The 465,561-nt window shown below is 56.5% G+C and overlaps 19 protein-coding genes and 1 long non-coding RNA gene across 40 annotated transcripts; 10 read left to right on the top strand and 10 right to left on the bottom strand.

The window, feature by feature from the left end:
* Nucleotides 1-2,499: 2,499 nt before the first annotated feature.
* On the top strand, nt 2,500-6,048 carry SLC22A31 (solute carrier family 22 member 31). Its single transcript, XM_074913438.1, has 9 exons — nt 2,500-2,859; nt 3,417-3,520; nt 3,615-3,769; nt 4,027-4,195; nt 4,519-4,664; nt 4,770-4,878; nt 4,957-5,171; nt 5,280-5,391; nt 5,484-6,048. Exons 1-9 carry the CDS (start codon nt 2,500-2,502, stop codon nt 5,824-5,826), a joined length of 1,713 nt encoding a protein of 570 aa, XP_074769539.1. The 3' UTR covers nt 5,827-6,048.
* Nucleotides 6,049-6,594: 546 nt separating this feature from the next.
* CDH15 (cadherin 15) lies at nt 6,595-12,115 on the bottom strand. The gene is made up of 14 exons (XM_074913291.1): nt 12,025-12,115; nt 10,248-10,400; nt 9,930-10,085; nt 9,706-9,850; nt 9,463-9,623; nt 9,135-9,263; nt 8,867-9,052; nt 8,531-8,784; nt 8,263-8,405; nt 7,956-8,192; nt 7,629-7,868; nt 7,125-7,261; nt 6,874-7,029; nt 6,595-6,792 (listed from the first exon to the last, which is right to left on the bottom strand). Exons 1-14 carry the CDS (start codon nt 12,073-12,075, stop codon nt 6,595-6,597), a joined length of 2,346 nt encoding a protein of 781 aa, XP_074769392.1. The 5' UTR covers nt 12,076-12,115.
* Nucleotides 12,116-16,055: 3,940 nt separating this feature from the next.
* Nucleotides 16,056-79,591, bottom strand: ACSF3 (acyl-CoA synthetase family member 3). Of its 3 annotated transcripts, none has more exons than XM_074913398.1 (10): nt 79,476-79,591; nt 75,619-76,350; nt 74,023-74,178; nt 63,993-64,147; nt 63,177-63,322; nt 57,881-57,993; nt 43,616-43,742; nt 21,160-21,294; nt 20,512-20,623; nt 16,056-16,458 (listed from the first exon to the last, which is right to left on the bottom strand). In XM_074913398.1, exons 2-10 carry the CDS (start codon nt 76,318-76,320, stop codon nt 16,422-16,424), a joined length of 1,683 nt encoding a protein of 560 aa, XP_074769499.1. In that variant the 5' UTR covers nt 76,321-76,350; nt 79,476-79,591; the 3' UTR covers nt 16,056-16,421. The 3 variants fall into 3 exon arrangements, with proteins under 3 accessions (XP_074769499.1, XP_074769498.1, XP_074769501.1); XM_074913397.1 differs by lacking the exon at nt 16,056-16,458 and adding an exon at nt 16,896-17,171; XM_074913400.1 differs by lacking the exons at nt 16,056-16,458; nt 75,619-76,350; nt 79,476-79,591 and adding exons at nt 16,896-17,171; nt 74,377-74,524.
* Nucleotides 79,592-105,916: 26,325 nt separating this feature from the next.
* On the top strand, nt 105,917-135,874 carry CBFA2T3 (CBFA2/RUNX1 partner transcriptional co-repressor 3). 5 transcript variants are annotated; one of them, XM_074912865.1, is made up of 12 exons: nt 105,917-106,215; nt 124,399-124,545; nt 125,833-125,910; nt 126,894-127,135; nt 127,474-127,563; nt 129,075-129,256; nt 129,371-129,627; nt 129,759-129,844; nt 130,075-130,270; nt 130,415-130,483; nt 130,703-130,893; nt 131,671-135,874. In XM_074912865.1, the coding sequence occupies exons 1-12, from the start codon at nt 106,146-106,148 to the stop codon at nt 131,962-131,964; spliced, it is 1,902 nt and encodes a 633-aa protein (XP_074768966.1). In that variant the 5' UTR covers nt 105,917-106,145; the 3' UTR covers nt 131,965-135,874. The 5 variants fall into 5 exon arrangements, with proteins under 5 accessions (XP_074768966.1, XP_074768968.1, XP_074768965.1 ...); XM_074912867.1 differs by lacking the exon at nt 105,917-106,215 and adding an exon at nt 114,027-114,323; XM_074912864.1 differs by lacking the exon at nt 105,917-106,215 and adding an exon at nt 115,031-116,315 and having other exon boundaries at nt 130,706-130,893.
* A 579-nt stretch (nt 135,875-136,453) lies between these two features.
* Nucleotides 136,454-140,137, top strand: PABPN1L (PABPN1 like, cytoplasmic). The gene is made up of 8 exons (XM_074913464.1): nt 136,454-136,473; nt 137,061-137,235; nt 137,734-137,842; nt 138,301-138,365; nt 138,806-138,912; nt 139,028-139,115; nt 139,218-139,363; nt 140,098-140,137. The coding sequence occupies exons 1-8, from the start codon at nt 136,454-136,456 to the stop codon at nt 140,135-140,137; spliced, it is 750 nt and encodes a 249-aa protein (XP_074769565.1).
* Nucleotides 140,138-143,164: 3,027 nt separating this feature from the next.
* On the bottom strand, nt 143,165-146,794 carry TRAPPC2L (trafficking protein particle complex subunit 2L). Its single transcript, XM_074913244.1, has 5 exons — nt 146,740-146,794; nt 145,375-145,547; nt 144,312-144,399; nt 144,120-144,199; nt 143,165-143,366 (listed from the first exon to the last, which is right to left on the bottom strand). The coding sequence occupies exons 1-5, from the start codon at nt 146,770-146,772 to the stop codon at nt 143,321-143,323; spliced, it is 420 nt and encodes a 139-aa protein (XP_074769345.1). The 5' UTR covers nt 146,773-146,794; the 3' UTR covers nt 143,165-143,320.
* A 61-nt stretch (nt 146,795-146,855) lies between these two features.
* Nucleotides 146,856-198,049, top strand: GALNS (galactosamine (N-acetyl)-6-sulfatase). 5 transcript variants are annotated; one of them, XR_012634180.1, is made up of 16 exons: nt 146,856-146,960; nt 150,205-150,328; nt 151,568-151,642; nt 152,593-152,695; nt 155,575-155,718; nt 157,597-157,663; nt 157,781-157,908; nt 158,705-158,844; nt 160,009-160,112; nt 166,220-166,356; nt 169,098-169,200; nt 177,709-177,830; nt 188,519-188,636; nt 191,962-192,756; nt 195,356-196,121; nt 197,950-198,038. XR_012634180.1 is itself a non-coding variant. In XM_074912999.1 (14 exons), the coding sequence occupies exons 1-14, from the start codon at nt 146,862-146,864 to the stop codon at nt 192,046-192,048; spliced, it is 1,551 nt and encodes a 516-aa protein (XP_074769100.1). In that variant the 5' UTR covers nt 146,856-146,861; the 3' UTR covers nt 192,049-195,337. The 5 variants fall into 5 exon arrangements, 1 of the variants encoding a protein (XP_074769100.1); XR_012634182.1 differs by lacking the exon at nt 195,356-196,121 and having other exon boundaries at nt 197,950-198,049; XR_012634181.1 differs by lacking the exons at nt 195,356-196,121; nt 197,950-198,038 and having other exon boundaries at nt 191,962-192,161; nt 192,581-195,337.
* A 2,077-nt stretch (nt 198,050-200,126) lies between these two features.
* APRT (adenine phosphoribosyltransferase) lies at nt 200,127-203,848 on the top strand. 2 transcript variants are annotated; one of them, XM_074913000.1, is made up of 5 exons: nt 200,127-200,212; nt 200,369-200,472; nt 201,285-201,418; nt 202,242-202,320; nt 202,456-203,848. In XM_074913000.1, the coding sequence occupies exons 1-5, from the start codon at nt 200,133-200,135 to the stop codon at nt 202,596-202,598; spliced, it is 540 nt and encodes a 179-aa protein (XP_074769101.1). In that variant the 5' UTR covers nt 200,127-200,132; the 3' UTR covers nt 202,599-203,848. The 2 variants fall into 2 exon arrangements, with proteins under 2 accessions (XP_074769101.1, XP_074769102.1); XM_074913001.1 differs by having other exon boundaries at nt 202,242-202,329; nt 202,546-202,598.
* A 1,648-nt stretch (nt 203,849-205,496) lies between these two features.
* CDT1 (chromatin licensing and DNA replication factor 1) lies at nt 205,497-210,656 on the bottom strand. 2 transcript variants are annotated; one of them, XM_074913251.1, is made up of 10 exons: nt 210,227-210,656; nt 209,627-209,788; nt 209,316-209,545; nt 208,456-208,653; nt 208,216-208,361; nt 207,415-207,518; nt 206,981-207,169; nt 206,517-206,651; nt 206,233-206,434; nt 205,497-206,132 (listed from the first exon to the last, which is right to left on the bottom strand). In XM_074913251.1, the coding sequence occupies exons 1-10, from the start codon at nt 210,581-210,583 to the stop codon at nt 205,969-205,971; spliced, it is 1,887 nt and encodes a 628-aa protein (XP_074769352.1). In that variant the 5' UTR covers nt 210,584-210,656; the 3' UTR covers nt 205,497-205,968. The 2 variants fall into 2 exon arrangements, with proteins under 2 accessions (XP_074769352.1, XP_074769353.1); XM_074913252.1 differs by having other exon boundaries at nt 208,456-208,650.
* A 2,152-nt stretch (nt 210,657-212,808) lies between these two features.
* PIEZO1 (piezo type mechanosensitive ion channel component 1 (Er blood group)) lies at nt 212,809-239,525 on the top strand. The gene is made up of 51 exons (XM_074912923.1): nt 212,809-212,987; nt 219,743-219,838; nt 220,892-221,014; nt 221,416-221,458; nt 221,551-221,713; nt 222,570-222,708; nt 223,276-223,489; nt 223,683-223,848; nt 223,968-224,072; nt 224,187-224,271; nt 224,363-224,454; nt 225,354-225,614; nt 225,687-225,798; nt 225,938-226,116; nt 226,193-226,341; nt 226,540-226,719; nt 226,797-226,885; nt 227,402-227,559; nt 227,938-228,114; nt 228,216-228,341; nt 228,445-228,645; nt 228,739-228,943; nt 229,042-229,146; nt 229,756-229,909; nt 230,371-230,614; nt 230,734-230,830; nt 230,930-231,098; nt 231,875-231,964; nt 232,092-232,180; nt 232,407-232,478; nt 233,099-233,202; nt 233,282-233,369; nt 233,661-233,741; nt 233,827-233,999; nt 234,113-234,234; nt 234,334-234,504; nt 234,729-234,987; nt 235,068-235,256; nt 235,478-235,757; nt 235,886-235,994; nt 236,082-236,229; nt 236,320-236,534; nt 236,652-236,810; nt 236,888-237,035; nt 237,137-237,325; nt 237,409-237,501; nt 237,668-237,840; nt 237,951-238,073; nt 238,179-238,258; nt 238,375-238,576; nt 238,694-239,525. The coding sequence occupies exons 1-51, from the start codon at nt 212,924-212,926 to the stop codon at nt 238,941-238,943; spliced, it is 7,503 nt and encodes a 2,500-aa protein (XP_074769024.1). The 5' UTR covers nt 212,809-212,923; the 3' UTR covers nt 238,944-239,525.
* CTU2 (cytosolic thiouridylase subunit 2) lies at nt 239,475-244,071 on the bottom strand. The gene is made up of 15 exons (XM_074912924.1): nt 243,968-244,071; nt 243,341-243,415; nt 242,598-242,676; nt 242,440-242,499; nt 242,295-242,355; nt 242,032-242,141; nt 241,673-241,941; nt 241,460-241,595; nt 240,815-240,946; nt 240,616-240,707; nt 240,443-240,534; nt 240,278-240,365; nt 240,130-240,196; nt 239,985-240,043; nt 239,475-239,882 (listed from the first exon to the last, which is right to left on the bottom strand). The coding sequence occupies exons 1-15, from the start codon at nt 244,048-244,050 to the stop codon at nt 239,819-239,821; spliced, it is 1,467 nt and encodes a 488-aa protein (XP_074769025.1). The 5' UTR covers nt 244,051-244,071; the 3' UTR covers nt 239,475-239,818.
* A 61-nt stretch (nt 244,072-244,132) lies between these two features.
* Nucleotides 244,133-252,978, top strand: RNF166 (ring finger protein 166). 3 transcript variants are annotated; one of them, XM_074913486.1, is made up of 6 exons: nt 244,133-244,319; nt 245,864-246,020; nt 247,794-247,906; nt 248,259-248,373; nt 248,925-249,032; nt 250,636-252,978. In XM_074913486.1, the coding sequence occupies exons 1-6, from the start codon at nt 244,147-244,149 to the stop codon at nt 250,699-250,701; spliced, it is 732 nt and encodes a 243-aa protein (XP_074769587.1). In that variant the 5' UTR covers nt 244,133-244,146; the 3' UTR covers nt 250,702-252,978. The 3 variants fall into 3 exon arrangements, with proteins under 3 accessions (XP_074769587.1, XP_074769588.1, XP_074769586.1); XM_074913485.1 differs by lacking the exon at nt 244,133-244,319 and adding an exon at nt 244,342-245,452; XM_074913487.1 differs by lacking the exon at nt 245,864-246,020 and having other exon boundaries at nt 244,133-244,278; nt 247,839-247,906.
* Nucleotides 252,979-253,891: 913 nt separating this feature from the next.
* On the top strand, nt 253,892-257,839 carry MVD (mevalonate diphosphate decarboxylase). Its single transcript, XM_074913538.1, has 10 exons — nt 253,892-254,017; nt 254,437-254,507; nt 254,625-254,739; nt 254,816-254,962; nt 255,286-255,485; nt 255,623-255,697; nt 255,883-256,101; nt 256,203-256,318; nt 256,410-256,518; nt 257,117-257,839. The coding sequence occupies exons 1-10, from the start codon at nt 253,948-253,950 to the stop codon at nt 257,195-257,197; spliced, it is 1,203 nt and encodes a 400-aa protein (XP_074769639.1). The 5' UTR covers nt 253,892-253,947; the 3' UTR covers nt 257,198-257,839.
* On the top strand, nt 256,495-260,345 carry CYBA (cytochrome b-245 alpha chain). The gene is made up of 7 exons (XM_074913540.1): nt 256,495-256,518; nt 257,900-258,046; nt 258,599-258,668; nt 258,842-258,916; nt 259,168-259,251; nt 259,331-259,412; nt 259,500-260,345. Exons 2-7 carry the CDS (start codon nt 257,989-257,991, stop codon nt 259,680-259,682), a joined length of 552 nt encoding a protein of 183 aa, XP_074769641.1. The 5' UTR covers nt 256,495-256,518; nt 257,900-257,988; the 3' UTR covers nt 259,683-260,345.
* Nucleotides 260,346-261,672: 1,327 nt separating this feature from the next.
* On the bottom strand, nt 261,673-264,305 carry IL17C (interleukin 17C). The gene is made up of 3 exons (XM_074913673.1): nt 264,258-264,305; nt 262,151-262,488; nt 261,673-261,922 (listed from the first exon to the last, which is right to left on the bottom strand). The coding sequence occupies exons 1-3, from the start codon at nt 264,303-264,305 to the stop codon at nt 261,673-261,675; spliced, it is 636 nt and encodes a 211-aa protein (XP_074769774.1).
* Nucleotides 264,306-268,543: 4,238 nt separating this feature from the next.
* Nucleotides 268,544-317,678, bottom strand: ZC3H18 (zinc finger CCCH-type containing 18). Of its 6 annotated transcripts, none has more exons than XM_074913392.1 (20): nt 317,520-317,678; nt 316,802-316,882; nt 308,035-308,639; nt 304,698-304,782; nt 301,744-301,892; nt 301,341-301,433; nt 300,586-300,743; nt 298,960-298,992; nt 297,265-297,391; nt 295,305-295,603; nt 284,027-284,227; nt 282,877-283,002; nt 281,263-281,364; nt 279,267-279,410; nt 277,348-277,500; nt 275,117-275,277; nt 274,326-274,522; nt 273,124-273,220; nt 270,972-271,068; nt 268,544-269,336 (listed from the first exon to the last, which is right to left on the bottom strand). In XM_074913392.1, the coding sequence occupies exons 3-20, from the start codon at nt 308,623-308,625 to the stop codon at nt 269,138-269,140; spliced, it is 3,012 nt and encodes a 1,003-aa protein (XP_074769493.1). In that variant the 5' UTR covers nt 308,626-308,639; nt 316,802-316,882; nt 317,520-317,678; the 3' UTR covers nt 268,544-269,137. The 6 variants fall into 6 exon arrangements, with proteins under 6 accessions (XP_074769493.1, XP_074769494.1, XP_074769496.1 ...); XM_074913393.1 differs by having other exon boundaries at nt 275,123-275,277; XM_074913395.1 differs by having other exon boundaries at nt 275,117-275,241.
* Nucleotides 317,679-319,299: 1,621 nt separating this feature from the next.
* Nucleotides 319,300-320,884, top strand: CIDEC (cell death inducing DFFA like effector c). Its single transcript, XM_074913352.1, has 5 exons — nt 319,300-319,524; nt 319,681-319,822; nt 319,905-320,054; nt 320,190-320,374; nt 320,470-320,884. Exons 1-5 carry the CDS (start codon nt 319,475-319,477, stop codon nt 320,654-320,656), a joined length of 714 nt encoding a protein of 237 aa, XP_074769453.1. The 5' UTR covers nt 319,300-319,474; the 3' UTR covers nt 320,657-320,884.
* Nucleotides 320,885-321,990: 1,106 nt separating this feature from the next.
* On the bottom strand, nt 321,991-356,012 carry ZFPM1 (zinc finger protein, FOG family member 1). Of its 2 annotated transcripts, none has more exons than XM_074913315.1 (10): nt 355,818-356,012; nt 340,966-341,097; nt 339,001-339,090; nt 329,353-329,486; nt 327,059-327,164; nt 325,926-326,138; nt 325,565-325,789; nt 325,193-325,288; nt 324,895-325,044; nt 321,991-324,736 (listed from the first exon to the last, which is right to left on the bottom strand). In XM_074913315.1, exons 1-10 carry the CDS (start codon nt 355,855-355,857, stop codon nt 322,515-322,517), a joined length of 3,408 nt encoding a protein of 1,135 aa, XP_074769416.1. In that variant the 5' UTR covers nt 355,858-356,012; the 3' UTR covers nt 321,991-322,514. The 2 variants fall into 2 exon arrangements, with proteins under 2 accessions (XP_074769416.1, XP_074769417.1); XM_074913316.1 differs by having other exon boundaries at nt 321,992-324,736; nt 327,059-327,161.
* Nucleotides 356,013-362,357: 6,345 nt separating this feature from the next.
* ZNF469 (zinc finger protein 469) lies at nt 362,358-381,274 on the bottom strand. The gene is made up of 2 exons (XM_074913191.1): nt 381,202-381,274; nt 362,358-376,956 (listed from the first exon to the last, which is right to left on the bottom strand). Exon 2 carries the CDS (start codon nt 376,767-376,769, stop codon nt 363,981-363,983), a length of 12,789 nt encoding a protein of 4,262 aa, XP_074769292.1. The 5' UTR covers nt 376,770-376,956; nt 381,202-381,274; the 3' UTR covers nt 362,358-363,980.
* Nucleotides 381,275-395,542: 14,268 nt separating this feature from the next.
* Nucleotides 395,543-464,877, bottom strand: LOC141963967 (uncharacterized). Its single transcript, XR_012634241.1, has 3 exons — nt 464,773-464,877; nt 412,505-412,553; nt 395,543-395,699 (listed from the first exon to the last, which is right to left on the bottom strand). It is a non-coding gene; the product is annotated as an uncharacterized LOC141963967 (long non-coding RNA).
* Between the last annotated feature and the right edge of the window lie 684 nt (nt 464,878-465,561).

Here is a 465,561-nt window from a genome sequence, read left to right as displayed (position 1 = left end):
GCTCGCAGCGTTGGCGCCCGCTGCCCAGCCTCTGATCCCACCCAAAGACCCTGCCTGGGTCTGGCAGGGGGAGCTGCACCCTCTCCTCCGCGGCCCGGCAGAGACGGGGGGACGCTCGGGGAGGATTCGCCCCCAGCTGGGGACCCAAACGCCGCGTGGGGTCAGGGCTGGGGACCACCCATCGCCCCGCGGCTCCGGGGTGCTGGTCTCCACGCTGGGAAGGAGCCACCGGTTCGGCGGCGCCCAAACTGCTCCGGAGTTGGGGGCCGGCTCCTCCCGCCGCCGTCCCGTGGCGGCACCGCGGCCTCGCCCGCGGGGGATGGCGCTGGACCCGCGGCCCTCGCCGCTGCCGTCACGCAGCCGGCCTCAACGCAGTTGGTGAAGTTGATCCTCGAGGAGAAGCTCGCGGGGACGTGGCCGGAGGCGGGTTCATGTTCCTGTCCCAAGACCCCGGTGCCCTCCTGGCACTGCTGCCGCCCCTCCCCGCGGCAGGAAGCCGGTGCCCGCGCCGCCTCTGCCCGCAGCCGCCGTCCCCAGGGCGAGGGGTTGGCCCCCGCTCCCAGCACCTGCTGCTCCTTTTTCTGCCCAGTTTTACCGGGTGCTTGTGGCTGAACGTCCCAGCTGCCGCTTTTGGAAGCGAGGAGGTTACAGCCGCCATCTGGCTTCTCTTCCTCTTGGCTGGGGGGACCGGAGGGACCCGCTCAGTCCAGAGCCGCTTTTCCGCCCCGTTCGCCTCTTCTGGCAGCTCCTCAGCCCCGCACGCGCGGCGCTCCGCAGCCCGGCTGCTCTGGGCAGGGTACAGGCAGCACCAGGCCGCGCTGCCCGCGCCCCAGCCGAAGGGCACCCACCGTGCCCCCGCGCCGGCTCCCCCCTCGCTGCCGCCGGCTTTGCAGCCGGTTGAGGAATTTTCCACCATCCTCACACCCGGGACCTCGAGGGTTTCACTCCGCAACGTCCCGGCAGCTTCGTCAGAGCTGGGGGGCCCTGCCCGACCCCCAGCTCCTGCTGTGGCTCCGTGGGCACGTTGCCAGAGTGTGGGTTTTGCATGGAATTTTTTTTTTTTTTTTTTTTTCCCAGGGCCACCAAGTCAGGGTGGGCAACTTGTGCAAATACTGGGGGGCCGCTTCTGCCCCTGGAGCTTCGTTCAGCAGTACAAGCAAGGAGCCACAAGTAACAATTCTTTTTTTTTAACCGATTTCCATCCCTGCTCTTCCTTTTGTTAAATAACCGTGAATTCATCTAAATTAAAACGGAGAAACCTTAAATCAGCCGCGTAAAGAGAGAAAATTCCCTTGTTCTCTCCTGAGCGCAGCGCTGGGAAGCTCAGGACTCCCCTGGGGTACGTTTCCCCCCCCGTGATACTTCTCCCAGCCACAGATGTGGGTGCAGAAGCCGCCCAGGCCGGGTCCCACCTTGTCCCGGTGCCGCTCGGGGCTGTAACGCACCGACACAACGGCGTAACGCACCGACACAACGGCGTAACGCACCGACGTCCGTTATTTTTACACCGACGATCCCCGGGCCCGCGGCGGGGGCACCCCCGTGTCCTTTTGGCTGCACGGGGGGGGGAGGCAGAAAGCGAACGCGGGCGGGATTTTGCAGATGTGATTTTCTACCGTTGCAGGTACGGAGCTGAGCGCCAGAGCCGCGCTCTCCTCCCTCGGAGATAACGTTTGTAAATAAATTTTGAAAAGGAAGGAAAAAAAAAATTTAAAAAAATCTTGTTTGCCACTCGGCTGCTTGGTCGCTGCTTCCCACGGACTCGCTGCGGTGCAGGAGGGGCTCTGACCAGTTCCCTTCGCGGGGGGGGCCCAGACCCCACCGACCCCCTTTGGGGGGTTAGGGGGACCCGGGGGCGTTTGTGGGTGCTGACGGCCGGGCCCCAGCCCCCCCCTGCACCCAGGGCCCCCAGCACCGGCTGGACACGGGGGGGCCCCAGTGCCAAGAGGGTGCCTTGGCCTGGAGCACTGTGGAGAGGGGAGGGGGGTGAATGGGGCTTGGGGGGGGGAAACGGGGCTGGGGGCGCCGGACCGGGCTTGTGGGGGGACAAACCAGGGTTGGGGGGTGGCTAACGGGGCTCGGGGGGGCGAACTGGGATTGAGGGGGTCAAACTGGGGCTGGGGGGGGGGGGCAAACCGGGCTTGGAGGGGAGGGACAAACCGGTGCTGGGGGGGTGAATCGGTACTGGGGGGCCAAACCGGGGGGACGGGGCGGGTGGTGAACTGAGGCTGGGGGGGTGAATGGGGCCGGGGGGGGCGAAGCGGACTTGGTGGGGACAAAGCGGGGCTGGGGCGGGGGGGACCGAGTCTCGAGGGGGGGGGACGGGGCTGGACCGGGCCCGGGGGTGTCGAACCGGTGTGGGGGGAGCCCGAGCTTAAGGCGGGGAGAGTCGGGGGGGTCAGGGCCGGGCGGGGCGGGGCGGGGGCCGGTCCCCGGCGGGGCCGCCCCCACGGGCGGGCGCCGATGCCGAGCGATCCCCGGGAGCGGCGGCGGGGGCAGATGGCGGCGGGGGGGTCGCGTCCGCGGGGCCGCCGGGCGGCGGGGGGGTGGGCGCCGTGCGCGGCGCTGGCGCTGGGGTGGGCGCTGGGGTGGGCGCTGGCCGCGGCCCCCCCCCACCGCTGCCGCCCCGACGCCGCGCTCCTGCCGCCGCCCCTGCGGCGCCTGGGGGGGGTCGCGCTGCTCCGCGCCGCCGTCCCGCGGCTCGGCGGGGGCTGGAGCCCCTGCCAGCTCTACCGGTACCGCCCCGCCGGCCCCGGGACCGGCCCCGGCGCCGCCCGCCCCAACGGCACCGGGCCCTGCACCCGCGGCTGGCACTACGCCCTGCCCGCCGCCGGCCTCCGCTCCAACCTCGTCACCCAGGTTGGGGGGGCACGGGAGCCCGGACTGGGGGGGTTGGAGCGGGGGGGGAAGGGTCCAGGGGTCGGGGACCCCCGGCGTGTTGTGGTTCTGGAGGGGGTTGGGGGGGGTCCCCGTGGGACGGGAGGGGTTAAGGGGGGGGGGATGCCTGGGGAGGGGGGACCCTGGGGGGGAGGGAGCTGGGCACCCCGGTGAGGGTCCCATGGGGAAGCGCTGGATGTGCACTGGGGGTGGGGGCAGAGGGAGGTTGCCGGGGGGGGACAAGGGAGCCTGGGGATGGGACAGGGGCCTTGAGGGGGACAAGGTGGGGGGGCCACCGTGGAGGGTCTGGGGGGAGCCCTGGGGTGTTCCGGGGGGGGCAGTAAAAGTCATCAGCACTGTGTCAAATCCAGCCCCACACTTCGGTTTGGGGGGCGGAGGGTGGCCAGACGCCCCTCCTCAGGCAACTGATGGGGATGGGGACCCCCATCCGTCCCACCCCCGAGGGCAGCAGGGGCGGGGGGGGTCTGCCGGGCCCCCCCGTGCTGACGTCTCCCCGCCGTGTCCCCCCCCCGCCGCAGTGGGACCTGGTGTGCGCCAAGCGCTGGAAGGTGCCCCTGGACCAGACCACGCACTTGCTGGGCTGGACCCTGGGCAGCGTCGCCGCCGGCCTGGCCTGCGACAGGTAACAACGGGGGGGCCCCGGGGCAGCTCCCCCCGGGCTGGCGGAGGGCGGGGGGGGCCGTGCCCAGCCCCGCTCACAGCCCGTCCCCCCGCAGGTTCGGCCGCCGACCCGCCTTCGTGGCGTCCCTGGTGCTGGCGGTGCCGCTGGGCCTCGGCGTGGCTCTGGCCGTCACCTTCGCCACGGTGCTGGTGGCGCGGCTGCTCTTCGGGGCCGCGCTGGCGGGCGCCTTCCTCTCCCTCTACGTGGCACGTGAGTGCGCTGGCGGGGGGCTGCAGTGGCGTGGGGGTGCGGGGTGGAGGATGCTCCAAGGTGGAGGATACTCTGGGGTGGAGGATGCTCCAGGATACAGGATGCTCCAAAGTGTAGGATGCTTTGAGGTGTAGGATGCTCCAGGGTGCAGGATGCTCTGGGGTGCAGGATGCTCCCAGGTGTAGGTTGCTCCAGGGTGCAGGGTGCCCTGCAGCCGTGGCACTCACGGTTCACCCCTTCCCCCCCACCTCCGCCAGGGCTGGAGCTGTGTGACCCCCCGCACCGGCTGGGGGTGACGATGGTTGGCGGCTTCTTCTGGATCGCCGGGGAGCTGCTGCTGCCGGGCCTGGCCGTGCTGTGCCGGGACTGGCGGGTGCTGCAGGGCGCTGTCACCATGATCCTGGCCCTGCTGGCTGCCTGCTGGTGGTAAGGACCCCCCCGAGGCAAGGTGGGGGGGGGCTGTGTGCATGGGGAGGGGGCTGCTCCCCACGGGGAGGGGTTGAGCCGTGCCCCGGGGCTGGCACCCAGCACCCCAGCCTGGCACACCCTGCCCGGGGCCGCGGATCAAAGGGTGCTGGGGGCTCTTCAGGTGGAGCACAGAGACCCCCCGCCCTGGGTAAATGTTTGCTCGGGTTTGAAGTTGAGGGTTTCTGGGCAGCGTCACTTTGAAGCCAGGAAGGGGGGGGCAGCGCTGGAGGGGGGGGGGCAGTCTCCTGGAGAGCCCCGTGACACTGACACTCGTGCCCCAGGTGCCCGGCGCTGCTGGTGGAGTCACCGCGCTGGCTACTGGCCACACGGCAACTGGAGAGGGCCAAGAAGACCCTGCAGGCACTGGCTGAAGGTCGTGACCCCGGCGCTGACGACAGCTCCTGCCACCAGGAAAGTCTCCTGGAGGGTGCGTGGCAGGGGGGGGCTGAGGGGGCCACCGGGCCCCCTCCCCAAAGCGGCGGTGCCCGGCGGGCCGGTGCCGGCTCCAACCCGCGCCCCCCTGCCCCGTCAGAGCTGGAGTCCCTGTCCGAGGGGTGCCCGCAGCCCCAGTACCACGCCGTCTGCGAGATCTTCGGCACCAGGGTCATCTGGAAGAACGGCGTCATCCTCGGCTTCGCGGCGTGAGCGGGCGGCGCGGTGACGGTGGTGACGGGGGGGGGGTGTCCCGCTCACAGCCCCCTGACCCCGCTCTGCCGCAGGTTCATCGGCTCCGGCATCCGGCACTGCTTCACCCGCAACCTGGCCCCACACCTGCCCCGGTTCTTCGCCTCTTACTTCACGCTGGTGGGCACGGAGGCGGCCGCCTGCCTCTTCGTCTGCCTGACGGCCGAGCGCTTCGGGCGCCGCGCCGTCCTCCTGCTCTGCACCGTCCTCACCGGCATCTCCTCCCTCCTGCTGCTGGCCCTCACCCAGTGTAAGGACGGGGGGGACACCCCACCGCGGCAGCCGTGGGGTGCAGCTGGGAGGAGGGTGGTGTGTGCAGGATTTGACCCCTGATGGTGCTTCTCCCCCCCCACCCCAGACCTGCTGGACCTCATCGTGCTGACCCTGTCCGTGGTGGGTGTCACCGCCTCCCACGCCGTCACCATCCTCAGCATCTTCTTCGCCAGCGAGGTCCTCCCCACCGTGGTCAGGTAAGGGGTGGGGTGGGGGTGGGAGGGCACCCAGGAAGGGTCCCCCAGGCCCATTCTGAGCGTGTTTCCCCCCTCCCCTCCCCTCCTCGCAGGGGTGCCGGGCTGGGCCTCGTCGTGGGGGCCAGTTTCGTGGGTAAGGCGGCCGCCCCCATCACCGCCATCCCCAACAGCCGCGGGTTCTTCCTGCACCACGTCGTCTTCGCCTCCTTCGCCATCCTCGCCGTGCTCAGCATCATGCTGCTGCCCGAGAGCCAGGGCCGCGCCCTGCCCCAGTCCCTGCAGGATGGCGAGCGCCAGCGCCGGCCCCCCCTCTTCCACCGGCCCCCCCGCGACGACCACCTGCCCCTCCTCACCCCCCACGGCGTCCCCCACGATTACTCCCACCTTGCTGCCTCCACCAAGAACATGCTGGGCTCCCCGCCCCCCCCGCTGTGAGATGTACCTGCCCCCTCCCGGGGTCTCCCTGCTGCTGGGGGGGCTCAGCACAGTGCTGGGACCCCCCTTCCATGCAGCACTGGGAGCCCCTTTCCCCCCGCCGGGTGCTTGTGGGGTGCACTGGGACATGTGCGATGGCTGGACTGGTCGGGGGAGTTGGGGGGGGCAGCGCACGCACCCCACGGCAGGGCCTGATCCTGCCCCAGGAGGAGCAGCTGTGCTGGGAGTCCTGGGGTGGGGGTGATGCCCCCCCCGGGGGTGCTCACGGGCTGCCAATAAAAGTGCCTTGTTTCTACGGGCGGTTGGCGTGGTCGGGGGCTCCCCCACGGTGCCCCTGCCACCGGCCCCCTTCTCCGGGGTCTTTATTATGGGGAGAACCAGGGGGAGTCTCCTTGCCACCCCCCCCCACTCCCTCCCCAGCTCTGCTTCCCCTGGGGTGACCCCCCTGCCCAGGGCTGCCCGTGCACTCGACCTCTGTCTTCCTGGGGGTGCTGGGGGGGGGGGGGGGGGGGGGGTGGGGGTGGTCTGCAGGTGTGCAAGCCCTTGTGCTGAGGCCTCTCTAGTGCACACACATGTGCAAATCCCCCCCCCCCCAATCTCTATTCATGTTACACACACATGTGCAAAGCCCCCTCAGCCGGGCATCTTGCTCACGTCCACCCGCAAACCCGCCGCATCTGGGCACCCCCCGCCCCAGTTCTCCCGCTGCCTGTTTCCCCGCCCCCGGGGGCAGCGGGGTACCCCCCTTCCCGCCCCCCTCGCCCCCCGCTACTGCCCGTAGAGGTCAGCCAGGCGGCGGAAGCGCGGCCCCCACTCGCTCAGGTAGTCGTAGTCCTGGTCCTCGTCCGTCAGGCTGGAGACGATGGAGCTGAGGGGGCTGGCGACCGAGCCCGAGCCCTCGTAGTCGTAGATTAAGGCCGTGTCGTAGGGGGGCACGCTGGGGTCACCGTCGGCTGCCTCCAGCCCCTGCGGGGGGGACACCATCAGCCCCGCCGGGACTGGGAGGGGGGAGCTGGGGGTAAGGGGGGCAGTGGGCCACGTCCCCACCTCGTTGATGAAGTCCTCGATGTCGGAGGGGCTGCTGGGCAGCTTGCGGGGGGCCGGGGGGGTGGCGGAGCTGAGGGGGGCGTCCCTGCGCACCGGGGGCTTGGCCCGGGGGGAGAAAAGCTCGGGGTGCCGGAGCTGGTTGATGTCGTAGGCGTCCTGCGGGGATGGGAGGGGGGTCAGGGGTGCAGGGCTGGGATGGGGACACCCCCCCCCCAATCCCGTGAGCTCCATGGCCTGTGTGTCCCGCTGACCTGGTCCTCCTCGCCCCCGCCCTGCTCGTCGTAGTTGAGGATGTTGTCCCGCATGTCGTCCCCCGAGCGCTGCAGCAGCCCCTTGCGCAGAGCCCGCCGGCGCCCCCGCGCCCGGGCAGCCCCCAGCCCCGCCAGCACTGCAGGCACAGGGCGGGTGGGCACGGGGAGGGGGGGGACACCGGCGGCGGGGGGGGACGCGGGGGTGCTGGTTGGGTTGGGATGCAGTTGGTGGGGCTGGGAGAGAGGGATGGGGGGGCGGGATGGGCGATGAGGGGACTGGGGGCGCTTCGTAGGGGTCAGAAGGGGTTGCTGCGGTGGGGGGGGTCATGGGCAGGGACTGGGTGGGGCAGCCAGGACCAGGATGGGGCAACGGGTGGGTGGGGTCGAGGTGACGGAGGGCGCTGGTGGGGTTCGGGGTGGGCACCCAGGACCAGCACTGGGGGGTGGGGCACGGGGCTGGGGGGCTGGCGGGGGGTGAGGATGCCCGGGGGGGGTCTCACTCACCGAGGAGGAGGATGATGCTGCCAAGGATGATCATCAGGGCCCCGAGGGTGACGCCGGCCCCGGCGGTGGCGGCCGCCAGGACACCGTCCTCGCAGGTCTCGTCCCGCCCGCAGCGGCACACCGAGACGTTCAGCAGCTGCTGCCGCTCCCGGGGGGGGGTCCCCGAATCCCGGAGCAGCAGCGGGAGTGAGTAGGGCCCCTCGGGCAGCTCCACCAGCACGGCCAGGACCGCGTGGGTCACTGCGGGAGGGGGCCGTGGGCAAAGGGTGAGCGGGGACCCCCCCAGCACCCCCCCAAGGCCGCAGCCCCCTCCCTGCCAGCCCTCACCGTTGAAGCGGGTGATGCTCCAGTTGCGGGTGAGCTGGGGGTGCTGGGGGCTGAGCTGGAAGTGGAAGGGGGCACCGTGGGGGGGCCGGTCATCGTCCGTGGCCCCCAGAAGCAGCTTCCCCCCGCGGCCTGGCCGCCCACAGAGCACCCCAGGCGGCGGCTGCAGCAGCGGCGCGTGGTCGTTCACCTCCAGGATCTCGATGGAGAGGGTGCCGGTGGCGGAGAGGGGGGGCTCGGCTGGGGGTGCGGAACGGAGGAGTCAGGGCAGGACGGCGGGAGGGGGGGATAAGGCGGGGGGGATGCTCACCGTCATCGCGGGCGAGGACCAGGGCGATGTACCAGCCGCCCTGCAGGAAGGCGGAGGGGTGCAGCAGCTCCCGCTTGGTGCGGACGGTGCCGGAGCGGGGGTCCAGCTGCAGCCAGCCCGCCGGGTCGTAGAGCAGCGCGTAGCTGTGGGCGCGGGGTGGGGGGGCATGCCGTCACCCCCCAACACCCCCAAAACACCCGTCGCGGGCCGCGAGCGGGAGCCTGGGCACGGCAAAGGGCCGCGGTGGCGGCGGCCTCACGGGACTCACGTGAGGGTCTGGAGCTGGCGGGTGTCGGGGTCGCTGGCGGTGTAGGTGGTGACGGGGGTGCCCGGGGGGGCCCCCTCCAGCACGCTGACCCGCCGCGGGTTCTCGCGGAAGACGGGCGCCTCGTTGACATCCCGCACCTGCACCCGCACGGTGGCCAGCGCCCGGGGGCTGGCGGGGGCCGCGGGCTCCAGCGGCCGCTCGTTCTGCACCGACACCGTCAGCTCGAAGCGGTCCCGCACCTCGTGGTCCAGCGGCTGCGGGAGGGGCCACGGGTCAGCCGAACCACGGGAACCCCCCAACCCCCCCTTCCCCTCTCTCCGGCTGCCCCGCGCCCACCTTGGCCACGGAGATCACCCCGTCGTTGGTGTGGGGGTCGGTGCGGATGGCGAAGGCACCCTCGGGGTCACCCTCCAGGATGGTGAATTTGGCCAACCAGTTGGGCGAGCCGGCCAGGTCCTTGTCGTGCACAAAGACCTTCCCCACGTCCACGCCGGCCGCCTGCTCCTCCACCTCCATGGAGAACTGGGGGGAGAGCGGCGTGGGGCTCGTGTCTGCCCCCCCCTCCAACCCCCGACGTGTCCCCCCACCCCGCCCCGGCCGCTACCTCCTCCTTGGTGAACTCGGGGGGGTTGTCGTTGATGTCGTCCAGGTAGATGACGGCCGTGGCGGTGGTGGTGAGCCCGTCCCCGGACATGTCGGCTGCCTGCACTGTCAGGTTGTACACCCCCACGGCCTGCAGGGAAGGAGGGGGGGGTGCTGAGCCCCTTCAGCCCCCCAGGAGAGCCCAGAGCTCCCCCAGCTCTGCCCACCCACCCTCTCCCCACGCCTGCGCCTGCTCGTGGCTGGAGCTGTGATTTTGCCGGGGGGGTCTTTAGCTGCCCCCAGTCCCGGTGCCACCCCGGTGTGTGTGTCCCCCCCTCCACGCCCGCTACCTCTCGGTCAAGGCCGGGCCGCGCGGTGCAGATCTCGCCGGTGGTCGCGTTGATGCTGAACATGCCGGCAGGGCCCTGCTCCAGGATGGAATACCGCAGCGCCGCGTTGTCCGTCTCGGGGTCGTCGGCGTCGCTGGCGTCCGCCGTCATCACGCAGGTCCCTGCGGCCGCAGTGGGTGCTGCCGTGGGGGGGGCTGGCTCCCCCCTAACCCCCCCCGGCCCTGGTGTCCCGGCCGGACTCACCTGGCTCGGCCCCCTCCACCACGCGCCCCGTGAACACGTCCTGCCGGAACAGCGGCCGGTTGTCGTTCTGGTCCACCACGATGATCTCCAGGTCGGTGGGATCCTCCAGCGTCGTCCCCCCCAGGTCCAGCGCAAAGGCCTTCAGCTGCGGGCGCAGAGCGGGGGGGTTGGGGGTCCCTGGGGGGGCCGTGGAGGGGGCTTGGCCAGGGGAGCAGCGTCCTTACCCGGAAGCGGTCGGTCTCCTCCCGGTCCAGCATGGCGTTGAGGAAGACTTTCCCGCTGAATTTGTCGATGGAGAAGATGCCCAGGGGCTCCTCGTCCACCCCCGGCCCCTTGATGCTGTAGATCACCCCCCCGGGCTGTTGCTTGTCCGACTTGATCTACCCCAGGGAAAGCAGGGCTGGCGGTCCCGGGGCTGGGGGGGGGTCTGTCCCCTGCCTGGGGTCCCCCTCTGACCCCCCCTAAGCCATGTCCCCCCTCCTGGGGCGCCCCCAGGTAATCCCCCTGCCCCAGAGGGGATGTGGGGGGGGGTCCCTGCCTACCTGCACCAGGAGGTGGGGGATGCGCTTGTGGTTCTCCGAGATGCTGATGGGGGGGATCACCCAGGCCCTCTTCACCCGCCGCAGCCCCTCGTGCTGGCGCCAGGTCTGGGGGCTCCCTGGGGCCGCGGCACCCGGCTGGGCTGGGCTGGCACCCTGGGGGGGGCACACGGTGCTGCTGGTGACCCCCAAACCCCCCGAGTGGGAGGGGGACAAGGGCAGGGCTTTTCTCCTGGGATGGGTGGATGGGGCTGGGGTGCACAGGGCTGGGGTACAGGGTGCTGGGGTGCACGGTGCTGGCCCCCCCCCAATGGGGTTGGGTTTGGGGGAGCAGAGAGGGCACCCAGTTCTCCTCCAGCGCTTGGTGGCTGTCCCCTGAGCCCCTGGTGTGATGGTGACGGGTGTCTCGGGGGGAAGGAGTACCCCACAAATGACCCCGGGGGTTCCACCCCGGGCTGTGCTCCATGGGACCCCCCCCCGTGGGGATGAAGGGGTTACCCTGGGCTGGCCCCAGCCCACCTCGGTTGTCACTGTCACCTCATGGAGGTGGCAGCGGGGGCGGAAGGGTCAGGGATCGGGTTAGGCCCAGCTGGGGCACAGAACTGGGGTGCTGGGGGGGCACAAGGAGCTGGGGGGGGATTAGGAATCGAGACTGGGGGAGCAGGAGTTATGGGGGGGCTGCAAGGGTGGTCAGAGAGCTGTGGGGGCTTGGATGTGTTTAGGGGCCATGAGGGACTGGGTGGGGGGGTCAGGGAATTGGGGGGGTGACATGGGGGTCTGGAGCTGTGGGGAGCAAGCGTGAGGGGTGGGAGATGGGGGTTGGGAGGGGCAGGGAGCTGTGAATGGCCCCCCCAGTTCCATGCTACATCCATCAGGGCTCCCCCTTGTCCTGGGCCCCGGGGACATGCGCTCCCCCCGGGGAGGGGGGGCATCTGGGCAGAACCGGGCCTTGCACCCACCCTGGTTACATCGCTGGGGGTGCTCTGGGGTGCTCTGGGGTGCCGCAGGTCCTGGCATGAGCGCCCTGCCCAGTGTGGGGGAGCAGGGCCGCGGGGATGGCTGTGCTGGGGGTCCCTGGGGGGCTGTGCAGGGCAGGGGGGGCCCCAGGGGATGGGCAGGACAAGGGGCTGGTTTGGAGACGGACGGGAGCTGCCCCGCGGCCGCCAGCTGTCCCCCTGCCCCCCCCCAAGGAGAGACCCCCCCCTTCCCTAGGGAGGAGCTGGGGGTCCCGATGGGGGCCCTGCTGCTGGCGGGGGGGCTGCCCTGAGCACCCGGCCATGGGGGTGCAGGCCAGAACCCCAACGGCTCCGTGGGGGTCAGGCCCGAGACTGCGGTGAGGGGCTCCGGGGGGGCCACACACGGACAGAGGGGTGGGGGGGTGTGTGGGGGTGTGTCTGGGCCCACAGCTGGGTGTGAAAAGCCACACCAGGGTGTCTCTGAGCACCTAACCCCCCCAAATCCCGTCTCCCCGCTTCACAAACGCAGGCAGCGTGCCGGAGCCGCAGGCCCCCCCCTGCCGCCGCCATCTGTGGGGTGGGAAATGCCTCAAGAGGGGCACCCAGCCCCCCCAGCCCCAGCCCCAGCCCCGCTGCCCCCAGGGACGTGTCTCCGCGGGCTTTGGGGTCCGGCCGCCCCCCCAGCCCCGTGTCCGCGCTCCCCATCCCTGCGGGCCCTCTCAGGGCACGGAGCTGGGAGGGGGGGCACACGACACCCCTTCCCTATCGCCTTCCCCCCCCATCGCCATCCCTCCCGCCCCCCCGGGTGTCCCCGCACCCCTTACCCGCGCGCAGAGCGGGGCGAGCAGGCAGGCGAGGAGAAGCGGGGGGCCCATGGCGGAGCGGGGCGCAGTCCGGCCGCCAGCCCCGAGCCGCTCGCCGGTCCCGAGCTAAAATAACCGCGGGGCTGGCTGAGTGACGGCACATGTGCTGCCGAGCGGGCCGGGCCCCCCCCCGGCCGGGCAGCTGTCCCCCCCGCCCCCCCGGGCGGCAGCCTGCACCCCCTGCCCGGCGGGGGCCCGGCGGGGCGGGCGGCGGGGGGATGGAGGGGGGGTGTGGGAGGCTCGGGGGGGTGAGGAGGGACGCAGAGGGGGGTGGGGGGGGTCCCCGCTGCCCGGGCTGGGGGCCGGGGGTGCGCAGCCCTCGGGCAGGGCGGGAACGCGGCAGCTGTCGCCGGGCGCGTCCCGGGGATGCCGCGACGGGGCGGGCGGGAGGGAGAGACCCGGCCCCGCTGCCCCCGCCACGGCGGCACCGGCACCGGGACAGGGACCGGCACGGGTGCTGCCCGCCCCGCTCCGCCGCGCCCCCCCGTCGAGGCGAGGCCTCCCCGGGACCCCCGGCCGCGCCCGGGGCCGGGGCCGCTGCGGGCTGGGGGGGGCGGCAGCGTCCCGCCGCCTCCCGGTCCCGGCGGGTTCCCACGGGGCGGAGCGGCCCGGGGCGGCTCCCGGAGGCCCGGTGCTGCCCCCGACCCCCGGGGCCGGGCCCGGTGCTGCCCCCGACCCCCGTTGCCGATCCTGGTGCTGCCCCCGACCCCCGGGGTCGGTCCCGGTACTGCCCCCGATCCCCGTTGCCGGTCCCGGTGCTGACCCCCACCCCTGTTGCCGGTCCCGGTGCTGCCCCCGACCCCCGTTGCGGATCCCGGCGGCTCCTCGGCGCCGCGGCACCAGGTGGCAGCATCGTCCCGGCCACCGGCCCCGACACCGTCAGTCCCGGTGCCCCCCGGTACCGCAGCGGGGAGCACCCTCCGCTCCTCGAAGCCGAGTGCCGGGGGGTCCCGACTGCAGCAGGGCCGGGGAGCCGCCCCCGGGGACACCCCTCGCCCTCCCGGAGACCCAAACCTTGGGCCTGGCAAGGGAACGTGCCATGTGTCAGTGACACTGGTGGCATCCCCATGTCCCCGCGGGCCCCCCCGCCCGGCCAGCGCCGCTCCCCTTCTTGGCAGTAAGTGGCCCCGGTGCCCCCGCCCCGGGTGTGGGGCATCGTCTGGAGCGGGGGGCTGAGACGGGGCGTAGGGCACGAGGCAAAGGGCCGCAGGACGTGGGATGCAGGATGTCATCTGTCTGTCCCCAGAAGCTGAGCGGTGGTGACAGGGCTGTTGGTGTCCCCAGGGACGGTGGGAGGGGACATGGAACCGGCCGTGAGCGTCGGCACCAACTGGGCCCTGGCGTGGCAGAGGCGCTGGCTTGGCCGTCCGTCTGTCCCGTCCCGTCCATCTGTCCCATCCCATCCGACTGTCCCATCCCGTCCGACTGTCCCATCCCATCCGACTGTCCCATCCCGTCCGACTGTCCCATCCCATCCATCCGCCCTGCTCGCCCTGTCACCCTGCATCAATGTCACAGCGAGGGGCCGCGGCGGCGGCGCTGGCCCGGGGGTCCCGGCAGCTGCCCCTCGCCCTCGCGCGCCGTGGCAGGGGGTACCCAGCAGATGTTCCCTGCCACCGGCACGGCAGCGGGGGGGTGCGGGGGGAGGCAGACGTGATGGGCTCTGACAAGGTGCCAGGCCCAGCTCACAGTGCCGGTGCTGCCAGCGTGGCTGGTGGTGCCCGTGGCATGGCCCTGGCCACAGGACCCCCCCCCACCCCCCCCAACCCCTGCCCCTGCACCCCCTGCCCCTCTCCCCCTGCAAACCGGGGCTCCCACTGGGGTGCAGGGATTTGGGACCCCACAGGTGCTGGGTCCGAATGGCGCCAGCCCAGTCCTACACCCCCCAGTGCTATGCCAAGTCGGAGAAGGGGTCACCCTGTTCTGGAGGGGCAGGTCCCCATCCTGCCCGCTGACACTCTCGGATCCACCCGGTGCAAGAGCTCCAGGTGTTGGGGGGTGGTTGTGCCCCCACCGCGGGTGCTGGGACCAGTCACGTCCCTACTGTGGGTGCAGTGGGACTACCTGTGACCCCAGCGCAGGTACTGGGGGGGTCTGGGCAGTGTCCTGTCCCCGCCACACCCAGCGATGGGGACAGCGAGCAGCCGGGAGCGACCAGCGAGGTGTCAAACGCCGGCACAGCAGCCGCGAAGCCACTGGAGCTTTGGCTTTTATACGGCAATAAAAGATAACGTCAGCTCTAAAGTGCGAGAGCAGGTCCCAGTGTGCCGAGCCCAGGCCAGGCCCGAGCTGCTGGGAGCACTGGGAAGGGGGCACGGGGGTGTGGGCAGGTCCCAGCTCACTGGGGACATCCCAGCGTGGTGATACCGAGCTCAGGTGGCAGGGCTGGGCTGGGATGTGGGCAGGAGGACGCTGCCGGACGGCGTTACGGCCAAAAGATGCTACTTGGTGGTGGTGGTGGTGTTTTGTTAATGGTTTTATTGCCAGGCCAAGCCTGGCAGGCCTTAATGAAGGAGATTGATGGCTTAATAGCCTGGAGCCATTATGGGGTAATTGAATGGTTGTGTACATATGATCAGGCCGTCAGTGCAGACGTGGCTCGCAAGCGAAGCGCCTGGAGTGGTGGGGGACACACACAGACCCCCCCCGTGCCCCCGATGTATGCAGCGTGGGGGGAGCAGAGCCCACAGCCTTGGGGACCCCCGTCCATCCCCCAGGGCCAGGCTGCGGTGGTGTCCTGGGGCTGCAGCCGGCGGTGAGGGGACGGAGCGGGTCTCATGGTGGCACCAGGTCACCAAAAGCCAGCTCCAGGCGGCTCCGGTCCCACCCCGAGGGCCCCGTAACCAGGTTTTTAATTAACAAGTCCCATCAAGAGGGATGAACAGCGGTGGGGGAGTGGAGGTGGGAGCTGTGGGGGTCCAGCATGGACCCCCCAAAGCAGGGGCTGTGCCACTGACCACCCTCCTGGAGAAAACCTGGAGAAAACCCGGCGGCCGGGTCCCCGCGCCGAGGTGTGAGTCAAACTACTCATTTTAGTGTGTGACAACCAGGTGTTTTACAGTATTTGCTACCTGTGATCATCCATCAAAGCAATCGATAGCGTTCCTGCAGAGTTTTATTAATGATCTTGTCACCGGGCTGGTGCTGGGTGCCTGGGGTTGTCGAGAATGATAGATCATTAAGAGCTTTTGCTGCTATTTATTCTCCAGTGACCTTGTCTCTCTCCATTGTTGCTTGCTTAAGAGTTATGAATGTGAGACATGATAATTTGATATTGATCTATTTGGTAACTTAAAAAATTTACTGCATCGTTGATGTTTTAACAAAGGATCCGCTCAGTCCCTCCCGCAGACCGGGGTGAGGCGCCGGCTCTGGGCTCTGCTGAGGGGGCGAGGGGGGCACCCCCCGGTGCGTGGCATGCTCAGGGGTGGCTGCCTGAGCCCCGCATCTCCCTGGGGGACCCCGACCCAACCCCTTCCGAGCCTGAAGTACCGAAATCCAGGTGCCCCCCCTGCCCTGGGAGCTGCGGCCGTGGGCAGGGCTGGACCCCCCCAAGGCTGGACCCTTCCAGGGCCCTGTCAGCTGGTGAGGAAATCTGGGGGTCCCCACCCATCACCCCGCGGCACCGGACAGGACTGGAGGGGCGCCCCAGTGCCACGCCGCCTCCCCAGTGTGCTGTCCCCAAGCTGGGGAGGGATCCACTGGTCGGGGAGCTGTGGGGCATGGACGCTGTCCCCCCCCTGGCCTCCCCGGCGCTATCCCTCCCCATCGCCCACCGTCGCGCCCAAAGTCGAAGAGGGACAAACACCCGTTTCCAAAGGTAGAGTTTATGGACGCCGCCCGTCCTCCAGGCGATCGAAGACCTTCAGACGTGGGCGCCGGTGTCGGCACAGGTACACGCAGTGTGATTCCTGCTGCATCTGCTCCCCGGTGCCTCCAACACCCCCCCGCGCTCTGCCCCCACCCCACGCCGGCCCGTGGGCCCACCCTGGCCAAAACCCGAGCCCATCTCCAGCTCCCGCCTGGCCCTGCCGTTCCTCCGAGCGCCTGGGGGGGTGGGATATGCTCTGGGTTGGTGAGCGCAGCCAGTATTTATTTCTGATTTTTGTATTTATTCTTCATTTCTGCTGTGAAGTGGGAGTTGGTGCTTGGGTGGACGGTACCGATTCACGGGGGGGGTTATGGGGCATCCCACGGAGAGCAGGATCCCACCAGTGAGGGGATCCACCGGGGTTTCCCCTCTCTATAAACCAAAGTACGGGGAAAGTCGTGGAGTCTGTGGGAAAGGGCAGAGGATGCAGAATTCCCAGGCACCGCCGCAGCCGGCTGAAGACAGGACTTGCAGCTAAAGAGTCATTTCATCTGGCGATGAGCTGCACGGGGCTTGAGAAAGAGCTGTAACGGAAATGAGGATGAGCATCCCCAGACAGATGAAGGCAAACTGGGGGAGCTGGGGTGCCCGGGCAGCCCTTCCCACCCAGGCAGAGTGGCTCTGGGGGGTTGGCACTCTGGGGCTGAGCCACCCCGGGGGCCAGCGGGGCCTGTCTGCCCCCGAGCAACCACTGCGGGGACCAGCCCGGGTGGATGTGGAGGTGTTTGTGGTCTCTGCCCCTCACCTGCCCCCCACCACCTACCCGGGGGCTAAATGGAGCAACTTTGGCCAACACGTACCCACTGCCAGCTCTGGGAGGGGGGTCCTGGCCTGGGACCCCCGCTGCGTTCACCCCACGCTTCGCTTCTAGGCTGAGGATTGCCCCGAGCCTCTTGCAAACAGCTCGTGCACAAGGAGGGTGGCCCTGCAGCTCGGGCTCGGACCAGCCGAGGAGACCGTGTGCGGTGAATCCGGCTTTTATTGGGCTTCTCTCGCGGAGCAGAGCGCAGGGAGCCCGGACCCGCCGCTGCTCAGCACTGCTGGCCCCTCCTCAGCGCCGCTGTGAGGGACAACGAACCGACCAGCGCCGGGCTCCCCGTCCCACCCCCAGGCCGTGCACTAGGCTGGGTAAAAGCGCTGCAGAAGCTCCTTCTTGTTGACTTTTCCCATCTGATTGCGCGGGATCTCCTCCACCACGATCAGCTCGGTCGGGATGCTGTAGGGTGCCATGGTCTCCCTGCAACGCAGGAGCGCAGCCCATTGCAGTCTGGCAGCTCAGTCCTGGGGGGACCTGTCCTTGCCCCCCTCTCCCGGGTGGACTTTGGCCCCGTGCTGTAGCTCACCTCTGGCCGTTTTGCTCCTGCCTGTGCTCCCTGGTCACACCCCGGCCCTGGGTCATCGCTTGCGGTGGTTTGGGCTGGGGATGGACCCTGTTACCAGGACCTGGCTCTGCCTGCCACGTCCAGCCCCAGCGTGGGGGGCACTCCCTGAGGACAACACACCCCAAAAAACCACCCACCCACCCCTCGGGAGGGGGAACAGAGACCCTTCAGCGAGTTGGAGGCAGAGCCCCTGACGTGGCCTCATTGATCAGTGATGATCTAGACAAGAGGATCGAGTGCCCCCTCAGTAAGTTTGCAGTTGGGTGGGAGTGTTGATCTCTCGAGGGTAGGGAGGCTCCGCAGGGAGACCTGGCCAGGCTGGAGCGATGGACTGAGCCCAGCTGGGGGAGTTTCACTGAGGGCAAATGCCGGGGGCTGCCCTTGGGCCACAACAACCCCCAGCAGGGCTACAGGCCTGGGGAGGGGTGGCTGGAGAGCTGCCGGTCAGAGAGGGGCTGGGGGGGTTAACTGACTGATAGTGAGCCAGCAGTGTGCCCAGGGGGCCAAAAGGCCAATGGCATCCTGGCTTGTGTCAGCACTGGCGTGGCCAGCAGGGACAGGGAAGGGATCTGAGCCCTGGGCTCGGCACTGGGGAGGCCGCCCCTCAATGAGGGGGTTCAGTTTTGGGCCCCTCACCCCAAAAAGGCCATTGAATGACTCGAGCGTGGCCAGAGAAGGGCAACGGAGCTGGGGCAGGGTCTGGAGCACAGGTCTGCTGGGGAGCGGCTGGGGGAACTGGGGGGGTTCAGTCTGGAGAAGAGGAGGCTGAGGGGAGACCTCCTGGCCCTCTGCAACTCCCTGCCAGGAGGGGGCAGAGAGGGGGGATGAGTCTCTGGAGCCAAGGCCCCAGCGCCAGGCCCCGAGGGAATGGCCTCAAGCTGCCCAGGGCAGGGTCAGGCTGGCTCTGAGGAAGGATTTCTGTGCAGAAGGGGCTGTTGGGCGTTGGAATGGGCTGCCCAGGGCAGGGGGGAGTCCCCGGGATCCCTGGGGGGGTTGAAGAGTCGGGCTGAGCCAGCGCTGAGGGATCTGGGGGAGTTGGGAACGGTCAGGGGGAGGGTCATGGTGGGGCTGGAGGAGCTGCAAGGGCTTTTCCAACTGAGGTGATTCTGGGATTCTGTGAAACTCCCCGTTAGAGCCAGCACAGGAAAACAGCTCAGTGGCGTGATGGATGCTGGACCCGTATGTGTCCTGGGTGCCAGTCCCTGAGGACTGAGACCATGGAGGGGGGGCACAGAGGGGTGTCTTCCCGCTGCGGGAGTGAGTCTGAGCATGGAGCATCATCCCCGTGCCCTCTGCAGAGCAGAGGGGGGGTTCTCCTGCCTTCTGCTGCCTGTGTGTCACCAGTCTGGGGCCGTGCCCAGCTCCGGCAGCATCCTGGCACTGACTCTGATGCAAGGTGCCAAGTCTGCTGAGCCCTTCAACCATCACCCGGGCGTCCTCCCCCCGCCCGCCACCAGCACCCCCCACCATATGGACGCCTCTAACTCAGGATGGCGCCTGTCGCCGGGAAGCACGATTGGAGGCGAAAGCCGCCAAATGAATCACTCTGAAGAGGGACATGTGTCTCCTGCCAGGGAGTGCGAGAAAAAGGGCCAAACGAATGTAAGTGACATAAAAAATAAAGGGGAGAGACAGGGCGAAGGGAAGAGGAGGGGGGGAGGCAGCTGGAGCCGTGCCTGGGCAGGGAGCAGCAGCCCCCGAGGAGCCCGGGTGGGCGGGCGGCTCCAACCCTCCGAGGGATTTTCTTTCAAGGGCTCCTGCCCTCGCTCTGCACAGGCAGAACAGCAGCGTGTCTGCTCCAGAGCTGGGGACGGCGAGGACAAGGGGGAGGACACCCCAGCTTGCAGCCCCCCCTGCCCTGCACCAGAGACCCCCAGAACAACACCCGGGTGACCCACAAAGCGCAGCCAGGGACGGTGGATGAAGGGATCTGTTGGGGTCACGGATGTCCCTGCCGGGAGGATTAGGGATGAAGATCTCCCTTCCCTGCTCTCCATCACCCCCGTGCTGAGGCTGGGGAGGGTCCTGGCTGGAGAACCCTGAAGCACCAGGAGCCTGTGCTGACCAGGAGGGACTGAGCCTGGCCGAGAAGGGACATCTCAGCCTGCAAGAGGACATCAGTTAAATCAAGCAAAAGCTGCTGGTGGCCGTGAGCCGCCCTAGGAGGAGGAGGAGGAGGAGTCCCAGGCCAGCAGCAGCCAGAGGGTTAATGTGTGTGCAGCAGCAGGAGGGACACCCTGGCAAGGTCTTGTCCCCTCTGCCCAAGCAGCGACCTGGTGTGGGTTTGGTTTCTTTGTTTGCTTCTCTTCCCCTACGATGTGACTGTTTAATCAGAGCAGCAGCCGGCCAGCCAGCGTCTTCCTCGCATTTGCTAAATCGCAGTCCCCCAACTGTGATTTTTGCAAATCCAGGGGAAATCTTTAATTGGCTGCTGTGCAGCCCCTGATGAAACAAGTGCTCCTGCCGCTTACAAAATAGCGCCAGCCTCGCCAAAAATATCCGCAGCCCGAAGGAGGGAGCTGCCAGGAAAAGAAAGAATCTGCTATTAAATATTTTGCTAATGGAATATTAGCGATAAACCCAGTGATTCTGCTTCCTGGCTCCCGCCTGCTCAGGCTCCCATGGCTGATGCCTGAAATCTCAGCGTGCGCCAATCTCTGCCCGACTGGAAGGAGAAGGTGCCGGTTTTAATGCCGAAGCCTCGCAGGATGGCAGGTGGCTGCTCTGTGCCACGCTCCTTTGTACTGCGGTGACTCCAGGGAGAGTCCACGAGCGCTGGTGCCCCCCCTCTCCAGGGGAGAGGTCTCTGGGATAACTGGGGGCTGGGCTGGGCTGGCTTCCAGTGGGTAGGAAGGCAAGTGAGGAGCGACTGCAGCAGAGCTGAGCAAATGTTCTTGCTGCTGAGAAAACTCGAAGCTTCCCCCGGCCTGGTGCTTGCTCTGTGCTTTCTGCCAGCAGCTGGGCTCGGGGCTGCGAGGTAAGAGCCACTTGGCTGCAACGTGCAGGTCGTTCATCAAAGGCACTTTTGGGGCGAGAGGCCCATTTATTCCCATTATCTCACATGCCCAGTGACCTCCTGCTTGGAGCTGTGGCCTTTTCTCCATCCCCAGAGCCTGAGGCACTACGTGGCTGTCAGTCACCCCTTCACCCCTCCTCTGACATGGCCCTGCCGTGCTCCTCCCCGCGGGATCTTACCTGGCCCAGTCCTTCAGGTCCTTCACCGAGAGCATCTCGCCCTTGCGCAGCTGCACGACAGCACTGACCCGCTGGCCCCAGACCATGTCCGGGGGCCCGATCACAGCTACGTCTGCAGAGAGAGCAGAGCACTCGGGTGGAGAAAGCCGAGCGATTTCTGGGGTTGGGGACGGGGTAGAAGAGGGTTTCAGCACCGCTGGTAGCTGCCGGCAGCAGCGGTGCGCGGGGAGGAGGATGCTGTGGGATGTTAGTACAGGAAACCACCAGGACCTTCGTGCTGACACCATTTCCAAGAACGGAGCTTTTCACGACAGAAAAAGGCAGAAAGCCCCATGGTTTGAGCAATGAGCATTGAGTAGGATGTACAGAGGGGCGTGGAGCCGGGGGCACCGCTTCCACCCCCTCGTACAGGGTCACGCACAGGGGCAGGACAGATTTAATTCTAGTCTCAGTTCTAAATTCAGACAAGAGCTGCTGTGGGCTTCACAGGTTTGAAACGCAGCTTGCTCTCGGGGAAAGCTGGGAAGAGCCCCCAGGCACGAGGCCTCGGGCAGCCCCGCGTCTGCGCTGAGCCAGGGCTGTCACTAGAGCCAGGCCCCCACACGCCATCCCCTCTGGGCCCGGGCCCGGGGAGGAGCAGCCTCATACCTGCGATGTGCGGGTGGGCGAGCAGATGACGCTCCACCTCCAGAGCGCTGATTTTGAACCCCCCGTTTTTGATGATGTCTACTGAGGTGCGGCCCTTGATCCAGTAAACGCCGTCTTTGTAGGCTGCTGTGTCTCCTGAAAAGCAAAGCGGGCTCCATCAGCACCGTCCCCTCGCCACTCCTCTGCCTGCCCGGCCACATGGACGTGCCACGTGGGCAAGCGGCACGTGGGGAAAGCTCAGCGCAATGGTGACGAGCGTCTCTGCAACGGCCGCGGGAATCACAGAATCACAGAGTCATTCTGCTTGGAAAAGCCCCTCGGGATCATCGAGTCCAACCCTCAGCCCCACTCTACAAAGTTCTCCCCTACCCCACATCCCCCCACAGCTCATCTCAACGGCTCTGGAACCCCCCCAGGGATGGGGACTCCCCCCTCCCCGGGCAGCCTGTTCCGCTCTCTGACCACTCTTTGAAAGATGTTTTCCTAATGTCCAGTCTGACCCTCCCCTGTTGAAGTTTAAAGATGGTGTCAGCCTCCCCAACACGACAGGCTGCTCCTGGGGACACGCAGAGGGAGACAGCCGCTGCTTTTCTGCGGGGGGAGAGGGAAGGTGGTGGCTCTGCACCCAGAATTCCTTCAGTATGGAAGCAATGAGAACAGGAGCCATCGCTGCAGGTTCCCCAGCACGCTCTCCACCCGGACCACAAGACAAGGAGGCTCCAGCTCGGCCCCTTCCTCATCTTCCTGGCCATCACCCATCACAAAGGCTGCCCCATCCCGGCGGAATGTGACTCCTCCTGGTCCTCTGCCATCACCGGGGCTGCTCAGCCCCCATCGCATCGTCCCCAGCCTCCGCTTCCTCCCACCCGCCGGGCGATGAGACACCCACCTCTGGGTGCCTGTGAAAACCCCGGTGGGTCTTCCCCAGCAGCTCCAGCAGCGTGTGTGCGCCCCAACCGCAGCCCCCAGCCCCCCCAGCTCTGGGGAACTGCAGCTGGTAACACCACAGCTTGCAAAGGGGCGTCCCCCCAGGACTCCTGCGTGGCTACTGCTGATATAAAAAAGGTGAGGGACGACACGGGGAGGATGAGACTGTCCTGAGCAACACGTTGGATGCGACCTGTCCTTTCTGCCGGGGGGAGAAGGTGTGCGGCAGGTGTGAAGCAGTAATTAGCCGCTCGCGCCGAGGCTGGGAAGATTGAGGAGAGAGGTCATGTCAGCACAACCTGGCTAAATGCTTAACAAGCTGGTGCACTTTGATAGCTACTTAAGATGATTACTCACATCCTGCTAATAGAGCCTTTGCCAACCGGTGGGCGAGGGGGGGGCCGGGGACCTCGCATTTCCATTTCAGAGCCTTGATGGCAGCACCAGGGGGGCCCTTAGCTCCCCCCCACGCGTCAGCCTCCATCCTCTCCTTAATGATACGCGCTGCCATTGTGTCCACACACCCGGCCCGCTCCCCGCTGCGGCTTCGCTGGCGGATCTCATTTCACCGCCGGCTGGGAAGCTCAAAGGCGGAGATGAGACGGAGATTGCCAGCAGGAAAAAGCAGCTTCCAACCTCGCAGGGTGAACCAGCACCGCTGGGGCTGCAGGAGTTCCCACGCTCGCTTGCCTTGCCCCCCCTCCCCGGCCCGTCCAGGCATGCGTTCAAAATCCAGGGAATGAGGACAGGCCGGGGTCCTGCACCCCAACATCCCCGCGGCCGGGAGCCCGCTGAGCCGGGAGGATCTGCTGAATTTGGGTGAGATCAGTGCAAGGAGCACGTGGGCTCTGGTACGGGTCACAACCCGGAGACTTTGTTGGGTGGCCCAGGGAAGAGCCCCCCCGCTGCCGGGGACTGTGTGAACCCCTGTCCTCTCCTTCAGAGATGAGGAACCCTCTGCCCCGGGGGACTCCCGGCAGCGGGGGTGAGCATGGCTGAACCCCACCTCTGCCTCGCTCCCCTCCCTCCCAGTGCTCCTCCTGGCCCTCCCAGTGCCACTTCACGGCGCTCCTGGCACACCTTCCCCCCGCTCAGGTATCGTGGGACGTGTCCACCAGCTACACGGCTTAACAAAACCCCGTCTCCAGCTCACAGCCGGCACGCAAAGGCAGCGAATGCCCGGAGATATACGGTGTCAGAGCAAGGAAATATCCCAATCAGTCCTGAAACTGGGGCTGCTCCCCGAAAGAGCCGTGTCCCCACTCGGCTGGCTCATCTTGCTCAGTTCAGCCGGGGAATGATTAATGGCTCCTGTATTTGCCTGCCTGCCTCCTGGCACTCTTGTGGATGTTGAAGGCTGTCTGGAATATTTTAAAGTTGTGGGAGAGTTTTAAACTTGGGCTCTCGGGGTGTTTGGCTGCTCGGGGTTGAAAGGAATTCATGACTGCTGTGATAAACTACCTTCTGCGCCCAGTATCACTGTGGCATGTGTGACTGACACAGGACCGGAGAGTGAACATTAATTAAAACGTGGCACTGGGGGACCACGAGCTTGCGGCAGGGAGATCAGGAGCTGCTTATTCATACAGAGAAGACAGGGAGAGGAGAGGGAATTCAGACCTGGTTCAATGACACACAGTTCCCATGTTGCTCTTCGGGATTTAAGCACACGAAAGCTGCCACATTTGCATTTTCCCAGCTCCGTGATGGGGGAACAGTGCCAGGGCCAGGTCCAAGGGACAGCTGGGTCCATGAGACAGACCTGGGTGGGGGAAGGAGATTCCTCTGCACCACAGTCTCCTGATGTGAAAGCTGAAGGGCTCTGTGCCTGCTCGGAGGACTCGCTCCCCTTATCTCTCCTTGCAGCGAGTGAGGGCTGAATTCACATCCCCGTGTGCCCTTGAGTCTGTCAGGGAGGCGTCAGCCATGGCTGATTTCTCTAGAGCCTGTCCACAAGGCAAACTGCCAGGGCAGAGCCCGTCACCGGGGCCTCGTCTCTGCCCCGCTCCATCCCCCATGCACGGGGGGGAGCAGGACACACAAGCCCCAGTGCTCACTGGCCTCAGACCCCGTTTCCAGTGAGGGAAGTCCCTGGTGCTTTGCTCGCGGCAGCGGGATTTCAGGGCATGGCTGTACCACAAGGAAACCCCTGAGCTGGCACCAGCCTGAGCTCCCAGGGCCCTGTGGAGGGCCCAGCCCAGCCCCACAAGCCCTGCCGAGGCGATGTGGGGGCTGCGCTGGGGCCTGGTGTAGGAGCAGGCTTGTTAGGGTGGGTGCTGGAGGAGACTCGTTAGGCTGGGTGCTGTGCCCAGCTGGCGAGCAGCAGGACCAAGGCTGGCTGGTGGCTACCTGGTGTGAGCATCCCTGCATGGCCATGGCCATCATCCCTGCGTGGCCATCACCAGCATCCCTGCATGGCCATGGCCATCACCCCTGTGCAGCCAGCCGCTGCCTCCTCAGCTCTGGCAGGAGCACGGGCAGGATCTGCTCACAGCTGCCTGCAGAGACGTGCCCCGTGCTCACGGAAGTGCCGCTGCCAACTGCGAAAAGTGCTTTTCGAAGGAGACGCACTCTGCAGTCCCTCGCCTTCCCAGATGTTCCCCACACAGCCGGGGATGGGAGGAAGAGTCATTCCAGCTTGGGCATGAAGAGGCAGGGGAGGCCCCCTCCTCGCCGCTCACCTTCCACCCCCACGCTCCCCACGGACGCCGTCGCTGCCTCTCACGCGGATCAGACGTGGCGGGTGGGTCACATTATTATTGTGATCATCGTCAGCTTCTGGGACGAGCTCTGCAATTTCCCCCCGTCTCTTCCTTTCTGTCTCCTCTCTCCCGCAAGCCGAGCAGCAGGGTCTCGCTGTCACTTCCCGCGCTGACAGGACAGAGCTGGCTCCGGGGGACCGCGGGCCGCCGAGGACAGGCACATTACCCTCTGCCCCGCGCCATCTGCTACCAGCCGAGCACATCAAGACGGCGTCTGCGCCGGCACATCCAGCGCAGCAACGCGCTCGCTGCCTCCCAGGCCAGCGGGGATTTCCTGGGCCACTGAGACTAGTTAAAAGGCTGCTGTCGTTTGCTTAATGACTCTTCCCCGCATGCTGCCTTTAAACAGAGTTAAGAGCGTCATTTCCAAACCTGGCACTGCCCCGAGGGCCCGTGGCAAGGGTTGTGCCCGTCTCCCCGGGGCTTCCAACGCGGGTCCCTGTGCACGAGCCCACCCAGCCCCCCCATCCCTCGCCCAGCAGCCTCTGAGCGCTTTGCCAGCGTGGGTACCCCCTCCCCGGCGGGCAGGGGCAACAGAGGCAATGGGGGGGGGGCATTTCTGAGTGGGGAATGCAGTTCTCCCCCCATGAGACGCCACCGCCTTCCAAACCACGTTTCTGGTGATGCTCCTTTGAAGCTGGCCATGGCCGTGGCTCCCCGGAGCCCCCAGTGCCTCAGCGCAGGGGCAGGAGGATGCTGTGAAGCACCTGCTCCGGAATCACCAGCTCTTCGTGTGCCCTTGCTACCGCCTGGCCACCTTGCCTCTCCTGGCGAGCCTCCCTCGGAGCAGGGCTCCCACGTGTCCAGCCTGGCCAGGAGCCCCAGGGCTGTTGCGAGCCCAGTCAGCCTGCAGATACACTCATCCTTCGGCCTCGTGCCCCTTCTGCCTCCGGAGCTGCCCCGTCCCACTCTGCTTTCAGGAGGACTGACATGAGCAGTGAGACACCCTCGGGAACGGTGACCTCCCCCCGAGCACCCCATCACCTCTCCATCCTCGCTCCCAAAGCCTGTCCCTCCCTCCAGCACGGGAACCGGCCCAGCAGCAGGGTCGGGGCAGCCCTGCCCGTGCTCAGATGCTTCTCGCAGCACGGAGCCAGAAACAGTATTTCCTTCCTCGCAGCCAGCTGCGTGGGGAAGGGGATTTTGGCTGATGAGAAGATTACGGTCTGTGACACCACATCTCCGCCTCTGCTTGCCCGGGCCACCTCCAACCGGGCTCCTTTCATCAGACAAAGCAGGCAGCGGCAGAAGCCTCCGTCGCACGTGGCTCGGCCCCGGTGCTGCGGCGCAGCTGATGCTGGCGAGGCCATGGGATTATTGTTTCCCTGACAGCAGCCGTCACCGCTACCTTTGGATGTGTTTCAAGATGCTCAGTGGGCATCTGTTCTGCGAAATGTTAAAGGCTCTGCTGAGCTGCATACTGAACAGGCTGTGCCGGGTGGGCTGCACTTTGCTGGAGTTTCAGACGATTACATATCTATATAAATACATACAGAAAAATCATAGAATGGGTTGGGTTGGAAGGGACCTTAAAGAACATTTAGTTCCAAGCCCCCTGACATGGGCAGAGACACCTTCTACTAGCTCAGGTTGCTCAGAGCCCCATCCAGTCTGGCCTGGCTTTTATATAAAATACATATATATGTTTTAATATAAGAAGATTTATGTTTTATATATAAATATGTGTTTTTATATAAAAATATATATGATTTTATATTAAAAAATTTTTTTCATATACCTTAAAGCAAACTGTGGACATCTCCATCAGCCTGCAGACTCAGTGGGCACCACAGCAATGCCAACCATGGAGGCCACACGCTGGCATGAACCACATCACCAGGCGCTGAGTGAAAGCCCATTTCTAGGCTACTTTTATTTTAAAAATGAGGCTTTTGGGTAAGATCTATTTATAGGGAAGGGTTGTCTATAGATCCTCACTTGGCAGTGGTCGCTGGGCTGTAGGTGTGTGCCTTACCCAAACAAACTCTAGAAAGTAGTTAAGCTGTGATGGAGACCCTCCTTCCAAACTCAAACCCCGGAGATTTCTACAAGGAGGTCCTTCAAGTTGCAAAATACTTGTTGCAAAGATGAAAGGGCTCTTGTGACTCTGCCACTCCGGCCCTTAGTTTGTGCCCCTCCTTCGCAGAGCGGGGAGATCTCCCAGGGAGTAACACGGTGCCCGAGCTGCTTTCCCACGACGTGTTGGCCAAGAGCAAACCTGCCCCGGAGCTCCTGTGCCAACACCCTCACCCACGGGTCAGCTTGTTCCTGGCCAACACGGCGACGTTTCTATAGCAAAGGTGTCATGAGGAAACATTTGAACCAACTATTGACCAAGAGGATGTTTTGGCTGCGGAAATGACTGGCTGCTCCAGCTGTGCCCAGAGGGAAAACAACCCCAAGGCAGCGCTGGTCCCACCGACAGGCACAACATCTGCTCTTGTGGGGGTCTTTGAAGCTTCTTTTTTTTTTCCTGTTTTTCCCCCAAATTTCAGGAGAATCCCCTGCTGGCAGCTGCTCCCCGGGCAGCCAATCCCTCATTTCCAGCGATGAGACCGATCGAGGCGCTCGCCCTCCTGCATTCCTCTGCACTGCCTGTACCTGGAGAACTGCTGCTCTCACCAGAGGAGCGTGTCGGGGGGACCGGTGAGCTCCCAGCTGGCAGACCCCCGGGAAGCAGTCGGAATAATCAGTCTTTGCCCTTCTCTGGTGTCTTTCAGCCGAGGATCTCCAAGCACGCCGATCCGGAGGCTAATTAGGCAGAAACGGGAACAGCTGGCAGGACAGCAGCGGGATGCGAAGGGCCTCGATGGCTGCTCACACCGCAGAGCAGCGGGCAGGAGGCTGTGCATCACTCTCTGCTCTACCCTGGGATTAACTCTTCCCTGTCTCCCGCTTCCCTAAAATGGCTGTTGATGTTCCTGGTCCATCCCAGGCTGAGGCAGAGCTCAGTCTCTGGCAAAGAGACACACATCGGTGATTAAGACGATGATTTATTTTTCCAGGAGGGATTGGTCCATTCTGGGCAGGCAGTGAAGAGCCTGAGCCCTGAACCTGATACTCTCACCGGTGCAGAGAGCAGAGCAAAAACCAAGGGGGGCTCAAGCCCCCTTTTCCTGCACAGGGCTTTGTGGGAGGGAGCCTCAGTCCCCGGGCTAGCACATAGGGGGCACACAGGGGCCCAGCCATGGCTTGTGGTGGCCACCCTGCCCACTCAAAGGCAGTTGTGGGGCCACAGCTGGCAGGCACGTCCTCCCACCTTTGGGTACAGCTTCTCATGCCTGCAGATTAGGTTCATCCTGGGCTACTACACACAGAAATGCTCCTTCCTGCTCCGAGCACCAAGCTTTCAGCCTCCTGCAGCAACCAGCTCCACGTGCCCATCACGCCTCCCATGGACGAGTGCCCCTCTTCACCAGTTTCAAGTTTCCCTGCTCTTTCCAGGGCGGTTCAGCGTCTCACTGGTCTCCTAAACCCATGGAAATGATATTTTTGGAGGTAACACAGACACAGTGGGAGCGGGAAGCCGCAGAGCGTGGCATGGCAGCGGCACTTCCCATCCCTCTGGGCACAAGCTCCCCACCTGGCTCCCAACACCAAGCCCAGTGCTCAAAAAAATGTTTTTTCTCCCGCTGCCAGAGGCTCCCGTGCTTGGGAAAAGCCACATGAGATGTGGGGTGGACAAATGATTCGAAGGCAAGTGCTAAAAGCCATCTGGGGGGATTAGATAATCTTTCTGCGGCCAAGTGCCCACCTTGATGGGCAGAGGGATGGGAGCCTGAGCGATACGTCTCTGTAACGGACACAAACCTTTCCCTCCCCCCACACAATGAAAACTGCATCAATAGATCCCCCATCTGCTCACATACATCACACACTTCACTCCAGTTTATTAGCTGGAATAAATCATAAATATTTCATTATATATCAACGACGCCCGACTCCGGGAAGGCGCAATCCATCACCTCGACACTCCTTGCGACCTGCCGCCATGCAATAAGCTTTCCAGTCTATTAAACAAGATTGATACAGTGAGCTAGGATGGACTAGGGGAATTTATTTATGGAGTGCCGGGAGCGGGAGGGCACCAAACGCGTGGTGCCGCACGGGCAAACTGGGGCAGCTCCCGCTAGCCCCTTGGGCCAGAGTGCCCTGGAGCAGCAAGAGGCAGAGCCCTCCCCTGAGCGTGCCGGGGGACCGCTGCCGTGGTAAGAAGGTGCTGTGGCAAAGTGGGGCCCAGGCTGGAGCCCAAAGCAGGATGGGGGCCCCTGTCCTCAGCACCCCCCGCTCATCAGCACAGGGAGCAGAGCCCAGAGCTGCTGTGGCTGCAGCAGAGCAGGAGCTGCTGTCCCACCCTGGTGCAGAGGTTCCTCGGGGCTATGGGAGCTGGTGTGCCCACAAATACTGTAGCGTGAGGATTTTGCTACTCCTTGTAGCTCCAGGCTCATTTTAATGCCACGCTTTCTCCTTCTGCCCACCATGAAAATGAACAGTTCTCCAGCAGCAGCGCAACCAGAGCGACCTCCACCGCCACGTCCCATCGTGTGCTTCACCCTCACGACCTTACAACGCTCCCCCAAGCTGCCGTTACCTCCCCTCCATCAGAGGTGCAAAGATTAAGTAAGGGTGATCTTGGCACCCTCAGCTCCTCAGCTGCTGCTCTTCCCATGCCGGAGCTGATGGAAAGCCCAGCACCAGCCCAGCAGAAGCATCTTCCTCCAAGAGGCACCCTGTAGGTCAGCCCCCAGCTCAGGAATCTGACCTCATGCGCCCAAGGGAGACCTCGTCTCCCCAGGCCACACCTTCAGGAGCACCAGCACCACTGCTGTGGTAACTCTCCGGCTGAATACCGGCCGTGCAACCCCAAGAACTGATGAGTTACCGAGTCCTGATGGATGCTCTGCAAGATGCTAACCTGGCACACGGTAACCCGGAGCCTCTCCACAACGCACGGAGCTGCCGGGATTGATTGGAGGCAGCCCTGCTCCTGAAGGGATTGACACAGCCTCGGCAACGATGATGTATGTGTACATATCTATTTAATGAAATGCTAAATGATAGGCTAAGTAACAGAAGCAACTTTAGCTTGATTTATTGCATGGAAATGAATAACGTTTGTCGCTGCTGTCAGCCATCTTGGCTAAGAACAGAGGTTACGAGCACAAATTGTAGCTCATTAACAGTAATTAGCAGTTCTGAAATTCTGGATTTTGCCTCCTTCGCAGAGGCCGGTTGCGCAGCAGCACGTGTCCCAGCTCACGCAGGTCACCTGCCCAGGCTGCCGCAGGCTTGTCACCCCTCCCCACTCATCCCACACCCACCCCAGCACTTCAGCACGGACGGGCTCGGAAACCAGGGGCCTCTCCCAGCCCTGCTCCAGTGCCCCTCTGCTCCCCCCTCGGCCCCGCGCGCTTCCGCCGGGCAGGACAACCCCGGGCATCAACGTTACCCAGAGCCAACCCCGATCTCATCCCTTCTGCAGGGTCTTGGATCCTCTTCTGAGTTACAAGGGGACCTGAGAAAGTTCCTGTTAGTTCTGATCCAGGGCGTAAAGCTGAAATGTTGAACTCCTGCTTTTCACACACCTTTTCCACCCTGCGCAGACCGTGATGGCGAGACCTGCCGAGCTCTGGCCTGCTGCCGGAGCCTGCCTCAGCGGCTCTGTGGGGCTACTCGAGTCCATCTACACTCACCCGGTCGCTTGGACCAGCAAAATGCCTTCCCTGGGCTCACAAAAGACAATGCCCAAAACTAAAGGGGCCGCTTCTGCAGGGGCATGGGGCTGCTCCGGGGCCCCGCGGTGTACCGAGGGTTTGGTGTGCGCCGCAGTCATTAATAAAGCATCAAAGGCTCCTGCGGGGGAGAGTTTGAAACTTCTTCAAAAAAACACATGCATATTAATAATGCACCAATTATTCATGAGGAAATCTCATCCATCTCCCCTCCCCAGTAAGTTCCAGGGCTCCTGTTTGCTCGGGTGCTGCCTGGGTGCTGTGCAAACGCCCTTCCCAGTGACCCAGCCCAGCCCGCAGAGCCACGGGCAGCAGCTCTCGGCCGGCACGGCACAGCCCCTCCACGCTCTCGCTGGCAGCAGCCTGACCTACCTGCTCCCCATCTTGCTGCCAAAACCCTCCAGCGGAGCCAGGGAGTGGAAGAGGAGCGCGGCTGGGCAGCCGCAGCCCTCAGATACGGAGGCAGGTCATCTGGGGAGGAGCGGGCTGCTCTCCTCGCGGGCCCCACCGACCGGTGCCGGTGTTGGAAAGCCTGGTGAGCCCCGGTGCTGCTGTAGGGGTGCTGAGGGGGCTCCTAGAGTAAACCCCAGCCCAGAGCCTCCTCAAGGGCCAGAGCAAGCTCTGCCTCAACCCCCCTGGAAGCGGGGAGACCTTCACCGTCCGGTCAGACGGAGGGTCTGGGAGGGGGACCCCTGCTCTCCAGCCACCGAGCTCAGCCCAGCACGGGGAGGTTTGTTTTACCTTCACTGCAAACTGCCCAGCGGTGGTGGGGGCCTGGGAGGGACACCCAGAGACACTGACATAACGAGGATGATACCGGTTGCTCCCACGCCTCCCCCCAGAACAATATCTGAGAGTAATAGGTGTCTGTCACGCTTTGCGGGCCACCGTCCGCCGAGGCAGAGCAAGATTTTGACGCTGTTACAGATTTCTACCTGCGTGAAATCTGGAGGTAATTTAATGGCTCACGAGAAAGGAAATAAATCTATTAGAACGGAATCGCTGTTTGTTTACGTATCTTGCCACGAACATCACCACGAGCAGCAGCAGCAGCAGGTGTATGTGCACACACCATTTATTTACATAATAAAATTGCCAAGTAGATTTGTAGCTCAGGGGCATCCTTGCCTCTCCGAGCGCGTGCCTAACTCCCATTAGCACTAATGGCAGGCGCTGTGTGCTCAGCAAGCAGGGAACAGACCCTCCGACTGCCCTGATGGCTGCTACAAAGAGATGGAGGGATGCAAACGTCTCAATGTGTCGGTTCCTCTCCCCTGGCTCGGTCAGGGGATGGGAATTGCATCGCAGCTTCAAGCTGCTTTGCAGTCCTCCCCATCTGCAAGAGCTGTCGGGTCTGCTGCGAGCTGCCTGCTCTCGGGAGAGAGGGGGTTAAGCAACTGATCCCCACTCTCAAAACTTCTCCAGAGACCCCTGGAGCATCCAGCATAAGGGAAAAAGAAAAGTAGGAAAAAAAAAACCTTCAACAAACCAGTCTGGAATGAATTCCTGTCATGCTCTGCAAAGGGGAAGTTTGTTTGTATTCCACAGGCAGCAGCGCTGAGCCTGCTGTCAGAGCCACGCTGGGAGAAAGGGCAAAACCCTGCCGAGATGAAAGAATGTGAAGCACTGGTACAGCCTCCCCTGGCATTTACACCTGGAAAAAAAAAAAAACCACAAACCCCACTCAAGGGCATCTCACAAAGAGCTGTGCTAATAAGGCACTCCTCCTCACGCTGTGTGGAGCGGGAGATGGAGAGGTGCTGGGAACACTGGCAGCATCCCCAGGTACCCGGGACGTGAAAGCTGCAGATAAGACAAGTCTGATTTCAAGGCAGTAATCCTTGGCTGTGCTTTCCCCCACTCTGCTTCCAGCTGGGGACTGGGGGGCTCAGGGACCTGCTGCTGGACAGACCAGGAGTGCAGCTACCCCTTGTCTCGGCTGATAAATCGGGGATGCCTTCCCCTCACACCTGTCATTTTAAAAGGTTCCTCGAGCTTACTGCGCCCTTGAGGCAGCAGGGTGAGAAGCCGGGGTGATGCCCGCTGACCCCGTGCTGCCCCACACTGACCTGCCTCTGCTGCCAAAGGCCGTTTCTCCTGGGCCACGCGGCTGGAACCGAGCGCTCAGCCCAGCGCGGGAGAGAAGGAGGAATTTTGGCCGGGGGAATCAACCTCCTGTCACGTAGTCCTGCCTCACCGGGCCCTCGTGCAAGATTCACCCCAAGGGTGCATCTTCTGGTCACTCTGGTTTTAAAGAACTGATGTTCCAAAGAGAAAAAAGTGCAGGGAATTACAGGACAGGGAAGATGTGAGTTATTTTCGGTCCAATTGGCATGAAAACAGGCTGCAGCCCTGGCCGTGGGACTGCGCCAGTGAAGCTGTGGTGGACGTTTGAGGTCGCGTACCAAAGCCTTGGGTTTTGCACACAAAGTCAAGGCCAAACGACCCACCGGCAGGAGCCTTTCTGTGCTTTCTCATGCCCACGCTGAGTGGGACAGGCAGGAGCCGGGCGCAGAACGTACACGCGTCTGGTGGTTTGGCATGGTTGGTGCCTTGGCACCGTTTCATGTTCCTCCACAGACACGGGGGGATTCCAGGTGACCACGAAGGGCTGGTTCAAGGCTGGCAGCTCTCTAAAACCCACAGATAAGCAGAGCCAGCAGCTTCAGCTTCATCTGCTGAGACATTAGGGGAGCCTGGAAAGCATCATCCACTGCACCCCCTGCAAACCCCCAACGCTCTCCCACCCGCCGCAAGACGGGCTTCCCAGCATGCCCACACGGCCAGCAGGTTTTGGCTAGCAAATACAAAAGCCCGTCTCCGTGCCTTTGTTTCAGGGCCTCGGGGATTGCTGCATATGGTCCCTGCTCCAGCCTTGGCCGGGGTTGGCGTCAGACCCCCTCACATGACATCTGCCAGCGGAGTCCCGGGCACCAGCTTTCAGCCTGGAGAGGACAGCACCAAACAGATTAACACCGAATCAGACCTTGGCAGAGCCTGGCAGCATCCTGCATCCTGCCTGCCCTTGGCAGAGGTGCTGTCCCTCATCCTTGGGTATGTAGCTCAGCATGACCAGGAGCCTCTCCAAGTCTTCAGCGTGCCACAGACCTGAAGGACGAGCAGCAGATGAAGCCCCCCCAGCCCTGGGAGGCTGCACCCCCTGCTCTAAGGGTGCCACACTCCTCTAATGGAAAATAGCAGATAAACCAGACGAGCCTTTGAACGTTTCTGCAAGCCAGGCGGCCAAGACTTTGTAGGTTCACTCATCATTAGCAGGAACTCATGGGTGACTGATATGACACAAGTAGGCTGGGCGGAGGGAGCCCCCCCGCTGCCTACAGCCAGAATTACTGCAGATGGGTTTGCCCAGAGGACAAGCCAGAAAAGAAAATGGGTAAGTAAAAATGAAAAACGCTTTTCTTCACATTAGCATTTAAATATTTATAGAAATCCCTGCAGACAACAAGATGAAAAAGAAAACTCAAAGACTAATAAATAAGTAAATGCTCCAAGGTGTGGCAGCCCAGCTGAACGCAGCTGCCACTCAGCTGGCAAAACTTTGAAGAGTGTAGGAACCGTGCGTGCACGGCTAAAAATAATAATTGTAATAATAAAAACATTAGACTACACCCCTCTGCTTTGGCTTCTGCCCTCTGTACAACAGCTGAGGGATCAATTACACCTTAGCTAAAGAGTGTACTACCTCTTCTTTCCAGTGCAGTGACCTGTCCCAGTCTCTGGTGAGACGAATTATTAAATAAAGCAGAGATAACGATGGGAGGATGTTTACTAAGAAAGGCAGCGGTGGGATATGAGGAAAGATATCTGCCTTAAATTGTTTGCTTAAATATACAGAAGCCTATACTTTTGCTTACAGCATAATACCATTAGCCGTAAGTAAATATGTTCTCAGTTGTCTTGAGCGAAACCCAGAGGGACGACTCTTGTTGAAAGTAAAGAGCCTCTCAAAGCCAGAGACGTTCAGCTCTTCGTCAAGCACTATTACCAGCCCAACAAAATACCCAACAAAAGCCTCTCCACTTCACGGCGCTTGCTCTTGGATCACGCCTGCTAGAAGTGATCCCTCGCTTTCCTCTGCTGCGAAGGAAGGAAATCAGGCCGCTGGCTTCCCGGCTCGTCCTACGAGCGGGAAATCAATTTGTGCAATTCCCTGACCCTGCTCCACTTACGGCTGTGCTGGGTTATGTAAATCAAACAGCAAAAAGTGTTCAGCAGGCTAAACAGATTGTGTGGGCACCAGCAGAGTGCCTCAAGCAACGGGAAACCCGGCAAGTGAGGAGGAAGGGAGAGCTGAGGACACAAAATAAGGCAGAAAAATGATAGATGGCCAAAGGTGGAAGGAAGGTCTAGTTGCATCAAATCTTCTCTTGAGCTGGATTTCCCTGGCGAGAGGCAGGCGTCAGGGCTGAAGATAACACCCATCACCACCCAAGCCTGAGGAAGAGGCATCCCCACGGCCAGCGAAACAGCCTTTGCCCCCCACGGGCTGCTTTAGAGGAAGCTCCTGGTGCGAGGTGCCACGCCAAGAACCCCACCGAGACACGACGAGCACGTGCAGCAGCTGGAGACGGACCCACAGGACCATCAAACGCAAAACCCGCGGCACAACTGCTCGAGCAGCCCCGCCGATCAGCTCCAGCTCTCTAAACCGACTCCTCCCAGCCTCTACAAGGTGAAGCTCCTACAGAAGCTCCGAGTGAGCAGGTTTAACCCTGCCAGATTGCTGCCAGAGCGAGACCTCCATCCCAAGGGCTGGTAGCTTGAACACGGTAAGGCCAGGCAGCAGCAGGCTTGGCTTGGCAAGGAACCGAAGAGTGAAGCACAAACAGTCTGTACACAGATCACAGCTCTCGCCTGGAGCAGCGAGTTGCCAGTCTGGCATCCACAAAGCTCAATGTTGTTTGGATTTTGAGTGATCGCTTCAACATTCAGTTTTAGACCGTTATCTTTCCTACCCTGATGCTCTCTGCCGGGGTACAGTGAATCCACCTCCTCGGTCAGTGTGAGACAACTCTCTGCAGCATTTATCCTGCCTGCTGAAGAGGCTTCCCCGTGGTCACGGGGCAATCAGGGACAGGGAGGACACAACAGTTCCCAGTGCGCAGACCAGAGAGAATCCCTGGGGCCCCGTTCCAGCTGTACTCAAGACAATCCACGGGGTCCTGTCCTCCACACGACGGCTCAGGGAGCTCACTCACCTGATTTGATACTGACCTTCCCCTCTGGGGTTTTAAATTTTGCACTGGAGGAGACATGCTATTTATACAGCAGCAAGTAGCCACTTGAAAGAAAGCCTTGCCAATGATCCAGCGGGCTCTGCCAAGTGCCATGAGAAAGACGATGGTTCAGCCCATTTCTTTACCACATCCTGAGCTCAATCCTGCACTTGTCTCTTAACCCGCTGGCAATTCTCCTGCTAGATCTCCTGACAGGCTCACAGAGCTCAGCTTGACATCTCTACAACATAACCCAGGTGGGGCTGCGGCCGGGACACCCTGCACTACCCCTGGGATGGGAAGGGAAGGGTCACTCCCGGCGGTCAGAGCCTGAACCCTCCAGCGCTGCCGTAGCATGGCTTGGAGGGTAAAGGCAAACAGAGATCGAGAGGGAACAGCCTGGATTCTGGAGATGTGGGTGCCTGCTGTTCCCACTGACTCTCAGCTGGGGTGCAATTGCTCCACGCCTCTGAAAATTGGACTCTGTGTAGCAGAGGTTCTCAAACAAGTAAAGGGTTGGCATCCAAGATGTTTGATACAACTAGAGCAGAGCTTTGTAGAGAGTAAACAAAATCTGTGCCAAAAGCTGCTCTCATTTACAGCTACAAAAATCCCAAGTCACTCTCTGAACTGCTGAAAACATCAGTCTCCCGAGCAGTCAGGGAAACAGAGAGTTTCATTTTGCTGTGTCCTGATGACCCCAAGACTTCCAGCCATCAGGCAAACCTGGCAATATTGTCCCCTCAAGGAGAAAGAATAAATACTGAGGCAGGAAGCAGAAAAAGTGATTTCTCTCTCACAGCATTACAAGTGTGTGAGTACAAGGAACATTTTGAGATGATAAAGGAACCTTTACACACGGCTCATACACCAGACATCAGGCCACCTTTATGTTTTCACTCCCAGAAAGACCTCTGAAATGAGGGCGGGGTGGAAACGGGAGCCCAGCACACGGCTGGTCCAGCTTCACCAGGGAGGCTGCCCGGTCTGTGCCTGCAGCCTCCGTGCCTGTCCCAGGCAGATCCAGGGGGATATCCTTCCTCAAGCAGCACATGGAGCTGTCTTGGGGCCATGCTTGGCATTTTTTGGGGGGTCTTTTCACATCCTTTCATTTGTGGGACTCTGGGTCCAAGTCCCACTAGCAAAGGGAGCAAGTGAGTGCTGCCATCCTGCCTGATGAGTTTAAGCTGTGACAGACTCAAAGAGGCTCCTTCAGCCCAGCCTTGGGGGAGGCAACGCTTCCTCCGGTGGGCTTACCAAACCGGTAAGTCACATCATCTGCAACACATTATAATTAAGGAATCATTTCTTTAAAAATAGAATTTGCATTAACTGGATTTGTGACTAGGAAAGACACTGCAAACAAACAGAAAACCTGCAGATTAGGATGCTAATTAGATGCATTTCTATTTATAATCTGCCTTGATCAGGCTGAAGTATTTTCTGTTTCAGGTGTCAGTGCTACACCCATGAATGTAAGCAACTCCCCTGGTAGGGAAACACCTGCCTGTCTCTGGGGACAGGCAAACGCCAGGGAAAAAGCCGACGCCGGAGGGTCGGGGTGTGCGTCACCTGCTGCCCCCCCCCCCCTTCTCCTTGGAGACCAGCCCAAGAGGAGCAATGGTCAAGGACAACCTGCCCAGGATGTCTCCTACAAAACCCAGACTTCTCTGTGCTGGAAAACTGCAGGCAGCTTTGCCTTTTCCATCAGAAGCGGTGGGGTGGAAATCTCCGAAGAGCCAGGGCTGGGAAGGACAAGGACCTGGAGCTGGGGCCAGCAGTGCTGCCCAGCTCCGGACGGGAGAGCTCAGTCTGAAGGGACAGACGGACACCAGGAGGTCCCAGAAACCAGCCTGAGAGTCACTGGGCTTCTTGCCTTGACTTTCACAGCTGCAGCGAGAACAGGTCCCGTTTCTGGAGCAAGCTGGGAGCAGCAGCACCGAGTAGGACGCTCCCAGCTAAGCCAAGACTTGTCCCTAGTGCTGAGATCAGAGTGGCAAGGCCGGAGCAGAGAGAACAGCATGTTCAGGAGGCACAGACGTGCCCAGCACGCTGCCGACTGCCCGAGCCTGGCAGCCTCAGAGCCTGCCAGAACCGGTGGGTGCTTCTCATTTCTCCTGCTGATGTCTTATTCCAGATTACCTACTTTTTTTTTTTTTTTTTTTTTCCCCTGAAGCTCCCTCTTTCTCTGCAGAACATCCAGAAGGAATAAAGAGATAACAGGTCCACCCTGTTCTCCTTTTATTCTAAAGCCTTCAACAACAGCACATGGGAAGTCTTTCGGGCCACAGGAATTATTGTTAACGGGAGCCTGGGAAGGGGGGTGTGGTGTGAGCTGTGTGAAAGGATCTAGCAAAAATCAGTGATAAAGCAGGACTTAGCGATGTGAAAAACAGCTACAGGGTTGTTTTTTTAAATGCACCTTAAAGAAAGAAACTTAAAAGATATGAGTCATCATTTTGAAATGTGCATCAAACAAGTTAAATAACTCTTACTTTCTTAACGACATTATTAATCAAAGTGCATTGATTCTTGAATCAGATTCTACTACCAACAAGCTTTCTATCTTCTCCATCCTGATGCATGCATTAAGAGAGTTTTATTCTGACAGATACAATATAGCAATCAATAAAATCTTATTATATGGAGCTGAGATACATGGATTTGTTGCAGGATTTATGCGCTACTTTCAAACCCGGTGCTATTTCATGTCTCAGCCTTAACCTGTAATTGAAAATAAATCTCCCTGAATACACCAGATTCTAATTTTCTGGATGTATGGGCAAATGTGAATGGAGGCCGGCCTTCCCTCGGGGAGAAGTCTGCTTTCTGATCATACCCCTCCCGCTCGCACACCGCCGTACTGCCAGATTCCCCCGGAGAGCGCGCCCTGCCCGCCCTGCGCGGCAGGAGAACAGGCAGGCGAACGGGCAGCGCCCGGGCAACTCCATCACCCTCCCAACCCCCCCGACCCCTTCCTCAGGCCTCCGAAGCCGCTCGCTGCCTCCTGGGCAGAGAGAACACGACCTGACGGTGCCAGAGCCCCAGTGCCACGAGCGTGACGAGGCTGGGATGGATGAATAACGATCAGGGAGAAGGATGACCCGAGAACCGCGCGGTTCTCTGCTGCTTTCCTCCAGCAGAGGTTTGCTCGGTGATTGCTCATAGAGTCACAGAATCGCAGAACGGTTTGGGTTGGAAGAGACCTTAAAGATCATCCAGTCCCACCCCCCCTGCCATCGGCAGGGACATCTTCAACTACCTCAGGTTGCCTAGAGCCCCGTCCAACTTGGCCTTGAATGTTTCCAGAGTTGGGGCATCCCCCACCTCTCTGGGCAGCCTGTTCCAGTGTTTCACCACCCTCGTCATAAAAAAATTTCTTCCTTCCTTCTTTCTTCCTTCCGCCTTTCCTGCTCAGCGGGATGTGAGTACGCTCGGAGGTGGCCTCTCACCTCGCAGGGTGTGGAGCAGCTGGGAAGGTGTCGCAGCGACAGGAGACGGACGGCCACAGGCATTTTTCCTTTGGGTTTGTCTCATTTTTCCTTTGGGTTTGTCTCATTTTTCCTTTAGGTTTGTCTCAGTCTCCGAGGGCTCGGGGCTGCCTGGATGCATGACAGCAGGTGGATACCCAGCAGCCTCCCTGGAAATGGCTGGAGGGGACTTTGATCTAAGCAGCTCTGTCAACAGCGTTAATACAATAAAAATAATCAAATTCACTCCGATGGAAATGAGAGAGATGGGCAGACAGCGGCGCAAATCGGAGGGAATAGAGGACGGGAGCAACAGTAAATCACCTACACAACACCACCAGTTCAGATGCTTCTCAAAAGAGCCACGATCTTGAATTCATCAAAAAGTCACTGCAGCACCACGTCTTTTGACCTCCTTTTTTTTCCCCATAACACACACACACACGTACTTGTTCCTTCTCTAACTGGAGGCACAAAAAGGGCCCGTTCACAGAGGGATGCCTGCAGGAGCCTCCTGCACAGGGTTTGCCTCTCAGCCGGGGGGAGGCCACTCAGGTTTGCAGTTGTTGCACGGAATGTCTGGTCTTTCCGAGATTTCCCTAGAAACGGAGCAGGGAGCTGCAGGAGGAGCACGCTGTGGGGAGAGGGCTGCTGGCCACAGTCTGCATCGCTATTTTTTGTGTCCCGTCACGGAGGGAATGACCATCCCCAATGCTCAACGTGAGGTTGTTTTCTTGGGGAAGAGAGTTTCATGGGAGAAAAGGGGATTTTAATAAAGGAGCTGTCAATCGGCAAGGAAAACAACCGCTGCTATTAAGCATTGACTTTTTTTTTGGTTCCTCTACTTTCTGACAAAAAAACACGATAACTCAATTTGTAGGAAGAGCAACCAGAAACAGAGAAACGGCCTGAGGAAGGCACTGGGGAAACAAATGACTTGTAGCCAGAAAAGACTTAGAAATTCAAGATTCCTCCGTGAGCCCTGCACTGCGGGAAGCAGCCGGCGGAGCGGATGGAGCACTTCAGCAGGCGGCTGGCAGGGCTTGAGCGTCGTCCCTCTCCCCGGGGGCAGGTATGAGGGGAACTGGCCCTCCGACCACGCGAGCCCCGCGCAGCAGTTCCTGTTAACTCCGATCACAAAACCAACAGAGGGAACGAGCTCAGGTGACTCTTGGCTTTGTGTGTGTGTGAACTCCGAGGAGGGATTCCCAGGTAGAGCCCCAGGCTGGTCAAACACCTCGTGAGGCGGGAGCGATGCACGGGGAGGGGATGCTGAGACATCCCCCCGCCTTCTGTTTAACAGCACAGGGAGTGACAGCCACAGGACACCCCTCCCTGTGTAGTGCCACCCCAGAGCTGTGTCCTTCCAGGGACGGGCTCCCAGCAAGGCACACATGAGCAGCACGCTGGGGTTGCCCTCACAGGAATTACTCTTCATTTGCTGACCCGCTGGTTTTTGGGATCGCTGTTAACCATGACAGCAGAGGAGTTACCCACAGTCTCCCTCTCCAAAACTCGTCCCTGTCACTGCTGAGTGCACATTCCCTGCATCCTTGAGGGATGGGGGGGACCCGGCCACCGCCTGCAATCACACCGTCACCCGCTTTAGGTGACTTGCAGGTCACTTGGTAGGGACCCACATACGGCTCCAGAGGTGAGACAACGCTAGTGCGGCCTCGGAAATACATCGCCTGGGTTTTGGGAGCACCGTGCGCACGCACACAGCCTCGCCTTTAAAACATCCACGGTACAGCCTGCAAATGGCAGATAGAGCAGATCACGGCCCGGCAGCACCCAGGTTTTGCCTCTTTTGGATTCTGCCAGCACAGTCTCCGCTCCGAAATTACTCACCGCTGCTTAACGGGGGTAATTCACCCTCCACACCCCCGTTGCTAGGATGGAACATATAACCTCCTCGGTTCCCCGAACTGGGGTTTTACCACCCCAGGGATGTTTGCCATCTCCGAGTGATCCCCGAAGGCTGTCACTGTGGTGGGGACAGGCAGGGCGAGTGAGGGGTGATGGGGCACACTCACGGCACCGCCAGCTAAATGAGGCTTGGGAAAAAAAATAGCCCTATTGACCCGACGTCTGCGAGACGGAGCAAGCGGTCAGGAGAGGAGCGAAAGGAAAGAAAGGCAGAGAGTGGGGGAACGGGATGGGGAAGAGAGTTAAAAGCCTGCTGTCCTCCCTAGGCAGCGGTGGGGGATGTCGGGGAGGCAGCATGGCCAGGGGTCTGCTGCTGGCTGGGCACCCCCAACCCAGCCCAAACCCCTCACGCCTGTCTCCACGCCCCCCCCCGCCCTTTATTCTCGCTCTGAGTTTTGCTCAGCTAGCGAAAGGGTTAAGTTTAATTTATACTGATTTCTATTTAATATCATTCTCTCCCCGTAGGAGCCGGCAGCTGTGAGCTGATTGTACTCTCTCATTATGCAGTCTGTATCACTAATGGCCTGTGACAAAGGCATGCCATCTTCCCGGCCTTACCCCCGAGAGCCAATTAAACACACATACTCCCTTCCTGTTTGCAGCGCATTACAATGAAATTAAACTGAATTTCAAAATCATTTTCTCCTAAAGACATCTCTTTGCAATAATTAATGCATGCTATTCCTTTGCATCTGAAATATTCATCAGGAGTGTTGACTAAAAAAATTTTTAAAGCTGATTGCCCTGCACCCTGCACATCGCCTGACGATGCTCCGGTCCCAGCCCGCGGTACTCGCCCGGGATGGGGACCCGTGGTGACACTGCCAGCAGGGCAGCGCCGCGCCTGCTTCGGGATAACAATAATAATAAATCACAGCTTCTTCAAGAACCGTAAATAAATAAGATTACGCAGAAGGCATCAGAAATCCAGCCTGAGTCCTGCCTCGACGGCGCTGCTCACACACAGCAGAGAGGGCAATGGGGAGGTGTTAAGGCTGGGCAGAGACGAGCCAGCCCGCGCTGCTGCACTGGCAAGATGAACCAGCGGTCGGGCTCGGGGCAGGCAGAGAGACCCCGCTGCCTGTATCCACCCCGGTGCCCAGGGGGCTCCCCGCGGGCGGCGGGGGCAGCAGGAAGGTGGGCACACCGATACCGACCGGCAGCTGGGCTGGAGCCTCCCTCCCTATTTAATCCAAACCGCAGAACGGCGCCGGGGGACGGGAACCTCTGAGGGAGGAGGTGTCTGACCGCGCCGTGCACAGAGCGGGAGGCGGCAGTTGGAGCACATCACTTATTCATGGCCTGTCACATCTATCCCCTTCGAGAAAGGTCTTCAGCCTGGTATCCTCTTGAATTTATCCCACGTGAGGAGCAGGATTAGGCTTAAAAGTTCTCCTCCAAAAACTTGCCCTCCCAGCCAGAGTAGGGACTGGCCCAAAGGAAGCTGCTGCTATCACAGGCTACCAGGATCTTTTTTCTCTTTGCAAATATTTGATAAAACCTCCCAAGGCTCACAGAGGACCCACCCGCAATAGGTATTATTATCACTGAGGTATTATCTTCCGGTGAGATTTGATTTGAAAGAAGCAAATACCAGACGTCTCCCCATCCCTGGAAACATTTTTGTTACAGAAACTTTTCCTGCTCTTGAAAAGCAAAGGCAAATCCTGAGAAAACCCAGAAAAAGAAACATTTCCTTTGCATTTCCATAACTTATCATGTAAAAATAAAATGAGCCTTGGTTTCAAATTAAAAAGTCTGTTTGGAAGGCTCAGACTTTTCACTTTAAAAAAATGTTCTGGCAATTTCAAAACCCCTTCCTGAACCGCTCCCCCACTGAAGACACCCGCTGTGATTCTCCCCCAGAAAGTTCAGCGCTCCATCCATTAGTACTTTCTGACAAATGACGACTCCTTGACAAGCTCCCTCGTGACGCCGGTGGCCAAGCCCACGACCCCAGCCCACCCCTCGCGGCCGCGCTGCCCGTGCTCCTGCCTTCGACCCTACACACCTTGTCTTCAAACACTCAGCCGTGAGCAGGACAAACTCCCCCGCGGACACCGCGCCGAGAGGGGCAGCAGGACGGACCCAGCCCCTCGGAGCTGACAAAGCCCCCGTGTAAATTAAGCCAAAACCCTCCCATTTGCAAAATTTAATCCCCAGAAATCATTAAGCACCCGTATATTATACTTACAAGCAAGCAACCCCAAACCACCCATTTCTTGGCTGGCTAATTATGACCAACGCAAGCGAAGCCCGGCCCTGAGCCCGGTGTTTGGAAGCGTGGCCAGCCCGCACCCCCAGCCAGGCTGTGACCCCCCATCTCCAAACCCCCCCCAGCAGCCGGAGAACCCCGGGAGCCAGCCCGGAGCTGTTGCCCTCCTCTCCCCCCGCGGTACCTGTTTTAAACCAGCCGTCGGGGGTGAAGGCGTTTGCTGTTTCTCTGGGTCTGTTCCAGTACTCGCGGAAGACGGAGGGTCCCTTCACGAGCAGTTCCCCCTCTTGGCCCTCGAGACCCGGTGTCACCTAGGACAAGCACACAGGGAATGCACCCCGGGGAGCGGCTGCATCGCCCCCGCCGTCTGTCCCCCGCAGTGGGGACAAGCAGGACCCACGCCGTGTGCCCTCCCAGCCTTCACCACCCTCCGACGCAGCCCGCCCACCGGCAGGACCACTTTCCTCAGGTGAAGGACTCGCCTGAGTGCCTTTGATGCTCAAAACCACTGAAAATACACATCTGTGTTAGCTGAAAAGAACTGCCACCCTGGAACTGCAGTCCAGGCAGGCTGACACCTTCCAGCTGCTGGCAGAGGGGAGGGCTCGCACGTAAACGTGTGGGAAACGCTCTTGGAAAAAGGTCTGGAAATACTCTTGGGAAAGGGATGGTCCTTTCTGAGCCCTGGGTGGCCTGATGCAGACCAGCTTCACAAGAGCTCTCTGCACCCTGCTCCCACCACAGCACCCACCAGCCTCTGTCAGGGGCAGGGTCTGGAGCACAGGTCTGCTGGGGAGCGGCTGGGGGAACTGGGGGGGTTCAGTCTGGAGCAGAGGAGGCTGAGGGGAGACCTCCTGACCCTCTGCAACTCCCTGCCAGGAGGGGGCAGAGAGGGGGGATGAGTCTCTGGAGCCAAGGCCCCAGCGCCAGGCCCCGAGGGAATGGCCTCAAGCTGCCCAGGGCAGGGTCAGGCTGGCTCTGAGGAAGGATTTCTGTGCAGAAGGGGCTGTTGGGCGTTGGAATGGGCTGCCCAGGGCAGGGGGGAGTCCCCGGGATCCCTGGGGGGGTTGAAGAGTCGGGCTGAGCCAGCGCTGAGGGATCTGGGGGAGTTGGGAACGGTCAGGGGGAGGGTCATGGTTGGGCTGGAGGAGCTGCAAGGACTTTTCCAAACCAGGTGATTCTGGGATTCTCCCAGGGAACAATTTGGGAAATTCCCCCATCCCTACTTGCTGCGCTCAGAGCCTCAGCACGGTGGGGGGAGCGGGATGCTGGGGGGGCACCAGTAGAGACGGCATGTTGTGCGATCTCCAGGCACCCTGATGAGGGCACCCACCCGCTCAGGGAGCCCCTCTCCCATCTCCCTGGGTGAGCCTGCCCTTCCCCTCGGGGGATGGATGGAAGCAGGGCACACAGGCTGCCTCCTGAAAGACCCACGCCTCCCTGAGCGCTGCTGCCCTCCAGGTCTGTTCATCTCATACATCTGGCAGCGCCAGCAGCAGCGAGCTGAAGGGGTGAGTCCATGGCTTGGCCACCAAAACAGCAGCCCCGGGGGACACCGGCCACCAGCCACATCCTAGAGGCGCTGGATTTGCAGCGTCCTCAGGGACAAGGACCATCCTCCTGCCCGCCGCAGCCGGGCGATGCAGGGGACGAGGCGCTCCCGTGACCGTGCCATGCTGCTGCCTGCTCTGTTGATAGATAGAAAACTTCGCTTTCCGAAACTGTCAATCTAACACTTCTTTTTTTTTCCTGAGGAGGTGGCAGGAAACACCATCTGATTTGTTCTCAGGGACACGCAGCTCCTTTCAGGCTCACTGGAAGGCAATGGTTGTAGTGACAACTCGGTACCCTGCAAACCTGCACAGGCAGGTTTTCTATGGCAACAAAACAAATATCCTGCTGTTATGGAAACTGGAGAATCGCAGGAAGGTCACAGGCTTGCCTGACGGTATCTCATCTCCCCTGCACATACATCGCTTTGTAATTATAAGGACGCAGACCGGCTAAGAGATGAGGCACTAGAGAGGCACGAACATCGCACCGCTCGTGGGACCGTGTTAACCTGAAGCCCTTTGCGGGGAAGATGTGCAAAGCCGCTGCTGGGACGGAAAGTCACCGCGAGATGTGCTTGTACACGCAGCTCCATCCCTTCGCAGGGAACAGCCTGGGAACAGGAACTCCCAGCCACTTGTACTCGAGCTGCCGCGACACGGACCAGATCCATCTGGGACCCCCGAAAGTCAGCGGTGCCAGAAACGCAGCCGCGAGGGAAAGCAGTAATAGCAGAAGTGGAGCGCCGGGCAGAATCCCAGGGCAGGGCAGGCTTTGTGCCTCTGCGCAGCCTTTGATGGAAACAAAGCTTCTCTAATGGAAAATGCTTAGAAAGCTGCTTTTAAGGCACAATCTTTTAAGTAATTTCTTCCCGATGTCTTGGAAGATGGGGTGACACAAGGATCTGTGGACACACAGCCCAGGCACTTCTACAGAACTGCCTAAAAACCTCTGTGTGTCACAGGCTGGGCTGAGCCCCAGAGCCCTGGCTCTGCATCATCTCAACTGCCTGGAAGATGCTGCAGGAGAAAAAGGTGGTTAATGCTGATGACAGGAGTTTGGCTGAAAGATGGCAAGGTGAGGATGGTGCTGGATGAGTTCTCTCCAGAGGATCTGAAAGAGGGAGCCTGAACACCAGACTATCCACAAGCTGAGAAACCTGAGGTCCAGGAGAGCCCAGGGCCAAACCTGCCCGGACCTGAGGCAGCAAAAGGGAAAGAGGCACAAAGCCCATGTAGGGGGACGTGGTGGGTGACGCAGGGGACAAGGAGGGTCTCCGTGCTGCTACAAAGGCTGCGTGTGGTTTCACAGTGCAGCTCTTCCTTCTCACTCCTTTTGCCACCGGTCCAGCCGTGGCATCATAAAACAAGCAACTTCCCTGCACAACCCAGTGTCACCAGTTTTCCCAGTTCCAGTTCTGCCCATCTTGGGGGTAACCCAGCCCTTACACCGCTGCCAGCAACACCTCCCCTCCCGGGGGGCAACTCCACGCCGCTCACCTCCCTGCAAACCCCGCTGGGTCCCATCCGCCCCAGCTCAGGTACAGACACTGACTACCAAAACTGCCCTCACACCGCAGGCGTTTCAGTTACCACTGCGAGTACCTCCGAAGTCAATCCCTTTAGCTGTCGGGCTGCTTCCGACTCCTCCGAAAGGGCTGGGGAGTGGGTGGCGGAGGTAAGGATGGCGGGGACCTGCGAACAGTTGCCTGAGCTTCATCTACAGATCCTGCCAGAGTTTGTCTTCTGCTTGTCGGCGCTGAAGGCAAGAACGGGAGTAAATCTGGCTACTACAAACGCCTTCAGCCTCAGCCTGCCTGGCTGAGCCCTGCCCCGCACAGGCACTGCCACTCCACCTCCACAGCCCGCTCAGAGCAGCAGAGCTGCCCCTGGGACCAATCCTGCACAGTGTTTACCTGTGCGCTGCGATGTCTTGTGTGAATCAAGCCTTGAACCCGCTCCAAATTTCTTGTCATATCAACTCAAATTTTGGCAGCGGCTCAACCCACATCTTATCTCGAGCAGAGCTCCTTGGCAGCAGGCACCTCCCTGTTGTGTAATTTAATGATGTTACGGCTGGCTTGCAAACAGTAAAACAGAAAGGCCGTGACGTTATCTTAATAGGATTTTGCTTGCTGAACTCTGAATGTCACTGGCACTGCTCCCCAGCGTAGCAGAGGGGACGCAAACCACCCCAGCGCCAGCAGCTTCTGCTGCTCGCACACAGCATCAATTAAAATTCAAGGTTCAAGGCATTTATCTCCTACAACCCCTTGCATCTGATCCCTGCTAAAATCCCACGTGCACCAAGCTAGCTGGCTGCTAACCCGCTCCGAACGCGGGGTTTTTGCAGCAGCAGCGTGTTTGTTTTCTTCCTCCATCAAATCTCAGCGGCCCCCGTTGCCGATGCACCAGATCGACGTCGCGAGGAGCTGCTGAAAGCCTCAGCGTGCTAATTGCGCAGATATCCTCCTCTCCTAGTGCCGTATTTTAATACACGTTTCAACTGCTTTCATGCATTCGAGGGACTTTAACACCCAGGCACAGCGTGCCCCCAAAGGTTGCTGGTTGATAGCTTTCTGCTGTAAAACCGAGCCGGCGAGCTGCGCTGGGCCAGCCGGCAAACTAGATAAGATTACATTTTCCACGCCTGAAAAGAAAAGGTTGTAATAAATCCTTCGAAGGACTAAATCTGGTTGATTATAAAATGCATATTTTCCCTGCTTCCATTTTACCTCTTTATTAGGAGGAAGCGAGGGCGGTTTGTAAATAGCTGGGAATCCCCGCCTGGCACGAGGCCCTGGGATTTGTTCAAAGTGGCCATTTGTTTTCTTGCGGTCTCCGATAGACGCTGCCCCGCGCTCCGCCGGGACCTGCGGGAGAGGAGCTTGTAATGGACTTTAAAGGAATTAGGGGCTTTTATGGAGGTTGGCTCAGAGCGGCGTGACTCTCGCTGGGAAGCAGGGGAGGCACTGCGGATTCCTAAGCAGAAACATGTGGAAAACACAGAGCGAAAGCTGGAACGCGAGGTGTGGAAGGGGAGGGAATCACTTGTGAGCGGGCTGATGGAATCAGAAGGAGGCAGACAAGCTTTCAGGAGAAGAAAACAAACACCTTCTTCAGGTTGCAAGCAGGTTTTAGGGGGACACATTTAGCTTCTGCCAGACCCCTCCTTCCCCTTGTGGTCCTGCAAATAACCTGAACCTCTTTCCTGGGTGGGTACCAAAGGCTGCGGATCAGAGCATCTTCTCTGGAAGGGACCTAAAAGGGATCTCACAACTCTTGCACCCCAGAGCACGAGGCAGCACATTCGCAGAGCAGTTTGGGGATGGGGTGGAGTGGAGCGGGGTGGAGGGCGTCTTATGGCCCTCCAGATCTCATATCATTCTCCTTTTACTCTCCCCTACTTACACTTCCACCCCGGGGACCCCGCTCCCCCTCCTACCCGCCCCAGCTCACATTCCGACTCCTGCACAGTCCATACTCCACAAAAAACCATTTGCCCACAGCCAACTGCACTCCTGCAGCTCCCACCACCCTGGGATGAACAGGGAGAGCAGCCCGGGGTGCGCAGGGGCTGGGCACCATCACTGACACAACCAAGAAAAGCAAAAGCATTTACATTCGTGGGGAGGAAGGAAATGTTCTGCAGCCCTGCCTCCTCTGCCACAGCCCTACTGCGCTGCTCGGCTTGGAAGTGCTTGGCACTTTTCCCCACCTTGTAAATAAGTGATTACTGTGATGAAAATAATTAAGCAACCTAGCCTTTTAAGTGACTAATAGAAGGCAATAATTTATATGTGTGAGGTTTATGGAAGTGATGGAGGCCTTTTAGCAGTTCTCGCTGAGGAACTTTTTTTCTGTTTTGGGTCTTTGGGGGTTTTTTAAACATATCAGAGCACGGAAAAGAATATAACGAAGCCTAAAGACCTGCAGAGCACGGATGAGACCAGTCACTCACCACTTCAAGATTTTGGTGGCTCTGGGACTGCTGCAATACAGCAAAGCCTTGCGCCAACGTGACACCCAACAGCTCAGCCCCCACTGGGCTGGAGAAACACGGGAGCCCCAGGCTTTGCCCAGACTCTGCTTTTCCAGCCCAGGGGATGACGCTGCATCCAGCCCTGGTGTGGTGGGTGACGAGGGAGGCGAGGACATGCCCACCTGCCTCCTCAAAGGAAGCTGAAGACCAATAATCCGCTTGACAGTGCCTTTTAATCACTGTCTCCCTGGGCCATAGCTGAATGGATGTCCTAGAGGTGTGAGGCTTGCTAAAGCATTACCAAATTCCCAGGCAATCTGAACTCTTGTGCACATTCATAATTAAAAATTCCCTGCTAAGTCGCGTGTTTTTGTAAAAGCATTATCGTTCCTCTGAGCTCCGTGTCCTGCAGCATCCTGCAGAAGGCTAGCAGGAGGCAATTCAGACACAGAACAATTTTCCTCCTGCTGGAAAAAGGCAGATTTCTGCTCCTCGGGGACACAGCAGAGAGAGAGAAAGGAAAAAAAAAAAAAAAAAACCTGACCAAAAACCCCAAGCCCAGACTGTAATCTGCGAGGCCACATTTCACATCTGTTTTTGCAATGTTAACTTTTATAAAAGGGCTGGGAATAACACAATCAATTTACTTTTCATTTTGGAGGGTTATAAATTTAAAAGCAAGGCTGGTGCACAGTGGAGCTGGAACACCGAAACTTATTTTCAAAAAAGCCAACCCTCTACTTACAGCAAATGTTGCTCCACTGAAAACAAAAGTGACTGTATGTATTTTTAGGCAATACTGATTTTTGAAAGTTACCAGACTGATTAACTCCAGATGATCCCAAAAGAACCACAGAAAACAACCCAAGTTTGGGAAAGGTCAGTCCTTCCCGCAGTTGCTCCATGGACCCAAAACTTCTTGATCTATATTAACACCATAAATTAGATGTGTAACACTATTCCAGAAACACCAACCGCTCCCCACGCTGCTGTTCTCATCCCTCTTGTTTGCAGGCTTCAGAAGATAATAAACGAGGCGAGATGTCAGCACATCTTCCCACTCCCTCAGCTCTCTTCATTAGAGAAAGGCTCCTGACATGCCCTCACAAAGCCCGCTCCGATTTTGTGCTCGGGGGCAGGCAGAGGACCAGGCAAGGATTCAATTAGCAGCCCACCTTTGGTTCATTTTTCATAAGCCTCACTTAAAAGTCGAGGTCAGCAAGGCTCTGATGTGCTGTGACTACAGACGATCACGCTGCCCGAGAACCTCTAATTGCTTCCTCGTGCTAAGCTGTCCCCTCCTCCCTTTGGCTGGAAGCGCTCTGGGGCAGAGTCTGTCCCTTTTTCTTCTGGCCTCCATGCTTCAGCATCTCCCCACCATGGCCAGGGCTCTTTGGCCAACATCTCCAAGCCCCAACAGAGGTCCAACAGGCCTATCACGGGTGGAGGCACGCTGTAAGCATGCCGGTTGAACCCACAGCTCAGGACTCAGGGGTGAAGTTGCAAAAATCAGGTAGAAATAAGCACCAGCAACTGTGCTGGCAAGAAACCCGCTTTCATCTCACGGCTCACAACACCAAACGTGAACACTCCAGGCTCCCAGGCTCTCCTGGCACAGGCAAAGATACAGAAAAGGGCTGAAAACCAAAACCAGCCATGAGGGGACCAAAAGGGAACCCACCCACCCTCATGTTGGGAGAACCAAGGCTGCTGGCCTGGTGAAGGGGTCAAGGACACACATCCCAAGTCTTTCCCCTGCTACAAGGAGGAATAAAGGCATAAAACAATAATAAAGAGATGAACAGAGATCTTGCTATGACTAAGGCTAGCTCAAAGGAAACACTCATGGAAAGAGGGTTCTTCTTGACAGATGGATTCAATTTCAGTGTCTGGGATCAAGGCTGCTCCTGTGAGAAGAGAAGTTTTCAGCTGAGAAACAAGGGGACATGGTGCTAGTATAATCTCTGCCTCCACTTTTACTACCAGGAAGAAATAAAATACAGTTATGGCCACAAATAAAAAAAAAAAAATGAGAAGGCAGACAGAAAGAAGGAAGGAGATACAAATACATATGAGAAGGCAATTACTGACCAAGTTGACTAAGGCACTGGATGTGATCAATGAGAAGCAGCTAAAACGTTTATACAGTAACAAAAGCAGCCTGGGCAACAAAGTGGAGAAACTTGAATTATTTGGGCAGGACACAAAACAGGATACAAGGGAGATGAGAGGAACAGGGTGAAACAGAATTCCTAACTGGAAGATACACAACTGCAGCATCCAACACTGCGAGGGATTTGGAAGGAGTTCTTGGAAGAGGCAGAGGCAGATGGAAAACGGGAAAAAAATGCAGCATGAGTTAACCATAGGTGGACTGTGCCAGAAAACCTGAGGACTGATGTTCCAGATACAAGAAAAGCAGCAGATCTGATCGTGGTTTCCTTCAACAACACGTTCCCCACGCTGCCTGCCCGGGAGGCGGCTACTGATGGGAGAGATCATGGGGCTGAAGGCAAGATTCGTGAGGTGGGCAAAGACCCAGGCAGAGGAGATGAAGCCCAGAGCATCCCGCGAGCCTCTGCGGTAGCCAGCCAGCCCCCTCAGCCAGCCTTCAGCTCTCTGCAGCTCAACTTGAATTTCACCCCAAGTCCCAGGTAATGGTTTGACCTTGAATCAGCGACTTGCTGTCCTGACAGAGACATTCTACCAGGCTTCAGAACCACACGGCACGTCCTGCACCTACGGCAGTGAGCTGTAAGGTTCAGCATGGAGAGACCTGGGCGAGGCACCAGCACACAGGGGTGAGGTGCAGCAGGGACAAGAAAACAGATGAAAGATTGTGCCATTGGGAGGAGAGATGTTCTGGAAGTGTAGGAGCAGGGCGGACAAAGAACAATTTTAGGCTGAGGTCTGATCAGAATAGGAAGGGAATAAATCAGGGCGGATGCTTGGGACAGCCAGAGCCAGGAGTGCCGGGGCTAGGCGGTCTCATCCGCACCAGCATGTCGGTACCTGCCCGTTTTCAGGAACACCAGTCACGGCTGGCACGTGCCTGTCTCCAGCCCCAGGAGCTACAGGCAGAAGAGCCAGTACGTGGGCACCAGCTGTTCCAAAGCACCTGTATGGATGAGACAGAGGAGACAGCACGCAAGAGGTACATGTGTAACAGCACCTCCAAGGGGGACCTGGCCCAGAGAGGTGCCAAGTACCCAAATCCACAGCACCCACCCACGGGGGTGCCCAGACCTCGGAGGACACCTGGGAGCTCAGCGGTGACCAAGCACCTCCCCACTGGTTCTCTGGGAGATCTGGGATGACCATGAGCGAGGTGGAGCCATTCCTGGTCCCCTCCACAGGGGCATCAACAGCCAAGACCTCTGGTCATAACAAAGGGTGACGGTGGCAGCCGCCCCCCACGCCCGCAGCCCCGCGGAGGTGCTGGCAACCAGCAGCAAGCTGCTAGCAGATGGCAGAGACGCGGGGGGCACGGGGAGGAGGGGCCACGAGATGCTGGTGGCTTTTGGGAGGGATGGCCGCAGCCGAGCCGGTTCCCATCCAGGACGACAGCTTGCATATGGATAAACAACGAGATAATTACAATCTTTGGGGGCGGGGGCGGGGAGAAAAGCCCATGGCTGCAGTGTCCTCCTGCTGCCAGCTCCTGCAACCCATGCGTCCCGCACGGCTCCCTTCGCAGCCTCATCACGAGAAAATTACTCGCCATAAAAGCCCTGGCTAGAGCACGGCATTAGATACAGCTGTGAAACCATTTATCTATTGATAGACCCCTATTGTCAGGGACTGGGGTTTGGCTTTCGTGCGAGCGAGCAATTTGGAAAAGGGAAAAAAAAAAAAAAAATTCCAGCAAAAATGACAACCCAAAAAACCTACCAACCAACAAACAAACAAATAAAGAAGGAGAGAGACAATACCCGACAGCTTGCAGGGTTTCCAGGCCTCTGCCAGCTGGGAAGCTAAGCGTATGAAATATGCATCGCACCGAACAAAGCAAACCTCAACGTTCAGTGCTGGAGAGCTGTAACCCTTTCCTGTGCGCCGGAGCCAGGCACGGCGAGAGAAGCATCCCCGGGCTGCCAAAAAGTTATGGGGAAAAAAAAAAAAAAGACCAGGAGAAAAAGCACCCAGGGCTGTGGGTAAGGATTACGGAGCCTGCCTATGTGGTCGGACACTCAACAGGCAGCTGCTTAAGGTAGGTTAAAAGTTTAGGGACCGCTTCGGGCGTGAGTGGCTACAGGAGCAAGAGCTGGGATGGCTCCAAGAAGGCAAAGCTGCTGCTGTGCCCCGACATCTGCTCCCACCCCTCCGCTCCCCGGGGAAGCAGTGGAGGAGAAGCCCTTGGAGCGCTCTCTCCGGGGGCCCACGCTCAGCATCGCCACGGTCCTGTGCAGGGAGGAGGTGGGGGACACTGTGCCAGGGCGCTGTGACCCGGACGGGGAGTGCCCACGCTGTCCCAGGCCAGGTCACAGGGCATCCTCGGCTGGGAGCAGAGCAGGCAGCATGGGGGTCTCGTCAGGCTGCAGCACCTCGCTTTGGCGTTGGCAGTGACGGTGCAGCTTCAGGCAGGGCACGGCCCACGGCCCGCGGCTGCGTCTCGGCTCAGCTCACGGCTCGGGGTGCAGCAACGATTCGCAAGGAAGCGGCGTGAGAGCCAGCCAGAAAACGTGAGCAAACGGGATGTGACGGAGCACAAGGCTCAGGAGAGCTGCGAGATCGGCAGGCTGGAGCAGGGGCGTGAGAGGAATCCAGCACTCTAATCAAGGGATGGGAGAAAACGAAGGGAGGAGCAGAGATCCGGCAAACTTTCAGCTAAGTAGATTATTGATCTTCAGGGTGTGCCAGAAACCAGCTTTGCAAATTACAGCAGTCCCCTGCTGCGAGCTCGGGCACTTACCGGATGGCAAAGCAGAAAGGCTCCCCACCTCCCCGCTCCTGCCACCCACACGCCTTCCCCCGCCGAGCTCCTGTTTGCACCTCACTGGGGCAGGACACACAAACGTGTCCAAAGGGTGACGAGGTGAAAGGAGACGGCGCGATGCCCCGGCATCCAACGGGGGAGGCCGTGTTAGTGGGGAAGAAACAGCTCAGAGAGAGTCTGTTGTCTTCTGTAGTCGAGAGGGAGCAGAAGGCCGAAAGCTCAGCCCAACGCGAGCGGGGAAGGCGGCGACCTTGCGAGGCTCGGCACAGCTAAGCAAATAATTTCCTTGGCAAAGGCAGGCGCTCTTTCCGCTCCCAGTCAGGAGGGTTTCTGCGCAGCGGAGCCGAGGTGTGAACGCCTCGCAGATTGCCCTGACAATGCGCCTAACCCCGGCTCCAAGATCACCTGCTCGCAGGAGCCGTGAGAAGTGACAGCTTGGAGCCCAGCTCTTACCAGGGTGCTCAGCATCCCGCCGGATCTGCCCCGCCGTGCTCGCCCTCAGCCCTCCATGCTGCCGGGCACGGCCGCCCCACGGCACGGCCCCGTGCCCCTGCCACAGCCGGGACCGGCTCCGGTTTGGCAGTTTCGTTATTATTTGCGCAGCGGCACAGATGTGCATCGCGCTTTCCGGGTACGGAGAGAGGTCCCTGCCCTGAAAGTCGTACAGCTGGAGCAGACGGCAGACGCTCCCTGTGCCGGCCCGGCTGCCGGGAGGTGTTTATTTCCAGCAATCCATTACGTGACATTTGGTAATTTTTCATAGCATCAATGCCAAACAGGAGAGAAATGCCTGGAGCGGGGATGGGGCTGCGGATGCTCCGATCAAACCCGAGCAGAGCAGGTGTTCTGTGCCTCCTGCCACCAGCCCCACCACCGTCCTGCCACCGGGACCCCTCCGCCTTTGCCACGAGCTCCCAGCCCTCAGTGAACACGCTGTAAGCCCCAGAGCCCTTCTGCGAGGGAGACGAGGAAGTATTTGTTTATCCCTTTTCATAAGGGACAAGCAAAAGGCCATGCCAGGGTTGTCTGGTGGCACGTGTAGGGAGGGTGACACCAACCAGGTCTTCTCATCCCCGGGACAGCCCCTCTGCTGTGCAGGAGCTGATTTTAAACAAAGCCAGGCCTTTCTTTGACTGATGGAGCGTGATCAGCACTTGGACTGTCAGATCCTCCTTGTTTTAAATAAATTCCACTGACGTACTCTCTTCTGACATAAATTATTAACCAAGCATGATGCACAGAGTGTGCCAGCAGCAGCATCTCAGGGCAGGAGTGGGCAGCAGGTGAGACTCTCTGCCTGCGACCGCAGGTGTCAAGCAGTTAAATTACACCGTCCCCGGGAGAAGAGGTGTGTCACCACGGCTGCCACCTGCCCGCCAGCGCGGCCTACGCGATGGAAAGTCACACTCCATACCCGGGCCATACAAAAACCAAACTCCTGGCATCTCCCCGCATCCATCCCTGCCAAGACACGCTGAGAGCAGCAACTGTTTTTCCCACCTTGTCCCACAGTCCTTCTGACAGTCCCAGGGACGGAGGCAGCCGGCTCCGCTCTGCTCCTGGAAATGCTGAGGATGTCCTGGAGGTACCCAGCCAGCCACTGTCTCCCAGGGTGGCCCCAAGCAGATGGGACCATTTCTTTCCCTTCAGCCTAAAGAAACTCCCTGAGGCAAGGGGCAAGATGGGTGAGATAGGGACAGCCCTTCAGAGAGGGACCAACCTATCCGAGCAAACTCTATCACCTCCCCACACCCTCCCCGGTTGATGTCTTGAGAATTCACCAGAACATTTAAAAAAAAACCCAAGGGAGAGCCTGACGGAAAATCAGCCGGGGCTGATTTCAGCAAGGGGCGTGGGGCCAACACCAGCACTGGTGGGAGCTCCTGGGAGCACCGTGAGATGTTGGGTATAGACCTCAGCCTCCCACACTGGGAGCTGAAGGGTGTAATGGGAGAAATGGTGGGATAAAAGGGCAATTCCTCTGCCCCAAATATAAACTCCAGCAGCCTGAAGCCAGAGAAAACACAAGAGTTATGTGAGTCTCAGCAATCTGGGGGGTGGTGGGCTTCCAGCACCAGACACAGGTCATATGGGCTCCCCTTTTCCAGTCACTCAATATAACCAGAAGAAGGTGAAGGAGTATTGAGCAGAAAAAAAAAAAAAAAAATCATGTATTTTTTCCTCTCATCATTCAGAAGAAAAACATGCACATTTTATCCTGGAAGTAGCTGCACTTTGGGGATTCTTGTGTCTGAGACCTAATTGGTAAAGCGCCTAGGGATCCCTTAGGGTAAAAAAGGCATTATAGAATCATTATTAAAATGGACACATTATATTTCATGTCTCAGTTCCACACAAGGAGGAAAAAAAAAAAGGCCAAGATCTAACACCAGGATGAGGGGACAAAATCTTGAAACACAACACTCATCCAGCGGAGCGATAAAACAGGACAGTTGAGCGCTGGCACTGGAGCGGTCGCTCCAGATCTCCTGCTTTGCCATGCCACAGCAGTGACACAAGGTAAAGAGCAGCAAACCTTTTTTTTTTTTTTTTAAAAAAAGCCACAGTCCCTGGCCAGAGCGGCCCCTCTCAGCTTCCCCCTGGGTTCATTTTGCACGTCTGGGGTGGGATCCAGCGCTCCGTTATGGCATCGGAATGCACAGAGCGACCTGCTGCAGTTGACCCCAACCCGCATGCGGGGCTGCCCGTGGTCCCGCTGGCTCCAGCTGCCAGCACAGATAATCAAGAGAAAAAAAAAAAAAATAACGGCTTTCTTGAGCCTTTCACCAGTCCTTACACCAGCAGTGTCTCTGGTACACCCTGCCACAGAGCGGGAAGCTCCTCTGGAAGCCTTGGCATGCCCGTGGCTAGGTGAGAAGCTGTTTTCCCGGAGGAACGAGTGAAGCCCCGTATTTCAGGTGGAATCTCACGCCTCCTGTCTCCCACCCACGCGGCGCACGCGACTGCTGCCATAATTTCTCTGGCACACACAGCATCTATCCACTCAGCCGAGCCCATACATCACCTGGCTATCGATCTGCCCGAGGCGACCTGACCTGCACCCACAACGAGGGTGCAGAGGAGACGTGGTGGGAATGCAGACCCTCACCAGCCGTTTCTGAGGGGAGAGACAGGGGCTGAGGCAGCGGAACACCCCCACCCCTGGGCTGGGGGCTGCTCCTGCAGGGGGGGAACATATGGCACCACAACACCGGGGCAGCTCATGGGGAAAGGGGCCCAACCCCTTCACCACCAAGGAAATCCGTCCCCTACAATGGCAGAACTGCTGGCACAGGTATCACCTGGCAGGTGGAGCTCGGCACGGAGCTGGACTCCCATGGAAACCCAACGCGTTTCCCCCTGCGCCGTTTTGAAATGGATGCAACCCCAAGGCCACCAGTCCTGCCCATCCAATTCTCACTGCTCAACCCCCGATCACACCCAGTGAAATACACACAGACCCTATTTCTGGGGTGACAAATCACTCATCCTCTCCCCAAGACTGCAGCTATTTAGTGACACCCTAGACCAGAGTACGGTCCATCTAAATTTCCTTCTACGCTTTGCTTTTACTTTCTGCAGTAGACTTCAACTTTTTGTCCCGGCTTCCAAAGGCCAGGCACTGCTTAACCCCTCACCTTCCACTGGGGCATCAACAGCCCCAGCAGACACAATATCATTTTCTTATACCGTAGCCCACAGCCCTTATATCACAGCCTTCACCTCCCACTCGCACGCGGGGGGGGGGGTGTTTTCTCTCAGATGTTGTTCATCAAAGACAACACTTGTGTGGTCTGTAACGTACCATGGCCATAGTAACCCATGACAAGGACACAAGAAAGAGAAAACTCCAAATAGCATCACTGAGCTCCCGGGAATAACAGCAGTGCAAGCCTCGGTCCTTGGGGCTTCAAAGGGCTGGGGAGGAGAGAACTCTTCATGAGGCAGAGTGAAGCAGCAGAGAACATGGCTGAGCGCTACCTGTGTGTTGTCTTCATCTCCCTGAGCCAGGACGGTGTAGGAACGGGCACCGTGCTTCAAGGTCTCCGTGGCAATGCGCACTTCCACCCCTGGAAGTGGGGTGCCCACAGAACCTACGAAGGAAAACAAGACTGAAACAGTAGGCAGCCTCTGGGAAACAACAAAATCAAGGATGCAAAAGAGCAGCTGCTTGTTGTCTATCAATGGCATCTGCAGGCTGTGCTGGCACTAAAGAACTTCCTAGCAGGGGGTTACCCTTCAGGAAGGCTTCGATCACATCGTATGTCTGCGTGCAAATGTCACTGCGGCGCAACACGCCGCTGTTCGCTGAGCAGGCAGTGTTGGAAATGCCTAGGAAAACAAATGCGTCTCCAGCCCTCAACAGTCTCTCTTGGCCAGTCTTTGTAGACATCAGCACAGTTTCGTAGCTCAGTAATGAAGATGTCTTTTTTTTTTTTTCAAATAAAAAAAAGAAAAAAAGCACCATGAAACCTACACAAAGATGTGAAAAAGAAAGAGCATAATGATTACTACAGTGGCTCACTGCTTCTCTATAGCCTGGACCTGACAGAGAAGGCAAAGGCTTAACAGTGTGAGAATTGCAAGGGATTATCTCAGGTTTATGAGACATCAATACACTGTATATAAAACACCATAGGAGAAAAGCAGAGATCAAAACCACACTGTTCTTCCACGGGTTTCAATTTTCAAAGCCAGGGAATCTGACACGGTGTCACAAACAACTGCTATTAAGCTCCAAGATGGTTCTGCAACCCAGAGCTCCCCAACCTGCAGCCTGCAGCATCCCCACCCCTTGGGTTAGCACATGCTCTTCTTGGTGAGCATCTGAAAGCACAGAAGAAAGGGCAGCTTTGTTCCTGCAACCCCAGTCTGAGGGGGGGGGGGGGCTCCAGGCTCAGCAGCAAGCAGGAGTTGTGGGCTTCTGCTGGCTCAGCAGGTTTTGCTCTGCATCCCAACGGCACGGGACAGCTCTCACTGCAAGATGATGCCCGTGACTTCCACCCCTGTAAGCAGGGAGAGGGACATCAGCAAAGAGCAACCTGTGGCTCAGGAGCACTGGACAGGTCTGACCTTAAATCAGTGAATGTACTCTTAAGAGATGATCAGTTTTTCCCTCTGGAGAGTCCCCAGTTCAGGCATTTGAGTTCAAGTGGCATCTTCCCTATCCTGGTCTCATTCTCCCATTCAAGCCCCGGAGATCCGATATCTGTGACATCATGATTTTGTTTGCTACATTGGTCAGTTGCCATGGAAATAGATATGTCGTCGTAGCCCAGATTTATGGCATCCCTGCAGGATCAGCTAAGAGCAGATGGGCTATGAGGGAGTGAGATTTTATTGCAGCGAAACTACCCGAACAATTAGCAAATCTGGCAAGAAATAAACAGAAAGCGACGTGGCAGTTCTGTGATGTGTGTCTGTTCAGCTTGAAATTGCCTTCGGCATTCAGGTCAGCCAGCACGCAGCCAGGTCCTTATCGCTTGGGCTGCTCCCAGCGCAGGGCCAGACGCTGCCGGAGCAGGGGACAGGGGACTGCAGCAGGGTGAGGAGGGGGAAACATGTGCCAGGAGTCACCAGAAGTGCCCCGAGGTGCCGTGTAGAGGTATTTCTGTATTTTATACAGTCTGGTACCGGCCATGGTGGACTCCAGGAGGACTCAAAAAGCAAGTTACAGGCCACGGAAAACACACCAAATGTTTGCACATCGAGCTTGCTTCTAGACTTCTACGGGAACGTTTTCTCCTGCGTGAAAAATGCCTCGTGCAAACAGCCCGCGAGAGGTGGCAGGGGAGGGGGGCAGGCGCTGCAGAGCCGGCCTGGCACAGCTCAGGGAGGGAGCAATAACCAGCACAGAGAACTGCCATGGGCTCCCACACGCCTCGGGAGGCTTTCAAATCAAGATCAGACGGATGCTTTCCTGGGAGACTCTTCTTCCCCGTACGCAAGCTACCGAGCTCAATGCGGGAATGCAAGGGGCTGATTCACAGGCAGCAGCGCTCAATTAGTGCCCACCTCTAGTCCCAGTCTCTGAGAATGAAATGCCAAAGATCAGCACAGCGCTGTCAAACAAATCTGAAGACACAGAGAAGGCAACGTGTCCCCCCTACGGCGTTTCAGATCGCAGTTACAAACACGACTCCGTCAATTTATTTCCTACTTGGCTAAAGTAAAACCAACATGTAAAGTCAGTTCCTTGCGGAGAGCTGTTTCTTTATATTCAGCCTGGAAAAGGCTTTCTGGCATTTAGGAAAAATGACAAGCTTAGAAATCAACAGCTGTAAAGGCTGAAAATGCTCACAACATTGATTAGAGCTACACGAACCTGATGGGATTAATAAAATTTGTGCAAAAACAATGACTAGAGCTTCTCAGGCTCATCCGCCGTGTCAAGATACACGCCGTGCCGACTCCAACAGGTCAGCAGAAGGTTGAGCCCACTCCCAAAGGAACGGCACCAGAGGTCCTAGCTTCACCAAGACCACAACTGAGGGGGATCTGAAGGGGGTTGACACTCAGCACTGGCTTCCTTTTGTCCCCAGCCATAACCCCGAGGGGAAACTGGGGAGAAATCCCTGCTCCTTCCCCTCTCGCTCCCTCCCAGCTCTCTCCAATTTGCAGGCTCCTGAATGTTAAGAAATGCTGGCAACATGCCCATGGTGTCAGCTCAGCCGGCATCAGCCAGGCTGCAGTCAGGAAGGAGTGACACTATTATTCTTTCACCGGTTCTCCTCTGTTTAAAAAAGTTGTCAGCTCTTCCCAGATAAATTTAATTGGCCCTGCGGTCTGTGTCCTTCGGTATCTGGGGACCTCGATGCTGTTATGTGCGGTGGTGTCCTGGGAGAATTGAAACAGGCCAACGATAAGGCACTCAACAATCTCACTGTCAACAATACACGGAGTCCCCGCTGTAGGAGCTATTAGCTGCCTCTGATCTAAACCTCCAATTAAAGTGGTGATTAGGCCCAGTGAGGCATTCTCCATCCATGAATTATTCATCTCCCTTCACAGTAACAGCACCAGGGGGATTAGAATGAGAGCTGGTGAAAACAGAGGCATTTTAAGCAGGGTTTTAACCATATACAAGCAAACATTTATCTTTCAAATCTTTCATCTTCTTCTGGAAATTAAAGGGCCCCCCCCCATCCACACCGCTGCCCCTCCGGACCTGTGCTGCGGGTGGAGAGCGGTGCCACGCTGCCAGAGACACCGGTGGTGACACGGGCAGGCTCCGAGGACCTGACCCATCCCCAGCCACACCACGCGGGTGGGAGCGGGCAAGGGCAGCCCAGGGCCTCTCTTCAGAGGCTCACGAAGCAGGAGGGAAGGACCTGTGCTGCTTCTGCTCCAGGAGAAATCCCCTGGCCAGCGTGAGGGTCCCTGCACTCACCCCGGGGGTAAAGTGCCACGCTTGTGGCACTTCTTTTTCAAAATAAAGCTGGTAATCGCTCGGGCCAGCCTGCGGGTGTGCGCTCACCGCTGCCCAGCGCCTGTCCCCGTAACACCAGTGCCCTCTGAGGTCTTTCCCCTGGACATTTCCCTCCCCTCCCCTGCCCAGCCTCTGCTCCCAGCCCGTCAGTGCATTTGGCTCTCAGTTGACTCTCGCTGGATGCTCTGTGGTACCTGGTGACCTCACACCCCAGCCTCTGACAGGGCACTATATCAAAAGCTTTTTCACAGCTCCAGTAAATTATGCCTCAGCTTCACCCATCTGCTTCCCAACTGACACTTCCTGAAATAAATTAATCAAGCCTATTCAATTATAGCTTTCTTTCTGTAAGGTCCCTCGCTGATCCACACCTTTGTGAGATGCTTCTCTCCGCTCTCGGGGCTGCAGCCCGAGATGCAGCTGGAGTGACGGTCAGCCAGCCTCTACCCCCAGCCCCTCTGCCTGTAGCTGCACAAGAGGGTTTGTCCCCAGGTCCCCTGCAGATGCCGGCACCCTCGGGGGCCCTGTCCCAGCCCTGTCCAGCAGCACGGCCATCCAGCTCTGGAGCAGGAGCTGCCCTTCTGGACTCCAACATCTGTCTTGCCCACATTACTTTGTCTTATTTCCTTGTCTCCTAGGAAATTTCTAGAGCCTCCACTCGTTTCCCCTCCTGCAGATGAATGAAAAGCAAACATAACCAGGCCACAGGGACATCCAAATGATCTCTGCACCGTCACGCTGTGGCACGGGGCTCAGGGACAGCTTGAGATTGGACAGGTGGGAATCTTGTTTCTCTGCCTGCTTCCCCCTCCTGCCTGCAGGGATGGGGCTTCTGGAGAAAGGGGAGGCTGGCTGAGCTGGGGCAGAGGAGTGACAGTTACTCTGCAAAAGTAAACTAGAGTTTGTATTTCACACTGCCCCCCCCAGGCACTGCGTGGGGGAGCTGTGGTTTCTCCTCTCCCTGTGCAATCCCTGCAGGGCCCGGCCTCTGCATCCCAGGGGACTGGGGTGCTGTGGGAAGCCACAAACACCCAGGACAGCCCCCCTGGGTAACATCGGTCCCCCAAGATGATGCATACGGAGCCAGGCACGCGCAGACGGCATGCGGGGAGGAGAAGGTGGCATAGTGGTGGGCTGGGTTGCTTGGCAGACAGATGGCCACGTTTTTAACCAAAGGGAGGGTGGGGGCATTTTATATTTTTAATGTTTCAGATCAATTTCTTTCTAGGTTACATAAAGTACAGATATTGAGAGGAGTCACAAAGTGTAGCTAAGAGAAGTGAGGGAAGACAAGGAGAGAACAGAACCAGAGTGTACAACGAGGTGTGACAATTTCTAATTCCTGAAGAGTCAAGAAACTTGCACTAAAATAAGAGTGAGCAGACATCCTATTTTAAATGTTCAGCACCGATCGGTTGGACATGAACTCCTGCGTGGGGAATCCTGTGTCACCACCACACACAAATATAATTTCACTGAGCAGGAGCTGAAGATGAAGTCCCAACACAGTGTTTGAACTTTGCACATCAGAAAGCATCAGTGCGGGCTCTGCCTCCTGGACAGACCCAGCCTGGATTTGGGGATCAGTGTGCACCCCTGTGAGCTCTGCACACACAGCTTTGCCAGGCCACAATGGCCAGTGATCCCAGGGAAAGCCACCAGCCACTTCCCACGCCCTCTCCCGGCTTCCCAAAGCCAATTCCCCTATCAGCATCATCATTCCTACCATGGCCTGCTCCTCAATCACAACAAGTGGCAATTAAATGTTTATTCTCAGTGATGAGAAAACCCAAGAACACTCCACAGCCAAACGCCTCCCAAGAGCGGGCACCCTCTGGAGACTCCTACCTGGGACACGGACTCCGTGCAAAGGGTTAGAAAGCGCCATCCCGATCTCCGTCATCCCGTACCTCTCCAGCAGTGTGTGCCCAGTGATGCTCTTCCACTTCTCCAGGACAGGCACAGGCAGGGCTGCTGAGCCAGACACCATTAATCTGCACAAGGAAATGGGTTGTTGGGCGTTGGAATGGGCTGCCCAGGGCAAGGGGGGAGTCCCTGGGATCCCTGGAGGGGTTGAAGAGTCGGGCTGAGCCAGCGCTGAGGGATCTGGGGGAGTTAGGAACGGTCAGGGTGAGGGTCATGGTTGGGCTGGAGGATCCTCAAGGGCTTTTCCAACCAAGAGAATTCTGTGATTCTCTGAAACTCCATGTAAGAAAGTATCCAAGATCACCTTTGTACCAGGGAATCTGCGGTCTAACCCAGGGTTACAGAAAGCCTGCTGCTAGGTAAAACCTTAAGCCAGAAGCCCCAAAAGCCTTTTAACTGTTACCAAGGATGTTCCTCACATGCAGATGTTTCTCAGTCTGATGTGGTTTTTAAGTTAAGATGGGCCAGTCTCCTAAAAAGAGATACTGCAGTACGACCTTGGATTGCAGGACAAAGCCCTTAGCCCTGTGTTATGCAGGGTGGCACATATGAAGAGCACGCAGACCCCTTCTGGCTTTACCATGCAAGAGTGGATCATAATTAAATAATCTCACCCTGGTTCTTGTCAAGAGACATTAACGTGCAACCACCAGCACTGCGAAGAGATGATGCTGAAAAGAAACTTCGGCAGATCCACCGTGGGGACAGCCCCTGCCCAGAGGGGCATTGCTCACCTACCTGATGTTCTCTTGGCAAAAGGCACGCACAAAATCCTGGACTTGGGGCCGAGAGAAATGCTCGTCATAATACTGTATCAGCTTGGCATAGATAGTGGGCACTGCCATGAAGACACTGATACGGGGAGCTTGGGAGCTTAGCAACTTCTTCCAAACCTAGAAAGGAAGGGAACAGACACATAAAAATACACCCCAAGGTAGAGCGTAGAGGGAAGCGATGGTCGGCGCTGTCAGTGCCAACTCCTCAGCACCTTTGAAGAGGTTCACAAGCAAGGGCTCTGCAAACACTTCACAGGGCAGCGAGTCCCACCACTGCTCCTTCGTAGGGTGCAAGGGGAAACCGAGGTGCAGGACTGCAACAGATTGGGTGAAAGCAAAGCAGCCCTGGGCTGGCCACAAACAGTCAGACTTCGGCTATTCAAGACTCCTGTAAAGTACAACCAACTGGAAGGCTGTTGCATGCACCTCAGCCACGTCCAGAACAACAGCTCCCAACCGTCACCATGCCCCTCATTGCCCAAAGCACAACATTCAACTCTCTCATCCCACCAGTGGGCCACCCACCTGCTTTCACTCTCCATGAGGACAAGATGATGGAAACTGGAGGATTTTTTAGTACCGTCATGTTACAGCCAGGAATTGGCTCATGAGGGCGTAAAGCTTGTGGTAGAATCAGTTAATTCCCTCATCATGCACAGCTCTTCCGACGCTACACAAAGCCACCAGCTTTTCAAAGCATGGGAGCTCCTCTTTGGAAAGACACTAAGCCACATCTGAAGAACACAGGTAGGAGCCCACTGACCTGAACCTTTGAGGCAGAAATGCTTTTAAGATGGATGACAGGGCTGCGAAGAGAGATATGCAGCGTAACTGGGAGTCAGACTCCACTGCAATGGAAACAGTCATCTTTTGGGGAGCAGACACAGAGAGATGTGCCCCAGCGAGCTCAGATCAGCTATCAGATACCACAGGTAAAACCAGGAGACAGCAGCTAGCCAGGAGGGCCTCTACACCAACCGTGCTCTTCCTGAGAGAAATGGTCCCGGCAGGACCGATGTCCTTCAGCTGCAATTCCTGCTAACCTGTGGGAATGACAAATGGGAGCAAATTCCATGAGCTGGCTCTGCTGGGAGGGGCAGGGGGATGGAGACTAAGTGAGCCCCGGCTGCTGCCCTAGCTGAACAGCCCCACCTGGGAGCAGTTAGCAACGGGTAGGAGCCATAAATATTGCAATTGGGCCCATTCCTTCCACAGCTCACCACTCTTCCCCCTAGGTAAGCTCTTCCCAAGACAGGAACGATCCAAAGCCATCAATAAATAAAAGGCTACGGTGACGGCCGCCTCTTTCCTTTCGCTCCGGTCCCTGCCCCGCTGTTGACAAATGTATTTCCTAACAGCTCCTGACAAGGCGCACCGCCTCTCCCCTCCCTGCCCGCGCACGCTCAGCTGCACACAGGCGCGTGCGACGGCAAGAAAAAGCAGGAATTGATTGAAGGTGAACAAGTGATTCTCCTTCATGCTGTCACTCTGCCCCTTCCCCTCCGTCCTGCTCGCTCAAGCTCCATTTCATTACTTTCTACTTCGCTGCGCTGGCACTGCCTCCCCCCGTGTCTCTCACTCCACTGCTTCAGAACAATCAGCTCCTAAAAAAAACCCCCCCACCACCACCATATTGTTATTCTTAAGAGAGCAGGACACATCCAACAAAGGCACTGTCCCACCAAACAGAAGGGAGTTGATGCTGCCTCCCAGCCCAGAGATATTTCTCGATGGGACGAGACAAATGCACGAGGTGGAAGCTCCCCCGGACACCTCAGGAGCTGGGACATGGGTGCTGCGAGGCCCCCTCAGCATCAGGAAGGTGACTTGCCCAGACCAATGGGTGACGTGCCCGCAGAGGGAACACCACACTCCCTTGCAGAAACCCCACCTACCAGCACGATCCCCTAAAACAGGCTGGAATAAGCAAAATTGCATTTAGAAGGATCTAACCCCACCATACTCCTCCCAGTCTTTTTCCCCAAAGACCTTTTTCTCTTCAACCCCCCAGTATCTCTTCCCTTCGAGGCAGCAGGATGGAGAAGAGCCTCTCCAAAGCTGAACACACGGACCTGCTGTCCTCAGCCTGGTGCTCCCAAGAGCCACCACCTCGGGCAGGGAGAGAGGCGGGACGGCAAGCAGGGGTCATGACTGAGCTGAAAGAACTGAAGGCAGACAGATGCTCAGGGCTGTTCGATCCTTGCTGTGTGATTTTCTTTTTTTTTAGCTTCACAAGTCCAGAGCAGCTGTGGGGAACGCAGGCAGACTTCCAGTCTGGCCCTGCAGCACTTATTTTCACATGGATTTGGACTCGAAGAAAAAAAACCAAAACAAACTGAAACCATTCCAAAACACAGCAGATTCCCTCCTGCACCCCAGAGTCCCCTGTCCTTGCATCCCTGCTCAACTCCTGCTCTAGATAAAATCCTCCCTACTGCCATTCCAGCCACAGGAGCAGCTTTTTCTGTGTCAGTCCAACTCGCCCCAGCAACAGCCCCTTCCTGAAGATAAGCAGCTGCCTTTGGATTTGTGCCACCAGCTGCCGGGGTGATCTGCTGACAGCCAAACATCTCCACCTGCTCCGCTCCTGCTCAGCCAAATCTGGATCCTACCCATGTGTTCTAACGGTACTAAGCACCGAGCTGTGGTACAAAGCTGGCAGCCCCAAGCCCTCTGCAGACCCCGAGCTGTCCAGAGGGCTTGTCACTGCCCAGCCAGCTGTAACAGCTATTTCTGTTTTATAACTATAACTTCACGGTTTGAGAGAAGGATCTGGGAAAGTCTCGTTACCTGGGACTAATCAATCAATCCCGGGGCTTGGACAGGCTTGTAGCAAGAGGCCAGCTTTGCCCTTCCAGCAGGCAGCATCCTCCGACAGCATCAGGCTTCGAGCAGCACAATCAATCTCCCCCTCTGTTATCCCATGTGTCACCGTCACCACATCAATTACCTGCGGACAGGGTATTGGCAGCCCATCATTTCATTTTATTTTGCTCACCTGATACCTCAGGACTCCCAGTGCTTTTAAAAAAAGCCACGGGTTCTGGAGGCAAACACGGCACTGCGTGCCAGGGCTGCTGGCCTTCACACCGAGCACCAGGGAAGCAGCAGTCTTCTGATGGAATACTTTCAGGGGATGGACCAGGATTCCTTTTAAGATAAACAAGGTCTAGAAACAAAGCGTTTCTAACTGCAAGAAAGCAAGAGTGAGCACAGCTTCCTACCAGCAATAACAACAACAAAAGTTCAGGGCAGCTTTACAGGACAGGGCTGCCTGAGCCAGCAAAGAAGTGGGAGACTTTCTGTTCCCAAGAGCCTTCCTGTCAGCTCGACATTCCTGATTTTCTTCCCCTCCCACTGCACAAAAACATATCTGGGCAATTCCATGGGCTGGCCAGTGGGATTTTGCCATCAGTAAATTAAAAAAAAAAAAAAAAAAAAAAAAAAAAAAAAGAAATAGAGAAATTACACCAGTGGGTACAAAACAGACATAGCTTTAAGATTTTTCCCACATCTTTTTTTGCAGCACACAGATGGCACGATGGTGAACAAGGACAGAGGAACGTGCAAGCTGCTCCAAGAGATGGTCCTTCCACACAGCAACCAGCCTCCAGATCTGCTACGATCACCTGAAGCAAGAGATGCAAGCACACAGCAGAAAAGGCAGTAACTCTCCTTCTTTACAGAGGCCTCACCTTCAGTGGGAGAGTGCAGTGCCAGAAACTAGACAGAAAACACCGAATCTACCAAGAACTGGGCATCTCCTAATGCAAAAAAAAAAGGTGGCAACAACCATTTGTATGCTAAAACTTGCGAGACTTTGCCTGATGCAGGACTCCCCAAAACAGCCAGAAGAGATGCAGCCAAAACGCCTAAAAGCTGAAAAGGAAGCAAATATCAGCATGGATTTTCCCATCAGACCACAAACAGATAATAGACAGCCCATGCTGCTGCCTCTGCTGAGACACACAACAGCTCCCCTCTTCTACAAAATTATTGTATCATCTTCAGTTGTTACTCAATTTTTTTTTTAAACCTTTTGAAAAGTAACAATACCCCTAATGCAAGGTTAAATCATCCCTTAACTTCTCTTTAGACCAGGGAGACGGGCTTGTGTTTTGCCTCGATCGCTGCCAAGCGGGTAGCGCCGCCAGCGAGGATCTTCGGAGCGTCTGCAGCCGAACCAGCCCCTCGTTTGACGAGACCCCACGCCTGACACCGAGGACAGAGAGCCCCCGTGACTCTACAGCAGCCCCAAAGGGATGGCAGGACCATGCCTGATGGCAGTTTATCCCCGAGCACGAGGCAGAGGGGCACGGCGGGAGATGGGAGAGCGTCGAGCGGAGCCCGAGCACGGACGGTCTGTGAGCGATGTGCAGAGGGAGAAACATTCTTCTCTTCAAAGGGAAACTGGGCCCTTGGTGGCTTCGTCTTGTGTTTGTTATAAGCCCAAACTGTTTGCGCTCTGCATGACTCTGGTTTTAATCATTTATTCATCAGTGCAGTTTGATGGCCCCTCTGCATTCCAGGCTGAAGCTTTTAAACCCTTCCTACGCTGTAGGCATACTGAAAGGAGCAAGTGCTTTCCCTGGGACCTGGTAATATAAGTAAATATGACAGGCTCTGGTTCCATTTTTTATATTTCCCCACACACATCAAAAGACATTACTCTGTAACAGATGCTGAGGACAGACGGCAGATCTGGGGAGACAGAAAGAAAAACTCTAACTTTTTAAAGCCAGGTCTACGAGAAGTGATCAAACATAATCCATTCACTAGTGACCTGCTCCTCCCTCCACTGACTCCTCTTTGAGTTTGAAATAAAATTACTCCTCTGAAGCCTCCCATTAACGGATGAAAAGACAATTGCCTTTCCCCAGCTGAAACTGGATGGGAGACGCAATCCCCACCACGCTACCAGCAGCGTCTTAGCCACGCTTGGTTACTAGAGATCAGACTCCCCTGCTTGGATTTGCTTTTCTTTTAAAAAGAAACTAAAAGAGCTGCCCAGAGTGATGTTTGCAGAAGCGACAGATCCAGGGGAGAGGCTCACTGCCGTGCATGCTTCTCCCTTCCAGAGACAACCGTGACTGCCGAGCCATAGATCCCCCTGCACAGCCCAGCGAAGGTGTAAAGCCTGAGCCCAGCCTGGCTCACACAGATAACAGCAGCACAACAAACAGTTTGCTCGCAGGTGTAGAACAGGCTGGTGGGCTTTCTGTGGAAGTCAGGGGTGTAACCATACGATGCAGCAGTGACCCTGAAGCAACACCTCGCACGCAAAACCTCGACGAGCATCAGCTCTGCGGCACCTTCCCACCAGGGGAAAAAACTGCCATGGGTGACAGCACGTCGGGAGAATTCGTCCCAGATCACACACTGGCTTTGGGCTCTCAGCATTCCTATCAGGACAAACGCCTAGAAAGAAGGGACCAAGTAAAATTAACGATTTTGATGGCTTTGTGTGTGACATTGTAAAACCGGGTATGATTTTTAGAGGGCTTGCTCCTCGGAGGCACCTTAAGCCAAACACGCAGTAACACTGGCATCAAAACATCAGCTCCTTGTGGAACTTTAGGGCAATAAATCTGCATCGTGGCATATTTATCACGGAAGCAGTTGCAGGGCACAGACAGCATTGTCATTGCACAGGCAACGCACCACAGCTCGAAACCTGCCCCGCAGAGCCGAGCGGGCAGCACACGCCACAACTAGGTCAGGCGGAGCTGAGATTTCTCTAAGCTTCCCCCATCACTCAGAGCAAGTTTTTTCCTTCATGTTTTTGAATACTTTCATTTCCCACTCTGCACTTAAGACTGAAAGAGCTCCTGGGATCTGAGCTCACGTTTATCAACATGAAGAGCTGACAGGGAGCCTTTTGCTGTTAGAACATCTCTCCCTTAAGGCCAGATCAGATGGTCCAAGGCAAAGACAAGCCGTTCCCATTTTCAAACTCAAGAGTGGATCCACTTTGGCCAAAAGCCTTAGAAGAGGATCCTGCAAACCAGACACTGACCTCAACTCGCTCCAAAAGGCTCCTGTCCACAGGGCACCCAGTGCAGCCAGGTCCTGGTCCAGCACAGGGCCATCAACATGTGACTGTCACAGCAAGAGCACTGGCATGGAGCACGCCCAGCTTCCCCTGGGCCTGTCTCTCCAGACTTGCTGACATTTCCATCGAGTAACAGTCACGCCACAGGGTGTGCTCAGCCTCAGCAGCCGCCACTGAATCGATGCGGAGAAGGGAGATGGAAGGAGGGAGTCACTGGGGAATGGATGCTCTAAGTGCCTGCTCACTGCAAACCCCTGTGCTCCCAGAGGCCTTCAAAAAGCACTTGGCCACCGGCTTTCTCTGATGCCCAGTAAGGAGATGGCTCACCTTGCACTCCTTTCCTTAAGCAGAGGCATTAATCTCATCTCCTCTGGCCACCAATTTGCACAAAAACTATTAAAATCTTTAAATATCTCCTCCTGCATAAAAAAAGCCAGGCATTTCAAACAGGTTCAGAAGCAGCTGAGAAATACAAACAGGACCAGTGCAGCTGGAGAAGTAAACTCAGCCTGGAAGGGAGTGATGATGGGAGGACTGCGTAAGCATGTTTAGGTGGCAGCTTGCTCTGGCTCCAAAGGAGGCTTCTGCCCTCCCTGTTCTCACCCTTGAAAAAAACAAAACAACAACACCAGAGCCACCCTTGCCCCACACAGCTGCTGGGAGGAACGCACTTGCAGGCTCACTGCTGTTCTCCTACCAGCTCCCCGTCCACATGCCCACAGCAGTGCTGAAACACCCCCCCACAGGCAGTGCAGCCGTTCTGAGCACCAGAGGCGCGGGCAGGAGTGCAGGCAGCAGCCCAAGAGGGGCTCCCCGTGAGCCACCCTGCACCCCAAGGACTGCACACACCAGAGGACTTGGCATGTCACGTACGAGTAGACTGCAACGCTGGAAATTAAGGGTCCATTTATAAACCCTTTATTAATAAATGATTAATAGATGCAGCCATATTTTCTAATAACTTACAATAAAAAGATACTATGAAAAGCTTAAGCAAGACAGTCTTAACAGATGGTGCCATAAAGTGAATTATAACATGTACAGTAGCTAGTGCAAAGTAATGGATGTCCTCATTTAATAAAAAGAATCTGATTTTATGCAGCAACTTTCACGCTTGAGGCATCTCAATACACTTTAATGAGCCCTCGTGGCCTCAGCGATAGCTTGCATGCAGCTGCGGACGTCAGATGCTGTTTTAGGGAGAGAGTGGATGTTGGTCAGGACACCAGGGTTAGTCCACAGTCTTGATTTTTAACCTTTCCTTGGACAGCTACCAAAAGCAGACAAAAGGGTCTGAAAGATGTCACCTCCTAACACTGCCCTGCAGGGAATGACAAGCAAGCCTTGGTCTGGGGCTTGAAACATCTTCTAATGAAGAAAAAAGAACATTACTTCCATCTCCGAAACCAGACTGGCATCTGTATCCACGACTATAAGGCACGCCGCAAATTATGTAATTTAATAAACACTGTAATAATAAAGTATTTATTTTGTATAATGAAGTGTTAGTGATTAGAAACCAAACACACATTGGGCATACTGCTGCGGTTTCTCTTGAACCCTTGCCAGTATCACTCAAGGCTAAATATGTCTGCAGCAGGTTGCGAGTAAGTTCCTAGCCTTGTTTTGATCAGCCTGTCAAGTGTTTTAGCTGCCATTCGAGTTTCTTTATATCACACTATAATTGGCTGCTTTCTCAAGGTGCAGCGAAGGAAAAAAAGCACACAGCAAAACTCAGGCTCCTTTTGCAAAATCCTCCACTGAAACTCTGCCGCTTTTCTGAAAGCTGATTTCAGTAGCAAAGGGCATTTTGTAAACAGCTGGTGAAAATAGACTGGAACTGAAAGGCAGCTTGCATTAAACTCCACAAGAAAGCCTTATTTACCCTCATGTGCTTTCTTTGTAGTGTCGATCAAACCACTTTCAGCTCCCAGGGGAGGCCCTCGGAAAAATAAAGGGAATAAAAAAAGAAATAAAAAAGCAAATGACGTCCTTCAGAGCCGGAACGCACCTGAGAGCCCTCGGAAGGGCTCTCGCTGTGGCAGGCACGCTTGCCACGCCGACCTCCCTGCCCAAGTTCAACCCCCAGGGTCAAGCAGATGCCCTCCAGCGCCGTCCCCGCTTGCCCTTGGCTGTCAAGGCTGGGGGAGAGCTTTGATCAGAGAAGGCGGGCGGGGGTGTCCCGCTCCCCCGCACCCAAACCCATCCTTCAACGTCACCTCATCGATTTGCGGATGTCGGGAGAGAACGCACGGAGAAAAACACAAGGGTACAAGGGACAATCCGTCCCCGGTGGCACAGGACGTGGAGAAACGCGCCCTCCAGAGGGCTCGGCTTTGCTTCCAGGCTACCGGCACGTTCCTCCATCGCCAGGGCTGGGCACGTTCCCAGCCCCAGCTTTGGCGGGGCACACGTCCCTGCTGCCCCCCGAGCTTTTTGGGGTGACAGCCTAGAGACAGGGAAAGGCGATTTGGCAGTGGTCACTGAGGAGAGAGCAGTGGCTACCGCTGCCAGGGGACCCTCCTGCCTCCTCCTACCGCAGCACCCTACCCATTTACTCCAGCAATGGGAAGGCAGAGCTGCCCCTCCGGGATGCTGGGGCTGTTCTCCCCCAGCAAAGATCAGTGCTTGGGCAGCAGGAGGGTGTTCAGGTGTCAGGGCCATTCTGAAGCAAAGAAAGGAAGCGTGCATTTTCTGTGGTTGCTTCTTCGAGAAGCAGAAATAAGCAAGGCAGAATCGCAGGGTCCTGCAGCCGCTCGGAGCAGAGCCCAGGCTCGCCCTCACCCCACCGCAGCACAGTCAGGGGTGTATCCCACACCTTTGCACTTTGCCCTTTTGCTGTGACAAGGCCACCCCACACACGAGTAAATATGAAGAGCTAAAGCAGCCTGTTTAGCTACAAAGCACAGGCTCGACGGGCTCTTTTCACATTCCCAGGGAGTTCTGCACCAACACCACACGTTTCCTTTCTGCTACAAGGTGGCACCAGCATCTGAAAACCCAACTGCTCCCTTCACAGTGACGCTGCAGACGCCAACGTCTCTCACACCACCTACACCACCGGGAGATGGAGACGAGCGGTGCTGGATCCCAGGGGCCGGTAACTGTAGAAACTGTTCTACCTTACTGCTGGCTGCCCTGTTTCTAGTCCCTTTTCCTCCTCTCCTTAGGTCGGCTGTCTGTCGCCGCGGCAAGGAACAAAAGAGAAGCAGACCACTGGGACTGGCGTTTCCTGTCTCAGCTAGAAAACAACATTCTAAGCGTGTCTCTACCACACTCAAGGAAGGTTTCCCTCCTGCTACCTTTCCTGCAAGGCTGCAAGCAGCTCTTGATTTGCAGATTCTCCCATATCACTGAGTCTAACCCAGCAGGTCTGTTAACACGTGTTTCTCCGCAATGTTTCCATGCAAGTGAGGAGTACCAGTATTTCTCTTACCTGAGCTGCAAGAAACTCTAAAGCCTGTGTTTTGTCATGTAACATAATATAAAACACCACCGATGTAGGATTGGAATGAAAAAATGCAAGCTACTAAAAATGCCAACAAGCAGCACAGTGCTAACATGCAAGAGAAAAACCCAGCGTTTCCACCTTTCCTGGTACCAGAAAATTAACAACTCTTATTCGGGGTGCAGACACTCTTAGTGGGTACGTGAAAGGGCCCACCTCCAGTCAGAGACCCTCAGCACCACGAGGGGCAGCGCAGCATTACGCTCACGTACGTCACGCTTAAACAAGCCGCAGCCTCCAGAAGAGCACGTTTACCCCAGACCGAGCACCCAACTCAAAGGGGGTTTTAACAGACACTTTGTGAACCGCATGCAGCCAGTGGCTAAAGAGGCTGGAATGCTTTAAGAACTTATTTCCAAAGTTGCTCTAATTACAATGCATGGGGTCTTGCTGCTGAATTTCAAAGACAACGCGCGATCCCTCCAGGCTTACCATCTGTGCGCTGAATTCGGGTAACATGATGCATGTCGCTCCCACCCAGAGAGGACAGAGGAGCTTATTGATCACCCCGTGGACATGATGTAAAGGCAGCACATGCAGAATAACATCCTCCTTCTTCCACTCCCATTTTTCAACCAGCCCTGTGGTCTGCAGAAGAAAACATACAACCCAGCGTTAGGGCAGGGGGAAACACTCTCACTGCTTGAAAAGCCCGAGGTACCCAGGCCCCACATCCCCGAGGCACAGCCAGCAGCAGAAGTCCCAGACCTCCTGGAATGGTGGGCACAAAAATCTTGCCTTTAGGGTCAGCATCAGCAAAATTCCCACCACAACAGTAGAACACACCTTCTGCATCTTGTCAGCACGTGTCTTTGTATGTATCAGCAAAGTCCTTCCTCATTACTGAGAAAGAGTCAACGATGATTTTAAGCAGGGCCTACAAAATTATTAGGCTGGTGCTGCACATGCAGAGTTGGCAGAAATAGTAATCAAAAAACTGATTTCCACATAACTCTGTTGACATAGTTTGGACACAGATGACACTGGGCTTTTAGCAACTGTAAGGGATAGTCAGGAGCAGAGAATCACTGTCTGATAAATACAAAGTAGGCTTCGTGTTAGTAAAAAAATATTGGTATAACAAGCTCCTAAAACACTTTGCTAGGAAGGGATAATCATCTAAAGCGTTAGACCTCAGGCTTCTGGGTGAACAATGCCCTTCAGAGCCCAGTGTTAGCAACTGGAAAACTTATTTCCAGCCATCTAAAAATAAAAAAAAGCATTTGACTGGTGGAATTTAGTCATGTCATTCACAATCCTCTTCCACAGGGCAGGGAGCAGGTTTTAGGCTTCCTGCAAGACAGCACAAAAGATGGTGCCTGCTCAGGCCGCCTCCCAAATGATCAGCATATTTGTAAGGGAACAGATTCTTTGCCCAATATAGCCGAGCCCTGGCTCTATCCATCAAGGCTTTGATACCACTCCCGGCACAGCGTAAGCTCTCGGAGGCGGCCGTAAGGCACGAGGTACTCCTGCCCTTCTTCCCTAATGGCATGAGTCTATCAGTGGCAGGCAGCGATAACCAACCGGTGAGGTAGTCAGCAGGCTCATTCAAACTTTTAATTCCTTTTGGCTCAGAGAGCTAATGGATTTTTTGCCTTGGGGATATATAGCTGAATAATGCACAGGCTTCACACAGTACTGGGCTGGGCTAAGTTATATTCCAATTAGGGGCAAAGATTCTTTCCGAGTCACAATGAAGAAAAGCAAACTGCAAAGAAAACAGTCTTTTTACAACAGGTCTCATCCTTTCTGCTTTCCAGGAGAGCAAGGAGAAGAGTCCATCTGCCCCTGGCTGCAGCTGCAGCACAGCAACACCAGCAGGACAAGGTTCAGAGCCTCAAACACTCTTCTCTGTGTTCACCTTAAAAGTGTCGAGGACTTCCCAGGTACAGCCCCCGGCTCTGCGCAGGGATTTGACTGTGGTTAAGGCACGTTGTGCTTTGGGGTTTGCAAGCCCAAATCCCCTCTGAAGGCCAAGGCCTCCATCACCTGGCCCGAGCTTTGCAGAGGGAAAGCAGCACTCACCACGGCTTGCACGTTCTCATGGGTGCTGAGGACACCTTTGGGTCTTCCCGTCGTCCCACTAGTATAGATTATCATGGCTCCTCTGTCTTTCCACGAGGAGCCGGTTGTCAAGGGACCCTCTTCCACTGCTGCGTGACTTGCAGATCCCTCACTGCGAGACCCGAGAAGCGGCAGGACTGGGACTCCCAGTTTCTCAGCACTTGGGGCTATTTTCCCCACGTATTCCTCGGCGGCGATGACTAGAGCGCTCTGCGAATCCTGGATCACGTACTCCAGCTCCTGCACAGGGTGCTTCTTGTAAAGGGGCACCGCTATGCCCCCGCTCATCCAGGAAGCCCACTGGGCCACCACATACGAGGCATCACTGGGACACAAAAACGAGATCCTCTCTTCCTTCAAGTCCCTGCTGGAGCACTCCAGTGCTCTGCAGATCTCCTGGGACAGGCGCAGACTCTGCCCGAGAAGGTCCCTGTAAGTGTGTTCACCGTTTTGGTCGATGATGGCGATTTTATCGCCAAAAGCCAAAGCCCTGGTGAAGACAGGGGTAAAGTCACTGCTGTAGGTTGCCCGGGTAGTTTGCAGGCCCCTGCGGGGACAACCAGCCCTCTTCTGCCCACGCAACCCCCCTCTGCAATGGTGCAAGTCCCGGACGAGGCATCGAAGGGGCCGGCTCACTTGGGGGAAGAGCAGGGAGACCAGCATCCTGCCAGCACCGCTTGTTTTGAAGTGATTCTGCAGAAAGCAATTATAGGAACAGATAAGTATGTGCAGCAATTACCCAGGGGTTTATTCCCACAAAGGAAAAGTGGCAGCCTTCATTTGAATAATACCCACTGTATTATTAATGTTTATGCTTCAGACTGCTGCATCCCCAGGATGCTAGGCCCTGCCCGGATGGAACAGGAGACAGAGACCCTTCCCTACGCAGCCTCCGCGTCCCTAAAACCCAGTTTAACTTAAATTATGAAATAGTTTCCATCGATCAGTAATATTAGGACGCCAAATAGTGGCTACTTGATGTGCCATTCTAACTCAGTGGGACCAGCATTTAAAGAAATTAAACAATGACGACAGTCCCCAGCTCTCAATTTGCAGTTTCCATCGCTTGGGTAAACTGTTGCCTTGCTCTGCACTTCCAGTTAGGCAGCACGGAGCCAGACACGAAACCCAAGTCTGCTAAGGCTCAGCCCAGTGGAAGATTGTTTCCAGCATGAGCTTTCCTACAAGCAATAGCACTTCTAAGTACAGGAAAGTGCCCAAACCCTCCCAGCTGACAGGTCATCCATCACAAACACCACTGCAGCTCAAAACCTTTCTTACGTGACAGACCAAGTGGTTGACAGCTCCCGAACAGCTACAGGCAGCAGTAGCCCTGCTCCCACCCAGCAGCTGCTTTTCCCAGCAAGCAGCAGCAGGGAAGTGCAGCCACGCACAGGCTGACCTGTAGATTTGGTACGGCACTTCTGAAAATACCAAGCTGGCAGCACCTGGAGCCGGGCAGAGCATCGGGAGAAGCTCAGCCCTGGCACCAGGCTCCTGGGAGCCAGAGCTTGAGCTGAGCCCAGCCCAACTGTCACCCTGGCCCAGCCACGCTGCCACAGCGATGCCATGATGCACAGAGGCATTTCAACAGAGAAAGTCTCCAGAAGGGAACGGGAAGGCGTACCAGCACCATTAAAGGCTTTACAGGAAGATCACGGGCTGGCACAAACGTCGCGCGTTCTGCCTTTGTGCTTAGGCAGCACGATGACATCAACCTCCCCGCTCATGGGAGAAGTTAGCAAAAAAGCTTTGGTGGTAGCTGGCGAGAAGTACCAGGAGTTTGATCTTTGCCCGTCTCCCCTTTCAAAGGGAAAGGTTCATGTAATAGTAGTGGACACTACCCAGATCATCTCACAGAAACATCAGGGAAAAAAGTGAACACAGAGTGCAAAACCCGTAACAATATAACGGGGAGACAGGAGCCTCAGGGACTACGGGAACACTTGGCAGGGGATACCACTGGTACACCAAAGGTGAGAGGAAGCAGCAATAAATTGAGAGGACCAAGGAGATGTCTCAGAAGAAGCCTAATCCCCCTCTGCACAGAGCCTGGAGCTCTGGCTAGAAGCTCAGCAAGAACAAGCACCCTCTCGGTACAGAGGCAGTCACCAATGTCAACAGGAGAGCTGAGAGGGAAGAACAGGGCTGTGGCAGAAGAGAAAGAGATTTACTGCACAGCCTATGTAATAGCTGCTAAACACCACCAGCGAAGCACCCCTGGAGAGATACTATGACAAGAGGAGGTAGCCAAAGGATGACAACTTCTCTATAAGAGTGTACGTGACACTTCCTCAACACTGGCAAGAATGACTTGATTTTTTACAAAAATTTTTAATAAATGCCTCTCAGTGGAGCAGCTCAACTCAAATAGCCTCCCTGCTCAGCTTCCCACCATGGGGAGGAGCTGAAATAAAAAGGATCCAGAGAACTGGCAGCTACACAGGGATGAGCTGAACACAGCTGAACTCAGCTCAGGCTGCTCAGACACCCGCGGGCAGCGCCCGCTGACAGCGGCACGCATTCCTTTTTGCAGAGAGGTAGCCCTGAGCCCCACGGTCACTCCCATCCACTTTCAGAGCATTTCTCCAGGCAGACATAGCTTTGCACATATTTTTCTTTTGCATATTGACCTCAATTTCTGCTTCTGCAAAAGAAACTTGTGATTTAGTGCGGAAACATCTGGGAGGGGGGGCAGAGAGGCTTTAAGCCCAGAGTGTGGTAACCATGTGCACTCATGACATACACTATCAGGATGGAAAAAACCAAAACAGGTCATGACAAAGCTCACATGACATCTTTCCATTTCTCTGTAGAGACTAAAGAGCCAACACCATTCATAACCTAAACCAAACCACCTCCTCTTAACCTGCACCCAAGGCCAGCTCACTGGGGAGGTGTGAATGCCCCAGACATTAAGAGGGGCATTAATTAGAGGGAACCATTTGCCAAGATCACCCCACGCTGCACTGGTGTCCTCGCATGGCTCCGGAGCGGGTGTTAGCTGCTGCTTCAGAGCAGCGCCTTCCAAAAATTACATTATCCCCTTTTCACCACAGCACCAGTCCAGATTGAACAAAACAATCAAAAGCAGCACCTTTAGCCAGGCCCGTGTGCTTACAGACTTCAGAGAAATAGTATTGGCTGCGTGTGCAGACTTACAGACACTCGGGACAGGGTGAAGGAACACTGGGGGCTGTTTTCTTTACCCCGCCTGTTGCTGAGGAGTAACTGGAAACACAAACTCTGGCCGCGCATACCTGAAGTTTGTCACTGGGAGCCTTGGGCAGAAGCTCGTGGCAGGGCAGCACGAGGAGTCCTCGCTTTTTTGGAAGAGAGGGCTCAACCCCCACGCTCCTACAGCTAAAGCAAGAAACGAAAGCTGCTGGGGATGCTCCCAGCACGACTAAACCGCTGCAAATCGCAGTGGAGCTGTGAGGCTGAACCGCAGCCGACCCCACAGCCAGCACCCCTCCCGAGAAGGATGGGCTTCATGCTTACTTCATCCCAGAGAGGATTCCCACTGTCCAGCTCCCTGCCCCTCGCCCTACTCACATCAAATCTCAGAGCAACAGCAGGAAAACCCCTCAGCCCGTCATTTCCAAGCTACAGAGGATAAGGTTTGGCCTCACCAGGCCGGAGCCGAGGCCCAGCTCCGCCGACAGCACCAGCGTCCCCTCACGTCCCGGGAGCGAAGGGCCCGAGCCCCGCTGCTCGCTCCAAGCCCCGCTCCTGCGCGGCCTGGCCAGGCGAGACGCTTGTGACGTTTTAATTAATTAAAGCCACCGTTAATCGCGGCACCGGGCGCCGACACCCACCCTCAGCCCTGCGACAAGGCGCCCCGGCCACAGGCCCCGCCGGGAAGGAGAAGCGGGCCCAGGAGAACCGGGCCCGGGCTCGGCCGGGCCTCACCTGCCGGCGGCACCGCGCACCGGGGGACCGGTCCGTCCGCAAACGGCTCCGGCGGAAACGCGGCCCCGCGGCCCGCGCGTTCCGGGCCCAAACGTTCCCTCCCCCGTTTTCTGGGAATTCGGCCCCAAACCCGCCCCCCAGGAGCGGGGCTCGTCGCGCCGCCGTGACGCCATGCCTCTGACGTCACTGCAGCCCCTGCGGCGTCACCCGGCGTCCCCTGATGTCACGGCGGGTGTCCATGATGTCATGGAGCTGCGGCTGGGGATGCCGGGGCCTGCAGAGCCTGACCCACGGCACGACCTGGTGGGGACAGACATCCCGGGGACACACCGACATCCCGGGGACACACACAGACATCCTGGGGGGACACACAGACATCCCGGGGACACACCGACATCCCGGGGACACACAGACATCCTGGGGGGACACACAGACATCCCGGGGACACACACAGACATCCTGGGGGGACACACAGACATCCCGGGGACACACAGACATCCCGGGGACACACACAGACATCCCGGGGACACACAGACAGACATCCCGGGGGGACAAGAGGTCACTACGGTGGCACTGGAGCTGAAGCTCGCCGGCCACGGCATCACCAACCCCACCCCAGCCCCACGGCACCAAGCGGAAACCCGGCCCCGTTTATTATTATTTTTAACGGGTCCTGCTGCAGATTTGCATCTGCTGCTGCGGCAACGGGGGACATGTGGGACACGCCAGGGGCTGCGGGGGCAGCCAGACCCTCTCCCGGCAGCTGGCAAGGCCTGGCACGCAGCCGGGGGCACCCAGGGGTGCCAGGCACGGGGGTTCAGCCGTGTTGGGACCGGGCAGGGCTCCCCGCACGGCCCTGCCAGCCTCGGCGCCAGCACGTTGCGGGTCCCCCATGGCAGCGGGGCAGCCCCTCACGCGGAGGCACGTGGCCCTTGTGCCACGCAAGCTGCCGCGCTCCGTCCCCTCTCCGGCAGCACTTGTCCCGGCACCGTCCCCTCCCAGGCCCCGCAGCCCGCTCCGCCGCTGGAGCCTTGTTTTTCCGTCTGTGCGTGGTGGAGCGTGAAGCGGGGCGGCCGGGGTGACCCCCACCCACCTCCCTCAGGTGTGTTTCCACCCGGGGCGGGCGGCCGGCAGCCCAGCGAGGCGCGGCGGGGCTGGGAGCGGAAACGGGGACGGGAGCCCAGGCTTGGGCAGAGCCCGGCCATGGCAGGGTGTGTGCCACCAGCCCCGCGCCAGCCGCGCTGCACGGCGCCCCGTTTCACGGCACCCTCTTTCATGTCACCCCATTTCATGTCACCCCATTTCATGTCACCCCGTTCCATGTCACCCCGTTCCATGTCACCCTGTTTCATGGCACCCTGTTGCACTGCTCCCCATCGCACACCCCTCCCGCGTGGAGCTGCAGCAGGGGGGACCCCTCGCACCCAGCAGCTCCCGGCCAGGCCCCCCCACACCAGCAGGCACCCCCCTCCCCGTCAGAGGGTTCAGCGCTCCCCGTGCTCACGTGCTGCCCTGCGGATGCGCCCGCTTTCTGCCGCTGCCCGCCCCTGCCCTGCCGCCATCGCTTCCATTCTCCTGTTCGCACTTGCCATCTGTCACCGGCCTCCCCCCGACCCCCACAGGCTGCAGGGATTAACCCTCCTGGGGTGGGGGGAGCAGAGGGGGTGTCCCTGATGACAGCGGGGTGCCATCACCCCTGCGGTGGTCCCGGGTCTGGTGGGGACAGAGTGCCCAGGGAGGGGACAGGGCTGTGACACGGAGGCGTGTGCCACTGCGACTGTGTGGCCCCTCCAGGCTGTGCAGGGACAGGACGCGCTCCCTGGGCTGAGGGGGGGTGACAGAGCCGTGCTCCCCCCTGACCGTGGCAGGCTGCAGGGCCAGCTGGCTGCGTGCACGGCAGATGTCCACCCCGAGCCACCCTCTGCCGCTCCGTCCCCCGGCACATGGTGCCCACCGGCCATCTGGACTTGGCCACGTCCCCGGAGACGATGCTCAGCCCCGGCTGTGAGCAGCACCCGGCTACCACTGGCCATCCTGGGGGCTGCTGGGGCTGCTCCCCGGGGCCGGGAGGGAGGGAGCTGCCCCCCGGCACTGCCAGCAGCGGCAGTGGCAGCACCGGCTCACCCTGCGCCACGGGAAGGGACGCGCGGCACCGGGCCCTGCTCTCTGTATCGGGGTGACGGGGACACCACGCTGGAGAGGGGGTCAGTCCAGATGTGCCGTCACAGCTGGGAGCAAAACATCTGGGGCCTATGACTGCCGTGGAGCAGCCGGGCACCCCAAAACCCAAGACCTGGGTGCACCGCAGCCCTGCCCACCCCCGGACCCCCCCTGGCTCCAGGCTCACGGGGCTGCTGCAGCAGTCCCCAGGGTGCTGAGATGTCCCCAAGCTGCCACCATGGCTTCTCACCTCCCTCCCAGCTGGGTGTGAGCCCCGCAGCCCGCACCGGCAGGAGGGTTTTCCGCTTGCTTCCCGCCACCTTACACAGCTCGCTGATTAATTATGGATCCAGCAGAAAGCTTTTATTACATTAGAGTTTACTTGTGGCAACATCCGTATTTATTTAAAAAAAAAAAAAAAGGAAAGTAATTACTATGGTGGTGTAAACACCGCAAACACCGCTGGGTTACGGGGAGCTTCATGCTCAGGGAAAGTGCTGTGGCTGCTGGTGGCTCTGACCTGGTGCTCCGTGGTGAGACAGGACGGGGGCACCGGGGGCTCCTGCTTGGGCTGAAAATGGAGCACGGCGTGGGGGGAGCCCGTCCGTCCCCACCAGGACACCCCAAGGCTGTGGGCACCGTGTCCCCAGCCCCATCTTCCCCCAGCCCAAGGTGGGCTGGGCCAGAGCCCCTGCCAGGGTCCCCGAGGGCTGCCGAGGAGGGAGTAGTAAACAAGGTGGAGTGAAACCTTTGATCTCCATCCATCTGCCCGCCCTAATCTCCCACCCGCGGCCCTCGTCGCGTCCCGGCCCCTCTAATCTGCTCCCCACTGGCAGCAGAGGGTCAGAGCCGGTGCTGCTGGCCGTGTCCCCCGCCACACGCCGCGTGGCATCAGCGCAAGCGGGAGCCAGGCCAGCAGGGCCATATGGTGGGGAAAACCAGATTAACTGTCCCCGTTTTGGGGTTTAACCCCTGTGCTGCTGCCGCACAAGCCAGGGGACAGGGACCTGCTATCGTCCCCCCGTGCCTGCACCCACCCGACACGAGTACACGCTGCCAGAGCCGCTGCTGGCACCGGGGTGTCAGGGGACAGGTCTGTCCCCGCGGGCTTGCAGGGGACGCGATTGCCATCGGGACTCCCCAGGGATGGGAGCAGCTCGGAGACACTCGGCATGAAGTGGAGCCGTAAGTGCCTCCTGCGTCACGTGGCGAGGATAAGTGCAAAATGGCCCTATTATGATAATTGCGCGAAATTATGATTGATGGAGATTAGCTGCTTATTTGAGGAAATGGCAGGCGCACGTGTGACACGGGCAGGCCGGGGGACGGCCGCCGGGGGCCGGGGCACGGGCAGAGGGGCACGCCGGGACGGCTCCCAGGGCTCTTCTTATGGCATGGACTGTCACCGCCATCCTCGGAGCCACCACATCCCTGGCCAGTGGCTCTCGGGGCTGGGACGTGTCACCACACAGGGACACCAGGTGCTGCGTGTCAGGAGTCTGGGATGGGGCCAGTGTGACCCACACACAGCCCTATCCTGCCCCATGGAAGGATCGTGGTGTCTCCTGCCAACCCCATTAAAGACATTCCCGATGAGGGGGTAAACCTGTTAAACGGGGATGGCAGGGGGGTGCCGTGGCCAGTGCTCCCAGTGCTCTGCCATGGGGCTGTGCCATGTGACTGGGAGGAGGGCAGTGGGGCAGCCCCAGCACCCCTGCACCTCTCAATAAAGAGATTTAGAAATTTACTGGCCCTCAGTAAATTATTTATTTTGGGTGACACTGAGCAGGGCGCTGAGCTGGAAGCCTGTCCCTTGCCTCCTGCCTACCTGTCCCCACCGGTGTCCCTCGGCCTTGGGGACCCTCCTGGGGGATCAGGGTTGGGAGCACCTGGGCTACAGCAGGTGCTCAAGCCACACTCCCGCTTCTCCTTTCAAAAAGACACCAAAACCAGGAATTTGGGGAAGAAAAGCCGGCGAGGCAGGGATGGCTGCAATGCCGATGGCTGGCCAGGACGGAGCCTTGGCACGACTGCACCGCCGGGGCCAGGATTTTGGCACAGGGTGGGGACGCCGTGTTGCACGAGGCTGAGGTGGCCGTGCAGAGCGACGCACGGCCGGAGGACACCCCAAAACCCCCCACCCATCGCCAGAAGTCCCTCCTCTGCTCTCCCCTTCCCAATTTCCCGGGCCCCCCTACGCGGCAGACGGATGCTGGGTAAGAGGTGTGTCTGCGGGAGCCCCGCTCGCCACGCAGCATCGCCGAGCCCGTCTGCATCGGCGCTTGCCATCCCCGGCATGGGCTCTCACCGCTGGGCTGGGGGCACGAGCGGAGACAGACTGGGCTGAGCCTCCCCGTGTGACACCGACACCGCGGCCAGGCCCTTGTGCCCTCGCCGAGGGACGAGGACATCGCCCAGCTGGCCGCAGCGAAGGGAAGGGGCCCCCAGCGGGTCCCCCGCCACCGGGCATGGCGAAGCCAGATCCTCTCTCTGCTGTTTTCCCCTTTTCCTCCCCCTTGTCTGGCTTTTGGCAGCGGAGCGGCGGCAGCGGCTGGGGCACACGGTGCCGGGGAAGGTCTGCCAAGCGTCGGCAGCCCCCCGCGGCCCCCCGGCCACCCGTGCCAAGGCTGGTGGCTGGCAGAAGGGCTGCCTGCGCCTGGCGGGGCTCCGTCAGCTGCGGGAGGATCCCTGCGCCGCGCTCGCTGCCAATTTCCCTGCGAGCTGGCACCGCAGGCGGCTCCGGAGGCACCGGAGGAGAAGGCTGGGGAGAACGGATTGTGAAAGGGAGAGAGGAAGAAAAAAAAAAAAAAAAAGAAAATAATGGACACATGCCATCGCTGGAGCGGCGAGGCTGCCGCTGCCAAAGCGCCAGCAGGCAGCGCGGGGCCAAAACCCACCGGCGGCAGAGAGGAGGGTCTGGCAGCCCATCCCGGTGCGGGACTCATGGAGGACGGGCGGCGCGGCAGAGGCACGGCGTGGCCGACGCGGGACAGGTAGCAGACGGTGGAGCTGGAGAGGAGAAAGGTATTTGCCTTCGTTTTAAAGGCTCTGTGTGTGTGTGCATGTGTCTGCTGCCAGGGCTGCGCAGCCCGGCTGGCTCAGCCCCGTGCAGGCTGCCCGCGGCCTCCCCGGCCGCCCCGCCGCTCTCCTGCCTGCGGCCTGCCCCACGGCGCTGCCAGCCCGCCACTGCCCGCAGCCGCTGCCCGCCACGGGCAGGCAAGGGCTCCGGGGGCCAGCTGGGCTCGGCCGCTGGCTACAAAGAGGGATTTGCCGTCCCCTGGCCGCGCACGCTGGGGCCGGCGAGGGAGGTTGCGCCTTTGTCTGGTTGGGCTTTGTCTGGCGGCGGCGGTGCCGGGAGCTGCGTGGGGCGGCGGGCAGGGGCGGCCGTGGTGGAGCCAGAATCCCACCGTCCCCTGCTCCCAACCCGGGGCTACCGCAGAGCTGAGCTGGGCAACGAGGGGGAAGGAGAGGGTGGGCAGAGAGCCTTCTGCACCCACCGCCATGCTGGGGAGGAGGAGGAGGAGGAGGAAGGGGAGGATTGCATGGCACCTGGAGGCTCGTGGTCCCGTGGCCATGAGCCGCACGAGGCAGGGGTCGCGGCCGCGGGGTGCTGGCTGCAGGGGCTGAGAGTGGGTGTTGTGTGGGGTTGGGGGTGCGGGGGGGTGTTGGGAGCCTTGGGGAGGGGGCTGAGGGGTGCAGGGCAGAGCCACAGTCCAGCAGCACCGATGCTGGGCTGGACCAGTGAGTGTGCTGCCTGCCCCGTGGGGCGGGAGAAACCACGGAGCCAGCAGCGGACACCAGGGGAACGCCGGGGCTTCACAGCTCCACCGGCACCCACGTGAAGGCAAAGGGCTCCGGCCGGGCCCCCAAGCGCCAAATCTGACAGAACCTGGGGAAGGAGCCGGCACGGAAGGGAAACAGATGTTGGCAATGCCAAGTCCGCCCCGATCCTGACTCCTGCCTGCTGCTCTGCAACCCTGAAGGATCCAGACTGTGCCCAGCAGCACCCCTGTGCCCCGGCATGTCCTCTCTGCACCAGCACCACCAGGACAAACCTCCCTCGGGGTCCCTGACCCCAGCACCCATCACCTGCAGGAGGGGCTTAGAGGGAATCAGCATCTTCCTGGGAGCGAATGTAGAGCGAGGCGAAAGGAGCCATCCTGTCCCATGCCATGCCATGCCATGCCATGCCATCCCACCCCACCGCATACTCAGGCATCACTGGCCGCCCCACCGCCAGCCCGTGGAGGAGCAGGTCTGCCCAATTCCTGCATCGGAATTAAACACATCACCCTGCTTGTGAGGGACAGGCCGTGCTGCCACGGGCTCCCCAGAACGTCCCACGGGAGAAGAATCAGAAAAGGTCCCTCCAGCAGCTGTTTGGCACCGCCGCAGCCCCTCCACCTCACGCGAACCTCCCGGGGGTGCCGTTCACAGGAGGACGAAGCCCCGTGCCAGCCCCGTGCAGCCCGTTGCAGGGCCGGGGCGAGGGGGGCAGGAGCGCTCCCCCCCCCCATCTCCCCCTCTTCCCTCGTTTTCCTCCATATTTCACAGTTCCTGCTTCCTGCACAAGGCAGGGGTCTCCAGGGACTCCAGCCAGATGTTCTCTGCAGCACACCACATTGCTTTCCTAATGAAATATTCATGGAGCCTCTCCGCCTCTTGCCATGAAAGCCTTCTGCAGCTCCCGGCCGTGGAAATGCTGTGCAGGCAGCATTCCTGCAAAGCCACCCGCCGGGGGCTCCCGGCCCCCCACTTCCCTCTCAGCACCTTCATGCTGCTCCTCCTTCCTCTTCTTCCTCCCGCAGGCAGTGCCAGGGTCGGGGGGCTTCGTCCCCTCTCGCCTTGCAGGCCCCGGGCACAGCCCGGGCCACGTGCTGGGGACAGTGGTGGCCCTGCACGGCCATCACCTGCCCCGAGGCAGGGTCCGGCTGTGGCTAGGAGGGGCGGCGGGTGGGTGCCCACCCCAGCGTGGGGCACGGAGGTGTCTCACCCACCCCTCGCCAAGGCCGCCGCGGGGACGGGGCAGCCGGAGGCCCCGGCTGCCGGCACGGCCCCGGTGCTGCCGCCGGCTGCCAGCCAGCCCGCAGCATTAACGATGCTGTGCACTATAATCCAATTAGGTTGTTTATGCAAACAATCAGGTTTTATGTTTCGGTAAAAAGCTTAAATAACCTTAATCAAAGCGAAAGACCTGAAATTATCGCCGGCGGAGGCTGTGGTTTGTTGGGCAGAAGACCCTGCCCGGCTGGTGACACCCTGCCTGGCTCGCACCCACCACCAGCAGCCCCGGGATCTCCCACCGGGCTCAGCACCAAGCGGGGGACACGCTTTGCTCCATCCCACTGTTGCTGCCGCAGGGTCTGAGCCGTGCTGCTGGCGCTGCCGGCAACGGGGGGCCCCGGTGCCCGTTGGTGTCATGTCCTGCAAGCCCCAGCCTGGCCCTGTGGCCAGGGGGCTGGGGGTTGGGGTCCCTTTGCCTGCAGCCACCCTCTCAGTGAGCCCGGGGGGGACCCAGCACACCTGCATCTTCCTCCCTCTCACCCAAAGATCATTAACTTAAACCCCAGAGGCATTAATCAGCCAGAGCAATAACCTGAGGAGGGAAGGATGCGTGTGGGGTGGTCGTGGGGGACAGCAGGGGGGTGTTGGGGTGCAGGTTTTCTGTGCCAGCTGGGATGGGGGAACTCTGGGGCTCCCTGCTCTGGGTGCTGAGCACCCAACCCTCCATTTCTGGTCACCACTGCCCATAAACACATCTGTAAATGTGTCCATGAGGGTGGGAGCATCCCTCTGCGCCGAGGAGTGACATCTGGCCGGGGGGCTACCGGAGATGTCCGTCAGAGCCTGATCCAGCACGCTGCCACCATCCCGCCTCCCATCGCCAGCCCGGGCTGCACCGACAGCACCGGAGCATCCTGGTGCCAGGGGAAAATACCTGCAGGTCCAGCTCGGATCAGGCACGGCAGCACGAGGTGGCACGGGTGTCCCTGTCCCTGCACCCGCCCAGGGACGGGCATGGCGAGGTGGGGAGCAGGGTTTGCTCGGGAGGGCCGTGCCCGCCGGTGCTGCCTCCCGCACACCCCGAGTTTCTGGCGGAGTAATAAGCTATGCATGTAGTGTAGAAATAAAACATGTTCTGCAGAACAAATGATGTTAATTTGCTGAGAGGCTCTGAAGCTGAGTATTAGCGAAATGCCTTGAGGGAGAGAGCGGCAGCTGTGCTGGAATTAATGGCAACGTGCCGAATTAGCACCGCTATGCATCATAGTCAGAGGGAAAAATTACCGGAGAGAGGGGGAAAACAACCCCCTCCGTGCGCCAGCCCGAGCCCGGGGCACGCTGCGGAGCAGAGCTGGCCCCGGGGTCCCGGCACTCAGTGGCTTGGCCCAGCCTTGCCCGGGCACACGATGGGGGAGGCTGCTCGCTCAGGCTCCTCTGTGAAGGTGTGTCCTCGGGAGCACTCAGCGTCCCTGCGGGCTGCCCGACACCATGGCAGGGTGCTCAGCGTCCCTGCGGGCTGCCCGACACCGTGGCAGGGTGCTCAGCGTCCCTGAGGGCTGCCCGACACCGTGGCAGGGTGCTCAGCGTCCCTGAGGGCTGCCCGACACCGTGGCAGGGTGCTCAGCGTCCCTGCGGGCTGCCCGACACCGTGGCAGGGTGCTCAGCGTCCCTGCGGGCTGCCCGACACCGTGGCAGGGTGCTCAGCGTCCCTCCGGACCAAACCCTGCCATTGCATCCCACCCTGCTCCAAGGGACCATCTCCTCTAGGATCTGCATCCCTGCTGCTCCCCCAACCCTTCCCTTTCTTTCTCGGGGGGCTGTTCACTTTCTTGTCTATTTATTTCTTCTATTTATTCCTGGCAGTTGAGCGCCTAAAGTCTGTAGATCCTCATTGATTACTAACAGTGCATCTGGCTTATGGCTCTGCAGCCTCCTCCGGAGCATCCGTCTTCCTTCCCCGCCGCCCGCCACGGCGTGCCCCAGCTGCCCGGAGCATGCTGCGGGTTGTGCATTACCTCTTAATGGATGGTTCCAGTAACATCCACGCCTCCGTGGATGAATATTTAACATCAACATCCATCTCTGCTGCCTGGATGGGGGGGTGGTTTGGCCGGTCCCGCTGCAGCTGCCGGGTCAGGGCTGAGGCGCGGTGCTGCCGGGTCTCACGAGAAACTGGGTTTAGCCCTTGGGGGGTTGGACCCAAGCCCGTGCCCAGCAGTGAGGAGTCAGCCCACGGAGATTGGGGCTGGTGACATCCCGAGGCGCTTTCCCCATGAATCTCTTGTCATCCCGTGTGTCCATTGCAGCTTGTGGCTGCTCACCCCCAGCAAAAACATCCCAAAATCACCCGGGTTGGAAAAGCCCTTGCAGCTCCTCCAGCCCAACCATGACCCTCCCCCTGACCGTTCCCAACCCCACCAGATCCCTCAGCGCTGGCTCAGCCCGACTCTTCAACCCCCCCAGGGATCCCGGGGACTCCCCCCTGCCCTGGGCAGCCCATTCCAACGCCCAACAGCCCCTTCTGCACAGAAATCCTTCCTCAGAGCCAGCCTGACCCTGCCCTGGGCAGCTTGAGGCCATTCCCTCGGGGCCTGGCGCTGGGGCCTTGGCTCCAGAGACTCATCCCCCAGTGTAAAACATCTCCCTGTTTGTCTCATCACCCTCATCCTTCTCTCCCACTTTTGCCTCTGCAGATCCCCAGCCCGTGGGTGCTGCCTTTCTCGGGGGACAAGGCCACGCTGGACAGAGCAGCCCCCAGCCCTGCCCCGGATGCCACAGTGCCAGCCACCCCCGTCGTGGGACAGTCCTGGAGTGGGGGGGGCTCCTGCCTGGCTGTGCCCAGGGCCCCACGATGTGGTGGATGGGGGTTTGCCACCGCTCTGGACCTTGCTGGGCTGCACCGACAACTGCTGGGCACCAAAACTGCTGGGACGTGGTGATGGGGACCCCCCTGTGGCCCCCCTGCAGCTGTCAGCTTTCAGCATCCCCAGGAACGTGTCCAGGAGAAGGAGGTTTATCCATCCAGAGGTTTATCCATGCAAACACCAGCACACGTGGAGCTTTACCACACATGTTCAGGCCCTGCCGGCTGCCGCAGGGGTGAGGACTCGGCCTGGGGAGGAGAATCACAGCCCCAGCCGCGCTCCGGACCACGGGGGCACAGAGGCTGAAGGTGGCATCACCCAGCGGGACCTGCACGGACCCACCGAGGGCTGCGCCAGGAGCTGCTCTGCTCCCCTGGGGCACCCCCAGTCCTCACCCCAACCCAGCTGCTCGGTGTCCCGGGGATGCCCCAGGGCGGCTGCACCGGCCCCAGCCCAAACTGGGAGCTCTGGATGCGCAGGGCTCGGCTCCCCATCCACCCCTCCACCCCTGGGTCAGGAACTGGGCTGGGAAATCTTGTAACCCGGTTGGTTTTGGAGCGGGAGGAAGATGCTGCGGGTGCTGCGGGTGCCTGGGCGTGGGCAGGGCGGCGGGGGCTGCCGGTCACTGCCAGGTTACATCTGCCGGGGCACGCAAGAGTGACTCCAGATGCATTAGAAGTGCCGTGCTCCAATTTCAATTTCATCGTCTCACAATCATTTTCAGGCTCCTCTTAGTGCCACATTAACGAAGCCTGCTCGTTTGAATGCATAATTAGCCCAAGCATTCTACCTCGCTAATTTCGAAGCAAGAGCGAGGGGGGGGGGGGGGAATTTGCATATTAATTTAGCAGAGGGAGAGAAAAACTGTTTACCACTTGCTTCTTGCTGTTGATCACAGCGGACTTAACTCTTTCCCGGGTGCCATCTGGAGCTGCAGAGCCGAGCGCCCGGCCGGCACGTGGGACGGGACGCAAAGGTTACACGGCAGCAGTTAAACCCCCCCCGCGGCACCGCAGCCACCCGGACCACCCTGATTGCCTCTGCTACTGGGAGCCAACTGGGGGCACCGGGGCTGCAGCTCCTGGAGGCACAGGGCAGGCGAAGGGTAGCCGGGTGGAGGTTCAAGCTCCAAGCTGCACCCCAGCCCTGCTCCCCGTGTGGCTCTGGGCTGAAAAGTGTCACTGTCACCCCCGCAGGGTGTCAGGGTCCCATCCTAGGTCTGTCCCTGCCATCCTCGGCGAAGCGGGTGCGGTGCCAGGCTCGGGGATGCCTGACAGCATCACTCCTCCTGCAAAGGGGGGCTGGGTCCCTGCGGAGAGCACCCTGTGACCCTCGCGGTGTGCCCTGCAAGGGGACAGCTCTGTCCCCACACCCCCCTTGCTTTTTACCATCTCCTGCCCCTAAGAGGATGGCGAATGCTCCCGTGTGCCATGGTGGGTTGGCTCATGGCCTTGGTCTGCACGGGATGCCCACAGACATGAGGCACCCACCCAGCACCCACGGACTGGGGCGGGCAGCCTCGCTGAGCACTGACAATTCGCTGCACACCCCCCCCCCCCCGCCATCTCCCTTTGTTTGGGAGGCTGTGGGCGTCTTGAGCCGAGGTTGGAGGTAATTTGTCTGTCTCCTGCAGCGGGCTGTCATCTCGCATCTGCGATCCAGTCCCATTTGCACTGCCATTAAAAAATCTCAGGTCTGACAGGTAGTAAAAAAAAAAAAGGAGAAAAGCCTCAAAAAAAAAAAAACCCAAAACAACTCAAAAACCCAGCTGAGGAACTCCCGGGCAACAGGATGCTGCAAATATCGTGGGCTTGTCACATCTGCGACCACCCTCAGATCCAGCAGTAGCTTTTTGACCTTTGGACCTGCATCCCCACCTCATCTGGGCTTTGCATCTCCACCCCCATCTCATCCCGGCTCCCCAAGAAAGCTCAATCACCCCCAGAGAGCCCTTGCCCCGCCTGTCCACCCCATTTACCCGGCTCGGAGCCACCCCAGCACGTCACGGCAACTTGGGGGACAGCCTCCATCACCAGCGTCCCGCTCTGGCACCGGGAGATGCCCGAGGGGTCTGTCCTGCACCCTTGCACGCCGCCGGCGGACGGAGCGGCGGGGCCGGCGGACGCCCCACACGTGGGCACGGGGGTCTCCGGCGTGGCCGGAGCGGTGCTGGCACTGCCACGGCGCGTGGGGCCGGCTCGCAGAGGGTTAACAGTTGATTACAGCCTTTGTCTCTGCATCAGTGTACATAATGCGCCCCACATTTGCATACTGCAGTGTGCGCTCAATTAAAATGAACTTTTAATTTCTTCTAAGTAAATTACTTCTTCCCGGTACGTGACGCGCACAAATGTCAGAATAATGGGAGAGCCTTAATGAGCTGGGAATGAGGGGCAGGGAGGGGAGTACTGGGGGCCCCGGCCCCCCGGGCTGCTCCGCGGCCTCTACCAGGGGAAAGGACAGATCCTGCTCCTTCTGCCTTCCCCGCTGGGGCCTGGGACGTCCCTGATGCCAGCACGTCCCCCACACAGGGCAGGGGTCCCCACCTCCTCCCCATCACCTCCTGCCCAGCTCCTGCTGAGCTCTCGGGGTGCTGCCCACATCCTGGCACCCACAGACGTGTGGGGACAGAGGGACATGGGAGCACCCCGGCAAGGGGCTGAGCTCCCCTGGTCCTGCCCGTCTCCTGGCCCAAATGCACCCCGTACCACCCCAAAAAGGCTCCGCTGGGTGTCTTCTGCCCAGGGTGCCCCATGCCACCCCCAGCGACCCCACAGCCCGCTCTGCCCTCGCCATGGCAGCTCGGGGGTGACGCTCGGGGAGCTGGGGACATGGACCCCCGCACCCCAACCCTCCTGTCTGCCTCCCGCCCGGGGCCAGGGCCGGCCGCGTGTCCGGGGGGGCCAGATGGCAGGCGAGATTACTGGAATTTGATTTTCAGATAAATCACAAACCTGGATGAGCGAGTGCTGCTCCAGATGCATTATCCGTAATCCCCTGGAAGGGAACCTTTCGGAGGAGACGGTCCCTGTGCCAGCTCGGCAGCAGCTGGGTAATCCCGGCCGGCGGCACGGCCCCGCGCAGCCCGGGGGGATCAGCTGCTCCCCAGCCGCACCACGGTGTGTCACCCGTGCTCGCTGCGACCCACATTTGGTCCCACTGAGCCCTGGTGGGACCAGATGGGACCAGATGGAGTCACACCAGGAGCACGCGGGCACCAGGACGAGCCCATGCCCACGGTGCCCGTGCCCGGCTGCCGCGCCCGCTCGGCTCAGCGCCACGGGAGGGGGCCGAGGGGATGCAGGAGGTCGCTGCCAGGCTCCCCCCACCCCATTCCTCCCCATCAGTGATGCCCGGAGCATCCCCACACTGCCCAGTACTCCTGCTGTGGGGGCCACGGAGACCCTCCCTTGGCTCACTCCCACCATGCCCACCCTGTCAACACCAACGGCGTTGCTCAGTTAAATCATAACGAGGCGCTTCCAGTCATCGCACTGATTAATTGGGACGTGGGAATGACTCCCAGGCCATGGGAGCCAGCACCAGGCCCTCCAGTGGCGCTCAGGGCCGTGCTGGGGGCTTCAACTTGCTCTTAGCCCAGCCTGGGGTTGTGCTTTGGGGGTACATAGAGCTTTTTGGGGTTCTCGGTTGGGCAGCAGCTTCCCTGGGCCCCAGACCCAGCTCATCCCCACTTTTAGGAGCTGCCTCCTGCCGCTCTCCCTTTCCTTCAGAAGCACAAATTCAGGACCCCCCCAGTTTCTGCAAATAACTGCAAACTGCAATTGGTGGGGACGCAAAGCCCCCCCCATCTCCCTGCGCCGCCCAGCTGAGCGCAGCCGCGGTTCCCCGGGGCTGACCCCAATTTCCCGGGCGGTGGTGGTGGGGTCATGCCCACCCCGAGACAGACCATCCATCACGCGCCGGCACCGGCGAAACGGGCCCCGGCGCATCGCGGCGCAGAGCGACCGTAACCGGAGGATGCTGCCGATCAATGGGCACATTAACCTGAGCCCCCACCCTTCCCGGGGGGCCGGGGGTGGGCAGGGGGAGGCGGCGGATATGAATTCCTCTCTGGCTCCCAAACGAAGCGGAGATGGGAAAAGCCAAGGGGGGAAAGTGAAAATCTGGCTACCAACAGAAATACCAACCATGGCCAGCGCTGGCCCTTGCTTTTTACTTTTTCTCCCCAAACCGCCCCTTTTTACATCCTCATTTATGGGGACTGGTAGCCCATTTCCCTCACCCGGTGGCCCCAGGCCTGTGGCCCACCTCTCCGCACCCCTGATGCGATGGAGCTGGGACGCAGTGCTGCTAAACACCGGCACCTCTAAGATCAGGCATCACCCATCACCTTGTCCCCCTCCGCCGGGCACGGTGCCCCCCCAGACCCCCCCACGGCACGGTCCCAGCAGCACCCAGCGCGTGCCGGTGTGCGAGCCAGAGAGCGGGCACCGGCAGCAGCGCGCGGGGAGCGAGCAGGACCGCGCTCTCCCCCCAACGCCAAAATTTACATTGAACCACAAATTAATTTCATAATTTTTTCCTCTCTAATTATGCCAACATCTGCTGCAAGGCCCAAGCTGTGCACATGCATTTTAATACATCCCTCCCCCCCCCCCGCGTCTCTCAGCACTGAACTTTTCAGTAATTATCGTCAGGAGAAGGGCTCGCTTCCGCGGGAGGGAGAGGCGAAGGCTGGCAGCGGGCAGGAGCACGTGGAGCGGGAGCAGGCAGCGCGGGGCAGGCAGGGGCTGTGTGCGCCCTCCGAGCTGCCTTCTTCAAGGCTGGGTTTATTTCTAGGAGAAAAGGGAAAGAGGAGGCGTGAGGCTGCTCCGGGGGAGGCTCAGGAGAGCGAAGGAGCAGGAGGGACCCTACAAGTGCGAGGCAGCCGCTTGCACCCTGCGCCAGGCTGGGGCCCGGAGCGTGGCTTTGCCCCAGGGATGCTCCATCCCAGGACAAGGTCACTCATTTTAGGGGTACCCGGCTCGCCCCGGGGCTGGGGAAGGGCTCCTGCCCTGGGACACCCTGCTCCTGTTTTCACCCAGACACCTCAGCTGCTCTCACCTTTCCCCAGGCTGCACCACAGGCTCTGAACCCGGCCCTTCGCTCCTCGGCGTCCTGCCTGCCACAGGAGGGGACATGTGAGGTCTGGGGGTCCCCAAGCTCAGCCTCCAGCGTCCCCCAACCTTCTCCCCGTCACCCGCGGGCCTGGGTGAAGCCGGTGGCATGCCAGCCCCCCCTGTCCCCCACTGCCTTGTCTGTGCCCTCTCAGGGAGATGTTTCACGGCCTCGCTGGCAGATGCAAAAGGTCATTTGGCTGCGGAGTAATTAAAACCTGGCAATTATCAATTTAGAGCAGCAAGCTCCCGGCCCGGCGAGTGCTCCTGTCCTCCTGCGTGAGCTGCGGGATGCAGCCGAGGGGCAGAATTGGGGCAGGCACTGGGGAGGGGACGGGGGATGATGCACGTCCCCCGTGCTGGGACCTCACCTTCAGCCCAGCAGCTGAGGGAGAGCCCGCGGGGACGCTGCGCTCGCGTTACAGACTTCATCAAGTGTTTTAATTAAGAGGTGAGGGGATAAAGGTGGCTGGGCCGCTGCGCTCCAAGGAGGGAAAACCTCCGTCCTGCTCCGGGGGTGGATGCACGACCCAGCCCCAGGGTTGGGCAGCAGCTCGGAGCTGCCTCTATGATGGGAAGGGGCCCGATCCTGCTCAGGGCTGAGCCTGCGCTCCTGTAATTAATTACAGCTATTAAAATCAAGGTGGGCAGCAGTGCTGGGGCTCTGCTCCCCCTCAGCCTGCTGTGGGGCAGGGAGCAGGATCAGACCCTGGGGCTGGAGCCGGGGAGGGGGGTTGCCCTTTGGGGTCGTGCCTGAGCTCTGGGGGGTGGCAGGGGCCTAATCCTGCCCCAGCACCAAGAAAACAGCTGGGGACCTGGTCTCCCATGGGGGTGGCTGTGGAGGAGCAGAGCTGACAGAAACGGGGGGCTGCCCACCACCGCGGGACCCCATGGCACAGCGCAAGGCGCCCACCCACCCCACAGAGCATCGTCCCGGGGGGCAGCGGGGAGCATCGCGCACCCCACGCAGCCGCCACGCGGGTGCTGGGCCGGCCCGGTGCTGGCTCCGGCGGTGGCCCAGGTGTGACAGCCGGAGCGGGGCCGGCTCAGCCCGTTCGGCTGCTGCCGCCCGCCCGCCGCGCAGCCGGGAGCAGATGGCGGGCGACAGAAGCTGCCGATGAATAATACACGTCTGCTGAGCGCCGCTGCCAGCCGCCCGCGCGCCCCGGCTGTGCCCCACGCCCCGCCCGAGGCCCACGCCGGGGCGCCCCTGCCACGCGCCTGGCACCCGTGGGTCCTGTCCCGCACCAGGGTGCTGTGCCACGCACCTAGTGCCCATGAGTTCTGCCCCATACCTGGGTGCCCCTGCCGTACACCCGTCACCCATGGGTCCTGCCCCACAAAAGGGTGCCCCTGCCATGCATCTGGCACCCATGGGTCCTGCCCCATACTGGTGTTCCTCCACCACACCCATGGCACCCATGGGTTCCACCACATGCCAGGGTGCCCCAGCTACGTGCATGGCCCTGCTCTGGGCCCCCCCTGGGTGCTGGGGCTCTGCCACAGCAGGGTGGCCTGAGGAAGGGTGTCAAGGCCCCACGGATCGCTCCAGATACCCCACCTGAAAAATCCCACGGCGTCACCCGGCAGCGCTGCTGGCACGTGGTAGCCCAGCACCCATGCCGCGGGGCTGGGAGCAGAGGAGATGGGGATGGGCTGCCCAAGCGCCTGCTCAGCACCTGACTGTCTCACTGATGAGGCCCTGGCTAATTAGGGCTCAGGTGTGGGCGGTTGCTCCCCCATTTGGGGGCTTTGGCTGCTACATCTAGGAACCCAGCATCACACGGGGTGTGGGAGCCCCGAATTTCTCCCAGTGAGGAGCACGTAGGTGAATTTTCCATCATCTGGGTGTGCAGGTCCTGGCTCACCCACCCCGGGGATGCTCTGTCAGCTCCGAGGGGTTGGCACCTCCATGCCCCGATGCCCCGGGGCTGATCTCCCACCCATTTCCATCATCCTGCATCGACTCCCACCCCGGTGCCCCCCACCATGGTCCCTGGTCCCTGCCTGGAGTGCTGTGGGTCAACGGGCACCCACACATCCAGCGCCTTGGGGAGAGGAGGAGGAGGAGGGTGGAAAACAAAAAGCTGATGGATTGTAAAGCTATTGAAGTGCCAGCGAGTAAACTCCATATTTTTAACGGCATTTAAATGCCTCCAAGCAGATTAATAAGGTCTAGGTAATAGCAGAACCAGTCTATATTTATTCTATCTTAAACGCCAGTTTGTCAGGCTGTATTAATATTGATGGTAAGGCTTGGATTGAGGACAGTAAACGCTGGGACTTCACTTTATCTCTCCCAAACAGGCTGCCTCAGCCCCTTTATCAGGGCTGCGGCTGCGGCAGCAGCTGCCTCTTCAAGGGCTCAGCGCATCCCCTCTCCCCCCCCCCGCTCCCTCTTTTTAATCAGAGGAGGAGAAGTTGCTGGCTTGATCGTTCCATTTTTATCTCTTTTATTTACTCCATTTTCATGTCTTTCAGTGCATATTTTATTCCCATCAAGGCAGGACCATTGATAGCTTAAGCTGTCCCCCCCTCGGCTCCCCCCACGCAGTGTGACGGGGGATGGACAAGGGGTAATTACCGGGGACGTGCCCCCCCCTGCCCACCCCTCCTGCCCCATGGCGGCCGCACACAGCGTGGCCCCCCCGGGAGGGGATGAGCTGCTATTCGGGGGGCCTGAGGGGGGCTGTCACTGCTGCCCCACAGGTCCCCAGCCTTGGGGCTGAGCTGGGGGGGGTGGGGAGTGGCTCAGCAGCCGCTGCCCCCCCCCAGCCCCACGAGCATCCCTCACTGCTCTCACGGTGCTGCTGCAGAGGGTCCTGTCCCCACTGCCACTGATGTCCCGGAGCACCCAGGACCGAACCCCCATCCGGCTCCATCCCATCCACGGCACAAGGCACCCCAAAAAGTGCTTAAACGGGTGCTGGGTTTCCTGGAGCCATGCCATGGGTGGGGGGGCCACGAGTGCCGCTGGGCAGAGGGGTCCCACTCTGCCGCGGGGTGGCTCAGGCTGGGGTGGAAGCTGAGGACAAACCCATTTTCTTCCTGAATATTCCCCGAAGCCCAGATTCCTGCCTGGCTCTTCCCTGTCAGCATTTGAAATTCAAAGTACGCTCTGTCTTGATTAGTGCTACAAATCATCCAGCTGGGGAGCAGCCGCACGGCCACGTGGCTGGGGCGCGGGACCGGCACGGGTGGCATCGCCTCCCCGATCCCGGGCTCTGAATATTCACAGCAAACTGTTTGTACAAGAGTGGGAAAAACGATGCAAAGAAATTTGCAAATGATTTCAGATGGGGCATAGCGCTGGCTCTCAGCTCCGCTGGTAATGAATGCGAAATAATCATAATAAATGCTAATTGCAGGAGGAGGGTTGCAGCCTGCCACAGGTTTTAAAAGATAGTCTGTAAAAACCCATGTTGGGAGCAGGACAAGCTTCGGCTCCTGCTGTGGGCATCCTTGTCCTCTCACTGTGGTAGCCCATGGCTTCTGGCTGGCCCCGGGCTCCGTTTGCCAGCCGCCGTGGGCACCGTGGCCAGAGCAGCTCCCAGTCCCCCCCCACGCTCCGCCACCAGCAAAGCAAACAAGTTGAATTTAACAGCCATTAGTCCTGGAAACATCAAAGGGCTCCTCTGCTGGAAAATGAAAATCCTCATTAACTAATAAAAAGCCCATCGCTCACTCTGCCTTTAATATAATTAACAGCAGCCAAGACTTCAATTAAGGCTTTATCCAAACTTCAAAATGCCACTCTCTCTCTCCGTAATTACAGCGGGGGCCGCGGCTCCATCCTTCACCGGGGCTCCTCCGGCTGTGCACACGCGTGTGCGCTCGGCCCGTGCCGCCCGGGGACAGCGTGAGGCCGGCGCCGACATCCCAAATAGGAAATGTTTGTGCGAGCGGGGCTTGGCAGGAGCCGGGTGTTTTGCCGGGTGGCTCTGACTTCAGCGGGGAAATATGCTGCCGGCGGGGAGCGCTGGGAACGGGCCGGTTCTCACCGCTCTCGCCCCCGCCGCGGCCGGCCCGGCAGCGCTCATCCCGCTCCAGGGATGGGAAAGGCCAAGGGACGGTGACCCTCTTGTCACCCCGTCCCCCAGCCAGCACGCTGGGTGACCCCGAGCCATGAGACAGCCCCGAGGTGGCAGCGAGGGAAGGTGGCAGCGTTGGCTGAGCGCCCTGAGCCCGCTCGGTGCCCGCGGGAGGATGCCGCGGGCAGCGAACCCTCGCCGCCCTGCCTGGCACTGTGCCACTGGCGTGTCCCCACCCCCCCACCGTGTCCCTGGGGCACAGGCGGGTGCTGCTCGGTGGGCAGGGAACCCCTCCAGCCCCCTCTGCCCAGAACAGCCCGTCCTCACACCTTACACACAGGAGAGCCACGTTCATTTTAGAAGGGAAAACAGTGCGTGGCTTAGTCCCCAAATACATATAAACCACAGCATTCATAGACCTTTTTGTTCTTTTTTTTATTGACCCGATAAAACACTGGCTAGGGTCTTGTCCTGTCTTTCCCCCAGTTCCAGGCCTGGCTTTCCCACGTACCACCCCGTGCAGCCCCGAGGGTGTGAGATGTCTCTCCCCCAACACCACCACCCCCTCCCATGCCACCAGCTTTGTTTTGCAGCGCCCAGGACCCCGCGATGTTTTTAGGGCAGGAGCTGGGAACTTCTCCCTGGTTCTTCAGGAGGCAACGGCCACGGCGCAGCTCCAGGGACAGCCTGGGGGATGCTGAGCACCCCCAGGGACGTGCAGGGGTGCTGGGTGCCCCAGGGACGTGCAGGAGGATACTGAGTGCCCCAGGGATGTACAAGGATGCCGAGCACCTCAGGGATTCTGGGTGCCTCAGGGATGCGGGGGGACGCCTGAGCACCTCAGGGATGTACAAGCATGCTGAGCACCCCAGGGATGTGCAGGGGTGCCGGGTGTCCTGGGGGTGCAGGGGAATACCTGAGCACCCTGGGGACATGCAGGGGTGTTGGGTGCTCCAATGATGCTGGGGGATGCCTGCGCATCCCAGGGATGTGCAGGGGTGTTGGGTGCTCCAGGGATACTGGGTGCCCTGGGGATGGAGAGAGATGCTTGAGCACCCTATGGATGCAGGGGTGCTGGGTCTCCTGGGGTTATGAAGGGAATACCTGAGTACCCCAGGGACATGCAGGGGTGTTGGGTGCCCCAGGGATGCAGGGCAATGCCTGAGCACCCCAGGGATGTGCAGGGGTGTTGGGTGCCCCAAGGGTCTACAAGGATTCTGGGCACCCCAGGGATGTGGAGGGATTCTGGGTGCCCCAGGGGTGCAGGGGGATGCCTGAGCCCCCCAGCGAGGTGCAGGGGGGCTGTGCTCATGTGCAGGCCGACAGTCTCCCACCCCAGGCATCCACCAGCCCTCACTCCCGGGTGACGCTCTGGGGACGGGGTGTGAGGCCCAGCGGGGTGCAGCGGGTCAGCGCTGCCGTCCCGGGACCCCGCAGGGAGGAGGGAGGGTCCGGTTGGGTGCGTCAGGGGAGCAGCCCCGTCAGGAGATGGATACGCAGATGGCAGCTCTCGCGGAGAGACGGGGACCGTAAATCCTCCCCATGGGTCCCATTATCATCTCTATCTGGTGAAAAAACTCTCATCCTGGATGTGTCTAATCCTAATCACTCCCTATAGCACAGGACCACTTCAGACGGGCCAGACGGACAGACGAGGCCTCCTCCTGCCCCGCATATCTGCACAGGCAGCCCGCGGCCGGGGGGGGGACACACAACAGGCCACCCCTTCGCTCCTAATCCCTCTGCGAAGCCTTCATTTAAAAGGGGATTTGCTGCTTATTCCCTCCGCGGGCTGTGCGATCATTACAGGGGTCAACATCTGATCTGGGAGAGCCTTGTTAAAAAATAATAACGGCACGTTAATTTGGGGGAAGGGAGGGGGAGACTGGGGGGGGCTGGGTAATGCACTGGCGAGTTTCCAAGCCTGAAAGCATCACTCGGGCTCATTGCCTGCAATGAAAAACTCAGGTCTCTGCAGCGGTGGCCAGTTGGGGCTGCTCACGGAGATGTCCACTGTGACCCTCCCAAAAGACCTCGGAGGTGGTGAAATTCATCCTGGGGGAGGGCAGGTGGGAAATCTCCCCCCCGCTCCAGGCATTTCCTTACTGGGGGCTGAGATCTGGGCACGGCACAGTCCCTCTCACCCCTGACAGCCTCCCTGCCTGCCCATTTAATTCAGCCCTCTCCTGCTTCCACATCCCTATTTATGGTGGGGACGGGCACGGGGCAGGACGGTTGTCACTTGGGGGGGGTCTCCCGCTGCCCGCCTGGCCCCAGGGGGTGCCTGAGGCTGCTGGGGCGGGGGGGGAAGGTGGATTAAATCCAGAAGGGAAAATATCCTGCAGCAGGTGCAGCTTGTGACAGGTCTGAACGGCTGCCAGCCGGCTCGGAAATCCCAAACACATCTGTGCTCATCAGTTGGACACCAGATGGGCCCCGGGTTAGTATTTTGGGCCGGGGTTAGCTTGGGTGGGGGGGGGTGCTGGGGCTAAGATGGGGGGGCTGCTTCAGCACCAGGATGTTCACACCCCGCCTGCATTCCCCCTTATACTTAGCCTGATATTTTTAGCCTGTTTTGCCAGCTGGAGGCCAGACTCCTCTTGGGGTGTGGGGCAGGTTGGGGCTACACCAGACACCCCAACAATCCCTGCCAGGCACTGCGGGTCCCTGAGCCCCAGCTCTGCCCCCCACTTCTCACCCCAGTTTCCCAGGAAAACCCATCTCCTCACTCCTCCGGGGTCCTGCGAGCATCCATCAGGCGAGAGCCGCAAACCCCACGTGCACTAAAGCCCTGCCTAAGTGCTAATTATTATTAACGCCCAATATTCTTAACCACAGCCACACATCGAATTCGCCAGCGGGTTAGGACCCTCCCAACCCTGAGAGCATCATCTCTCCATGGGGCTGGCACAGGGATGGTCCTCCATGGGGCTGGCACAGGGATGGCTGCATCCTCCCATGTCAGTGACTCCAAGCACTCCTGCATCCCGGCCCCGTGCACCCCGGCCCCGTGCACCCCACAGGACGAGAGCCCGAGCTCCCTGCCCGCTCCCTGTGGCAGCCCATGCAGCTCACCAGCCTCTTGGTTATTTTTAGGAGCATTTCGGTGGCTAAATCTGGCGCTGTGTGGGCTTGAGGCTTCCCAGTGGCGTGGCAGCTGCCGCCCCGTGCAGCGCTTTTGGGCTCCACGTCTCCCCATGTGAGCCAGGAGCATGGTGAGCGCACGTGGGACCAGGGTAGGGCCCCGCTGCAAGGACCACTGGCTGCACTGGGAGAGTTTCCCACCCCCACAGCAACAACCCCTGCCCGAGCGAGTGTGGGGCACGGGGTGGGTGACAGCAGGGCAGCACCAGCACCCCCAGCCCCATTTAACATCCTGATCCCGAGCAGCAGAAGTGAGGGACAAGCCCTGACCCCAAGCACAGGGATTAAGAGCCCATGAGGGTCCCTGATGGCTTTGCCCAGTCTAACCTACAAGCAGGGGGATGCCACCTCCTGCCTGTCCCTTCCCGCAGGGCTGGGGTGAACAGGGCACCTCTTCCCTCCCCATCTCGCCCTGAGCCCCATGACCCAGCCGAGCTGGGACCCCATGGCCACTCTGATAAGAGGAGGAAGGTGCCGAATGCAGAAACGTGTCTGAGGGAAGCAGAGCCAGCAGGGACTTGCATGCCCATGAGGAGGAGGAGGATGTGGCTTCCTCCAACCCTGCACCTGCCCAGCCAGGGCTGAACCAGAGGGACTGTGAGGGGCCCTTTCCTCCTACATCTCCCCACAATCCCACTGCCCCTGTGCATGTACAGACCCATCCTCATCCCCATCCTGTCCCCATCACCATCCTCATACCCATTCCCATCCTCATCCTCATCCCTCCCCATCCCCACCCTCATCCTTATTCTCATCCCATCTCTGTCCCCATCCCCATCCCATCCCATCCCGTCCCGTCCCATCCCATCCCCATCCCCACCCTGTCCCCGTCTCCACCCCTTGTCCCCCATCCCAAATCCCCGGCGGTGCCAGCACAGCCCTGGGGACACTCAGGGACACTCTGGGGCACAGAGCCCAACACCCCAGCTGGGCCCAGCTGCACATCCCCGCGGCTGCCGACGGCCGTTCTGCTCCTCTCACTCCCCCTCCCCTCTCTCTCCCTTTCTGAAAATTGATAATTAACCTTTTGTCCATGGGGCTGTTGTGTTTATTTGGTGCAGGCGGCTGCAGGGCGCTGATATGGAAATCGCAGCCGGCAGGCAGCTCCCCGTCCTCCCCGCAATCTGCAGCCTCCAACAGCCGTTGGGCAGAGATAAGCAGGTGCTTATTCAGAGCCCTGCAGCTGCCTGCGAGGGCAGCCCTACCTGATCACTCCAATCTCAGTGAAAAACTACTTGAGGTTAGGCTACCGTGATGGGGAGCGTCGATAGGGACCTCGCCAGACAGCTCCCCCGGCTCCGGCTTCGCCTCCGCCCGCGCCTCCTGCCTCCCTCTGCCCGCGTCCTCTCCGCTCCCTCCGTCTCCCTGCTCTGTCTTCCCTCTTATCTCCCTCTCCACATCCCTTTGATTTCTTTTTTTATTTCTTTTTTTTTTTTTTTTTTTTTGCCTTGAAGGATCCGTCTTTGTGTTTCATGTGAACTCTCAGCGGCTCCCTCAGCTCGGCCGCCGCTTTCCTTCCCATCCCTGGCTCCTGTCTTTGCTCCCACACCCACATTTCCCTGGGGTGAAAGAGCCAGATTTGAGCATCGGCGTAGAAAAACGCGTGCAGACAGCCAGGCCTGTGCCCGCACCCCCCAAGCCCAAAAGACAACGTCCGCTTTGGGAGGCCACGGTCTCTTTTTGGTTCCGGCAGCTGTTGGTGGTGTTTTGCTCACGGGTTATTGCTGCGGCTTCCTTTCACCTCGGGTTTCCCCCCCTCCACCCCCACCCAGCGTGGCCGCATCGCTCTCAGATGGAAAGGGGAAGGCAGTGGGGTGCTTCGGGCAGCGGGGTGTGGGGGCACGGGCCCGAGCGAGCACCCACCGGGGCATTCCCGAGCGCCGGGGAAACGTGCCGTGCCGAGCACGGGGCTGGCGGGTGCTGTGGTGGGGGCCCCGGCTGCCCCCCCCCGGGGTTTCTGTCTTCCTGCCACCCTCTTGCTCTGAGTGTGGGGGTGGTGGGAGCCCGTCCTGCTTCTCCTTTACTTGGGGGGGGGAAGTTTCTGCTCGGCAGCAAGCGTGAAGCTCTGACTCAGAGAGAAACTGGCTGGGAGCGCTGGCAGGCTCCCTGGAGGGTGGGTGGGAGGGGGTTCACCTGTGCCAGGGCAGACCCCGGGACCCCAGGGGTTCCCCCTATGCCGAGGCAGAACCCAGGACCTCAGGGGTTCTCCCCATACCGGGGCAGACCTTGAGACCCCAGGGGTTCCCCCCATGCCAAGGCAGACCCCAGGGGTTCCCCCCATGCTGAAGCAGACCCTGGGACCCCAGGGGTTCCCCTCACACCAGAGCAGACCCCAAGACCCCGGGAGTTCCCTCCATGCCAAGGCAGACCCCGGGACCCCAGGGGTTCCCCCCGGTGCCACTGATGCACGGCTCCTGCAGCTGCCCAGGCAGGTGCTGGCCCCTTTGCCCGCAGAGAAAACCCTCCCGCCACAGGTGACGTGGGGGACACAGGGCCGCAGCTGGGTGGGATTTTCCTGGCTGGCCCTGAAACCGGCTGGTTTTGACTCGCTGCCCTGGGACACTCCCCAGGAGCGGCCGCTGCTATTTAATCCCCCGTGCACTTTGTGTCTCTCGTTGCAGCCGAGCCTGACCCTCGCCACAGAGCGGCTTGGCAAACCCCCAAGCTGACGATGCCGAGCCCACCTGGGCCTACCAGAAATAAAAGGGGAAGAGGCGAGAGCGTGAAACACGGATGGAAACCCTCCTGCTCGGTGGGACAGGCAGCTGGGAGCCGTGACTGCCCTCCCCTCCCTGCAGCCACTCGCTGCTGAAACCTCTGCCAGCCCTCGGTCTGGTGGGGCACAGGCACCTCCAGGGGGGGTAGAATGGAGCTGGGACCCCCCAGCATATCAGGGATGCAGGATGTGGTCAGGATAGAAGTTTGGTGGGGGCAGCTGCAGCGTCCCCCCGACTCGAGTGCGTGCGCACACCGTCCCAGCTGGGCTGGGGCTGCGGTTTGTAACCGTGTGGCCCTTTCCCCCAGCACCCCGGGGTTTCCCCTCATCTCCCTGCAGCACCCTGGGCTGCACCCTGAGGGCAGAGCTGCTGCAAACCCTCCCGGTGACACCCCGCTTCACCCTGCAGCACAGCACCCCGACACCCCCCTGCTCTGGGACCCTCCCTCCCCACTTACACCCCACCATCCCTTTGCCGTCCCCTCAGTCCCGGGAGCTTCGGGCTAGGGGCACAAAGCAGGGAGCCCCGGGTACCATCTGCGGGAGCCCAGGTGGCCGCCGAGACACACCATCTGCTCAGCCACCTTCGGGGACCGTGCAGGCGCTGCTGTATTTTTAGGACACGTTTCCTCCCTCCCACCTGCAGCCCGGAGCCGCCTTTCGGTTTTCTAACAAGTTGTTTCTCTCGCTGGCGGCTGTCGGGGAGCCCAGGCTCCGGCGTGGAGCAGGGGCTGGTCTGGGGGTGCAGGGATGGACTGCAAAGGGGGGGGTTGTATGCTCGGGGGGGTTATCCCAAGCGCTGAGCGGGGCGATACCCGCAGCCGGGCTGATGCAGGGAGCGTGTCCGGCTCATGTACGGCGCTGGCGTTGCAGCTGCACTTCGGGAGGGCAGCAGGAGCCAGGGGACACCCCCGTCCCCGCGGCCATGGGGCCAGCAGGTTGCAGGGCTGCAGCGAGCGGGAGAAAACCCTCGGCGTGGCAGCGTGCTGGCTGTGCCGGGCCGCACGGAGCCTCCCGTGCATCCTGCCCAGCCGTGCCCGGCCGCGCCACGCCGGGCTGCAGCACGCTGCCTGCGCCGCCAGCCTGCGGCTGCCTGGCTGCAAGGTTACAGCTCGCCGTGCCACGCTGCATGGGGCCGGGGGCACCGCGCCGGCCCCTCGCCGTGAGGAAGTGAAGCCAGCGCGAAGGGGAAGTTGTTGGAAAGTCAGACCGGAATGGCTGATAGGGAAGGCAGAGCTGGGCTTGGTCGCAGATGGTTCCTGTTGGGGAAGGACACGGGTGCAGCTGCCCGGCCTCCCCCCACCCGCCGCATTATCACTGCCCGGCAGCTGCTCGCTGTCCCCCTCGCCATGGGACACGGCCCCGCTGCCACCTCGGCCCCAGCCGCCACATGAGCGGCCCCCGCGGCAGGGCAGGACACCCGCCGGTGCTCAGCATCTCCCTCCCCGGCGCGGCTCCTGCACCGACACGCGGGAGCGGGCCGGCGGTGCCGGTCCCTGCAAGGCTCGCGGCACCGGGGTGCTGACACCCCCTTCCCGGGATGCCTGGGGGACCCCCCAAACTGGACGGCCACCCCTCCTGGGCCAGGGCAACGGGCAGGACGGGCGAAGGTAAGGCCGAGGCAGTGGCGGGAGGAAGGCGGTGGGTGGCCGTGGCCGTGCCGTGGGCCGTGCCGCGGCGCAGGTGACTCGCCCCAATGTCAAGCGCAGCCTTGGGCGGCCAGGTGCTCCCCGAGGGTGACACGCAGCCATCGGCACATCCCCATGGGGACCCGCCAGCGGGAGCGAGGAGCCAGGGCACGGCCCAGCCCGGGGCACCACCGCAGGGACCCATTCGGAGCCTTGCTCAGCAATCAACCTTTCCATAATGAGTAATCAGCCACGATTATCTTTTATTTACAAGGTTTCAATCCTCTGTTTACTGGGTGGTTTTGTTCATTCCTGGGTCAGCAGCTCACGTGCTCGCTCCCCAGCCGTGGCCAGCTCCTGCGTGCCGCCGGTTTGTGCCACTAGGGTCAGGATCTGGCGCTCCAGGTGCTGTGTTTTATTTGCAGCATCAAGGCTCCACGGGGCCAGAGCATCCCCCCGACACGGGCACCGGGCGAGGGGCACCCCTCAGCCTGGCCTTGGGGCTGCGGCAGCTCTGGGGGGGCTCAGGGGGTTCCTGCTGGGCCCGTGCCTGGCGCGGGCAGGAAAGCGGCTGCCGGCTGAGTCACCGGCATTTGTTTGCCCGGAGTGAACAATACTGGCCCTCTGCCTTGCTTCCCCTCGCACCCCCCTGTGCTCGCTGGCACCCACAGCCCCCTGCCCCCCTGCCTGGTCCTGGCACCCACCCGCAGCTTGGGGATGTGGCGCCGATGGGCTCGAGGACAGGGTTTGGGTGCACCCTGGGTGCTGCACCCCTCGTGCCATGCCGGTTGGCTGTGGCTGGGACATGCACCGAGGTCCCTGTCCCCAGACCTGTCACCCGCAACGGTCGGTGGGTGCATCCTGGGCGAGGGGCACCCAGCAATAAGGTGCCAGGGACCAGGTGGCTGCGGCGTTGCCGCAGCGGCTCGGCGGGCGCCGCTGACCGGAAGGCTGCAGCGAGATTGCTGCGGGCTCACCGAGCTGCCGGTTAGGAGCTTGGCACGAGAAATGTTTATTTTGTTGGTCGAATATCTCTGCAAACTTCCTGATTTCCTTGTGGCCGGTGAGGCAGCGATAGGGCTGGCGAGGCCGTTGCCTGCCCCACGCTCTGGCTTCGGCGCGGAGAGCTGTTATCTCCGATGCGCAGCGGGCAGGGAAGAGGTGGAGAAAGGGAAATGAAATACAACAGAGGTGGCACATTTTTTGCTCTTGATAACAAGCCCCGCTTTTAGCCTGGGAACTTGGAAACGATGCAGGTGGCCAGAGACAGCCACAACGTCCCCCGCTGCCACGGCGCATCTGGACCTTGTAACGAATCCCAGAGCTCCCCGCCGCCAGGCTGCGCGTGCCCCCGGCACGGCACGAACCGGCACCGACCTCCACGCTGCCAGAGCCCGGTGCCGGGGCATTTTGATCCCGGGGAGTTTCTGAAATCAGCTGAAATCAGCTCCAGGGCTGAGCCATGTGCCGGAGCGAAGGCTGGCTGCGCTGCATCGCCTCCCGCTAGCCCCGATTGATTTTTGCAGGGATGTGAGATGTTGGAAGTGCAATGCGAGCTAATTAAATTCCCATCATTAAAGAGCCCTGCTCAGGCACTTGCAGCCTGTGGGATGGGGAGGGCTGGCAAGCAGCTGGGTGCCCTCAGTTTGGGGGGGAGAAGGGGAGTGTGAACCCACTGCTAACCCCACCGGTGCTGCCCATGGGGGGTGCTGCCAGCGTCTCCGTGCACCCCAAATCACCAGAGGCAGGGCAGCACGTGGCCGTTTCTGCTCTGCAATTAAAACGCTTCCCAGAGTCTTGGTGGCAAAGAAAAGCTGGAAACGTGGCCCCCAGGAGCCCTCAAACCTTAAAGCACCCAGAGGAACGGTGCCACATCCCCAAGTCTCCCGGTGTTTAAGCCAAGCCGGTGATTTTTCTGAGCCGAGGGCGCAGGGCGAGCGGGGATGATAAGCAGCAGGGGCCGGTTTCCCTTAGAATGCCACGACGCAGGAACGAATCTGTCAGCCAGGAAAACAGGATTTTTTTTTTTTTCTTTTAATGGAAGATGCACTTTTTTTTTTTTCTTTTCTTTATGGAAGTTGTGGGAAAGCCACAAAGCCTCTGCATCTGCTTCCCTGCAGCGATGGCTGGAGGGGCTGCTCCTTCCCACCCTTGGCCAAGGAAGCGAGGGGCTGGGGTGGCTGTGGGGTGGGTGACCCCGAGTCCGGGGACCCCCCAAGAGGGAAGCCAGGCACAAACGAACCCCCTTTCTTCGGAAAGGCTGGTGAGAGATACTTCCTGCTGAGCAGATGTCACTGCGGCGGATGCAGCTGCGGCGGGCGATAGCCGGCGAGCGGGCGAGCCGTCTTCCCTGGCCGCTGGCTCCCCACCAGCCCCTTATCTCCCCCGCGCATTCCCTGATGAATTAATGCACAGGGAAAGTCAGCGCCAGCCCGGGCCCCTGCTCCAAGCAAAATGCCAAGGGAAGAAGGCTGGAGGGGTCCAGCCTGGCTCCCAGCGCTCACTCAGGCCTGGATTTAGGAGCTGAGATTCAGGCTCCCACGGCCGTACACAAAAACAGGGCAATGGGCCCACCCGGGGTCACACTGAACCTCCCAGCCCAGCAGCTCCTCACCCCGAGCACAGTGTCCCCGTAGGGATTCTCCGGGCAAAGGGGTCCCCATGGAAAATGGGGACCCCGGCACCTGCGGTGGGTTTTGCTTCGCTGCCTCGCTCTGTCCCCACGCTCTGCTTGGCGCTGAGCCGCGCAGGCACCACTGGCACGGCCAGTGCAGGCCACGGAGAGGCCAGCGGGGATGCTCTGCTCCCCAAACGGGAGCGGATAGACATTGTGAAACCCAGACGGACAGACAGACCCGCTGGGGGTGACACAGGAAACCTGTAGCACGCCAGGGACCGAGCACCGCCACGGCTCGGTGCTTTCACCTCCAGACAAGCCTCCTGCGAGAGCCAGGTTGCAGCAGGACCCCCAGCCCGGCGTGGTGGGTGGGCTACGGGCACCCATGGGTGCTGCCCACCATGGGGCAGGTCTGCGTGGCTCCCAGCCTGCCGGCAAGGGGATGAGTCACCCGTGTGGCGAGGGGGAAGGTGTGATAAACCAACACCGTGGGCTTTTTTAAAAAGCCTGAGGCTTGCGAAGAGGGGACGCAGCCTGAATAGCAATCAGCTCTTACAGGCACGCTGGGAAGCGACAGGGCTGAGCCACAGCCCGGGCTGGAGGAGCACGGGCAGAGCCGGGGACGAGGGGACAACGCAGTGCTGGTGGGAGGCAGGGTGAGGGGCTGAGCCAGAGCGACAGGAGCGAGGTGGTGGGTCAGCACTGACACTTGGGCACCCAGGAGGTGTGAAAAGGGACCCAGCACCGTGGTGGATGCAAAGGCACAAGCAGGGCACGGGGCTGGGGCTGCCCCGGGGGCACCGTGAGCTGGCGGCACCCCCTGCGCTGCCCCCAGCCCCGATAACGGGGCGGGGGGGATCATGTGCACAGGCAGATACGGGGCCGGATGGCGCGTGGTGGTGACCGTTTCCTCCGAGGGTTGGTGTCGGTTGCCCTCATCTGCCCTCGGTGAGCACCTTATCTGCTGCCACACTCCGTGCCAGCCCCCGGCGGCCCCCCCTTGTCTCAGGGACCCCCTTTGCCAGATCCTCAGCAGCTCCTCAAGCCGCCCCACTGCAGCCTCTCACAGCACACACCCTCCTCCTCCTCCAAGGGTCCCCGTGAGCTGGAATGAGGGGTGACGGGACCACCACCCTCCCGTGGGACCGGGGCACCCGTGGGGGTGGCACCGGCGGGAGCAGGGAGGGCAGGCGGTGGCAGGAGAGACGCCGGCTCCTCAAAACAAAGGGAGCGGGATTTGCCACAACACGTGCAGTTAATCCCCGCGCCATCGTGATGCGTGCTGCGCCATCAATCACGCACCGGCGTGACCAGCCCCGAGCCCTGGCAGGAGTTTCCACCCTCTCTGCTGGGTGGAGGCCAGCGGGGCCCAATCCTGCGCCCGTTCCAGATTTGCCAGGGGACGGATTGCCAGGCGCGGGGCTAGGACAGATCCAGGCGGGCTATCGGGCCCTGGCAGGAGTTTTATCTCCCGCCACAGCCGAGCGGGGCTGCCGGCCCTGCCGATGTGGGGCTGGTCCCATCCTCTGCCCCACTGCGCCGCCGCGTCCGCCCCGCGTCCCCAAGGAGCTGAGGGACCCCAAGCGTGAGCCCAGGGATGCCAGACCCCCCTCTCCATCCTCACCCGTGGGACCCACGCGTGTGGCAGATGCGTGGCCATGGGGCACATGGCAGGGCCAGCAGCCCCCAGCCCTGGCTGGGCAGTGAGCAGGCTGCGGGGGGGCATGAAGGGGTTAACCCGGGGGAGTTTGCTCACTCTCGGCAGTGATTTAAACCAGACAGAAAGGTTCTGTCATCCATCACGCTAACAGCCAGATCATTGTGTTTTAAAGTGTCTGTAATTGCAGCAATACAGAGACTGGGAGAAAGATAAAGGCTGGGAAGATGCAAATGGGGAGGGGAAGCACCAGCCCCCCCTCACCCAGCAGGGAGAAACCCGGGGAGCCCCGGGGCCAGCTGATGGGGACAGACACGGGGACAGCCGAGGGTGGCCCCGGCTGGGCTGGGGCACAGCGTGGGTGCTGGGGCATCCCCGCTGCACCCCCAAAACGACACAAGCACAAAACCAGCGACAGGCACCGGCAAGGGAAGGGGCCAGAGCAGGTGCTGGGCTGGAGCGGCTTTACCCAAAATATCACTTTTATATTTCCTTTATGTGGCAGCAGCCGGCTCCTCCTTATCCCCGGGGACGGCGTCTGAAGGATGGCGAGATCCTACCCAAGGCGTGCAAGGAGGTGGCCACGGCCACGGCCACGGTTGCCCGGGCTGTGCCCCAGTGGCCAAGGCCACGCGCAAACACGCCGGCGGGAATTATTAACATTCAGCGGAGGCCCGCCGAATAAAGCGAGCTAACACAAATGTTTATTTTCACAGTAGTGAATTATGGCTTGAATAGACCAAAATTACAGGCTGCGCGCGCGGAATAGAAACGAAGCAGACCCCGCCACCCAAACGCCGCCCGGGGGGGACGCGGCGTGGCTCCCCCCTGCCCCACGCGTGCTGTGGGCTCGTGGTTGCCCGTTTCGGCCACAGCTCGACCACCTTGGGTGCCAGGTGTTTGACAGCATCCTTCATTTACACCCCAAATTAACCAGGAGTGAGCAGGGGGGGGCACAGCTTTTCCCAACGGGTCCCCGCGGGGTGCCCATGGGTGGGGTGTCCCCGGGTTGGGGAGAGGGGGGGACGGGGTCGGTCACCGCTGGGGTCCGGTTGGGCTCGTGGCACAGCCCCAGCGCAGGTTCTGCGATGTATCCGATGGCTTGTGCCACATCGGGGTGGGGGCCAGCCACCCCCAGTCTCCCCGGTGAGCAGCCAGAGCCTCGTGCAGGCCCCCCAGAAAACCTGGGGGCTCTGTTTTGGGGCTGCCTCGGTGACGGTCACATTTTTGCAGCTCACAAAAACGGGGAGGGGGGGTGAGGGGGTGCACATGCAGCTGCCCGGACGGGTGGATTTTCCTCCCCTGCTCACGGGGCCGTGACCCCCACCCAGGAGAAGCTCCTCGAGAAAGGTCCCACGGGGAGCGAGGGCAGCGCAGGCAGGGTGTAATGTGGAGGGGGGGGTGATGCTACTGAGGTACAAAATGTTCTGGGGGGAGCACAGAGCTGCGTGTCCCACCGAAGCAGGGAAAGGCTTGGGGTCCCCCCCCCCGCCCCGGCATCATGCTGGGCCACCGTGAGGTCACATCAGCGCCTGCGGGGACAAAGCCGGAGCTGGAGGTTGGGGTGGCCAAGACTGGGGTGCAGGGGGCTGGGTCGGGGCGCTGCAGCTGCGAGCCCGGCGGTGGGCCGATGTGGGAGGATGTTGGTGGTGCAGTGGCCATGAAAGGGGCATTTAGTGGCCATGTGGTGGTCACACAGCGGCCATGAGATGCTCATTTACTGGCTGTGTGATGGTCACACTGTGGCCATGTGATGGTCATTTACTGGCCATGCAATGGTCAGACAGTGGCCATGAGATGGTCATTTACTAGCCATGAGATGGTCATGCAGTGGCCATGCACTGGCCATTGAGTGGCCACACTATGGACATGCAGCAGCCATGAGATGGTCATTTACTGGCCAAGCAATGGTCACACAATGGCCATGTGATGGCCAGTTACTGGCCATGCAACGGTCACACAGCAACCATGCCCTGGTAATTTACTGGCCACGCACTGGCCATCTACTGGCCACGTGATGGTCACACAGCGGCTATGAGATGTCACTTACTGGCCATGCAGTGGTCATCCAGCAGCCATGCGATGGCCGTTTACTGGCCATGTAATAGTCACACAGTGGCCACGCGATGACCACTTACTGGCCATGCAATGATCACGCAGCGGCATGCACTGGTAATTTAGTGGCCACGCACTGGTCGTTCACTGGCTGTGTGATGGTCACGCAGCAGCCATGCGATGGCCACTTACTGGCCAGGCAGTGAGCATGCAGTGGCCACGCGATGGTCATTTACTGGCCGTGCCATAGTCACGCAGTGGCCACGCAGCCGTTGTGTAGCGGCCGTAGCACCGCCGTGCAGGCGCGGCTCCGCAGCGGCGATGCCACCCACCGCCCCGGCAGCGGTTGCGCCGCGGTTGCGCCGAGGATGAGTAACTACAACAACCCTACGGGTGGCGAAGGCTCCGCGCAGCACCGCGGGGAGGGGAGGCAGCTGCCAGGCAGAGTAATTACGCAGAGAGGCAGGGCCGGGCCTCGCAGGGAAATTACCGGGAGAAAAAACATCGTAGTAGGACTTGGGGAGGGGGGGGCGGAGGGAAATTTTTAATGCTCCCCCCTCCGTGCTGGCCCGGGGTGCGCGGGGAGGACACGCGATTCCCTGTGCCCCCGTCCCCTGGGAGCCCCGCCGAGGCCAAGCGGGGCGGGGGGGCACCCCAAGGCCAGGCCAGGCTGGCATGTGGACTGTTGATGGCTGTTGCCCATGAGGCTCGTGGCTGGTGGCCACCCCCTCCCCCCCCCCAGCCCCTTGCAAACCCCCCCCCCCCCCGCTCCAGCCCTTGCAAGCCCCTTGGCTGTTCCCACGGCCCCATCCCCTTGCAGCCCCCCCAACATATGCCCCCACCCATGCAGCCCCCCCCAGCTTTGCAACCCCCGCTCTCCAGCATCCCCGATCCCTCGCAAACCCCAAACCTTTTGCAAAACCCAACCCCCTGCACCCCCCAAACCCCCGGGCATGCCCCGAAGCCTCATGCAGCCCCCCCCCCCCCGTACCGTGCAGCCCCCAGGTCCCATCGCCCCCCCTGTGCCCTGCAGTCCCGCGTCATCCCGTGCCCCCCCCGGTGCCGTGCAGCCCCCCCGGTGCCATGCACCCCGCTTAGTGCCGCGCAGCCCCGTGCCTCCGTGCCCCCCCCGGTGCCATGGAGCCCCCCGGGGCCGCGCAGCCCCGTGTCATCCCCTGCACCCCTCTCCCCCTCCCCCGGCCGCCCACCCCGGGGGGCCCCGCTCCGGTGGCGGCGGCGGCGGCGGGGCGCCCCCTGCCGGGCCCGGTGCAGCCGCCGTCTAAGGCAGCGGCGCGGGCGGGCGGCGCTCACTCACTCCGGGGCGGGCGGGCGGCAGCGGCGGGCGGCCCGGCACGGCTCGGCCCGGCACGGCTCGGCCCGGCACGGAGCGCGGCCGCCGGTGCCCCATGGCCGCGACGCGGCGCCGGAGGATGCGCCGCCGGGCAGAGCGGAGGGGCTGAACCGGCCCCGCGGATTTACCGGCTTCTTTCGCCCCCCGCTTTTCCTCCGCTTCTCCGCTGCCCCCCCTCCGGGGGGGGGGGAAGCGCCCCGACCCCCGGGCTGGCGGCCCCCGGTGGCCCCGGGCGCGGCGAGCGGCGGCGGGCAGGTGCCGGGGGCGACCGCCGCCGCGGGGCCGCGCTCCACCCGCGCCGGCCTTAACGGGGCCGGGGCCGCCGCCGCCGGGGGCCGCTGCCGGTTCTGCCCGCTCCGGCCGGCCCCTGCCTTGGGACTTACCTCACGCTCCCGCCGCACCTCAGGACGGTAAGTACCGGCCGCCGCCGCCAACGGGGACCGGGGGGCTCCCGGGGACGATCCGGGGAAGAGGGGCTGGGGATGCTCCCGGTGCCCGGGGGATGCGCCCGGTGCCCGAAGGATGCTCCCGGTACCCGGGGGATGCGCCGGTGCGTAGAGGTTTCGGAAGCTCCCGGTGCTCGGGGTCTGCTCCCGGTGCCCGAAGGATGCTCCCGGTGCGCAGGGGATACTCCCGGTGCCCGGGGGAGGCTCCCGGTGTCCGGAGAATGCTCCGGGTGCGCAGGGGAATCGGAAGCTCCCGGTGCCCGGGGGGATGCTCCCGGTGCTCGGAGGATGCTCCCGGTGCCTGGAGGATGCTCCCGGTGCTCAGGGGAGTCGGAGGCTCCCGGTGCCCGGGGGATGTTCCCGGTGTCGGGGAAGCTGCCGGTGCCGGAGCCAGCGCGTTTCCCGCAGCCGCCACCGTCTCTCCGGCTCCGTGCCCGGCCGCCCCCGGGACACGCCGCGGGGGCACAACCGGGGCGAGCCGGGGACAGCGGAGCCGGCGGGCGGGCAGCGCTCGGAGCGGCTCCTCCCGCGACCCCACTTTCCGAGAGCCGGGCTGGCGTGGGGTGACCCCGCATCCCCGGGAACCCACGCGAGTTTGTGGCCTCCCCCCGCCCGCCCCCCCCCGCCTCCTCCCCGTCCTCGATTCCCGCAGCAAAGCCTCCCCGGTGGGAGAAGCCGTTTCCATCCCCGCATCCCTCCTCCCGGGAGCGCCAACGCGCCGGCCCCGCAGCCCGCTCCGGACTGAGGGATGGAGCCGCGTCTGGTGGCGAGGAGGAGCCGATCCACGCGGGATTGCCCGTGGGAGGAAGCCCACGGGGCTGCTTTGGGGAGTTACGGCGGCAGCAGCATCATTCTGCGCTCCCACACCAGGACGCGGGGCCGTGGAGGGGACACGCACCGTGTCCCCGCGTGGGCCAGGGGCCGCGGTTGGTGGCTGCGGGTTTGGGGACGATGGCTGGGCTGGCCCGCGGAGCCTCCGGCCCGCTGCCTCGGCGCTGCCCTCCTCATCCTCGCAGCCACGCACCGCCGGCCTGGGCTTGCTAAGGGGATGCTGTCGGCGTAGCGATGGAGCAGGGCTGGCCCCGTGGCTCCTCCGTGGCTCCTCCGTGGCTCCTCCGTGGCTCCTCCGTGGCTCCTCCGTGGCTCCGGGCTCGGTTTCGGACACAGCCGGCTCTCCCCGCCGCTCCCCCGCGCACCCTCGCCGCTGGACGGTGCCTTCAGATCCCGCAGAGCGTTTCTCTGGTTAAACGCACCTTTTGTTGGATTTTTTTGTGTGTGTGTGTGTCTCTCTTTTTTTTTTTTTTTTGTTTTTTTTTGTTTCCCCTGTTAGCCAAGAAAAACTTTGCAACTTTCCTTCGCTTTCGGAGAGGAGCTGCTGCCGTTGCTGGGTTTCATTTTGTTTTTTTAATTTGAGGTCACGTGCGCGTTGACAGTGTCTTTGAATCCAAGCGATGGTCCCGTCTTTAGCTTGGAAAGAGCTTTTGAGCTCTTCCCTCTGTTGTTTTCTCTCTGTTCAGGAACAAAGAGATTTTTCTGCCTTTAATTAAAAGGAATATTAATTCTCCGCTCCTTTTGTCGAGCGACTTGAAGACGCTCTGCAAACACCCGTCTGCTCGGGTGAGCTCTGCGATGGTGCGGGGCACGGAGATATGGGGGAACCCTCCCCAGACCCCACAGAGAACACGGAGCGGGAGCCGGGGAGGCCGCTGACAGCCCCCGTACCCACGGCGCGGGGGTGAGGAGCCCCGTGGGGCCGAGCTGCTGCCCAGGGCGGGCGCTCGGATCTCTGGAGGTGGATAAAGCAGGTCCCCCGCGGCGCGTTTCCACGCAGGGAGAAGTTCTGAGCGTTGTTTTTGCTGCGGCTGGGGAGGCGAGTGAAGATGAACTTGGCCTTGCCAAGGGGTTTTTCCCCGCCTGCTGCCTCCCGGCAGGCCCGGCCGGTGTCTGTGCTGGCAGGTAAGGTTCTACCCGGGGACGGCCAGATGTCGGGTGTGTTTTGTTTGAAAAACATGTGACTGCAGATGTTGGCTCGTAGGGAGGAAAAGCCAACATGTGTGGCTGGGGGGGAGAGGCTGTTTGCTGGGTGCTGGGTTTGGGCAGGGTAACAGCGAGGCCTCGTGTGAGTGCAGGATTTACCTCTTCCATCCGGAGCTTCCAGGATGGAAAAACACTCTGGGGCTCGGCCCTGCTTTGCGTTGGGAGGGTCGAGCAGCCCCCCAGGCCCTGCCCAGCCCCGCGGGGCTCAGGGGCAGCCCCGTGGGCACAGCCGGGGTGGGGGGACCTGAGGCAGGGGGCTGGCGGGTCTCTGCCGACATCCCCCCGCGTCCCTTCCCCGGATTTCTGCTTCTGAGCCGCAGTCGATTGCGCGCGTGGAAAACCCCGGGCAGGACCCGGGCTGCGTCCGGCTTTACCGTGGAAGTGGGGTCTCAGCTCTGCTGGAGCCGGCAGCTGGATTAAATCCCTGACACGATCGAGAGACAGTTCAGCTCTCTGCCCGCAGCCACCTTGGGACAGGGTGCTGCGGGGTGCTGCGGGACCCCCAGCAAGGAGAGGCACCCTGTACGTGTCTGTTATTACGTCTCTTAACGGGGGCCGGTTGATCACTGGTGAGCTGGCCGGGGAGCACGGGGCTGCGCTGGCAGCAGGGCCGGGACCTGAGCCCCCCCCGGGGGGGACACGCCAGCCCCCACCACCTGCCCCGACCAGACCAGCACAGCGCAAGGTCTGGGGGCAGATCGGGGCCTGATCCTGCGAACGGGGCTGCCTGAGGCCTGGGAGGGAGCGGGGGCTCAGTGAGTGCTGAGCTCAGTGCAAAGCCAGGCTTAAAAGCTGCTGCTGGGCTCGAGGGGATGCGGGCGGGATGCTGCAGCCCTGGCTTGTGCTTTCCTAGCTGGACCACGGGTGGGAGCTGGATTAAGTTGCCCCCCCAGGCTGGGGATGGGGGGGGTCCCCAAGCTGGGGCCAGTCCTTGTGAGTTTCGTGGTGGCCGGTGCGGGGCGAGACCAGGCTGGTGGCAGGGAGGAGAAGCCCCGGCCAGGCACCGCTGGCATTAGTGGCATTGCCCGCTTCGGGGATTATTTTTAGATTTCCTGAAGCTTGTTTTCTGCCGTCCTTCCCAGCGTGCTCAGGCTCCCCAGGGGCAACCCCACCTTGACAAGCCTGCAGCTTTCCTTTGGAAGATGCTGACCAACGTTTCCCGAAAACATCCGAGGGATTTCCTGTTTATTTTGCAAAAATTCCCATTAATATTTTTTCCTGCGTTGTTTGATTGAATCACACATGGGCAAAATCGCCTTGAAATGGAGCCCGTGGTTAAAAAACAGACAAAGAGTCAGTAACGCAGCAGTGCCGAGGCTGGGGGGGGGGTCAGGGGGGGGGGGCATGGCCGGGTTCAGCACCCCTCGGAGCTGTGACCATCCTGGCGTCTGCGGGGCAGGATCCGGCCCGGGGGTCCCTGGGGAGCCAGCGGTGCCTCGGTGTTCCCACGCTGCAGGGACCTCGCAGGGAGCTCCCCGCCGCTGCTGGTGTGGAGCGAGGGGGGGGGATATTTTCCCTTCCCCAGCCTCTCTCCACCTCCAGAATGCCCCGAGGCCCCTGGCTGCTGGTGCCACTTGTCCCCCCGCTCCCGCTCTCAAGGCCACCTTTGGGCACAAGCGTCCCTTGCCGGGCGGCTGCAAAACCGGCAGATTTTAGCTTAAACCTCTCCCTGCCCTCGAAGAGCACCCGGCTCTGCAGCGGGGGCGTGGGGCTGGTTTTGGGGTGCCCCTGCGGCGAGGCCTTGGCGGATCAGTTGCCTTTCCAGCGGGGTGATGCACCTGCTGCCCTTGTACCGGGGAGGTGGTTTGTGGCCCAGATGTGGGTGTTTTCTGGGTGGGGGGCAGCTCCGGCCAGCTCTGCAGGTGCCCACATGCCTCCAGGTGTGCCGGGCTGGCCACAGCACTCTGTTTACTTGCGGTGTTTAGCCACTCTATTTAATTTCCAGGAACATAAGACAGCTGGGGAGCGGGTGGGGGTGTGCGTGCCCACATCCCCCCGCCACCGCAGGGATGGCTCAGGCCGTGGCACCGGGGTCAGGGCTTGGCGGGGTCGGTGGCTGTCCTGCTGCTCCCCCAGCACCAGTGGGTCAGGGGGAACCCCCAGCTGGACCCTCCGCAGGGGGGGGGATCCCCTCTTCCCATACCCTCCCCACACTGGCTGGCCATGTCGCCGCTGTTGACTCACAGGCTCCGACGTCGAGTCCCGGGGCTGAGCCCGAGATGCTTTTACAGACAAGGCTGAAATGCACAAAATGTTCGACTTGTAAAATATGTAGCGTGAGAAAATAGCCTTTTCTGCTCTCCTCCTCGCTGCCGCCGCTCCCCTGCCCCATCTGCTCGCTTGGAAAGCTTCCCACAGCCGAGGGGGGGCGAGGGGCTGACGGCACCCGGCGTCCCTTGGCGATCGCCGCTGGCCCGGCTCGAGGATGGCATCTGCCCCGTGCCGCGGTGCCGCCGCGGAGGTGATGCCCTTGGGGGCGGGAGGGCTCCTGGGGGCGGCCTCCAGGATGCTCTTGGTCCATGAGGATGCCCGCGTGGAGCCTCCTCCATCCTCCTGCCCTCCCCATATGTTTGGCGGTCCCAAGGTTTTTCTCCCCCGGGACACATTTTGAGAGCAAACATGGGGGCTGGCACCGGGAAAGCCAACCGGGCCCGGCCGCGGCCGCCGGTGACGCAGGCAGCGTTGGCGTGTCCCGTGGGGCTCGGGGTTTCCGAAATGGGGTGGTGCGGTGCCTCTTGGGAGGGTGCTGGGAAATACCCCTGCGAGGTGCCCCGACAGCACCTGGCCGGGCCGGGAGGGAGCCGCCGCGCCGGAGCTGGCCACGAGCCACGGTTTTCACCAGCCACCTTAATCCATCATTATCTGGGCACATTTCGGATCCTTGCCAAGAGCAAGGTGGGAAGGGGGGGTTGTAAGCATGCTTTCCCTATTCCCCTGCCATCCTTTTTGCTGCCTGTGTGTAATTAACAGAGTAATTAAAAACAGGATGAGTTAATTGGTATTCATTTATGTGGCAGATGTTTTTAATTGAGATACGAAACAATTTACCTGTTTACATAAACAATAGCAAATGAAGGCTTGTAAAACAGAGAGGGTGCTTTTAGGAGGGGAGGGGGACACGCGGCTTTTTTTTGTTGTTGTTTTGAGGAAAATCAAACCCATCTCCCTCCTGCCTGGCCACGGGGCGAGCAGGAGCCAGCTGGCACCGAGGAGCCGAGGCAGCGCCTTTGGGTTGTGGCTTGAGAAATGCTGGGCTGGGGGTGCCCGGGGTGAGCGTGGCCCTGGGTGCTGGTGTCCCCCTGCGGAGCCGCGCCAGCACCGCCTGCGGGAGGTGGAAGGGGACTCGGGCTGGAGCCGAGCGAGGAGCGTTGCCCGTGGCCCGTGGCCAGTGCCGGATGTCCCCGGGGTGCTGGTGCAGGGGGGGCTCACACGATGGGGCTGGGGGGGTGAGCAAAGCGAAGCGGGATGTGTCCGAGAGTGGGAAAACCCACTTTACCCCCGGTGTTGGGTGTGTGGGGAGCGGGGAGCAGCCCAACCGCAGGCCGGCGGCCGGGGCTCCATCCCAGGACGCCGTGGGCGAGGTGAGGATGGCAGGGATGAAGGCTGGCTTGCCCGCCATGGCCGGGCAGGGATGGCAGCTCCCAAACCGCGGGGACGGTGTCCAAAGCCTGATCAGCCGTGCTGGGCCGGGCTGCTGCCAGCCCCTCAGCTGGAGGAGCACGGCAGAGCAGGATGTGTGCCGCTCGGGGCACGAGCATCCTTGTGCGGATCCCTGCCTGCAGGCAGGAGTGCAGGCAGGGCCCGGGTGTCTGGCAGGGCTGGGCCCCGCTGCCAGCGCTCCCCCGGCACCGCCGGGCACATCTGCGTCCCGTCGCGTTACCTGCGGCGAGAGCTCCCGGCGCCTGCGAGTACCTTCCCCGGGCCTGGAGCCGGGTTCATTTACATCTCGTGCAGAGGGTTTAATTAATTGGGTTTCCTTTTAAAAAGGCTTCGTCTGTGCTGACGAGCGCTGGGGTTCGCATCGCTCCCTGTTAGCCTTTTGGCTCCCCAAAATGTGCGGAGGGGACGCCCTGGCGCTGGGGGGCGGCAGCATCCCGTGGGGGCGACTGGGGATGAGCCACCTCCCAGCTGCCCTGTTGTCACCGACCCCCGTTGTCACCGCGTCCCCACGGAGGTGGGTGCCGGGGAACAGGGAGATGCTGCTGCCCTGCAGCTCCCACCGGGCTGGTGCATGTGGCCGAGGCTGCTGCCTGGCCGCCGGCGCTCCCCGCTTCCCGCCCGGGCTCCAGCTGGGACGGCTCGGTCCCTCGCCATCTTATCGGGGAGTTGCTCTTGGCCCCCGTGGCAGCGGCAGCTGAGGAGCAGGAATTCTTGCCTTGCCTTTGTTTCGGAGGCAGCCTGGCTTCGGGGAGAGTCGCCTCCAGCATCTGGATTTCATTTGTGGCCATTTGGAGAGCATGAAGGATGCTGGTCTTTTAATTCCTTTTTAACCCCTTCCTCGCCCAGGAAACTTTGCCTGGGAGCGGGAGCTCCCTGCCCTCTCCATCCCCATCCCCGGCTGGGTGGAGAGAGGCCACCCTGAGCGCCCCACAATCATCGGGCTCACCCCAGGGCTGGCACATCCCCGTCCCCAGCAGCTCCCTGACCCTGCCCAAGGCTGCGGGGGGCAGGAGCCACTCGCTGCCTGGGGAGGACGGGGTAGCCCAGGCTGGGGTACAGCCTGAAGCAGGGGGACAGGCCCCCCCCCAGGGCTGTGGGCAAGAGCTGACACCCCGCTGGACCAGCTACTGGCCCCATCCCCTGGGCAGCAGCCTGGGGGGTGCCATACATGGGTGCTCGCTGGCATGCTTGGGGTGATTTGGGGGTTGCCAGCACCCAGAGGGGGGTCACAAACCCCCGCCCCTGGGGTGCTGCCAGGCCAGTGCAGGGCTGGCTGCCACGGGCAAGCCGGAGCCAAGCTGGGCTTTATCAGCTGGTAGCAGCCACGCTGCGGGAACCGTGCCCGGGGTTAAACCCCCCAGTGTGACAAATGGGGGGCTCGGGGTCATGTGGGGGTGTGTGGGGTCCGGCATCCGCTGGCCCCAGGAGGCAGGGTGGGGGACTCCCGCTCCTGCTGGCCAAGGAGAAAATACTAATCCTTTTATTTTTATATTATTACTTATTCATCTGGGCTGCACAGGCCTAATGGAAACCAGATGGAGGAAAACAGACACAGCCCCGAGCGGCTGGGACAAATTACCCCAAAGAAAGAAAGAAAAAAAAAAAAAATTCCAGCAGAGTTTGAGTTGGGGAATTATGGTTTGGAGGTGATGGTGGGAGGCTGCGTGCTGCCCCCCAAAATCCCCTTTTCCCGCTACAGAGCTCATCCCACCCTGCAGAGGACCTGGGTTGGTGCCACAGCTGTGGCCGGACCCCGCGGGCATCCCAGACTCTGTTTGTTTTGGGCATTTCTGGGCTCAGGCACTGAGAAATCCCATCGGGATTGGGGCCATCCCTCGTCCCCATGTCCGGACAGCAGTGTTTGGGCTGGAAACACCTCAGGGAAAATTTATGACTTGCAGATAAAAAAGGAAAAGACAAGAAAAACCCCAGCCAGGCCCCATTTCCCTGGGTGCTTGCTCAGCTTCGTGGAAACTTTCCTCATGATGGGAAGCTGTGGAAAAGCCGTGTCGGTGCCAGAATGAGTGTGTCCGTGTTTTTCCCTCAGCGTGGGCAGGCGCACGGAGTCAGGATGGCGAGAGGATGAGGATGGGGATGCAGGCAGGGATCCAGGCAGGATCGGGGCTGCAGGTGAGGATGGTGCCAGGCATGCAGATGGTGCCAGGGATGCAGGCAGGGGTGTGGATGCAGGCAGGGATTGCGCTGGGGGATACAGGAAGGGACATTGCTGGGGATGCAGGCAGGGATGGGAATACAGGCAGGGACCATATTGGGGATGCAGGCAGGAATGGTGCCAGGGATGCAGGCAGGGACCGTGCTGGGGATGCGGGCAGGAACAGGGATGCAGGCCGGGGTGGCAGCGCAGGCTGGGTCCAACATCTCGCAGGCTGCAGCCTCCTCCCTGCCTGCCAGCAGCGGCAGAGCCCAACCTGCCACGCAGGCAGCTGGGACGGGGGCACCCACCTGGGCAGGACACGCTGCCACGCCGTCCCCAAGCCGCTGCAGCGTGTCCCCCAGCCCGCGGCTGTCGCGCGGAGGCCTCGGGCCGAGCACGTGTGTGGCTGCGGGTGAGAAGGGCGAGGGGGATGGCAGCGGTGCCCACGCAGAGCCCTGCGTCACGGCGAGGGGCTGGCCCTGCCTGCTGTGGGCAGGAGCCGGCAGGCAGCGGCCATGCGGGTCGTGCTTTGCCCAGCTGGGCAGCGGGTGATGCCCCCGGGGATGCTGAGCCCGGGAGGGATCGTGTGGGCACCCGGCGGGTCGAGGTGCTGCGGCTGCACAGATGCAGCCCCCGCGCCCCGTCTGGGTCACGCTCGGGGCATGCTCCACCTCTTCTCTGACGTCGGGGCTGGATCCTGCTCTGCTCGTTAGCGGGGGAACCCTGGAAGGCTGGAGGAGCCTTGCCCGGAGATGGGCACGTCCACGAAAAAGAAAAGAAAAGGTGGTTTTTCCTATCTTGGCAGGCCCTGTAAACAAACTCCTGTTTTACAGGGAGGGATGCTGCTTGGGCTTGGGGTTTCTCCTGGGGCTGGAGTGGGAGAAGGCAGCAAGGAAAAGGAAACTGGAGCGTTCTGGGGGATTCTGGTGTGCTGTGGGCGGGGAGAGATGTTCCCAGAGCTGCCTGTGAGGATGCTGTGGAACCACGACGGTGACCGCCCGAGATTTTAGCCCTTGCCACGGGCTCTCCCATCGCCTGGTCCTCCGCGCGCGGCGTCGGCTGCAGCACGAGCCCCGATAGCATCTTGCTCAGGATGAGGCCCTGGTTTTATTTAGCCCGGACAATGTGCTCTTGCAGGGTTCAATTAATCTCACAACAGTTGCGGCGGATTAAGCATGCATATTAGATTAGTGTTTATCAGCCTTGCCTGGCGGGGAGCGTGCCGGGGCGCAGCGGGGACCCCGGCCGGGCGCGGGGCCGGGGGGTGGCCGCGGTGGCCGCTCCTTCTTTGGCCGGAGCCGGTGGCGGCGCGGGCTCGGGCACACTGACAGATCGCCGCAGCTGCCCGCACTTGCGGCCACCCGTCACCGCCCGCCGCAGCAGCCGCGGGGCCAAAATCCTGCCCCGCTGCCACCGCCGGCATCCCGAGGGCTCAGTGCTGGCACGCTTCCCCCGGGGATGCTGCCGCCACCGGGTGTGATTCGGGGTTGTAAGCGCAGGGTGGTGGGAGGGAGGCGGCGATGCCTGGGGGGACCCTAGTGCGGTGACGGTGGGGAGCCCCCCGCTCCCCGGTTTGCAGGATCTGGCACCTCACAGGGCCCTGTGGGGCCACGGGAGGACAGCCACCGGTGGCCATGGGGACCTGGCGTCACTGCTGCCACCGGGCACCGGCTGTAACAAACCCATGATCTGCTGCCTGTGCGTAATCCCTGCCTGTGCCTACAGCAGCGCTGTGTGTGGCTGCCGGGGACGGCGAGGGGTTAGCTGGGGACTCCCCCAGATGCAGGCAGGTAACCGCTGGCAGGAGGGTGCCAGGGTGTGACAGCGATGGCTTTGCAGGGACACAGTGGCTTTGCAGGGACTTGGGCCAGGCTGTGAGGCCGAGCTGGTGCTGTCGGGGCACAGCGGTGCCCTGCCCTGTCCCCACCACCCTGTGCCGGGCACAGGGCACCGTCCCCACCGATGTGTGGATGCCGGGGGGGTCGGTCACTGCCCCCTCCGTCCTGCAGGCACACGGGCACCGTCCGCACCTCCCGAGCTCTGCCCAGGGCTGCTGCCAGCGGAGATGCCCAAGCCAACCCGAGGTCCCCAAGGGTCCCCTCTGCCCCCGACCCAACCCCAGCTTGCAGGGAGGGCGCGGTGCTGCCTGGCACACCCCACTCACCGCCCCGTGCCCTCTCCCCGCAGATAACGCGGAGACGCGGGCCGCCACCATGCCCGACTCGCCAGCCGACGTGAAGACGCAGTCCAGGTCCACGCCGCCCAGCATGCCTCCGCCGCCACCAGCCGTCACGCAGGGAGCCACGCGCCACCCCTCCTTCACGCCGAACACCAGTGAGTACCGGGCTGCCGGTGGGGATGGGATGCCAGGCAGGGAGGCTGCTTGGCTCCCTTGGCCTCTGGGTCACACGTTGCACCCGGGACCGGCACCGTCCTCAGATCCCTGCGCGGTGCTGGCCGTGCTCTGGGGTGGTATTACCCGTCCTGGCACCGGCGAAGGCCTTTGGGCTGTGCACCCCAAGCCCTGGCACTGCCCATCACTAGCAGTGCCCTGCAAGGTGCTGGGGGACGGGGACGTCCCAGTCTCCTGCCACATGGTCACCAAACGGTGGCACAGAGCAGCACATGGGCCCGGGTGCTCCCTCCTGCCGGGAGCTGGCTGGAGGATGCTGCGTGCTGGGCGGGTCCCATCGTCGGTCCCAGGCATGTGGGGACATACCTGCACATCCACGTGTGGCACCCAGCGGTGGCAGGGTGGTGTCACGGCCAGCCGCGGTGGCAGGGATCTCCTTTCCCTGCCCAGGCCACAGTGTGGTGGCATCAGGGGACTCAGCGGGGACTCGAGGTCCGAGTCCTTGGTCTCTGGAGCATCTTTGAACCGGGGGAGCCCCAACACGCTGGTGGCACAAGGGCCCGTGGCACGAGGGGATCGGTCCCCGTGCTGGTGTCACCGCCCTGGATGAGGCACACGCTGGGCAGGATCCGGGCAGGAAGGGGCCACAGCCGTTCCCCCCGGCTGGAGCCAAGCGGTTGTTCCAGCTGAGATGGATCGAGGCACACATGCACACGGGGGCTGCTCATAGCTGCTTCTCATTTAGAAATGCCAGTGGGGAGGAAACACCCCCAGAGCACTCCCTTGAACCGCAGCCCCCCGGCAGCCACTGCTCGCTGCCGTGGCCCTGCCGCCCTCCTCTCGCTAATTAGAAATCGGCTTGTGCTTGGCTGCGCTCTGAGGGGGTTTGATTTTTAATGTGAGCCCTGGCCTCGGCTCAGCGTGGGACGCGGGGGCAGCCCCTCCGCCGTGGCTCGGCCCGGAGCGCGATGCTGTTTTGGTTGTTCTCGGTCTCAGGGAAATGTTGTAAACCACCCCTCCCCGGCGTGGGGGCTGCGCAGGGGTGGTCCTGAAATGCAGGGACCACGGTAGGCAGCCGAGCATCCCTTGAACCCTCCCTCTGCTGCGGTGGGATGCAGGGACCTGGCTCCATCCCCGGCGTGCCTGGGTCTGGGTGGCTTCACCCTCAGCACCCGTGCCCACCGTCGAGGAGCGTTGCCCGCAGGGATCCCTGGCCGAGAGCTGCCCCCTCTGCTCTCTCATCATAGCGTGTTTTATTTTGCTTGCAGATCGAGACGCTGGCCCTCCGACGTTTCTGCCTCGCGGCCGTTTTCATGGTTGCTTGAAATGGTCGATGGTCTGTCTTTGTAAGTAAAATGAAACATCCGCTCTCATGAGAGACCTGAGCCGCAGCCGCAGCCCCCCCGGCAGGCGCAGGGTCCCGTGGGGGAGCACGGTGACGCCGCGGGGGGCTTGGGCAGGGTGTGCTCCCCCGCACCAGCCCCTTGCCCGGCCCCGGCTGGGTCACGGGGATGCGAACCCCGGCCCCGTCCCAGGCGAGGGACATGTGCGGCGTCTAACTTAGTAACGCACCTGTCGCGGGAATAAAAGCAGTTGTGGCCACCGGGTTATTTTCGGCACCTCTTTAGCGGGCGGCGGATACCGCCCGGCCGTAGAGCGAGCGGGAGCCCGCCAAAGCAGGCAGGGCAGGCAGGGCGGCACCGGCACCGCAAGGTTAGTGCGAACCCAGGGGCCGGGTGCCCGGCGCGCCGCGCGGGGACGGGTGTGGTGCATGCCCGGGTGCGCGGAGCCACGCGCGGTTGGGACATGGGGTGATGCGTGCTGTCACCCGTGCTGGCAGAGAGCTGGCACGGGAGCAAGGGGCCCGCTGTGCTGCAGGCTGGCACCCCAACATGTCCCCCCGGTCCTGGGGTTCTCTGGGAAGCTCCTGTTTTCTCTGCCTGGGCAGCGGGGCCAGAGGTGCTGGCGTGCTGCAGGCCGGGCTGGGGGAAGTGGCTCGTGGCTTCTCCCTGGGGGGTGCTGAGCAGCTCCCAGAGGGGCAGGATGGAGCCTCCTTCTCTTGGCTGCCTTGAACGTTGGGGAGCAGGATCAGGCCCTCACCGCGCTGGGCTGTGCGCCACAGCCCATCCCTCCCTACAGCCCCCCCCAGCACCGGGGACTGGTCCAGGATGCGGCCCCAGGGATGCAGCAGCATCCTGAAGCCTCCCAGGGGTTGCCGGCCCCGCGGTACCCGGCAGGATGCTCCGGTCCCCCACCCCGTCCCTGCCCCCACGGTGCCAGGGCACGGTCGCTCGCTCTGACCTCCTGTCCCCTCTCTCCCCATCTCCAGTGATGAACGGGAGCAGCCACTCGCCAACTGCCATCAATGGGGCCCCATCCACCCCCAACGGGTTCAGCAACGGGCCGGCCACCTCCTCCACCGCCTCCCTCTCCACCCACCAGCTCCCTCCGGCCTGCGGCGCCCGCCAGCTCTCCAAGCTCAAGCGTTTCCTCACCACGCTGCAGCAGTTCGGCAACGACATCTCCCCCGAGATCGGGGAGCGGGTGCGCACCCTCGTCCTGGGGCTCGTGGTACGTCTGCCGGGCACGGGGGGCTGGAGGGGTGATGCTGTGTCTGGGCAGCCTGTGTTCTTTTGGGATGGAGGAGCTGCGAAATGGGGAAAAAAAGAGGGTTCTGTTAGTCTGATCGACCTAAATCCTGGAAAAATAGGGGCTGGCTTTTTGGCATCTAGGATCTGCACGGCGCGGAGCAGGGTTGGGTCCTGGCTGCTGGCATGGCCAGCAAAGCCTTGAGCATGGCTTTTTCCCCCCAAGAAATGGGGGAGAAATAGCAAAGCATCCCCCGGGGGGGTGTGCAGGGCAGTCGGGGGGCTGTGCCCAGTGGTGCTGAGCCCGGGCTGTCCCCACAGAACTCCACACTCACCATCGAGGAGTTTCACGCCAAGCTCCAAGAGGCCACCAACTTCCCGCTGCGACCCTTCGTCATCCCCTTCCTCAAGGTGGGTGCCCCAGCCCGGGCGCCGCAGGGACGTCGGGGTGAGCGGTGGCAGCGCTGGCAAACGGGGATTCGGGGGGTGGCTTTGGGGTTGGGGCTGGCAGCTGCCCGTGGGGCTGCCCGTGTCCCCCCAGGGCACGTGTGTGTGTCCCCTCCCTGCACACCCAGCTCCTTGCACGTGTGGAGTCACACGAGGCCAGGGCTGTTTGCAATAAAGCGAGGGGTTCAGCCCAGCTGGTAACCATTTGCAATTCATTAAAATTCCCCCCCCCCTTTTTTTTTATTTTATTTGCCTTTTAATTTCGTGCTGACTCTGCACTGTCACCCTGCTCCGGAGGGATTTGCCAACTGCTGGCATGCCTGGCAGCACCGGCGCTGCCAGCAGATGTTCAAGCCTGGCATTGCCTGTCCCTCGTTAGCAAAGGAATAATGAAAAAGTGCAAAAAAAGCCCCTTTTCCACCTCTACATCCCCAGCCCCCCGGCGAGGAGGTCTGTGCTCACCGCAGGAATCTGCCTGCGAAGCTGCCGGAGCCGTTTGCTCCTGGCAGGGGAAGGCAGAACTGAACCGCGGCCGGGCTGAGCCGGGGCTGAGGGGGGTGGCAGAACCCCCTCACCTCCTGCTCTTGTTTGCGGGGGAGCGCGGGGTCTGTGGGAGCAGAGGGACAGCCCGGGGGTCCCGGTGGGTGCTGGTGGCCCTGTGGCTTGAGGCGAGCTGGGAGCCATCCCCGCTGTCCCAGTGCCAAACGCAGGGCCGGCCGCCCTGGCACCCCGCTCCCAGCTGTTCCCACCGCCGGCTCCAGATGTTTTTCATCATTTTAACTGCGGCCAGCCGGGCTCGGCGTGCTTCCCAGACTCAGGGGCTTGCTTGTTTTTGTGGGGCTGTTCCCCACCCCCCGCTCTGGCTGGGGAAGGGGAAGGTCTGGCCCCGCTGGCCGCGGCGCGCATCTCCGGCTCGGGCGTTAGACGGGGGTTTGGCTGCGGATCAGCTGCTTAAAGAGAAAACCAGAGCTGGCAGCCAGCAAAAAGGGGTGTCTGCAGCTTCATTCTTGCTTCTCAGCGGGCTCTGAGGGGCTGCAGTGCTGGGAGGGGGGACACGGTGGATGGGGAGTTCAGAGCCCTGCAGGTGGCAGATGGGCTGCTGGGGGGTCCCTGGGCTGGGGGCTCAGGTCCCCAGGGTGACAGCGGTGGGGACAGGGTGACAGAGGTGGCCGCTGTGGCAGGGGGATGCTGCTCTGCAACCCCTGCCAGGGTGCAGGGGGGGCTCAGGTGAAGCTGTGCCCATGGCAGCACGTGCCACGTGTGTGTGTCCCCCACACTGCCCCAGCAACCCAGCAAGTGGGGTCCTGAGGGTGTCCCCGCTGGGAAAGGGGAGCGGGACCCCAAAGCGGTGGGCAGGGGCCTGCACCAGGGCGGCGGGGGGTGCTGAGCTCAGGCAACCGGGCTCTGAGGTGGGTGCTGGGCTCGGTGGGTGGGTCTGCAGGGCTGTGGACTGGACTTTGTCCCCCCCCTCGCAGGCCAACCTGCCGCTGCTGCAGCGGGAGCTGCTGCACTGCGCCCGCATGGCCAAGCAGAGCCCGGCGCAGTACCTGGCGCAGCACGAGCAGCTGCTGCTGGACGCCAACGCCGCCTCCCCCATCGACTCCTCCGAGCTGCTCCTGGAGGTGGGCGAGAGCGGCAAGAGGAGGACGCCAGACAGGTGGGAGTCAGGGGGTGGTGGTGGTGTTATTTTCATGGACACAGCCCTGCCACGCACCCGGCCGGGGCAGCGGGTGCTGGTGCCTGATGGCACCGACCTCTCCTCTCCACGCAGGACCAAAGAGAACGGTTTGGACCGAGACCCTCTGCACCCCGAGCACCTCAGCAAGCGGCCGTGCACCATGAGCCCGGCTCAGCGCTACAGCCCCAGCAACGGCCTGAGCCACCCACCCAACGGGCTGGGGCCCCCCCCGGCTGCGCCCCCCCTGCCCCAGCACTACCGCCTGGAGGACATGGCCATGGCACACCATTACCGAGACGCTTACCGGCACCCCGACCCACGGGAGCTCCGCGAGCGCCAGCGGCCCGCCAGTGAGTGCTGGCATCCCCCGGGCAGTGGGGATTTGCCAGGTGGGAGGGGGGCAGGCAGGGGGGGTGGGAAGCAGCCCCCCACCCCTCCAAGGAGAGGGGGGGCTGACCCCCGCCCCGCACTTGCCTCGCAGCGGTGCACGGGACGCGGCAGGAGGAGGTGATCGACCACCGGCTCACGGACCGGGAGTGGGCGGAGGAGTGGAAACACCTCAACAACGTACGTAGTGCCCCCCCGCCTTCCACTGCGGGGCTGGCGTGTGTGCTTTGGCCCCCCCATTTTGCCCACTGTGTCCCCCCACCAGCCACACGGACACACCAGCCCCGGCATGGCCCAAATCCCCCCATCCCACAGCACCAGGCACTGCATCCCCCCAGCTGCTTTGCAGCAGAGCCCCCCCGCAACCCCCCAACTCCCTGACATTGCCCCCCCGCCCCGTCCCCCCGCAGCTGCTGAACTGCATCATGGACATGGTGGAGAAGACGCGGCGGTCGCTGACGGTGCTGCGGCGGTGCCAGGAGGCCGACCGCGAGGAGCTCAACCACTGGATCCGGCGCTACAGCGACGCCGAGGACATGAAGAAAGGCAGCCCCCCCTCCGCCCGCCCCCACAACAGCTCCTCCGCCTCCGAGGCACCCCAGTTAGGTATTGAGCCCCGGGTGCGTTTGGGGGGGCTGCGCCCCTTCTCCGGGGTGCCCGTGCTTGTTCCCCCCGGGGGTCCGGCGCTGCCGGCGGGTGCGTTCGAAGGGGGCGGCATCTCCTAACGGCGTCACCCCCCCTCCTTCGCAGACGCTCACCGGGAGTTCGCGCCGCGGCCGCTCTCCGGGTACATGCCGGAGGAGATCTGGAGGAAGGCTGGTGAGTGTGGGGCGGGTGCCGGCGCCCGTCCGTGTGCTGAGCTGGGGGGGTCTCTGCCCCATCCCCTCCCCACGCTGTGTGGGGGTGCCGGCGGCGCCGGAGGGGTCAGGGTGGGTTTGCGGCGCAGCGAGGGGGATGCTCGCAGAGGGGGGGGATGCGCAGGGCCGGGGCTGCCGTGCCACCACAGCCCCTTGCCACGCTCGGCCGCTTCCCTTCCAGAAGAAGCTGTGAACGAGGTGAAGCGTCAGGCCATGTCCGAGCTGCAGAAGGCCGTGTCGGACGCCGAGCGGAAAGCCCACGAGCTGATCACCACCGAGCGAGCCAAGATGGAGCGGGCCCTGGCCGAGGCCAAGCGCCAGGCGTCGGAGGACGCCCTGACCGTCATCAATCAGCAGGAGGACTCGAGCGAGGTGGGGGCCGGCGGGGGCCGAGGCGGGGAGACGGGGCTGGTGGCAGCACAGGATTTGGGGACCTGCTCCTTCTGCCGTCGAGTTTGCAGTGTCTGCGTGTGCCAGCGTGGGGACTGGGGGGGCTGCGGCAGTGCCACGGGGTGGGGAGAAGAGGGGATCCCTTGAACTGGGATGGGGGTGCACGGTCCAGGGTGGAGGAGGATGGTCCAGGATGGGGGAGAACAGCCTGGGATGGAGGTGCACGGTCCAGGATGGGGGTGCATGATCCAGGATGATGTGCATGGTCTGGGATGGGGGTGCATGGCCCAGAATGGGGGTGCACAGTCCAGGATGATGTGCCATGGTCTGGGATTGGGGTGCATGGTCCAGGATGATGTGTATGGTCCAGGATGGGGATGTATAGTCTGGGGTGGTGGGGACACACATGGGTCAGGATAGAGGAGCACAGTCTGGGATGGGGGTGCATGGTCTGGAATAGGGGTGCACTGTCTGGGACGATCGAGTGCATGGTCTAGGATGGAAATGTATAAACCTGGGATGATGGATACACAGTCTGGGATTGGGGTGCGCGGTCTGGGATGATGGGGATGCATGGGTCCAAGATTGGGGTGCATGGTCCAGGATGGGGGGACACGGTCCAGGATTGGGGTGCGTGTTCTGGGATGGAGATGCACAACCTGGGATGATGGGGGTGCATGGCCCAAGATGGGAGGGGTTGCACGATCCGGAACGGGGGTGCACACCCCGGGGCTGGGCTTTGACTCGACATCCCCGCAGAGCTGCTGGAACTGCGGGCGCAAAGCGAGCGAGACCTGCAGCGGCTGCAACACGGCCCGTTACTGCGGCTCCTTCTGCCAGCACAAGGATTGGGAGAAGCACCACCACGTCTGCGGGCAGACTCTGCAGGGGCTGCCGGCCCCCGCCGCCCCCGCCATGGGGCTACCGCCGGCTCCGGGCCAGCCCGACGCCGTGGCCACCATCGCCAGTAGCCCCAGCGAGACGGGCTCGGCGGCCGCTTCCCGCGCCGGCACGCCGGCCACCCCGGCTCCGCTGGAGAGCGCGTCCCGCTGAGCCGCCCCGGAGCGCTGCCACGCTGCTACCGCCGCTCTCCGACACACACGGACTGCACTCGATGCAATTTCCTCAGCTACCTGACTCGTGTGACCTCCGAAACGACCTCTCTAGCTCTCACAAATAATCCTCACGGATCCTCAAACTGGGCTTTAAGTGGAGTTAAGGCAAATACCGGTCTTCTCTGTTCTCTCTTCGGTCTTTGTTTTGGCCTTTTTTGGTTGGTTTTCAATCGGTTGGGGGATTGTGATTTGAGTTTTTATTGTTGTTGGTTTTTGTTGTTGGGTTTTTTTTTTTTCTTTTTTTTCTCTCCAGATGAGGGATTTGGCTGCAGCCTCGCCACGCAGTGACGTGGGGAGAGGCCAGCCCGTCCCCAGCCCGCATCGGCGCTGCCGAAGGGCTTGCTTGCAGGAGGAAAGAAACTTCTTTTCTTCATCTCTCTCTTACTTTTTTTTTTCTTTTCTTTTTTTTTTTTTTTGTAAAAAAAAAATAAAGAAAATAAAAAAGAAAACGTCGGACTCTTTGGCTTTAAGTAAGAAATTGTAAAAAAGGAAAAAAAAAAGAAAAAAAAAAAAAGGAAAAATCCAAAAACCAGACGACGCCAAGTCAAGCCGCGTGACGGACGCTCACCTGTAACTACCTTGCTAGCTAGCCAAGAACAGACCAGACTCACCTCTGCTCCAAAGGAAATCCAAAACCAAGGAAGATCCAAACGTCTCTCCACTGCCAAAGTTCGTTTCGTTCTGTTGTCGCTTCCTTCCCCTCCCTGCAAGGATGGACGGACGCGCCCCCGGGGCTTTAAAGAGTTTCTATTAAAATAAAGCAAAAAAAAAAAAAAGGTTTTTTTTTTTTTTAAAAAAAAAAAGCAAGCCCCCGAGGTGTGGGAGGGGGAGATGGTGGCTGAGAACCCGCCCGGGTGGGCGCAGCCGGAGCCGGCACATCTCTACCTCTGCCCGCCGCCACCCTGGAAAAAGAGAATAAAAAAAGAGATTAAAAGACAGATTTTTGGTTTTCTCCCTTCCCGAAGCTGTCGGGAGCTGCCTGCGGCCGGACACCCCCCCACACCCCAGCCCTTTGCTGCCGGGCTGCTCCCACAACCCATGTCGGATTTATTTTGCAAGGATTTTTAAGAGGAAAAAGGAAAGGAAAGCGAGCGCCACCTCCTTCCTGGCCGAGGAGGCAGCCAAGGACGATGTGGATTATTTTATATTTCTCGCATCATTGTACAAAGCGCAGAGGACGGGAGTGCAATACGGAAAGTCCCCCGGCTCCGAGAGGAGGGAAGCCCCGCGTGGGGCAGGAGTGCTGTACGCTAATGTGAATGTAAATAGTGTTTTGCAGAGGTCCAAAAAAAAAAAAAAAAAAAAAAAAAAGATAGTGATAATAATAAGAGACATTTGCCAAATAAAAAAAATGATGAGAACCCGCTGGAGGCTGTGGCGTGGGGGAGCGAGGCTGGCCGGAGGCGAACAGAAGTCGTGTGCTCGATAGGAGCTGTAGTTTTTCCGCATTTGCAAAAACCATCCTGTGTGTTTTCTGTAGGGGAGGAAGAGGAGGGAAGGGCTGGGGGCCGGGGTGCTTTTGTTGCCAGTCACCCAGGGGCTGCCTCCTGCGATGGCCGTGCCGGGCAGCAGGGCTGGGTGCGTGGGGCACCCCCGGGGTGACGTTACGAGCCCTGTGCCACCAGCACCGAGCCCTGCTGCAACTTTGTGCACGCCGAGGTCTCAGTGCATCCCCCTGGGGGGCTTCTGTGCACCCCAAGGTCTCGGTGCGTCCCCCCAGGGGGTTTATGTGCACCCCAAGGCCTCAGTGCATCCCTCCAGGGGCCTTCTGTGCACCCCAAAACCTTGGTGCATCCCCTCCAGGGGGTTTTTGTGCACCCTGAGGTCTTGCTGCATCCCCCTGGGGGGGTTTCTGTGCACCCCAAAATCTCAGTGCATCCCCCCCAGGGGTTTATTGTGCATCCCAAGGTCTCTGTGCATCCCTCTGGGGGGTTTCTGTTCACCCCAAGACCTTGGTGCATCCCCCCCGGGAGGGTTTCTGTGCACCCTGAGATCTTGGTGCATCCCCCCAGGGGGTTCTGTGCACCCCAAGATCTCAGTGTATCCCCCCCAGGGGATTCTGTGCACCCCAATACCTTGGTGCATCCCCCTGGGGGGTTTCTGTGCATCCCGAGGCTGGGAGCTTTGCCGGGTGGCCCTCGAGTGACCATTCACTTTATTTATGGTGTGACATATGTAATATTGTCTATTTTTCTTACGTTTCCTGAGAAGAGGTAATATATAAGAGTACTGCAGATGCACCTGCTGCGGGGCCGCCTGCTCTCCCGGGTGTCCGTCCCGTCCCTGCCCTTCCCGCCGCGCGTGTCCCCGCGTGTCCCCACGTGCCCCCGGCCCCGCTCCGTGCTGGGGCTCTGCCTCTCTACCTCCGCCTCGCCGGGAAACCGCGGACGAGAGCATTTCCACAGAGACTGCTCTCGTTTCCACTCCCTTCTGTTTTGCTTTTTTTTTTTTTTAATTATTTTTTTTTTTAAAATAATAATAAAAATACCCTACAGAACCTTGCATTGAAACCAAAAGCCGAGGGAGGGAGGGGATGGGTGGCGCGGCGCTAGCAGACGTCCAAACCAGAATGACAGCTTTAAAAAAGTGTAATATTTCCCAAAAAATTAGTGATGCGGGGAGGACGGCAGCGGCGGTGGGGGCGTGGAGGGGACCGTGGTGGCCGGGAAGGCGCTGGCCGGAGCGATGCAGGCGCTGCTGTGGGGTTTTGCTCCAAAATGCTGTTGGGGCGTGTGGGGGGGCCGGGGGGTGTGTGCCCCGTGCTGTGCCCGAGCCACATCCTTTGGTGGCTTTGTGGCATCTGGAAGATGCAGACGGATGAGCCGTGTGGTGCCGGCACGGCCTGGCCGGGGATAGGGACACGCTGGTGGCTGTGGGGCAGCTCGGGGACACGTGGTGCTGGGGTGGCCGGGCACAGCCCCCTGCCAGAGCGGGTCCTCGTGGCCACCCACAGCCCCCTCCTGGGGTTTTCTCCCCCAGTCGTGGCTGAGGGACAGTGCTGGGGGCTTGGGCACAGCCTGCCCGAGGTCCCGGTCCCCGTGAGGAGGCAGAGCCCTGGGTGCTGGTTGTGGCACCAGGCTGGAGGAGGTGGCAGGAGAGAGGTGGCTCCTCTGGCATCGAGCATGGCACCGGGGCCCCATCCCTGGCGCGTGAGGGTCTCTCCAGCTCCTCCCTCACATTCCCAACCCAAAATCCCAGCTGAAACCAAAGTGCCGCGTCCCGGCGAGGCTGGGCACCCCAGGGTGGGGGTCCCACCGCTGAGTGGGGGTCCCACCCCTGCCCGGGCTTTACTCTGTCTCTGCCAGAGCCCCCAATACTCCCCCCTCAGCCTCAGGCCTGCCAGGGTCCCCCCTTCTCCTCGGTGTACTCCCCTAGACCCCAGTGGGTTGAGGTCGGAGTGAGGATCCCACCTTGTTCTCATGTCCCAGGGGTTGTCGCCACCGCGGTGGCAGCCCCGGGGGTCCCTCCGGTGCCACCAAACGCCACAGCCCCGGGAAGAAGGTGTCATGCCGCCGTCCCCCCCTCACCCATGGCTGCGTGGGCCCATGTTACCCTGCCAGCCCTGGGGACGGGGGTCCCCAGTGGCGGGGGGGGGGGGGGGGGGCCTGGAAACCAGAGCCCCCCTGCCAGGGCCAGGTGGGCACGGCGGCAGCCTCGCCGCGTGGGTTTCGGGGGCCAGCCCAGAGAGATGACGTGGTAGGACTTTCCTTCGGCATGCTGTCCCCCCCCCTTTGCTGTTTCCCGCTTTCTCTAAGTGTACTGTATGTTTGACCTGTGAAAGATGTAAACTTTATGATTCAGGTTATGTCTGTTCTTAACTCTGTATCTGTGTAATAAAGACAATTTAATATCAACCGGAGGCTCCGTAGCCTGGGCTTGTGCTGGGTGCCCTCGCCCCCCTCTCCCGCAGCCCCCCCCCGTGTCCCCAACTGGAGGGGGGGGGCACTGTAGCCCTGGGGTCGGTCGCTGCCCCATGTCCGGCTCTGAGGGGGGGTGTCCACAGCGGGGGGATCATTCGGGGTTGCCCCCCGGCTGCAGACGCTGCGCCCCCTCGGGGTGCCCTGCTGCTCCTCCTGTGCTGGGGGCAGCTGGCTGCGGTCCCCAGCGGGCTCAGTGGACAAGGAGGGCCGGAGGGGGGGAGTCCCCAAACCCGGTGCGGAGTCCCCAGACTCAGGGGGGACACTCGGAGTGTCGTGCCCGGGTGCACACGTGAGTCCTCTGCCGCCGCCGGGGCTCGAACCCGCGGCCCCAGGGGTCGCGTCTGGGTAGAGGCTCCTGCCCCGCCCTGCCGACAGGGGGCGGGGCCCGGCGGGGCGCGCTTTGCCCTGATTGGTCCCTGATGTATGAAAGCGCGGCGCGCCGGCGGGAGAAGCGCACGTGGCGGCGGGAGTTCCGCACGTGGCGCCGCTCCGCGGAGGCAGCGCAGCATGTTCGGGGGTCGAGCGAGGTGGGTCCTGCCGGGGGGGGACGGGAGGGGGGTGAAGGGGACCGGGCCGGGGCCGAGATCGAGGCCGCGCCCCCCCCACCCCGGGCTGGAGCGGGGTCGGTTTCGTGCTCATGGGTGGGGGGGGGGGTTTGTCCCTCCGCGGGCCCAAACCCTGAGCCCACGGGGCTGGAGGCGTGCGGGTTTGTCCCCGGGGGGGGCAGGGCTCCCTCGGGGCAGCTCTGGAAGGGGCAGGGGGGCAGGTCCTGCCACCTCCTCCTCCTCCCTTTCCCTCCCAGCGAGCTGTGATGCTTCCACTTGGTTTGGGTTTTTTTTTTTAATCCAAGGGAAGTTGCTTCCAGATCCCCTCTGTGCCCCCCCCCCCCCACTCCCCGAGCTGGGAGGTGTCTCAGCATGAAGCAGAGACTTTTCAGCAGCCCCCACGCCTGCAAATTCCAGGCTCTTGCTGCAAACCTGCCCGCAGCACCCCCAGCAAGCCGTGCTCACCCTCCTGCTGGAAGCCTTCGCCTGGCTGCGCTCTGCTGTAGGTCCTACATCAAATGGCTGGTTGGGTGGTAAATGGGTTTTTTTTTGTGCCTGTTCCTGCCCAGTTCTCTGTTCCTGGACACTTCGGGGATCTGGTGGCAGGACCCACCATCCCTGGCAGCGGGAGAGGCGTCCTGGGCCGGGAGCGAGGCGTCGGCTCTGCGGGGAGCTGCGGGTGACGACTCGGACCTGAGCTGCCTGGAGAGGGACAGCGTGGAGGAGCTGGTTGTACCTGACCCAGTGAGTGCCCGGCTGAGTGGGGAGTCAATTTTCCCTGTTTTTCTGAGGAAATTGGAAACTTTTTTACACCTCTCTTCAAGAGCTTCCAAAAATAAAGAATAATCATGGGCCCTGATCTTAAAATCCCTGAGCTGAGAAACTGGAAATGGAATTGTCACTCTCCTCCTGCTTGGGTTTAAGTGCTGAGACATCCACCTGGCTGAGCAGGGGTAAACGGCTCCTGTTTTGTCACCAAATTAAATCTCTGGCCCCCTCCAGCAGCTCTGGTGCTGCTGGGGCACCTCTGCTTTGCAAATATTTACCTGTTTTTTCTCCCCAGTGGAGCTGGGAGCGGAATTCTCCTTTTGTGGGACAGGCTGTTGTCTCCAGCCCCCTCCCCACCTCTTTGTCCCCAGGGTGGAGGAGGGCGCTGCTGGCTGTGGGTGGGGGTGTCCCTGCTCTGGGTGGCAGTGTCCCTGCTCTGGGTGCTGCTCACACAAGTCTTGGTTTGGGTTGCAGGAGCTGGAGGCCATCAAAGCCAGAGTGCGGGAGATGGAGAGGGAGGATGAGAGGCTGAAGGAGTTGCAGCTGGAAGCTGAGAGTCATCTCATCATGAGCTCAGTGGCAGGTACGGGCTGTCCCTGGGTGCTGCTGTCCCCCCCCAGGGGCAGCTCTGGGCCACAGGGTGGCAACTGGAGCCAGAGCACATGGTGGCCACGTGGACTGGACACGTAAGGTGGGTGAGGGATGGAGTCCCAGGCGTGGCGTGATGCTCATGCGGGTTGTAGCCACTCTTACCTCCTACCTGCGCAGGCCAAGGGGCAGTAAATTAATTTAACTAAGTTTAATTCAGTGAAGTAATTAAGTTTATCACTGAGAGCCTCAGTAAAGCAGTTACCCTGTGGGTTTGTGGGATATTTTTGTGAAGAGAGAGGGGCAAGGGGATGGAGGAGGGGGAGGCAGCACTGGGGGGGTTTGGGTATGTCTGGATGTGACCGTGGACCTGAGGAGCTTTGCATGGACAGACGTCCCCCAGCAGAGCATTTCTATGACTGTGTCACCACAAAGCAGCCCTTGTCTCTGCAGGTCTCTTCCCAAAGACAACCGAGGAGAAGATGGAGGTTGACCAGCGATCCATCTATGTGGGCAACGTAAGTGGGAGACCCTGGAGCAGAGCCCACCTCGCTGCTCCTGACCCGGTGGGACGTGTGTCCGAGATCCCTGGCACGGGGGTCCGTCTGGTCCCATCCCAAATGCTTCTCCTCTGCCCAGCCCAGACTGGGAATGTGGCTCAGCATCTGCCCGTGATCCTCAGCCACTTGCAGATAATCTGCTGCAAGTGTCAGCTCCCCAAAATACCCCGCTGGAAGCTGGGGGTTGTGTGGTGTTGCCTGTTCCCTCAAAGTGGGGGGAGCTGTCTCTTGGATTTGGATTTGCAGGTGGGAACATTCAGCTGGAAGAGTCTCCTGAACCTCAGGAGATGGAAAAGTTGTGGTGGCAAGGTGTGAGTGGGGTCAGGTGGCCCGTGCCTCGAGTGGTGGTGTGTGAAAGCAGACCCCCGCGCTGGGGGGGGCTGGCGCTGCCGTTGCAGGTGGATTACGGGGGCACGGCGGAAGAGCTGGAGTCTCACTTCAACAGCTGTGGGCAGATCAACCGAGTGACCATCCTCTGCGACAAGTTCTCGGGGCATCCCAAAGGGTCAGTGCTGGCTTGGGGGGGGGCTGGGTTGGAGTGTTGAGGGTGCTGCTCTGTGCTCCCCAGCCTTTGGGAGCAGCGGGGTGTCCGCGGGGCTCTGCTCACCCCGTCCCCCCAGGTACGCCTACATCGAGTTCAAGGAGAAGAGCTCGGTGAGGGCTGCGGTGGAGCTGGACGAGAGCGTGTTCAGAGGCCGGGTCATTAAGGTAAGAGCTGGATGAGGCCCTGGGGGGGCTGCATCCTCCCCTGCCACCCCCGTGTGTGTGGGGCTGTGCCAAAACCCAGCTGAGCCACTGCCTGCCTTCCAGGTGCTGCCCAAGAGGACCAACATGCCGGGCATCAGCACCACCGACCGCGGGGGCTACCGGGGCCGCTTCCGAGCCCGGGGCGGGCTGGCCCAGCGCGGGGGCTACTATGGAGGGCAGCACCCAAGGGTGCGAGGGAGGACGTACAGGTGAGCGGCTGGGTGGGGGGTTTTCCTTGTGTATTTGGGTTGAGATCCCTGTGGAGCAGAGTGTCCCTAGGATGGGGGTAGCTGCCCCTCGCTCCGGCTGAGCTCAGCTTTTCCCACCCTGACACGGACGGGAGGATGAAGAAGGGCTCTGGCAGGAGCGGCCTCCTGGAGACCTGTGCTAGAAACGTCTCCTGCCCGTCACATGCCGTTAACATCACCCCGGTGTCGGTGAGGTGGGTAGGAGCCTTCTGGCTGCTCCAGCTGGGACACGGGCACCTCGGGGGGACTGTGGGGAGCTGGGAGGGGGAAGGACCGAAGTGAGCAGCCAGCGGTGGCACAGCAGAGCCATCCACGCTGCCGTCCCAGCATCCCTCGCATCCCCAGCGCAGGCCTGGAGCTATTCTCCAACACACCTCCTGCTGCTCCCACGTCCCTGAGCTCGCTGCGGATTAGCTTCACTGATGCGGCCCCTTCGGCGCTGCGAGAGGTAAAAACCACCTGGCAACCTGCTGCTGTCCCCTTGTCCCTGCAGGGCTTTAGGGGGTGGGGGGCAGGCATCGCACTCCCAGCTTGACCAGAGCTGTGCCTCAGGGCTCCCCCATCTTTTTGGGGGTTCAGTCTAGGTTAGTGGGGGCAGAAGGGTGGATCCCAGCTCTCAGAGGGGTGAAGAAGCAGGTAGCTGTGCTTTTTTTGGCACAGCCGAGCTTTAGGATGCTGTTTTTGTTCTTGTTTAGGGGTCGGGCAAAGCTGCTGCCTTGGTATTTTCCGTACTAGAAAGGACTGGACTGCCCTGGTGATGCCCACGGGACTGAAATGAGGAGATGGGATCGGAGAGATTTAAAAATATGCCTACCCAAGCCAAAAAAAGATTAATTTTTAAAATGCCATCTGCCTGGCCGTGAGGATTACTGGTGAGGCAGCCGTGTGCTGGGCTGCGGGAGGGAAGACTGGATCCACTCCACCTGCACGTGGGATCCCCACCAGCATCCCAGCAGGGGCTCACCTTAGCTTTGTGTTTTCATCAAGAACAGTCTCATTCCAGAAACCTCTCTGTCCTGGGAAGGGAAGAGCTCTCCCCGACCACCAAGTCTCATTCTCATCCTATAGAAAAGGGCCGTACTGGAGGGGTTTTTTGGCATCTGGGTGTCCAAATGCCCCTCCACTGCGAGGGTGGACCTGGCCTGCTCAGCCCGTGAAGCACCCTCAGCCTTCTCCACGAGCTGGATGCTGCCCATAAGAAGATGCTCAAGGCCTTTCCAAAGACTTGCTTTCTTTTCCAAATCAGTGGAGAAAAGTCTTGGGTTGCAGCTCTAGACCTGACCTCTGGGGAGTTTTTTGTCAGCCTTGTGGATTTCTGACCTTGCTCTTTGGGAAGAGGATGGAGACTAATGATGTGGTTGACGTCTGGTTTTTAGCTCGCTGCTGTTGTACATCTAGAACCAGGGGAGGGAAAAAGCATCCCTTGCTGTTTCTCTGGAAGCCTCTGCATCTCTGTGGTGGTTAAAACAAAATCTGGGTGTCACAAAACCCTTTTCCCTTCTTATTTCAGAAGTCAACAGCCCCCTCTTCTTCCCCTCGTTTTATGCCAAAGCTACAGGGATCAAAGGGCACTGCCAACTCATCATTTTACTTTATTTCTAGCAGTAGCAGTACTACAAAACCATCTCCACTGTTGCAAATTTGTTCTGGTTTTCCTCTTTACTCCCATCACCATTCCTGCCCCAGATGCCTGTTTGGGGATTGTTTGAGCCCTGCTGAACTAGAGGGTCAGGACCAAAGTGCACCACAGGCACAGGGTCTTGGGGAACAAAAAGTGCCTGGCACTTCCCCTTCCTGCTGGTCTTGTGTTTGTGAGCTCTAAAACCACTCGTTTTTAAAGGTAAAACTTTGTTAAAAGAGGCAGGCTGCGAACACCAGGACACTGAACTTCTACACTGGAATTGGTTTTATTATGTAATTCTCACACTAATCTTTTGGGATCCTTAGTTTAGGATTCCTCTAACCCAGATGCAACCGACTCCTAAAGCAGCTTTTCACAGCTCATGGGGCATTGCCAGGCTAAAAATCCCACTGATTTTTTTTTTTTTTCCCCTTAAGATATCAAGATTTTTTTAAAGCTTGGGGCCTTAACTCTTTGTGTTGTGTTGATTTTGCACTTTGCCCAGTGTGGACTGTGCTGCCGAGACTGGCCTTGCTCTGAGCTACCCTTAGGCTTAGACTATAACAGTAGCTTTTTCTAGGGATTTAAATCTTCCATTTAGTAGCTTTCTAAATTCTTGACTTAATTTTAAACAAAAAAGTACTTTGGGGTGTTTGAAATCTTTTGTGAAAGAGGAAATGCTGAGCTCCTGTCTCTGTGAGTAAAAAGTGAGGATTTTTTAGATGAAAACGTTTTGGAATAGCAGTGTACAGCTGTGCCTTGTTTAGATGGTGGGAGAGGCTTGAACACTTTCATCTCCCATTACTTGACAGGTTGTTGTTAATTAAAATGTGTTTAAGCTCTGTTTGAAAAGGTATTGTAAATGTTACTTATTTTTAAAATAAATGATCCTGCTGTGTGAACTTCATCTGCAGTGAGACCGTGCTGGCCGTGAGCTGACACTCTACGCTGACCTGGCTTTCCCCAGGCTTCTTGTATCCTTTGGAGCTGTGCAGCTTTTCTTTTTGTTTTGCGTTTTTTAGCTATGTTTTCTGTATTTTTAACTGATTAGGTGCTTGAAGCACAGGCAGGAAAGACTTGGAGTAGAGGTGTGTGAAAAGCACCGAGTAGCTGCTCAGCAGCTCCGGACTCGCTGCACAGCCCCACGTAGTGTGAGTGAGCAGGGGGTCAAGAAGCTGGGATGCTTTTCTGGTCCAGTTTGTATTTTTTTCCTATCTAAATACCTGCTATTGATTTGGTTGTCTTTAATGGGAGCTGCGGGGGGAGGGGATGCTAATAGAGATTAGTTTGGGATGAGCCAGGCAGCTGTGCAATCCTCAAGTTTGAATCTCTTGGTGTGGATTTATTCCAGCTGCTCTACCTGTGCTCCCCAACCTGGGCTAGAAATAATTAAAAGTGCCTGGGCTGTCTGAATGAGGTGCAAAGGGATACCAGCAAGTCCTGTCAGATGTGTCACCCCAAGATCTGCCCCAGGAAGGCAAGATCAGTGCAGAACTTGCTCAGGTTCAAGGTGGAGAGTGGAGACCAGCTGGTTTGTGTGCTGGAGCTTTCTCAAGTACAGAAATACTGGCTGGGGTTGTAGAACTCAGAGCCTTCCGCTGCCTTGTGGAATTTTCTCGTTCCAAGAACTAAAGGAGTAAGTACGTAGAGATCCGAGTGCTCCCAGCTAAGGGAAAGCAGGACAAGCAGCCTGAGCGTGTTAGAATTAAGCACTTGCTTGTGATGTTCCTGTCAGAAGGAACAGTTGAGCAGCGGCGAAGAGGGCTGGCAGAGAGCAAAGGGGCTGCTGTGCTGCTCCTGCTTCAGTGGTGCTGCAGAGCAGTTCCTCTACTTCTGAGGAGCAGTGTCACTCTGTCTCAGCTGACTGAAATCTAGGCTGACCCTAATAATAATCTCTTAGCTGTCTCTTGTGCAGCTGTGCTTGCTCTAATCACAAGCACAGCAGGAACTGCTGTTTTTACACAAAGCCCAATTTCTACAGAAACATCTGAGTTGCAGAGGCACAGCTGCACACATTTCTGTAGGGAACAAACCTTCTCTCTGGCACAGCTGACCTTCCTGAAGGAAGGGCTGGCTCTCACATGTTACCTGAAGGCATAAAGCTGAGCAGCAACTTCTGTGCCATGCTCGGGTTTGCTAGAGTAGAAATGCATGCAGACCGTGCAGGTGTCAAGTTTATTTTACACAGAATAAATTTAAAATATTACACAGAACAAAGACAATATATACATCACTTTGTAGGCATGCTCCTGTACACGGGGAATGTTCTCAAGAGGTGGATGAGGAGGGGCAGAGCTTTAGCACACCTGCATCATCATGGAGTTCACCATATTATCAAAAGCCCTGGAGAAGGAAATGAACACAGAATATTAAAGGAGGCAGCTAGTTCTGCCCAGCGGATCTCTCATAACAAAACCAAAGGCTAAACAATGCCTCTTACTGGTTATTGAGCTGGCTTCCCCTAAGCTGAATACATGGTTTTACTCTTCAACTAGAGCATGCTCTGCTGAGTAAATAATGATTTTTAATTAAGCTGAAGTAAGTACAGGTCTTATCCTGGCTGTAGACCTGCCTCAGCAAAGTGTAAAAGAAATTGTTCTTGCTTAGGCAATAAAAAGTCCCAACTTTATTAAAATTCCCTGTGAGATTACAGATGAGAAATGGGGGGCAGAGGCCCTCACACGTGAGGAATGACAGGCTGAATGCCCATCTGTCCTTACCCAAGGGTAAGCCCGGGGCAAGTGCAGTTGTTCTCTCTTAAAACTGCTCTGCTTACCTATTAATTTTCATCGTTACCTATGAAAACAGGCAGTTTTTTCTCCTCAAGACATTGATTTTCTTGAGTCAGCGTTTCTAACACCAGTTCTGAGCTGGGAGTGAGAGTTCAGTGTAACTTCTCATGAGACTATTGCTTTTCTGCTCTGCAGTAACGGCCCAAAGACAACACAGCTGTTCTCCATTTGGGCAGCTGGAGCATGCACATCTGACCTGGTCAACCGCAGGGGTCATGCTCTCTGTCCTGGGACATCACAGGGACACTGCGAGTTCCAGAGAGATGACAAAGATCAGGAAGATCCATATGATCGACCCACTTACCTGGAATGGATACGGTCCCCAGGGTTATAAAAAGGGTTACACATTATGTCCGTATATGAATTATGCAGCTTTCGGAACATCTGAAAAGGGATTGTAGTTTAATTAATTTTTTTGCTGCTCAGCACTTCATGAATAAGTGGAAGTAGCAAAAACACTGATGTGGCAAGTTGTGCTCTGATTTCCTGCACTTACACTGCGGATCTCATTGTCTCGAAGTGCTGTGTTGGAGGAATCCACCACCATAACAAACTTCACTTTGGAGTTTGTCACGTAGCCGTATCTGTGCAGCTGTTAAGGCATGTGCTTCTGACACACCAGAGCCTGGCCAAACCCAAACAAGGCTGGAATACACTCAAAGAAACAAGCTGGGAGGAAACATGACGTTCCTGCTGCGCCCAGCACATACCTAGGACGAGATGAGGTAAGCAAGACACTGTATCCCCTTTTCAATCAGATTTTTGCCATCTTTGATAACTCCAGGCCAAGCTCATTTCTATGCTGGCCAGTCAGGCATTGCAATTTCAGAAGCAGCCTCCCACTAGCTGTTTTCACGAGGATTTCTCTCCAGACCATTATGACACAGGTACCTTATTTATTATTGTTTGGGAGACCGCAATCAAGACGCCTGGAGATCTTCTCAGTATCAGCCAGTGTGACTGCCCTGAGACTTCAAAAATTAACCACCAGTTTATGAAAACCCAGAAATCAGGTCTGCTGCTAACTTCTGTCTGTGGGACTCAGAGAAAAAAGCCAAAGAAAGTTCCAAAGATCAAATCTGTGACTTAAAAAACGCTGGGGAGGCTGTGGCTGTGAAGTAGAGATTTTAGAGAAATCAGACCATACACGTGGGATTTAGGTACTTGACCAGAGACACCTTCATACTCCTGCTACTTTTGCTGGTGTTACTGAAGAGTCTAAGCTTTGTTCTAGTCACAGTCAACTGTTTTAGCTAAGCAGGGAATAAACCGCCTAGTTTATGAAAGGTGAAGTCTAAGCTGCACCAGGCACTCTCCTTCATGTAGGCTAAGGGTAAATTTTTCTACCAACTGGTTGGGCAACGAAGCAGCTGCTGAATTGACCAAGGCACCAAACCTGAACCTCTACGTGATGAACTGATCAGCGAACAAGTCTGTGTATTTTCTGCTGCTGTCTTTAACATGGCACCGAGTAGGAAGAGAGATTTCACATGTGGGGCCCCTGGCAAGAAAGAGCATATAAATACATAAAGGCATGGTAAAAGGCATTAGAAAGATACACCTTGTAGTCTTCAGTGGGGTAGAGCAGCCCCAGGTACAGTTCTCTCTGATCTACAAGAGCCTTGCCCATCGCAGAGATCTTTTCATCCACAACATCGAGGGAAGTGTGCACAGTGTAGTGGAACTTCAGCTCGTTTTCAGTTGGAACACTCCGGATGTAGAGGGGATAGTTCTGAGGAGGAGAACAAATTATGCTAACTAGGACCGGTCCCTCTGCTGTGGAAGTGATGGTTTTCACCCAAAGAATTGCTGCTGTCAGAAGGAAGCTATTTTAACCATTTTATGTTCACAGCACAGTCCCCTTTACACTTTGCAGCGCTTGTGGAGCAGATCTGCCTCCGCACAGGCACTGCACAAGCGTCAGGTCTCTCCACTGCCCGACCTGTCCCCTTGTCCCAGCAGAGCCTGTCCCCAGCTCTTCCTGAGGAAACCCCTCTCCTCTCCTGGCAGCAGGACACCACAGGGCACCCTCACGCTGCCCCAGCTCCCCCTGCCCTGGTCCCAGGCTGCTCCTGCTCAGCCCACTTCAACCTCCAGTGTCTGTCCCACTTCCCTCAACCCTGTTCAGGCCCCACAGCCAGAGACCCTGCCCCAGTCCGCTCACCCCCACCCCACAGCCCCAGTCCTGCTCCCCTCCTCAGGCCCCACAGTGTGAGCCCCAGCCCTGCTCAGCCCCACAACCTCCTGGCCCCACTGCCCTGCTCAGGGGCCCCAAACTGGGACCCTGCCCCATTCCCCTCAGCCCTACTCCACAACCTCACCCAGCCCCACAGCCCCAGTCCTGCTCAGGCCCCAAACTACAGCCCCAGTCCTGCTCAGGGCTCACAGCTCCACCTGACTCCCTTGTCCCTCTCGGGCCCCACAACCTGAGGCCCAGCCCTGCTTCACTCACCCCCCCTCAGGCCCCACGACCCCACCTGGCCTCGCTACTCCACTCAAGCCCACAGCCTGAGTTCCGGCCCTACAGCTCCACCTGACCCCCCTGTTCCTCTCAGACCCCACAACCTGCGTCCCAGCCCCACTCCCTTCACCCCTGTTCAGGCCCCACAGGACTCCCTTCATCCCTCTCAGGCCCCACAACCCGAGGACCAGCCTCACCCCCCTCGCCCCTCCTCAGGCCCCACAGCTCCACCTGGACCCACTCAGGCCCTACAACCCCACCTGGCCCCACAACCTGCGTGCCAGCCCCACTCCCTTCACGCCTGCTCGGGCCCCACAACCCCACCTGACCCCCACAGCCTGAGGCCCAGCCCCGCCGCCCTACCCTTGTCCAGGCCCCACAGCTCGCCCTGGGCCCACTCAGGCCACACCCGGCCCCACTCAGCCCCCCCGGCCCGAGGCCCAGCGCCGCTCCCCCGCCCCACCTCCTTGGCGATCACGGCGATGCACACCGCCATCTTGTCCCGCCGCCCCGCCCACCCGTCACGTGAGGGGGAGCGGGCGGCGCTCACGTGACGCGCGGCGGGCGCGCGGGCCGGCGGTTGCCATGGCGAGGGCGGTGCTGGTGCCCCTCTGCCTGTGCTGGGCCCTGCGCCCCGCCGCGGCCTCCGCGCCCCCCAACCTCCTCCTCCTCCTCATGGACGACGTGAGTGGGGCCGGGGAGGGGGCCCCGGGGGGCGGGACACTTGTCACGGGGGGACAGGGCCCGTGTCACTGCGAGGAGGTCACTTGCGGGGGGGGGTGTGACACTGAGAGGTCCCTGTTTGTCAGGAAGAAGGGGGCTGGGTGCCGGCCCCCACAGGGGGACTTGGGTTCGTGGGAAGAGCTTGGTGTGGCTGAGGGACATGGGCGCCTTGGCTCCATGGGGCGTGACAGGCTGTGAGCTGAGGGGGAGGCTTGTCGGGGTGAGAGCAGGGCGGCCGTGGGGAGGGCTGGTGGAGAGGCTGTGTGGTGGCCCGCTCTGGCCCAGGCCCTGGGTGCTCGGCAGGGTACGGTTTGAACGCTGGCGCCTTGCGAGTGGGGCCTCTGGCAAAAACGTTCTGCTGGTGTCTGGGAAGTTTGCTCGTGGTGGAGGTGCTGTGGTGGCGGTCCCCGAGCTCGTGGGAGCATTGCGGTGCGTGGGCTGCGTCCAGAGCTGTACCCGTGCTGAGGGAGAGGCCTTGAAATAATTTAAAGTTTCGTCAAGTTTTCTCCCTGTGAGCATTATCCTGCAAATTACACTTTCTGGACATCTTCCTAAGGGCTTATCAAGGGCCGTTTTGGGGCCTGGCGAGACTTGTGTTTTGAGAGTACAGCTTGAGCATTTATTTGCTTTTTTTGTGCTGCTTAGAGCTCTGTCTCACTGCCTCGAGCTCTCCCTGGTGTGCACAATCCCCTGTGGGTCACAGATCCAGGTTCACACATCATCCTTTCCAGGTGGTGTGGCCTCTGTGTCCAGCTGTGTGCTACATCTATTTCCTTTGTTGTAGCACATGGACAGGGTCAGTGCCGTGATTCATGGTCAGAGGTCTTCCTTCAGCACAGTGATTCAGGCGCAGCTCACGGCTTGATGTGGTGATCTGGGAAACTTGGAAATAGGCAGGAATATCTGAATAAGTTTGTAAGTACTTACTCTGAAAGCCAACGTGCTCAGTTGCTGTCTTTCTCGAGTCCTTTCTGGATTTTGTTTAAAAAGTGGTGAAGAAAGGAAAGGAAGGCCTGGTGTATCCCTGCCCTCCTCCTTCAGGGCAGAGCTGCTCTAGGTGACCTGTGCTAGAGACACTGCACACAAACCTCTCCTTATTCCTCCTGTGTGGATGTCCTGCTGAAAACAAAGGAGACTTCTTGGATCTGTAAAGTCAAGCCCATACTCAAGCCTTTTGGAACTGGTGCTTACACACCTACATACCTTATCTAGAAGTGTAATCCCCTTATCTATCAGTCCATTCTTAATGACTGAGCAATTAACTCCACAGTCCTTGGCAAAGGATTCCAGTAGCTGGTAAATGTTGAGAAACAGGGTGTCTTGGTGATCTTCAAACCCTGATAGAATCATTCTGAAGTTAAGGCTTGGTTTTGCAGCCTCCAAAAATAACTGTGGGAGTATCTTCTGGTACCAGCAATGGATGTAGTTGTAGCAGCACTTGATAAGGTGCATCAACAAGTGTAGACAGGGAAAACTCCAGTACATTTCAGGAAATGTTTTAGAAACCCAAACTTGCCTCCTGAAAAACCATAGAAGAAAACTAATTCTGCCAATTTTTGCTCTCTGAACTAGGGATAAAAAAAAAAAAAAAAGGCAATAAATCATTAAAGAGCAGAAATAATCACAGATTTGTTTCCAGCTAAATGTCTTTTCGCTTTTGCACCCTGTAGTGGTCTTAGCCACACGGGCAAGGAAATGTATTCATTTCCAACACGTTCAAGTTGCTGCCATCTTCCTGGTTTGCTTCTCTTTTAATATTTTCACGTCCTCTTTCGGGTGTGTTTGTAGTAGAAATGCGTTGTGTGCCGTTTTAAGCTACTGGAAAAGCTAATGAGGGTGGGTATGTGACTCCAAGGGTGGGCAAGCTCTTATCGCCTGTTTGGCTCCGTTCTGCCAGTTCAACCTGACTCTTGTTTTCATAGTGGTTCTACACTCCTGTACAAGATGATTAACTTGTAAGCCTGTTTTTTTCCGGCCAGTTGAGCCGCCGGCAGTCTATCTCAATTTTCCATTCAGGAATATTTCCCCCCAAGCTGGCATTTCTAATTTTCAAGATGAAAGCTCCTTGGGACAGTGATTATCCCACTCTAGAAGTGTTGGTACAGCATGAGGCATGATGAGGCACAGATCCTGACTGGAGCTTCTGCAAACTGTTTATTTATTTAATATGCTCTTTATTAAAAATACATCTCCGTGGTCTTTTGGTCCTTCGGTAACTACTGCAACTCTGTCACCGTGTGTGAATTAGAGCAGCTTCAGCTTGATACTCTTTTTTTTTTTTTTTTTCCCCTTCTTCCTTGATAAAGATACTGAAGAATCAAGAACTCAGGGGTGATCCCGCTGAATCCATTTTCATTCCCCATCCTAGTGTGAGGTGGTACCATTTAATTACTCCTCGCCCAAACCTCAACAGCCGGCTCTGCAGCTCTCCAACAGTTTTCTTTTCCAAACTGCACCGCTGCAGTGTAAATGTTAGACTCTCAAATGGGACCAGACAGATGGTTTTCTAAAGATCTCAATACATTGCGCCCGCCGTTATCAGTTGCTCACCTGATACGCATCTGTATTAAAGATAGCTATTTCCCTTTTTAAAGCATAACATAATCTCTAGCAACCATGGTGCCTAATTGCTCATTAAGTTGTTGCCTTCTAGAACCTTCTGTTTTAAGTCACTTACTTTTATTTGTATTATTACCAGTAATAGTTTTCGGCAATGAATGCAGACAACGTGATGGTAATTTTACGGTTCTCCTGACTGTGTGACCCCTCTGAATTAGGAGGAAGACGCAGGGTGAAACCACTGTCTTGCAAATAAGCAGAGTGACATATGATGCCTCCGGCAGGTTTCCTCTCCAGAGCTTGCATTTAAACACTTTCTCTCTTTTCCTGCAGCACTGCTTTTGGGTTTAGACCTTTTCCTTGCATTTCTAGTTACGGATGGATAGATAGATAAATGGATGGATGGATGCAGCAGGCTGAGATGGAGTCTTGGGGTTAATGGTCCAACACAAAGAAATGTATCTTCACAGGGTTGGGGAAGATAATTTTTTTTTCACGTTTGTTTTGTACTCCCTGAGCAGGGAGATGAGCACTATAAAGATTTAGGAATGCAGGGATACGATAAAAGCGTTATGTGGGCCCAGAAGCGTTGTCATTGTGGAAGAGTAAAAGTACTTTTACGTCTTTCGGTGTGTTCTTTTTACAGATGGGTTGGGGTGATTTGGGAGCTTTCGGAGAGCCTTCTAAGGAAACTCCTAACTTAGACCAGATGGCTTCAGAAGGGATGCTTTTCCTGGATTTTTATACTGCCAACCCCCTCTGTTCTCCGTGTAAGTAAACTTGAGTTTTAAACTAGCATATAAGCATGCCACCTTCTGAGCAGAGCGGGATGTTTGCCAGCATCTGACATGAACTAGCAACCAAACCAGTGATTACCCTCAGGGCAGAGTTTGGATTTGGTGCTTTGATCTTGCTTTTTGCTCCCTCTTTATTTATGTTTTGATTGGAAAACCTACAATCTTTAGTTCATACAAAGCACTGTTTTAGCGAGCAAATCAGTCCAGCTAAAGGATTTTTTTACAACATTACAGTTTAGTACTCTAGCCTCATTGCATTTTTTCAGCTTTCTCAATTTGAGATAAACAGACAAAGCAGTATCTAAAATGTTGCTGAACATAGTTTGTACGTAGTTTGTCTGATTCCACTGGCTTTGGTGAGACTTTCATGTAGGGGGTGGCGGGCTATGTCCTGGGTTTGACCCTGCTGGCTTGCAAGATTCTTGGGGAACAGACAAGAGATAAAAGAAACGTTTGGGTCTGGGAGATGCAGATATTTTTATCCTTACTGTTTTTTTCTCTGGGCTGGATTGTTTTTTTCATTTGTTTTTAACTCAAACCTGATTGGCAGCTGAGAACTGCAACAAAAATGAGGAGCGGGGGCTTTCTAGGTGGCCTTTCATTTAGGATATCATTTGGCGGTGTGCTGGGGACATCCTTGCTCAGAAAAGGCCTTTGAAATATGCTGAAGTCCTGCTAAATCCAGTGGTGGTACTGCATAAACATATGCTTAAAGCTGAACATCTGTTTAAATGTTTCCTGCAGTCAGGACTTGACTTTTATTGTCAAAGCTGGACAGCTCTTTCTTCACTGCTACATGACTTCTGTTCAGGCAAGCTTGAAAACTCAGCCTTAAGTGTGCAATCACTTTGTGTTAGGATTTCCTCTTACATAGATACGTCAGGTATTCCTTTTAGAATTACTGAGATAGGAGGGCTGCTAGCTTGACGACTGAAATTACTCTTCAGCAGTGGGTCATTTAATAGAGGGGCCAAATTTCAGTCGGGTTTGTCTTGGAATAACTCAGATGGTGTCGTATCAGAACCTGGCTGTCTCCGTGGCTCGCTGGGGAGGGGAGGTGCTGCGTGCTCTGATGGGAGTGATCTTAGTAGCTGACTGTGGCAAAAGGGCACTGCCATGCTTCACTCAGGGCACTGTCCTCAGCCTTAATATAATAATATTAATATTAAGCAGAGAACGCTTGTAAAATAAAATGGTTTTTGTTCTTTGCAGCAAGGGCAGCGCTGTTGACAGGCCGTCTCCCAGTCAGGAATGGCTTTTACACCACGAATGCACATGCCAGAAATGGTACGGGCTTCATTCCTGATTTGCTTTCCTCTCTTGATTTCCCTCTGTGCTTCGTAGGAAGTTTTGCTTTGAACAAAGGCTTGGCTCGGTGATCTTCCAGAGTGGCACAAAAAGATTACCGTGTTAACTGCTGGTAATAAGCGTGAAATTTATTGCTTCCTCCTCACCAAGCAGAAAACCTCCTCAAATTAAGGGACCTAAACAAGGCTGGTTGATCCATTTGCTTCTGCGGGCTGAGAGGTGTTTCCTCTGGGCAGTGTAATTGGTGTCTGGTGAAAGAAAGTCACGTGGGGTGTATGTTAACCCCCAGAGTAAGGAACAAGCTGCTTAGGGTTTTATTCAGCAACCAGTTCTCTAACCATTTCAGTTTCATAGCACCATTGTGCCCAGGGTGCTTCCAGGGAAGATTACCAGTTCATAACTGGGTTGATTTTGGTTCCTCTCATTGTTTCCAGCGTGACAGATGCCACGTGTGTGGGCATGCTTGGGCGAGAATCAGCAGCTACGTACTGGTTCACAGTGCGGATCAGCGAGCGTGCTTGGCTATCCCCATCCTAACCAGAGTCACACCTTAGATTCTCAAGGGCCAGAGAACTGTGAGCTGTGAGAGATAGATCATTTCTTTCAGCTCTTGCAGTCTGAGCAAGTTTATCGATTGTTTGATTTAAGGGAAAAAAAGTGCCTTCGTTTTAAGAAATAGAAAGCAGATTCACAAGAGTGAAGGCAACTCCAATGCACACCTAAAGCACTTGCTTTCTTTCTGACCCCCCCTTTCAAGGGTCTCACCTTCATTCCGTGAGGGCAGCCCCCTTTATTACTGGCCGTGGTGTGCAAGTGTGTGGAGTTCTCCCTTTGATCTCTCTGAATCAGTTTGTTCTCTTCATCTCATGCCCGGGGAGGACTTCCAAGGACTGATATTGCTGGGGCTTTTTTTTGTTTGTTTTATGCAGCATACACGCCACAGGATATAGTAGGAGGAATCCCAGATTCTGAATTACTGCTTCCAGAGTTGCTGAAGAAAGCTGGCTACATCAATAAGATCATTGGCAAATGGTAAACTCGTTTGAAAATCTCTTGCTTTGAGATTTCAGTAAGGGTGTGTTTGTTTTGTGAAGGAGCAGCAGAACAACCAGAACTGTAGGAAAAAACCTCTTTTGAAGCTCAGATGTCCAACTTCTGAAATTTATGGTGGATCTCCCCCCCCCGCTGGGATCAATTTCTGAATCGAGTGTTACCATTACAAGTACATATATACAGCTTCACAGAAGGAGTTGAAGGGGTTTTCATATGTGTGTGTATATATATATATATATTTGTAAACCCTTCAACTCTTTGTGCTTTCATCCATGTATCACACTACTTAGTTTAATCAAAAAATGCCAAGTTGGAACTTGCCTTGAGCATCAACGTGCTTTTTATCTTTGGCCCCTGCTGTATGTTGGGTTTTTTTGTTAATAGAGTAGATTAAATTGTGAAAGCTGCTTTTTGGGGAGGTGGAAGTGGGTGGTGTAGAAATAGAGATGCAGACATCTCCAGGGCTACACTGAAGGTTGTTCATCAAGTGTAGAAGGTCGGGGTAGATAAGGGTAGGCTTGATGGGGGTAGTTGATACCAGTCGTTTTAAAAGACTGAGAGGGGTGATCCAGTACTCTGTGAATATTATCCTTTGACTTTATGGACTTTCATGGAAATACAGCATAATCTTTGTAGAGGACACAGAAGAACTTCTAAACCCCAAGTTTTTGTGATGTCTGCGAAGAATCGGAAGGGAAAAACCTGAAAGATACTCAGATCAAACAAGCACGATGGAATTGCCACTGTAATAGTTGGAACTTGGTGCGTTTGTAACATTTGAATTTCAAATGTGCTTGTGGGCTGTAGTGGAATCCCACGGGGCCTGGGGATCTCTGAAGAGTCGAGTCACGGTTTGTAACAGCGCTGTAATAAATAAATGCATAAATAGCACCTTCAAAACTACATGGACACCAGAGGAGGGCTGCTTGGTTAACAGAGTCATGGCTAATGAAGAGATTTCGGACAGGAGTAGTATCAGGGGGATACTGTTCAGGAAAATAATGGGATATAGTTTATTTAACAGTTTCGTTAACAAGTTAGAGAAGAGTGAGTTTGGATTGTGGTCGGATTCACCGCTGCTGCTGAAACGGGAACGAAGGCAAACTAACCTAAGACAGGGAATTATTTATTACCACAAATCCAACCAGCAGAGTGGCTGTGAAGAATCGGATCAGTGGGCTGAATGCAATAAGATGCAGTTCAGTGCTAATAAATGTAAATTCATACACCCAGGGAAAAGAAATAAACAACGCAAATACAGATTGGTTCCAGGCAGTTATTTGGAAAACAGCAAATCTGGAAGGACCTGCAGCTGTTAGCAAGAAGGAAACTAAATCTGAACGTGCAGCGCGGTGTCGTTGTGCGCCCAAGAACTGTTACCCCAGACAGGACGAGGGACTGGTACTGTACAGCAGCAGTCTCTGTCGTTTGTGCACGCCACCTGCTCCCTAGAAAGGTGTAAAGAAATGCAAAGTGCAGGAGTTAAATTGGAGCCTCATCCTAGCCATGTGTAGAATTTTAGGGCTTGGAAAGATTTTTTAAGTTTTCCAGCAGAAGATTTTTATATCCTTTCAGCATCCCTTCTAAAAACTTTTCAGCGTGTCCTGTGACAGTAAGTTCCACAGTTTAATTATGTGCTTGCGAGTCAAGTATTTTCCATGACCACTTTAGAATTTGTTGCATTTCATTAAATATCTCTATGGTTTTTTTGTGTTGCGAGAGAGTGAGAATAATCTGCGTCTCAGTAATTATTCGATACCTTTTTTCAAGTCTCTCCCTCTCTAAGTTCTCTTAGGACTTTCTTAGAATCAAATATTTTTTCACGTTCCCTGTTGTAGAAACATCCAGCAATAACTTTGTATTATCCTGTATATAAATGAGGAGAAGGTAGAATCCTGCAGGTCTGACGTTGCAGTTTTAGTTACATCACAGAGTTATGATCGTAGCTGGAATGATGATTGTTTTCTGTCATAACTCATTTTGGAATAGCTCAGAGTAACACCATGGATTGTTTTACTTCAGGTAATGCATTTTATGCCCCTTATGTTCAGAAAGTGTGCAGGGGGTGATGGCACAAAATGGACAGGTTGCAGATGCAGGCTTGTAAGTGGAAGCTGGAATGATTAAATAAACATTTAGCTTCAAAGGTCTCCTTTAGGGACTGGCAGAGGATGGGCATTCTGTATCTTCAAGATAGTATAAATGAGTAAAGTGTAGAATTTGCAGTACAGAAGTTGGAGATGAGAGAGGAGCTTCATCTTGAAGTTAAGGATGGAGAATTTTCAAGCTGCATAGTAGAATGGAGCTGTCATCAGCAGTAGCTAAACGTGTTTTACGTTCACGTGTGCACATAAAGAACTCATTCTCATTTACATTCAGGTCTCTCGTAACATTTTGGCAGCATGAATACTCCATAAAGGGAATGTAGATATAATGGTACATTTCATGAGCTTTACCTTGTGTTTTTACAGCTTAGTGGTATAAAAGTGACTTGTCGTAGATCAGAATCCTTAAGTAAAACATTATGTGCGTCTTTGCAGTAGCTTTGGGCAGTGTAGTCCATCAGTACAGGTCATCGAGGCAGCATGAGAAGACACCAGTAGAAGGAAATAATAGAAAACAAAGGTTGGACAGCAGACCAAAATGGGAGAAATATCAGCACTGGAGCGAGACTGCATGTATGCATTTGCAACAAGTATGAGAAAGATCAAGACGATGCTCTGCAGTCACTTATTTGATTAAAATGCTTGAAGTTTTTCTTCTTAGGCAAAGATTGTTTTCTTGCATGCCATTCTGATGAGATTATTCTTTGCTTCTTTGCAGTAGAATTTTAACTCATCTGGTTTTTTTGCTCCTAGGCATCTGGGTCACCGGCCCCAGTTCCACCCCCTGAAGCACGGGTTTGATGAATGGTTTGGATCCCCAAACTGCCATTTTGGACCTTTTGATAACAGAGCGCTCCCAAATATCCCTGTGTATAGGGACTGGGAAATGATTGGCAGGTAATTCAGCTACTTGCCTGGTAATGTTATTTTCTTTGCTTTCCCTGCTGACATTACAGTGCTGGAAGATAAGTGCTGGCATAGCAAACCCATTTCAGTGAAAAGGGATTGGCGAAAACAGCAGCTGCTTCAGAATCAGACTCAGTTGGACGGGCAGTGTTCTACAGGTACCTCACCCTGTGCAGAGAACTTCCATAGCCTGTCGAGCACCGAGAATATCCTGCCTCGTGTGGTCTGGGGTGCTTCCTGCTGAGTGCCCTGAATGTCCTGCAACTCAGCAGTGAGCCAGTGCAGAAGAGATGCTTGTAAAAGGTCGTGAAAGAGGTGAACGGCCCTTCTGGGTCCATTTAATCCCTTATACTTTGCGATGACCACTGGTAGTGAAGGCTTATAGAAAGGGTATAAGAAAAGGGATATGTGGAATGGTCCTTCTCTTGTATGGTTGTCCACCTTCCTAAACTGAAGGTTGCGAGCAGATCATTAACAGACAGTGACTTCTATGAACTAGTCTTGTCTCTTTTCGAAACCCATTTGTATTTCTGGACCTGTGCCAGGATCTCATCTCTTGCTTTGCCTTTGTGCTTTTGAACAGGACTTTCCCACTAGTCTGGGGACGGCCAATATCCAGCCGTACAAGGCCTGGGTGGTGGTTTCTGTTGGAACTAAGACAGACTGAAGGGAAAGCCTTGTGGGAAAACACACAAGGTGGGCAGAAACAGGAAGGTAGAGGTTAACCACCAAGAGGTATGTGAGTTTCTCATCTAGGAGAGGAAGCAAGGCTAGTCCTTCCTGGGGGAAGAGGAGGCTTTGAAGACAGTGCTGGCAGCAAAAGGTCCTTAAGAACTGTTGCCTGGGCAATCAGTTGTGATTGCAGCCCTCTGACTTTTCCAGTTAAAGCTGAGACAATACACACCTGCTTCGATGGTATTGATGCCCCTCAGAGACTTGGCGTGGTAGTCGACTACTAAACTTTATTCTGAACTCCTAAACCACTTTTTGTAGGAATCCTGGCTTCCTCAGCTCTACCTTTCCATCTAAATTTCAACTTGAAGCTCGTTAAATATGAAGCTAGGTGTTTGATTCTGAGGATTAATAAAGGCCCGAGTGCCAAGACCAACCTGCAGGTTGCACATGGATGGTCTAGGGAAGCAGCTGCTCTAGAGTGCCTCCTCCCAGAGGTGTTTGCTTATCCCGTTGCACCCTGAAGGCTTCCTGTGATGATTTCACTCCTCTACTTCTCTTGGAAGCTGGTTCCATTCTGTACTGAAAGACCTTTTTATTCCTTCTCTTCCTGTTTGTAATAACCTTTTGTCTGTTTGTGCAGCACCATTCCGTGCTCCAAGTCTGCAGTCTGTGCCATTCTTGTCCATTCATTTTGAGGCTGCTGTCATCTTATTTCACTTGCTGTTATTCTCCCGAGGACTGCCCCCTGCCCTTTGCTTAATTGGTGTCTAAAGATCCTGCTCACATAAAGTTTTCAAAGCAGCCCAGGTTCTGATTCCAGGGTCTCACTGGAAGTTGTTGTGTACTTCTGAAAATTTTACTCACTTTTCAAACAGTTCTCTACTGAAGGAGTAGCAGCATGAGATCTTGAAGCATACTACCCCTATTCTAATAACAGTGAAAGATCAGTGGCTCAGGATTGTCCAAAATTTGTAGTCCTCAATTTGGATCTAGCTGCTTCACTGCTTTCTCTCATTAGAAAAATATAGGGTGACATTCTTTTTAATAACTGAAGACAGTTTGCTGAGTAGCATCTGTGGTCTGTTTGTTGCCTGCTTACCCAGTAAGTAAAGGGAGGGAGGAAGCCTCTTTATCTTGTATATTCCTTAGGATTGATTTTTTTTTTTTTTCCTCTCTGATTCATTTTAACTTAAGATATTATGAAGATTTCAAAATTGATCTGAAGACAGGTGAAGCCAACTTGACTCAGATCTACCTGCAGGTACTGTCCATCTTAATACTGATTTCTAAGCTGCAGTGACTTTATGCTGCTTTTTTTGGGAAAAATTTAGATGGCAGAGGATAAGTCCGTTAAATTCATTTTTATTGTTGTTTACAGGAAGCTCTCGATTTTATTAGCAAGCAGCAGGCCAGCCAGCAGCCATTCTTTTTATACTGGGCAGTTGATGCTACCCACGCTCCTGTTTATGCCTCCAAACAGTTCCTGGGCACTAGTCAGAGAGGACTGTAAGTCTTGTTTTTGTGAGTGTTGGTTTTGTTGGGGTTTTTTGATTAATACCTCATGCTGCAGAAACAGAAAACCTAAGCAATGTTTATTAGAACCAAGTATAGAGATCATTTCTCAAAAGCGTATGCGTGTGCTGAGATCCGTTAGTTTGTGCAGACTTTGCTTGGATTGTTCTTTAATAATTTTACTATAATCTGAAATGAAGATCATGTGACTGAAATGGGGGAGGAGGGGGGAGTCTAAGCTCCTTTGCCAGTTGTGTGAGTAATGAAGTGCTGTATATGGCACAGATGATTTTTTGGAAGGCTTTTGTATGATTAGTGCCTGTTTTAAAAGCCTATAAATCAGACCAGCAAGTAGAAAAGCACGCATGAAAAACACAATTTACAGGAGGCAAAGAGCTCTGTAGATATTGTGAGCCCTGCTTCTGAGCGTGCAGTTTCAAACCAGCATCCATAAGCAAAACTGTGTTATTAGCTTCAAGTCTATGGCGAAGTGGCTTTGCCTATATTTGAGAACTTTATAGCTAAATTTATATCAGTTGCTGGTCTCTGTCCAAGAGTGGCCGACATCTGAACAAATTCTGACTCTTAATACCCAAGAGGTTGCTCTCTCCAGGTATTTGCAGTGACAGTGGAAAACTTTATTACATTACGTGATGCATAAGAGAAGCATTTCTGCAGCGTGGGTATAAATTACACCCACTGAAAACGTTGTGGCTGATGGCAATGTGTCACCCTGTGTGACACCTTCCCTCTTCTGCTGCCTTTAAGTTTGCATCTGCTTTTGCCTCAGGTATGGGGACGCTGTACGAGAAATTGATGATAGCATTGGAAAAATCCTCAAACATCTTCAGAAGCTGGGTATCAGTGAGAACACTTTTGTGTTTTTCACCTCTGATAATGGGGCTGCTCTCATTTCAGCTCCTAAACAAGGTGAGCCTCAGATGAACAAACCTGGGCTGGGGTTGTGAAATCAAGCCTTCAATCTCTGTGTCTGGCAGGGAAGGAGACCTGTGCCTGGGGTTTTGTTTTATGCAGTTAGGAGAAGCCTCAAAATGCAGAGCATTTGTGTTTAGAGTTAGTTTATGTTTGTTATTCCTGGTCGCTGCTGGAGGAGGCATCCTTGGCTAAATGGACCCTTGGCCTGACCCAGTGTGGCTGTTCACCTGTGTTCATTTCCACTGTCAGGGGTGAATATTTTGTAATTTATTTAGGACCAGGCACAATAACTTAGCAGAGTGTTTACTCTCCATCTGCCAAATGCATATTTGAGCTGAGTAATTACAGAGAGTTCAAGAGTCCCTCCTCCTTTAGCTCTCAGGAACAATATAAAGAAGAAAAAGTATCTTTGTTACTTCACGAGTTTTCTTTTGTTTAGATTGTTTCTCTCGGAGTCACTGCAAATTGATTTTATAACCCACTCTTGTATTTGGAGGCAGGCTGTCTCGTGGTTATTGGACCACAGAGCAGGGAGTATCCCGAGTTCTGATTTCAGCTCAACCACTGTGTTTGACTTCGGGTGACCTGGAATCAGTCGCGAGACCTCCTTGTTTGTTCCTCGGCAAGTTTAGCTGCAAGGCTGGGTTTAAAATCCCAGACATTCCTGCAAAGCACTTGCTATCTCTGAGAGTGAACGTTCAGAGAACGCACTCTTGTATCTGCATCTAATAGTGCTCTGGTACTTTAAAAGGATTATGAAAAAAATATTATATTTCTGCCTGAAAGTGTCAGATTTCCTTTAGTTACAAACAGCAGTTGACATCCTTAAAGGGAAGGAAAATGCCAGCCAAGTATTTTCTGTTTGGTTTGGGTTTTTTTTTCCTTTATTTGGTTGATAGCAAGTTGCGTTTAACTGTCACTTTCTCCTCGACCTGAAAAGACACTCCTAAAACTTTGTCATAAAGGGATATTTAAAAAAACTCAACACAACAAACAACAACAAAAGCCAGAACGACTCTGGACATGTTATTTGAAGAAGCATTCATGCAGAAATGAAAATTCATTTAAAACTAGCCTAAAAATTTCCCGGTTAACAGTGCCCCTTTGAAATAGGATATTGGCATATTGTGTGTTTTATGGTGGCTTTTCTCTCTCTAGGAGGAAGCAATGGGCGTTTTCTGTGCGGCAAACAAACCACCTTTGAAGGTGGCATGAGAGAGCCAGCTATTGCTTGGTGGCCCGGACACATACCTGCAGGAGGGGTGAGTATCTGCTTGGAACCGTTCTGGTCTCTCTTAAGTGGACTGAAGGGGGTGGAGTGGTTCTTGCTGGATTCAGTGGGGTTTGGATCAGACTTTTAACATGCCCAACGTGTCTGTCCAGATGCTTGTCTAAATCAGGAGCTGAAGGCTGCCCCTAGAGAACGATGCTGCTCCTGTTTGTTATTGCAAATTTGCATCTAGAGTGTCTATGATCAACTCTTCTGTGAGCACCAAGCAGTCTTTCTGCTCTATTTAAACCCTTCGTTCTTTTGGACCACAGTATTTTTAGTGAGTTCTGTGTCCGAACAAATTGGGGTGTAAAGACACGCTGCTGATGCGTGTCCCAGTGTAGAGCAGGAGTGTGTTGCCCACACACCCTCTCTGTGCCCTGAAGGATCAAGTGATTTGACCCTCAGGGCTCTTGCTCTGGTGTTTGATAAAAGTTCCACTCGGGGAGGTCTAGATACCAGAGTATTGCTCTTTTCTGCCTGTACACAAATTCAGATATGATCACTTCAAAATAATCCTCCAGTGGCACTACCAGCCTCTCTTGTCCCAGTTCTCATTAAAGAAGGATGTAATCAATTCTTCTGCAGGCAAGGTTCACAGTAAATAATACAGATTCCCTCCCCTTTGTAAGCATCTCTTATCCCTGAAGAAAGTGATACTTCATTAACTGGGCACTGTGCTTAAGACTGCAAACTATTCATAAATAAAACATTTTTCTAAGTTGCATTCCTTTTTGGTGGTTTAATTGAGTCAGGATAATGATAATTTATCATTTGCATTGAGGAGGAAGCCATCAGATAGCTTAGATCTGCAGCTGAGGGCAGGAGGGTAGTTTGGTTTCATAATTTTTAAAGAGTTCAAAAAACCGACTAGGGATGTTTTATTATTTTTTTAATTTGAAATGAAAACAGTCTTTTTGTTTAAATTTAAACATTTCCATAAAGCCTTTACAAGCCAAGTACAACAGCCTTGGGCTAGCATACGAGAACATGAAACTGAAGCTGACTGTTTTGTTTTCCATGTCCAAACTAAATAATGTGCTAAAAGTAAACATGCATTATAAATGGGAACAAGCAAATACCAAATTTAAAAATTTTTTCCGTTGTAGTAACTCTGAGGATAATTAAGAACACGAGTAGGGAGATCATTGTGCCTGCTTGGTTTCTAACTGTGACTGCCTGGTACCCCCCTCGCAGGTAGCCTTTTTGCATGTAGTGCAGTGGTGAAGCTTTCCGGGGTGCAAAAATGTTCTCGGTAGCCTGGTGCAGTGCATGGCTTCCCGCTTGAGGCCACGGCTGAAGCTGCTGTTTGCATTCCTGTGAACAGCCATCTCGGTGCAGAGTTACGTGGTTGCCTGGGTGGGTGGCCGCCACCGTAGCGCCGTGAGCCCTTGCATGCTCAGCGAGCGGAGAGTGTGCTTAAGGCTTAGTGGGGCAGGTATGTGCCCGAAAATCCCCTCCTCCACCACTGCTGGTATCACCCTCAGCACTTGAGCACGTGCTTAACTTTAAATCCTCCCTATCCTGGGCTCCACTTACCCATGCTGCCTGCCAGCTCTCTGTCCGTGCGGGTGTTACGTCCCCAGATGCCCTCTTGGACTCCACTCGAGAGGCCTGTTCTGAGCTCTGTCCCCAGATGTGCTGCTTTGCTCCCAGTCAGTCCCCCGTAGGACACTACTGATAAGTAAATATGTGATAGCTACTTACATGTCTTTTCTGCTTGTATTCTTGCCATCGAGGCTCCAGCGCTGGTACCCACAGCAGCACTGACGGCAGGTGAGAGGTTTGGTGTTGCTTCTGTGTGATACAGCTCAGCCCGTAGCGTGCCTGTAGTTATTGCTTCATAATTGCCTTTCACTGACGTAGGAAGTGAAGAGACACGTTTGCTAGTACCGTTTCAGCTTCTTTTCTGTATCTTACGGAGTCTGTAGCTTCAACATCTTCTTGACTACGAGTTTGAACTGGTCAACCTAAGTCCTATGTAGTCCAAGAATCTGTAAAATGTGGGAAAACTGCTTCAAAGTCTCTCACTGCTCTTTCTTTTCAAAAGAGTTGAAGGAAACAAAAGGCTTGGGAGCCCTGAACCAAGGTGGAAGCAAAAAAACTTCTCAGGGGTTCCAAGCAAAAGCTGAAGGGTCAACTCCTCCTTCCCGTGCTGGGGTTGCTCCCGGTAAAATGGTGGTTCCTTTCCAGCCGTGGGCATTTTGAGGAGCAGGGGAAGGGCCAGCAGCTGTTTCAGGGGGCACAACTGCAGCCAGAAAAATAGGGTTTGTGTGTCTGGCCAGTGAAATCCAAAAGTGAGGTGGAAGGTTCATTCTGCTGATGGGATCTGGCAGTTTATTATCATCTTTCTGACATACAGGATGGAGGTTTTTTATTTCTATTAAAGGGTACTTTTGCTGAAATAAAGGAGTCCCTTTTTTATTTAAACAGAAGCAGCTAGGTGACGGGGTTGTGAACACTTGACGGGTACTGACAGAGGTTAGGATAATTGGTGCAGTTGGCTGATTTGCAGTTTTTTGGGGGAGAAGGATGCCTCGGGAGCACGCGTTGCTCTTGGCATCAACATTCAGTTAATTCTGGTCCCCCATCAGGAATATTTATTCACACACCAACAGCATTTCTGCAGTTTCCTCCTCAGCTACGTTTTCCAGGTGAATTCATAACAAATCGGCATTTCAACATTCCCCACATCACATCTGCCTTCTGGAAGGATCCAGCTGGAAAAAAAAAAAAAAAAAAAAAAATCATATTCTGTTGGTATTTGAATCCTCCTCCTCTCTTCCCTCACCCTCCTCCCCTTCCTCTCTCGTGCCTGCTTCCTGAAGGAGAAAAGAACATATCAACCCAAAGACAGCATTGCAACCTTTTCTTCGCTATCTCCCATGGGGCGCAAATTGAAATTGAATTAGACAGGGATATCAGGTCTGCTCACTGTGATAACTGTAAAAGGATTTTATTTAAAAACACCCTGACATTTGTTCACCCAGTTTCAAATATTTAGCTTTCCTCCTTTCCATTCCTGGCGGGGGCGACTTTATTAATTGTCGCCTTTGATTCAGAGTTAAAGCTTGAAAGCACTGATAACAGCAGTGGTGACTATTTCTTCCAGCAACGTGGCCCACAGCAAAAGGATTTCATTTTCTTAAAGACGTTATGTGTATACTGAGAGTTTATTAAAAAGAAGGGGGGGGAAGGAGGGGGGAAAAATCCGTTCTTACGTGCGTAATACCGGCTGTTTCTCACTGATACGAGCAATATCTGATCTCACTCTTTTTTTATATATTATTTATTTTCTCTGAGCTGTTGCCCTCTCTGGATTTTTCTTTTTCTTTTCTTAAAAAAAAAAAAAGGAAAAGGCAACTGGAATGAAAGAGCACTGTTGACAGGAGAAAATGGTAATTTTTTTATTTTTCTCTGAAAATACTTCAAAGTTTTATAGAAAATATTAACCTTTTTTTTCCCCCCCTTCTTCAATGTGGTGCTGCAGAGCACAGATAAATCCAAGTGGCTGTGGCATGGGCATTTAATTTCCTTAAGAAGTTTTCTCTGCTTCATGGAAAAATGTTGTCTGAGACCAGAAACGTAATTGGATGATTAAAGAGAGTCATCTACATCTGGTTATGGTTAATAAGGGCAGTACAAGAAGACCATGGTGGCCCCACAGGATTGTCACAACGCGATGTATAAATTAGGTGATATTAGGGGCACGAGGCTCAGGTCAGCGATTGCCTCTTGCTGCCTGTTATCAAAAGATTGAGGCGAGGGAATGGAGCGACAACAAGAAAAGTGACTTTTGGATTTGCCTTATAAATTGAGAGAGGTCTAATTACAAAAAGTCTCAGGCACCAGTTTGCCCGCCTGCTCCTGATGTAGCAGTTGTCAGGGAGCAGGCGTGCACCAGATCTCCTCTTTATTAGATTCCGAGCTCTGCATATGGTGTTCTGCTGACCCTGCAGCTCTCCTAAGGCATGCTCGGGGTAAATTGCCCGGCAGATGAGCCTGCGAGGGACTGAGCATCTTTGCTGAGACTCTGAGTGCTTGTAATCCCCTTTGACTTCCGAGGGAGCGCAGCGTTCCCAACGCCGGTGGCTCACGAAGCTCCCCGGCTCAGTGAGGAGCGAGCTGGTGGTTTGGTTTTGTGGTTTTAACATCTCAGTCCTTTCTGAGCACACAGCCGAGACCAGAGAAGAGCCCAGGGGACCCGAGGAGGGCTCAGCACTGTCCCTCGGCTCATCCCGTGGACGAGCTTTGGTTCTCCGCAGCCATACGTTTGCCCAGTGGCCCTGGGGAGAGCAAGAAGCAGGGTTGCCCCATCGGAGAGCTCAAGTCTGTTTTCCTTCTCCACAGCTGCGTATCAGAGGATCCCCATCCTCCATGCAGAGAGGGAACTTCACGTATACATCTGCTTTTTGTGAGGGATCTGGGGGCTCATCCCTCTGCCTGCAGGGACGGGCTGAGCACAACCTCTTTCAGGCTGCCTCGGCAGCGGTGTCCGTGCATAAGGCTTAACCTCAAGTGCCCAGGACCTTCTGCAAGACTTTCTGATCTTGGTCAACTGATCCAACTGCTCTCCTGGGCAAGGGTTTCCATGGTCAGGCTTCCTCTTGTGCTCAGAGCTTTGCACTTTGATTTCTTCTGAAGAGTTGTAGAAATATTCTTGCATGCAGTTTTAATATTATGTGTTCCTGCCAACAACTTCTGATGAATGATAGCCATTAAAATTTGGAATTACTGTAATCAAGTAATGTGATATTGTAATGTTAAACTTATAATCAGTCCCCTGCATGTTGCTTTCTCCTGTTTCTTTTTTTTTTCCCCGCTAATTCTTCCTTTAACTTCACTTTTTTTCAGCCCAGTCTCTTAATAAAAGGCTTAGTGTCCCAGCAAAAATAACATTTTCCCTTCATTTTTTTTTTTTCTGCAACCAGCATCTCACAAAAAATTGATTTATGACGTTATCATTTGTTGTCATATTTAAATAATTAGTGTCAGCTTACAGGCTGGGGGTCTGTTTGTGAGTAGAAAGAGGATTCGGAGATAAAAAGTCTTTGATAGTCCCAGCATCGTAATGTTCACACTGACATTCGCAAGGCTGCTGCTAGGGCTTGGATTTGAGTCAGAAAATGCTTCTGTACTTACAGATGTGGCCTTGTATCAGATGGCTTCTTGTTTCCGAACAAGTGGTACGGCTGAGAAAGGCTCTTTTCATCTCACATCTTGTGCTGGTGCATCCTGGTGCAAAACAGTCTTGCTCTTGATTTGGATGTAGCTGCTTCAATTTAATGTGTCACTGGCTAATTAAACATCCTACACCAGATAACTCTGGCGTATCACAAGCAGGCTGGGAGCAAAGATTCAGAAAGAATCAGTCAGAACAGACTTTTTAGGTTTTTAAAATATAAATAATTAAGACCAGAGAGATAAGTATGGCTTCCAATTAAGGAAGGAAAAAAAAAAAAAAAAAGAGGCAAGGGGAAGAAAAAAAAAAAAAAGCCTGTACATCTCCACTGGAGCCAAACCCAGATGTTTTTCTCCCTTATTAAAATTTATACTAAAAATACCACAACTTTACAGTTCTTGAATTGTTGGAAATGGTTTGCAGATGAAGTCATCAGGCTCTTTTTGTTATTATCCATCTATCCCTGTGCTTTCTGGGAACTCTCTCAGGGTATTCTGGACTCCAGAGATGACCTGGAGAGGGAACAAATCAAGGACTTTCTTTTTCTTGGTTTAAGTGCTGATTTTTCAATTCACAGATGACTTGGAATTTGCTAAATTAAGTTGAACTCTGCAAAAACATGCTTCTGTAAAGTGGATACATAGAGAGAAGTGAGAAGAAAGAGAGGCAAATGAAAAAATGAATCAAAATGCAAATGCTCCCTAGAAGTGGAGAAATACGGATCATCTCCTTTCCTTTATTATTTTAATAGGAGGTTTGCTGGTGACCGCCGCACTGTAAAGGGAGATACTCTCCAAAGATGCTTAGCAGGGAAGGAAGTTCAGGAAGAAATACTTCTGCTTTGGTGGAAACCAGCCTGTTTCATTTTGGCTTTTACTGAAGGTTTTTCCGCAAGTGCGTTTCTGTTGCTTTTTCAGATCAGTCATCAGCTGGGCAACGTGATGGATCTCTTCACCACCAGCCTCTCCCTGGCGGGACTGGAGCCTCCCAGTGACAGACAGATTGATGGCATCGACCTTTTACCTGCCATCTTGCAGGGCAAGCTAATTGACAGGTTAGTTATGAGCCCGGAGCTCTGACCCTTGCCTCCAGACTGAAGGGATGCCAAATCCTGGTTTATTTTTTAAATCAGATTTACAGAAATATTTTATAAACTGAACCGATGCATCTGTGCTCCGGCTCAGTGAGGTGGGGTAGCTTTTTGCTCTGGGTTAATTCTCTGGTGGAGCAAGCAGAGGTGGGGTTTCCTGACATGTGGCATGTTGCCAGACAGCGGAGTCTGGGGACAGACACAAATGTCAGGGGGTTAGCAGGGATCCCTGGAACAACATATGGCAATAGGGGAGATAAAAGCTTGAGGACTGTAGCCTGGGTAGGGGAGAATACATTATTTATGACTGGAAAAACATCCAAGAGTATGCTGGGTCTTCAGAGCCCCTGCTTGAGGGAGGTTGATGGTGAAGGCTGCGCTGCTGCGGCTCATCTGGGAGCCCACCTCCTCCCAAGGTCCTGTTTGTGAGGATGCTTTTGCAAGGACACATTTGGGTTAAAGTCCTGGGATCTTTATGGGCACGGAGGAGTGTGCCGTCAGCTGTGGGGTGCAGGCACAAAGATCTGCCAGCAAATACCCTTGGCGCTCTCGTCAGAAGGGTCGGAGGTCAAGAGAGGTCTTGGAGTTGTGATTTTGATGAGGAATTTGGCAGCCTGGGAAATCTGAATACAAACATTATTAGGCTGTGAGACAGCAGGGAAACGCGTGAACAAAACCACATTTGAGTTCTTTTCTGCATTGGATGTGAGCCTTTGTTCTGTACAATTGTTCCTGTTAAGCAAGAAGCGTGCCTCCAGTGTTACCTGAGAGCTCAGGCAGTGGCTGACCCCAGGTGTTGCAGGTTCCTCACACACGGCTTATCCCATCTTCTGCAAGTTTGTAAAGCTTCTTTGTTGTTTTAAAAGAGAATTTCATTGCAGTCAGCAAGCCCTTGGAACTGGTGCTGTTTGTGTTACAACAGCAGTCACTCAAGGCACACTCAGGACTTTTTTTTTTCTTTTTTCTTCTTTCTCTTCTTTTTTCTTCTTTCTCTTCTTTTTTCTTCTTTCTCTTCTTTTTTCTTCTTTCTCTTCTTTTTTCTTCTTTCTCTTCTTTTTTCTTCTTTCTCTTCTTTTTTCTTCTCTTTTCTTCGTTTTTTTTTTTTTTTTACCCAGACCTGAGCAGGTCACAGTTTCTACAACCTTCAAAAACTTTCCAGGAGATGCAGTTGTTGTGTTCTTACAACTTACAAAGGAAAAAGTGAATGGGGAAAAAAGAAATCAGTAACAGCAGAATTTTGTGTACAAGCCCTAATGCTCTTTTGAAGGTGGAAATTTTTATTTTTTTTTTTTTAAAAAGCAAAGACCTCACCCCCAAACTTTCAATCAAAGGGGCACATAATAGCTGGTCAGCTAATGAGTGTTTACAGCAAGGAAAAAGGAGACTGGTGTACTTTGTGGGACATTTGTTTGGGCTTTTGTTAATGGGACTGGTTTAGGTCGGGCTCTGCGCTTTGGCAGATCTCCCAAGCTGCCTTAATTTCACCGCCGTTTCAGGTGCGTTAAGGATGCAGGCGTGGGCTCTGCTGGCAGCAGCGTTTCCCCTTTGTTCGTGGGCAGTTCCTGGGGACAAAGGAGAAAGGCGCATTGTTTGTGCAAGGAACCTGCAGAGAAGGCTCCAATTCTAAAATAGAAGAGATCTAAGGCCCCTCCTGTCATTCAGGTGTGGATATTTTAATCTTATCTTGCATTTAGGGACTGTTTTTCTCAAGGTGGCATCACAGGGAGTAAGTAGTTTTTGCCGAGTGGCGTCTCTGAACGAAAACCAAAGATGTTTGTACCCTACCAACAGTGATAAACAGCTTCATGATCTCATCCTGTCAGCAGCCTGAAACAACTGGAGAGAAGAGCTGATTAAGCCTGATGTCCTTGTGTGATGAGTTGCACCAACAAATCAAACCTCTCCCCTGTGGATAGTCCATTTCAGTAAAATTTTGTACCGTTCCCTCAAAAAACGAGAGTGTGTTATTGGGGAAACCAACAGGAACATTGCTGGGATGCCCAGGGAAAGGGTAATGCATGTACACAGGTGCAGACCAAATTCTCTGAGTGAGGTGCGTTTCTCAAATATATTTTTAATTAGGAAAACCTCTGAGAAAAAAAAACACAGTTTTCGGTGGTATGTTTACATGAGGCAAAGGGAGATTTGGGGAAGGAAAATGGACAGGAGTTAAAAATAAAGCGTGTCTGGCTGCCAGATTTTTCCATGTGGAGTTTTTCTGAGATGTCATCCAGAACAGGCCAGCATCTGGTGTCCTCCCCGGCCACCCTGTCCATGTGACACTAACGGCACAAAGCTTGGGGCTGCCATAAAGAGGAGACGAAACATCACAGCGTCTGTGAATCCCCGTGTCTCTCTCGCACACACACACGCCAGTTCGGAGACATTTGGTGTTTAAATCGGCACGCTCTGTAGGAAATAACAGGGTCTGATAGTTCAAGGATTAACAATCACTGGCAGCCAAGCTGTATAATGTTTCTTTCTTGCGCCCTGTGAGCTCTCAACTTGATGAACACTTTAAAAAATGTTAATTGAAAACCTTGCAGTGGAGACTATTAGGAGGCAGCCTGTTTCTGACTGATAGCCGAATCGGAAGTCAGACACCATTAAAATGTTTGTCTCCCTTATCAGCGAGGCTGCTGCGGCCGTGCCTGCCCGGGCCTGGTGTGTTGGTGTTTCTCATGCAGCTCTGCTTTCCTTCTCAGGCCCATATTCTATTATCGTGGCAACGAGATGATGGCCGTGAGAGTCGGGCTTTACAAGGCTCACTACTGGACCTGGAGCAACTCCTGGGAGGAGTACAGCAAGGTAACAGAACACCGACCTGCAGCTTGGTCTCGCTGGTTCTCCTGGGGGAAAATAATCCCTTAAAGCAGAGTTTGAAACTGGGGAACGTTGCTGTGCACTTGCCTTTTATTCATGGCCTCTTAAGAGCTGCCAGATCTGCTGCAAAATCGAAGGGGTCTGGTGTCACAGCACCCCTCTGCTGAAACAGGCAAAGGAAAATGAGCAAAGTCCACATCGTTCTGGGGTGCTCCCTTTAATCAGCACTTAACGCCCCTTAATATTAAGCTTCTTTCTCTGCTGAATTCTGAGCTTTCACGTGCATCCTTAACAAAGTTTGGAGTCTGATGCTGAACTGATCACATATCTCACAATATTTAGTACAAAAGACCCGGTTCCCTGAACAATTTAAATGGAATAGGGATGGTTTTGTTGGGTTTTGTTTGTTTTTTTGTTTTTTTCTTGAAAGGGAAAAGGAAAGCCGTAGGAACTGCACAGTGGAAAGAACAGCAGTTGTTGAAAACAGTGGAGTACATGTGTTTAATCTATTATCAGCACTTTTGCGAGCCCATATCACACTATAAGGTGTTTTACATTTTATTTGCCAAATAGGCACAGCTTTTGTAATTTCCTGGCTGATCTTCTCCCAATTGGATGTTAAGCACTATTATTTTTCTCCTTTTGTATCTTTCTTGCCTCAGACTTGGGTACTAAACTCTGGGGCATTTCTTGAATGGCAGGTTCGCACATGTGCCTTGCTGATTATACCTTTAGACATGAACTAAAAGCGTTATGGCACAGCTCTCAGCAGTTTTGACAGCAGGCTGGTATTGGGGAGGGATTGTTTGTATGATTCTTTTTTTTTATGTCCTTTTTTTTTTTTTTTTTTAAACTTATGGTGGGTCCTCAAGGCATCACAGGTGCTGAAATAAGTGCTGATGACATTTGTGGATATAAAAGTGCATGGTTCCTTTCATTGGGATGTCCTGGGGGTAGAAGGAAACGTCAGCTCCAAGGGAGTCATTTACATTCAGGGCTGTAAATATGTGCATTTGTCTTTTTAAAACTGTAACGCTCCAGGAGTCAAAGTTTCTGTTTTACACCGAGTAAGAAGGGAAGTTGGCTCCAGAAATGCACCGCACGCTCTGTCTCAGTGCTAATTCCACCCAGCTAACACGAGATAATGTATTTGTCTAGGTTAGTATGTGTGTAAACCCCATATATCACACGTGGCACAGCGTGGAGGATTCTCCCTGTGGGAGAGACCCTGGGGGCCTGCGTGTCCGTGGGGAGGGGTGTACGAGTGGGCTCGGGGGCACGGTAGATAATGTCACCACCTGAATAACTGCTCTCCGTTGCAATATAAGCACATGCACACGCTTACATACCTAGTTGGGAAATAAATAAACATCTACGCTGATCTAAACTTGTTTGTACATCTCTGAGTATGTGTGTAGCTGTGATAATGCGGGCCAGTTACTCATTTCAAAGGCTCTCCTACTGTGAGCGATGGCAGTTGTGCAATTAAGGAATATTTATTTCTTTCTAAGTCTTTGTTTAACTACTGTCTGATAAAAGTCAGCAATTATACTGTACATCAGAGAGGTGATTAAAAATTCACTTGCTTTCCTGCAGCTTGTATCACATGTGGTTGATGTGGGTAAAATTGGAGCACATTAGTGGACAGACCAGCCATTAACAACATGCAGAGGAAGCTGAGGCTGAAATTTGTTCCAATTCTCCTCATGTCCTCAAGCCATTAATTACAAGCCTTGCAAGTTTAAAAATAGAAATAAATCAGAATACGGAACAGTTCCACGGTTCTGAGCCCTGTTTTAGGAGTTTTGTAATCTCACCTTATGACACAGTTGCCTCTTTCAGTGGCTGATGTTCTCAGCTCTATTGATACCGGACCACAGTTGTGCTGCCAGGATCGAAAAGGGCAATTTGTTTGCTAATTTCATTAGAAAAATGAAATACAAGCATGTCTGTGGCATTAGGAATTCTGACTGTCGGCAGGTTTGCCGTTCGATACCTTTGATTTGCCATCCCAGTGGAACTTCAGATAACGAGGCCTTGTTAATTGTATGATCTTGGGTCCTTACCTTATTGTGAATCCCGTGTGATGATTTATTAAACTTTCAAATATGAAACTCTTTATGTCTGAAGGTCCAGACTCAGACTTACAATAAACAGACGTATCTGGTTGGCATGTCATCCATTTGAAAGAGCTCTAAAGTTGGCCAGGTGTGTCAAAACAGCTGTCTGCAAATTTTTACGAGGTTTGTTTTATGGGTAGTTGAGTATCTCATTATTTTGACAGATACATGGCACATTTTAGCCAAACCTCCTTGCGCTTTCAGAATTCCCTTGTTAATTGACAGTGTGGGAAATCATTGATACAGAAAACTTGCACTGGTTTTAATCCACACTTTGTGCATTTTTGTTTGACTTTTAGATGAGATTATACCATTAAAGCAGCCAGAACCACATTTTCATGTTGATACTGGAAAATGAAATTGGTGCATGTCCTGGGTCTGTTTAAGACTACCAGGTCTTTCAGGATTAACTAGAAAGAATGTATGCAATTTTGGCCTCTAACCTGGAAAGCTATGTGTTTGAATGTGGTATAAGTTAAGTAATAAAGTATGTATACACAAATAAAAATGTACCAGGGAGAAGCAGCTTACGGAAAGCAAAGCCTAGGAAAGCAGAGCAGGGATAGGAATGCTCTCTCCATATGGCACTTGGAATATTTACACTGGAAAGATCCCATGCAAGCAGGACACAGGTTTACAGTTGTCTTAGACTCCCATGACATTAACATGCCCTTACTGGTCTGCATCGGCTGCCTTATGGCCTGGGATTAAAATTTGTCATCTTTCACAAAGATGAAGTGTGCTGTTCTGTTCTTCCTGTTCTTTGTTTGTTGATTTATTTTTTTAACCCCCAAGCAATTTTTTTTCTAGTCTGATTTCTCTCATAAACTCTTTCTCAGTGCTGGAGGATACCTTGATGCTGTCTTTGCTGGTAGCTTAACTCAATTACTTTGGTAACTTGCATTCTTGAACAGTTCATCTCTCGGAAGCATAAAGGGAAGGCACACTCCACAGAAGCAAGTGAGAGCAGGACATTTTTCCTGTAGATCGCACAGGATGCTTATTTGGGTCTGTTTACCTGGCTTCCATCTCCTTTCACTTAAGTGGCTCGTGTTTAGATAGTTTGACATATTTGACGTTCAAGAGGTGATAAATGGGACAGAGGTAGATCAAAGGAAACTTTACTTGAAAAATATGTTTATATTTTTAAATGGTATTTTAAATAGTTTGGTAGAGGGAGAGAAATCTTCCCCCTGCACAAGGCTGAGTCCCTACTGCTCTAGGACTGGTGGATATCAGCACGTAAGCTCTTCCACCATCATTAACCACCCTTCTTCTTGTAGCAAAAATCAGCAGTGATAAAAGCAGCCACGTGTTGTGTGTTGGAACAGAAATGAGCTAAGGATAAACCTGAGGACCTCGCTCTCTTGTACGACATAAGACACAGAGGACTTTTACTGGAAGTCTGCTCTAAAATGCCATTCTTGTTGCTCTCACCATCCATCCTTTTAGCCTGAAGGTCACGCTTGTTCATTACCAAATTTGAACTGCGTTGCAAAGTGTGTGACAAATAATGGATGTGAGCTTGGCGTTTCGGTTTTATTGCTACTGGTGCCCACAGCCGTGATGCCAGGTGCACAGCTTCCCATTCCTGAAACAAATGCTCAGAGCCTGCATTGTTAGGAGTTATTTTGTCCGCTGTATTGAAGGGGAAGGTACATTTCATCTTCCTGGTTTGGAAGGGGAGGTCTGAAAGGGGGGAAAAAAAGGGTATTCTCTATGGATTTAGCTGAGTAGCCAGCGGGTCCTTCAGGCATTGCCTAATTTAGTGCTATGTGGAGGAGGCAGGAGTATGAGCTAGCAGGAGAAAGGAAATTTTCTTCTCTCTGCCTGCCACAGAGACTATCCAGCAGAGAACAGTTCTTGTGCCCTCCAAGAGCAGTGATGCAAGAAGAGAAAAAAATAATTAAGAAAAAAAAAATAAAAGTGGAAAACGCCCTTTGGTTCATTGGAGAGTAGCTGATAACATCAACCTTTCTGCTGTCAGCTTAGTATCTTGTTAGTAGTCTTCAGTGATTTTTTTTTTTTCATGAGAGCTCCTGTGTCTTTAAATGATTGGTGTAGGTGCCTGCCAGAAGACCCTCTTGTTTTAATGTAAAATGCCAAAGGGGTTATTCCTGCTGCAGTCTGTCTGATTGCCCTTCTCCTCAACGTGAAGGGATCGATAAAGCCTTTTCTGCAAGGGGGATGTGAAGTCAAGTAGAACCTCACAAATAATGACATTTGATTGTGGTCCTCTGAGCATATGAGCTAGCCATTGATCGCTTCTGCTTGAGAGGCGCTGGAGGCTTGCTGATCTGCCCATCTTCTGGGGTCTCTTCCAGACAGTTAACACATTAGAAGCAATTTTTGTTCAACAGGGTTGAAGCTTGGCAGTCCCACTTTCAGGTGTCCGGTCATTCAGAGCTCTGCTTTGGGGAGGCTTTTGCTGGGAGTTGCCAGGAGGGTGAGAACGGCCACTTACCCGTGCTGTGGCAACCAGCAAGAAACAACGTTCCCGGCTTTAATTAACGGCTGTTCTTTTCTCCTTCTAATATTAACACAGTTTTGCTGCTCTGGGTTTTGTGTGGTGGAATGAGGAGACATGACCAGGAGACAGACCCCAGATTTGTTGCGCCACTATCAAAATCTGCAGCCGCTTGTCAAGTCGGAGGGATCTGGGATAGCGCCAGGGTGACGAATTGCCAGAGGGCTTACGTTAACACAAGTGGTGATTCCATCGCCTGGCCGAGAGCCCAAACTGGCAACCGGCTGTATTTGTCTCATGTCTATATTGACACAGCATCTGTGGTCCATTTGCTCTGGAAATTAAAGCATAAGCTGTGCAACCAATAGCTGCTAGATCTTACCAACGGAAAAACAATCCGGGTAACACGATTGCTGGGGAGAAGGGCAGGAAGACGTGCTCACTGAAAGGTTTACCTGATGTGCAGGAAATGTTGGGTGTTTCGTTGTTTGGTTTTTTTTTTTTAAAAAAAAAAAAAAAAAAAAGCTGGAATTTCTCCTCCAGCGCAGTGGTGCAAAACCCTGTGCCTGTGCAAGACACCGGGCGCAGGAGCTGAGCTATTTCTGGTTGCCATCTGATGTTCTTTTATGGGCTCCCTTAGAAGGCATGGAGCTGATCTTCTGGTTTGGTTTTCATGCTTTTCTAATTGGGGAGAAAAGCTCCAAGAATTTGCTTAAACACAGGGAGTGACCTTTCTACTTTGTTTGATCAGTGTTGCCTGTAAACATGCAAATTCCCTTGGATGTTGTGCAGAGTAAAATATTAGGCATGGGCTTTAACTGGCTATTGATCCCCCGTATATTGTTATTAACAGTCTGACAAATGAATAGTTTAAAGGAAATAGCAGCAGATGAAGTGGTAGCTGATTTGGGTTTTGTGATCCTGGTGGGTAGGGCAGGCATAGCCACCTCTTTGCTCTCCTCTGACATAACGTAGCTTTATTTTGGGGTGAAGTTGCCATCCTGTTGGCAGTGCCAGAGGGCTGAAGCTGGTCCCCCGTCGGCAAAAATGAGGAGAGCCCCTCCCCAGCCCACAGAGCGACGTGGCTTTTGCTCCAGCTGAGAACCTGGCACGTTTGCGTTTATTGTTAAAGCCTGCAGTGTTCTTGGGGTCCGTGGGGTGTGTCGTCAGCTCAGGCTTTTACAAGAAAAAAAACAAACAACCCAACGAGTTTTGTTTAATGAAGAGCACAAAATGATCCAAAATGGTGAGATGATTTTAAATTATCATCTAGAAGAGAGTGCCCTTCCTCACCAGGCCTGTTGCCCACAGCCTGCGTGGGGCGGCAGAGCCGGGGGGCAGCTCCGTCTCTCCCGTCCCAGCCACACACAAGGAGTTCTGGCATGTCCCTCCGCCCCAGCTCCCAGTACCACACGTGCCTGAATTTGCACACTTTCCAAGTAACCAGAGACAATGTGGGTTGTCTCGTCTTTAAATACTTCTCAAATCTCAAGCAGATTTAATTTGTACTGGTTTTGCTCCAGGAAAGAAAAGCAATCCAGACTTGCGGATCCCAGACTTTCAGTTCACTCGTTTACCTGATTTTTTTTTTTCTTTCCATCCTGAGAACTGAAAATGCTTTGACTTACAAAACAGAATGAGAGTGAGTTGTGGATGATGAGTTAAATACTCTTTTCTGTCAAAGGGAGTAGGCTCCTCTAGCTGTGTCTGTAGCGTATTAATCTAATGCAGGACGATGCCTTGGTCAGGGGTGTGAGGATATAATTTACCTCTTATTTTTTGCTCATTTGTCGATGAGCAGGTAGAAAATATTTTAAGCTCTCTGTCAGTTGAATATCGACAATCACACAGTACATAAAAATAATAATAGTCGATTTTATCTATGGAGATAAAGTTGAAAGGCCTTAGAAATTTAAAGGGTGGTTTCAGCCATATTTTAAGAGAGTTATTTATCAATGTCATAAAACGGTATGCTTGATTTTAGGTTTTTTTTAATCTTATTTTTTCCCCAATAGTCTACTTTGGAAGAGGGTGTTGGGGGCTTAGATTAGAAAGACAGATGGCTTTTGGCTAGTGGCGTCAGGCAAGTTGTCACAGCACTTTTTTTCCCTGGGAGTCTTTGGGGCGTAGCCTGGGCTGTGTTCTGCAGTCTCGGCTACAAGGATTTTATAAGAAACAAAAGATAAAATGTAAACAGAGCACTGTATAAACAAATACCCAAGAGACTAAAATCTTCTTTCAAACTGAAGCATTTGCAGCCGAAGAGCATTGTACCAATTAGCAGGCTCTTAATTAAATTGCTTGTTTGATTTGCATCCAAATTATAATTTGGATGTTATGTAGGCTTTGATACCTTTTCATTAACTGTTCCTTTTGAGGGGAAAAAAAAAATAAATCTATTTTTCACTGTGTGTTTCAGAGGCCTGTGGCGTCACAAGGTGGAAAGGTCAATCATTTTTGTATCCATTTAAAGTCCATTATTGGTAGGCCACTACAACCTATCAAGCAACTCTCTTATTTTTCCAGTCAGTGATTCAGGAATCTATAGCTCTGTGCAGATAAATGGGATGTCATGGGCTTCTAAACTTCTTGCTTTATTGAAAAGCAGAATATTAACTGCTCCACTGACCAGCTGTCCATTAAAAACACAGGATATTTTTAGAAAATTGTTTGCCAATCAAATCCTACCAACATCTGTAGAGAGCCTTTTCAGTTTGTTTGTTTTATAAGCAAATGCTACAGCTGCTTTCCCACCTCCATTGAAATATTCCCATTTACCTTCTCTCCATGTCTCTGTCCGTGCCTCGGGGCATTTTGAGGTATTGTAAGGAGCGCAGCGTGTTAGCTGGAATTGTAAAACTGAGCTTTAACAAGTCCATTTGGTGCTAGTCCTTGCTGGTCTGTGGGACCCCCTGCTTTATTTGCCGTTCAGTGAAATTAGCGCTTTGCATTTTTTCCTATTCCCAGGGCTTAAATGGGTTCTGTTCGCCCTCAAGACTGCAGGCCAGGCTCTAGGTGATTAGGGAGCTCGACACCTGGCTAATAACGGGCTGGCCTTCGGGAGCCGCAGCCTGGCAAGGTGTGCCAGGCAGATGCAGAGGGCTGGCGCAGCCCCTGGGTGGCCAGCGAGCACGTTAACCCGTTGCTGCTGGCAAAGGGAGGGTCCCAGGACTTGTGCCCTTAATATCCCCTGCCGGGAAATTCCCAACTTCTGACCCCGCAGACTTGAATGTTAGTGACGGGAATGTCTCCAGACTTAAAGCAGTTCTTTCAGCCCCACTGTCATTCCCAGGTGAGTGCCTCGATACCAGCTTGCTGTGAATCAGATCAACAAACACACCCATTTCTTTAAAATTAACCAGATCTGCTTCGTTCTGCCGTGAAACAGCCCCTCCAGGCCTGGTGTCAGGTGCTGGCCAGCTCGGTTTTTGGGGAGGCTGGCGGGTGCCTGTTGCCTCTCCGGTGATGGCCCTGGATGTTTCCTCTGGGACTGTTGCTTTTGGATCAGAACTGCCAGGTGATCTGATCCTCTCTGTGTGTTTTGAAGCCATAGAACCCAAAGAGAGAAGATACTTCCCACGTGCAGAATTTTTATGATTAAATGGTTTCGTGTCGTTGTGGTTTATTTTGCCATTTCATTTTCATGAATATTTGATAGAGTTTACCTTTTTATAAGGCAAGAGCATAAGCCCTTTTTCAGCTTTCATGTCAGTGCAATGCCAACATTGTCACCTTATTTTACCCCATCAGATCAGAATCCATTTTGCAGACTGAAGTGGACTCTGTTTAAAATACTTCTGGGTTTTGCGGGTATATTGGAACAAGGTGCTGAAGAAAGTGGCATCAGCTAAAATTTTGCACCCTCCCCTGCTTCACCCTTGATGACCTCTCTCCTCTTCACTGCAGGGCATCGACTTCTGTCCTGGGCAGAATGTCTCTGGAGTGACAACACATACACAGGAGGAGCACACTACCCTGCCACTGCTTTTCCACCTGGGGAGGGACCCTGGAGAGAAATACCCATTAAGGTGAGCCAGTTAACGAAGAGGTGAAAACTCTCAGCACTGTCAGCTGATAATTCATTTGCCTTAGTAGCTGTTTCTCCCAGACTGCTTGAAAACTGTCCCAGAAAGCCATTACTGGTGAGAGTAGTGAAAAGAAAGGAACAAACCTTTGTTTTCAAATGGTCAGGTTAGACGGATGTGCACATGTTCATGACTCGACTCGTCCATCCAGTTGTTCTTGTTCTGTGTGGAGGAGGCGAACCTCAGGCTTTTGGAGAGGACAGGGCTGAGTGCAGGGCAGCCGTGGAATGAAGCAGTGGTGCTGGTGAGCGTGCGCACTGGAGCTGTGATTCTCTGTCTTTTGGGGCTAGGCAAGGAACGTCCAGTGATCTTTGTGTACTCTGTGGTGTTTTTCCTGGTGCGTTGGAATCTGTGGAAGGCAGACGTGGTAACATCCAATCTCCTAGGCCCTGCTGAAGCAACTTCTCCAGAGGGTCTTTAGCAAGAGGACTTTCTGTCCAATCCTGTTCCATTTTGGACTCTCCTGGCTGGCTGAATCTATTTTCCTATAAGCCTACCATTGTAATATTTATCTCCAGCACACACCATGCCCTGAGAGATTTCTCTAAGGATTGACGTAGTCCTCAGCCAGCACAGCCCACGTATAAACCTGCCAGCTCCAAAAAAAGCTCCCAAGGTGTCCCCACCTCCCTCCCTCCTTCCTTCTACTGACTGAGTTTTACCCTGTGGCAAAACGAGCTGCAAACAGGGCCATGCAGCCTCATCCCTCATCAGTGGCTCCGACTCAGAGAATATGGAAATAAATAAAGAGAAAACTAGTGCTACTGTGACCACCTGCACAGAAATGGGTTTGTGCAGCAGCTTTAACAGAGAGGTGTTTTCTGAGCTGACAGGACTGCAATTACTCAACTGTTTTAAATAATTGAGTGGATACATTCACTCCATTACTTTCAAAAGAACTGAGCCTGTGCTGTCCACTAAGTGTTTTCACCGGAGAGAGGAGGGAAGGAAAAATATTTTCACTTCTCTCTCACTTAACAGACGAGCACCCTAGAGATGCATTACGCAGTGGATGCAGCTCTTCAGAAGCCCAGCACAGTGGCTCTCGCTTTCTGTTCAGCACTAATGAATAAAACAAATCTGCAGCTCTTGTATTTTAACGTCACCTCAGTGCAGCTGCACTACTGGGTTGGGATTCCAGATATGACTATGCCCCGTTCAGTTTAACTACTATGTTATTTTAGGAGGATGAGTTGATAGAAATGACCTCTTTCTCCAAAAATCAAACAAACGGGCAGTCTGAAGTGAACTGTGGTTGGCCTTCTGTTTGTGTTTCCTCTGAATTTGAGGGAGAGGAGCTCTTCTCTAAGAGGTGTTTGCAGGACACCTGCTTCCCTGTTGTTTAGGTGTTCCTTACCACCACCACGGATTGAGCACTGAAATAAATTCCAGTGTTACATCTGCAGTCATTTCTCATACGGTGCCATTGATTTTTTGGTCATTCACAAGCTGTTGCTTTGATTGAATTTTATGGCAAGATTATGACATGATTATGGAAAGCTGTGATGTTGTTTAATATGCAGACTCTAATAGAAAGCCTCTTTTTAGTAAATGAATCTTCCTTTCTGCAGCACATTCTGTTGCTGTTGTCTCCTCTCTGGTCACAATGGAAAACTCATGGGAAGTGGGTCTCCTATATCGAATGTGGTAATTAAATTATCCTCATTTGTGGAGCTGTTACTGTTGTGTATTTTTATTTAGCTTAATTATCCCCCTTGGCAGACAGCCTGTTGGGAGTCCCGACACTAATGTTTCTCAGAAGGGAAACCAGCGCTCCCCTCCAAGCGTGCATCTGTCTGTCCGGACGTGCCGGGTGTGCTGGTCGCTCGCGCTCCAGCCCGAGGTGTGTGTGTGCTCCCTTCGCCCCCCTGCCGCCCCGCAGGAACACGCTGCATCACACAGCTCTTGCACCAGCTCGGCTCCTTTGGCGCGTTGTCACGTCGCCAAAGCATTTAGAAAAATTCACGTTGCACCCCCAATTTATCGGTACATTTCCCTCTTTTATGTAGTTTACTTTTACCACTTTGATTTCTTAAATCTGACTGGATTTTATTCATTTTTCTGCTGTTGTGAAGGAGACCGAAGGAGCAGCCTGGCATGCCGATGCCCTGTTCCCTCTGCCTGTTCTTGCTCATTTTTTATTTAATTTATTTCTTCTTTTAGTGCGGCCTTTTCTTCTCCCTAAAATGATTTTAATAATCTGTTATATCACTTGATTTGCATTAGTTTGGAGGAAACCACAGCTAAGAGGTTTCACTGCAGCACGTGAAGGCCAGGCATTGCACATGCCTCCAGAGAGCTTTACTGCTTTTATATTTGGGCTCCCTCTTGGATCCTGGGGGATCTCAGAGCAAATGAGTCAGCTCGGTCTTGACTTGCAGGGTGCTTACGCTCAGGCAGTCTCCTCTGAAACATCTTTGGGTCGTGACACTGCGCACAAGATACTGCATGACACCAAAAGACTTTTTCCAGGCCGCCATCTCAGTTCATCTCCTAACATGGGGATTAGCCTTTTCAATCTTCGCCGGGGAACTGCCTGCTAAAGGGGTCACTGAAGAGGCAAGTCCTTCAAGATCTGGAGACAGCACGTAAAGTTTTTGGTTCCCTGGGTCTCATGGTGAAGCAGCACAAGTCCTTCCTCTTCCTGACACAGTTTGCTGGATTTCCTGGAGCCTGCCTGAAAACAATATGAGCAAAAGCTTATCTCCCACAGGGGAACTTTTCATGCAGTGGAAAAACTGGGCAGGCAATTACAGGCAGGTCCTGTCATCATGTTGAGGACACGTCTGGCAGTTCTGAGCCATATGGCACCCTGCACTTGTGCTCCCCTCGGTGTGAGGCTGTGCATGCATCCCTGCTCATGTCTGGCTCGAGGAACGGGCCCTCCCACCAGACCTGTGACTGTTTCTCCCCGCTATCACCCCTCTGGTTTTGGCTGGAGCTCCTCCTGCACCCCAGCTTCTGCTGGGGGACACAGTGCTATCTCCCCCTTCGCCTTGAAAGATAATTACTGGCGTTTCTCAGTCCGGACTGGAACTTCCCCCCAGCAATCCCATAGCCTCACAGACTTCACGTTTTGTAGCTGAGGTTCAGAGCAGAGCCAGTGCAGGTGATGAGCTCTCACGCTGCCTGAGCTTGCCCATATTTACATCATCACCTCAGCAGGCTGGATGAGGCACGATCCCTGTCCTGTAGTTGACCTCCAGGGCTGACACGCTCCATGTTAGCATCGGATACCTTCACTACCAGGCTCTTAGCCCCTTCTGTCCTGGAAGGAGGAGGATTCTCCCAGGAAGTGCAGGACTCCGGTGTCCTAGTGTAGAGAGAAGCCTGGCACCGTAGGACAAGCTCAACATTTATATGGCTTCAGGATGAGGTAGGGCATGAACACACCTGCAGGTGCTGACGAGGGCAAGTTGGCATCTGGAGAGGTGCTTGTGATAAGAACACCTGCAATACCAGGGTATATATGGGCAATACATTTCACAGAAGTGTGGTTACTGGTAAATAATCTTTCTTTTGGTTGCCAAAAATGGTAATGTAACTGCACTTATATAAGAGTTACCTTGTTATCTGGTCCTTGTGTAAGTGAGAAGTGAACCGTTTGTGTCTTTTGTCATCCAAGAGATTGACTAGATCTGTGTAGGCTGTGGGACAGAAGATATCTCTTTTTTTATAGCTCTCAACTTTAAAATATAAATAAGATTTTGTTAGGCAGTTCACAAAGAAGAAGCATTTCTCTAAGTCTAAGCAGTATTTTGTTTTCTCCCTAGATGCAATTACTAGGGGTTTTTGCTTTGTATAAAAACACTCAAACTGTGGGGTGCCCATGTTACCAAATTTATCAGAATGCAGAACTAAAAGATCTGATATTTTCTTTACTAAATTCTGTTATGTTTGGGGTATTGTGTGTCCGCCAAGTACCACATAGGGAACTTGTTTCTCCATTCAAACCATATGTGACAAATTCGGTAAAATTATCTGTTGGTCACATCTTCACAGCCAGTTGTCAGTTTTATTACCCAAGTCACAGATTACTGTTTATACAAGCCTTTACTAAAATACTTCACTGCCAGTCAGGAGGAACACAATAATATATAGTAAAAGCTGGCACAGCTTAAAATACAGTTAACAAAATACCTAATGCAGACTGAAGTAGAAAGTGTCTTTTGAGTCAGACTCCAAAGCTGTAAAAAGAATTTCTATCAGAATTCTCTGAAATTCTGTCAGTTTGAGCCAGAGGTGCAAAGTCTTAATAACAAGTAAGTACAACACGCTCACGCCTTGCTGATACTCCAGGGTAGTAGTGACTTCTGCTTTGAGCAATCAGCCTCTGTTCAAAACTGAGTTTACTAAATTTTGAACATCAAAATACCCATGTTTCACTTAGGGGAATAGATTTTACTATTATGGAAAAAATGGAAGTGAGAAGGCTTGGTTGATGAACATAATGATTTTAGAACACATTAATTAACAAGAGAGCTCACAAGTGCCTGTTTTGAGCAGATGGAAAATCCAGGAAATCATCAGAGAGGTAATTGCACTGGTTATGGAGCCAGAAAAGAAGGGAAGAAGCTCCTGAAGGGAAGCTAAAGGGGAAAAGGATCTGTTAGAGAAGTTGCCAGTCTCACCTTACTGATCAGGGCAGAAACCTTGCTGCGGGGAAAAGAGAGAAGGTGCAAAACAAGGGGAAAAAAAACCCATTATAACAAAGAGCCAGAATCTTGCCCAGGGGAGATGCTGCCTCCTCATCTTTTCGAAAAAGAAGGAAATGGTACCAGCTGCACTGGGGGCAAATTAAGCTGCTGCCACAGGAGAGGTGGCATTGAGGAGCACTAGAGCTGTGGGCACCATGGAGCTGTGGGTGCAGAACTGCAGGGATGCTGGTAAAAACCATCGAGCATCAACCAGGCAGGGGCTGGACACGGAAAGGTGGTCGGAAACACGCAAGCCAGGCACAACGGCCGGCACGCAGCCAGCTCTGGAGGGAAGGGGGCTGAAGGAAAATATATCTGCGGAGGACAGTCACTAGCCTGGGGGCTAACATTGGAGGCAAACTCATCTCGATCGATAGCTGCTCTTTGCCCAGTCTGGGATCAGCACTCTGCCGTGTGCTACAACCTGTAACTTGGGCTTAATCGTGGCAGACCAGCAGCCTGCGGGTATTTTGATGAGTAACTAGAGTGATGCTGTCTAAAAAGGAATATTGGAAGTAAAAAGCCATACGAACCAGCTTCAGAAATGCAAAACGCAGTTTGGAATGGACATCGTTGTCTTCAGAGACGGGTCCAGGCAGTGCTACAGCCTCAAGAAAACAGCCTGAAGAATATATTGCTTAGATTATGATTCGGAAATACTGCTGAAGTAACTAGCGGGAGAATCAGATGGTTATTGTCTGTCGCCTGTCCACGCAGAGACTAAGGCTTTACAAAGTCACTCTGCCTTTATCCCCTCTGCCATTTCAACACCGTGGTCACTCGCAGTGAAATCCAGCAGAAAGGCAGGATTCTTGAACCTTGCGAGTTAAAACTTCCATCAAAAGAGCTGACCAGCTAGAGGATCAGCACAATCACATCCCCTTGCTGCAAGGAAAGCTGTGGACACCGTTAGAGGATCCACACAGGTGAGGGGCATCCTCAGTACTCCGAGTATTTGTGAGGCCCCGCACACCTCTGGGGGTATTTGCATCGGGGGCCCACAGATGCTGCTGGGCCGGAGGGGTGAACTGGGGTACGAGCCACCCTCCAGGCTTTTCTTTGATCCCTTGTTTGTTTTCCTTTGGCCCTGTGAGTCTCTCCAGTAATTGCAAGTTGCCATGTTTCAGCAGCAGAGCCCCAAACCTGTTGTCTGCCTCCTGCATTGTGCAGACTTTAAATTGCAAATAAACTTGATAATAGAAGAGAGGAACTGCGGAAGACTGAATAATAGGACAAGATCAAGACTTGGATACTATAACACTGAGCAGCCTCAAAGCACTGGTAACAGATAAAATCAAATTACCTGAATCTGGGTGTATTTCACAATTAAAAATAATGTTTTTAATTAAAATAATTCTAGTGGAGAAGGAAGTAAAATATATACAAGTCATTAGCCAAGTTTTATGCTCTTCCCATAGCTTCATGCGCGTCTGGTAAAACATGCTATAAATCTGAGAGCTGCTATTAAGAGCCCACTGTCAGGTTTCCTTGAAGCACACTATATAATACCCATTTTGTTACATTCCTCTCAATAATAACGTGGTCCTGTCACTCCCAGGATAGACATAATGTGCTGTGCCCATACATGAATCATCAGGATAAGGTATAAACCATCAACATCTAGATTTAAAAAAAAAAAAACACGCTGGAAATGCTCTTTAATTTGCTCCAGTTCTGATCTATTTGAGGGTGTATTTATGACTAGAGAGTGGCCCTGGCCCTCTCCCTACAGCTCGGGCTGAGAGCAGACGTGGAAGTGGAAGACTGACGGCTGCGAGATGAAACCAGAGCTGTAACACCGAAAGCAGCGTGCGAGACGAACCCTCCTTCTTCCAAACCTGAATTTCAGTGTAGGGCACGGTGGGGTTAATAGCAGAGCAGGTTCCACTGGAGCTGTTTGGCGAGGGAGGAGATGGGAACAGATTGCCAAGGCACAATTACACTAAATGAAGGAAGCACAGGCCACACCTGTGCCTGGGACCCTGCGCTCGCAATCCAGCCCTGATTGGATCTCCAGAGACTTCCCGGAGGTAAAGTGTCAATTAGTGTAATGACCCTGGACTTTGTCCACTCCGTTCGCTCATTCTGAGCGTGGAATAATTTTGTGTACGCTGGGGGATCTCTTTTAGCAAACTCCTCACAACACCACCTGCTCACCCTCTCATTCTTCCAGTGCTATTCCCAGCTCTCCTTCTGCAGGATTGTTGAACTAGAATACAAAATGCAGCGTGCCCCGGAGGCAGCGAGGGCTGGATCTTCAAGCAGACAGTAATGCCCGAACACCTGTATAGATGATAATATCTTTTTTTAGAACAGAGAATGTGGCAAACCCTGCCCGTGTGTCCTGCATACGCATTCAGGGAAATGATGGGACTCCATGTAAGAGAGGTTCCCAGCTCCATTAACAACTCTGATTACCATGAAGTAATTATCCCCGTCTTACATACAGATTACAGGCAGTCTTCTCTGGCAGATTTTGTCTCAAAATGCGCTTCTTGCTTAGGGCTGGAGACAGTTTTAACCCCCCTCCCCGTACGCAGCCAGTACATACTTTACAAATCACTGCACAGAGGTTGGATCTTGGCGCGCTCTGCGGAGCTAAACAGGGCTGAGCCAAACCCGAGCTCACCCGAGCGAGGAGTGGGGAGCTCTGTGGGGCCAAGACAGGAATACCAACCCCCGGCTGGTGCCATCCTGCAGGCATTGCAGCCCCTGCTGTGCCTGGGGACCCCCTGCAGCAGGAGGATGGGTCGATGTGTTTAATTGAGGCATCCGAAGACGATCTGAGATGATCTTCCAGTACTGAGTGACACCTTCCCGCGCTCGCGGTCCGTCGCTGTCGTGTACTTCAACGCGAGGAAGACAGCTGCGATCGGTTTTAAGCTCGTGTCAACAGGTTTAGCCAGCTTAAGAGCACGTTAAGCCCTACTGAGACAAGGTTTGTAGGTTAGTGGTATGACTTGGGAGCCTAATCTATACATGTTCTTCAGCTTTAGCCAGCTTTGTACTTACGTGAGAAGTGCAAGTCTTTTCTATGTGCCAAGCTGTTTCTATCATGCTTCGGGGAAGTCATTCAGCCTATGCTAAGTGCTGAAATAATCTAAAAGTGTAGAAGCTGCAGGGGAGAGCAGTTCAAAACCACCAGGAGCTGAGGTTAGGCCAAGATTTCTTGTCACTGCTGAGCTAGCTGAAAAAGCCAGGAGTGTCCTGAACATGGGAATTAAAGCAAGAAGATGACTTAAATGACTCTGAGCCTACGTCGTTATACTGCAGCATTCGCGTGTCTTACGTTGCTAATGAGCAACAATGCCGTGGATAAATGCAGTAGTTGAGATTATAGCAAAAAAAGAGATATTTTTTTTTTCACTGCAACAGGACTGGCATATTTGGAGCAAAAAGCAGCAGTCGTGACAACATATTGTTTATCTTTCATCCAGACCACAGCTGTGTTTTCCACTGGTCTGTCCAGATTATAGCTAATTTGGAATCCTATGTATGAAAAGCCGTTTCGATGGATGAAATTGGGCTATCTCTTCAGCACTTAAATATTTGCAAAGATGCTGTGGAGCTTAATTAGTTAGCAGCAACATTTTATCTTACGGGTTCACTTCCAAAAGAAGATGATAAATGCTGGAGAGATGACACAAGTATGTGACAGAAATAAACACATTAGATAGTTACAGGAGCAGCAGGAGGAGGCATTGAATGATTTGATATCTAGAGTATCTGTTAGGCTCTAACTATTAATTAAAATATGTATTAATTCATATTAATCCTTAATATGAGGGTCTTAATAAAGTGTGATTATCTTGGGTTTGGAAGAGCTTGCAATAGGTGCATTAGACATCTGAAACGCTGAATACACGTGTCTCCCTAAAGCTGCATTTCCTCTCCGTTTCCATCACTAGAGTACGAGGGCTTTCCAGTGTTCCTGCTCCCCCATTTCATCCCCTCTCCAGCTCCGACGTGCATCCCTGGTACTCGCCTGCGGTTTTAGACAGACTCCCTCGGTGTGTTTGTCTCTGCAGCCTTTTCTCTCCGTGTGCAGGCTCTCCCGCGTTCGCTGTCCTCTGCGTGTCAGCACAGGTTAGCTTTAAACCCTCTCTGCCTCTTTTAAAAAATCTGTTTTGATTTTTTTTTTTTCCAAGCGTGCTGCCAGGCCGGCAATCCTGCGCGCTTGAAATGCGACCAGAGGGCTTCCAGATAAAATCTCACCAAACTGAAAGGCCATTGTGCCACTGGGATGCAACACGGGCTGAGCCAAGGGATTGCTGCCTTGAGTGTCCTCATCAGGGTGTGAGTCAGAGATGGGCTTTGGCAGCTCCCAAACTTCTGCCTGAGCCTGTTTTCTGCAGTGGCTGGGGCAGGGCAGGAGTGAGCGGCTGGCCGCCGCGAGAGCTAAGGTGGGATGTGCGGGGAGAGGAGCAAGCAAATTGGGGAGCTTCACAAAAATAGTCTGAATTTGAGGGTGGTCCGTACAGATCACACAGCCGGTGCCGGCGATCGCCTCTCCGCCAGGACACAGCTAGCTGGGTGTGAGAGCAACAGATTAGTTTGCTCGAGCTTGTCATTTCAAATGCCCTTCCGGTTCTCTATCAGCAAAGCTCAGGCCCATCCCCACAATCAGCTTCTCCCTGGATGGTTGCCGAGATGTGATATTTATAGGGTTTACTGGAAACTGTTGGCACATTACTGGGCTTCGAAATGTGATTGTTTTTCGGAGAAGGAAATTAGCTGGAGTGTGGGGCTGGTGGCCAGCTTGGACTGTAAGCAAAGGGAGCCTGAGGTCAGGACCAAGCTGCATTGTTTCTTTTATCTTCAAAAGCAATTTGCCGCTCTCTGTTTTTTAAGTGACTCTTAACGTGATGGACAAAATGAGATCATTGGGTAGTAATCCTCCATTTTATAAATACTTGAAGTATTAGTGAAGTACACCCTGAACCACTTAAACAAGTACCTACTGGAGTAATCGGGTGGATAAAAATCTGGTAATTTATAACCCTGTAAGAGGGCTTGGAGCATGACAGCTGGGTCCCAGCTTGGAATAATAAAGCAGTAACGGAAGAATGTAGATGGGGCAGAACCCCGGGGTGGATGTTGCGAAATGGAGGAGGTATTCTTGTCTTGGACAAGTCACTTCTATTCTTCTTCTCCATCTTCCTGTTTGCATAATATTAGTTCATCTTACTTGGTGATTGTGAAGTTTTACTCACCAACGGCTGTATTTGAAACCTTTAGCTTGAGAACGCTCTTGAAAAACAAAATATTGACACTACCTTGGTTTCCCTGCGATAAACACCTCTGCGGGGTGCACGTGTTATGGAAAAGCACTTGAAAGAGGGGAGGATGAATGCGCAGAGAGCTGGGTGACCTCGTGGGTGACACGCCGGAAGGATTGCCTTGGCACACTTAGTGCTGACGCATCTGTCAAGGTGTTTGTCCCGTGTCTGGGAAGTCTCCCCCAATGGTCGTTTAAGGCACAGCTTGAGGACAACCCTAAAAGCACCTTTCTTTGTATGTGCCACCTCTGCCAAGAAGATCCCCCTTGGGACTCGACGCCAGCGCGCGGCGTATCCGCCCGATTATGAAGTGACGCGTTGGGGGCCGCTGGGACTAGCAGGTTTCAAAGCTGAAGCCCCATGCTGAGAGATGATCTGCCAGGAGCCGTGTGCTTCCTTCCTGGGGAGGGCAGACCATCTGCCAGCCTCGCTGCCCTGAGCAGAGCAGCTCAGACCCACGGCCTCCGGGCCCAGCCAGGCTGGACTCTCTCAGCCCACGTGTTTCATTCCCCCACGGCCCTCTGGGGCAATTAGTGTCACCAGCGTGTTTACATCCTCTTTACCTTTGCTGTGGCCCAGGAAAAGTCTTCTGAGCTAGCACTGTACAGATGTCGTGTGTGAAGCCCTACTAATAACATCTGTGGTTTTTTTCTAGTTTTGCCAGCGATGAATACCAGAGGGCTATGGAGCGAATATCTGTCACTGTCCAGCAGCACAAAGCCACTGTGGTGCCAGGACAGCCGCAGCTTAACGTGTGCGACAAGGCCGTCATGGTGAGCTGTTAAAGCATAAAGACATTTGAGGATCCTTAGCTTAAAACGTATTTTGTAAAGGCTTAAAGATGTCACGTAGCGCTGGGAGGGGATGGAGGAGAGATGCACGCTCGGCTGTGTGAAGGGCTGGCTGGTACCTGTGAGGCTTGTACAGAGCGAGCGGGGTTAGGTCTGGAAAGTCTACCAACATGCTGTGATAAACGCTGTGGCTTCCTTCCTTAGAGATAGGGCACTATCCACAGCTGTAGATCTTCCTTCTCCTTTCTAATGCCCTTCTGCAAATCTCAAAAGTCCTCTCTTTTGAGCGGTGGGACTGGGTCAGTGGCTTTTTCTCAGTGATGTGTGTGAGTATCTTTGGTCTTGCTTGGTCTCCTCCAGTTCCACCCATGCCTGACTTTTCCAGAGTGTGGTTTGAAACATGATGAACATTTTCAATTCAGTTTTCTGTTTCAAGTCGCATTTTGGAAAGTTACAGTTTGGCTTTCCTGTCAAATGCTGCTGGGTTTGTTGAGAACCTGGGAAAGAAACTGGATGGTTTGTAGGAGGTAAAGTTGTCAGATGACAAGAGTGTGTGTAGTCTAAAGGGATGTGCCTGTAGACTGACACAAAATAGTAACAGGCAAAAATCTTTCTGATGCTGAAATAATCTTCTGAAACCAAGAGTCAGTACCTGCTGCTTAGGGTCTATCCCCAGACAGCAAAGTACAGAATGTGGAGCCTTAGTAAGAAGGCAAAGATCATTTTTAGCTTGGTCACATCTTCTTTATTTTTGGATGTTAAGTAGGAAAAAGATTTGAAGGACCATTGTTTCTGTGTTTTCTTTCATTATTCAACTTTTCCCTTAATAAACGCTGTTCTGTGCTCCTCTGGGACCTTTTGGGTTCAGGCACTCTCCCCAGTGCCTGGCAGCTGCCAGAGACCTTCACTGTAAAGGCATTTCTTCTGTGCTAACTCCAACTCCAGAGCTGGTTCATAAAGTGTAGGCACAGTCCGCTGGTCTGCAGCTACCCTGGGGCGGTGTGTTTAGGTGCTGTGACAACATCTGGTGTCCCTGTTTGTCAACAAACAGTGTCTTTGGGTTGTGTAAGGGAAAAAGTGCTGGACTGGAGGTCCCATACTGGGCCCTGTACACCAGCCCTCTCCTTGGGGCTACTGAGAGGCAGTCTTCTCCCTTCTCCCTTGTTCTGTCTCAGTTGAGTAGAAGTTTTGCAGACCGTGGACTGCCACTTCTGCTTTGGCTACGGCCATGGCCAGGGCTTGGCCAAGCCTAGTTCTGCTTAGTGTCTAAGCAGAGGCAGCTAATGGCTGCTCCAGTGCTTGGCCAAGCTCAAGGCAGATCCTTCAGGCTGTCTGAGGCAGAAAACCCTCCCTGGTGGGCTCGGGGGGGGATTCTAATCCCAGGAGAAATGTTCAAATCCCAGCAGAAAACATTACGAGTTGTCTATTCTATATAAACACCCAACAGGCTGATTGCAGAGTCACAAAACTAAAATGAACAGGCAAAAATACTGCCTTTTGAGACCAGAAGGGAAGTAACCACATCTTTTTTGGAGTGATAGTATTGCTGGGGTTGATTGGGCCCTAAATCTGTCTTTGGGGGATGCTGGGAGATAAAGATCACCTGCTAATATTATGTCCAACACTGTCTCTACATTCTGTCACCCATTTATTTGATACAGGCGTTTAATATCTTTTCTGGGACAGAGGAAAAGAATCAGTTTTACTTATCCATGAGCAAAGCAGATGGATCGTTTTGTAGCTACTGCAGTCTTGGGATTGATGGGAGCTCAGCAGCATCAGCCCTCCTGAGCAGGGGAAGTGTTTGCTGGCCCATCTGTGGTGGATCCCACCAGCAGTGTAGCTGAAGCTCCCGGGGAGCCAGTTCTGCTGTGTTTTCCTCCTGTGGAAGTGTCAGAAAAATTACTCTGTGCAGTGGAGCCGTGCTGGCCTGACGGTGCTGGCCTTGACTTGCAGAGTCCTCAGGGCTCTCGGCACTGGCAGCACCAACCCAGGAAAGCCGACTTGCACTGCGAGACTGAAGCAGAAACAATTTGATTTTCTTTTTTACTTTTCCAAAAGAACAAACATTTCATTTATTTCTTTGGATGTCTGTTGCTTCTACACAGCAGTCAGGCATCGGACATTTCCAGCGGTGGTTGTGCATTTTAAAATTGAGAAACAGATTTAGAAAACAGCATTAATTGTTCTTAAACCGGCTGGAGGCCTTGGTGCAGCAAGGTGCCTTCCCCCAAAGCTCCCCTCTGTGGCCTGCTCCTTCTGCAGAGATAGCTGGTGTCTCACTGCCATCTGTTGTCAGCTGTATGGAATAGAAACCCGTCATTTTTTTCTGGGTTTAAGCTTTTCCTCCATAGGAATTTAATGCCAAGAAAATGTAAATGACTTGAAGGATAAAAATAAACCAAATGAAAGGCAATAGGTCAGAGCTGAACTGACCTTTAATAGGCGACAGCAGGAATCTCCCGTGACTGGTTAGACCTTGAGAGAGGGAGGGACAGAGAACGAACGCCAAAGATTTGTGAAGGCAGAACGGGAATTGTAACCTGCCGTTCACATTACCGCAGTCCCAAATTTTAAATGGCAAAAACCCCATGAAATTGAAAAGAGTTTTTGTCCAAATTCCTTCCTCCGTTAATCCCTTCGGAAGCTGATGTTTGCAGGGGGTTTCCTTGCTGATGGTGTTTCTCTGTTGTACACATGCTGGAGGAAGGTTGTTCAAGCAACATGGAAACAAGGGAAGCAAATAGTTTTGGTCTGCATGCACTGGAGTAGTTGTCTCATAAATGCCTCCTGCTCCATCTGTTCACGAATTCATCCATCAAAATGCTCATGAAAATACCAGCATACTTCTCTCTCTCACACCCTTGGCCTTCTGTTGCTTTTTGCTCGTTTCCTCAAGAAAGCGTGTGGATGTCTCAGTGCTAAGAATGGTAACTCTTTTCTGGATCCCAGGAAAATTGGGGGTTTCAGCTCATGGTCTGCTTGCTCCATGCTACTACAGGAAAGAGAGGAAGGTCACCAGAGTCCCAGCGGGCTGCATTGGTACAGGAGAGACCACTGTGTCCCAGAAGAGCGAGTCATCTGCTGCAGAAGGATTTGTTATCTTTCCTAAAGCTTTTTTTTTTAATGGTATTTGGAGTTGGGAAGTTGATGAGCCCAGGAGCATCAGCTACAAGAGGAGTTTCATTTTCCAAACGAGACATAAGAGTGTCTTTGTGACAACCAAAAAGGGTTGGTTAGGGTACAGGGCTCAGCAGATACTTGGTATGAGTCATCTTTCTCTATATTTTTTGTTTGTTTTTAACAGAACTGGTCTCCTCCAGGCTGTGAGAAGCTAGGGAAGTGCCTGAAACCACCCAAGTCTGACCCCAAGAAGTGCTTTTGGCCTCACTGATCTTCTCTGCAGCCCTCAAGAGCGACACAGCAAAGCTCTAACCAGCCGGACATACAGTTTACAAAGCATGTCTTCTCATGTTGGCACTCCTGTTTACACAGGAAGGGTGTGATGTATGTATGATTTCATCATTTGCTCTTCCAAAAGGGACAGTGTTTATATTGCTAGTGCTCAGGGTTTAGCCCGTACCCTTCTGTTGGTTTAGTTGTCTCCGTAAATGGTAACTTTTCAGTGAAGACTGTTTCAACTCTAAAAAGCTCTCTGGATAACCACAACTCTGCCATCACCTCAGAAAGGCCGTGGATGCACCTTTCCTCTCGCTCCTTCCACCTAACCTGCTCTCCCAAACCTTTGCTCGTTCAGATGCCGCAGCACCAGCCGTGGGGTCTGTTCAGGAAACGTACAGCCGCCAGCAAACCCTGCCCAAACTGCCCTTGTTTTGTTTGCCTGTAACTTGTTGTTTTAACATTTGATTTCCATTGTGAACTCTTTGGACACCAATTTGTTTTTCCTTTCTTCCTAAACTTGGGAGTACTGGGTACAGCTGCAGAGCCAGACCGCTGCCGTGCATCGCTTGGTTCAAACAAGTCCTGCCTCCTGTTCTGGCCTGAGGGGCTGGCTGCAGGGAGCACACCCTGCCTTCCTCCCTTCTGTAGCTGCAAACATTCCCTACGTGGTGGTATAAAGAAATCTGAAGGTAGTGCTCGTGTAAGTATTGCCTTATTGATGGTGTGCTGGATGTTCCTGGGGAGCTGGTGGTCTGTTGTTCATTTAAGGGGTTTTCTTCAATTCCAAAAATCTGGGTCCAAATATGGTTTAAGCCATGCTTTTAGTCTCATGATCTGGGCCCAGCCAACTGCAGGCTCAGAAATGCCCATTTACATCAGATGTTAACTCTTGACCCTGTTTCCAGCATGTGCTCTCTGAGGAATTCTTGTGCAAACGTTCCCCAGCCTGGGTGTAACACTTCTCTAAACAGAGTTCAGGGTAAATGCTGATCCATTGCAAATTTCTCATCTGCTTTTGGGCCTGTTTCACACCCTTTGCTATTGCTAATAAACATGTCTCGAGCAAAACCCAGCAAGGTTACTCTGGAGCTTTGGGGGAGTAGCTAGAAGCCAGCCTGGACAGGCAGTTTGCACCACCGACAGCTCCGTGTCCACCCCTCCAGTGGCTTTGGCAGTGCACGTGCCCTCTCCGCGGGGCGTTGTGCTGCTTTGGGAAAAATCGGGGTGCTCTGTACCCATAAACAGCCCCGCAACCTTCCCCAGCAAAGGTCAGGGCTGCCTTGAGATGGGTTGAGAACTCTGCTGCTGTGCTGCTGCCTGCTACGGGCTTCTCAGCTGCTTGTTCTTACCCTCCCGGTGATCCCAAATGCTCTCGTTCTCCCCGTTCCCATGGTTTACGCCACCTGTAATCCTCTCTGCAGTAATTCCTGCTGTATATCTCATGAAGCCGGATAATCCTATAAGATTGTAGTAAGAACAGCACTTGAATCGGCTCTTGGAGTTCCACTTACCAGAAATCACAGCCAACACTTCATCGGCTGGCAGAGCCTCTGCATCTCTGTTTGCACATCTGCAAATGGCATTTGTTTATAGTCCAAATTTCTTAGCTGCCTTATGATGGTGCTAATTGTCCTTCAAGTCCATCAAGGCCTTTCCAGTTCATCCATAACATTTCTCCTTTTGGCATAGCGTGGATAGCTCGAGTGTTGCGTGATCAGCCTGTCCTGCAGCGATGCTGGGTGAGAGGACCTGCACCGGTCGTGTGTGTCTGCCAGCACAGAACACCAGACAAAACCAGTAATTTCCCATTTTTCTGTGTGCTGTCCACCTCTGCTTCAGTGCTGCTGTCACCCAGAAGCGTTGGGAGCCCTGTGGTTCACTATTATCAGCAGATAAAGATACCACCAGAGGAGGGAGTCTGTCCCTGCGACTCCCTGCAAATCCCTGTCAGCCCTCAAACGGTTACGAACCTGTCTGCTGCGAATTGTGACAGCGCTTTTGTCTTTCTGCGGGCTGCTTATGAAGAGATCACATCGCAGGGTCACAGCTCATCCTCTGAGCGCCAGCCCAGACACGTTTCTCAGTTCTTCACATTTTCAGTATGTGCATCAGGAGCGTGTGCTGCCTGCCTGCTGCCCCGTGTCCCCTGCCTGCCTGCCTGCCTGCCACTTCAGTCTTTACTCTTTCACAGCTTGCAGTTTTGCACATACTGCTTTTCCCTCATCTGTGTAACTTGCTTGGACAAGCCACCCCGTTCTCAGCACGCACGGTGTTTGTCTGGTTACCCTGCACACAAAGTCCTCATTCCTCATTGAAATAATCCCCCGGTGCATAGATACTGGATGTAAACTTTGCACTAAAAAGCTGGCTGCTGTGAGTGAATCGACTTGACGTCTGTTTAGTATCTGCTTCATGGCCATTTATTATAAAGGATCAAAGCTTAAATGTGAAGAAGCCACTGCTTTAAATAATAGTAGCTTTACAGCTGGAGAGCTATGAAAAATTTTAAATCGATGCCTTTCCCAAAGATGTACAGATTTTAAAGTTGTGAGATGAAGAACTAACGAAGAAAAATAAACTAATTTATCAGAAATGCACCTATTTGTCCGCGGGTACCTGTAGAACAACTGAATAACACCTTCTTTAGGGACAGTCTCGCAGATCCACCTTCCAGATCATGGGACTGACTTGGGTTAAAAATAACTTGTTTTGTTTTCCCTGTATTATTTTTAACGTGGATCAATTTCCCAGCCCACACAGCTGCCCAAGTGCAATTCAGAGGCTGGGGCAGGGGGGGCCCAGGGCCCTACATGGCCTGTGGCCGTGGCCACCAGCAGCACCGCGGGGGTGAGCGCTGCCAGCTCAAACACACCCCGTGGGTCACACAACGACCGGCAGGTATTACCCCGTCTGCCCTTAATAACTACCCAGAGCCTCTGACCTGGGGTCACTCTCTGTGATAGCTGCCCGGTTTGGGGAACTGCACGTACTGGGGCAGGTGGTGGCTTTGCAGGAGCTGCCTGGGGGACCTGCCAGGGGTTGTGTGTGCAGCAGTCAACGGAGCAGGGGGTCTGGTGGGGTTTACTGGCCCGTCGGGGACCAGCAGCCGTGCAGCTGCTTGGTTGGTGGCTCCTTTCTCGAGCTGCAAGACATAAAAGCTGAAGGAAAGATGTTGTCTGTCTAAAACTGCTTCTGTGTGATGTTCCTTTCTTTATATTTAAATACATCTGCTAAAAGCTTAATATCCACTTGGGCTAAGAGTCCAAGGAATTTCTTTCTTGCCTCTAATTTCCAATTAGCTGAGCCTCCCGAGTCTCCCTGCTCTGCCCCTGAGGCTGTGTTATCATCCAACCCTCCATGCAGAGAAGCTTCTGAAATTGATGTAACTAATAATCGTGGAAAAAGTCCTACTGCATTTACAGTCTATCGCTGCAAAAATGGAGCCTTGATTTAAAATCCTGCAGCGACAAATGGATTATTTCGGTGGCAAATTAGTCTCTGCAGACCAGCAATTTGGGGATCTGAACACTGGAATTGGAAACCAGAAGATCAATTCCGAACACTTAGAGCCAAGGTTAATGCCCTGCAAACTGTATTGAGTGCAGCGATGAAAGATAACGTGTCTCTGCATTTTAAACGGGAAGCCGAGGAGCACGGTATTAAAAGTGAAAATGAACAGAACGAGAGTGAGCGCTGCCCACGTTATTTGCTAAAACCTTACGCGGTGTCTGGGGACTGAGTTTTCAGGCAAGTGCTGAGGATGACAGTAGGCTTTTTACTAAAGGAACTGGAACTAATATCGCCGAGAAGGAGGCTGTTGAATTTGGGATGCTCGCTGCCACGTGGAAGCTGGCACTTCTCGGTACCTGCCGAGTCGAGCCTGTCCCAAACGTGCTGGGCAGCTTCCAGAAGCCTCCTGGTTTCACCTCAAGCAAAGCAGACGAGATGAAGGTCTCCTGAAAGTTGGACAATACTCTTTTTTTTTTTTTTTTTTTTCCCACGGGAGGACATCTTTGCGGTGACCGCGTGAAATAATTTCAGCGGCTGCAGAAAGACCTTTGGAAGGTGAGAGCGGTTTGACTGGGGTTTGTGGAGGGAAGCAGTGCTGGGAGATGCTTCGTTGGCTGCAGGGTTGCCAGCAGCCTCTTCAGCACAGCTGGGTGAGAAATCTCTCCCCGGGAGTCTTGCTGTTGTCCTCAGCACTGGGAAACTTTACAAACTACATGCATGTTTACTCTCCAAAAGCTACTCTTGAGTACTTGTTCAGTATCCAAATAACTGTTTTGCAGTTAGAGTGGCTTGTTTGTCATTTCTCTTAACAGTTATAGTACTTGGAAATAGACTTCTACTTTTGTTTCTTGACAGTATTTGATGTGAGTCTTTCATATGTTATCAGAAAGCAACACGGCGGTGCCTCTTGAATTAAACTTTTTAAAGAACAGTTGTAAGGAAAAAACTGAAATCTCATTTTAGGTTCTTTTTTTCCTTTGGAAACTGCCTATTTTAAACACTGAGAAAAGACTCCATTTGCCTGTTTTCTTTATATCCTCTTCCACCGTTTCGTTGTTGCCCAAAGTCTAGTTCAGATTATATAAATCCGAAATAAAGGTGGAACCTCAGCCAAAAGCCTGTGGTCTCTTAGGAGCATAAAAAAGCCTCTGCCATCCAGCTTCTCGAGAGAGCCAGTCTGGCAGCTGGCGTGTGATTCTCTGTGCCTTTGTCCCTCCTGGAGTCACTTAATACACTTCTGGGCGTTATGTAGGTTGGTAGCACGATTCCCATCTGAATGGGCTAGGGGCCGAAAAGCCCATCGGCCTGTTTGCCAGCAGCGAGGAATGTGTGCCAAATCCATTAGTTCTGGATCAGACTCAAAATCCCCTCCTGGCTCGGCCAGGCTGGCCAGAGGAGGGAGAGGGGGGTTGTGTCTTCTCCAAGGGCCTCATCCAGCTTGGTGCCACGGGCAGGAGGTGCTGGGCTCGAGCAAACAAGGATGCTGTGGAAGGGCAGAGCTGGGTCACGGTGCTTTCACCTCTTTTAGGGGGTGACAAAGCTAGTGCGTTACTCGGTACAGACACTTCGGTCCCGAGCCCAGGGAGCTGGCTGGGGAACTGCATTCTTCTGCTGTTGAAATAAGATATTTCAAATTTGGTTTCTTTTATTTTTTTAAAAAAAAAAAAAAAGGGTTTAAAGTGCATGCGTTTCTAAAGCTGAAATTGAAACGAAACGTTCCAGCAGATTTGAAAGGAAATTTTAGTTCTTATTTCCCCTTGTGGGGTGTGTTGAAATTTTGGGTGTTTTGTTCCACTTCACACTGAGGTTTTAAAATCCTTAACAGAACAGAAACTTCCATACCCAACACAGCTCTTCCAATTGCCTGGTTAAGCTGATTAGAGTTAGCTCTTAAGCTTTTATCCCCCCAGTTTCCATGTCCACCAGCTAGTAACACCTCTCGTATCAGGATCTCAAAGCACTTTTAAATCACCGATCACCTCTGTGTCCAAAAGAGAGGCAAAGCCCTAAACAGCCCAAAACCTCTTGGAGCCACAAGCGGATGTCAAGACACCTCCCAGGTGATATTCCAGAGCTGAAATCCTTTGACATCACATTTGGAAATTGGTCCTAGGAAAGTTCTTTTCAGATGGAAATTACAGTAGGAGTCAGCACTGTTGTTTGAAAGGTTGAACAATTGCAGGGAAAATTAATGTGGATGTTAAAAACCAGTCTGTACTGGTAGGTGCGATTCATATCCTTTGAAATGGAGGATTAATGAGGTGAAGTTCTGACAGATCTGAGAAATGTTGGTTTTTAAACCTGAGCTGGCACGTGGCATAATTTTTGGCAGCTGAATCACTGGAAGTCCGATTTGGAGTAACCTTTATGCTCTTCCTGGCAGAGCTGACGGTGTCTGTGAGGCCTGATCCTGCACCAGAGCCGGAGAGATCCCCCCAGCTGGACACGAAGGGGCCAGTGGGAGCCCTCGGCAACTCATCCTGGTGAGAGCTGCTGGTTTGCCCGGGGTGGGCTGGCACGAGGGGCCTGGGAACCTCGTGGTGTTTTCTGCTAGTAACAGTGGTGATGTGTAGGAGGGTCACGAACACAAGAAAAGTGTGATGAGACCCCAGCTTACAGCTCCTCCGTGAGAGGCAGAAAGCAGGCTGCGGAAGAGCCCTTGCCCAGCTCCTGCTTATTTCCATGGGTAGGCAGATAAATTCCATCCCTTCCATCCGCCAGGAAGAAGAGGAGTTGCTGGAATAGCTCGCTGTCCGGTGACGTGGTTGGTGAAGTTACAGGAGAAACCCTTCCAGCTCATCCGAGGGAGAGAGGGTGTTGCAAAGCCCCTGTTCCAGTGGAAGGGGATGTTTGCTTCGCTGGAACAGCTGCTAGAGAGGATTTTTCTGGTGCCAAAGAGATAATCTGACCTCAGGGAAAATCTTAGTCTGTAAGGGAATGGTTGTGAAAGGAGGCAGGCTGACCTTGTCTCTGGCAACAGGGAGTGTAACAAGAAAGGGAGCAACCTTTGCACTGGCCTTCAGCTTGTCTCCCTCCGCACCTCAGGCCTCTGGTACACACCTGTCTTGCTGTCCGTAGATAAAATTGGGAAGAAAATAGAGCGGTGGAGGATTCAGTGTGCAGCAAATGATTCCCAAGGGTTTGCCCTGAGCGCTGGGAACCGCTCAGCGACACAGGACGTGTCGGCTGCAGGGCTGAGGGTGGAAGCGGGTCCCTCGCGAGCCGTGCTGTGCCTGTGAGCCCCCCACAGCGCAGCTGGAGAGGAGACAACCAGCTTTCCCCTCCTGTCAGCTGCTCCTCCTGTGCCAGAGCCGCTTCTGGGAGCTGGCAGGACCCACAGGGCTGGTGGGAGCGACTGGTCCAACAAGAGTAGGAGGAAGCAGCTCTGCGTTTGCTACCAGAGCACCCAACCCATGGAGGGGGCCACATCACAGCCCTGCAAAATCCCTGGCTAGCTGCTGGCACACTGTCACACACCGCCACACGCTGTCACACGCCTTGAGGACAGGCCCCAACGCCTGGCCCAGGGGTGCTGAGCTTGAAGCTGTTCCTGTCACGGCCTTTCACAGCCAGCACCGAGCTCAGCCGGGGGCGTTGCACGCTCGAACCTTCCGGATCACATCCAGATCCTGTTTGCTAGGGGCAGAGGAGATCTGTACTCATTCAGCACTACATCTCCTGCCCACAGCGGATTTTGGGTGGACAAACGGCTGTTTGCCCATCCGGAGGTGGGAGATAAGAGCTGTGTGAGTGCCCTGACCTGCCACACAAACCAGTGACACCAGTATCAGCTGAGCTGGCGGTCTGGGAGCAAGGGCGCTCGGACCGGCTGGGTTATCATCCAAACCAAGGGCTTTGACAAACACAGAATGCCATTCCAGGGGTTCACAAGAGGTGAGGAGGGACAGAAAAGCGGGAAATAATTTAGCCCTACCACGCTTGCTGTCTGCGTGAGGCGCAGGGCAGGGGTGAAGAGAGGTGGAAGTGTAACCCCCAGGCACGGCACCCCTTTTCCCAAGCTGGCTGGAGCAAGGCGGGGACCCAGGGCTCTGTGCAGGGGGGCTGATATGGCCCCATATGCTGCAGGTACCAGAGCACCCTTCAGAGGGGAAACTGGGGTACTGGGGCTCCCTGCTTTGAGGGAGTGGGGTGCTGCATGCTGGGGATACCTGGGCAGGGGGGCAGAGCTCCCTGCTCCAGGCTAGCAGGGCTAGCACTGGGGGGGTCGGGGCTCTGTGTGTTGGGGTACCCCAGCTCTGTGCACCCAGGGGACTGGGGCTCCGTACCCCGGGGTGCCAGAGCTCCATGCCCGGGGGTTCGAGGCTCAGGGGTACCGGGGCTCACTGCACTGGGGCTCCGGGGTACCAGAGCTCCGTGCACAGGGGATTGGGGTTCCGTTCCCCGGGCTACCAGCGCTCCCCGCCCCGGGGGGGACGGATGCTCCGAGCCGCGGGGCACCGGGCGGGGCGGGCGGGCAGCACCCGGCGCAGGCTGTCCCGGAGGCGGCGCCGGGCCCCCCCGCGCCCCGCCCGGTGCCGCGCGGCGGCTGCGCAGAGCGGGGCCGCCATGACCGAGGAACGGCTGCGGCGGGTCCGCGACCGGGTGCGGCCCTTCCGTGACTTCCCGGTGCCCGGTGTGCTGTTCCGGTGCGGGCGGGGCTGGAGAGCCGGGGGGGGGGGGCTCCCCGCTGCCCATCCTGCCTGCTCCGGGCAGGACCCGCATCCCCCGGGGGCTTGGAAGCCCGGTGGGGAGCCAGCCCAGCCCCGGAGGTAGCCAACTGCTCGCTCTCTCTCTTTTTACAGCGATATCAGCCCCTTGCTGAAGGATCCCGCAGCTTTCCGGGCTTTGATCGATCTTCTGGAAGATCATTTGAGAGCATCTTTCCCCCAAATCGACTTCATTGCAGGTGAGTGTTGGTTGAAACATCTCAGAGGCCGGCGCAGAGCACCGTGACCGGGCGGGAACGTGGGGAGACAGCTGAACTCTGCACCCCCTGGACACTGCAGCAGTCACCCAGATGCTGGCCTCTGTCGTGGCGTGAGGCCAGGACAGGTTATACCCCCACCCTGCTCCGGTGCTTCCCAGAACTCCTGCCTTTAGATGTGGCAGGCGCCGTCTGATTGATGCTTCAGTGCCAATTCTGTAATTCATTGCTTTCAGCGTTAAAAAAAGAGGAATGACAAGAAGCCTGCCCTGCCCGTAAGGTCTCACACCGTCCCCACGGCAGGCAGACCCTGTTCTAGCATGTTTTCCTTCTTGGGGGGCACCTTTTCAAGCCAACAGAAACAGCCTTTGTGGTGAGAACACGTTAGGAAGGCAGCGCTTGGGCTGGGCCCAAAGTTCAAGGAGTCCAGACCAAACCTAGGCCAAGGCCTTCATGATAACTGAAGTGTGTTCCCCCCGTGGTACAAAGTCCCTGGTTGTGTGGCCGAGCTGATACGGGGCTTTGCTGAGCTTATCTCTAAGAAGGAGAGCTGGAGGGGAGGTAAAACGGGCGGGGGGGGGATCGCTGCGGTGCCCCGACACCCACCGGCCGCTCCTCTGGGCGAGCGCAGGCCCTGCTGAGCGTGGTCTGTGTTTTCAACCCACAAAAACAACTCTAAGAGCAAATTGCTTCTAGAAACACCCCCCCTCCCTGAACACGGGAGGGTGATGAACCTGGGGTACAGTTCAGAGACACCCCCGGGCTGAGTATTTGTGCTGCTCTGCTCCCCCCAGGCCTGGACTCACGTGGCTTCCTCATCGGCCCCCCCCTGGCTCAGAGACTGGGGGTCGGCTTCGTGCCGATCCGGAAGAAGGGGAAACTCCCCGGTCCCACCGAGTCTGTCTCCTACTCCCTTGAGTATGGCAAGGTAACGCCCAGGGAGGGGAAGAGGTTTTCCAGCCTGGTTGAGGCAGGGCTGGGGGGTGTCAGTGAGGGGACGGGGTGATAAAACCAGCGCGGGGGGTTCCCCAAGCTGGCTGTCACAGCCAGTGCTGATGCCAGGGGCTGTGATTTTGGTTGGGGGTGGTGGGGGGGAGTGGGGATGATAAGGTTTGGTGCTAAATTGCTTTCTTTGGCTTGAATTCAGGGGCATGAACACGGAGTGTGTTTCCCACTCTTCCAGTAAGTGCGATAAGTAACTGCCTCTATTGCATGGCTCCAAACCGGGGCGCTCGCCCCGTAACACCGCGGCCTCTCCGGTCAAAGAGCGGAGGCGTGAGCCCAGTAACATGCTACCTCTGGTGACTAACAGCAGCAGAAACACCAAACCTAGGCAATATTTCTGAGGGTTGTTTGGGCCAACCCCTGCATGGGACAAGTTCATCTGACAAAGGATGTGCCTGTGCCGTTTGGAGGTGGCTTGGCGGTGCTGTCACAGCAGAGCGCTCCAGCCCAGCGCGTTACAGGAAATTTTCCCCCCTGGAAAATTGCTTTGGGATAAGGTTTCACGATGGGACTGTAACTCATTTGATGAATGTTCAGGATCTTGACGTGCCAGAGGGTTGGCCCAACAATCACCTAACCCGCTCTGTATTTCCGTGGCACTCCCTGTAGCTGGAGGATGTGTTTCGGGGGTTTTTAGGGGCTGATCTCGCTGAAGAGTTGTCTGCATTCCACCCTGCGTTAGCAGCTTGTGAAGTGTTCCTCTGTCAGGCAAAGGCTAAAGTGAAGCTGCTCTTTCCACCCTGCAGGCTGAACTTGAAATCCAGAGTGATGCCGTGGAACCAGGACAAAAAGTCGTTATTGTAGACGACTTGCTTGCCACTGGAGGTGAGAGGAGCAGGCGGCCTTAAAGCACGTGTCACGCACGTACGCGTGCGTCGGGAGCAGCTCTGGGGTTTGAAGCGTAACCTCGGCGCTGCTCCTGGGGTGATGATGGTTCTGCTCCCCCTCGGTGTTGTGCAGGTACCATGTGTGCAGCCTGTGAGCTGATGAAGAGGCTGAAGGCTGAAGTCCTGGAGTGCCTGGTGATCATAGAGTTAAAACTCCTGAAAGGGTCAGAAAAGCTCAAGTCTGTCCCTTTCTACTCTCTGCTGCAGTATGACTGAGGAGGAGCCGGGAGAAGGGAACACGCACCCTGAGTTTGGGGCTTTAATCAGTGACTCTTGCTGTCATGAGGGGGTGGGCAGGGGGGGAGAACCTACAATTTTGATCCTGGCCAGATGCTATACAATCCTAAATCCTATTTGTTTTCCAAGCCACAGATTAAGGTGTGTTAAGCGTAAGGATTCTTTTCAGAGTTCATCCTTTTGGAAAGAAGAAACAGCCTGATTGCTTTGGGGGGGATAGAGACCAAGATACAGCTTCACTGAATTTTTTTTTTTTTTTTTTTTTTTAAGAGACCAAAGTGAAAATAGTGCCTCTGAGGCAGGAGAGGTCCAATAGTTCAGGGGGCCCAGAATTCCCTTTCAGGAACCCGCTAAAAGTTTGCCAAAGAAACATAAAAGATGGGCAAAAAAGGATTATTTGTCAAAGGGATAAATCCCTCAGTATTTGACCTCAGAGGAAGGTCTGGTTGCTCTCTGCTGTCACTCACACTGGAATAGGTTGCTTTTACATTAAGGTAGTGCTTGGTAAGGAGATTTAAGTGCGTGCCCAGACCTGTGTCCTGAAATCTAGAGGCAGCTGCTGCCTGCACAAGGGAGGTTGCTGGTGTAGATGAGCTCAGGCAGGGTGTCAGCTTGCAGCTTGGCTCATGGTCTCCTTTCCTCGCGACCGTGGGAAGCTGCGGGTCCCTTGTAGGAAGGTGTCTGCCTTCCCTTGCTCCGGGGTGCTCCTTAGCAGGGAATTTCACAAAACTCAGAGCAATCTACATCATGAGAAGTAGCGCAGAGGTGGGCTCCAGGCAGGAAGAAGGGGACCGAGCACATGCTCAGGGCTGTTTGCCTGCCTTCTGCCCAGCAGCGCTGGCACCTACCAGAGCTGGCAGCTCCAGCCGGGCCTGGCAGCTTTTGCTGAGCACAAATTCCCCCTCTACTGCACCATTTCTGACTCCATTTGCTGGGTTCTTCCTGGGGCAGCGGGACATTGAAAGGACAATGCCAGTTTGGAGCTCATTCTTGTTGGTACATTTGGAGTCAGATAAGGCCAGAGGAAGAAAGAAAAAGTGTTCTGCTTTTGCAGCTGAGCTCCAGAGGTCTCACTGGGCTTGGGGTGGTGGTGTGGGGTTTGGAGATGCTCCCTAGAACTCAGTCACAGGACTAGCAGAGACCTAGCGTGCCAAAACTTCCACCTGCCTGAAAATATCAGGGACTGTGTCCCTGTCCTAGCAGGGCCTGAACTCACTGGTAAAATAAACGCTGACTTATTTTTATTTTTTCTAACCTGTCTCAGAGCTCTTCTTGCAGTAACTGAAGCTGTTAATTACCTTTGTGAGTGTCTTCCTCCAAACCCAGGCTGCCAGGTTGTGGCATGACCTCCCCGTCGCCCCTCCACATGCTTGGAAGGAATCTCTTGCCAGGACTGAGCCCTTCAGGTGTCTTTTCTCCGGGCCTGGCACCAAGCTCTAGCTGGAGGGGGTTACCCAGGTCCTGCTGGGTTGCAGTAGAAATGCCCAGTGCCAGTGTGTGTGTAAACCAGGCTCCCCCACAGCTCAGCTCACCTTCCCCATCCAGCACATGGGGCTGCCTTCCACTTATAAGGGCTATTACAGTTATTTTTATCACCGTTTCCTGAAAAGCCACTTCAGTGGCTGCTCAGTTTGCGCTGAGAAACACCATTCCCCTGGGAGAAACCTACCCCAGGGCACTTGTTTTCGCAGCCAGCCCCTGTGTGGAGCCAAGGGAGGGAGCGCCTCGCATACTTGGCACAAGGAGGGGTCCCTGCTGCGAGGGAGAGAAGGGAAAAATTAGTTCCACCCCAAAAAGCCGTGGAAAGCAGCTGCACTCTGTGGAAGCGAGTGTAAGCCCTGCCAGTGCCAGAGCCGGCTGCGTGCGGGGCCAAGGGGTGACATCAGGGAACCCAGGGACAGTGCCTTCGCCTTGGCCGGGCTGCGAGCAACCGTTGATGTAATTTGCTCGTAGAAACAAGGTTTTTCTCCTAAGCAGCAGAACAGGAGCTCGCTGTGAGCTCCCCTGGGGCAGGCATGTGCCTGCCAGGCTGCCGAAACCATTCCCCCCCCCGCCTCCACTGCAGTGAGGCGCATTCAGCGTGGCCGGCAGCCTGCCCCGAGCCCAGCCTCGCACCTCGGCCCTGTGCATCCCCTCCAGCTTCTGGGCCGGGTTTAAATCCTCCTCTCTGGAAACTGGGCTACCTCCTGCCAGCAGCACCACTTGGCTGGTGAGCAGCGTCCTGGAGGAAGAGGAGGGCCTGCTCCCTTGGGCTGCGCTGCTGGGATCTCCAATGTGACCAGCCTCTGAAACCAGCACTCCAAATTTTAAGGATTTTTTTTTTTTTTTTTTTTTTTTTAAATCTCACTTCCAAGCTTCCCCCTCACGCCGAGGAATGAAGGACAGTCAGACAGTCACCTTTCCCTGCAAGTCCTTGACGTTTCATGCTAAAACCAGCAAAGCGTGGCTCAGACAGCGGGGTGGTGTGCCCCACAGGGGCTGGGACAGCTCCCACCTCCTCCCCTGCACCCACACTGCCCTGCCCTGGGTGCTGGGCCAGGCCAGCACCTCTGCAGCCATCAGCACCCTCCTCCTCCTCTCTTCCCAAACCACTTCAGCCCAGTGACCTGGGCTTTCCCCAGGGGGGGTAAAAAAAAAAAACAAAAAACAACAAAACCAACCCCCACACACACCCCACTCATCCCCCGCAGGAGCTGCTCCACAGCCCCTATTTACAAAAGCTGCATTCAGTTCCCTGCAAGCCCACGCTCACTTTTTCCAGTTACTTTTTCTCCAGGAGCTGGATGAGGACCCAGCCCTGCCCCGCGTGTGCCGGCCGGCGCCAATTGCCATGGAGGCAGCTCACCGAGGAAGAGCGCTGGGTTAACACAAGTCAGCTATATTTAAAACATTTAATACAAATATGTTTTGACAAGTCCTGTAGTTGTTTCCAGCGAGTCCTGGAGATGCGTTTTCCCCTCCCTTAAAAACGGAACAAGGCCCGGAGCTCCAAAAAACATCAACTTGTGATTTCTTCTCTCACTCCTTCCTGCCTGTCACCCTCTCACCCTCCCCAGTGCTGCCTCCACCCCACCAGGGCCCAGTTAATGGAAGAAACCTCCTGCATCAAACCTTCAGAACACAGAAAAGCTGAGAAAAACTTAACTATCTCCTCTTCCCTGCTTGCAAAGTTACCACAGGTTAGGGTAGCTACAGTCCTCAGGGACCCCGGCAGAGGAATTAGTTAAAATTAAGGCGTTTTGCTCTTCATCAGACATCCCTGTCAACCCACACCAGTTCCCGGAGCGCAGCTGGGATTTGCTACATCTAGAGATTGCACAGGGGAAGCCTCAAGGCTTGAGGGGGGAGCTCAGAGGGCTTCCGCCTCCTTCGCCGCCTTGGTGAGCATCTCCGTGATGAGGCCGAGGTCCTTCCCCTTGTCCAGTTTGATGTAGGTGTCCGTGCTGAGGGCGTGGATCCCCACCCAGTCGGGCAGCAGCTCTGCGAAGAGGCGCAAGTGTTTCTCCATCTCGCCTGCCAAAAGGAGCAGCAGCCGCCGGGTCAGAGCTCAGCTCCCACCCCCTTCCCTCCCGCACCACCGAGAGCCATCTCCCCCCCGGCCCAGATTTCCTACCGGGAGGCATCTGCGCGTCGTAGCTGTCGGCCATGCGGGCACAAGCCACCTCCATGGTCAGCGCCGGCTTCTTCTCGGCCACGAAGACGTTGCGCAGGATACGGGCCATGGCCGGCAGCCGGCCCAGCATGGCCAGTCGCTCCTCCTGCCGCGGGTCCCGCGTCATCAGCGCCTGCAGCTTCCGCGCCTCCTTCGCCCGGATCTGGGGGAGCGGAGATGGGGTGAGTGAGGCGCAGGAAACTCCCCCCACACCCCAGCGTTATGGCCAGGACCGAATTACTCACCCTCTCGAGCAGGGCCTGGGACACCCCTTTGAGAGCACTGGAGGTGCTGGCAGGGGACGGCGCTTTGGAAGCCACCGGTTCCCCCGCACCGGCTTCAGCGGTTCTTAAGGCCAGGTTGGCAAGAGCTTTTTCCATCTGCTCATGGGGAAGAGGGAGGAGGAGTTGGGTTACTGCTCGCGCTGGAGAAAGAAGTTTCCCCTCCGCCGCCCCCGCCACCACATCCCCATCTGACCCATCCCTGCCTGCGGAGGACAGTCTGAGGCGCTTCATCTCCTCTCAGCCCCCCAAATCAGCCTGAAACCAGGCCTAGGCCACAACCAGCCGCGTTTACAGCCAGGCTCACGTTCCCACCTGCCCCCATCCTACAGTGCTCCGAGTCCTGTGGCTCAGAAATGATCCTTCCCGACCCAATCCAAGAACAGCCTCAGCTGCTCTGAGGTCAGGCACCCCTGGTCCTGGCTCACCTTGGGGCTCAGCATCCCCCGAGCTGCGCTCAGCACCTCCTGGGCCGTGCTCAGCCTGTCCTCCTGGGGCGGCCGCGGCAGCTCTGCCGGGCTGATGTCGGGCACCTCGTCCACGTTGAAGCGGGGATGCCAGCGGGTCAGCTTCTCCTCGGGCACCACCATGGGGGGGCTGAGGGCGGCCAGGAACGCCTGGAGAGGGGCGAGAGCTGCGTCACAGCCAGGTACGGGCAAGCTGGCCGTTGCCCTGTGCTCCAGCACAGGTTGGCAACTGCCTTGGAGGAAACCCAGAGCCAGGAGAGATTCCAGCTCCCCGCCAAGAGCATCCCAGAGGAAACAGCGACGTCCTTCAGCCTGGATGTCAGCCTGCTCCTTCCACCCACTTCTCCAGCGCCCAGAACAACCCAGAAGTGCTGGAGCAGGGGGGGAGTCCTCACCTTGTGATGCTGCTTGACAATGTTCACCAGGTTGCGGTTGAACTCCTTCCGACGTGCCAGCAGGCGCGACGCCGACAAGTGCGGGCGGCCGTCCACTTTCTCCTCTGCAAGGAGTGACACGAGCATCACCCACAGCACCTCGGCTTCACCACGCCTGAACCTCAGGAAGGACAAGCCCAGCTCCCCAGATCACTGCCCCATCATCCTCCTGCTTGTCCCAAAAATGTTTTCCACTTCCAACCCGCTCAGGCCCTTATGTGCCAGATGATTATCTAAGAGGGAGATAATTGTCCTAATGATTGTCCTGAAGGGTCCAGGAAGGCTGGACACTCTTTAAGAAGAAAGTCTTAACAGCACAGGAGCTGGCTGTCCCCAGGTGCTGTAAGAGAAGCCGGCAGCAGAGAAAGCCACCCTGGCTGAACAGGGAGCTTTGGCTGTAACTCAGGGAGAAAAAAAGTTTATAGCCTTTGGAAGAAGGGACTGGCCACTCACAGTGATTACAGAGAGGCTGTGCAGGGTAGAAATCAAGTCTAAAGCCCAGCTAGAAATTAATCTGGCTTCAGCAGTCAAAGATAACAAGAAACGTTTCTATAAGTACTTCAACAGCAAAAGAAAGACCAGGGAGAGCCCCCATCCCCTGCTTTTGGGGGACCCCAAATGTGTTCTCCATTTCCAACGCACTCAGGCCCCTATGTGCCAGGTGATTATCCAAGAGACCGAGCTGGGAGCACCCCTGGGGATTCAGGGATCCCAGCCAGGGCTGAGCGTGGATGGGCCCCCCCCGCCCCGAGCCATACGTACCTTCCCCCAGCACCGGCTCCAGCGTGAGCTGGTAGTCAGACTTCTTCACGCCGTTGCCAAAGGTGGGGATGTTCTTCTCCTGGCGCAGCCGGTACGAGGTGGGGTAAACCGCCTTGATCTGCCCCACGTGCCGCTCCTCAAACTGCCTGTAACAGCACCCCGAGAGGTCAGGATCCCCCAGGGGCTGACACCAGGGCCCGGGAGCTTCAGCGGGGCCCCCAAAACGTGCTGCCAACTTACTTGCGCATCATATCCTGCACCCCCTGCTTGACCTTGGCGAAGGTGACGGTCTCGGCGCGGTTGAAGAGCATCCCGGCGATGGTGTCCACGCTGCGGAACATCTCCGCCAGCACCTTGAACTTGTAGGGCAGCGTGAGCCCCGGGGGCAGATCCTGCGCGAGGGTGTGGAACCGCTGGTACGCGGGGGTCTTCTCACTGCTGGGAATGAAGATGGGGAGGGGGTTAGGGTCCCCACCACAGTGAATGTGGTGCTGGGATGCCCCCCCGGCCCCAGAGGCCAGCCAGGATGGGGATCCCACTGCCAAAAGCGTTAACCAAGGCCCCAGCGCCAGGCCCCGAGGGAATGGCCTCAAGCTGCCCAGGGCAGGGTCAGGCTGGCTCTGAGGAAGGATTTCTGTGCAGAAGGGGCTGTTGGGTGTTGGAATGGGCTGCCCAGGGCAGGGGGGAGTCCCCGGGATCCCTGGGGGGGTTGAAGAGTCGGGCTGAGCCAGCGCTGAGGGATCTGGTGGGGTTGGGAACGGTCAGGGGGAGGGTCATGCTTGGGCTGGAGACGACTCTGCAATTTTGTGACCTCAAAGCCAGGGAGCTGCGTGCCCGCCCCGGTTGGGTTGAGAGGGGTCCCCCCCATCGCCAAACCCCTCTCTGAGCAACCTGTGCCAGGATCTGGGTCCCACCACCAGTCCTGGGGATGTCGACACCCCAACACTCAAGGCAGAGATGCCCTTTGCGTGCAGCGGGTCTGTCCCAGTGCCCCCACACCCCCTCCACAGGGGCGGGAAGACCCCTGCAAGCAGCAGAAGAGGGACACCCCGATTTCCCTTCCTCAAATCTGGGGTCACATCCCCAAAGCCGCTCCTCACCCGGCCTCCACCACAGGAGCTGCCGCCCCGGTGTCCCCCGCCGGCCGCGCTCCCTGCGCGGCTCCGCTGCCCGCTTTCCTCTCACGGATCCGCAGCTCCAGTTGCCGCGCTCGCTCCAGACGGCTCCGCAGGTCGGTGCTGGCCCCGGTGGGGACGGGTGGCAACTGGGCCACCTGGGCTACCTCCTCCTTCATCTTCTGCAGGCGGCACCTCAGCCCGGCCAGATCCTCCTGGGGGGGGAACGGGAACAGACACAGGGTCAGAGGAGGAACACGATAAATGGGGAGCAGAAAGCCAGGCTCATCCCGTACCCGCTGCAGGCGCCTGGTTGTCTCCGGGGGGGCTGTGCTGGGCTGTGTCCCCCCATCCTGCCCCTGGCACGGGGGGGCCGCTGCCCGGTCCAGTGGCGGTGTCGTCGGGGGCCGAGCAGTGGCCGGAGGCGATGGGCTGGTGGCCAGCGAGGGGCTGGCGGCCTGCGAGGGAGTGGAAGAGCGTTAGAGGCTGCCTGGGAAACCCATACCCCCGGGACCCCCTCCCCAGTACCCCCCCATGGCCTTATACTGGGGGGTGGGCTGCACTGGGGGCAGGGGGCAGGCCCGGGGGGGGGGTTTCTGCGTCATAAGGGGGACAAGCCCTGGGGTGGGGGGGTCTGTACTGAGGGGGGGGCTGCACCGAGGTCAGAGGGCAAGTTGCGGGGGGGGGTTTCTGCATCAGGAGAAGGGGAACAAGCCTGGGGGGGTCTGTACTAAGGGGGGGCTGCGCTGGGGGCACGGGGCAAGCCCTTGGGGGGGCGGGTCACTCCTTGCAGGGGCGGGGGGGTGCTGCTGCACGTGGTGCCCTGGGTTTACGCCCCCCCCCCCCCCGCCCCCTTTCAGGGCCGCGGCGCATCCCCGACCCCGGCAGCTCCCTACCGCGGGCGGCGGCGTCCCCGGTCCCGCATCCCGGTCCAGCTCCAGCCTCTTCCGCGCCGGTTTCCCGCCGGGCTCCCCGGCGCGGGGCCGGGCCGGTGACTCCCTTTCCATCTCCCGGCGGCTCCGCTTCCTCCCCGCCAGTCCCCGCACCGCCGGGGAACCCCCGCGGGCCGGGGTACGCGGCGAACCGGGCGGCGGGGGGGGGCTGAGCCCCCCCGGGGCACCATCCTCCGCCTCCCGCGGCACCGGGGGACCGGGAGGGGCCGCCTTGACCCGGCGGCCGCCGCCGCGCTTGCCCGGGGCTGCGGCTGCCGCTTTGGTGCGGCTGAAGAAGTCGGTGAGGCGGCGCTGGGCCATGGCGGGGCCGGGGCCGGGGCCGGTACCGGGGACGGTCCCGGCGCGCCAACACGTGTCCCCGCCAAATGCCCCGCTCTTGGCGGGAACGCGCGCGGCCGCGGAACCGCCCCCCGGCGGGTCACGTGAGGCGGAATTGGTGCCACGGGGGTTCTTAAAGGCGCCGCGCCCCCCTGTAACCCTGCTCTGCTTGGGGGGGGGGGGGGGGGAACACATCGGTGGCTGCTCGCTGCTGGGGGGGTCGGGCCCGTTCCGCGGCGGGGCTCCGACTTTGGGCTGCTCGGCCCGCGGGGGAGCTGCGACTTAGCGGGGAGCACCGGGCCGGGGAAGAGCAGGGCGAGCAGCACGTGCAATGGCGCTGGCCCGGGGGCTAGTGGTCACCCGTTCCATCTGCTCCCCCCACTTGCGGGCCGGGGGGCTGCTGCTTTCCAGCGAGCCCCGCCCGGCTCCCAGCGACAGCTCGACGGTGGCCACAGGGGCCCCTCGAGGGACGCTGCCGCCTTCTCCCCCCCCCCGACGTGTCCGTGGTGGCCAGCGCTCCAGTTAGGGCCAGAAGCGTGAACAAGAGGTCCCAGAGCACCCACAGCACCCCTGCCTGCCCCTCGGCGTGCCCGCGGGCTAATGGCACTGCCCGGACGTGTGGGGAGGCTGGTTCGCCCATAAAACACCTCGCCGGGCACTCAGGCCGCGCCCGCAGCACATTACGGGCCGCAGCGTTCCCCGGCATCTCACTTAAAGCCGGAGCGAGGCCGGTAAAGTGGAGCGGGGGCCACTCAGGGCCGGATTCGGCGGCCCGCGGCAGGGCTCTGGGGTGCCGTTGCCCGCGCCCATTTACTGCCACAGATTCCATTGCGGCGTGGCGGGGGCTCGGGGCTGGGAGCGAGATGCTGGTGTGGGTTCCTGGATCCCTTCGGGGTGGGGGGGGTGGATGTGCAGCCCGGGGCTTTCGCTGCGGTAATTTCCACGCTGAGGTCTGCGGGATGTGGCGCTGAGATCTGTGACTCGGCGTTGACGAGCGGTTTCGTGACACGAGTGAATCCCGCCAGGTCTCAGTGACGAGGGTCGCCGGGTGGAGGGGGCCGGGTCCCTGCTCTGAGGATGCTCAGGGGGGCACTTGGGCACCCACAGGCCAGCCCAGCTCCCACGGGGGGGCTGCGCCCAGCAAAACCCACCCGGACACACGTGTTTGGGGCCTCGGGCCCGTCCTGCCCACGGTTCAGGGCTGGGGTGCGGGCAGAGGGGTCCGACGGCTGCAGCTTCGGCGGAACATCTGGGGGCTAGGCCTGGGGTGGGGGGGGGAAAAGCCCCAAAAATGCTGGAGGGGGCCCAGGGAAGAGAGCAGAGCCCGCCAAGGGGGGCAGCGGGTCGGCGGCGCGCCAGCTGGATGCCAGTTTGTGAAGCGTGTTCAGAAAACAAACGTGGGGAAGCTAAAAAATGCGGGGAATTTCACGGGCCGGTGCTTCCTGTTAGGGGCTGGCGGTTACTGGCACTGCCCGGGCTACTGCCGGCTGCCCTGCGGCCACTGGCCACGCTGCCCTCACCCGTGATGGGGGCATGCCACCGGCCGTGCCCAGCGCTGGCCCAGCTCGGGGTGCAGCAGCGAGTGTGGCACCCAGGTCCCCTCATTTGGCCACCCAGCGCTGGGGACATGACACGAAGCTCCCGAGGGGACACGGCTGCTCCCGGGGAGGGGGGGACACACTCGACCCCCCCACTCCCATGCCGCTGCCCCGGCTGCGGGTCTCCACACCGGCATTACCGAGCCCGGGGCAGGAGCGGAGCACTCAGCCTCAATTAACTCCGGCCTTTTATTATTATTTTTTTTTTTTTTAATACAAAGCAAACAGGAAGCACATCAGCTTTTTTTTTTTTTTTAATTATTTATTTTTTTAAAAAGATTTATTTCTCTTGCTGCAAATGCCCTTTGCTGCCGGCAGCAGCGGGGGGGGGGGGGGTGTGGGGGGGGTGTGGGCTCACCCCGACCAGGGTGGGGGGCGTCGGGGCTGAGACCGGCCAACTCGTGGCAGCAGTGGCGGGGCTGCAGTGCCGGCGGGCGGCGCTAGGCGGGCCGGGCCGGGCAGAGCCGAGCCGAGCCGAGCCGGACCAGCCCGCCGAGAGGGGCGGGCGGCGCCGCTTTATAAAGACAGCGAGAGCGAACCCGGGGAAAAGGGGAGGGTAGGGGGGGGGGCGGGGGGGGCGCGGAAAAAAAAAAAAAAAAAAGCGCGCGGCCGTTTTCTGCGCTCCGGGACCGGGCAGTGGGGCCTGCCCAGCCCCGGCGGGGCGGAACGGGACGGCTCGGCGCGGCGCGGCGGGGCATGGCCCGGCCCGGCGGCGGCTGACGGGATGGAGCGGCGGGGGCTGTGTGCGGGGCTCTACTGGCTACTGCTGCCGCTCGCCCTGCTCGCCGGTGAGTGCCGGGGAGGGGGGGTGCGTTGTGTCTCTGTGTGTGTCCCCCCCTCCACGCGTGAGCAGCGTCGCGGTGCTCCCCAACCCTGGGGGGAGGCGGGTGGGTCGGTGTGGCTGGACGCGCACAGCTCCCCCCCCCCCGCCGCCCTGAGCCCCACAGTGTGGTGTGTGTGTGTCCCCAGCCCCACGGGGGGCCACGCTGCGTGTGTGTGTGTGTCCCCCCCACCCCGCTCCAGGCTCACGGGGGACCCACTGCATGCCCCCCCCCCCCCTCCGCGGGACAGAGCTGCTTTGGAGAAACGCTGCAACTTCTCTAGACGGGGTGTGGGGGGGCAGCGCCCCGCGTGTGTGTCCGTGTGTGTGTCCCCCCCCGCGTGGGTGCAGCCAGGGGGCACCCACACCCCCAGCACCGGGCACGCGTGGGGCTGAAATTGTCCCGTGTCACCCCACTCGCTCCTCTGCCTCTGGAAGGGTTGGGGGGGGGGGCAAAGAGGGTGCTGGGGCAGCCCCGGGGATGGGCAATGCTGGGGGGGGGTCCTGGCACCCACCCCATCCCCGTGGCCGCAGCAGGGAGCGGGGCACCCCCCCCTCCTGCCACCACCTTCGCGGGGGCCGCGGCTCCGAAGCTGCTCCCAGCGCCCGTTGGAAGCCAAACTGGCCTGTCACCACCCAGCGAGGCAACCGTTTGGCTACCGGCCTGGAAAATCCCCGTGTCCTGGGACGCGCAGAACAAGAATCGGCTCTTTGAACCCCGGCTGCTCGGGGGGAGCCTGTTCGGGGACGCTGCGTTTACCTTTACCTAGACGCAAAGGAAAAAAAAAAAAAAAAAATCCCTCTCCATAAACAGGATTGTTCAAGGGGCTCCTTGTTGCCCAGGCGGGGGCTGGCCACCGTCACCGGGTTGACATGACCCGTGCCGGGGGCGTCCGCGGGCCCCGGGGAAGCGACAGCGGGAATTTTGGGGAGAAAGGGACCGGAGTGAGGGAACGGGAGCAGCGACCAGCCAAGAACCCGCGGGGCCCGGGCGCGTTTTGGGGAGCGGGGCTGGGGTGCGCGGTGCTGGCTCGTGCCGCCGGCGCGGGGCGAGTCTCGCTGGCGGAGGAAGTCGGTGACTGTTGAAAAAAGCTTTTTCTTTATTTGCTCGGGTTCGCTCGAGGAGTGACTCAGTGCATCGCGCAGGATGTGAGGAGGTTTAATTATAACCCTGCCTACGGACGGGGCTTGGGGAAGGAAGGTGCCCGGGTGCCGCTTTGCACGAGGCCTCCCCGGCCGGAGGGGACGCGGGAGCTGCCGGGCGCATCCCATGGGTGCGTGGGGCGACACGTGGCCTCTGGGCGCGGCCTCGCGCATGGGGCCCTTTGTGCCCCAGTTATCTTGGTTTGACCCCAAATCGTGTCTGGCTCGCTTTGACCCGCTCCGGCACGGGACGGCGCGCCGGGGACCCGTGGTTGGTGACGGTGTTTGTGTTGCCCCCCCGGTGAGGTTATAGGTGGCTTGTTTAAATAGGGGGGGGTGTTGTCCTGGGAGAGCAGCTCCCTCCCGCTCCAGCCGCTTGTCAAAATCATCCTGTGGGTGACTCGGGGGGGGCCTGGGGCCTTGCACATGCACCGAGGGGGAAACTGAGGCACGGGGAGAGGGGGAATGTGGCTCATCCTGCTGCACCTGGGGGGGGAAGGAAGAGCCCCGGAGCACGACCCCCCTGCGGCCCTTCCTTCCCCGGCAATTCCGCTCGTCCCAAACGTCCGGAGGATGTTTGCTCGCGGCTCCTGGCCAGCGCGGGGTGGGTGGAGGTGCAGGAGCTGAGCCCCAGGGTGCAGCTCGGGGCAGACCCTCACTTCCCACAGACCCTTACGGTGTGCCTAGGAGCAGCCCCCCACTTCCCACGGACCCCCACGGCACAGCTCGGGGCAGCCCCCCGTTTCCCACGGCCCCCCACGCCGTGGCTCCCAGCCGTATCCCCACCCAGCGCAGGCACCTCGGCTCTGTCCTGCCTGGCAGGGTGCTGGGGTGCACAGAGCAGGGGGCGGGGGGGGCACAGCCTGCCGTGCCTTCCCACCAGTGTACATCCCACCCGTGGGGTGACCGGGGCGGGGGGGGGCAGCTCTGCGCCAGGACCCCCGGCCTGGGCGATGGTCCTGGCTGCGCTGGGTGCTCAGGCAGAAGGGATGGGTGAGGGTGGAGCCCCCCTCCCTCGGGCTGCGGTGCCCCCTAAATTGGGGAGGGGGGCTGAGTCTGGGTGATGGGGTGGTGATGGGGCGCTGGGGGGTCCCTGGCGGGGGTCCTGGCTGGCCCTGGGTGCTGCAGGGGGCTGGTACCCAGCTGGGTGCTGGCAGGCGCGTGGGCTGCAGGCAGCTGCCTCCTGCGGTCAGGTGCTTTTTATAAAATGAAGGGAAATAAAAAAGAGGAGGGAAAAAAAAAAAAAAAAGGAAAAAATTAAAAAAAAAAAAAAAAAAAGCCAAGCCACCGCTGTCTCCAAGAGCAATAACTGCTGTTTCCTCCCCAGGCACACAGGGGGATGGGAGGCAAAGGGCCGGCTGCCTGCAGCCTGCCCGCACGCTGCCCGCCCCGGGGTGCCCATTCCCCAGCACCCAGCCTTTTGCAGCCCCCCCCCACGGCCCCATTGGGGTGGGGGGCGCCGTGGGGAGGTCCCCACGCTGCCCCTGGGGCTCTCCCCCCGCTGTCTGGGGAGGGGGTTCGGGGCCTTTATCACCAAGGGCTCAACCCTTCGCCTCCCCTGCGCCCCGGCTGGGGCAGAGTCCCGGGGTGCCCGTCGGGGCTGGGCGAGGAGGGGGGGTGGGAAATGTTACGGTGGATCAAGGAACATCCCGGTGCGATGGGGTCGGTGTGCACAGACACCCCAGTGCTGAGCCCACAGCTCGGGGGGACCCCTTGGCATCGGCTGTGCCACCCCGGCGTGTGCCCGGCTGTGGGTGCCGGGCACAGGGGTGTCCCCCAGCACTGGGGTGGCAGCTGCTGGGTCCCCTGTCCCATTCCATGAGCCACTGGTGTTTCCCGAGCTGGCAGCCGGGGCACCCGCTGGCACCCAGCCCGGTGCCCTCCCGGGGCAGCTCCCGCAGCACCCCCGGGGGAGCAGGGGCCGGCCGCTGTCTCGGCGCTGGCAGGACCGGGATTAATTTTCCACAAAAACAGGATACGGCGGGTGAACCGGCGGGGCTGCTCCCGCTTCCCGGAAAGAGAAGCCGGGGCTGGGAACTTCCACCCGGTGACTGTCTCTCCCGCTGTGGCCCGTTTTGGGGCTCTCTGCTTTGGGGCTGCCTGGATTTTGGGGCAGGGAGAGAAATCCCTTGGGGGGAGCCCCCGCGGCCGGGGTGCGTTGGCCAAGCTCTGGTTTGCAGCCAGCGGGTGCAGAGCGTGGGGTCCTGGGTGCAAAGTGACACCCTGGGGGACCCAGTTTGTGTGTGTGTGTGTGTGTGTCCCCAGCCCTGGGGACCCCAAGTTGGGCCCAGTTAGCCGGGAGGCAGGACCCAGCTGCAGGGAAGCGGCTTGGCAGAGCTGCCTGGCTCTGGCAGCAGGTAACGGGCCTGTGTGAAAATAGCAGGGCAGGCAAGGAATTAAAGAGCTCTTCTAATTAATCCTGAGCGGCCGCAGGTCCCCGCAGAGCCAGCGGCTGCGCCGATGCCAATCGCTGTCCGGGCTGTGCACGGGCACAGGGTGCATGGTGCTGTGCGGGTTCCCCATGGCCGCTGGGGGCTGGGGACCCCCCTTTTCCCACGTACTTGGGTATGGATCTGTCCCCGGGCACGGGGTGGTGCCCGGCTTGCGGGGAGGGGGCTGCGCCAGACCCCGACCCTCTCCCACCACTGCCCTTCCCATGATCCCAGCCCGGTGGCAACGGGAGAGACCCCGGTGGTGGCTCTCCCTGGCCACCTCCACCCTCCCCTGGGGTCCCCGATGACCCCCCCGCTCCCCTCCCCAGCAGAGATTAGAGGCCGGTGTGAAGGAAACATCTCACCCAGGTCCCCGGCGCTGGGATTTATCCTCCCCCCGGCACATTAACATCGTTAATATTTCAGGCGCTGCTGGCTGCCAGCACCGGCCGCGGTGACGGTGAACTCCCCGGCAGCGAGGCTGCTCCCCGGGGGGGGCAAAGGGGGTCACAGAGCTGGGGAACGGGGGGTTTGGGGTGCAGATCCAAGAGGACCTTGCTGGGGGTACAAGGGGGATGCTCAGCGTGGGTCAGATCCTGCCCCGCGCGTGTGTGGGCGATGGGTGCTGCTGGCGTGGGGAGGGGGGCGGTGGGTGCCACAGCACCCACCCGGCTCCCATGGGTGCGGGAGGGCGGGTTTCTCTCCCCACACACCAAACTGGTTTTTCTCCCCACGCCGGGCACTTTCCCTGCTGTCGGCACCGCGGGGGAACCGGTTTCCTCGGAGTGTGCAGCACCGAGCACCCACTGCCCGTGGGCACGGCGCGCCCCGCCGCAGAGGCGGGGGTGCAGGGCTGGGCACCCCAAACCGGGCTGCACCATCCCGGGGGGCTGCTCCCTGGAACCTCATTTATTATTTTTTTTTTCCCCCCTTTTTCATCCTTGAGCCTTTAAAAGCTGGTTGAAGCGGGGGTTGAGCGCTGCCCACCGCGCCGGGAGCTTTCCCGGCGATACCTCAAGTCGGGGTGGGGGGGCAGCTGCCGGCCAGAGGGTCCCTTGGGTGCTGGCTCGGCCTTGGGGTGCAGCGGGGTGCTCTGCATTTCCTGGCCCTTCCCAATGCCTGTGGTGACCCCAAGCTGCTGCCACCAGGACGCCGGCTCAGTGCCGGCCCAGGAGCGACATCCCCGGCGCTGGTGGCCTAAAACATGTGGGTCACGCTGTTGCTCCAGGCACGGGTGGTCCCTGCGGCTTGTGTGTCCCCCCCAGTGCCCAGCGATGCCCGTGGGTCTCCCCAGAGCCCCCGTTGTCCCCGCCGCTCTCGGGCAGCCCCCGGCCCAGGCGATGCCAGCAGGGCTCTGTCACAGCCCTCCGGGCCACCAGCGCCCACCGCGGCTGGGACGGGGGCTCACGCCGGGGCTGGTTCCCCTCAGACACCCAAAGGACCTGGCACAGGGGTGGGCTGGGGGCTCGGTGCCAGGCCTGGGGGTGCCGGTGGCCATCGCGGGGTGGGGGGGGCTGGCTGGCCCCCACGTTAGGCCGGAGCAGCGTCTCGCCCCCGCGCCGGGAGGGCTCCTCTCGGCCGTCGCCGTTGGCGCGGGAAGGGGAATATTTGCTCCATGAGATCATGGTTTGCCGAAACGTAGCCAGCAACCCTCGGCAGCGTGCGGGGAGGTGACGCGTCCCGGGGTCACCATGGCGAGGCGGCTGGCGGGATGCTGCTCCCGGTCCCCCCACCCCTGCACCCCCAGGGCAGGGAGGCAGCTGGGGACCCCGCTGTGGGGTCGGGGACCGGCGTGAGCCCCCATGGGTGCTGCGTGGGACGTGCCGGGGGCATCCCTGGGTGCCTCCCCACCCGCCCCTCCGCGCCCTCCGAGGATCCCCTGCCATTCCCGGGGTGCCGGGCTGCTCATGGGGGGCTGCACCGTGTCCCCCCACCCACCCTGGCCACGTCGTCCCTCACCCCAGGATGTGCCGTCCCATGAAACCTCGTAAACACAGGAAGGGCCGCGCCGGGGTTGGTGGGGCCAAGCACATCCCCTGGCTCCCAGCCTGCCCCCCCCCCCCTTGCCCCCCCATCCCCACGGGGCTGGGGGCTGCTCTGTCAGCCCCCTCTGCCTCACCCCCTCCCCAAGTGGGGTGCCAAAGGGAGCAGGACCCTGCCCTGACCACACAGAACTGGGGTCCCCAACACTGATTCCCTGTGGCTGCCCCCCCCTGCCCCATCCCTGGGGCTGCCCCAGAGGGATCCCCCTTACCCGGAGTTGGGGGGGGGACACGTGGGGACACGTCCCTCCGGTTTGCAGAGGAGGGGACAGAGAGATGCCTGGAGCAGGGGCACAGTTAAAAAGCCAAGCCCCCCCCCCCCCCCCCCAATCCCTTCCTCTCTGGCCGAGCACCGATTTGGTGGGGGTCTGGCAGCACCGTGCCCGTCACCGTGGCCTCGTGGCTGGGTGGCCGCAGGGCCCCCGCGGGGACATGTGCTGGTGTCTGTCACCGCTCGCCTGTTCCCTGCACGCAGCCGGTGGGAACGCCGCGTCCCCAGCTGCGGTGCCCTGGGGTGTGTGGCCCCCCCCGGGTCCCCGTCCCCCGCCAGCAGCAGCTCCGTGGGGCGCTGGCCCAGCCCCGCTCCCTGCCCAGCTCCTCCGACGGTTTCCCGCCTGAAAACAAGCTGTAATTTAGCTCTAAAAATAAGCCGGGGAGGTGGGGGGGGGGGGAAGGTGGTGAGCTGGTGGCGCACCCAGAGCGGGGCTGGGGGCAGGTGGGTGGGGGTCCCAGCCTGGCTGTGGGGGTCCCCGCAAACCTCAGGGTGGTCTTGCAGGACCCCCGTGGAGATGCAGCAGATTTTGGTCGTGGCTCTTGTCCCCTTGTCACCCCGACACCTGGGACTTCTGGTGCCCACCCCCACCCCCCCCCGCAACCTGTGCCACCGCTGTGGGTCACCGGGACTGACCCAGCCCGGGCTCCTGCCCGTGTCCCCCTCTTCCCACTGTCATTTCGGGGGGGGGGGGTGTGTGCACCCCTGTTTGGGACCACCCATCATTTTGGGGTGTCCCTCACCGCCCAGGTCGGGGTGCTGCTCTCAGGGACCCCCGGGGGTGGGATGCAGCATCCTCGCCGTGCACTAACCCTGCCTGTACCTCTGCCCGCAGCCTGCCTGTTCCGCTTCAACCTCCTCTCCCTGGTGTACCTGCTCTTCCTGCTGCTCCTGCCCTGGTTCCCGGGGCCCACCCCGCACCCCGCTGGAGGTAAGGGGCTCACCCTGGGGCGCGGGCAGGGCGGGCAGCGTGCGGGCAGGTACCTGCCCTCCTTCCCTTGCGGTTTCCCCCCTCCCCGCCTGGGCAGCGTGGCTCCTCACAGCAGCCTCGCTCTGTTAATTATAGCCCGGCGTGGCTATTAATAGCCCTCTAGCTCCAAAATGGTCAGTTTTGAGCCTTATTAACCAGAAACCTCAGGGCTGGGCTGTGCCCGCCGGGTGGGCAGGGATGTACCATGAGCAGCCCCTCCGCCCTGCCCGGGCACGTGCCCCGCGGGGGGGTATGTGTGTGTGTGTGGGAGCGGGGGGTGCAGGGGTGCATCCCCCCAAGGCGGGTGCGTGGGACGTGTGTCCCCCCCTCCCAGGGTGGCACCGAGTGACCGTAGCCCCCACCGGTCTCCCTGCCCCTCTGTGCCAGGCTGAGCCACGCTGTGACACACACCGGCAGCGCCTGGCACGGCCACGGCTAAAAGCTCTCTGCCCCCTGAATATTTCATGGGCTCGCGCTGCTGTCGAGAGCTTTCCCGTGGTTTTACAGGAAAAAACAAGCAGAGGGAGAGTTTTTGGCCCGGGGCCGCCCCCACCACCACCCCCACGGCGAGTGTACAGCTACGGTGGGCTCGCTGCCTGTCCCCTGTGGCCGGGAAAGTGGGCGCGTGGCCCGGAAAACTGGGTGGGATGGGGGCACGGCTGTGGCTACTGGAAGGTCTGATGGGGCTCGTGGTGTGGGGGACCCTCTGGAGCCCCACACACAGGGTGTTCCACCAGGGGTGGGGAGCTGAGCCCAGTGCCAGCGAGGGGGGAGGGTGGTCCTGGGCCCCCAGCTCCCTGCGTTGTCCCGTGCCTCAGTTTCCCCAAGAATGCAGCACAGAGGGTGCTCTTAGGCTGCGCTGGGTGCACGCGGGGAGATGTGAGGTCCTGGGGGGGCCGTGACCCTCGGGCAGACCCCCGGCATCAGCCGGAGCGCACCCAGCTCCTCCCATGGGCGCTGGCACATCCCAGGGTCCCCTCGGGCGATGGGTAATGGGGTGCGTGTGTCTCGCAGGTCACACTGGCCCCCTCCTCAAAGCTCTGCTGGCAACCAGCATCCTCTTCCTCCTCGCCCAGTTCGTTTTCCAAATATGCGTCTACACGCTGCCCGTCCTGGACCAGCTCCTGCGGCGCAGCTGTGAGTACGGGGGGCTTTGGGGGTGCCCACACCTTCCCTCGCTCTCCCCCACCTCTGCTCCCCCAGGCTTCACCCCCTCCCCACGGTGCCCCGGGGCTGCACCCCCAAACTGGTGTGGGTGTGGTGGTTCCATCCTTCTGGGTGCTGGGGGGCTGCTGTGGCTCAGGGGGGTCCAGCCATGTGCCCAGCACTGGGGCACCCTGGGGTGGCCGCTGCCCTGGGCGCAGACCCTGTCCTGGGTCCCCGTGGATGGGGGGTGTTGTCCCCATGGACATGGGGTGTTGTCTCCGTGGATGTGGGGTGTTGTGCCCCCTTCCAGGGGGAAGCTGCCTGCTCTGGGTGGGCTCAGCACCTGCCCACCGCAGGTCTGCCAAACTCAGCCCCTCCCCACTTGCCCGCAGGCAGCACCTGGGAGGTCCTCGCCCGACACATCGGGGTCACCAGGTAAGGGCACCCCGGCGGTGCAGGGCTGGGGGGGCTGGCAGTGGTGGGGGGCACCCGCAAGTCCTCCCCTACCTCTGCTTTCCCCTCCCCAGGCTGGACTTGGGCGACATTCCCAACTCGGTGCGTCTCGTGGCGCCCGACGTCGGCATCCTGCTGGTCTCGTCCCTCTGCCTCTGCCTGTGCCGCCGCCTCGTCCCCAAGGCCGGTGCTGCCGCCCGCGCCCGGAGACCGGAGCCCCTGGAGTCCCGTGAGCGGGTGAGAACCAACCCTGGGGCCATCGGCACCATCCCACGGTGGCCAGTCCCTGTCCCCTCCTCGGGGAGGGCAGGCTGGGACCCAGGGGGCTTGGCGTGGGGACATCTGCGGTGGCCAGGAGTGAGTTTTGGTGGCCCGGCTGGGCGGGCAGTGGTGGAGGAGGGCTGGGTCACCGTCCCGGCATCTCGGAGGCTCGGGGTGACTCAGCGGCGGAGGAGTTTTTGCTCATGTTTGCTCCCATGTTGCCGTAGGGATCCTGGCAAAGGGCACACCCGGGCTCCTGCTGGCACCCCCCCCACTAAAACCCCTGGAATCAGGAATCAGCGGGGTGGGGTGGGCGATCAGGGGGTGCTGGCACCCACCGTGGGCTGGCTGGCAGGGTGCTGTGCCTGGCAGTGCCATCGGGGCACCAGGACAAGGTGCTGGTGGCACCGGGGTCACCCAGGGAGACCCGACCCCAAGCCAACGGCCCCCTCGCCTGCTCAGCAAACACCCCTTGGGGCTCAGCCCCCTTTTGGGGGGCTCCCCACCGGTCTGAGCCATCACGGCGGGCCCGGGCTGTAACCGGAGCACCGGGCTGCTGCGAATGCCTTTGCCGTGAGCGCGGGGCCAGCGCAGGAGGCAGCCTGGAAAAAAGCTCAGTGCTGGGAACCCGGGCGCCAGCGCCAAGAAAAACAGCCGCTTTTCGGAGGCGCTTTCCAAGCGGTTAATGAGATAAACACGGCCAGGTGCCGGGCTGCGCGCCCACACCGCCCCGGCCAGGGCGTCCCGGCCGGCCCGCGAGTGGGCAAACTGAGGCAGGGCCTGGGCTACCGCGGGGCTGGGTCCCGGGGCTGACGCTGCGCTCGGCGGGCAGGGGGAAGAGGAGGACGTGGAGCGGCGCGGTGGCACGGCCGATGGGGACACGCCGCTGAGCACCAGGCTGCGGGTGACGGCTCACTGGCTGCTCTGGGCGGCCGGGAAGGGCCTGGCCATCCTGCTGCTGGCCTTGGCTGGTGGGTGTGGGGTGTGTGGGGTGTGTGGTGGGATGGGGGGGTCTCGGTGGCCATGATGCCAGAGGGGATGCTCAGTCTGGGGGATGCTTGGTCTGGGGGGGATGCTCGGTCTGGGGGATGCTTGGTTTGGGGGGGATGCTTGGTCTGGGGGATGCTCAGTCCGGGGGAAATGCTTGGTCCAGGGGGATACTTAGTCTGGGGGGATGCTCAGTGCAGGGGGATGTTTGGTCCAGGGGGACACTTGGTCCAGGGCGGTGCTTGGTCCAGACTCAGGTCTGGGAGGAGGCTCAGTCCAGGGGGATGCTCAGTGCAAGGGGGATGCTTGCTCCTGGGTGATGCTCGGTCCTGACTGAGGTCTGGGGGGATGCTCAGTGCAGGAGGATGCTTGGTTGGGGGGGGATGCTTGGTGCAGGGGAATGGTCAGTCTGGGGGGATGCTCGGTCCAGGGGGCTGCTCAGTGTTGGGGGATGCTCAGTCGGGGTGGGGGTGGGGAATGCCTGGCTGGGGGCTGCGTGGCCGGAGGATGCTCGGCCGCGCACTGACCGCCCGCGGGGCGCTGCTCCCCAGGGATCACCCTGCCCTCCGCCTCCTCCAGCGTCTACTACCTGCTCTTCGTGGGGCTGTGCACGTGGTGGGCCTGCCACCTCCCCGCCAGCCGCCTGGCCTTCGACACCCTCTGCATCCTCGTCGGTGTCTACACCGCCAGCCACCTCCTCTGCCTCTACGCCTACCAGGCACCCTTCGTCCAGGGGGTCTTCCCGCCCCCCACCATCTGGGCACGGTGAGTCCCTGATGAGGGAGTCGTGCCCGTGGGTCCCTGTGCTGCCCCAGTTGAGCCCCATCCTGCTGCCAGGAGCTGCCTGGTGAAGCCGTGTGCTGTGCCAGCACCCAAACAGGAACCTGGCTCATTGCGGGGGGGGGGGGGGGGGGGTGTCCTATTTTAGGGGATAATTCCACCCGCTCTGTCCCCTCAGGGTGTTTGGCTTCAAGGACATCATCCTGTACCGCAACTGCTCCCGGCCCAACGCCCTGGTGCTCAACACCAGCCACCCCTGGCCCGTCTACGCCAACCCCGGCATCCTACTCCTGCTTTACTACACCGTGGTCACCCTGGTGAAGCTGCGCCGACTGGATGCCAGGGTGAGGGGCTGCAGGGGGGTGCCTGTGGTGGGGGGGGTGCCTTGGCAGGGGGACAGGGACGATCCTGCTGCCCCGGTGGCTGCAGCACAGTGTCCTGAGCTGGCTCCTGCCCCTCGCAGAGAACGGCGGCGCCGGCAGAGCCACCGGCGAGGTGCCCGGCCAGGGAGCTGGTGGAGCTGGAGAGCTGGCCCAAAGACACCGATGGCGTGGCTGAGGACACCAAGGTGGGTTTGGGGTGGGGGGCTGTGCCCCCCAGGTGATGCCTGAACTGAGGGGGAGTGGGTGTAGGGTGCTCCGGGGGTGCTTGGGTGGGCTCTGAGCCCTCTCTGCCCCCCCAGCCCATGCTGTCCCCCAGCACCGGGAAGCCGGGCGTCGGCGCCGACAACTGCACCGTCCACGTCATGGGCAACTCACCGCAGCCGGGTAAACCCATCCCCACCCCCCTGCGCCCCGAGCCCTGCCCGTGGCCCCCGGGGGGGTGCAGCTCATGGTGTCCCCCCCTCCCCGTGGCCAGGCAGGAGGAGTCCGGCGGAGCGGCTGCCCCTGCACACCCTGAGCCACGTCGTCATGAAGCAGAGCTACGTCTGTGCCCTCATCGCCATGATGGTGAGGGGCTGGTGAGGGGGGGGACACACGCTCTGCGGGGAGACCTGGCCAGGCTGGAGCGATGGACTGAGCCCAGCTGGGGGAGTTTCACTGAGGGCAAATGCCGGGGGCTGCCCTTGGGCCACAACAACCCCCAGCAGGGCTACAGGGCTGGGGAGGAGTGGCTGGAGAGCTGCCGGTCAGAGAGGGACTGGGGGGGTTAACTGACTGGATGTGAGCCAGCAGTGTGCCCAGGGGGCCAAAAGGCCAATGGCATCCTGGCTTGTGTCAGCACCGGCGTGGCCAGCAGGGACAGGGAAGGGATCTGAGCCCTGGGCTCGGCACTGGGGAGGCCGCCCCTCGCTGAGGGGGTTCAGTTTTGGGCCCCTCACCCCAAAAAGGCCATTGAATGACTCGAGCGTGGCCAGAGAAGGGCAACGGAGCTGGGGCAGGGTCTGGAGCACAGGTCTGCTGGGGAGCGGCTGGGGGAACTGGGGGGGTTCAGTCTGGAGCAGAGGAGGCTGAGGGGAGACCTCCTGGCCCTCTGCAACTCCCTGCCAGGAGGGGGCAGAGAGGGGGGATGAGTCTCTGGAGCCAAGGCCCCAGCGCCAGGCCCCGAGGGAATGGCCTCAAGCTGCCCAGGGCAGGGTCAGGCTGGCTCTGAGGAAGGATTTCTGTGCAGAAGGGGCTGTTGGGCGTTGGAATGGGCTGCCCAGGGCAGGGGGGAGTCCCCGGGATCCCTGGGGGGGTTGAAGAGTCGGGCTGAGCCAGCGCTGAGGGATCTGGGGGAGTTGGGAACGGTCAGGGGGAGGGTCATGGTTGGGCTGGAGGAGCTGCAAGGGCTGTTCCAACCGAGAGGATTCTGTGATATGGTGGGGGGGCTGAGCCTGGGCAAGGGGCCTGATCCTGCCCACCCGTAGGTGTGGAGCATCACCTACCACAGCTGGCTGACCTTCGTGCTGCTGCTCTGGGCCTGCCTCATCTGGACGGTGCGGAGCCGGCATCACTTCGCCATGCTCTGCTCGCCCTTCCTCCTCCTCTACGGCGTGGCTCTCTGCAGCCTGCGCTACGTCTGGGGCATGGATCTGGCCCCCGAGCTGCCCACCCGCGTCGGCTTCATGAGCCTCGAGCAGTTGGGGCTGGTGCACCCCAAATATCCTTGCTTGGACCTGGGGGCCATGGTAAGCCTGGTGTCCCCCACCCCTGGCCCCGCTGGCCCCCAGCTTGTCCCCGCTCACCGCTTGTCCCCGCAGCTCCTGCTCACCCTCACCTTCTGGCTGCTGCTGCGGCAGTTCGTTAAGGAGAAGCTGCTAACGAGGAGGTGCCCAACCACCCCTCTCCTGGAAGTGACCATCTCGGACACGGGTGAGGGCTCCCGGCGTCACCCACCCGGAGGGACCCGGGTTGAGCATCCCTGGGGTGCAAGTGCCCGGAGGTGGGGGACACACCGTGCCCCCCGCCCGGCTGCCTGTAGCCCCCCCCTCCACCTCCCCGTGTCCCGCAGAGCCCAGCCGGCAGCGGGACGTGCTGAAGGCGCTGGGGGGCCTGGTGCGGGATTTCTACGCCAAATACTGGATCTGCGTCTGCGCCGGCATGTTCATCGTGGTGAGCTTCGCCGGGCGCCTCGTCGTCTACAAGATTGTCTACATGTTCCTCTTCCTCCTCTGCCTCACCCTCTTTCAGGTAGGGGGCACCGGGACCCCTCTTTGCCTCCGTGCCCATCCCCAGCGTGGCCCTGCTGATGTCCCTGTCCCCGCAGGTGTACTACAGCCTCTGGCGCAAGGTGCTGAAGGGCTTTTGGTGGCTAGTGGTGGCCTACACCATGCTGGTGCTCATCGCCGTCTACACCTTCCAGTTCGAGGACTTCCCCATGTACTGGAGGAACCTGACGGGTCTCACTGATGAGCAGTGAGTGTCTCCAACCCGCCGTGGGGTCCCTGCTGCCACCAGCCCCGTGGTGGCACCGGGGCATGGCCACAGGATGCGGTGCCTGTGGGGAAACTGAGGCACGGAGGGAGTTGGGGTTCAGACCCGCCGTGGCAGCTCGATGCCTGTGCGGGGGGGGTGCGGATGTGGCCTCGCATTGACCTTCCCCTCCCCACCCAGGCTGGGTGACCTGGGCCTGGAGCAGTTCAGCGTCTCCGAGCTCTTCTCCAGCACCCTCATCCCGGGCTTCTTCCTCCTGGCCTGCATCCTGCAGCTCCACTACTTCCACCGCCCCTTCATGCACATCACCGACCTGGAGCACGTCTCCGCCGCTGCTCCGCCACCCTGCCACATCCCCAGGTAGGGTCCCGTGCTGGGGTGACCCACCCCCTGCGCCCCAAGGCCCCCGTCCCTGCTCTGAGCCTTCCCCCCCGCAGGCCCGAGGAGCTGCACGGCAGCCGGCTGCTGCGGGACGCGGCTGCTGCCGAGAATGCCGGGACGGGCGACTCCGACACCGCGTCACAGGGTAACGGGAGGGATGGGGGACGGGGTGGAGGGGGGTGTCCTCCAAGCTAGGAAGGGCCTGGGAGGGTAGGGAGGTGGATTTGGGGGGGACTTCCAAGTGTGGGAGGGTAGAGGGATGGATTGGGATGTCCTCTAAGCTAGGAAGGGGCTGGAGGAATGGATTGGGGTGTTCTCCAAGTCTGGGAGGGGAGAGGGATGGATTGGGGTGTCTGGTGAGCCAGGGAGGGAGGCTACAGAGATGGACTGGGGTGTTCTTCAAACGTGGGAGGGGATGGGGATGGATTGGGGTGTCCTTCAAGCCAGGATGGGACAGAGGGGGTGCAGGGCTAGACTGAGGCATCCTCTAAGCCAGGAAAAGGCTTGGAAGGCACAGGGTTGGATTGGGGTGTCCTCCGAGCCTGGGAGGTAGGAATGGGTTGGGGTTTCCTCCAAGCACGGGAGGATACAGGGATGGGTTGGGGTGTCCCCTGAGCCAGGGTGGCTGTGGGGCTGTCCATGACCGTCCGTGTCCCCGCAGTGCCCACCAAATGGGGGCTGGTGCTGGAGCGCCTGATCGTGCTGGGCTGGACCTTCTCGGACACGCTGACCCGCGGGCAGGTCTTCGTAGGGCGCCTGCTAGAGCTCCACATCCTCAAGCTGGTGGCTCTCTACACCGTCTGGGTGGCCCTGCAGGAGGTACCTTTAACCGAGTCTCCTGACCCAAGGAACAAGCGATAGGACAAGAGGGAATGGCCTCAAGCTGCCCAGGGCAGGGTCAGGCTGGCTCTGAGGAAGGATTTCTGTGCAGAAGGGGCTGTTGGGCGTTGGAATGGGCTGCCCAGGGCAGGGGGGAGTCCCCGGGATCCCTGGGGGGGTTGAAGAGTCGGGCTGAGCCAGCGCTGAGGGATCTGGTGGGGTTGGGAACGGTCAGGGGGAGGGTCATGGTTGGGCTGGAGGAGCTGCAAGGGCTTTTCCAACCCAGGTGATTCTGGGATTCTACCAGCCCCGGGGTGATGGGGTGATGGGGGGGGCTCAGCCGGGCATCCTGGGGTGCTGATGTGGCCACTGCCCCAGGTGTCGGTGATGAACTTCTTGCTGGTGCTGCTGTGGGCCTTCGCCATGCCCTACTGCCGCTTCCGCCACATGGCCTCCTGCCTCTCCACCGTCTGGACCTGCATCATCATCGTCTGCAAGATGCTCTACCAGCTCAAGATTGTCGACCCCCATGAATACTCCAACAACTGCACCCAGGTGCCAGGGGTGGGGGGCATATACACGGTTCTTGGGGTGCTTGGGGGGGTTCCCTGGCTGGAGCGAGGGGTGCTGAGGCCTGGTGCTGCTCCTCTTTGCAGCCCCAGCTCAACAGCACCAACCTGAGCCCGGAGGAACTGGGCAACTCCACGTTGTACCGCGGCCCTGTGGACCCTGCCAACTGGTTCGGCATCCACAAAGGTTACCCCAACTTGGGCTACATCCAGGTGGGCGTGGGGACACCCCGTCCATGGGGACCGCTTAGGGGGACGCTTGGTGGCACGTTCACGGTGCTGAGCATCCCCTTGCTGCCCCCCCCCCATCCTCCAGAACCACCTCCTGGTGCTGCTGCTGCTGGTGTTCGAGGCGGTGGTGTACCGGCGGCAGCAGTACTACCGCAAGCAGCACCAGCTGGTGGCCCCCGTCACCGAGACCATTTTTGAGGACATCTCCCGCGAGCACCTTGACCACGGCCTCGTCAGCTGTGCCAAATATTTCCTCAACTACTTCTACTACAAGTTCGGCTTGGAGGTGGGGAGCGGGTGCTGCAGGGAGGAAGGCGGGGTTGGGAGGGGGGGGAATCTCACCACTTGCAGCACCCCCCCTATCCCCATCCCACCCCAGATTTGTTTCCTGATGACGGTGAACGTGATCGGGCAGCGGATGAACTTCATGGTGATCCTGCACGGCTGCTGGCTCGTCGTCATCCTGACCCGGCGCCGGCGGGCGGCCATCGCCCGCCTCTGGCCCAAGTACTGCCTCTTCCTCGTCATCTTCCTCCTCTACCAGTACCTGCTGTGCGTGGGCATGCCGCCCGCCCTCTGTGTGGGTAAGGGGGGGGCACCCACCTCTTTGCGTGGGTCGGGGAGGTGGGGGTCTGTGTGTGGAGCAGGCTGGCATTGAGTGTGCCCACTGTGCCCCCCCCAGACTACCCGTGGCGCTGGAGCCTGGCCCTCCCCATCAACTCGGCGCTCGTCAAGTGGCTCTACCTGCCCGACTTCTTCGTGGCCCCCAAATCCACCAACCTCATCAGTGAGTATCGCCCCTGGCACCCCCCCTGCCCATGGGGTGCCCCAGTTCTGGCAGCCCCCTGCCCGTGGGGTGCCCTGTCCCCCCTACTCCAGCCCCAGGACCCCCCCTTGCCCACGGGGTGCCCTGTCACTCCCCCCAAGCCCACAGGGTGCCCTGTCCCCCTACTCCAGCCCCTGTCCCCCCAGTGCCTGTGGGGCAGCCCCAGCCATGGGGGGGGTCCCATCCTGCCCCCTGGAAGGTGAACAGAGGGGCGGTGGGAGGAGCTATAAAAGCCACACCCATAGGGGTGGAGCTTCACAGGTATCCACTCCTCTTTTGGACACGGGGCTGTGAAAGAGCCCTGCCCCCTTTGGGAGGAGCTTGGTTGAAGCCCCCCCCTCTTTTTTTAAAAAAAAAATAGGGCTTGGGGAGAGCCATCCCTTCAGGACGTGCTTAATTAAAGCCACAGCCCTTGGGGGAGCTTAACGAACCCCACACCGCAGGGGAGGAGTGGCCTGGGGGTGCCCCACCCATTGGGGGAGGGGATTGGTGGTCACCACGCCCCCTTTTGGAATGGGCGTGGCCTCTCACAGCCCCACCCACCCCTTCCTCTGTGCCGTGTGCCTGCAGACGACTTCATGCTGCTGCTGTGCGCGGCCCAGCAGTGGCGGGTCTTCGAGGCCGAGCGCACCGAGGAGTGGCTGCGGGCGGCCGGCGACAACACCGACCGGCTCGACCTGGCGCGGGACCCCCGCAACCCCACCCCCAACTTCATCCACTGCCGGTGGGCGCCCGCCCTTGGGGTGGGCGGGGGCACCTGCGGCTGTGGGGCTGGGACCCCCACCAGTTTGGGAATGGACCCTCTGGCTTGGGATGGGACCCCCTGTCACTAGGGTGGGACCCCCGGGTTGGGACGGGACCCCCTGTCTCTAGGGTGGGACCCCTGGGCTGGGACAGGACGCCCTGTCACAAGGGTGGGACCCCCGGGCTGGGACAGGAGCCTCCCAAAGCTGTGCTGGAAGATCTGGTGGCCAGGACCCCCCCTGGTGATGGTGCAGGACCCCCATGGGCACTGGGACCCCATAGACTGAGTCAAGGCACTTTGTCCCCCAAAATAGAGCTGATGGGGGACTGGGACCATGCTGGCGTGTGAGGTAGCCCCTTGTTGCACCCCAAAACCAGGCAGTGCCAAGCGTGGGTGCTGGGGGGGGACAAGGACCCCGCCCTGAGCACCCCATCCCCCAGGTCGTACCTGGACATGGTGAAGGTGGTGATCTTCCGCTACCTCTTCTGGTTCGTGCTGGTGGTGGTCTTCATCACCGGGGCCACCCGCATCAGCCTCTTCGGCCTCGGCTACCTGCTGGCCTGCTTCTACCTCCTCCTCTTCGGCACCGCCATGCTGCGCAAGCCGGCGCGGGCTCGCCTGGTGCTCTGGGACTGCCTCATCCTCTACAACATCACCGTCATCATCTCCAAAAACATGTTGTCGGTGAGGGCTGTTGGTCCCTGGGCTGCTCCTCGGGGTGGCTGGGCATCCCCTGGGGAGGGAGTGAGGGGGGGTAACACCGTCCCCAGGCAAACCCCGTGCTCTGCCTTCTCTCCCTGCAGCTCCTCTCCTGCGTCTTCGTGCAGCAGATGCAGAGCAACTTCTGCTGGGTGATCCAGCTCTTCAGCCTGGTCTGCACTGTCAAGGGCTACTATGACCGTGAGTTACTGGCCCTAGAGTTTGGGGGGGCTGGGGGCTGCCCTGCCTGAGCTGGTGGGGTTCATCTCTGCCTGACTTGCCTGCATCTCTGCCTGCCAGCCAAGGAGATGGGCAAGGACCACGACTGCTCGCTGCCTGTGGAGGAGGCGGGCATCATCTGGGACAGCATCTGCTTCTTCTTCCTCCTCCTCCAGCGCCGCATCTTCCTCAGCTACTACTTCTTGCACGTCATGCTGGACCTCCAGGCCTCTGCCCTGCAAGCCTCCAGGTTGGGGCTGGGGGCCCATGGGGTCCCCACAGGTTTTGGGGTGCGGTGGAGGAGTGGCTGGAGAGCTGCCAGTCAGAGGGACTGGGGGGGTTAATTGACTGATAGTGAGCCAGCAGTGTGCCCAGGTGGCCAAAAGGCCAATGGCATCCTGGCTTGTGTCAGCACTGGCGTGGCCAGCAGGGACAGGGAAGGGATCTGAGCCCTGGGCTCGGCACTGGGGAGGCCGCCCCTCGCTGAGGGGGTTCAGTTTTGGGCCCCTCACCCCAAAAAGGCCATTGAATGACTCGAGCGTGGCCAGAGAAGGGCAACGGAGCTGGGGCAGGGTCTGGAGCACAGGTCTGCTGGGGAGCGGCTGGGGGAACTGGGGGGGTTCAGTCTGGAGCAGAGGAGGCTGAGGGGAGACCTCCTGGCCCTCTGCAACTCCCTGCCAGGAGGGGGCAGAGAGGGGGGATGAGTCTCTGGAGCCAAGGCCCCAGCGCCAGGCCCCGAGGGAATGGCCTCAAGCTGCCCAGGGCAGGGTCAGGCTGGCTCTGAGGAAGGATTTCTGTGCAGAAGGGGCTGTTGGGCGTTGGAATGGGCTGCCCAGGGCAGGGGGGAGTCCCCGGGATCCCTGGGGGGGTTGAAGAGTCGGGCTGAGCCAGCGCTGAGGGATCTGGTGGGGTTGGGAACGGTCAGGGGGAGGGTCATGGTGGGGCTGGAGGAGCTGCAAGGGCTTTTCCAGCCCGGGTGATTCTGTGATTCTGTGGTACCCCCTCACCCTCTCGCCCTCCCCGCAGGGGTGTTGCACTGTTCAAGGCCAGCGCTGTGAAGAGCATGCGCTCCCACCGGCTCGCCGAGAAGAAGTCGCTGGCCCAGCTGAAGCGGCAGTGAGTGGGTTTTGGGGGGGCACTTGGGACCCTTGGGGTACTCTGGTGTGGGTGGGGTGGATGGGGGTGCCCCTGGGGTAGGGGGTGGTTTGGGGGAGCGGGCTCCACAGCAGCCTCTGCCCGGCAGGATGGAGCGGATCCGAGCCAAGCAGGAGAAATACCACCAGGAGCGGCTGCCTGGCGGCACCGGTGAGGGGCAGGATGAGGCCAGGCCAGGTGAGACCCGGAGGGGGGGTCCCTCCCGTCCCCCCCAACCCCTTTCTGGGCACAGCGGTATGACCACAACCCATCGCCGACACCTGGTGAAGCCCCACGGAGCGTTGTGGTGAACACCCCCAGCCCACCCCTGGCCCCAATTCCGAGCGCCAGCAGCTCGCCCCTGTGCCGGGGGTGGGTGCGCCGAGCGTGGCCGTTCTCAGCTCCCCCATCTGCCGTTCCACAGCGCCCGGCGGCCCGGCGGACCCTTCCCGGCAGAGGGAGCGGTGGTGGCGGCCATGGTTAGACCACGCCGCAGGTATTGCCCCGGCATGGGGCCGTAATGGGGGTGCAGCCCCTCGGCAAGGTCCCTCCGCCAGGGGCCGCTAACACCCGCGGGGAGCGGTGGTGACGGTGCTTTCGGCAAGGTGACGTCCTGCATGTCCCCCGTCCCCGTGCTCGGCCGCAGGGCACTAACCGGGGCTTCTCCGTGTCCCCAACACTAACGGGGTGTCAGACTGGGGGTGCTGGGCTGGGTTTGGGTCACCAGCATCGGTTGTCCCTGAACGCCGGCGATGGAGGGACCCCGTGTGAGGGATGTGGGGGTCTTTGTCCCCAAAGGAGGAACCCACAGGTGTCCTCGGTGCCGTGCTGGCATCGCTGTGTCAGGCGGAGAGCCCTGGGGAGGTGGTGGCTGTGCCATGACAGCCCGTATCGTGACACTGGGCGCTGGCCATGTCGTGACACTCTGTGCCATGGCACCAGCTGTGCCATGACACCTTCTATTGTGACACTGGGCACTGGCCATATCGTGACACCCCATGCTGTGCCCCTGGGCACTTGTCATGCCGTGACACCCCGTGTCGTGTCACCAGCCATGCTGTGACACCCCGTGCCATGTCGCCAGCCGTGCTGTGACACCCCATGTCACCCCCGCAGTGCTGCATTCAGGGGAATACTTCCTCTTCGAGTCGGACAGCGAGGAGGAGGAGGAGGCGGCGGTGCCGGAGGAGCCACGGCCGAGCAGGCAGAGCGCCTTCCAGGTGAGCGTGGCTGAGGTTGGGGGGGCTGGGGGGGGCTGGCGGTGCCCGCAGGGTGCTGATGGCTCCTGTCCCCTGCCAGCTCGCCTACCAGGCCTGGGTGACCAACACCAGGACGGCGCTGCGGCAGCGGGAGCAGCCGGAGTCCCCTGGCGCCGAGGCTGCTGCAGGTGGGTCTGGCTCACCCCAAAATGGGGCTGGGGGGGGGGGGCAGGAGGGGACACAGCCCTGCCCTTTGCCCGCTGTTTGCCCTGGCAGCGATCGGCATCCCATAAGAGGGCATCACCTCAGTCCCTGAGGGGCGTGTGGACTCTCTGATGGCTACAATGGGGTTGCGCTGGTTTTTAAGATGAATCGGGGCCGGGGCGATGGGTGGGAGAAACCCAGTGGGGGCCAGAAATGATGTTCAGCCTCTGCTGAGCTGGTGCTACCCCTTCCCCGGGGGGGTCTGACCCTTGCAGGGGAAAACGGAGGGAGGGAGGAGGAGTTGGAGGTGCCTGAAGAGGCCGAAGTCCAGGAGGAAGAGGAGGAGGAAGGCTCCGGTAGGTGGGCAGCACAAGGGGGGTGGTGGTGGGGGGTCTGAGCGGGCATGAAGTGACCCCCCTGCCTCTCCCCTCGCCCCGGCAGAGCGGAGCAACGTGGTGCAGCGGGCGCTGAACACCCTGCGGTTCCTGTGGGTGCTGTGCCGGGCCATGGTGGACGGGCTGACGCAGTGGCTGGACGCCTGCACCCGGGAGCACGCCGACATGTCCGCAGTCCTGCGCCTCGAGAGATACGTCCTCACGCGCCGCCTGGCCACCGTGAGCCCCGGGCTTGGGGACACGCACACACACACACACACCGGCGGGGGGGGGCACAGGGAGGGAGTGGCAGCACCGCGGTGGTATTTACTGACCCCCCCGCCCTGCTGCAGGGAGAGAACGTGCACCGCGGGCTCCTGGATGAGCTCTACCTGCCGCCGCTGGAGGAGCCCCCCGAGGAGCTGAGCCCGCGGGGGGCTGGGGGGGTGGACCCCCAAAACGGCGTCGCTTCCAGGCAGGTGCATAGATACCCCCCGAGGGGGCAGCCGGCAACACCGCGGGCAAGGGCTGGCGGGGGGCACGGGGCTCACCCCTGTCCCCGTGCTGTCCCCAGCGGGCACCAAGGAGCCACCCCCGCCCCGGGGGGATACCCGCAGCCCGCCGACACCCAGGAGCAGGAGCAGGTGACAACCTGGGGGTCCCAGGACAACGTGGCTGGGTCTCGGGAACTCCTGGCCTTGCCCCAGAACCGGAGCCGGACGGCCAGCGAGCTCCTCCTGAGCAGGTATGGGGACGTGGGGACGGTGGGGATGGGGCTGGGGGGTGACAGAGCCAGCTCCCCCCGCCCTGGGTTGTGGGGATGAGGATGGGGGGGTGACAGGGCCAGCTCACCCCCCCCGGGACATGGGGATGAGGATGGGGGGGTGACAGGGCCAGCTCACCCCCCCTGGGACATGGGGATGAGGATGGGGGGGTGGCAGGGCCAGCTCACCCCCCTGCGCCCCGCAGGCGCCTGTACTTCCCCGAGCTGGAAGAGTCGGAGCAGTTTTATCGCTCCCACAACCGGTTCCTGAAGCTGCTGCTGGCCGGGTACCTCTGCGTGGCCGCCCACTCCGAGCTGCTCTGTTACTTCATCATCATCCTCAACAACATGGTGACCGCCTCCGTCATCTCCCTCTTCCTGCCCATCCTCGTCTTCCTCTGGGCCATGCTCTCCATCCCCCGGCCCAGCAAACGCTTCTGGATGACCGCCATCATCTTCACCGAGGTTGGCAAGGGGTGACCGCCGAGGGGGACGATGCCACCCGGCCCCCGGCTGCCACCCGCTGACCCTCAACGTCCCCGCAGGTGATGGTGGTGGTGAAATACCTCTTCCAGTTCGGGTTCTTCCCCTGGAACGGCTACGCCATGCTGGTACGCAACGAGGGGAAGCCCTTCTTCCCCCCCCGCATCCTGGGCTTGGAGAAGAGCGACCGCTACATCAAATACGACCTCATCCAGCTCCTGGCGCTTTTCTTCCATCGCTCCCTGCTGCTGGTGAGCCCTGGGGAGCCGGCGCCACCCGGGTGGGCGTCCCCCGGGGGCTGGAGGTGCTCCTGGGGGGGATGAAGGCTCTGGAGAGCACCCAGTGGGTGCTTGGGGGCGCGGCCTTGGTTTCCACCCAAGGCACCTGTTGCTGGTTGGGTCCTTGGGGTGCTGTGGGATGGGGCTGGGGGGGGCCATCAGGACCCCGTCGCCCTGACCACGGCCCTCCCCAGTCCTACGGGCTGTGGGACCACGAGGAGGACCCCTTCCCCAAGAAGAAAGCGGAGGCGGAGCGGGTGGAGGATGAGGAAGAGGAGGAGAGGCGGGAGGAGGCAGCGTCGGGTGAGGAAGGGACGGAGGCGCTGGCAGAGCCGGGGGCACTGGGTGCAGCCGTGGGGCCGGAGCCAGAGGGTGATGCCGTGGGGCAGGAAGAGGAGGCCAGGGCCACGCAGCTGCGCTTCAGGAGGAAGAGGAGGCGGGGGAAGAAGCAGCCGGAGGCAGCTCCGGAGGAAGGTGAGCACCAGTTTTGCACCTTGGTGAGGGGCAAGGCTGGCACCCCCCGGATAGAAGGGTGCTGGGCCCGGGCAGGATGCGGCCCTGCTGTCACCCACATTGTCACCCACACTGTGCCTCACTCGCAGGGGAGGGGGAGGAGGAGGAGGAAGAGGAGGAGGAAGAGGCAAAACAGAGCCACGCTCAGAAGAAGCTGAAGGCGTTTGGGCTGCGGGTCAAGCTCTTCTTCCTCACCATGTGAGTGCCCCGCGGTGCTGGCTGGGGGGGGGGTGATGCGGGGTGCAGCCCCCGGTCACCCCTCTCTGTCCCCTCTGTCCCCTCCAGGGCACAGAACATGTACCAGCCGGTGCGCAGGTTTTTCCGGGACATCCTGCACACCCAGCACCGAGCGGCCACCGACGTCTACGCCTTCATGTTCCTGGCTGACGTGGTTGACTTCATCATCATCATCTTCGGCTTCTGGGCCTTTGGGGTGAGCAGGGGGGTTCCCGCAGGGCAGCGACAGGTCGGTCCCACCACGGGGTGAGGCCGGGCTGTCCCCTGACTTCTCCTGCATCCCCAGAAACACACGGCGGCCGCGGATATCACCTCCTCGCTGTCGGATGACCAAGTGCCAGAGGCCTTCCTGGTCATGCTGCTCATCCAGTTCACCACCATGGTCATCGACCGCGCGCTCTACCTCCGCAAGACTGTGCTGGGCAAGCTCATCTTCCAGGTCATCCTGGTCTTCAGCATCCACCTCTGGATGTTCTTCATCCTGCCGGCTGTCACCGAGAGGTACCGAGGATCCCTCAAAGATGTCCCTCACCCCTAGGGTGGCACCTTTGTGTCACCAATGTGGTGGCCCAACCTGAGCGGGAAGGTGGCCGGAGGGGTGACACCTTCCTCCTGCAGGTTGTTCAGCCTCAACACGGTGGCCCAGCTGTGGTACTTCGTGAAGTGCATCTACTTCTCATTATCGGCCTACCAGATCCGCTGCGGCTACCCCACCCGCATCCTGGGCAACTTCCTCACCAAGAAATACAACCACCTCAACCTCTTCCTCTTCCAGGGGTACAGTGTGGCTCCCCACGGCCCCCCAGCTGCCCAGAGGGTGCCGTACCAGCCCCTTCTCCCCGTGTCCCCCCCAGGTTTCGCCTCGTGCCTTTCCTGGTGGAGCTGCGGGCCGTCATGGACTGGGTCTGGACAGACACCACGCTGTCCCTCTCCAACTGGATGTGCGTGGAGGACATCTACGCCAACATCTTCATCATCAAGTGCAGCCGCGAGACGGAGAAGGTACGGCCCTGCCGTGCTGGGAAGGGCCCCCCAATAAGCCTCTTGTTGCTTGGGGTTCCCCCAGGCCTGCCTGGCACCGCGTACTGTCTCCCCCCTCCCAGAAATACCCCCAGCCCAAGGGGCAGAAGAAGAAGAAGATCGTGAAGTACGGCATGGGGGGCCTCATCATCCTCTTCCTCGTGGCCATCATCTGGTTCCCGCTGCTCTTCATGTCTCTGGTGCGCTCCGTGGTGGGCGTTGTGAATCACCCCATCGACGTCACCGTCACCCTCAAGCTGGGGGGGTATGAGGTGAGGATGCAGAGGGGGGGCTGGGTGCCCAGCGCGGATGCTGGGGTCCCCTGCGTGGCTGATGGCACCTCGTCCCCCCACAGCCCCTGTTCACCATGAGCGCCCAGCAGCAATCCATCCAGCCCTTCACCCCCCAGGACTACGAAGCCCTCACCAACCGGTTTGAGAGGCAGCCGGTAAATCCCACACCCCCCCCCCGGCCTTCAAATCCCCCCACCTTGCTCCATCCTGCTGGGCAGGGCGGCTGGGGGGGGGTGAGCTGGCAGAACTGGCAGTGCCCCGGCGTGGGGTTATCCTTGAGCCGGGGGGATGAATTGTGTGTCCCCCCCTCCCCGTTGGCAGGTGGCCATGCAGTTCATCACGCTGTACGGCTACGAGGACATCGTGACGGCCCGCATCGAGGGCAGCTCGGGCTCGCTCTGGAGCATCAGCCCCCCCAGCCGGGAGCAGATGCGCCGGGAGCTACAAAACGGCTCCTCCGACATCACCCTCCGCCTCACCTGGACCTTCCAGAGGTACTACCAGTGAGGGTTGGGTTGTGGTTTTGGGTTTTTTTGTTGTTGTTTTTTTTTTTTTAAAATCCCTGCTTGCACCCCCCCAAACGCTCAGGCTGTGCTTTCCGCAGGGACCTGGGCAAGGGGGGGACGGTGGAACACACCTTCGACAAACACACCACCGACCTGCAGCCTGGCGCGCCCCAGCGCCTGGAGCTGGCCCAGCTGCTGCAGGGCACCCGCGACACCCCCGTGTGAGTGTCCCCAGGGAGGGGACGGGAGGCTGGACCCCCCCCCCCCCCTTCTCCTCATGCTTGTTACTCCCCCACCTCCTTACTCACCCCCCTACTCTCTTACAGGCAAGTGCCCAAACTCTTCCCCAAATACATCCGGGCGCCCAACGGCCCCGAAGCCCACCCCGTCAAGCAGCTCTTGCCAGGTGCGCCCCACCGTGTGTCCCCGTCCCTGCCCACCCCCCCTCAAAAAAAAAAAATCAGTGCTGAGGGCACAGCAGCAGCCGGGCTGTGCCCTGACAGTGCCCCCCCCGCCATGCAGATGGGGAGGACAGCTACCTGGACGTGGAGGTGCAGCTGAAACGGGAGCGGGCGGGGGCCGGCCGAGGGGGTGACAGCTTCTTGGAGTGGTGGGTGGTGCGGCTGAAGAAGGAGGACCCCCCCCACGATGGCAACATCCTCCCCATGGTTATTTTCAACGATAAAGTCAGCCCCCCCAGCTTGGGCTTCTTGGCTGGTTACGGGTATGTGAAGGAAGGGCAGGGGGTGGGGGGGGATCTGCCTGCACCCCAGAAGGGGTGTGAGGCTGGGGGGGGGATATAGGATGTATCTTCCCTCCCCCCGCCCCCAACTATTTGCAGGATTATGGGGCTGTACGTCTCCATCGTGCTGGTGATCGGGAAGTTCGTGCGGGGTTTCTTCAGCGAGATCTCACACTCCATCATGTTCGAGGAGCTGCCGTGCGTGGACCGGATCCTGAAGCTGTGCCAGGACATCTTCCTGGTGCGGGAGACGGGCGAGCTGGAGCTGGAGGAAGAGCTCTACGCCAAGCTCATCTTCCTCTACCGCTCCCCCGAGACCATGATCAAGTGGACGCGGGAGAAGGAGTAAGGGGAAGGGGCTCTGGGCTCCTCTGCCCCCCCCCCCACCCCCCTGACCCCCATCCTGGGGACATCACCGCCAATGCCTTAACCAGCCCCCCCCGCGCTGGGGCCGTATCCTGCCGGGGGAGGCAGTGGGCCGCAGGGTGCTCAGCGCTCGCTTTTAGGGAGGATGTTTTTCTTAACGTTGCTTTGAAGCCGGCTGAGCTGCGGAAACCACGTTGTGCCTTCCCAGGGCGGGGCGGGGGACAGGAGCTTCCCCCCCACGCCCTGCCCCACCCCAAACCCACTGGGTACCCCCTGGCTGCTGGGCAAAAGAAATGTGGGGGGGTCAGGAGCCAGCCCGTGCCCCCTCCCTGCTCCCCCCAGCCCCGCTCCAGAACCAGGTTGAACTCAAAAGCAATAGCGCCCCAGCCCCAGGATGGGGGGGCCCTGGGTCATGGCCCCCCTAACCGAGGGTGGTGGTGGTGGGGGGAGCTGGTAGCCCCAGCCGGACTCTAGACACTCGTTGTGACTTTGGTTTTGTTTTTTTTTTTTATTAATTCAAATGGTTTATTTATACAGATATCTAATAAAACAAAGCTGAGGCCTCCCCGGTCGATGTGCAGCTGGGGCAGGGAAGGGGATATGGGATGAGGCCAAAGACCTGCTGCTCCGGGGGGTACCAGCACCCCTGGCCCCTGCCAAACGGGGGGGCTGGGGGGTCTCCCTGCCCCCCGGCTGTAACCAAAACGGGGTGTAAAAGCAGCTGCCTGGGTGCTGGGTGTCCCCCGGAGCTCTGGTTCCCCACCAGCCTATGGGGCATCTCTGGCAGGGGGGTGGCACCCTGCCCCACCGATGCCCCAGAGGGGTGGGGGTCTGTGTCCCCCACTGTCCCCAACCCCTTCAGCTCTTGCCGGGCTCCCCGTCCTCCAGCGGGACCTCCTGGCTCCGCTGCTGTGTCTCTGCTCTGCAAGGGACAGACAGACACAGGGTGTGGTTGGATAGACACAGCACTGGGGTGGGGGGGGCTGAACCAGCGGGTAGGGGACCCCCACCCTCCCCATCCCACCTGCGGATCCTGCGCTGGGCCTCGGCGCGCACGTAGGGTGGCAGCGTGGCGAGGGGACCCTGCAAGAGAGGGGCCGTGGGGATGGGGAACCCCCTGATCCCCAGGACATCCACCCCGCTGCCCACCCCCCCCAAAAAAGCCTTACCAGCTCCTTGAAGGTGAGGCGGCAGCTGTAGCACAGCAGCGGGATGAAGGCAGCTTTGCTCTCAGCCCTGGGGGGGACAGGGACTCTCAGCAGTGCCACCGTGGTGGCCACAGTGCCGGCATGGTGGCCACGGTGCCCACACACTCACCCCGCTGTCGGGGTGTCCTGGCAGCACCCATTCCCCACCGGCTCTGGCTCCTCCGTGATCAGCGTGGGCTCCAGGGCCAGCTCCTCCTCTACAAGAGCCAGAGGTGTGATTAGGGGGTGCATGGCTGCCCCCCCAAATCACCCCCCCCCTTGCCCCCCAACTCACCCCCGGCGATGTCCAGGGCGCACAGGCACAGCAGGCAGCGCTGGGACTCGCTGCTCGCCTGGGCCGGAGCCGGGCTCAACTTCTCACCCGTCCTGCAGCCAACGTTGGGAGCTAAGTGGGTACACCCCACGCACCCCCAAACCCCCCCGTTTCACCCCGGCGGACTGCCGTACCGGTAGACAGTGCTGATGGTGGAAGGGAAATCCTCCTGCAGCCCCAGGAGGAACCGCTCTATCAGGCGGTGGATGCTGGGCTTCTCCCGGTGCTGGGGGAGCGAGCGGAGAGGGCAGGGCAGGATGGGGGGTCCCATCCCCACTGTGGGGACAGGAAGCTTGGGATCCTCCCTCAACGTGGGACAGGGGACACCCCTACCTTGGTGGGGAGGGGCGGCGTGATGACGGTGGGGACGTCGAAGAAGTGGTTGTAGAAGGCGATCTCCTTGGCCGTGTACTCCCGCATGGGCCGCACCACCATCACGTCGCCGTGGCGGTTGTCTGCAAAGCCCTGTCCGACAAAAACCCAGAATCACTGAATTGTCTCGTTGGAAAAGCCCTTGCAGCTCCTCCAGCCCAACCATGACCCTCCCCCTGACCGTTCCCAACTCCCCCAGATCCCTCAGCGCTGGCTCAGCCCGACTCTTCAACCCCCCCAGGGATCCCGGGGACTCCCCCCTGCCCTGGGCAGCCCATTCCAACGCCCAACAGCCCCTTCTGCACAGAAATCCTTCCTCAGAGCCAGCCTGACCCTGCCCTGGGCAGCTTGAGGCCATTCCCTCGGGGCCTGGCGCTGGGGCCTTGGCTCCAGAGACTCATCCCCCCTCTCTGCCCCCTCCTGGCAGGGAGTTGCAGAGGGCCAGGAGGTCTCCCCTCAGCCTCCTCTGCTCCAGACTGAACCCCCCAGTTCCTCAGCCAGTCCTCATAAAACATGACCTCGACCCCCTCCCCCAGCATCACGTCACCCCTCCAGGCCAGGCCAGTTGTCCCCAGGTCGGGGACAGGGTGCTGTCAGGCTGCTCACCGTGTCGACAGCGAGGAAGGCGCCGCGACCCAGCGCCAGGTTGGTGAGGAGTTTGATGGCCACGCGGGTGCAGCTCTCGCCCGTCATCACTTTGGTGTAGCCCCTGCTCCGGGCTGTCTGCAGGATCAGGTGGGTCCTGGGGAACCAGGGGACACGGGCTCAGAGCCAGCACGCCGTGTGTGGTGCCAGCACCGGGCAGGATCGGTCCCTCACCGCAGCATCTGCAGCAGCTCCTCTCTCGCCGTCGGCGTCTCCACGGCCTCGAAGAGCCGCAGCAGCTCCTGGGTGTGGGCAGCGGCGGGCAAGCGGGGGGCATCGGGGGGCAGCTCCTGGGTGCCACCAGGCAGCGAGGTGCCACCGTCATCGTCCCCCTCCTGCCGCTGCTGCTGGATGAAGCCCTCCACAGCCTCCTTGTAGGAGGGGTTGGCCTCACCGGGCCCCTCCGGCCCCGGCCGCAAGATGGATGCGGGCAGCTCCAGCGCCTGCGGGACAGACACGGACCCCAGCGTGGGGTTGGGGGCAGCCAGGAGTGTGCCCCCACCCCAGCGTGTCCCCTGCCGCCATCCCCGTACCTGCTCCAGGTGGGCTAGGTGGTAGGGGAAGCCGGTTGCCCGCAGCAGGGTCTCCACATGGGCCAGGCTCTGCTCCCGCTGTGCCAGGCTCTGTCCCCGCACCGCTCCCTCTGCCAGGCGAGTGGGCAATGCCAGGGCCACCGCCACGGTGAGGAGGGGACACCCAGCCCCTCCCCGGGGGTGTCACAGCCTCGCTGGGCTTCTTGGGGACCCCCAGCCCTGGCAGGACACGGTGGCAAAAAGGCAGTGAGGTGAATTCTTACCGTCAACATAGACGAGGCCGGGGACGAAGCGGAGCCTCTTGGCCGTCTCCCGGCTCAGCCCCTGGCAGAGGTGCAGGGTGAGGGGGGTGGCTGAGCCGTGACACCCCCCCCAGCTCCAACCCCCCCCCATCACTCCCACTCTCACCTCCTGGACCTGCCGGAGCATGGCACCGGAGGCCGCCCCCCCTGACAGCGCCAGCAGCACCTGTAGGGACATGAAGGAAGGTCACCGGCCTTGGTGCCACCACCCAGGTGTCCTGTCCTCCCCCCCGTGACATCTGTGTGTCCCCCCCCTGCTGGTACCTTCTCTCCCGGGAAGATGACGCGGTTCTTGCCCAGCATCGCACGGAACTTGTGCACAAAGTACTCACGGAAGCAGCCACTGCGGGGACACGGCCCTGAGCACCCTGTCCCCAGGCCCTGATGTCCCTGAGACCCAATGTCCCCAAGACCTGATAACCCCAAGCCAGGATGTCCCAGAGACCCAATGTCCCTAGACCTTCATGTCACCTCAAACCTTAGTGTCCTGGAGAACCAATGTCCCTAAGCCACAATATTCCTGTGCCCTGCTGTCCCCAAGCCTTGTATCCAAGGTTTGATGTCCCTAAGACCCAAAGTCCCCAAAACCTGCTGTCCCCAAGCCTTGATGTCCCAGAGACTCAACATCCCCAAGTCCCTATGTCCCAGAGACCCAAGATCCTCAAGCCTTGATGTCCCCGAGACCTGATGTCCCCAAGCCTTGTCTCCAAGGCCTGCTGTCCCCAAGCCTTGATGTCCCTAAGACCCAATGTCCCCAAGCCTTGTCTCCAAGGCCTGCTGTCCCCAAGCCTTGATGTCCCTAAGACCCAATGTCCCCAAGACCTGATGTCCCCAAGCCATGATGTCCCCATGACCCGATGTCCCCAAGCCATGATGTCCCCAAGACCTGATAAACCCAAGCCACGATGTCTCTGAGACCCAATGTCCCCAAGCCCTGATGTCCCAGAGACCCGATGTCCCCAAACCCCGTGTCCCCACACGCAGCACCCCCCGTCCTGGTCCCTCACCGGCAGAAGGCGTCCCCGAGGCGGATGACGAGGGCAGCAGAGCCCTGCCCGCACTTCACGCAGGGCTGCGGGTGGCTGTGAGGACACGGGCGGTCACCGGGCACCACCGGGGGGTACCGGAGGCAGCACCGGGGCGGAGGGATATCGGAGGGGTCAATGGGAGCAGTACCGGGGGGACACTGGGGTAGTACTGGGGAATACCGGGGAGAGCACTGGGAGGGGCAGCACCGGGGGGTACTGGAGAGATACCGGGGACAGCACCGGGGGGGAGAGCACCGGAGGGGGCACCAGAGGCAGCACCGGGAGATACCGGAGAGATACTGGGGACAGTACTGGGAGATACCGGGAGAGCACCGAGCTGGACAGCACCGGAGGGGATACCGGGGACAGCACCGGGGGGCGCACCAGAAGCAGCACCGGGAGTTACCCGAGGGATGTCGGGGACGAAACCAGAGGGCTACCGAGGCGATACGGAGGGGGTTACCGAGGGTAGCACCGGGGGGACACGGGGCGCAGTACCGGAGGCAGCACGGAGGGGATACGGAGGGAGGTACCGGCGCGGGTTACCCCAGGGGGTTCCGGGAGCGTCCCCGGGGAACCAGCCCGGGTCCCGGCTCGGGCTCCCACCTGTGTCCGTGGCCGCGGCGGCGCCGTGCCGGTGCGGGGTCCGCCCCGCACCCTCCCCCATCGTCCCGCGCCGCCTCGCACATGGCGGCCCCGGCCCGCTCCGCTCCCGGCGCGCAGTGATGACGCAAGAGCGCGCGGTGACGTCAGAGCCCCGCGCCCGCCCCCCCTCGGCCGCCGCCATGTTCCGCAGCCTGCTGGTGGCGGCGGCGCAGCGGCCTCAGGCCCCGGGCGGGTCTCCCCGGCCGTCGCCCGCCGCCGGCCCCGCCGCCGAGGCGCTGGAGGCTCAGTTCAGCTGCCCCATCTGCCTGGAGGTTTTCCATCGCGCCGTCGGCATCGCGGGCTGCGGCCACACGTGAGCCGGGGACCGGGGCGGGGGCGGCGGGGACCCCCCCCCCCCCCCGGCCTGGCCCAACCCAGCCCCCGGGGCCTGGTCCGCCGGGCGCCTCCCTGCAACCGGGCTCACTCCGGGCCTCTGCACGGTGATCCCAGCCGGCACTGGGGTCCCCATCTATCCCCCCCCCGAGTCCGGCACCTTCAGCCCGGTGTGGGAACCCCCATCTCCCCCCCCCCAGCCCAGTACAGGGACCCCCAGCCCACTCCTCGAGCTGACACTCGACCCTCCCTCCCAGCCTAGTGCTGGGACCCCCATTCTTCCTCCTCCCTTCAGCTCAGTACCAGGACCCTCCATCTCACCCCGCACAGCCTGGTACCGACACCCCCAGCCCAGTGCCAGGGCCCCCATCCCACCCTCCGGGTGGTGCTTGGCCCCACTTCTCACGCCCAGCAGCTCTGCTAGCACTGAACCCTTTCTCCCCCCATCCTGAACCCCTTTCCCTCCCAGGGAGCTGGGTGTTGTCCTGTCCCCCAGCCTGGACCCCAGCCCCCTTCTCCCTCTGCACCCAGACCCGGTTCCTGCCCCCAGGATCTCCCACAAACTCTGCTCCCAGCACCCTGACCCTGGCAGTGCTGGCTGGGGTCACACCTGGGTGGGAATCCTGCCCTGACCCCCATGGGTGCTGTGCCCTGCTCCTGTAGCCCCAAGTACCCAGGGAGAGGACACCCGGGGGACACTGCCATGGGGAGCTGGGGTCCATTTGTCACCCCAGTGTTTCGGTGACACCTTGGCCTCCTTTCATACCGGGTTTCAGAGACACCTTGGACCCCGCTGAGGCCGTGGCTTTGCTCGGTGCCCCAGCACAGTCTCACTCTTCCCCGCACCCCCTTCAGCTTGATTGGGGCCGGGGATGATAGAAGGGACACCATGACCCGCCCCCCATGCCAGAGCAGAGGTTTAGCAGCGTTTCCTTCCCCCATCCTGGGTGACACGACTTGGGTAGGGCAGGCGGAGGGGTTGGGGACACTGACAATTGGCTTTGTGGCGACCCAGCTGCTTTGCCTCCTGCCCGGGGGTTCCTTCCTGCGCTTCCTCTCTGCTGCTTTGATTTCTCATCCGCACTCCTGCGGGCATAAGGACCTTGAAAGGAGGTGAGCCGGGCTCCAAGGCACTCGCTTGTTTTATTCCTGTGCAGCCTGGATCCTTGGCACCGTTTTTTTTGGGTTTTTTTTGGCTCTGTTCAAATCCACTCCCAGCCATGGGTCTCGGATCAGCAGCGTTGTCTGCACCCCGGCTGCGCATCCAAGGAGCTTCTTCAGGGCTTGGGCTGTGCCAGACCTCCTGGTCCCCTCTCCCAACCTCCCAGTTCTGGCCAGTTCTCCCAGTGAGGATGCAGATCTCTGCGTTTTGGGGCTGCCCTGCAGCCTAGGGCGCACAGGTAGTCCCTGAGAGCGGGTGTGTCCCGGGGCTGGGGTCCTGCTCCCCCTCCTCCTCCTCCTCTTCCTCCTCCTCCGGGGCTGGGATGCTGCTGGGCCACCCATTGTTGCTCTCTGTGCCCCCAGGTTTTGTGGGGAGTGTCTACAGCCCTGCCTGCAAGTGCCGTCCCCACTCTGCCCGCTCTGCCGCATGCCCTTCGACCCCAAGAAGGTGGAAAAAGCTTCCAGTGTGGAGAAGCAGCTTTCGTCCTACAAGGCTCCCTGCAGAGGCTGCAGCAAGAAGGTAAAGCTCATGGGGGAAGGCTGCCTGTTCCCATCCTGTGCGGGCACAGCGTTCGGATCCCGCAGCCGTGGTGCCGGGAGAGGGAGGTCGCTTGCTTTCCAGAGTTGGGTTTGCAGAGTCCCCTGGTTCAGCGGGTCCCCAGACTGTGCCAGCAAGTCACGGCTGGCACCGTGAGCCAGGCGAAGATGAAGGCACTCTCTTCTCGCTCCCTTTCATCAGACTGGAGCTGTTATTAGACATTGGGGACCTTCAGAAGCAGGCTGAGGTTTTTCCGCAAGGCAGGAGAGGCTGAGGCAAATCAGCTCTGCTGCTGCTCCTAATGAGGGTGAGGATTTAGCTCTAAGGTGCTGGAATTCCAACAGCCAGGGGGAAGCTGAACCAGCAGCGTGGCATGGCCCAGCCCACCACAGTCTGGTCTGGGACGCTTCAGGGACCGGCTGTAAAGCTGTGATTCACGGTGTGTCTCCACTGAGGCGCTTTCTGGCTTCCTTTAACTTTGGGGAGCTGCTTGTAACTCCCTGTTACATCTTATTGATGATCTAGACAACAGGGTTGAGTGCACCCTCAGTCAGTTTGCAGATGACACCCAGTTGGGTGTCAGTGTTGATCTCTCGAGGGTGAGGAGGCTCTGCAGGGAGACCTGGCCAGGCTGGAGCCATGGGCTGAGCCCAGCTGGGGGAGTTTCACTGAGGGCAAATGCCGGGGGTGCCCTTGGGCCACAACAACCCCCAGCAGGGCTACAGGCCTGGGGAGGAGTGGCTGGAGAGCTGCCGGTCAGAGAGGGACTGGGGGGGGTTAATTGACTGATAGTGAGCCAGCAGTGTGCCCAGGGGGCCAAAAGGCCAATGGCATCCTGGCTTGTGTCAGCACTGGCGTGGCCAGCAGGGACAGGGAAGGGATCTGAGCCCTGGGCTCGGCACTGGGGAGGCCGCCCCTCGGTGAGGGGGTTCAGTTTTGGGCCCCTCACCCCAAAAAGGCCATTGAATGACTCGAGCGTGGCCAGAGAAGGGCAACGGAGCTGGGGCAGGGTCTGGAGCACAGGTCTGCTGGGGAGCGGCTGGGGGAACTGGGGGGGTTCAGTCTGGAGAAGAGGAGGCTGAGGGGAGACCTCCTGGCCCTCTGCAACTCCCTGCCAGGAGGGGGCAGAGAGGGGGGATGAGTCTCTGGAGCCAAGGCCCCAGCGCCAGGCCCCGAGGGAATGGCCTCAAGCTGCCCAGGGCAGGGTCAGGCTGGCTCTGAGGAAGGATTTCTGTGCAGAAGGGGCTGTTGGGCGTTGGAATGGGCTGCCCAGGGCAGGGGGGAGTCCCCGGGATCCCTGGAGGGGTTGAAGAGTCGGGCTGAGCCAGCGCTGAGGGATCTGGTGGGGTTGGGAATGGTCAGGGCGAGGGTCATGGTTGGGCTGGAGGAGCTGCAAGGGCTTTTCCAACCCGGGTGATTCTGGGATTCCCTGACAGTGCCCACGAACGATCGCATATGGTGTCAGAGCAGTCGGAGGTTTCTGCCCATCAGCAGTTCCTCCTTTGCAAAGGAAAATAGAGCCAGTGCTACAATAATGCAGCCTAGGTGGCTCTTGTGTGACCTCTGGGGACACGTGCAGCGAGCACACAACCCCAAACCTCTGTCCTGTGAGGAAGCACGGGCTGTGCAGCATTTCCACGCCGATGCGGGTCATCCTGCGCAGACCAGCGTCGACCAAAACCGCTCTCTCTCGGCTCCTGCGCTGTGGAAGGTGTCGCAGCCTCAGGGAACGTTTCTTCTCTCCTTTTTCTCCAGGTGACCCTCGCAAAAATGCGCTCTCACGTCTCGTCCTGTGCGAAGGTGCAGGAGCAGATGGCCAACTGCCCCAAATTTGTTCCCGTTGTCCCCACATCCCAGCCCATCCCCAGGTACCACCATGCGCCGGGTAGGGAAACGTCTCCCTCCTTGCAGCCTGCACCCGTGTTTCCCTCCATCTTCGTTTCAAACCCTAAAATCCAAGCGTGGGTTTTCCTTTCCCCTGGGCAATCGCAGTGAGAAACATCAGTGTCTTTTCCCTCCTGGCATCTGCTGCCTTGTGTTTTGTGGGATGTGGGAGGAAAGACCGACCAAACCAGGGTGGCTCAGCCTGTGGCTGGGGTGGGATTGGGCTGGGCTGCTGTCTGCCGGGGTACAAAGCCGAGCAGGAGGCAGCTGGTTAGTTTGGAAGGAGTTAATCCCGTCCCTTCGTGGGGGATCTGAGCTCATCCTTGCTCTCTTTAGCAACATTCCCAATCGCTCGACGTTCGTGTGCCCGTACTGCGGGGCCCGGAACCTGGACCAGCAGGAACTGGTGAAGCACTGCATGGAGAACCACCGCAACGACCCCAACAAAGTGGTGAGCCATGCCGGGGCACCAGGATGGGCTGGGTTTTTTTTCCAGTTAACTCCTGGAAATCCAAATACCCCCCAGCTGATGCTGCATCCAAGGCCACCGGCGCTGCTGCTGCACGTAACAGCTGTATTTCCAGCTGGTTTAGTTTGTTGTAAATCCCTTTGATGGGAGGTGGGGACGGGCGTCTGTTTGCTCTGGAACGAGCTGCCTCCATCTCTCTGTGCCTGCAGCCCGGGTGGTGCTGGATTTCTTCTCCCCATCCTTGCTGGGTTGGCTGAGATGGGGAATTTGCAGCTCTGGCACTGTCTCAGAAGTTCTCGAGTGGGTGTGTAACTTGTCGGTGGGTTAAAAGCAGCCTGGGCCACGTGCCAGGGGCTCTGTGCACTGAGGGATCTGCTCGGGGGGGGGCCAAGGGACCCCCTGTTTAGCACATTCTCTGCAGATCACCCGCAGTCAGAAGGGAGGGGACCACTGCTCACCTCGCTGGGAGGTAGAGGCAGAGCTGGGGGGGTCTGTGCCCACGTATCATGGTTTCCCGTTGTCCCTGCCTGCAGGTGTGCCCAGTCTGCTCAGCCATGCCCTGGGGGGACCCCAGCTACAAGAGTGCCAACTTTCTCCAGCACCTCCTCCACAGGCACAAGTTCTCCTACGACACCTTCGTGGTGAGTACAGCCCCGCGCCCAGACAGAGTCGTCTTCCCTGTGTGCTGGGGCGAGCGGCTGGGAGATGAACCCAGCCCTTCCCTTCCCGTGCCGGGACCTGACCGTCCCACTCTGCACCCCCTCGGGAGGGGAAGGGGACAGATCCTCCTCTGGGCTCTGGGGGAGACGTGTCTCCCTGGGGGAGTTGATTGCCAGCTGACTGGATGTGAGCCAGCAGTGTGCCCAGGTGGCCAAAAGGCCAATGGCATCCTGGCTTGTGTCAGCACTGGCGTGGCCAGCAGGGACAGGGAAGGGATCTGAGCCCTGGGCTTGGCACTGGGGAGGCCGCCCCTCGGTGAGGGGGTTCAGTTTTGGGCCCCTCACCCCAAAAAGGCCATTGAATGACTCGAGCGTGGCCAGAGAAGGGCAACGGAGCTGGGGCAGGGTCTGGAGCACAGGTCTGCTGGGGAGCGGCTGGGGGAACTGGGGGGGTTCAGTCTGGAGCAGAGGAGGCTGAGGGGAGACCTCCTGGCCCTCTGCAACTCCCTGCCAGGAGGGGGCAGAGAGGGGGGATGAGTCTCTGGAGCCAAGGCCCCAGCGCCAGGCCCCGAGGGAATGGCCTCAAGCTGCCCCGGGCAGGGTCAGGCTGGCTCTGAGGAAGGATTTCTGTGCAGAAGGGGCTGTTGGGCGTTGGAATGGGCTGCCCAGGGCAGGGGGGAGTCCCCGGGATCCCTGGGGGGGTTGAAGAGTCGGGCTGAGCCAGCGCTGAGGGATCTGGTGGGGTTGGGAACGGTCAGGGGGAGGGTCATGGTGGGGCTGGAGGAGCTGCAAGGGCTTTTCCAACCCAGGTGATTCTGGGATTCTGTGTAGCCCTACTCAGGAGACACCCCCGGGTGTGGGGCTGGGCTCCCCACCTGCCCCAGGGGTGCTTGAGCTGGTTGTCATCAGACACACCAGAAAAACATCCCTGAAGCCGGAGAGGGAAATGTTACTGCTCCTCCTGAAGATGGGTTTTTTTCCTCCGTGTGCTCCAGTAAACCCGTCCCCTGAGGATCTGTAACACAAAAGCCCTTTTCTTTGAGGCTTCACAAGTCGTTGGAGGGGAAGAGCCCAGCCTTGGGGCTTGGGGGGGGTCGATGACCCCTCTTGTGTGGGGGTGAGGATGTGATGGCTCAGGGACCAAGGGGAGGTTTTTTTAGCATCTTGCTTTTATTGCAGGGCCGTTAGATGTCAGGGAAAGGGACCCCCAGCTATTTACAGGGAAATATCCCCACTTAGGGAGCAATCGCTGTGTTGCAGGAGCGCTGGGGAAGCCACAGCCTTGCTGGAAAGCTCTGCCCCTTGGCCGCAGCTCTGGCCTGGGCATGTTTCATCCCTGCCCGCTGTCAGGTTCAAGGGCCGGGCTGATGTTGCCTTATTCCAGGCAGGAGAGGGGACCATGGGCCCCAAGGACACCCCGAAGGGTTCCTGGGACCTGTGTGCTGGAGGAGGTGGAGGCTCATGGCCTCGCCGGGATGATAAGGAACAGGGGGGGCTCCTTGCTGTGGCTGCCCTTCCTTGATGGAGACTGGCCTGGCTGTGCCAGCTCTCCTGACCACCCTTTTTTTTTTTTTTAATGTTTTAGGACTATAACATCGACGAGGAGGCAGCGTTGCAGGCTGCCCTGGCACTGTCACTCTCCGAGAACTGAGGGTGACTGCAGAGCATCGGTTCGGACCCCTCCCCTTCACCACCCTGTCTCCTTTTTGCACACTCAGCCCTCCTGCCGGGGAGGCAGGGAACTCGTCAACCCCCCACCCCATCCCGGAGACCTGCTGCTGCCTCTCTTCCCTCTCCTCTCTGGGCAAACCCCACCTTGTTGAAGAAGGTGGAGGCTCCTCAGCGTCGCGCTGGACCAGTGAGCGAGCAGAGACGTCAGCCGCTGCGAGGAGAGAGGAGTCGGTGCCCAAGGGCTGGGATTATTCCTCGGTTAGGCATTTCATACCCCTATACGGAGTATATACCTATAACCAGATCTATTTATTATTAGATGCTTTTTGGCACCATTTGTCTTCACGCTCTCTGTTGCAATTGAGTAGGTACGTAAAACTACGACGTGTTTTACGCAGAAATACTCTAGTTTGAAACTCTGATCGTCCGCGTCCTTTTGGAAAAGGAAGGAAAACTGCACGGAGCATCTTTTTTTAAACTATGAGGCTGTTTCCAGAGACATCGGCCTGGCCTGGCCCCCATGCTGCAGGCAGGAGCTGAATCCTGGGGCGAGACTGTTGCCCTCATGTGCCCCGTGACAGCAGCAGGTTCGGGGGAGTCCACGGGGACGGCGTCCAGTGAAATTCTCACCTTCCTCGTTTTGTACCGGCTCTTGTGATAATGAGCTCTTGCATTTTTCTACATCAATCGGCGTGATGCCTTTTCCACGTTTTATAGAGCGGGAACAGAAGCTGTTACTCTTCCCACTGCAATATCCGCCACCGGGGACAAGAGTATTTTTATGGAACATTATTAAGAAAGTATATTTTTTAAAAAAATCCAACCGAACGGAACGCGTTGTGGATCTGATATCAGGCGGGAGGCAGGAGCCAGACCTGGGGCTGCCGGGTGGGATTCTGGGGGGCTGTGGGAGGCACACGGGTGTTTTCTTCGGGTATTTCTGGGCCTGGTCGGCGTGTTTCTCCGCAGGCGGGTGGTGATGCAGGAGAGGCCGGGTCAGAGCAGCACGAGCAGCTCCAGCTGCCTCTTTTTTTCGCGGGGGGAGCAGCAGCACCTTTTGCTGGAGGTTGAGTTTTTGGTGGCTTAACCCTTGCAGGCAGAGCTGCGGGGTGGTGCCGGGCGTGGTGTGAGCTGGAGCAGTGGGTTTCTGTCCGAGGGAGCTGTGAGGGACCCTGACGTGGAGCGTTGTGTCCCTGAAATAAGGGACCGTGTCTCCCTCTCCCTGGCAACGGGGCACACCTGGGCAGATGTTGATTTCCAAGATGCTGGTGACTTGTCCCGCCCTCGTCCCTCTCTGCCCTCCCTGCTGCTGGTGGAGGGTGGCAAGGGGATCTCCTCTGGCTGGTGGCCCCCCCACTGCCCCACACGCTATGCAGTAGAAGCCACGTCCCATCTGAAGGCTCGTGGCTGGTGCTGGGGGACACAGGAGCTTGGTGCGGGGACCCTGCCAACCTTTGGGGTCACACACATCAGCCCTCGGTGAAGGAGCTGCAGGGTGAGGTGTGGGGAGCGTGTTCCTCCTTGGAGAAGTGCCCTTGGGTGGTTTATCTGAGACCTGGCTCCAGCTCTGCTCTAGCAATACTGTCTTCTTGTTTTGTTTTGGTTTTTTTTACTTTTTAAATAGTACTGGGTGATTTGGGGGCAGTGAGCTGCCCTGTGCCTCTGGCAGCCCTACGTGGAGCGGGCAGAGCCCGTCTGCTCCCCTGGCAGAGGGCAGGGAAAGGCCTGGAGCTGCTTCGCTCCCCTCCCTTGAGCCGGGCGAGCGAGGAGGGATGGGATCTTCTCTTAGTGCTGCCCAGCCCAGGGATGTCGCTGGTGGGACTGGGAGCACTGGCATCTCCCAAAAGGGACCTGGGAGGGTTTCCCTGTCCCCGCCTCAGCTGGGACCCCCCAGGTCCTGGAGCAGCCTCCCTCTGAGCTCTCGCTTGCAGGGAGCTCCGGGACAGCACCGTTAACCTCTGTCTCCTTCCTCCTTCCTCCTCCTCCTCCTTTCTGCCCCACAACGCCAGAGCAGGGGCAGCAACGGCTGCTTTTGTAAAGCACTTTAAGGCCCAGGTGGGGAGCTCCTGCCTCTCCCCGCTTTGCCCGGGGTCGGGTCCGGCTCTGCCCGCTGCCGGCCGCGCTCGTCAGTGTGTTCCCTGTGACTTTTTGCATATCTAGAACTTTTAACGAGACCTACTGTTTTTTGAAGAAGAATAAAATCAATGACGTTATTTGTAGCAAACCATTTTTCTCAATAAAGGCAGTTTCATCCACGCCTTGGCCTCCCTGTGCCGTCTCTGCTGAGGTTCTGGGGGGACGGGACAGGGCTGGGGGTATGTGCCCCCCCCGCATGCGCCAGAGCTCGTCGTTACAGCTTTGTCCCGACTCAAAAACCCTCGTTAACGGCCGCGGGGTTTGCCAACGCCGTTTCCTCACCCTGACCCTCCTCCTCGCCCTGGGCCTGGCTGGCGGTGCCCGTGGGGGTGGGATGGGGCCCCCCAGGGGAGTGGGGATGGCTCCCAGCCCCTGGTGTGCTGGGAGCACTGGAGGCTCTGGGGGGAGTCACTGCAAGCATTGTGGCGGGGACCAAGGGTACTGAAGGGATGCCAAGAGAACTGGGAGCACTGGAGGGGCACTGGGATATTGGAGTACTGGGCATACTGGGGTCTGCGAAGACACTGCAAGCAGAGGGATGCTGGGGGCCCTGAAGGCTCTGTGAGCACTGGGGGTACACTGGGGATATTGGGAACACTGGAGGGGGTGTGTGTGCAGGGGTTTGGGGAGCACTGGAGGGGTACAGGGGCAGTGCTGGCATTAACTGGGAGAACTGTTGCATTGGGGTACTGGAGATACTGAGGGCACGGGGAGCGTTGTGGTAAACACTGGAGCCCTGGGGTGCTGGGGTAGCGCGGCGCTGGGGAGCACTGGGAGCACTGGGGCGGTCCTGGGGGCACCGGCCCCACCGGCCGGCCCCCGCCGCCGCCCCCGAAGGCGCATGCGCAGCTCCTGCCCGGCTCGAAGATGGCGCCCCCGCACGTCCGTGCCAGCGCCGGCAGGGGGCGGGGCGGGGCCTCTCCGTGGTCCGATCGCTGCCATTGGCCATCGGGCACAGGGCGCTGCGGCGCCGGCCAATGGGAAGGCGGGAACCCGCCACAGGCGACGGCCACAGGTGGCGCGGGGGGCGGGGCTTGATGCCGCCCGCACTTGTCCGGGAGCAGCCGGGAGCGGCGGCAGCGGCAGCGCGATGGCGGAGGAGCGGGCGCTCGCCATGGTCACCTGCACCGCCCCCGTCAACATCGCCGTCATCAAGTACTGTGAGTACCGGCACCCCTCGCTCCCGGGACGGTCCCCGGGACGCGCCCCCGGGGGGCCCAGGCGGGACGGGGACACCCCCGGCCGTGCGGGTCGGGCCGGTGGCGGGAGGGAGCAGCGGGGCCGGGCCATGCGCGGGGGAGCGTGACGGCGAGCTGGGACACGCTGGGCCGAGCCGTGCCGGGCTGTGCCAGGCCGGCCTATGACGGGCCGTGCCGCGCCGTGTGGTGCGGTGCCATGGCAAGCGGTGCCTCTGCCGTGCTGTGCCGTCCTGTGCCGTGCCAGACGATACTGGGCCGTGCCGAGCTGTGCTGTGCCATGCCAAGTGATACTGTGCCATGCCGTGCTGTGCCGTGCCAAGTGATACTGTGCTGTGCCAAGCTGTGCCAAGCCAACCCGTGCCGTGCCATGTCTCTTGCAGGGGGCAAGCGGGACAATGACCTGATCCTGCCCATCAACTCCTCCCTGAGCGTGACACTGCACCAGGACCAGGTTGGTGCGGGGTCAGGGTGGGGGTCAGGCCCCTCTGCCCTCCCTCTACCCCCCAGCCCGTGCTCAAGGGGGTGCTGAGCCCCCCACCTGCCGCACTCACCCCGCTCTCCCCGGCAGCTGAAGACCACCACCACGGCTGCCGCCAGCCGGGACTTCGCGGAGGACCGGCTCTGGCTTAACGGGGAGGAGGCCGACGTGGGGCACCCGCGGCTGCAGGCCTGTCTGCGGGAGGGTGAGCGTCCCTGGGAGCCGGGTGGGGTGTCCCCCACGCCCCCTCCAACCCCAACACGGCTCCTCTCCCCTCGCAGTGCGGCGCCTGGCCCGAAAGCGCCGGGGTGGCGGCACCGAGGACTCATCCCCGCTCAACCTCTCCTACAAAATCCACATCGCCACCGAGAACAACTTCCCCACCGCCGCCGGCTTGGCCTCCTCCGCCGCCGGCTACGCCTGCCTGGGTGGGTGAGCAGGGCCACAGCGGGGTGACAAGATTAGGCTGGCTCTGAGGAAGGATTTCTGTGCAGAAGGGGCTGTTGGGCGTTGGAATGGGCTGCCCAGGGCAGGGGGGAGTCCCCGGGATCCCTGGGGGGGTTGAAGAGTCGGGCTGAGCCAGCGCTGAGGGATCTGGTGGGGTTGGGAACGGTCAGGGCGAGGGTCATGGTTGGGCTGGAGGAGCTGCAAGGGCTTTTCCAACCCAGGTGATTCTGTGGCGAGGCTTGTGGGGTGGTGTTGGTGGTGGGGGTGATGCCCCCCCTGCCCTGACCCCTCCGTGTCCCCGCAGTGTCGGCGCTGGCGCGGCTCTACGGCGTGGAGGGCGAGCTGTCGGAGGTGGCGCGGCGCGGCTCGGGCAGCGCCTGCCGCAGCATGTTGGGGGGCTTCGTGCAGTGGCAACGGGGCGAGCGGCCCGACGGCAGGGACAGCCTCGCTCACCAAGTGGCCCCCGAATCGCACTGGCCGGAGCTCAGGGTCCTCATCCTGGTGGTGAGGCACTGGAGAGGGGGGCAGATTGGGGCGGAGGGGGGGCACCCCCAACCCTGTGTGGGAGCAGACGCGGGGGCGCTCAGGCTGGGTTTGGGCGCTCGGAGCGGGGGGTCACATCCTGGTTTTTGGGGCCCAAGGTCAGTGGGGAGAAGAAGCAGGTGGGCAGCACGGCGGGGATGCAGACCAGCGTGGACACCAGCCCCTTGCTGAAGGTACGGGGCGACGGGCCTAATCCTGCCCCGGGCTGGGTTTGGGGTCCCGTTTCCCCAAATGGGGGGAGCGACGGGGGGTGTGGGGGAGATTTTTGCCCCTGTGGTGCCGCCTGAGTGCAGCGCCAAGGCTGGCGGCGCCGTGGTGTCCCCGGGCCGGGGTGACGGCCACGCGCCTGCCGCGGCAGCACCGGGCGGAGGCGGTGGTGCCGGAGCGCTTGGCCCTGATGATGCGGCACATCCGTGAGCGGGATTTCGAGGGTTTCGGGCAACTCACCATGCGGGACAGCAACCAGTTCCACGCCACCTGCCTCGACACCTTCCCCCCCATCTTCTACCTCAACGACCTCTCGCGGCACATCATCGCCTTGGCACATCGCTTCAACGCCCACCACGGACGCACCAAGGTACCGGGGCTGGCCACGCTGGCCCAAACGGGGGCTACCGGGTTTGCTGCGGCGCCGTAGCCCCCTGATGGGGTCCCCGTGCCCGCCTCGTCCCGCCGCAGGTAGCCTACACCTTCGACGCCGGCCCCAACGCCGTCATCTTCACGCTGGCCGACACCGTGGCCGAGTTCGTGGAGGTGGTGAGACGCAGCTTCCCCCCCGCCACCAACGGGGACCAGTAAGGGCGATCCCATCTCTTACTGGGAGGGGAGCAGGGTGGTGGGAGAGGCGGGGGGTGGCTCGGGACTGAGCGCTGGGCTGTGCCGCAGGTTCGTGCGGGGGCTGCCCGTGGGCTCGGCCTCGCTGCCGGAGGCGCTGGTGGCGGCCGTGGTGCCCGAGCCGGTGCCGGGGGCTGTCCGGTACATCCTGCACACCCAGGTATGGGGCGGGGGGCGCGGGGGCCGGGGCCGTGACTGCCCGGCCTCTATGGTGAGGCTGTCCCCAGCCTCAGGGCTGTGTGTGGGACCCCTTCCCCTTTCCCTGTCCCCAGGGGGGTGTGTGGGACCCCTTCCCCTTTCCCCGTCCCCAGGGGGGTGTGTGGGACCCCTTTCCCCTTTCCCCGTCCCCAGGGGGGTGTGTGGGACCCCTTTCCCCTTTCCCCGTCCCCAGGGGGGTGTGTGGGACCCCTTTCCCCTTTCCCCGTCCCCAGGGGGGTGTGTGGGACCCCTTCCCCTTTCCCCGTCCCCAGGGGGGTGTGTGGGACCCCTTCCCCTTTCCCCGTCCCCAGGGGGGTGTGTGGGACCCCTTTCCCCGTCCCCAGGGGGGTGTGTGGGACCCCTTCGCTGTCCCCAGGGGTGCACAGGACCCTGTGCCCATTCCAGGGGGGGTGTGCAGGACCCCATCCCTAGACATGTATCCACTGGCACAACCAAGGGGGTGGCTTTTTGGGGTCCCAGAGCTGCCCCACAGCCCCGAGGGGGGTCCCTGGTGTCTGTCCCTTGCCCCCCTTGTCCCTAACCCACCTTTGGCCCCACAGCCCGGCCCCGGTCCCCAGCTCCTGGATGACCCCAGCCAGCACCTCCTGGGAGCCGACGGGCTGCCCCGGGGACGGCCGTGACACACCGGGGGGGTGTGGGGCGGTCTGTCGGTGCCACCCGGCGGGGGGGGGCTGGGGGTGCTGCGTCCACCGCGGTGCAAAGCTGTCCCCAGCCCTGGGGCAGGATGTGACTCCCGGGGCTGGTTTTTACTCTTTTGTAAGGAAATAGAGGGTTTCCGGCTGCAGCGCTGTTCTGGGGTGTTCGGGGGTGGGAGGGGGGGCTGGTTCCTGCTAACGGCTGTGCTGGGCCTGATCCTGTCCCCCATCACCCCCAGTGTCCCTGCTGGGACCGATCCTGTCCCCCCTGCACAGCCCCTGTCACCCCACCTGGCTCCTGCCCCCCCCATGTCCATTGTGGGGCTGCTCCTGTCCCCTGTCGCCCCCCCCCCCAGTGTTGTCCCTGCTGGGACTGATCCTGTTCCCACCCCCCCCATACACACCCCCTGTCCCCCTGCGTGTCCCTTGTGGGCCCGATCCTGACCCCCTGCGCCACCCTCGTCCCTCCCCCATGTCCCTTGTGGGCCCAATCCTGTCCCCCAGGACCGGACTGATCGTGTCCCCCCACATGTCCCCTGTCCCCCCTCCGTGTCCCTTGTGGGCCCGATCCTGACCCCCAGGACCGGTGCTGTGTACCCCCCGTGGGGGCGTGGCCTATGGGAGGAGGGGGCGTGGCCTATGACGAAGGGGGCGTGGCGGGCGCCTGGTTACATTGTAGCGACGCAGTCGCCTTCCGGGTCGGGCCGAGAAGAGCCGAGTTTGACTGAGCCGAGCTTAACCGAGCCGAGCCTAACCGTGCCGAGCCTGCCCGAGCCATGGGGCAGATCGAGTGGGCCATGTGGGCTAACGAGCAGGCGCTGGCGGCCGGGCTCAGTGAGTGCGGGGGGGCGGAGGTGGGGACCGGGCTGTCCCCGCCCGGTGTCAGCGGCTGGAGGAAACGGGGTGGGGGGGGGGGGTCGGGGGGGGTGGTCTGAGCCCCGGGGGGGTCCCGGGACTGAGCGGGGGGTGCTGGGGGCTTCCGGGGTGGCGAAAGAGAAAGCGGGAGGCGGCGGGGAAGCCCGGCGCAGAGCCGCCTCTTTCTTCCTCCTCTTTTTTTCTTCCTCTTCCTCCCCCCGCTCCCCAGCCATCCTGCCCACTCAGGGCACCCACAGAGGAGCCAAGCTCATGGGTGGGGGTGACATGTGGCTACAGGGCCAAACCCCTCCCCCTAGACACCCCCCCCCCCCCAGCCCGGAGTCCCCCATTTCCCTTCCCTGAACCCAGGGGGGTCCCCCCACATCATCCCCCCGGCACCCCCCATGTCAGGGTCATTATCACAGTTGGGGGGGGGGGGGGAGCTGTATATGGGCTGGAGGTTTGGATCCCAGGTTTGGGGGGGGCCGTACCCCCAGCAGGGCCCCCAGCAGCCCCGCTGTGTCCCCCCAGTCATGCTGACGGGCGGGATCGTGGCCGTGGCGGGGCAGTTCAAGGGCTGGTACTTCGCGGCGTACGCCATGTATCCTTGCGGAGAGGATGCTGGGGGGGGGACACACGCATCCTCCTCCCCAGTCTGGGCCCAGATCGCTCTTTCCCTGCCCCAAACAGCCCTTTTTTTTTGGGGGGGGGTGTGGGGGGTGTGTGTGTTGTGCCTGGCCCCGAGCACCCCTTTCCTTGACACCCCCCCTTCAGCGTGGCAGGCGTCTTGGTCTGCCTGCTCGAGTACCCCAGGAGCAAGCGGAAAAAGGGCTCCACCATGGAGAGGTGGTAAGTGGGGGGGGGGGGCTGTGTCTGCCCCCCACCTCACCCCCACCCCTGGGACTGGGGGTCCTGGGATCCCCCCCAAACACAGCAACATGGGAGCGGTGGGGTGGGAGCAGGCCTGGACCCCATGGGTGGGTTCCCTGGGGTGCCCCATGCAGGGACAGCATGGAAATGGCAGGGGGGTGTCCCTTGAGGCTGGGGGTCCCCCCTTGGGGAGGGCGGGCCTCTCTGACCCCCCCAGTGTTGCTCTGCAGCGGCCAGAAGTACATGACAGCGGTGGTGAAGGTGTTTGGGCCCCTCACCCGGAATTACTACATCCGAGCCGTCCTGCACGCCGCGTAAGTGGGGTGCAGGGTCCGGGATGGGGTGCAGCGCCCCCCCGCAGCCCCCCCCCGAACCCCCCAATCTCTCGCACAGCCTGGCTGTCCCCGCTGGCTTCCTTCTCTCCACCATCCTGGGCACCGTTTGCCTGGGCATCGCCAGTGGCATCTACCTGCTGGTGAGTGGGCTGAGGGGTGATTTTGGGGGGGCTGAGGGCCTGGCTGGAGGAGGGGGCCCCCCCTCAGTGTCCCCCGTGGCTTTGCAGGCGGCGGTGCGCGGGGAGGAGTGGAGACCCATCGAGCAGAAGCCCCGGGAGCGGCCGCACGTTGGGGACACCATCAAGCAGCCGCCCAGCAACCCCCCGCCCCGGCCCCCCGCTGACGCCCGCAAGAAGCAGCCGGCGGAGGTGGGGGGGCAGGTGAACCCCATCCCCGTCGAGGCTGAATAACGGGGTGTGGGGGTGTGGGGGGCCCTCCTGCCGCTGCTGCACCGCTCGTGCTCCCGCTTCCCCGATGCACGCCGGCTTCACCAGGGAACCGGGGTGCCCGGGATCCCCAAAACCCAGGGGTGCTCAGTGCCTTGAGGGGGTCCCCAGCTCCCTGGGGCACCCCAACTCCAGGGGCTCCCCAAATCCCTGAGAGCTTCCCAGATCCCAGGGATCCCTAAATCCATGGGGGTACTGAGCTCCTGAGGGTGTCCCCAGCTCCCTGGGGCTCCCCAAATTCCTGAGATCTTCCCAGTTCCTGGAGACCCCCAGATTCCTGAGATCTTCCCAGATCCCAGGGATCCCCAAATCCACGGGGGTGCTCAGCACCTTGAGGGGGTCCCCAGCTCCCTGGGGCTCCCATCTCCTGGGGATCCCCCAATTACTGAACATTTCCAGGTCCTGGGGCTCCCCAGATTCCTGAGTGCTCCCCAGATCCCCGGGGGGGGTGGGTTTGCTCAACTCCCTGAGGGGTCCCAGCTCTCCGAGCACCCCCCAGTTCACTTTTGGGGGGGTGTTTGTGTGTGCGTGTAATCCCCAGCCCCCGGGGACCCCCAGCTCTGTGGGGAATCCCCAGCTCCCCGAGGGGTCCCCAGGCCCTGCAGCCCCCCGTGGCAGGAGGGGGGGGGTGGGGGGGTGGGATCAGGCAGCTTTGCTTTTGCTGTTTTTTTTGTAATTTCTGCAGTTGCTGTTGCAATAAAAGGTGGGAAAGGCACCCGCTTCCCCCCACCCCCCCCCCTCGCCTCCTGCTCCCCTGGGGGGGGGGGGGGGGGGGGGGCTGGCTGCAGCTGCTGGGGATGGGTTTTGGGGGGGGGATTTAAGGATAAATTAGGGGGGGGCAGGGATGTGTCTGCAGGAACATGTTGTGGGGGCTCCCCCCCAAGTCCTGTGGCCTCCTCAAATCTTCCATGGACCCAAGGGGGGGGTGAGGGGGGGGACACACACACACACACCTGCGCTGCAGCTGCACAGCGTGTCCCAGTGGAGCCCCCAACACCTGGGGTGACCCCCCCCCCCCCTGCCCTGGGGGCGTGGGGTGGGGACGTTTCCCTCCCCACTCACAGGACCAGGCGCTGCTGGGTGGTGACAAACCCTTGACCCTGCTGAGCACCATCAGCAGCTCTGCCCCCCCCCACCCCCAGCCCTTTTCCCCCCCCCGGTCTGGTGAGGGGTGCAGCCCCCTCCCCGGCCACCCATGGGTGCTGGGGGGTGCATGGGGTGCTGGGCCTGTGGGTGCCCCAGGACAGAGCTGTGGGAAAGAGGTGGGTGGTGGGGTGCTGCGGGTGCTCGCCTCCCCCCCCCCCCTCCCCTCCAGGGCTGGGGGGGTGTGGTACCCCCCCTTCCCTCCCACCCTCTGCATCACCTCCCAGTTCCTCCTGGGTGTCCCACAGCCGAGCGTCGCCCCACGGGACACCCCATGGATGTACCCTCAGCCCCATTTGCCCCCCCCCCGCGACTGCCACGCCACCCCGGCTGGGAACAGAGCGAGGAGGAACAGAGCAAGGACCATGCTGGGGGGGTGGGATGTGGGGGGGGGGTCAGCCTTTATTTGCAGGCTGCAGAGCGCCAGCGTTAAATAACATTAGAGAGGAGACAATAAATAGCTCTGGGGGGGTGGGGAATAAATAACCAGCGACACCCCCCCCCCCCCTCCAGGGAGCACCTGTGGGTCTTCGGGCACCATGGGGTGACGCTGGACCCGGAGTCGCAGCCTTGGCCGGGGGGGGGGCGTGTGTCAGCAATAAATATGGGTTAAAAAAAGTCCCCCAGCGACAAGGCTTATAAATAACTCATAAATAAGAAGGTGAGGGGTTGGGGGGGGGGCACACACACCTGGGGGGGGGTGAGGGGGTGCTGGGTGGGTGCTCTAAAACAAGCACGGGTGGGGGTGGATGCGGTGACACGGTCACGCTACGGGGGCTGGGGGGGGGGTGTAGGTCAGTGTGGGGGGGTCTCAGCGCCCGGTGCGGGGCAGGACGCAGGTGCAGCCCACGGGCACCCTGATGTAGTCCACCTCGAAGGTGACGAGGCCGCGGCCGGCGGGGTGCGGGCAGGGCTTGCGCCGCAGGACCATCATGGTTTGGTGGATGGCCACCGAGTTGAGCGACGTCGTCTCGCGGCCCGTCTTGACGTCCACGCAGCCGCTGCAGAGGCACTCGGCGAAGGCCAGCTTGCGGGGGTAGCGGTTCTCGTCCTCATCGATGCTGTGGAAAAAGTTGGGGGGGGCGCACAGTCAGCGAGCCCCTTCCCCTGTAGCCCCCCCCCCACACACAAAGTCCCCCCACGCTGGACTCGACCCGTCTGGGCAAGCAAGGGGGATGCTCCAGGTGACGGATGCGCGGGGAAACTGAGGCACGGTGGGAAGGGGGTGTGTCGCGGGTCGCGGGGGGGGGGGGGGGTTTGGGGACACACACACACACACACACACTCACCGGTAGCGCCACGGGGAGATGGAGCGCTCGTTGTGCTCGCTGCGGGGCCCGGCGCGGAGCTGCAGCGCGGGGCAGGTGCGAGGGCGGTGGCGGCGGGGCCGGCGGGGGCCGGGGGCCTCCTGCAGCCCTTCCAGTTGCGGCACCAGTTGTACTGGTACGTGGTGGTCCCAGCGCAGGTGGCGGCCCAGGGGGTGCGCGGGGGCTTGGCCGTCGCGCAGGTCGGCAGCGCTGTAGCAGTGGCCGTGGGGATGGGGGAGGCCGGGGGGGCTGCCGGGGGGGCGGCGGAGCCCGAGGCACAGCGTCAGGGCGCCCAGCAGCGCCAGGGCTCCCGGCCAGGCCTGGGCGAGAGCCTGGGTCAGCGGGGGGGGCGCAGCCCTGCACCCCCGGGGCACAGCCCAGGCACCGGCAGAGCCCCCCCCGCTCCCTCCCGGGGCCTTTAGGGGCGAGCTCACTGCCCCCCCCAACCTCCGGGGCCCCTGGGGGGGGATCGCACCCAGAGCGCCACATGCACACGTATGTACAGCTCCACACAGAGTGTGCACGCACACAGCTGTGCATACGTGTCCATACACCCCCCCCCCACACACACACACAGAGCCTACCTGTACGTACACACGCGGTGCCAGCACACACAGAGCTACACGCACACGTATGTGCAGCTGTATGTACAGAGAGCGTGCCTGTACGTACACACACAGTGTCAGCACAGAGCTACACACACACACACACACGTATGTGCATCCATATGTACAGAGCGTGCCTGTATGTACACAAACAGTGTCAGCACAGAGCTACACACACACGTATGTGCAGCTGTATGTACAGAGCATGCCTGTATGTACACACACAGTGTCAGCACAGAGCTACACACACACACACACGTATGTGCATCCATATGTACAGAGCGTGCCTGTATGTACACAGTGTCAGCAGCTACACACACACGTATGTGCAGCTGTATGTACAGAGCGTGCCTGTATGTACACACACAGTGTCAGCACAGAGCTACACACACACACACACGTATGTGCATCCATATGTACAGAGAGCATGCCTGTATGTACACACACAGTGTCAGCACAGAGCTACACACACACACGTATGTGCATCCATATGTACAGAGAGCATGCCTGTATGTACACACACAGTGTCAGCACAGAGCTACACACACACACACGTATGTGCATCCGTATGTACAGAGAGCATGCCTGTATGTACACACACAGTGTCAGCACAGAGCTACACACACACATGTATGTGCAGCTGTATGTACAGAGAGCATGCCTGTATGTACACAGTGTCAGCAGCTACACACGCACAGAGCACACCCGTATGTACACCCAGAGCTGTACACACACACGTATGTACATCTCTACACAGAGAGCACATTTATATGTACACACATAGAGCTGTACATACACACACCCACACACACACACAGAGCTACCCACACGTACATCTAGACACACGCAGAGCACATTTATATGTAGCGTGCCAGTACACACAGATCTACACACACATGTACACCTACATCCACCCATAAACACGAGCACAGCTATATGTAGTTGTACACACACACACGTATGTACATCTATACACACATAGAGCATATTTATACATACAGAGCACCAGCACACACAGAGCTACATGTACACACACACCCCGACACCAAGCACAGCTCCATGTACACACAGAGCTATACATACACATATGTACATCTACACACACAGAGCATATTTATATGTACAGAGTGCCAGCACACACACAGCTGCACATACACAGTGAATACCTGCGTGCACACACACGCGTGTATATATTCTATATGTACGTACACACACGTATGTATATACAACTACATGTACACACATGTATGCATATGTATCTATGTGCACACACATATATACATCTGTATGTACACACGTGCATACATATATACACTTATATGTACACACACGTATGTATATGTATGTGCACACACGTATATACATCTGTATGTACACACACATATATACATTTGTATGTACACACACGTATGTATATACATCTACATGTACACACACACAGAGTGTCAGCACACATGTAGCTCTGCCCAAACACACGGACTCACCACCAGCACACGTAAAGATACCACCAGTGCGTGGACACACGTAGCCATGCAAGTGCGTGTATACAAGCACATATATACACAGAGGTGCCCCACGCTCCCCTGCCACACGTAGACACACGGGTACACACACACACACACACGCAGGGGTGTCAGCCTGTGCACATCTACACACACACACAGAGGTAAAAACACGCATGCAGAGCTCCATAGGGACGCAGGCATGTATGCAAACACATAGATTAACATACATACAAACACACACACACACATATTATCATATATGCACACAAATCATACATGCAAACACACACATTATCATATATGCACACACATCATACATGCAAACACACAGAGATTATCATACATGCAATCACACACATCATACATGCAAACACACATTATCATACATGCAAACACACACGTCGTCATACATGTAAACACGTCATACATGCAAACACACACATCATACATGCAAACACACATAGAGTATCATACATGAAAAACACACATTATCATACATGCAAACAGACACACAGAGTATCATACATGCAAACACACACATTATCATACATGCACACACATGATCATACATGCAAACACACATTATCATACATGCAAACACACATTATCATACATGCAACACACACATAGAGTATCATACATGCAAACACACACATTATCATACATGCAAACACACACACAGAGTAGCATACATGCAAACACACACATTATCATACATGCAAACACACACAGAGAGTATCATACATGCAAACACACACATTATCATACATGCAAACACACACACAGAGTAGCATACATGCAAACACACACATTATCATACATGCAAACACACACTATCATACATGCAAACACACACACAGAGTATCATACATGCAAACACACACTATCATACATGCAAACACACAGAGTATCATACATGCAAACACACACTATCATACATGCAAACACACACATAGAGTATCATACATGCAAACAGACCGATATTTCCAGCACTGAACCATCTTTCCACGCGCACACAGACGCCCCCCAACACCCGCAGCACCAGCACTCGTGCAAAGACCCGTGTGCAGGCGCACGTACAGAGCACTATACTCCCCCCGTACTCCTTCACGCGTGCATCTACACCCCCGTGTAAAACCCGCAGCACACACACACACACACACCCCCCGTACGCCCAGGAGCGCACACACGTGTCTACACGCAGCAGCATCCACCCGCTGCGGAGCTCTTACACACGCGTGTGCAAACACCCCCCAGGCGTGCACACACACACACACACACACACACACACACACGCTACTCAACACCCCCCCCATGCACATTCCCCCCCCCAACCCCAACATCCCACCGCCCCCAGGCCCCACGTTACCATCAGGTGGGCGTCGAGCGCGACGAGGAAGAGGAGTAGGGTCAAAATTGGGGAGCTGGGAGGGTTTTTTTGGGTTTGGTTTGGGGTTTTTTTTGGTTGTTTTTTTTTTTTTTTTTGGGGGGGGGGGATCCCCTTATGATCGGCTACCCCCGAGGCTGCCGAGTGGCAGCACCGCCGTCGTCGCTGCCTTTATATAGCGCTCGGGCAGGTGATGTACACACACACCTGGAAACTCCGGCTGCCTTCCTCCACCCCGCGGGCTGTCACACTTCCTTCTCCTCGTTCCAGCCCGGAAATTAAGTTCTTGACACCCCCCAAAAAAAAAAAAAAAAAAAAAAAAAAAAAAAAAAAAAAGCAAGGAAGAGATTTGGAGGGAATCTTGGTGGCTAGCGGCTTGGTTGACCTGATGGCCACTGGGGTCTGGGGGATTGGGTGGGGAGGGTTGGGGGGGGCTGCAGGTGCCCTGGGTTCCCGCCCAGCAGCCCCCCCCCAGCCCTCCGTTGCCCCTTGGGGACCCCCCAAACCCCAGCCCCGTTGCGTAACCCCCGCGCTGAGCTCACGGGCACGTTCCCGGGGTGCCGGGGCAGAAATCCCCAGTTGGGCAACTCTGGAAAAGGGCTGAGGGGGGGGAGGATGTGCTGGGGTCAGGGCAGATGGTTCAGGGAGGAGAAAAAATTCAAAATTGGTTTTTTTCTTCTCATCTTTTCTGTATTTTTTTCTTTTCTATATTTTTCTTGTTTTCTTCTTTCCTGTTTTCCTCTTTTGTTTTCTTTCCTGTTTATTTTCTATTATTTTATTTTCTTCTTTTCTATGTTTATTTTCTTGTCTTCATTTTTTTTCTATTGTTTTATTTTCTGTTTATTTTCTATCTTTATTTTCTATGTTTCTCTATGTCTATTTTCTTCTTTTCTATTACTTTCTTTTCTATATGTTTATTTTCTATCTCTATTTTCTTTTCTGTTTATTTTCTATTTTCTATTATTTTTTCTTCTTTTCTATTATTTTCTTCTTTTCTATATATTTTTCTTTTCCATGTTTTTCTTCTTTTCTATGTTTATTCTTTAATTTTCTATTTTCTGTTTATTTTCTTTTCTATATGTTGATTTTATTTTGTTTTTTTCATTTATTTTATGTTCTTTTCTGTTTTTCTTTTCTATTATTTTCTATGTTTTATGTTTGTTTTCTTCTTTTCTATTATTTTCTGTTTTCTTCTTTTCTATATATTTTTCTTTTCCATGTTTTTCTTCTCTTTTCTATTACTATGTTTATTCTTTTTTATTTTCCATTTCTTTTCTATATGTTGATTTTATTGTTTTTGTCCTGCTTATTTTGTTTTTATGTTCTTTTCTGTTTTTCTTTTCTATTATTTTCTGTTTTATGTTTGTTTTCTATTATTTTGTTTCTTTTCTATATTTATTTTCTTCTTTTCTATATATTTTTCTTTTCCATGTTTTTCTTCTTTGTTTATTCTTTTTTAATTTTCTATTTTCTGTTTTTCTTTTCTATATGTTGATTTTATTTTTTTTCGTTTGTTCTTTTCTGTTTTTCTTTCCTATTATTTTCTATGTTTTATGTTTGTTTTCTTCTTTTCTATTATTTTCTGTTTTCTTCTTTTCTATATATTTTTCTTTTCCATGTTTTTCTTCTCTTTTCTATTACTATGTTTATTCTTTTTTATTTTCCATTTTCTTTTCTATATGTTGATTTTATTGTTTTTGTCCTGCTTATTTTGTTTTTATGTTCTTTTCTATGTTTTTCTTTTCTATTATTTTCTGTTTTATGTTTGTTTTCTATTATTTTGTTTCTTTTCTATATTTATTTTCTATTATTTACTATGTTTCTTTTCTATATGTTTGTCTTCTATTATTTTCTATTTTTTTTCTGTTTCTTTTCTATTTTCCTCTTTTCTGTATGTTTATTTTCTTGTCTGCATCTTTATTTTCTTCTTGTCTATACTGTTTTCTTCTTGTCTGTATTTTTGTTTTCTTTTTCTTGTCTGTATGTTTATTTTTCTTCCTTTCTGTGTTTATGTTCTTGCACACAGCGCCGGGCTCGGGCTCACGGGGACCCACAGCACCCAGCCAGCACCGTGCCTGCCGCGCTGCACCGGGGGCTCAACGTCTGTGCAGGGGAAGGACTGGGGGTCCCCACAGCAGCCCAGTGGTCCCAGTATAGCAGGAAGCACAGGACTGGGGGGAGCATTCACACAGCTGCAGGACCCGCCGGAGCCATGCTTTGGTCTTTTACCAGAAAGAGGATTCGCACCCATTTTGGCAGTGACTTTATGGGGTGCTGCACCCCATCCCGAGCAGGCAGGGACAAGGCACACAGAGCCCCCCACCCCAGCATGTAAGAGGGGAACAGGGACCCCCCCCACATCCCCCCAAAACTCCAAGAGGAGCCCAGAGGCCCCCCCAGACTGCGCTGGGTAAAACCACCTCCAGGCCAGGCCGTAGAGCCCCCCCCTAACACTTAATACCAGTAGAACACGGGGTGTGAGGAGCAGGGGGGTCAGCGCACCTGAGAAGGGGGGTGCAGTGCTCCCCCAAGAGATATGGCACCTCCTCAAGCTCACACCAGCAGCAGAGAGAAGGAAAAATAAACTACACACCTCAAAGATGGGGGGGGGGATGGGGGGGACAGGCCCCCCAAGGCAAGGGAGAGGGAGGAGAGGGGATGTAGAGAAGAGTAGAGAAAGGAAGAAGTGGTTATCAAAATACTTTATTTCAGGGACATCCCTCCAAAAAAAAAAAAAAAAAAAAAAAAGGAAAAAAAAAAAAAAAGAGGAAAAAGGACCCTCCTTGTTAGACAGACATCCCCACAACACCTTCAGGGCTCCTTTTAAATCAACTAAAACAAGCCGATGCTTAAAATAAAAGACAGGTCATTTTCCCAATCAGACTTTAGTCAAGAATATATATATATTTTTGTTCCTGGAGAGGGGAGGAGGGCAGGGGGAGAAGGTGATGTTGCCAGCAGTTCACAGCAGTTTTCGGCTCTCTCGTTACACAGTATATAGTACTGCATTGCTGAAGACACTCAACACACAGCAGGGCTAACTAGGAGAATACAACTCAAGGCTAGCAAAGAGGAGAGGGCAGAGAGAAAGAGAGGAGAAGGGAGAGCAGCCGAGGGGGCTGGAGTCCTCTGTGCATAATTTACATGGAACCGGCGCTGGCAGAGCCAGGGGCTGGCCCCGCTCTGCCCTCGGGGAGCTGGGAGCGAGGCGTGGCGGGCGTCTCAGCTGACAAAACTTCAGTATTGTTATTATTTTTTTTTTTGTGTGGTTTTTTTTTGTTTTGTTTTGTGTTTTTTTGTTGTTTTTTTTTTTGTTTGTTTTGTTTTTTTTTTCAATGGGTTTTTCTTTTTTTAAAAAGAATCGCAGCCAAAATAAGACAGAACTGCAAAATCCCAAAGTGGCCGCTTTTACACTATTTATAAAAACATGAACAGTCACTACGGGGCAGAGCGGTGCTCCGCGCACGGCCCACTATACTTTCCCCGGGATTTTGGCCCGTTTGCGGGCGATGGCATCTTCCACCGCCTTGAGCTGCTTCAGGAGCTCCTCCCGGCGTGACAGGGTGCTGGACTTGCCCGCCTTGGCACCCGTGGGGCCCGGCTCGGATGCTTTGCCCGGAACGCTCGTCACTTTGCTGGAGCTCTTGGACTGAGGTGAGAGCTGGCGTTTCCTGGCAGAGGAAAAAAAAAAAAAAGAGGGGTGAGGGGGTGCTCGCAACCGAAAAAAGTGGTGGAGAGTTCTGAGCCCTGGCAGGATGCGAGGGAGCTGGCAGAGACACGAGGGAAAAGGGGAGAGCGGCCCAGGAGCGTCCCCACAGTCTCACATCCCGGCAGCGATGGTGCTGGGGGGCTGCCCCCGCCACGCTCAGCTCTGTGCTGATGCTGCATCGCTGAGGGAGCAAAGCAGAGTTGGGGGAACACTCCCCCCGAGGCGCTGGGAGAATGGGAGCCACCGTGTCACCTTACGGTGGGACTGGGACGGTGGGACCCGGGCGCAGAGCACAGCAGCCTGCCAGGGCTTTGCAGCGCTGCCAGCTCCGTACCACACCTCAGGCCTCGGAGCACCCGGGAAAGGCTGTGGCACCGCTGCTGCCCCATGTCACCGTCCCCTCCGTTAATGCATCTCTTTCTACTACACTGAAGAAGCGGGCTGTGCAAACGCGACCCAAACACCCCCAGCAGTTGAGGACACAGACCCCCTGGCTGCCCCAGGGGAACCCAGCGTGTCCTTAACCACCCCCGGGGCCCGCACAGGCCACGACGCTGACAATCTGAAGAGCAGCAGAGAGAAGAGGGACAAGAACCAAGAACCAAACCACCAGTCCGGAAAGGTTGAGCTTCCTCTTCGCTGCTAGAAAACAGGACCTCAGGGCCTGAAGGACAGGGCTGTGGCAGCCGGGGCTAGGTTTTGGTTTGGGAAGCCTCTGACGCATGGAAATTAAGGCTGGCTCGTGCCCCAGGCTGGGGAGAGGGGATGACAGGAGTGCTGCCGGCCAGGGAACGCAGGGGTGCGGGACAGGGCTGCGTCTGTTTGCTCAGAGATCCTCGGAGAGATGACACCAGAGAAATGCAAAGCAGTGCTGGCTGGCTACGGGCAAGGAGGCCCAAGGAAGCTTTAGGTGTGCCGCAGAAAGTGCTCCACAAGCCTTTAGCCGAAGGGCTCTGGGCAGAGCACAGCCCCAGGCCCCTGCAGCCACACATCCAGTTCTGCAATGGGACGTTCCCAGCGCAGCAGCGGGCGCAGGCTGCCAAGAAACCGGACGTTTTGCTGGTCACCCGTCACCAGAGGGGATGGAAAGGCGCAAAGCCAGGTCTAAGTCACTGTTCAGACTCAGGCAGGGGCCACGCTTGAATGTCTCACGGCAGCCAAGCGAGCGGCTGAGGGCGCACCAGTGTGTAAAAAAGGGAATCGGGTACCCGAGCCAGGTGCCACGAGGCGCTCGGCGGCGGGTGAAGGGTTGTACTTTCTTTTTCATTAACACTACGAGAGGCAGAGGCGCTGGCACCACTCAGCCTGCACTAACCCAGTTGGCTCCTCTTGCTGGAACTGACCTCGAGAAAACCCCCAGGCTCCTGCTTCTTTCTGAGCTGGAACGGCTCAGCCGGTGGCTTCCACGTGAAGCCCTGAGCACCCCTGGCTCCTGCCCAGGGAGCTTCATGTCCTTCCTCTCCCTGTACCTCCATGGCAACTGGAAACTACAGCCAGAAAGCCTCAGAGCTGCCCAGAGAGGAGGGACTGAGCCGCTGGAGAAGCGAGCAGCACAGCCTGGCCCAGAAGAAACCCACACAAACAAGGGGGCACTGACCTGTCCGTCTGCGCGGGAGAAGGTTTCGGGTTCTGGCCCCTCTGTCGCTCTTGCTTGGGTGAAGAGAGTCTCCCAGTCGCTTTCCTGTCGCGAGAGCCTGTCGGGACAAGAAGAAGGGAGATGTATCGTCAAGGTACGGGTCACTACACTGCCTGGTGTGCAGATGCTCTCTGGAGACCAACCAGATCACATAAAAAAAAGGCCACATCCAGCAGCAGCCAGAGAAGGAACCTACTGTTGCGCACCCTGTCTTCACAGGGAGCAGAAAAGCTCATCGGGGCTGTGTCCCACGGTCAGCTGTACAAAACACCACCTGCAGGAGCCACGCTGGCCCTCTCCTCACCCTTCGGCTGCTGGAACCAGGCTCCTCTGCTGCACTTTTAGGCCAAGCTTTGCTTGCAAACCCGCGGGGCAAGGCCGGCCCTCGCAGACCGAGTCAGCGCCCGGCACATCATCCAGTTTCTGCGCAATGGGCGCAGCGGCACTCAAGCTGGCTCCACGCTGGCACAGTTAACAGGGTGTTTTGGCTTAAAGAGTGCTGGGTGAGTGCAGCTCCACTGCTTTCGGAGCCAGCTGGGGCCGATCCCCGGGCAGCATCACCCCCGTGTTTATTCTGCCCAGACTAAACCATCGTGCCCTGCCCAAACGGAGCTGCTGTGAGGGCTCACCGGCGGTGGGAAGCCCGCTGGGGTCCTGCACCAGCACTACCCAGCGGGTTTCCCACCACCATTGCCATCCCAGCGCACAGAGAGGCAGCTACAGCTGCAGACCTGATGGCAGTGAGGTTACAGAAGAGGGAAGTGAGACTCGGGGTGCAAACCCCAACCAGCCTTGCGCCGCGACACCAGAGCGCAGGCTGCGTGCAGGAGGGTGCCCCTGCTCAGTCCCAACTCGGTCAAGGGTACCACGGGGAGAGGAGGCTGACTTGCCTTCAGGGCTTGCGTCCCATTTTCTACTGCTTAAAAACGCTTTAGACCGTACAGACAACAAATAAAGTGCATAATTACATCCACATCTGTGTATCTATCAAATCAGCACAGTTTGCTAGGTCGGCCCATTCATTTGTCTGCAGCTCAGCGGTAGTTGTGAACTACATCCCAGTGAACTTCAACCTCACCCAGTCCCTTCCACGCTGCCTTTGCAGGAGTCAAATGCAACCAGGCTATTAGCACAGAAATTTTTTCTGGCTGGCACCCAGAGTCAACAAGATACACCTACAGCCGAGACAACAGGGAAAACAACATCACGTGTCAGCGCTGGCTTGTACGTCAAAACCAGGCACCTCTGGCTGACGACTCCCCCCACCTTCGGTTTTCAGGGCCGGCAGCGGAGGCCGGAGTGTGGCATTTAGGTCCCTCTCAACGCAACTCCCTAGCTCAGCTTTCCGAGGTGTTAATTAATACTGCTGCTGAGGATTCAGATGCAGGAGAACACTTGGAAAGCCCGTGTCTTTCTAAACACACAGGGCAGATTGTGTCACACACGAGTGGGGAAATCGCCTCATTTCGCAGGACGGGTGATCGAAGCCAATTATTGCAGCCATCCCGCAGCCCTGGCAGCCCGTGCTCCCTTTCTAAGCACGGCCACAAGCCTTGCTACGGGGAGGACCAAGATCCATTGTGAGGCACTGAACTACAAGGCAGAGAAGACCCTGGGATACAGTTAGGGAAAACCCTACGACTTTCCAGAGCCACATTCAATGCCGTTACTAGAGAACAGGGATGAGTACGTACCCACAGTGGCGATGAGCACCCGTGTTTTCAAAGCAATGTGGGTTTTTTGTTTTTTTTTCTTGCAGCGGAGTTGCACAGACATAGTGGAGCCGAGGCCCTCACAACGTGCACCACAAGACAGCTAGGCCAGGCCGAGTTTGGCCTGCCCAGGGCTGACCTCACCTCGCTTACTTCACACACCGGAGCGTCTCACCTCCGCCGTGTTTTTGCAGCAGGACGGCTGATCCGCCCGCGTTATCTGGTGGCAAATCGCACACACTCCGAGGTTTTGCAAGGACACACGCCTGCAATTCACCTCCCCAGCGAGTGGACTCTTGCAGCAGAGACTTTCACGGGATACTTGTCGCTGGAGCACCGCCTCGAGCGGCGGAGCAGGAACCGAGCCAGGCCAGGAGTCCCTGGGACAGCTGATGTCTCACCTCTGTCAGGTGACAGGTTCGCCCGTTTGGCTGGAGGAGAGCTCGGCCTGTCTTTGTCTGCTGGCTCGTATCTCTTCCTGCTTCCTTTGTCAGCTGCCTGAAATGGGAATTCAAACAGACAACGGAGCTGAGCAGCCACTTCCCTCTGGGGAGAGAAGCAGGCAGAGATATTTCCTGTGCCTGGTGCCTGTGATGTGCTGCTGGCTGGCTCCTGCAAGCGCCTCTCTGTGTGTACCAGTCCCAACCATCACCAGCATCATCTAATTCCCCCCCCGACCGTAAGCAAACCTCTGGCCCTGGCACTGCACTATTTTCGGATTTGTCAGAAAGAGGAAAAGAGCAGCGTTTTGTAGAGGTTTTTTTGGCAGCACCGAGGATAGCACACGTCAAGGAGGCATGTGGAGCCGTGCCTTCTTCCAGGACGTGAGCGTGCCAGCCGGTAGTTCTGTGTAATTGCACGCCCCTCCCCGCAGAGCATGCTTCACGGCCTCGATAAAGCCGCCTCACGTCATAGCACAGGGAAGTAAGAGAAAACTGCGGCCTCAGACTGCATCGGGGAATTTGGACTGTCAGAAAAAAAACACATTAACGCTTCAAAAAACAGGAACCTACCCATGTGACTGGGGCCAACACCCTGCTCCGGCCCAAAACCCCACGAGGCCGAAGTCTCCCACGTGATCTGGATTGCAATCGCGGCCGAAGGCAGCGAACTGGGGCATCGGGCTCAGGCCTGAAGGGGAAAGAGCCAGGCTCCCCGTGGAAAGCGTGGCTGGTACCCCAGAGGGGCGAGGTGGTGGCCACTTCTACCTCCTGACTCCAGAGCGGGCCGGGGGGGGAGCTGGCTCAGAAGCACACGGGGAAGATGCTTTCAGCGCGTGGGGGGCTGCGCCGCGCACATCTTCCCCTCGGTGCACGCGCTGCAGCCTTCAAGAAAGCGGGGAAAAGCCCTTGAAGCTGCAGCAGGAATGTGCCCCAGGGGAGCCGCCAACACAGTCCCGAACTCAAGCCACCACAGGGTGTGTGCTGCCAGACTGGTTCTGTCTGCCACCCTCCAATCCCAGCTGCAGACCTACCCGGCTGAGCTCATCCCCACAGCGCGGAGCCCGGAGCGTCCCTTCCGCCAGCCCCGAGCCCCGGGAGCCATCCTGCCCGCTCCTCAGACCCTCCTGGTGGAGGGAAATCGCTCCCACCCCACCTCTCACCTTATTCAAGAGCGTCAGTTTGATCTCTTTGTGAGCGCTGAAGCCCCCTTGCTGAGACTGGGGGGCTGAGGGCTGCTGGGTCTGCAGGAGCTGCTGCGATTTGCTCCCCTGGGTGGGTTTGGCTGATTTCAGGAGCTGAGCAGGCACATCCCGTTTCCGCTTCTCCTCTTTAGCACTGTCTTCTTTTTTTGACTTTCCTGTTAAAAATAAAGAGGGCAGATGTAGTGGCCTGAGACCAATTCCTTTCACTCACCCTTCCCTTTAGAGAGCAGGGTGAGAAGACCCTGCTCCAGGGACTGAAAAAGCCCACACCAGTCAGCACAGCACATGGCCCCAGGGTTAAAAGATTCAGGAAACAGAAATTCCACAGAGAGGAGGCTTAAAATAAGAGACAACGAACAAAAGGCTCCTGCCTTCAACTCTATGGTCTAAAAAGAACAGAGGAGGAGCAGCATGATACTGGAGCTACCCAGAAGATTGAGCATCACCCCACAAAGGTGAAAGAGAACACGGTAAGAGGGGGACATCAGCCAGAGCTCTCAGGCAGGCAAAGGCATCTTTACAGCCAGACACACAGGGATGGAAGGATGCATACGTGTATTTGCTCCACAGCCTCCCTCCTCAGGTAAAGCCTCTGGGCTCCCCTAAACTACGCCAGCCACAAGCGTCAGCCTCCGCTCAGCAGCTTTCCTGGAGCTCACAGTATCACCAAGGAAGCTGTAACGCACATCTCTGCTCCCCTCTTCTCTTCCCAGGACCCCTTAGAGAAAAAAAAATATCAAACCAAGTACCTCTACCTTTCTTCTGCTGCGCTGGGGTTGGGGATCGGGAGCTGGCTGAGGAGACGGGACTGGCCAAATCCGCGTACATGTCTTCGGAGTCGGCGCTGCGTACGGAGCTGCTGCTAGAGGAGGCACTAGAGACAGAAGAAACGCTGCTCACGCTCAGGGACCTGGAAAGAGCCAACAGCCCGTTACAGTCACGAAGGCAACAGGAACCAGGCAGCGATGAGACAGACACCCTTAGTTTCAACTCCCCAGAGCAGCTGGGGCATCAGGAAGCCGCTAAGGCAGGCAATAACCAGGAAGAGACAAAGGCTGTGTTTCTCCCCGGGTGCAGATGATGTGAAAAATCCCAAACAGGGTAGATATAAGCCTAGAAAGTACTGTTTGTTTATAAACAGGATTAAGGCAACACGTAAACAGGTCAGGGTTTCCCCAGGTAAACAAAAAGTGAAAGCAGGGCATGCACCATCACGTACAGGTCAGTGTTACGGCTCAGGTCATGGGTTACCCAGCAATGTTTTTGTTGTTCGACACATTTATTCATGGAGGCTTTAAAAGCCCTGGAATCCTACAGCCCACAGCTCCTGCCCAGCTCCCCAGGGTACGGGAGAGCCCAGCTGCCTGTTTTGAGGATGCACACACTGTCACGACTGATAATGACAGGGAAGATGCCTATAAGATGCCTATCTTCTAATAGCGCCTTCAGATGGCTATCTCCTAATGGATTCACAACATTAAAAACGTCAGACAACCATTACAGTCATTTAAGGAGGACTTTCTACTTAGAAAGGTATCAGGCAAAAATACAGGGCTATGCAGCAGACCTCCCTTGAGGGCCACACCACCATCGCAGCCGCTGACACGCGGGACCACGCGAGCACGGGACTAATTTCAGAGCCTCTCCAGCAGGTTCTGCAAGCCCTGGGACTTCTGAGCTCCAGCAACTGCCCTGCCAGCAAGCTCCAAGCTCTCTCACTAGAAGCCGGCTCATGTATGGCTGAACGGGCCGCGGCAGCTTCAGCACAGACGAGCCCTGGAACGAGCTGCAAAGCCTCTACCCGCTGGCACCCTGACAGAGACAAGGTTTGAGAGGTCGCGTGGACTGTTGCAACGACAATGGATGAGCCAGAAGCTCCTTCTCCAGGAAAGCTCCTGGCTATGAGGTTGTGACAGCAAATCTTGTCTGGGCACACACTGTGTATTTCCTACATCTCCCCCTTACCCACACGCCCGTGAAAGCACAAAGCGCAGCCCCAGCGCCACGCGAGCAATCCCCCACGTGAGGTTTGTCCCATCTTCTCCTCTCAAGCCCCCCGCGGCAGGGCAGCGCCGAGCCAGCCTGCCCCAGCGCTCTCTGAACCTCTTGCATCACCCCTGCCTGATCTGATGAATGCCACAAGCACGTAGTAAACAAGTCTGTATTTCCGTAAAATAATGCGGATGTTGAACCTTGGAGTTTCGCAGAGTTCAGATATGTGAATTACCGCTGGTCAGAGCCAAGTCCTACTTAATTCACTGTTTTTAGACCATCAGGTCTACTTCTAAATCTGCATCACAGGGAAGCGTCCTGCTTCAAGGCTGCCTGTGAGGTTTCAGGGATTCCTGTGTGAGAACAGATGCAAAAAACCCGAACGGAGGACTTGGAAGAGGTTTATTTCACGGCTCTTTACTGGAGTTAGCCATTTACAAATCCCACAGACTGACAGCCACAGAACTAGTCACTTGGGGCTAAACACAAAAGGAACTGGCCATGCAGCTTTGCCAGCAAAGGAAAAATATCATTAGTTGGGCCTGTAGGTAATTTCTGACCTACCTCTCCTTGACAGGCCAAGCATCTTCCCTAAGGACATTCAGTAACCAGAGCTAGTAGAGGTTTAGAAGAGCAAAGCTCCGTAGCCTGAAACTGTTAACTTGTAAATAAATTGGGATGTGGGATCAGCCTGGCCATAAGGAGATGTTTTGGTCAAAATTTAGGTAAATAAGGGCAGTTTGGTACACATGACAGATTATTTCCTTGAACAGGTCACAAGAACCCTACCAATGTTGTACTACTGGCAGGATCCAGGACTCTGGATTCGCAACACCACACAGAACCAAGCCTGTTCCACGTCCTAGTTACCTACAGCTTCTGATACTCGAAGCTAGAGAGAGCTTTCGCTGCAAGAAACCACAACAGTTAAGAGTAGTTATAACCTCCTCCTACTTCAAACAAAGGTTACGAAGGGTCGAGGCTGTACCTGGATTTCCTGGACCCCGACGGGGAGTGGGAGACTGAGGCTGACGAGGATCTGGAATGAGATCTGGAGAGAGACCGAGACAAGGACCTAGATCGGGAACTGGAACCACTGTAGCTGCTGGCACTGCCACTGATGCTGCCGCTGATAGTCCGCCTGCAAGACAGCAAACGACATCCTCACCTCGCCGTCAAACGGGGTTAGAAGAAACTGTTTAGGGACAGCTGGAGCGTGACGCTGTTGTCCTGTATTGTATACAAGATTGGTGTTTTGCAAATGGGATGGTTTTGGATGTTCTTCTCAACCTTGCCTTCCCAGTCCTGAGGAAGCATCTGTTTTCTGAACAGTAGATGTTTTATGCAAGACTGAATAATGCTAACGAGAGCCAAAGAATGGGCTAAAGCGCCTTTACTGACACCAGGAGCAAACGCTTCCTACAAAGAAAAATTGCTAACTGCGTAACACAGTGGGACTACCTTGTATTTCGGACTACACAAATAATCACACACATTTTTTTTTGTGACTAACACACCAGTATTAACATAAATAGAGCTGTTTGTCATTTGCACAGCAGGGAGAGTGCAGGGCAGTGGGGTTTGTATGGGTATAAGCATGAAAAAAACCCTAGACTGGAATAAGGAATAAGAGAAGGTGACTAAAGACAGGCAAGATTATTATTAACTAGTTAAAGTAAGTGAAACAGAAACCAGAATTGACAGAGCTTCTAGGGAAAAGAAACTGCCACGATCAGTTTTCACCTATGGAGACGTAACTGCTCAGCCCAGGGCTTTTCTTCAGCTACTGGGAAGAAACGGGAGAAGTAATCCCATGCAAAATTAAGAACTGACTTGGGATGGTTCTGAAAACCTGAACAGGAAACAGACTTACAGCCATCTTCAAAACACACGGACAAAAAATCATCATTCAGTGATCCAAGAAAACTATATATGCCTTACTGCAGGCATAAAACATTCTCAGTCTCCTTGTCTGCTCATAAAACAGACTTTTCCAGGAAATACATTTTTTGGGCACTAAACTACTGCTTCCCTAGACTAGGCACGTAGTACCATACCGCTGTTTCAAAACTTCTAATGTAAGAAGGATGTGTGATGAATTTCAGCCGTGCTTAGCTGACTCCGTGTCCCTCCAAGAGCAGGCAATGCTACCTCCATTTATCCTGTAACATTTTTAAACACAGTACAATGGATTAAGCCTGATACACAAATTTAAATACAGACAAGCGCTCCTTGTTTGAAAACTATCAGAAGCCTCTCTCATTTCAAATGCAAAGGGAGGAGAAAAAGACAACAAAACCAGAGGACAGACAGAAAACACTCAGACTAGTCACACAGGATGAAGCCAGGAAGAGAAAGTGGAGCAGGGGAGCCAGCAAGTTGTGGACTGAGGACAGGGAAAGCAGCAGAGTTTTTCCTCCTCTCCTCCAGCAATACTGCTGGATGCTGACCAGCTCCTGGCACCACACAGAAATACTCCCTGTGTACTAGCACGTGGCTAGGAGTAAACAGGGTCCAAAACCTATCACCACAAACCTCGATCCTCCAACACGTTGGATCTGCTCTCTGGACCAAACACACCTCTGCTTCCTGGCTGCGTGGCCTCCGTAACCAGCGGCTCACAAAGAGGCCTGCTTTTGCACTGCAGAGCCTGCATTTTGACATGTTTCTCATATTCCACCTACTTCAGCCCCCGACCAGCCTTCGGAGGCAGGAGGCACTTGCTGTGGCAAGTCACCAGCATTCACCCCCAAATCCTTCCCTCTTCCTACTTCCTTCCTGCCCCAGGAAACAGATTTCTCCTTTAGTATCACAGAGTCCTTGGAAGTTGGTACTCCCAAGAGAAACCCAGGATTTGCTCTATCTTCCAGGAGATCAAGCCTCACTCCACCCCCACAGCCTTCTTACCTCCTGGGTGGAGTCCTTGTCTGACGTTCCTTCCTTCTTGCCTCTCGATTATCCCCTGGTTTGGCTGGCTCTGGTGCAGCTGCTGTAATTTTAGTGAGTGGCTGAGGGACTGGAAGGGCAGCTAGTTTCTTCACAGATTTTTCACTACAAAAATTAAAATTTTCACGTGGGTGATCAAAGTCCATAGGTACAGACCACAGAGAGATGTTCTGATGAACAATGAAATGCACTCGTGTTTGTTGTTGACTAAATATTACACAGATACTGTAGCGACAGAGACTTGACTGTTTCACCAAAACACTCCCAAACAATACGGACACCCCTAAAGGGATCTGTTTCCTGTATTCTAAAGCAAGTCACCTTTTCAGAGACAAGTTAGAATTATAGAATCATCACCTCGGTTGGAAAAGCCCTTGCAGCTCCTCCAGCCCAACCATGACCCTCCCCCTGACCGTTCCCAACCCCACCAGATCCCTCAGCGCTGGCTCAGCCCGACTCTTCAACCCCCCCAGGGATCCCGGGGACTCCCCCCTGCCCTGGTCAAAGTTACTATGCAACAGCTGATTTTGGACACATATGAGTTGTAAATTAAGTAGAATGTGTGGAATTGCTGTTTCTTAGCCATTCGATTCTGTGCATTTTCATGCAAAATGCATGCACCTACTTAAAATCTGCCAGGCTGTAGACGCACACGGTTTATGCAAAAATGTTCTTTTCCCTCGCAAGGATCAGCAGGGTGCAAAAAAAATCCTGTGTGTGCCAATGCCCCTCGTGCAGAGCACTTGACGGGTAACGCCACCGCAGAGGGCTGCCACACAACATTTTTGTGACTTCATCTAGCACCTGCTGTGGCTCCTCAGCACTGCTCACTCCAACCTCTGCTCTAATAGCTGGTTAGTGCTCAACATCCCCAGCACTGATGTCATGCCTACTATTACCTGGGGAGGAGGCAGCTGTCTGCATGCAAAAATAGAGACTGTTAATTCCTCCTCTTGTGCTTAAGAATATCTGCATTCATCCCCTGCAGAGCACAGGATTAAGTGGGTGCAACGTTACGCAGTGAAAACAATCCCCACGCTAGTGCAGGCTGGTGTCGTGTGTTACCAAACCAGCACTGCAATGTGCACTACAAGGGTGTAAAGACATCGCTGCAGGCAGAGAGTGTGTCCTTAAAGAGCTGAACCCTCTGAGGTGAGAAAAAGGAAAAAAAAAAAAAAAAAAAAAGGCAGGTCAATAAGGTTCAAAAAGTGTGGCAAAGGGGATTATCCTGTATTCTGGAGAATTCAGGGGGATTCCCATGGTGTAATTTATTTGCAGGTCACGTTAAAAGAGGTGACATCAGTACAGCGTTGTGTCACCCTCCAACATATCCATAATTTACTATGTATTACAGGAGTTTGTGAAATAGCAACTTCAAGTATTTAAAAGAGAAGGAGCGTTGGCACAATCTGCCAAAAACAGTTTCACAGCTCCAGTGCTGTTCCAATTTGTCTCTGATATTAATAACAGACGAGGCTGAACCATTTCTTTATTCTAAGGCTCTGCATTAACAAAAGCTACAGTAGAGGAATGAATTAAACTTACTTATAGCTTCTGTGCAAAGATCTCTGCAAACACAGAATGTTTAAATAGTAAATCACCTGTGTGTTTAAAACACTCATTTATACGTGACAGGGGCCTCAACGTGACACTGTAGGGATGTGGTTTAGTGGTGGACTTGGTAGTGTTAGGTTGGACTTAAGATCTTAAGGGTCTTTTCCAGTCTAAATGATTCTGTATAGTACTTACGGATACCTGTACAGTTTAACTTAGATTTAATAATGGAAGTGCCATCGTTTAATTAAATATGCAAAGCTAAGCATTATTCTATGTGGGTTGTATTTTGCATCTTCCATTTCTTCCTTAAACTGTCAACCAGGGCAGAAGGGTCTGACTCAGGGATCAGGCTACTGTTTGGAGACTTTCCTGCATTATCAGAACAGAGATGGAGCCTTACCCTTTACCACCAGGTGGTAATAACTCCCCTTTAGCCTTCGCAAGCGGCTTGTGTGGAGACGGCGTTGGAGAAGGAGAGGGTGAAGACGAGAAGGACCGTGATCTGGAAGGGAAGGACACGTCACTCAGCTCAGTCTCTGGGACAGCAGAAGGCTTTCCTGGCTTTCAGTGCATTTAGCCACCATTCCCTTCTCTGGCTACTGACCATACTCAACCATAGGGCTGAGTTTATCCTAGTTTTATATTTGGACTCCGCTCAACAAAACCAACTTCTGTGACTAGACCAGTGGGAGACACAGGAGAAAAAAAAAAAAAAGTAGGGTCGGCTGTGAGAGGTACTCTCAGTTATTCCACACCAACACCTGAGGCTTTCTCTTCTGTATTCTCTCCGGAGGGAGAGTATATCTACAGGAAGGTAAGTGGGATTTTGACTCGCATGACTTATGTCAACCTGCTTTATGTTCCTGTAACTCTTACTGCAGTTTATCCTTTAAACAGCAGCCAAAAAAAAAAATCCTGGGAGGACAACACACAAAGAACTCCATCTGTAATTTCTGGAACACAAGGAGCGAAAAATCAAGCGGAGTCTATCAAAGCCAACAGATCAAAAGGCACTTGGGTGTTTCCCAAGATCAGGACTGACCAAAGAGGCAAGTCACTGACACAGCACACCAGATGCGGGCATTTGAGTGATTCACCCCCCTGCCAAGACTGGAAGTGCCCTTGTTGCAGCCTCGTACTTCAGCGAGTCAGTCACCGAGGTGTCTGGCTTTGTGAAGAACAGTTAGGCACCTGGGTGTTCCTCACCCTCCTCCCTTCTGAGAGAGACATGCTCAAAGTGTGTCACCTGTGCCTGGCATTGTCCTGCAAGGAACAGAGTCCGAAATGGGCGGATGGGGAAGGTCAGCCCACTCCCCACAAACACACATGTGCTGGCGTCGAGATAACTCCCACCTGAGCCCTTCCCAGGAGAAACCACCTCTCCAGAAGTGACACCGTGTGCTCCCATCAACTGCGTGAGTCGCTCTGGGTATCTGTGGGATTTCAGCTCTGAAGAGGTGCCTGTCGAAGGAGCCAGTTCTCCTACTATGCATATTCCAGACTTGGGAAACTCTCCGCAGGGGCAAGGAAGTGGCAGAGGAACAAACATGCCTCTGTTTAATCAGCATGGGACACCGAATTGCTCCTTTGAAGTGTCAGGACTATCACAAGACACATTTCTTTATTAAAGCAGCTGTGATTTGCCTCTTTAAATAGAGATTCCAGCACAACAGAAAAAGGATGCCAGCAACTTCTTCCAATCATAAAATCCAAATGATGGAAACGTTAATCTCAGCCAGGCTGCTGTGACCGCTCAGCTACCACAGGCCTGGGAAACAGCCCAGCCACAACAGTGTGGTTCTTGCTGGGGGGGTACTGGGGAGAGGAGAGGGTGGCTGACGTATCTGCTTCATTCAACAACCAAACCAGCAGGTTGCCTTGCAGCCTGTCGGTTTTCCTTCACTCAGGAAAGTGGTTTGAAGTGGCTATTTGCTTTTAAGTAGCAGCAAAAATAGCTGTTAGCAAGTGTTTGGAAAACAGTACACCATTATTTTCAAATCCAAGGAGCCATTACCTGGACCTGCTGCCTGAGAAAGAGCTGTGTCTTGAAGAGCGACTAGAGTAAGAGCTGTAAGAAGATGATCTGGAACGAGATCGCGAGGAACCTGAACCAGAATAGGTGGATGAACGAGAAGAGGACCTGAAAGAAAAGTATTAAAATTCAGCACCCCTCGAGAAGCCCTTCTTTCCCTTACACTCTTCCTAAATTCTCAAACACTACTCCAAAAATCACCTGCCTTCTCCTCGGTGGTCTGCCAGGACTACAGCCTCTCCTCAGCCCCTGCTTTTCCTTTAGAGAGGATCCCGCTGTTGCAACCCCCTCTGGGCCCTTGAACAGGCCTCCCCCTCCTTCAGCTAATGACTTCCCAGCCCATTTTGAGAACTTCTTCCACACAATTTTACGCCTTTTCACCAGACAATCCTCTGTTAGGTTGGGTCACACAGGTATGGGAAAACAGAAAAATCTCAGGTGCAGTGATCCCAGCAAGAAAAGCTATCTACTTCAGGAGGGCTTTGGTTTTTAGATCCATATCTTCAATTCAGCATGTTCCTCATTCCTCTCTGATACTTCTCCCCCCTCTTTTCAGGAGCTTCAAAAGTTCAAGCACTTAAAGTAAATGGATCCAGCTTATGCCTCAACTCTCCTGGATTCAGGGCGCTTCTTTCAGAAATGTGGTTTTTATCTTGCACCCGTTGGTTTCTGAGCTCCACCGTAGCTCTATAAGGCTCTGCCAAGCCCCTACAACCCCTGTTTTTCCCCAGTAACATCAGCATGCTCTTCCTGGAGTGGGCTCACCTCATCCCCCCAGCGCACCTGAAGTGAAAAGGCTCCACTTTTTACAGCTTCCAGCTCCTTCTGCTCCTATTAAGGTCAGTTTTCATCTAGGTGATCTATTCACCATCCAAACTGCTTCCAAGTCTAATTTCCCTGAAGAGGGGCTTTTCCAAGGACCTGTCTTGTCTCAGTCTTCAGCAGATCACATCACAGCACCCAGTTATGCGCCCCCTTTGGCTTCCATCTCACTACCTACATATGCCAGTGGCTACAGATGTTACTCAGCCGCAAGCCTCGAGCTGCTTTCCCAAAGACCTCAACACCTTTCACTGACAAGAGCCACGTCGCATTCCCCAACACACTAAGCGGGCTCTCTGCCTTCACTCACCTCGAAGAGCCAGAAGCAGATGCTGAAGAAGCGGAGGTTTTTCGGCGCCTGCGCGCACGGCTGGGAGAGACGGAGACACCGAGCTTCTTTTTGGGGGACTTGGATCGGCGCCAGGGGTCCTTCCATTCATCTGCTCTCTTTGACTGAGTGGTGGTAATTGTGGTTGCCTCCTTCTCCTTCTTTGGTGGCTCAGGCTGGCGGCTGGAAAACAGAGGAGTTGAGTAGTTGGGACTTTTTGAAATAGAAAAGGCCAGGAAGAGATCTCAGAAATTCACCTTTCATACCGGTACTAGCTCTTAACCTCCACTGCAGGATATTCAGCATCACTGTGGGGTGATAAAGTGTTAGAACAGCTATAACTTTGTAAATCAGTGACTGCAAGCCCATCAAAACAGCAGTACCTGCAAATGTGGTGAATTACTTTGTCCCACTGCCCAAGCAGCGACCTGCTAGTCAAATCAGCTTCGGCTTTTGCCCTCCAAGGATCAGAAACAAGCACATGCAAGAGGAGAGGGAAGGAGAAGCCAGGTTCTTCCTATGCCTGTGCCAAGTAGCTAGAGCTGGAGCAACCCCAACCTCGTCAGCAGAGACCCCAGTGCAATGAAAACACTAAACAGAGTAGAGCAAGGACGGACTTTGACCGTGCGTCCAAAACGCCACCAACAAACCGGTGGAAAGAGATTCAGCCTGAATTACTGTCCTACAGTGCCCTTATCAGAACATCACGTGGGACTGTGTCACAAGCCTTACCTCTGCCAAGACACACTGATCGGCTTTTACCCTTACAAAGGGGATGGTTTCCTCAGCAGCTCAGCATAAAGCAGTTCACAACGGCTGTTTTATCACCGTATGATTCTCTAGGTGCTTATAAACACCATCAAACATTTGCTCACCACGCAGGTGTGAGGAGTCAGGCTAGATACCCTCCACCTCTCCTCCCTTCCCTTTTAAGAGCTCTACTTGCGTTTTCCCTTTTTTATTTGGTTCTCTGGGCTTCCCTTCTCCTCTACAACCCTCTGAAAACAATTTAGAGCTAACTTTTCGGCCTCTGCACCAGGCAGTTCCTTAAGTACTCCAGGCTGAGTTTCTTCAGGTCTAGACTTTATTGTTTCTCTTATCTGCGGGTGACTTAACTTGGGATTTTTCCTCACCCTTACTCTAACCTGCACATGACAGTTCAATTACTGGCTCATAACCTTCTCCCTTCAGACTGTAGGCAAAGTTTGTCCTTGCTTAAAGGTTTATGAAGTTTATTGCACTCATCAAATTACCGGTACAATGATGTCTTTATTCCTTTTCTCAAAATAATGAACCTCCTCATTCTGAGAATTTGGGGGAGGAAAAGCACCTTCCATCACTGGGTTCAGCCAGTACCACCCCATTAGTCACACGACTGAAGCAACCACTCCCCATGCAACTTCCTCTACCTTTTGAGATAAAAAAGCAACATCCAAGTCTTCTAATAATTCTATAGACTGCGTTTCTTGCCACAACACTTTTTCAACAGACAAGAGGATAATTAAAGCTCTTTGTTAGCAGCTTGCTCTACCCTTTGAAGGCTTCACTAGTCACTAACAAGTCTCATCTCCTCCTTGCTTGGCAGTATTAAAACAGAGTAAAACCTCCTACAGCCTCTCACCTCTTCCCCAACTCCAGAGCTTGTATACGCTGACTTTGAAGTCCAGTGCAACATCCTACTCTTTTCTTATTTTTGCTGATTGAATTACAGCGATTCTACAATTTGTCCCACATCTATCTTGGTATATACAGAATTTTATGGGAGGAGAAACTCTTCTTTCACGTTCACCTCTCCCACAAATCTCATTCCAGCTTCAGAAGACGGACGCTTACGTATTAGCACACAAAACTGCTGACTGCCTAGTAAGAGAGTCCCAAGAAGGATTATGGCTCAGCATTATTCACCAGCACCTTCATTTAGCATCATCACCCTTTCCAGCGCTGCTCTGACATACGCTGTTTAACCCTGCACGTGCTATTTGCAGTGGGTTGGTCTAGTCTTCTGTATTAGAGCCACAACTGTATCTGCAGGAAGACCATGACTCTGAATATGGGGTTGAGATAGACTGAACCTATTATTTATACTCTCTTAACACTAAATAGTCATAGCTGGGGTCAAGCTCTCATTCCAGCGGATGTGGTACAAACTTATTTTGAAGGCATCTTGACCTCTGGAGTATCTTCAAAGCAACTAAGCCCAAAGCAGGAAGAAAACGAAGGTTGAGAATAGCCTACAGACCTTGCATCAAGCAGCAGACTAAACAGCAGCAGAAAGGAGGACAACACCGTGTGAGGATGCTCGTGAATAAGGCTACATCTCGCTCCGATGTCCCTTCCCGAGGGACTGCAGTCTGCATGCTTTGGGAGATGCAGGGGGAATATTCTGCTGGCCCAGAGGCAGTTCCACCTCAAGACCTGGATGAAACCTGCTGAGAAGCTTTTCACTACAGCGTCCAAGGCGACAAATGCGAAAGCCAACAACTACCGAAGGACCTCGCCCCTCCCCAGGCTCAACTCTCCCCTGCAAGTTTTCAGAAAAGTCTTCTACAGAATTTATGCTCTCTCAGAAAAACCCAACTTGCCCACATTCACGTCCAACAGCAGCACATCCTGGGAGCTGGACCTCAGCTCCAACCCCACGTGGGAACAACTTACGCTGAACTCCACAACTCGGGCGCGAGCTCAGAGCAAAGCTGACTACGAAAGCAAATCTCGTTACTCGCACCTATTACCTAGTTAGATGCAATTCTCTCTTGATGAAGTCACTTTCTGGAGGAAAGGTTTTTCCCCAGGAAAACCACAACAGAAAACTCATTTCTGGATATGCTTTGGCTTTTTGACTCAGCAGTAAATATGTTACCGTACGACAGCCAAAAAAGAAAGATGATGCTCGTGTCAGGACATTTTCAAAGTATTTCCTCAAGAGCTACCTGCGTGCCCAACATGTAGCATCACCAAATAAACTTGTTCAACTTAATACAAGGGACTGGTATCTGAATGTTGCTTGGCTTGACTCCTCCAGTGGAATTCAGGAGTCAGAATTGAAAGTAAGCCAAAACAACTGCCAAAATCCTCACCGTCTGCCTTAGACTAACATCTCAATTACAGCCCCTACGAGTTTCACCGAAGAGACCATCAGAGGCTAGCAGCCCATGTAACAGTTGGTGTTTCAAATAAATTTACTCTGGCGTAGTGATAGCGCCCTGTTGCTGGGATGGAAGCAGAGGAAGCCGTAAGGCTCACAGAGGAAAGCCCGCTGAGAAGAGGCAGCAGGCAACCGGCCTGTGGCTCCCAACCCAGAGCTATGCCACATACAGTATTTGATCCTGAGGAGGGGGAGGCTTTCTCCTCACCTTCACACTGACAATGGGGTAATTTTTCCAGTCTTATGCTGAATCTGGTGCTTGTTGGAGCTCTCCATGGGCCAACTCAACTCCTTCATTCAACAGGAAGAAAATAGAAGTCGTTTGCTGTTGGGTCAAGTGAGTCCAACCAGCCCATGGGAGGGTTTGAAGAACCACGGGAGCTGACCCACGGTGAAGGGAGGAGGGCAGGAGAGCGGCAGTCTGGCTGCTCTGGGGTGGTTGAGCCCCAAAATCAGCTCCACGGCACTTCATACGAGTCCATCCTCAGCCCAGCACAGTGACCCAGGCCGCTGCAGTCCATGGACTCGATGATCCCAAGGGTCTTTTCCAACCTGAATGATTCTGTGATTCTGAAGGTTTTTAAGTAGTAGTGAGTCCTGGTTTCCTTTTTCACCAAATTCCAATTTGTAGGAAAACATTGCAAATATTTGAGAATTGAGTCCCTAATTAAGTAAGCCTATGACACGAGGCTTAAAAAAAAAAAAAAAAATTTACACAGGGAGTAAGAGACTGACAAGACAGACTGATCAAAAGCAGCTTAATTTCCTTGCAGAGCCCCGAGGAGCAGCATCCTGCGTCACCAGGGCACGAGCAAGGTCTGCAGAGCTTAGCTATTTCCGAAGCCCATTTTAACCTTAAAATAACTAAATGCTTTATTTTCCAGAACGAACACGTTAATGCATATTTGGCTGGAATTTAATTACAGCAATTAAGCGGAGAACTGAAGCTGAACGTGGCTTTGGCAATGAGAGGAGGAACAAAGGCAGCTCCAGCTGGCAATGCAAACCACAGAGCAGGTCAGCCAGCTCCCGACCGCACGCGCTCCGGCTCCCAAATACACCCCGTCTGAAGCACGTCACTGAATTCAACACGAATTTGGAGGGGGAAAAGCGGAGCTGTACGGCTCAAATCTTCCTCTTCACGGATTATGCAAATGATGCCGAAGAATTTCTAATCTTAGAGGGGAAAATAAGCTTTGCCAGGGAAAGCGCTTCCTGCCCCCTCCCCGTGGGACACGGCTCCCACAGGTAACACAAACCTTATCGCCCACAGCCACCGGTGACGTCAGCCTGGCTCCAGGGCTACTGTTTTGGCCGGCAGTTACAGCTCAATTTTCTGAAAGAGGAAAGTCCACTGATGATTTAAAAGCCTTTTCGTTTCTTGCAGGAAAGCAAGCATCGCGTCAGCAACCCCGGCACGAGTTTTCCTTCGGTGTCAGTGGAATTTTCCAGAGGAAGCGGACTCGAGGAATGACTGGAGCCATGTGCCAAGGCAGTCGTGAAGGGACCTGTAATTGCTGCAAAATAAAACTCCAGCAGCGTGCGTGCACGCTGGAAGATTTTTCCCGTCTGGGCACAATGAAGTCACTTGTGTGGCTGGAGAGGGACAACAGCTCCCAAAAGCCACCTAAGTGCAGCTGTGATGGGAAATGCTGAACCTTGGAGCTGGTGCTAATTGATCTTGGTGAAATATTAGCAAAGGGTATGCTTTTCTCAAGACGTTTCCATCCAAAGCAGAGTTATCAGTTGTTTTAAAAAAAAAAAAAAAAAAGATTTCTTCAAAGCCTGATGGGGAGAGGCTTTGAAATTAAATAGTGGAGATACAATCTGAACCTACAGTATGAAATCATCACAGCAGGTAGATAAACATATCTGAGATGTGATCAACCCTAAGGGCTGAGCATTTGACGCCTTGAGAGCCTCCTCTAAATGAGAGGTACCCACGTGCAGCGATTCTACCCCAGTCTTTGCAATGTTTTAATAAAATCCAGTGTGAGAGATCTCTCCAGTAATTCCATCTTTGATATGTCAAAGAAAAACACATTCCTTGAGATCCACATCTGAGTCACTTGACGCCCTTCATCTTGATTTACAGTTATGAAACCCTTCTTTTACCGTGGAAGCAGCGGCAGAATCTTGAGAACCATGAAGACTAACAACTCCAAACATCAAAAATGCTGCGTGGAAAACTTTGTCAAGTTTTGCTGATCTGGTTTGCAGAGGGATTTTATTATCACCAACTTCCCAAATGAACTGGGAGCATAAATGAAAGCGAAGTTGTCTAACCAGGTTCCATTGCTCCGGCTGGAAGCCGCACCACAAAAAAATGGGGATGTAAACAAGTTGTTATAATGTTTATCACTGCTGTGTTACCATACAGGGCGCTCAACTACGAGTCTGAAGAATCGCAGAGCAGCACGGGGCATGTTCCGTACGTGGGGAGAAGGGAAATCCTCTTCTGAGCAGTGCTGCATGGCAGAGCAGGAGGAACGGAGGTCCAGCTCCAGCTGGAGCCTGACAAACCTTGTTCCAGCTTGGGAAACCCAACGGCCTGGGGCCATTTGCTTCTCTAAACTCCCTGCACTTCAAGAAGCCAGCCAGGGAAGGTGCAGACACCTGGAGAGCAAATCTACGCCTCCTGACAGAGGCTGCTTTTCCCCCTCAGTAGCTCCTCAGGGGTGTAAGAGTAATTCAGAGTGCCCCAGGATCGTACCGATGCCTGACTCGAAGCCAGGAAGAGCACACAGTTGTCTATCCTGCCTGCTCTTCCTCCTGCGGCAGGACAAACAAGAACAAATGAAAGATTTCTTTCAAGAAACAGCTGATATTTCCACAGGGAAAACTAAGAAGAGACAAAATCCACCAGCCTACTTCACCACCTTCAGGCGACAGTATGAGATGCTGTTACTAAGCCCACCAGAACACCTATTTGGGCCGCAGCTGCTTTCCTACGGAGCCTCTATGCTCAAAAAATCGGGAGCAGATCCAGCCAGCAGCATGGGGAGACCACCAGAAACTGTCAGGAAAGATGATGGAGACCCAGGAACACTCAGAATTACAGATTCTTCTGAAAAACGAGTTCAGTTGCTTTGTGATCACACACGTACACACACACAATCATGAATCACTCCATTTGCATTCCCTTACTTTTGCCACTCCTTTATCTAATCAACCTCATTCCAACACTTTCTAACTTGCAAGCCCTGGGTAACTGGTGTTCATTGATTTTAGACTTCAGGTTATCCTTGTTCATTAACGTGCTCACCCCAGAGATTAACAATGACCTATTACAAAGTCAGTTTGAACCAGGCTTGAAGAAAATAGCACAAGGGTGAGCTTGGCCGAGGGAACACCTAACCTTTTGTCCCAGGGTCTGCAGTGTTACACAGCAACTCAAAAATCAAGGGCTACTGCCACCTCAACAGAAGCTGGAAAGCAGCACAACGCTCCTTGCTGGAAGGGTTTTACAAAGGATTTATGATTTGTTACAGAATAGCTGCCCTTCCTGACATTGCTTTAAATTTTCCAGTGTCCCTACTTGAAGGTGTTATTTTTATTTTTTAATGGCTGCGTAAGTGCACTCCATCGATAGCCTTTAGCCCAGCTGAAGAAAACTTCCTCCCCAAAAAACTGTTGTGTGTGCGATAATCACAGGATGGTTCACCAGGACACTGCTCCTTCCTGGCAGCTTCGGAGCTGCTGTCACCTCCTGTCCGGACTCTGGGACATCTCTAAGGACAAGAGCCACCGCCTCCTCATCCCACTTGGCTCTGGCACCCCACAGATTTGGGGGTCTGTCCACAGGCCGTGGCCAAACCTGTCTGCGTGGAAATAGCGTTTAGGTCAGACTTCAGAACAAACTTCCTCGAGAACTGGAGGTGACAAATTTCTCATTTTGCCATGCTGCTTCTCACCAGGGCCCACAGCATCCTCCCCAGAGGAAACCCAGGCAGGAAAGAAACCAACGCCCACCTCACGGACCTGCAACACAGGATTGCTTCTTCCTCCTCCTCCTCGCTTGGTGAACAACCACCTAGTGCTACCCCAGCCAACAGGGCAGCGACGCTGAGCCTGCTGCCCTCGCCAGTGGGTCAACTCCTCAATGTCCCTCAGTGCTTTGGAAATACAACCACTAACAGCTCCCACGACACTAACTGTGTTGCTCAGTATGCTCCTGAAACAATCAGATTTGCTCAGATGATGGCGGGATAAAGACCTGTGCAACAACAGACGGATTAAAGCAAATTACTATTTCTGTGTGGGGGCCTTCGCTCGCAGCTAAAGGCCAGCAGCCTGGGCAAGAACATCTTGCACTGCTCTAAGTCTCCTCAAATAAAATATTTCATGCCACTTTACACCCGAAATGCTTTGCACAACAGTGAGCTAGACTGGCAAGATAGAGATATAAAGCAGAAATTTTGTACTCAGCAAAAATCAGTCACAGCCTGGGGCATCAGAACTTGTTCTGGAGATGGGGAGCACGAGGACAGACAAGCCAAGTTATCCCTCTAATTGATCATAAAGTGTCCTGGCTTGTTTAAGTGTTCGATGCCTGAGGAGGGAGGAGGAGGAGGGGGAGGAACAATTTTACTAGCACTGCAATCTCCGATTATAAACTTCTTGGAGTGCTCATCCTAAGCTTGGGAAAAAAAAAAACCAAAACTCAAAGCATAAAGCAGCAACTGCACGCTCCTTCCAAAAAAGCCCAACCCACATGTGACAATCCTACCCGAAGCCCAAAACATAGCAGCCTCTTCTTTTAAAAGGTCCAGGGAGAAACATTTGCCACCCAGTCCATTAGGGTTTACAATCTTTGTTTGTTTTTAAACTCTAATCCTCCTCATCTGTAGCAAGCAGTGATGCCAGGAATTCCTCTGGTTTCTCTGTTAGTAGCCTTAACTACTCTGCTGTTGTTTAGAGATCAGATTAAACCTTCCTGTTTCAATATAATGGAAAGGGAATTTGTTTTCATGTTCCTGGCCGTTTGCTTTGAGTTTTCTTTCATCCCTTTCAGCTCCACACACTATGTCACAGTTTGTTCCTTCCTCCAGCCTCTACTTGAGGGAGCTCGTGTGCCGATGGACACTCTGGCATCTACCTGTGCTTACAGACATCCTCAGCTCTGTTTTGGCAAAGCTCGCTGCCGGTTGCACAACCTCTGCAGAGCAGTTTTCCAATCTCCCCAGCTCATTAGGAAGAGCAGGGCCGCGTGGGCTCCGGCTGGAAGCGGCGCTGCCTTTGGTGCAGGAATGTTAACGGGCAGCTGCCTGCAGCCTGGCGCAAACCAGCCCCCATCACCGCATGACGCCTGGAAAGGCCGGACTTGCCAAAAGCTGGGATCTAGCCATTAGGGAAAGCCCGGAGTCTATAAATAGACCCACAGGTGAGCGCTACGCCACTATCGTGCATCCTGCTGCCCAGGAAGCACCAAGCAATCACAAACATTTTACACATTAAACAAACTCGGGAGTTGTTTAATCCCGAGGTGCCAAACCTCCGCAGCACGGCACAAAGGTATTTGGAGAAAAGGTGAGACGGCTCGACGCGCCGCACCGCCACGAGGAAGTTTGGAGCCTGTCAAAAAGGTTATGTGGGACAAAACGGCGTTGCCTGGAGCCAAGTCACAGCGTGAGCGTGACAGAGGCTTCTGGGGATTGCAGCGTAGGGAAACACAAACTGCTGAAAGAGGGATGTCTTCTCCAAGGGAAAAAAAAAAACAACGAATTATGCTTTCGCTTTGTTAACAAGCTTTTTCAAAACTTATTTCCATGGTTTGATTTTCTCTGCAAACCCCCATACACCTGTAAAGGCTGTAGAAAGGGTGCTTGTGTTGACATGGGTTTCAACAGGGGGAACTGAAGCCACAGTAGGAGTTCTTGGGAGAGCCACCTTCAACAACACAGGGCTTTCGGGTTTACTGGTCAGTACTCTCAGTAATTCCACTCTCTAAGAGGAGATACTGTGTGTAGGTGCTGACCTACAGTTTTTTGGGGGGAGATTTTAAAGCTTTCCGCTCAGCACTAGCTCCCTGTTCAAGACAAAAATTACAAACATTTCTTGCCACCAGCTTTTAAAGCCCTGCAAAAACAAGGCCAAAAGCAAACCCTGCTTGTGCCCCTCTCTCCCAACTCTCAGCACTTGCCTTACAGGACAAGGTTGAGCACACCTCCAATAGTAGATTCTCTATGAACCACTTCTAGAAAGAACAGTGGACCTGAAAAAAGGAAAGAGGCGTTATCAAGGACTATTTTTAATTTGACAAGCCTGTTTTGGAGATCCAAGAGGCACCCACAGCTCCTTTAAGTGGTCTTTATGTCCGAGAGGTGCACAAGAAGGAAGCAGGGAACTTGTATCCACAAAGCAGAACATCACAAACACCGTCAATCCCATCTCTGGGCTCACACAGATGGTTACACGGGGTGAGATGGATCCAAGATCGGCGAACAGGGCCACTGTTCCTACCCACCAAACCTCGGGCAGCTCCAAGAGCGAAAGCTCTCCCACGAAGCCATGCCCACCCGTGTCAGGGGAAGGAGGGAGCAGCAGCCTCAGCCTTGCGTGCAGCCATCCCGGTGACTGTTAATGACTAACAGCCTGAGCTGCCAATCAGCTGACATCACTTTCATCATCCTCGTCATCTTCATCACATGGTTCTGGACAGCAAGATCGCTTCCATCGCTAACCCCACACGAGCACAAACCAAGAGCAAATGTGGTAATTAAGGTGCACAAATTATGGTTGTAAGCGAAGATTATAATTAAAGGTAGCGTATAATTAAATGTATTCCTGTAACCACTCTGACACTGCTACTGCACCCAAGCGCTCACAAGGCACCTTCAAACTGTTCTGAAACTGTGACTTCCTCTTGGAAAAAAGGCTCTTATTTTTAGAGATTTACTCTAGCCTTCATTACTAAAGGCTTCCCTTTTAGTAATACAAATAAAAATTCTGGGTCAGACTCAAGACTGAACCCTGCTCCCACCTGAAACCACACAATTCTACGTGATACCTCATTCCAGGCCTTCTTAGCCCTCTTCTTCATTAAAATACATTTTTCCTCATGCTCACAATGTTTTACACCTTCCTCTAGCACTCAAGAAACACCACAGACATCAGGCAGAAGGAGAAGCTCCACTATGTTTTGGGAAACATCTTCCCTGCACCCCTCTTTGCCCCACCACCCACGTAGACATGCTTGTGTGTCCACAGGTTCCTCGACATGCTGTCAGAAAACTCCATCTGCCACTAGCTGCCAAGACATGACACTGCTTTCCTGGAGATGTCCTTCAGCAGGAAATTTGATACTTTTCTCCGATTCTGAACCAAAAGACACTGTGACATTAGAACTTCCTATAAGACAAGTTCTATATTCAGCTGTGATATTTATACAGCGCTTTACAAATACACCTAATACACAGTACGCTGGTAAGCCACAGTACTTAAATAACTTGACAGAAAAACAAAATAGGATTCACTTTTGAAATTCCTAGACTTTTCATCTGTCTGGTTCAATTGTCTTTCACACAGGTCTGAAGAAGGATTTTCAGAAAAAACGGGCAGAAGGAAGAAACCCGATTCCACACTGCAATTCCACTGTAACGCCTAGCGGAGACTCACTTTAAGGCAAACAATCCCTTTACCTTTCCTAGAATCTTTTAGGAGTTTTACTTAATAGATCTCCAGGTACTTTTGCTCGCCACAAACTCCCAAACCAGCCCTGATCCTTGTTCAAAGGACATTTGCCAAGGCCTCAAAGGGAGTCGCCACCATCTGCAGGACTCTCTCCACACTGGGGACCCAACCAGCCGCCCGAGATGTACTCTAGCCTCAAGGGAACAGGGACACGCTGAACATCTCCACACCCGCAGGAGAGATGCTCGCCCCTTTTCAGAGTCAGGCTATGCACGCTCAGTTCTTACTGATGTTTTAGCTCCACTTAGTGGCCAGCCAAGCTCCTCTACAGCGTTGCCTTCCTCTTGAAACCACCACTTTACTCAAGACTTGTGGACAACAGGGATCATCATCTCCACTCTCACCAGCGTGAGCCTGGTTTGGGACCCACAGCTAAAACAACATCAGCTAAAAGGTCGAGTCTGGATTCCAGCAAACGCTTACCTCGGTAGCAGCGGGGACCGAGGCTTTGGTTTTTCTTTCTCCTTTTCGCGTTCCCTGTCCCTGTCCCGGTCTCGGTCCCTGTCCCGGTCCCTGTGCTGCCTGTCTTTTTCATCTCTCTTCACGCGTTCTCTCTCGCGTTCCCACTCTTCTTTCCGCCGCTGGCGCTCCTTGTCGCGCTCCCGTTCCCTTTCTCGTTCTCGCTCCCGCTGGCGCCGCTCTCGCTCCCGCTCTCGCTCCCTCTCGCGCTCCCTTTCTCGTTGTCTGTTCTCTCTTTCCCTTTCCCGTTCTCGCTCTCTTTCCTTTAAAAAGAAAAGAGAAATCATCGTGAAGCTAGGGTAACATCTCCTAACAAAGCAGGCAGCAAGGTTTCAAAGTCTTGGACTGCGAGCAATTACATGCACCCTCCCATGTTAGAGCCAAGTATTGAGATAAATAACCTGGAACTTGCTGGTCATCGCTGTTTGCTGAGAAGGCAGAAAGTGGTGAGGAACAAAACACCGCATCATATTCATCACAGATATAATTTTCAAAGGCAATAGTCAAAAGATTAATTTGGCTTATCATGTTTATTAAATAAACGTATTGATGTCCAGAAGTATTTACTCTCGTTGCTAATCATGTTTCTAACAAGCTAATTAACTTTATAAACAAGGACTATGAAAATAATTGATGGTGCGTCGTACGCAACAACGGTGAGGGCGGGCTCCTGTTTGTGCTCTGCTTCTACAGAACAGCGTGGCCTTACAGCAAAAGGAAAGCCACTTTTTAAAGGATGTGATGAATATCTCACTCAAAAGCTCCCCACTGAGCAGGATTTATTATTTTTGTCACTACCCTCGAGGAACAACAGTTTGCATGAGGGCAAAAGGAAGCGGAGGGAAACGGTTCAGTTTTGGGCCCCTCACCCCAAAAAGGCCATTGAGTGACTCGAGCGTGGCCAGAGAAGGGCAACGGAGCTGGGGCAGGGTCTGGAGCACAGGTCTGCTGGGGAGCGGCTGGGGGAACTGGGGGGGTTCAGTCTGGAGCAGAGAAGGCTGAGGGGAGACCTCCTGGCCCTCTGCAACTCCCTGCCAGGAGGGGGCAGAGAGGGGGGATGAGTCTCTGGAGCCAAGGCCCCAGCGCCAGGCCCCGAGGGAATGGCCTCAAGCTGCCCAGGGCAGGGTCAGGCTGGCTCTGAGGAAGGATTTCTGTGCAGAAGGGGCTGTTGGGCCTTGGAATGGGCTGCCCAGGGCAGGGGGGAGTCCCCGGGATCCCTGGAGGGGTTGAAGAGTCGGGCTGAGCCAGCGCTGAGGGATCTGGTGGGGTTGGGAACGGTCAGGGGGAGGGTCATGGTTGGGCTGGAGGAGCTTCAAGGTTTTTTCCAACCCAGATGATTCTGGGATTCTGTGGTTCACAGCCTTATTTTCACTAAGCTCTGCACCTTTCCGCAGTGCAACGGCCAAGCAGCTGCCTCTGGGATTTCAGCAGCTTGTTGGGCGCTTTCCTCGTCTGACTCAATCAAGCAACGTGCCACTCCACCAGTGGCGGACAGTGACGCCAGGGCCTCCATCTGTACACAAAGCACGCCTGTCCAAATCTAATCCTTTCCGTCTGTCCCAATAACTAACAAGCAAACCAATCCTCAGTCGGTTTATTTCCTGGAAACTCCTTCCCCTCTCCAACACTTCCATGAAGGGCTGCTGGTGAGGCCCTGAGCGCCGCGCAACCACCTGGTACGCAGAGGAGCAGGAACCACCTTCCCATCCGGGACACGCTTTTGCCTTCATCACGCCGCAACAGAACAGCCTCCTGCACCTAGAGTGTGTTCTGCAGCTAATTAAGTCAAGTTTTAACTATCTGTATGATCAAGCATCTTGAACGTATGTGAAAACTCCCATTTCACCCACCGCACTGGAAATGTGACAAGCACCACAAGTACCTGGAAGAAAGTGGAAAGGAAAAGCACGGAAAGGGGTATTACCTTACTTACTCTGTAGTTACGGTATGGATCTGGGTCTGTATACTGAACCCTGAAATTCTCATACTGCCCACCACGCCAGAACCGTTCTATTTCATAGTCATAATAGGGATCTGTATAGGGATCAAGCCTACAATGAAAAACAGGGAAGGTTAGAAAGGGAAATATCACCTTGTTGCCATACAGAAACACTACGTATTCTAGGTCACTTAGTCACTGTGCACTGACAAAAAAAAAAAAAAGAAAATGTTCCACGGAGTATGACCGTACAAAGTGGTTTATTTTCTACATACCCCAAACAGACAGAAACAGCCTTAAGTGAAGCTTATCAGAGAAAAGCACAAACCTTTCTTGATAAACGCAAGAAAAGAAACGCTACGAACCGAATTCAGCCTTCAAATCAATGTGGTAAAAATGCAGAAACACCAATTGCTTTTTATAGCCCCTTCCACTGTATGCAAATGTCACGGAGCATGTTTTGCCTCATTGATTTAGAGCTGGGCTTTCTGTCCATGCACACACAGCTCATCTCAAGCACCTTCTCATCCCAAGTGGAAGGGGTGGGGAGCTCCCACTCCCCGGCCACCAGAGGTGATGGGTGCATCCCAGTGCCACCAGTACAGGACACAGAGCTGTTGCAGAGCTTTCCACTGGGAGAAGCTGTGCTTCAGGGGCAGGCTGACAACACTCTGCCCCCACGCCTGGAGTTACTCCACGTGGCGAAGGGAACCGCATCCATGGCTGATATTCTCCAGTGGAAAACAGGTGCCAGCCCTCCAGCACACAAAAGAACCGGCAAGCACGTGGCACACCCCGCTCAACTGCAAAACCACGATTACTTTTGGGGAGGAAAAGGATTTAAACCCCACCCGCCTTAAATCTGCAATGTTTCCTCCGTTTGGTGATATTCTGTTAACGTTATTTGATGGTTTTAATTCACATACTCAGCAATATCCAATCCCTGCCAGCCACCTGGAGTGAAAATATCAGATCCCTTGTAAAGATGGGGAGGTGGGTACAGGAAACAAGAAACTTCCAGGGCCACAGAGGAGTCGGTGGCAGAACTAAGATTATAAAGCAAGTGCTCCCAACTTCCACATTGTCTGCAATAAGACTCTGACTTGTAAGAGGAATACAGGGCCGACTTTTGCATTTTACAAAGTGCCAAATAAACTACAACAGGCTAAGATATTGCTGCCCTGCAAGTCAAGCAGCTACCTGTCTTCCTTTCAGTGCTTTTAGAAGGTTTAAGATCTCTATTTTTGTCTGAAACAATAAGCCAAGGGAAAGAGTACCCCGATGCCAACCAGACAACAGTCTGGATTCAGCAGCATCAGGTGTTCAAAGAGACAAACACACAAAAATAATCTCAAGCTACATCAAAAAAGGAAACGCTTTACTTTTGAACCCCGCCTCAAGTCCAAATCTCCCCATTCCCTTCCTATAATATTTGTGGACTTTTATTCATTTAAACAAGCGTCCCTGCTATGCCTTTAGATAATTCAGTGCTTAAATCCTCAAGCAACTAATTGATATCACCCCCAAAAAATCAAATACATCCATTCAGTTAATAAACAGCCCACCACACTTGATGGGACAGCGGTCTGTGGCCTAGGAAGTTTTTCGAAGTGCAATAGAGAAAGGAAAGGGAATATTTTCTTACAGTTGCAACAGTACTGGAATCAAAGACCTGCTTACCCATAGTTAATGTTTTCTTTGATGTCCACCTCCCTATAGTTTTTCAAAAAAGAAAAAGGGATTCATGAACTATTTAGACATCTTCACATGTCACAAGACAGTCCTGAAAGCATTTATTAACATCCCAGCTGCACCACCAACGGTTAGTTTGCTGCAAGGTGTCAATCTGTGTGTGTGTGTGAGGAAAAAAACCACCATTTTCTAGCATTTACAGCAGCAGCAGCTTCATAATTTTGCCTTTACACACAATGAAGATATTTTAATGCCACAGCCTGCTTATACATAAAGGTGCCTGAATTTTCAGGAACTCAATTTGTTTGGTAACTTCTGTTTAACACTGGCTATATGCAATACACGTTTTTCTTTACTATATGAAAAAACAAAAGTCTGTGTCTAGCACAACAATTCTTACATCAGTGAGGCAGTGATATAAAACAACCAGAATGCTGATGCTCATATACGGACATAAAATAAAGGTACTGTATGGTCAACCCACAGAGCACTGGTGATGTGTCCCAGGTGCGACTGGAAGCCTTCTCAGAGGAACAGAAGATCAAGATACAGACTGATTTCTACCCGGGAAAAAAAATTAATATGGGGCAACTGTTTTGTTTCAGGCTGCAGAACTGAGCACATAGCTTCTTTTTTAAAATGGGGAAAGGAATTGCACTCCAGAGCAAATCAAAGACTACTGAACAAAAACTTAACCTACTCCTTACTCTGTCTCAGAATTATTTTTTTTTGCAATTCATTCACTAAAATAGACAGAAGCAAGCCTTGCACACACTTTGTATGTGAGTGGAAATAGTTCCATAATATGTGTAGGAAAAACAGCAGATGTAGGAGCAAAAGATTCATCTGTATTCCTGTAGAATACAAGCCCCTCAAAAATTTTTTTCCATTCTATTTCTTGGCTTGAGAACTGATAAGGCAACTTCCCAGAGCCGACTGATTCATCCTTGCAACTTCTTCTGCCCGCTCTCAGTCGTGACAGGAGTGTGTCTGAGGTCTCCAACATTTTATGTTTTACCTCCTTAAAAATCCAATCAGCTAAACACTTAAGTTTAGGGCGCTTGGTTTGGCCCAGGCTACACCCTGGCAGCTAACAGGTTTGCTTTCTGACCAGTATCTTACTCAACAGTTTATCTGGGACTGGTCAAGGGGTTTGTTAATACCAGGTGCTGTGCCAATGCTTTTGCAAATAAACACCCAGCTGGTCGAGACAGTACAACCGCTGCCCTGAAGCTCCTGGACATCGAGCACACTCCAACTTCCAGCCCCAGCTTTAACATTTTAAAACTCTCATGGGTTGGAATAAGAAAAACAAGAGGAAAAAAAGTTGGAAGGATGCACTGGTGTGAGGTCGGCAACGCACAACTAGTTAGTGTCCTTGAGGGACTAGCAGAAAGGTTTAAAGGTGACTGTAAAGGAAGGTAGTGATGAACCAGAGTGAGCAGAAGCAGCTCAAATTTTTAACTGGTGCACATACTGCTTAATAAGAGTAGTTTCCATTTCCTGAAGTGAGCACTCCTCCAATTTGGAGGAAAAAGCTAACTGAAAACTGCCATACTGCACCACATTTCCCACCCATCTATTCCACGTAGCAAAACCAAGACTGCATCTTACGCTGGATCTCTGACGTCTCTGGTGATGCGGTAATTCCAGTCGCGGAAAAACTCGTTTTCTTTGTCAAATTCACGCTCGTCTTCTCCAATAGTCACAGTGAACCTCTTCTCCTCAAAGTCAGGCTCCTGTTCTTTTCTCATAGTTGCCTTTTTTAATACCTGCCATAACATACAAACATTGTAAAGAGAGAACATTTCTGAGGCACAGAGAAATTGCAGTATTAAAAATTCTTCACTTGGGAGAAACGTGCCCTTCAGTTAAATCACCCTTTTCTGCCCAAGTCTCCTCAGTGTGTAGGACACTGGACTTCTCTCAATGTAGAAAGTGTAATTCACTATTCCATCAGCTCAGAACAACAGCAGACAGGCAATGAAAGTTTCACACATGCTGACCCCATTTTCTGCAATGATCAGACACATGGATCCTACACGTGCTAGATAAACAGGTACCAAAATAAGGGAAATCGGATCAGTTTAAAAAGTTTTACTCTGGGGAGGGCTTGACTTCAGGGCCACAAACTGCCCCGAGCTCATGTTAATAGAAAAAAAACAAACCTGGATGTCAGCTCCTCTTGACTGTATAACTGTGATATATAACAAGACACAGTTAATAGGTTAAAAGGCAAAAGGAAGGCTCCTTAGAAAGAACAAGACACTTCATGCTCCAAAAAAGAGCTCTTCTAGCATCCTGCTCCCGATGAAACAGGCTGGTGGATTGTGGAGACAGTCAGCACAGGTCCTGAGGATGGCATTTACCTCTTTAGCGTGCCGGAGGCCTCTCTCCCAGGCACTTTCTGTTGGAGGGTCTGGAGGGGGTGGAGGTAAGATTTCATCAACAACAGGCCCTCCCTGTTAGAAAGGTGAGAAGAGGAAGGAGACAGACACTTGATTATTAGTTTTAAGCAGCAAAACTCACGGTTGTAACCCGGCACCCCAGAGCACCTCCAGATATTCCAGAGATGTACCAGCAGGACATAATGGGGACACAAGGAAAATTATTCCCCTCTACTAGCAACTTTAAGACCATCTTTTAAAAATCACATATCCAAATGATGTATTGAATTTTGCTGAAGTATTAGCTCAAAGAAAAATCTTCTCCTAGAGCAGGAGACAAAAACTATGTGCAGAAGCCATACATTCACAGAAATTATGTCCTTACCCAAGGGTTGGCTGGCATCAGTGGGTGAGGGCCAATGGGAGGAGCACCATTTGGGGAGAAGGGCTCAGGCTTGGAGATCAAGGAGTAGTTTCCTTTATCATTCACACCAGGGTGAATAAATCGACAGTTCATGCCCCAAGTACAGTGACCTGTGGAAATACAGTTGTGTTATACCCCTGTATGCCTACAGCAAGCATTTGTTCAGCCCCACAACCACTGAAAGCCATCAAGGAATAATGCTGTCTGAGATATGTGACTTTTCTTCTCTCCAACTTTGTCGAGTTTGACCTGTTTTCATACACAGAAAGCCGCTCCCCACCCCCCACCTTCCCAGAGAGGACAAACAGATCCAGTCACAGGTGGATAAATGTACAAGAACCTTATTACAGTGGGCAGAAGGGATGGATGGATGCATACAAACCATTAAGCAAATGCAGTAATAAGCCTGTGAGCTCTTCAAGTCTGATTAATGACAAACAGATCAGGTTAGAAGCTCTACCTTTTACGGAAAACTATGAATATAAACTGACAGCAAAGAAAGCATCACAGCGCGTTCAAAACAAACAGCTCTCTGGTGAGGCACGAAGCACATCAAAGGTTTTCTCTCCAACCAACTCTGCAGGCCTGCCGGCACAAAGCAGGAAAGGAGACATCACTATGGAGGGCAGCAGACGAATCTGAAGCTGCTCATTAGCTTCAGGTACCGTCCCCAAAGAGACAGCAACACTCAGCGGTGTCTAACAGGATACAAAGCTAATTCCCAACTTTAATTTAGCTTGCCTTAGAAACTAAACTTTTTTTTTTTCTTCCGACAATCCACTCAACATCAGGCAACAGACATTCTGCAGATTTCCCAGCAGACAACTCCATCACAAAGTCATCGCTAATTCTGCGCCAGCTCAGGCGTTAGCACGTTGACTTCAGGGGCAGCGGAGCAGTTCACAGTGCTGTGGCCCAGGGAGCAACCCCTGATCTCAGCTGGCAGGGCAACACATCCACAATTCACACTGCACCTGGGCCCCTGGAAATGCTCCTCGTCTGTCCCAGATTAACCACAAGCTGGTGCATTCTTGATCAGAGGTAACACTGGATGCTTTTGTACTGTTAAACATAACAAGAGCACAAACCCCTTTGCACAGCGCTCAGGGAGCGACACATCCCTTTTGATGCCTGAGCACCGGGTGTAGGGGCTGCCAGACACCCACACAAACACCTCCTATTCCTACGGAGGTGTCAAGCGGAGCGATTACCCTGACAAGCAGCCCTGCTACATATCTCAAGGTGGCTACACATCAAGCTACTTCACTGCAAGGCTTTGCAAGCTAGTCATTCGTGCCACTGGTCAGACGCAGCCGCCTGAGCGCTCCCCAGACACAGCAAGGACAAAAATCCGAACATCTACAACATCCCACGTGAGCAGCACCTGGTCTCCCTGGTGGCAATAAAGCCTTTCGGGGTAGCAGGAGCAAGCGTCAACGTTATCTGAACCCAGGCCAAATCAAAGCAAACCAGCTGCGGCAGGAGATACTGCAGTCTGAACTTTGACTCAGGCAAATATTTCCAGGCTGTGGGGAGGCGTACAGCACGCTGAGGATACAGGAACAAACACCTCTCCTGGCAGAGGGACTTCCCTGTTCCACCATCATCATCACCAACACGCTCGTGTCTCAGCACAGGCAGAAAATTCGATCCCGGAAGACATTCAGGAAGCCAAATGCATAATATCTGATAGTCACGTCTCTGGAAAGCACCTAAGCAGCTCCCTACGCTGCGTACGCCACTGACGCAAGGAATAAGAGACTCCACCCTGTTCTCCACCCTTTTAATTTCAGATTTTTATTAATTGTTTCAAGGGTGATTGTAAATAAAAGCAAGCAAATGAACCAACATCAAGTGAGATGAAGCTCAAGGGAGTGGAAGAGGGTTATAATCAGTTTAAATAAGAAAAATTTTATAAAACCTACTGTCTAAAAAAAAAAGCAGGACAGTCTAAGATAGCTGTGTGCAGTTGCACAAACTTTGGGGAATGTCTTATTAAGAAGAATTAACAAAAAACCCCCATTGGTTAGACTTAAAAGTTTCAAATCTTAGGTCACATTCGCAGTAAGAAATACACTTCATGATTTCCTACTCCCATTCCTTCCAACTGGGGCTGACAATCCCTAATCATATTTCAGAAAGCTGATACACTGTGGAGAAATCTTCCAGCTTGAAGAAAAAACTTCTATTGACGTGAGGATTATTCCAGCTGACCACTTCCTCGGCCCAGTGGAAGTACTGCCCACTAGCACATCTCACCCTGTCAGGTCCCAACGTCACCCCTCAAGCACGTTGTCTCGCTGGGGGTTTCTGGGTTGCTTGTGAAAACAACTATCCCTTGAGGTGCCAACACCCGACACCACTGCGCAGGCAACGCAGGAGCCGGGTCCACAGGGGCATTTGCGGGGGCTGCCGTGGCTCAGCAGATATCACACCACATCACGTTAATATTTCTTAGAGAAAGAGTATTTCTAGCCCTATTTTCAAGTTAAAAATCTCAGCGAATGCTTTTTAATAACTGGGGAAGCGAGATGGATACGGGATTGCAAGAAACAACTACATTTTGGCAAGGCATCAGCTTGATAAGAAATAACGAGTATTTACCATTTTTGTTTTCCTCTAAGCAATAGTCGATTGTTAAATCGGCCCAAGCAGTTTTATTCCACGCTGTTTTAAAAACAGTAGCCAGTTTTCCTTCATTTGCCTCTACTGGGCTCACCACACCTTGGGCAAAGCAATTTTTGCATAGTGGCTCTATGTAAATTCAGCATCTGGCCACCAAGGAACAGAAAGGTGATACTGAGGACGCCCGAGGCACAGTTTATCATGTAAACAGCAGCTTAACGGGTATAAAACCAAACAAGAAAAATTACAGCACCTTTGGCTTTCTTCCACCATTACAGCACGTCATTTACCTTTCATGAAGAATCGGCAGGTGGGACGTGGCCTCACTTTTCTGTCGCTGGGGTCTTTAACTTCTCCTTCTTCCAAGTCATCATCCTGGAACAGACAGACAAGCTGACATTTCACGTGGTGCATTTTCTGCAGTGACTTGACATTTCACAATATGGTCAAATATCAGTCACTGAAAACGCACCCTGGAGCAAAACACAAGAGAAAAGTAATATAAAGTTACAATAAATACCCCGGAGCATCTTTGCAATGTGCTGCTACAAACAGGAAGATGCATCGACGTCGAGCGTTTCAAAGGTGACTGCAAAACCCTTCAGGTGTTTTGGACATCTTGGCGCCACACCACAGATCAAGGTTTCAAGCCGCATCGTTTTACCTGATATATCCTTAAAGGCCCCAAATCAACAGCACAGTGGATTAAGCTCTTACAGCTCCGCTGAATGAAGCTGGCTGTGCATTTTTAGCTGGTAATACGTGCCAGGAAGAGGCAGCTTCGTGCTCTTTGGAGGCAAATGAGCTCAATGGTGTTACCCTTCCTTCCCGCAGGCTCACAGCACCACGTACACCGACAGCTACCGCGGCTCCGCTGGCCTGGATAATACCACTACCCTTCCGAGTCCTCACACTGACCTGTCCCCTGCTCAGCACTCACGTCATCCCTGCTTAGCTCAAGTCAATTCCTTCTGTTCATCGATTTAAAACACATAGCGGTATCCCCGCGTTAACGCAATAACCCAGCACAGACACCGCACACCTCTACCTCAAGTTCTGAAGGATGACTGCTATGACAACAACTAATTATAAAATGCTTCCCCACAATCTTGCACACAAGCTTTTTTCCCCTGAAAAATCATACATATTTCTTCCAGTCCTCTCTGGCAACAACTTGACACCTCCCCTTCTACTCCTCAGCTCCACACAGGAGTTGTGAATCAGCTCTGAGAAAACTCTACATCATCCCCAAGCACAGCAGCCCCAGGAAGAAATTCTGGGAGACGGAGGTTGCTTCAAAGATTAAGAACCACAGGGGATGAGTGTGAAATAACAGCCATGAAATACCTCCAGAAGAAAGCTGCTGAAACTTTAAAGTACCAGCCTTTGCCTTTGTTCTCCAGGGATAAAAAAAACCCCCAGCCTTCCCTGGCTTTATTAGGCTGCCTCTGAAAAGTCAAAAGGAGCTAAAAAGAGGCAAAGGCATAAACAACCAGAGTTGTCAGAGGTATCTGGCAATGAAATGGGCTATTTATCCTGCAAGGCACCCCTGGCCCTCCCTGGGTCTGCCTCCATTTCACCACCACAGAAAATTTCAGCTTAGGAAACCCATCTGAGGAGGGAGCATCTGGTGGAGGCCTTCCCTTTGCGTGGCCATCGCAGCAACAGCAGTTGTCTACATGGAAAAGATTAGGAAAGTTATGTACTTTGATCAGTTCAGCAGCTGGGAAGGAGGAAAAACCATCCTTTGGCTGTAGCTAAACAAAAGCTGTATGGAGAGACGGGTTAACAGCCTCTTCTGCTGCATTCCTCTGAGGGCAATACAGGGAGAGCTCTCCAAAGAACAGATTTTCAAGGCTACACATAGATATTCAAACTAAAATTTGCATTAATATTCTCCCCCCCCTCCATAACAGAACTCAGCAAGCAGAATAAAACGCTGAGATTTAAGTTTCCCCCAAAGCTGGGGATGGCATTCAGCGACGTGTGAATGGTATAACCAGCTCAACTCTGCTTCTTTCAAAAGAACCGTGTGAAGTCTTTGCAAATGCTGTACATGAACAAAAGGGAAAGTATTTATTTCTGTGAGGTCTCCTTGGAATCAGGCAGCTGGGAACCCTGTTATGAGTTAATGTATGAAAACCAGAGTACAGATTCATCTTGTGCTTTGTAAGGAGAGCGCTCCCAAGAATGCCTTAGACTCTAAAGGGAAGCATTCATATTTTAATCAAGAAGCAGGCATGGAGTCAGGACTCCAGGAATTTTGCTTTTTTCCCCCTGCCTGGACTCTCCCACAACACACTGAAATTCCTTCCAACTGAATCAGAAATACACAAAACTTTGGGGAAATACGCGTTTAACAAAATCACCTGCCAGCATGGGCATGAAGAAGAAAAATAACGTCACCTTGTTTGAAGCAACAGAACTTGTCAAAGCACCGTTAGAATAAAAAATACACAATATACCACTCTTCAATAAAAAGGGAGGAGGGTCCCTCCCAGCAAGGCTCCGTGAGCTTCCCAAGCACGTGGCCATGTCAGCCACACAGCACCAGGGACTGGAAGGCAGCACCATGCCCCGCGTCTGAACCCTCCCGTCCTCGGCTGCGAAGCCCCACCAGTGACCCCAGCCCCAGCCCACTGCCTCCTTGCCTGGTCACCAGGATGTTCTCACAACACCGCCCCAGCCCAGCCTCGCTGTGCAGGAGCACTTTTGGCACGGCCAGGGAGGAGCAGAGCCCGTAAGGTGCCATTTCTCTACGTTTCACTCCTGCTATTTGGAATCAGATAAGGTGTGCACCAGGCCAGGAACCCGCGGGAGGGTTTCTACTCTGCTGCTAGAATCACTTTTCCTGTTTTATTCTGCCTGCAAGAGGGAAACTGGTATCAAGCTGTATTAAATACAATTTCTGTACCACAGTGCTTCCTACCTAAGACAAATGTGGATAAACAGCGCTTTTTGCCCTAATTATAAATGCAATTAAACCCAGCTTTTGGTTTTTTTTAAATAGCTGCACTTGCTCTCAGCTGTGGATCAGTAGCTACTGGGACTGCACATCCCTGAACACATCACCCAAACCACGTGCAGGGGCTGCCTGATTAGGGACTTTCCAGAAAGACCAGCACTCTCTGTTCCTCTTCCACACACCCAGAGGCTGGTAGAGCCCAACAAACAGCTCAGGGCCAGGGGCTTCCCCCACACACCTGATGCCTCGAGCATGGCAGCCGCTCTGCTGCATCAGCCTCTCAACCCAGACTGACGAGACAAATGCTTAATCCACGGCTAAGTAACTTGCTGTCAGCATCATTCAAAAGTCCTCTGAGAGCTGAGGCAGAATAGTTTCTTAAAAGCACTGGAGCCCTTCCATACTCACTGGGAGCAAAGTTTATTTGTGACAATAATATTCTGACAATATTCAGCACAAAGGACGTGGCAGCAGACATCCTTGCCACTGAGTTCAGGACCTGGTGCTTTACCTCCAAAGAAAAAGCATGTTACTTGCACGCTGGGGCTGCAGCTAACACAGATATTCATGTCAGAGAAGGACGGCACGGCAGTCTAAGAGCCACACAGTTCTGCAACCCCAGTCCCTGCAGGAGTGCCCACCTCAGACCAGCTCCTACTTACATCAATTTCTCCATCATCAATTTCTCCATCGTCTTCTTCTTTCTTCTTCTCCTTGAGGGGATCCTGGCCATCCTTTTCATCGTCACTTTTACTGCTGGATTTTTTCTCATCTTCATGGGTATCATCTCCTTTCTCCTCTTCCTCATCATCCTCACCAGCAGCTTTCTCACCATCCTCCTCTGCAGCAGCAGCACTTGGTTCCTCAGGAACTTCCTCATCATAGTCCAACTCATGCTCATCTAGTTCACGGGTGACAGAGGACGCTTCATCACCAAGGTCATTTGTCCTGTCTTCCTCCTCTCCTTTGCGAGGCGGAGGGCTCTTCAGCTCCCCGCTCTGCTCGTTGGTGTCAGACTCCTGAGACTTGGTTTCGCTTAAGTGGTCCTCTTCATCCGAGTGGTTGTCCTCTTCACCGTGACTCAGTCCTCTGGCTGCATCCTCCTCCTCCTCTCCCAGGACGCTGCCTTGCCCACCCTCTCCATCAAGCTCCCGGTCTGAACCGCTCTCCTTCAGGACTTCGTCATCGGAAAGCTGCTGGTCCTCTTCATCAGGAGAGCAGGGGTTTCGCTCAGGGCTGTCGGAAACGTCCATCAGTACCCAGTAGTCTGCAGAGGGTAGAAAACAACACGTGTTATGGGGAAAGCAAGACAGGTTCACCTTGCAGACTTTGTGCTCTTGTATTTTACCTCCTAAAGAAGAAAAGATTGCTCAAATTCATGAACGTGGTTTACCGTAGTACCTTCAAAAAGAAAATACGGAGTTTAAACTGCATAAAGATTGCAGTATTGTCCCAGACTAGATAAGAGTGTGCTACCCTTCACATACAACGACGCAGCTCGAGGTTGGAATTTCATCTACAAGCTCTAACAGGTGAGGCTACACGAGCACTCCCACCAAATCGCCATTAGAAACCCCAAGGTAGCCCTCACCCCAGGCACCATCAGCAGTGGTATTTCTTCTTCTGTGAAGAAGCGAGAGAGCTTCAGAACACAGGGCCAGGTTTTCAGGAGTATTTTGTAACTCAAAGCACCTGACACCGCAAACTGCACGGACTCCTGAAGAGGCACAGGAGCACAACTCACCCCAATTCTGGAAAAACAGCCTATATATTTACAGTACTTGTTACACTGCATTCAGAATAGAGATGAAAGCAAGGACAGTACACATCCATGAAAACTCTCGGATTTTTAATCAGGTTTAATTTAGACACTGCGTGCATTGCCATCTAATCTCCACTGGCTTTATACAGCAAAGATTCAAAATTTCTTCAAAGCAGCAGCAGATCAACTTCATAACTGTCAGCATCATGCACTTTTGCTAGAAGCTCGTATGAACACGTGCTTGGTAGGACTAAGTTAAAAAATAGATGTCTGCTTAGAATAAGCATAATAAATGCAACAGAAAGGGACAAGATGTAAAGCAGGAAAACAACCCCAACCCATACATCCAGAAAATAAAAATCCCAGGAATTACAGAAGAACCGTCTGGCCCAAGGAACTGGTTGAGTTGTCTACTACTAGGAAGATTACTGGTTCACATCTAGATGAAAGCTCTTGGTGATTGAAAACTCTTACCCTTCAGCTGTGGTCTCTTGCTACAGCACATCCTTAGCCCTATAAACAAGGACAGCAACTCCTTCCTCACCCCCCTCAGCAATAACCAACAGTGCTTGGCTGCCTCAGAAGAGCCCAAGCTGAGAAAGGAGTCTTGGCAGGTTTTCCAGCGCCAAGGTGGCCAATGCTCAAAGACAAAAGCACCCATCCCAGTTCTTTGGTCAAACAGTTCAACAGAGGCATTGGCTCCTCTCAAGGCAGCACCTTTTGAGGGGACTAAATTCACTGTTTCAGTATATGCCACCTCCTTCTCCAAACCCAAAGGCCTGTGCAGGAACATGCCTGGGCAGCCATCAGACAGAAATGAAAAGCTAGAGGCAAACCCAAAGCTTGCAGAAGCATATTTAGGGCTAAAGAAAAGCCACAGGGTTACAAATCAACAGGACTTCATCTTAATATGGATCATGTTTTACTTCAGCTGCTCCTAGCTACAACCTCCCTGAAAGTACACATACTGCCTGTGCCACAAAAACATGGCATAAATGACCAGATTTTTACCTGTTGCTGTTTTTAAGACCCTTGGAGCAGAAATGATACAAAGACAAGACTCCGGAAGCTTCTTTAAACACATCCAACAATCCTTTGTGTAATAAGTTATTAACACAAGGCAGCTCTGCACTGCTTAACCTTTTCCTGACCCAGCCCGTCACTTTTCTCAGCTCCTCCGACTGGTTCTGCATAGTAAAGGTTGTCATTTACCACCAAAGAGCAAGAGCAGACAGGCAGAAGACACACCAAGCCACGGCATCCCAGGCCGACTGCCACGCGCCGTGAACACGACCAAAGCAAGTCCAAACTTTCACAGCAGCTGAAAACGTTTTGGGAATGACAGAAGCGGGGATCTCTGTGCCGAAATGCAGCAGGAGGGTAAGCACGGGGAACGTGCAGCAGCTCTTCCGTGTGTTAGGAACCCATGCCTGGAAATCAGGAAGGCGTGACAACTTCATTACCCACGCTACTCATCTGCTTCTTCAGAAACTTGCCAGGACCAGGGCTGTTGTATTTGTGTCTTGTATGCTGCCAGCTGTACTGTCATCACTGAGATAACATCTCCTGCCTTCACCCCTAGTGAAGACATTATTAGCTGGTATTTGCAGCAAATCCTCAAGATGAAAGTCACACTGGAGAAAATGCTGCTTGTTATACTAGGGGAGGTCTGCAGAGAAGGAGCTAAAATAAAACACAATGAAACACACTCCCAGAAGGAGTAAGAGCTTATATGTTAGTACTTAACAACCATGCTCTACTTCCAAGTCTTCAAAGCCCAGCACAAATATCAGCTAATCGACAAATGTGAGGATGATCTAAACATTCATCGGGGCCCCGAGCAGCACAAGGCTCACATTTTGAGCTTCCTACAACGCTACTCGTTTCTCCACACGTTGGAAGAAGTTGGCTCTTGCTCACAACCAAAGTTTTGATTTTAATTTGGCTTTTTAACTTTTCAGTAAAAGACAGCAATTGCCTCCTGGTGATAGCGGCTCTGGGCAGTTAAACAGGTTGTAATCTGAAACAAATTATATTCTTACTGAGTACATAAAGGTTGATGCTGAGTTCATAAATGCTTGCACAAATTGTTACCGGCTTTAAGAGCAAGTTTATGGCAGCGATTTTAATTGCCTAAGAAGTTACACTTTGCGTCCATCTAAGGACAACTTGGCGTATTACATCCGAAAGGTCAGCCTTAAGAGGCCAGGAGGAATATAAAAGCTGTCAAGTGCAGATGCATTCAGGAAATTTGTTTTCTGATTTTGTGCAAGGAAGCAGCACCACAGAAGAAACGTTTAAGTGAACAAGATGCCTTTCTGCATTTGACGTCGAGACCTTCAGAGGGACAGGGGAAAGCAAGTATGAATGACTGCGTTCTCACCGCCAGCTAAGGTGATAAATATAAAATATTCACCTCCACCAGCAGCTATTATAGCTATTCTAAAAATCCAGTGCATCCGCCAGTTACAATAATTTCCTACTAATTTCCATCGGCAGAAATGATAAGAAACACAATAAGTGACAGCCCAGTTGAGAAGGGTTCACAAAATCCAGGCAGTCTGGTTTTGGTGTGTATTTCCCTGGATTCGAGTAACAGCAAGTTTCCCTTCAGCAACTGGCCTTATGTCCTCCCCGGTGCCTCCCCCTGCACAGGCACAGAGGCACTTACAGCTTCTGAATTATTTCAGCCAGAGCCACAGTTCTGTCAGCCTCCAAGGGCTGTTCCTCTAAGCTCACCAGCAGGCAAGAAAAGACACCCCAAACCCAATAAACCACTTCAATCGTACATGTAACTGCATGGAAATGCTCCAAAGCAAACCCATGATTTGCAAAGGTAAAAATCAGAAGCAGGAAAAAAAAAAAAAAAAAAGATGGGAGATGGAAATTTGAAGAAGATTGTCAGACTAATGATGGAACAGGACTAGACAGCATTTCTGCTGCATGATGGCAAGATATTGCCCTAGCAGCCATCCAAAAGTTTCTCTTTTCTCACTCACTGCCACAGCAACTCCTGCAACAGGGGAGATAAACACAAAAAAAGTGTCCTCCAGCCACTCCTTAGCCCTGTGCAGCCCCAAGGCTCTGAGCACAGGAGAATGAGGAAACAAGGTGCAGCACTCCAACAGCAGCACGATCTGAGATGGGCGATGCCTTGTCACCAACCCATGCAGTGTTACTGTAGTCACCCGTTTGTAGAAAAGAGAAATAATTGAACATTATGAAAGGCAAGAATACCTCAGTAAGAATTTTGTGAAGTGCTGGAGCCACTCAAGCTTCTTTTCAAGCTCCCAGGGATTTATTCTTCGCACGGTAGCAAGTTGAACTCCAGTTTAAGGTGCGTGCCCCCAGCGCTGTGTCTGAATAATCTGCAAATCAGTTTATCCCAAATCTCTGGAATCCTGCAAGGTTTTTTTCAGAGGGGTCCTCTTTTTGTTTATTTGGTTTGGGTTTGTTTATTTTTAATTTTGTTTTTTTCATTCTCCTTTGTTTACACATGCAGACAAATACCAGGAAAACCTCAGAAAAATAACTACACGGATTTCAAATTGAGCAACACTGACCTACGTGGTAGAGAAATCCACAGGTTTCATCCCTCATCATAAGTTTGGAATTTTCGTGCCTTAAAACCAAGCCAGTTTCTTACTGTCTTCAAAACCAGTTATAAAAAAAGTTACAAAAGCAAAAAATTAACTCCTAACCTACAGATAAGATTGTTTGACTTGTAGCTTAGGATGATGGGGCAAGAACCAGGTATATAATAATACTTCTCACTTGGTGTTTTATCTTTAAAATTACAGGCAGGTCAGGCCAAGTTGCTTTTGGTCAAAGCTGCACAAGCCCTTTTATTACAAAACTGACTTCATATACTCAAAGTGTGTCAAATTTTCATTTTCTGCATGTCTGAAGCAGACTAGTTCAGAACAGGCCACTAAGCATTTCAGACAAGGCTTACAAAACCCTCACTTTGCCAGGCTAAACAAGTCGGCTCAGCCTTTCCATCGAGAGGCTTTGGAGCAAATGCCATAGTAGGGAGCATTTTCAGCGAAAAGTGTGTCTTTTTCTGTCTCTAGAATCACTTGTGTGCGCCTCATCGTGCTGAGAGCCCCTTAAAAGCAGCTAACACATTCTCAGGAAAGAAATTGAGGATTTGGCAGCTCCACTTCTCAGCCATCCCACCTGCAGCAAGCACATGGCATCCTCCCAGGTGGGAGCCAGATGGCACTCGCTGTCCCCGCAGACACAGCTCAGGTCGAGCAAGACTTTCCCTCCAGCTGCTCGATTTGGATCCTCATGCCCTCAGCCAGTTCCTGTTGGCTTGCAATGTCCCCGCCAGTGCTGCGAGCCAGCAGGATTAGAGACAGTCTATCAAAAAGACACGAAATCCCCTAAATAAGAGGCCTGGGGTTTTCTTGTCTGGTTTTGAGCAGCAGCACCTCTGCACCGTGCTCAGCACCCCACGCAGAACCCCGCTAGGCTCAGCTCCAACTGAGAACACCCGGCAGTTTTTGCAAACCTAAGTTTGGCCCTTTGGTCAGCGGGTGTCTAGAAATGAGGGAAAGCGCTCTGAAAAGCCACGCCTAGCATCCAGGAGCAGGATGAGAAAGGCGAGAACAGCCTGGTGTCCCAGGGGATGTTTGACCACAAAGATCTGCAGCTTTCTCTGGCACAAACCCGCTTCTCTCCCTGCAGCCCCTCTCCCTGGAAGAGGCACACACAGCCCTGACCAGCCTCCGAGAGGGCTGGTTCACACACACGGAGTCAGGTCTGGCCGAAAAGCAAAGCTTTTAGTTACACAATAAATATGCAACAGGAGGGCAACGCTGGCGTTTCGCAGACTGAGCACTGGAATTTTTCAAATTAGGGAATAAAGCATTAACTATGCCTTAACTTTGTCAGCGTTTCATGGCTTGCCTGTGGTGGAACTTCACATGGCTGTCCTCACCTGCAAGGACTTGGATGCAACAACAAAGGGGCCCATCTTGTTCCCACTTAAATCTCATAGACTTACTGGAAAACATTTGAAATTACACAACTTCCCCCCCTCAGAGAGGTAAAAAGGCATTGTCCATTGAGGAAGCATTAGGGAAATTTAAATACCTCTACTTCAGCCACGTTATAATATATTTTCTTCAAAGCTTAACAACGTCCAAGACTTTTTTTTTAACTTTAAAGACAACACTGAGATTAAGAAGCCTTGACACAGCACTAAAGGCAGCGAGAGAAAAGTCCTTTGCTACTTAAATTGGTTTTAAAACTCAACTTCAATATTACCAGGTAAAACCAGGGCACCTTTTAAATAATATTTTTAACCTTACACTTTTCTTAGGTGATTTGCCCAAGGCAAGAGGGAGATGAGTCAGAGCACTGGAATTCTTAGCAGCAGGTCTGTTTGCAAGATCAAGCCCAACTTCTACTCTCTGTTAAACGAACGGCATCAAAAGGTCCAAAACCAGAAGGAAGAAATGCCAACCAGGTTTTAGTCTGTGGTCACACGTGTACCTTGGACACAACTCCAAGGCAGTGGGGTGTTTCATGGACACACGTTCTGGATCTGTGGCTCTCAGCAGTGCCTGTTGCTGGCAGGAGGTTCAAATTGCTCTGCCCTGTGCTGTTTTCAGTTAGAACTCACAAAAAAGTTTGAGCAGCATCTTCAATTAAGGCGACAAAGTTAAGCTTTGTGTACAACTGACTCGCTGCTGCAGGGAGTGTCTTGGGAGCAGATGAACTGGAGCTAGTAGGAAAAGGATTGCAGCTTACTCTAACCCAGAGCAGCACCTATAGGATAAAGCTGTGAGTTAAGATGGGATTTGAAACAGCCGTCAAGTTAAAAATACTCCTGGCAAGCAATATTTCCATTCATTAAATTCCTCCCTGCAAGGCTGAGCCTTTATATGGCACCACAGAAAGCTTTTTCCAAGCGAACAAGGAATACACCTTGAATATCGTAGGGGAACCAACAGCTCAAACACTTCCAGTGCCTCCGGTAGCAGGAAGGCACCGAGTACCCTGTAGAAAGCTGGAGCCTGACAGAGCCATCAGCTTCGATCCTGAAATCCTACAAATCATCAGTCAGATGGTGAGAACCAAGCACATACCCAAGGTCTGTACCCCCCAAGCAGAGACCTCACAGCTCCCGGGGTGGTCATGGGACAAAGGAAAGAAGCAAGGAACTTCTTTGCTTCAGGCAGAAATCTTTGCAGTAGAATGAGGAAAAAACCCAAAATCCACTTTCTAAACAGCTTGATGGAAAATCAAAACATTTTCATTAATCAGGTAGATAAAAACCAAATGCAGAACTGAAAAATTCTGGAGCGTGGTCTAAGAGCAGCCACGGGGATGGGTGAAGAACTATGAGTGAGCTGAGGAGAATGAATGGGAAATAGGGCTGACAGGACAGGTGAGAAGAGAAACACAGCATAAAAAGATTTAGGGAACAAAGAACTGGAAAACAGAAGCAAAACAGAAACGAAGGGCAGGAACCACAATGGGAAAAAAAATATGGAAGAGCAGTGACAACAGGAGAATGAAATAAAATGCCTGGTGAGCCAGGGAAGGAGAATCATGTGTAGAAAAAAAAAGCAAAGCACCCAGTCTTTTGCTTTGAATGAAACTCCGTTCGTTAACACGTTAATTAACCAAAATATATGCTTATCTGCCATCCTTAGAAAAGCACCGACTTTGAAGATGCATAGCAAACTTCAATTACCTAGCAGCTGTCAGGGAAGCTTTTAATTCAGAAAACTGAGCCACTTTTCAGCCTTAATTTAAGAGAACTGCTTGTCGACAGTCATTTTCAGCAAACTGCTTTTTAAAGAAGAGCTCAGAGAGCTCCGACTCGGAATGTTAACCACCGCTTACCGTCAGGCAGACTTTGGGACCAAAACCTGAAGAGGAACGGCACTGGAGGCAGCTGGAGTTTGTTTTCACAGTGGAACTGATTTTCCTACTGCTGGAGCACACAGGGCTCTTCCTGCAGCTCTCTGCTGGCAAATGCTAATTTTGAATTATCAGTGCCACGGTCCCATGACAGAAAACAAGTACAATTGCTCCTGTATTCTGTAGAATTCATGAATAATCACACTCGAGAGTCTAACTTTGCTCAGAACGAAGTCGTGCAAAGAGCTGTCTTGATTAGACTGTGACCCTTTTCCTTAATCTAGGCAAAGCTTAGGAAGGACAGGAGAAAGAATTCACACCTTGGAGGTGCTGCCCTTGCTACAGCCAAAGCAACCCCGGTAACTGTTTTTTCAGAAAAGCTGAGCTACCAATGGCAGTAAAAGGAAATATTATTAATGTGGATGCCAAAAGGCCAGCTCTGAGAAGAGAGAACCCTGCTGAGACAACTCATGGAGGGAATTTAAACCACCTGCAGCAGCTACACGTTGCAGCACTTGCAAAGGCAACGGCAGCTCTGAGCAGGGAGCACCTCACAGCTCCTGCTGTGCTGGGCAGACAACACAAACCAGAGTTACACGAGTGACCGACCCACCCACCCCTCAGAGAACGGACCCCACGGGGAACGTACCCACCCACCCCTCACAGAGCAGACCCCACGGGGGACGTACCCACCCACCCCTCACAGAACGGACCCCCAGGTGTAGCTGGTGCTTCTGTGGGTTCCCAGCCCTTCTCCCGGCCCCCAGCTCCCCCCACCCCTCCGTTACCTCACAGGGCCTCCTGCCAGGCTGAGGTCCTTCTGCTGTGCCCCCCGGGGCCGAGGCTGCTGGGGCTCTCCCTGTTCCCACCTGCCAGGGGAGGGAGGACAGTCAGAGCTGCCCGGAGCCCTGGGGTCCGACCAGCCCCCAGCACTACCCTCCAAGAGGCAGGTGGCCCCCCCATCACCCCCAGCTGAACTATCCCCCGCCCATAACACCCACCCAAAACTAAGTCCCCCCACAAAGCCAGTGTCGCCCCCTTCCCTTCCCCACCGTCCCCCCATCTACCTGGGGCTCTCCCCCCTTATGACCCCCCCCAAAGTAAGGCTGCACCAACACCAAACGGGGCAGCCCTCCCCAAATCCCCCTGCACACTAAGGACTCCCACCCCAAGTACCGCCCCCATCCCAACCCGCTCCCGCGGGGCTACCCCCATCCCCCCACCCCAAACCGGGGCTGCCGCCCCCCCAGCGCCTCCAACTGTCGCTTGCCCCCCCCCAGACCCCTTTTCCCAAGCCGGGGCCCGTCCCCCTTTCCTTCACAGCAAGGGTCGGCCCTCCCCTCCCAACACCCCCACTGAGGCCTCCCCTCCCGGGGGGTGCTCCCGCTCCCCAACATCCCCCACCGGGGCCGCACCCCCCCCCTCCCCGGTTCCGCCCCCACCCCCCCCCGGCGCTAGGCCGCAGCCGGCGCCCGCCCGAGCGCGGCCGTGCGGGCAGCGGCTCACCTGGGCGGGCGGGCGCGGCGGGCAGAGCCGGGCCGGGTCTGGGCGGCGGGCCGGTCGGGCCGGGCCGGGGGGAAGCGCGGGGAAGGGGAAGGGGGGGGGGGAAGCGGCGGCGAAGCGGCGGCTGCGGCGCGGGACGGGGCCTCTACTCGCGGCGGCGCAGGGCGGCCATGGCGTGACGTCATCCAGGCGCGACGGCCCTGGCGCCGAGGGAGGGGCGGGGCGCGCGGGCGCGGGCCCCTTTCACCACGCCCCTTCCCGCGCGCGCATGCGCCGAGGGGCCGCGCCGCGTCTTAAAGGGGACGCACACATGGGGGGGAGAGGGGCGTGGCCACGTGGAGGTGTGAACGTGGGCGTGCACACGCGAGGAGGGGTGCACATGCGTGTGCACAGGCACACATAGATCCGCACACGTGCGTTTGCACAGGTGGAGGGGCGCTGACACGCGCGTACACACAAGGAGGGGCGCACAGGCATGTGCACAGACACTCGTAGATCCACACACATGCATTTACACACGTGGAGGGGCACTGACACACGTGTACACACGAAGTGGGGGCACATGCATGTGCACAGACAGGCGTGGATCCACACACGTGCGTTTGCACAGGTGGAGGGGTGCTGACACACGTGTACATGCATGAACAGGCACACGTGTGGCAGGCATGCAAGCGTGGTGAGCCATATGTACAGGGATGCATGTGCGTGCGTGGAGGTGCATGTGTGTACATGCACAGTGGTACAACACGTGTGTACCTGGGGGGTAGGTGTGTGCTGGGAGGTATGTGAAGATGAGTGCATGTGTGTTGGAATGCACATACATGCGTGTGTGTGCGCACAGAGGGGTACATGCATGCGTGTGTGGCTGTGGGTACAGACGTGCACACAGGCAGGCGTGCTCAGTGAACACACAGCTTACCGGGGGCACTGGGAGGGGCTTACTGGGGGCACTGGGAGCTCACTTACTGGGGACGCTGTGGGGGAGCTCTGGGAGGCTGCTTACTGGGGCACTGGGAGGCGCTGGGAGGGGGTTTACTGGGGACACTGGGAGTGGGCTCACCCGGGCAGCCCGTGGGACACTGGCGGGTCTGGGCTGGAGGACGCTCCCTCGGGGCCGCTCCTCCATCACCCCCCCAGCAGCCCGGGCAGCAGTGCCAGGCTGGCCCCGCCCCCTGCATTGGCCCCACCCCCTGTGCAGCAGGCCAGGAGGGGATTGGCTCAGACAGGAAGGGTGGGGCCGGGTGGGCTGAGCCTTTGGGGACAGGTATATAAGGTGGGTGAGGCAGTGGGGAGGTGCTGGTGTCCACTGGAGGTGACTGGGGATGGGGATGGGGATGGGGATGGGGATGGGGATGGGGATGGGGATGGGGATGGGGATGGGGATGGGGATGGGGATGGGGATGGGGATGGGGATGGGCATGGGCATGGGCATGGGCATGGGCATGGGGATGGGCATGGGCATGGGCATGGGCATGGGCATGGGCATGGGCATGGGCATGGGCAATGAGTCTCTCTCACCCCCAGTAGGCTCCTGACTGGAGATATCCCTGCAGCACCAGTACTGGGGTGCTCCCACAGGTGCCCCTGGCTCCCCAAACCCCTTATTGCCCCCCAAAGAGCCAGGGTGAGGGTGCAGCCCCGTGCCTGTGTCTCACCTTTGCTCCGGCGCTGACTCAATGCCCCACGTGCCACTTTGCGCAAGAGCCGTGCTGGCAAGCAGACTCTGCCCGGGTGGCCACCGCTGGCCTGGCCCCGGCCAAAGGGCAGGCGCAGCCCCCGCGTAAAGGCGGCCGTGCCGGGGCGCTGCCTCACTGCCGTGCCGGAGCCGAGAGCAGGAGGTGTTGGTGGGAAGGGGGGTCCTGGAGTGGAGAGGAGCTGGAGAGACACCCCCCCCCCCCAGCCCGGGGCTGAAGCTGAAGCCTTCCTCCCCGCCAGGCCGGACCGTGCTCCTCGCACAGATGGATTACGCCAAGTCCCTGAGCCTGCGCCTGGCTGCCCCCGTCTCCAAGTAAGTGCTGGGGAGTCACCGTCCCTGGGGTGGGGGACATCAGAGCCGCCCCTGCTTTGGCACCTCTCAACCCTCTGAGTAGATGTGCTGCTCCCTGCTGAGACTTGGGGTGGGGCGGGGGGTCTCAGCACACCCTGACCCCCCATCGCTCCCCAGATGCGTCTCAGCAAGTGCCTCCATGACCCAGCAGCTGCTGTCGAGTCCGGCCCCGCGGCCCCGACCCTACCGTGTCTGCAACTGGGACCGCAGCCTGCGCAAGGGCATCATGGCCCAGAGCCTGGCCGAGCTGCTGCGCCAGGTGAGCTGGGGTGGGTCGGTCTGTCTGTCTGTCTGCCTGGGGACTGCCTGTCTGCCCCCGGCTCACCCCCAGCACCCTGCAGGCTCAGAGCGCCCTGCTCGCCCCGGGTCCCATCGCCTTGGTGCTGGATGAGGACGGCACGGCGGTGGAGACGGAGGCTTTCTTCCGGACGCTGGAGGAGGGCACGGTGCTGATGGCCCTGAGCAAGGGACAGGCCTGGGCTGCCTCCAAGGTGAGGGCACCCCTGGGGGGCAGGAGCCTGGACTCCCCCCTCTTGCACCCCACGCTGGGATCAGCGGGAGGTGATGTGATGCTTACTGGGAGGGTGGGGGTACCACTGGGTAACCCGGATCCTGCTCTCCCCTAGACACCTGGCTACCAGCTGAGCCTGTCCCGTAAGCCCCCTCGGAGGATCGACGTTGCCTGCGTCACCTTTGACCTCTACAAGACCAGCCCGCGGGACCTGGGCTGCCTCAATGTCAAAGCCACGCTCTATGGCACCTACAGCATGTCCTACGACCTGCGCTGCTACGGGGCCAAGAGGCTGATGAAGTGAGTGCTGGGGGGGGGATGCTGCGATGGGGGACCAGCCCTGTACCCTCTGTGGGGTGCAAGGAGGGATGCTCACCCCCTTCCTCCCTGCCCAGGGAAGCCCTACGCTGGACTCTCTTCACCATGCAAGCCACGGGCCACGTCCTGCTCGGCACCTCCTGCTACATGCAGCAGCTCCTGGATGCCGCGGAGGAGCCCAAGGAGGCGGAGGGCAGCCCAGCGCTGCAGAGCCTCCTGCCCCGCAGCCTCCCACCCCTGCCCCGCAGGAAGACGCTGCAGTGAGGGTTGGGTGCCCTGTTCTCACTCCTCTATCACTTCCCCCCCCCCCCCCCCCTAAATCCCTTGGGGTCTCAGCACCCTGCTAGGTCAATGCCTGGAGGGGGGGAGGCTGCTATTGTGCCCAGCACAGCCTCTCCTTGCACCGCGCTGGCCGCGCGTGGCCAGCTTTTCTCTGTAATATCTGCTGCTCTGTAAATATATTTATATTTAAGTAAAGCTCTGTTGACTTCAGCTCTGTCTCATCTTTGCTGGGTGGGGGCCTCATGCGCTTGTCCTACTTGGCACTCTGGGGTTGTGGTGCAAGAGGGTGCAAGGAAGGGGGACCTGTCGCAAGCGCTCCCCGAGGGAGCTGCTGCCCTTCTCCTCCCCCCCCGTCACCCCAGCGCCTTGGCTGGCACGCGGGGCCTGGCCCCCCCGCGCTGGAACGGAGCTGAGACCCCCTCCTCCTGGCACTGCAGGCAAGCCCTGAGGAGGGGTGGTGCAGAGGGGCTCTTTCACCCCAAATTCATATGCCACTTGGCACAAAGCCTGTTCTTGCTCCATTTAAAGGGATGAGAGATGATGGCTGTCCCGCTGTTTGGGACCCTGACCACGGCTGGCACAGAGCCTTGGGCTGGGAGGGGGTACCCAAGGGTGTCCCCGTCCCTCTTATTAGCCCCAGGGAGGGGGGGGGAGGATGCTGCATGCAGCCCCAGCCATGCCCCATGGGGGCTGTAGCCGCCCCCCAGCTCCAGGGCTGCCAGACTGGGAAACAAACCTGTGCCTGGAGTGACACTGGGTTAGAGCAACCAGGCCACTGGGGGGAACTGGTCCCTGCCTGGGAAACTGCTGCTCCTTCCAGCTGGAGCCCTGCCAGCCAGGGTGAGCAAGCTGGGATGGAGGGAGTGACATCCCCCTGCCTGTGCTAGACTGGGAAGCAGTGGGGTGAGCTGGGGGGAGACAAGAGAAGGTGCGGTCTGGGGGTGCTTAGGGAATCCCCCCCTCCCCATGCAGGGGACATGGGACCTGGGCCACACTCACCTGGGGACCCCACCGCAGGGCTCCATCCTGGGCACAGCCAAGGGCTCTTGGGGCAGCACAACTCACCTGTGGCTGTGGGAGCTTAATTAGCCAGATAATTAACGAACCTGCAGCCCCGGCTGGCAGCTGCACCATCCCGTGGCACCTGGGGGGAGGTGGGTGCCACCGAGGGGTGCTGGGGACACCACGGGGACTCTGTGCTCTGCCCCGGGGTGACAAGCTGCCACCCCATGTCCCCATCCCCAGCCTGGTGGCCCTGACCCTACGGGGTGACGGTGGCCGTGCCAGCCCCCGCAGTGTCCCCCACCCGCACGCAGGTGGCAGCCCAGCTTTATTAGACATATTTATTTCTGTACACACTTATACACACGGTTCCCAGGGTAGCTTCGTCCTCGCCTTCAGTGCTGCCTCCTTCCAGGGGCTGGTCTGTGGTGGGAGGCACCCACACGTTTCCTAGGGTGCTTGGGGCCACACCCAGCCACGCTGTACCCCCCCTTCCCATCTCTGTAGTGTCTATGTAGCCCCCCCAACAGCCAGGGCAGGACCTTGCCTCAGTTTCCCTGCAGCATCGGCCCCGGCTGAGCCAGGGGCAGGGGCACCGCACGCACCATGGGCCGGGGGGGGCCGGCCCCCCCCGCCAGCACCACGCTCCCCCCCCACCACCCCCCGCAGGGTCCTCAGCCCCAGGATGTGTGGGACCCCCAACCTGGGGCAAAGTTTGGGGCTACTGGAGGGACCTCCAGATGCTGAAGTGGTCCTCCATCACCCCAACCCCTGAAAGGGGGGGGTGCTGGGCACCAGTTCCCAGTCCCCCAGCCCCCCAAGTGGTGGTGGGGGGGCTTTACTTGACGTGCTCGGCGGCGTGGGAGGAGCAGTAATACTTCTTGTGGGCGATGAAGGTGGAGAGGCTGCTGAACTTGATGTTGCAGAGGCGACAGTACCTGTGGTTGCCGTTGGGCACCGGGCCGGGCACAGCCTTGGCCGGGGGGGTCTGCACCCCCCTGTCTGTATAGGCGGGGGGCGTGGGGGGCTTGCGGGTGGCTTCCCGCAGTCCCTCGGGGGCTCCGGGCGAAGCGGGGGGCCGGGGTGAAGCGGGGGGCCGGGGGCTGCCATCCCGACCCTCTTTGCCGTTGAAACTGTCCCGGCGGAGGCGGGGGGCGGGCGGGCGGGGGGGTGACACCGCGGGCAGCGGCGGGTCGGGCGTCCTGCCGGCACCGGGCACCGGGGTGTCGGGGAGCCCCTGCCCGGCCACCACCACCGGCTTGGCCACGAAGAGCCCATGGGCGTTACGGAAGTGCTCGAGGAGGTCGCCCTTGATGGCCCCGTTGAGGGGACAGTAGGGACAAGCGGAGAGGGGTCCCTTCACCCCCAAGGGTGGCGGCAGGGGACCCTTGGGGTGACGTTGCAGCGAGTCCGCCCCGGCGTAGGGAACACCGGGGCTCCCCGCCGGAGCCGCCCTCACCCGCACGCCGTCGGGGTCCCCCTCGCCGGGGCTGCCGGGGCTGCGCCGACCTTTGAGGGGGGTGGGCACGGCCCCCTTCATCTTCTGGAGGTGCTCGAGGGTGCGGGGCTGCAGGGGGGTGGCCGGGCACTGGTATTTCTTGTGAGCCAAGTAGCTGTCGAGGCTGTGGAAGCTGATGCGGCAAGCGGTGCACTCGTGGTAGTCGGCCAAGGGCAGCAGCGGGGCCGGTTGCTCGCCCTGTCGCCGCGGCTTCTTGCTCAGGTCGATGGGCCCGTCGGCGTCTGGGCTGGAGCGGGGCGAAGGGGCAGCCCCCGGTGGGTCGGGGGCCGGCGGCGGGTCGGGGGCCGGCGGGGGTTCGGCGGGGCGGTGAGCGGCCCCGTGGATCTCGTAGAGCTTGCGGCGTTTGCGGGTGCGGAGGGGTTGGGGCAGAAAAGGGATTTTGGGGGCGCTGGGGCGGCGGAGGGGGGGGTCGTGGCGGGAGGCGCAGTAAAAACGCTTGTGCACCACGTAGGTCTCGTGGCGGCTGAAGCGGATGTTGCACGCCTCGCACAGCGTCTTGCTGGGGTCCTCGTCCCCGTCGTCCCCCACCGAGCTGCCGGGGCTCTGGCTGTCCTCGCTGCACCGCCCCGACCCCCCCTCCGCCTCGGGGGACCCCGCTTTGCCACCCCCCTCTTCTGCTTTCACCTCTGGCGCGGCGGCCGGTGGCGTGGCATCCCGGCCGGCGTCCCCGTCCCCCACCGGCGTCCCCTGCCTGTCACCCGCCGGGGGGGACAGCAGTGTTCCCTGGGCGGGGGGACCCTTGCGTGCCCCGGGGGGGGCTTTGAGCTTACGCGCCCCGGGGGGGCTGTCCTCGGCGAGGTGCCGGCTGGAGCAGTAGAGGCGTTTGTGCACGTAGTAGTTGTTGATGTTGTTGAAGGTGATCTCGCACTCGAAGCACGTGGCACCCTTGGGCACCGGCGTGCCGGCGTAGACGGCGGGTGGCACCGCGCCGCCGTGGCCCTGCTTCAGCCGGTTGTGCACCAGCTCCGACATCTTCGCCAGGATCTCCGACGCCTGCGGCACCACCGCGGCTTCGTGGCTGAACACGTACTGGGGTAGGAAGACGGTGCCACCGGCCGTGCCCGTCCCTGGCTCGCTGGGCACCGGGCTGGAGCCCGGCGTGGGGCTGGCGAGCTCCGACTTGACCTTGGCCGAGGGCAGGCTGCGGGGGGACGAGGTGCGGGAGCAAGCGTCGGGGCTGCCACCCCCCTCCCCAGGGCCACCAGTTTTTGGTGCGTCCGCTTCGCTCGCCGGGCTGCCGGCGGGCTCCTCCTTAACGCGGACGGCCTCGCTGGAGGAGGAGGAGGAGGAGGAGGAGGAGGAGGAAGAGGAGGATGAGGAGGAGGATGACCCTTCTCCGTTCTGCGGCTGGGCTGGTGGCGAGAGCTTGTCAGCCCTGGCGTCGGGGGGCGAGGCGGGCTGTGCCGGTGGGGGCACGGCGTCGGCGGCGGGCAGGGGGCCGTGCAGCACCGCGTGCTGCTGCGGCAGCGCCGGCAGCCCCTCGGGCAGGAACGGCGGCAGGCTGCACTTCCGCAGCGACGTGGCGTTCGTCTGGCTCAGCCCTGTCGAGGGGAGAGAGGCGCCGGCGTTACCCCACGCCCCCAGCGCAGGGATGCTCGTCCCGGGCCCCCACCTCCCTCCCCTGGGGCCGGAGCACTCCGTGGCGATGCCAGGCTGGGCGAGGGGCACCGGCACGTGTGTCCCTTGTCACGGTACCCACCGGGGGTGAGGGGTTTGGCGGCGGGCAGGGCTGTCCCCGGCGAGTACACCTCTCCCTTGGAGCCCGGCTGGCAGATCATGTGGTTGGTGACGAGGTGGCTGTAGAGGATGTCCCTCGTGGTGGAGATGAAGCCGCAGCTGTGGCAGACGCCTGCAGGGAACGTGGCGTGGGGCTGAGCGGGCAGGATGGCACCCGGCGGGGCGATGGGGAGACCCGAGGGGAGCCGGGTCCCCGTCTCCAGGCTGTGCTGGAGGGGACAGGGCTGTCCCCGCGGGGACGCCGGGCAGCGCTCGCTCACCGTTCAGGGTGTCCGTGTGCACTTTGAGGTGACGCTCGCAGTTGGCTTTCGTGGTGAAGGCTGACAGGCAGATCAGGCAGACAAACGGCCGCTCTCCTGCAGGACGGACAGACAGACGGACACCTCAGCGCTGAGGGAAGGGGGACGGGGACAGCGGGGACACCCCACCAGGAGGATGCTGGCTGCGGGAAGCAGGACACCCCCTCCATCTTTACAGGGTTGCGGGAAACCCTACAAGCGAGCTCCCCCAAACCAGTCACCCAACTGGGACAGCACCTCATCTAACTGGTCAACCCGCAGCCTCCCTTCCCCTCCACCCAGCCAGCCCCTGGGGGGGGTCCCGGCGCGTGACTCGGCGTCCCCGCGCCGTACCGCTGTGACTCCGCATGTGGATCTCCAGGGAGCTGGCGCTGGGGCAGCTCTTCTTGCACTGGGGGAAGGGGCAGACGCGCTCGTTGGGGTACGTCTCCTTGGGTTTCTCCTCCAGGGCGGGCGAGCCGGCGCTCTGCCGGCTGGCACAGTAGTACATCAGGTGGGCTTGCAGGTTGCGCTCGCTCCGGTACCAGATCCCGCAGTCCTTGCACGGGAAGACGTCCTCTGCAGGGGGGAAGGGACAGGGCCGGGGTTGTTATCCCACCTGTGACAGGCTGGGGACCCCCCCGGCGTGGTCCTGGCTGCTCGCCGTCCCCCCACCCCCTGCTCCTCGCCACGCTCTCCGTGCCCGGGGACTCACTGTTAACCACGGCGGTGGCCAGGATGGCGGCCATGCCGGCTTGCTGTGGCAGCAGCTGGATGTCGGAGCGTAGCGCGGCCGGGTACGGCGGGTCCCCGGGTTCCGCTTTCACCGCGGGGTGGGCGGCGATGGCCGGCGGCTCCGCCACCACGAAGGCGCACACGGCCTCGTCCTCCCGCAGCGCCCGCGTCGTCCGGCACCACAGGGCTTCGTCTGGGGAAAGCGGCGGGGGGCGGTCAGCGTGGACCCCCCCACCCCACCGCATGGCTCTGGGCACACCCTGCCCTTGTCCCTGTCCCCCCTCATCCTGCCAGCACCTGGTGCTTCCTCAAGGCCACGGCCAAGCCCCGGCCTGCCTGGAGATGGCGATGTCTGCCCGCGCCCGAGCGCTGCCTGCGCGGCCCTGCCTGCCAGGAGGCTCCCCCGCTGCCTTGCACCCACAGCTGCACACTTGCACCAATGTGGGCACTAATGCTCGCCCGGAATTCTGCACCAACGCGTGCCCTAGTGCTTGCACGGAGTCTTGCGCTGATACACGCTTGCACTCTTTGCACCAATAAGTGCGCTTATACTTGCGCTTTGGGCACCAATATGCACACTAATGCTTGCACTCTTTGCACCGATATGTGCAGTAACACTTGCACTGACTCATGCCCCGAGTCTTGCACCGGGTCCTGCCCCAGCCCCACGCAGTAATCCCTGCACTCCTGCTTGCACCACTGCAATGCTGGGACCCTCTTCCTAGCCCGGTGGCAGGAGAGCTGGCCCAGGGGGCAAGGAAGGGGTTAGGGGGGCTGGCCCAGGGGACAAGGAAGGGGTTAAGGGGGCTGGCCCAGGGGACAGGGAAGGGGTTAGGGGGGCTGGCCCAGGGGGCAAGGAAGGGGTTAGGGGGGCTGGCCCAGGGGACAAGCCTTCAGGGACAGGTCCCAGAGGGGCAGACGCTGCCCCAACAGATGTGGGGGTGTCCACGGGTGCTGGGGTGGGCAAGCCCCGTCAGCGGGCTCGCCGCTGGGCTGGATGGAGCACAGGGACCCGTTCCTCGGCAGCAGCACCCCTTCCCCCAGCCAAGCGCCGCGGTGTGCCCCCCCTGCCCGCCCCCCCCAGGTGTGGGGACGCGTGGCACCGGTACCAACCCTTCCTGTAGATCACGGCGTTGGCGTCGGGCTCTCCGGGCACGAGGGGCAGGCGGGACAGCCAGCAGCTCTCGTCCTCCAGCACCAGCGTCACGGGGGGGCTCTGCTGAGGGCAGGGAGGCGGGGGGGTGAGGACCGCTCCCCAAAACACGCTGGGGTTGAGGAGGGGGGCTGGCGGTGGGGTTGCAGGGCTCCCCGTTTAGCCCGCGCCCGGCTCTGCCTTCCCGCATCTCTAATAAATATTAATGAGCAGGAAAGGGGAGGGGGGGGGGAAATTAATCTGCCTGATCCTCCGATGGCTGCTGCGGTAACGATATGAAATCTAATTATTCGTCCCAATATTTCTAAACCCTCCAACTCCAGCCTGACAGTCGCAGCCGGGTGAGGCCTTATCACCGCCGGGAGCGTGATAAACCCCGCGCGCAGGCGCTCGCACACGCGTGTGCAAGCCCCACGGGTGCACACGCAGCACCCACCTGCCTCTCTGGAGAGCGGGTGAGAAATAGGGCTGGGGGTGTTGGGACACCCCCGCCCCTGCCCCACTGGGATGGGTGCTGCTGGTGGCACAGGGGCTGAGCTGTTGGAGGCCACGGTGGCCTCCACCATGTCCCACAGGACAGTTTCCGTGGAGCTTTTGTAGAGTTGACTTGTGCATGGGGGGGACCTGTGGGTAACCCCCGACAGAGGGAGGGCCCTGTGGTATCCGGACACCCCAGGGTGCTCCCCACACCCCAAGGGTGCTCCCAGCACCCCAGGGCACCCGTCCCGGCTCCCCTCAGTGGCCCCAACCCCTGCGTCGAGCCCTTCCTTGTTCTCCCTGGAACAAAGAGGTCAGTGTCTCTGCTCTGCACCAGCCTGATAACCATCAGAAACCCTATCTGCTCCGCATCCGCCGGGACAGCCTTATCGGGGCGGCCCTGTGCCCTCGCTGTCCCCCCCCTCGCCCCCCTCCCTGTGACTGTGGGCATCGCCCCGGGGCTGGGTGGAGGTACACGGGGCAGGGATGGCGTGGGGGGGACAACCAGGGGTGGAGGTGGCCCACGGGGCTCCACCGTCCCTTGGTACCCCCGGGGGGGGTTTGCACACCCTCTTGAGCAAGGCTGGTTTTGGGGGAGCCCCGTGGGACCAGCTGGGGGGGGCAGACAGGGATCTTCCTCCTCCTCCTCCTCCTCCTCCTCCTTCTCTATTAGCGCAGCAACGCGCCGTGCCAGAGAGGTGTTAAAGCCACCCAGTGCTCCCAGTTCCTACTAAAACCCCACGATGGGATAATTTCCCGCATGGAGACAGAGAGCAGAGCCAGGCAAGATTTGGGGGAGACTCTTCGCACTGTCCCCCACCCCCCCCACCCTGCCGCCAGCAACAAAGACGAAGGGACCCGAGGGCGACAGCCCGTATCAGGGATGGGGCTGCGATTCCTTCCTCACTTCCCCGAGCAGAGATAGGGAGGGAGGCGAGCAGCAGAGGAGAGCAGGGCTGGGAATCATCAGCCGGGCTCGATAAGGGAGCTGCTGAAATGGGAGCAAAAATATTTAGACAATAAATGAAGTATCAGAAAAAAGCCGCGCATATCTTTAAGAAATCAATCATCCTGTACCGGGTGTCTGGACACACGGCGCCAACCGGGAGATAGGGAGCCAAACTGGGCAGATAAGGGTTAATCAAGGATTTAATTCGGCAAAGATAAACGGGCCTGAGCTAAAAAAAAAAAAAAAAAAAAGAAAAAAAGAAGAAGAAAAAAGAGCGGAGGGAGAGAGGAGGAGGAGGAGGAGGAGGAGGTGGGGATGGAGTCTGGGCGAGACTCTCCAGCCTCGAAGATCCTGGGCTTGGAGCTGCCTGCGTGTGGCTCGGGGAGGGGTGTGGGGGGAAGGATGTGCCTGGGATGTGAGGATCCAGCGCTGACAACACCCCCATGTGCACACTCACTCACTCCAACACCCCCACCCCCCCAGCACCCTGCTCCCACCACCGACAGCCCTCGCGCTGCCTCCTCGCCTGGAAGGGACAACCAGAGTGTCCCGGGGAGCAAATTCGGGGTGGAAAACGCAGATTCCAGCTCCTCTGTGAGGACACACGTGCCACGGAGCAGCCTGCAGCCATGTGCAGGAGGAGCATCTCAGCGAGGCTCTGATCTCAGGGCGGCGCGCAGCGTATGGCAGGGAAACTTCCTGGGCACCCCAACTGGGTGATTCCCAGGGGTTCCGGAGCTCAGGCAGGCAAAATCCCCCCAAACTGACTCCTCTGCCCCAACAACTTGTTTCCTGGGGATTTTAACTCGCCGCAGCGTGGCTCCTTACCGTCTCGCCGTGCCCCGGTGACAGCAGCTCGCTGTGGATGCTGCCCTGGAAGGGTCCCCAGGAAAAACCTTCGGGGAGGCTCCTCCGGCTTCGCACCCGCCTCTCCCCCTCCTGCACAACCAGATCCAGCTCATCTGCGGGGAGACAGGGACAGCATCAGCACGATGACCCCCCCGCAGCCCCTCCCCGGGGATGAGGGCACCCACTTGGCGCCCAGAGCTGCTGGTGGGCACCCCAAGATGCGGTGGGTGGGATCCAGCTGCTCGCCGGGGGGTCCGGGCACGGCCCGGGGTGGAGCGGTGGAGCGGAAGGAGCATTTCCCATCCCGCAACCCAAAGTCGCAGCAGCTTCAGGGCTTAATGGCTTTGATTATCTGATAAGCCTCTGGTTTAATGGGTTAGATAACATGTTAATACGCTATGAAGGCTGCTCTAAAATGTTTTAACTGTGCCTTTGTCTTTCGGAGCGCAGATAAAATGGCAGGTAACCAATACGCAGATGGATGGGCACTGGCTGCCCCTCGCCGCGTGGCGGGAAGGGGCCGGATGCTGCACCCCAAAAAATGAGAAGTTCCCTGAGGACACTGAACCAAACACCGGCCCACCAGTGAGGCAGGCTGCCCAGGGCACCCATCTGCGGGCGGGAAGGCTCCGAGCACCACAGGATGTGCAGAAATGGGGTCCCCCCACCATTATGCCCCCCTAAAACCACGTGCCCGGAGGCCCGTCCTTTGAGGGCACCGCAGCAGACGCAGACAGTGCCCGGGTCCCGTGGACGGGGAGGAGGTTGAGCTCGTTTGAAGGCAAAATTGCTTTCTGAGCTGGGAGCACGGGGAGGATAAAGCGATCCCATGGCTGCGGAGATTGAAATCTGATGTGTTTATTAGCCGGGCTGACATCTGGATCCTCTCGGCGCTGGGGTGAGTTAAGGTGAGTGACTGGAAGTGCTGGGTGGTGAGCATGGGTTGGGGGCGCCCGCCATCGCCCCGCTCCCCCCGTCACCCGGGGGTTCCTCCACCCGCTGAGGAAGCCCTGTGCCGCGGGGGATGCAGCTCCGAGCCCGTCCCCAGGGGAGCAGCCGATGCCCCTCGGTAAAACCCACCGGGAGGTGGGTGGGGAAAAGGTCTGCGAAGGCATCAACGGTCCCTGAGGTCTTTGGGGTCACCAGGCTGGTCCCTGCGCTCGTGGGGATCTCAGATCTGTTCCGAGCTGGGATTGCACCCCCAGGAAGGTGGTTTAGGGAGGGAGCACGGTGCTGGATCTGCCCGTTCCGCGTCCGCGGTATCCCTCCATCCCACATCCCCATCGCCCCCTGCCCGTATCCCCACCAGCTCCATCTCAGGACAGGGAGGAGGAGGGCAGGGAGCTGGGGCCTTTGAGGAGCTGGTGGGATTTATTCCCCGGCACAAACCGGAGGGGCAGCAGCAGCCCGGCTGAAGGTCCAGGGAGCAGACAGGGAGCCGAGCTGCCGGGCAGGATGTGGCCATCAGCGGGGCCTCGGGGCTGAGCGGGACCCTTGCACGGTGCACATCGCTCTGTGCTTCCAAGGCCCGGCTCCCCGCTGACTCCTGACACGCTGCCGGGGTACCGGGCTCCCTCCAACCCCTCCATCGCAGTCCCAGCACCCCCAGGCCACTGGTCCTCACCCCCCAGCTCTGGGGAGGGGACAGCAAACCCCCACATCCCCAGGAGAGCCCCAGTGGTGGTGGCTCCCCTCTGGCTTTGCCACCCTGGCTGCTTTCGGGGAATGGAGCCCAACCGCCACCTCCTCCCCTCCTTGCCCCCCCCTTTTTGCCCCCCCTTCCCCCCGTCTCACTGGTAATCAGCAGCGTTTGGGTCAGGAGACCATGTCTCCAAGATAAGAGTGTTCGCCTGACACTTCCCATGTCAGAGCACTTCATCTTCTGTGTATCAATCCCCAGCAGAGAAAACACGCAGGCGCTGATAAAGAGAAAACCGTTCCAGACGGGGACAAAAATAGTGTTGCCAGAGCTGGCCCCGCTCCCTGCCAGCGCCCGGTGGCCACAGCACCGGCCACTGGCCCAATCCACCAGTGTCACCCCTAAAACAGGGCAGTGTGAGCCCCAGGCAGCGGTGCTGAGCGATCTCCGACCGCAGGGGGGTCCCTGTGCCCGGCTGGGGATGCTGCTGGAGCCGCCGCAGTACCCGGCTGCACCCGTGTTGGTGCGGCCACAAAAAAGAGGAGGAAAAAGGCAACTTTACAAACGAAGCACGCAGTATCTGCATTTCTCCCTTGGCACGGGGAAGATAATGCCGAGACAGGATGGGGCAGCCTGGAGAAGAGGAGGCTGAGGGGAGACCTCCTGGCCCTCTGCAACTCCCTGCCAGGAGGGGGCAGAGAGGGGGGATGAGTCTCTGGAGCCAAGGCCCCAGCGCCAGGCCCCGAGGGAATGGCCTCAAGCTGCCCAGGGCAGGGTCAGGCTGGCTCTGAGGAAGGATTTCTGTGCAGAAGGGGCTGTTGGGCCTTGGAATGGGCTGCCCAGGGCAGGGGGGAGTCCCCGGGATCCCTGGGGGGGTTGAAGAGTCGGGCTGAGCCAGCGCTGAGGGATCTGGTGGGGTTGGGAACGGTCAGGGGGAGGGTCGTGGTTGGGCTGGAGGAGCTGCAAGGGCTTTTCCAACCCAGATGATTCTGTGGGAGATGCTGTACATTGTCCCTGCGTGGGAACGAAGCCCAGGGCGAGCAAGTCACGTCCCCACGCGGGGACAACCACGCAGCGGGGAGCAACCCCCATCCCCAGGCTCCGATGGTGCCGGCTCTGGCCCTGTGGCCCTGCCTACACCCTGGGAAGGCTGGGAAGAGCCAATGCCAGCCCGCGGGGTGCCCTGGGTGACCCCCCAACAGCCTCTCTGGTGAGGAGCAAAGTCTGTAGGTGCGGGCCCCCCTCCCTGCAGGATCCCCCCCCGGGCAGGTGAACACCACCCCGGGTATCTCATCTGGCCATCGGTCCCCGGCCAGGCGGTGCCCCGCCAGCCCCGCCGTTATCGCAGGAGGGTTTATCTGCCAGATCATTAACCAAATTGGGCAGGGACCCGGCTGTTTGCTTTGCGTTGCAAAGAAAAGCAGCAGAAAGGAAGGAAGGAAGGAGGGAAAAAAGCTCCCGGTGAGCTGGGTGCACCTGCTCAGCACAGCCCAGCCCCTGGTGCTCTGCCCATTGCTGAAACATGGGGCGCCGGGGGTGCTCCCTGTCCCCCCCCACCGGGGCTGCCAGCGCCTGCTCACCCGGTGCTGCGCCTCAGCTTATCTCCCCATCGAGAGATTTCGAAGAAATAGGCTGAGCTGTGCCGGAGAGCAAAGATTAATCCCGTCATCACACCGCAGCCACGCATCGGGCGATCGATGGCTGAGAAAGGCACGGCCGGCTCCTGTGTCCTGGGGGGGACACCGGGGTCCCGGGGCAGGGTGGGGGCACACGGGGAGGGAGGACAGTGCCCATGAGGTGGCACCATGCGACGTGGCTGCATCTTCCTCCGGCACGGGGTGAGCGCAGGACCGGGGTGTGATGAAGAAGAAGCACCCACGGCACGCTTATGGTTGGGGAAATAAATACTGCAGCCCAGCGAGGATGTGGCACCAAGCCAGGCCAGAGCCTGCGGCCACCCCGTGTCTGCTCCCGGCTGAGCCGGAGGTGCAGCCGCATCCACACTTTTTGTTTTTTTGCAAAAAATTTGCAACATTTTCCCTGTGGGAGTGAGCAGGAGGGATGAGCAGAGGGAGCCCGGCGGGTGCTGCGCAAACCCACCCAACCCAGCGGGTCCAGCATCCCCTCACCCCAGCTGCATCTGCGGGACTTTAGTTAAATCTGGATGAACCAGCTCTGCCCTTCGGCAGGGACCTGGGCACGGAGGTCCCCGCGGTGTTTGCAGCTGCCTGGATACTATCTGGATAAATACAGCTATCGGGGTGTCACGGGACGGCGTCCCAGCACCAGCCACCCCGTGCTGCTCCTATTAATACAGCGCTTTGTGCCCAGCCCCGGGGGGCTGCCAGCCCTGGGGCAGGGGGGCGTCACAGCGCCAGGTACGGCCCCTGCACAAGCCCTGGTGATGCAGAGCTTGGGGGAACGGGGCTGAACTGGGGGTTCTTGCTGCCATCCCAGCATGTGTGGGATGTCCCCACGGCACGGGAGGCCCCAGGAGGGAGGGAGGATGGATCCATCCATCCATCCATCCATCCATCCATCCATCCACCCACCCACCCATCAGTACCCAACCTCCCATGGCTCTCCCGCTCCTGTCCGGGCAAAACCAAGCTGGAAAAGCCCCAACTGCCCCCCCGGCAGCCCCAGCCCGGCCCCGTCGCACACCCCTGCTGCTGTTTTTAGAATCGGCGAGTGCACGGCGGAAGGAATAAATCCTGACAACTCAACTAGTGAAATGATGTGATGGCACCGCTCCGATAAGATGGAGGGAGCCGATTGGGAAGAGTCTTAAGCTGTGAACACGCAGCATCTCCACTCTTCACCTCCGCTCACAAAGGGAAATCTCTCCAAAGGGGCTAAGGAGATTATCCCGGCTTTGCCGTCCTGGGTGCTCGAGTAATCAGGGCAGCCTTGGGGACGACAAAGGAGTGAGGAGGGTTTAAATTCGAGCCTTGCTGGGCTGCGCCTGCTTGGGCTCAGCCTGGGGATGCTCTGGCTGAGCTGTGCTTGACCAAAGGGGGATGGTTGTGGGAGAGCTGGGCTGCTGCTGGCTCTGCCTCCCCGGGTTTGGGGTGCAGGGGGCCACCCGGCTGCCCCGGTGGGGCGGGAGCTGAGGGGAGTTTTTTGCCTTTATCGCTCCTGCCCATCGCTTGCAATTTATTGATTTTTTTTTTTTTTTTTGACAGAGTACAAAAGCGAATCTTTTATCAGGCTGAACCCTGCCCCCGGTTAATGGAGGAGCTGTGACCTACCCAGGAGAGCAGAGGCGGCACCTCCCAGCACCCGGGGAGGGGATGGGGGGGGGGGGGATGGCACCCCAAAAGGGCCGGGCACCCCGCTCGCCAGCTGTGCTGCACAGCTGGCAGGCGCTGGCAGCGGGGCGGGCACCGGCTGTGCCACGTGTCACCCCAGGATCGCCCCATGGAAGCTGGGGTGCCCTGCCCCAGCAGGATGCGCCCCGAGAAGCCTCCCTGACACGTTTGCATTTGGGGTGTTGCTGAGTCCTGCTGGGAGGTGGCCCCAAGGGGGTCCCTGTCACCGGGGTGTCCCCATCCTGGGAAATAAATGGGAGCTGTGCCCGCAGGGATGGGGACAGGCATAAACACTGGGAATAACATCAGGAAGTGCTCGGGGAGGATGGGAAAGAGCAAAACTTCCCACTTTCCCCAGAGCTGCCTGGATCCTTGTGCCGGGGACCCCCTGTCCCTGCTCTGTCCCCCCAACTCGTGGGGCTGCTGGGACCCCCCGGCTCTGCCCAGGCTGGTGCCAGGCAGCGGGTAGGGGTGCAGGAAGCCGGGGAGGGGGAGGAAGGGGAGCGGAGGGGCCCCCGGAGCCGATGCAGAGGGTAGATATCCCCTCCGGAAAATGGGGGGGGGGTCACTGCCGCAGCGCCAGGCAGGGCCTGCCTGCATGGGGTGGGGGAAGACCCCCGGGGGGGCAGCACCCAGATGGAGGGGCAGCATGGCCAGAACGACAAAGCAGTAGTGATTGACAGCTGTCAGTCACTATGAGCCTGGCAGCTCAGGAAAATGGAGGGGAGGGTGGGGACAGAGTGGGGGACACTGCCTGCATGTCTCAGCACCCCCTGGGGCTGCCCCACGCAGCGGTGTCCCTGCCAGGCTGCGGGAAAGGCTGGTCTGGGTGTCCCCCCCGACCCCAGCAGTGTCCCCAAACCAGCCAGGGCATCCCTCCACCCCAGCAGTGTCCCCAAAACTGTCCTGAGCATCCTCCCACCCCAGCAGTGTCCCCAAAACATTCCTGAGCATCCTCCCACCCCAGCAGTGTCCTCAAAACTGTCCTGAGCATCCCTTCACTCTGCAGTGTCCCCCAAACCAGCCAAATCATCCCATCAATGTCCCCAAACCAGTTGGAGCAGCCCTCCACCCTAGCAGTGTCCCCAAACTGTTTGGAGCACCCCTTCATCCCATCAGTGTCCCCAAACCAGCTGGAGCAACCTCAGCAGTGTCCCCAAACTGTCCAGAGCACCCCTTCACCCCACCAGTGTCCCCAACCTGCCCAGAGCACCCCTCTCCCCTGCAGTGTCCCCAGCCAGAGGCTGAACTGAGGGCAGGGACCTGTGGGTACAGTCCCCAGCAGGGACAGGGTCCCCGCTTTGATGTCCCCAATCCAGGACAGGTGCCACCACCCCTGCTGCGACCATCCCCATCCTGATGCCAAGCATCCCGCTGCCTTTGTCGGACACGAGCCAGGCAGGGAGGGGGTTCAGGGCCCTGGGGGACCGCCCAACTCAGTGTGGGGGCTACTGCCCCGAACCCCAACTTCTCCCCATCCCCCAGCAATCTAACACAAACACAACTATCTGCTGCTCAGCCCGGCTCCCAGCGATAAAAAGAAATAGCTGGAATAATTTTTCCCACCCACACATACCAGGGCGGAGGGGAAGGGGGAGCGATGGGGCAGATGCGGCGCGGGGCCGTCCCTCCGGACGAGCTGTCCCTCGTCGGCGTGCCCTGCTCGCCCCGATAATAAACCTTGAGGTTTGCAGACAAACTCCGGGCAGCCGGAGATTATTCAGGCAGGAGTCGCGGCGCAGATAAACACAACCGAAGGCGAGCGGGAGGCAAAGGGGGAAGGAGGAGGCGGCGGGTTAAAAAAAAAAATTTGCAGTTTTAATTAGATGGACCAAAAAAATAAGAAGTTGCTCTGTCCCATCCTCATCCCCCGCACGAAGGACGGGTGGTGAGGATGGATTTGGGGCTCGTGGCTGGTCCTGGGAGACGTGGACCTTTAATTAACCAAGAGCCATCGTTACTGCCTGGGAGCAATTAAATAAAACCTGAACAGACAAGCTGGCTGGGGGGGGTTGGGGGTTCCCTGAGGTGTAAATCTTCGTGGGGACCCAAATAGTGAAGCTGCTGTAGGAAAGGGGGTGAGGAGCCCCCCGGGAGCGACTTCTGCTTTCGGACACGGCTGGGGGGGACGGGGCAGAAATCACCCCGGGTTTGTCCCCCTCTGCTCCATCCCTTCGCTATCGATGGCCCATTGGTGTCCCCACAGGGACAGAAGGAAAAAGCTTCATCCCCCCCCTTGCAGAAAGGTCAATGCCATCCTGGCTCCTCAGGGGCTGTGGCCTCCTGGAAGCTCCCAGTGGGGATTCTCCAGTGTCTCATAACGTGATTGAGCAGAGTACCTCAGCAAGGCCTTGTTTTCCTCCACTACCCTGACCCAACACCACATTTGTGAAATTTGTTGGAGCTTTTCACCTTATCCCTCTGGGAAAATTGGCTGGACTTGGTGAGGTTGGCTGGGCAGTGATAGGCAGGAGGGGACAGCCCCGGGAGGGCAGCTGGAGGCTGTGGGTGCTCCCAAAAGTCCCCGCTACCGACCCTGCTCCAGAGCAAACAAAAATTAATGGAAAAGATGAAAACCTGGGGCACAGCAGAAGGGTTTGGGGGAATCTGGGGAGGATGGACATCTCCTCTCCAGCCTCGCTAGAGGATGAAGTGGCTGGCACGAAGCACAGATCCCACGATCCCATCGGGAAGCAGAGCTGAGTCGGGGTGTCCCAGCACCCCGGCCGAAGGGATGGCACATCTGCAAAGGCTCCCAAGTCGAGGATTAGAGCCTCCAGCTCCCGGGGATTTGCGTATCTGCTGGGTGAGCAGCACCCCCCTCCAGCGAACAAGGTCATTTCAAAGATAAAACAAAATACTCCTTCTCCCCCGCCGGCACGCGGGGCCAAGGAGCCCCACGGCGAGGTCCCGGCACGCCGCGTCCCCACGCTGCCAAACTTCCAGTGCGCCCAGGTTTGGAGACCCAGAGAGCAAAGCCATAGGAGGGGCTGGGGTGTGTTTAAACCCCGTAGCCCCCTAAAAAGAACCAGGGGAAGGTGAGACCCTGCAGGGCACAAACAAAGGCGCCCGGAGCAGCCTGCTTGCCCCCCCCCACCCCACCCCACCGCCGCGCCGCATCTTCGCGGCTGCCATTGCTGACATACGGCGGATCCTGCCAGATAAAAAAGAAAATTCAGGCTGCTCAGAGTTTCCCTTTTCGCCAGCTCCATCCCTGATAAGTGCAGAGCCTGCAGAGCGCCTGATAGACGGGCTATCGCGGCGGTTGGTGCGAAAGGAACACCCTATCGCTGCAGCATCGCCGGACCGCCATCAACTCCCAGCCACACAGAAATTAATACCACTCCAATTACCAGAATAGAGATGGGCTGGGAGAAGGCGATAATAAAATCTCTTTTACATAAAGAATGCAAATAACCCGCTCCGGCGAGGGAAGGGAGGGGGGAAGGGGAGGCATGGCCTGAGCCGAGGCTCCGTGGTTCCTTTTGGGCAGCCCGTGGGTGATGGTGGTGCTGGGAGATGGGGCTGCGCAGTGCTGTGACCCCCCCTCATCCCCCCGGGGTACAGGGACACCCTTGGGTTTGGCACCGCAGCCCCCTCCCACCCTGCACCCTCATGCCCGCGCCGGAGCCCAGCGGTGCGGGGGGCAAAGGGCCCGGGAGCAGATAAGGAGGAGACGGGGGCGGCCTCGCAGCTCCTTCCTGACGGCGCGCAGGAAGGGCCGGGATATCAGCGGGGCGGGCGAGAGCTTCCCCTCGGACGGGGCGGGAAGGGGGAGCAGGGCCAGGGCTGTGGGGATTTCGGCAGCTGCGGGAGCACGTGCGCTGGCAGCCGCCCTTTCCCAGGGCTTCTCCATCGCCCAGCCCCCGCGGGAGGCTGGTGGCCTCGGGGACACACCGGGACCCCCCATTCCGTGGCTCCATCCCCGAAGGGCGATCGCTGTCCTGCATCGGGGTCACCCCTTCCCCTCACGCTGCTCCCAAACCAGATCCACGCGCATCGCCCGGCCTGGGAGGGGCTGGCAGCGCCAATGGGGGGTGAGATATGGCACATCCACCCTCGGCAGGGGTGTGTGGGGGGGGGTGCCTCAGCTCCCTCCCCAGCAGACAGGTCCCCGCAAACCCAATCTGCGCCGCAGAGCCCCGACTGTAACCCCATCGGCGGGTCGGTTTGGAGATAGTGGGGTGATAGGGCGCGGGGTACCCACACAGCACGCCTGGCCTTGCTGGGCTGCCAGGGCGCTGGCATGGAGATACCGAGAGGGAGATAGACGGTTGTATTCGCTCCTTGGGGTTTTGATAACCATCACGAAACCGCTCGAGCGTCGCTCTTGTGGTTGCCAGGATGGTTGCAAAGTGCCCTCGCGGACGTGGGGTGATGCAGGATGGGGTCCAAACCCTCCCCGCGCCGGGGAGCGCGGTGCCGCCATCCTCGCCGCTCCCGGATCACTTTTTATGTTCCCAACAGCAGCTTGGGGACATGGGGGACCACAACCATCATCTTGTACCCTCCTCTCCCAGTAGAAGCTCTGGTATTTGCAGCCTGCCCAGCTCCCAGCGCTCCCAGTCTTCCTCATACTGGTTTTTGCAAGAGGAGGGAAAGCCCTGGGGGCTGCTCTGCCTGCCCGTGGTCCAGCCGGGATGGAGCGGGATGACCAGCTGCACACCAGGGACTCACCTGGCCCATTCCAGGTGTCCAGTTCCTGCGGGTTTTCTCCAGGATCCGGCTTCTCCGGCTCCTTCGGACTTTCCGGGATGTCTCTGGACTCTGCAGCAGGAGAGGGAAGAGCAGCGGGTCACGTGTGGGGTATTTCAGAGGCAGCATCCCAAGGGGGTCGGGACCACTGGATTGGTGACACCCCAGGGCCAGGATGCACCCAGCAAGGGGGTTGGTTCACTCTCAGGGCGGTGGTGGGGGGGGGTCCCCTCAAAATCCCTGTACCCAAAACCATGCCGTGGAGACCCCTGCACCCATAAAGCCAACCAAGCCCACCCTGGGGTGGGCAACCCTGAAAACACCCCCCCCCGCCTTGAAAACCCCCTGTATCTCTCCCATCCCACCGTGGGCCCCACATCAACCCGGTTCAGCCCCGCTCCCGTCACGGCTCTATTTGTGGCGTATTCATAGCAACTTGATAACAATTATTTTCTCCATTAACTGCTGCTGGAGATGCAGCTGATAAAGCCTATCTGCATATGACAGTGTGGAAGATTAGCGCCCAAAGTACATGTTTGCCTTGGCGTCCCGGGCGGATAACCAGCGCAGAGCCCAATCGATCGGCGCCAGAGCGAACACCCAGGGGTGACGTCACCGGCATTGGAGATTATTAATACAGGTGATAAGCGGAATGATTAACATCAAATAAATCAATCACCGGGTATAAAAGTCCTATTATTTTTGGCTATAAATCAAAGTGCCTGGCATATCGATTTTTATCCATCGCGCTGAAAGCTTTAGTGGCCGTTATTGCTGCTCGGCGTTATCTCTGCTATCACCTTTTTATCGAGGCAGGCTAGTGCCAGGTGCAGCTCCGCGCCCGGGCTCCCGGCTCCCTCGCCCCCAGCCCAGCTCCCCCATCAGATAAGAGCCGCTCGCTTCTCCCTGCTGCTGAGCAAAGTTTGCCAGCGAGCCCTCCCTGGGCTAGCAGGGGGCCAGCGTGGATCGCCCCCTCTTTCTCGCTGCATCATGGCTTGGCCCCTGTGGTTTTGGGGTGCTGGGGGGTGAAGGGCAGCGGGTGCTCAGCGGGGACCGGCCGGCTCCATTAGCCGGCGCAGCCTTGCCCTGCCGCGGTTATCTCGAAGGGCACTGCAAACATTAACTGATTAGGATTTGCCCCCACCTCCACAGGAAGGAACTTAAAGGATATCTGGGGACTGTTTCGGCCCGGCCCTGAAATGCAGCCACCTCTGGGGTGGGGCAGGGCCCGGCAGCAGGCAGGCAGGCAGGCAGCAACCGCCCTGTCCCCCCAGCCCCAGCCGGGGCACCGCCGCTGCCAGCACGTGTGGCCTCAGTGGCTGCTTTGCACCCTGAGCAGTCACTTTACACCCGCGGGGATGTGACTTTATACCCCAAAGAGTCACTTTGCATCCTTGGAGGGGGGTGCGGGACACACTTTGCACCCCTGACATCCCTCGGCTGGCACCGGTGGCTCAGCACTGGGGCGGGTTAAAGAGGCTGAAACGGATACAGGGCGATGATGGTCATTAGCAGCCGCCACGGCCAGCGACTCGCCTCCGGTTTCCAGCAGCCTGTGCCCGCCCTCCCACCTCCCTGCCACGCCGCTGCCCCCCCCCAAGCTGAGATTGCTCCTGCCTGTGCCGGCCACAGGGAGCCCCTCCGTGTCCGGGAGCATCTTTGCTCCCAGCCGGTTGCTCGCCATCACCCCAGGGCCAGGTTGCCCCCAGCGGGTCCCACCACTGGCCAGAGGGTGCTGGGAGGGATGGAGCACCCCAAGGAGCCTGAGGGGTGTTGCTTAACCAGCCCAAACCTGATGGGTGGGTGGGATGCTTCATTTTCTAATTAACACCACACGCTCATAGCGGAGATGATGCCCAAGGGGCCGGTGTGCTGGCCACCGGCAGAGCCCGTCCCTGTGGTGGGGGGACACCACGGGCAGCCCCCCACCACCGCCACGAGGCTCACCTTCGCTGCCGGGGGGGCTGGAGGTGTCGCGCTCGGCAGAGCCCTCGCGGTCCGAGGCGGCCCCCTCCCTCTCCGAGGGGCTCTTCTCCCCCGCCGGGCCGTCCTCGCCTTCTTCCATCGCTGCCAGGGAACCTGTCGAAACACAGAGTGGGTGGTTGAGGCGGGGGGTGTGAACCAGAGGGAAAAAAAACACCCCGTGGGTTTTCCCAGTTGGGAAATGTCGGATGCCAGTGCCTCGGGGGCTGGCAAAGGGGCCTGCAGGAGATGCCTCAGGAAGGGAAACCCCCTCCCCGCCAGCCCTGCATCTCCCCGGAGTCCCTTGTCCCCTTGCACAAGGGGTTTTAGAGCCACCACCTTGCTCCGGGGTGTCCCCTGAGAGATTCCCTGTCCCCCCCCACCCAAGACTTCGGGGGGAACAAGCCCCACATCTCCCCAGGGAAGCCAGCGGGGTCCCCACGCACCACGGGCCCACGGCGAGGTGCCCAGCTCGCTGCTCCGCTCCCCCATGCTGCCCACCCAATCCCCACCCCTGCCCCATGCCCCAAACAGGGTGAGGGACCCCAGAGACCGTCCCCCCCCAGTCCCCAGCACCCCTTGTCTGTCTGGGGGAACCCCTGCCACCCCCCCCCAGCCCCGCACAAAGGAGGATGCTGCAGTGGGGCGCAAGCGGGACGCACGGAGGGCGCAAACGGGGTGCACGTGGGGGACACCCCAGCAGCGTGTGTCATGTGCCCCCCGCCCCCCCAAACAGCCCTGCCAGCTGTTTCCACGGCAACGCAGCATCCCCCTCCATGAAATCAAGAAGGAAAGGGCGGCGCAGGCGGCTCGTGGTGCGCCGGGGGCTGCCCGGTGCCCCATCCGGCACCGCGTGGCCAGGCCGGCGTGCGGGCAGGGCGACCGGCGCGGTGACAATCCCTCTGCAGACCTCAGCTGCTCTCTGTGACTCCAGGCATGTATATTTACAGCAGGAGAACAAAGAGCCCATAATCTATACAAAGCAGACAACAATGAGCGTGAATAAAGAGGCTGCGGGAGAAGGGAAGGCAATTTATTCTAATTCTGCTAATTTCAGTTCCAGCACAATTAAAAAGGCTCTGATAATATTCAGAAACAATCGCCAGCTAACAAATCGTTTCTCTCGCTGTAAATGAAACATTGTTAGGCTAATTTCTTCCTTCACGCCTTCACGGCTCTTGGGCTTCTGATAAAGTTAACCCGACTCTCGTCTGCTCCGTGGCTTGGCACCTCCAGCCTGGCCAGGGAGGGATGGACAGACCTTGGGGGGGATGGACAGACCTCGGGAGGGATGGACAGAGCCAGGACAGCGTGTGCCACCCACCCAGGGGTGCCCAGACCACCCTGAAACACCAAGCCGCAGCCAGGAGGGAGATGGGGATGCGCTGTATAAACACAATTGTATAAAACCTGGGGTTTGGGTATGGCAGCGCCACCGAGCGCCTGCGGGGACGATGGGTGGCCCAGCGGCCCCGTGTCACCGCGGGCCCTGGATGTGTCCCCACCTCCAACCTGTCCCACCGCAGCATCCATCCCGCTCCCGGCGCTCCCACCCATCCTCAGGGGATGCTCCAGCCCCGGCGCTCGAGGCTGGGTGGGTTAAATGAACTACTGGATCGCTTAAAAAAAAAAAAAAAAAAAATTTTAAAAAGAGGGGAAAAAAAAAAAAAAAAAGCAAAGGAGGGAGAGGGAGCGGAGCAGGGAGCGGAGCGTCACTTCTCCGGGATTGCTGGAAGCCCTGCACAGTTATCACCGCACACAGCCTCCCTCGGCTTGCCTGATCTGTCTATTCTTCATTAAGCAAATACGCTGAAATGGAAATGAAAACATAATAGCTATTTGATTTTCGGCGAGATATTTTGCATATTGGTTCAGTGCTGATAGTGGAATTTCATCAACTCCCTTTTTTCATGCTTTAAAACTGAATTACTGAGGCTGGCTTTACAGAGAGGGGAAGAGCCAAAAAATGCTCCCTTCCAAGATACTCCGCTTCGACGATTAACTCTTCTCCCTCCCTCTTTTTTTTTTTTTTTTTTGATAACAAGGAAGGATTTTTTTCTCTCTTTTTTTTTTTTTTTCTTTAAAAATGACAACGATTGTAAAAACTTGGTGGAAGCGGAGGCGATGTGCCCATGTCACCCGCGTGCAGGCTGGGACACGGGTCCGGGCGGGCGCGAGGGTCGGCATTCCCGGGGCTTTTCCAGCAGTAGGCAAACCCATCGTTACCCAGGTAATGATTTGATCATTTCACTCAAATTAAGGCTCTCCCGGCGCAGCAACAATAAACCTTTTCTTGATTCTTTGCGCTTAGCCGGTAAATTAAATGAAAGGAATAATATAGCGAATTAAAAAAAATAAAAAAGGAGGGGGGACTTCTCCAGGCTGCCAAGAGCGAGACCCTGGACGCTCCAAAAGCCGGCACGCAGACAAGAGCAAAGCGATAAGAGGCCTTGATAACAGATAGAAAATAGCAACAGTCCCAGACTTTCCCACCAGCTCTGGAGCAGGGAGGAGGAGGAGGAAGAGGAGGAGGAGGAGGAAGAGGAGGAGGAGGAGTCGTCCCCGTGGCGGAAAGCGAGTCCTGGACTGAAAACACGTGCAGGCTGGTGGCAACCTGCCTTCACCGCCTGGCTTTTGTCTGCTCGCATCCACCTCCAAAATGTGTTATTTTTAAAAATAAAAAGGCTGGGCAGGTGACGAGCCCAAGGGGGGTTTCTGGGAATTGAGGAGCGAGGGTGGGAACCCGGATCCGGGCGGCCTCGCGCCCCAAACCTCACCCACAGGCACCTCCACGGTCGTGGTGCCGCAGCTCTGAGGTGTCACCCCCCCCTGGTGACAGCGGGACCCCGGGGTGTCACCCCCCCTGCCCAGCACCAGTGGGATCCCAGAGACATCCCCAGCTCCACCGGGACCACGTGGGCAGCGGGATGAAGGCTCTCTTCATCCTTCCAGCTCCTCCTCATCCCTGCACTGGCTCTGAATCCCTCTTTCAATTAAATAAACCAAAATAATAATAATAATAATAATAATAATAAACAACCCTGAAGCAGCCAGGTGAGGCTTCCCACCACGTCTTGGGGTGCACAAAGCACGGCCAGGATGCTGATCTGCCACCTTGTGATCGAGACGTGGGGAATCCAGCTCAGGCATCGCCCCCTCAGGGCAGCGCCGCTGCCCCTAAACCTCCTTATTTTCCCCCAAATTTCGCAGCCATGAGCAAAGGGCCGCAGGAGCAGGCACGGGGTTTGCTCTCAGAGAGGGTCTCAGCCACTCCCCATCCTTCCTTGCACCAGCTGCAAAACCATCTCCGGTGATTCGGTGGGGTCTGGCGCAGCGTGGGGATTCCCCAGGGTCTCGTAAGAGGGTTGTGCCGTGTCAGCCCCGCAGCAAGCAACGCCCAGAGAGCAACCTGGGCTGCAAATCCAAAAACTGCCGGTATCTGATGGGACACCAGCCCACCTCTTCTCACCCAATTTTTCCCCAGTACGTATTAATGTTTGCTTTTACCGACGACCTCAGGTGCCCCCGAGCCCATTCCCTGGGGATCGGGGATGCCAAGCACCGAGGGCAAACGAGGTTTCGGTGGCCGGGAAATGACGCCGGTCCTCAAAGGTCACATCATCCAACGGGTTATTTTTTTCCCCTCCCTTCGGTTGATGCTGCTGGGATGCAGCATTAAATCATAACACTCTCCAAAAATAGAGGGGTCCTGGGGGGAATTCTCCTCATTTTGGAGAAAAATGGACCTGTCTGAGCACAGATCAACCCTCTCCCCTATCAGCCTGGTCGCAGCATCCCAGGGCCAGGCTCCCCCCATGGATATCAGCACCTTAAATATCAGCCCCGTGCACGCAGCTGATAGCTGGGTCAGCTCCAGCCCCAGCAGCACCTATCTCCAGTTCGGGGCCCTTCTCCATCGTGCCCAGATAAAACTCACCCCGACCCTTCCTTCGGTGCCCTGTGTTCAAAGGGCAAGGAAAAAATAAAATACGTTTGGGGAGGCAGTAGGTGGTGGGGTGATTTGTGTTGTATTTCTAATAATTTGTTATTAAATCAGGCCTAATTTATCCAGGAGGATGATGAAGGTGGCCAGGGGATGCTGCAACTGTTGGTGGGAGGAGATGCTGTGACTGCTCGTGGGGGAGGGATTTATAATAATTTATAATTAAATTTATCAAGTATTTAGGCTTAATTTATCCAGGAGGGGAATGAAGGATAGTGGAGGATGCTGTGATTACTTATGGGGGGTATTTATAACAATTCATTATTAAATTTATAAAGTATTTAGGCCTAATTTGTCCAGGAGGGGGATAAAGGGTAGTGGGGGAATGGAGGTGATGGGGGATGCTGTGATTGCTCGTGGCAGGGGTGCGGGTGCTGTGAATGCTCATGGTGGGTATTATAATAATTTATTATTAAATTTATAAGGTATTTAGGCCCAATTTGTCCAGGAGGAGGATAAAGGGTAGTAGGGGAATGGAGGCGATGGGGGAAGCTGCGATCACTGATGAGGGGGTTTGGGTGCTGCAAATGCTCACGGTGGGTATTTATAATAATTTAGGATTAAATTTATAAAGTATTTAGGCCAAATTTATCCAGGAGGGGAACGAAGGACAGTGGCGGAAAGGAGGCGATGGAGGATGCTGTGATTTCTCATGGGGAGGGCAGGATGCTGCGAGTGCTCACAGGGGGACGCTGCCCTTATGGATGGGGGGGATGCTCCTGTCTGCACCCCACAGCATCCTGACCCCCACGAAAACCCCACCCGGGCTGACACCCCCACGGCAGCAACACAAAGCACCCCGCCGACCCACCGGCGGGGTGCAGCACCCCGAGGATCCCTCCCCGATCCGGGGCACCGCCGCCCCAGGGGGGAGCCCCCAGCCGCAACCATCGGGGAAGAAAAGAGCCGGGGAGAAGCAGAGCCTGAGAAAAAGCAGCTCTGCTGATAGGGGAGAGATTGGTTTCAGCCGGAGCTGCTCCCCCTGCCAAGTCCATATCCTATCTGCGCGGGGTGCAGTTACTTAACATTCATCACCGCCTGAACTCTGTAACTTTATCAGCGGCCGAGCATGGCGCCATCGCCGAGCCCAGCCATTCCCGGCGCTCAGATAGGGCCGATAAACCGCTGATAGATTACAGGAGATTGTTTCACTTCAGGGGCCGCGATTACTAATACTAATAGCGAGAGAGCCCGCATCATATCAAACAGCAGCTGGGGAGGCAGGGGCGGGGGGACGGGCCGCGGGGGGCACGGGAAAATAATGAGAAAGAAAATACAGGGACAATGACAATGAAGTGACTTTACGTTTCAGATGGGGTCGATAAGGCCCTGATAGATTTTAAGAGAGGAGAGAGTCTAATAGAGCCGTCCCCGGCACATCAGATGGATGGGAGCAGATTGCTCCGCGAGAAGGGGACGCGATGCTTAACGCCGTCCTGCCTTCCCGGCCGGCACGGGAGCGGCGCCGGGAGGGGATCGGCAAAGCGCAAGAGGGAAACTGAGGCAGCTGGTGGGGTCCAGCCAGCGGAGAGGGACCAGTCCTTACTGGGGAGACCCAGGGATGTCCTCCATCCCAATCCCCATCCAAGAGGGGTTTGAGAGGTTTAACCCCACGCTGATCCAGGCAGGATTTGAGCAGTCTGGTGCGAGCGCGGGGCTGGGGAGCAGCTGGATACCCCGATAATACGGAAGGAAACTCCATCCGGGAGCATCAGGCTCTAAATGAGCACGAGTGTGCAAGCTGGCACGGGTGTGCAAGGCCACCAGGCCACCACTGCTGCTGCACCAGGTGCCTTCACCGCTGCTGGCCACAGGGAGTTTTTCTGGGTGAAAAACCCCAAAATTCTGGTACTTTTTCTCCCACCTGGAACACAGCTGCTCCAGTCGGGAACGGCTGGGGGGGTGTGGGATGCTCACCCGGCAGCACAGCCTGGCGGAGCCCATCAATACCAGGTGACGGCAAGGCCAGAGGTCAAGCTCTTTGCTAATCTAGCGACAAATTACCCCGGAGATGCCGCGCCGAGCTGGCCTCCGCCCCGTGGGAAGCAGTTTCAGGTCCTGCTGGGTCCATCCCGCTGCCAGAAGCTGCCGGGATGAAAATGGGGACAGATTCCAGCCCCCACCCCGAGACTTTTCATTCACGATGGCACCAGGTGAGGACAAGGACAGAGGGACAGGGACGGGTGGATGCAGCCGAGGCCACCAGACCCACCAGCAAAGATGCTCTGGCTGGGGTGTCCCTGCTGCTCCCAGCCTCCCCAGTGTGCCCAGTGCCAGCTCCCAGTGCCATCATGGACCATCCTGGGGTCTCCAGCCAATGCTGCAGCAACAAGCAGGATCTGGGGGGGCACCAGGAGCAGAAAAGGACCCGAAGAGGGTACAACATGGCGGGGTGGCCCATCTGCAAGCAGCACCGTGAGCTGCTGGCACCAAGCCTGGCACATGAAGGTCACCAGGGGTGGCTGGGACAGTGCTGTCCCCGAGAACCCGACTGCTACAGCCCCCCCTCGCAGCCTTCGCTGGAGCAGCACCATGGCAGAGCCTCTCCAGCACCAGCACCTTCACCTGGCACCCCCAACCCTCCTCTTCCTCCAACTCCAAGCAGCACGGCCATTCACACCAGCTCCACAGACGCCGAGTTTGCCTCTGTGCAAACGCGCGTGCCTGCGCTGCCTCTTTTTTTTTTTTTTTCTCTAAATTTTTTTTTTTTTTTTCCTGTTCTTGGCATTTTGGTGGAGCGAGATAAGAGTAAAAAACAACAGAGCTGCTCGGAGAGTGAAAAAGGGAGATAGATAACACAGATACCGACTCCTACACAAAACAGTCCTGGCTTTATCACTGCTTTTTATCACAGTTCCTCTAAAAAAAATAAAGAGAGCAGCCCAACTGGAATGGGGCAGCACATTAAAAAATGAACTTTATACTGTTTGCTCTTTAGTTTTATATTTAGATGAAACAAACTTAGATTCTTGCGGTCGATACCTTTTCCAGTGCAAGGAACCAAAAAGTCTGGAAGCCCCATTTGCTCCGGTGGGGACAAGCGAGGGAACTCAAGTGTAATTTAGAAAAGCAGATGCTAAGGGAGCGGTGCCTGCTCCCATCTCCGGCCTTGTGGTGCGATGGTTTGAGAATCTTTAAGCCCCAAACGGGACAAAGGCTGGTCCCAAAGCATCCTGGTGGAGCGGGCAGCAGAAGCAGTGAGGCTCAGGGGTGGAGATGGATGTAGAAAGGCAGATCCTCCCCGAGCATCCCCAGGGCCCTGCCAGCCAGTCCCTGCGGACAGCCAGAGCCCACCCGAGGTGCCGCGGGCAGTACCGAGATCCCGGCCACGTGCCATTGCTGCAGCGGGCGAAGCTGAACGTCCCCGCGATGCCAGCGGGTCTCTGGGACTGGCATCATCCCCATCCCAACGTGGGGACATGACCGCCTGCTAAATACACCCCATCCACTCCCAAAAATGCTTTGCCCGCCGTGTCCCCCTCCCTGTCCCCGAGGACGCTGAGCAGGACTCTGCCCTCCCGCTGCCAACCCTGGGCACAGGCTGGGGAGGGCGTTTTGGAGCAGAAAAACCCCAACCCACAGGGCACGGCCAGAAAGAGGGAAGGGAATAAAAAAAAAAAGTAATAATAAAAATGGACTGGAGGTTTTTCCCTCCCCTCGCACTCCCTTCCCTACCTTCTTTTTGAAAAACATAATTTATCTGTGTATTATCAAGAAATCCAGACACTTTAATCAGTGAGCTATGAAGTCAGTATTTCCATTCTTATCTAGCGGAGGAGTGGAAATGGAGAGCAGATAGGCAGCTCCGAGCCGGTCCGTGGTGGGGAATGTTAATGGGAGGAGCGGCAGAGCCATTGGCTACCGAGCTGCCGCTATCGCTGCCATTATCGGGGCGTTATCAAGGCAACCATCGCAGCGCAGTAATGGGGCCAGTTCAACTTTCCGCATTATCATAGGAGCTGGAAGTAGCATGAGAGGCCTCGGCTGGGAGATGGAGAAGCGAGCGAGCGGCCAAACTTCCCGGCGGAGCAGGGAGGGGGGAAGCTAAAAGCAGCTTTTCCTCCCCGCGGTCCCCTGAGCTGGCGATGCGCGGGGTGATGCTCCCCTGCTCCGGCATCCTCCTGCGCATTCCGGGCCCTGACCCCGCCGAGCAGCCTCAAAGATCTGGGCACCAACCCCGCTGAGCGGCCCCAAAACTCGGGCACCGACCCTGCCGAACAGCCCCAAATATCCGGGTACTGACCCCGCCGAGCATCCCCAAAGCCCGAGGCCACGACCCCCATCTCGCCAAGGACGAGAGAAAACAATGCATCTACATTTCATCAGATGAACAAATTAGAGGAGCACATTTCCTCCACGCGCTATCAAATGGGAGATGTCAAGAAAATATGTTGATGTGAGAAAGAGGAGATAAAGAATTATTTTGGAGGAAAAAAGCCGTGGAAGGCTCTTATCTGGAGTGACTCATAGGCACACACTCCTTAACCCCACTGCAGCCCAAGGTCAGCAGTTACATTCCTTTCGGCATTTCATCCCTTCCAAAAAAACATGTTGCTGCAGGAACAATGCGGAGCCTTTGCCGGGCAGCCATCGGAAGAGGGAACTGTATTACCCCTGAAACACTTGAACTTTCCTGATAAAATAAGCAGCGGGACAGCAGCCTGGCCAAGCCTGAGTGTCCAAAAGCCCTGAGTCAGGCAACAAAACCAGTCATGGGACATGTCACAGAAAAAAAAAAAAAAGAAAAAAAGGTATGTTGGCCTCCTGCTCCCATTCCGGCTCTTCTCCAGTGGTGGGGGAGCTGATTTCTTTGCCCTCCAGGAAGAAAAATCCATGCCCTTGGCACAGCCACAGGACTCGGAGCCAGAGCGCGATGCGGGGTGGGCAGAGGGGCATTTTCCACTTTTTCTTCTTAAATAAAGAAATCATAAAAGCACTGGGTTTCTCTGCTCCTGCCATCCCCCCGAGTTGCTCCGACCGGTGCTTGGGGCCGCTCACATCCCTCCGGTCCCAGCTCCCGGCTGCTGCTGTGGAAGGGCTGGGCTGGTTCTTTCTCCGCAGCATCGCCCCAACCAGCATTTTCCAAGGCAAATCACGGGGTTTTTTGTTCAGCAGGAAGAACAGCACGCACCGAAAACAACCTCCTCCCCGCCCCAGAAGGGGTGTATTTGACCCCAAATCCACCAACGCCACGTGGGGCACAGCAGCTCAGTCCCCAGGCTCCCGGTTGGGGAAATGTTGTCCCCTCCTGCCCCAGGGACACCGGTGGCACCGACCCCACGGCCAACGTGAGGCTGCGAGCATCCCACAGCGCGGGGTACCCCAGGGACGCCGGAGGACTCTGCTCCCCAGGGACATGACACCACCTTGTCTTGGGGACGCTGCCGTCACCGGGTGGCTCCGATGGGTCCCCAGGAAGGGACAGGGCTGCCCCTCTCCAGGAACCATGGATCACCTGCCCCGTGACACTATCTCCTTGCGCAATCTCCTGCAACACCCGTGGGGAAAGGATTATTTTCTTCCCAAGCCCTGATTGCCGAGCTGGCCGGCTCGCAACTTGGCGAAAGGGGAACCTGCAGCTTGCTAGGTGGCCTTGTGATTCACAATGGAAAATAAGACCTTGCCCAACCGCGCAAGTCGGGATCCAGGGCCGCGGAACCCAGCTGGAGGTGGTTTTCCCATTCTGGCGTAGGATGCCGGGGACCGTCCCCGTGGCGCGGGCACGGCCGTGGCTCCACGCCTGCTCGGGGTGCCCGGGGAGGGGGCGGCGCGGGGGTGTCCCCCGAGGGTGCGGGAGGCGGAAGAGCGGCAGCAGACACAAACCAACCCAACCCCAGCGCCCACGGGCCCTGGAAGCAGCCGCTTGCCAAAGCCGCCGCGGCTGCCAGCGCCGCCTTCCCTCCCCGCGGCCGCCGGCAGCGACGTGCGCTGGGGCTCTCGGCAGAACAGGTTCTGCTGCGCTGCCGGGTGCCCCACGCATGGCTGTGGCCAGCCTGGATCCGGCACTTGCCCTCCGAGCATCCCGCACGCATCCTCCCTGAGACGGGGATGCCTGGGAAGAGCCCTCCTGGGGATAAACCCCAAAATAGGCTCAGAGGGTGCCCTGGCACCAAGGGAAGCGCCCACATGGGACAGCCGTGACGTGTCTCGTGACTAGCAGAGCGCGGGGCTAGTGACATGGGGTGGCCCAGAGCCCCGTAAATGGATATATTGCTCCAGGGAGAGCGGTCCCCTTGGCCACCGGCCGTTGAGCACGGTGCCCACCCCTCTCCCAGACACAGGGGCCACAGGGATGCTCCCGCCCGGACCACTGGCCATGGAAGAGGAGAGAAACTTCTTCCAGCATCACCTGCGGTCGGTGCAAACCCTCCGTGAGCTTCCCCACGGGGCTGCCCATTTGCCATCGGGAAACGGCCAGCGATGGCTGGGAGGGCTCATTGTGGGACCAGCATCCCCAGTCTGGGCCACCCTGCCCTGACCTATCTCACCTGGGGGGACACACCATGATGGGTCCTCGGCTCTGGGAGCCCCCATGTCACCCACGCTGCACCCCAAGAGGCCAGCAGAGCCGCTGCGGGGGCAGATGTGCCACAGGGCTTTGGTGCCTGCACCCCTGCCAGCACCCGGGAGCCGTCACTCCGGGATGTCACTGAGTCAGGGCTGGCAAACGCCGCGGCGGGGGGTGGTTTGCACAAGAGGGGAGGGGTTGGCACGCAGGCAGCGCCCGTGGGTGTAGCAGACATGTGGGACACGGGGATGCCACCCTCGGGATGCCGGGAGTGAGGCACGGCAGGGGCTGCAAGCCCAGAAAATACCGGTCTCAGAAGCAGAGCTGGGGGGCCCTACCCGCACCCAGCTCATCCCTGGGGAGCAGGCAGCAAACCTCCCCCCCAACACCCCCCTCCGAGCAGCCAGGGGTAACACACCTCCCCAGACACCCCACTGCCCACCCCGGCCTGCAGCATCCCCTCCCCGGCAAGTGTGGACGGGGAAACTGAGGCACAGAGGCTGGTGATGATGGAAAAGTGCAGCAGCACGAGAGCAACAGGAGGTTGGGGGGGCGGGGGGGAAGGCAAGTGGAGGCAGTTAGTCACCTGCACGGAGTGAAAGGAAAGGAGCAACTCAGCAAAGGGAGCGGGAGAGGAGCGGGCAGGAGGCGTGCCGGGAGCATCCCACGCCACCGGCTCGCCACGCCGCCGCTAAAAATAGACACTGGGTTGGCCACTGTCATCTTTACAAGAAACGCAATTTTCCAAGCTCCTGGGACAGATGGCTCCCACGGTCTGGCTGGCACCATGACCCCCCTGCTCAGCATCACTACAGAGCCCTCGCAGGACCAGGGAGCAGCAAAGCTTGCAAAAGAGGAAAAAAAAAAAAAACCAACAAAAAACCACCCAACAAACCAAGCAAAAAACAACACCCCAACCCAACCCACCCTATCGAGAGGTGGCGGGGTTTAGCGGCGCTCGCACTCGCTATCTAACACCATCTAATAGCAATTAAAGAAAATCCACGAGCAAAAATATGACGGCGCTTTCGCCACCCCCCCCCCCCCTCACCCCCCCCCCAGCCCATGCGGAGCAGAATGGGAGATAACGATCGAAAAAGAAAGTCAAAGCTCTCATCAAACTAATGCAACATCTGCAGCTGATAACAGCAGCTGGGGAGAGCTCAGCTTCTCAGCCCAGCTTGTTTCACAGAGTACGTGGGGTGGGGGGAAAAAAAAACAACACCCAACCACCTTGAGAAATAAAAACACATATGCAGCTGCCCCCCCCCCCCACCCCATCAGATAATTAAAGTGCCTGTGTTAATCACATTTGCAGTGGAACAAACTGTTGGAGCCCTTTTGCCCCTCTTTGCTGTGTTTGTTGTTGTAGTGAATCCTGCTCTGGTCTGGTGGGGAGAGATAAGTGGTCCTTATCTTCCCTGACAATCTCTATCAGGATGGAGATCGGGCCTAGGCGCTTATCAGGAGCTCAGATCTGCTGTAGCTGAAAGCAGACTAGAAAGGCAAAAGGAAAAAAAAAATAAAATAAAAAAACCCCCACAGACAGGCCCCTGCAACTAGCGCAAAGACGTTTGCTTCCAGTTAATTTCGGAAGGGAAAAAAAAAAAAAAAGCAACAAACCAACACAAAGAATAATATATATATTAGAACAACAACAGAGGGAGAGGCTCATCAGCAAGACGAGATCAATCTCCCGCTTATCAGGTTCCCCCATCGGAAGACCCGGCGCTGCGAGTGCACGCACAGGCAGCTGCCAGCAGCCTCGCTCATCAGCTGTGTGCCCGCGCTCCCATGTTTGAAGTTAATAAATATAACAGGCTATCTGGGTTGGAGATCAGCTCCTGCTCTCTATCAGCCCCTTGCATCTATCTACCAGCAGAACAAAAGACAGAAAAAAAAAAAAATAAAGAGAAAAAAAAAAAACAAAAAACAAACCCCAACCAAAACCTCAACCCTACAAAACAGCAGCAGCTGTGGGGAGGTTGTTGGTTTTATAGCCAGGGATGGAGTGGGGGGTGAAAAGCAACTGTGTGTGTCCCCCCCCCCAACCCTGGGCAGGTGCCCTGTAAAAATAAATAAATAAGCGCTCCGGGTGTTTTCTTGGCTATCAGAAGCCACCATCTCGATGCAATCGCCTTTCAGAGCCTCGCCACTGCGTGCCACCGGGGGGAGGCTCGGAGGGACCCCCCCAGTGCTGGTAGCCCTGCGCCCCCCCCCACTGCTGCATCGCTCCAGCCCAAAGAGCGAAGGAGAAGGTGGTTAGAGCAGCTGGTTAAATATAGTCCGGTGTCTGATCTTTGTCTTATCGCTCTTGGCGATCGCCCGCTCTCCCGGCGATCTCCCCTGCGAGCTTATCTGCGCATCGCATCGAGTTTTTTTTTTTTGTTTTTTTTTTTAAATAATAAAAAAAAAAATAACCAAAACGCAGAAGAGATGAAGCCAGAGAGAGAACATAGCGTCACCTAGGAAAAATAAAATCAGCAGATAGCAATCTGGAGGAGGTTTTTAATGCTCCAGCCGAGATGATAAAAAGGATAGACTTTGTGGAAACAGGTCCGGTCTGTACATGAGAGGAGTCTGGTTACCGGAGCCCTGATTCATGCATACCTTCCCTCGGCTCTCGGCGGAGGCAGCGGCACGGCGCTCTCGCCGCGCTCGCCGCCTCTAATGACTGTTTTCATGTTGACACATACAGGAAGGGTTCCAAGCTTTCAGCTTTTAATCAGTTTTGGCCATCGCTGGCGGCCTGAGATCAGCCTCCCACTTTATCATTTCTTCACATCTCTGCAGAAAAGCAGCAGAGGAAGGAGATACGAACCGCCTTCGCCCGGCCAAGCTGCCGCGGCCTCATCCAGCCACATTTTTTTTATTTTATTTTATTTTTTTCTCTCCCCCCCCCCCAAAGGTCCACGCCGGTGGGTGCTGGGGGCAGATGGGTGTCCAACCATCGGTGCACACCCCCCCTGCACGCAGCTATCGCCCACATCGGCGTCGTTATTTTGGCAGCTGCGATGCTACCGCTCGCTTCGGTCTTAACGCTCCGGGTTTAATGAGCTGGAGTTACCCAGGGAGGGATCGCCGGGCTTTTTGCCGAAATAAAGCCGCGGAAGTTGGCTAAAGCTAAAGGAGAGAACTATCACCAAAAGGAAAAAAAAAAAAAAAAAAAAAAAAAAAAAAAAAAAAAAAAGGAGGCAGCTGGGACTATTTTTAACTCTACCCGGGTAAAAGTCTAGCTGAGCTTTATCACCAGAGCAATCACCCCAGGCAGGGAAACAGGTAGGTGCAACTCAGCCTTGCAATTATTTCAGGAGAAAGATAAAGCGAGATTATCACATGGTGGCCAGCCTTCCCTATCCTCCCATCTCCCTCTTATCGCCAGCTTCCATCGACGCGAGGGGGAAAGAAAAAAAAAAAAACAAAAAAACCCAACACACACACCGGAGAGGAAAGGAGAAACGCCGAGCTAAGCCCGTCACCGAAAAACTTCCAGCACTTTACAGAATTTCTGAGCGCAGCCGGTACATCCCCGCCGGACCGAAACCGGCTCCCGGGGGATGGGCTGGACCATGGGGAGACACGGACGGTGGCCAAAGGGACCCCCCGGTGGTCCCTCCCGCTAGTCAGCTCGGGGTGTTGTCACGCCATCTCTGCCCGGGCTGGGGTGCACAGTGGGAATTGGGGGGGACACACACACACACACACACACACACACGAGGACACTGAGCAGGGCGAAAGGTTGAGGCCAGTGCGGTCAGTGGGGACAATGGCACGTCGTGGCCCGGTGGCATCGATGACAAATTAAGGGGGGGTGGAAAGGGGAACCCCCGGCAGGGTGAGGAGCTGCGGACAGGGCTGGGGAGCCCCGGGGAGGGGGGGGCGGGTGTCGGGGAGCCCCTCGCCCCGGCTCACGGCGCTGGATGGGAGGCAGGCAAGGGAGATAAGATCACAATTTCAGGCCGTCCCGACAGAGCGATGTTATCAGGACGGGACTTGCAGAACGGAATATTTTAAAGCCTTATCGGGGCCCCCATCGGGAGCCGGTACCGGAGCCACCGCGCTGGCGGGGAGCGGGGAAGGGGTGGGGGGTAGGAGGCGGGGAGGGGGAGGCGGCGGGGACGGAGACCAAAACGGGCGACCGGTAGCAGGACCGGGGCACCCACCGCGGCCATCCCGGGTGGGCACCGCGGAGGAGGAAAGGCGGGGGGGGGGGGGGAGTGAAAGGAACGGGGCTGCCAAAAAAATAAGGGCGGAGCGGTGGGGTGGGGGGGATGGAAGCAGCACGGAAAGGGGGTACGGGGCAGGGTGCCGGCGGCGGGGACTCACGTTTGATCTGGCGGGGGTTGCTCTGTTTCCTCCTGGACATCGCTCGGCGGGGGGCGAGCCCGGCGCCCCGGCTGGCGGCTGGGCGGGCGGCAGGTGGGGAGGGGAGGGGGGGGGGCTGGCGGCGGGCGGGCCCCCGGCGTCTCGCATGCCCGCCCGCCCGCCCGCGCTGCCGGGGCCGGGCCGGGCCGGGCCGTACGCGGCGGAGCGGAGCCGCCGCCGCCGCCGCGGGATTTTCTCAATGGGGCGCCGGGGCCGCTCAAACCCGCGGAACGCTCCACGGGGGCGGGGCCTGGCCCCCGCCGCGCGCCGCCGCGGCCGCCCATAGGCCACCGCCCCCCCGCCCCGGCCACGCCCACCGGATGGCGTCAGGCGGCGGCGCGGGGGCGGGGCTGGCGCGGAAGGGGGCGGGGCCTACCGAAGGGGTGGTGATGGTGACTCCCCCCGCCCCCCCCAAGCCCCTCCTCGCAGCCCTCGTGTCCCCATCCCACCCCCCGGGTCCCCGAAACTTCCCGCCTGTCCCCAGACCCGCTCTGGGGGCTCCAACGCCCCCCCCGGGAGGCGCCCAGCCCCCTGCCCTGGGACCCTGACCCCACCCCTTCGGGGTCCCACCCCCCTTGGGGTCCCCCAGCCCCCCCTGCGTGTCCCCAACTGCCCCTTTGGGGTCCCCAAGCCCCTTCTTGTGGATATAACACCCCCTTTGGGGTCCCCAAGCCCCCCCTTTGGGGTCCCCAAGACCCTTCTTTGGGATCCAACTGCCCCTTTGGGGTCCCCAACTGTCCATTTGGGGTCCCCAATCTTCTTTGGGGTCCCCAACCCATTCCTTTGGGACTCCAGTCCCCCCTTGGTGCCCCCAAGCCCCTCCCTTGGGACCCCAAACCCCCTTTAGTGTTCCTAAGCCCCTCCTTTGGGACCCCAACCTCGCCTTTGGTGTCCCCAAACCCTCCCCTTTGGGGTCCCAATCACCCTTTGCACCCTCACACCTGCTCTGGATGGTCCTAAACTCCCATGGGGCCACCAATCCCCCCCCCCCCCATTCTGAGACCTCAGCCCCCCTCATTGGGACACACCCCCCCCCCCTTTGGAGGTCCTCAAAGCCTCCTGTGGGACCCTCAGACCCTCCTGTGGGCCCCCCCCCAACCTTTCTATGGGGTCCCTGGGGCCTCTTGGGGATGCTGAACCCCTCTTAAAATCCCGCTCGTTTGTAGATGGATGGGCCAAAAACATCCAGGGTCACCGTGACCCTGGCCCGGGGGGGGGACACGACACCCCAGGGCACACTGGGGGTGGTGTAGGGGTGCTGGGGTCCCCCCCAGCATCATTCCAGCTGGCCTCACCATGTGCATGCAGCCACGTGGTGAATTTGGGGCTAACTGCGAGGTAAACGGGAGCCGTTTATATTTTGGGTCCATGACAGGAATATTCCTGCTGTGAAAAATAACTATTTCTGCCAAATCCAGCCCTCGGCTGTGGCCGATCTCGGCTCAGGGGTCTCTGTTGGCAGCGATGGCTGGTACTCCCCAATTAGTGATGGGATTTTTGGGATCAGTGATGCAATTTTTGGATCAGTGATGTGATTTTTGCATCAGTGGGGGAGCAGGGGGCTGGTGGGCTGCGGGGACACGGCACGGCACAGCGGCTTGGCCGTGTCCCCTCTCCATCTATCTCTGGACATGGGGTGTGGTTCCCCCCGCCCCCTCTCTTTTTCTTTTTTTTAAAGGGTTTTTAATTAACTTCCTGTTCCAATGGTGGGATAATGAGTTTTAAGCAGCACATGATTCCAGTAAAGAGGTCAAGCCGGCAATGAGGATGTCAAAAGAAATTAAGTTAGGAATTAAGAAGAGTTCCAGGGGAGAAAAAAAATACATCGAGGGAGGGTGATGCTGCCGAGGACAAGGCTTTGCTCCACTTGGCTGGCCACCCCCCAAAATGATCCTGATGGCGTTTTTCCCCTCGTTTGGCCCCAAATCACACCCCGGGGCAGGCAGGTCTGTGTCCAGAGCCCTTCCCTTCCCTGCCGCCACTTGCGGGCGTGATAAAATTGTGATGACATTGTGATGAAATCGGCTTTGCGGGGTCCGGCCTGAGGACGCTCCACGTCAGCCCAACTCCATCGGGGCCTGGGTGAGGTGGGGGGCCGAGGCTCTTGCTCTGCTGCTTTTGGGGGGTCTCCAAACCCCCCCCCCCCGCCACGGCCACGGGTGTTTTGGGGTTGGGGACCCACTGCAGACCCTGCCGGCTCCTCCGTGGCATCACCCACCGACACCCCTCGCAGCACCCCTGTTATTAAACCCAGCACGTTTGCTTATGCCGAGACAATTAGACAAACCGTTTAATTAAACTCAGTGCCAATGGTTGTGCTGAACTGGGGGGCTGGGGGTGAGAGGACACCCCAAGGGCACCCAAATTTCCTCACCCCAGAAGGGAGTGGGGGGATGTTGGCCGTTCCTGGCTCTTTGCGCGAGAAAAAGCTGAGAGCGCATCCCTCGAGGGGACAGACCCCACTCGCTGTCGCACTCTCGGGGGGGCTGCGTCTCACCCCTGTTGTAAAAAGCAAAAAAAGCCTCACCCGAGCCAGCGGGTGCCAAATATGGGGGTACAGCCCTGCTCTGGGGAAGGGGGAAACAGGTTGCAGCCCTTCCCCTTGCGCATTCCTTGCCAGTGTCCTTTTGATTAGCTTTTTGGCACCGTCCCAAAGCCTCTTAGATCCCCCCAGACCTGAGAATTTGCAGTTGCATCAAACACCACTGGGTCGAGGGCCACATCCCCATCTCAGGGACGTCCTCGAGTCCCAGATCCCCCTGCCCCATCACCCCACCCCACCATGCGGGGGTCCCGTGGGTGCCACTGCACGGGGACATCCAGCACGGTGCCAGTGACAGCAGCAGGGCTGGGTGGGTTGTGGTTTTTTTTTCCTCCCCCTTGCCCCGATCCCGTTGTGTTTGCAGAGAGATTGTTATAGGGTAACAGAATAAATAGCGTGTTTTCCCGAGGAGTGAATTACACGCCTGCAGAGCAGAGATAATGCGCGAGCAGCCGTTTCCCCCATTGTGAGCGAGGTGACATCTTTTTATGGAGCTGTGTACATTTGTATTAGTGCCAATTAATCTGGGGTGATATTATTAGAGACGCGGGGAGAGGAGGTGTCGGCGGAGGAATGTAAATGGGAAAAGCTAAGGCACTGCCTCGGCCATATTTCACGGGCGAGGGGCGATGCTGGGTGCTGTGCCGAGCATCCCGAGGGGGTCTGGGTGCACGTGGGACCACGGGCTGCCCCAGCTGGTGGCACCGTCCCCTGATAGGGCTCCTCCAGGGCTGCAAACAGCTCTTTCCTGCTGCAAAGAGTCATGGTTTAGGGTGGGGGGGGTTTTTTCTTGTTGTCTTTTGGCCCAAGAGGGAGGAATGGCATCTCAGTGCCCCTGGCTGTGGGCAGGCCAGGACCCGGAGGGCTGGGTGTGCTGCAGAGGGGACCTGCCACCTACCAGCAGGACAGCCTGGGCCCAGGGGCCACTTGTCACAGGCCTCTGGCTCAGCCCCAGGCAGCTGCCGGCAGCCTGGGGCCCTCTGTGGCTTGGGCATGGCTTGGGCAAGGCTTGGGCATGGCTTAGGCATGGCTGACATGGGCAAGACTTGGGCATGATGTGGGCATGGCTTGGGGACAGTTTGGGCGCAACTTGAGCACAGCTTGGCCATGTCCTGTCCAGAGATGCTGCTGCAGGATTCAAGGCTCCCGGCTACTGCAGTGGCAGCACAAAGGTTTTAAGATTAAACCAGAAGATTCAAAATGATGCTGGATGCTCCTGAAACCCGGTGGGAATGTGTGGATGAGCAGCTCCCACGCCCCAAATTCAAGGCTGGGGTTTCTCAGCGCTTATTTTTTCCCCCACTATTGATCTCCTGCTATCGGGACAAGAAAAGGATCGATCCCCCGTCCCCAAGGGTCAGGCAGTGAAACTGGGCTGCAGCTCAAGGGGCATTGCTGCTGGTGGGATGGCAGCCCCTGGGTGGGTGCATCACTCCTGTGTCATCTCCCCGGCTCCCCAAAACTGCCATCCCTTCACCCCACAGCCACCCGGGCTCGGGGTTTCCCCCGCCTGAAGGCAATTCAGCATCAGGGATGCAGGAGCTCACGGGTGCGTGTGGTCCCCATCACACACGTACGACCGGGGGGACGTGGGAGCTGGGGTTTAAATTCCTGCTGTGCAAGGAACGGCCAGATTTGACTCAAGAGCAAGAAAAGAAAAATAAAATCTTTAGCCTCTGCTAGCAGCATGACAACCATGGTGGATCCCGTTATCCTCCAGGCTTTATGGAGAGGCTTAAAGCATCCCCAGCTTGGAAACTTGGGTGTGTGGCTGAGAAAAAAGGCTGGCTGGATTTGGGGGGGCTTGAAGAGCAAACAGCAGCTTGAGGAAAATTTTGGGTGGTGGCAAGAAGCTGAGAAATGCCCTAAGGGACGCCGTGAATGCCAGGCACCCTCCGTTCAGACCCAGCCACGCGGGGCTGGCTGCGGGGTCATCCCTACCCGTGACAGGTGGGGATTGGGGCTGAGGATGGGGCAGACCAGCCGTGTACCCCGGTGGGGTACAGCCCCGGGACCCCCAGACGTGCCGGGACCCGTGGGTACCCCCCTGTGTTGCTGGCATCCGCCAAGCAGCGAGTTAATCTGCAGCTGGGGGAAGCTGCCCGGCTTTGCCTTCCTGGCTGGAATCACGTTGACCGGGGCCTGCGATCTTCCGAGTGGCAAGCGCTGCCGGATAAAGCCGGACTCCGCAAACCCGGGGGCTTTCGGGAGCTAAAGGATGGGGGGGGGGGAAAAAAACCAACCCCGCTCTCCCTTAGAGGGGAAAAAGGAACAAATAAATATTTCAGCCTTCAAGCTGCGGGGCCAATGGCGTCTCCCCGGGAGCAGCGTTGGGGAGGGAGCGGTACCCCAGGCGCATCGCTCACGGCCTGTCTGCAAAAAGGTGGGTGCTGCTCTCGGACGGTGCCCCCACACCCTGCCCAGGCCCCGCGGATGGGTCCCATCCCCTGCAGCAAACCTGTGGTGGCTCCCAGGGGACTTCATTTCCAGGTGCCCGGGTTATGAATGTGGAGGTGTGGGAGAGCTACGGCACCAACCAGCCATGAAATACTCCTCTGCCCCGTAGGTTTGTAGCCCTGGTGAAATATAGTGGAGGGAAAACATAAAAGTTCCATTTCCAGCTCCATAATATTTCCTGCCAAAACAAAGTAAAATGTGCTGCCTTAAATTTTCTGCAAAATTCTTTTGAGGTTATTTTTTTCCCTAAATTAAGCCATACTAATTATTTTCAGCCACTTTATCTCCACTCTGCAACACACCAGGAGGGTGCAGGCGGCAAGCATTTTAAGCCTCCATAAACAAAAGAGTAGTTTGGAAAATAATTCTATCAATTAATCAAATTAATCCTGCAGTTTTAGTTACAAGCCCCAAGTGGCAAGGATTCTAGCCTGCGGTTAGGAGCTATCTCTCATTGACAGCGTTTAAATGTTATGATTGCAACAGTAATTAAAGAATATAATATGCCCGGCTTTGTGTCAGCCTCTTACCTTCAGACCTCAGCACTGTGCCGGCAGAGGTCAGCTTGAGGACAAATTGGTGATGACCAAACCAGGCCGTCACCATCACCATCACCATCATCACCATCACCATCACCATGACATCACAAATTGGTGATGACCAAACTGGGCCATCTCACCATCATCAATTAATGATGACCAAACTGGGTCATCAGTTGGTGAGGACCAAACTGGGCCATCACCATCATCTTCACCACGGCAACACAAATCGGCGATGACCAAACTGGGCTGTCACCATCACCATCACCAGCTGGTGATGACCAAACTGGGCCATCACCATCATTAATTGATGACCAAAAACGACCATCACAAAAATCAACGTTGACAATGACCAAACTGGGCCATCACAAAAATCAACTGATGATAACCAAACTGGGCCATCACCATCACCAGTTGGTGATGACCAAACGGGGCTGTCACCATCACCATCACAAACTGGTGATGACCAAACCGGGCCATCACCATCACCAGTTGATTATGACTAAACTGGGCCATCCTCATCACCACTCACCAGTTAGTGATGATCAAACTGGGCCATCACCAACTGGTGATGATCAAACTGGACCATCTCCATCACATTGGGCCTTTTATTCCCCCGGGGACAAGACACTCACGCCATGAGAAGGGTCTGGGGAAGAGACAGTGAGGAAGAAGAGATGCACGAGCATCTCCACCGTTGAGAAGCTCCACTGCTTTGCAAAAGATTGCAAAGCGACGGCAGCAGCACCAACGTCTTCCCGCAGCCGCTTTACAGAAGACACCGTGAAAGTGTACGGAGCATCCAAATGCCAATGAGAAATGTCATCGTGGGGGGGCTGCGGGGTAGGGAACACAACCAGGGACCATCATCCCACAAACACCACGCAGACAGGGCGTTTCTGTGAAAATATTGGAATATATTTGAAAAGATTAATCATGTATGATTTTACAGTACCACCCCATATTTTCATCTCATACTTTATTTAACAATATTAAAGAGGCACTTTAAAAGCACACATACAACATCATAAAACGGCGTTTCCTGCTCTCTCTCTCTGCTTCTCTGACAAAATATCAAAATAAAAACTTTTGACAGAACACATTGCACCCAAGGTAAATTACCTACAATATTTTTATACAATACAGAGAATTGTAAAGATACATATTAACAGAATAAAGCCTCTTTTTTTTTCTTTTAAATCTAAAACAAAACAAAAAATAATAATTGCAGGACAGACGCAAAGTACTCTGACTGTTCATATCACATCAGTGCATTACTTCACCTCCTTGACTTGGGAGTATTTCAATAGTATTTTTAATTATCTTCCATGTCCTCGTTTGCACCTGAGATTTCTTTCCGGATTCAAAAGTTCGGATGTATAACGTGCTCGTTTAACGTGACGTAACCTTTTCAACACTACGGAGTACCAGCATACAGGATTTTTTTTTTTTTTTCCCTAAAGTTGGATTTTTAATTTTTTTTTTTTTCCTGCCTCGTTATCTTTTACAGGTAACGGCTACTTCCTAATGGTTCCCTTTTATTATTTTTTCAATCAAGGAAGTCTGTATTCACATTACAAAAGAAGAATAGCACCAGTAACTGCATAGTAAAAAGCGGATACCTATATAGCCACTAACTCAATACAGTAAGATAGTTTAGAAGTGATACCGTTGAGGGCACTCGGACAGTACTGGTTCGGTGCGGTAAATTGGCACAGTTTTGTCGTTGCGCAAAAAACCCCCCCAAAAAACCTTCCCATAAACAAAAGGAAAACACACACGCGCGCGCGCGCACACACACACACACACACACACACACGAAACCCCCAACAACCCCCCAAAAAATCAGAGTTTGTCACACGTGTCAAGGTGCAGTTTGCTCGCGGTGGCGGCTCTCCTCTGGTTACATCGTCTACAGTGGTCAAAGAGTGGCAGCATCCTCTGAAGGGCCCCGACAGCCCCGGCAGCCCCAGAGCTGGTTTGTGATTCTCTTGACGATGTAGAAACAAATTCATAGGGATGGCTGTCAAAATATAGGACACTCCATTCTTAATTTAATTTTTTTTTTTTTTTTTTAATTGTATCATCTCTTAGGCCAGCTCCCAATTAAATGAATTGTACGGGATTATTTGTGCAAAATCTTCAAAAAAAAAAATTTGCTTTCTACAGTGTACTGCACCTTATGAATAAGACGTCTACGGAATGAAGTTCATCTCTTCAAGTACTTTGTACAAAGATAACACAGACACAGACTCAAAAGGGTCTGAGATTTGCAAGTATCCTTATAACCTCAGCACTTCTGCAATAAAGCAATTGCTCTCGACGATTCAGTCTGCCCAAAGCGATTACAATTTCAGTTCATGAAAATCATCAGCAACATCAAAGTTCTAGCATTTGCATGATAAATCAGGTGAATTAAAGTAGATTAGTAGACACAAAGCAAACTATTTCACAGAGGCTGCAGTGCAAGTTCATTTAAGCTAGACAGAGAAATCATGCTACACAAACGAATTTAATGCTTTGATAATTTTTCCCTTGCAAACCCCATGAAAGCAGCTGAGGATCACCATAAGTCACTTCCATAAATTACTCTGAAGTATCTCTCCTTAAAGGAATTTTAAAGCTAGTTAATTTTTGCCCAAAGAGTTGGCTTAGCAGGTTGTTCTGGGACTCGGCGGTGCGGTAGCTGGCTGAGCCGGCCGGCTTGGCACCCCGGGCGACGCGTGGGCTGTGCAAGGAGCTGCGCGGGGACGGTGTTGGCCCCTTGGCCAACACTTGGTGGAGGCTCTTCCCCAGAATGGCCTTCCTGCGCCTCACATCTCCGTTGGCGTGACGGAGCTCCCCCTTCTTCTGGTTGTACGTGTCCAGGACCATCTTCTTCAGTTGGGTGCCCGTTCTGGGCTTGGGTACCAGTTTGTTGCAGTGCGTCTCCCTCCTCCTGGGGGAGAGGGCAGAGGTTTCGGCGTTGCTCCAGCCGGTGCGTTTGAGCTCACCGGTGCTCTCGCTCCTTCCCGGGCACGGGGTCCGGGCTTTTTTCTTTTTCCCATCTCCCTCCATGTTCTCCCGGGAGCCGGAGCTGCTCCGGTGACTCAAGGACTTGTGTTCTTTCCTTCTCTTGGGGTGAAGCTTGCTGGTGGCTTTGCTTGGCTCCACGTGGCCGTGTCTCACGGCGTTGCTGGCTGCCTCACCTCTGGGCTGGTGGCCAGTGGATTTGCTTGGGTTGCCACTTTGGTCCTTGGCGTTAGCGTTACTGTCCTTAGCCTCAGGCACAGCCTTCTCCCTCCCTGAGACGGGCTGCTGACCCTCCTCGGTGCTGCTGCCGGGGCTGCCCGCGCCAAGAGCAGCCTCACCGCTGGACTGGCTCCCCACGGTCTTCTTCTGAGGGACCAAATCTTTGGCAGCCCTGTTCAGCGTGGGCGATGCCATCTTGTCCTTCAGGGGCAGGGCCTGATGGGCAGCTTCTGGAGACGTGGCCTTAGATGCATTTTCCCAGGAAGAGGTGTCACTGGCACTGGGGTTGCCCCACCTGTGGGTCTCCTTGGTTGGTGGAGCCTCTGCCTGTGGGGAGGTAAGCTCTGACACTTTTTTGCCAAGCTGGAGAAATGGGATCCCATCCACAGCGTCGGTGGCTGCACTGGGGTTTTCCAGGACACTTGCTATATATTCATCTTTGTTGCCCATGCTTGTTCTTTTATGGGTATCGGCATAGCCACGTTTCTCAGTCAGGTGTAGAGGAGAGAGTTTTTGATCTGTGGCCTGGTTACATGCCAACCCAGCAAGGTCAACGGTAAACTCAGGCGAGTCCAAGAAAGGAAGTGGTTTCCCATCAAATGCTCCTTTCTCCAGCTCCTCGATGGACAGGGCAGCGATATGGCCGAGCTCCGGGCTGCTCGCCACAGCCTGTGGCAAAGATGGGGAGAGGCAGGGTGGTGGAGGCAGGGTGTCAAACTGGGATTTCTCCATCTCTGCCAGGAGGTCGGAGAAGTCACCCACCAGATCTTCTGTCTTCACGGAGGGTTGGGGTGCTCCCGGGTCGCCAGGTGCTGCAGGGAAGGGGTCGGTGGGAGCCTGCAGGCTGGGGCTTGCAGCCTCTAGCAGCTGAAGGTTACTAGCGTGGTCCAGGTGGACCGGTGAGGTGTGCGGGAGTGAGCTGCCGTGGTGAGCAACCTTCCTCTTCTTGCTTGGCGGCATGCCCTCCCGGAGAGAGCCGTCCTCTTTCACCCTCTCCCTGCCCTCCCTGGAGGCAGCGCCAGGCCTCATGACCCCTCTGAATTTGAAAGTTTTGTTGCTTCCTGCCAGGTGCTTCTCCATGTGCCGGTCGTACTGCTCTTTCTTGGAGAAGGTGTAGTTGCACATGCTGCAGATGAAGGACTTCTTGATAACGTGCATGACATCTGCGCAGAGCTCGCAGGCGTACAGGGTGGTGTGCTTGATCTCCTGCTCCTCCACTATGCCATGCTCCTGGCTGAGGTGGTTTCGAAGCTCTTTGGTCTCCTGGTAGAACATCGGACACTTGTGGCACAAGTAAATCTTCTGTAAACTGTGCACGACTAAGTGCCGCTGGAGCTTGAAGGGTTTGGGAAACTGTTTGCCACAGTGATGACAGTCCCTGGAAGGATCCTTGCAGTCCGGGTGCATGGGGACAGATTTTGGGGTGCCTTCGCTTTTTGCCATGTGCTCTGGAGACGGACTGGTGGATGTTTTAGAGGAGCTGGGTGCAGGTGGCTTCACTTTGACGTTGTTTTCCACGGGGTCTTTCATGGCCTTGGCCTCCTGCTCGAGGGGCAGCTCCTTGGGGCTCTTGCTCTCTCTGCTAATCACATGCTTGCTGCTGGGGTCGGCGTGCCGGGAGGACCTGCTGGGCTTCCGATACATGATGGTGTTGAGGAAGTGGGTGACAGCGGCGTTGTCCTCACCGAAGCAGGCTGGCAGGCCCATCACGGACTTCTGCGCTTGCCCCTTGCGAGCGAACTGGGTGGCGTGCTCCCGGAGATGCTCGTTGTACATCCAGACGTCGGAGATCTCCTTCAGGCACATCCCGCAAGCCCACAGACCGGCTTTGTTTTTGGCGTGCTTCTCCTTCAGATGGTCCCTCAGCTGCTCCCGGGAGCTGAATTTGCGCTGGACACACATGTAGCAGGTAGGTGGGGGGGAAGGGTTATGGGAGAGCTTGTGGAAGTCCAGCTCCCCTAACGTCAGGAACCACTGGAAGCAGACTTTGCATTTGTACTGCTTGTCTTTAGTCTTGATGGTTATCTCACTGCGGTTTTTCCCTGGTTTCCCATCCTCTAGCTTACTTCTGTGCTTGCTGTGCTGGCCTGGCTTTGGCTTGAAACTCACAGCGTTGTCCTCCCCATGGCCAGGAAGATCTTCGCAAGGGCCGAAGAAGCACATGTCTCTCATTTTCAGCTTTGCGTTCAGCATCTCGATATCGATGGTATGAAATTCAGGAGAGTCTGAATCTTCGTTGGCCTTGCCATCGTAGGGCTCCTCCGCCAGGTCGGGGGGCTCGGAGCTCGCTTCTCTGAGCGAGTTCTCATCCTCAAGGTCCATCAGAGGCTCAAACATGTCCTCAGCAGAGAGGCTTTCCCCCTCCTTCTCCAGACTCGCCCAGATGTTCAAGCTGGGGACGTTGTCCACTTGGCTGTTTTGGCACAAGAAAGTCAGCATGTTGTCTTCCAGGTCAATGTCCTCCTTCCCTTGATCAGTCTTCTCGTGGTCCAACCTCGGCGCAACGCTCTTAGATCCGCTGGGAACAGCCTCTCCGCTCTTCGCCTTGCTGCCGTGACACATGTTCAGCATTAAGGCATCGTCAACAGAGATGGTTTCGTATTCGCAAGGGTCCTCCCTGGTGACACAGAAAGAGTTGGTTTCGCTGAGGTCAGAAGCTAAACGGATCGTGAAGAGGTCGATGGCACTCGCTGGCTGGAGGTTCACCTCGCTGACGGGCTTGGGTTTCTTGCTGCGCTTCCCATACACCCGTGTGCACTTTCTCCGGACAAACTGGTCGTCCCGGGGGAACAGTTGGGAGAACGTGGAGTCATCATCAAACAAGCTCTGGAGGTCCGAGACGGCCGCGCTCTCCAGGCAGTGCTCTCTGCCCGGGGGCACGTCTGCCTTCGCCCACCGCTGTGGCTCTGCAGGAGGAGGGCTGGACCCCGGCGCGGTCTGCAGAGCCTCTTGCCCAGGAAGCTTTTGGGTCATTTCTGAATCACACACCTCCGGTGTCAGACCCCCTTTGTCAGGAGCCGTGGGACCCTGTGGGGCACCGCTCCACTTCCCAGCGCCGCTGCCTGGACTGTCTCCTGTCTCAGCATCCCTCTCCTCTGCGCCATCAACACCACGATGCTGCTCTTTGCCTACCTTGCCCAATCCCTTCTCCACTTGCTTCACAAACCCGCTAACCCATTTTTTGCAAGCCTGTGTGTCTTCCACTCCATTTGGATCTTCCACCTCCCCGGGACAGCAGACTGTGCCCGTTACTGACTCCTTGCTGACCATCTCCGTTGAAGACACCATCCTGTCGCACAGGTCCTCCGCAAGCTCAGCTCCGCAAGGGGACTGTTTTGCTTTTTGAGAGTGCTGGGTTGAGTTGGATCTATTTTGCTCCTCTGTTGAGATGCAGCCACCTGGCTCATGCAAGCCCTCCATCATCCTGGGCAAACTGGAGCTGAGGACAGCACAGGGAGGACCTGCGCTCTTCTCCAGCTCACACGGACGATCGGGCTCATTTCTGCTGGGAAATACCTTGGCTTTCCTTCGTCTCACTTTCCTGTTTAGCTTCTTTTCAGAATTGCTGTTCACCTCTCCAGGATCTTTGCTTTGGCTCCTTCTGCCTTTTTCTCCCTTCCTAGCTTGCCGTCCCGAGTCCAGCTTCCCAGCCGTCGCCTCGCCTGCTCCCCTTGTCTCTGAGCGTGGTGCCTTTGCCTTCATCTCCCTCTGCAGAACACGTGTGCGGTGGAGCTCCTGGGACATCTCGAAGGAGATCACGCTGAGGTCGCTGAGCACTCTGCTGACCACTTCTTGCATCTGCGTGCTGGGCTCTTTCTCTAGATCTGGGCATATTTTCTTGGGGACGTGTTCAACGTCGGCGGTCGGCATCTGTGAGCTGCAGGTTTTGTCTTTGACCGAAGTCTTCAGGCTCCTCCTGGGCACCTTTTGGGCTGCTTTCGATGTCCTGTCTGCAGGAACTAAAGTGGATCTGGGCGTCTTGCTGGGCTGTGGTACACCACCATTCTTCACCTGGTGCTTGACAGCTTTGTGCCTGGTCAGGCCAGGCTTGGACCGGAAAGTGGCCGAACAAATGTCACAGGTCACCGGGAGCCCGTTTGGCTTCTTTTCTTTGTGAAGTTCATTTTGTGAAGGGTTTGGAGTCCTGTTAGGCGTGTTGCCCTCTCCTTGGCCCATACTGTTTAACACACAACCCCCAGCTTCTCCAGCCCTGTGGCTTTTGGGTTTCTCCCCCTTTAAACCTTTTCCTCCACTCTCTGTGCCTTTGGAAAGTCCAAGTCTCACCTCTGCCGCCTCTGAAAACTCATGGCCATTTAATTCAGCAGGACCAAGATCTCCAATCCTTGTAAGACCTCTGCTGACAGCAGCTGGCACCTGCTGAACAACAAAACCATTGGACAAAGGCTCCGGTTCACTTTGATGCTTATTTCCATCATCAGAGCAGCTTTCAGGCTTGTTCTCTTGATTTAGGTTTACTTCTCTTTCTCTGATCGGCAGAAGATCCGTTGTGGGCTGGGTTGGGTAATCTTGGGTTTCTGGAGGAGTGGAGTTAATGACTGTATCCGTGATGGTGCACGCTTGGTTTTCTTTAAACTGAGAATTTGACAGCACAGCATTGTCACTTTTGGGTATCTCTTTCCCAACACCCTTGTGGTTAAAAGGAGGCGAGCAGGGAAGAGGGCAGTCCTTCCCGTGCGCTTTCTGAGGACCGTCCATCTCCAAGGCAGAGCCCACCAGCCCATCAGCGTGCAGCAGAGCGCAGGCTCTCACCATCCCTTCTCTTTCAGGCGGTCCGTAGTTACTCAAAACGCCGTCAGGGAGGTGATGGGGATCGTCCTCGACCGCTTCCACTGGCACAGCCCCGCAGTGATGCAGCGGGAGAGGAAAGGTGGGTGCCCTCTTCCACGTCCCTTGCTCTACCAGGCTCACGGCGGGGTGATGGACGCGATGGCTGTTGGCCTCGGGAGGACATCTCTTCATGACGAATGAACTTGCTACGTTAAGCAGGGACACGCCGTATTTCTTCTCATCCGAGAGCTGAGTGCCGAAGCTGGGGACCTCTCTTCCCTCAGCCCCACTGCTCTGTAAGCATTTGGGGTGAGAAAAATCAGTTGGCAAGGGCAGGCTGGCCGGAGATTCTCCTGTGTAATGACAGCCATTCAGAGACGACTTCTTGCCATTTCCTTCTCTGGGAACCTTTGCGCTGACTGTGCCGGCTTTCGCCTCCGGCACCAAGCGGTGATCCTGGTGGAGATCCTCCTCGGAGGGAGGGGGGGGGCTGGCGGGACTCGTGGAAGCACTGCACAGGGGCTGCGCCCCCTGGCCCAGCTGATTCCTTTCCAGTCTCTCTGCTGCTGCACTGCCCAGAGTTTCTTTCTCAAGCAAATTACGGCTTAAATGGGATTGCTCATGTTTTTTAAATGCCAAGGTCGCTTTGTTTTTATCTTGCTCCTGCTCCTCCACGAGCTGATCAGCTTTCTTTCCTTGCCCTGGCAGTGGGGTCACCACTGTGTTTTTGAGTGGCGAGAGGTCATTACGCTCTCGGGAAACACCATCTGCATGGATATTAATGTCATTCGGCTCCGTGGGTTCATTTGCTAAGTGCTGCAGCTCCGTTACATTATTTTGCAGCTCCGGCTTTGCAAACGTGGATTGTTTTGCATGGTAAGAGCCCATTGTAGTGAATGACTCCAGCTGCTCGCATCCACCAGAGAAAAGCACAGCTTCTTTTGCTGGGGCAGCAATATTCTCCGTGTTGCCTTCGGTGGGGACGTTCCCTTCCCCTCGGGGAGGGCAGTATGTCCGATTTTCCCCTTCCAAGGCACCGCTGTTCTCCTCTTTCTGCTCTGGCTGGATGCGGGCGGTGGCGGGGGGGTGGCTGGGAGCAAGCAGCATGGGGAAGCATGGCATCAACAGCTCCTCCTCGTTGCTCTTCACTGTTCGGGCGACGAAGAGCTGGAGCTGCTGCAGAGGGTTGGCTGCTGTCTCCTGGGATGCCAACGGCTGTCGGGAGCCGCAGTCGCTCTCCTTGGGCAGACTCAGCATATCGAACAGCAGCCCTTTTTGCTTGCTGGCTTTGTCGCTGGGTCCGGGGGGTGGGTAGGTGGTGGAGCTTTTTCTCTCCTCCGTTTCTTCCACCAACACAGACCCATCACTATCCCCTTTGAAGTCCACGGTGCTTTTCACCATTTTGGGTGACTCGGGCTTGCTTAAGGGTCTTTCTTCTGTGTCTGAGACTTCTTTCATGTGAGGCGAAAAGGTGAGATCCAAGGCTGGGGTGGGACCTTGCTGAAAGCCAAATTCAGGTTTATGGTTTGGAAGATGCGCATCAAACTTCTCCAACTCTGCAGCATCAGTGAAGCTTTCAGGTGCTTTCCCTGGCACAGAGAAGCTCTCGGCACCACGCTGGGTTGGCAGGGGATCTTTGGGTGCTTCAGCTGCCTCCAGGTTCTTGGGGAACACGGAGTCAGTGACAACTGGAGGGCTTTTTGTCACGGGGTCTGTGTAGATGGGAGCCTCTGTTTGGTCTGGTGTGCATGAACCTGGTAGACTTTTGGAGGAAGACGCATTTTCCATCTTTCCAGGGTCACTTTCCTTAGTGGCTGCAGCTCCCTGGAGCTGCTCACTGCTGTCTTTGGAGGAGAAATGGTCCACGGCAAGCGTGGCTGGTGTGTGAATCCCTGCCTCCAGTGAGCCCAGCTCCACCGAGCAGGGCCAGGGCTCCCTGGGTCTCTCATAGTCCCCACGGGCACTCGTGATGACTGGCTTCTCACCTCCCAGCCTCTCCCCAACACAGAGGCTTGAACTGCTCAGCTCATCTGCCAAAAATAGTCCTTTCTCATGGCCCGTCTCTTGCTCGACCGGCAGCGATGGGAACTGCTCGGCCGCCTGTCCTCGCAGGTGGGCAGTGACGTGTTGCTCGGGCTTCTGAAGGGTGACGGGTGCCTCGTTATCCAGCTTACTGGTTTGCAGTTGACTTTCCAGCTCTGTGACTAATCGCTTGATCTCCAGCTCATCGTCCGATATGTTGTTCATAAAAGTCACATTATAATCCGTTATCCTGTCTGGCAGCGGCAGGGAGAGTTGACTGGTGGGGACAGGGCCTTCCTCGGGGAATTTTTTGGCTAGTGGCTTCTCCACTGAAAGGCTGTGGAACTGAGTCATGTCTTCTGGAAGCATTGGAGCCACCTCCTCCATGAGGGACCAGTCTTTCTCTGGCATGAACGGTGGATACGGTTGCTCGAAGGGCAGCGACTTGCTAGGGGGATTGCCAGGACAGGTGAACGTTGTCACATAACCATCCTTGCTCTCAGAAACGCTCTCGTACAGCGGCGGATCGAACTCGGTGACGGGAAGCTCTCCAAATATTGAAGAGGAATCGAAGCTGAGAGGGGAAGAGACCTTGCCTTGTGGCGTTTCTGTGGTGTAGGGGGAGATGCTGGCGTGTTTCTGCTCAAAGGAGCTGGCGTTGATCTCATCCCGGCATAAGTACATGTCATCCATGTGTGAGGAGCCCAAGGCTGGGGGCTTTGAGAAGAGGTTGTCATCATAGTGACCGGGAAGGCCTTTGGGGTCGAAAAACGCGTTGTTGGTGCTGACGTACGGATCGGGCGCCTTGGCAGTGAGCATCATCCCCACTGCATCCCCCCCGTACGGGGCAACTGGCGCGGGATAGTCCTTCCGACCATCACAGAGCCCATGTGCCTTCAAGTATTTGATGCCCGTTTCCGAGTAGGCAGCGCTCATGTTGCCAGGACTAGCTTTGTTACCGCTGTGGGATGGGGCAATTAGTTCTTCTGCATGGTACTTCAGCCCATCGCTCGTGAAAGGGGCAAACTGATGCCTCTGGTTGACCATGGTCAGCTTGGGTGAGTCCTGAGGCTCCAGGGCGGGTTCTCCTGCCTCATCCGTGTGCTTTGCTGCTCCTTTGGGCTCTTCTGCCCCCTCCTTACAGGAGAGTCCGAGGGGGCTGCTGCCTGAGGCACTCGTGCTGGGCAGCTGCCTCTGCTGGAGCTGCGGTAACGGCTCCTCCTTCGCAGAGTCCATCTCAGCAACTTCTGCTTCAGTACTCGGACCTGTCCTGGAGCCTGCTAGCAAAGGTTTGGCTGAGCCAAACCGCCTGCTCCCCCTGGGAAAGTCCTCTTTGCTCTTCTGGCTCTTCTTTGGGCTCCTGTCCTCGGGAAGGCTGAGCGGAGTCCTTGGCGCACGTGGCGGGCTGCCCGAGCGCTTCCTCCTCTGTGTGCCTCCCTTTTCCCTGCCCGAGCCGGTCCCATCAGCGTGGGGTGGGCTGGTGCCTGTCTCACTGGGCACGCTACCACTGTGGTTGCTGCTGGTGGACGACTGGCTGCTCTGTCTTCGGACTCTGGTGGCACAACCCTCCTTCTTGGCATCGTCCTGGCTTGGGACCCCCCCACGCTCCTGTGCCTCCCTTTTCTGATTGTCCCTTTTCCGGCTGTAGCTCCAGGCTGGGTCTTTCTCTTTGACTTTCTCACTTCTTCCTGGGCGTTTCTTGCTAAAGCTGTATTTGGTCCTCCCAATGAATCCCGTGCCACGCTTCTTCCTCCCCCGGAGCTTGCTGCACTCTGCCCCATCATCATCCGAGTCGGAGACGTAGTCGTACTCCCGAAACCTGCCCTCCTTGGCAGCTGGCATCAGCCTCTCGGTGACCTGGGGGAACTGTGCCTGCTTGCTGCTTTTCACCTGCAGTTTGTGGAGCTTGTTCTTCTGCTGCACGATCTTGTGAATGAGCTCCTTGCTCCACGTTCCGCTTCGGGGCTTCCGCTTCTTCATCTCCTTCATGGAGAACCGGGGCGGCTTGGAGCTCTTGGTGGCAACGCCTGGTCCCACCTCACTCTTCATCGGCGGCTCCTGGCTGAGCTTCCTGGGATGCTTTTGGCTGGAGGTGGACTTGGAGGAGTTGGTGGCTGGTGGGACACTGCTCTTCCTGCCCGCCCGCAGCCTGGCTGTCCTCTCTGCTCCCGCTGTCCTGGGATCTGGCTCCTGGGCTGCCAACCTCCGCGCTGCCCTCCCCTTGTGAAGATGCTGCTTTCCTGCCCCTCTCTTCACCTGCTCCCCACTTGGGTGGCCATCCTCATAAAAATAACTGGTCTTGGGCTGGCCCACTGCCTTCTCCTCTGCTGCTGCCTGCTTTGATTTGGTGTCTGAGGTCAGGGCTTCCTTCGCCTTGTGGGACATCCCACCGCTGGCTGCCTTCATGCCTGTCAGCTCCTCGTCGGCAAACACGTCTATGAAGCTGCTGTCGATCTCCGGGTTATCCGACTGGTACCCCAGGCCGTTGAGGGCTTCGGTGATCAGGCTGTCCAGCTTGGCGTCGTCGATGTCCAGGTCAGAGGCGGTAAGTGGCAGGGAGCTGGCGGCAAGGCCGTTGAAGAGGCCGCCCTTCAGAGCATCTTCCTTGCCCTCGTTTTTGCTTTCCCCATCCAGCAAGAAGTCATCGCTTTTGTTTAACGTCAAGAAATTCGCCTGGGGGTCTGGAGAGAGCCCCAGGCTGGAGGGCTTGGGGGGTTCTGTGGGGGGGAGCGCTTTCCGCCCCTCGGCTGCCCGGGGAGCATCCTTGCCCTCGCCCTGGGGAGCAGGATGGGAGGTGCAGAACTGGCGGTGCTGCAGGAAGGAGGAGAGGTTGCTGTAGTTCTGGTCGCATTGCTTGCAGGTCAGGAGCACGTCCAGCTGGTCCAGGCTGGCGCTGCTGAGTGAGCTGGCCAGCAAATGATGAGAGGAGTACGGCGGTGGAGGCTGCTCCCCATCCAGCCCATCTGCGCATCCCTTGGCCACCTCCAGGCCGGGTTTGTGGAACGGGCTCGCCGGGGTGCATTTCAGGAGGTTGTCGTCCTTCAGGGCATCGGGAGGGAAGTGGAAGGACTTGACGGAGTCCGAGGGGTGGTAATGAAGTGAGCTGGAGCTCAGGACGTCGGAAGGGTGGAAGGTTTTGTTGCTGTCCTTGGGGTGGCAGGGGTGCTGGAAGAAGGGTGAAGGGGTCAGCGCTCCGGACATCTGGCTGTCTTCGAAGCCGGGGTTGAGCGGGCTGCTGGACATGGGGGAGAGCGACGAGCAGGTGCTGCCACAGGTGGGGTTGGGGACAGGGGACGGCAACGGGGACTCGCAAGGGGAGGCAGCCACCAAGGCTGATGGCGGCAGGACCAGCGCTGGGCCCGACGAGCTCCTTGAGGGAGGAGGAGGACCTGCTTGACTCATGCTGTAGAAGAGGGCTTTGCTTCTCGAGTCGCAGGCAGGAGAGCCTGGCTCCTTCCCATTTTCAAAAGAGAAAGCACCCGTTGAGTTGGAGTCTCCCCTCTGGACCCCGAGGCTCTCTCCCGACAAGAGTTTTTTGCTGTGATACCCCGGAGAGTTACTTACGGGGGGCCCTTTCTGGGCTTTCCCACTCCCCTGCCACTCAGACGTGCCCAGGGGGAAGGGGAGCTTCTGGGTGGTGATCTGTCTTGACAGCTCTAGCCTGTTCTGACCGGGCATTGCAGAAGTGAGGTGTATTTGCTGCCAAGGCATCCTGGCATTTTTCTGCCTGTGCTGCCTCTGCTCGGGGCCAGACTGGCACTCGAATGAGAACTGGTTTCCAACAGGGTTTGAATAAGGTGCTGAATTCTGGTCCATGGGAGAAAATGCCTTAGTGGCACCTTCCCAAGCTTGCACAAGCCTGGGGTGGGTGGGTGCTGTAGTGGGAATGCTTGTCTCGAAAGGCACGGATCCTGTGCTGGCGCTGCCTGCGGGGGAACTGCAATAGGCTTTGCTCGGAAAGTGCACTTGGGAGAGAGAGTTTGGTGGCATGTTCCTTCTCAGAGGGCTGCTCTGGACCAGCAGCCGCGGGCTGGGGACACTGTCTTTCGCTGAGGCTTGCCTCTTACCGACTGGCTTTGGCATACTAGGCGAGTGTAAACTAGACGGAAAAACAGCTTGGTTTTCTTGGAAAGTGCTTGGGTTTTGGTCGATAGCACCAGACGACGAGAGAGCACCACTGGGGTCGGCGGGATGCTCGCTCCTACCCTTGCAGCACGGCAGGGGGCCGTGGTGCGGGGCCGGCAGCGGTGGCGGGTGCAGGAACGGCGGCGGCGGCGGCGGCGGGGCGGGCAAGGCGTACAGCCTGCCCTCGGGGGACACGCTCTCGTAGGAGCTGCCGCTCAGCACCTCATCTTGCCACTCTCTGGAGGACGAGTGGAAGGCGAAGGCGCCGTGAGCCAGCTGGCCGGCGGCGAGCCCCACGTCCAGGTACTCCTGACCCCCCGCATCACTGCGGTACGGCTCCTTCCCCGAGTCGTGCAGCAGCTGGAAGGGGTACTGGCACGGCAAAGCCCCCAAACCGTGGGCACCGGCTTTGCTGCCCTCGGGGAAAGAGCTGGGTTTCTGCACCGAGATCCCATAGCTAGCACCGGTAAAGCTCTTCTCCGGGGAAGGCCAGGAGTCGGCCCTGTTCGCCTGAAACTCTAAATAATGTAGCTGCCCATTGGTGCCGGGGCTCTTGAGGGGGATGCCAGTGGTGGGGGGCTGCCCTTTGGGGCCGTGGGGGGGAGCGGGCTGTGAGGTATAGTTGGCAGAGGTACGGCCGGCGGCGGGGTCGGGGAAGCAGCGGCCGAAGCCGAGGTCTTCTTGCCGGAGCTCGGCCTCGCGCTGGGGGATGCTGGGCACGTGGAAGCGGTAGCTGCCGGCCACGGGGCTGTGATTCGCCTCCGGCTTCTTCGGGGGGGTCACCTTCTGCTGGGGGTAGGCGATGCCGATGGTGGGGTTCGGCCGGGCGCCGGTGATGCTGAGCCGGTAGAGCTGGTGGTGGCCCCGTTCGCCCTTGCCCGAGCGCCGGCTGCGCTCGCGGGCTCGACCCTTCCCCGGGGGGGACTGGGGGCTGCCCTTGACCTCTCCCCAGGCGCCGTCGTTGCCGAACTTGGGTTTGCGGTGGAGGGATTTGAAGTCGATCTTTCCCGCTTGCTGGGGCCGGATCACGGCTTCCCGCTGGCTGTGGGGCTCCTTGTCCTTGGGGCCGGGGAAGGGGGACGTGCCCTCCCCGCCCAGCGCCCTCCCATCCTTCTCCCCGCAGCCTTCAAAGCCAAAGGCCTTGTCGGGGTCTTTGGGGCCGGCCTCAGTATCGCCGATGGTGTAAACATGCTGGGTCTCTCCAGTCATGATACCGAGGAGGGGGGAAAGGCTAGAAAGCCCCGTTTTCCCGTCCCGCTGCGAGCTGCTGTCCCTCCGTCACGGGCATGGTCCTCCGCCGACGGGCACCGGGGCAGTGAGCGGGTCAGCGGCTCCCCGGGGCCGGGGCGGCGCGGGGTCCCGAGCGCCGGAGGGGCTCTGCCGCATCGTTTCAGACCTAAAGAGGAGAAAAGAGAGACAGGGCGGCCATCAGCCGGGAAGGGGAAATCATTTTGGCCCCTTTTCTTGGCGCTGCGGTGGGGAGGGGGGTGGAGGAAGGGGAAGCGCAACCCTCCCTCCAGCTTTTGGCTCTTCAAAGGATGCTCCGAGCATTTCACCTTTGGCAAAAGCTGCTGAGGAAGGCACTTTTTTCCTCCCGGGGAAGCTATTTCTGGGTTACTTCTTCGCAACATAAGCAGAAAAAGACGACAGAAGAGCTCCACCTACGGATTAGCGGGAAGGGCTGTCAGGCTGGGCTGGGAGAGGCGTCCTGGGAAGGGCTTTCTGTCCCCGTGTCCCCGCTCCTGCGGCTGGAGGGACGATGAGGTCGGGATGTGCAGCAAAAAGCTTTTTGCTCCACCACGATTCCCTCCCCCAGAGCATCCCTTCGACCTCGCTGCCCCTCCACCAAACCGTAGCTCCGAAACCCCTGGAGAAAAGACCTGAACTTCTGCTGCTTCTGCCTTAACACCCCCCCGCAAACTGCCCTCGCAATTTTAGGTACCGAAGTTCGTGAAAACATTAAAACTAAATCCTGAATTTACTAGCTGATTTTACAAAAAGGGACCCTCAGGGCATTAGACATGAAGCGCGAGTCAAGCGCAGCCTTTTAAAAGGTACCACCAGGATTTTAGCCTCAGACACAGGTTGTATTAAAAAGAAGAGTAAACCCTTGTTTTAAAGAGTTTATTTAAAAAAAAAAAAAAAAAAAAAAAGCCCCATTGCAAACAGAAAGGGTCTCTTTCTCCCCCCTCACTAGAAATGCCTCTTGACTGTCTGCCGCAGGGGGCAGAGGCATGATACTGCTGGGAGCTGGGAGGGGATGACCTGGCTGTACATAAGCGTGAAATTCAGCCTATTCGTCTTCTCCTGGGTGTAATTCTTACAACTCCCCAGCCCCACTCAGGGTCCACCCCGCGCAGCACGGCCTCGCCACCCCTGCCCAGCAGCGACTGGAGCAGAAAATGAGAATATCAGCGAGAAAAGGAGAGCGACCTGCATCTAGCGGGGGTCTCTCAGCTCACACGTGGTGCTCCGGGTGCGCGCGGCAGCCGGGGTGAGCTCCCGGCACGGATGCATTAATTATTATTAGTGTGTATATAGAGAGGGAGGGGGGGCACGGCTGCACCCCCCTGCTCCTTCTGCAGAGACACTGCGAGCCCTCGCGGGGAGGGGAAGGCAACGCAGCCGGGGCAGCGCCCAGGGGGGGCTCCCTGGGGTCCCCCCTTCTGATTTGAGCTGCTGGGCTCGAATTCCTCCACAATTTCACACCCCGCTAAGTGAAATGGATCCCGGGCTGATACGGCCGGGCCCTATCGTGCTCGCTCCCCACGTGCTGGCCAAAGCTCACACGCGGCCCTTTGGCACGCAGGGGTTTTGCTTGCAAAACAATGCGCCGCTTATGCCGCTTCCAGCCACAACTGCGAAGCCTGTTTGCTGCTGTTTAAATTTGCAAAGGCTCCTTGCCAAGATAAAATACCCAAGGCCAGCGCTTGCTACATTATCACAGTCGTGCTCTTTCAGCCACATAAAGGAGCCCTTTTTTTTTTTTTCTTTTTTTTTTTTTTTTTTTTGAAGGAAAGGCTCGTTTGCGTGCCTGTAAAGCTGCAGGATTTGCATGGCAAGGGCTGGGGTTTGCTGGTGCATTAGTGCTGAGCGCCAGGAGAAACAAACGCCCCGCTCCCCGCGCTGGCAGGGCAAGGGAGATGGGGGAAGCAGAGCCGGTGGCACGTGGGACTGTCCCGCTGACGAACGGCATCCATGTGCTGTGCCGGGATTCCTGGCAGAGCCCAGCCAGGAGATGGGCATGAATTTATCCCACGCAAATGACAGACGGTGCGTGGGGGACAAGGGCAAAGTGTAAATTAAGGCTTTGTTCCCCAAAACCCTGATGCCTGTCCTTATACCGGGGCTTGGGGGTCTCCCTGCCCGGCGTGGGGGTCTGTCTGCAAGCACACAGCAGTCCTGGGAGCGGCATGGCGCAGAAATTTGGGGTCTCAGTGGGGCTCAGCCGGCGCTGCTGCCGATGGGGCATTCGGTAAGGAGGGCTGGGTGTGCTGATTTAAAGGCATCTTCCCCAGGCAGCTGCCTGCATCCTTCACTGGAGGGATTACAGGTCCAGCCCAAAGGTAGTTCCCCCCTTGCAGGATGGGCAACTCAGAATATAATGAAAATAGGGACCATCTAATCTGTTTTTTTACGGGCTCTCAACCCAATCTTTAGCCTGCCCCCAGGACCAGGCTCCTCTTTGGGTTGCTGCTGGCATTGCTGCTTGGGTTTTTATATTTCAGCTCCTGGAAGAGGAGGTGGGAAGGGATGGGATGGCGGCAAAGAGAGGTTATGCTTTAAAAAAACCACACAGGATCTTTATTACCAGGCTGCCTGGCCACAGGGAGAGCGATCCCTCCCTGCCGCTGTGTGCCCTGCTGGGTGCTTGGCCCTTTCACCCATCCCTGGAGCATCCTCCACACTGGGGCCAACGTGGGGTTGGCCTCCTGCAGCCCCGCTGTGCCTTGGGGACACAGGGACAAGCCCAGCAGCGACGGCAGGAGCCTGGCTGGCAAGGCAGAACTCAGCCTGCCGCTCCGCGGGGCAGGTCTCATCCTGCCGGGAGCCCCAACGTGCCAGTCGGGTTGTGATTTGCCACCCTGGCTCGCTGGCACCCGGAGCCAAGTGGCTCAGCTCCTCGCGCCTCGAGAGCTGGTCGTGCCCAGGGAGAGAGCTGAGGGTCCCCAGGGGCTGCCCGTGCTCTTTGGGCTCCTTCACACTTCCCAATCTTCCCCTCAGCACTTATTCCTGCAGGGCTGTTCCAGCACGCAAGGCCTGGGGGACCGTGTCACCCCCCAGCCCTGACAGCATCTCCATCCCAGGAGAGAAGGGCTGTGAATCCCACCAGCAGCACGCCGGAGCTCTGCATCTCAGCTGGGACCACACCACGAAGACCAAGGCGACCGCCAGGTCCCCACTGAGGGCAGGGCAGCAGGAGATGAAGCATCTCCTCAGGGTAAAACCCTGCTCTGGTTGGAAACCGCAGCGAGAGGACAAAACAGTTGCGTGAAGAGCACCGAAAAAAAAAACCCAGACCCAACACCCAACAAGAAAACTCCACCAGCTGCTGAAGCAAAGCACAAAGGGCTGAAACGGTGGCACTGCCTGTGGAAAGGCACCAGCTCTGCTGAGCATCGCTCTGGGCAGAAGGAAAAACTCCTTCCCCGTGGTGGGGAACGGAGGGGTGGCCTCGCTGGGGGAGTGGGGAGAGCCGGGTTCAGTGCTCGGCTCGGCTTCTCCCTTGCACGACCTTGGGTAAGTCAGTTAATCACGGTGACTCAGCCCTCCATCTGTAAATCAGGCCCGATAATGCTTCCCCTCGCCTATCTGCTCTTTGTATCGTCTGTTGAGATTAGCAAGGCAGGGACTGTTCTTGCTATTTCTGTGTACACTGCCCAGTCCAGCAAAGCCCTGATGGGGCTGGGAGATGCGCAGGGCTGGGTGGAAGGGGCTCTGGTTGGGGTGGGGGTCCCGGGGCTGTGGCTCTGGTCAGGGTTTGGCACGGGTGAGCTCTCAGGCTGCTTGTGCAAGGTGAATAAACCCCCATCCCGAGATGGGGCTGCTCTTATCTGGGTGGGTACCGTGGCCGGAGGCACTGCGGTTTCAGCAACGGTGGCTCAGGGGTGGGCGTGGGAGTGGGTGGAAGGAAGAAAAATCAAGACACCGGCTGGGTCGCATCAGGGAGGAAAATTCCTTTTGCTGCAGCTGTTTCGGGGAAGATGGGTGGGGGGCATGTGGGGGTCCCACAGAGAAACCCCTCGGCTCTACAGGCTTTCACCAGCTCCACGAGATGCAGTGCTGACTCTGAACACGCTTTGGGTTTTTGTCCCAAAAAGGGGCATTTAACCACTGCCTCAAGGATTTAAATCCTACCCAGGTGGGTCGATCCTACCCAGCACAGCTTTGGCTGGGGCTGTGAAAAATCCCCTCCCCTTCCGAACTGGCTCCTTCTCAAAGCCCAGCACCTCTTTAAACTTTCTGCCTCTTGCAACCGGGCTACTGTGGGGCCAGAAAAGCAGCTGGGAAGGTCCCTGAGCATCCCTGCAGCTGGGGCTCGGGGGGGCTGGGGGCATCCCCCGAGCCCATCCGGGCTGAGGAGGAGAGCATCTGGCTCTCAAAAATAGCATCCGACCCTGCGCGGTCAGCTGGCCCGTACCTTGGCACCCTCCGCCGCTCAGCTACTGCCGGGACTCACTTTCACCTCCCATGAAATATGAATTTCTTGGCTGCAAAGGAAAGAGAAAAATATGTCAGGAATCTGTGTTTGGCTTGGCTGCCGGCACGGCGGCGCGCAGGGAGCACTCGGCCGCCAAAAGGAGGGGTTTCCACCCCAAAAACGCCCCGTCATGGCCACCACCAGCTGGGTCCCTGCGGGTGGGTGGCTTTGGCCAGGCGCGTGGTCAGAGGGTGCTGTGGGAGTGAGGAAACTGAGGCATGGGTGGAGATGGGGGTCCTGCCTCCCCCTCTCCTGCATCCCAGCTCCATCCCCTGCATCCCAGCCACTGCCTGCACCCGCCGGGGTCCTGCAGACCTGACGCCTTGCACCCGCGGTCAGGATGTGGCCCTGAGGGGCAGGAAACGGCCTCGACGGCGTGAGGAGGAGGAGGAAGAGGAGGACTGAGGGTGGCCAAAGCCCAAACCACAGCCCCGGCTGTGTTCAGCCTCCAGCAGGTGCTGAGCGCAGCCGTGGGGCAGCTGCCAGCCAGGCCTGATCCTGCACCCGCACCCAGCGATGCACGCAGGTCCCCCCACGCCATGCCCGACCCTCGGTGCCCCCCAACCGTGCCGGTGATGTGCCGGTCCCTGCGATGCTCGGCTGCTGCCCACCTCCATCCCACACCGCGCCGATCAGGCCACGCTCCTGAAACAGCACTGACTTATGGTACACCTTGGGAGCGAGGTGGGAAAAGGGTGCTGATACCCAAAGGAAAAAGGGGGAAAAGAGGGAGGATTTGAAGGGATCGCTGTTACCTCCCTATCAGTCCCAGGTCCAGCCTGGAGTTAACCCACGTTCGCTGCTCCCCAAGAATGTGGGTGTCGTATCCAGACACATCGAACCCTGCTCTAACATTAACCCACTTCCCAGTCAAATAAAGAGAAAAGCAGGATGAGGGGACTGGTTCCTGCCCAGGCATCTCGCCAGGAGGGATGTGACACCTCCCCTGCCAGCCCTGGTCTCTCTCACTGTCCCCGAGGCTGGCCCCATGCCTGGGAATTGCCCAGGACCAAAGGGGCAGGTTTGGGGATGGACAGAGGCTCTTTCTGAGAAAAGCTGAGATGAGGCTGGAGCATCCCTTGGGCAGAAACCGCGGCGGGAAGGAGCTGAGCCCTGGTGCCAACAGCTTGAAAAGGACCTTGTAAGAGGGGGTGGGAAAGATGCTGGGGGTGCGCACACACACACACACGGTCCTGGATGGGCTGGTCGGGGCAAGAGGTGGTTTCCAGCAGAATTTTCTGGCCCGAGGAGAAGTTGGAAGGTTATTCAGAAAGTTTTTTCTTGTTCACAATGGTCCAAAATTGATTTTCTGGATCCAAACAGCTCTGAATTTCCAAGCTGGTGAGAATCCAACTTTTGCTCGGGATCCAGATTTTGCAAACAGTCCTAATCCTTCCTCCGCGGATAATGCAAAATAGCGGAGGCGGGCAGGTCCCTGGGCGGGCAGGGCCGAGCCTGGCAGCTCCCTGGGCACCCCATGAGATGTGGGGGTGTTGCAAGCCGGCGTCTCGGCACCGTGCCCGGGGTCCCTCCCAAATCTTCGTGCCGCCTGACCCGGAGGTGCTGTGAGAGGAGGTTCCACATCTGGCAGAGGGGATGTCCCATGGGAGGAGGTGGCTGGGGTGGGAGGAAGAGGAGAAGACAGAAGATACGGCTCAGCCCTGGCTGGAGGTCACCCCCATCGGCGTGAGAAGGGACGGGTGGATCAGGGTGACCTGGCAAAGCAAATCCCGTCATTCCCTGGCGGGGTGTGGGGGGGAGCTGGGTGTCAGACAGCTACGGCCACTTGCTCCGGTCCCGTCCCCAGCTGCGGCCAACAGCATCTGAGCCTTTTCCAAAGGAAATAAGGCGGCTGGTGATAGAGGTTTAGCTCAGCTTCTCGCCCATCGCGGAGCGGGAAAGGCAGCTGGGATGTGCCGAGCGGGGCCGGGAGCTGCCGAGGCGAAGAGGGATGGGTTGGAGCAAGGTCAGGGTCAGCTCCCAACCCACCCCCCGCCAAGCAAGGAGCCGGCCTGGCTCTGGTGTGTTTTGGCACGGGCGAGCAGAGCCCTTCAAAGCGTCTGCTCCCCTAAAAAACCAAAGGCATCGGACATCTGAGACCTCCTCCCCTCCCACTCGCCGAGCCCCAAGACTGTGGCGGGTTTAATCTCCCCTGGGAATCAGCAGAGGGGCTGGGCCTGACAGCAGCATCTTTGTAGGGCTGTAATAAAGAATGACTTATTTTGACATTTATTTAAGAAATATTAATCTTTCATTTTCCTTCTAAATGCTCCTGTTTGCTAAGGAACTATCTGTTACCTAAGTGCTCCGATAAATCTTCTAAGGTAAAATTACATGTTAGATGCTGCCAGAAGGGTACATTTAAGAATACTTCCTAAATTATCAACTGCATTAATCTTAATTACTTCGGTAAAAGTAGAGTCTGGCATTAGGGTGAACTAAATTGAACGGGTGTTTGTTTGTCTTTATCATATCACATATTTGAGATCATTTAACAGAACGCAGATAAAAGGCGCGCGGGGCAGCGAGGTACAGAGCAGCTGCCTAATGAAAATGATGCCTCCGGATGACAAAGAGCAGGCGGGAGGGGACAGCAGGAACCCCTGGGGTCCCCGATGAGGCAGGGCCTGCCTGGGGCAGGGTGGTACACGGGCAAAGGAGCACGGCAAAAAAATTAAAAAAAAAAAAAATCAAAATTAACTCCTTAGACACCACTTGGAGTGATAAAAGATTGGAAGGATCGGTGTCCCACTGGGTGCTGGGGGAGGCGAAGGGCTCTGGGTGCCAGCACATCCCACGTCACCCCGCGGGTGTCCCAGCAACCAGCCCGCATCCCAGTGGACAGACTGGGATGCATCACAGCCCGTCCTCAAGTTTTTGCCAAAAAAGTGGCTGCTCTCCTGACTGGAGAATCGCGGCGTGCCTGAGCGGGCCCAGGCCCTCGCTTTGAGGTGAGCTCAGTGTTTTAAGGCACAGAAGTGAAATTAAGCTCGGGATTAAGTGCTCTCTTTCACTGGGGCCTTGGAGAGGTATTAAATATTGCTGCGACTCAATCTCGCCATCTCCCCAGGTCTGCATGACCTGGGCAGATTTGTTATCAAAGCAGAGTGAATTTGCATGAGCCAGAAGGGAGGGTTTTCCTCTCTCGCGCTTGCTTTCGTTTTAGATTTAACAAAAATTTCACCTTCAACACCCCTGTGCACAGGATGCTGAAGGGGAGCTGGTGGAAGAAAGGGAGAAGTGATTCTGTGTGCTGCCGGAGATGTGGATAAAGGAGGGATTTTGGGGAAGGGGAGCCCAGAGGCAACACCCTGACTCTCCCCAGCACTGGGTGACCCCCTTGGACACCCCCAGGGCACGGCACACCGGTGTCCGTGTCAATGTATCCCCCTCAGCCCACCTTCCTGGGATAGGGTCCTGCTCTGCATTTCCCTCCTAGCCTTCCGTCACCCCCCCAAAAAGGAAGAGAAAAGCAAAAAGGCAAAGGCACTGACACCATTCCCAGGCCAATATCACATTTCCTTCCTCCCGGCGAAGCCTGGGTTTGCTCCAAGCTGCCTTCCCCTCCGCTCCCGCTCCCAGCCCTGGTCAAACGGGGACAGGAAACCCGAGAGCAATGAGCACATCACCGGTCTTTTCACCCAAGCCTCATTTAGCTCCTTGTCCTTTTGGCATCCTTCTCCTCCCCTGCGTTCGGTGACACGGCTGCTCAGGGATGGAGGGAGGGGCCCACGGCACATCAGAATCTGCCCCACGTTCACTCGGCCGGTTCTGCCTTTGGGAAGCCACGCGCACGCACACATGTATTGCCCAGTGAAATTAATTGGCTCCTTGGCAATTAACACAGTCACAGATTTCAACTGGATGCACGAATCCAGCCCTCACCCACCGGGGTGCTGTGAGCCCCCCACCCATGGGGGAGTGACCCAGGAAGGCGCTTTCCTGCAGGTCCCATCCTGCTGCCGAGAGGGAGCCCCAGCGACCCGCGTCTTGCCGAGCCCCAGCAGACGGACGGACGGACGGACCGACACCTCCCCGGCGGAGGCTGGTTTCTGCAAAAACAGCAAAATCCCGTTATTCCTCCCCAAGCTGCTCTGGCTCCAGGGCTGCCACGGCCCCGGAGACTCGGTTGCGGCAGACGGAGTGACGCGTCACATCGGGGCTTCGACGGGCGGCACCAGCAGCATCACGGCACCAGCGCACCCCCCAAACTGGTTCAGATCATCCTGACCCACCCCGGGCTTCTCCCTGAGCTCGGGCAGGAGGGATGACCCGCAGCGGGCGCCCTCCCGAGCCCACCCAGGGTGACACAGACCCCTCGTCCCCTGTAACCACCCCGGGGAGGTCAACCCATCGCCGGGTGGTACCCGAGGGTCGCCCCAGCCCGGAGAGCTGGGATGTTCCCGTCCAGCCTGAACTAGTTCCTGCAGGATCTGATAGGAGGAGGCTGCTGCTAGATTTGGGGGCTTTTAAGCTGTTAACTTTCCTATAATTATTAGCAATGTTTTAAATAAGCTCTCTTCTGAAATTTGCTTCTGAAAGACAAGATTAATGAGCATTTCCTTTGGGGATTTATTGCACTGTTAATTATTCTCTTCCAGAAATTTGGTTCAGAATATTATCAGCTTTTTTTTTTTTCAATTAAAAGTGATTATAATTTGCTCTGTATAAAAGAAAAGTGGATTTAGAAAAAAAAAATAATTATAATATCCCCCCTTCCTGATTAAGTACGATAGTCAAGTGATGGAGATAAAAGTAGCCAGTGGCTCTGGCAGGCCATGTCATGCAGACATGAACTTGATGTCCCCCCCCAGCAGCTCCATCCTGGTGGGGTCCAGCTCTGGGGATGATGCGACGCAGAGGCCGACTTGCAATTTATGGAGATTTCCTGCAGAGGGAAGCAAAGGTGTCTGCAAGCAGCCGTCCGGCGCGGTGCCAACTTTGGACGGGGGTTCAGGGAGGAGAAGGCTGGGGAGGGCGAGACCCAGCGATGCTGCTCCAGCAGCCACCTTCTCCCCAGTAATGTCGGGCTGCAATTCCAGGGCTTGTGGTGGAGGCCGGGAGATGCCCGGCGGGACACTGATCCCTGTCGGATTGTGCAGTGGGAGGGTGTCGGTAGAAATGATGGTTTCTCTTTTCATCCAAAAAAATGCCTTTTCGCACCAGGAAAGCGGCGGGGTTTGAAGTGGGACCTGAGCAGGGGCAGCGCTGGAGAAGGGGCTCAGCTCCCCGAAGTGCAGCCTGGGCCGGGCACCAGCGCCTCGCTGGTTCACAGGCTCTTTGCCCTCCCCAGCAGACATTCCTCGTGTGTCTCCCAAATGCAAAATATTCAGAAAATGCTCCGAATACAAATGCTTGCTTGGTGGGGGGCGGATCCGATTACACCCAGGGCACAGAGGGGAGCAGCCCCATGCACGGCTTTGCTGGAGAACGCCCTGCAGACTGGACAGGACCCCGAGACCACGTCCCCTGCCAGGTTTGCGTTAAGCCCAGCCCGTCTCCGCAAAAGCCCCGCTGCTCGGCTTGGCTCGTAGAAAGCAAACAAGTTGTTGAGCTGAACAGCCCCGTAGCGGCATGTCCCTCACCGGGACGGGCAGATTTGGGGGGTCCCTGGTGGGGTCGTGGCTGGGGTGACCCGTGGGTGCTGTCCCACCCACGTCCCCTGGCACGCAGCGGTGACGGGATGCTCCGGGCTACGTGGACATGCTCTGGGTGCCACCTGCCCTGAGGAGCCAAGCGCTGGCTCTGCTGCCCAGCAAGCTGGGATCATGTCCCCATGCCCAGACGCCTGGTGAGGGGCCCATCACAGACTGAGTGGGATCACAGGACTGCAATTCTGGCGGTCTCCCCCCCTCATCCAGCCCCCACCACTGGCCTGCACCATCCGTGATCTCACACACGCACTGGTGACGTCCCTGCAAAGTCCCTGCTGCTCTCGGGAGCGCTGCCGGCTCCGTCCCCTCCCGGGGCAGCCCCGGTGCCCGCAGCCGGTGCCGTGCAACCATCCTCGGCTGCCTGCAACCTGCAGCTGCAGCACAGATGCTGCTGCAAACCCCCCCACGGCCACTGGCGTCCCCGTTGCTGCTGCAGAGCGGGGACCCCGCCAGCCCTGGCAGCAGGAGAGGATGTGAATACCATCTCCTTATTCCACTGCCTATTTACTCCTTTCTGTAACTGACGTCCTCTGCTCAGCCACCGAAAACCCAACAGGGAGCAGGTCCTTGCTGCCCAGCCCTTGGCTCGCGGCTGCTCCAGAGCATTTCCCCAGCGCTCGGCCAGCGGCGTGCGTCACCGCCTCGCCGTCCTCCCCATGCCGAAGGGGAAGCAGATGGGGGAGATCAACGCTGGCAAGGAGGGACTCGCATCCAGAGAGCAGGGAAGGCAGCTCGGGAATTTTGGGGTTTCTCCTCCTTTAGGCTCCCCCACTCAGCTGTGGGGTTGGGATGCACCCGTGGGTACCATATCACCACTGGAGCTGCACCCGCAGGAGGCGGGAGTGGGGCTGTGATGATTTTGATGGAGAATGACCCAGTTTGGCTTCCTCGGGCTGGGCTTGCTGCCTGCAGCCAAGCTTGCCATCGCCTCCAGCACCTTGCACGGTGTTTCCGTGGGATTCACGGCCCTTGGGAAGCAGGAGGGATGTGCCACGCAGGAAACCACAGCGCAGGGTCGGGAGCTGAGGAAAGGGCTCGATGCTCAGACTCCAGCATCCCCGCAGCTCCTCACCAGGACGGTCCCCTGAGCTACAAACCGCACTGGCTGCCACGGTGTCAGGGCATAGAAATGGGGAGAACGTTGCGTTTTGGTCAGCAGGATCCCAAAAAATGAGCCGCCCTGGTGCAGCCCCCTCCCGCCCCAGCTGGCTGCGGATGCCGGCGCTGAGAGATGCTCTCTGTTCTCAACAGGAGCAGAAACACTCGGGGCCAAGAAAAACGTGCAGAGCTATAAAAAGGCTGGTGAACAGAGGGACATTCATGGGGAACTTCAATCAGCCGCTTCGTAAAGATGCCGGTTGCAGTCGGGCGGGTTACGCGGCCCTGGCAGCCGGGGAGCAGCGGGTGGCTGCCAGCTGTGGGCAGCGCCCGGGGCAGGGGCAGCTGGATCCTCCTCCCTGCCAGCGTGATGTGGACGTGTCAGAGCACTGGGGATATAAAAGCAGGATGGATTTGCACGTCCCGCTGGCGCATCCCTGGTCTGTGGGGTGAGGAGGAGCTGGGTCAAAACCCAGCCGCGTTTTCAGTCGTCTCTCCCCGGTGTCTGGTCCCCTGCAGCCCCTCTCCAGGAGGGTGACAGCAGCCCGTGGCCGTGGGGACCCTCCTGTGACGTGAAACATCAAAGGTGGGCGGCCGCTGGGGTCAGGTTTGTTTGCAGGTGCCGAACACGAGTCTGGCACATGCCTGAAACTTCAAAGGGCGAGTAATGAAAAGCATTTTGCCGATGGGTTTCCAGGCACACGCAGCCCTTCCCGCTGGTCCAGCTGCTGGGTGGCAGATGTGGGGACACGTCCCTGTGCCCCAGCCATGGCCGGAGAGGGCAGGAGCCAGGAGATACCAAGATGGAGAAATTCCACTGAGAGGCTTCATGCTGTTTCTTCTGCTTTTTAAAATTCTTTTCTTTTTCACCAGGCACATCCGTGAGGGAGCACGGTTGAATAACACCAATATTCACCGCCCGGACAAGCCCAGGTCTGTTTGCTCAGGAGACACGTTTTCTCCAGAGATGCGTCGAGCGACAAAATCCCTTTCCTCACGCTGGTGTATTTTTGTTTCATCGGTCGAAAAAACTTAGCTGAGGATATTTTAAAGGGCTGAAGAATGGCATCCTGCAAATATTTTCCTTTCGCTGGTGCTGCGTGACGTGGAAAAGCACTCGGGGTCCAATCCCATCCCTGCTGTGTCAGTCTGGGTACCGGTCTGGGACAACGTCCCTCCTTGATGTGTGTTTGCAAGATGCAAAGCGAGGATTGGGAATTTCCCTTCTGCTTCGGGGTCTGGTTTTCAGACAGAGCAGGGTGATTTTTAAAATATGTTGTCTCAGGAAGACCAGATCTGAAGAAAGGATGCTGCTGCTCTTCCCACAGGAAAAAAACCCACAGATGCAGCCACTCCTGGTGCTGAATCCCAGCAGCGAGGTGATGCTGGAAGCAAGAAGTGGCTGGAAATCACAGAAATGGGGTGTGGATCTGGCCATTGCCCCTGGCCCAGGGTGGGCAGCATCACCAGAGACTGGGCTCCATGCTTTCTCGTGCGTCTCAGCCCTTTCCTCACCTTTGGCCACTGAGGGAGGAATGAAAAAGGACAAACTGCTCCCCCCCGACCCTCTGGGAGTCTGGAAAAAAAAAGTGTATTTTTATATTCCCTGGCTGGAAAACTGAATTCTTCCAAACAGTGACAATTAAAAAAAAAATCTTCCTTCTGAAAAATGGGTGAAACCCACTCGTTAGTGGTTTCTCTCCAGACCCCAGTGGTGGGCAGATGCAGGCAGGAGAGGACAGGGGGTCGGGGCATCACTCCCCATCTGACAGGCCACGCTCATGCCGGGATTATTTTTCCTCCCCCAGAAAGCATCCCAGACAATACCTAATCCGATGGACACCGGAAACTATTTATTTCCCTCAGCTATTTAGCAACGACCAAACCAGTGCTAACGCAACATTACTAAACCCCACATACTTTTACAGTGAATTCACAGATCAAGAGGGTTGGTTTTTTTTTTTTCCTTCACCTGGAGATCTAATGCTGCTGGGAGCGGGCAGGAGGTATTTGCAGGGGCGAGCCGGGCGGGATATTCACGCCAGCGCAGGGATGGGGCTGTGGAGTAAATATCTTCGTGCATCTCTCATCTGCCCCACTCCTTTTCTTCCGTTTTCCAGCAAAACGTTGCAACTAATAATTTTTGCACATGGTGCAAGAGCTGCCGTAAAGTGGCTGCTTATTTCATTAGCAGCCGCCGGCTGCTATCGGGTTTAGGGAAAGGGGGTGTTGGAGAAAGGCCGCCCGCGCCCCGTGGGGTATCGCTTTACCCTGCCGCTTCCTGCCCAGGTGAATCCACACAAACCCGCCTGTGTGATGGAAAACATTCGGCACCCGAGACACGTTTCCAACCGAAAACACAGGCTGCGATTCAGCTTCCCTCCCCTGCCTTCCAAGACGTCCTCCTTTTAACACAGAAAGTGGCATTTATCTCGGGATTCCTCAAACCCGCAGTAAAAAATTAAAAAAAAAAAAAATTAAATATAGGTCTGGGAGTCTGCCTGTGCTCTGCCGGCCATCACCGTGCCCACGCTGCCTGTCTCCTCGGAGCAGGCAGCTGCCTGCAACACACCTGCCTCCCGGGGTGGTCAGTGCCCCCCATCAACGTGGGGATGCTGAGGGGATGCTCCCAAAACAAACCGCCCTGCACAAGCGACCCTACAGTAACAACCCGGCGCTGGGATCAGCCGAAGGGGTTCAGCATCCTGGGTGCTCCCGAAAAAGAGCCGAGCTGGGGAGGTGGAGCACGACGAGAGGACAACACCCTCGCGCCTGCGTCTGCTCCTGCTCCGTCCCAGCACCCTGACACCCAGCCTGCCTTCCCCTGAGCCACCCTTTAATCTGCCTCACCACGTGTTTCTAAACTGAGAGTTACAATGATCGACCAGAGCAAGATTTTGGTGGGGTGGTTTTTTGTTGGTTTTTTTTGGTTGTTTTTTGTTTGTTTTTTTTTTTTAACAGCTGCTTTGCAAAAACACTTATAAAGAGGAAAATGTGCTGCCTGCCTCTGCCCCAGGACAAGGCCAGCAAGCGCGGCGGGGGCTGCAGGGGATGCGAGGACTTTGCTCGTCATGCCTCGCCAGGGCCAAGCCCAGGCACAGCTTGGGGGTTATTTTTCCCTTTCATCAGATGCCAGGTTTCAGCCCAGGATTTATACGGTCAAATCCAAAATCCCTGGAAGGCAGGGCTTGGCGCGGCGGGAACACAGATGCTGCCTTTACCCTGCTGCTGTAATTATGCCACCAAACTTAGAAAGCAGCGGAAGGGCCGTATGTAGCGCTACAATTAGGAGGCTGTTTAATTGCAGTGCAATTGCATATTGTTTTCCTCTCCCCGGCTCCGGTTGCCAACAACCAGCTGAGCATCAGGAGCCACATGGCAAAGCCCAGCACGCCGGCTCCCCGCTCCTGCGTCCTCGGAGCATCACTGCCAATGTCAGACAGCTCTGGGGACAGCAGGGCACCCCAAAAACATGACCCATCCCAGACACGCGGCCCCGTTGGGTCAAGAGCAGCGGGTAGATGTGGCTGGAGCACTCAAATCTTTTTTAGAGCAACTCACTTTTGGGGAAGGACCCACCAAAATATGTATCTGCTCAGTGCAAGATGCTTTCACAGAGCAACAGACATCATCTTCCTCTCTCTGGGACTCCCCTTCTCCTGCCCAAAGCCCGCTGCCTGGCCTTGGGAGCAGCCAGGAATGATTCCTCCCTGTCAGCCCGGAGATTAAAATGGATATATGCGTGGGAACCAGCAGCAGCAATGGAGACAACATGGGAGAGCAGCTGATTTATATCGCGTTGCCCCTGCAAACGCTGCGCATAAATCTGCTTTTCAAGGCGAAGCGTGAATCGGGATAGCTCTGCTCGACTTTGCTTTATCTCCTCGCTGCGTGACTCACCCTCGGAGCGTTGAGTTGGGCTTCCTACGGAAAAGCGAGGGATGTACGTGGCCAGCGGACTGGCGTTGCAGCGGGGATTTCACAGCACCTGGCAGGAACGGTGCCACCACCAGCTCCATTGTTGTATATGAAGAAAATGAGGGTCCGCAAGAAAAAAAAAAAACCAGTTGTTCCCAGTTTGACACAAGTCAGGTGCACACCGATTTGGGCAGAGCCAATCTGGGTCCCCTGCTCTTGCCTGCAGATGCTGCCACATCCCTGGGGTTTAAGCTGGAGCAAAGGCCCCCCAAGATGCTCACTTCCATGGATTTATCCAGCCACGGCAGCAGGAGGAGGGATGTGTGGGGAGACCTGGAGCACATCCCCGGTGTCGGCAGCCCGGCCGGGGCGATGCGACCCTGACAGAGCTGGAAAACACGAGCAGGACCTGGCACCTTCTGCAGGATGGCCCCAAGCTGATGGCACTGCCGAAAGGAGGGATGATAATACTCAGATACCAGGTTTAAAGCTCAGGGGAGAAAGATGGCAGGAGCTTTGCGGTGTCCCCCAAGCCTCTCTCCAGCCATTCATGGGCGAGGCTCTTTAAATGAACAGGAACAGTGGCTTAAGTCTCACATTTCATCATCTCAGTCCTAGAAGCACCTATAAAGTTTAGCAGTGGGCAAACGGGGCTGGGCATCCTCCTGTTGCAAAGGCTGGGAGGTCCAAGGCGCCCGAGGCTGAGAGTCCTCCGCTCCCCACGCCGCGGCCGGGGCAGGGGCTTTGCCAGAGGAACCGGCCACATCTCCGGCGCCGTGCAGGAAGGCGGCTCCTCGTGTTTTCACAGCTGATGTCAGGTCTGGAGAGGCTGCCGCGGAGCTACGCCGGGGAGGAAACGCGGCAGAGGGTCGGCCGGCAGCTGTGGCCACCTCTGCCTGCACCTGGGCTTGTCTCGGCCCTGCGCCGATGCGGAGGCTCCTGGATCTGCAGCAGCGGGGAGGGCAGAGAAGGCTTTCCAGGAATAAGCTGCTGCTTCGAAGCCCTGCTGAGCTCTGTGTGCTCGGGAGCATGGGAGGAACGGCAGCATCGCTGGGCGATGCTCGAGCAAGATATCAATGTGGAGAGCCACGGGGAGATATCAACGTGCAAAGCCCTTCAGAAGCTGCCCGCACACTCGCTCGCTGGAAGGCACTGGGGGAGCGCAGAGGACTGGCCAGACCCTGCTGTAGTCCCTGGGATGTCCTCAGTCCTCCTTCCCCAGGGCTGTGTTGCACCCACAGCCTGCGAGGGAGGTTACTGGGAGGTGGGGATGGAGAGCACGTGGCGTGGACAGCCACGAAGGGAGAGACATCCCAGCAAAGCCCAGCGATGTGCAACCACCCGGGGCCCCGTGGCAACAAGGACACTGCTTGGGGAAAACAAACTGTCCGCAGAGAAAGGCCAGAGAGCCCCTTCCCTTCTTTCCTTTAATGATCTGCTCTCAATAAAGTCACAGGGAAATGGAAATCTATATACATATAGAGGCAGACCCTCCGGGTTTCCCTTCTCTGCACCCTGCTGTTGAACCCTCCCCAGAAGGCTGCGGAGAGCTCGGCCGAGCCCAACACACGCCTGTCCCCAGCAGCCCGTGTCACAGTGCAACTGCCATCGGCTTGTCCCCCTCTGCAAAAACAACAGGCGAAGAAAGAGCACTTTTGTTTCTTCCTCCTCTATTGACACAGCTGGGAGGGCTGGAGCTGGGGGAGGTTCCTCCTCCGGAGGGCCAAGAGCCTCCGCACACTCGCTTTGTAGCTCAGGCGGCGCTGGAAGAGGTGAAGCACCTTCGCCCACCTCACACGGGGCTGCCAGAGCATCCCCTGGCCTGTGCTGGGTGGCAGTGGGGAAAGATGTCACCTCCCCTTCTCTGGTTGGGTCCCCTCAGAGGGGAAGGATCGTTCCTGGGATGATGGCAACGTGCAACCCCAAAGCTGCAGCTGCCGGCGCCGTGCAAAGCCCAGTCTCCCTCACCCGACCGTGTCCAAGCCAGGGATGCTCCCGTAATCCCGGGGGATTTGCACCAGGAGCCGTGCCCCCCCGGCCTTCACCTTCCCCCGCCCCGCAGCATTTTCCTGGCTCGGTCGGACACGGCACAGACGGAGCCAGTGGCCGAGCCGGCGTGTGCCCGCAGGTGAGCCCAGCTCACCCCGTGCCACTCGGCTTTTAATGTGAAGGCACCAACCCTCTCCCTTCCATCTCTGTTCAAGAATTTACTGCGCTGGCTTTCGCAGACACCCAGTGCAGCTATTTTATTGCCATTTATTCTAAGCTCCCTCGTCAGTGCTGTAACAACACGAGGACAAGATTCATTAATAAACCGTAGAGAGGAGCTAAATGTTTCCCGGTAAATAAACCCAAAATGCCACAATTAGCTGGGATTTCAGGAGAAATCCAGCTCAACCTCTTAGGGCAGAACGTGCCCTCCAAGCCAAACTTGGGGCCTCATCCAGCCAACATTTAAGATTTAGGATCCTGCTTCACGTCACCTCCAAGGATCCCTCTCCCGGGATTTTGCCGCTGACCTGCACGGAGCCAGGGCCGAATCCGGTCGCCCGGCCACTGCGTGATCGGTGGGTTTGTTCCTCTTTGCCTCTGAGGCAAGAGACAAATGCAAAGCATTCCTATATCTCCCTGCTTCTACTGAACGACAGGCAAAGCAATAAAATGCATTTTTTTATAGAGCTGTAAATTTAATTTCCTTTTAAACCATTTGCTTCCACTTATAACTCAATGGAAATCCGCGCTGCTGGCAAAGCTGAAGCATCCCTGTCCCGCCATCAATGTATAGAGGCAGAGGGTTGCAGTTTTTTGGATGAGCTTAAAAGTTGATGGAAGGGAAGACGGGGTGGGGGAAGAGAGGAAAATTCTTAGGGCATTAAGGGCCTATTTTCCATCTTCCTTGTGAACCTTCCTCAAGGGAAGAGCTTGAGCTGCTTTACGGGGGCAGAATTAAAGCCGTCTCTGTCTGCAGGACAAAAGTTCAGCCCCAGACTTTGCTGCGGAGCCGAGGATGCCGGTTGTGTGAGGGAGAAAAATAATGATTTTCTAGTCTGAAAAACCACGTGAGGTTTTAGATATGGTGCTAAGAAGCAAGAAGCAGTGGTGTGGGCTCACGCACACGTCCAGCATCCTCACACCATCAGGAAACCAGAGGGGATTTTCCCAGCTCCTGTGAGCTCCTCGTTGATGTGTCCCTTGATGGGGCCAATGAGCGGCTGCTATGGCACGATGGCTCCTGGCCAGAGATGCATGGTGGCCCTGGAAGTCTGGGGCACCCATCATTTGCTCAGCTGTGGGTCTACCACGCCAGGGACCTGGATCCAGACCACTTCTCTCCTCCAAACCCCCTCCAGCCTCTGCACAGGAGGAGTTTGCAGTCTGCACCTACAGTAGGTGCTGCCCCGGGCAGGAGCGGGACCAACGGACGGCGCTTGGTGTTGTACAAGGGTGCCTGACCCATGCACCTCATCCCAAGGCTGTGAGCACCCTCCACCAGCACCCAGAGCTGGCAGCAAGCCGTGGGCATGCTCTGGGCACTCGTTTTGTGTCTCCCGCCCAAAGACGGTGGCGGCGTCCCCATCATCTACCTGGCACCTGAGGACTCCTCTGTCCTACTTGGGCTCCTCAGGAGCTCCGGACGTGCTGAGCTCCCCGACGTGGCAAATCCCAAAGGCTGGAGAGGCCATTCCCGCTCATCCCGGGTGGATCCTCAAGGGCTCGTGCTTGTCCCGTGCCACTCGACGGCAGCAGGCTGCTTACCGGGTGCGGGATCTGCGGGAGAAGGGAGAGACCCGGCTCAGCTGGGAACGGCTGCAAGGGGACGCTGGAGATGGGCTCCAAGCCACCCCTGCAGGGACATCGTCCTGCCACCCCGGGGTATCGAGTCCAAAGTACAGGAGTTATCTGGGAGAAGCTCTGATGGAGAAGCTGTTCCAGAAAGCCAGCGCAGGGATTTTGGAAAAGCCCCCCCAGCCTGGCTGGGAGGGGGATGCTGTGGTGGGGTTCTCGGGGAGCTCCCACCAGAGCTCTGTGGTGCTGCCCCTGCTGAAGCCAGCGCCCTGGGGTGACAGCAAGGGGAAAACAAACACCCCTGTGTGCTGCCATCCCTCCTGCCTGCAGTCTGCCCTCCTCGCTGCCCGTGCTGCCAGCCTGGGGAGGGCTGGGTGCTCTGGCTGCCAAAGCCCGTGAGGTGCTGTGTGCTGAGGGATGCAGGCCGCTTTCTCCCTGCCTTACAGCCTACTGATCTTTGAGCTCTACTTTTTATCCTGCTTTTTTAATTGAGTGATGAGGAACGAGGATAAAAAGGCTCAAGACAGACCCATGGGGGCCATTGCTGTCTCTGCCACTGCCTGTACCAGACTTCACATCCAAGCCTTCCCCTCCTGCCCATCACCTCCCCCAGGAGCTCACCAGGCTGGCACAGGCTCTCTGGCCACGCTTCAGGGTACTGGTCTGCAGCCCAGCACCCTCCTCACCCCATGCTGGGGGAAAAAGCTGCTTGCAAACACCCGCAAACACCTTCAAATCCTCCCTGCTCTCAGAACTCACATCACTGAAGCTAATATTCAGGTTGTTTTCAGGGGACAGAGAACCCTCCTCCTGCTCTGTGCACCCCAGCATGACATGCCCTGGTTTGTGAAAAAATATAAAGGTACAAACAAACAATAACAGTTACACTTTAAGCCCAGTTTAAGGCATTGCATGAAATCAAGCTCAATTCATCCCCACAGCCTGGGAGGAGGCTGAGTGACCCAGGGCTTGTGGGTGCTGCTCGTTGGTGACCTGGGACTCGTTTGCAAACCAAACCCAGCCGGTCCCCAGCCCGTTAATCTGCTACAGGTGAGCAGAGCTCCCGCCGCCGGCTGCTCCCATCCCAGAGTCAGTCGTTTGCTTCTGCTTCAGGAAAGCTTCATGCTGCTGCTTCCAGCTGCATCCATTGCACCTCTGAAGATGCAAGGGTGCCTTTCGGGGGTGAAATTGTGTGCAGGTAGACACGGGAGCAAAGCAGAAAGGAGTTTTACAATGACCCAGACAAGCACAACCCTGAAAACATCATCCCAACATCCACGACGGACGTGCAGCTCCTCCGGAATCAGGACGTGACCCATTTCCACCGCCCCAGGGCACAGCCAGATGTTCAAAACAGCAGCAGAGCACCCAAATCTCACCCAGGCCACAGTCCTGGGTGCCTCAAAGCATTAAATCTCTCCACGCAGGCTGCAAGCTCTGATCCCATCTCTTCTGCAAGCTCCCAGCCCGGGGTATGAGCGGTCCCTTGGACATCCCTTGGTGGCCACAGTCCTCAGATCTGAAGTCGGGGTGATCCGCACTGAAGCTCCACCCGGTGCCAAAGGTTTAAAACCCCCTGAAGTTTAAAGCGCGATGTGAAGCCCACTTCAAAGAGCTGCAGCTTCCTACTTGATAACATCAGGAGTCTGGATCAAAGGCTGTGTCCTAGGAAGTCCAGCAAGGGAAGGGAAAATAAAAACGCTTTCTCCACAGCAATTCCTTGCTGCTGAAAATCAGCTGCTGGTTTGGGAAAACTAGACCAGCACATTAAAATTATAGATGATGCCGAAGTGTTCTCTACTGGGTTTGAAAGGGGTTTGCTAGCAGGGGAAGGGGTGGCAGCTGTTCTCTGGTGCTGTTTGAACCCGGCTTTGCACATCAGGGTACACCCAGCCCTGCCCGGTGCAGGAATGTGGCTCCTGGCTTCTCCCATCCTGAAGAGGATGGGAGTGTGGGAGAAGGCTCCAAGCAGGCAGCTGGGGCCCGAGGGGCACTCAGCCATGCTCGGACCCATGACCCAGCACAGCATGTCCCTGGCAGGTCTCAGGTTTGGGAGCATCCCTTGCCCGCAGTGCTTCCCGGCAGCTGGAGGCAGATATTCCTCTTCTTAAGGCTGTTTCCCAGCTTCCACGCCAGCTTCAGGCACAGCCGTGGGCTTTGCAGCCCTCTCTGCTTTTAACTGTTCCCAGTTGGCTGGTCCCTGCTGGGTTTGATATCAGCACTCTGGTATGCTGGCGCTGGGATCTGGCCTTTGCTGGAAGCCACCCTGGAGAACTCAGATCATCCTCCGGCTCTGATAACAGGTTGAGAACGAGCAAACCACTCACCTGGGAGCTCCTCAGCCAGGGCACTGCGTGAGGCTGGGCTCTGTGGGCTGGGGGATGCCCAAAAGCCCCTGACACGTGAGGATGGGGAACAAGCTGTCACCCCGGGATGTCCTCATCCCTGCTTGGGACAATGCAGCACGTGGGGAACTTCCCACGGCTCCTCCGAAAGCACTTTGTGAAAGGGGCACGGTGCTGCCTCCTCTGCGGCTCTCACGTGGCCAGCCTGGCATTTCCTAATGCATTTTGCAGGACAGTGACTGTCCCGGCCTGCTGGGGATCAAAAAGTTCCAAGAAACAGCAGCAAAATGGCCACATGCAATGCAAAGTCACAAGTCAACCAACACAAGAAGCAGCCAGGGGCAGTGCTGGTGCGCTGAGCTGACCATGGGCAGAGGTTTTAATCCTGGCTTTGCAAATACCATCGCAGAGTCAGGCTAAAAGCAGATTGTCTGATTCATAAAGCTGGCTCTGACCACCCCACCTCGAAACAACCCCGTTTGACCCCCCAGCAAAACCCCAGAGACCCTGCAAAAGCCTGCGGATGCCCCGAGCCCTAGGCCGTCCGGGTGGGCTTTGCACCGGCCAGGTGGAGCAGAACCCCCTGGCACCAGCAACCACGTGCGACTCCGGAGGTGTTTGGGGTGCTCAGACCCACCCTGTGCCAGCCGAAAGGGTGATGGGGACAAATGGGGGTGGCATGTGTGCCACAAAAGCACGTGCCATGCACACACCCCATCAATCATCACCACAACCCCTCCCGCAGACCCAGCCTTTCCTCCGCCCCGACCTGGGATGCATTTGCCAGATCCTCATCCCGAGCACGGGCAGGGGCTGCAGGATCCGGGTGGGCTCCAGCTCCTCCTCACCCTCCTGGCCCTCATTTTGCAGCACGCGGGGACAGCGGATCCTTTCTCTGCCCTCCACCTCTGCAATGATTAGTGCCTTTCAGGAACTTTTTTTTTTTTTTTTTTTTTGGCTAGCCGGCCCCAGATGAATAGCTCTGGGCAGAAGCGAGCAGACAGCATCCCCTGTATTCCACCCTTCATATGAAAACCAGATGCCACGAGTACGGTTACAAATCAAAGCTGACAGGGGGACGAGAGGTTTACTTAGGAATTGAGAGAGGGCACGAAACCTTTCCAAGGGGGCTACTGTGCAGCCCCCCCCCGACGCACAAACCCTGAATTGTACCAACCCTCCCTCCTCCCCACGCCATGGAGCCTGACAAACGCCAATAATCATCCCCTTTCATGTTATTTGTGCTTTCTGTTGGCTTTTTTAGAAGCGATAGGCGAATGAAGACGTGTTACCTGGGCAGCCTTTTATTTTTGTGAGTTTTAACTCATCGCTGCTCGCATTTATCCAGCTGGCTGGGATGGTGTGGGGCAGGGCTGAGCCTGGAAGACAAGCCTTGCTCAGAGGGCGAGGCGGTGGCAGCATCCTGACGGGTACCGCGCTCTAATGAACTGTCAGCTTGCGGAGGGGGAGCTGATGAAACAGCCGGGCTAATGTTTAGTGACAGCCACGATTTACTAATCCGCCCGAGAAATAAAGAGGAGCCGTGTGGAATAAAAGCGAAGTTCAAGCCCGGCCCTCGCCGGGGCACTCGCAATGAAACAAAACGTCAGGTTTTATAAATGACCTTTGCATGCAAGTGCCCAGCGAGGCCTGGGAGGAAGCGAGGGGCGGCTGCCCGGGGGGAAGCGCTTGGAAAGCTGCGAAGTCAGGAGCTGGCAGTGGATGCGGCCGAGGCCGTGGCGGGGTGGGACCGGGGCTGGGGGCAGCTGCAGGGAGATGCTGTCCAGCCCGCCTGGCCGGAGCACGGTACCACCGGGGGGGGCATCTCCCACCTCTGCGGCACTTTTCAGGGCGTGCATCTCCCGTTTAACCTTGGAGCTGCAGGGAGAAAGTCCCATCTTAGACCTGTCATGGGCGAACAGGGCTAAGACCTCGATTTCCGACGCTGAGTAACGCTCAGACGTGCTGTTCCTGCCCTCGAGGGTTTATCCAGCCCCACTGAGAAGCTGTCCGGGCGCTGCTCGAGCAAAACGTGGTGGCTTTAGAGGCCACAAAATTTCCCAGCTCGCTCCTTCTGCGAGCCAGGGCTGCCGGCTGCGACACCCTGACAGCCGTGGGAGGGATGTTATATTGCAAAATCCGTCGGGACGCAGATCCGCGCCGTGAGAGCGCTGTAACTGTCCCAAGAACCTCGCCGTGAACTTGGGGTTGTGAAACTTTCCCCGGCCAACATTCCCATCCGGGGAGCTCTGTCTATCCACTTGTGCATCTCCCAGGAAGGATTTCTCTCTACTGGAAAAAGAGATTTTTTTCAGAGCAACCTGCCTCTTGCCTCCTAACAGCCCTCATTGCTGTCCCAGCCCAGGAAACATTTCAGCTCGGGTAGTTGAGAGGATTGCTGCAAACAGTTGGCAGCAAAGATCGCTCGGACTGTGGAAGTGCTTTGGGATGAAAAGTATGTGATAAATTAAGATTACTACTCTTCCCTCTGATCAGCCAGTCACTGGTTTCCAGCACGGTGCTGGCCAGAAAAGTCTCACCGAGGGATTCTGGCCTCGTCTCGAGAGCTTGCGGTTGAATGAAAGCAGATATTTTACACCAGCGTCCAGAGTCTGCTTTGGGCTCTCGAAGTGACAGAGAATTCACCACAGCTTTCGTAATCTCTTCCAAAATTAATTATCCCCGCTTCTCAAAACCTTCCTGCTTGAACTGCTCAGCCTGCAGCTTCAGCGGCGGAGCCAGCGGGTGCGATGGGAGAGCCTCTGCCACCAGGTACCTTCTCTCTGGGCCAGTATTGAACTGCATCCACAATATTTTTTCCACTAAAGCCAGACTTAAAGCTTGTCCCTCTCAGCAGCACCGCGTTGGAGCACTGTGACAAGTGGGAGCTCACTGTGACCCGGGCGCTTTGCTGCGGGTGGTTACTGCTGCACCGACCCGCACAGCACCTGCAGGCATCTGCAGCATCGCTTTTAGGGGGCCTCCAAATGAAAAAAAAAAATAAATCCTGAAGAGTGAAAATCAGCAAGCTGAAGGAAGGGAGCCCTCCGGGATGCTCTGGGAAACACCCACCTTGCTCTCAATTCCTTGCTTGCAATTGCCTGGCTCGTGATTCCTTGCTCACGATTCTTTGCTCACAATCCCTTGCTCACAATTCTTTGTTCACAATTCCTTCCTCACGATTCCTTGCTCACAATCCCTTGCTCACAACTGCCTTCCTCACAACCCCTCTGAGAGCTCTCACAGCCCACCTAACACGGGAGCCCTTGTTTTTATACAGTGCTTAAGAGCCTTATCAGACCAGCGTGCCAGGCTCAGCCCAACACTCAACACTTCCCCACCAGCCAGACTTGCAAACTCCTCAAAAATTATATCCAGGTCAACTTGGTACATAACCCTGCCGATTTATTGCAAACCTGAGAGCAGCTGAGAGCCAAAGGCTGGCAGGAAAGGGGCTTTGGCCTTCAGATGGTGAAGCATCAGGTGAGAAGTGGTGCCCCGTGTACGATGGCGGGCAGGGACGCGGCATCGCTCCCCGGCCTGCAGCATCGCTGCCGGAGCAGCCGGAGAGCGCGAGGTCGGGATCACAGCTCATCTCCTCTCACCCTGAGCAGGTTTCAAGGCAACAAAAAACCAGGGCTTGACCCAGACACTCGCAGTAACAACCAGAGCAGGTTTTCATTAAAATCTTCACCTCCTCGGGAGGAGATTCACCAGCTGCGGTGCGTGCGCAGGTGAAACTGGGCTTGAATTCATGTAAATAAGGTGGCAGATGCAAAATGTGGTGCCAGGCCAGGATGGGTTCCTGCCTCTCGGTAGGCCTGTTGCCCCCAGTGTCTGCTGAGCTGATGGAAAAGCAACGTGTATGAGATCTGCCAGGCGCCGTACGAGCACCCACGGCGCTGCCCGGCCACCGCCTGGGGCAGCCGGGCCCCTCCGCTGCGGCACGATAAATGGCAGTGAAATGCTTCCCCATCCCCGAGGAAGAAGAGGCCACTGAAAAATGTTCAGAAGGACTTTATATGAAATAAAACACTGGGCTTAGTGGAAATGCTATTGGGAAGCACATCACTCGCCGCACGGCTGGAGCCGGGGGGAGAATATTATGGAAAAATACTCCAAAATGCAGGTGTGAGCCGCCGGAGCTATTCAGTGATTAGAGTCAGCCAAGAAGATGGACAAAAAACCCCCCAAATTTTCCATTTCAGGAGCAACGCTCCACCACTAAATTTAGCTTTTTGTTTTTCATGGTTCCAAGAGAATGCCAATGGGATGGATGAACCAGAGACCCCGCACACACAGATCCTGGTGCTGGTTCCTCCACTGATGCTTCACCACCCTCCACTTTCTGAAGGCCAAAGCCCCTTTCCTGCCAGCCTTTGGCTCTCAGCTGCTCTCAGTTTTGCAATAAATCAGCAGGGTTTTGAACCTGGTGCTGGTTCCTCCACCAGCAGCATCTCGTGCCGGGCTGGGCCAGGCTGCCCGTCTCACCCCGCTCCCGCACCCTTCGGGGAGAGCCGGCACCGCAGGGCCGCACCACCACGGACGGGCTCCGCGGCCCACCCCGGGGCACGAGGCCACGGCGTTGGGCAGTTTCGTCGGGAAAACGTGGGAATCCTCCCTGTCACCATCTCCCTCCCGCGCCTCTGAGCGCCGGCCAAGGAAAACACCATTGTGTTGGGAGCAGACAAGGAGCCGGTGCCAGCGAGGTCCGAACAGCCGGCTCATTGTGTCCCTCCGACTGCCGGCTTAGCTCGGGGTTAGGTCAGCCTAATGTGCAGCTTTTCACTTCGAGCCTTCATTAACGTATAGAGGAAATGAGAAACATTACACGGTAGGGCTGGTTTGTATGGAAGGCAAATGTGGAGAAGGAAAAATAATCCTCCTTCCCTGACACCATGCTCTGGCAGCGAGCGATGGCCCAAAACGGGAGTGAAACGCGGGGATCAGCGGGATGGGAGCGATGCCACGGCTGCCCGTCGCCCCTCCAGCCAGCCCAGCTCCTTCCAGCCCATCCCTCCACCCCACATCCCATCCCCCGGGTTGCCGGGATGCACGGGCAGCGTTTGGGGGTGCTCCCACCCCAGTGTGCTCCTTCCCCTCCCCTTTTTTAATCTATTTGCTGAAAAACAGGCATCCCACACCAGGCGACTAACCCAGCCCTTCTGCTGTGTCCTCCGAGGGTGTTTCCAGCTTCGGAGGGGTGGAAAGGGACACCCGAGGTGTGGGCTGGGACACTGGGACTGTGGTGGGTGAGGGCAGAGGGGACGGTTCCCAGCTTGGTTCCCCTTTTAGCTTCATCTCATAAATCACCTGAAATGAGGTCGTTTTAGTTCAGCTGTTCGGGGCTGTGTGAACTCCCCGAAACCTCCTCCAACAGCTTCGTAAGCTCTGCCAGCCCGAGCTGCCTCTTGGGTATTTCCTGCAGGTTTTACAAAGTCTTTTAGAGAGATAAGAGCGAGCATATCCTCACGTCTCTCTCCTGTCAGGTTAGACACCAGGTTTTTAGTGAAACGTTACGGTCTGGTGGTTTCAAGCATCCACCTCTCCCTGCTTCTCCTCTTGGAGCAGCGTGGACTCTCCGGTGGCTGCTCCAAGGTGCCCGAATCCCTGCTCTGGGGAGAAGCAGCTTGTCCTTGCCCCCGGCCAGCCTCGTCCAGGCAAACACCTCCCAGCCCTGCTCGCTCTGCTCCATTCATCATCCTCTTCCCACGCCCCTGGCAGCCGTGACAGCCCCGGCCCCTCCGCACGGACGCCTGTGCCAGCTTCCCCCAGCGAGGTGTGGGCGCAGGGAGCTTGCACACACGTGTGAGGCACCACGCGTGGCACCGGCAGGCTGTCCATAAGCACCATCGCTCTCCCCTGCCCAAGAACTTCCCGGGTCCTTGTTATGGTTTCAGCAAAGATAAAATGTCAATATTTTTAGGCACAGAGGGACCGTCAGATAGCCTGACCTGTCAACATCTAGAATGGAAAACACGCTCGTCAAGTACTTGGGATGAGGTTCTAATTACTCCCCACATACCAGCCTGCGTAAATACAGCAGAGCGGTCCAAGAAAAGCACGCTTCCGACACGGAGAGCTTTTCCCGGAGTTACACACCATCTCCTTTGCTCTGAGAGACGGGTTTCATCTCCCGTAGGTAGCAATTTCCTTCTGCTGGGTTTTTGCAGGGCTTTATGGAGGAGCCCCAGCCCCGGCGGCATTTCTCTGCGGAGGAAAGGAGCAGCACCCTCCATGCTGACGGGACACAACCCAGGCTGGGAGTGTCTGAAAGGTGCTAGTGTGGCCCTGCGGGCCTTGGGGACATCGGCCACACCGATCCCAAAGCACTGGAGGATGCTGCGGGATGCTGACACTTCATCCTCCCTGACTTTGCTTCTGGGAAAGCTGAAGGGGGAAGAGAGCTGATGCCTTGATCATAGCACGGGTCAAACTCCCTCATCTCCATCAACAGCTTCCAGGCTCCCACGTGCCCATCGGGGATTGCAGGGGAAACCCCAGAAAAATGCAATAAATTTGCTTGAAGCAAATACCCAGCTCCCAGCCCCACATCCCAGCTCCTCAGAGACGCAGTTTCTGCTTCCTCAGAATGGAAAACCCCCTCTTCAAAACTCCCCCCTTGACTTTGGCCAACCTGCCCTCCCCGGGCTGGCTCTGGGGGGACAGCCCCTGCCTCAATCCCCGTCAGCAGCGGTCCCGCAGGAAGGGCCGTGCCCACGCCGCTGCTGGGGGAGGTCGGGGCAGGGATGAGGATGCTCCGAGCCAGGGCATGTCAGTGCTGCTGGGTGGATGTTGTTTAGCTCAGTTAATCACCGTGAGAACTGAGCTCTCTTTGCTACAGACCTCCTCTTTCCCACTCTGTATATTATGATTCCTGTGTTGCCAAAGGGCGAGGAAGAAAACAGACTCAGAAAAACGTTCAGGAGAGCAAAACTCCTTGTTTTAGAGTAAAAAGATGCTAAATCACAGCTGGGCCAGCCATCAGCTCTGAGAACACTTGACCACGAGCAGGACCAAGGTTGGGCTGAAGGCCGCGAGACTCCTTGAAAGCCAGAAGAGTCCCAGCAGAGACTGGGACAGGGTGGGAGAACACCTGGATCTGAACCAGCGCTGCCTCAGTTTCCCTTCCAGGCTTTTCCCTGCCATGGACATTCCAGTTATAACTTCCCAGCTGATAAACTTCTTGCCTCCTGAACGGCACTTGAGGCCATGAGGGTGTTGGCTCGGGCACTTCCACGCCGTTCCCAAGCACCCTCCAAGGGTTTGGCCTGGCAGCTTCAGCCTCGCCCATCCTCCTGCTTTGCAACGCTCCCGAAGAAAAAGCCCACGAGAGGGAAAGCAGAGCTGCAGCTTCAGGCAACACACGGATCCTCTCCGGGAGGGTGTTGGGGGAGCGGCAGCAGTCGCAGGCAGTGGTCGCAGGCAGTGGTTGCAGCAGTGGTTGCAGCAGTGGTTGCAGCAGCGGTTGCAGGCAGCAGTTGCAAGCAGCAGCTGAGCAGGCAGCAGTCACAGCAGCAGTCACAGGCAGTAGTCGCAGGCAGCAGTTGCAGCAGCAGTCACAGCCACAGTCACAGGCAGCAGTCACAGCAGCAGTTGCAGCAGCAGTCGCAGGCAGCAGTTGCAGGCAGCAGTTGCAGCAGCAGTCACAGGCAGCAGTCGCAGCAGCAGTCACAGCAGCAGTCACAGGCAGCAGTCGCAGCAGCAGTCGCAGGCAGCAGTTGCAGCCACAGTCGCAGCAGCAGTTGCAGGCAGCAGTTGCAGCCACAGTCGCAGCAGCAGTTGCAGGCAGCAGTTGCAGCCGCAGTCGCAGGCAGCAGTTGCAGGCAGCAGTCGCAGGCAGCAGTCGCAGGCAGCAGTCGCAGGCAGCAGTCACAGGCGGCAGTCGCATCAGCAGTCGCAGCAGCAGTTGCAGGCAGCAGTTGCAGGCAGCAGTTGCAGGCAGCAGTTGCAGGCAGCAGTCGCAGGCAGCAGTCGCAGGCAGAAGTTGCAGCCGCAGTCGCAGTAGCAGTCACAGCCGCAGTCGCAGCAGCAGTCGCAGCAGCAGTCGCAGGCAGCAGTTGCAGTGGCAGTCACAGCCGCAGTCACATCAGCAGTTGCAGCCGCAGTCGCAGCAGCAGTTGCAGCCGCAGTCGCAGCAGCAGTTGCAGCAGCAGTTGCAGCAGCAGTCGCAGCCACAGTCGAAGGCAGCAGTCGCATCAGCAGTCGCAGCCGCAGTCACAGGCAGCGGCGCTGCCTGGGCTGTTTGAAGCCCCACGTGGGGGACCTGCCCTCTGCAATCCATTTAGCACTTGGCACCGCTCAGAGGGCTATTTTTAAAAGGTATGCAACTGTCCCAGAAACCCAACTTTGAAGTGTGGTTCAAGGCTTTGTTGTTGTGAAAAGAAAGGGCTTTTTTACGTTTGTAATTAAATGCAAACACAAGTGAGTTATTGGACCGGAGCCGGCCAAGGCAGGTCAGCTCTGCTCTCCCCATCGGGGCTGGATGTTGTCCTGCTCTGGTTTCACAGCACGCCCGAGAGCCCGCCGGCCTGCTCTCCGCTCTGGAAAATGCTGGGCTTTGCCGTCAATTAGAAACATTTCGTTTTCTGGCTGCTGCTAAGTACCAGGAGAGCACAGGGTTCCTTCCCATCCTCTGCAGCCCAGCAGGGTGGGGACTGGGGCAATGGCGATCCCCAGCTTTGGCTCTGAACCCCACGTGTGCATCCCTGCGCCCAGCCTGCCTCCTCCACCTCCTCTTCCTCCAAAGAGCCCAGTCTTTGCAGGGTCCAAGCTTTCGGGGATGAGTGATGCCCAATCCGGGGGCACCCCAGAACTGCCTGGAGTGACAATACCAGCCAGCTGGTGCCAGACGAACCCAGCAGCAGTGCCCAACACCTCCGGGCTGGCAGGAGGTGGCTACAGGAGCCGTTGGCATCTCCTGGCTGCGCCGTTTGGGATGTGGGAGGCAGAGCCAAGAAGCTGCTTTAGCTCATCACCCCCCACGGCTGTACAGGAGCGGAGAGCAGCCTTTCCCCCTCGCAGGGCTACCAAGTGTCTCTGACTCTGAGCCCGTAGCCAGTCCTTCATCTGGGGAGTCCCGACTGCAACAGCATGGTCCAGCTAAGAAGAAACACTAAGGCACAGCGCAACGTCGGAAGAAATGTGCGGGTCGCCTTATACCTCCCTCCCAGGAAGGTATTTTGGAGGTGTTGCTGAGCGGGAAGCCTCAGGCCAGCACCCGGTGTTATTGCAGCCTGGTTTTAACCCGGGCTGGGGTGGGAGGGTGCTAATTAAACATGACAGCTTGACAGGAAAGGGCATTAAATAATTCCTGCCACCCCATTTGTCCAGGCAGCTCTGCACGGCCACGGGGAGGGGGCAGGCAGTTCTCCTTAATTAAAAAGCAGCAGATTCAAACCAAAAATAGATCAGACTCTTTTTTTTTAAGGGGACACTGATGGTTGCCTGCGGCTGCATTTTTCACATGCCTTCCGAAGGAGATCTCTATCGATGCGCAGGGAGGATGAGCTGGTTTGGGTCCCACACTTCACCGGGGGTTGCACCCAGGGACACGACCGTGCCCGGCTCCTTCCCCTGGGCTCCGGCAGCCCTGTCCCACGCTCGGGGCACTGGGGCAGAGCTGGGGGGGTCACGCAGGGATGGAAAAGACCTCAGCAGAGAGCAAAGCCACGAGAGGAGAAGGAATCGGTGCCAGGCAGATTTCAGAGCGCTGCCTAGAAGGCAGGTGGGCAGGCAGCAAGGGTTGGCACGGGGGAAGCCGGACTTGCAAGGAGGCCAAAACTCTCTGCAAATACCTGCCTGCTCCCTGCCAGCACCCAGCACTCGTGTGCCACGCTCCCGACCCCGCCAGGCCAGAAACGGGTGACCATTAAACGTGTTTAAAACCAAAGACTAAAAAACCAGATTAAAACCCAAAAGAAAACACAGGGGAAACAGCACAAGTACTGGTCCTTCCCTGCTGGATCTCCTTTCTACATTTGCGGGACCCCGGAGGAAGGAGGGATGCACGCTCCTGCCTCTGGCTGTGTCGGGGAGAGGGCTGAGGGCAGCGACCCTGCGAGCAGGGGAATGGTGAGAAGGGGACAGACCTCAGGGCATTTTGTCTGTCCCCGTGTCTCTGAGAGCACCCCACAGTGAAGGACGGGGGGACGGCCCCAGGCAGGACCCTGCCCATGGGACTGCTGGCTCTGGGCATCATTCACTACAGCCCCAAAGCTCCAGGTTAAACATTCCCTTTTGAACCAGAGCTGTGATAAATCTGGATGGTTTTCTTCGCTGTAAATGCTCCGTTCTTTTCCAAGATATGTCAAATTCGGGTTGACATAGCGCTTAGGGATATGGTGGGGTTGAGAACTGTCAATATTAGGTTAAGGGTTGGACTAGGTGATCTTCAAGGTCTTTTCCAACCAGGATGATTCGGTGATTCTGTGAAATTCTGGTTTTCAGCCTCTTCCACCAGTGGCCTTGTCCGCAGGCTCTTTGCTCCAAGGTCTCTGAGGGCTGTAAATAAGCTGAGTACCATCAGGTGATGCTCCAAAGGGCCACCCCAGCTCTGGGACACCTGATGGGTGTTACCCCGAAAAACTCACACCACACGAGCCCCTTCTTCCCTCCCAGCCATCCTGCTGTCCCTCAAGGGCCAGCTTTCCCTGAATCCTGGCTCTGGTTCACCAAACCCGGGGTTGGACATTGCTTCTTCCAGTTGCTCCGGGACGCGCGAGCCCGTGGCAGGGGCGGCACAGGGATTCCTGGACTCGTGGGGGACGCTGCTCAGCGGCTCGCGGACCACTGCCCTTTGCTGGGCTGTGGTGGGGGTGTAAAGGCTGTAAAACAAGCAGCACCTCGGCGATGATCGCTGCAGGGGCTCCGGCCAGCCAGCACCTGAGATCGTAGGGGACCAGGCAACCCTCGGACAACTCCGCGGTGTCTCTGGGGGCTCACGGCCGCGAGGCGGTTTCCTGCATCAATCTTGGCTTTGTTTGCACTAATAGAAAGGCGAGGGCAGGCTCGGGCTTCCCGGGAAGCCGCATCCACGCGAGTGGGTGTTCAGCGGTGAGGAACACCATCGGCTGTCCCCTCCCTGAGTCATCCAGCTTCCCTTCCCCGGCCTCTGCCCTTCGGCAGGAGGGAGAGGAGAGTCCCTTCCCGTGCTGGAGAGGGATTTTAAACTGGGAAATCCTTTCACTGGACCCCAGGCAGATGATAGATTGAGACCAGTGCAGATGCGTGGGCAAGCCAGGACCACGTTCTCTGCAAGTTATTCCTTGGAAGCCCAACTCTGATTTCGCTTATGTGTGTGTAAATGAGACCTAACCCCACCAGGGCCGATGCTGTTGTTCCCGGTACTTCGGCGGATCTGGGTTGAGGAATTAAAAGCTGGATTGCAGCCTGAGGTGAGCTTCTGCAAAATGAATGCCCGGCAGTCAGGCCCAGATACCTTCAGGGGTTGATTCCCAGCTACATTAAGGGCCCTTTATACTCCTCCAGCCATGTAAAGAGTCTCTAAGTGAGTGTAAATTAAATTTAAGTTACTTTTGCTTCCTTTTTAAGGCCCCTTTATGCTTCCAGTGAGGGGTAAAGGAGCCTTAGTGTGACTGTGAGGCGGGCAGGCTTCCCTGCCAGGCACCGGCAGGTGAGAGCCCCTCCTGTGCTGCCTGCACTCCCCATAAAGCAGCCTCAGGCTCAGGCTCAGGCTCAGGCTCAGGCTCAGGCTCAGGCTCAGCAGCTTTACGGGGTGCCAGCTCCCGCCGTGCTGGTACGGGGTGCGATGGGGGCTGGCGTCCTGGGGACAGCACATCCCTGGGCAGAGGCACAGCAGGTCACATCAAGACATCCCCTGTCCAGGCACAGCCACGGCCTCTTTTCCAAGGACAGGACAGACCGGGGTGTGAAATTTTAAATTCCCCGATTTTTTTCCGTGTAGGGGTGAAGGGATTTCCCCACTCACCGCGACGATTTGCAGCACCAGGTAACTCTATTCTGCCAGAGAGCATTTTCCCCACACCACCCTGGTTAGGATGTCTCTCTCCCAAGCTGTTGGCTGCTGGCGGTATGCAGCCAATTCTTGCATTTATCCCCCAAATACGACTGTGTTTTTATGGCGCCAGGAGCAATCCCTCCCGTCGTGCCTCGTCCAGCACAGGTACGATGTGCCGCGACACCGGCCCCTCGCCGCGAGGTAACCGCATCCTCAGCCTCTCCTCCCCGGCACGAGGAGCCCTCGTACACCCTTGACCTTTGCACAACCCCAGAAGCTGCCCTTTGACCGCGGTCACCCACTAACCGCTCCACCAAACACACCCCACTCGGCCCCGGGCCCGTCCCTGCCCACGGCATCGCCTCGTCGAGGCACCTTGCGCGGGCGAAGCCCCGGCCCGGGAGGTCCCGGCTGGAGGAATCACCTCTCCCAAGCGCTCGGGGTGCCAAAACCCTCCTCCTCGGGGGGCTGCCGGTTCCTTGGGTGCTGCCAGGCCCAAGGTTTCCAAAGCCACTAAAGCCTCGAAGGAGTTAACGGAGCAGAGCGCGACTCAGATTCCTCCACCTAACCCTCCAAAGTCCCCGTATAACCAGACTTGGCACTTTGAGAAAGCTCCACAAATCCAGAGGCTAAAACCCGCTGCCTTCCGTTCATCAAGAGAAGGCAAGTCCCAGCTAATTGAGGAAACAGCCTTCCCCCAGCCCCCTTCCAAGCTGCTTATTTTTTTTTTTCCTCCTCTTTTTCCTCTTTTTTTTTTTTTTTTTTTGTTCTTCCCAGAGCAAACATTAGGAAAAGAAAGTGCAAATTAATTTGGTGGGGCACGGTTGCAATTTATGATGCTCCCCAGCTGGCGAGGGCTGTTAACCCCATCGGTGCCTGACGGGGCGGGGGGGGGGGGAAGACACCCTGTTCCCGCCGGGTGCAGCATCCTCCCAGCCCCCCCCCTATTCACCACAGCCCCTTTCCTCCACTCCCCGCAAATGGGAGAGGGAACAGGAGCAGGAAGGCAAAGGGAGATGGTAGCAGATGACTTTTTTTTCCCCTAAATATCAGTTTTTTTCCCCTAAACCTCACCATTTCCCCCCAAACCTCAGTTTTTCCCTAAATCTCACTTTTATCCCTAAATCTCACTTTTTTCCCTTTTTCCCTTGTCTTGCTGCTGCTGAAGGTTTCCCAAATGTACAGTAGTTTTTGGGTTTGGCTATATATATATATATATATTTATTTTTTTTTAACTCCCTCCGACTACTGCACACAATTCAAAGGAAATCTGGGAAACCAAATTCTCAGCTCTCCAAAGCAGCAAATGGAAAGTCACTTAAAGGGACCTTCTGCCTTAAAGCGGCAGCAGCAGTTTTCTTCGGCGGTGAATAAATGGGGTTAAACATCGCCCCCCCCCCCAAAAAAAAAAAAAAATCAACACGACCAGGGGCTCAACTCTCCGCACTGTCCGTGTGGGGACACCCCAGGTGACAGTTCGTTGGTGCCCCCCCACTCTGGTCCCCGGTCCCCCCCCCACACACACCCTGCGGTGATGCACATCCCAGGAGTGAGGGGTTAGGGGGAGCATTGAGGGGGGGACATGCCAGCACCCCACGATGTCCCTGTGTGTCCGCCACCCTCTGACACGCACATGATACTCGGGGGCGGGGGCGCGTAAATCCACGCGGGAGGCAGCGAGCACCGGCACAAGGGTTAAAGGGGGGGGTAAAAAAAAAAAAAAGAGGAGAAGGAAAGGAAGGACCGACATCAAAGGCAACTTCTCTGCTCAGCAGATGAGCAGATCTATCCTCACTTCATATTTTTTGCAGCTGAAGTCGGGGGGGGGGGGGGGGGAGAGGAGCTGGATTAACTCTTTATCTCCCAGGGGGTCACTCGGCCGGGGCAGAGGTGACACTTTCCCGGGAGGGGTGGGACCATCGCAGCTGGTGACAAGAAAAAAGCGAAGCTCGGTTCTCCCGAGGGGGGGGGGGGGTTACCGGGAGCAACCCCCAGCCCGGGGCGGGGGGGGGGGCTATTCCTGGCATCACCAGCTGCTGCAAACTGGGGGCAGCTTTAGGGGATGGCACTAATTTTTCTTGTAAAGTTCCGGGATGACACAAATAGCCCAAATACTTTGCAGCAAAGGAGCATCTTTTTTTTTTTTTTTTTTTAAAAACTCTGACAAACCTCCTTGAGTCATTGAATGAGCAGGAAAGGGGAAGGGGGGGGGGGGGGAAGAAAAGTTGTGTGAAAGGGACTTTGCGGAGCTAAAACGCAGGAGCCTTCAGCAAGAGGGTTACTGAGGAGAACAAACCCGAGGAAATCACTGGAGCAGAGGTATGAAACCCCCAACAACTGACATGTGGCAAACAGCACATTCTCCTTCCCCCCCCCCACCCCTCCGTCCTTTGCCCAAACAAAAATAATATTTACATGACATCAGGGAGCAAGCCTGAAATGACAAAAGGGTATTTACTCACCTCATCATAAGTCGGCCGGAGGGGAAGGCTGCATTCTCCTCGGCGAGGGCTGAAAAATTAAAAAGTCGGGAAATTAAGAGCTGCCGTCTGGCCCTGTGCAGTTCCTCCGTAATCTGTGTATAAAAAGAGAAGTCTTCATTACTGACCACAGGCACGGAGCTGCGCTGCTCACGCCCCCTCCGCGCCGCACCAGCCAGTAGCACACAGAAGTTGGGCTACGGGAGAAGGAGACAAGCTGAGCGGAGACTATAATGATTTATCTGCACCTCTGGTAGGGGGAAAAAAAAAAAAAAAAAAAGGATAGGGGAAAAAAAAAAAAAAAAAAAAATTCGCTCCCAGTATGACACGGGAGGAAAAGTGAGTCTTGTAGTTGCAGAAGGGTGACAGACGCGGGGATGTGCCAAGTCCCTAAGGACAAAAAAAAACCAACAAAAAACCACACACCTCTTTAATCAGCCCTTTAGCCAAAGCCTTAATTAAAAAAGCTGCTACAAAATATCAGATAATGGATTGCATTTTCAGGCCTCTCTGGAAAACCAGCTCATATGGCAATGTTTCTAAACTCCTGCCAGAGCAGGGAAAGCTGCCAGTTTTAGGTTACAATATCAAAGGCACACATCCTCCGCACCAGCAGCCCTCTCCCAGTTACACCGGAGTAAATCCAGAGCCACCTCGCTGCCTTCGAGGCAGCTGGGGATGATTTGCAGCCCAGCAGGATCAGGCCCTGCCCTGGCAAACTGCTGGGCCGCTCCTGCCTGCAGCACCACTGGTGGAAGGAGAAAAGGAGAATTTGACTTCTTTTTCCCCCCAATCTGTGATCAGGTCTGCTCACGTCTTGTGGTTTTAAAAAAAAAGAAAAAAAAAAAAAAAAAAAAAAAAAAAGCGCGCCCCAATTTGTAAGGATAAAAGGCCACGAGGATTATCTGCTTTGCTCTCCTCCGACAGCAGCGGGTGTCACGTTTGAGACCCCGCTCTGAGGTCGATGCGACTTTCCAGAGCACGAGACCGACTGACATTTTTCACGTTGCGACGATGATTCCCGGAGCTCCGCAAGCGCAGAGAATGAATCGGCATCTAATCTCGGCAATCAAGTGGAATTGCAATAAAACCCCTGGACTGGACGCCATCCAAGGCAGCTCCGAGCGGAGCAGCCCCTGGAAGAGCAACGTCCTTATTCACAGCGACGACTGCAGAAGTCAACTCGGCTTTTGTGGGCTCCAAGAGTGGGGGCTACACCAACTTTTGACATTGTTTGCAAAAAAACTTGCACGGTTTTGAATTACTCGTATTTAACATCTTTTTCTCTTTTTTTTTTTTTTTTTTCCCCAGGCCTAGAAGTGAACAAACATTTCTTGTTTGACATTTCCCGCGGCACGGACACCCTCCCATCCATGGTTTTGCTCTCATGATGTCCAGTACCCTATGGAAACATGGTATATAATAACACACACCAGTTTGGATCAAAAGCTCTCCAAAGGCCTGTGCAATTTCACCAAAGCCCTATTTTGATGAAAACCAGAACTAAGGGGCTGAAAAACGCTGGATTTGCCTGGTTTGCCTCCAGCCTGTCGCACCGAGCCTGAACCCAGCTCTCCGTGGGCAAACTGGTCCAGGCTGATGGTGCTGCCCAGCTCCCCCCATCACCCTGCCAGCGCTGCCAAGGCTTCGGCATGGGTTTGGCTTTTGCTTTTTGTGGCAGATCTTTCCTTGAGGAAAACACCCCAGAGCACCCTCTGAAGAGCAGGTCGCCTCCTCCATCCAAGAAGGGTACCAGTGCGCTGGCCTTTAGCATCCAGCTGGCAAATATCACCCCAAAACACCACCCACAGTCCCCAACAGAGCACGCACATCCAGGAGGAGGGATGAAGGAGGAAAAAAGCTCGTTTTAGCTAATGAGGTAAGGCCAGAGGAACTTCCCGAAGCCAAGGGAGCGACTATGGCCTGAACCCAGTCTAGCAGCAAGCTGGCTCTGGCTCCCAGTCAGGGACTTTTTTAGAAGACTCATTCACAGGGCAAAACAATGAATTTTAAAATACATGCTGTATCCATAGATTTGTTTTGAACCCACTAACATGCAACCACTTACATAATTGTCGCAGAGCAAACATCTCATTACGCACAATAAAATTTTTGTTTTGTCCCCCCCTCCCCAGTTCTGTGCTTTTTGCCTTGGCCAAGACGTTTCTCATATAACATAAATCAAACCCAGGTGCATCTTTCTGCATGAAGCACTTCACTAATAAACGTTGCTTAAAATACATATATAGAGTGCATTAAAACAAAACCCAGCCCATCATTTGGAGGCCTCAGAATTCACTTTCAGATCCAGGAATAGAGTTTTTTTCCCCCCAGGTGGTGACGACCCCATCAGCATTTGATGCATTAGACATCAGGATCGAAGCGCCCCGTTCTTCCTCACACTGGATTTCTTCCGTGATATCTAACTCACATGCAAATTTGCTAGAAATCAGGTGGACTCACAGCTGTTCTTATACACAAGAAAATGATGTTTTCAACTAAATATGTCTGGCTGCATGATTATTTTTAATGGTATGAGATTATAAGTATATATTAATTATATGCTGTCAATATACAGCAATGTTAGTTATTATAGAAGATTTTCACAGAATCCCAGAATCATCTGGGTTGGAAAAGCCCTTGCAGCTCCTCCAGCCCAACCACGACCCTCCCCCTGACCGTTCCCAACCCCACCAGATCCCTCAGCGCTGGCTCAGCCCGACTCTTCAACCCCCCCAGGGATCCCGGGGACTCCCCCCTGCCCTGGGCAGCCCATTCCAACGCCCAACAGCCCCTTCTGCACAGAAATCCTTCCTCAGAGCCAGCCTGACCCTGCCCTGGGCAGCTTGAGGCCATTCCCTCGGGGCCTGGCGCTGGGGCCTTGGCTCCAGAGACTCATCCCCCCTCTCTGCCCCCTCCTGGCAGGGAGTTGCAGAGGGCCAGGAGGTCTCCCCTCAGCCTCCTCTTCTCCAGACTGAACCCCCCCAGTTCCCCCAGCCGCTCCCCAGCAGACCTGTGCTCCAGACCCTGCCCCAGCTCCGTTGCCCTTCTCTGGCCACGCTCGAGTCATTCAATGGCCTTTTTGGGGTGAGGGGCCCAAAACTGAACCCCCTCATTGAGGGGCGGCCTCCCCAGTGCCGAGCCCAGGGCTCAGATCCCTTCCCTGTCCCTGCTGGCCACGCCAGTGCTGACACAAGCCAGGATGCCATTGGCCTTTTGGCCACCTGGGCACACTGCTGGCTCCTGTTCAGCCGGCTGTCAATCAACCCCCCCAGGTCCCTTTCTGACTCGCAGGTCTCCAGCCACTCCTCCCTGACTCTGCTCCCTTTTAGCCAAAGGCTTTCAGGATCTTGCTGCTGCAGGCCAGGCAATTTGCAGGGCCACTGCCGAGACCTGCTGCTACAAGCCGGGTCAGGATCTGGCTTCATAGCTCCTCTGCTCCATCAGGATATTCCCTGCAACACCAGCCGCACACCCCGCCCCATGTTTGCACAAGCGACGGGGTGAAAACAGACTCTGGCCTGACTGTAGCAGGCATCAGGGATGTGTGATCCCAATCTGAACCCACAACACCGACCTGCAGAGCTTTGGAGCACACGGGCTGGCCAAGCGCTTGCGTCAGATGGTCCCAAAGGTGTTGAGGACCCAACCGCAGAGACAAGCCAGAAGCTGATTCATGGCTGGGAACGCTGCAGGCAGCATCACTCATCTTTGCTGTCTGCTCGTTCTTTATTTCAGGCTCCTCAAAACCACAATCCAAGTGACTACAAGATAGAAAGCTGAGACCAAGGTAAGGGAGATTGTCCCTACGCCAAGCCCATCGGCGGTGCCGAGGGAAAACCACGCTGGAAACGTGGCTGTGAAGACTCATGAGGTGTTTTTGAACGGTGGCTCCAGACTGGGCAATCCAGCCAGGTAGCAGCAGAGCACCTGGTCTGCTCAACGGGAAGGGGAGGTTGAGTAGCCAACCATGGTTTGGATTTCAAGTCCAATGGGGTTTGCAAGGCAGATTTCAAACCCACAGCAATTACCGTCGTCATTAAAAGGGCATTTGTGGGGATGTGCTGTCTATGGGACAGAAGGAGCCAACACCGTCCCCACCACATCTGGGTTTGCAGGAGACAAGCCAGGCCACAGGGAGCATCAGAAAGCGTCACCACTGCTAGTGAAGAGACAGCACCCCGCCAACCCCCTTTTCTATCTGGAGACCCCACCACAACCCCTAAAATTTACACCTTCCACGGAGAGAGGACAACTACCGGCACTAGATGAAGGGCAAGAGCGAGGCAAGGGCAGCAGCGCCGTGAGACACGGGGATGGCACGCTGGCTGCCCTCAGAGGGCTTCCATCAAACACGGTGAATCAGCCAGGACTCTGAGCTACTTGTGAAGCCTCCAAGAATGGTGACTAAATCAGGGAAACTTAAATTCAGCACAGATGAGTCCCCACTACCAACAGAATAATTGCAAAGGGTCAAAAACCAAATAAGGTTCAACATCGCTGCAGACAATAGATGAAGCTAACATTTTGCTATGCATTTCTGTGGAAAAGCCCATCCCTTTTCCATTGAAAAACTCATCGAAAGTTACTTTCCTTCACCAGCTCATCCATAAAAGTGGCAGCTCAGTAAGAAAGCCAGGCTGGGGCTGTGGGCTGATCTCATCTGGAAGGTGGCAGAGGGGGTGGCAAGACCCGCAGCTGCTCGGCAGAGCCTCGCTCTTCCTTCCCAAAGCAAATTCCCTCATCGTAACCCTTCTGTGACCCTCTGCATCCCAGCACAGATTTCCTAGGAACTCATTTTCTTGCTCTCCTCTAATCTTGCTGAATAGCTTGACTCTCAAAAGAAAAGCTGACATCCGCCAAAACTGCTTTCTGCCTTGGCAGCGCCGCTGCCGTCCGTCCCCCGTCCGCGGTGGGTTACTTCTGTCCACCTCCCTTTTATAAAAGATTTGAACCGGCTGCTAAGACTGGGGGCCACATTCCCCACTCACCGCATCCTTGCACAGGCATGGAGGGCAAGGCTAGCGCAAGGACAGCTGTGGCTAGGGTACTTAAGACACGTAACGCGTGCTATGCTGCAGTCCTGACGTGCGCCCTCAGAGCGCTGCCGTGGCTGGGACGCAGCCAAATAAGCCCCAGAAGATCCCAAAGCATCTTTGGGGGGGTCCCCAGGGTGGGCGCTGCCTGTCCTGCCTGCAGCTGGCAGAAAGCCCTTGCAAACTCATCACTGCAGTGGGTGGAAACGAGGTCTGCTCAGGGAAATTGAGGCACAGGGCAGGCAGAGCAGCGCTCAGAGCTGCTTTTATAGTAGCACTTCAGAACAAAAAAAAAAAAAACAACCCAAACCCCAAAGATTTTGGCTTTCTTGCTCTGCAGCCCTGATGGCGAACGGCAGGAGCGCGCGCGGGGCAGGTATTTGCAGAGCCCTTACGCTAATAGGGCTGTAGCATCTCTTCCCAGCCCTTCGCAGCCGCTCAATCTGGGAATCCTGCTAATGAAAGGAAAACAGAGGAGCTGCGGAGCAGAGGCCCAGGGTGTGGTAACTCTAGAAGGCAGCAGAGCAGGGATGAATGAAACCTTTCACTGTGGTCCAGAGGAGCCAGTGGCACAGAGGCTTGAGGAATTCAAGAGCTCTGCACACCAAAGCGGGCGGCGAACACGTTTCGCGGGACGTGGAGACACAACTTTCCTTTAATTAGCGGGCTGGGAGGACGATGGAGGAGCTGCAAGAGGGGGGACGCGTCACGTTGGACGCAGACACCCCACGGGGGGAAAAGAATCTGTGTGTCGGCAGTTAGAAAGGGGACGAGGGAGGCTGGCTTCCCGAACGCTGAAAAGCTGTCCTTATTTTTTCCTGTAATTATGTCTCTAAGGGATCACTAACATTTACATTTTTGTACGAGCTGTATAGTTTATTCACAGCCCTGCTCGGCAAAAGGCTCCGCTCATAAATAGACTTATTGATGCTTGCACTTCTATACATTATGCTACATCCACGCTCAGACAACCAGCCTATTTTACCCGGCTCTATATTGTGAACAAATTATTCTCCTCTCCGGCGTGGTGCGCTCCCACCCAGCCACGCGCCCCGCACGCCCCCAGCTGAGCCATGAATGGCCGCAGTGTACCCAGCCGCTCGCTCCCCTGCCTCTCAAAACACTTGCAGAAGGGAAAAAAAAAAAAAAAAAGGCAAAAAAGAAAAAGGACAGGGTATAAAGATTCCTTCACACTCTCTGCCCAGGATTATTTCACCTCCCCACCCTCCTCCAGCCCCTTTTCCTACTCCAAAAATAAATATATAAGGAAAAAAGCAGAGGAAATGATTCCTTAATGCTTCTGCACAAAAATCCCGTGGCCTCGCTCCCCGTTGTCTTCCTCCTGCGGCCAGAACAAACTCTTTTCTCCTGCCCCTCATCAGGGGAGATTACTACGGGGAAATGTTTTCCCTCCCACACTCTCAGCTGGCTTGGAATTATTTATAGGAAACTTATCTGGAAGCTTCTCCCCAGCCCGAGCAGTGCTGGGTACCTCCAGGCCACGGGCAAAAGCCTGGGCGAGGTCGGTAGTAGCCATAACCTGCCCTCAATATGATCTGTGGCATGTGTGGAATGAGTCGGGGAGGTCTCAGCTGTCCCCAGCGTGGCCCATATCCGTGCTGTGAAACCACCCCGTGCACCGGAGGGTTTGGGGAGCGGAGCCATCCCCGGCTCATCCCTGCGCTGCGCCCGCCCCACCGCCTGCGAATCCAGGAATCAGCCCAGTCTGCTCTTTCATTTTTATGACTTTTCCTTAGAGCCAACATCTTTTTTTGACTTTTTTTTTTTTTTTTTCCCCTCCTGCCCTCTGCATCCCTGCTCGCAGCCACAGGGCAGAACGAAGCGCCCCGGCACGAGCCACGCGCTCCACCGCAACAACCCACACCCCAGCAAAGAGCTTTCCTTGCCCCAAATCCTTCTCCAAGGGGGGAGAAAAGCATTTCTGGCAGACATCAGTCTCGAGATCACTCCCAGCATCCCCGCTCGCAGCCGAGGACCGCTCCGAAGGCAAATAGTACCCCTCTGTGCCTCCGGCACGCAGCACCACGGACACATAGATGGCATTATATTTAGCTGGCCCCAGATCTCGGGCATAATATTTTTTTTAGCAGTGGACTAAATATTTTTAACATATGCAAACATGCATGACTGAGGCAGCTACAGAACCGAGGAGCTGGGATGCTGACGGCCTTCCAGGGCAGAACAATGTCACCTTTCTACTCCCCGGTGCTGCCTGTCCCTGAGATGACGACCGTGCAGCTTGAGAGGGATGGGGAGAAGGGGGCAAAGAAAAACGTGGAAGCTTTTCAGGGTGAATTTTGCGATGGTATTGCAGCAAAAGGGTCCGAATTCCTCTGAGGCGGAGAGCTGGGGATGCACAGAGCAGCGGTCTGTCTCTCGGGCAAACATACCTGCGTGTGCCAGGCTTGGCCGAGAGGAAACGTTCCCGGCTTTAAGCAAACACAAAGGTGCCGGGTCAAATAAGTGGAGCAGAAAGTTCTGCCGTAGGTAAATAGGTCACTGTCAGCCCTGGGTTGAGCAGTGCGGCCGGGGACGTGCCAGCCGTCCCTGGGGACGCACCCCAGCACTCCCACTTTGCAGATGGGAAAACTGAGGCACGAGTCTCCCAGGAGCCACGTGGGTTTGGCTGCAGGTGGGACAAAGGATGCTGCACCGGTACCTAACCCAGCGCTGATGCCCTGGACCCATGGGCCGGCTCTGGATAAATGAACTGAGGTTAACAGCCTGTGTTTGTGCTCTGTTTTGTCTGTCTGTCCCCCTGTCACTGCCGTGCTCCCCACGGGCCACCAAGAAGGTCAGTGAAACTGCAGGCACTGGCGCAGGGGGTGCAGAAATCACCCAGTTTTATTGCTTAACTCTTTTCTTTTTCTTTTTTTTTTTTCACCATCACTGTGACAGGTGTCAGCAAAGCAGGGTAGGAGCAAGGAAACTGAGGCAGGGGGAGAAAAGGGGAGCAGGTCCATGGCAGGGCAAGGAGCTGGGGCTGGTGGCCGGAGTTCTGCCACACTGTGTGGCAAACTGCAGAGTCTCTCCTGTGCTCCCCATCAGGCCACGTCCCCTTGCTGGCCCTGGCTTTGGGAGGCTTTGTGCAAGCCCACCCCTTGGGCTTCAGCAGCTTTTGAACGGCAAAGGAGGCTCGTGAGGAACACAACGGGGTTTTTCCAGGGAGGAGAGGGGCTGTGGGGATGGGGCTGTGCCCCACGGCAGCTCTCCCAGCCCCGCTGGGCACCCCCCTGACCCATCGCCCCATCATGTGCATTTCTGGCTCCTTATCTCAAAGCATCTCAGACATTTGTCCTCACTAAACATCTGAAGCTCCCACATACAAGACGCTCGTCTCGGCGGCGCGTTATTGCTTCCAGGGGGCCAGATGTGGACAGGAGGCACGCGCCATCCCCCCCCTTCCCCGGGGCTTCACATCCTTTCCTTTCGCTGCAAACAGGCACATTTGCACTGCAAAAAAAAAGGCCGGATTGTCGAAAGCTGGATCCAGAATAGCTCTGTTGACCAACAACATTGGCCCATATCGCCCCTGCACCCTGCTGATATCACCCTGTCTGGGCACAGGGTTGGGGGGCACGAACCATCTTGGTTTCCAATGGCCATGAGCAGCCCAGCACGCGAGGAGGAAGCTATAGGGGGGTGTCGCTTCCAAAACCAAGGGCCAGATTAAATAGGAGCATATTCCTGCTGCTCCTTCCAAGTCACCAGACATTTGGAGCAGCTTGTGGTGACTGAAGGCACCAACCCGGGACAGTCCTAGGACCAGATCAATGGTTTTGTACCCAAGATGGGTGATGTCCCCCCAAAATCTGCTGAAGGCAAAGGGAGAACCCCAAGGTTAGATCAGCTTGAAGTGTCACAGGCTCAGCCCAGAAGCATTACGCAGGGTCTTGGCTCAGAGCACACTCTTTACCCTATGGGAACAACACAAGGTCAAAACTGGACCTTTATTTCTTCAATTTCTGCTTCCAAAAGCCTATCTGCAACCAGAGCTGCCCCGTGCCTTCAGCAGGGCTTGGGGGAGATGCCCTTAGAGCAGCAAAAGACCTGGTGCTGCCAAAGCCCCGGCGGCCGGGATTCGGCTGCTGGGTGAGCCCAGCTCCCTGCCCCTGGGAGCTGATCGGCCAACGGGAGGATTTGCCTGCGCTGGCACGGCTGCGACGTGCGCACTAGGCTCGGGACGCGTCGGAACGTCTGCTTTAAAGCTTCCTTTTTAATTCTAATAAAAACAACCCAAGCTCGCCTTGCCTCTTCTCCTGCTGAGCCAAAAACCTGCAACCTTGTGCCCAAGGACAAGAAACCGAGCAAAAAACCTGGCGATGGACAGGAGTGAAATGTCACCCTGAGGAATCGGTGGCACTGGCTGAGCCGGAGGGGACCGCTGCAGGGTGGCACCAGGCTGACACGGGTCCCGCCTCGCCTGCTGCCAGCTTTGCAGCTCTGCCCCAGGGCTGCCCCCCGCTCGCCCCAGCGCCGAGCCACGGGCAGGCTCGTATTTGGTTTGGAAAGACGCGTGGTGCCTGCTCGAAGCGCGATGTTCCCTCTCCGGGGCAATCCGGGAGGCAAGTGCCAGCACGGTGCCTGGGCAGCGGCCGGTGCGTCCTCCCGGGCTGCATAAACACGCTCCTTATCCAGGGCCCTGGCACTGTTTTGACCTTGCAGATGTGAAACTCAAGGGCTCAATTTTCTGGCTATTTAGATGCAGAAAGATTGTGATTACGCCAAGAGGCAGCTGCCTGTTGCTAAAGCCTTTCCTGTACCTTTCTGGGCTGAAGAGATGCCACAGAGCATCCAGCTGGGAGCCAGCTCAGGCAGACCCAGGCTCCCCACTCCTCTCCCCATCCCACCAGTATGAGCCCTCGTGCACATCATGAGAGGCTGCTGGGATGCAGGATCCCGTGCCAGAGGTGGGCCATGGGCTACCCTACCTGCCTCCAGCACCGTGGCAGGAGTGTCCCCGTCGGCGGCGTGACCCCAGCGAAGGGCAGGGAGAGGGAGGGCTGTGGCTCTGGGACAGGTGCAGAAAACAGAGCGAGAAACCACTGGGCTGAAGAGGAGTGAGAGAGCCGGGGCTGCTGGCAGGGCCAGGAGGAGGATCCACGTTTCCTGCGGGACTGATGGTGGCCGTGGCAGAGCTGTCCCTGCTGCGGCATTTCCACCTGGGCAATGGGATTCCTGAGGTGGCTGATCTCTATGTCAGAGTGTCCTCGGAAGAGAAGAGCTGGGAAGGAGCTGGGAGGCAGGCAGCCCCCTCGGCAGGGCACAGCTGGAGCCTGGCACCCAGCTCCTGCCACCGCGGGCGGTCACCGGCCCGGAGGGTCTCACCACATCCACTGCTTCTTGCTCTTTCTGAGACTGTGCTTATACTGAAACAGGACTGAATAATTTTCTTTTTCCCTTTGCAATCAGCTGGGTGAGTCTTGGATTTTCCAGTTTCATCATCTTGAAGTGAAACATCTGGGTGTTACCTGCAAAGGCAGGAGAACTGCTGAGCCCGCTCCTGCCTCCCACCCGGCTGCAATCCCTTTTATTTTCTTTTTTTCATTTTGAATTGAAGAAGAATAACAAAGGAGGGCATACTACCTTCTTCTTCTACCCATCTTTGACCCAGACATCTCCCAGCCCTGCAGGCACCATCCCAGAGTCACTGAGCTGTGTCTGGATGGACACGTGCCTGCTTGAGCCTTGGCCGGTGCAGAGCCGGGAGCAGTGATGCACTGGGGACACGGGGACATGCCACCACATCTCATCCTGCTGCATCCTCCAACCTCACCGCAGCTATAAGCTTTCCCTCATTTCACCTAACACTGTTCAAGGTTTTCCCCTGCACGCCTCTCCATCCCAGCTCCCTTCCACACCAAGCAGCACAGCCCCTCTTTTAAAGTCTTATTGTAGACGCAGCAGCTTGGCTTGAATTTTGCTCGAGCGCGTGAATAAAAAGAAGCTTTTCACAGAGTTTCAAGCCGTGTGTACGTTAAAAAAAAAAAAAAAAAAAAGACAAGGAGGAGGACAAGGTTGCTGCCCCGCTCTGCAGCCACCACTCCCAGTGCCGGTGCCTCTCTCTGCTCGACACGGGGGGCTGCAGTCTCACCCCGAGGTGCACCAGCGTGTTGAGATGAAAGGACACATCACAATCGCTGCTTAATGCTGGATAAGTGTTTTTCCTCAAAATTATGGGAGAGGAAATTCAATATTTTTTTAGGACTTGGCTTTGCATAATAACGACCGGCGTGGGGAGAACAATTCAGTATTCATGCTCAACACAAACAAGCACCTTCCAGTAACCTCACACCTCTGACTCCAGCCCAGGCACGGGTCAGGCACTGACCTGTCCCCAACTGTCACCCGTGGTGCCAGCACATGGTCCTGAGGCCACCTGTCTCCCGTGGAGGGCAGAAGGGTGACAGCATTGTGTTGTGTCCACCTTCAGCCAGCCACAGATGCCCCCTGAGAGCTTCACAAGGGAGGTGCAGGATGCAGAAAAAAAATAATTAAAAAAAATAAATAAATGCAGCATGGTGGTTGGGGAAAAGAATAAGATATCCCCCAGGAAGAGGAGAAAGGTCTCTCACCTCTGTGGTGGGAGGAGGAAGGGGCACGGTGGGAGTACGGCAGCTTTGCCCAGAAATGCCCTATTTCTGCTGGCACACAGCCCCCAGCCTCGCAGAAATGCAGGGAGAGCCACCCGGAACGTGGCTTGGGCCGATTTGAAACCTGCAGGTTTCAAAACCCCGGAGAACAAATCTAAGTCGCATCAAATGAATGAAGACAAGGTTGTTTCAGCCACACAAAAACCACCCGGGAAGCTGAAGGTGGAGACTGGAGCCCTGCAGCATCACACCAGACCCCACTTTTGGGCGTCTCTCCCCAGACGTGTCTCTCCACATCCATGCCCTTTGATGAACCCAACCTGCTCAGGTCCTCCACCATCGTGGCACCCAGCCTGGGTCATCCTGGACCAGCCCCAGCGCCTGAGCCCCCTTTTCACACGTGTTTCTGAAGCAGAGCAGGAGAGTCCAGCACCTCCCCACCTACTGGAGGAGAAGGACTTCTATCACTCCGCAGCTGGACCCACGGCCACATTCGCTCTCTGCCGAGGGCAGCCAAGGCACGGAGTGTTATTTACATTTTGATAAACACTGACACATCTTTTGGAGCAGAAGGCAGCTTTTGAAATACACAGCGAAGGGGAAAACGAGCAGCGAGTTCACTATCCAGAGCTTTCAGGGAGAGAACAGGCTCAGCAGAGTGTAGGTAAGGGACTGGAGTCCACATCCCTGGTCTCATCCTTCACCAAATCCTGGTCCTTCTTGTCTCCATCTTTTGCCATTTATTCCCTCTGCTCCCCTGCAGCCCTTTCTGAGCAGCTGCCCTTCGCTAGTAAACAGCCCACAGCCCCAGGGCCAGCTTTCCCAGCACTAAAAGCCCACTTATTTTTGTTTGTCTTGACAAAACAGTAGCAGATTTGTGCTATAAATCCCCATTAATGGAACACTCTACGTTGGCTCGTTCCCATTAGCACTTTCCAAATGAGAAGAGGTTTGTGTGCTCGCACATGCACATGCGTGTGAGTGTGTGCACGCAGCCAGGCCTTGCGATTCAAGATCTTCCCATTAAATGCCAACATTCATAAGCGGAATCTAAATATTTCAAACCCCGACAAATTTAAACACACCAATGTCTTGTTGAGTCATTTCCTAGAAGGCTTCTTTCGAACAAAAGCCTGACACTTAATCCATGCACACGCTACTCATGGGAACGGGGGGAGCACGGGAGCGTTTGTCCGAAGTATATGAACACCCCTTATGCGTCGAATAGGCACCAAGAAGATTGAATAGCCCCTGTGTATTGTACAGGCACAAAACAGCTTTTAGCATCGAGGTGAAGGAGGATAAACCCAACATGTGACCAGTCTATTGCCAGATACCCTAAATATGCACCAAAAACCCGATGAAATCCCCCCAAACCAGTTCAAGGAGATGTGGGAGCCCAGTACCCCGCTGCTCAGCCCCAGCTGGTGCTTCAGCCCTCAGCCTGATCTTCTCCAGGGCATCTTCCCAAATCGAGACTTTCCCAGCAGAAGCAGCAGGTTTTGAGGAACAGACCCTGCATTTCACAGCAGACCGACACCAGTGCGACGCAGCGTGCACCTCGGCTTAATTCAGCTGCCTGCCTAGCCAGTCCCTGGTGAGTGTTTTGGAAGGATGAAACCCTCAAAGGTGTTTTTTGCTCAAGGGAGAGCGAGAAGCAGGATGAACCCCTCATCAGCAGCTCAGCTCCAACTCTCTGCATTTTCTAGCTGCCATCACAGAGCAGATCTAGCAACAACCTCTTAGGGGGATGCAGCAGCTATGCTGGCTGCAAGGTAGACTGGCTCTGAGGAAGGATTTCTGTGCAGAAGGGGCTGTTGGGCGTTGGAATGGGCTGCCCAGGGCAGGGGGGAGTCCCCGGGATCCCTGGGGGGGTTGAAGAGTCGGGCTGAGCCAGCGCTGAGGGATCTGGTGGGGTTGGGAACGGTCAGGGGGAGGGTCATGGTTGGGCTGGAGGAGCTGCAAGGGCTTTTCCAACCCGGGTGATTCTGGGATTCTGTAGTGCACAGATATGCTCTGCTCCTGATGGCTCGCAGGCCACCCCAACCACACGCAGCTCTGCGAAGTCCTGATCTCACTGACTTCATCTTGCCCATGACAGGCTCAGAGACCTGTTTAAACCTCTTGATGTTGATTCGGGAAAAAAGGTGGATTAAGAGCCTGGCAGTGAAGGGCTCCAAAAAGCAGGCACGGGTGTGTGCGAAAGCAGGACGTCCAACAGTCCAGAGCAGCAAAGATGGTCCCAGCACTTCAGCTCACTCTGTGCTGTCCTGTGGGCTGGGCAGCTCCTTTGCTCCAGCCAAAACCCAGCACTTACTCCTCTGTCTCCATCCCCTTCTTGTCCTGGCTCCGGCTGTGCAGCCTGTGCATGCTGCAGCCAGGAGCACCACTGCAGGGCTGCCCGATGCGGGGCATCCTACTGGGATGTATCCTGATGGGGTCTATCCTGATGGGGTGTATCCCATTGGGGTGCATCCTGCTGGGGTATATCCTAGTGGGACTGATCCTGTCGGGGTCCATCCCGATGAAGATGCATCCTGCTGGGATTGATCCTGCTGGGATTGATCCTGCCGGGATTGATCCTGCTGTATATTCGCCTGTGGCAAACAGGTGGCGATGTTGTACTCCAGGACTTCAGCTTCCAGCCCCAAAAAGCTGCTGCTGTCAGAAAATCTGCGCTCGGAGTCTCCCTGGCTCGTGTGCCCCCCAGGAGCCAAAGCGAGAGGTGCCGTGATGAACACAAGCTTTCTCCTTCACTTTAATTAAAATAAAAGCAAGCTAAAGCCTCTCCATTCCCTTTTAAGCAAGGCAAGGGATAAAAAGTCTGTCCTTTGCAAGCACATTTTTCCCTTGAGCTTTGAAGTGAAGAACTTCAAACTTGACTTGCAAGGGGAGATGAGAGGATGCTCCGGGGAAGGTCCATCATCATCCCGCGGTTGCGGGCACAGGAGCTGCAGTTCGGCAGCACGGAGCTGGCACATCGCAAGGGAATGTCTCAAGCAGAGGGAAGAATTCCTGCAGCAAAGCAGAGATCTGCCCTGTGAGATGACTTCCATCCGCAGCAGGCACCCGCACTGCCCAGGCTGGAGCGTGAGGCCTGCAGGACAAAAAGTTCCTGAAAATTCCTCATCTCCGAGGGAACCCAGCGCCTGCGGCGTGCTGGATGCTGTGCACGCAGGGACTGCTTCGTGCGTGTCCCCAAGGGATGTGGCACAGGGACCAGGGGCACAGAGGGGACCAGGGTCACGGGGAGGGAGGTGGAAGTGCTGGCACAGCAGCCTGTGGCCACCGCTTGCCCCGTGCCCCTGCCCACAGGCCCTCCGGAGCACCTGGAGCGATGCCACCCAACGCCTCCACGGAAGCAGAAGCTGCCAAGGGCTTTGCATCGCTGCATCCTGCTTTTGTAGAGAAGCAAATGTGAAGTCACTGGAGTCCTTTTCTGGATCGAGTCCCTGTCCCTGCGCTGCAGCCTGTCTCTCATCCTCCCCATCCTCCAGAAGGAAAGGTGGAAGCTCAGGGAGAAGCTCCTCCAGCCTCGTCCTCGCTGTGCCGCCGGGCAGGAGGTGCCCACGCTCTAGGACGTGTTGAGCAAGTCACAGAGCAAAGCCACGTTCCCCATTTCCCAGCAAAGCCCTCGTGGCTCTTGGCTTATGGGTCACCAGCGATGCCAGACGATGGCAAGCAAGGGGACAAGGGCTCCGGGTGGTACCAGGATGACGAAGGCCTCCATCCTCTTAACAAGCATTGCCTGTTCAGAAAAAGGTGAGTGTTCTACGGAGGTGACAGCCACAAATTCAAGGGGATCTTCAGCAGGTCTTGGGGTGGTGGAGGCTGGAAACATGAGGGAGCATCCACAGGCACGGCAAAGATGAAAAATGATGGTAATTTGCAGGTGAAGAAAGTAATTCCCAGGGTGAGCTGAGATGGGCTTTGTGCTGTAGGATGTGTTTAAAAGCAGGTTGGGAAAAGCAGCTGCATTTCTCTTCTTAGAGGGATTTCCCTGACTTTCTGCCTGTCTTCCGTGCCTCTCTCACAAGGATCCATACTTTGCTGGCTCAACCCCAACGCACAGCCCGAAGGACCCATCTTGGAGCGGGGACAGGAGTCATCTAAGGTCACAACCAAACCGCTGCAGAGCTCAGGAGACAGGTCCCCTCTACCAACCCCAAATCCCATCCCCACCCTTCCACAGCGGCCAGCACCACTGGAAAGTCAGCGTCTGCCACACAGCCCATGGGAGGAGAAACCAGCCCTAGCAGTGCCTGCCTGCCTCCCTCACATGCACTTCTCCTTGCAGCAGGACTCGCCATCCCCAAATCCTGATAGATCATGGGAGCACAACTTGCCAAGAGAACGGGAACGCCTCTGCAGACGAGCTTGGACAGACGGACGTCTGCCCATGGAGACAGGCTGCCTTTACAGATATTTATGTAATGCCAGAAAGCAACAACTCGGACCTGAAATAAATCTACCTGCACATGTAAAATGCCTTTGCTCAAGCGACGGCTTCCAGCCCTTCCACCAGCAGCATGGTCACCTCGGGAAAGCTGCCTTGGAAACGGTGCACTGGATAAAACCACTTTTTTTTTTTTTTTTTCCCCCAGAGGTTTGCAGAGTAAATGTTAGCTCTGTGCTCGCTCGGTATTCCCTTGGATCTCAGCAGTAGGACAGGCACCTCCGAAAGCGATTCCTGGTCTCCCACCTTTGGATGGAGCCCAGGCATCTCCCCAGGACCACTCAAGCCAGCCCTTGTGGGGGGAATTCCCTGAAATACCCCCTGTGCAAGGAGGATTTGCATAAAAACCCAGCATCGAACGCCACTGAGATAACACCCTCCCTTCACCAGCTGAATTTCTCTCTCTCGTAGCTGACATGGGGTCAAGGCTTGATGACCCGACCTGCAACAAGCTGCACTGGGGTGAAAGCTGCAGCCTAAAATGCACAGAAAAGTAGCACACAACATCTGAAACGTCCCATAACTAAGTATTAAAAAACCCCCAACCCTAGCCTTAAGGACAGAACCCCGTAAATCCCAGCTTCTCGCTCGTGCTATCTAGCAGCCAGAGAAACGCACGTTATTTGAAACCATCGTAAATATTCGGGGATGTCTAATCTCCAAGGGCCGGCAGATTTGATGTGTGGATGCTGTCATCTAGGAACGAGCGGGGAGCAGCAGACATGCACTACTGACTCACACTGCAGAGATGCTGGGAATCAGCTGCAGTTCCCCTGTTTTCATAATCTCACATATTTTATTTGCTTAAGGTTGTTGGTAACTGTTGCTTAGTAGTGGGCCACTGGCCCTTTAACACCTTTCTCCTCCAAGGACAGCCAGCCAAAGTGGATGGCAGAGGATCCAAGGGTGTTTAAAGCCCATGGGGCAGCTCCTGCTTAGCTGAATTTTGGGTCCTCGAGTGCTCCAGTCCCCCAAAATCTACACCAAAACTGAGAACAGCACAACTAGTTCCTAATACATTTGCACTGGATGCAAAACCAGCTGGTTACAGTGCCACTGGAGCTGAAATGGGGCTTGGGAGACAAAATCCCCATCCTTGGTGGGACGAGGTGTGTTTCAGGTTCAGAAACACGCTCCTGTCTCCCTTTGATGCCAGCTGGAGCCAGCCCGATGGCCAGGAATTGCCACCCGCAGCTGGCACAGCCGCATCTGGACCCACTGCTGAGCTCAGAGCTCAAATCCTACCCGAAAAAAAAAAAAAAAAAAAAAAAAGAAGAACTGGCAATTTTAGCTTTTTTTCTTGGTACAGCCACAAGCCCTGCTGGAGGGCATGCAAGGTGAATCTCCATCTCATCGTTTTAAATGATTTGGGGTGTAGTAAGGAAAGGTCACCCCGAGAGCTCGGAGGGGCAAGTCAGGCTCGGGGAGGCTGCGCAGAAGCGGGTCACGGCGCCCAGGGCCACCTGGGTCCACATCTGCCTGTGCCCAAGGGCCTTTCATGGGTCTTTCTGCTTGCCCCCACCACAGGCAGGACACAAGATGCCAGGGACAGGGAGCTGGACAAGAAGTTCTGAAAGGAGGCAATCCTCTTTCAGTTTTCTCTTACCTAATTAAAGCCGCACTTGCAACAGGAAAAAAAAAAAAAAAAAGCCGGTGCCATGCCCCCACGTGCAGCGGGATACAGGGTCCTGTCCACCGTGAGGAGCTGAGATGTCACCCCGGCGTGCCCCTCCCCTGCCCAGGGACGGGGGTTGGCAGGGGTTTGCTTTGGGCTGGGACGCAGCGGAACAGAGGGATGTTGATTTTAGGGTAACTCGTTCAGATTTTCTAGCTCTAACGGGGACGCACGGAAACAAGATGCTTCTGAGGTAGGATTGGAAAGGTAATCGTGTCACCAACCTCACTGGGAGTCCCTAGGCCCCAAAAATTCAGTTAATGTTGATACCATGTTTATTTCCATATGGATAAAATCAAGTTTTTGGTTTTTTTTTTTTTTTTTAAGGACGTATTATTTGCAACGAGGAGCCGGGTATTGTGGAACTTCGTATAAAGCCAGCAGCTAGGTGTCTGCCTTCCTCGAAATACACTCTCAGTGTCACAAACTCGGGTGCTTCTGCAATAGGAAAATTAAAACTCCTGCGAGGCAGAAAATGCAAAATTTGGGGACAGACCCGAAGACAGGTTGAGAGTCTGCACAAGCACTAAGCTCAATGCAGTAGTTGAGTTGTCAGCTCATTCCTAACCGCTGTAAAGCAATATATGCTCATCTTATCCCAGGAACAGTCCCAGGAACTCATCATCTTGAACGAGTTAATTGCATCTGGTTAGAAACAAAACCTCTGCTGTATATTTTTCTTTCGTTTACGATAAACAAAAATGCATGTTTTCATGGTGTGACTTTCTGTAAATTAAACAGCACCGACGAGTCATCAGCTCCAGCGTGGATCTGCCTGCATAAGGGTTCCTGGGTTTAGCCTCCAGACAACTGCTTAACTAAAACTTTGCTCTGTCCTAAGTTTTTAAATTAATCCACAAAAGCCATTATTAACAGAAAAGGTAGGACCCGAGCCTGTGAGCTGCCGATGCTAACGTGCACAGGCTCTAAGGGTGAGGATGATAAAACCTTGACACAGTTGCTTTGCAAAGCCCCAGAAGAGAAGAACAATATTTTTTAATGCTGTTAAAACTGCCCACGTATTTTTCAAAGGGGGACTAGAGGGTAAGGACTAAAGGCAGCTGGGTTCTGCTCTCCTCGCCGCTCCCGATTGCAGCCTCCCAGCCCTGCTCTCCCGGGAGGACCGTACCTGGGCGCAGTGGCCGGGCAGGGCTCGCCGGGCATCGCCGTCCCCGGACGCCTCTCAGCAAACTTTCAGGCTGCAGAGCGAGCACGAAACACCGCCGTGTTTCCAGAAACATCCCCCTTTCCCCACCCCCAGCATTTCCACAACCCAACCGCCGGCGACACAGAGAAACCCAAGGGATTTTTCCAAGCGAATGCCCTCACCTTTCCCGCGGAGCCGGGAGCTGCCCTTTGCTGTCTTTCTAGTGTCTCACTGCACTATCTCCAGTCTTCCCGCAGCTCCCGCGGAGCTGGAAATATCATTAAGCTCCAGTGAAGCAAGGGAAGAAAAAAAAAAAAAAAAAAAAAAAATCCCAGAGAAAGCGTTGCAATATCCAAAGGGAGGGGAGCGAAGCGAGCGGGACGGCCGAGCCCGGGTCCCCGTGAGCCCGCTCCACCTGCACGCGCCTCGTTGGGATCCGGCGATACCGTCCGGCGTGGAGCAGGCATGAATACTTCTCTGGTGTCTGCTGATGACTTCACTTCATTAGCATGCTCCTGATAGTTCTCTCTGACTGTCTTTTTTACTGACTTTAAGGCTCTGCTAATCAAAATACTGTAGCGTTTAACTATTTCCTGACTCCGGGGTTTTCAAAGACGAAAATCATCCGTGGGGCAACAAAACCCGAATGGGAGCAGAAACACGAGCCGCGACGTGCGCCGGCCCCAGCCTCCATCCGAGAGCGATTTGTGCTGTTGAGGTTTGCAGGTCACGACTCCGAGCGTGTTCCAGTTTTATCTACTTGACGAGGGCAAAACACTCCTCTGCTGTGCTGGACCTTTTAGCGCAGGCGGATGCGAAGAGGAAAGTGCCCTTCCACCATTGGGGATGAGATTTACCCCCTGTAATTGTTTTTATTTAAAGACAGCTCAGGCAGAGGGTGAAGCAGTTCATGCACTTATTAACCTGTGACACCGCATCAAATGTCCCTTCGGGATGGGGTGGTGTGACCAGCTGGGTCCCGGGCGATGCCACCCTCCAGAAGTGCCACCGCTGCCTTCACCTTCTCGCTCACATACTTCAGGAGCAGAGCTGAGTTTTGGAGGAGAAGAAAAGCTGCACAACCCCTGGGTTAGAAAAGGGGAAAGCAAAGCACAGAAAAATAAAGCAGCTCTGCTGAGAGCGTGTGGCAGGGACAAGGACTCCGCTCAGGGCTCCCAGGTGCCAGCCTCATGCTTCCCCCTTAGGGTTTCTAGCTGGTTTGGAGTCCATGTCAGGTTTTACTTTAACAAAGAAAAACAGGAGCGGATTTTGCAGCAGTAGGAAAAGAAAAAAATTTTTTAAAAGAGACTGCATATGTGCAGTTTTTTCCTCGGTGCAGGTACCCACACGGCGTGTCAGTGTTCCGGCGCACGCACACACGTGCCCGTTGGTGTTTGCACACACGTGCCCGTGCCCACCCCGTGCAGCCTCGGTGCAGGGGGGTGCTGTGCCCTGGCATGTGTAGATGCCACGATGAAACACGGTTCTGCACACGTGTGCGCGCACACACGGGGTGGGAACAGAGGGTTTAACCATTTGCGTCCCTGCTCGGAGCACCAGCGCTATCCCCAGGAAAAAAGCCGTGCCTGCGCTCCTACCCAATTAACACCCTTTGGCTATATCTGAGAAAACTGGCCCCAAAAAGCCTTTAATAAAGGCCTGCTGTGAGCTTTGGGAAAAGCATCCGGAGCTGCCGTAGCAGGAGCAGCTGTGGGGTCTGTCGGGCTGGAGGCCTGATTCATACCCAGCAAAATGAGGTCAGGAGCAGATGAGTCTCTGAACGTTCATTTCTTTGCACAGGAGGTGACCCACATTTTTTACTCCTGATTCACAGTTCAGCTGCAGACACGGCTATCTTTAGCCCCAGAGAGAGACGGGGAGAGGCCGAGGGCCCCTCTGCAAAAGCCGTAAGGTCCAGGCTTCCGAGGGCTATGATTTTTTATGATTATATACACACCTTCCCCTGCTTTCTACGGCGTCTCTCAGAGGAGAGCGGGACAAGCTCCAAGCGCAGGTTTGATGCACTAACCAGAAGGAAAAGTCCTACCCCGGCTCCAGGAGGATGGGGGGACCCCCCAGGATGCACCCACTGGGTGCCCACCCAACCAGAGCCCATGGCAACCCATGTTGGGACCCACTGGAAGTGGGGCCATTGGGAGAGGGGGGTTTCCAAAACCATCTCGCTGATGGTGATATTTGGGTTGATGGGACCAAGAAGCCACCGGCACCCATCCTGCAACCACCCTCGAGATGGGGGCTGGTCATTGTCCGGTCACCGTGTCCCCCCAGAAGACAGGGACTCTGTTTATGCTGATAAGGGCAGAGGATGCTAAACAAATCTGTTCCCTGCTCCAGCTGCTCCCAGCGAAACTCCCAGGCGTTTTCCCGTGACGTGGAAGAAACTCTTGCAGTCGTGGCCGTATCCAGCACCCAGAGCGCAGTTGCACAAACGATAACATTTTAGCAATGTTTATCCTTCTCCTTCAGGGTGGGATTTTTTTTTAATCTGTTTTCAGAGCCCTAAAGCACATGTTTACTTTCATGATGAGTAAAGTCTCCAGCACTGGCGCGGGGGAGCCTCCAGCGCTGGTGTGAGGTTAAGCATGTGCTTAAACTCTGGGCTTGGGCTAAAAATGGCTTTTCTTTTCTTTTTTTTTTTTTTTTTTAAGTGAGGCCACAACACAGCAAAAAACTCATCCCTGGGACCGTTACACAACAGCAATGGACATAAACAGAGGGTTGCTCCCCGTAGCCACCACTACCCTCCTTGGGCAGAGGCTTGCAGAGAAAAATAGACTTTAAAGCTGGCTCTAAATAGCCCAAATTCTGATCTGCAACCTGTCACCCGAAGACATCACGCAGTATCCAGAGTCAGTACCCAGCTTTGTGCCTTTTTGGCCAAACACTGGCACAAACTGCCTGTCTAAATACACTGACCTTCTCACAGACCAGGTGGTCTTCAGGAGAAATGAGTCAGAAAGCTCAACATGGTTTTTGCTGGATCCTCCAAATCACGTCAAGCTGTGCTTATAGAAGAGATTAAGGAGCTAGGACAGATCTCCCGGCATCCTGAGATCCTCTTCCACTGCCAAGCAGCAAACGGCCACTGGTTACACCTTATTTCATCCTACTGGGATGGATGGGAGGGCGTTTCTCCACTAGCTGTTGCTGCAGGTGGGAACATCCCATCGGGGACCACGCTGGCAGTCTTCCTTACAGCTTGCAGACCCATAATATCCCCCTCTCACAGCAGCGAGGGCTCTGCTGAGATCACTACATTAGATAGATCTTCACTGTAACCTTGGTTTCACTCACGGGTTTGGGTGGCCTCCCTTGGAAAGCACGTAGCTCCCAACAATTCCTTCTCCTGAAGTCAAGAAACAGCGATTTAAAAGCCATAAACCCCAAGCAAAGCTGCTTACACCAGCGGGGTCAGATCATGACCAGGGGGAGGAAGCCCCTGGGAAGCTGGGAATACCCAGCTCGCACCTGTGGCATAACCACGAAACAAATTTTGCAGGTCTGGCGTTTGTTTGAGAGTTAACGTGGATGAGCACAGAGAGTGAAGTTAAAGCCCAGCAGCTATTCCTGCCTCGTCCCATGCACGGACACCGATCCCACAAAGCTGACACCCTGCCAAGCCCCCAGATCAGGCAGGTTGGGATGGGTGGGTGCTCCCCGTCCATCCCTCCCTTCCCCTCGCAGCTATACCGTGGAATATGACTCAACTGTTTCATAACAAACACAAGTTGGGTAAAACCAAGGGGGGGAAAAAAAAAAAAAAAAGCAGTGGCAGCACATGCTTTCTAAAATAATAAACACATAAAAATGTTAATTAAATCATGCTTTTCAACGGAGAACGATGGGAAAATACTTTCACACAACGCTGAAATCAACACAGCTTCCTTTTTTAAATTTTTTTTTTCTTTTTTTTCATGTCTCCTTGCAGCCAAAGAGATGCAAAGACCAAGCGAGATGCCGGGTGCACACTATGCAAGCTCTGCCAATCAAGAGAGCCACTTTCTTCTGCAGGAAAGCACCTTCTGCACTAACAGTGGATGCCAAATGACTTAACGTGCCACGAACGCCACTCTACCTGAGTAAACAGAGATATGAGACCCAGATGTTTGACACTGGCCTCTAATTTTGTGCATCCACGACCTCCCGGTTGTTCTTGCAAACCACAGTGGGGAACTTAAAAGCTTTGGGGCACCCGGGAGCATCGCTCCTCCAAAGAGGTCATGGGTGAAAATCCAGCCTTGCAATTTGGGGCAAATAGCTCCATAAATGGGCAAGTAAGCACCTGGGAGGGTGAAAGGCTTCTGCAGTGTCGGGTTATTCCCTCGCCAGATGCGTGAGGTCAAGCGGTTTGGGGCAGCGGGGGAAGTCTGAGGGGGCTGAAATCCTTTTCAGCAATAGCAGGGTCTTGGGGCACATCCACCCCTTCCAGTTACAAACCTTGTTTGTCCTTCCTCGGGGCTGCTGCGCTGTTTTAAGGACAACTGTCTTCCTGGGTCCCCCCACGAGGCGAGCCCCCCTTGCAGAGGGGTCTGCTCGGCCTCATCTCTGCTTCTGCACACCCCCGTCTCCCCCAGAGCTCTGCAATGGTGCCAGCACCAGCAATTAAAAGAGGAGCTCGTGCCACGTGAAAATTTACGGAATAGATTTACAGAATAAATTTACGGATATTGCACAGCTTGTTCTCCTTATGTCTCCTTTGAGATCCTGGAGACCACGGGTTCAGAACAGTTGGTTGCAGAGGAGCAACGAGCCCAGGCTACCTCTGCTCATCTCTGCCCACAGCTGGGAAATGAAGGATCCTGGGTCCCTCCTGGACGCATCTGCCCCAGCAAGACCGATGCCTTGTCTCTGAAGGCAGCAGATGGAGGGGGGCAGGCCCGGGAGGGCAGAAGCAAATTCCTCTGCCATCGCTCACCACTCGTAATGACTTTATGGTCTAGTCATTCCTGCAGCTCTCCTTTCTGTGGCATTACTCATGCTGCTGCAAGCTTCTCGGGAGAGCTCTGGTGTCAGGCTTCCCTAGTTGCCTTCCTTAGTGTCATGCGTGACCAAAATATCCTACCTCCTCCTCTAGAAGAACCCACTAATAGTTGATGAGCTTCTCCTACAGCCTCTGCAAAGGTCAAGTGGGGATGCTTGGTGACTCTCAAGCCTTCCCCACCCCATCAGGACTTTACCGGCTATAAAACACATAGGCTGTATCTTCAGAGGCTTTGCGTGGCTCTTTGTTGGCTCTCCAGCAGTTCTGCCCTTCCTAAAGTGCTTCTGGTGGCAATAGACCAGGGACACCCACAGTGGGCAGCCACGGGACGGGCTCCGTTATCAGCGGTAAGCTCCTCGCCAGCCGGCGGCTGGCACTGCATCGATTCAGGCTTTGCTATTTAAAGCCTTGAGCATTCATGGAAAAAAAACCCCAGAGTGAGTGAAATGGCAAGGGAGATGGAGGTACACAGCAGCAAGAGGAGCTGAACCGGCTCTAAGACTTTCAACAGCCACGTTGTGCTAATTTCTTGGGATTCTCCGAATGCTTCCTCGGTGCTTACTGAGAGACCAACCCTCTCGGAGCCAGCCCAAAAAGCAACAGGCGACTCCTTTGAAACCTGCCTGTGAAGTTGCCGAACAATAGACCAGCAAGATCCCACGGACGGGCTCCCGCCTGCACCAAAGGCAGAACGGTGACAAAAAGCCAAAGGGGAAGGGACGTGGAAGCAACGGGCTTCCTAGAAACCCGGCAGCCACTGTGCACATGGCTTCTGTAGCAAGGAGGAGGCACTTAGTGGCCTCTGTGTTGTGGGGAGATGCTTCGGGATGGTATTGAAGTGGCCTGAGTCAGACAAAAGCACTTTGACAATAACGTTCTGAGGCCAGAAATTAAATCTGAACAAAATGTTGGAACTCGCTCAGCAGGGATAATCCGGCATGTGTAAGAGCTCGCTGACTCCCGGCTGTTTGGAGAAAGCCATCCTTGCCACCATCCCCAGAGCTTTTCCTCCACCCTCTTGTAGAAAGTTCATCCCAGTTCCCATCCTCTCAACCCCACCAACTGATGCTGTCGTTCCAGAGCAGAAAGACTCCGGCTCTGCTGCCTCCACCCCTCGTCTGTTCTCCCTACACTCTGAGCGAGGGCAAGACCCTCCTACGCAACGCCATGGTGAGCCCTTGCAACACAGAGCTGCCCCAAGGGCACGGCTACAACAGCCACTGTGACTTGTGCAGATGGAGCCAGAGCCCTGAACACGGACGGGAAGCCCATGACCAAGACGCTGAGCTTTGCTTCTGCAAGAAAACCCCCTGCTGAAGCGTGCCAAGAGTTCAAACGCTCATCTGAGCAGAGACGTGCTCCTCCGGCGACGTGGTATGGTTGGAGAAGAGCGGGTGGGAGCGTCGCACCGTGCACTCCCACGTACCCCAGGACCTCTGTCCTGAAGACAGGAGCTCCAGAGGTCAGACCTGATCTCAGATGCATAGTCCTCCCGTCCAGCCTCCTCCTCCCTGTCTCTAGAGAGACTTTCTTGAGGCACGTTTCTGGCAGAGCTCCTTTCTCACCATATGCAACAGAGCCCTGATAAGGGGATGCAGCCTCAGTTGCTGACCCCAGCTTCACATCAGCGTGATCCACGGAGCAGTGGGTCTCCCAGGCAGCCCCACTGTGCTTCCAAAACAAGCCTCCCTGTGAAACGCTTGATAGCCAGCATGTGTCTCCAGCTATAGTGCAGGCACGAGCCAGAAAAACCGTCAACATCAAAGACTGAATCCATACATCTAGTAACTCGCGACAGCGGGGGGGAAGAGACAGCCCCCAAAAGCGGGCAGAAAACTGTCAAGCTGCATTCTTGGGAGCAGTTTTGTTGACACCATTTCTGCCAAGGGGAGAGGGACAAGTCAATGAGCAGAGGCCGCTGAGACAGTACAGAGGGTCACCAGGAAAAAATGCAGATGCCATAAACAGCAGCCGTGCAAAGCAAAGGACACGATGGGAAACGCTTCCAAACTGCTTCAGAAGCAAAGAGGCAGGACTTCGCTCCAGACAAAAGTAAACAAGCCCCACGAAGGGACGGATCCAGCCCCTTCTCATAAGGCTGCTGCTGCCCCGAGCATCTCCAAATGCCTCACTGGGGGCTGAGAAGGGAAAGCAATTTACCCAAGAACCAGCCAGATCGAGTCGCGTTTCCCAGTCCCTGCGATATGTGCGTATTTCAGCAGTCACAGAACAATTTTCTTCATACATTCATCACCCTTTGGAAGCTGGAAAACCTTTTTTTCCCTCCTCTCATGCCAGGGTTTGTTTTCCCCCATCGCCTAAGACAGCAGCTTGTTGCTGTAGGGCTGCTGCTGAACGTTGGCTGGAAGTTCACCAGTCTGCAATGGGGGAAGGCTTGGAAAAGTTGTATATTTTCTTTTGCAGTTATATATTTGTTTTTGTTGTGGTTTTTTTTTGGTATTTTTTGTTTTACTGGAGTGATATTTTTGATGATTTGCAGTGGGGAGCGAGGAGCACTACAACTGTTTTTTTCACAGTCTCAGGCAGGAGCGAAGAGAGTTTCCAACCACCTGCAGTCAGATTATTTCCTACCCAGCAAAGCAAACACAATCCCTTCTCCTGTCCTCCTTACCCAAATCTTTATCAAAAAAATACCATCTCCGAGGGGTGATGGGACAGCCTGGCACAGCAAGAGCAGCTCTGGGACCCAGCACAAGTCCAGGGAGATGCTGATCCCTGGGCAAAATCAGCACAGACTAATAAATCCAACGAGATTTGCTGCTCATAGCGATACCTGCTGAGAAACCCCATTCCCATGGAGAAAGGTGACTCTTCCAGCACAAGAACCACTGCTCAGCACCGCGCTAACCCCAACACCCAGTAAATCATCCCAGAAAAAAAACTGATTTTTTTTTTTTTTTTTTGGGTTCATTGCAAACTCCAGTGAACCTGGAGGGGGGGAGCACTCTGAGGTTAGCTCAGAGCCGAAATTTGAGGCTTGATGAGCTGAAAAGCTGGGGGAAAAAAACTGTTTCAGGGTGAGCATGGTACCTCATCCAGACCACATCCATCTCAATTATTGTGGTGTTTTGGCCTTTTCAAAGGAAACTGAGGGTGCTCTCATTCCCAGATGGGAATTTGAAATGTTTTGAAACATTTCAGGTATTTTAGGATGCGTTTCCCTTCGACCCCTGAGGTAAGTGGTGCGGGGAAGCGGGGAGGATCCACGCGGCAGCCCGCAGCCGTGTGCTTCCTTTTCCCTTCTGTAAAAACCGTTCTGGCCAAAATTCCCCTCCCGTTTGCACTGCTTCGTTAAGGACAGGTTGGGTTTCTTAGGACTCTCGTCTTTCTTTTTGTTTTGTTTCCCAGGGATTTCTCCACCGGTTGCCTCCCTGTCTTAGCTCCTGGCGTTCGGGCACAGCAATATCCTCCAGGAAGCCGGAGAGATGTGATCTTAAAAAAATAACACAGAGAGCACCTCGACTTTCATCTCTGGCCTCTAAGTTCCGTTTTCTTTGTAGTAAAAGGGACCCCGATGCCCCACAGACCAAGCTTTGGCAAGCACTTAAGCCCAGCCATAATATTAAATGGGTTCAAATGACCTCCTGGAGTCAGCAGAGCCAGCGATGGGCTTAGAGCATCACGGGCACCGGAGCAGCAATACTTTGGGAAAAAACACCTCTTTTGGCTCCTACATCCCAGCAAAGACCCTCACAGCATTAACAACCATTGCAACTCTTTAGAACCACGATGCCCTGGGAAATAAGCTGTCCTCGCTGGGTGGAAAATGCCACTGTCCAGGCAGGTTCTGCAGAGCTGGCTCTGGCCGAGGCATCATTCCTGCATCTCAGCGCATCGCGTCTGACAGACCCTGGATGGGCTCAGGCCTTGGAGAAAAGCCACCTCTGAGCATTTTCAAAACCCAAGAGCTGTGCTAGCCCTCCCCTTCCTCTATTTTTCTGGCAGCTTTTTAATGAATACTCCCGTTAAAAACAAAGGAAATTACATTAAAAAGGAGCGTGTTAAAATAGCTTTAAGGGCCTGACTTTAACTGACACCTACAGTTACAACACGTTTTGCCAGAGCGTGAATCATGCACAGATTATCGGCCAACATGGGTGATTTCCATTATGCAGCCTGGAGTAGTTCAAGTCTGCTGGGCTGTTTGCACAGAGCTTGGCACAACTCGCTTGGCTCTTCTCCCACTGGTGGTATAATTTCATTTAAAAGCCTTCGACTATTGTAGCCCTCTAAAGCAATAGAAACCAAGGGAGGGGGAAAGGGAGGGGAAAAAAAAAAAAAAAAAAAGGCATTTTTTGTGGCTGGCCTGAACTTGAAAATAGAAATCTTCCAGCAGAAAGTGGAGAAAATGCGTCTTTCGAAGACATGTGTCTTCGCTTGCCGGCCATAGCAGGGAGAGGGGTTTATTTATTGGCTTATTAACCACTAAGGCGCAAGGGGATGATTTTTTAAGCCGCATCTTAGCCTACGGGGTTTAGGAGCTTTCAGATGCGTTTGGACCCCCCACAAAAGTCACTTCTCCCTCCATATGTGACCCCCCAAATTTATATCCAAACTCCAAGTATACCCAAACTTTCCAGGTCTTCTCCTTGCTCCGGCGCTCGCCCACATCCATACTTCTCAAACAGATCCTCCCTGCCTTCCTGCCAGCTTGGAGCAAGCTCGCGGGAGAAAGTCAGCCAAAAAAAGCCATTTCTGGGATATTTTTTAAAGGTTTGGTTTGGAATTTTTGCTCCTTTTTGACACATACACCAGCAACAGAGCTGAGGGAAAACTCGCTGCTTGAGAACAGTGCTAGGTCAGAACATTTGATTTCTAATAAAAATGTAGTTATTTTCCAATTTTACGAAGGAAATGAAAATTTGAAGTTTGGTCAGATGAGGTGTTTTCACTTACAATTCCCACCTAACCTGGCCTCAAAGGAAAGCCCCAGCAGGTTTTGTGGGGTGGGAGATGGGGGTCCATTTCCTCACGTGAAAAGAGGACACCTCACACCACACAGGGCAAAGTCCCTGTCAAAAATGCCAGGTTTAGATGGGCTCTAGGTCCCCTTGGAAGCTGGAGCCAATTTTGCATCCTCTGCTGCCTGGTTATTTTATTCCTAATAAATATTTCCCCCTTCCCAAGCCTTTGCAAGAATCCCAGCCTGGCTGGGCTCAGGGACCCACAGACCTAAAGCGACTCTTCAGTCTTACAAAGCAGCAGCCAAATCCCAGGGCACTGCCCCAATTTGCTTTATTTTTTCCAGATATAGAGATGATTTGAACCATACAAAGACGAGACGTTCATCCCGTCCCAGCATCCGACCGCTGCCGGATTGTCATCTCATTTGGGGCGCTGCCGCCGTCGGCCGCATCTCCGCGCGGGCATCGACCGCAGGCAGCTGGAAAATGCCATGTCCCCCCCCACCCCCCCTTCCCCAGGGGCAAAACAGTCCCAGTCAGCACCAGAAATACCACCTGGGAAATATTTGGGAAAAATATTTGTCTGCTAGGACACATGCCTGCTCCATCTGCGGACCAGGCGAGGGCTCCTGCGCTTCCCAGGACGCAGCGGAGAGGCCGAGCGTGCCCGGGGCGCGCGGCTCGGAAAGCCAACGTCGGCTCTTCATCAGCACGCGGGTGAAACCCTGCACAGGCTGAGCAGAAAGGGCAGGTACCTCCACGGAGCTCGCCAGCGTCTGTCAGCGATGGCTGGCTGCCAAACCCCTCCTTTCCAGTCTGCTACCGCTGAAGTTTCTAACAGCCCGCGGCTCCGCGGTTTCACGTGAGCATCTTCTGCCTCGACCATTGTTCCCAGTCCCACCTGCTCCAGCTTCCCCCCCTGCCCCAAAGGCTTCGGCAACGAGTCGTGGCATGTGGGATTTTTTTTTTTTTTTTTTTTTTTTTTTTAGCAGCCTGACACATGCCAGACCTGAGAAAGGAGCTTGATAAACCCAAGGTCAGGAAGGAATTTTAACTCAGCTTAATTGCCAGGAGGCAATTCAGATCCGTAACGTACCTAGACGGGCAATACAAAGGAGGGAGACAGATCGTGTGAGAGCAGATCGGTAAAAGCTACAGAAAATATAAAGGGATTAGCTTGATTTTTTGTTTGGGTTTTTTTGGAAAGCCCATATTCTGCCAGGCTTTCTTGGAGGCAAACATTTTTGTAGCGCAGCCAGCCTTGCCAGCCTCAAGTATGCAAAAGTCCTGAGTCAGATTTCGAAAGGCAAAATGATACTGACTTAAAAAATAATTAGACTGAAAAAAAGGACTTGTTTTTCTATTCTAATCTCTGTCCTCAGTCTTACAACGTTTTTTTATCGAGTTTCCAGTTACAACACTTTTATTCGAAATGAACCCATGAACCTCTGTGGATCCCCTGACTCCAGCAGCTGGTGCTTCGAGGGCCCCAGCGAGTAGCGCAGGATTCGGGGTACCGCTGCCACGGCTGGGGGAGCTGCATTTCTGCCGGGGGGCTGCTTTCTGTGCTCATTCCTCTGCTCTGTCCCTCTCCCCATCTTGGGTCTGGATCTGGCCACCGGTGGGGACGAGCTGCGGTGCCCGGCACTGCCGCACCGGGGCCGTACCTGCGGTTGGAGGGGAATCCTCCTCCGGAGCAGTCCAGCCAGCACCTAGTGCAACCGCGGCCTCTGTGCCAAAGCCTACAATTGGGAATAAATCCCTTTCCCTGCTTTCGGCTGCTGGATCCAGCGCTTCGGCCAGAAATCTGGCCGGTGGGTTTGAGCCCATCGTGCCTCGGCCGCCGCCTCTCGCGCTGCCCTCCCTTCCAAGAAAAATGGAAACAGGAGACGAAGGAACTTTCCTACGCTGCATCCAGCTTTGCCCGCTGCCAGATTATCATCATGATATTATATTAACGTGCAAATCATGATTGCTCACAATAAAAAAACATAAAAAGAACAGAACGTGCGCGCCAGCGAGCAGCAAAGCAGAAAGCGCATGAGCTCCAGCTCGGCTTTGGCAGGACCTGCTGCAACGGCAAAGCGCAGATGAATCAGGACGGCGTCACCGAAAGGCTCCGGCTCGGCCCTGCACAGGATTTCCCCCCCGCAAAAAACATTTCTAGCAGTCAAAAGCCCCTTCTCGCTCACTGCCTTGGGCTGTGTTCCGCCCAGAGGGGCTCCCTGGTGCATCTGCACGGTGGGGTCATCAGGGCTTTGTCCCAGCGACACAGGCCAGAAGGGAGATGGGTTTATTTGGTTTGATTTAGGGGGGATCAAGTACAAGTTGAAACAGATTTTTTTTTATCTGTCAAAGACACGATAACGTCTAAACTGATCAGTTTTTAAAAGCAATAGTAGCCTCAGGAGACCGAATTTCCACCCTTAAAGCGTTCATTTAGAGTGCTTATAGGTTCAATCCTCCGACTTCTGGGTTTCTGCATGAAAAAAGCTGAAAGCAGCAAACGCTACATCATCACTTGCGTTTACACTGGGCTTCCCACCCTCTGACAATCCCAAAACTCGAGAGATTGATGCTGCTTTACAAACCACTGACAGCCCAGGCCCACGCGAACACATCGCCGACGTTATTAAAGGCACATTAAAAGTTGCAACAAGCAAAGTTAGGAAATTCCAGAATTGCCGTTTCCGGGGCAACCTCAAAAAGCCTCTTTGTGTCTTTGCATTTTCCATACCTGCTCTTTCTGCCGGCCCCCTCCCTCCCCCTGCAGCAAGCCCGCTCTCGCCTGTGCACGCCCCAGCCATGGGCTCCCCCAGCCTCCCCCGTGCCCAGCGCTGCCGGGTTGGTTCGGGAGGCAGCTGGTAGCCCAAGGGATGGGTTATTTGGGGAGGGAGCCCTGGGGATGCCCCCACGTCCCGGCGGGAGGATGAAGGTCCCGCGACGTGCCGAGCACAGGCGCACACGCTCTGCAGCGGCGGAGTCCCCGCTGATGTAAAATGAAGATGCCGGGTGGATTTCTGTGGTTTGGAGAAACAGCGAAACTGAAATCGGGTCCCAAGCTGAGACTGCAGCTATTTTCCAGAGCTATTTTCAAGCGGTATCAGATCCACCCTGAAATGCAAAGGCTTTCCACAAATGCCCCCGACCCACAACTCGCCAAAAATGCCCTCTTATCACCTAAAGCATCTGCACGGTGTCAGCGTGTGTGGATACACAGGCTGGGGAGGAACAGAGCGGGCGAGACTGGCTGAGAATTCAGATAAAAGTAGGAACAAAACCCCCTCAGGACTGTTTTGGGCAAAGCAGCGTTGCAGATCCTGTCTCTTAACTGATATTTATTTTTTCCCATCCATCCCATCACCATTGAACCTGAGAAACCTGGGAAAGACTCAGGAACCTGAAGAGAAAAGTGAAGAAACTTCTTTCAGGACCCACCTCAGGATCTTAGAGAAGAATAAAAGCAAAGCGTGGCCTGAGCACACCACGGCTCAGCCTGGGCACATCGGCCTCGGGTCCCGATGTCCCAGGAAGGTTGTGTGTGTTTGTCTGCATGTCCAAACATCCACACGCCCTTAGATACACGCAATAAACTCAGCAACGCAGAGCGCCAGCTTCCTTCAGCTCCGCAAGTCCCAGCCTAAGCGAGCTCCAGGAAAATCAAAACAAGGTAATTAAGAGCAGATTTGGCCCTTAGCACTTTTTTTTTTTTTTTGTATACAAAACGTTTTGGAAACTAATTAAACCACCGTCCAAGGCGATGCCGTTACGCATCCAGAATGCCGTGAATGTACTGGTGAGTGCCTCCGCCTGAGGACGGGGAAAGCATCAATAACCCCACACTGGGCGTGATGGAGCTGCCACATCTGACATCCCCAGCATCCCGCAACCAGCCTGCAGAGGCAGGCGTTGGATTTACGAGGTGTCAGAGAGAGAAGGGGATGTCACTCGCAGAGGATCATCCGTTTTCATGCCCCCCCCCCCCCCCCTCCCAGAAGCCACACCGTGTGTTTTTAACCGAGCTCCGGGCAAAGGGAAACCCGGCTTTCTGCTGGTGGGGAGCTGGGCTGGGAAGAACAAGTCACTGCTACTGGGGAGAAAGCAATGCTGCGGCGAGGCTCCGGGGCAGAGATCACGCCTCTGTTACAGACATCAGAGCTTCTCAAACTACAAAAAATTCTGATATATTAGAAGAGGGACCGGCGCCAGAAAACTCTTGCAGGAGGTGTCGGAGTGGGCTGGGAGCCGGAGCGACCTGGGGACTGCTCTGGGGCACGACTGGCTTTTTGGTGACCCTCACGTTTGTTTGTGTTTTCATTTAAGCAATGGAAACAGAAAAATGTTCCTTTCCTGAAAAGCTTAGCACAGCTGCCCTCAAATGGGAGGCAGCAAAAAGTGAAGCTGCGGGATGGGGATCGCGGAAAGAACCATCGAGGGGCCGAAAACGAGGAGCTGCTGACTCAGCAGGATGGGGAGAGCGGGGGCAGCCCCATGCAGGTGCTTTGTGAGGGCTCCCTATGCTGGGTTTTGCAAAAAACAAGACATCTGGATGGAAGACAACATATATTTATGCTGTGATGTATAGCAAACGCATGGAAAACATCTCACCTACGTGCTGGTACGAGGAGGAGCAGCCTCCAGCCACCATCCTCATCTCATCCACATCCCTCCAGGCAGCCTGCAGCAGCTTGCTGGGTCACTCAGCAGCTCATTTCCCCCAGTTTATGATGAGGAAATGGATTCTTAGCTCCTTCATTCCCTTGCAAAGGCTTTGAGCTCTTTGGTGGCCTGTTGGCGGGTCGTGCCAGCCTGCTCAGATAGCAAATCCCTGCGGAGGTCCCAGGTGGGACCAAATTTGTCCTGCTGGTGTCTGCATCCCAGCAGCATCCCAGTGACTGCATCTCCAGTGGAGATGGACAAAGTGGTGCCCCAAAAACCCAGCCAAGCTGACGGGCAACCACAGAGATGCAAAGAGGAATAATGAAATAGGAGTGAAAGTGCTATTTGGCCGAGATGCATAAATAGGAGGAACAGAAAAGGAAGAAGAGGTGGCAGAACGAGTGGGGCTGCGTACAGAGGTAATTATGGACGCACATACAGATAATAATGGATGCAGATGCTAATTCCCAGGGGCACAGCATGCCCCGCTCCTCGGGAAAGTGAAGCATTGCAAAGAGGATGCTTCCAAAAGGCCCCTTTATCTGTCCCCTAAGATTCTGGCATCTCGTCTTTCTGAGAAGGTCTGACACCCCAAAACTGGCCCAGACCCGTATAAGAAATGTTTCTTGGGAGTTGAAGCCACTCACGCTCTCTTTCCTTTTTCAAAGTCTCTACACATAATTCAGCTTTGATATAAAAATATAGGCAAAATACGTGGTGGGGTGACAGGAAGGGGAAATGCTCTTTTTCTCTAATAAATAAACTAAACCTCAACTAGGCTGAACTTTGCCTGGCCATGTATTTTATTACTAATTCAAATTATTTATTGATGTCTCAAGATGGTCCCAATCATGGCGTGGAGAGACTCAGCCATAGCCACAGCCCAAAATCCCAACCATGGATCTGAGCAAAGCGTTTGCTTCAGCTCCCATCTCCAGAAAATAACAGATAGAAAGAACTAAATTGCAGGAAATTAGAAATGTTTAGTATTTGTCACTACTTCTACACCGCATCCTTTACCTTTTGTTTTTTTGTTTTTTTTTTTTCTCAGCAAAACCAGGAAGAAATGATTTTCTCTGTCTGCTTTTTCTTGGTCAACCCTTTGACATTCAGACCTTCTTGGGAGGAAACCCAGTAAAGATTGACCTTTCTTGAAACGCTCATAAACCTTTTCTAACTTTTCCTTTTGCCGTAATGTTCTGTGTTTTTATTGGGACCCGAATGGAGAGTTTTTCCCCTTTTTTTATTTTCCTCCCCTTTTTTATTTTCCTCCCCTTTCTTTGCCACTGAATCTGACAGCGAACATCCCGGAGGAGGGGGAGTTTTCCAACCTTGTCTGGTAGCAAATTCTTTATGTTTCAATTTAGCCTTTTGTGGCTTCAAAGAGAGAGCTTGAACTCCAGAAAGGGTCCAGATTGGCCAAGGAAATATGAAACAACGTAATATTCCTAATGTTAGAAGAATTTTTAAAAGGTTACATAGTGGAAAAACAAAATATGAAAACCTTGTGGAAGCAAGGAGGTTCCTCGAATGCTCCTGCCAGCCCCCCTGCTACTGCAAAAAAGGGCAAAAGAGGGGGGGAAAATGTCAAAAATCCTCCTTAAAAGCAAATTTCACCAAACAGAAGGAAAAGCATTTTAAGTCCTGCAAAGCAGAAAATGCTCCAAAATGGTAAAAAGCTTTTCTCAACGTTTTTCCCATAGCTGACCTATTCTAATCATCATTTTCACTCTCTTTTTCTGGCACGCCAGCCCCAAGCTGCTGCGTGCATGTCCTTAAAGCTGCCTATGGACTTTCAAAACCTATTTTAATGGAAATGAAGCAGTAATGGAAACATTTCGATTTCCTATTAGCTTTCCTAAAGCCTTTTTACTACAAACCCCTCAACTTCGGGCTTAAGCCTTGCCGACAGATGCATCTCTTTAATTCCATTTGCTGTTGGTTTGCAGGGCTGGCCTGACCCAAGCCCTGAGCGTGATGTTTTGAGCTGGCAGAAAAATCCAGCAGCCCATCACCCCTGGGTCTGCAAGCCTCAGCGGGCAGGCATTCGCTTTGGGTACAGGCAACAGCATTTCTGGGAATATTTTATTTATGCAGAATAAAATAATGCCAGCAAGAAGCTGAGGTATCGACCCTGCCCATCACAAGGAGCTCAAATCACCAAGCAACATTTTCGGGCACATCATTCCTAAACAGTTCTAATGGAAACCAGGCACCAGTTTATTCGCTTCTCCCTCTGGCTTATCAAATGAGGTGGATGTTGCCACTTGGTTCCCTAGCCAAGAAAAGCTCCCTTTCTTTTTCTTTTGTTTTTAGCTGTTCTTTCACTTGAAGAATGAGGTGGTTTATGAGGATTTTCTTCACAGGGGAAAAAAAATGCTCCAAACTATCAGCCTGTGCAGGCAGAGAATAAGCTGATTTTTCAACACCTCAAAATTATGTCATAAAGGCCCAGGAAGAGGGTTTGGCGAATATATAAACACAGAATCCAATAGAAGTCACAGGGTGATTAACTAAAACCAGTGTTTCCAGAGAAATAATATCTACACAAACAGCCACATGCTTTGTTTTGCTAAATGAGTAACAGCACTTCGGCCTTCGCCAAGTGTCCTTTTTTTTTTTTTTTTTTTTTTTTTTTTAACTAAAAGAAAAAAGATCTGAGAAATATTAGCTCTTTTATATAAAATGTAGAATCAAAAGCAAAACTTTTCCCTGATAGGCTTGACCTTAAGAAGTTTTGCCTTTGTGGATATATGACCACCACTTGGTCTGGGGCTTTGGGCCCAGGAGCGTGGATTTGCTCGGGGATAAATGTCCCTCCGTGCCCGAGTGCCTGCACTCCTGGTAGGAGGGTGCCGAGGGAAGGGGCAGCTCCTCGTTACAAGCCCATTAATCACCTGCCGGATGAGGGCCAGGAGGGAAATGTTTGCTACCGGCTTCTCCAGCCACGGGCAGCGCTGACACCAGCATCGCACGAGCCTCCGACACCAACTGATCGCTTGGCCCGGGTGCAGAGATCAGAGGAGGGTGAAAAACCTGCTGATTTTTCACAGGTCAGCAGGTATCCCAACCACACTTTAAGCAATCTAATACAACAACAACATTGCCTTGCCTCTCCTAGGGCAAGATTAACCCTAACATCAGCCTGAGACCGATGGGGATGGGACGGCGGGTGCATCGCAGACCCCCCCGTGGGGATCCCCCCAAGGGAAGCGATCAAGGGCCGAGCCTGGCAGCACGGGGCAGGTGAGGGCACTGCCCACATCCTCCCTCTTTCACCCTCCAGCTCTCCTCACCCACGCTCGCATCTGCTTTTGCTCCTTTCCTGGGTGCTGGCTCCCCGCAGCATGGCAGCACCCAGCGCTTCGGCCCCAGGGGCAGCGCCAGGCACAAGCCACCCCCTTCCGAAAGCGATGCTCCCCCCTCCATCACCTCCTCCTCCTGCAAGATGCTTGAGTTGGCCTCCAGCAGCATCTCCCCCATGGAGCAGAGCCATCATGGGGGGCTACGGATGGAGAGGCAGCCCATGGCGTAGCCCCTTGGCCATGTTGAACTAGAGCAGTTTATTTAAAAGGCGGAAAAAAAAAAAAAATTAAAAAATTAAAAAATCCTCTTTTCTCCTAACTGAAGGAGCAGTCCCTGGATTGTGTAATCGCATATAACTCAGAGCAAACGCTGGGCCCTGGAGGAAAGTTTCCTATGGAAAGATGTATAGTGCCGAGGGGCTGGAAAGGCTCCCGCTGCCCGGGCGCACGCAGCAGCCCAACGAGGGGCTGTAACCAGACCTCGCCGGCTACGTGAATGGCTTTAGCAGGGCACTTTCCTTCGTACAGCATGTGCCTTCGGCCCCGAGTTGCCATGGTAAAGGGTGAATCTTTGAAGTAAATAGTCTGTGCGGTGACGTCCCGGGTCAGGTTATAGACTTGCATCATCTGATTTGCATTTTATTCTCACTTCCCCCTCCCCGCTGCCTCTTCTTCTAAATAGAGACGAGCACAAAAATCCTCACGGCAAGGACCCCATGTATTGCTCTGCAGCACCAGCTGAGACTTCAGTTAGCAAGTTTTCCTGGAACAAAAGCAACCCAAAAATGGGAAAGAAAAGCAGGCATACCAGATCAGAGTTAGAAAATAAAACTTTTAGCTTCAGCAGCCTCAGGATTCAAAACCTAAACCCTCACCCGGGAGAATAATTGAGAACTTAGCTGAAGTTAAGCAGATGCTTAAGCTCAGTCCTATCCTAAAATATGTAAGCTCATCACACGAGTCATCACACTGACTTCACGGACACGGGGAAGTTGCAGAGGGGGCTCGTGGCTCAGGAAGGTGTGGGGCAGTTTCTGCATGGGACAGAAACTTCCCTGGCCAGGCAGTTCAGGCAAGCAGTGACCACGAGCAGATTTTGGGCATGGCACACGTGGTCCAAAGCTCAGCACCTTGAGTCCATAACCTATCCTTGGATCACAGCCACGAACCACCCATGAATGACACTTGAAAAAAACCCATCCAGAAAAAAAATGCATTAGTAGGTTTGCACGCTCTTATCATTTAAGATAACCACAAGTCTTCATTCCCTGCCTGCTTTCCTCCCGGGAGCTGGCGGTGCAAAACAGGGGGACGGGGAATAAATTTTACGCACAAGGCAGAGGATTCGCAGGCTCGAAACCATCCCCATGGAAGCTCGCACGGAGGCAGCGGGGACTGCGTGAGAGAAAAGGCAGAAGCTTCCCTCAAAAGATGTTGAGAGGCAGGAAAGCTCTGGAGGAAAGGCACTTACTGCCAGTAATGCAGAGGTGTGGAAATACGAAGCAATTAAGACAAATAGCAACTGTGAAACAAGAGGCTTCTGGACCGCGAGACGTTGCTTACAACAAATAAATAAACCCAGAGCCTGACTGCAAAGACAGATCTTCACGGGAACTGCTTCTACACCGAGACCTGGAGCCCTCCTGCAGCCAGCGATCGGCCGGTGCCCTGCGAGCCCCCAGCCCGCTGCAAACCTCCTGCCCCGCTGGGCACCGCAGCCACCGCAGGCATGTGGTCCTTTGAATTAAAAGGTTGTCGTCAGATAGACAGCAAAGAAACGAAGCCCCGACAATGATGAAAGCGAATAACTTGGTGTGGAAGGAGGGGAAGAACCCTGAGGAGCACAGGCTGTGGTGTGTATGAGTATCTCGTTAGCGCAGCTGCAATTAGTAGCTGCTCTGGTTTTGTTGTACAACACCCTTAATCACAGTACGGCAGGCGATTCCCTACACTTTCCCCTCTGGCACATGCACTTTCCTCCTTAAATTAGCTGCATGGAAACAGCTCATTAATGCACACAAAAAGCAAAGCTTGCTTAGGCCAGACATAATGAGGTGCTGTCTGTTTTGCTTATGTTGTTCTGGCTTCGGCCATCTCAAAGACACAGATCTGAGCTCCAGAAGATCTCCTGGAACTGCAGAAATCCCCCGCTCAGGAATTCACTGCTCATCTGAAAAGCTTGCTGGGAAAAAGTGGGGAAGAAATATATATTTTAGCAGAGCAGGAGGCTGTGGCATGACAGAAAGGTGACGTGTTTTGCTGGGAGCTCGCATCGTGCACCCGGCAGCTGAGAAGCCACAAACTCAACACAACCCTCGGCGGGTCCCCGGGGGGCTGATGAGGAGCTGGGGGTAGAGGGACCCCGTGGCTGCATCAGTCCCTTGGACCCGGCTCCTGCACGAGGAATCTCTGTGTCCAGGGCCTGCCAGCTCCCACCACGGCTGAAGCTGCTGGAATCAGTCACTTGCTTAAAGTTAAGCTCAGTTTCAGATGCGTTGCAAAAAAACAGTTAAAGCTCATGATGAGAAAGAGGTATCAAAGACTGATTAAGCAGAAAGGAGGAAGAGGTTTAAAATAAGAAGCATTACTTAGATTAGAGCAGGTACTACAGCTGGATTAGGTTCAAGATGAATAAAACTGTTCAAGCAGCAAAATCCTTAAAGGAAAGATCTGCATAGAATAATAGAGTGTAAAAATGTAACACATGCAGGCAAATTCCTAATAACGTCCCAGATTCAGTCAAGGGAATATTGGGATTACTTCTCGTTTTGGCAGAAAAATAATCCCTAGGATAATGGCAGAAAGGCTTTGAAGGTATAAACCCAGCAAATGGGCTGGCTGAAGCCGCACACTAAATAGATGTGCAGATAAGCTGGGGTAGATATTATCTTTTCAGCACTAGCTATGAGAAATGTCTGTCTGTGCTCTTCACTTTCTAACAAACTTAATCGCTTCATGATGAACCAATGGCATTTCCACTTCCATATGCTTTTGATATTACTTAATAAACTTAATTAGAAAGCAGCCATCCTACTGGAAAAATAACATCTCAGAGGGTTCCTTCTCCCTGGTTAGGAACAGGCCACATTATATAACTAGATTTCTTTGCTGCTCCATATTATCACAATTGGGTTAAATTCCACTATTCATTTTTACAATACATGGTAAAGCTAATAAGTGTAATCATTTTGCAAGTAGATAATAAAATGCCTATCTGCCCAAGCTTGCAGGTAGTGCCTTAAAAGATATCAGGTATTATTAAAAAAGGATGTCCTGAGTCTGTGTCTCTTCCTACACAAATTATGAATTAAATCCACGAACATGGTGTGTGGAGGAAGTAAAAGAAGGAAAAAAAAAAACCACAGGGTGAGTGATGTTACCCATAGGGATGCCGAGACAAAACCTGCCCAGGTAACTTCTTCTGGGGAGGAGATGGCAGCAGGGAGGAGATGGCAGTCAGGAGGAGATGGCAGTCAGGAGGAGATGGCAGTCAGGAGGAGATGGCAGCAGGGAGGAGATGGCAGTCAGGAGGAGATGGCAGTCAGGAGGAGATGGCAGCAGGGAGGAGATGGCAGTCAGGAGGAGATGGCAGTCAGGAGGAGATGGCAGCAGGGAGGAGATGGCAGCAGGGAGGAGATGGCAGCAGGGAGGAGATGGCAGTCAGGAGGAGATGGCAGCAGGGAGGAGATGGCAGTCAGGAGGAGATGGCAGTCAGGAGGAGATGGCAGCAGGGAGGAGATGGCAGCAGGGAGGAGATGGCAGTCGGGAGGAGATGGCAGCAGGGAGGAGATGGCAGTCAGGAGGAGATGGCAGCAGGGAGGAGATGGCAGCAGGGAGGAGATGGCAGCAGGGAGGAGATGGCAGCAGGGAGGAGACCCTTCCTTGAGGTCACTCCAAACTGAGGGGGGTCCATTCCTCCCCCCGTCCCGCAGAGCCCGGCTGCTCGGCATCTGCATCCTCCACGTGCTCCGGTGACGGGCATGCCCGCCCTTTCCAGACGACTGGAACAGAAAGCCAAACCATCTGTACTGGTTTGAGGGAGGGTGAAAACAACTAATAGACATTTCAGTCTTAATGTAAGGCACATTGCTGGTATTAGGGTGAGGGTTTGCCTGCAGATAAATATTGTCATCCGACCGGGACGGGCCTGCACCACGCGATGCACAGAAGCAGCAAAGCTCGCCGGCTGATTTGGCACCCACGGCACGTTGTGCAAGCTCCCACAGGGAGTTACTGCAACAACAGGTTCTCTCTAGGCAAACCCCAGGGTTTTCTATTGCAACAGCTCCTCGTGAACTGTGTCCCCACAGGGATCCGCTCACGTGCTGCGGTACGTGTCCTTCACACCATCGTGCTTGGGTCCTTTCTCTTCTTCTTCCCTGCAGTGGACTCAGGGATTTCCATTTTTTGAACCTACGGGACATTATCTGATGGACTGTGTGTCTTTAGTCACCACCAACCTCCTTACGGTTTGCAAATTACACTGTAGAGGAAAGAAGCTGGTGTGCTCAACCAGCCATTAAGGGTTTGCTTGCTCTCTCTTGAAATTATTTGTTTCAACAGACAAAAAACTGGACCAGCTTTAGCAGCCTCTCCCCGATTTGGAGGTATTTCAGGGGCAATGTACATTTCAAGGCTTTACTACAGTGTGTAAGAAGAGTACACAAGCCTACAAGATTTGAAGGTGAGTCTCACACCTTGGCCAGGATCTTCCGACCACGATGGGAATTCATCACACATGAGCGGTGGGATAGTAGGAAAGGTCTCCTTGACTACAAACGGAAGACAACCACAAGCAGAGCACAGATGAGATTAGTCTTAAAAATCAGTTGAGGGCTGAAACCCAAAGATTTTTTTTCTGTCTTTGCTTTTGTACAACAAAACATCAAGCTTATTACAATACTCCGTGAAAAATTTGATTAGCTTACAAGAAATGTGATGACCTTGTGATGGTTTTGGGAGCCTATGTACTGCCTGTGAATTCTGTTTGGTCACTGAGGACATTTTATGACTGAAAATATCTTGAATGAGGAGCTTCTCTGTTTTTCCCATTGCCTTTTTCCACCGATGAGCCTCTGCAAGCTCAGCAGCCAGAAACACAGGTACCATTTAGGCAAAACATTTTTTAAATCTGAATTCCAGCGCTGAAATAACAAAGCAACAGACCTGGTGAGATGCTTGGCTCATACGCTGGGGCTGAGCAAGAATCATCTGGAAAAGGACGGGAAGATTATGAAAGAGAAGATCTCTCAGCAGTCGTTTTTGGAAGCCAGCTGCAAGAGCAGGAAGGGCAATGTGTGCTGGAGGAGAGCTCAGGTGCGTCAAAGCAGGAGGGAGGATATGGGATTATTTAGAGGGTTTGGACTTGCGTTCAAAGACCTTTCAAGAGTCATTAAAGAAAAAGAGGACGTAAAACAGATTTGGGCATTTATTATTTTGTCTAAATCTCTGCGTATCTTGCGTTAGCTAAAATAAAATGCTGGGGTGTCTACAGAATCGCTGGTGTCCTCCAAGGCAAAGCTGGCACGGGGACAGCACGTGCTCCGATCACACTGTCCAGATCCGTGCTCACTGCAGAGCACCCAAGCGACCTTGGGTGAATCCCGTCACCCATTTCCACTGTTGGAGCCGAGTCCATCATGGCTCTGCTCTCCTTGGGCAACTCTTGGTCCTACTACAGCACAGCAACAACTAGCAGAGCTGAGAGGAGGAAGATGGGGGTTAAAGATAAGTTCAACTATGCAGTCTCGGGGTCATTGTAATACCTGGCTACAACATAAGCAATCAAAGGCAGCCTTTAACTCCAATTTTTCTGGCAGTCAAGTAATAACTACAATGTTGTTCTAATGTAACGTCGAGTATTTAACTCGAGATTGCTGGCGTGCTCACACAAGGATATGACTGGGAGACAGGATGCACTAATATTTGCCAGTGAGACAGAACAGAAGACAAGAGATAAAGAACAGGATTAGGCACAGCACACTACATACTCACACAATAAAGAGCATTATTTCATTGCTCTTGGGACCGTCGTGCAAACTAATTAAAATGGTATTTCAGCATATTGAATTAATGACTCCACTGAGGGCAAGAAAGATCTTATCAACAGGCGTTTTGAAACCTCATTTGCTTTAAAAAATGTACCGGATTGGTAATAATCTCAACAGCGAACTGGCAAAGTCAAGTAGAAACACTCATTTTGTCAAGGTTTGAGCGGGGATGAACGTTGCCGCTTTGTAGCCTCGCAGATGCCATCGGCTGGGAGCGGGGCACGGCAGGATGAGCGTTGAGCATCACTCTGCATGGATGTTGCTCACTTCGTGGGAACTCTTACCTTCTCTTCAGTTTATGGAAAGGATTTCTAGCTGGAAGGCTGCAAGGAGTGGGGTGTTTTGCCCAATTCACCTCTCCTGAAGGAAATGCTGCGTTGTCTCCTTGCAGCCATGTAAAACGTCACCCACACAACTCCTGGCTCACAACTGTGGCTCTCTGCTTTGGGACATTTTCTACCCACTGCAGTTCCTAGACTGGAGATGCTTCATGTACAATTGACAGGGGCCTCCCGCATCATCTGCTAAGGCCAAAAATTATGTCATAGTCCTCTTCACAGATACAACCAAGCTCCAGCCCAGAACCAGCCAACTTCTTGGACAAGGACGTGTGTGACTCATGGCCATGTACTATACCAAAGTATGGATTGATGTGTCTGAAGAATAAAAAGGGAAATAAACCACCTTGGTTTCCCTCCCTGCTCCTCCTCAGGCTCCCACAGCCTGGATCAGACCCTTGCATGGTGCAGCCCACCGCAGGCAACGACATGAGCTTCACCGCTTCCGTAGTCCTCCTGCAGGCCAGGGTCTGGAGGGTAAGCGGGGTCTCTACTCAGACATATCACTGCCCCATTGCAGCCATAAAGTCTTTCCCATGGTCCTGAAGTCAAGTCTCAGAGCAAGAATAAGTGCAAAACCAACAACAAAGTCCTGGGGAGTGTGAACAGATGCCAAAAAGATAGATGGGAAAAACTTGCATTTCCAAGTGCCAGAGAAGACAATGAGACATAACAAAGCTCTTTGTTTGGGAGAAGGTTTTCTTTAAGGAAGAGGGAAGAAGACTGGAGAGGGACTATGGGGAATAACAGTCCATCCCACACCCAGTCCAATAGTCAAATAATTCTACTGAAGCCAAAAATTTTTCATATCCAACCATCGCATTTTGGGGCCAGAGAACTCCCGATACAGATAAGCTCCCTGAGAAGGGCCGTGTCCTGGGTTGGGCTAGCCAGCTTTAGTTATTTTATATAAACCCCCCCACCCCTCAGTTCAGCAGACGTATAGCAGACCTGGTGGCAGGGATGTGCCGGGCTCATCGTGCACACACACACACAACCGCCCCGCTCGGGTCCGATGGGGACTGAGATGAGAGCAGAGGATCAGCTGGAGGCCGAGCATCGGCGCTGGAGGAAAGGACGGGCTGTGGGGAGAAGGTGATATGTCCTGGGGAGGAGCAGGGAAGGGGGATGAGATGTCATCTCATCTAACACCCGAGAAATGAGCTGATCCACGCAGCTGCTGCACACGGGTGTTGCTGTGGGGATGTCGGTGCGGTCAGTCCTGCCCTGGGGACTTGGAGATCCCGAGTGGCGGCGACACGGAAGCCTCTGCTGGCCCTCAGCAGCTGATTCAGAGCGACTGGGAGCTTAACTGGGAGCCTGATGGTGTTGCAGGGCTTCCATAAACCAGCACAGGCATGTGGGTGTTTTAAAGGAGCTCTGTGTGCTTTCTGGATGGCTGTTGCACATCAGGAAAACACCCGTTACCGCTTAGAAGGATTCAGGTTTCGCAAAGGTCTCTTTAAAAGGTGCTGGAGTGTATGAAAACCTTTGGCCTCTGCTTCCAAAGGAGGGGATACACCTAATAAAAGCAGACACGTGAAAACGGGAGTGCACAGCTTTCCCGTGACAAGCTCTCCCATCCCCGGGTTGCAAGGCACAGGGCTAGCCTAGGCTCGGTCTACCAGCACAACACGCCTGTCTGCAGCAAGCTCCAACCTTCCCCCCCAGCCCCACGGAGCTGTGGCACCTTGACCTTGGCCAGCAAGGAGAGCAAGCGGCCGCAGGGCCCCCAGGCAAGCACCCGCTGCTCCTCAGAGTGGGGTTCAGATGTGTTAAACCCTCTGCCGAGCATCAGCTTGGTAGGCACAGCAGAACCAGGCTCAAGATGTGCTCTGGGGTAATTTGAGGCAGAGGATGAGGACTTGCAGTCACAAAAGCTCATCCTCAGCAGGCTGCTGACGCAACTCCCCGTAGACACCTGCTTTAGGACATGCCAGGTGCCTTTCTATGGCTATTAAGGGGGTGATTAGAACAGGCTTAGGTAGCTGAGCTTTAGATGCCTAAGGTAAGGCAGGTGAATCCATGCTTCATTTGCTAAGGAGTTACCACTCAGGAGCAGAGACAGGCTGAGCCAGAAAACTCCCCACTACAATAGGGAAAAAAAAAAAAAAAAAAAGCCCCTACAGTGTATTGACCTCCCAGTGAACTGCACGGGGAGAAAAAAATAACCTGTCAGTTAGGAGGAGCTGCTATCTCACCCACCATCGCTGCGAGCTGCGACGGCGGAGCTGACAGCTCCCACCTGACACGGGGACCCCAGCGCTTCGCTCCCCCCAGCCGGGCTGGGCTTGTCACCAGCACTGTCACCAGGTCCCCTGGGATGGGAGCGTGGGGGGCTCCCAGGTAGAGGAGGACTACACCAGGGACCCCAGAAAGGAGTGGGGATTCTGCAGAGCAACAGCCACAAACGCTGGCATTTGAGGTCGTTCTAACAGCAGCCCAGGAGAACCCTTTTTTTCCAGCCAGAACTTGCCAACGGCCAAGAGAGTCACCACCACGACGCTGCCCTTGTGCCGACTCACACAATTCACAGACCAGGCTCCTTGTAGGCTTCAAAAAAACCCTTAATTTAGATGGACTGTTGATTACTGCCTGTCGCCGGGGTAAAGCGTGTTCCCGCAGACCTCAGCCTGCAGCCGACAGCCCAGCCCTGCCGCGAGGACCCTCCCGGGACGCTCATCTCCTCCCTGCTTGGGTGGGGAGCTTGGAGACCCACCGATGCTTGCCCCCCCCGGCCTCGCCATCATTGTGGCATTAGGCTTTGCAACAGCAGGTCTTGAGAATGAAGGACCAGGAGCACACAGCAAATTCCAGGCAGAAAATTACAACCAACCACTTTTTTTTTTTTTAATGCTGTTTCCCATCCAGGAATGGAGAACAATATGGAGCGTGCTGGGAACTGGGCCCAGGAAGGGGAAAAGGACCAGGCAGAGCAGGAGGTGGCTCTTACTTAATGGCTATTTGAATTTTTAAAATCTCCCTCCCTTATCAGCAGTTTAGTGCCCAGATTCTGACAAAGCCAGAGCATGTTTCCCAGCTCGTTCTTATGGTCTCCCACCACTCTTGTTTCTAGGAGAGAAAACACCGTGACGTAGCGGTGAAGAGGAGAGCTTGAGCTTCCTCACATCACGCCAACTGGGGCTTCATCTTTTGCAAAAGCCCCTTCTGAAACACCTCGCTCCGCTGACTCAGGGAGCCCTGGTTAAATCCCAAGATAGTCCCAGCAAGAGTAGCAGGAGAGGGGCCAGCACACTGCCAGAAACGCTTTGGGATGTCAGCAGTGTGGGTTTTGCAGTGTTTGGATGCACAGGGCCTTTGCAAGGCTCCCCACTGCCCCAGCCTTTGGAAAGCCTAACGCCACAAAAGGGGACATACAAGTCCTTTACTCCTCCGAGCTTTACTCCTCTGAGCAGCAGCCGAGCTCCATTCAGGACAAGTCAGCTGCCTTCAAAGGAAAGAGCATCTTTTCCCTTCCCGCCTATAAAACGTGGTGATTATTATCCAGTATTCCCTGCTAACTTGCTCTTGCGTTGGCATCTTCTCTTGCTGGAACAAAGCCTCAGGACAACTAAAATAATACAGTTAGAGCTGTCCTATCATGCTCCCTGGATGGATGGACCTGGCTCTCAACAAACATAAATGCATTCAACCTCTCTGTGCCTGCTCCTCGCCCACCTAGCCCAAAGCAAAGCAAAGCAACACGAGCTTGCAAATCAAACCAACCCCAAAAAAAAGGCAGCTCTATCACAGTTTCTATAGTGAAAAGTGCCAAGCAAACCATTTCAGCACCAAATGGCTTCTCTGCACCGGTACGAGCTGCTGGAAGAGCTTAACCCCACGCGTGGGGGGCAAAGTGGCTCCATCAACCCCGGCCACCCGAGCCCTGCCATTGCCACAGCAACCCGCCCTGTTTGCATCCCCATGCTGCTCTTTCGGGGCTGTTCTCCCGCCCGCCAAGGACAGCACTTCGGTTGCTACAATAACAGGGATCTGTTTTCCACGTGTTCCCCTTCGCACCTGAGGCTGAAGGAGTTTGACCTTTCCTTCCCTCCCCTCCGACAGCTCATTACGGTCAGCAGGAGATGGCGAGGAGAATAAAGCCCAACGGCGGCGTGTGCTCCAGCAGAAGGAATTGGAGCCCAGCTTGAAAACACAGCTAATAAACCTGAAAGCCTGAGCCTGTCTGAAGCCAGTTCCTCGATTTTAACAATAACCCAAAGCATCGTCTGAGAAAAGCGCAGCCTCTCCGCAGCCAGGGCTGGGCCAGAAGCATCTTCCTCCGAGAGCGCCGGGCAGAAGCGCCACCGACACCCCCAAACCCACCAGCTGGACCAGTTTGCTTTGAGCCATCAGACATTTCTGCTCCAAAACGGTGCTGTGCCCTTGCGTCGATAAATAATCACCTAACTCCAGGCTGCTGAATCCCATCAGGATCAAGTGCATTTTCCCAGCATCTTTTATCCTCCCCGTTTGTCCGACTGAACTTTGTGCTTCCCCCATAGCGGTAGGAATTTCCTGCTTCCTGAGACAGCAGTAAATACTTAAATATGCTAAATGAAACGCTGTGTTTTTTACTCATATTTTGGAGAACGAGTCCTCAGCTTCTGCAAGAGCCACCCCACGCTCCCCATCGCCCAGGACACCTCTCCCAGCCCACCCTCGTCCCTCGCCGCAGCACAGTACATTTTTAAATTTACCAAGCTACCAGCATTTTTCTGGTACCAGCAAATATCACTGTGTTGGAGAGAATTCCCAATTCAGAAGGATTTGATGGAGCTTGAGAACAATTTTTTTTTTTTTTTTTAAAACAGAATTCTTTCTCCCTGTTGCTGCTCTACTTCTAATTCTTAATTGGACAAGGCAGGTTCTTTCCTACTTCCAATAGAGCTGTGCAAAATTATGAGATCCATTAGCTTCGCAAAGAAAAAAAAAAAAAAGCCTTCTCAAATGATTTTCAAATTCTTCCTTGGAACACATGTGCTCTGTGGCAGGGTAATTTTGTTTAGGGTAATTCACTTGTGCTAATTTCCTGTAAGTCTTACAAGATATATGACTATATTTTTTGGTTATTTTCCACATATATTCAACACTAATTTCCCTCGGAGCAATATTTACGTGCAAAACATCCCCAGAGACAAGGCAGGTTTTTTTTGTTTGCAGGAACAGTGGAAATGCCCAGTGGATCAGATCACCAGCTTGTTCAATTCAGCGTTTATCGGAGCTAGCAGGGAGCCGTTATTCCAAAATACACAGAAACTGCCTCAAACACAACCCCAACTTTCCCCAAGGTCCTGAGCTCTTGGAATTGTAGTTCTAATTAGTCTGGGTGACTTCATTTCAGTAAATTGCTCATAACTGAAAAATGTTGTTTCTGTAAACCACAAGCTATTGGTGAGCAGGTTGAGTGGTGAACATCAGGAGTTCAGCAGGATATTTAAGATATGTGCTCAAAATAAATAAAATTTGATGATGAGGCAGACTCTCAGCACCCAGGAAAGAAGAAGTTTGCTCAGAGATGCAGGGGCAGGAGCAAAAAAGCTTCAGCTGCCAAACTCAAAAAACCCCCTGTGCCCTGGGAGGGGAGATCCCTTCATTCAAACGCTCACTTCTGGCCCAAAAAATCTCAGCGGTCTCCCCACGACAGAGGCAGCAGATGCCGGGGGAGACGCAGCCTGGCGTAGGAGCATCTCCCGTGCGCTGCCTTTCCCCCCGCAGAAGGGCTCTGCACACTTCCACATCGCTTCTCTTTTAAATCATGGATTCTTTTCCTCGACATAAGCTCAGTTTTGGGTCGTCGCAAGGTAAATAACTACACCCTTTGCTTTTTTGGTTCAGCTGCTGATCTACAAATCCCAGCTGGCCAGGGAGCCCCCGTTATAATTTGCTTTCACCTCCAGGTGGAGCGTTTCGGTTGCTGTTGCCGGGCTGAGCCCCGCTCTCCCTCCCAGCTCCGCAGCCGCTCGCTGCGGGGCCTCAACTGGACACCACGGCTCGGAAGAGAGACAAAAATAACCACCCACCCATGAGCAATTCCCAAACGCCACCGCACGCTCTGAGTCACCGTTTGCTAAGACAGATGGACGGTGGCCAAGAGGTCTCCCTTTGCCTTGGTGACTGTGCGTCGAGACCCACCACCACCATCTCTTGATGGTGGCAGCAAGGATGTTCTGCAAAGGGCTGGATTTTGGGGACATCCCAAGGAGGGGATGTAATGAAGGGATGTGGGTCTCAAGCATCTTCCCTTGGGCAGCGTTGGCTCCCCCAGCAGCAGCAAGTTTCAGTTTTGCTGGAGAAAGTGTCTTGCTCCAGGGTGGATTTTCACTCTCCGAGAGGCAGAACTGGAAAGCCGGTTGCAAGCCAGGAAGGAAAAATTGCAAAACAGGAGTGGGGAGGAGGGGAGCTCTGGATCAAAAACCACCCTCCTCACTTACAGGAAGGCAACTGGGAGAAAGCATAGTGTGGAAATGAACTTCCCAAAATAAAGGGAATTTAATGCTAACCAAAATACCCAGACGCAGATGAACTTAATCATACCTAAGTAAGTGAAGGTCATTAAACAAACAGCAGAAGTCAAAGTGTGGAGATGGGGAATATATTTAGCTATCAGCTCTTAGGGAAAAAAAATAAACATCAGGAATTGCACGGCAGAAAGTCATCTGAAACACTGAGACAAAGAGAAAAAAACAAATATGAGTCTTTGCTGACACATAATGCACATAATGGCTCTTTCAGAAGGACGTGGGCAGGGGTTAGGAGCCGGTTAGGAAGGTAACGCTGCAATGGAGGGGGATTTCCAAGGCACTTTATATGCATTTGCCTTCTCTGATTTCCTATTCTTCTGCACTGTAGTCCCAACACCACTATAAAAAATTTTAATGTTGACTGTGGTTGGTATAACTATCCAGGGCCACGGGCTGCTCCTTGGCTGTTGGCTGACCCTTGTGTTTTATCTCCCATTATTGCAATCAGTTTCCCTAATTACAGAGCGTGGTGGTTTGGGTGCATGGGTGTCCTTGCAACGCTGAGATATAAAACGGGATATAAATTTTTATACTACTCCTCTGCTTTCTCTTTCTATCAGCTTGGCAAGAACCCACATTTTTTCAACAGATGATCCAGGATTCAGCTCTTGCTAATGAATTTCACCTTCGTTTTGCTGTCGCAAGAAAATCCACACAGCAAGCACAAGCGACTTCTCAGCCTTTGCCTAAACCTGATGTCCTGGAAACCAGTTGTGAACGTTTGCACAGAGCGATCCTTGGCGCTGGTGATTTGCAGTGCTCACCTGCCAGTCCTCTGTGCAAAGGTGTCTGTGAAACTTGGGGGACCCATAAAACCAGAATTGGCCCGTGAATCATCTGGAGCTTTTGACCTTGGATCACTCTTCAGTCTCCTGGAGAGGGAGTTTCACTGGTTTTAATGGGACACGTGCTGAATAAAGCACTTAAGCTGATCTTTTTGTCACACCTACGCTCCAGCAACATCTTTGCAAAGTGGGTAAGCAGAAGAGTAATTTTCCCGATATGAATAAGCAAGAGCCCTTGACACATCCAAACGTGGCCTTTAGGAGGGGGGATGAAGGCAGAGTCGCTGTGGAGCTGCTGCAGAAAGGAGCATTCGTGGAACAATCACTTGGAAATGCAAGGGAATAAACCATCTACACCAAAGAGATACCTGGACTGCAAACGCACACGCTCAGATGAAGTAAATAAATAATGATCAGAGCTAAAAATCACGAGTAAAATCACCCCAAGAGCCAATGGGGATGTGCATCTGACTCCTGTAGCTGCTTTTACAAGTATTAACTCGAGCTCTTAATGCCAGCAAGGCCTCTGCTGGGCCCTCTAGATTTCCCTGAGTCATTAGACGGACAAGAAAACAGCAGGTCACTGGATGCTCGTCAAACTCCATAGAAGAATCCGATAAAGCCATTTATTCTATACAAAAAATCAAAACCAGTGCGCACAGATTTCCGCTCCCAAAAACATTTCGATGATTAGCTTTGATTAATGGTGCTGCCAGAGGATCATTCATCAGTATTAACTAACAACATCTTTTTCCACATTATTTCCAACTCCCTAGAAGCTGGAAAGTGAAATATGTTTCTCTTTCATGACGTTCTTTTTACCCCATTCCCATCTACATACTGGTTTTGCGGAGTTTTTTTTTTTTAGGGTTGCCCACAAGATCTGCTCAAATACAAGAGGACTGGTGAAAAACTTTGCACAGCACATGCTGGTCCTCTGTCAACAGGCTGTAGGCATCTCTCTTGCGTTTGTTATCGCAGGGTTGCTTAGGAGCACCCCTTACTGGAAGGCTGCTCAGTGTTGTTGAGCTTCTGGAGTGATTTTTTTTTTCCCCCCTAAAGTTTTTTTTTTTTTTTTTTTTCCTACAGAAAAGAACTACTATAAAGTCCTGAATTTGGAAACCAGGCCATCGCAGCCTGCGACGCTGGTTTTGCAAAGATACAGCAGAAATAAAAATCAGGTCAGATTTTGGGCTTTGTCCCACCACCGAAGACAAAGGGAAGGAGGGCAGACAGCGTGTCCCATGCACATGGGACTTTGAGCTCTGCACTATCCTGGAGCTTCCAGGAAAACATGGAAACAAAATACAGTGTCACACACACACACACACACAACTTCCATGGCCAAGACCTTTACGCTGCCTGAGGTATTCCCTACTTCCCAAATGCAGGATTCGAGTGCCAGCTTTCACAGGCTGAACGTTTGGGTTTGTACAGAGGAATTATTTTGGAAGGTGCAGTGCAGCTGTGGCTCACCCCGAAAGCAGCGTCGTGTTGTAAGAACGTGTATGGACGTAAACAGGGAAGGGATGGAGCCACCTTTATGGCTGCAGGAACCGGGGAGCAGCCAGAAGTGTCTTCAAACAAACAAAGCCTCACCAGCAAAGTCCTACCCCTAGTCCCTGGGCACGGGAGCACAGCAGAGAAAACATTCCGCACTGAGTTTGGTGATTTCGTTCCGCACTGAGTTTGGTGATTTACCAGTTCAGAAGAAATAAGAGATTAGTTCCTTACCGTTGCTTGACCGGGTCCAGGCTCCAGCAGGCAGCAGCACTGTCTAGGATGGCCTCGGTGTTAAGCCGTGCTCCCTCTCTAGTCCCAGCCCCTCCTCACCTGCTGCCAGACACCTTTAGGATGGAAAAAAAAAAATAAATTAAGAGATTTACTTAGCAAACAGAAAGATCTGTGTTACTGCTCCTCTATTTTCTCACTAATCCCTTTATCTGAGAATATTAGTGATAAAAACAGCAACCAGGGGTAAGAACCTCAGAAATTTTAGAAGAGAAAGCTAGAAGGCAAAGCAAGCATCACTTGTGGTAGCAGCACTAACGTCTGCTCTCCAGGTACGGTGCCGGGAAGGACTTTCTGTCAAGCCACACGTCTTCCGCCAGCTGGGCGATGCTGCAGACGGAGTTAGGGCCCCTTGTAGCCCCCAAAACTTTGGTTCTTTCCTCAAACACCTTCCAGTCTTTCTAGTTACCAGCCAGCCCTTTGGGAGAAGTGGCTCCTCCAGGCTTGGGGAGATGAAGTGGTGGGGACCCAAACTGCTCCTCTCCAGCACCATCTTCCTGGTGCTAAACCGGGGCATTTCCAGGAGATCAGAGGAGGCACCAAGAAACCTCAGGGAAAGGCAGGACTCTCCCTCTGCTTCCTCCGCTCCTCTCCAAACCCAAGTGGAGCAACCAAAGAGTGGCTCGATGCAGGTCCCGTGGGAGGGTGTCCCTGTCCCCAGCCTCCCCCACGGCAGAGCTGCCCACGAGGATGAGCAGAGGGCCCGGGCTGCCCCCCGGCTCCCGCCGCAGC

This window comes from Athene noctua, chromosome 9, assembly GCF_965140245.1.
Source record: "Athene noctua chromosome 9, bAthNoc1.hap1.1, whole genome shotgun sequence".
NCBI classification, from domain to species: Eukaryota; Metazoa; Chordata; class Aves; order Strigiformes; family Strigidae; genus Athene; species Athene noctua.
The sequence above is the reverse complement of the archived record's forward strand: the minus strand, read 5'-3'. Positions and strand labels throughout refer to the sequence as shown.

Bases quoted from the DNA above. Each gene is read 5' to 3' on its own strand.
- SLC22A31 (XM_074913438.1), top strand. From the start codon at position 2,500: ATGGCGGCGGGGGGGTCGCGTCCGCGGGGCCGCCGGGCGGCGGGGGGG. The intron at 4,665-4,769 runs GTGCGTGGCAGG...CTGCCCCGTCAG, and splicing joins CCAGGAAAGTCTCCTGGAGG to AGCTGGAGTCCCTGTCCGAG. The intron at 4,879-4,956 runs GTGAGCGGGCGG...GCTCTGCCGCAG, and splicing joins GTCATCCTCGGCTTCGCGGC to GTTCATCGGCTCCGGCATCC.
- CDH15 (XM_074913291.1), bottom strand. From the start codon at position 12,075: ATGGGCCCCCCGCTTCTCCTCGCCTGCCTGCTCGCCCCGCTCTGCGCG. The intron at 8,785-8,866 runs GTGGGCGCGGGG...CCCCTCCCGCAG, and splicing joins GGGTGATCTCCGTGGCCAAG to CCGCTGGACCACGAGGTGCG. The intron at 8,406-8,530 runs GTGAGTCCCGTG...CCGCGCCCACAG, and splicing joins CGCCAGCTCCAGACCCTCAC to CTACGCGCTGCTCTACGACC.
- ACSF3 (XM_074913397.1), bottom strand. From the start codon at position 76,320: ATGCTGGTCTCCCTGCTCTTCCCCCAAGTGAGCCGGCCCCTTCGATGC. The intron at 57,994-63,176 runs GTAGGAGTCTCC...TTTCCTTCGTAG, and splicing joins GCACGGAGTCCGTGTCCCAG to GTTCTGTGGGCACCCCACTT. The intron at 21,295-43,615 runs GTACCGCGGGGG...TTTGCTTTTCAG, and splicing joins CGACGGCTGGTTTAAAACAG to GAGACACAGCAGCCTACAAA.
- CBFA2T3 (XM_074912863.1), top strand. From the start codon at position 116,240: ATGAACTTGGCCTTGCCAAGGGGTTTTTCCCCGCCTGCTGCCTCCCGG. The intron at 129,257-129,370 runs GTGGGAGTCAGG...CTCTCCACGCAG, and splicing joins AAGAGGAGGACGCCAGACAG to GACCAAAGAGAACGGTTTGG. The intron at 129,845-130,074 runs GTACGTAGTGCC...GTCCCCCCGCAG, and splicing joins AGTGGAAACACCTCAACAAC to CTGCTGAACTGCATCATGGA.
- PABPN1L (XM_074913464.1), top strand. From the start codon at position 136,454: ATGTTCGGGGGTCGAGCGAG. The intron at 137,236-137,733 runs GTGAGTGCCCGG...TTTGGGTTGCAG, and splicing joins AGCTGGTTGTACCTGACCCA to GAGCTGGAGGCCATCAAAGC. The intron at 137,843-138,300 runs GTACGGGCTGTC...TTGTCTCTGCAG, and splicing joins CATCATGAGCTCAGTGGCAG to GTCTCTTCCCAAAGACAACC.
- TRAPPC2L (XM_074913244.1), bottom strand. From the start codon at position 146,772: ATGGCGGTGTGCATCGCCGTGATCGCCAAGGAG. The intron at 145,548-146,739 runs GTGGGGCGGGGG...TCTCCTCCTCAG, and splicing joins TCGCCGTGATCGCCAAGGAG to AACTATCCCCTCTACATCCG. The intron at 144,400-145,374 runs GTATCTTTCTAA...ACAGCTGCACAG, and splicing joins CCCACTGAAGACTACAAGGT to ATACGGCTACGTGACAAACT.
- GALNS (XM_074912999.1), top strand. From the start codon at position 146,862: ATGGCGAGGGCGGTGCTGGTGCCCCTCTGCCTGTGCTGGGCCCTGCGC. The intron at 150,329-151,567 runs GTAAGTAAACTT...TGTTCTTTGCAG, and splicing joins CAACCCCCTCTGTTCTCCGT to CAAGGGCAGCGCTGTTGACA. The intron at 157,664-157,780 runs GTACTGTCCATC...TGTTGTTTACAG, and splicing joins TGACTCAGATCTACCTGCAG to GAAGCTCTCGATTTTATTAG.
- APRT (XM_074913000.1), top strand. From the start codon at position 200,133: ATGACCGAGGAACGGCTGCGGCGGGTCCGCGACCGGGTGCGGCCCTTC. The intron at 200,473-201,284 runs GTGAGTGTTGGT...TGCTCCCCCCAG, and splicing joins CCAAATCGACTTCATTGCAG to GCCTGGACTCACGTGGCTTC. The intron at 202,321-202,455 runs GTGAGAGGAGCA...GGTGTTGTGCAG, and splicing joins CGACTTGCTTGCCACTGGAG to GTACCATGTGTGCAGCCTGT.
- CDT1 (XM_074913251.1), bottom strand. From the start codon at position 210,583: ATGGCCCAGCGCCGCCTCACCGACTTCTTCAGCCGCACCAAAGCGGCA. The intron at 207,519-208,215 runs GTACGTATGGCT...CACTCCTTGCAG, and splicing joins GGAGCCGGTGCTGGGGGAAG to AGGAGAAAGTGGACGGCCGC. The intron at 206,435-206,516 runs GTGAGTAATTCG...CCGCTCCCCCAG, and splicing joins CCCAGGCCCTGCTCGAGAGG to ATCCGGGCGAAGGAGGCGCG.
- PIEZO1 (XM_074912923.1), top strand. From the start codon at position 212,924: ATGGAGCGGCGGGGGCTGTGTGCGGGGCTCTACTGGCTACTGCTGCCG. The intron at 225,799-225,937 runs GTGAGGGCTCCC...CGTGTCCCGCAG, and splicing joins AGTGACCATCTCGGACACGG to AGCCCAGCCGGCAGCGGGAC. The intron at 237,326-237,408 runs GTGAGGATGCAG...GTCCCCCCACAG, and splicing joins TCAAGCTGGGGGGGTATGAG to CCCCTGTTCACCATGAGCGC.
- CTU2 (XM_074912924.1), bottom strand. From the start codon at position 244,050: ATGTGCGAGGCGGCGCGGGACGATGGGGGAGGGTGCGGGGCGGACCCC. The intron at 241,596-241,672 runs GTGAGGGACCGA...CTGGTTCCCCAG, and splicing joins GAGCTGCTGCAGATGCTGCG to GACCCACCTGATCCTGCAGA. The intron at 239,883-239,984 runs GTGGGATGGGGA...TGTCCCTTGCAG, and splicing joins GCCCAGCGCAGGATCCGCAG to AGCAGAGACACAGCAGCGGA.
- RNF166 (XM_074913485.1), top strand. From the start codon at position 245,229: ATGACCCGCCCCCCATGCCAGAGCAGAGGTTTAGCAGCGTTTCCTTCC. The intron at 248,374-248,924 runs GTGAGCCATGCC...CCCTGCCTGCAG, and splicing joins GCAACGACCCCAACAAAGTG to GTGTGCCCAGTCTGCTCAGC. The intron at 249,033-250,635 runs GTGAGTACAGCC...TTAATGTTTTAG, and splicing joins TCTCCTACGACACCTTCGTG to GACTATAACATCGACGAGGA.
- MVD (XM_074913538.1), top strand. From the start codon at position 253,948: ATGGCGGAGGAGCGGGCGCTCGCCATGGTCACCTGCACCGCCCCCGTC. The intron at 254,018-254,436 runs GTGAGTACCGGC...TGTCTCTTGCAG, and splicing joins CATCGCCGTCATCAAGTACT to GGGGCAAGCGGGACAATGAC. The intron at 254,963-255,285 runs GTGGGTGAGCAG...GTGTCCCCGCAG, and splicing joins CGCCGGCTACGCCTGCCTGG to TGTCGGCGCTGGCGCGGCTC.
- CYBA (XM_074913540.1), top strand. From the start codon at position 257,989: ATGGGGCAGATCGAGTGGGCCATGTGGGCTAACGAGCAGGCGCTGGCG. The intron at 258,047-258,598 runs GTGAGTGCGGGG...GTGTCCCCCCAG, and splicing joins GGCGCTGGCGGCCGGGCTCA to TCATGCTGACGGGCGGGATC. The intron at 258,917-259,167 runs GTAAGTGGGGGG...GTTGCTCTGCAG, and splicing joins GGCTCCACCATGGAGAGGTG to CGGCCAGAAGTACATGACAG.
- IL17C (XM_074913673.1), bottom strand. From the start codon at position 264,305: ATGGCTACGTGTGTCCACGCACTGGTGGTATCTTTACGTGTGCTGGTG. The intron at 262,489-264,257 runs GTGAGTCCGTGT...GCTCTCGCCCAG, and splicing joins TATCTTTACGTGTGCTGGTG to GCCTGGCCGGGAGCCCTGGC. The intron at 261,923-262,150 runs GTGAGTGTGTGT...CTTTTTCCACAG, and splicing joins ATCTCCCCGTGGCGCTACCG to CATCGATGAGGACGAGAACC.
- ZC3H18 (XM_074913392.1), bottom strand. From the start codon at position 308,625: ATGGACGTTTCCGACAGCCCTGAGCGAAACCCCTGCTCTCCTGATGAA. The intron at 279,411-281,262 runs GTAAGGCTCCAT...TAATTTTTGTAG, and splicing joins TTACCACCTGGTGGTAAAGG to TGAAAAATCTGTGAAGAAAC. The intron at 271,069-273,123 runs GTGAGACATCAG...TTGTCCCGACAG, and splicing joins GAACCTGTCACCTGACAGAG to GCTCTCGCGACAGGAAAGCG.
- CIDEC (XM_074913352.1), top strand. From the start codon at position 319,475: ATGGATTACGCCAAGTCCCTGAGCCTGCGCCTGGCTGCCCCCGTCTCC. The intron at 319,525-319,680 runs GTAAGTGCTGGG...ATCGCTCCCCAG, and splicing joins CTGGCTGCCCCCGTCTCCAA to ATGCGTCTCAGCAAGTGCCT. The intron at 320,375-320,469 runs GTGAGTGCTGGG...CTCCCTGCCCAG, and splicing joins GGGGCCAAGAGGCTGATGAA to GGAAGCCCTACGCTGGACTC.
- ZFPM1 (XM_074913315.1), bottom strand. From the start codon at position 355,857: ATGTCCAGGAGGAAACAGAGCAACCCCCGCCAGATCAAAC. The intron at 325,289-325,564 runs GTACGGCGCGGG...TCCGTCCTGCAG, and splicing joins CCACATGCGGAGTCACAGCG to GAGAGCGGCCGTTTGTCTGC. The intron at 324,737-324,894 runs GTGGGTACCGTG...TCCCCTCGACAG, and splicing joins CGCCAAACCCCTCACCCCCG to GGCTGAGCCAGACGAACGCC.
- ZNF469 (XM_074913191.1), bottom strand. From the start codon at position 376,769: ATGACTGGAGAGACCCAGCATGTTTACACCATCGGCGATACTGAGGCC.